This window comes from Pseudoliparis swirei, chromosome 16 (genome assembly GCF_029220125.1).
Source record: "Pseudoliparis swirei isolate HS2019 ecotype Mariana Trench chromosome 16, NWPU_hadal_v1, whole genome shotgun sequence".
Taxonomy (NCBI): Eukaryota; Metazoa; Chordata; class Actinopteri; order Perciformes; family Liparidae; genus Pseudoliparis; species Pseudoliparis swirei.
In genome coordinates this window covers 14140601-14586235 of record NC_079403.1, presented here as the reverse complement: position 1 = coordinate 14586235, position 445635 = coordinate 14140601, and the positions used below count along the sequence as shown (strand labels likewise).

Below are 445635 nucleotides of genomic sequence, written 5' to 3'. Positions count from 1 at the left end.
GCTCTGGTCAACCAGAGGGCTCAAGCTCGGGTTGAGGTCAAAGTGCAAAGGAGCCGAGGCTCAACGTTCGGCTGGTTATGCAGCCTCGGCCAGGTCGTTACCATGGCAATGCGCGCGTCTTGCTTGCGTGCCCACAACTTAAATATCTGGATCCTTTTCAAATTCAAAGAAGGGCATCTGAATATGAATACCCTAAAGTTTTAGACCGATAGCTCTGAGTTAAGGGCCCCAAAAACAGGTCCATGCGAACTTTATGGTCTACGGCTACAGACAGCGCCGCGCCATAACGCTTTTCTGGCGCTGTGCGTAGGGCACCAAGTCCTGAGGGGGCTCACTCAAAGAAATGACTCATTGGATGAACTCAATTAAATTGTTGGCAGGTTTTCCATCCAATAATTATATGCAACTCCAACTCAAATTTAGCACATCAGTGCAATAAAATGTAATTAAGTTAGTCCAACTCATTTGTATCAAATACATCTCAAATAAAATAACGATATTCATTAAATTAAATTAATTTGTGTTTGTCCAACTCAAAATATAAACTAACTAACGAACAAAATATGCAAACTCCACACAGAAAGAACGCCCCGACTGGGAATTGAACCCACGGCCCTCTGGCTGTGAGGCGACAGTGGAGCCACTGCACCACCGTACAGCCCTGAAAGTGTGTTCACCTCATGTAAACAACTCATTTTCAGCTGGCGCATGCGCAAAGGGTAGTCCTCAATGAAACACATTTATTTTTGAGTTGATATGCACACCATCTAACCTAAATAAATCTAATAAATTAAAGTATTCATACATTTTGTGTTACACCCATTAAATATAAATATCTATTTTTGTAATTGATTTATTTAAATGTATCAAACAATATTTAAATGTGTCACCTCGAAGAAGGGCTTGAATCGTTTTTGTGAGTGTAACCTAAATAAATCTAATAAATGAAAGTATTCCTATATTTTGTGTTACACCCATTAAATATAAATATCTTCGTTTTGTAATTGATTTATTTAAATGTATCAAACAATATTTAAATGTGTCACCTCTAAGAAGGGCTTGAATCGTTTTTTTGAGTGCACCACAAAATAGACAACTAAAAAATCCTCAGTTATAATAATTATAATGCCGATATTATTTCAGTCTAGAAATATTAGGCACCTTTTAGGCATGTAGGCACAAAACAGGCAGAACAAGAGAGATATTTAATCGCTCAGCTAAGTCTACTTAACAAACAAAGCACCGCGACAACGAGCACTGTGCATTTTAATGTTAAATAAATCACTTTAATATGATAAAGTAAAAGGAGCAGACGTGTGTACAATAAGGCCCGTTTCAACGGTCACAACAGAGCAGCTCCGGGTCACGCGCAGCTCAGGTCAGGCGGCCCGCGCGTTCCCGATGGTTACCATGGTGCCGAGTTTATGCATTTTACGGGGTACATTTGAGAATTCTATAAAAATGCTTGAGGCGCCATCTTTTTTGGGAATTTCAAAGTTACATTTCAACGTTTTGATGCCTTACAACTAAAATAAAAGGGGTTTCGAGGCTTTGCACTAATTGTCAACACATTCCGCACATCTCCCGACATTTTCAAGACATTCTGTAGCTCAAATCTCATTTTACACGACGAATCATCGACTGAGTCACTTTTCACAAAATATGTTTTCCCAAAATGTCCTGTCAACATTATAAACGTTAAAACTCAAAAGGTTTCACTGATTTCTAAACTGAGAACACTTTTATGGATTCAAGGGGATACGTTAATAATAAAAATGCTAAATTAAATGTAGAAATGGTCTTACCTTATGGTCCAAATCACAGCCCGGTCGCTTCAGCAGGGGCTCGTCCTCGGTTCTCGGTCTCTCGTAGTCCGGATCTCGTGTAGTTCTGTAAGACAACAAGTTTTGTTTCCAACAAAAAGACTCAAGCAGTGCAAAAGTCTCAGAGTTTCCTTCACAGGTTTGGGTTCACAGAAGGGTTCACAGGAGGGTTCACAGGTGAGGTCCGCTCGTGTCAAAGTCCAAAGTGCAAAGGGCAGAATCAGAACGTCCGCGGCCTTAAATACCCTCGGTCCGGTTTCCATGGCATTGACTGACGTGCGTGCGTACGTACGTACGTACGTGCGTGCGTGCGATTGAGCAATACAGAGGCATTATTTATTTCCCCCATATTTTTTTAATATATATTTGATTCATACGAGTTATTATTATTATTTGTGTTAGTAGTATTATTATAAGTATTATTATTTCTCAGTTATCTGTTGCTATTCAGTAGCTGAATGAGATGTAAAGCCAAACTGTATGCTAGATGAAATATATTATATTATATATTATAATCTTATTATTTCAGAGGTACCATGTACAGTTAAAACAAATGTCACCATTTGATGCACTGCACCAGATTGTACTTGGCAGATGGATGAGCAATAGATGACGCGGGCTTGCGACTAAACTTCATTTATTTGACAGCTATACGTTTCCCCTCTCAACTTCTTGAAACTGTTAGAGGTCAAATGATTACTTTCCATTATCTTTTTTCGTAAATTCTTCAGTCCATTTGTTGTTCTTCTTTAAACAAATAATGTATTCTTTTATTTGGAAATATTGACAGGTACATAACACAGTAAACATGAACTGATATTTCCATTGTTTATCATCTTTTTGTTGAAATATCAGATAACAAACCCACTCCCCCACCCCTCCCACATGTATACACGAGAGTACAGGACATTAAATACATACAAAGAGGTCACCTCATTTCGCCGAGCCAGACGCACACGCACACACACACATCTGGAACATCTGTATGTAGACACACCTGCACAGAGTCAATACCCAGTATCACACAAGTACAATATATCCAGAAATTAAATGACAACATGAGTTGTTCTTCTTCTTTGAGTTCGGGCAACCTATTATACCACATGTCTTGGGGAATAGACACAACTGAACATCAGAAATAGAATATTGTAAATCGACAACTGGCACATCTCCGGCTCAAGATTTATTTCCCAAGGACGTAGACACATTTTTTCTTCATTAATCAGTATTTAAGAATAACACTTACTCTCTCTGTCATCAATTCCCCCCAAATGTGTTTAGATATCTGTCGGGGCATTTATTTGAGTTATTGTGAGAATTTCGCCTCGACATGCTCCACGGCGCTCATGTCTTCAGCTCTCATGTCTTCAGCTCTCATGTCTTCTCACGACACAATGTGTTTCAGGTGTTTCGTAACAACCAATTACTTGCTCACTTCAAGTTACAGTGATCAATAGAAAAATCATTTTGCCAATGGGTGCCCTTTTTTTTGGTTTGAGCACCTGCCCCCTAAAATGTCTGTGCACGTACATATACATACACATACATATACATACAGATATACACACACATATATACATATACACACACATACATAAATACACACACATACATACACATAAACACACACACTATACATACACACACATACATAAAAACATAAAACTAAAAACTAAACAAAAAACGTGTCCCCATTAACCGTTGATGTAATGATGATGTAGTAATGAAGGTTACAGGTGAAGCACAGGTGGTGCTGTGACTGGGTGCTAACTGAACGCTGCTTAATAAGAAAAACTCAACTGTCTCTTTATTTGTCAATTGTCAATATCTATTGCCTCGTGGTCATCATATCCTCACTCTTCCATGTAGGAATGTTTAGTTCCAAAATGACCCAAATAAAACAAGTAAATACATGATTTTTACAACTATGCTGGAAATTAACCATGAACATTAAATATCAGAGGAAATAAACGGCATTAAATACATATGGATCAATAACAGGTATACTGCCATCTAGTGGTATAAAGGTGAACCGTTTACTCTGCGGTGGAAATATAAATATAATAACAGCAACAACTCTGCACATAAACATTACTTTGATTAATCTATATTAGGAAATGTGTTGCATCAAACAATGCAACGATTAAGTGAGAAGGTGATTCTTGCTGTGTCCATGAATATTAAACTTCCCGTCGTCACCACTGTCGCTAACATATCCAGGTGTAATTCCTTATTCTTTATATTGACTAATTAATATTCTTCTAACGTTACCCTGCTATGTGTTTGCATCGTTAACATATCCCCGTTTAATTATTTATTCTTTATATTGATTAATTAATATTCTTCTAAGGTTAATACGAATATGTATCACTGGCTTTTATTTTGACTTCATTTTAAGCACTTCCGTTCTGTCGTTTTTGGTTTCAGACAGCAAAACGAAATACGGAGGTGGTATTCCGTTTTTCCGTTTTTGGTTTTCAAACGGAAAACGAAAAAACCACGTGATTTCCGTATTCCGTATTTGGAATGAAACGAAAAAACAAAATAACATTACGTACACGGACCTCTGTGGTCCACATCCGTCTATTACCCTTGGCACAACAGAACAGGTGCTGCAGCCTGCTGGAAATCACTTCTAGTTATAGACTCTGGTTCAGTGCTCCGTGATGTTACTAGCGACGTCACAGCACGTTGGCTCCGGAAAGATTCACGTGAAACAGCATCCGATTTTGCAAAGTAAGCAGAAAGAACCACGTGAAACAACATCCGTTTTTCAAAATAAGATGTCGACAAACCGACTAGCCTAGCGTATAATAGTAAACAATGAGTTCTGATCTTGTATCTCTATAGATATATAGAAAGATCGTTTCTAAGATTTAGCTTAAATTATGCTCAAATTAAAGCATTTTTACTGTAGCAAGGAAGAGTTTATAAAAATAAAAGTCCGACTTTTGTATGTTAAAAAATCACATTTCTGATTATTTGAAGTCCTGTAAATATATACCCAAGAGTTCCAGGAAATGACTGATGCAGATGTGTTCAAGACATTTCTGAATTCCCCTACACTGAGAATTTTAACGTATCATTTAGGACATTTTTCAAAGTGTCCTACATTTTTCCAAGAAATCGGTCATTTCTTTAATGTTTGAGGTGCTTTATATATGTTTTGCCTCAGAGTCCCAGGCAACGACTGATGCAGATGTGTTCAGGACATTTTACCAGTGTTATCCTCAATCTATAATCCCTTGCCAATATTGTCAAACAGAACATGTTGTTTCTCTGTCTGATATTTTTTGTCATCAGGTAATGATTCCCACTGTAGATAAGATCCAACAGGCAATAAATCGACTTATTGTTCCACCCACAGCTTCTCGGCGAGTGTCGTTCGCTTGCTGCTGTCCTTTCACTTGAGTGTTGCTGCCGGCGACTCGTCGCAAACACGCCACTGAGTCGTCGCTGTACAGGCAACGAGCGGCGCTTGCCGCAGACTTGCCGCTGAGTTGCCGGTGCCAGTGGTTGCACTCGCCCTCTCTCCGGAACGTTGCCTGCTGGTAGATTTCACCGCGTCTGCTCTGGCGCTAACAGCGCGAGGGCGCGCGTGGCATCTCAACAGTTAACGGCAACGGTAAATAACGTACACGTTCGTTCGCTGATAGCAGTTGTGGATGAAAACTTAATCGTCAGCAGTAAAAAACTAAGAAGAAACACTAAAGAGTCTTCGGAAAACAGAAACAGCACTTCGATAAAATGTGGTCAACTGAGTTTTGGTAAGGGCAACAAAATAAATTACAATTCTGTTAGCAAGTAGAACAATTTAAAGGTGACTTAAAATATTAACTGTTAACGTTACTTGCTATCTAGCTAACGGCAAACTATCACACCGAGAGACCGTTATTATGCCAACGGTAACGTTAATGTTAGCTGATTTATCAATTATTATTAAAGTTACAGAACATTACGCTAAAGTAACTAACGTTAGCTTTAACGTTAATCTTATTGGCCTTCGAGCAGGTGGATTTCATTAGTTAGCTATAGTGTTACAAATTACGTTTGCTTTGTTAAACGTTAACGAGACGCAGCGGTATTACAAGTTAACCTCACGTTAACTAACCTAACGTTAGTTAGCTAGCGTAAACTTTACCTGACTGTGTGTCTGGTTTGTGGGTTTGTGCCCACAAATATGTAACGTAAATAAAAAGTACTACATTACGCTAAATGTCAACTTGAAAGAAACCAAATTGTATTAATTAATTTAAATACACACATTTTGTGGGTTCATAGACTAACAAGGCTATAGGAAACAATCGGTATGAGGCTCCAGCTTTAGGGATCGACTGATTAGGTTTTTTAATACATGTAGTTTAGGTTAATCTAGAGAGAATAAGCAGACTAACACATTTTTTTCAGCACAGGGGCTGATATTGCCTGAGCTCTTCATGATGGATACACTTGAGGCAAACGAGGATGGTGGTCAGGTAAATTAAATTGAACACTTTTATTGCATTATTGATTTTCCGAACACAAGTAGCTAAACAAATCCATTTCACTCATTTTATTGTACAGCGTTTTTATGTGTGAAAATACAATTGCTATTGTTTACAACACGTGTCTTTCTCAGGCTAAATACAAGCAAGCAAGAGAAGAGCGAAAGATGCTCCTCACCCCTGCACACAAGTACATGATCGAGCTCCTGGCTCACAGGCTGTACTTGGAGCCAACAGTAGTAGAAGAATTTATTTTAGATTCTCCATCTGTGAGTTTTCCCATGAGAAGCTCCTTTCCCACTGGAGAAAAAACCCACGAACTGTCTTTCTTCAGTGGGAAATTGGACAAATGACTTGTAATTATTGTCTCCAGCTGTGATTGGCAGTGATGGAAACATGGCACCCTAGTGGACATGTTAATCATCGCCCCTTTTCCATTGCAATGCTATGTGACTCTCTTTAAAGTGAATAATTAATAGATATAATCAATGGAGGTTTGGACAATAATGTAGCTGTAGCTCAGTGGGGTAAGGGGGTCGTCCTGCAAGCCCAAGGTCATCGGTTCGATCCCCGCTCTCCCCATTAGTTGCAAGTCTAAGTGTCCATGAGCAAGGCACTGAACCCCCAGTTGCTCCCTGGGCGCATCACTGCAGCCCACTGCTCCTTAATAACTAAGGATAGGTTAAATGCAGAGATTTCGTTGCCTCTGTGCAATGACAATAAATTGAATCCAATCCAATAATTATAATTTGAGGATGAATAAAACATACATTAAATACTGCCTCCTTAAAGCCAAAAGACTTTCGTCTTCCCTCGGTGATCGTCTTAAAATACATTTCATTCAGTCTGCCAGTGGGTCTTTTTGTTACTAGTACCACTGGTCTTTTTAATGTCTTTAATGCCTCTTTTAATATACCATGACTGTAAAACAACAAAAACATTTTTTTTTGTTCTCTTCCTCAATAGCTGGGTCTTTTTGATGAATTCTTCTCCGAAGGTGGAAATGCAACCATTTCCTTTGTATATCAGGAGGCGCAAATCCCAGGAATAGGTCGGTGTAATTGCTTAGAATACTTGTTATATTTGTCCCCGTTTTGTAGAATGTTCAAATTTAAGTACATTACTGTTTTTCATCTCACTAAAAACTTTGTATTTAATATCATTTCAGAGTGTGGACGCTTATATCCTAGGACTAACAAAGGGGAAAAGATATTGAGGCTGTTTTTAGCCAATCTGTCTCAAACCTGCCTTACAGGCATTTGCTGCTTTTTCACCCGGAATAGAGTGGACATTCCTGTGGATTTAGAAAACATACATGAGGTAAGACAGTCATGGATGTAATTTTATTTAGTAATTATTTTGTGATGTACACATTTTAACATTTAATTAATGTATTTTAATAGCCCAAAAAAAATCCCTGTTGAAAGGGCATGACATAATTGTTATTTATGTCTTAAAGGAGGTTGTTGGTTGGCTGTAAAAGATCAATTATTTAGTGAGTTTAGCACCCCCAGTGTTGTGGTTATTACACAAGCTGAATACACCGCTCCCTTTTTAGAGGATTATCTAATCATAATTGATCTTTGTGAGTTCAAATAGTAATATGTAACAGTTAAACATCAATATATTCTGTAAAGCCTTTAGATTATCCTTTTTTTTTGTTAAAACAGAAGACTACCTCAGAGTAAAAAGTGTTTACATTGTTATCGTATATATAGATTACTGCTGAAGACCATGTAATGGATAGATGATATTGTCTTGATGCTTTGTAGGAGATCTTCTTTTCAATGATTGATGCCAGAGACGGTCTCGTGAAAGGAACAAGGAATGTCTTCAACTTTGTTCTACCAGCTCTTGAAGCTGAAAACTGGGGTGACTTAGATAAGTCTCCACATGGACAAAGAATAATACAGAATTTCAAGGACACCATAAAACGTTGTCTTGGCTCCTTAGATGGTAAGTCAAAATGTTATTAAAGTTGTCAGTTACATAATTTGTTTCTTTTTCTTTCAAAGACATTAAAGCCGTACCATGTCTTAACGATTTTGTTTGGCAAGTCACACTGAATTGCTTTGAAATTGTCAATTGTTGCATTATCTGTTAGCATTATCTGTAAACAATTGGTTGTATTTCAGTAAATTTGATTTATCTTTCTTGTTTGTACCCCAGACATCCAGATGAGGAATGACAGCATTGTTCATCTGACTACAGTCACAGATTTTGACTTCTCTACGTTGGCCTCCCTTGACGATATGAAAGTTGCAGCTGCTGATTTAGACATTGTGCATCGACTGGAGGAAATTCTGATGCAATGGTATAAGCAAATTGAGCAGGTTGGTAAAATTATGATTTTATTGTTATTACACTAACAAGTGGTCAAATTTATGTGAACAGAAACACGATTTCTCCCAGTATCAACAATAAGAGAATTTAAACACAAAACAAAATAAGAATGTAAACTGTTAATAACGTTGGACATAAAAAATGTCCATGGTTAATCAATCTATATTTTGAATTGATAAAGCTTCCAAAATGTATCTGATATTAGATGCGGTGATTGAATTGCTGCCCTGTAAATATTTTATATTAGATGCGGTGATTGAATTGCTGCCCTGTAAAGGGAAATTGTAACCATTGTCTGTCTATAACCATCAGGTCCTGATAGAAAGTGATCAGTTAAGGAAAGAGGTTGATTCTGCAGGGCCACTGAGTGAGTTCGAACACTGGCAAAAAATGTATTTACGGTTCAACTCCATCATCACTCACATCAAAGGCTCAGAGTGTAAGGCAGTGGTGATGGTGCTCCATATCAGCCATTCAAAGATTGTGAAGGTACGGAGGCTTGCGTGTCAAACTTAAAGAAAGTCATACCTTCAAGAAGTTAGAAATCAGGTTTTTGATTGATCTGATCTGGCTATGGTTTGATGTGTTCATCGATACAATATGACTAATTGATCCTGTGTAAATTATATGGTAAAACATTTTAGTTGCATAAACTATAGTAATTATCAAAAGTCCAATTTCCACTGTGAATATGATCGTTCTAGGTGGATTAAGAATACTATTATATTTTCCAAATTTGTAACCTTTGGATTTCTGAAAGATTACGTTACTTTTTCAACCATGTAGAAATGGCGGGAGCTGGATGCCAGGTTAACGGATCATACCAATGAGGCAAAAGACAATGTGAAATTCCTTGACACACTGGAGAAAGTCTGTCAACCTCTTTACAACAGTGACCCGGTATGTATAATCAATAATGTGATATGATAAATAGCTAATAATATCTAAGGAAAGATTACATTTTCCGTATTTCATTTTAATCTCCACACTATATTATTGTATGCACGAATATGTAGGATTATAATTCAGGTAAATGTGTGTTTAAGAAAATATTTTTAAAATGCCCTAAAATGTTGTTGAGGGCTTAATTTGTCAATGCATTTTAAAGTGATGTTTACATTCTACAGGAAAACCCTATATAGTAGACTAAGAAAAAAACAAAGCTATATAAAAGGTATTTAATGCACGGTCACCAATTTCCTGTATTGTGATGCAGCCCATGTGTGCAGAGGGGGTAAGTCAAACTTTAGATAGTGACCTCCAGTGGTCTTGTATCCGATTAGAACTAGAGTGAGTATACTATTTGTAGGATAGGCATTATAATGACACCTCTCCACATTGGTAATATTAAACATTTTGCAAGATGGAACTTTAAGAACATCATGTATTAATGCAAGTTTGTTACATGTTGTTCATCAGACCTAATAAACATGGATGTGTGATTTCAGGTTACCATGATGAAAAGCGTGCCGAACGTCATTGAGGCTATTGGAATGATTTACAGTGTTTCACTGTACTACAACACCAGTGAAAAGATATCCGCACTGTTCTCAAAAGTAAGTGTACTATATTGAGTCTCAGAAAATTATAAGTTGTTGTTCAGAAAATCCAAGGAACCAATTGTGTTTTCTGTTTTCTGAAAAAAACTCCAGGTCACAAATCAGATGGTGACAGCATGCAGATCATACATTTCTAACAATGGCACATGTCTAATATGGGACCAAGATGCTAAAGAAATTGTCAAGAAAATTCAGGTGATGATGATACTTATTAAAACACAAATTGCGATCAGCATGTGACTGTTTTCAAATTCATTCATCTTTTATTTTTGGCAGGACTGTATCTGCTTATATCAGGAATATCGGTCTTGCTTCCAGAAGGCAAAGAAGCAAATACTGGAAAGACCTGGAAAGAGGTCCTTTGAGGTTTCAGAGATGCAGATTTTTTGCAAGTTTGAGAGCTTCTGCAATCAACTTGAAAAGGTGAAGTCCCACAATTTAAAAATAAGTAAATTAAATTGCAGTTATGCCAAAAGGCCTTGCCAATTAACACTATTCTGTATCCATTGTAGATCACACAAATAATAACAGTGTTCAAGACGTTCAGATCTCTTGAAAAATCAAATATTGAGGGCATTGAGATTCTGGCCAGACAATTCTACACTGTATCCATGAACATGAAAATGATACAATATGATATCTTGGTTCCAAGAATAGAATTTGAAACAGATTTCACAAAGTTTCTGACTCAAATCGGCCAAATTGAGGTATGTATAGTTTCCTTTTGTTTCTAATCTGTGGTATAGGAAACTGCTATTTTGTCACAATCACTTATACATTTAGCATTGTTTCCAATATAGATCGTCATATTAAACATTTGGTTATCCACAGAAACAACTGCAGGGATTTATGAGTTCATGCTTCTCTAAAATCTACTCATCTCAGCGATCTCTGTCCCTAATACAGCGGTCAGTATAAGATTATCTTGTAATTATTTAAACTGGAGGATTTGGCAATATAATAAATAACACAGGTCTCATGAGTTCTCTTTTTTCAGTTTTCAGAGGCTGAATATACCCTGTCTTGACAAAAAAATGTCCAACCTTCTGAGTCTTATTCTTAAGCATTATGCCTCAGAAGTAGAGTTTGTGAAAAAGGTATCCCATTTTAATGTTTAAGTAGTTATTGATGAATATTACAGAATGTGTTGTCAAATATGGAAGCTAATGTTTTTGATGAAATGAGCTGATCTGCTTCAGGTCTTTGACGAACAGAAAGACGAACCTCCATTAGCTAGATTAATGCCTCCTGTGGCTGGAAGGATTCAATGGGTCCGGTTTCTCTACAAGAAAATAGATGAACCCTTCGCATATATTCAAGTAAGACTACACTTTTCTACGAAAAACAACTTAAAATACTTTAATATTATGTACGTTTCGACGTTAAGTGTATCCATTGACATTTGCAGAAACACTCTGACATCCTACGCAGCCCTGAGGGACAAGATGTGGATAAAATGTACAAGAAAACTGCAGCTGCGTTTGTAGAGTTTGAGTCTGATAACCACAAAACATGGATGGATGAAGTGTCAAAACTTGAATATGGTTGGTTCTCTAGCTCTGACTTAATATGTGTATACCCTAGATACACACAATACCCCTCATTTGTAATATTAATTTAAAATGCTTTTTCTACCATTTTCCCTTATAACAGTCTTGCAAAATACACTGCTGGTTCGTCACCCAAAGACTGGTAAATTAGTTGACAACTTTGACCCAAAAGTAACTGAGGTCATTGCGGATGCTAAGCGTCTGTTGAGGATGGGTCTGGAGGTTCCAAAGCCGGCGTTGCTTCTGGTCAAGTGGGAAAGTGAAATAAAGACCAACCACCTTCGACTAGAGGTAGATTATAACACCTTTTTAAAGATGGATGGTTACCGTAAGATAAAATGACTTGTATGCCAAATGTGTTTTTGTAGACCATTTTGGCAGACTATGAGTCTACTTGTGAGAACATTCCAGCGGAATTCACCAGCTTGATGGCTTCAAAGATCAAAAATGTGAGCACAGTACATTTAATTATATCATAAAATACAAATTGATGAACTGTAGCTCATATCATGTTTTCATGAATATAAACACATTATTCTACTCATGATAAATATAAACAAACATGTTATGTTTTTCTTGCTAAGTTTGTTCAAGCTTTTTGTAGGATCAGTTATGAACATGCACATATTAAGCAGGAAGTGTGAATACTAGGTGTGGAAACATGTTTTTCACAGTTTTATTTTTCCGGCTTTTGTGTCCAAAACTAACTATTGCTTAATTTATCAATGCTTCCAGAGTTTATTTTTTTCTATTTCACTCTTGTTTTTTGTCCATTAAAAGGTTGAATCTGTGCTTCGTCATGGGGCAGAGCTGCTCACCTGGTCATCCTTCCTCCTGGACAAGTTCTTCCAGAATGTTGACACTGCTTTGTTTGAGCTCAAATATCTTGTAAAGAAGGTATGTTACTGAATTGAGCAAAATGCTAACTATCTTTTCCTTTTCTGAAATGGATATTTCGGTTCTGGATTTGCAACGTAAAACATTGTAATGCAATGTGTGTTCATTTATATAATTACACACACACATATAAAGATAATTTTGATAATTTATTTTCAGGTGCAGGATATCTGTAAGATACACATTGATGATGTCCTGACGGACATCTCTGAGGCTGTACTGATTGAGCTCCCTGAAAGTCATGCATCTCTAGTGCAGACATTGATTGACATCAATGAGGTATGTACAAGGGCTCTAACTAACGATTATTTTCACATTCGATTAATCCCTCTATCGTCTTCGTGATTGATTGATTTGTCTTTGAAATGTCAGAAAATGGTGAAAAATGACAATCGGTGTTTTCCCAAGATGACTTTCTCAAATGTCTTGTTCTGTTCACAACTTAAACATGTTCTGATGTTCAACTTTACTGTCTTGATTTCCTCTACGCATCAGAGCAGGCAGTTTTCAACTGAAAAGCTCTAAAAAAACATTAACTGTATGAAAATACAGTTAGCAACAAACTTGGGAACATAGTGAAGAATTAAGCAATGACAAAATCCAGATATTTCCCTCATATATTGATACAGAACACAAACATGAGAGTGAATAATGGTCTTACCTTCATCAGAGTGCCGGAAAAACAGGCAACCGTCTGCTATCCCGTTAGCCATTTCACTTAGAAGCTGATGATATACCAATGTGTTGTTTCTGCTGCCCTAAAATGTCATAAAAGGAAGGATTAGTTTCTTTTTCAAAGTTTATTTTTGGTAGAAATTAGGAAATATGTCTTATTCACCAATCCACACATTATATCCTTTTTTTTTAGAAACAATGTAAGGAGTGGACAAAGACATTGGTCTCCAAATGTAGTCATGTTAAAGAAGCAGTGAAGGAGCTGGCTAACGTGTTCAGTCCCATTAATGATTCAAAAGACACCAAGAAGACGGCAGAGGAACCTGTCTCAGGTGCTTTTAACTCACAGTTTAAAGTGTTGGACTTATGTGGATATAATATACAAGTACTTTTCAGTAATAGGCATACATTAGCTTAAACTAAAATGTATGTGTATATTTTTTATTTCTCCCTTTGAATATTTTAGGACGGATGAATGTGACATTCTCAGCAGAGAGCCAGAAGTGCTCCAATGAGAATGAGGGAAAACATTCAGAATGTCCAGACAGAGATAAAGTAATCAAATTTGAAAAGGTATTTTTTATAATTTCATTTATTAATACTGCTGTGATATACAATATACCAACACATATGTTAATGCTTCAACTACAAATCTTAATTTCAGGAGTTTAAGAAGCTTTATGAATACTTCAGTGAAAGGGTATTTGAGGCACTGGTCAAAACAACAAATGTGTCTTTGGAGACCCTGAAAAGGAGAATTTGTGGCACTAGGTAAGCATGTTTGTTTTATTCATTATAAAATTGAAATAAAGGACAATATCTAAGAAATATGATCCGTTACAGATCGACATCAAAAAAGGGAAATGTTAGTACTTTCCAGAAGTCAATGTCTGAGACTAAGTTCTCACTAATAACATGCGAAGTCCAGCTGGTTATACCCAAAGTGGTGAGTTTCCACTACTCATTGGTTATTGATTCCACTTCATACTAGTTGCCTTTTAAGAGTGATGGATAATCTATAATCCCTTGCCAATATTGTTAAACAGAACATGTTGTTTCTCTGTCTGATATTTTTTGTCATCAGGTAATGATTCCCACTGTAGATAAGATCCAACAGGCAATAAATCGACTTATTGACTTGGTGTTGGACATCAGCAAGGGCATTGCATGGCAGAAGGCGTACATGGCAGATGGTGCAACAAACACAGGTTAAGCATTATTAGCATACATATAGATGAACAACCCCCCTGAAAGACAAGCAAACCGATATGAACTGTATCAACTGTGTAAACCCCTTTGAAATTGATGTTTATGATCTCACAGACGGAGAAAAGAGAATTTCTATCAGAGAGTTGTTCAACAAAAAGACATCAAAAAGGTTGTGATCGTTCTGAAATCAGCAGTCAGCTCCCAAAGAGGCCAAGCAGCTGATGTTCTAAAGCAGTTTGATCGATTCAGTGAGATCTGGGATGAAGATAAGAACCTCAAAGTCAAGGTTGTTTTTTCTTAGAACATAACATTCTGTTTTCACCTTTGACAAATATACTGTATGTTTTCCTATAATATTACAATGATGCTAATAATACCATCATGTGTATCATCATTTTAAAAAGGAATTCATGCACAGCAATCCATGCTTGACCGAGATCAAATCTAAAATCCAGCACTATGACTCAATTGAACAAGAAATTGATGATGTCAAACCCATCATTGTTTTGGGCTGTACTGAACTGTCAACAGGTAAGGTAACTTTAATATGTTCTAGACAGAAACTAGATTTAAGATTTTTTTCCGCATTTTGATTTCTGTGTCTACAGAATGGAGAGAAATGACTAAAGTGTTGCAACATACAAACAGAAAATGGAGCTAAGCATTAGTTTTCCCACTACTGCAGTTAGAAGGAACATGGTTGTCACTGAAAAATGTCATCCAGTCCAGTAATTTGACATGGCACTCAAAACCCCAAAATGTAATCTGGTGGTCGCACTGGGAGAGACAAAAGTTATAGAACTGACCCTTTGGGAACCAGAATATAACGCCCTGTTCTGTGTCTCTGTTTCTTCTCTGTGTCTCTGACTCCTTGATTGATTTATTCCCTGCACCTGCCCTCAGCCACTCTTGTCTCGTTATTGTCTCACGCCGTACACCTGTTTCCCCCCCTATATATTGTGCCAGTCTTGCCCTTGTTTCCTGTTGGATTGTTACCTTCGCATTGAAAATGCGGAAGGTAATGTTTTGATCGCCGTGTATTTATTTATTTATTTGTATGCGTGTTATTCGCGTAACAAAAAAAGTTGTAAACAGAATCGCATGAAATTTGGTGGGATGCTTGGTTATTATCCGGGGACCATTTGATTAGATTTTGGGATTGATCGGGTCAAAGGTCAAGGTCATGAAAAGGTCAAAATCTTCTTTTTACCATAGCACGGTCAATTTGTATCCAATTGGCATGCAACTAATGCCAAAATGTTCATAATTCAATGCCCAATCTTGTGATATGCGAAGGTATGCGCTCTACCGAGTGCCCATTCTAGTTGTCTTTATTTCTTTCTTCCTTGTTCTCCGTGTGCCTTGTCGCTGTACCTGCCTGTCTTTGTAACTGTTGCCGACCTGAGTTTTTGTTTGGAACCTTTTTAGTTTTTCACCTTGAGTCCTGTCCTGTTCCTCTGCGCATGAGCTCTTGCCCCTCGTTACCCCGTGACACAGAAATGTTCGTTCTAAATTTCAGGGCATTGAAGAAATGTGGTAGAACAACTGTCCAACATTGCCATCTCTGTCACAACAAATAATGATCTGACCCAAGAAGCATCCTTTTTTTATATTAAACATTTGATGTTATAGCAAAACCTTTTAATTAGTTATGTCATCGCTTGATTTTGGAATTGTGTGTGTTAGCTGCGAGGACTGAAAATAATGTGCTCTAAATTGTGTTTCCTGTATACAGAGCCATTAAAGAAGTCCTTGACCGTTGAGACCAAAGCCTGGAAGAAATTGTTGTGCAAATACCTGAAGGAAAAGTACAGGAAGAAAATGATTGACACCAGCATACATATTTACAGATATATTGTACGACTATCTCATCCTGTGGCTAATCTGGAAGATGTGCGTTGTGCCATGGGGGCCCTGTCTAAACTTCGGGATGTTGAAATTCAAACTGACATGACATTAATTTCCATTGAGGTATGAAACGCACTATATACCGCAGATAAGGTCTCGTTTGTTACTGCAGTGGTTATATTACCTCATACAGACAAAAAAATGTAACTGCTGAAAGGGCTGCATTGTTTAGGGTGGAGGGATACAGGTACTTGGGATAAGATGAAAAATGATCCAGGAAGTCAAATAAAAGATCTTTTAGTTTTAAGATTTACCAGACACCAAAATTCCACACAGCAGTTACTGATACGACTCTGGAAAGCATTTTTGCATCCGTCCTGACAAACGGCACTTTGTTTTCGTACGTTGTTTGAACCAAATTGGAAATATATGACATTTAAACTTTTTTGTAAAGATTCCAGAAGTGAAACATGGGCACAACTTGCTGTGTGTTAATATAAATAATACTTAAACACGTGTGTTAATATAAAAAGAATGAAAGAGAGATAATGATGAGAGCAATTGGGAGTTTGCACTCAATGAACTGAGTACATTTTGGCTTTGCTTGATCTGTGGGGCATTATCAGGGAAACCTATCAGACTATTTGTGGAGATTGTGATTTCCATTAAATTTGTGTGATGCTACACATATTAGAAAAGTTGTTCACTGTCATTATCTATTTTAAGTCATACATTATTCTTCCTTTATGAGTTAGCCTTGCTGTTTTGATTGATGTATCTTTAAAAAATATATATTTTATAAATAACATATAATATTATTATTATATATATATTATATGTTTATGTTCTATTTTACAGGAAGCATATGAAATCTTGACTCGATATGAAGCCGAGGTGACCACAAAACAAGTAGAGGGAGTGCACAAGCTGAAACGTTTCTTCACAAAGCTGCAGTCTCAAGCTGTTAGTATCATCACTTTATTCATACTTTGTTTGCTTTGACATTTTAAAATGTGTCAAACTCAACTATGATTTTGTTTTTTTATTCCTGACTTTCCCAGAGATCAGTGCAAGATGAGCTTGTTCGTATGCAGCCCAAGTTCAAACAAAACCTTCTGGAATGTGTTTCAACTTTCCAAAATGATGTTGGTTCTTTCATGAAACAATATGATTCAGTAAGTAATCTCTGAATCTTTAAGTCTTATCAGTATTGGTATGTTCTCTATCGATACATTTAAATGAATCAGTTCATATGGTGTTGTTTTCAGGAAGGCCCCATGGCTGATGGAATAGCTCCCCAAGAAGCCAGCCTCAGACTCCAGAACTGTCAAGTAACTGTCAAATTGTTTTATACCATTCTATATACTGGTCAATGATGCATAAAAGGCATTTAAACAAATAGAACAGACAAACAAAACATTTCAATCAATGTAAAGATTGATGTAAAAAGTGTGTAATGTCTCTAGAATCCTCTACTTAAAAACAGACTTTAATGTTTTACACAAAGTCCCTTGGATGTAAAAAGAAAAAGTGAGATCGAGAAACAAACATGTATCCATACAAACACGTTTTTAATCAGGGTGATATTATTATTTTTATGTTCAATATCTAAATGTTTGTTTTCAGGGTTTACTTTGCTGATCAGTATTCTGCTTTTCTGAGACTTGATTATCTTGGAAACCTTTTAAAAATGTCTTTCAGGTTACATTTGAAGGACTGTGGAAAAAGTTCACCACATATACTTCTGGGGAGCAGCTTCTTGGCTTGCCAGTCACAAACTATGACTGTCTACAAAAGAAAAAGTGGGTTGCCATTCTATAAGCGTCCCCTAAATTACCAGAAAAATGACAATTATTGGTTTTGGTGATACTCCATGGTATTTTATAATGTATTTAGACTAATATATATACAATTTCCTATGATTACCTTAGAAAAGAGCTGGACCTGCTGCAGAAACTCTACAGCCTGTATGATGCAGTGATGAGTAAGATTGGTGGCTATTATGGCATCCTATGGACAGATATGGATATTGAGAAGATCAATGCAGAACTTTTGGAATTTCAGAACAGGTAATCCAAGTATTTATGTTCAACTTCCGCACATTACAAATACAGACAATTTACTATTCACTGTGATTAAAAATATATATAGATATTCTGAAGAATTTCTTTTTATGGTATGTGCCATGTGCTTTCATTCTTTCTAATACAATCATTTTGCCCAAATTAATACAATAGTATATATTTCATTGCTGTAAAAAAAGGAGTGTTCAAATATATGTAGTGAAAACAAAAACTACTTGTGTTTGTATATTTTGTCCAAGATCAATGATTATCTCTATGTCTAGGTGCCGAAAGCTACCCAAAGGACTTAAGAGCTGGCAAGCCTTCCAAGACCTGAAGAAGACGATTGATGATTTCATTGAGTCATGCCCTCTGCTTGAGTTGATGGTAAACAAGTCTGTGATGAAGAGACACTGGGACCGGATCACAGACCTGACTGGGCACCCATTTGAGGTGGAGTCCAAAACCTTTACACTGAAGAATATCATGGAAGCCCCCCTGTTGAAGTACAAGGATGATATTGAGGTGTGTTGGCAATTTGGATGCTGTGGTTGCAATTTGCCCTCATCTCAAATTACAATATTACTTATTATGTTCTTCACCCTCCTGAGCTTGGCTTTTTTTCATTTGTAGGACATCTGCATCTCATCTGTGAAGGAGAAGGATATTGAGGCCAAGTTGTCACAAGTAAAAGAAGTGTGGTCCAGTCAGACTCTAAGCTTGATGACATTCAAGGATAGAGGTGAACTAATGCTGAAAGGGGCAAACACAGCGGAGATCCTAACCTTCCTGGAGGATGGTCTGATGGTGCTGGGATCACTGCTAAGCAACAGGTACAACAGCAAACACTGATTTGAAATGAGATTTTAAAATATTGACCAAAATCAATATTTAACACCAAGTAAGAAAAATAGATTACGGCTATAAAAAGAATGGCTGTGACTAGACTGATGCAACTATAAGATAGATAGATAGATATATACTTTATTAATCCCCAAGGGGAAATTTGTCGTGACTGATGATTCAGAGAGGGAAATAGAGGATTGATGCATATACATTTTGTTTTATTTATTCCAGGTATCCTTTCAGTTATAATGTCCATGTATATACACTGACTTGTGCTGTCTTAAGAAATGTGTGTTCTTGTGTGCCTCGTATAGATACAGCGCCTACTACAAAGCAGAGATCCAGGACTGGGTGTCAAAGCTTTCAACATCTTCTGATGTCCTTGAACAGTGGGTTATTGTGCAAAATCTGTGGATCTATTTGGAGGCTGTGTTTGTTGGGGGTGACATAGCCAAAGACCTGCCTCAGGTATAATATTCTGCATCTTCATATATCAAAAATTACAATGTTGAGCTCTTCCTTAGTAAAATAAATACTTAATATTTCCCAATGTAGGAATCACAGCTTTTTCAGAACATTGACAAGTCCTGGATGACGATCATGCAGCGAGCCCAAAAAGTCCCAAATGTGGTGGAGTGTTGTGTGGGCGATTCAACTCTGGGACAGCTCCTACCCGACCTTCAGAAACAGCTGGAATTTTGTCAAAAATCTCTTGCAGGGTAGAACTTTTTGAGTTAATTCCTTTTTGCAAGAAGCAACAATGTTTTTTTTAAAATAATTCTGAAAACCCTTCAATGTGTGTGTTAACTTGTTATCGGTTGTATTGAATTGCATGTCTTTTAATTTCAGTGATCTCCCTCTGTTTTACGACTAATTGTCTGTAAAAACAAAACTCTGATGTACGAGAGATACGGGCAGCATGTAAATGTGGTTATTTTGCAACGCCGTCACCACATATACTTCTGTGGAGTAACGCATAGTAGCTGCAAAGTAGTTTTTATCAAATTAATAATGTCTCTTGGCCTTTTCCTGTAATTAATTTACATTAGGGCAAGTGTCGTCATGAGACTTAGTTGTTATTGATTTATTTCATACATTTTGGGTTATCCTTACATTTTGCAAATGCTCAAATACAATTGATGGAGGCAAAATATTGACTGGAGATGATGTGATCTGACAGGTACCTTGAGAAAAAGAGGCTCCTCTTCCCACGGTTCTTTTTTGTGTCTGATCCGGCCCTTTTGGAAATCCTTGGACAAGCCAGTGATTCTCACACAATTCAGGTTAGAACATTGATTGTCACTATAAAGAATATGTTTAAGTGGAAAAATAATTCGCTAATAATACTTCTGCAAAAGCGCTTGTGTTTTTGGTCCCGCTGATATTCTCATGATTTTCCGACCTTGCGTGGTAACATTTTTTGTTGAACTCATTTAAGCTGCAATTTTTCTTTCAGGCACATCTTCTTGGAGTGTTTGACAATGTCAATGAAGCGGAGTTTCATGGCACCGAGTATGACAAGATTGTGGGTGTTATTTCACAAGAGGGAGAGAAACTAAAGGTATATAATGTGCTGATTGCATTAACAGAATATAAATATAATGAAGAACTCATGTGTTACTCTTAACACAAAGCACTTTGTTGCAGCATGTGTTTGTTTTGTTGAATACACTTTGTTGTGTGTTTGTGGTTTCAGCTAAACACTCCTGTCATAGCACAGGGAGCAGTGGAGCTCTGGCTCGGACAGCTGTTGTTAGAACAGCAGGCTTCGTTACACTCTGTCATCAAAGCTTCAGATCTAGAGATCAACGATCCCGACTTTGATCTTCTGTTTTTCCTCAACAACTTCCAAGCACAGGTCAGAAGTGAGAATATTGAATGCATTGACAGTCGTCATTATGTGGTTACCTAATGTACTAGAAAATCCTAAATACACATTTAAAGAAAAAATATTCGTATTCAGATCAAACTTGTACATGGTGATCACCTGACAATTTATCAGCCTAACAAATGACAGCAATGAATACTCTTGTAGTGTTGATTGATATAAAAAAAGACAGGCGACATCGGTAGTTTTATTTCGTGGTTTTAAAGTACAGGATGACACTGCATTAGTCTAATGTATGTTAGCTAATGCGTTCAAGATGTAAATGCATCTTTTTCTGCGTCCTTTACTCCTGTACTCTCTTTTAGGTTGGCCTGCTGGGAATCCAGATGCTTTGGACAAGAGATGCAGAACAGGCACTAACAAATGCTGAAGAAGACAAGGAGATCATGACTCTTACCAAAAAGAAATTCTTAAATCTACTCAGGACGCTCATTAAACAAACCACCTGTGACCTGAGCAAATTTGACAGAGTCAAATATGAGACGCTCGTCACAATTCATGTGCACCAGAGTGATATATTTAATGACCTAGTAGGTTCCCTGAAAAGTCTCCCTTGTCATAGATCCTATCGTATTAATAACTGGCTGTCATGTGTAACACATTCAGATCTACCCTACTTTCTCCTCAGGTAAAGAAGCGTGTCAAATCTGTCGGTGACTTTGAATGGCTGAAGCAGAGCAGATTTTACTTCAAAGATGAACTGGATACGGTCATCGTATCAATTACTAATGTGGACTTCACTTATCAGAATGAGTTCCTCGGCTGTACCGACCGTCTGGTCATCACCCCTCTGACTGACAGGCAAGAAAAAAGAAATTTATTTTGGTTACTTAATCATCGAATTAACGTTTTAAATAGTGTTACAATTCAAAGTTAAATCAAGGGAACTGTGTTTTATCAACAGGTGTTATATCACACTGGCCCAGGCTCTGGATATGAGTATGGGAGGAGCCCCAGCAGGGCCAGCCGGCACTGGGAAGACTGAAACCACCAAAGACATGGGACGTTGCCTCGGCAAGTATGTGGTGGTGTTCAACTGCTCCGATCAGATGGATTTCAGAGGACTCGGAAGGATATACAAAGGTATGCCAGTCAAAACATCCAGCCGTGTATTGTACAACTTCAGTTATCTCATGATGTATTCTGTATTATTTTTCAGGCCTTGCTCAGTCTGGGTCTTGGGGCTGCTTTGATGAGTTCAACAGAATTGACCTGCCGGTGCTCTCTGTTGCTGCTCAGCAGATCTACATTGTTCTCATGGCACGCAAAAAACACAAAAGCTCTTTCATTTTTACTGATGGAGACCTTGTGAATCTGAATCCAGAGTTCGGCATCTTTATCACTATGGTAGGATACACAATTGCACAGGAAACTCATAAGAAACACACAATATACACTGTATACAAATGCTGGCGATCAATAACTTGTCGTTAATTCCATGATTAGAACCCTGGATATGCAGGTCGTCAGGAACTTCCTGAAAACCTAAAAGTGCAATTCAGGACGGTTTCGATGATGGTACCAGACCGGCAGGTGGGTCACGGCTACTTTTGCTGGAAGATAATATTTTTTATTCTGCGTAAATATTAACACACGGTTACTTCTCCGCTGTTCGACAGATCATCATGAGAGTCAAACTGGCTAGTTGTGGATTCAATGAGAATGTGATCTTGGCCCAGAAATTCTTTGTCCTCTATAAACTTTGTGAAGAACAACTTACAAAACAGGTGAGAAGCGTGTGGCCAGCCAATTACTAGTTGTGTATGATTATGGACCTACTGACACAATGCCTCTACTTTTTGTCAGGTTCACTATGACTTTGGCCTGAGGAACATCCTGTCTGTGTTGAGAACACTCGGGGCCAATAAGAGAGCACGTCCTGATGACACGGAGGCCAGCATTGTCATGACAGTGCTGCGAGACATGAATCTCTCTAAATTAGTATGAAAGGAACTCGGTGCTAACCACCTTGTATAATGTAATATATTTTGGAGGCATAGTGCTGTGTCAGCAGAGGCTGAATGTGAATATTTGTGTATCTTTCAGGTGGATGAGGATGAGCCCCTGTTCCTTAGCTTAATCGGTGACTTATTCCCGAGTAGCCCGGTGGATGGGACCACATATGTTGAACTTCAAGCTGCTGTGTCCCATCAAGTTGAGCTTGCTGGTATTGTCAACCACCCACCATGGAACCTCAAACTGGTTCAGGTATCTCAAAACCTCTTCGTCTAGATGTTAAAGTCACAACAAGGAACTTTCATTTTGTGTTGATTTTGGCTTCCGAGAACCAGATTTAGAAAGCCACATTGTATTGCAGCAGGCGTCTGTCAGTCCGTTGCGTGTAGTCCTTGATCTGGTTTCCCCACGCCTCCCCTTCCTGCCTTGGCCTCCAGCAGCGGAGTGTCAATGTTGGCTCCCAGCGAGGTGAGCTTGTGGCCATTGAAGGCGACAGCTCGGTGTCTCTGGGTTTGTCAGCAGCAGGCTGGTCGCTCCCTGAAGCCCCGCTGGAGTCTGAACTGGAGTCTGGTGAACCGGCATTCATCGGATTTTGCGTGAAATCCGACCTGGTGGCAACGATGAAAAGCATTGAGAATAACTGCGTAGCTATAGATAGTCTTCTCGCTGATATCTTCTTTAACTTGTGTTGGTCATATGGAGGCATCAGTATTTCATTGAGACTGTTTCATAACCAGCTGAAAGTTCCTCACAGTAACTTTCAGCTCCTGTTGGTGTAATTTGTGTGATCAAGTTATTGTTTTGATTATACCTCCCTGACATGTTTTTGTTACTGTCACTATCAGCTTTATGAGACTGCAAGAGTGCGCCACGGCCTGATGACTTTGGGCCCAAGTGGAGCTGGGAAGACCACAGTCATCAACCTGCTCATGCGAGCTCTGAGTGAATGTGGAGCCCCACACAGGGAGATGCGCATGAACCCCAAAGCAATCACTGCGCCACAGATGTTCGGTCGTCTAGATGCAGCAACCAGTGATTGGACTGATGGGATCTTTTCCACTCTGTGGAGGAGGACACTTAAAGCCAAGAAAGGTTTGTCACACAAAGTTCCGTGCACATTTAAACTGATACGTCTCAATTCACGTCACAAATTGTCTTTATATATAAATATATTGCACTATCCTAAACACACTAGTGTTTAAGATCACAAAGAAAGATTCATGCAATTTAGTTGTTGTGACTGATGAAAGCACCCTCGATTCACTTTTTGCTTAAGCAGCACACATGCTATGATTTATGCTTGCACCTAAAGATGTTGCTCACACCACCTATAAAAGGGTCTGTCCTTGAGACCGAACTACCGAATGAGTGAATTAAAAATAAGGAAGAGATATGATTTTATGATTCGAGAGTGTTTATTCTTCAGGGGACTTCATATGGATTGTGCTTGATGGCCCTGTGGACGCCATATGGATTGAGAACCTCAACTCTGTGCTTGATGATAACAAAACACTGACACTGGCTAATGGTGACCGCATCACCATGTCTCCATCCTGCAAGCTGGTGTTTGAAGTGCACAACATGGATAACGCCTCCCCTGCTACTGTGTCTCGGCTGGGTATGGTCTTCATGAGCTCCTCAGCTCTTAGCTGGAAACCCATACTCCAGGTACAGTTGCTTCATGAAATAATCAAAGAAGAAAGTGTGAACAATGATTATTTTACAATGAAGTGCTTTGGTAGAACTTTGACCTTATTTCGTAGGGCTGGGCTCATAAGCGCATGGCAAAAGAGGCAGCAAGCATTATGAATTTGTACGAAAAGATATTTGAAGACGCTTACTTGTTTATGAAGCAGAATCTTAAACCCAAAATGGAGCTACTGGAATGCAACTACATAATGCAGGTACGTATGCAGAACAATGCTAAAGACAAACAGAAACTAGACAATGGCTCTAACCTTGTTTATTGAAAATGATCTGAATATGATCCACCCTCAGTCAGTGAATCTGCTGGAGGGCCTGATCCCAACCAAGGAGGAGGGAGGCTTGGCTGGTAGCAAACACCTTGAACACCTCTTTGTCTTCTGCCTGATGTGGAGCCTGGGAGCCATTTTGGAGTTAGAGGATAGAGACAAACTAGAGAAGTACATCAGAGACCATGACAGTCACATTGATCTGCCTCAAACAAATCCAGGAGAGACGATGTTTGAGTATATGGTCAACACAAACGGTACAGTCATATTACACAATAAATGCTACCTCTTTGCTGTCTTGATCTGGCTTTAAAGTGAGTGTTTGAAGGACTGTGTTATCCTAGGTCTGACTTTATGTTTGACAACTTATTTTTCAGGTGAATGGTGTCATTGGAATAGCCATGTGGGGGAGTATGTCTATCCTACTGATCATGTGCCAAACTACGCCTCCATTCTTGTGCCAAATGTGGATAATGCAAGAACCTCTTTCTTGCTTGAGACTATTGCCAAACAACGCAAGGTGATCTTGTCTCTTTTAAACTAACTAAAGTATTTTTACTCATAAAATATTGTTTTTTTGTTGCTTTATGGTATGTCTGTGAAAGATAACTGTTGTATTTGTATAGGCCGTACTGCTTATTGGTGAACAAGGGACAGCTAAGACTGTGATGATAAAAAGCCACACAAAAAAATATGATCCTGACACGGACCTGTCGAAGTCCCTGAACTTCTCATCGGCAACAGAACCCATAATGTTTCAGGTAGAATATTTATTATGTTCTCTTTGCATGGCTTTGTACAGTCTACATTCTTTTTTTGTTTTACAAATGTTTTTTTCCTCCATTACAGCGAACAGTGGAAAGCTACATTGAGAAAAGGATTGGCAGCGCCTATGGACCCCCAGGGGGACGCAGGATGACTGTCTTCATTGACGATATCAATATGCCCATTGTCAATGAATGGGGAGATCAGGTGTTTATATAGCAGTTTTATTTATATTTATATTCACTAATTCATGTTCAGTCTGAATAACTAGTGTATGTGACTATCCAACTAGATTACCAATGAGATAGTACGCCAGATGATGGAAATGAGAGGCATGTACAACCTGGACAAACCAGGAGACTTTACCACAATTGAGGACGTCCAGATTCTGGCTGCCATGATTCATCCTGGTGGTGGGAGAAACGACATCCCACAAAGACTGAAGAGACAGTTCACAATCTTTAACTGCACTCTGCCGTCCAACACATCCATTGATAAGATCTTTGGTAGCTTTCTCTAAAAGGATGCATCTTTTAGTTTATTTTAGTATGTATGAAACACTTCAATTGTTTTTCATGCTCTTTCTCTGCAGGTGTAATCGGCTGTGGATATTTCCATGAATGCAGGAAGTTCACGCTTGAGATTTCAGACATGGTAAAGCGTCTCGTGTCTGCTGGGAGGATTGTATGGCAGCGGACAAAGGTAATCACTTTAAATATTATGTGACATTGATTAATGGTATTGATTTGTTAATGAAGACATGACGTGATTTGATGATTTCTCATTGAAGACAAAAATGCTTCCGACACCATCCAAGTTCCACTACATCTTCAATTTGAGAGACTTGTCGAGGATCTGGCAAGGAATGTTAAACATTAAGGCAGAGGAGTGTAGTGATATTCCTACTCTCTTGGCACTTTTCAAAAGTGAATGTACAAGGGTGATCGCTGACAGGTGCAGTGTTTACATAAAGTGAATACACCTTTTTTAAGTACAACAAAATGGCAAAAACACATACTAAAACAATGTTTATCTATAGGTGTATTTGCTCCGAGGACAGAGAGTGGTTTAACAATGCGGTATCGCGTGTGATTGACGAGCATGTCGACCCAAGTCTTGTCCCAGAACTTCATCCTGAGCCATACTTTGTGGACTTCTTCCGAGATGCTCTCGAGCCCACTGGAGAAGAAGATGATAATGCCTCGTTTGATCCCCCCAAAGTTTATGAACTGGTATGAACTTGGTGTTTACACCATTTTATGATATATGTACTATTGATGTCGAAAACTCGCCAAAATCTAACAAAACTGACGTTCTGCCAGGTGCCAAGTTTTGAGTTCTTATCAAATAAGCTGATGATGTATCAGACCGAGCACAATGAGATCGTAAGAGGCTCCAGTCTCGATCTAGTTTTCTTCACGGATGCCATGACTCATCTTGTCAAGGTCAGACTAAAAGCCAATCTGACCAATGCATATCCTGTGGAGGAAGCCATACATAATTCTGATTTATTTGAGATTTGCCTTTCTATAGATCTCAAGAATCCTTCGAACCGACAATGGCAATGCCTTGCTCGTGGGAGTGGGAGGATCAGGGAAACAGAGCTTGACTCGCCTGGCTTCATACATCGCTGGATACAGCATCTTCCAGATAACATTGACACGGTAAAAACAGAAAAAAGAAAACTGTCAGCATTTGTGAATCAATTTAGAAATAGACAGCATTAAATTGATCATTTAAGGCCTAAATTGTCCAATAATAGCAAGCCTTTAACAAATACTATTCATGATTATATTGTATGTGATATTTTGGACTAGAGCTAATGTTATTTACATTTTTGTTCATGGCAAGACCATTTTCATTAGAAAAGGGAATATTTAAAAATGCCAGTAGATGTTTATTACAACGCAATACAATATGTATCTCATAAATCCTTGTCCTGTTTGAACACTTACAATAGAATACATAGCATATACGTTGTTTCTTACACTGCTGTTTATTTTTTTAACAGAACATACAACATTAGTAATTTCATGGATGACCTGAAAGTGTTGTACAAAACAGCTGGCGTTCAGGGAAAAGGCATCACCTTCATCTTTACAGACAATGAAATCAAAGAAGAAGCCTTTCTGGAGTACCTCAACAATATTCTGTCTTCCGGAGAGGTGAGGACTTCACTTCAACAGTAAAACCTTCGGCAGTACCAGTGCCCGTTCGTGATGTGCCTGTTCAGTGTGGAACCAGTGCTTCGATACAGCCAGTCCTTATTTCCTGAGCAGTACACCGGCCATAACATGCCACACCCAAATTGGTTCTACTCATGTTCAGAAACACAGATACAAAATACTTCATTCGAAAAAACACCAGAGGCAGATTTGACCTTGAGGCAAAGTAGGCAACTGCCTGGGGGCCCAACAAAAATACCCCGAACAGCTACAGTCAGGGCCATACGTATTTGGACTGTGACTCGCAGTTGTATAAATAGGCAAAATACAAAATTGTGTCAGAGTCCAAATACTTATGGCCCTGACTGTATGTGTGTGTTAAAATGTTTAGATATAAAAAATATTGGATTATTTTATTATTCTAACTCAATGTACCCCAAAATAACCCTGAACATGCCCAAGTTGCAGTTACTTGTGTGTGTCCCTATCGTGTCATAAGTTGGTATAATATCTTACATTCGGGAAGTAAAGAAAATCACACCCAAGTCACGGATCACGCACCATCACATTAGTACACAGACAGAATGTCTTTACTTTATAGTTGTGATACTATAGATCGTTGGGAACTCATTCCTTCCTATGTATTGTCATTAATAAAGTTATGCTTCCTATATAACAGAAACAAAGAGGTCAGACAAAATACTTCTCAAAGGAAAGATTTTCCTAGTCCTAATTATTTCACTGTCAATTATCTGTGTGCAGGTGTCCAACCTTTTTGTTAAAGATGAGTTGCAAGAGATCACCCAGAACCTGATCGCTGTGATGAAAAAGGAGTTTCCTCGTGTACCACCAACTTTTGACAATCTTTATGACTACTTCATATCGCGGTCCAGAAAGAATCTGCATGTAGTTCTTTGCTTCTCACCGGTAGGTTGAATCTTTGTATATCCGTTACACAACAGCAGTAACCTAAAGGTAGTCCTGATACTTTGTTTCCTTTATATTTCTCTGTATTTGTAAATTTTCTGTTCTCCTTGACAGGTGGGGCAGAAGTTTCGTTCCAGATCCTTGAAGTTCCCAGGGTTAATCTCTGGCTGCACCATGGATTGGTTCACCCCTTGGCCCAATGAGGCTCTGGTGGCCGTGTCCAACTATTTCTTGTCGGAGTTTCCAATGGTTTGCACTGCAGAGGTGAAGGCTTCTGTGGTGACCATCATGGGTACATATCATGACAAAGTGTCTGATGCCTGTGAAAGCTACTTCGAAAGGTACAACATGCAACCATATCACTGTTACGTTTCAATCATTAATATAATGATATTCTCAAGATTTTAGTGCAGAGACATATTTTACATGAAGTTAAAGTTGTACGCTGTTTATCTTTCAGGTTTCGAAGAAGAACTCACGTCACCCCTAAATCGTACCTCTCTTTTGTAAACGGATACAAAACATTGTATTCTGAAAAGCACAACTTTATCAACACACTAGCAGAGCGCATGAATGTCGGTAAGAGTTTTGGCATCACGGTCATGCTATAAAGAGGACATGTATGAAAAGCTTTGCAAGCATTTTAAAAGATGTTACTGATTTCTAGGCTTGGACAAACTGATGGAGGCTAGTACGTCTGTGGCTCAACTATCCAAAGATCTTGAAGTCAAAGAAAAAGAGCTTGTAATAGCATCCGCCAAGTCTGAAAAGGTAAAGTAAATAATTCGTCTCCAGTCTGCACAAGAAATGGATAGATTGTAACTTTTCTCAAATCAACAACATTTCATAAAAGCAAGCCAAAAAAGGTTGGAGCAAGTAGGACACATTGTTCGAAACGAGGGGAGAATTTACAAATTATTTGAATGACCCAGTCCGAGGGAGTTATGATTATTTCTCATTATAGAACGAATATCTACCCCAGGTTTTGAAAACTGAATGAAAAGGTCAACAGCTTTTGGTATTTATGTGATACCAGTTCTTATGGAAGACATTCCTTGCTGCATTCCAATAGGTGGTGGCAGAGGTGACAGTCATTGCTGAAGCGGCGACCATTGTAAAGAACGAGGTCCAGGTTGTGAAGGATAGAGCCCAGAAAATTGTGGATGGAATTGAGATCGAGAAAGCTTTCGCAATGGAGAAACTTGAGGCTGCCAAGCCAGCTTTAGAAGAAGCTGTCGCTGCACTAAATGTGAGATTTGTGTGACTTCTTTTAACACAATAATGTGATTACACCCTAAATACTGTGCACTGCATAATATAATATAAAATGTTACAGACTATCAAGCCTGCTGACATTTCCACCGTGAAAAAATTAGCCAAGCCTCCACATCTGATTATGAGGATTATGGACTGCTGCCTGCTGTTGTTCCAAAAGAAGCTGGAAACTGTCTCTATTGATCCCGAACGACATTGTATTAAGGCGTCATGGTCAGAAGCACAGAAGGTAATGCAACATCTTTCTATGTCAGATGCAGTTGTTTATTTTAGTGAGTGGGTTTGTGCTCCAGTTACTTGTAACCTGCACATTGTAAACACTTCTTGTGAACCCATAACAAGAGATGACTGTTTTCTGAATGTAAGTTACAGTCTGTGTGTTCTGTAATGTTGATAATAGTAACACAATACAAAAAGTTATCAGAATTGTAAAGTTACTGATGGCTATGTTTTCTCAAATGTCCCTCGTTTGCTCTTTAGCTCCTTGGCTCCTCTGGTTTTCTAGCCTCACTTCAGCAGTTCCAAAAAGACAAAATGAACGAGGAAACAATAGAACTGCTCCTGCCGTACTTTGATATGGAGGATTACACAATGGAAAATGCCAAGAAAGTATGTGGTAATGTTGCTGGTCTGCTCGTATGGACACGGGCGATGTCCACATTCTTTGGCATCAACAAAGAAGTGCTGCCACTCAAGGTAAAGTTGATCTTCATCATGGCAGCTAACCATTTTATGCAATGTAGATCCGATGTAGTTGACGAATGACTTTAGCAATGGGTTCAAAACTTCTGTTCGGGAATGCATATTAGACACAGTTATTAGAATAATGATACTTCCTTGGTTTTGTGAACTTTAATGTCCTCTTTCTGTGTGCAGGCTAACCTGGCCATTCAGGCAAACCGGCTAAGAAGCGCTAATAATGAGCTCAGTGCGGCTGAGGCTCAGCTGGCTGAAAAGCAAGCAGAGTTTGATAAAGTCAAGGCCAAATGTGATGCTGCCATGAAAGAGAAACAGGTGTGGTTTTACTCTCATACGAGTGGTTTAATATTGTATTTATTTTAAGCTAAAAATTTAAATAGTTGCTAACCTAAAGTAATTGCCCTTTTCAGGACTTATTGGATGGTGCTGAGATGTGTAAGAATAAAATGCAGGCTGCATCTACACTTATTGATGGACTTAGTGGAGAGAAAGTTCGCTGGATAGAGCAGAGCATAGAATTTAAATCACAGATCAACAGGTAGTGTTACAAAATATATATATCAGGGCGTCGGGGACATGCATTATTATTATAATTAGGACTGGCTTTTTCAGATAAGATTTGCTATTATTGATCGTAAGATAATTTCAATGAAGTAATATCCTTGTGTTCTTCTTGGCAGACTGGTGGGCGATGTGCTCCAGCTCACTGGCTTCTTGTCTTACTGTGGACCGTTCAACCAGAGTTTCCGTGACATGTTGTTGAAGGACATCTGGGAGAAGGAGCTTAGGAACCATAAAATCCCCTTTACAGAAAATCTCAACCTCATTTCTGACCTCGTAGACCCTCCCACTGTAAGAACCACATACAGTTTTTATTTTACAACATTACTAGCTGCACAAAAATACATGTGATGAGACGCACTGTTGTTTTGTATTGAAGGTAAGCGAGTGGAACCTTCAAGGACTCCCAGGAGATGATTTGTCGGTGCAGAATGGCATCATTGTCACAAAAGCAACACGATATCCCCTCCTCATAGATCCCCAGACTCAGGGAAAAGCTTGGATTAAGGAAAAAGAAAAGGCTAATTCTCTCCAAGTACATAGAACAAGTGCAGTAAAACACAAATTGTGTTGTTTTTGTATGAAACTAATCACTAATCTTGCTTTCAGGTGACGTCACTCAAACACAAGTTATTTCGCCCTCATTTGGAAGACTGTCTTTCTTTGGGACGCCCACTGCTTATTGAAGATGTATTTGAGGAACTAGACCCTGCCCTTGACAATGTCCTTGAGAAAAACTTTATTAAATCTGGGACCAGTTTCAAGGTCATGTCGCTGCCATTCCCTCTTGAAATCAGCAATACAACTGAAATTCGTCCTCTTCTAAATCCAAGATGTGTCTTGTGTAGGTTAAAGTGGGAGACAAAGAGGTAAACGTGATGGATGGCTTCCAGCTCTACATAACTACCAAACTGCCTAACCCAGCATACAGCCCAGAAGTCAGTGCCAAGACGTCCATCATTGATTTCACTGTCAACATGAAGGGCTTGGAGAACCAGCTGCTTGGTCGCGTCATCCTCCGAGAGAAATATGTCAGTGTCCATTGTTTCTGTTGTACAACAAATATTTTGTATTCGAGCTAAGTACTTGAGGGCGGCTGTAGATCATGGGGAGAGTGGTCCTCCTGTCCTTGAGCAAGACACTGAACCCCCAGAATTTTCCCAATGAAGGATACATTATCATCTATTATTATTAATATAACAGTACATGGTGAAAACAGTTGTAAGAACTTCAGGCAATGATCCATCAGACATTCTTTTTGGGGCATTCTGGGGCAGTTGTGTAAGGCTAACTGAATCAATGATTTTAGCTTGTATTGCATTGTTACTACAGTTTTGAGCATGTAATATTGATCAGACTTAGGTCCACTCGTTATTTGAAATTGCATTAATTCACAGGAACTAGAGGCAGAACGATTGAAACTCATTGAGGATGTAACTGCCAACAAGAGAAAGATGAAGGAGTTGGAAGACAACTTGCTGTACAAACTCAGCAGCACAAAAGGTACAACGTTTACAGGTGTAGGTTCATGCGAGTTGCTTTAAAGCCATAGTGGTCATGTATTTATATGTTTCTAAAAATAATAACGTGTCTTTGTGTGATTAAAGGATCCTTGGTTGATGATGACTCCATGATCGGCATCCTGAGTACAACGAAGCACACTGCAGCGGAAGTTAGTCTAAAGCTCAGTGTGGCAGCAGATGCCGAGTTAAAGATCAATATAGCTCAAGCAGAATATCGTCCGGTTGCCTCCCGGGGCAGCACCCTCTACTTCCTCATCACAGAGATGAGCATGGTCAATGTCATGTATCAGACCTCCCTCGGTCAGTTCCTCAAAATCTTTGACCTGTCACTGGAAAGGTATGGCTTCACCAAAACTTCACACAGAAATATGTCTGAACTGCCTTCGCACTTGTTTTGAGCACCACAGACCTTATACTGTATGTCACACCATTACATATTAACGATTATATTATACTTGTCTTACTCAACTCAACAACCAAGAAAACAAGATGTCAATTGGGAAAAGGTGGTATGTGGCCAGGCTATAGCTGCAGTCATGCACTTCAAGGTGTACTGACGTCGAAAATAACTGTCATTTTCATCTTTGTCATGTTGTCATATAGAGACAACTTGTTGTCCACTCTGTCTTTCCTCTTCACAATTTTTCCTCTTATTTCTTGCAGGGCCGAGAAGTCGCCTAAACCTAAAAAGCGAATTGCCAACCTCATTGAATGTCTGACCTACGAGGTGTTCCGATACACAGTGAGAGGCCTCTATGAAAACCACAAGTTCATCTTCACACTCTTGCTGGCTCTCAAGATCGACATGAAGAGTAACAAAATAGTGCATGAGAAATTTCAAATACTTATTAAAGGTAAGATAATTATCGCTGCTGGGTCAAATTCAATGCACCTTTTTGTTATGGCATCATAAAATGATAAATCCTTTGAATATACCAATAGGGGGCGCTGCTCTTGACCTAAAGACCTGCCCCACAAAACCATTCAGTTGGATCCTGGATATGGTGTGGCTAAATGTGGTGGAACTCAGCAAATTGACACAGTTCATGAACATCTTAGCCCAGGTGAGCTCAAGTTCCTTTGATCACAAAATCATACATCTGAATCCCCTATAAAACTGTCCTCACAAGCTGCAAATTACATATTTTATAGGTATCGCAAAATGGCAAATCCTGGAAAGCATGGCTCAATCTTGATGCCCCAGAGGAAGGGGTCATCCCAGATGGATACAACTCCCTTGATGTCTTCCTTAAACTGTTGCTTATAAGGTTGGATCGTGCTGCTAGTCATGTTGCTTATATGTAAATAATATGAAGTTTAATTCAATATTCTTACGGGCTAACAACTCTTTCATAGGTCTTGGTGCCCTAACCGCACCTTGTCTCAGGCCAGGAAGTATGTAGGAGAATCCCTGGGCGAGAGGTTTGCTGAGCCGGTCATCTTGAACCTTCAGAGCACGTGGGAGGAGAGTGATCCCCGCACCCCCCTCATATGCTTCCTTTCTATGGGTTCAGATCCCACTGACCAAATTGAAGCAATTGCTAAGAAACTTCAACTTGGTGAGCTTTGCTTCCCGATGAAAACTACAACTTTTTCAAGCTCGTTATCTTAACTCTGAATAATCATGCTGCATGTCATGAATTGTGCTGCATGTAGTGATCTTACGACATTGGGTTGTGTCATATAGCATGTAGAGCTATATCCATGGGGCAAGGCCAGGAGGTGCATGCACGGAAGCTTCTTAAGACATCAATGACGGAGGTATGTGTATTTATGTATCTATTAACCATTTTTTAGTATGAATGCATACTTTTAAAGTGATGGCTGAACATGTCAACTGATCGGTGTCCTCTGTATCTGGATATGTAAAGGGAGGCTGGGTCCTTCTGCAAAATTGCCACCTGGGCCTGGAGTTTATGGACGAGTTGCTAGAAACTATCACAACTGCAGAGACCATGCATGATACTGTCAGGGTGTGGATCACCACAGAACCACACGATCAATTCTCCATCACACTCCTACAGGTGACACTTTAAAAAGCTCTTTAAGGTGTTGTGAAATGCTCACCTCATGTATAACTTTACAAATACAGTGTGCACTATACCGTACATGTACATGCCCAGAGCAAGTTGTTCTCACCCCTTTACCTCTAGTCCTCCATCAAGTTTACCAACGATCCGCCCCAGGGAATGCGTGCTGGCTTGAAACGAACATTTTCAGGAATTTCACAAAACCAGTTGGAAGTCAGTAACCTGCCCATGTGGAAGCCCATGCTGTACAGTGTGGCCTTTCTCCACACCGCGGTGCAGGTACGCTCCTCTCCACGGTCAGGCATCAGGCCGAGGAGTCAATGAAGGAATGTGGAGCTCTTGGCACGATTTAGACTGGCAGCAAAGTTCAATCTAAAGGGAGTCCTGACTTAGTTCTCCGTCATATGATGGTTCTTATTTTTTCATTGTTATCTGGAAAGCGAAATGTATGTATTTATACACACATTTATATGTATTTATCACAGTGTTAATTGTATTGTATAATGTGACCCCACAAAATGCTGTGGCAATATTCATATAATGTATACTGAATGACATTAATCGTCAACAATTTGGTGTAGTTTTACATTAAAAGTTGTCTACACTGAATTATGTGTTATGATTATACAGCATTATGAATATTTATGAGTGCCTTGAACTATCGTAATACAATGCTTTAAGCAGATTGTAACATATTTATATATACATATAAAAAAAGACATGGGCATCATAGAAAGTGTTACCATATTTTTGTGAAACATGTTCTTCACATTCACAGTTTTCTTTAGTATGAATTGATGCTCATTCACTTCATATTATTCCCAATCATGTGTTTGCTTGATTTCTTTCTCAGGAACGACGTAAATTTGGACCTTTGGGTTGGAACATACCGTATGAATTCAACTCCGCTGATTTCACTGCCAGTGTTGAGTTTGTTGAGAGACACTTGGATGACTGCAGCCCCAGGAAGGTGAGATGAGGCAACAGCAGTCTGACTCTAAAGATGATGTGACCTCACTTCCCAAACACCATGTGCTTCCCCACAGGATGTGTCCTGGGTGACTGTGCGATACATGCTCGCTGAAGTGCAATATGGAGGAAGGGTTACAGATGACTTCGACAAACGCCTGCTCAAGTGTTTCGCTCGTGTAATAATCCCATTGTTGTGATCATTCGCCTTGTTTAACAATTTTATTCATTCGCGATGTATTACGATACATGACTGGGTGTTTTACGTTGCAGGTGTGGTTCAGTAAAAAGATGTTTGACCCATCGTTTTGCTTCTACACGGGCTACAACATTCCAGTGTGCAAGACCATAGAGGAGTACATGGAATGTATTCAGAGTTTGCCGACTAGGGATTCACCCCAGGCGCTTGGGTTGCATCCTAATGCTGATATCACGTAAGAAAACATGATCCTAAAGCTATTAATGACAGAGATACAGTTCTTATTATATGTAAATATAACGTGTCACGTTATTGCTAACATTGCTTCCATACTTTGTGTTCAATGTTGACCAGGTATCAGACGAACACATCTGCTGAGGTGCTCGACACAATCACAAACATCCAGCCCAAGGAGAGCGGCAGGGGATCCGGAGCTACTCGGGAGTCAATTGTTTACAACATGGCGAAGGACATGTTGGAGAAACTACCCACGAGTTATGTTCCACATGAGGTGTGTTTGTTTGTTCGTTATGGTCTGAGTCTCCACTTTTCGCATCAACTGAAATCTAAATTCATCAATGTCATTTCTGTGCGTTCAGGTCAAAGACAGGCTGCGGACTATGGGAGCGATGAGTCCAATGAACATCTTCCTACGTCAGGAGGTGGATCGAATGCAAAGAATCATCAGTGTGGTTTCCGCTAGTCTGACTGACCTGAAACTGGCCATTGATGGTACTATCATAATGAGCGAGGTCAGATCACTAACTCCTTTCATTGCTCACCTCGAAAACACATGTGCGCTAAAAAGAATTCCCACTGTAAATATTTAATGAATGTATTCATATTGTATTGTAATACTGGAACATTTTATAATACATGTTATTTTTAAGTAAAGTGCAAAAGTATTTTTTATAAAAATGAATTCATTTTAAAAGTATCTTTAATTATCATGAGGGTGTAAAGTGCTGTGAAACTACTGATCTGTACTCGGCCCTTAGAACCTCCGTGACGCTCTGGACAATATGTTTGATGCCCGTGTGCCGAACCTGTGGAGGAAAATCTCGTGGGAGTCGTCCACACTGGGCTTTTGGTTCACGGAGCTTCTGGACAGAAACAAACAGTTCCACAGCTGGGTGTTTAAAAGAAGACCCTGCATGTTTTGGATGACAGGCTTCTTCAACCCACAAGGTGAGGAAGAGTTTGTTGTACAGATTTGAGTTACCTCACAACACATTACATTACAATACATTTAAGAAACACTAAAATACACTAAATCTTGAAGCGTTGTATTAATGCGTTTACGCTGTTAGCCTGTGCTCAATGAGGACCTCCAGCTGGGGTTGACTTGATATCAGGTCTGTGCTAAGCTCTTCTCCGGGGATGTTTGCAGGGTTCCTAACAGCTATGAGACAAGAAGTGACGAGGGCAAACAAAGGCTGGGCTCTGGACACAATCACTCTGCACAACACGGTGCTGAAGAAGACACAGGAGGAGATCACAGCCCCACCCACCGTGAGTCATAAAACATCGAGATGGTGGCATTACAGCAACTAATAATAACAATTAGAATACTAGCTCTCAAATGCAGCTCTAACTTGCATGTATGATGAACTTGGAGGGACATTGCAATAAGGATGATAGTATTGTCTGCTTATTTTGATTGTGAGTGAACAATTGGTGTTTATCTTTCAGGAAACATGCATTATTCTCTTACTGACTGTGCCTCTCCTCAACAGGAGGGAGTTTACATTTATGGTCTGTATCTGGAGGGCGCCGGCTGGGACAAGAAGAACGCCATTCTCATTGAGTCCTCCCCCAAAGTGCTGTTCACACCCTTGCCAGTCATCCACATCTTTGCCATTAACTCAACCGCCCCCTGGGATCCGAAGCTATACGTCTGCCCCATCTACAAGAAACCGAAGCGAACAGACCTGAACTACATCACAGCAGTGGTGTTGCCTACCTTGCCGTCACAGCCACCCGATCACTGGATCTTGCGTGGGGTTGCCCTGCTCTGCGACATCAAATAAAAGACAGCTGATAAAAAATATATTTTTATTATCAAATGCCTGTCAAGAGGTTGATTGGAGATATATACTTGTTTTGAAGTACTTTCACATTAAAACTAATGGTATGCTGAAGGCCTGAATGAGGTTCCTAAATCTAGTCATCCCGATAACATCAATAAATGTTCTCACAAAGTTGCGTTGGCTCGTAATTCTGACAGGAATGACTGAAAAGCTTTCACACACTCTCACAAGTACAGTTAGATGTGCATGCATTTAGTTCAGGTCATTCCCTTATAAATCAGACAGGATGTCAACATGTTTACATGCCATTCCTTATTATCAGGCTGCTCTAATAAGTCTCTTAGGTCCCTCCAGTTGATCCAGAATGCTGCAGCTCGTGTTCTCACTAAAACTAAGAAAAGAGATCACATCACTCCTGCACTAGCTGCTCTGCACTGGCTCCCAGTAAAATCAAGAATCACTTTTAAAATTATTCTCTTAACCTACAAAGCCTTGATTGGTGATGCACCATCATATCTTAAGGAGCTTGTAGTACCATATTGCCCCACTAGAGAGCTACGCTCACTAAATGCGGGACTACTTGTCGTTCCTAGAGTCTTAAAAAGTAGAATGGGAGCCAGAGCCTTCAGTTATCAAGCTCCACTTTTATGGAACCAGCTTCCAATTTCAGTCCGGGAGGCAGACACAGTCACCTCATGTAAGAGTAGACTTAAGACTTTCCTCTTTGACAGCTTATAGTTAGGGCTGAATCAGGTTTGCCCTGGTCCAGCCCCTTGATATGCTGCTATAGGCTTATAGCTGCTGGGGGACGTTTTAGGATGCACTGAGCACCTATCTCCTTTTTTCTCTCTTCTTATGGATGCATTTTCATCTCTCCATCACACATTACTAACTCTGCTTTCTCCCCGGAGTCCTTTTGACTTCACGTCTCATGGGGTCATCGGACCCTATGAGACGACATAGATCCTATCTGCCTGATGGATCGTCTGGGTCTGGGTCGTGAAATTCCTGCTCCTGACTACGCCACTGTCCTGTTGAGACTCCGCCCACTCCTCCTCTCTACCGCCATCTGCCTGATGGATCGTGGAGGTCTCCATCGTGGAATATTCCTACTACGAACTATTCATACACTCTGTCATATTCATTGAATGTATTTTAACTCTAAATCTGTCCTTCTGTACACATGACATCTATTGCACCTGTCCATCCTGGAGAGGGATCCTCCTCTGTTGCTCTCCTGAAGGTTTCTTCCCTTTTCCCCCCCTGAAGGGTTATTTGGGAGTTTTTCCTGATCCGATGTGAGGTTTTGGGACAGGGATGTCTATGTGTACAGATTGTAAAGCACTCCGAGACAAATTATTAATTTGTGAAATTGGGCTATACAAATAAACTGAATTGAATAGGAATTCATATGATATACAATGTAAAATTTATATTTCTCATTTAAGTTTAAATTTTCATAGCTTCCATAACTGAAATTGAACTGTCATTTCCTGGAACTCTTGGGTAAATGTATTTACAGGACTTCAAATAATCAGAAATGTGCTTTTTTAACATAAAAAAGTCTGACTTTTATTTTTATAAACTCTTCCTTGCTACAGTAAAAATGCTTTAATTTTAGCATAATTTAAGCTAAATCTTAGAAACGATCTATCTATTTATCTATAAAGATTTTTAAAAATAGTTAATTGTTTACTTTTATACGCTAGCTAGTGTATGGTTTGTCGACATCTTATTTTGAAAAACGGATGTTTCACGTGGTTCTTTCCGCTTACTTTGCAAAACCAGATGCAGTTTCACGTGAAATTCAGTGGAATTCCACACATGACAGGGTTTAACAACATCAATTAAAACAGAATACAATTACTTCCTGGTACATTTTCAAAATAAAGCACTTTAATGCTTTATTTTGAAGCGGCATGAAACAACCGGACTCGAGATTAACTCCTTCCATCACCTGTCAAATGACCTTCTCTCGGAATTTCCCGTTGTTTATTCAATTATTTTTATGACATAAAACAGATTAGTGCATTCAACATATTGATCGGTAAAAATCAAAGAACGAGGTCAATTGGTCTATTTCACAGTGATATTGAGAAACTGCAATGTCGTTGCAACAGCACAGTTAACATACATTTGCATTTGCTATATCCTGGCACAATGCCTACTAGTGTTCAATGAAAGCCAAAAAGGTCAGATGACAGAATAACCAACAGGGAAGCATCATAGTGAGTGTGAGTGTGTGTGTGTGTGTGTGTGTGTGTGTGTGTGTGAGAGAGAGAGAGAGAGAGAGAGAGAGAGAGAGAGAGAGAGACCATGACTGAGAGCCAGTGTGAGAACAGTGGTCGTGTTGTGTTACAGTTTAAGGCAGCAGTAACAACGTTTACTGGTCTCATGGCATCTGGCTGTGAAATACTCCATTCAGATGACACATGTGCTCAATATGCCACACTGAAGACTTCCAGTGTTTGAGCCAACAAATACAACAAGAGAAAACACTAGCTTTATTGTTTGGGAGCTATGATCACAGTCATTTTATGAGGTCCATCAGCAGACAAGGTCTGGAAAGGCACACTCACAATACAATACATCAATATTTGGATATCTTACATGTCACATGCCACCGCGTATACATTTTCTACTCATTCAATCACAGGAGCAAGCTCGTTGTTGTTCTGCCATTGCAGCTCCATACTTTAGTAGATTCAAGTAAAATACGGTAAGGTGACCCGTTTGCCTATTATACACATGGCATATATACATATGTTTTATGTAATGCCCCATTTAGACATAATGATGGGGACGGGAACGCCTCGAACGCCCCATCGCAGTCCGAAGAATCCATGAGCTGAACCGAGCGGCAACAGCCAATGAAATACTCGGATGTTAGCACGCGAAGAAGCTCCACACAATCCAGTTGCTATTGGAAGCCAAAGATCAGTGATGTCAAGATACTTCCTTCTCATTTCCAGAAGAAAAGAAAAAAAACAGTGACCGTTAGACCGACATACCTGCATTATAATGTCACAGGGAAGATCCTACACAGAACTGCATTTAGAAGATACATAAATTAACTAATAGTATGACAACATTCTCATAATACAACACGTCCACTATCATGTAGCCATATTTTGCATATGTGGGAGAAACCTCCTAAATGTGCAGCCAGTTGTCACAACACTACAAGTAACTTACAAAGACCTTAAATAGTGCTCCATTTGATATATATTGCAACTGTAACGTGTTGGGGGGAGAACGCGAGGTGACGTTACCAATGTATAACTGTGCTTTCCGTATTTTGACAAAGCCGGAAGTGAGTTGGGGTGAATCCTCTCGGTTCCACTGGCTACAGTTGGCCATCTGTAACAACAGCAGCATCAGACAAGAGGAAACCCAATGATGGAAGAATTTGAAGGTGAACGAAATTGCGGTTTTATGTGTTTATTTATTTCGATGTTTTGGGGAAAGTCGGGCTTATAGTCTCTCTGTTTTCATTATTTTAAATGAACGGGTTCGTCACTGCTTTAGCGTTGCATTTTTGACAGCGACCTCTTTCTGTGGGGTTTAGCCCAAGTAATGCTCGGGAACGACAGGGCCAAAGATGAAGCTAGCTCGCGACTGTCTCTGAACGGGTGTGATCCCGACACCAGCCCGAGGAGCTACCCGCCTGTGCGAGCTTGTGTACCGTGATACACATGAGAGCCTGGTCGTTCATGTCGCCGTTCAATGCAGACATTATCGACGTTTTGGAGTCTGAAAGACGAGCTAACGTTACTGTCTGACCGACGTTACTTCCAGTTGTCCTTTGGAAATAAATTGTGGAGTCTGCGTAAAATGAAATAACTTGTTAACTGCTATGCGTGTTAATGTTCCTTGTGGTCTGTCTAAACCCAATGTTTGTGTACACCTGGTAGTTTTAGAAATGGGGTAAAAGTGTCTAGCTGTGGTTCATGTATGTTCTCTTTGGTATTTAAATTCACCATAATCCCAATTTCATCTTGTGTTCTTGCAGACAGTGATGCTCCTGCTGGGGATCTGACTCAATGCAACACCTGTAGCAGATATTTCTTCCCTAAAGTCCTGGTAAAAGAAAAAGAAAAATGATATGAATGTATATGCTCCAGTAATAATAACAAGAAAGGTACAGGGTTATCATGAGATGGCTAATTTTTATCTTCATCTCAAATATGAGACTAGATGGTAAATGTTTTTTGCTAAAAAGACACATTTCACACACTATTTTATTGTTTAATTATGTTTTATCGGCTTTAATCCAAATAGCCAGTGTTTATAAGGAGGGTTTTAATACAGTACTAAAGCCTTTCGCTCAAGCTAACGTGTAGTGTTTTAGACTACATGATTTAAAACTTGGGCCGAGGGCCTGCTGTAGTAACATGTATTGTCAAACTTAGATTAAGGAGTGCAGATTTTATATAATGGTTGTTTGCTATTTTATGGCTTTTTTTTTGTCCCAGCTGTCACAGAAATAATATATGTCTCTTTTTAAAAACAACAACAAAAGATAATTTTTGAATTGTGATTGAAAATAAAAAAAGGCAGAGAGGGTAATAGCAAGGCCCGAACCTCAAATGTTTCCAAAGAATTAAATCCATTACGTTTGTGTCGTTTTTGTATCTTGTGTATCTTTTTCTCCCTCCCTACAGGAGAAGCATGCTAAAATCTGCCAAAAGTCAGCAATCAAAAGGAGGAAGATTTTTGACTCGAGTCGACAGAGAGCTGAGGGTACGGACATCCCCACGCTCAAACTCCTCAAACCAAAGGTAAGACAACGCCGTCAGACTGGGACGGATATCCACTGACAATTTTGAAGAGAATTAAATTTTTAATAGGAAGAGACAAAAACTGCTCAAAGTTGTACATCTCAGTGTGGAATCTGAAAAATCTGTAGAAAGACCTGCTTTGATTATGTAACATTCAGCCTAAATAAATGTAGGAACTTTAATTGTATTTCAGTCACAAAGTTCATCTTCCACTGGGAAAGTAAGTTGATTTGTCTTTTTTTTCCAGTTGTCTTTTCTTTCTGTGTGTGCATTAGTTTTTAGTGGCACAGTTAATCTGCTGAAGCCCAAGTTGTCTTCACTCACTGTTTCTGGCTTGATAAACACTGGCTTCCCTTCTTTGAGCCATTGGCTTAAATAGTCTGTTAACTCATACTGGTAGTAGTTTAAAAACAAACACACACTGAATCAGTGTTTTTTTCTTTACAACCAAAATATCTTTCGATGTAGCTCTGATAATTTAATTTTCTCTAACCATTAAAGTGTTGACAGTGCTACCTCCTATTTTCTCAAACTGCACTGATTCTTCTGAACCACTTGTAGACTATCACTCTTACTCTTTGACTACTCACCTTAAGAATATCGAGCTTCCTACATGGCACGGCCATCGTAGAGGTTGTCATGAACTGCAAAAGCATTTAAAGAAGCAGTGTGACAACATCTACACCCACACACACTCACATCCACACACACACAAAAACCAACACACTCACACATAATCTAGTAGTATACAGAGCGGAGGCAGAGAGGCTGCGACGGAGACACTGAAGTGAACCAAGTTGAACACAACTTTGCTTGTTAGAGAGTAAAAAGCCCAAACTCTATCTATACATCTGTTCAACAAGTTTAAACATGTTAACGAAAAACAAAACCCAGTTCAATCAGCTCTGCCCGTAGTCTCTCGCCCACACGGAAGAAACACGCATGAACAATAGCTGTCGCTTTGTAGTCTGTTCATCTTAGTTTGTTCTCGTACACTTCTCTGCCGGCTGAGACAAAGCATACTATGCAATGTCTGTATTCTTCATTATTGATTATGACCATTTATAAACTTCTCTCAGAAATGTTGTTTATGTATTGACGTTTTAGATTTGTTTCCAGTTATTAATGACTGTGTAATGGCTTTGTTGTTGTGAAGATAACCGTTGCTGCGCTACAACCAATATTTAGTTATATCTAAATTATAAAGGACGTCTACTCCTGTTCAAAATTCTATTCATGTTTTTAAAAGCAATCATTTAGTCATGTAACGGTATTGATAAGAGGAGCTGCATGTACGACAATCCTATCGTACCTGAAGGCCGCCGTAGTTCTCCGACACACTTGCAAAGGGAGGAGTGAGCAGTGGGGTATTTAGTTGATTACTATCTGCATCTTCACCACTAGTGGTCACCAAATCTCATACACTGTTTCATTCAGTTAATTATGAGTCATCAAGACGTGCTAATCTTTGTGATTGTAATTGTCCTACGTTAATTATAGTAGCCACTGGCAATTTATATATATATATATATATATTAGTGCTGTGAAAAATAACGCGTTAACTCAGTTAATTCAATTACAGGTTTAACTAGTTTTTTTTTTTAACGCATGCGCAGAATGAGCTTCCAATCCGTCTGTTGTTGGTCGTCGGGATGAAAAAAAAGTCACTTGCAAAATGAGCTTCCAATACACCACTTCAATCTGAACTCTGTCCGCTCTCATGCAGACGGTCTGTTCATCGGTAATGATCCTTCCGCAGGTTCACCTCCGGAAACCTTGTTACGACTTTTACTTCCTGTAGATCAGGGTCTCAACACGTCGATCGCGACCTGCCAGTCGATCGCGGCGTAGTGTCGGTAGATCGCATGACATTAAAAAGATTGGCCCGCCCCCTGACATGTTCTCTATAGCACGTCTTTGTTCTTTTATTAAACTAAACGTCTGTTGTTGATCGTATCTCCACAGCAGCATGTCATTTCTGTCTCTTCGCGTTGCGTTAACACTTATCGATCTCCGTCTCGCGCGCATCGGGACCGAGCAAAAAAAAAGTCACTTGTCAATCTGTCCCCGTGTCCGGGCCGGTGAGGTTTCAGCTTTGCAGCGGTGTCCCCGCCGTCCCTTTCATCACGGCCCAGTTCATGAAGAAAACCCACACAGTCAGTTTGCCTCAGCAGCTGCTAGAGGACTAGAGGCCTTTAGATTGTATCATGGTGGAGTTAATGGTTGACAAACAAGAGAAAAATGTTCTGTTTAACCCTCCTGTTACCTTTACATTTACCAACATATTTTACCCTCGGGGTCAATTTGACCCCAGCAATTAAAACCTCCAGAAAATTATTAGAATTAATATTGCTTCCCAAGTTTAAGTGTGAGGTACTTTATGTTTGTTTGTTGACTACCTAAATAGCCCTTTAAATAAATAAAAAAGTTGATATTTCTTATATGTTTGACACAGTGAAAAACAGCCTGGGGTCAACTTGACCCCAAAGAACACCGACATTAAACATTGAATGGGGTCAAATTGACCCGAAAGGTAACAGGAGGGTTAAACATTCTGTTTAGGATGAAGATGTATTAATGTTCCATATGGAAGAAAACTGCTAAATAACTGCTGAGTTGCAGCACCATTGTATAGAAGAATGTATAAATGTATATATCCGTCTTTTGTCATAAATCTCTATGTTCTCACAAAATATACCGAGAATATCGGTAATATGTGATTAATCATGATTAATCCACAAAAACCTGTGATTAACCCGATTAAAAATTGTAATCGTTTCACAGCCCTAATATATATATATAGGACATCCCAGAACACAGGTTGTTATGTGATTCTTTCTGTACCACACATAATGTGGCTCTTTGGAAGTACTTAATTTGAAGCCCATAATGAATAAAATGGTTGATGGTGTTGTCAGAATAAACAATTATATAGAAATGTATCTCATAGTCACCATATTGAGGAATATATTGTAACTGGTGGATGGTTAGAAGGAATAAAGCAAATATTAGCTTCAGTTCTCCCCAAATCGACCTTGTTTGTCCGGCCCACATGAAGACTAACTGTTTAGGGGGAAGTGGGACGTCAGTGCCAGCAGAGCTATCATGTTGCCCCAGAAACAGCTCAGGGGATGCTCAGTGAACTACTTCTGTCAGAAATCATCAGCTTTTGATAATACTCAGACAGCCATGATGGAAAGAAAGAGGATGATTATGAGAGTTGGAAGCAACCACACATTCAATTATAGGAATTTTCAGACTTGAATAAGAACATAATCATTTTGGTCAAGGAACAATTTTATATTACAGCTGGCTGTTGGGCATCCTGGTGGCTTGTTCTTCCTTTTAGATCATTTAAAATAGAGAGTGACAAGAGGTAGGTGACCTTATTTTAAAAACCACCCATTTTCAGTATGCACATGCATAATAAGGACAGTTCAAATAATAACAGCCCTCTCTGAATGGCAGTTATGAGGTTCACCATGATGGCATCAATCTTTGTGTACGGTTGTGGTCAAATAAATCAACAAAGAAAACAGCTGTGTTGCCTGCTGCCAGGCAGAACCTCCGAAGAAGCCGTCCAACTGGCGCAAGAAACATGAGGACTTCATCGCTGCCATCCGGGCTGCCAAGGTCGTCGATCAGGTCCTGAAGGAAGGCGGACCATTACCCCCACCTCCTCCTCCGAGCTATGACCCAGGTGATGCAGAGTGGAATGAAGCAAACAACAGAAGAATGACAGTAACACACTTTGACTGCTTACGGTTAAGTAACTTCATAATGAACAAATTAGTTCCTTACCAGTGCTCGGCTTCAAGGTCTGGTGATTATTTTATTTAAATATCGTTTGACACAGTGGAGCAGGTGAAGGGTGGAAACATTACTGACCAATTGTAAAGATGAGCTGGGAATGTTTTTGCCTCCAGAATTTTGAATCCCAAATGAAAATGTTGACAGTTGCAGGAGAAGAGGAAAACACACGTACAAGTCCGACCTTCCTCAATGAGCAGGCCTGACGAGTGTCCCTGTATACGGGGTTTATGTCACTCGAGTGTGTTGATGTGTGTTCTTCTCACTAACCTGTTTTGTCTTTAGACTATGTCCAGTGCCCTTTCTGTGACCGGAGGTTCAACCAGGGTGCAGCGGACAGACACATCAAGTTCTGCCAGGAGCAGGCTGCCCGAATGCCCACCAAGGGCAAGTTAGGAGATGTCAAGAAGCCTCCTGGTCGCACACCGGTACACACACGCACACACGCTGCGCCGCATTGCGGATCCAATCTGATCTGATTTAAGAAGTGGTGTTTTGGAATTCACAATAATTCCCTCTTATGTTATGACCATTGTTAGACGCCTGTTGGCAGCAGGCGTAGAATTACCACCAACAACTATGGCGCATGATTGGTAGTTAATTAGGAAGCCAATAAAAACAGCAGGGCCCAAATCATTATGGTTGTTCTCATTTATAATGATAACATTGTTTCCCAGTGTGCCATATAAAAAATATAAAACACATTCTCTGGATTTGTGCAGCTCAGTCACTGTTTTCAATTCTCCTCCTCACAGAAGTTAACAACATATTTTTATACCAGCTTGTAAAGCCGAACCAGACTTCACACATTGTACATTATGGTCTGTCCTTGGTCATGACAACTATAGCATAGTGGTACGTGACCTGCGTGTCCAAGTAGAGTGACTGTGTAATGACCTCTGTGGCTAATGTTTAGGCTACTTGTTTATTTTCTATAGTCTCTCTCTCTCTCTCTCTCTCTCTCTATCAATGCAAGCCTCCTGCTTCTGTAAAGAAAGCCATCCCTCCTGCGCTGTCATCCATCCCTTCAGCCACCTCTCGTTTACCCCAGAGATCCGGCCTTGGACAGCCTTCTGGTAAGGCCACAGCTCTGTCGTGTTCACACCTGTTCTGTATATTTGTGACCCTTTTGTTGTTGTTAATGAAGTGAGAAAGGCTTCTCTTAACACTTTTCTCTCTTTTGCTCTAGGGATCCCATCAAGTAAGGCCTCTTCTGCGGGTTCAGTGAGAAGTAATCTCTCTGGCATCACAAGCCCTCCATCAGGGTCAGTGCTCATATGGAGATATTGTTAACACTATGATTGACTTAATTGATGGCTTCAGTGGGTGATTTCTGAGTACAGTGGGTCAACTCAAATGTGAGTTTTGAACCTGAAAATTACTTTTTAAAACTCCGATCTATCTTTACAAAATCAGGTGTTCTGCATGTTACACATCCTTGTTGTTCTTCTCCTTATGTTTCTCCTCTCAGTGTGGGAGGTAAGACCCAAGCTGCGGGCTCTGGCTATGGCTCTATCAGGAGCCCTCAGTCGGGAACAGCAATCAGCAAGAAGAAAGTAGACACCCAGATATCTAGGTGAGCCAGTTGACTAAGAGGTTTGCTAACAAAACGCCAAAATACAACTATACAATACAGTGGATCTAAACTGTCCCCTAGTGCTTTATTGTTGTATTGCATACAGATAGATTACATTCCGGTCCCATTCAGTAAACTTTGAACCTTTTAATGAACGCAGTCCAGCAAGAATATTCCCTTAAACAAAAAGAAGCTGCACATCTTGCATAATTAGGACGTAATTAATAATGCAAGCCGTACAGTTGCAGGTTCTGTTTACTTTAGTGATCGTAATGCTGACACTAACATGAAGTAAAATATGTTACATACATGAACCATGAAGTGCATGAAGGTCATTTTAACCCAGACAATACTCATAATATAATATATTATTTAGCGCCAGCTGTTTCTCACCTTGCTGCTCGGTCATCTTCGTTGACTTTCGCAGGAATGTTGTCCAAGACGGAGTTGGCACCGGTGGGATGAAGAGCACGTTGTGTCATTCTTGTGGGACCCAGTACCCGGTTCAATCCGCCAAATTCTGCTGCGAATGTGGGGTCAAGAAGATGTTTCTCTGACGGAGGTCAAGAGAGGGAGAAACTAGAAACACACTGGTATTCAAACGAGCATTGGAGAGGTTCCATAAAGCTAATCCGCCTGTATTTTCTTGCTTGTGGGTCTAATTTCACGGCAGTAAATTGGTGTAATCGTCGGCAGACAACCTTTGCGGTCGGCATTTTCCTTTCTCGTGGCCGTCTACCCTTCATGGAGTTTGCTGGTCCATGTCACATTATTCAAATTTTGTAAGTACTTCCTGCTTCATCGTAAACCATTTTTGATTCGTACACATTCTGCCATTTTCGTAACAAATATAATATCCATAATCTACAATACTTTTTGCATTTAGTCACTACGATTACTGCGGCAGTGGCAAAACTGATCTGGTCTAAATTTGTGTTAAACTGCGTTACGGTTGATGATATTAGCTGATGTGGCTCATGATACAGGAACAACCAACGCAGCTCATTATTTTCAGTTGACCTCCTTCTTACTGCTGGTGCAGCGTCAACCCGCTCATACACATCAACATTATTGCCGTGAAACTAGAGGGATTAGCGTCTGGGAATGAGAGATGAAACTGTTTGGGTCATGCGACTGAAGTATTATTACATCGTCATTTTATTGTCGCTACAATAATTAAGTTCAGCAGAGTTACTATCAGCAACTGAAATCCATTATTGCATCCTTAAGAGATGAGGAAGAGAGGAGCTAAAAGCAAAGGTTGAAAAATGTGACTGAGGAGTTAAAGGACTCGTGTTGGGTGACTCGAGGGAGGGAGGGAGGGTGTGATTGCCCCTGTTTCTCAATCCCCAGTCAACTGTGACCTGAAATGCATTCCTTAATCCCATTTGCCTCGGCTTGCACAAAAACTAAATATGTTCCATTCGAAGTGCAATACGATGACTACTATAGAAAAATAATGTGGTTTTCAAAAAGAAATGTGTTGTATAATTGGAAAGATATCCCGATGTTTCAACAGGGACCAATCCAAAAATGAAAGGTCAGTGCTCCCTTGAAGGTCACTTTTCAGGCTACGTTGTTTCCAGCTATCTTAATGTTACCCTCACAAGTCTGACTTTTCTAGACAAATGTGGTACGAACTCCAACCCGTTTAATACAATGCAATTACTTATTTATTTTTCTCATGACCGTTTGATTTTACTGAATGAACAATGACTGCATCTCTTTTATTAATGCTCTATGGAATTAAAATGTTTTTCTCTGGAGTTGTATGAAACCTAACTGTACCTGGATGTGTTGCAGTTGTTTTTTTATCCCCTGATGGTGTTTCTATTCCGTCAGTATTCCGTGTATTTCGGGTCACTAGTACAGCAACACGACAGTCATAAAAAAATTCCCTGGATGGGTATAGTTTATCTCGTACCTTGATATGACCGACACTATTTATGACCCCACACAGTTCATTTACAGGTGGGACGAAGGAAAGGCCTCTTCTCCTGGTGCATAATGTTCCTTAACTGCCACACTCTTAAGAGTGATTAAGTATGATCATCTATGAATCCTTAGTTAGTTTCAATAAGTTAAATGACAATAAATATTTAAACCGACTGGACAGGTTGCATGTGGATCTGTTTTTTCTTCATTTGACACACACACACACACACACAAACAAACAGTTTATTAAAAAATGATATAAAACACCACATTTGGCTCCCAAACTACAGCACAATCCTGATTAAAGTTAAGCAGGCAGGCACCATTAATCAAAGCACTGAGTGAATTTGACAGGAAAGCTTTTAGCTGAATCCCAGACCAGTGTGGGTGAGCTGAACTCAGCCATCTGTGGCAGGATGTGCTTTTAACACATCAATCACACTGAGCTCATTTCAACCAGAGTACCAATGACTTGACATCCAGCCGAGAACAACTCCCCAGACAAAAGAGAAATAACAGATGTGCCACGGCTCGTTATTCTATTCCAAAGTGAAAGTAAAACTATTTGAGAACCATTAATATTTCCCGCTCATGCTTGAGCCGTCATGGCTATTAAGTGCAAGTAAATGTCATAGCATATGCAAAAATACTTTCAGCTGCATGTTTGTAGCTTACATTTGTATAATTTACTTTTTAAGAGCTTATTTGGTAACGTCCATCGTCCACCATTTTTGTCGAGTCTGCAGTTACCAGCCCGACATTCCTCTGCACACAGTCAGTCGTCACAAACATCCCAAACAGTTGCAACACAGACACACTGGCACTTGAACGGATATATAGCTTAAATGAAGCAGAAGCGTCCTCGCACAATCCAATGAAGCAGCATGAGGACAGAAGAACGGGCAGGAAGTTCTCTGCTTCACAATGAACTTGAGTTTGCTCTCAGTTGTCGATCAGTATCGTGTTCAGCATCTGGTAGCAATTGGTCATGGAAGACAGGATTGCCTCGGCTCTGCAAAGTTTTTTAGTTTCCCTCCTCCTTATTTTCTGCTTGTTTCTTCTTTGTTTCGTTGCTCTCCTCCTCTTTGACTTCACGTTGGGCTCTTTGGTCTAGTCAATAGAATTCAACACACAAACACAATGTGCTAATTAGCGTTGAGTCTTTATAATGAGCTGAGTTTAGTTCTATGATGTCATCATCATCATATAACGCTGTATCAGAACGTGGTATTCTCTATCACTGCAATACTCGTCTTATTGATGGTTATTTATCCCATATCCACAGTCTGTCTCAGACAAATTAAAGCCTGACCGTGGACACCCCTGACTAATCGCAGAATACTATTCTCCGTCTACAGTAGATGGGGTAATTGCATCCTAATATGCCCCAAATAAGGCCGGCAGAGCAGAGCTACAAATAAAGTATCTTGCCAAACGTCACACGACGTGTCTTCATTCCTTGGTAATGGGGGGTGGAAAACCTGGGGAAAGTAGCGAGACCTGTTACACTGGAGCCCAACATGGGGCCCCCTGAATTAAAGAAGCACATGGAAGGAATGAAGACACGTATCATGTGGTTTTGGTGAGATACTTTAGTTGTAGCTCTGCTCTGCCGGCCTCGTCTCTCCATCTCCCCTGCATCTTATATAGCAGAGAGACAATTAACCTGATTCCCCACACCTGAGGCCAATTAGGCTTTTTCCCGGCACCTGTTCCCTGAGCCACGCCCCCACACACCTCCACAGCTGATCCTAACTGCACCACAGTCACCTTGCAGCTGCCCCTTCCAAAGGCAACATGTATTATGAACATTTACATTTTCAACAATAAAATGTGCCAAGACTTACGGGTTTCCGAAGACAAGGGCAACGTATCGAGTTTAGGACGGACGTGGTCAGTCCATCTGTCTGGGATATGTTCAAACTCTTCATTTTGCAGGTTAGGAGGTGCAAGGTGCTCACGACAACCTGCTGGATAGAGGTATTTAGTCGGTGTCTGGGTCACACTGTACCCCTTCAGTTCTTCATGCAGTCGGCCGAATGGTTTGTGGGTACTCTGCTTTTATCAAAGAATTTTGACAAAAGTGTTTAAATCGTTTTTTACAAAAGTGTTGAATGAGTCATATTTGGGGTTTCTGGTGGTCTGGTCGTTAATGTAATTTTACTTGAATGTCAGTCACATTTTATGGTCACCAGTGTAACTTTTTGACTATTTCAAGCATTAATAAATTACATAGCCAGAACGGAACAGGCTAGACAGAATAGTTATTACTCACCATGTTGTTTGAAATGCAGTTATGTTGCTTTTGTTTCAGGACTGGGCAGGATGAGTTATGCAGCAAGGCTGCGATATTTCTATTCTTGAATGATGAAAGCATTAAAGGGGTACATATTAGCAATGCAGAAGAAACATTTTATAGAAGGATGCTGCTAGTTTCAAGTCTACACTTTTGTTAATTCTGTATACGAAATACTTTACTGCTTTCTAATCATGTTTTTAGGTTATTTTTATATTATTTAAAACTCTTTTTAAAATGTAGGCTTAAGCATGCTGCACCCATCGCAAAGGGTTCTCCTTCCAGCAAACAGTTTAAAAGTGAACACAAACAAAGATAAAAAATACAAAGTAAACTTATTTTAGACTGAGTCCTCCTGATGATGTCAAATATTCCCATTGTGACCTCTAAGCAAAAGCACTCTTCTCAAATGACCGATTTCCAAAGAACACAGATTCGGTTACTGACGGGAAGTGTGAGCTGGCTGTCTGACGAATATTGGAAATTGTCTGTAAGTGTCTCTTTTTCCTGCCGAAACGTGTTCAACCCGGCATTATTCTTTATTTGCATGGCTGCACATTTCCTAATCTTTAATCTGTGTCATCTAATAACTAATATTAGGTTGCAGATGCTTTCCCACGACCCACATCTCCAGTGTCACATCCCTTCTGAAGTGCTGCTCTAACTTGTCTGCTTCTCTTTACACGTTGTCCATCTTCTCCTTACTGATTACATATTATATTCCGTGAGAGAGATCCTTGATATAATATGGCTGGAAATGTGCAGCCAGGCATATAAGGAATAAAGTTGGTTTGTAGACGGTCAACATACTAAACAGCCGATTGATTCTGTGCTCAAAGACTGTGATGATCTGTTAAGATGTCATTTCGTGCCTGTAATGCTTCTTCTGTAGGACAGTACACCTGTATTGCCCTTGTGTACAACATCGTAAAATACATATATCAAATAAAAAGAATTGGTTTCTTACTGCGTTGCTGATATCAATTTGAACGATTACGCGGTAATCGTCTCGAACTTCTTGGTGAGGCCTTTTGCTGTAACAGGACAGGGATAGAGGAAGAAGCAGAAGAGCAAGGAGACTGATGCAGAGAAGAGGCTGAGAGTTTATAGTGAGAGAGATGCGGGGAGAGAGGAAAACGTAGACGTCAGTCAACTCATCCAAAACGTGTTTGCATGTAGTAGTTAAACACTGTTCATGGGAGGAACTGCAACAACACTTGGCCTTAAACATCCATTCATGTTTGCACAGTTTTGTTTCTGCCCCAAATTGGTTGATGCTCAAAGCAGTCTGAATCAATATTGCTGAGAGGTATCTCATTTATTACAGAATATTGACCTATACCAGCTTAAGATAAATTGCTCTATTTTTTTATTCGTAGTCAAGGACCTTTCAAGATCATGTAACGTGACCTTGCCGCCACAGTGGCGGTGTCCAGAACCATGGCATGACAAATGATGATGCAGCTCCACATCAGGCTCCACATCGTCAGGAGTCGCTGGATGATCACGTATTCTCCGATGAGCTGTTTGGACCACTCCTCCAGAGCGCCACGGTTTGGACACATGAACCTGAACTTTGACGCTGTCTTGCGATTTCGGCACTATGGTCAGAACCGGCCCTTTGGAGGGAACGAGCATCTGATCCACACAAGGGGCGGAGGAGACTACCAGCTGGTCATACACTATCAACAGATGCTCCACAGACATGCGCACACCGGCTTATGGGGCACAGCTCTGAGTGCTATCCATAAATACAGCCACCACGACAGCAGTCTCAAGATGTGGGTGGAAAATGGGGAAGTCGTCCGACCCTCTGACTAAACTGTCCGGAGCTGTCCACAGTACTGAAAGTGCTGAAGCATCTTTTTCTTCAGCCTACAAACAGACATGACAGCGGCAGTGTCGTCAACCACCAGGGCAGCGTACGCTAAGCCTGGCAGCTGGAAATAGCCAGGAGCTTTCTGCTGTGGTCACACAGACACCTACTCTCCATCAGAGCAGTGTCCATTGATTTGGGTCTCGTGAACAATCATACTTCATTGCATCAATACATCAGTGTCTGCACTACCCCAGGAGCACAATGTTCTTCATATCTATAGCAAGCTTCTTAATGTTGGTCTCCAAGAGCTCAAGGTTAAATTAACTTTATGATTATCAACATTTAATTAAAATGTTGTCAACGTCTTTTAGATTTTCCATCATGGTATCAGAAATTATAACTTCAGTAAGGTGACACGACTAATATTAATACTGTATTCTAATATATAAAGGACCCAGGTGAAACATAAATATGCTAAGTAGATTTAATTTGAGCATACTTGAGTATACATGGAGCCCTACTTCTCACAAGTACACTTAAGGTGTTATTTTGGAATAGCTTATTTTTGTACCGAATATATTTAAGTTGTGTTTAAATAGGAATTCAGTACTATTTGAAGTATATTCATTATTATTCCAATAATGATTCTATATAATTAGCAGCACGGATGGCAGGCATGTGACATGGACGTGTCCCTCTAAAATTGGAGACTTTGACTTGGAAAACAAATGACTTGTGAGCATCTCTGCCCTACAATGTGTGTGTGTGTATATATATATATATATATATATATATAAATATATATATATTAGAAGTAGCCACACCGTGACCAACCACAGGATCATAGCCTACTGTGTCATACACACACATGAGTACATCAAATTCCAAAATATGACAGCCGATTAAAATACTAAAACGCTCTTATTTATCATGATTTTTTTTCTCACACTTTTTTTTATTTTTTATTATTACTTTTCACCAAAGTTAAACGTTCAATGCATAACGTGCTGCAGTATTGAAACAAATATTTTGTACATGTTAATAACTGATCACTGAATGTAACCTGTTAATAATCGGCGACATTAGGCTACGTTGATTTTAAAACCGTCCCACCCGAGTCTGTAATTCCTGTAAACCAGCAGCCAGCTCCCGTAAATCCTCATCAAACTTTCAGTTTCCTTCTGACCGTCAGATCGGAAGTTATTCCCGGGTAGGAAGTCTCAACATCCAGTCACCAGCTCGTCGCTCCGCGGAGGAGCAGGTGGGAGATGTCGGCTCACGGTGAGTCGAGAGAACACGGGCAGTCGGCTGCTGTTGGCGCGGACTTTGCAGGTGTCCTTCTTCAACTCCGCTACACACTCTCCCGACTTCAACTTTTAATTCGGCTATAATTTGGTGTGTTTAACGTAAAGTTAATTGCCGTGCGTCACCTGAGTTCACCTCCACCACGCAGTACGCAGAACGACTTACCATCGGTCATTCTTCATCGATATTCACCGCAAGCCAGAAGTGAACAGGGACTTCTTCTCGCGGGTCTTCATTGCTGCTCAGATGGTTAATTTGTCTGATTTATTCCCCCCTTCAGACGCAGTGGTAACTCTCACTATTCCATCGGTTCCGGGGGTGTTTGTTTTTTTAGCACAGGGATTAACTTTACAGTCCTTTCCCACGTCCTGCGTTACGCATGGCATGTGACTTTACTTCCGTCCTCACCACCAGCAGATCCTCTCCACCTGAGAGGAAAGCTTTCACTTTCCTCTCAGGTGAATTAATGTAGAAAACGTTAAAGGTTCAATGTGAACACTTTGTTTCTAATGGATGGACACAGTCGTGTTTCGTGGGGTGGGCCGTTTCCCCACATGTACTTATTTACAATTTAGGGTCAAATATATTATGTTATAAAAACATTCTGTTGGGCTCTAGTAAATATGCACAGCTCAGCAGACCATGGCTTTAGGCTGACGACATTATTGTCTGTCATTCAAATGTTTTTGACATCGGGGGCTGCTCCATTCCAGAGGTGAGTGATGGTCACTCACTCCTTTCCCCCAGAGTTGTTCCTACCGTTGTGGTTGTTCTGTCTGTTCTGTGAATAAAAAGGCCCGAAACTGATTTTCACTGTGCTTTCTGTGGACATTTATGGTCTTTAAAAAAAATGTTTTACATTTTGTCACAAAAACAACAACACCAACAACTGTATTATAGTTATATTGTCCAACGTGTTTAGGATGTAGGCTGCGTTTGCCAGTAATAAGTAGCAGTCATTCAGGAATGAGGATGAATGACTTCTTAAGTATTGTGTGGTATGTGTTTACTTTCCGATGCTTTATCTGGCTAAAGAGCCGCCGCCGTTTGTCTTTCTATCAGAAAGCATTGTTGAAAAAAAACATCATTACATGTGTGTGTTACAGCTGTGGAGGCCGCAGTAATTAAAGACATCCATCAGATTATGACAGTGGTGTCCTGAAGCATTACAAACGTGGCACCCAGAACGTGACCAGGGTAACCACAACAAGAGCAATAAACACACGCATGGTGTTTCATGGCAAGATCACTCTTGTTACCTGGAGTTCTGTGATTCACTTACAAACTATGTGTGCAGGTCACTGGGAGGCGGAGCATCAGAAGAGTTTTAATCACTGCGTTCAGCTTCATCGTCTGTGTGCTGATGCGAACTTTCCCCTCTGTTCCAGCTGTTCTTCCCATTTCATGTGAAGCACTGCAAACCCTTTTACGACCACCGTGGACTTCAAGGTAGGTTGGTTCCCAACGTGCTGATAGGAGTGTAATCAAGTATTCCCAGGTTGTGTAGTAGCCTACAGCTCGCATGCTGTGTTCATCACATGCTGCATGTCTTCTTTCTCGACACTGTTGATGCCACCGACTACACATTGGAAAGAGCAAACACTGGAATGTATCTGAAAGAGTAGTTAGTGCTGACAACGAATGCTCTCTCATAAGACAAATGATAACGTAAGTCATCCCTCTTAACAGGTTGAATATTTAACGAAACTGTGACAGTTAATTAAAGCGGCCCTTATATTTCTGTGGTATATTAATGATAATCTTCTTCTTTTCGTTTCACTGAAGCGTGATAGTTATATGGCAGTTTCCCATTTCTTTACACATTCCTTTGCGTTTTTGTTGAATACTGCAAGGTCTTTTGGGCTGCAAGGGTTAGGTAGTAGAGGGCAGACAAGGCAGTGCTCCATTGTATGGTCTGCTTGTCCACATTCATAGGTGGTTGGGCCAGTCTTGTAGCCCCATCTGGCCAGAGCATCTTTGGATCGTCCCGTTCTTGTTCTAAGGCGGTTGAGTGTTTTCCATTGAGCCCATGATGCTTCTTGGCCAGGGGGTAGGTTTTCAGTGGGGGGTATTCCCATGTCAGTTGGAGGTGGGTCATTCTCAAGTTTTTCCATCCAGAGTTGTATTCTGTATTCTTAATGATAATAATACCTATATTTGAAATGGTGTTTTTTCTATTGACAATTTGCAAGCTGTAATGTATGTGGTTTTGAAAAAGGGCCTGATGTTTTTTAAACAAACTTTTAATCGGAAAATATGATCTGGTTTGGATTCTTCTAAAACCAGATTTGAAGTGGTGAAGGAGCTGTTGATGAACAGGTCCACATGTTGGAAGGACATTTGTGGGGATGGTAGAGTGTGTGTTGTATTTTTGCTGTATTGAATTATGAAATGAGTAGACTCGTATTGTGGCTTTTTTCAGCTCATTTACTCCAAAGCATACATACTGTTACACGCTGGCTTATCATCGATCTGTTTTCCCTGTCAAGGTTCTCTTCTTCTCTGTGTGGTAGAGCGTGGATTGGTCGTGGGTAGAGGCATCTGTGACTTCAGTCATAAAGCAACCCTGATAAACCATCGTAGGTGCAGCACACATGGTGGATTAAGTAAAAAAGTCATATTCCATCCGTAGGTATATACAGGACTGTCTCAGAAAATTAGAATATTGTGATAAAGTTCTTTATTTTCTGTAATGCAATTTAAAAAAACAAAAATGTCATGCATTCTGGATTCATTACAAATCAACTGAAATATTGCAAGCCTTTTATTCTTTTAATATTGCTGATTATGGCTTACAGCTTAAGAAAACTCAAATATCCTATCTCTAAATATTAGAATATCATGAAAAAGTATACTAGTAGGGTATTAAACAAATCACTTGAATCGTCTAATTAACTCGAAACACCTGGAAACACATTTTCAAATGTTTGATTTTGTTTTGCTGTTATAAATCTTTTTTTTACTTGGTCTGAGGAAATATTCAAATTTTATGAGATAGGATTTTAGAGTTTTCTTAAGCTGTAAGCCATAATCAGCAATATTAAAAGAATAAAAGGCTTGCAATATTTCAGTTGATTTGCAATGAATCCAGAATGCATGACATTTTTGTTTTTTTAATTGCATTACAGAAAATAAAGAACTTTATCACAATATTCTAATTTTCTGAGACAGTCCTGTATATATAGATAGATAGATAGATAGATAGATGTATACTTTATTGATCCCGCAAGCGGGAAATTACAGGCAGATCCAGGAAGATTACAGCATAACATGAGGGAAGAGAGGAGAAAATAAAAAAACAACCCCCAGAATATGCCCCTAGAGGGGTACAGTGTGGGAGCAGAAAAAACACCTCAGCACAAAAGCACATACATCTAAACAAGACATGCAATGTGAGGAAGGGGGGAGGGGAGGTAAACCAAAGACTGGGTGGTCAAGCTCAGCCGTAGGGGGGCAGAGGGTAACCAGCGTGACAGGCAGCCAGCCATCTGGCAGCCCGTTAGGCGCCAGTAGACCACACTGGGGGCATAAAGCAGGCGAAGGCGTGGGATGGGGTGAGGTAGTGAATGCATATCAGTGTGTGTGTAGAGTGTAGTGTGTGTGTAGAGTTCGTGAGTGATTGGCCCGGTAAGTCGTCCTCCCCCAGGCCACAACAGACAGAGTTCTCAGTCTGCAAGATGGTCGTTGCCATGGAGATAGCCTTGAAATGTCCTGGGGATACAACAACCACAGGTGTCTGTGGATAGGAGGAAGGGAATGAGAGAGGTTCTCACTTCAGCGATCTTCAGGGGAGTTGTTGTTCCAGTAACGGCCTTGGCCAAGGCCCGTTCTGGTTGAGGGAGCCGAAAGCAGATAAGATTGGGATTGTTTGGTCTTCCAGCAGCTACATCCAATTTGCGCACCTACTATTCCACCACTTTCCTCCCATTTCCCAATAGGATTTCAAATCGATCCAATTTCGTCGGGCAGCCATAGGGGGCTTTAACAGCTGTCACCGTTTCCTTAATTTTCCGATAAACCAGGGCAACGCCAAATCCAAACAGCAGAAATCCTGTAATCATAGTTCCGAATAGGTAGATGTCATCTACGTCCTCCACGGAAAGGGCTGCTAGGCACACGACACGTCCATCGTGTAACCAGCTGCAACGTCCCGGCAGGACGGGCAGGTTCCCCCGAACCCAAGCTTCTCGTCGCGAAGACGGTGTCAATTATCTTTATTCCAGACTCATGGGTCCATAACAACAAACACAAATACAACAACAACATATAAAATACAATACGAGGACACCGGTCCAGCCATTGCAGCCAAAAAAATCACTCGGGATTATAAAACATACAAACATTTGTTCCATTGCTTCCAGAAACAAGACGAATACCTGGTATCACTCAGTGCTGGGTCAGCCAAGGCTTTTATAACTACATTCTCTGAGACATTTAGTCGACATTTAAATTTATACATAAAATTCCTCAAAACAGCATGAAAAGTGGGAACATTCCGGCTCACAAACATCTGACTTGCACTTGTCCATCTCGGAAGCTTGAGCAGGATCCTGAAGGCATCATTGAAAGCCACCTGCATCTTTTTCATTTTCCCTTTACTATAACTGCACCACAGGTGGTCTGTATACAGAGGAGTACAGTAGGCTCGAAACAGAGCAGTTTTAACGTCTTCTGTACACATGTGAAATTTACGTGCCAGCATGTTGGCTTGTGCATACAGTTTGCAACACTGCCGCTGCACATCGTCATCATCACTGAGGTCGTTCCTGATGATATGACCCAAATACCTGTATTTCTGAACCACATTTAGCTCCTGGTCTCCCAAAAAGAATGAAGGAAAATGTAGCTTCTGATCCTCCCTGGTTTTTGCTATCATGATAACACTCTTTTTGGAGTTGAACTCGATATCATAGTGCACCCCATACCTTGAGCACACTGAGCAATTGCTGTAAGCCAGCACTATAAGGTGACAGGACCACCAAGTCGTCAGCGTAGATGAGATGATTAATGAGACTTTCTCCCACCATACATCCATACAAGAGCACTTTGCTGGAAAGAACCAACTTATTATCTTGACAAAATTGCATTCGGTGTTGACCAAACAGGGAGTTATTATCTGAAATATCAGCGTTCATATCCCCCAAAATAAATATATTTGTATATGCACTTTCTTTGACAAAAGAACGAATAAAAGCGAGCCTATGAAGGTATTCATCCTCGTTTTGGTTACTTTCATAAGGGGTGTAAACATTTAAAATGACAAAAACAGTCTTATTATGTACAACTTTAATTGCTATCCACCTCTAGCCTAATCACACTGATCAGGGGATCATACTTTTTATGCCACAGAATGGCGACCCCACCCGGTATTCTGCCACGCACTATTCTCTGGCTTAGATCTGTTGTGGATTCTCCTGCCCCATGAAAGTCTGTATTGATAGAATTAAGTTTAATCAGGTCTTGTTTGGCTAAAAAAGTCTCCTGTATACACAATATATCAGCACTCTCCATTAAAGTGTCAATAACAATGCGTCGCGCTTTGTCCCCGGCGGACTGTCCTAGGCGCAAGCCCCGCGAGTTATAGGACACAACTCTAATACTCATGTTTTCACAATCATAACTGCATGGCAGCAGATGTCCCAACCTCAAGCATGTCCCTTACAGCAACACGTGTTTTTACCCCCAGTGACCCCACAGCCGCAGCCTTGCGGGCTTCATAGAAACGCCGTACAAAAGTCCCTTCAGGCCAAAGCTGTGGTTCATACATTTCGCCTACGTCATTGCACTCGGCGGTATTTTTAAAGGAGCTAAACCGACTTGAAGCCGTGTCTATCTTTTGACAGGTTACATCGCGGCACAGTTTTTCCCTTAGATACCTTGCCAGAGCCTCGGAGTCCAAATCGGGCGAACATTTTGTAGTGAACACACTCACCAGTTTAGTCGTTATAGTTTGTATGTTTCCCCCAGCACCAGTTCCAACAATACCAGGAGTCTTCTTCTTTCTTGGAGGATGTAGACGAGCTCCAGGCTGTAATTCAGTGGCAGGTTTCAGACGGCGACCCTCTCTTACCACACGGCTCCACACAGGTGACATTGCCGCCGCGTCGTTTTTCCGCTCCGCGCTCCAGGGTCCCTCTGCTTCGCTGGCATCCAGGGCGGAGGACCCAGTCGCCGGCGCTACACTCCGCATACTCCGGCTTGGTGCCTCCTCGTTCTCACGGTGAATGGGCGCAACCACTCGGCTGAGATGATGTTGCTCCAGCACCGATGCTCCATGCACCTGAGTTACACCTTCCATACCCCGACTCGGGGCCTCCTCGTTTACCTGGCGAATCGGTGCATCCCTTCCGCTCAACACAGGCTGTTCAACCCGGCATATGCGTTGATTTATATCCGCCGTTATCTATGAGGGGCCGTGAGGGACATTATTCAGAATACCCTCTCACACACACTACTGAAATGCTCTCACACACACTCGTGAAATGCTCTCACACACACTACTGTGGGGCGGCTGTAGCTCAGTGGGGTAAGGGGGTCGTCCTGCAACCCCAAGGTTGTGGGTTCGATCCCGGCTCTCCCCATTAGTTGTTGCAAGTCGAAGTGTCCTTGAGCAAGGCACTGAACCCCCAGTTGCTTCCCGGGCGCATCACTGCAGCCCACTGCTCCTTAATAACTAAGGATGGGTTAAATGCAGAGAACTAATTTCCCCTTGGGGATTAATAAAGTATATATCTTATCTTATCTTACTGAAATGCTCTCACACACACACACATGATATGAAAAGCTCTCATACACACATATGAAAATTTCACTTGAAACGGAAGGCATTTCACTTGCAACGGAAGGTGCAGTGTTGCCAGGTCCGCGGTTTTCCCGCGGAATTGGGCAACTTTTGAAGTGTTGCCGCGGGTTGAATTTTGTGTCCGCTGGTTCGGGTAGACCTATTTTGCATGCAAATTACATGAATATCTTTAAATAAAAATCCATATTTTAAATGAAATCATTTATTTATACCCAAATCCTACCATAAACTGCTTTTAATGCTGGCATACAAAACATTTGGTGTTACTTTGTAGATATTACAATACATTTGGCAATGATAGCAATGCTGTTGGACTTTAAAAGCAGTGTATATGGTTTGGCACGGGCATATTTTGAGTTCTGATATTGGGCTGGTTTTTGGGCTGGTTTTATTGGCCATTGGGCTGGTTTTGTCACACAGACCTGGCAACCCTGGGAAGGTGTTTTCGTTGAAACGGAAGGTGATCAAGGATGGCAGATCAACAATGTGCTCAACAGCCCTTAAGCAATTTAGCAGAAGCAACGGCGTTACTAAACAACATATTGGCCTCAGCGGAGACAATCAGAACACTGTCTAATGCCTCAACTGTTCGGCAGCAGCCGGTGTTACACCCCTACTGGTTTTCAAACCTACTGTTCTCTTAACATCTGCAGCGGGGCTCTGTCTCGCTCACCAGATTCGTCACACATTCACAAACATATTGCTGGAGATCTTCAAGCCACCGTTCATATGCATTTAGGCGATTACAATTGTTTAAGTGAGCAGTGCATCACAGCCACGTATGAAGAAATACATTTTCGAAAAAATAAAAATAAAAAGATCGCTCGACCTGGTTTCGATCTCTTTCACGCAAAAGGAGACTGCACTCAAAGACGCGCAGTCTGCGCGCTGCGCCACCAGATATTAGCTTCTGCTCAAGTAATTTATTTATTGATCCATTAAGTCGAAGGGATCTGAAACAACTGGTTACCTTGAGCGGATATGTACACTTTGAAACATGTTTAGCGATGCTTGTTCGCAACATAAGAAATGTGACTTAATGGATCAATATATAAATTACTTGACTTGAAACTAATGTCTGGTGGCGCAGCGTTCAGACTGCGCGTCTTTGAGTGCAGTCTCCTTTTGCGTGAAAGAGATCGAGAGCTCTTTGGAACATTCTCATGAAGAGAAGATAATTTGGCGGATAATTTGACCCAAATCTTAAAATTTAAGAGACAGTTTTAGGGGCGTGAACCAACTGATAACAATATTTGGATCAGAAGCTAAAAACATCACCAAAAAAAGGCCTTCAAATAGAAAGGTGTCCATGTTCAAACTCTGTAAATCAAGTCAATTGATCTGGCCTGGAGCCAGCAATATGTATGTCTTATTTATGTTGTTATTAAGCATAATCGATAAATTATCCAGAGGCCTCGCATTTTAAAGCATCACGCTAAATATTGTGAAACTAGATTGAGACGGCTGTGACTCTGATCCAGCATTCCTATCTGCATGTTTGAAGGGCTTTTTGTATTCATTATTTCCCCCAGAAGCTTATAGTTACTCTTCTAATACCTCTAGATGACCACTCTCAGTTGTAAGACAATAGACGGGTACGAATAAACTACAGTAGATCTTTACATGGTGACTTGTCATCTGCCTGATGGCATCTATTGCATCTGTCCATCCTAGCTGAATTGAATTGAATTGAATTGTATACCCAGGCACATATACATATAATAATGTTTTGTCTGTACTGAAATGTGGAAGTTTATAAAGAGGTTGCTTGTCGTTTTGCCTGAATGAGCATCGATGCTGGAGACCGGCCCGGTGCTCACGCCCCCTGAGGTCTGACTGGGAGCTGAAGAGGCCCTCAGAGCTCCAGACGAAGCCCCAAACCCTCCACCATGCACCCAGGAGACATTTCTGTATTCTTTATTCTGAGCTGGCTGATGCCGTGTTGCATTTGGTTCAATCAAGAAGGAGAATGAACAAAGCGTGGTGGTTTCAGTGCTTCAAAAGAATCCCTGTGTACGTCGGCGTGCTCGGGTACTTTGTTTGACACTTTTCCTGGGTGCGTGGCGTGAAGAGGAAGCGGGAGGTGTTTCTTTGGGACTGTTGGCGTTCAGGACGGAGGACGCTCACTTGTGCTCACGGCTTCTTCCTCCGTCAGCCTTCGGTAGTTTTGACTGTATGTTGCGCTCAACAAGTCCTAACAGTTATACACTGATAGTTATGATCACAATGATTAACTTGTCTGGAGTAGTATTATGTCTGACACTGATGAGCTGTTCAATGACGATGCAGTGAACTATATAGCCTGATTTAATGTCAAATAAAACCGGTTCAACAAACAAGACATCAGCATTTCTCTGTATGAAGTATGAATTATGTGAGCTGATGATTTGGAGTTTGATGGTTTGCAAAATATATTTTTTTAATCTGTTTTCGTAGTTTTTAAGAAGTCTGTATTTAACAATACAGAGAAGATAATAGAAAGGGAAAGAATAACGAATGCTTCAACAATAAAGATCCTGATGTCTGCTGGCAACATAACTTGACCTCAAGTTTCTTTATCAAAGGTCACGAGTCTGCTACAATGTGTCAGATAAAAAGTATAACAAATACTCTTTATTTTTGTTCATTTATGTAAGGAAAAAACACTATTCCTACTTTCAGAGGATTCTGAAGGATTTTGTTTAAAATAAAATTGGGACTTTACAATTTGTAATTCTTTGGCACAGCTGTGAAGGTGACCTTCTGTATTCATATTTTTTAAAATACTTTTTGAGATACAAAATATGTGAATATGTCTGGATGTCGGAGTTGCGCAAATGTAATGTTATGATGTGTCGAAGGGGATATAGTGCGTCACCGAGTCGTGCTAGTGAATGAGAAACAGTGGACTGACCACCTGTAACCTGTGAGAACGTCGCACGGGTGAATTAAGTAGTGAGTTGTTCTATGTATATGTTTAAGGGAAAACATTACGTTTTATTAGCTAGTAATAGACTAAAACAGCCTGCAGCATGCAGTTGCGCTACTGATCGTGATGTACTTATATGTGCTTTCAGTAAAAACAGTTCTTAAACCCAAGCACGCCTGGATGTCCTATGTGTCCAAGTGAGCAACATCATACTATACCAGGACCTTTGCTGACCTTTTCATTATTTAGTTTATTTACATACTATAATATGACTCTTCTCTCTCTACTTATGAAGAATTTACATCTCTCCATCACATATTATTCACTCTGCTTCCTCCTCGGAGTCTTTGGGACTTCACGTCTCATGGGGTCCAATGGACCCGGCTGATCTGATGCCTCCTGTCATGGCCCTGCTCACACTGTTACACCGCCTTCCTGGTTCAAATCTGAGCCACACGGACTAAGAATGGTTGAATTCTTTCTCCAGATATTCTCTATCTAAACCGACGATATTTGGTTCCCGTTGTGTTTTGAGCAGAACTCTTAATCAATTCATCAAACTCAGGGTTCATAATGTGTTCATCTGTAAATGTTTTTTGGTCACCAACATATACTTATGACAAATACATACGACAAATATCAAGTGATTGTGCTTGAAACTGATTGTTTATTGTCTTTTTAAATTTGTTATAATACAAATAAATGTTAAAAACATACTGCTGTATCCTGTAATACCTGACTTCCTTTAAGCAGTAAAACTATTAAAATGTATTAGTAGCTTTGGTTCAAATGTTCACGTCGATTTTTTTATACCTCAAACTGCGGAACTGTCACAATGTAGTGTGTATTAATAAGAGCCCTCCAACGATTTATGCTGGACAGTAATCTGTCAGACAAAGAACACATGACGCTTCATGCTGACTCAGATGTGCTGCAGTGGAGGAAACGCCCACACTGAAACCTTTAACAACACCATTCTACTGGCTGACCACTGTGATGTCACTTTAGATGAGTCACTGAGTCGTGTCCTCACCTCTCTCCAAAATACAAAATAAAGACAGGAAGAGATAATAGTTCATAAACGACTTTTTAAAAATTAAGAATTTTGAGAACAACAATGAATGCATATTTATCTTCTGAAATGAGGGTTCACAGTGCATCCTGTCTCCTTTCTTCTCTTCTGTCCACTTTTTCTTGTTTCCTCCTCATGTCGTTTATTGTCCTCTGAAAGACAACAAAGAACACGAGAGGAGACAACAGCAAATAAACAACATCAACAACCAACAACAACCTGTGTGTCCATGAGGTGGTTGACAGTCTCGTCTTCTCGTCAGTATCTGAAAGACAAATGGCAGATCAGAGAAAATCAGTTCATAACTTCAGCAACGAGGGATTCAGAAGAAATATTGATACACATCGTGATTCTCACCATAATATGAATAAATGAACCTGCATCGATCTTCTTGGACCAGAGAGTTCACAGTTCACGCCGTCTCGTCTCGTTTTGTCTAAAGACAAACAGATGATCAGGAGGACACCATTAATTTTCTCAAGTGTTTCTAATATTCGGGTCATCTCACTCCTCCATCGTCTGTAAAGGACGACCTACCAATCAGCTCACTCTGGGTGTCGTTTCAGAGCAGAGCAGACATTTGAAGCTCCATCTCAACGGATGATGAGTCAGCGACAATAACTCCATTTGGTGTTGTTTCAGGAAGTGAGTTCCCCGTTGCTCCCTTTAGTTTCACCAAGTGGACCCACAGGCCAGCTCCAAGAAATAAAGAAAGGTGCCAGACGCACCAAAAACGCTGACCTGGGCTAAATCCAAAATGACCAAACTATATCCAAATGTTTCCTCCTCAGACAACAAGGTTTAGTCCACAAAGGCCCCGGTGCAAGACGCTACCTGGGGCCTCCCCGGCCCTGCAAGACGCACAGGCCGGCCCTGAGGACTAAACCTAAAAGTCTCTGGATAAAAAGGTGGACAGGCCCCAGGTGCAAGACGCTACCTGGGGGGTCGCTCAGGACACAACATGTCTCAAGCAGGAGGATCCTTGACAAGGAATCCCTCCGAGCCGTCCCGTCAGACTCGGAGGCGTTTCTTTGGAGGAGACGGGCAGCTGCTGCTGTCCTTCCTCTTGCTGCCCCGACTCTGAGTCGACCTCTTATTAAATCGACAGAGGTCCATCTCCCCGGTATTCACTCACTCTCCAGCGGTTTTTCAGTTCAGTGCTGTGAGAGCGTTACACCGGAGAGATGACTCGGGTCACAGTCCTGCCGTCGACCTCGATGCGTCTGACAGAGTTTCTGCGGTCCGCCTTCAGGGCTCCCAGCTCCGCCTGCTCAGGAAGAGCTGGAGACACGACTGGAGCATGAGGAGAGCTGGAGCCTGCAGGGGGCACCACAAGACCTGATGGGGCCTCCATCAGAGGATCTGATGTGCTGTTCTCCCTCTCCTCCTGGTTCTGGAAGACCATACGCACTAGCCGTGTGATGTAGAACCAGGCACGTGTTCAGACATCTTGGGGGGCAGGTGCTCAAACCCAAAAAAGGGCACCCATCGACAAAATGATTTTTCTATTGTTCACTGTAACTTGAAGTGAGCACGTAACTGGTTGTTACGAAACACCTGAAACACATCGTGTCGTGAGACATGAGAGCTGAACAAAATGACATGAATTTACAAAACAATAGGAGCGAAAAAATGCCATATAATAAACAACTTACTAACCTCTCCAGCTTGGCTGAAAAGAGTAAACGCAAGAAAAAACAACACTTGTAATAACTAATTACTAACCGACAGTGAGGTCATGCCGGGAAATATCAGACTGAGGCTTTATAATGTTTTTACGGAAGTCTGATATTTCCCGGCATGACCTCACTCTGGGTTAGTAAGTAGTTATTACAAGTGTTGTTTTTTCTTGCGTTTACTCTTTTCAGCCTCTGCAATTACTCATACACGATTGATCTTTGTAAAACTGGAACAGACAAAACAAAGAGACACATAGGCTACCACAGAAAACAATGTGGCACATGGATAGCATGATACCGAGAGCTAGCATAGTTTAGTTGCTATTTTCTAGCTGTGAATTCTTGTGACATTTATAAAATGAATTAATAAATTCAACATACTTTCAAAATTGTCTAAATAGCATTTATAAAACAACACAAAGAAGATGCCTGCCTGTACATCTCTCCCTCTCTCTATTCTCTCGACATAACTAACGTCAGTAAACAGTCAGTAAACAAGCCTTGTGAGGGCCGCGGAGCAGGTCGAGGCGAAATTCTCACAAGAACTCAAATAAATGCCCCGACGGATATCCAAAAACATTTGGGGGGAATTGATGACAGAGAGAGTAAGTTTTATTCTTAAATACTGATTAATGAAGAAAAAATGTGTCTACGTCCCTGGGAAATAAATCTTGAGCCGGAGAAGTGCCAGTTGTAGATTTACAATATCCTATTTCTGATGTTCATTTGTGTCTTTTCCCCAAGGCATGTGGTAGAATTGGCCGTGCTCAAAGAAGAAGAACAACTCATGTTGTCATTTAATTTCTGGATATATTGTATTTGTGTGATACTATATTGACTCTGTGCAGGTGTGTCTACATACAGATGTTCCAGATGTGTGTGTGTGTGTGTGTGTGTGTGTGTGTGTGTGTGTAGGTCTGGCTCGGCGAAATGAGGTGACCTCTTTGTATGTATTGTTTATGTATTTAATGTCCTGTACTCTAGGTGTATATAGTGGGAGGGTGGGAGGAGTGGGTTTGTGATCTGATATTCAATAAAAAGATGATAAACAATGGACATATCAGTTAATGTTTACTGTGTTATGTACCTTTCAATATTTCCAAATAAGAGAAGACATTATTTGTTTAAAAAAGAAAAAGATAATGGACAGTAATCATTTGACCTCTCTAACAGTTTCAAGAAGTTGAGAGGGGAAATGTAGCTGTCAAATAAATGAAGTAGTTTAGTCGGAAGACCATACACCTGCAAGCCTGCGTCATCTATTTCTCACCCATCTGCCAATCATCAAAGAGAAGTAGATGTGCAACCCATTAAAGCAAATAATAAGGCTCCATATGCTGCGTGATTAATTACAACAAGATCATCATTATGATTTACAATATTCCACGATAACAACGTATATTACATTTAATTAATAATATTATATTATATTTATATTACTTTTAATGTGCTATATATGTAGCTTCGCATTGTGTACATTTTGTTTTCTTCTACTGTTGCAGTGTGTCTCATCATGCACTGTAAATGATCCCTCTTAAATAATAAGATAATAATATATAATATAATATATTTCATTCAGCATCCATTTTGGCTTTACAGCTCATACAGATTACTGATGAATAATAATAGAATAATAATAATAACAATAATAATAACTCATATGAATCAATTATATTTTAATAATATAATAATAATAATAATAACTCATATGAATCAATTATATTTAAAAAATATAGGGGAAATAATTAATATGTCTCTCTGTATTGCTCAATCGCACGCACGCACGCACGTACGCACGTCAGTCAATGCCATGGAAACCGGACCGAGGTTATTTAAGGCCGCGGACGTTCTGATTCTGCCCTTTGCACTTTGGACTTTGACACGAGCGGACCTCACCTGTGAACCCTCCTGTGAACCCAAACCTGTGAACCCAAACCTGTGAAGGAAACTCTGAGACTTTTGCACTGCTTGAGTCTTTTTGTTGGAAACAAAACTTGTTGTCTTACAGAACTACACGAGATCCGGACTACGAGAGACCGAGAGCCGAGGACGAGCCCCTGCTGAAGCGACCGGGCTGTGATTTGGACCATAAGGTAAGACCATTTCTACATTTAATTTAGCATTTTTATTATTAACGTATCCCCTTGAATCCATAAAAGTGTTCTCAGTTTAGAAATCAGTGAAACCTTTTGAGTTTTAACGTTTATAATGTTGACAGGACATTTTGGGAAAACATATTTTGTGAAAAGTGACTCAGTCGATGATTCGTCGTGTAAAATGAGATTTGGGCTGCGGAATGTCTTGAAAATGTCGGGAGATGTGCGGAATGTGTTGACAATTAGTGCAAAGCCTCGAAACCCCTTTTATTTTAGTTGTAAGGCATCAAAACGTTGAAATGTAACTTTGAAATTCCCAAAAAAGATGGCGCCTCAAGCATTTTTATAGAATTCTCAAATGTACCCCGTAAAATGCATAAACTCGGCACCATGGTAACCATCGGGAACGCGCGGGCCGCCTGACCTGAGCTGCGCGTGACCCGGAGCTGCTCTGTTGTGAGCGTTGAAACGGGCCTTATTGTACACACGTCTGCTCCTTTTACTTTATCATATTAAAGTGATTTATTTAACATTAAAATGCTCTGTGCTCGTTGTCGCGGTGCTTTGTTTGTGAAGTAGAGTTAGCTGAGCGATTAAATATCTCTTGTTCTGCCTGTTTTGTGCCTACATGCCTAAAAGGTGCCTAATATTTCTAGACTGAAATAATATCGGCATTATAATTATTATAACTATGAGGATTTTTTAGTTGTCTATTTTGTGGTGCACTCAAAAAAACGATTCAAGCCCTTCTTAGAGGTGACACATTTAAATATTGTTTGATACATTTAAATAAATCAATTACAAAACGAAGATATTTATATTGAATGGGTGTAACACAAAATATAGGAATACTTTCATTTATTAGATTTATTTAGGTTACACTCACAAAAACGATTCAAGCCCTTCTTAGAGGGGACACATTTAAATATTGTTTGATACATTTAAATAAATCAATTACAAAAATAGATATTTATATTTAATGGGTGTAACACAAAATGTATGAATACTTTAATTTATTAGATTTATTTAGGTTAGATGGTGTGCATATCAACTCAAAAATAAATGTGTTTCATTGAGAACGACCCTTTGCGCATGCGCCAGCTGAGAATGAGTTGTTTACATGAGGTGAAGACACTTTCATGGCTGCACGGTGGTGTAGTGGCTGCACTGTCGCCTCAAAGCCAAAGGGCCGTGGGTTCAATTCCCAGTCGGGGTGTTCCTTCTGTGTGGAGTTTGCATATTTTGTTAGTTAGTTTATATTTTGAGTTGGACAAACACAAATTAATTTAATTCAATGAATATCATTATTTTATTTGAGATGTATTTGATACAAATGAGTTGGACTAACTTAATTACATTTTATTGCACTGATGTGCTAAATTTGAGTTGGAGTTGCATATAATTATTGGATGGAAAACCTGCCAACAATTTAATTGAGTTCATCCAATGAGTCATTTCTTTGAGTGAGCCCCCTCAGGACTTGGTGCCCTACGCACAGCGCGTTATGGGAGCGGCGGCGCTGTCTGTAGCCGGATACCATAAAGTTCGCATGGACCTGTTTTTGGGGCCCTTAACTCAGAGCTATCGGTCTAAAACTTTAGGGTATTCATATTCAGATGCCCTTCTTTGAATTTGAAAAGGATCCAGATATTTAAGTTGTGGGCACGCAAGCAAGACGCGCGCATTGCCATGGTAACGACCTGGCCGAGGCTGCATAACCAGCCGAACGTTGAGCCTCGGCTCCTTTGCACTTTGACCTCAACCCGAGCTTGAGCCCTCTGGTTGACCAGAGCTGTGAAGCTAACTCCTCGAGCTGTTGACCGCTAGCTGAAAGTTATCCTTGAATCTCGTTCTAGTGACTGACTTCCTCCGAGAAGCCTGAGAATGGAGGACCACCTGTACGCACGGGGCGACGCCAGAGGTAAGTTTTATATTTATATTAGCATTTTTGTTATTGGTTCTTACCTTAAAACCATTTAAAACTTTCTCAGTTGAGAAACTAGTGAAACCTTTTGAGTTTATAGTTGAACAGTTCACAATGTCAAGGGGCCTGTTTGAAAAATACAGATGTGGTGGAGGTTTCTCTGTGTAAAATGATTATTTAAGGACCGGAATGTCTTAAAAGTCGCTGGATATCTGTGGTATGTGTTAACTATTAGTGTAGTGGATTTAAAACAATGTTATTTTATTTAGAGGGTATCAAATATGACAGATTTTACATTTAAATTTCTGAAGAAAATTAATTAATTAATTCTTAATTCTGAAATTGAATCATGCGTCAGCGTGACGTCATCACACCAGGTGTGTTAGAGGCGCATCTGATTGAGACAATGAGTTGGTTTGTTTTGACTGTTTGACTGAAACGTCACTTATTCAACAAACATCTGCTCCTTTTAATTAATACTATCCCATAAACTATTTATTTGACAATTAACCCTCCTGTCGCACAACTAAAGGTTTATAAAGGGGAAAGTGAGAAGATATGAAACATTGTTTAGTCTGGAAGGTGTGGCTCACGAGTCTAAACAGTTGCACATTGACCTGCTAACTTATTGGTTAGCAGCTGGAATCTGAATCTATTATTGCTCAATGTAATCCAGAACTATTTTATGTAATGAAGAATCCTGTTTCAATGTTTCCCTGCAGCTGTTGGCGACTTCGTTGGAGCTGCGCCGCCACCCCCCCCTCCCAGCCCCCCGGCGGCAGCCATCGGCATCGACTACGGAGGTAAGAAATCAGAGCAATGCACAATTAAAGGTTTACATAGGGGGAACGTGAGAAGATATGAAACATTGTTGAGTCTGGAAGGTGTGGCTCACGAGTCTAAACAGTTGCATAACGACCTGCTAACTGATTGATTAGCAGCTGGAATCTGAATCTATTATTGCTCAATGTAATCCAGAACTATTTTATTGAATGAAGAATCCTTAAATGTTTCCCTTCAGCTGGTGGCGACTACGATGGAGCTCCTGGCCTCCCTACGGCCATCAGGTTAGTGCAGGAAGATAACATTGCGGACATTAGGCTTCATAATGCGCGTGTGTCTTTGTTGCGTGTCTTTGCCCTTTTAACACCAGACGAGCTCCGGCGCCGACTCCGACACCCAGACATCCGCCGCCGGTTCCGCCAGCTCCGCGCCATCCGCCGACTCCGCCAGGGACTGGCCCGCAGGTAAGTTATCAGGTTAGTGATACACTTGTCCCTTTAAACTTACACTACACTGTTTAAAGTACTGTTATTGGTTTGTATGGGCACTTTATTTTATATTCTACTGTAAATGTAATGTTACAATTCTTGCACTTTGTTGATTGTTGATTGTTTAATGTTGTCTAATGTTGCACCACCCGCCATGACACATTCCTTGTATGTGAAAATATAGTTTACAATAGACAGACACACAATATATACAATAAAATTAGAAACCAGCTGTGGAACGTCCTGAAGCAGCTCCGGCCCGTCCCCCAGAAACCAGAAGAGTCCACCAGGAGCAGCAGGAAGAGGAGGAGCCCGACTGCCCGGCAGGACGGATAAAGTGCCAACCAGCCTTCCCTCGCGCCTGGCGGGGGAAGGCTGGTTGGCACTTTATCAGTAACATGGTTATACTTACTAACATTCAGAAAAGTCCCCAAGTTTTTTATTTAGGTTTCGATTGCTGTGATACAAGAAGAAACTTCCAGGATCTCCTTGACGACGACGAAGAAGATGACGAGGGAGGACCACATGAGAAGGATGAAGGACTACAGGACCAGAAGAAGAGCGGCGGTTGCCTTTCTTTTAGTGGGCGGAGTAAGTAATCCCTCACTCAGACGACAGAAGTATCAGTAATACGATCCCATCACTGGAGGCCAGATCCAACCCAATAATGTAAAGGTTGTGGAGTTCAGTTCAAACGTATTCATGTCTGGTGTTTGTGTCTCACAGGGCAGGACTCCTCTGTCTCTCTCCCAGCTGGAGGTGGATGTCAACCAACCCGTCACCTTCAGCAGACCACGACACAAGTCAATCAGGACCCCCCCCGCCCGTCCACCCACCCGCCCGCCCCGCCCACACAGGAAGCAGCTGTGAAGAAGACGGACGCTTCAGCCTGAACAAGACATCATAATTCTTTCATTTGTCACATGGAATCCTGTATGTTCATGTAAACTGTGTACAGTATGTAGATTGTTATCTCCTGATTTTAATGAATACATTTACCACAACATCAAAATATGTCTTTTTATTCAAAACTACTGGGTCAGCAAACACTGTTATGATGTTCACATTGGGTTATAAATCAACTTTAATGGTTGAGACTTATGCACTACAATGTTATAGTTTTTATATTTACTTATTGTGTTGATTCTTAATAATTAATGTCAGTAATATATTGTTAGTTTATGCCAGTGCTAATTCTTCATCTTCATAACGGGTAAATGATTAAACCAAAAATTATATTTTTGTTTTGTGTTTTGCCAAAAATAGCTTAAATGACCACAAAGATATTTTATCGTACAAAACATCCTACATGGCAAAACGTCAACATGTGTCATGTCAGTTGGCAACAATCAGTAACAAATACCAACATATATCTTCACTCTAAATAATCCAACTAAAGCAATGCCTCATTTATATTTACAAGAGTTTCATTGACAAAAATAGAAAATAGGAAAGTAAGTAACAGCAGTTTATGAAATGATGCTTTTATACCAAACTCCTAACTGGATGGAGAACATTGAAACAAAACCAAAGAACAGACAACATGGAGGAGGACGTCTCCACAGCCGCTGGACCTCAGCAGCATGAATGACGTCCTCTGGAGGCTGAGGACAGGAGACATGAGCCGGCACCTCGTCCAGCAGCTCCTGGAGTCCGTCTGGAAGCTCCTCGCCTCCCAGCAGCCGGACACAGGGCTCGGCCTTCTGGACTCGTTGAACGTGGCATGTCGGGTCCAACCTGTAGAAGGAATCAAACGGAGACTTTCATCGTCCCGTTCATCTTTGAGCCGACGGGCTTTCTGTAAGAACAACTCCCGTCTCACATCTAAAAAACAGAAAAAATAAACCGGAGCATGACGACCACAATAATGTGTATTTGACTTGAATACAGAAAGGGCACTTTTCTCATCCAGGGCAAAAGGGCAGGTGCTTGAGCACCACTAGGGCTCTACCTGCACGCGCCTGTGTAGAACCCTTGAAAGAAATGACGGGATACTCTTTGCAGCCTGTGATGAGGTTGTGGTAAAAGCTCATCACTGATCCCCCCATGGAGTCGAGGGTGTCTTCACTCAGAGGACGGTTCCTCAGGTTGGTAAATACCAGCTGAAGGACGTCATCTGGCATAGGAAGAGCAGCTGAAAGGAAAGTCAAGAAAAGGAAGACATTAGTCACACTAGTCAGGATGAATTGACTGAACTCATCGAAGTTCGGATTAACAAGTTAAAATTAGAAAACATCAATATTCACAGTTGGTCAGAGTGGAAAACCTTATTTTAGATCATTTATTTGGTTTGAGTGATGTGAAAACTTTACCACACAATATGATATCAAACAGAATACAATCAAATGTATTACTTTTTACCACTAAATATACAGGACAACAATATTAGAGCTCTCACTGACCCATTGAGATGGTGCAACACTGGTTTCAAATATTTGGGTATACAAATTGGCAAATCGGATGAACATACTGTATATTTAAATATAACTATAAATAATTATTGGAACAAATCAAACTTAATCTTCAAAGATGGATGGATCTCCCTCTGTCTCTCATAGGCAGAATTAATACTATTAAAATGAACGTTTTACCTAAGTTTATTTACCTACTTCAATGTCTCTCTGTAAATGTTCCAAAGAGTTTCTTCAAAGATCTTAACAAAATTATAACCCTTTTATATGGCAAAGGAAAAAACCCAGGGTTAAACTCATCTCTCTGCAGGCTCCATATTCAAGGGGAGGGCTTAACCTACCACATTTTAGAAATTATTATCTTGCCTCTCAGTACCGACCAATCTGGATCTGGCTGCATGCAGAGAACAGTGAAGTTAGATGGGTCTCAATAGAACAACATGAGATGAAGTCTATGCCGTTAAAGGACGTACCATTCATAGGTAAAACATTTTTTTTTGCCACACTCACAAATAATTCAATAATACTGAACACATTTGCTGCTTGGCAGGAATCTCACTCACTCCTGGATATAAATATTTCTTTTCTTCGAAGGGCACCGCTGTGGGGTAATCCCAACGTCTCACACCACATAGCTGAGTCAGTGTTGCGGGGATGGAGGGATAGAGGAATTAAAACAGCTGCTGACTTATACATTAATGATACATTTGCTAGCCTCCAACAACTAAATGATAAATTCAACCTTCCCAAATATAGTTTCTTCAACTTCTTACAAATTAGAGACTGGATTAAGGAGAAATCTAAAGAAATATTACCAGATATCCCAAAAGAAACTCCCCTTGAAACCCACCTATGTAACAAATTATGCAGATCAACAAAAGGAATAATATCTTCAATATACGGTATCATCAACGGAAAGTCACCTGTTTATGATAAAACACCTAGAAAAGGGAAATGTGAAACAGACCTAGGATGTGTCTACAAGGAGGCAGACTGGTATCACCTCTTGGAACAGGCACAGACGGTATTAATCTCCACAAAACAAGGACAAATTCAATTTAATATATTCCATAGGACATACTACACCCCTTACAGGTTACATAAAATGGACAGCAACATTTCCCCCAGATGTCAGAGATGTAAAGTGACAAACGGTGATCTTCTACACATGCTCTGGAGTTGCCCATTGATAGAAGAACTTTGGAAACGCGCCACTGAATTAACCTCAAGGATAATAGGAATTCAAATTGAACAGGACCCAAAGATATGGATTCTGGGGGACACAAGCTCTATCAATGCAAACTACTATAATAAATACTTTATCTTACTTGCGAGCACTGCATTGAAAAAATGTATTCTGATTAACTGGAAATCCGAAAAATCACCATCAATAAGACACTGGATTAATGAGCTTGTGTCCTACTGCACACCTGAAAAGATATTATATAATGTGAGAGGGAAGCAGGCAGCCTTTGGAAAAATCTGGGGCCCATTCATAAATATTCTGCCATCTCTGGACTTGGCTGATCGTGGTGGTGTGAGACCGGCGTCAAATTAAGCCCGCTGCAGGTTATTTTATTATTATTTTGGTTTTATTTTGTTGTGAGTGCTGTATTGGTTTATGTAGATATAAATGTGTACGGATGGGTGTAGGTAAACTGTGTAGAGACTGTGTAGATGTATAAATGGAAACATGGAGAGCACAGCTCCTCTCACATCTCTAACATGTCTCACATAGTTTATAGTAGTGATTGTTAGGCGTTGTTGCCTGTGTTTAGCCGTATGGTTATATCTCTGCATGTACATTTAGATAAGCCATATTCATTGTATTTGTTCACACTTAAAGCTGATTCTGGTGGGGGGGCTTTATGAGTCCTTATACGGCGAAGATCGGAAAGCTACAAACAAATACTTGGAGAGTATTATGGTTAAGTAGTTTGGGGTCTCCGAACTAATTGACCATAATATCCTTTTCTCTTCTTTTTTCCCCTAACATGTAATATTTCTCCAGAGCAGTTGGGCCAACGCCCCTCGCTCTTTCACACCTCAGTGGAGTGGAATTTGATGTGGTGCTTATTTAGCTTCCAAGTCAATTAAGCAGTAACGGAAAAGCTAAGTTTGGTAGTGTAGCACATGCACTGCAAACACATGTTCATAAGAGTAACCACAAATATCACCCATACCTGATGTGATTGATCTTGTTCTGACCAATACATTCAATAACACTGCAGTTGAGGAGAAATTGTCAACGCTGATGTTTTTTTGTGTGTCTAAGTTGTTATTGTCTGTGCTTTTTAATTGGTTCAACTGACGGGATGTTTTTTTCTTTTCTTCAAATGTTGGGGGTTTAAAGGGAGAAATATGTTCTTTTTGAATAAACACTTATGTCTTTAAAGTCTGGCACGAATTTCATTTTTAATCTGTAATGGGAAAGGCTGGACCTGTAACACCAACTATTGATAGTGACACGGTGTGTTGACCCCCTGCCAGTGTGAGTAAGGCACTGGAAGATGGCTTGTTCAGTGACCTCTGACCTCGGTAACAAACGTACACCCCAAAATATACACACAAAAGACGGTTGCAGCCAGTTTAGGGCGGTGAAGCCATGATAACTTCATACATTAGCCACCATTGTATCACTTGTTTCAGGCTAATAAGTCGGTCTCCCCGACAGCCGGATATCACAGATTTGGACCCAGTGTGAAGATTTCCCACTGGAGGAGGACCCCTATGTGATTGGGAACCTCGCTTGTTTATGAAGGGCAGCTTAAGGACCCTGACACCCTCAGTTTGGATGCCTATCTGACACCTATTGCTTCACTAAGAACACAGCTGATGTCTGAGCACTACAATCAAACAGCAGGAACAAACAACAATGATAAACAATCTGAGCCAACCTAGTAAATCACATAATACTAAACACCATTTTGACCTGAGCTTGTAGCAGGTATAATGCTTCAGTGGAAGCTCAGTCAGGACGGTTCATACATCTGACATTCACTTTTCATTTGGAACAGCTCTTGGAAGGCAAAACTTTGATGATGTAAATCATGCGAGCAGATTAACTGCAGATGGAAGAATCAGAAGAATTGAGATCCAGCAATACAATTCAAATACAGGAATGTAATCCTAATGCAATGCTACCACTAATTCTGAAGGCTTCCTCTTTTAGGAATTAGAAAATACTAAAGATTCTCTTACTTTACTAATCTAGAAGTGTGCAGATGTCATTGGATCAGATATAAGTAGGCTACATGTGAGCTGCTGCTCTGAGCTAAAGAAGGCCACGACCTGCTGCTCTGAGCTAAAGAAGGCCATGACCTGTTGCTCTAAGCTAAAGAAGGCCATGACCTGTTGCTCAGAGCTAAAGAAGGCCATGACCTGTTGCTCTGAGCTAAAGAAGGCCATGACCTGTTGCTCTAAGCTAAAGAAGGCCATGACCTGTTGCTCTGAGCTAAAGAAGGCCATGACCTGTTGCTCAAAGCTAAAGAAGGCCATGACCTGCTGCTCTGAGCTAAAGAAGGCCATGACCTGCTGCTCTGAGCTAAAGAAGGCCATGACCTGTTGCTCTAAGCTAAAGAAGGCCATGACCTGCTGCCGAACAGTTGAGGCATTAGACAGTGTTCTGATTGTCTCCGCTGAGGCCAATATGTTGTTTAGTAACGCCGTTGCTTCTGCTAAATTGCTTAAGGGCTGTTGAGCACATTGTTGATCTGCCATCCTTGATCACCTTCCGTTTCAACGAAAACACCTTCCCAGGGTTGCCAGGTCTGTGTGACAAAACCAGCCCAATGGCCAATAAAACCAGCCCAAAAACCAGCCCAATATCAGAACTCAAAATATGCCCGTGCCAAACCATATACACTGCTTTTAAAGTCCAACAGCATTGCTATCATTGCCAAATGTATTGTAATATCTACAAAGTAACACCAAATGTTTTTTATGCCAGCATTAAAAGCAGTTTATGGTAGGATTTGGGTATAAATAAATTATTTCATTTAAAATATGGATTTTTATTTAAAGATATTCATGTAATTTGCATGCAAAATAGGTCTACCCGAACCAGCGGACACAAAATTCAACCCGCGGCAACACTTCAAAAGTTGCCCAATTCCGCGGGAAAACCGCGGACCTGGCAACACTGCACCTGCCGTTGCAAGTGAAATGCCTTCCGTTTCAAGTGAAATTTTCATCTGTGTGTATGAGAGCTTTTCACTAGTATGTGTGAGAGATTTTCAGTTGTGTGTGTGAGCGTATAGTTTTTCAGTAGTGTGTGTGAGAGCATTTCAGTCGTGTGTGTGAGAGCATTTCAGTAGTGTGTGTGAGAGCATTTCACTAGTGTGTGTGAGAGCATTTCAGTAGTGTGTGTGAGAGCATTTCAGTAGTGTGTGTGAGAGCATTTCACTAGTGTGTGTGAGAGCATTTCAGTAGTGTGTGTGAGAGCATTTCAGTAGTGTGTGTGAGAGCATTTCAGAAGTGTGTGTGAGAGGGTATTCTGAATAATGTCCCTCACGGCCCCTCATAGTTATCTCTCGGAGATCCTCACAGACATTTGTCTGCATACACATAGCATGTTTCATTGAGGTCATGTCTGTACTTAGACGCTCAATTTTCCCAAGCAGGTAAGAAACATCAAGGGAGTTGAATGTCACAAGCGGAAATTCGTCTATATTCTCAGCCGCCTCATTAAGTAGTTTCAAACAACTCTTTATGTTATTTACGTCTTTTTGTGCCCCCTTATGTGCTACAAAGCGTTGACTGGAGCTTGGACAGAGTTCAAAAAGAACTTTCTTTGAACTCTCAATCCAATCCGATCCGAAGTGGTTCACAACTAACAAAATAATATCGTCATGACTCAGAGTCTTCATTTTTATGACGAGGAAGTTTAAAAGTTCATCTTCCACAATGATTTTACCATCAATAGCCTTATAGATTTCTGGTTTAATTCGAGATCTACTCGGAGCAGCTGCACTTCCACCAGCTCCCTCCGCCATCTTGGATAATGATATGATTGTGGCATCGCCAACTTTCATTCTCCAGAGTGTATAAAATGCATTTGTAGTCATTTTGGAATTTATTTGGAGTATATGGAGTTTATTTCAAATGAATGAATGAACAACTACCCCTGTTTTATGCACATACTCATGGACTGAAATCAATTTGACATGAGGGTGTGTCTGTGAAACACATCCTGGTATAGACTGTTGCTAAATTTAGCAGAGTATTGAAAACCATTTCCTGTAAACTTAGTTGCGACACATTTTGTGAATGGGAAAGTTGAACCAACAGTTGAAGTGTCATGTAAAGAAGGGAATTTCCTTCTCTGTTCAATCTCAATACAGAGTTTAACTATTTGCATCATTCACATTTGTGTGTGCCTCAGCGCCGACCAGGTCAAAGGTCACTACGACTTCAGAAAAAAATTAAGCCAGAACTCGAGAATTCTTATGCTAATTTTTAAAAAATTGCGAAAGGTGTGCTGCAGCATAACATTATACACTACACCAGAGCACTCCCTACTTTATTTTCACATTTAAAAATGATAATGACCCCTTGAACAAAACAAGGATCTTGACTTGCCTGCACACAGTGTTGACCTCCACCTCATCAGTGTTGACCTCCACCTCGTCCAACACCGTTGGAGAGAGTTGGATCACTGGCTGTGGGCCAGGCCTCATCTGTCAGCATCAGTGCATGACCTCACTGATGCTCCAACAGCTGAATGGGAGGAAATCTCTGCAGCCCAAATGTAATGGCCACTCATCCAAGACAAGTGATGGCTCTTGTCGCAGCTAATTAATGCCTACAGTTTGGGAAAGAGAGTAACGTCGCGTGAAACACTATTTCACCTGACTACATGCGTTTGGCCGTGTAGTATATATCTCCCATCAGACAGTTTTCTACAAAAGCATCCTCTGGGCTTTTCCTGGCAGTTGGTGATTCACGCTCATCATTAAAGTGTGTGAAAATTAAAGGCAGAAAACGTTGGCAGAAAAGGACTACCTTTTAAAAAAATATATATATTTTATTTTTCTGAGTCCCTTTCAAGGTCATCCAGTCACATCTTGTTTCAGCTCTATACACTATTTATCTGTCTACCATCATATATTTTTGTGTAAATTAAAGGCATATACTTTGGGTTTGTCCATTAAATGCAACGTTCACCTCGAGTGAGGGTGAATTATTTAAGAATATAACAAAACAGCACTTCAATCAATGTGTGTTGTTTCTTTTTTTCTTTTCTTCTCTCAGTTTTTCATATTCACACAGCGACCACATACACTTGAACTAAAAGTCCATGCTTACATTTTTCTATTTGATCTATCGCAAGTTTTTGAGAAAAACCATCACAGGCATGCCAGTGAAGTGACCCTTCAATGTGACAACACAAAGGGGAAACACAATGACATAATGCTTTGCATAAAACATCTCAAGGGATACACTTTTTTGAAGATATGTTTAATGTTTTACAGCAAGCAACACATTTGTAAGGGTGTATTTATAAACTATTTATTTAATACTCGTAATTGTGGATACACAACATGCAGATACAAGACTCAGGAGTAAAGAGGAACACGGAAACAGGATGTACTGTGGCGGCATCCGTAAGCCCTAACTGTGTGGAAGAAACTTTGATCAACTGATTTTTGATAACAAGTCGTATCTCAGGTTAGTGGCACCATCTAGTGGTTCTACTTCAAACATGAAAGTGCACACACCCACTCCGATATATGCAGAGTGGAAGAAACAGAAGAAACACAATAATTTGTGTAAACTTCTTATAAGATAATACAAACAACAGACAGCTCACATTGACCCTACCCTACTCATTTTAATTGATATTTTCCCTTGCTTTTTTTAAGCGTGTAACAATCGGTTCCCATTCTGTAAACAGGGCGAGATACGCAACATATCTCAATTCATTGGCAATAAGGGAGGGATTTTAGAATATATTGTTAAAATTCTCTTTTAGCTGCAATGCCGTTACAATATGGGATGATGGGATAACCAAGTGATTTATGTCTGTTTTGTCCATATGTGCTGGATGAAAACAACAAACACAAACAATTCCACAATGGCACAGTGCAGAAAAAGAAAAAGAAAAAGAAAAAAGAGAAATAAAACAGGCAGTGACAGCAGACTGCAAAACTTCCTGCTGTAAAGGAATGGAACTAAAAGATAGATGAATAGTGCTAATTAATGAGATTCTCCAGCAGCCAGTTTTCAACGGTGTCAGCAGAGCTCTAAAATTAGGGCTGGTGGTATGAGATGAGTAAAGTGATGGAAAACATGGCAACTGTGAGTAAAGGTGACATGGCTCTCTTCTCACACTTTTTTTGTTGTGGCTTCTTCTCAATCTAGTTCACACACTTTACTTTACTTTACACTAAATAATCATGTTCTGCTTACTTTTGTGGCTTCTTACTTGCATTGTCTTTATTTGTAATTATTATTTGTTTACCTCTGCAGTATTTCTTTAATCCCAGCACTACAATAACATTTTACCCAACACTACAAACTAATTTGGATGGTAAATATATACATTTGCTGTGCAGTTTACACAAATAAAAAAGATGAAGCAAATCAGCACTGATTTGCAAATGCAGTTAATTTTTAAAAAGTGTAAAACATGATTGAATATATTTGATTAAAGAAGAAAAGAAAAGACTCGATCGCCTGGAGACAGTCAGATTAAAAAAGGAAACACAAGAGAGAATATTGCAACATAATGCGGATGTTATAATGTATGCAAAGAGTGAGCAAAGTGAATTAAGAAAGAGAAAAAGAAATCCACAATCTATTTGAGCCAGCAGAATTGATATATGATATAGCCAGAGATACGAAATACTCAACTATTCTTGACCTTGAGAAAAAAACTGATGTATGAGTGTGTGTGAAAAGCAAAGGTGATAGTGGACTGGAGAGATGATGGAGTGCAGGTCAGGTGATATTGTCATCATCATAAGCCAACAGGGATCTGGTTGCCATGGAGTGTGCATGTGTGCAGATGGGGGTGGGGGCGTTGTTGTCAGTGGCATTCCGGGAAAATATCTGGACAAACTGTCACATATAAGGGATAATTTCCCATTTGGCCCTACAAATCATCTGTATAAGGTATACCTGGATTTTAGTACTGTTACAAGGTTTTGGTTGAGGTTTAAAGTGAGATTGAGGGTTAGACATGTAGTGCTTTTAGTCATGGTTCAGTTAGGGAAGGCCTCCAGGGAGTACACCTCTGTGTTGGTGTGTGTGAAATTGTTGTTTTTACAAGGAATTAATTGGTGCAATGGATTACCTTCTAAGAGACACTTACATGCAAACAGCACTTGTGAGGCTGCGTAATTGGGAAATACATCAGTCATAAAAAGAAATGAAGGGTGCAATACCGTAGGTGTTTGCTTTGGAGCTACACTGATGAAAAAAATGCATTAAGGAAATCAAACGTTAATATGCTCCCAACCGCTTTCTACCACGCACCACCTGAAGATGGCGCTCCATATCTTTGTATGATGGCCATGCTGCGCGCGCACGAATGTGCGCGAGCGAGCGCAAGAGCGAGACAGAGAGCTCCTGTCTGCCTCCTCTCCCGCGGTGTTGCCTCCGGGTCGCTGCAGTGCTTTGCTGCTCTCCTCTCTCTTCCCATCTCTCTTTCTTGCTTTCTTTCTCTCTCTCGCTTTCGCACCCTGTGCCTCGCCTCCTTCTCCGTCTCCTCCACATTCTGCTCCTCCATCCCCGCGGATGCCTCAGCCTTGCACCCCCCCGTCCCAGGATCCCGGCAAATGGTCGCCATCCCCGGCAACTCTGGACGCAGCAAAAAGGCGCACCGCTCCGTTGTGATCTGATCTGTGCACACTGCGGTTTGACTTGAGAGAGAGAGGCGGACCAGGGGCACAAGGGAAACACGAGGGGAAGCCGGACGCCGACAGTGGCCAGGATCACACTTCGGTAAGTCATCGCGTTATTTCCCCACAGAGGTACAAGAGGACAGGTCCTCTGTGTTTGCAGTCGGGCATCGTTCCAAAAAAGTGGGACGTAGTTTCGCAAATTTAAGAAATCTGATCATGACCTTTTGATTATGCTTGGCGGGTGTTTTTTTTGGGGGGGGGGGGGGGTGGGGCTTAGCCAATGATGCCGTGCGTCTGATAACAAGCTTGCCGTGAAGTCTTTTTTAGAAACAAGCTGTGCTCAGATCAGCCAGCACACGGCGGATATTTGGCTCCAATTGACTGCTGACCCAAATTCACCATCGCTTGTGCGTAAAAGTGCTCCAGAGGTGTGGAAAGGACCGTGTAAACAAAAGGGGTATGGCTGCTGGTCACAACCAGAAGTTATATAGTTGTTACATCCTTAACAATACCTGCACATGGTGGTATGGAATATGACTGATTATTGGGCTAAACAGGTGCATCCGGTGTTATAATGCAACGTATTGCACTAATACCAAAACATCTCATTGACTGCTGATACCCACCACGTTGTCTGTAAGGTTCTGGAGCATGAGAGGTGATACGAGGATAAGATTGTGGGTAAGACTTCATACCATTCCCACAGCCTTACTTGTGCATTGATCAATACATGCAGGAGGGAGATTCTGTGCTGGCAGTTTGTCAAGGGCGTACACTATATCCAGCTGATGATGTGGAGGAGAGGAGGGGGATGAGGAGGAGAAGGAGGAAGAGGAGGGGGAGGGGGGCTGTGGCTGCTGCTGCTGCTGTTAGGCATGCTGTGGGTACATGTTCAGCCTTGTGCATGTCAGCACTTGTTCAGGTGCATGATGGGCAGCAGAGGCACAGAGGTGGAAAGGGTAGTGTTACGCTCAGGTCTATATCACATTACATCCCATGTGTTTCGGTCGGTGCTGTTGAAACCGTACAACTTTAGAGGTTGGGCGCTTCCTTTGTGGCCAGGTAAGCAGCCATGTAACAAGGAGAATACAACCCCCTCTAATTACCCTCAAACTGACCTCTGGTTCAGGAAAATGGAGCAGTTACACGTCATGTTCCTCCACGGACACCACTGCTCAGTCCGTTTCAACCAGCGCAATAGCCACTATTCCTGGACTGTCAGTGATGCCAAGACATCGCTCGCTTTTCCCAAGAGCCACACATCTTCAAGAACTTCAATAGATTTACAATTGTGTTATTGTTGAAGGCTAAAAAGCATTACAAAAGATATATCACTGTGGGAACTGTCTCAACAGTTCTCGTGCACTCTCTGTCTCCTTCACACATACACACGCATGCACACACACACACACACACACCAAACCCTCTCTAAATTTCCTAAAGATGAGCTTCTTTTATGTCCAGTGAGTCACCAGTGGGCATGAAAAGTCTCGACCTTCATCGCAGACACAGATTAAGCTAATTCACACAGCAGTGCAGGCCTAATGCCTAATCACTATGCTGCGCCTGCAGAACAGAACCATCTTTTTACTGTGGTAGCCCAGAGAAGAAGAGAAAGATAGGGAGAGAGAGAGAGAGCAAAGGGGGGAAAGCTAGCCGCCGGTGCCTATTGATCCGTCGGAGGGGCTACTGGCAGGCATCCACAGGATGCTGACGACAGTCCAGGAGCTGCCGGGATGAGCCAGTGGTGCAGATGAAGGGATGGAATAGTTTGAATCATAGTTCTCCTCCCTGTAGCGGAGCAAGGTAAGGGAGGATTAGAAAATACTGTAACTGTTATGAAATTTCTTTTTTTATTAGAGAGCGAAAGTGGGGTGTGGTTTGGTGTTGACGGTGTAACAGCACCATTCTGTGACTGTCCAACTTTGTCATCTATGCACGTTCCACCATGCTGTATAGGACACTTCTTGACATGCGAAATGAGCAAAGATGGAGATCAGGAGAGGTTTGAACTCCTCTTCCAAATTTCCGCTTTGATGTCTGGGTGCTTCGCCAATTGTGTGCTGAAAGGCTTGGCATTGAACCCATCTTTCCAGGTGGAAAAGTAGCTTTGTCCAGCGCGTACGGTAACGCTTCAGCATACGGGACGATAACTGTGGCAGAGTGACTTGGACAATCGTTACATTTCCATGTCAGAAATGAAAATTGATCTTCTGATTTGATCATATACATAGAGTTTTATCGTAAAGTTGATTACAAGACAGGAACCTTTCAGCGAGATGGGACTATTTCCAACCGTTTTACTAGAATTCATACAATATGTAATACACTGTAGTGAGCAGCAAGACTGTCCTACACAAGCAGTACCCGGAGAACCTGTCAAAGAGCAAGTGAATGCATTTTTACCACGTCCAGGGATTCTTTTCTATCCAGAAACCTGACCTTTGACCTCACCTGAAAGTGGACAAGTCCACAAAGTTCTTCCCCAGGGTGTTGCATTGTACATTTAGAATTGTAACATTGAGGATACACCCCACATCCCGATTAGAAGACGTTTTGATTCAGCAATGCTGAACAAATGACAGCACAGTCTGTCTTTACAAAACCGTATTGTTTTCATTTGTTTGTGAGAACCTGACTCATTGAATGTGTTGTTACTCTGTAATGCTTCCTTCTTCCCTTCTTAACACATGACATATATTGCATATGTCCTCTGTTGCTCTCCTGAAGGTTTCTTCCCTTTTTTCTCTGTGAAAGTGTTTTTTTTATTTCTTGGGAGTTTTTTCTGATCCGATGTGAGGTCCTGGGAGAGGGATGTTGTATGTGTACAAATTGTAAAGCCCTCTGAGGGAAATTTGTAATTTGTGATGTTATAAAATAAACTGAATCGAATTGAACCTACATTTTGGGTTAGATGACTGATCAAAACACACTAATTACTTTCCTTCAGAGGAGCTATGAGGCCTGGTGGCAAATGGAGTACCTCTTTGACATGTGACACAAGCTTAGAGGCATCTGATGCTGCTCATTTGTCAATATGAGAAAAAAAAGCTATAGTGTTGTATGTTTTATCAGTGGTCTAGTTATTACCTTTTCTCTTAAAACACACAAACATAGCTATTTTCTAGAATGGAGACTTATCATTTTCTATCTTTACCAACTTTAGGAATGAAAGAAGAAAAAAACGGACTACTTTTAACACTTTGATGTTTTTGAGCTCTGTTATGTGCGACATGTTTTCTTCACAAGAATGCAATGCGAATGGGCCTCAGGCTACTGGCTGACATTTGATCCACACTTGCCGATTGCATTGATTGCATATTCTCAGACACAGGGGAGGTGCTAACCGACTCAGTGTGCTCATCAATCAGCCGATTTGATGCTTACGTCGGTGACTCGGTGCTTATGAGCTTGTTTAATGTCACACAAAACATTGATGTGCCACTGCTAATGGACACTTTTACAATACCCCCATTACTGTGGAATTGGTACAAGATTACATACATGCACCATTAAACCTGTGATATCACACTTCTTTCCCTCAAGGGTACAGCGCAGTGCACTCAACATGGCTATCTTACGAGGATGTCCAGGTCATAGTTAGATGTTATACTTCAGTAGAAGTAGTCCTATCATTGCTTTTTTTACTATTATTAACCAGAGTGAGAACAGTGATGCTGCACTGAGTTGGTATATGAGCTTTCGGGATTTCTTATTTTATACCCAGCAGCTTTAAAGTGAAACACTGGACTCGTTGGTTTTTGTAACCCTTCATATCTACATTGGGAGCAGGTCCTCTTCCACGGAGTACGCCAAGTTGCACCGCCATGTTTCTACAGTCGCCCACAACGGACAAATCAAACACCGGCTCTAGAGAGAGCCGTCCGCACTTTTGCGTTACCTGAGTGTCACCAGAGTGCTCCGACACCCTTGGGAAGGGAGGGGTGAGCGGAGGTGTATTTCATTGCTAGATGCCACTACATTCTACACACTGCTCTTTTTAATTCCACCTTTTTCTTCAACTTTGACCAGCAGACACAGCTAATTGAGCATACTCGATGTGGCTTCATGTCAACTCAGTGGGGCGTATTTATTAGGGGATCCCTTTGTTCAAACAAAAGGGATCTATTTGTATCACTTGAGTGGCCTCGAGCAGGTAACAGAATACCTTGCAGCGGATTACGATTTCTCGCTGACCTTTTGGCCTCTTTGCGAGGAAGAGGAAGCAATGACAAATGTTTTTGTGTGTTCGATCAGTTGAAACAAGTTCATCATGAAAATTGTCACCATGGGAATAGCACTAAAAGTGAACTTTTTAAGATATAGATTTGTAAAGGTATAGACAAGCTTTCAGCTGATTGGATTGGATTACATTTATTGTCATTGCACAGAGGCAACACAATGTATTCTCTGCATTTGACCCATCCTTAGTTGTTAAGGAGCAGTGGGCTGTAGTGATGCGCCCGGGGAGCAACTGGGGGTTCAGTGCCTTGCTCGTGGACACTTCGACTTGCAACTAATGGGGAGAGCGGGGATCGAACCGACGACCTTGGAGTTGCAGGATGACCCCCTTACCCCACTGAGCTACAGCCACCCCCTACCGATAATACATGACCAGTTTGCTTTATGTTTCTAGCATGACCATAACATTTAATCCAAGTATTATGGCGAAAATTATTTGTAGTTTAGACGTGAAAGGAGTGGACAGTGTCATCTAATTATACTGCAGCCCTACAACTGCTATAATGAGCTTACAACTGGCTTAGTTTTCCAGTTTAAACCTGCACCTGCACTTTCCATTCCACTGGATCCAAAAAGCAGAGTAAAAGCCAATACATGTGGATGTGAAAAGACTTATTGGTCATTGTTTTCCCCACTTTGTAAGATAGACTTGAAGACTCAAGGCAGTTGTTGAAAAGTCCCCCAATCATATGTCAGGTAGCTTCATGGCATCATCTACTAAAGTCGGGTCAAGCTGAGGCAGTAGTGAGGGATTCAGCTTTCTGAAGTCTCCCTAAGTATTTAATCTTCTCATCAGTTCTCAATCACACTTTTTCCTTCTTTCACTGCAAAAGAAAGTAAGGAAAGAGAAGAAGAAATGTTGTCCAGTCTAACAATGCATTGGATTTATGACTCGATTTCCACTGTTGCCACATGTAGTAAAAATATATGGCCTCATAGTACTGGAGGCGGTAAAAAGTAAAAACAGTCACCAATTGCTGTGTATTGTATATTGTAGTGATAAATGAGAGCAGCAGGAAGAGGACAGAGAGAGAGAGAGAGAGAGAGAAAGAGAGAGAGAGAGAGAGGTAGCGATGTGTCAGTGTTGGAATGAGTCCAGCAGGGCAGCAATATGTCTGTGTGTGTGGGTGTGTGTGTGTGTGTGTGTGTTTGTGTGTTTGTGTGTCTGAGAGCGACAGCCATGGTGAGGGGTGTGTGGATGCCTACTAGTGTGTTCCTGCTGCCGATCTCCTCCCAGCGTCTAATGAGCTCACTGCAGATGGGACTTCCTCTGTCAGCCCACTGCCCTCCTCCTCCTCCTCCTCCTCCTCCTCCTCTCCAGTATCCAACCTCTTTCCCTTCAGTCTTTCATGCAGGGGAAAACGACAAATGAAAGAAAAAGGAAATAAATGATGTGATTAAAAAGGGGGTGAATAATGCAGGTGAGGACTTCACAGGAAGGGGTAGTAAGTAACACAAGATATGGGAGATGAGGTGTGAAGTGAAAGTCAGAAAGTTGGAAAATGAAGAGCTAGTTATAGAGCCTGATTCAAGATTCAAGATTCAAGATGTTCAAGATGTTTTATTTGTCACATACACACACAGGGTGTGCAGTGAAATGAAAGTGGCAATGCTCAGCAGGAATGTGCAAGGGCAACAAGTACACACTATTTACAATAAAAAACAACACAATATTTACAGTACAATATTTACACTAAGTGTGTGTGTGTGTGTGCCTAAGAGGGGCAGTTGTGTGGGTCTATGTGGGGGTCCTGGTGAGGTCGGAGTTCACAGTCCTGATGGCCTGAGGAAAGAAACTCCGTCTCAGTCTCTCTGTTCTTGCAGCGTGACTACGGAGGCGCCTGCCTGACCGCAGCAGCTGAAACAGTCTGTTGTTGGGGTGGTGAGGATCCTTCATGATCCTGCCGGCTCTGGTTCTGCACCTCCTGGTGTACAAGTCCTGCAGGGTGGGAGTGTAGTTCAATAGTGCGTTCAGCCGAACGCACTACTCTCTGCAGAGCCTTCCTGTCCTGAGCGGAGCAGTTGCCAAACCAGGCTGTGATGCTTCCTGTCAGGACGCTCTCTACAGCTCCAGAGTAGAAGGACTGAAGGATCCTCTGGGAAACTTTAAATTTCCTCAGCTGCCTGAGGTGGTAGAGGCGCTGCCTTGCCTTTTTCACCAGAGTGTCTGTGTTCGTTGACCATGTCAGATCCTCGGTGATGTGGACTCCCAGGTATTTATACCCGCTCACCCTCTCCACAGTAGTCCCGTTAATCCCCAGTGGTGAGTACGTCCTCTGTTGTTGTACCCTCCTAAAGTCCACAATCAGCTCCTTAGTTTTGGTGACATTCATGATGAGGCTGTTGTCCTGGCACCAGAGTGACAGATCAGCAACTTCCTCCAGGTAGGCCTTCTCGTCGTTGTCGGAGATCAGGCCCACCACCACTGTGTCATCCGCAAACTTGATGATGGTGTTGGAGCTGAACCTGGCCACGCAGTCGTGTGTGTACAGGGAGTACAGTAGGGGGCTGAGGACGCAACCCTGGGGGGATCCTGTGTTCAGGGTGAGGGGGTTGGAGGTGTGTCTGCCCACCCTGACCACCTGTGGCCTGGCGGTCAGGAAGTCCAGGATCCAAGCACACAGGGGGTGTTCAGTCCCAGCTCAATCAGCTTGCCGGCCAGTCTGGAGGGGACTATGGTGTTGAAAGCTGAACTATAATCAATGAACAGCAGTCTCACATAGCCCCCCCTCTGGCTGTCCAGATGAGAGAGTGTGGTGTGCAGTACCTGGGAGACAGCATCATCCGTGGATCTGTTTGGGCGATAAGCAAACTGCAGCGGGTCCATGGAGGAAGGGAGGAAGGCGCAGATGTAGTCCTTTATCAGCCTCTCAAAGCATTTCATGACCACCGAGGTGAGGGCCACCGGTCGGTAGTCATTCATACATGCTGGAGAAGCATTCTTGGGCACAGGGACAATAGTGGATCTCTTGAAGCAGGCGGGGAAGGGAGATGTGTTTATAGGCAGACGAGGGGAAGAAGCAGATATGCTGAAGGAGTGACCAGTAAACATCAAAAACAGGAAGAGATGGAAACGCGTGAAGGGAAAAATGTGACAAAGAAAACCCTAGAATTGCACCACGCTATATTTAGTAGTGTCAAAAATGAAAATGCTGCGTTTTAAAACCTAATGGTATGAGTGTAGTGCAGGCACAACAGTGAGAGGAGTGCCTCTGTGGTTGCCTGGCCATGACATCACCGCTGTGCCTGCCACACTGTACTTGCTAAGCTGAATTAATAATTGGCTCAGCTTTCCCGCTCTGCCTGAGTTAATTGCTCATCAAAGAGAAGCCATAGCTGGAGAGCAGATCTTTTTGATTTCCCTGAGGCAAATATGCAGCCCAGGGTTGGCTTGTGCATGTATGACTGTGGAAGTTGGCCTGTGTGTGTGTGTGTGTGTGTGATTGTGATCTTTATTGGTCATTCATCATCAGAATTCATGAGGCTGGTAAGTGTACGTCTACCTGTTCATTCTTGTTGCATGGCTATTGGCTGAATAGAATCATGCGCTCTTTTCGCTCGCTGATCTTGCACTCCGGCCCTTTTGGTGAAATCTGTCTGAGAGAGAAAGTAATTTGACAATATGTCAAATATATGTCTGATCGGTCTCATGTCCAAAAATGCTAAGAAGAAATATGCAACAAGTGCCTCAGGGGAAGTGAGAGAGAGATGGAGATAGAGAGAGAGAGACACACACACACACACACACACACACACACACACACACACACACACACAGAGAGAGACAGACACACACAGAGAGAGAGAGAGAGAGAGTAATGCATGACATGTTGCGTGGCAGGTAGCGGGTTGTTAGCTTCACGTACGGTCTCTTTGCATCGCAGCATAGAATCTTTCTGGCTGGTCAAGTGGGAAATAACATGTTTGATGGGATATGAACCATGCGCCATGGTGTGTGTGTGTGACTGTAGGCAAGTGTGTGTGCGTTTGTGTGTGTGTGTGTGTTTATTTGTTGTCTGTTCTTTTAACATGCACATCATTGCTTTTCTCTGTCAACACAGGGATGCACAGTGTGGGTTATCTGTAGTTCATGGAATCAGGTCCAGTTAGTATCATCCAACAGCAGTGTTACAGAAGCCCTTCACACACACGTGTGCTCCATCTATAGGGAAGGAGAAACGTGAAATTTGGCACTAAAACTACAGCTTTTGTTGATTGACACTTTTAGAATAAATATCCAGTTTGAACCAATCTGAAACATCATCTGTACTAATGTTCCAAAGCATTCAAACGCAATCCACATCGCTGTGGACGTTATCTTCATCCCCATTGTGTAGAAGTGACATGGTTCTCTTCATTTGCAATGCTTTAAGGCAGTTGCATTTTAAAACCAGAATCAAATCTTGATCATAATCCATGATTTTTCCATCTGACGTTGAAGACTCAGTGCTTCCTTCATAGCTGGTTTGGTGTTCATGGTTCGCTCGTTTTCTCCATTTGCCATCATTGTTCAGATGGACATTGCATTTTGTGAATAAAGCTGTTTAAATCCTAATCACCTACAATAAATGTATAATAATGCTGATTATAAAATGTGGCATTTAAATGGATCATCAAAAATACATTATTGTACTCTTACGTATCGTATTATTTATCAATCTAGATTGTTTTGGTGTAAATTGCCAAATTTGAGAGACATTTGCTGGAGAGAGGTCTGCCTTCGCTCCAATACAATCCGACCATGATGTATTTTAAATGTTGGGGTGACCTGTCCTTCTAAGGCAGACATGGGCAAACGACGGCCCGCGGGCCACATCCGGCCCGTTAGGCTTTTTAATCCGGCCCGCCGAACTTGTCCAAATCGCGACTTTGTTTACTTCCGGTGTGCGTTGGCGTGGAAAGTACTCGTCACACAATTTGTCAATCCGTTTGTCTGTCAACATTTTGCGAAAAAAAACAACCAATGAACACTCAGTAAATCACAAGGCACCCGCCCACCACACAGGTGAAGCTCATTTAGAAACAGCCGCAGTGATTTTGGCGAGCAGCGCGGAGCCTGGAGGGGCTGCAGAGCCACGAGGAGGAACACTTGGACCGGGTACGAGTCTTTACTACACGTTACGTGTCACGGTGTCCGTCCCGGTGTCCGTAACTTGTGCGCGGTGCTGACTAGTCTTGTATTTTACAGAGAGGATTCACCAGCGCCTACAGCGCAGCCTGCAGCTCCACCTGCCCGGCCAGCAGAGAGGTCTCGTGACACGATGACATGATGTTATTATAGTGAAGCCATATTGTAAATAGTCAATAGTTGTGTTCTGTTTTCTATTTCACAACATGTATATAATGTAGAATTTAATTTTTTTTATGTACAATACATATTTATAAAAATAAATAAATGTAATGGTCATTTTTTATTTGCACACACCCCATGAAACTATCTGCAATATGAAGTCATTTCTCAGTCCCATCTTTATCATTTTGGTGAATGTGTGACAGACCACATCATTTTTACTAAAAAAACGTTAATACAAAATTTGGTTTTCCTCATTTATTCAATTCAGTTCATTTGTAGAGCCCAATTTCACAAATTACAAATTTGTCTCGGAGTGCTTTACAATCTGTGCATATAGACATCCCTGACCTTTGACCTTTGACCTCACATCGGATCAGGAACAACAGAGGAGGATCCCTCCAGGATGCACAGGTGCAATTACATGTATCTAGCATTGTATTCAGATATTTCACTGCTTTTGTGAACCTATGACCTTTGGTAAACCAATTTCAAACACCAAAACAGTTCGTCCACATGAGTAAAGGTGTGTTTTCAGAAGAGATATGAATAATTACAAAAAATCGAACTTCAATTGTCAGCTTTAGGGTCATATTTTCTCGAGTAAAGCGCTGTCAGTCTGTTTGTGACGGGTTCATACACATGCTGACCAGATGACGCCGCACATCGCCCTCACTTTAAAGACCCATTTCTAGTTTCTGCTGCAGGCAGGATATTTAATACAGTCTATCTCTCAGGACAATCCGTCCATTATTTTGCGGGGTTTAAAACCATTAGAAATTATTGAGCTTGAGTATTTCGTTGGGTAATAATTTGTTTTGAATGTTGAAAGTGATTCCATTGATCTCTTTCCAGTAAATGTTGATTACTTTAACTTTGCACCTTAAATTGAAATGTATAAAAAACAGACGCAATCTCCAGGTTTAATAAATTACATTGCGTGTCCAAATGCTCCTGGCCCGGCCCCTCTGTCACATTTTAGAACCGAATGTGGCCCGCAGGTCAAAAAGTTTGCCCACCCCTGTTCTAAGGGTATTGTCTCACACAACCTCTAATCAATGTGATGTGCTTCTAACGACTCTCAACCCTATTTACACGAAACATCACTTAGTATCTTTACTCGCAAGACCTCGGTAATCCTTGTTTCCTAACCTACACATGCACAGTAGCCAAGTGGTATAAATGCCACACCCGAGGCCCACGATCGGATCAGCAGACATCCCATCAGCAGCACACGCCGATCCTTATCAGCTCCGTTTTGCCGTGGCTACTTCCGCCTGTCAATCAAGCGCTCTCTCACATCCACAGAAAAGGATTTGATGGAAATGATTGGAAACGACAGAAAGAGATAAGGATCCGACCAATAATGGATCGAGCCACCTTATTGTATGTGGGGTTTGTGTGGATTTGTGTCCCCCCCCCGATCAATGGAAGAAGAAAGAAGAAGGCATAGCGACAGAGAGTGACATCAGAGATCAGAAGCAGCGAAAGGAGTCGGGCGACATGAGAGACGGAAGGTGAGAGGTGCTGCAAATGGCAGCGCTACATGACATGCTGATTGAACCGCGGCGACCACCTGTGGCACACAGACCACAGAGTACGATTTGTACGTCGAGATTTGGCTGCCAGTGTTTTCAGCGCGTCTGAAAGAAGAGGGGTAACAGAAATAATGTTTTGACCGCAGGGCTTCTTATTAGGTTGTTTATTGATGTGTGTTGACACTGGAGAGCTACATCCTCGGCCGAGGCTCAGCTCCCGCTGTCCACATTATTCGATTTCATTTCTCAGTCCCTGAGCTAACAAAGGCAGGTTTTCCGTGGAGCTACACATTGTGCTTGTTCCGAGTAACGCGCTTGTCAGTTTAAGCCGTATGCGCTCTATCCTAATATTCCACATTTTTACTAATGCCCAGTTCCTCTGGAGGCATCCTTTGTAATACAGCACGCCTGACAACAAAATCCTTTCTTTTATCCAAACAGGTTTCTTCTGTTGGGTTTTTCAGATTATCATACAAGTGGAACTCCTGTGGACAGTTGTGCTGCAGACAGCCACGGGAACATGGAGTTATTCTAGAGTAAAGAATGATAAAGATGAAGGTGCATGTTTTGGTGTGAAGCTGGTGGTGGGCCGTGCATTATACACAAAAGACGTTAAGATCTGTACGTAAGAAAGCAGCGCATGCTGTAGGTACTTTGAAATGAAATTCAACAAGCTGGATGATGGGTAAATATAGCATCGAGCAGTCTGTGAGGTGTCAGTGGGGAAAGCTTTTTCTTTGTAATCTGCCCCCGCAATTACAAATCATCCTTTTACAATACAAATCATTTTAGTCATTTTTACCTTTAAAACTGTTAAATTGTGTACAAATATTTTACTTGGACCCTGCTCGAGATGCTAAATATACCACACCGTGTTGTTTAACAGCCAACATCCACGTATCTCACTCAAGATCACAATATAACTGTATGAAAATCAAATGTACTGTTGCTAGGTTATCAAGGGGACAATGACAAACTATCAGTATTCATTTGAGGCTATGCATCCAATAAAGTAATTTGAGGACATGAATTACTGGATTAAGCACACTAGCAATTTGAATGGTTAAATGACTATTTTAAAGGAATTATTTATCAATAACTCCCCTTGTAATTACTTCTAGTTTACAGTTGGGTGGCTTTAAATGTTCAAAGGCAAACAGGAGAATACTATTCCTAAACCAACCAAGGGTGGATCCCAAGTCTCTTAGTTGCATTCACGTTCCTTCACTTGCGAGGAAAAAGGAAACGAGGAAGTATGTTTTTTACGAGACGTCCTTTCCTCTGTCGTGTCATGTGAAGTGCCGTCTGTTTCTGATGGCGGCGAACAGTCAGTCAGCTTTCATAGCTGGAGAGACTTGTGAGTGAGTTTGTGTCGGCACGCATGTGCACTGTCTACTAAAAGTCATAAAGACACCCACGTGCCATTGTCCTGTTTCTAAGCGCAGGGTCGATTTTTGTTTTATTTATACCTTGCATGTGTCTTTTGTATTCATTGATATTCTGATCGTGAAGTCATTATTAAAATAAGCCAGAATATGATTATGGTTTCTTTTGAAGTATTTATTAGGCAAAATCCTTCAGGGAAAATATATATGATGTTACTCAAATAAAAACCAGATACACCGAATTATGAGCTTCACATGGAGAGTGTGAAACCTCCGGTTCAAGCGAGGCTTATGGAGGGAATAGAAAACAAGAGACTTCGGATCCCGTCTACAGCTCTCCTGAGGATTCAGTGTGTTGCTCAGGTTGTTTGGAGGCTCAGTGTTCTACACACTCCTCACACCAGACTGCAGCAACATAAACTCTGAAATCTTGTTTCCCCCGACATATTCCAAAACATATTGAGTTTAATAGGGATGTATAGACATCAACAAAATATATCTTCGCAATGGAAAAGGATGTGATTACTCATATGCCGAGTGCCTCATAAATAGCATTCAATGTTACTTTGATATCTCCTGGATGGTTACTGTACTAATCCCAACTGTGGGCAGGATCTAGAACTGCAAGTGCACATTAATTTGACTCATCTGTCTTCTGTGGCTTGCATATGCTATCTATAATTCATCAAGCAACTCTCTGTTGATATCCGCATATAAATTAACTTTTGTTGTGCAGCTCATGAATTTCTAACAGCGTATGTACACAGTGGCTCCGCAGTAGTACATCAGCCGCTCCGCTGTCTCTCTCGCTTGCGACGAATGGAGTGAAAAACATTTTGTGTTCTGGAATGTTTTTAATCGTGAAATGGGGGAACAAAAATTTACAAAAATAAAAATTGCCCAGAGGCTTTTCATGAAATGTTCTCGAAGCCACCCCTCACTGTTTTGCGTACCAATTATTGCTGGAATCTGCTGGGTCTGTTGGAGATATGTGTGGTGCTGTATCTTAGCAGCAGACAGCTAAGACAGAACAGGTGTCATTACTGTTCGATGCTGCAGAATTGATGAAGGCACACTGAGGAAGAGGAGATCAGAAAAGCGGAGGTGGCTTTGATTGTTTTAACCAACAACTAAAGAGACAACAAAAATGGTCTTGCTCCTGAGCTCCTTAAAAAAATTAAATAAAACAATGTCACAAAGTGATCCATCTGGTCTTTAACTTGTTCTGTCAATGATGGTTAATTTATCTTGGTTTATACCGATTTTTGTCATTTCTGCAAAGCGTTACTCTGCTATTCTTAAGGGTTCAGTTATATTTGCTGAAGTTTTTAAGCAAACCAAACAAATGCTGTTCTCACATTCCTAACAAAATGCTACAATTATTTGGAAAGACAAGATACCCCTCGCTGTTGTGTAGGCCAATTAGGCTCCAAATCTGCCAGCTCTGGGCTTGTGCCAGAGATTTGTAGTGAAAGTCGTTGTTTGTCAGAGAGGGGCCTATGAAAGGGATCGAGAAAAAAAAAATGCACACACACACACACGCACACACACACACACACACACACACACACACACACACACACACACACACACACACACCATTTCTGTCACTCTCATCTCTCTTTCCCTCTGTGCTTTCTCTCTGAGGACTGCAAATAGACAGGATGACACATATTTTAAAACCAAGAGACAAACAATTGATTATTTACGCTATAGAGTTGCAACCAAAATCCACTTTGCAGCCAGGGAATTGTGCACACACACACACACAGACACACACACACACACACACACACACACACAGACACATTGACTGCAGGAAACAATAAGCCATTACCAGAAAGCCGTGGAGGTGAGAGGGTTGAGTTAATATCTTCCTGCTGCACTACCAGTTTGCTCATGTGATATTAATTCAACTAATTTAACCTGCACTCTAAATATGGAATGATATGTTTTCCCAGCGTGTCTCTGCCTAAGAACCTTTGGCTCAGAGACGTTTTGATACTGAAATGGACTATACGGGCCTCTCCGATAGATGGAATAAAAGGATATTGATTTTGCAGGCACAGCAAGGGGATAACATTTATTACAGGCAGGTTACCTTATCTTCACCTTTATTTCTGGTAGATGGTCAATTTTAGCTTTTTCTGTCTGGCATTTATCATTAATGAATCCCACTGTGTGTTGGGTCAGAACCAGGTCTCATTATGTTCACCAGCATTTTACTGTACCGCCCCAGAATGTCAGAGGTCAGACTTATCTACCGGACATCGTCCCCTGAGCTGGGATGCTTTCAGTCTCTTGAGCAAACACTCTTCAAATGTGTGAATACGTCATTACTGGAGCGCTTTGGAGCCCTTTTCATCAGTTGAAAGACCGTCTACAAATTCACCTGGATGCCTTTGTCTTTAACCTTTTCTCGGATAGTCCACCAAATGTGTATCTATAAGTACAATCTGTCTTCTTTACCAAATAAAAAAATAAAGGTCAGACTCACTTTTTATTCTGTTTAGTTTAAAAAAAACAATGGAACACTGATTTTAACCTTTTTTTAAGGACGCACAACCTTTGTTTGTTGAAATGTTGAATAATGTGTGATCACAAGGTCGAATGAAACCAAAGGCACAGCAAGATGTCTGACTTTGATCTTTTGGGGGTTCTTAGCCCACTAGCACAGTAAGCCTTAAGCTGTTATGACGGTGTGTGTGTGTGTGTGTGTGTGTGTGTGTGGTGGGTTGGGTTAGATCCCATCAAGTGTTTCAAAGTGTTACATCATCTCCACTTCTTCTACCAAGACATTATTGCAACAAACCCTGTTTTAGAAGGAGTCATCACCCCCTATAGAGTGATTTTGATGGGTCTCTGAAGTACATTTTGTGAACGAGACACACGCTCACACATTTGAAACAACCACACATGCGGAGGCGCAATGGAAACACTGAAATGTACACTTTTATGTTTTGTGTACGGCGTCGGATGTTCTGCATGTCATGCTGTGCGGCGAATTGAATTTTCCGTTTGTGTTTAGTCAGGCGATGTTACTCTTTCTCCCATTACGGAACATACTTAAAGACAGCAGGGGACCAGCAGGAGAACAGAGGTTTCCTCCAGCCCCTAGCGGAGGCTCGACTTCACGCCCAGCTGTGGACATTCTTTGTCGGCCGACTTGTGGGGGGCTCAGTGGAGATGGCACCATGCTGTGTCTGCCACACACACACACACACATACACACACACCGACACACACATACACACACACAGTGAAAGTATCCCAGTGCACATACTGCATCAGTTGAGGAAACATACGCCCACTGTCTTGTTTTCCGTCTAGGTCATATAGAGCACTGCAGGGTAAATTGAGGGTCAGCAGGTTACCAGCAAGAGTCCAGTTGTAGACACAAGCCGCGGTAACTGTTAGCTGGGTTGTTGCTATGACAGCATAGAGATCACCGGCTCATTGCAGGAATAGAGGGAAAACAAGCCCGTAGAAGCAGAGGATTCAACTTTGAGAGGCGTACATCATAGTCAAGCAAGAAGAAGTACTGATTCTATTTGATCAATAATAGACATAAAGATATTATGTGTATTTATAGTGCAAATGCGAGTGGCTTTAGTGTGAACTTAGCAAAGCATGCTGTCATTCTGACAATATAAAAGCTTTTAGAACTTATTTGAATATACCGGTGTGTGTTTTTCCCCTGGCTCGCCTGCTATATATTTTAAGTCATGTATAGGGGTACCTATGCATTACAGGTTGGCAACATCTAATTACCTGTGGCCTACAGAGGAGGGAATTGATCTATAATTAAAGCTGTATGACCATGAACATTTGAAGCGGAAATATGAATAATAATTTTCTTTTGTAGCAGCCTGTCATACATACATACTGATCAGGTGATGCCATATGCCATGTATTAATAACAGTGACCGCAAATTGCTTAAATCTCCAAGGAAAACCTGAGATCAATGCAAAACCAATCATGTCATTAAATGGCAAATGGCAAACTCTAAAGTGCATTCGTAGTTATTGTGTGTTTTCGAGGCAAGGCAATAAAAAGCAATTAACTCAAATTTGCTTCTTAATTTGCTGCAAACTTTGATTTATTCTCCCTCATATACACGTGTTCTTATTTTTTTATTGTGTTCATTTATGTTTACTGCCTTGTAATGACTGTATGAATTTTCATGTCCTATAAAGCCTCATCATATATTTCATCACCACATTCTAGCAAAGCAGCCCAGGGTTAAAATGGCCACCATGGCAACAGCTAAAGATGTAATGCTTAGGTCTTGCACTGTCAATCATTATAACTTATAATTATATTTTATTGTTTTTAGTTCTACTTCCCAGATTTACTTTAAAGACACCCTGCTTCATGGTAACTTATAGGTGATAAATCATGAATAAAACATAAATAATAGATGATAGTTAATTGTGCGTTGCCCGTTTCTCTCCATTTCTCAAGCAAGCAATGTATCTTTCTGTCTGTTTCTGTCCAATCTATCACCCTCACACATGCAGCGGTAGAGGGCACAGTCAAGCCAGGAGGTTAACAACTCACTGAGGTCCCATATGTCTCCTGCAGCAATTGCAGATACTAAAAGTCTGATCGCATCTGAGACAAGCGGAGGGAAAGAAAGAGGAACTATATCCCGAATGCCTTTTTAATGAGTGACAAAGGAGCAACAGACAATAAACTTGACACTGCATCTCTGAAAGTCACATTGCGAGCAGTGTGCTCTGTTCATTACTCTGTTTGTTATTTTCTTTATATGTATTATTCCTACAATGCATTGTATTTATAATGAATAGAATGTTCCGTCGCGTCTGTGTTTGGGTGTCTTTGTTTTCGTGAGTCAGGATTCAGGCGGAGACGTCTCTCAACCTCGCTCGCTTTATTCAGATCAAGCAGAGCGCTCTATAGTCTGGCTTTCAATTTTCGGGCATACATGTGTGTGTGTGTGTGTGCATATTCTGTAGGCACACACAGTCAGACACTAACCTGCTGCCCCAAGGCCTTTTGGCTGGTGAAAAGGGACAGAGAGCTCTATTGTTTTCTCCGTGATTCAGTTATTACATCGAGATTAACACAGTGGAACTCTTCTGCGACACCCAAGGGCTTTGAACCCAGAGAGAGCGAGCACTGAATGGCCTTAACTTTCACTTTCACTTTCACACACTCTCTCTCTGTCTCTCTCTCTTTCTTGGTAGCCCTATCTCCCTCTATTTCCCTGACAGACACACACATACTTGCTTATGACGTTCCACACTTATTCAGCCAGGCATTGCCAAACAAACAGTCGCAATTATGGCTAACAGACACACACACACATTACAAAACAGCAAAACACATTCAGATACGTCGTTAGTGGTGTTCTCTATTCAGACGATGATTGTCTTGAAGGGGATGACAAGAGCACATGAAAGAAATGCAGAACAAAAGGAGAGAGGGAATAGGAAAAAGAGCGATGAAGACCCTCACATTGAGAGATGGATGGAGGCACAGAGATAGTGAAAGTGGAAAAGGAAGAGAGGGAGAGTAGAGTAGGAGGATGATGTCATGCTGATAGGACTGAGGCTGCACAGCTCCAGTGGGATCTTCCTTCCTCTGACAGATCTATGGCATCACAGAAGGATCAAAGACTACCAGCGAGAATAGTTTTAGCTCCGCACAGCTGGAAGAGCATTAAAATAACATCCCAGCCTTCCACGTGTGCGCTCACTTCAATGTTTGTGCTGGCACAAAAGGTGTCAACTGTTCTCATGCATCACACATCGTGATTTGAATCTATTTTAATTCCCATCACGACCCGTCTATCGCACATATTCTTTCTTTTATCTCAATGTCTTTGATGTATACTGTATACCTATTTGATGAATTCATGATGTCTAAATGTAAGGAACTCATATGAATATGGTTAGCAGTTGTATAAACATTGAATAAACTGAATTACTGATGCTTGTAAGAAGAAATATAACAACACAAATTGTTAACCCATGCAAAGTTCCACCTGTTTCACTGACTTGCAATTGTGAATCAAAAACCATTAACAGGTGAAAACAATCAATTTCAAAATACACATCCATGCAGTTGGGCTGGCGGGTTTATTATTACCTTCTCATTGAAAATGCGGAAGGTTATGTTTTGATCGCCGTGTATTTATTTATTTATTTGTATGCGTGTTACTCGCATAACTCAAAACGTATTAAACCGAATTGCATGAGATTTGGTGGGATGATTGGTTATTATCCTGGGACCATTTGATTAGATTTTGGGATCGATCGGGTCAAAGGTCAAGGTCAAGGTCATGAAAAGGTACCAAAAAAGTGTCTGCGGCGAAGGTATGCGCTCTACCGAGTGCCCGTTCTAGTTATTAATTGGAACGCAAGTATTCGATGAAGCCAGCAGAGGCACTTAAAATATTGAAAGTCAATGATTTAATCTTGGATGTTTACTTTCAGGTGGTGTCATAGCTCTGATACGTAAATGCAGAATAGCTTTTGCAACTTGCAATACTGATGGCAGTGTGCAAATGTGTGTGTTTGTGTGTGCTTGGCTGTCTGTCATCTCATATATATTATGCATTAAATGTCAAGGTTGTGAGGGGTAGGATGTGTGTTCCCAACAGCCCCCGGCCTCACTTATCCAACTCTCAGGGGTATACTCTTCCTGTCATGCCACAGCACAGTCTCCACATTGGGGCTTCAAAGGTTTGATATTGTGGCGAGGTCTGCAGTCAACAGAAGCCTCTGCTATGGATGGAAATAATACAACTTTATATTGTGGTTAGCTAGTGGAGTCTCAATATGCGCATCTTTGGAGACATTAAATGTAGTGTGAACTCCTGGTAGCTGTATTTGTGTTTCTGGTTGCTAGATAGTTTAACCAGGGCTCGTGCTATGTTCAAGAGCAAGTAGGAGTAGAATGGGGAGAGGAAACTTTATTAATTTACTTTTCCATGCAGATTTTCCGAGCTGGTCGCTGAATTCAAACTAGGGAGGCAGTATATATATATATATATATATATATATATATATATTCTGCATATATGGATCTATTTTGGTTCATATAACAGATTATTGGTTATGAAACCAATTTGAATACACTGTGCCAGTTTGTGTGAGTGCGTATGATACTCAGAGGCTCACATGAGTATCAGAGTGCAGCAGGGTGTCTGTGAAGTCTTCTCTCATTCACTCCGTCTTTCTCTCCTTCTTGTTCCTTCTTTTCGCTTGTTCTTTCGCCATCTCTGTCGTTTCCTTTCTGGCCTCTTCTCGTATCCTCTCCCTATTTGTCTCTCTGTCCATGCAGCTTCTTTAGAATACTGACCTGTCAGTTTTGCTCTCCCACTCTCTAAGTAGATGTCCTCCTTATTTCGTTGGAGTGTGAAATGCAAACAAGAAGAAAAACAACAACTGGAAGCTATCTCAGAAAAAGGCAGAACTGAGTGCAGAAGCCCAATGTGTGTGTGTGTCACACTTTCTGCTTGAATTGTAACATTCTCATGCATACAATATTATTATACAGTATGTAAAACAGTCAGACAATAAATGACCACCTATTTTTCTTTGGTCCTATATCTCATTCTCCGTTTCGGTCCAGCCCTCTTTCATTTAATCTCAGACCGACTAAGGCATGCTTTCTCAGAGATAACACTCAGGTAAATGTTGGCCCCTATCCCCATTGAATGCCTTCATATCTTCAAGTACAAGACAGCTTGTGATGACTATCGTGGTCAAGGTTATGAACTGAGCCCACTATATACCCTTGATGCTCTCTGTCTGGTGTAATTGTCTTTCCCACTCTTTCTCTCTGCGCCTCTCCCAGCACCATATATATATATATATATATAGTTAATTATATTCAGAGTAGCTCTCATCCCGAAGATTTCAACTTTCTGTTTCCTCTATGTATTCCCTCACAATGTATTGTGAGGGAAGACAAAGAGGAAACAGAAAAAACACTGAGGACAGATTCCCTTTACGTAGTTATGTTTCTCGTTAATATACATAATAAATAAGATGCATGATCCTGAATTTGACTGTGCATAGTGCTTTATTCGCTATATCAATGGCTGATAAACCCTTTAAATACCAATGTCTCATGAGCACAGGGAGAGAAACAATTGGGAAGCAGTGTTTTTCAGCACCATGGACAGCTCCAGGAGGTCTCTTCATAGGAAATAGCTGGTGTCTGCAGTTATATTTGGAGCTTTTATGTCCAGCTTTGGCTATAACCAGTCTGAATTCCACTACAGGGTCTCAAAGAGCCAGCCAAAGCGCACTCATTATTAATGTCAATCATTTTCCCAAATAGCAAGGTTTGCTTTGGAACTAGTTGCCCACAGTCGTGAAGCCAGACTCTCCTCTCAATTACATTAATGAAGGTGTATTTGAACGGCTCGGGGTGGCCTCATCTGGCTGTGCTTTCGGGCAAGAGAGTAATGATGCCTAATTCTTTCAGCAGGGACCTGGAGCATAACAATAATCATTTCAACAGAAACACAAAAGCACTCTCAGATTACAGTAAAAGTAATGATATCCTGTGTATCGCTACCAAAAAGAAAGAAATCATACAAATGTAGATTGTCGCACTGTACATGGAAAGAAAGAAATACGTTTGGAAGAAGCTGGTCGGTGTCACAATTGCCAATGTAGAATTATGACATTTATAAGACAAGAGTCATGCTGGGCCTGTTCTCTACGGCTTGTTAACATCCTTAACAGGACTTGTAGGTTGAGGCAATATGCGGGAAAAGTGTATATGTTTTCCTCGAAAACATTTACCTTGAAATATAGAGGCAGGAAAAATATAGAAAACTGATATGCTGCCAAGTCCGAGGACCAAATAAAACTAAACTACTTTCCTTCCCAGAGTTACAGCCGGTTCTCTGCATTGGCAAATGTTCAAAGGTTTTCAAACACTGTGGAATGCATATTACTTTGTGCAAGTCCAGGACATAAAGGAAGCTTACAGTGATTGGAAAAAAACAGTCAAAGCCATGAGTAGCCTTCCCTTAGGCAGCTGCTCGTTGTTAGCATTAACTCCACAGTCTTTCTTACAAGACGGATTATATATTCATTGCTATAAATGGATTTGGGAATAGTGCACATCATTCGATGCTTCAGGGAATGCATAGTCTCTTAGCATATTAAATGGGTTCTTTCTCATCTAATATGTCACTGCAAGTAGCGTGCTTCCTGTACTGTCACCATGCATTTATAATATATGAAACTGTGGGAACGATCCACACGGAAACGTACAGCGAACGTCTATCCTATACAAGTCAGAGAATGGAAGGGATAGAGAATACTGTTACGTGGTCTGTCTTCACAGTAGTGAGAAAGGATGACCAGAAATAGATAGAAAAAAAGAGACAGAGTGGACGAATGCCTGCTGGCTGACAGACTGACTGGTGTTGAGACAAATGGTGCCGGATGATGGCATGACTCTGAGCTCATCCAGAAGCACTGGGCAGCATCACTGAACCAAGTCATAGGGATCATTCAGTCAGTTAAGTGTGACGGATGTGAATGGGTGGAAAACTGTCTGAACTTTGAGGTAGCGCTGTGCACGTGTAGTATGTTTAAACACCAATCCAACAATTGATATTGTACAGAAAAAACATCTGTACTATACGGTTTCTCAGAAAAAGCCATTTTCATTGATGGAAGAACATTTTTCCGTACAAACCCTGTCACCTAATGCCTCAAACACAACTTTGTTACAGCTATTGCCCCATAACCCGTGCAAGATGGACCACTTTGTTGAGAACATCCGTGTGGTCAGTGTCAGGCTGCAAAGGAAAGGAGGACTGTTTGTGTGTATCCGTGTGGTTGCCAGCATGCTGATTACAAGGTGATTATCAGGTGCACATTGTTCTGACAGGTGTGAAGGAAGTCAGAGGAAGGTGTGAGACAAAAGAAAGGGTTGAGACTCAGGAAAGGTAATGCCTGATTTCCCACCTTCTCTCCTACACTATCCTTTATTTTGTTTCTACCCTTTCATCTTCTGTCCGGTTATCTAATCTTCAACACAATATTATACTCCTTAGCCACCTCATTCATTAACATCACATACTCTACTCTTTCTCTCCACATTGCATAGTCTCCATCTTTTGTTTTGCTGCGAGGTTGCGTTACAATGGCATCGGTGCCTTCCTGTTGTCTTTGGGAGGCGACAACTTGATTCCAGACGTGTTAATAAGCCGTGGTATGTAGTAGTCTGCCAGTCAAGGTGATGAAACATGCTTATTAGCAGTCAGTGTTTCCTGGCTCTCGGCTCAATGTCGCATTTGGAATCACCAAAAGCTTTGTCGCTATTTTCACTCTCTCGTGTTTGCTTGCCTTATCGTGTTTGACTCTTTACTGAGATACAGTCAGGTTGAGGTTTGGAATCAAATCATTTTCATGTCCTTTGATATTTCATGTCATTGCCAGTGGGGTGCCATCAAGTCATTTTTTTCAGAACATCAAATTATTTTGCAAACATCCATAATTATTTTCAAATTATGTGTGTTTTTCTCATCTACGAAGTAACACGTTCCTAATTACCACTCAGATGCACTCTTCCACCTGTGAAGCTATGTCGTGGGTCTGGGAACAAATGACGCCACGACTGGTGCTCTGTCTGTCTTCTTTCTCCACTCCACTTCTTCCTACCTTCCTTACGCCAAAACAAAGAAAAAATAGACTGCAGGGAATACAGTTTACAATGTTGTGTGGCAGGAAAAAGAAGTTTGAATAACTTCTCTAGAAACCTCTTTTCTCTGATTTCTCTGACTGTCGAAGTAACGATTTCTGACTTTGTATGCAGATGGTTACTACTGCATGTCTTCAAACCCGGCACCCAATCTAGGTCAACCATCTCGCTGCTTCCCAACTGCCAGACTGAGTTGTGCGCATACTGCATGTGTGTGTATGTGTGTGTGTGTGAATAAATGTGTGAATGCTCTGCATATTCAGCGCTCCAGGGTACAAAAACAACAACCAAAAAATAAAATATATTAGCTTTTTCTCTTTTAAAAGAAACCCACTCCATAATAATTTTCGCTACAGAGGACTTTAAAAAAGTGTTCTTAGAGTGATACAGGAGAGTATATCATATCAATTCTAGAGTAGTAATAGCTGGAGGTAATGATTTAAATAACCAATGTTGCTGTCTCTGTTGACTGCTCACACTGGGGCTTTTGAAGTGGAGTAAAACAGGCCTGAGGCATTTGATCCCAGTTGTCTGTGACCAGCCTCCTGAATCACTGGAGCTGCTGGAGCCATGAACCACACACACCTCCGGTCTCACTCTGTGCTCTGGTATCGCCTCTTCTGGGGGTTTTCAGCTTGTTTATTTCTCAGAGGGAATGTATGCTTAAAAACACTGTCAATATGCATTTTACAGACGTCGGGTGGACATCACTATTTTGTTCAATTTAGTCTGCGACTGCATAACCACAAAATGTTTCAAACCCACACAATTCATTTTCTTTGGATAATTGTGTGGTTATTTGTGGATTTGCACACATTTGTACACATACTTGCTTATATACTTGCTTATATATATACATGTATATACTGTCCATGGATGATTTATATTTGTGATGAATGTGTGTGCATGGATTTTTAAGTGAATGTGCACTCCATGCCAGACGTCTACTGGTAATGTGCCGACATAAATATGGAAGTGATACAGTATATGAGGGTGTAAATCCTGATATTTTGGTTTAAACTTAAGCACAAGCTTACAACGGCATGATGGAGCTATGGGAATACATTGCATTATATTTTTTACTGACATTCGGTTTGCGAGTAAACTAAAACCTTGAATTAATATTTAACCCTCCTGTTTCCTTCAAATGTACTAACATATTTTACCCTTGGGGTCAATTTGACCCCAGCAATTAAAAACTCCAGAAAATTATTAGAATTAATATTGTTTCCCAAGTTTAAGTGTCAGGTACTTTGTTTGTTTGTTGACTACCTAAATGGCCCTTTAAATAAATAAAAATGTTGATATTTTCTTATATATTTTACACAGTGAAAAACAGCCTGGGGTCAAATTGACCCCAAAGAACACAGATGCGTACAAGTTGTGTACAGGACAGTGAAAACATATCATCATGTGAATTTTAGGTTTTTCCAGTTGTCTCCAATAAATTAGGAAAAGTCATGAAATATGAAGCAAATAACATTATGTCAATCATTTTTTTAGAGACGTTAAATATTGAATGGGGTCAAATTGACCCCAAAGGTAATAGGAGGGTTAAGACACATGTTTACTTCAAACAAACAAAAAACAAGGATCTCTGGAGTTTTAAGTCGAAAGCGGTGCCGACGGGGAATTCTGCTAATACTATACAGTAGTGTAGAATGATGAAATAAAAATTATTATATAAAAAATAATTCCCCAAGGTTGACATGAAGGTTTGGACCACGACAGGAATGACTCCTTTCAGACAGGCATACATTTGCATGTGCATATTGGTGTGCATGTTTCTCCACATGCCTCACAACCTCTCCATCTCTCTGCAGTGCCAACTGAATAATGTATTATTCAGTTTAATATTGGACATTACATTGAGGTAAATTGGAGCTATCAATCATCCAAAGCATTCATATGTGGCAGACATTGGGAATTATTTTTGAAAGTCAAAACAGGGTTTGGAAATCAAGAGTGATTGTCTGGGAAAATTGCTTATGGGAATTATGACTATTATTTCTGCATATTCTAGGCTTTGCCCTTTTCCTGATGACATTAGCTTTATAAGCCATATGTTTGGGACAATTATTATTTGAACTCGAGAGGATGCCGGTGAAGTGCACACAGCTAATGAGTTGCAATCAAAACTCAGAAAGTCCGACATATCTATCAAATCCTTTTTACATGTCTTTCATTTTGAGTTTTAGAAACAGGATCAAATTTATGTTTGTTCACAATTTCATATGGAACTTTACAGATTTGATAGCCTTCAAATTGTGATTAAAGTTCAAATGAAATTAACAGATTAGCATTATTCAATTTTAATGGAGCATAATGTTTAACAACATTAGGTAGACAGCACTTGGACCCAATGGTCATCAAGGGCTGTGTGCCTGTTGGCAGGTGCATGTATGAGTCTTTTTTTGAATGCTTGCGGGTTAAAGAGACACCGATCAGAAACCTTAATTTTCAGATAGGGGCATTGCATCATCATGTGGTCTGATATGCATGAATAGCCTTATCACACAGAGCTATTTTAGAAATATTTTTCTTTAAAATGTGATACAGTGTATTAGCTCCTATGAGGCCAATTTAGGCACGTCAAAGGAAATACTGACTCTATCCAGTGCTGGCTTTTCTGTGGGTTTTCTTAATAGAGCTGGTCCTCAGAGAGTAAATGCCCTCGATCAACGGTTGGGCTGAAGCATCAACTCTGAATTGCAATTAGTTCCAAACATATAAGAAGTGGATATTTGTTTTATACGTATTGAGACACACAAAAGACAGTCGTGATGCAGTAAACCTGTTTACACTGAAAGAAAAGAAGTCCTTAGAATCAGCCAATGATATTACTACTTGTGAATGGCAAGTTGCAGAATATTTATATGTTTCTTAGATGATCTGTATTTGACATTCTGAACATTGGTATAGCAGCAAAAAACTATTTCAGAATCAGAATCAGAATCAGAATCAGAAACAGGTTTATTGCCAAAGAATGAATGTTTTCACAAACAAACGAGGAATTTTTTTTGGTGGAAGGTGCAACATTTGGACATGACAAACAACAATCAACGCAAGGAGGGAGGAGGAGTGGGAGGAAGAGGGAGGAGGAGGAAGAGGAAGGAGCGGGAAGAAGGAGGAGAGAGGAAGGTGGAAGAAGAGGTGGTAGTCCTGGGGGTGACAGTCAGTCAGTCCCGGGGTCCATTGATGAGCCCGACCGCCGTCGGGAAAAAGCTATTGGTGTGGCGGGAGGTCGTGGTCATGATGGACGCAGCCTCCTCCCGAGGGAGGGACTCGAACAGGAGTGTCCAGGGTGGGAGGGTCGGCGACAATCTTTCTGGCCCGCTTCAGTGACCTGGAAGTGAACAGGACCTGGAGGGAAGGCAGATTGCAGCCGATAACCCTCTCGGCCGAGCGGATGATGCTCTGCAGCCTGCGCTTGTCTTTGGCTGTGGCTGCAGGGTGCCAGACGGTGATGGAGGAGCAGATGATGGACTCAACGATGGCCGTGTAGAACTGTACCATCATCTTCCCTGGCAGGTTGAATTTCCTCAGCTGCCTCAGGAAGAACATCCTCTGCTGGGCCTTCTTGGAGATGGAGCCGATGTTCAGCTCCCACTTGAGGTCCTGGGAGATGATGGAGCCCAGGAAGCGGTAGGACTCCACAGCCGACGGGGAGTCACACAGGATGAGAGGGCGGGTGGGGCTGCATTCCTCCTGAAATCCACAACCATCTCCACTGTCTTCAGAGCGTTGAGCTCCAGGTTGTTCTGGCTGCACCAGGTCACCAGGTGGTCAGTCTCCCACCTGTAGGCGGTCTCGTCCCCACCAGAGATGAGTCCAATGAGGGTGGTGTCATCCGCGAACTTTAGGAGCTTGACGGACTGGTGACTGGAGGTGCAGCTGTTGGTGTACAGGGAGAACAGCAGAGCGGAGAGAACACAGCCTTGGGGAACCCGTGCTGGTGGTCCGGGAGCCTGAGACGTGTTTCCCCAGCCTCACGTGCTGCTTCCTGTCGGTCAGGAAGTCTGTGATCCACCTGCAGGTGGAGTCGGGCACGTGCAGCTGGGAGAGCTTGTCCTGCAACAGGGACGGGATGATGGAATTGAAGGCAGAGCTGAAGTCCACAAACAGGATCCTGGCGTAGGTTCCTCGGGAGTCCAGATGCTGGAGGATGTAGTGAAGGGCCATGTTGACTGCATCGTCTGCAGACCTGTTGGCTCTGTAGGCGAACTGCAGGGGTCCAGGAGTGGGTCGGTGATGGTCTTGAGGTGTGACAGGACCAGCGTTCAAGGACTTCATGACCACAGAGGTCAGGGCGACGGGCCTGTAGTCATTGAGTCCTGTGATCTTGGGTTTTTGGGACGGGATGATGGTGGAGGCCTTGAAGCAGGCTGGAACGTGGCATGTCTCCAGGGAGGTGTTGAAGATGTCGGTGAACACCGGAGACAGCTGGTCCGCACAGTGCTTCAGGGTGGAGGGGGAGACGGAGTCCGGGCCCGCTGCTTTGCGGGGTTCTGCTTTTAAACAGCCTGTTGACTGCTCTCTCCAGGATGACGAGGCGTCGCTGAGGTGATGGAGGGTGCTCCAGAGGTGTGAGCCCTGATGGGCTGGGGAGGGTGGGCTGATGGTCTGTGGCTTGTTGGTGGGGCTGTGGGGATGGTCTCAGGACTGCTCCATTGTCTTTCAAAGCGGCAGTAGAACTCATTTAGCTCGTCTGCCAGAAGCACATTGTTCATGGAGTGGGGTGATTTGGGCTTGTAGTTGGTGATCTGCCTGAGCCCTCTCCAGACAGAAGCAGAGTCGTTTGCTGAGAGCTGCTGTTGCAGTTTCTCAGAGTACAGTCGTTTAGCATCTCTCACCGCCTTGCTAAACCTGTATTTGGACTCTGTGTACAGGTCCTTGTCCCCACTCCTGAATGCCTGGTCCTTCTGCAGTCTTAGCTTCCTGAGCTCCGCTGTGAACCAGGGTTTGTCGTTGTTATAACTCACCCTGGAGCTGGATGGAATACAGCTGTCCTCACAGAAGCTGATGTAGGAAGTTACAGCCTCTGTGTACTCATCCAGGCTGTTGGTAGCAGTCCTGAAGACATCCCAGTCAGTACAGTCAAAGCACGCCCGTAGGTCCTCCAGAGCCTCACTGGTCCACTTCTTGAACTTCCTCACCACAGGTTTGCAGAGCTTTAGTCTCTGCCTGTATGAGGGAATCAGATGAACCATGACGTGGTCAGAGTTTCCCAGTGCAGCTCGAGGGACGGCGTGATAGGCCCTGCTGATTGTTGTGTAGCAGTGGTCCAGAATGCTCTTCTCACTGGTAGGGCATTTAATTAACTGTCTATATTTAGGAGTTCGTGGCTGAGGTTTCCTTTGTTAAAATCCCGAGTACAATAACTAAAGAGTCCGGAAGGTCCGCCCACACGCCGTATCTGTTCAGCGAGTGTCTGTTGTGCCTCGTTCACGTTCCCCTGCGGCGGCATGTAAACTCCGCCAGGATGAATGAAGCGAACTCACGTGGGGAGTAGAAGGGTTTGCAGTGGATGATAAAGATTCCAGGTCCGGCGAACAGTGCTGTAGAATCACCGTTACGTCGTTGCACCAGCCGTTGTTGAGGTAAAAGCAGATTCCTCCACCCTTTTTTACCGGAGAGCTCCGAGACCCGGTCCGCTCGGAACAGCTGGAAGCCAGCGAGCTGGAGCGCAGAGTCTGGTATCGAGCCACTAAGCCATGATTCCGTGAAACACAGAACGGAGGATGAGGAGAAGTCTCTGTCTCTCCCACCAGCAGCTGGAGTTCGTCCAGTTTGTTGCACAGTGAGCGGACGTTGGAGAAATATGCCCGGCAGCGCTGTACGAGATCCCCGTTTCCGTAGCCGTATAAGCGCTCGAACGTTTCCTCTCCGCCGGCGTTTCACCACGTGGGCGAAGGTGAGCACACCTTTTACAAAAATGTCCAGTAACTCCACAGAAGTTAAAAACGTTGGAAGTAAATCCGCTGGAGTTGTTCCCCTGATATTCAAGAGCTCTTCTCTGGTGAAAGAGCTCTGGGAATCCCAGCAGAAAACAGTATTTAAAACGAAAACAATAAAAAACATCGCGCACCAACACACCGAGGCGACCTTTCGCGGCGCCATGCTTTGTAAATATGTAGTGGAGTAATGGCTAAGTGAGCAGAAAATGAAGTCGCTCACCCTCTGTGTGTGTTGTTATCTGAGTGTCTGCGTTGTTTAGCCGGGCGGTGGTTCACTGGTTTGCTCATGTCCGCTGCTCTGCACGGGTTTTAAAATGGTGGTTACAGCTGATGAGACGCACTAGACCGACAGCGAAGCAGCAGAAACGTTGCATCCTTGGATCCCCCCTTAGGCAAACACCGTTAGCACTGTAGTTTGTAGTGTAGCTCGCACTGTTAGCGCACCGTTAGCTGTGAGCTGCCGGCACCGTAACTGTCCATGCTGGATCTGTCCCCGTGTTACCGGGTCGGGTGTTTCTCTTGAAGAGAAGCATTTGCGTTTGTTTTCATGTCTTTAAAAAAAAGCGCCTGACGAGGATGCGCAGCTTTTGGGCGATATGAATCTATTTTAGGACGCTGATTGGCTAAATTGTATATCACTTATTTATATATTTAATCAGTAATGGGCGAGGAAGTGCATATACATATAGGCCTATTTTGCGCAGATATCCTACTTTACAAATATTACTGGGTATATTCTTTACCTCCAAAACACAATTAATTGACAATTTTTTAAATTTATACACATTCTAAATATTATTATTATTAATCTTTTAAACTTTTCTTTTGTGGCTCAAGGTGGGTTATTCATACTGCAGACATGTATTATATATATATATATACATACAGATATACTGTATATATAAATGAAATGTCTGCAGTATGAATATATAGAATGTCTACATGAAGTATAGACGAAGTAGTTTGTTACCATGAAAGTTAAAAGAGTAATAAACACAGGTGATCACTATCAGACCATGATATGCAATAGTTTTAAGTGCACCCAGTGGAAGCATTATTCTTTGAAGTCCAGTGTAAGACTGATGGTAGTGTGATGCTTTTAAACGGTTTTACTTAAGCTGTTGTCAATTTAATTGTAGACTGTCCTGTGTAGGTATTTCATTGATAAAACAGACAGGATACAGTACCTGTACTGTATCCTGTCTGTTTTATCAATGAAGTACAGGCTCTTGTTTTTCATCAGGAGCCAACTTTAATTATACAATGCATTCAAATATTCAATATTTAAAGAGCATACATTTGGGAATCCATGGCTCATCCACTCTGCATTCTCAACTGAATATAATAAGTTGGTCTATTCGGTGAGCTATTCTCAAATGGCCACAGCTAGAGACCATGTGATCGTAAAAGTTGCTTCCTTGATTGTCGTTTTGGCCTTTATTTCAGGTCAAGAGTCTTTTCACGAGATGGAGTCCTTCTGCGGATTGATTGGATAGCTCCAGCTCTAAAGCAGCTCAGCAAAAATGTGCGCTGGTTTGAACAAGACAGCACTATCCGTCAGTCTTCATTGGGCCACTTCACTGCAACATGCAGCTATATTTCAACACTGTATTTGACCTTTGAGTGTGAACATTGTATGAGATGTTTGGATGTGATTGTGTCATATCTGGAACTAGTTTTAGTTAACTTCCCTAGAGAGTGAAGCAGTCGATTGAGAGGGAGAACATCCCTCATACATTGTCTTTATTATTCCTGTTATTTTGAAGCAATTCTTTAAAAGATTGTTCATTTTCTGCGATGTCTTTCTGAGCAGATTACCCAATGCAATTCTTTTTAAATTTTAAATTTGTCCTGATTTCCCTTCTTTCTTAATCCTACTTGTTGCAATCTCTCAATACAGGTTTGACAGTTTGATTACGGTGTGTGCATAGTCCACTAGGGGTCATGAATTGCCACCACTGCAAATAAAAAGAGAAAATATATTATTGTAAAAACAATAATTGATTATTAATGTCACCACTGCACATTTGATGAATAACTACACTGACACACACACACACACACACACACACACACACACACACACACACACACACACACACACACACACACACACACAAAGTGAAACATTATGATGAAATGTATCAATTTAATGTTGTAATAAACTTTTGCACAAATTATTTCTTCTGCAGGAGGTTTCAACCATATGTCACATCCCCATTTTGAACTAGTCACCACTTTTATTTAAGAGACACATACAAAAAAGACACATTCATCTCTGGTTTCCCTAAAATAATAGCTCCGCATTAATGATTAATCCGTTAGCATTGCTTATTACAACCATGTGAGACTTATCTGCCGGCCAGACAATTGCATCTAAAAAAGTGAAAGCGAGAAGAGAAAAAAAAGAAAGAAAGGATAGCTTAAGTTTAGAAGGGAAAGCAGGGCGGCGCCGCCGAGCCAATAAGGCTTGAAGTCAGACAGCTGACGGATCACAGGGTAGAGGGAAAGGACACCTCACTGAACTCAGAGGAAGGAGTATGTATGGGCCGAGTGTGTTTTTGGGTGAGCACGCACATGTTCATGTCAGGTGTGTTCAGCCGGAAGGGGGCAGGTGTTGAGGCCTGTCAGGTCATGGTGTGAGCATGGGTCAGAGGTGCACCTCCTGCCAAATCCTATGAGTCAAGGTGTGAGTCACCTCTGTGTTTGTACCAACATGCATGTGTTTTCTTCTGTGTGTGGAGCAGAAGTCCTTTTTTCAATAGCTCCTTTTCACAGCAGCCATTTTGACAATCATTGGATAGTAAACACAGGTGTAATTAATAATTATGGTCTCATTCTATTTCGGGTGTCTAAGCCGTTCCAGTGCGCTAGAATGCACACCTATATTTAGCCTGCAATGACATGTCAAAATGGCTGCTGTAAAATTGTGAGTAGACTATAAGTATAAAGTAGACCAATTGCCCACACATTTCGATATAAATCAGCAACCCTACATACAACCTGGAAACTAGCTGATGAGAGTTCTGTCATTTACGCCTTTAAACGGAATGCCAAAAGTAATTTACAAGCATATCTTTTTCAATCTCAGTTGCACCATTTGACATGTTTAACCTCAAGATAGGATCTCGTTTTTTTGGCCCAATGTCAAATTGATGTCCTGCCGATAGCTTGTCTGATCCGATACCCAACATTAATTTTGATTAAATATAAATGTAACAAAGTGAAATAACAGCTGTAGCCTTCTACATTAGGTTCACCTTATTCATAATGTGCTACATGAGCCAAAAAGAGCCACACAAAAAAAAATCCATTAAAATATGCCCAGATTGGCCCCAAAACCGGCTGGACAGTTTATCCACCACAGCATATATTCCACAGTGCAACTACCAAGATAATAGTAAAATGATTTAACTAAAGCTGTTTGCAAATGGAAAATGTGTAGAATGCTAATTATATAAATATAAATGAAGTGAAGCATTGATGCAGTAGGCAGATAATGGATACAAAAACTGCAGAGAAGCCAACGTGCAGAGCAACACAATAGTTATTATAATACAATAAGTACAACATGTTTGAATATACATTGCCCTTCAGGGTTTAGTTGTTTTTAAGCCTGAAAAGGAGACATAATATGTATATATTGAAGCATATTATGCTTAAAGTAAAATATAATTGACTGTAGAAATAAGCTTTGTTCTTAAAGGAACTCTGCCAAATGCTGGGTCCTCTACCATGCTGTCAAAATCTGGAGACTTTGTCCGAGATTTTCATGTCTTATCGAGGTCTGAGACAAATGAAATGTCAGGCGTCATTCGTACTCAGTTCAACGGCAAACTGCGCACCACTCAAATCAGCCGAATGCGCTGCAATTAAGTGTTTCCCCAGAGCTACAAAAGCCCCCTTCTGAGCTGAGCCTCCTGTTATATTGTACCCTGCAGGACGTACCGCATCTATTCAATAGCAGCTTGACGGTGCCGGCCAACAATAACCCAGGAAGAACACTGGGGAGGTGGAACATTGTGACATTTGATGGCGAACGTGTTGACACTTGGCACTGGGATTAACTCTGAAGCAGCCAATATACAGGGAACCAATTTTGTTATTTTATGAACACAGCACCTGTCTGGACACTAATCACAAAGGGTTTGCGCCTTCTATAAATATGAATCCCTGGCTTTCCTCGGAAAATAAATGGTTCACAGTGGTGCGTATTGTTGTATGCAGATGCAAAAAAACTTTTTTTCCCTTCTTTTTGTCTTATGATTTTAGTGATTCAGTCTTTGGCTATAATAATTCCCTTATTAAAATGATGATGTCAGTTTACTGAATATTTTGAATAAAGTGTCAGGAAGCCTTGGGATGGGCTGTCTGGCTCCTCAGTGTCAGTTAATGCAAAACAGTCCCTTTGAAAAGCAATAAGGAATGATCCATGTAACAGGATTAAACAGACAAAACAACCAGTGGGTGCATACATTGTGACAAAACAGGAGTAACGAATAACAACTGCATTTCATTTAGCTGCGCCAATGCAGGGTCTCCGGTATTGTGCGGACTGGCATACCGGCATTGCTTATTGACACAGCAAAATAGATCGAAGCCATTATTAATGTTATTAGTCACACCTGTGATTTTCCCGCCTTGAGAAAGATCTGTCATCCCTTTTTCCAAACACAGTAGGTTAAAGAGCTACAGACGTATATTAGGATGGTTTGTTGAACCAAAACCGAAACACCACAGCACAAAACTCTTGCCAAGGAGCTAGAGATTAAATTATTGATGGAGCATCGGTTCATTCACTGCATTGCCGGAGGTGTTCCACAATGAGTGTGAGGTGAGTCTTTCCTCTTCCCTCTGACTTGTGTATTTGGCTCATTCAGGAGACTGGCAGTCATCCAGCTGGTGTGATATGGTCTTTGCTGGGGTTCTGGTTGGTCAGGAGCCAAATTCAAGTAACTCAGCTCCACTCAGGAGGGGAGATGCCAGACACGGTCGTGGTGTTTGTCAATGAGAGTGAAAATAACCATCTGCGGGCCATCTCGCTAGCATCTTTTATTTACCGACACCACCCTGTCTGGCCTGCTGTCTGTCTATTTGCTAGCTGACTGGCTGATAGACTGACTGGATGTTTGATTTGCAGGCTGTCTGGATCTCTCACTGATTTTGTCAGCTGACTTGCCTGACGCTAATGGCTCACATTCCCTCAACGTCTGTCTTAATGGCTCGAAATGGCTTGACTGTTAATATTTTCTCTAAAAAAGCCTGCTTAAAATTGTAAAACACCAATGAAATATACGACTGAATTTGCACTACAGACATGGACATGCACCAATGTGTGCTTTCAGACTGAGTGGGCGTAACCAAAGCAGAGCAACTTTGTATCTCCCCATCAACAAATCAAAGTGAATTGCGGAGACTCGTGGCAAATGGCAAAGTAAGAGACTCCATTATCAAATCCCCCTCTCAATGAGTTCATTATTTAGTGTTCCACTGAAGCCTGGGCTGCTGTATTGACAACATCCCGTCCCCACGGTCTGTTCCCTCTAAAACTCGCAGGCCAATTTCCTGATATCTCTGACTTCATATCTCTCTCTCCCTCCCTGTGCTCTTAGATCAGACAGGAAAGAGGCACAGAGGCTTTTATTGATTATTTAAACGTATTTCAATTAATGATAAAGAAGCACGTTTTACATTTCAGGGGAGTTGTCAAATGAGCCAAAGAGAAAAGACATATCCATTCATGCAGGACAGATATTATTGGGTTACAGTTGGCAAGGTGGTGACTGGAGGTTGAAGAACCAAATGTTATGCTTTTGTTTGATTTTAATCTCAAGGGAGTCTCACTTCATTGAAATTAACGAGTCAGAGACACGCATCACTTTCCTCTATCCTGAAAAAAAGAAATGTAAATCGTGCTAAGTGGGGCATCACATTTTAATGAGTCTACCAGGACCCCTATTTGAGAAGTGACATACTTGCAGGGGACACAGGTGAGAAGTGTGATACGGTGTGTGTTGCAGACTAATTGCTGTATTTATTTAAAATTCAGACTTTGGTATTCAGTCCAGACCCCATTGTATCCATAGTTGTGTCGACGCAGTGGCAGATCTAGACACATATTCATGGGGTGGCAATATGGTGACATTAAGACTTTAAGCTTCAGGGAAGGCACGCATATATGTATGCTGATTTAATCTCAAACATTGACAATTTATATTTGCTCTGACAAACGTCCAAATAAAGATATTTCACTCCAAATGTTACATTACTGTGGAACACAAGTAAAGCATTGAATAGAAATACCAAAAGGTGGCATGAGAGATCAATAAAAAGTTGATTTCCCGAATAGGCCTATTCAGACATTTTTGCATGAAGAAAAACATATTTGTCAGAAGTGTTAATTGACTTATTTTTGTTTAACTTATAACCTAAGCATTGAATGAACAGTCACTGCATTGCTGATTTGTGTAGCGTTTGTTTGAGATCTGCAGAATCAGCAGTTTCAGAGATGTTTGTAGCTGCAGCAGGCAATCGGAGAAAAAATATCAATATTTCAATCAAATACGAATTACTTTTAGCCCTATAAAAAACCCCACACTTCAACAAAACATGTATTTCTAAAATATGGCAACGCTACATGCTGATTCAGGAGGTTCCACAGAAAGCTGCGAAAGCCATTGTTATGCCCATACTGGGTTTCAAACTAACTGGTTCTCGTGAGCTTCACCTATCAGCAGCATCAGTTGCACTCTTCCTGTCAACAGATTCATCACACCTTCACAAATATATGACAAGCAGCATCTTATGCCTGCTGTGAATGTGATCTTATAAGTGAGCGCTTCATCACAACCAACGACGGAAAAAGAAGTTCAAGAAAATGTATCTTTTGCACGATGTTGTTGAGCTGGATAAGATCTCACAAGAGCGAAACAATATATTACCTTTGTGGTCTGCACTGCATTGCAAGCCACATGAACTCTCATTGATGCTCTGTCATGTATGATATGCTAAATCAGCGTCCAGTTAACATTTTGTTTTGGGTGTATATAAAACAACTGTTACCTTATATCCAATAATCTGTCTTCCAGTCTCTCCAAATTGTTCTGTTTGCTTCTGCAATCCACAACTGGTGAAGTGCGTGCAGATTGTGTATGACCGCTTTGCTTATCTAGTCACCCATATTTGATTGCATTCTTTTTTGGCAATGCCCATAAGTGCAGGATGATTCCTCAAACATTTGAAATTGTAACAGAAGCTGAAGACGCTCTATGTTATTTAAACAAAGTGAACAACTGGATTGATACAGATGTTACCCATTTTTACTTGCCCATTTTTGTTTTCTTTTTTCTTAAAACTACAGCTGAATCATGGTTCTTCTCTGTGTTGGTTTGTTCCCATTAGCAATGCCGGTGCCCGAGCAGCCTGCGGAGCAGGAGAAGGGTGCCATGGTTGCCCCTGTGACGCCAGCCTCCAATGGAGCCCGATCTGAGGCAGAGACGACCTCCTCCATCCTCGCCTCTGTCAAAGAGCAGGTAGGAACTCCCCAATGTACATGTGTGTTGTACTTTCGCCGAACCTGGAATGTGTTTAACTTTGATAAGAAAGGCACATTTGGGCTTTTGGTTGCCCCTCTGGCTCTTTCCTCTTCACACTCCTCATAGTCCTTGAACAGCTTGCTTTGAAGAGGTTGTCACTGTTATTCTGGGAAAAAGGCACTCGACTGCTTAAAGTATTTAAAAGAAACAAAAGATTGATTACTGCTAAGGGAATACAATAGTGTAATGGATGGAAATGATCGAGATTAGAAGGCGAGAGCTGTAGCCAAGTAGACATAATTGAAAAAGTCATTAAAATAAAGGTAATTACTCGACAGGGAATGTTGGCAGGTAGCTGTAGCGGGAAGAGGTCAGGCAGTTGTGATGCTGTCTGTCTTCAAGTTGGGCAAGAGGGAAGGAAAGCAGGGCGTAGAGATAGGTGAAGGGGCCATGGGGTATGAACGTCAGGATGGATGGGTTGTTGGTGTGCGTAAGGAGAGAGTTGGTGCAGGACAATAATGTATGAAATGTTTTCCATTGGAAGTTTCTCATTAATTCAATTAGGGATTTGTGTTTAGCCTTGGACTCATTCGTTTGGTTAATGGAATTCAGTTTCATTTGTATTTAGCTCATCAGCGAGTTCAATACGCAATAGATTTATCATTTTGCCTATCTACATTAACATTGAAGTTCTCCTTAATCAAATTCCTCAACATATTCCATTCACCCTTACTGACCGAAGAACAATTGCTGATGGCAATTTACTTTTTTCTTCCCCCTTGTAAATGGCTTTAGTTTATTCTCTACATGAGAACCTCTAAATGCTCTCCCATTACTGAATCTCTGAACCCAGAAAGGTTGAGTCAGATCCATTCTTAGGACCAGATTTTAACCAGCAGCTCCATCTTATTGCTGGGAGAGCATGTGTACGTAAGTTACCCAAAAGGGAATCGACCACAGACATTTAGCCATTGTTAAAGCCTTATTTCCGTCTGCAGTGCGACGGCTCCAAGAAATACTACCGTGAGAAAAAAATATCTGAGCATTCAAAATAAGTTCCTTGTTCAGTCATCAAAAGGCAACACAAATACATTTGCATCTAGCTTTTCTACAACATTGGTTTTTTTGTTACAATAAGCCAAAGTAAGCCTTGAGGGAGGAACACTGCAGCCACTGCTGGAAGGTAATTTTCGGAATAAAGCCCCGAAAATGCATCAGTTCTCTAACATTCCTGAATCATTGAACCAAACCAGATTTATTTAGATCCATGCAGCTTTACTGATAACCACCATACTAATGCAACATTGATAGGTAGCAAGTTGAAAAAATAAGCAGACAATGTTTACATACTTTAAAGAAAAGCACAAAACAGTCCACAGGGTTTTTACCAGTCATGTTGCATCATGCCTCAAGCACTCGACAAACTGTGACGGGTATCTTCATGGAAGACACTAGTTTCTCACACGCGTGGCACTTGAGGGATTTCTGTCATTTGTAACGGCTGCTGCGTCATCACACCGTTGCGGTGGCGCTGTATCGCAGTCAGCACTAAGCTCTGGGAAAAGTGGCGCCAACACTGCAATGGAGGGAAAAAAGAACCGTCTGTTCTTTGGCTGGACCGGAGCAAAGAGGAAGCCATCCCTGTAGACATGGAAGTCTGTCACTGACTAAGTGACTGAGGGACATTACTCTTCCAAAATGAACATGCGACCCAGCGTGGGAACGTCTTTGGAAATCAGTTGGAAATCTATGTTTTTGTCAATAATATTTTGCCAGTGGAATTAAATTGGTATTTGATATTTATATCAGTGCGGTTATGCTCTTAGTCTCAAACCTGGTCATGTGATATAATTCATTACATTTTTGGAACTCATATTACTTGGACCACTGCATAAACTTGTCGATGGTCATTTAATATTCAGGGTTTATTTGAAAAAGATGCAACCACTGACTATCGCTATTATAATGTGGCCACAATTGAGCACACTGGCCGTACAGGACGGTACACATGCACTTGTGTGCGTATCATCCGGTTGCTACCACCCCTGTCTCATTTTGAGCCAGAAGAAACCTGGTCCACTCTCGCTTGTCTTTCTCTTTGGAGATGTTGTGGAAGCAACTGGATATGGGGCTCATTTGGTATCATCAGGAAACAAGGCTAAATCTGTTACTTCATAGCTTGCAGTGAGGAAATTCACAAGACATTCTTGCTGACGGATCCTTGAGCCAGGTATTCAGCCGCCGGGTGCTCCGTTGGAGCTGATTATTGGCGAGCAGTAAAAGACAATGGCTCATACTAAATAGTTACAAATGAAAAATGGCTCTGCAGTAACTACAATAATGTTAAGACACAATCATTTGAAACTGATGATCAATTTAATTTTAAAGATCAGAGGGGAAAGCAAACTATTACTTCTCCACATATAATATTTTGACTGTGTCCAGTCCTCGCTTCATAATGTCTCTGCACCAGACAAACCAAAATGTGTTTATTGCATCAATTGTTGCATTGATTTTGTTTCTAAAAAATCCTCTATAATTATTAGTGACCAACAAGCATTTGCTTCAGATTCCATAAACCTTTAAATATACTTCAAAACAGTATTGATACATTCATAATTGCTATCAACAGGAAAATATTTTTTTTACCCCAGTTGCTAGAATTTCCGGATTTTAACAGCCTCCCTCGAGTCCATCCACCTGCATTGTCGCTCTTTTGTTTGCGGTCCCAAAGTGTTGCTCGTAGATACGGTAGTTTGCATGTAGATTGATACGCTTGGTTTAGCAGATTTATTTGCACAACACCATGATATTTCATGAATAATACATTTCCACACTGTGCACACATTTATGTCTGCATATCATAATTGATGGTATGAAGTGTGGCATTATGTCATAGTTTTGATATGTTCTTCTAGCATATTTTAAATATAGAACATAATTTTCATTGATTTCCACACAGTGTGTAATAGATGCATGATGTAACTGTGATAAAAGGTTAACTCTAAATATAGCTCTCACATCCTCTGTCCAGGTGCATGCATGTATGTGTGTGTGTGTGTGTTTGTGTGTGTGTGTGTGTGTGTGTCTGCATATTACTCCAGTAACCCAGCAGGCCCTCTCCCATTGCGGCACATCACCACACACCTCTCTCCATGATGATGTACCATCGAGGATGCACACATGGCTTGGGTGCCATTTAATAGATGCCATCTGTCTGCTTGTGCATGTGTGTGTGTGTGTGTGTGTGTGTGTGCGTGTGTCTGTGTTTCTGGTAGTTAAGTAGAACGTGACATGTGATATGTTTATGTTAAAGGAATTATTTACTCCCAGCCCAGTTAGCCCTGGGGTTTATTCAATTATTTTAATGCTGATGACATTGGGTAAATGCGACACAATTAGAAAGAGAATCGGTTTAACAATTAATTTATGCAGAGGTAAGTCCGAGTACGGAGAAGAAGCACTCCTAGGTTTATAGAGGGACATTTTAGTTAGTGATTTGACTTTATTCAGCCAAAGAAGTAAAGAAACACACTGCATTAATGAAAACACAAGGACGCAACACCACCGATACCTACCTATAACTTAATTAAATTATTGTTGTTGTGCTTCACAAAATACACTTGCAGATATTTGACTGCACTGAAGCTTCACTCATGAGTCGGCTACTGTAAATCTAATTGTTCATACAGGACTGACAGTAAAATTAGACATTTCATCTCTCTCAAAGACAAAAAAAATACACTCAACAACATAGATACCAGTGAAAGAGAATAAAACAGAATATTATCCATTTTACACCAACATTCATAACTGCACTGCACGAGGTATAAAACCTACTTATGAGTGACGGCAGTAAGCACCTTACTTACTTGGTCTAGGTTATACAGGACAAGCTTTTTATGAAACAGTTAATCTGAACTACAACAGAACAAGACATAACATTAACACAGAGCAAGACTGAGCTGTTTAATCTTAAAGGTACCGTATCTCCTACTATCCAAGTCAGGTATATAGTGTGGAAAGGAGAATGCATTTGTTCTTGTCACTTTTGGTATGTTTCCAATAGTGAAAAATGGCATCCCAAAAGTGCAGAGGATGCAATGGGCGACAATTTTATTCAGCGTTTTGGCTGACTCGGAAAGAGGCCGCTTGAGGCTGCAGCTGCAGCGGGGAGGATGTGGCCCGCGGGGACTCTCCAGAACCTGAGGTGCTGACTGCAAACCCCAACTCGTTATGCTTTTCCTCAAATTGCCGTCCAATGTCAACCGAAACGGATTCGTTCTGCTGTGTATGTTTGCGTGGGCACTTTTTATTGGATGCCGTCGCTGATGACAACCCCGAGAGAGAGAGAGAGAGAGAGAGAGCGCCTTGTGCTAGCTATAAAAGAAATGGGTAAAAAAACAAGATGGCTGGCAGATAATAATAGGATTAGGAAGCTGGACAGTCAATGAAGTGAAGACAAAGTTGAGAGATTTTCTTCATGCAGCCAAGACAGACTCTATCCTGGATGTGTTTATTTATATACAAATCACCAACTTTCAACAGGCAAAGAGATTGTGACACTTAAACAGCTAAACAGATGAAAGGCAAGCTGACCGTGTCAAATGCAAGTTCTCTCGACACCAGTCAAAATACCTACCGCGAACAGCTCTGGTAAACATGCCAACTGCACCATGGACCGTGGCTGTACTGTAATTCCTTAAAGGGCAAGTTATGTGGACCTCTAAGGTGTAGTAGTGGAGAAAGAAATTATAAGACTGGAGATAGAGACAGAGAAAGTACGGCTGAAAAAAAGGAAATTGCCCTTGAAATTCATCTATTCGATCAAAGGGACAGCTACACAGTTGCGAATGACAGCGTATTCATGAACAAATAACTAATAGTAATACATACAATGCTTTAGTTAATCAAAGCCGCTACAGGTGCCAATTACAGGTCATTTCAGAGAGAATGAGCAGCTATTGGCTGTTCTACAAATACAAATCCACATGTCCGTTTGGTCAAAGCCTGACTAAATGGTGGAATATGCTGCAGGGGAAGTTGCTATTCTACTACAGACAACAACCGCTTACACTGCAAAGCAATCCCCAAAAAAGGAAGACGGACGAATCAAAAAGAGTCAAAAATGGCAAAAAAAAATTAAGCATTTCAAAGATGAAGAGAACATGTTGCTAATAGCTTAGCCCTTCACTCACGACGACCATAGCATAATCTTCTCTCCATCTCTCTTAAAGCTTAGTCGTCAGCGTGAGCTCATAGGAAGCAGAAGGTGAAACCATTAGAAACAGATTCTCTCCATTTCTGAAAGACGTTGACGATTTTTGAGTTCGCCAGAGCCCAAATTCACAGTATGTCATCTCAAAGGGCTTCACAGGCCAACACGTTAGAGAAACAAGATGGGAATTGTCATACGATTGCAACTATATGACGGCATCAGGATCACAATAACGATCGGGAAGACGATTAACATGAATTACTAGTACAGGTTGACTTACTGTATAACGAATAATGAATGAAACTAGATCCTAGTTCTCGTAAAGATTACTGTATAAAGCGTTTGCATATGCCCCAGCTTGTCTTGTTGAATTCTGTTATTTTTATTTACACACAAGTTATATTGTGTTTTCAGAAATATACCTTCAAAAACTAAAGGTGAGAAATGTATTACCCATATTTAAAAAATGTTTTACTTTATTATGCTGTACTATGATATTTATAAAATACTGCACGCTGTGAGACACCAGTAATCCACAAAGGGGTCAAATTAAATAAATATGCTTCATGCAACATTTCCTTAATCTCAGATAAATGTCAACTGGCTTTATACCTTATGATATTTTTCATATTTAACAGCGTCTGTTGTACAATCGGAGCCATTTGAGTTTCTCCAGATGCTTTGCAGTGTGTTGCATCATGTCTTGCCTCAGGAGAGCTCCACAGCGACCAATTTAACCGGTGCTGATTTGCTCTACAATCTATCAGTTTTTCTGCATATTTTCGTTTCATCGAAGCTAATGTCCTGCTCTGTATCTGGAATAAGCCCTGGCAGTTTAACCTTGTTTGTTGCTAAATTATGATCTGCAGGTAGTTCATGTTTTGCTTCTTTCCTCACTGATACTGTGATATAATGATTTCATCTATAACTGGTTTAATGAAAGCTGTTATATTTTCTCCCAGCGGCCAACTAATCTTTCCTGAGAAAAATACTCTGGTTTAAAAGAGGTAATGCTTTCTTCATCTCCACATTTCATCATCTGGCCAATTTATTATTTTCATATTACGTTCTATTATTCATAGATTATGGCCATTTGGTGTGATGGGTTGGTAAACAATTATGCAATCTTTAGAGCCGGAGAACGTCGGTAAACATGATGAGTTATAGAGCAGTCACAGAAAGAAATCTTTTGGAAGAAGAACACTTTTTTAATGTCTGGATGCTGTCTACTTAATAAAGTGAAATGAGATTAGTCTTTCACATTGATGATGTAATTATTTTGTTCTTTTAGTTATTCTTGCTGAAAAGGGCTCTGGCTGTTAGTTGTTCACCTACCTTTTAGCATGTTTCCCTACAATGTGTTTTCTTTCTTTTTCTAAACGATGAAATTCATTCTTAGTTGACTAACTCATACGATTTTGTTGACTCATCAATGAGCTGATTTAATCGACTGTAAAACTGAGTTTCTTCACAAATAACCACACAAAAACACCACTGTAAAATGTGTTTATTCATGTCTTCATCATATGTCCATTGACAATGTTTCTGTAGCCATCGCTCTCCTTGTCAATGTTATCTTTGACATAAACTTCCTGTTCCACATTTACACAAACACGTAGCACTTTTCTGCACGTTGTTTAACTACATTGTGTTGCTCCCGCTTTGAGTGTGTTGCACGTGAGCTGAATGTATCCATAAGCCACTAGCGTTATTGCGGGTTCACATCAGATGGAGGCTTTTTAATTTCCAAAGGATCACGGTCTTTTTTTAGAGCCAAGAGGGTAATGTATTCTATCCTCTAGCCGGCCCGTTATTCTCCAGACTCCTTTTCTTTGCAGGAGTTTGAATGAATTTCATTGGCCTTTAGAATGAGCTGAAAACGTTCCTCTTATTAATTTGCTCTCACAAAGCTTAACCACTCTTTTGGTTATTGACTGTACATATTTTCAACACACAGGAGTTGCTTTTGTGCCGGTGTTTGTGTGTTGTTTGCAACTTGCTCTGAAAGTACATTTGTGTAGTTGAGAGACTTGGCTGCCTCACCTTTTCACACAGCCTCTCCTTTTCTCTTTCTTTCATCCATACTATTGCTGCGGTTGATTGCTGTGTTTTTCAGATGTGACAAATCACTCTGTTTCAGGGTCAGAGTGATGTGGAAGAAACAAATCCTCCCACACGCCCACAGCTATCAAACAAAGCAGCTAACGATTAACCTTGTGTCTCCTGAAATTGTCACAAACACGGCGGAAAGAAGTATATACCAGTTCACGGCAGTTAAGAAATTATCAGACAGGATTCGAAAGGTTTTCTGAAGTTTGTGGAAGCAGAAATCTATGACATGGAAGACTATGTAAACCTTCAGTTAGGGCTGGGTTATATGGACAAAAAAAATCACATCAATTATATGATTTGATTTGATTTCTCCCTTAAAGACACCTAGCTTTTCTCAAAACAAAGAAATTATGATGTTTCACCAACCCTCATTGTTTGAATTTACAATAGATGCTGGAAGAAAGTTGGATTATGAAGAAAAAAACTAAAATTAAAAACATGTTATTTTAAATTTACAGCGCATTCTTCTCATACCGATAACTGTTCGTAAGCGAACCTTAGCAGAACTGGCGCTGTCACAGTGCTACACTCTCCTCCGATTCGGCGGTGTGGCTTTGAGATGCTGGAATATGTTAGTCATGCCGCTACTTTTGGTTGCCCCAGACTTTTGATAAAACTTTAAAGCAGACGGTGTGTTCTTTCAAGGTCGTTGAGGAGCTGTTTTTTTTGGAACAACCTCCTCACTCTCACGCTGCCATGCTGATATTTTCCCTCATTCAATTTTATACGTCGTCTCAAACCATGAATTCAAACTTATTGATTAAACGGATTCATCGCCCAGCTGTTCTTTCAATGTTTGGGAAAGAAACTGGAAATCCTAGGGTTTCTCGCTGCCGTAACAGCATGAAGTGTTCTCGTTCTGCTCTGGCTCTGAAATGACACTGTCATACCACCTTACAGTTAGAACTTTGACAGCACATTCATAGAGTGGATGTGCTGGTTTAAAGCTTGTTGTGCTTTTGACCTATCTGTATCTGCCAGCCCCTCTGCTGCTGGTTTTCAGGCTGAAAATTGGGTTCCCTGCCTCTTTCACTCTTTGTGTGTCCTTGGTGTCCTTCAAAATGTGTCTCTTTCACTGTGCCAATGTAGGAACAGATCATTTCGCCAGCCGGTATACACTCTGGACTATGTGTGTAGAAAACGATGTGTGTGTGTGTGTGTGTGTGTGTCTGTGTGTGTTTGTGTAAGTTAGGTGGATGAGGACACTGTAATCTTGGTTGATGGTTGTCTGTTTGCTATGGAGGAAATCGTCTAGCTCTGCCAGTAAACACACTCAGCAGGAAAGAATGAGAGACATGGATGCTTTTTACACACACACACACACACACACACACACACACACACACACACACACACACACACACACACACACACGCACACACACACACACAGTGATATTGGATTACACTGTTAAGACAAACTGGTCTTACTGCAGGGATGCAGTGGTCTACTCCTGGTTATTCACAGTAGAGAGTAGTGCTGTATTAGTCGTATAGTGTGTTTCTGCAGCATTCAGAACACCTATTTCACTTCAAAATGTTAATGTATATAATAATCATATTCCTGATGACGACTCTTAGTTTTTAGATGAAGCTAAAAGCTGCTACGGTGTCTTTTTTTTCTTCATGCAGGCTTGAGTGGGAGGTTTTGTCACAGTAGTAGTATCCACCTGCCATTTGATCACTGAGAGAGCATCTGTGGGAGACTGGGGCAGAAAAGGGTGGTGTTCAGCTGCCTCACCCTGGCTGTGGCTGGGGAAGAATAAGTAGTTGGCCCGAAGGCTGTTGTGCTCTTTGGCACTGTTGTTGTGTGTGTAGTTGTGTGCAGGGCTCTCAAGTTTTGAAGACAGGCAAGAGTGACATTTCCATCAGCACCCCCCCCCCCCCCGCCCCCGCAGAACGAAATTTTCAGATATCAGTCAGTCGCGCGCAATTCCATCCAGGATGCTTTATTTTCATTGGTTGCTGGATTAAATCTTACCCAGATACAGCAGATACGGTTTTTTTTCTGATTGGCTATTGTGTAGCCCATTTCATTTTTTTGATTGGCTGATAAGTGGCTCCTCACAGCAGAACTCCAGGGGAGCGCTTGATTCCTCCACGGTGAGGGCAGCGCGGCCAGCTCATGTTTGCGGCACATTAAAACATTAAATAGCCGAGAGTTATTTTCAGCGTGAGAAATACGATGTGTGGCGGGAATGCGTGACTTAAGACCGAAATGCGTGAGTCTCACGCTCAATGCGTGACACTTGAGAGCCCTGTGTGTGTGTGTGTGTGTGTGTGCACGTGTGCATGTGCTTGTGTTTGTGTCTGCCAGTGGTGCTGCAATGTTCCATTTAGTCAACATCACCCAGCCAGCACCCCCACTGTACTGTCACCATCATCACAACTGGCAGCTGGCAGGCTACATGCTACTGCAGCTGCCATGCTTTGGGCCAAAGAAAGGGGGAGCAGCGAGAGAGAGATAGAGCGATGAGATGAAACGGGAAAATCGTGCAAAGTATACGTTTGAGTTGACAGAGAAAGAAGCGAAGAGGTAAGAAGATGTGAGATGAGAGAGAGGGGGAAAGGACAGAGGGCCCAGGTCGAAGATGCACATATTTGGAGAATGTTATTGTTTGGAAATTAAATTGAATGAGAAACAGGGAAGAAAAAGAGGAAGAGAGGGCACGAGAGAAGGAAGAGAGAGAGATCTGAGGTTCAGTGGCAGCCATCCAATAACCAACACTCTGAGACGACTACCAAACCAGACTTGCCAATTACCGTTTGAAGGTCAATCAGTGAAAGGGGAATCACAGTACAATGCTGTTTGTACAATCTCTGTGGTGGGGATAAATGATCCACTACAAACTATGTTAAGACTTCTTGGAAGCTCACCAAAAAACAAGAACAACATTTATCAGAGAAAAACTACCAGAGTGAAAACTTTACCATCAATGCTGATGAAGAATAACAGTGTGCTTACAATATACAGCTTTCTGGAAATAGTTATTTATCGACTGCAAGGCTGGTTGCAGGACATGCTCTCTGCTTCTGCTCTGGCCACAGGCCTAGAACAGATTTCCAACACTTGGGCACAACTCCCTGAAGTCAATGTATGCACTCAGTATTGATTCCTGACTATATGACCAGAGTAACAATTGCAGTCAATCTTTCTTCCATGGCACACACCATTTGTGTTGTGATGTAAATAGCCGATGTCCCACAAAAACCATTAGTTGTCTCAAAATGACACCTTCTAATGTCAACATCTGAAAGGGCTGTGCTTTGCATGAGGGCTGTTTGCCAGGCACAGTGACACGTCCTCCTTGCAGCTGCAAAACACTGATTTTGTTTTTATTAGGAGCGAGAAAAATCCAGAATACTCCAAAAACTATGAGAGGCAAACATCCTGTTTATTTTACTGTGCTACACCAAGCCCTCTCTGTTGTTATCGGTGTACTCGGGTATGATCACTTCATTCGTAAAAGCGGATGTAAATTACGTAGAATAACCTTTTTATGTACTGACGGTTTGTTTTGAAAGATTGTCCTCTTACACTGATATGTTTGTCAAAAACAACTACGCATAAAAAAAAACTGGGTCAAAAGTCTGCAAGATGCAGCCAACAAGCCCAGGCGCCATATTAATGTGTTCATTTGTTATGTGACCACCGTCCCCTCCCAGAGTTCTACCTGGTCATTTCTGAGCAATGCAGAATCCTGTAGAACCAGGAGGAGCAGTGACGTTGTTCGACAGCGAGTCTAATGAGGCGTGAAATCAATATGTACAATCCTGCCCACCCAGGGCATGCTGGGTAATGGAGTGTCAGGAGCGCTTTGGAGCTATTTTAATCACAGAGACCTTGGATTATGCACTCGTAAACAGGCTGGTTATTGCCAAAACACCACAACCCCCTGAGATGTGCCTGTGTGTGTGTGTGTGTGTGTGTGAGAGAGAGTTTCGGTGATTACTTTTTACGTTATTGACGTAAGCTGTGCGTCCATCTGCCCGTACCTGCATGAAACTAAAGCTGAGCCGTGTTTTTCGTGAGTTTCTGCTGGTATTTAGTGTGAGAAGGACTGCAAGACCCCCATTATGAGTGTGTGATCATGGCTCTGCCACTTATTTCTTCTCCCTCGCCTGGGTTCTGTTTCATTAGCCTTTACCGCTGTGGCAGAGCCCAACGCTGATCCTGCATATGAAGTAAGAGCTCTTCCTGCTAATCACTTGGAAGCCCGCACCCACCTCCCTCCACACCACAGTCCCACGACCTACTGCATGCTAATGCTACCTGAGCCTCAACTCCAGATCGGGCTTGCATTTGCCTGAATGCTGATGAACTTGTTAGCAATATCCTGTATGCTAATATTGCAATAGCCAGAGGATTAATGTGCATCTTGAATACTAATCATATATTAAATTGGAATATCCACAGGTAGCTTTAATGGTAATCTCGTTTTATGATTTTTTTTTCAGATAACCCCTGACTCTCATTCCTTGAACAATAGCGCTGTGGTGGATAGCTGGCAGTACGAGGCAACAAACACAACTCTTCCAGGATGATTCAGTAAAACAAAACTCAGCTCATGAGGTGGAGGACTGACTTAAAATCAGTTTAATTTATTCCTCGTTATTATTACTCTGCCTGTCTATGCCGCATGGCGCTCTCCAGGTCTCAGCAAGTCTAAAGTGGTATACAGCCGTGTGCTGTGGTAATGTTGGAGTGAGCTCGCACCCCAGGGCTATAAGCGAGGCTGGGAAACTGCTCGGTGATGTGAGAAATAAATTGATTAATTGAACACGTCTGTCAGGGCTCTTTGTTTACAGGCAACGCTAAGTGCTGGGGAGATGTTCCTGTTGGACAGAAGTGGAGAAACGGTGTTGCTAAGTCCTTCAGTTGCTCCATCGTCCTATCCCCCAGTTCACTAAACCGCCACAGACACAGCAGATGCTGAGTGGGTGTTTGAAGGGTACACGGCTTTCCCAATTCAAGATTAGTTGTTTTTACCAGTTTGTGTGGGTAACTACTTCAGTGAAGTGGCTCCCTCTGTTTACTCCCACTCTGTCTCTAACATTGGCCTGTACTAATGATACAATGATATGTTTATCCCGTAAACAGCTATGACTTCTTTCTTTTTTTCATTTTAACTTTAGTCTGTGTACTACAATTCAAAGATTGACTCGTCCGTTATACTTGGAGCCACTTCATCTGGTCCTGTTGTCTGGCTGACATGATTAGAAAACATGAGACGGCCCCATGTGGTTCAGCTTTATCACTATTTGAGAGGAAATGGGCTTTTCATTCTCCCTCAGTTCCTATCGATCTGAAAATGAGAAAATGGAAAGATTACTCTGTGATGGAAAGTCATTAAAGAGCTCGGGAAGCAAAGAGCTCAGAAAATACCCACCTATTTATCAGTTCACTGGCTCACTTTTTTAACCCTCTTCATCCAGGGAATGCTTACTGACTGTGACACGCTCCGCTATAAAGTTTGTCGGATCCTTTAAAGCCTTATTGAGAACACATCTGCCACTACGAGCTGACAAGGCGTTAGATATGCCGCCCTCTTTAGCTCGGATTTGGAAGAGACTCCCGGTACATCCTTTGCAGTCGAGTGTATCCCATGATCCTTTTATGGCCCCACTCAATTCCCAATTTGTGGAGTTGGGAAATAGCATGGAACCATGCCATACTTTGATTGTTATCAGTAGCCGGAAAATATGCCACTTGATTTAGACCAATTCAAAAGTCACTGCTTGTTGTAAACAATGGCAGCCGGACAAAAATGTTCTTGTTAACACTTACAGGGCGTTTGTTTTATGGATATATTTGCCTTTCACATTGTGCACTCTTTGTCATCCATCATCTTTTTTTAGATAAAACATTGTAAGTCATACCAACACCATGGGACTCACTCCTTCGTCCCACTTTCTCAGTTCTCACTTTCTTTTGGCGAATTTAAGGGTGACTTTGTTATATTCCTCTTGAAGTATTTGACTTCATGAGAGGGAAGAGGTGCTTGAATGCATCGTTACTTTGGATATCAGTGAGGACACACCATCTCATTAGGCAAGGTGGCACCAGGTCAATCTGGCTTTTAGGTTTTAGTTTGTGGGTCACGTCCTTCAATTAATCCAGCCTCTGAATTGGGACACAGTCACATCTGGGAGCACTACAGTAGAGACAGTCCTTACTACTGAGCTGGTCCACTGGGGTAGACCGGGGTAAGTTACCTTGCTTAAGGGCACGTCTGTGATAATTGTTTAGGGAGCAGAGAGTGTTGTTCATTTGTTATCTCCTGTCAAACCTGTTTTTGCACGTCGACTACCATACTGGCTTTGCGCTGACTGAATTTCCTGTAGAGGACACACTTGAGGGAATGTATGATCCTGCCTGTTGGTCCGCAATAAAATTTTGATCCAGTTCTATAACACTGAATAAAGTCAGTGTCTTTGCTGCACACCACACTACAACACGCAGACTATACGAAGTCCATCTCTCTTTCCTGATCAGTCACATGTTAAATGATACAATACATCAGTACACAATCATTTTATCAATGTGATTTAATACATGAACTCTAGATAAAATGTATTTTCCTTTTCAAAGATGGTAAGCGTTGCTTCTGCTCTTCAAATTTGAGGGTTGCACTCCTGTTTGATCATGAAACGGTACTAGTAACACGTTAAGCACCCATCCTGGCTTTTGAGCTTATGATCTCTTACATGGGTGCTCTGAATTCCTTTTGGTTGTTGGTTAAAGAAAGCTAGAGGTAGTTGAAGGAAGTTGTATTAACTGCAGGAGTTTATCTCTTGCACTGGTGGAGTTGTTTTATGAGTCATACACATACCCATATTCCTGGCATATTATATAGAATTATGTCCTCAGCATTTGATGCACAGTTTTGTGCCTACTATAGGTAACATTACATCTCCATTTGCTCCTCTGCGAAGTTTATTTTTGACTTCAGTTCCCACGTTGGGTGTAATATGTCACTGAACTCCACAGCGCAGTGGGAAAGCTCAGCGAACAGCTTTGCACGGCAGCGTAGCCGTAGCCTTCTCCCCTTGGCATTCTAAACAGATAAATTATGATCACACTCCTCTGCAGTTGTCTGGCCGCCAGGGTTGACATACACACTGTAAAGAGACTGGCTAATGAAGAATAGCTCTGTCATTGGAGTTGTCTCGGAAAAAAGGCAGATCACTCCATCTCTCTTTCTCTCTCCTTTGCTCTCAGTCTTTCTTGTCGTTTTCTCATGCTTTCTCCCTTTATTCGCTTATTGCTCCATTGCATCTTCACCCATCATTCATTCCTGTGTTTCATTCTCTCATTGCACTCTGTCTGGATGGAATAAATGAGGTTTTGGTGTTGCAAATGCATCATACCCTTTTACCCATCCCCTACCCATAGGGCTTTGCGGCATTTGGAGATGTGCATCTAACCATCTCTAATGAGCCTGCTTGCGTTTGTCACTGTCGTTGTTGTTGTTGTTCATGCCGAAGTAATTTGTGGTTGCCATAGAAATTGTCTCTGCTAAATGCGCCCATCATTACTTTACGCTTAAATCCATCATTGCCAGTAGGCTGGAGGCGGGCGGGCGAATAGAATTTGATTAATATGATTTGATATTATTTTTCCATTAACATTTTGAGGAAACTAGTGTCTTTGTTAGTATGCAGTCTTTTTGAACTTACATTCAGTCTTAAAGTCCCCTGATCACAGAAGACATGCGATTCAATTTTTATTTTTGTAATACCCATGCCCCAACATGGCCACATACATATATTTTAATTTATTCTACTTTAACAAGATTGAAAGAATTGTCAAGATGGGCTTTTCTCCAAAGGCACGTTTTTATTTCACTACTTCTCTCTTCTGTGAGTGATCAACTGAGTTTTGACAGGATGTGTCATCATACAGGAATTCCCTTTGAACTCAGTTTCTGGACTGATTCTTGAATATTTTAGTGGTGGTACAGGGTGAAACCCCATTTGCTATTTTTCACTCTTCTCTCCTAGCACCTTTGGGGAGGAAATGTCATGTGGTCAGAGGGATGTGCTCATGGTAGCAGCTCTACCAAGTCTGGCCTAAATGTAAATGTCAGTAGAGATGTTCAAAACTTATTCTCTATCACATCGTTTTCTGTCTCCATCCCTTTTCATCCCATCTCTTGGGTTTCTCAGATTATTTCCCCCTTTTCTTATCTCTCCATCCATACTTTCGTCCTCCTTGACTTTACCCCTGGCTGTTCCTGACTGTTCCTGCCTGCCTCTCCCTCTCAGTGTCATTTGTTTCATCCTCTCACCCCTCCACTGCTTTCCACCCACTGTCTGTCTCCAGACTCCCTTCCATGTTATTCGGTATTCTTCATGTTTCCTTTTTTGGTCATTTATTTTCTCCATTTTGTATCGTTACCCTCCCATTTCAATCTTTTACTGTTTTAAACTCTCTACCTTAATCTTTCTAGTCGTTGTCTACCTCCCTCTCTCTCTCTCACCCGTCTCGCTCTCCATCTGTCTTTTTTTTTTGTGGGTCCAAGTCTGCTTGAGTGGGCTGCCAGTAACTTGTCAGCCAGTTATAGTATGTTGCTTTACCCCCCTTAACTTAACCTCATTTCTATTTATTCTGCTTATTGGCTTCTTTTTGCCCCATGCTGTGTAATGAGTTTCTAAAACTTTTCTGAACTTGGTTCGTTGACCTTATCAGACTCAGTCTCTTTTTTTCCACTTCCTTCTCCCCATTTTCCTTCCATCCATCTGTCGGTTATCTTTTTGCTGGGCTCCCTTTGTAACCATTCATCTCCATTCCTCCATTAGTCTCTTTCACTCGTCTTTGTCTTTTTTCACTCCTTCTCTCTTCACCACGGTGCTTCTCCCTTCCCCTGTTGCTTCCCTCTCCCTCCCTTAGGTGGTCTGGCTCAGACCAACTTTGCCCCCTCACCTGCATTGCGCTACGGGGTGTAAAGGCCAACACAACCTCCCTGTCAGGGGAGATTTATTCCTTCACCTTTTGGAGCTCTTGATCAGGGTCTGTGTGCATCTGTAATCTGCCTTTGAAAGGTGAGGCACTCACCCTGCACCACCCTGCATTGGCCCTCCCAGATGGATGGCTGGGGACCGGGTCTGTCAACGTGGCATTAAACATTTAAAACTCAGTCTGCAGATCACTCAAAGTTTGGCAATAGAGCTAGCAGTGTTGGGTCTGGAAACCACAGAGGGAAGAAGACAAGGCAAAGAGAGAGCAAGAAAGAGAGAGAGAGCTAGACTGTCAGGGGATGCTGATAGAGAGAGGGGAGAACATACTGTATCTTAATGTAAGACTCAGGAGCTATCACTAGAGAAGATCACCAACACGGTGGAATATCTCAGGACTTCTTCCAGGTGGTACATTGTTGCTTTGTTGTGAGCAGGTGTCCCCTGGCTTTAATGGATAAACACCAACATCTGTCCTCACAAAGACAGTGGACAATTAATACAATTCTAATAACCCAAAAGACTCAATTAAAAAGGGCAGCAATGAGTGAAGTCTATGAGATGAAGGATTTAGAGAAAGAGCAAGAGACACCTGAAAAAACAATTTACAGTAAGAGCAATGGCTCTGGACACAATCGGAATAAGGGAGTCATTGTTAGTGTAAAAAAAAGAATGTGCATTTCAGAAATGTGTCATTCTTTTCTCAAGTAGGTGGAAGAAAGTGTCCTCCCAGAGCTGTGCTATGAATACAACTGCTCCGGGTTAGGACAAACAGCTATGAGTATAATAATAATCATACATTTTATTTGTATAGTGCTTTCAAAGGTACTCAAAGGCACTTTCCATGGGAAAAAAATAAACAATAAAAGCAATTACTAGACAAACAAGAGCAACAAATATACATGACTAGCATCACAGGTTAAAAGCTGATTTAAATAGATGAGTACGTTAATTGGACTTTAGTGCTGCCCACGGCTGATGATTTCAACAAGTCTTTTTATAAACTACAGCTTCAGAATCACGCAGCTGGCTTTGACGTCAAATAGTTTTGTTTGACAGAGGGACTACATCTCAAACATGTTCTACCAGTTTCTTTGCACTTTGCAAATCACGCAGAAGCTTTCTAGTCTAATGGCATACTTTGCTGTAATTGACTGACCAGTCAATGACGATTAACTCCAATCTATAATTTCCGCTGATATTTTCTCATTGAAACAGCCAATTATGGTCCATTGGGGTCCATCAATGTTCTACACATTTCCTGCCCACATGAATGACTAGGTGGGTGTACATATTACCGAACCTCCATACAGATTTAGATGTACAGAAAAGATTACAGGACTACAAAGCCACATATAATTAGTGGTAAACGCTTGCTGTGCCATCTTATAGGGGGAGCGCTTCAAATTGCCACTCAATGTTAAGATATTTTCATCTTTGCCCGTGGTCGCAGATGACCATTCTGAGTGAACCAAGGGGAAAACAGCTGCGGCTGCCGTTGTTGCCTTGAAACATTGAAAAGATTCCTTGCCCACTGTTCGATGACATATCATACCTGCGCTGCAGTTTGCCTCCACAAGGCTCTGCACCCTGCCTTGTGGTTAGCGTAAAGCACATGTATTATAATGTGAAGGCAGCTTTAGCTCTGTGACCAACTGGACAAAGATACTATTGATCCTAAAATGAGCTGAGGTCTTTGTCCAGTGAGCTCACCTCAATGTCGGCACTCTTTGCTGCCTCCTCACCTTCACTCACCTTTCTTCAACTAGCATCACATTGCATTTCATCACCTTTTCTCCCAAACCTACTGCCTCTGGTCTCCTGATCTCCTCTCCCACGTTTCCTTCCTTCCCTAGCCCGCTCTATTTTTGTTCCTGTCTGCCTCTGATCTGTCACGCACAGACAGGAATGCCATGCTATTTCATGTCATAAAACATTTTTGTTTTTATTATAAACAGATCATTGCACAAAAACAGAGAGTGTATGAATAATTAGAGGCACACAGTCCCAGAGAGAAAAGCAAAGGCGCTTATAAGAATAGAAGTGAAAGATAACAACAAAGAGACAAAGGAGTTGAGAACCGAGTTGAGTCGGGACCGTGACTATGAGATCAATGAGGGTCACATTAGAGCATGTTGGGATGGCACTGTAAGGAGAGATGGCAGAAGAGGGAGAAAGTGAGGAACTGCGGAGGAAGAAACAGGAGAGGAATGACAGTGTGACTCAGAAACAGAGACAGAGAGATGGGGTGGAGGTGCAGACTGAAGGTTTGCCCCGGGAGCCCGGCTGGCTAAAGGTAAGCCAGCAGACCGCACCATGTGTCGCTCTACGTTGTATCAACAACATGGCATGGTATTTCTGGAGGAAGGGAGTTTCAACCTTTTGTGGCGTGGTTATAGCTTTTTCCGATGTATGGGCTTGCGTGTGTTTGTCAATTGCACATGGATGCACTCTGCAGCCCATAATTCCCGTAAATGCACAAATATCTCCCAGAAGGATTTGTTGACATTTCTTTCTGTCTTTCCATCCTCAGGGTTGAATTCGCTGGACACATGTTGGTATTTGTGGGGGTTGTGTCCAACATGGAAATAATCATGCTGACATCTGTTTGTGTGTGTGTGTGTGTGTGTGTGAATTGATATATGTTGCTTCATGTCTTCTTACTCTCTTTCTCCCTCTTTTTTACAACCGAGTAAAGTCTCTGATTTGAATGGCTCATACTTCCTCCTGAGATTACTGTAAAACATGCACACTTACGAGCACTTTCACACTTATAGTATGAATGAACATTCTCCCTCTCTCTCTTTCTCTCTCATTCTCTCCCTCCCTCTCTCATCTCAAAGACATCCTCATACACTAAACCCCCCCCCCCCCATCTACAAGGCTTAGCCCCATTGTTTAATTGTTTAATCCTCACCACGAACTCTAGGAGGAAAACTTTTTTAGGGACTGCTCATCTTCTACTCAAAGCACCAGCTGGACTCAGGGCGTATGTCATCATTTTATAACTGGCCTTACAAAAGAAAAGTAGCTTAGCATTGAAGAAACAACAACACCGTCTCTGAGGGAAGACGAGAGCAAATGAAAAAGGCTTGGTTGAAGGTTAGAATACATGTGAGGCAGAAGAGAAAGAGGAAGATGATGAAGAAAGGATCAGTGGGTGGAGGGAAGGAGATAAGGGTGGTCGGAAGAAAAGGTGGCAGGAAGTATCAGAGGAAAGAGCTCCAGACTTGAGACGGATAGAAAGGTGAATTACGTGTGACAAAAATAGAACGCAATTCCGAAGAGAAGAAACTGAGAGCAGGAGATAGAAGGGTGAATGATGTGTGCAGGAGGCAGGGATGAGGATTGGAAGCAATGACAGAGAAAGGAAAAAAAGGAAATCAGGGGAAAAGATCGTAACCAATATGAAAATAAGAAGCTACTGTAGCTAAAGCAAAAAAAAACTAAGCTTTTGTTTGCATTTTTTTTTGCCATAGAATACACATTTAACGAGATTATATTCCAGAAACAAACAAGCGTGCAACATGCATTTGCATGGCGGTACAGATGGATGGGGGGATTTGGCGGCTGTGGAGCAGGAAGTGGGGAGCTAATCGGAAGATCGGCGATTCGATCCCTGATTCCTGTCGAAGTGTCCTTGGGCTTTTCTATCAGTGAGTGTGTGTGAAACACAGGTAAATAATGTTGTGTAAAACACTTTTAGTGGTCAGAGGATCAGAAAGACGGCATACAAGTGTGAGTTAACAACCGTCACTTGATGGATGGATAAGGGAAGTCAAAAGGAGAAACAAGTAAGGAATTAAGAGATTTAGGACGAGCCGAGATAGAGCCAAAACAGGATCCCAGAGGATTGCAGAACAAAACGCAAGATGAATGTGTGTGGATACATTTTATCTGGCCATTTGCTCTGTCATATTATGTGCAAAGAGGTACACACACACACACACACACACACACACACACACACACACACACACACATATGCGCATGCACGAGCTTGCACTTGCATGATTCTCCATCCCTTATTGTCTTATTGTCTTCTCCCATTATGGAACAAATGCGAAAAGCTAAAGTGCTTTCCATCGAGGTCTTAATTAGATAACAGAAGCCCTAAAAGGCTGCTCTTTGCACCTAACACCACCTAACATGAAATAAGAAGCACGTTGGGAAAGGAGAGGTTGGCTTGGTGGTAATCATATCAGCTAACTCCTTAATCACGTTGCATTGTAGACCTATCATCTGGACACTGTGGCTTTGACCCCCATGTATTGGCTGCTATCTAGACATATGACAAAAGATTGCTTAAGATGGAATATAAGCTTTGAGGGGGATGGAGCAGAAGTAGGATCATTTTATAGAGCTCTCGGTTTATGTTGTCGAGCAGTTTAAATTGACTTTTTACTGTGCTGCCATTAGTGTGTGAATCTAAATGTACCCACACAAGACTTAGTGAATGCAACTTTTAAATCTTTACAGTAAATAAACCTACACGGAAGAGACATTAATATGGCCACTTGATATAGCGGGACAGATATTATTGTCCTCTGAAATAACTTGGAGACAATAAGCAGAAGTAATAATGTTTCCTGAAATGTGTGTTCATTTAAAGGAGGGACGTTATCTGCTCATTCATGCATATATGATGTTTATTAATATACGAGGCAATCAACTGGAAGAAAATCTCATGCTTCCTACTGCCCTTCTGTTTTTCAAAGGATATCAATCAACTAATGATTGGTCAGCTTTACCAGTAGATGTGTGTGTATGATGTATTCAAGTATGCATCCTGCTTTGGCCTCATCTCTGCTGTGATTCCACCTCTGGTACTGCCTTCAAAATTGAAAAAAAATGAATCAAACAAACAAAAAACAACACGAGACATCCTCAAGAAAAGACAAAGTTGTGTTTTCCTTGCTATACAGTTGTGCGATATTCAGTCAATGGTGTCCAGAGAGAAGTATTTGAATTGACCCCTTAGGAGAAGTAAGTGGAGACACTTTTCCCCCAGGGCAGCATCAGGAATGATATTTTTAAAGCAGTAACACAGTGGTAGCAATCTCTTGCACATACACCTTGGCACACATTGCACTTTCCTATATGTTGTATTCCTGTCATCTTGCATTATACGACTCTGTAAAAGCATCACTATTAATCATGTGCAAATTCGTTTTGAACTCAGGCATAACGCAAGAAATTGGTACACATCACATAGAAACACGCACAATTAAGCTGAGTCATCTTTCAGCCCTCTTCAGGCTAGAGTTTGTACACACCCACAACTCACAGTGACATTTCAATAAACATATCAGCTACCTCACTCCAACTATATCCACCCATTCCATATATCAGCTGCATGGGTTTGCAAAGCAATAAGCCCGCACAGAGCAGCAGATTCAACCATCCACTCAGAATGAAACAGATTTATTGCCCTCCCTTTTGTTTTCTTTGCTGTTGCTTTTCTCTCTCATGGAGCTGCAGTAGGCTTGAAGGTCATTTACTGGCTCATGAATGTCATTCTGCATTCATAATGGTTCAGGAAATTACATTTTAAAAAGAATAAGGAGGTGAGTAAAGTGAGAAAAAAAACTTGAAAGAGCCTGCATGTGTGCAGGATACAGTTTGTACTCTCTCTCTCTCTCTCTCTCTCTCTCTCTATATATATATATATATAAAACAATGTATAAATAAGGTACAATACTGCATAGACAGACACTTATTATATTTGTATATATATATATATATACAGTATCTATATATATTTATATATATATATGTACATAATAAGTGTCCGTCTTTGCAGTATTGCACCATATTTCTATCCTGTACTGATGTCACTTCCTCGTATATCTGTCTGTGTGTTTGTCACTGCATATGCATATATTCATATACAGTAAGGAACTGATTGCCTCTACTCTACTGTGTATGGAGTGGACTGCATCATTATTCTGCCAACATTATTTATTTTTCCATAGCCCACTCCTTTCCCTATTCACAGCAGGATTAATTTCTTCTGTCATTACCCACTCCTTGTTTTTGAGAGGATTTATGAAATTATATTTCTTCTCCTCGCAGGCTGAACTGTTTGAACAAACTAGATTGCAAAGAGACTGCTTCAAGAATCAGAGGACATGAAGTGGTTTTCGCGGCTCATCTTCCCACAAGAGGTGGGCGGTTGAGGAGGTCTTCAAACTGTAACTTACCTGAAGGTTTCCGACAGCTTTGATCAATAATGCCATAATCACTAACAGCCAGTCACAAAATGAGAAGTCATGAAACAAAAATGACAATTTGTTCAGACACTGTGACAGTATTTCTCTCGACTCGCTGGATCCACTTGAGGAGGGGAATGAAAAAGATAAACGTTTACAATAGGTGATTTGTATTTTATATCTTTCACTTTTTCTTTTTTCCTACGTTTGATTGCCAGTGTTTTTTCATTTCTTAAGCAGGGTGTTTCTGCAATCTCTGGCAGGCTGAATCCCCCCCAGCAGTTTGTGATGTTACCACTTCTTCTTCGGTCTCCTTCAACATTCAGATTTATTTAGAGTCATATTTAACGTCTCAGCTGAGGAGCAGAACGATGATTATGGCTGCTCGTTTGCATAGAGATGCTCAATGGGTTGTCCTGGCAGATAGTGTGTTGAACTAGACTCAACTAATGTCTTTTGCTTTTGGTGACCTCTATTCACGCCTTTATTACCAAGGATGAGAAACGTGGACACTTTTTTCAGAAACATGCTCATTATGATGCTTTATTTAATTGAACTTAATAAGAACCTTGCTATTGACAGGGTTTCATAAGAGAAAAGTCCGTTTTTTATATAGTGATATATTTCTAAGACTTGCAACTTTAGCTGAACGTTGTGAAGATGCTACCTGTGCGTTTGTGCGAGTACATGTCTGTGTGAGCTGGTGTGGTTGTGCTCTCCCCACCTCTCCAGGGGTAGCACTCAGCAGTCCCTCTCCACTAAAAGTGCTGAGTGTGAGGGATGGTGTCAGATGACAAATCCAAGGGACAAACTGCATCTGAAGCAGACATTGTTTATAGTCCGTCCTTCACCTCTCTTTCTCGCTCCCTCTCTCGCTCTCTCTCTCTCCCTACAGCCCTCTCTTCATCTATTTCCCTCCTCTTCGTTTCTCAAATCCCCTCATCTCACCGTAACTCTTCTCCCCGCTCTCCTTGTTTATCCGTCCCTTTACTTCTTCTCAGAGTAGAAAGACAAAAGCAATGTGATGCTGTGCATCAAAGCGATGACAGTAAGTCATCAACCCCCCCATGATTACTGACAGAGCAATGCACTGTGGGTAACCTCCACCATGAACAGCTCTCTCAGTGGGTGACAGCGTTAAACGGATACGACACACACACGCAGTCTGTGCACACACGTGTGCACTTACACACATGTATGTACTGAATACACATACATAGCTTTAGACCAGGGGTGCTCACACTTTTTCAAGTGACTTTTTTTTTTGTTCCGTCCCTCTGCGGCGTGCGAGACGGAGAGCCGAGAAGTGTTAACGCGACACGGAGAGACAGCATGACATGCTGCTGTGTAGAGACGATCAACAACAGACGGTTGTTTAGTTTAATGAAAGAAGGGGGGCGGGCCAATTTTTTTTAATGTCATGCGATCTACCATACTACGCCGCGATCGACTGGCAGGTCGCCGCGATCGACATATTGAGCACCCCTGCTTTAGACTGTGCTTGGTGTATTCTGGCATGCTTTAATAGTTTCAACATCTTTTGGAATCTGGACAGTCAACCTAAGAATAGAGTTTATTTGTGAGACTGGTTTAGGCTATGACATTGTCACCATCACAGCTACATGCTCTGACATACAGACACATACACAATTTGAAAGAAAATCCACTGAAAAAACAGAACTTGCAAAACTGAGAGTTACATTAATAAACATAAGCATATTCAAATCAGAAATGTATGACATGAATCAATCATGTCTTTCTTTCCACTTCCTTTTGTATCTCACTTTCTTGCATCTCATTCGTGGACCCCCCCCCCCTGCTGTTATCCATTGCAGCTTTTCTTCCCCTCTACTCTTCTCTTTTTTTCATCATTCTCTCACTATCATCCTCCCTTCCCTCCTCCCGTCAGTCCCTTCTAGCCTTCATCTTGCTCATAGGGGGGCCGGGAGCCATGTTTCTGCCTAATGATGCATTGCAGAGTGTAGAGAAAAATGTGACGGTTAACAACCTCCTCTCGCTGTTTCTAAGAGGCACACACACACACACACACACACACACACACACACACACACACACACACACACACACACACACACACACACACACACACACACACACACACACACACACACACACACACACACACACACACACACACACACACGCCAATTCACACATGTTTCAATATGGGCAAAGATACACTGGAGGAACAGCCAGCCTGGTAATGCAGCATGGCGAGCCAACAAAGTTGGCTGCTGCATGTCATTTCTAAAATCTACGAGCTTTGTTTATGTCATATGAGACAAATTGGCCTCGGGGTCTTTTCAGTGTGAACATGTGGTCCAACAAAGGATACACATAAATACATTTACAAACGTATCCATGAGTAAAATTTCACATATGTACATAAAAGCTGCCGGGAGAGAGACTGTTGGGCAATACATGCTGAATAGATGAAGCTTTCTGTTTTACCAGAATCTTTAATAGTATAAGTCAGATTCAACAATTGACTTCAATCCAGACATAACATAAAACCTGTTTAAGTTGTATTTTTATTCTTAGACATTAACTAGAAGCCTGACTAGGGGTGATTTGAAGCTCTGGAAGTTAAACCTAGATATGTATTTCCACATTATGGTTTCTTGGGTTTTCGGCAACAAATCAAACCAATATTTGTTTCATTAGTTAAATCATTGTAACCTGGTTTTATTTAATGATACAGAGCTAGTCTGAATATCCTGTGGTACGTTTAAACTTTGCCCTGTGGTATTCATAAAGAGTTATTTATATTTACTCGTTGTGGATATTGTTGTTTGACAAAGACTTTGTAATAATAATAATACAAATAATAATGGATTCCATTTGTAAGGTACTCTTCATCCAAGACCCTAACCCTGCCACAGAGCCAGTACATAGTTACATCCTATGATAAAAAAGTAATGTTCTATATCCTTGATTAAAATACAATAAAGTGTACATAAAATGAATACGATTACCAATACAAGATGATAACTCTGATAACCCTGATGATTGATTTAATGTTTAAATTCATGCACTATGTTGACTGTTGATTGTTGTTGTTTTGTTTGTCTGTGTAATGTACACACCAGCCACCAAGTAAAATTCTTTGTGTCTAACACACGTAGCAAATACATGTTTCTGATTCTGATTCTGATGACTCTAAAAGCATATTTGCTTTTATTCATAATACAACTTGAAATCCCATGTTTGACTCACATCCAAAACAATTGAATCAACCAGACACATAATACAACAATTAACATACATTACCAAATAAACTAAATTGATGATGATGGGACTGTCATCTGGTGAATGCATTTGAAAATCTTCATTTTCTTTTTTTTGTATTTGCTTCGAAACATGAGAGGAAGCGATTCACTGCCGAGCTCGCCACCAGTGTTGACTCATGGATTTGATTCATAAATCCTATGAGAGATATTAGAGCCCACAAACACTTGTCCACATATCCTGCCTACAGCAAGCAGTGTAAGAGTTGATCTGATATGCATCTCTGCATCCAACACACTCACACAGTGAAAATCACACAGTGGTTACCGGTCTCTAATTTCTCCATAAAACTAATATTGAATTCATTCTCCTCCGAGGGTACACGTGTTTCTTCACGAGACCAATTTGCAGGTGCAGAAGTGATCAAGGGTGACTTCATTTTTGTGTAAAAAAATAAATAAAAATTGAAGAGAAATTTGAGAGACAACATTGTTTTTGTATTTATTGTTATGAACTGATTAGGATTTGAGACGGTGTAAAGAGGATAAAGAGCACATGCCAGCAGTGATTGCACTGTTTAACGCTTTGATTGACTCAAACGTGCACATTTACTACACTGTTATATCACCATTAATTATACATTTAAATGCAGAACTTCTATGCATATACAGTATGTGCATGCATTGACTCGTTCTGTGCCTTTAATTTGCATTCAGATCCCCCCCTCCCTCCCCTTTCTCTTTCTAATGAGATGACATGGCTACAGTGTTCGTTTTCCACGCAGTGCCTCTCTGCTGCCAATTAGCGGCGGAGTCGTCAGCTCTCTGTTTGCCTTCAGAGATTACATCTGTTTGTGTACACAATCCCACAAATGAGAAGGCCCGCTCAAAGGCCAGAGATGTAGTCAACAGATGTACTATATAGGGAGGTTTTACTCTGTGTGTGTATGTGGGTGTATAGTATACATGCTTCTGGTACTTAGAGAGAACAAAGGAATGCATTCCTTGTGACTGTGCTCTTGTTTCTCTTTTATCTGACCGCTGCTTTGCGTTGTTAATGTGTCTTTTTCTCAATGTGAGTGTAGAGCAGAGGGCTTTTTTCTGTGGTTCTGCGGCAGTTTGTCCGCGTCTCTATCTGAGCGTGGTCATGTAGTCTTTGATCCACCTCAATCATAGTGTTTAAATTCCAAAGAGGAGCAACTGGGAGAAATAGAAGTCCTAAAAAACAGGAATTACTGCGTACCTGGAGGTATAAGTAGTGCACTTTGCCCACACGATGATCATACTTGTTAAAGTATCTTAAGCACTCCTAAGAAGGGTACACCGTTGTGCAACACGTCTCCGCGGAAGACGTGGGATGGGACAGCATGTGATTTGATACTTTCAGCATGAGGTCTGTTAAAAATGTGTTAACACCAACACAGATCCTGCTTACAGCCACGTCTAGCAAGAAGTTATCTTGGTTCATAATTGTTTTTATTAATACCTAATTTCCCCTTTCCTTACACACACTATGCATTCTTTACTTTTGGTCTTACAGAGATGATCAATTGGTGTGCTACAGAGATTACTCCGGTAGTGCCCACTGCCCAGACACACTACTACACCCACTGTGTCTGTTACATAATTCACTGCTGTCTTACATCTACGTATTCCTTGCAGTACCTGGATCAGCACCATGGACAGCGATCCTGAGCGCCCCAGGAAAGCAGGAGGCATTTTTGCAAATAATTTGGTGTGGAAATTCTTTAAAATCAATAAAAAAGAAAAATATGTGGCATGTGCGAGTTATGTATCAGTGGTATATTTAGTGAAGTCTACTGTATGACTGTATAAATGGATGTTCTAACGCTCAAAGATTATTCCATTTCATGGCTGACATGATAACAACATGAATGAGTTTTTCAATGAGGACTCAAACTGCTGCTCAGAATCTATGATAATATTCAAGTATGTTGTGCATTTGGTGCATCCGGGCACTGACATGCTCACTAACTTGCCAATAGTCCACAACTGTGTGGAGAGCTAGCAAACTGAGTACACCTCTCAGTTTGCATACTCATTGTCACCAGTTGCTATGAAGCAGCATTATGTCTCAATCCAGCAATGCAGTTGCAACGCAAATCAATTTGCATGCACAATGATTTTCATGCATATAAATATATTACATTTTTTCTAAATCTTGACTAAGCTCACATCCTCATTAATATTACATAATACAGAATTACAGACAGAAGTATTGTCTGTATGTCTTTTGAATTATGTAATCTTCCTAGTAATGAATTAGTTAATCTATGACACATTTTGTGTGTATTTTCTGGGGAATTTGTTATTGATTCATATTGTGTCAAACACCTACTGTGAAGCTAATCCATCGAGCCTTTTCTTACAGACATTACAGCGTCATCTTCAAAAGTAGGAGTCAGACAGTAGTATCGTTTCTCACACCCACCGCCTACTCAGGGTATCTCAAGGCCCAAACACGACCGTCACTGTCTGCTGATAAACTCATCCGAGTAGCTTAAAAGCAGCAATAAATCTCTTGATGTATTTAATTTGTTTGATTTAGAGATGAGGGGTAGCAGCAGCCTTTTACAGATTTATGGGAACCTTCTGACGTGGTGGCAAATGGCAGTCTGTTCAGCCCTGCATCCAGGCAGAAAAACAACGCCTCTTATAGCGGTGAATCATCAAAGCTTCCAATTCACTGCAAATAAGCAGTTAATCTGATTTCCCATTCAGTCTTAAAAAACAAAAAAATGTCATGGTAGAACGGATAGTGACTGTGCCAGGGAAACACTGCCTCGTTCAAATTGAATAGGATACTCATAGAGGGTATTTTCTTCAGTACATAAGCACTATTAGAACATGAATGATAACGGTAGACACTACATTGCCTGAGTGAGAAAACTACGTTTAAATAGCGCTCGTAGTGGCAGCTATGGGGCATTGCAAATAAATAAAACTGAATGTATGCAATTATATTAAAAAAGTATTTCTGAATGTATGTGATTATATTAAGGAAGTGACATTGAATGTAATAGCAGATTAGAGCACAGAAATATCACAGGATGTATTATGCAAGTAGACCAGGTAGAGAGCACCGCATGTATCAATCAATGAAATCAAGTACAGAGCACAGAATGTATTATGCAACTATAAACAACTGAATAACCTTGAATGTACTCAGTGAGTCGAGCAAATATGATCATTTAACTGAGTTATGTGAGACAATGATGCGTGAAAGAGAAGAGGGCATGCATAGGAATGTGATGTGCAACGGAGGAGGGGGATGTAGGATAAAACGGGACACAACAGGACTGGTAAGAAAACAGTTGAAGAGGAGCAATAAAAGGTTCATTATCTAATCGTGGAACTGGAAATTGGGGGAAATGAGAAAAGAGGAGGACTTAAAGAAACAAAGACTTGAGAGAATCGACGGCTTTTCTCACAAACCTTAGAACAGACCACAGACTACGATGTGCTGGGAGATGGGATGTATTTAAGGTCCTGTTTCCTGAAACGTTTTTTGTCGGAAGAAGGTTGTTCTTCCTTAACTCCTGCAGACACACACAAAAATATACTAAGTGAATAGTCAATTGCCTTGTTCTCAATAATAAATAGAGAATGCAAACTAATTACTGAATGATACTGATGCAGTTCATCACACATTTTAGAACGGCTTTCAATGCAATTAAATCAAGTTGTTCTTCAACCAGGAAGATGAAATGGCTCCCCGGCATCTTCGACGCTGTAAAGGTAATGAGGTGACCGGTCAAACGGAGCCACAGGGGGATTAAAGCTTGATGGAAGTGACATTTTTGTCAAAACGGGCCTCCTCACAAGGCCGCTAACTTCCAATTGAAAAGGAGCACTTGACATTTCAGTATGTCAATCACAAGCACTTGCAGTTACCTACACATGAAGTGGAGAGGGGAGGAGGAAACAGTGAGGGCTCAGCAAAGGTATTATTTTTACCAGTTTACTGCAAATACTGATTGGATCTCTCTCTCTCGCTCTCTTTCTCTCTCTCTCTCTCTCTCTCTCTCTCGGCCTCTCTCTGTCTCTCCCTCTTTCCCTCTCTCTCCTTCACACACACAAACACGTACACCCGCGCTTGTATACACTTTTAACCCCGCAACATGCTCCAGGTTTCACTGTGTCGGTGTCGATTCACTTCACAGTAAATAGGCCACACACCTCTGATTTATGGAAAGCGAATGCTTTATTTTAAAAGTGAATGAACTCCAAAGAAAGGAGCTGGCAGAGACGCTTGCTAAGCTCTTTGCCCATCATAGAAAACTGTGCCGAAGGGTCTATCTAAGATTCAATCATTGTAATGCTTGTCGCTCTGGTTTAGGCTTAGGTACTTACGTACTGTATCTGACACACGTACACTCACACATACACAAATGCCGACGCGTACCTGCACACACGCACATTGCACTCATGTCCATACACATCTACGTGTGCAGAGGAAAAACGTACCGTATATATTTCAATTGTGCAGCCAAATGGATACATTTTGGATACAGACTGAGAAACACACACACACACACACAGACAGCATGCCATTTTACAGTACACATGGGATTACAGAGACATAGACACATGGCCTCTATTAATGGTTCAGTAGCCAGCGACCTGCTCACCTTCCTCCCCTTTTCAACACCAACAAAACTACAGCGGGTCTAGCATTGAGGCAGGGTTCCAGCAGCGGCGCTTGCACTTGTTTACTGTATGTTTGTTTGTGGATGTGTGTGCGCTCACTCTTCATCTCTACCTCCTCAAGAGGACAGTGTAAATAACACAAGTTCTGCATGTCCCTTTGTTCCCATTATGCTGATAAAAGGCTCGCCATTGACTGTTGATACTCCTTTACCTTGTTTCTCTTGTTCCTCTCTATAAATCTATTCAATGACTGCGGCAGTGGGGTGTGTTTAGGCTTGTGGTTCAGGGAATGGTGTCTAATTGGTCTCAGCTGGTGGCTGATTGTTAATCAGCACCAGCTGAGGCCAATCTCTGTTTGTGTGTGTTTATGTGCGTGGAGAGCAGAGGCACAGTATGCAGTTTTTAATAAAAGATATTACCAAATGTCTGTTCTTTATGCTCATGCTTGATGCTTGGTAGAGAAACCTGCTGATGACAGCCACAAACCTGTTACAATAACTATGTGGTCAACTACTGTCTTTCATACAAGAGATAAGTTCATATATAAGCCTTCATGCTTATTGGCTGTAGCTGCACTTACGTCGACAACGTTGCCTGTCAGCACAACCCGGTCTCCTCGAGAATAATGCTCCCATTTCATTGAACTGCACTCTCAAGTATCTGGGGATATGCAGTTTGTCCTTTAAAATGACTACAAAATTACAAAATACAAACAAAACAAATACACAGCAAAAGTTAGGTTTATGCAACAGATATACTACATGGTTATGTTTAAGCAACACAAGTAATTTGTTCACCAACAGTGTCCTGGGTGAAAGCACTGTGTTTTTTTCACCCACCCATCACACCGACCTCCTCCCTGTGCAGACTTTGACTCACTAGACTTATTTGTAATACGTTAAACGCCAACATAATTCACGACTTAATACACTTCCCTTAAAATGTAACTCACAACACAGTTTTGTGGTATGGGAACGGCATGTTTAGGTGACAGGGCTGGTCAGCAGGCATTTTTCAACTTTGTTCAGACTTGAACTTATTCCCTTTGTTGCTTTGATGATTTCCGGTGGCCTTCCTTGAAACCAATTTTAAGGGCAGACATGCGTGTGTGTATCGTGTGAGCAGGCCCTTGTGTATGTCTCTGCATATGTCGGCTAGGATCTGTGCAAGGGGGTTTGCGTTTGCTTGCACAGGCTAATCTATCAAAACAAGTGTTTGTGATTGCCAGCGGATGGATGATCTTTGGGGCCTCTCTGGAGTCCTCTGTCACATCATGTGTTGGAGATGGAGGACAAGGAGAAGGAGGGGGGGGGGGGGGCTAAGAGCTGACAAAGAATGCAGTGAAGACACTTGCCGGGTGAATCATTTTGTATTTTATATTTTAATATCCGTTTGTTCATGGAAGGATTTTGCTGAACACGCTTGCTGTCTTTCCACAGCTTTGCACCTACTTCATATTGAAGCACTGCAAGTCTCATCTGGCAGCGAACCAGTTCAGCCACATTCTTCGGCTATACTTTATATCACCGAGCTGCTTCCCTGAGAGAGATAGAGAGAGAGAGTGTGTGCCCTGCTCAAGGGCACACTGCCAGTAGGTGTTGAGAAAAGGCAGAGTGTTTACACATTCACTTTACTCGCCCAGAATGTCCCAGCTTGTCTGAGAAATTCAAGATTGCAGTTTAAAAAACATTTCTTTATTCTTAAGGCTACCACCTAGATTTCGATCATCTAGATTCTCGATGATCATGACATGTTGTCTCTTGAATATCAAATGGAATAAATACATTTTACATTCTAAAATACTTTAAGTATGTTCTCACACTTGAGTGTTTTTCAAACTCAAAGTGTTCCAAATAACATGTAATGTCTGCAGCCTGCAACACAATTATTCAAGAAAGAATGGAAACGCTCAAAAACAGGTGGCCTTAAAATTAACAAGAATTTATAGGTATTTATTTAAAATGCATGTCACAATGGGCACTACATGAGCACCAACAAGATGTCAATTGAAGCCAGATGTTGTGACTGTCTGCCAATATCTACAACACTGCAGATTCATCGGCGAATTTGTAAAAACACGTAACAATTAGTCCATTGATCCATTGTTAGACAAGGTGATGCTGCCAATCGGACATTGTTTAGAGCTTGTATGCACTCACTTACTGGGACACACACACACATACACACACACACACACACACACACACACACACACACACACACACACACACACGCACACCACATAGAGCTGCAATGGCATTTAGGCAATGACATTTTGTCTGCCTGAACCCATCCATACTCACGGAGTGTGAACCCAATCACGCTGTCTTCTACGCTGTCATGGAGCCAACAGCCAACACTTACAGTACACGTACATGTGACCTTGCACACGTGCATGAGAACAGGCACACACACATACAGAAACACTCACTCACATGGTGGTTTATTACATGTTTTAGACCTAGTTAGGCCAGATTAGAAAATCGAGAATTGATATGATAACATTCTAAGAATTAAAACTGACAACCTCGGTTTTCCTAGCCCACACATGTATAATACAATCATTTAATGACTTTTGTTTACATGGCATTTGCTTTATTGACATTCATTATATATTGTGTATTTGAAAATATTAAATATACTAAAACATGTAGATTTAACAATTAATGAACTAGAATTTAATATTTTAGGGATTTCACAATTGCATTCATTGTCTAATAAGGCAATCAAGTAGTGTTTGCAAATATTTTTTTTAAGTTGTTTTTTAATATGAAGGAAAATACGCTTCTTAACCAGCCTACACTTTGTTAAAGGCTTTGGAGTTTTATATAAAAAAAGAAACTGTTATAGAAGAACACCCACAAACTAAATGAATGCAGCGTTTACATAAGATATCATTGTGAAACCTCAAAAGAGCATACTGTGTCCTTAGTGTGACAGGGATAACAGGTATGTGGTCATTATAATACAGCAGCTTCTAGGGACAGACTGTGGATAGTCTTCTTCTTCTTGAATTGGGAAAGAAAATGCTGACAGCAAAAAAGAAAGAACAAAACTGATCTCTTAAAAACATTGATCTTTTTCCTCAAGTTCCATAGTGATGGACTAACGTAATGAAAAAGAAAAAAAACATGGAATTGTGTGCTTCTCACACTGGTGATATTTATTTAGTCTAACAATAAATGTGGTCTCAATAAATGTCACGGAAATGAAAGAAGCGGTTTCTTCATTTTTTAAAATCAATTTATTATTACCACACCATCCATCCTGACCCCAACAGAAAGGAGCCTCTTTAGTAGAAATGACTCTGCTGGTAGCAGCCAAGGGAAGCTATCGAACTCAACGTATCTGTAAATTTAGATATTATTTAATATTACATACCGTACCACCAGATTATTATTGAATTGTCCATTTACAAGAGAGAAAAGGGAAAGAAACATGTTTTTTTACAGTGGGAACAGGGAAGATAATTGCCTCCCTTGATATAATGCACACTAATTAGACAATGTATCACACATTAAATACAAGAGAACTTCTTCACAGTTTTCAGTGGCATTCGTTTGCAATCCACTTGTAAAAACTAAATGTGTTAAACTTGAGAGTTAATCGTGAAGAAGTTAATCACTGTAGCACTTCGTCGAAAGGTTTACACACGTTCAATCAAACATGCACCAATGAACAAATGCAGGCATTCAAGAGCTCGGCAAAATAGGCTTAACAAAATGACATTAACAAAGGCTGCTGCTCAGGCGATTGTTCAGGGGACAGCCAATTCGAAACCGCTCATACTGAGTTTTGAAAATGAACATTTATACATGATTTTTTTAAAACAGCATGACACAAGGACCAGCTTTGTTAAAAGGCCAGAGAGCAACAAGTGCACTCAGATGAGAACATGAACAGCATATGTTTAATGTTAAAGTCGGAAAGCAAAGAGCACACTTTTGTCAACGTGTTGCAGATGTGTATTAGTGGACTGATTTACTTGCAGAAATAAAATATTATAAAAATAACTATGGCTTCATTACTGTTTAATCACATGAGACTAGGAATCATTGTGTTTTGCTAACTTGGAATGAGCCCTTCATATCTACGTGGGAGTGGGTCCTCTTCACGGAGTCCGCCATGTTGCACCGTTTGTAACGCCCTGTTCCGTTTCTCCTGTGTTCTGTGTCGCCTCTATGTCTCCTCTGTGTCTCCTCTGTCGTGATTGTTTCATTTCCTTCACCTTCCCCCCAGCCACCCCTGTCTCCCTGATTGTTTCATTCCCTTCACCTGCCCTTAGCCACTCCTGTCTCCTTGATTGTTTCATTCCCTTCACCTGCCCTCAGCCACTCCTGTCTCCTTGATTGTTTCATTCCCTTCATCTGCCCTCAGCCACTTTTGTCTCGTTAGTGTCTCATGCCGTACACCTGTGTTTCCCCCCTATATATTGTGGCAGTTTTTCCCTTGTCTCCTGCTTGATTGTTGTCTTTAGTTCCTGACCTGCCTGCTCTGACCCTGCCCTCCGATTCTCTGCCTGCCCCTTTTTGGACTTTGTTGCTTATTGGAACCTTTTGCCTCAGTAAAGAGCGTTTTTGTTATTCACATTGAGTCCGGTCCTGTTTCTCTGCACCTGAGCCTCACCCCGTGACAAACCTGTGACACCGTTCTGTTTTTAACTTAACCAGAACAGACAAACCAAACACCGGCTCCAGAAAATGCTGTACGTGCTAAAGGTTACCTGCAGGCCACCGTAGTTCTCCGACATTCTTCGAAAGAGAGGGGTGAGCAGGGTATTCAATTGGATGCAATACATAACCTCACCACTAATTGCCACTAGAACACACACTACTCCGCTAAAGCATCATACGCTAAACAGAGAGGGGGCGCTGTGGCTCAGGAGCACTAACGGGTCAGCTTTTAGTCAGAAGGTTAGCGTCTAAATCCTCGGCTCTTGCTGTCCGCATGCCAAATTGTCCTTTAGCAAAACACTGAAAGGTACGTTCATAATTTTGACCATGGCTAAAACATGGCTTTACAATTACAAATATACGATTTTGGCATTTGCCTCATTTCCTTTTTCCCTCTTATTTTGTTATAGTTTTCTGTAACTGATATATCAAAGATATGCAATGACCATAATTAGCACAGAGTGAGCGATGTTTTATCCTGTGTGTGTGTGTGTGTGTCTCTGCGTGAATGTTTTAACCAGGCTGCCATCCTATTATGTTTAAAATCCCCCCAAAGCAATTTTCTCTGCTCAGTGATTTTTATTTCCAGTACACAGGCCAAAACTCACAAACACATTTACTTGTTTACACGCAAAGAAAAAAAGACAGTCGTCCTGGAACGAGGCGGAAAGAGTGCAAAAGAGTGACAGAGTGAGGGAGAAAGTGAAATTGGAGACAAAGAGTGAGATGATTTCATTTTTCCCACTGAGCCCTTAAATAATTTAAGGTGGAGAGATCTGTCAGTAGTGCAGTGTTTGTGTGTTGAATATTTATAATGCATATAAAACTGTTATGGCCCAGCTGTTGGCAGTCATACATCTCAGGTCTGTGCAGTTTTCTAAATTAGCATTAAAATCCCAAATACAAAACATTACAGCTGATTCTTCTGGTTGTCAATAGTGCTACGTTCGAGGTTTAGAGGTTGTAGCTATAACAATATGGTAAACATGTTCAGTCTTTTTCAACTAGTATCAAACCATTTAGCCTGGATCCAGCCTCGTGAATGGCTTATTTTCAACTTTTTAGTGACGAGGCTCTTTGATTTGTCGGTCTTTGAAGCTGTCTACCTGATGTTCTCTTTCAGGTAACCAGAGATATTTTAATCCTCGGCTCATATTTATCAAACAACTCAGAAACAGGACTAGGACTCACACTGAACGTTTGAGTGGAACTAAAAATACTCCAAACTCAGAGCAAAGCATCCAAGGTGGTTATGAAGTTTTTCTACACCTCTTTGAGCAAAGGTTACAAGTTCTCCTTTGACAGTGAATTAATCCCCATTTAAAAAAACTTTAATATCTTAAAATGTGATTAATAGTGATGTCCTAATTGTTTTATATTACTTATACATTAGATGTAACCCATTTAAAACACTTAAACAGTGTTGACACAATTCAAACCCAGGAACAATTGAATACATTGTCAAAAATACCTTTGGTTGTGCATATGTTACTAAATGAAAGGTAGAGGCTGCCAACACCTCCTGTCAGCTGCCTTCTGAGAAAATCCAGACAACCTACAGACATAATTTAAATGACCATTTGTTTTGAAAGAAGGAGAGTCCTCCATCCCGACAAAGGATCTCTCTACATAGCTCCGTGTATAGTCAACCCCCGCAATTTAATTCGGCCAAAACATAGCCCAAAAACAACTTGACAGGGATTTCCTCATGATCTGGGCCAAATCAGTATTTGTATACATAATCCACTCCCTGCTCCACAAAGAGAAAATAGAGAACCCAGACCTTAACAGCACACAAACCCGAAAGACACGACACAACTATTCAGAGGTGACTAAAGTACGTGTTTTAGCCGCGACTTTGAACAGCTTCTTCTTTGTATTAATGCCATTTCAACACTGATGTGGTTAATGCTACTTCATCCATACAGTAATACTTGCCCACACAAACGCCCACACGCCTAAGAACACTACCATGACCTGTTTTGGTATTTAGGTATGAAGACTTTATTTTTTAGGCTGTTTTAAAACATTCTTTTAAAATCATTAAGACAAAACATGTATTTTCAGTTCAAGTAAACAACACTGTTACAGTTTTTTTCAGTTCCTCGACCTCCTACTTTTCTTTTTGCTTTGAACCATGTTCACGAAAAAATTACTGGAAACATCCCACAGAATTCCACATTAATCTTTTCTTATTTGCATTATTTCACGGCTAACATTTTCGAGTTGAACGACCCAGGATGAATGAGATCCTGAGATCAGTGTCTTGATGCGTGCTTTGTTTGGGCTTGCTTGTAGTCAATGACTCACTTCAATCCATTTTCCAAATAAGGGGCTCTTTTATTGTTATCATTATTTTGATTATTATTGAAATAAGTATTATTGGTAGTTGCAGCCATACTCTCATGTATGCATGTGTTGTTTATGTATATTTGTGTTGTTTACGTACCATTATCCCGTCAATTGAAGCCCTTTCGATTATTATCAGGAGTACTGAAGTGCTGCTGTCCATTGCGTCACATTCCCATATTCACATTAAAGAACACCACTCAGTTTTTACTACTAATGTAATTTAATTAATGTGGTTTACAACAATAATGAATCATGTGTTATTGAAACCAATATATGTTAATGAGCTAGGTTGATGCAGAATGAAGCCAGAACGAGCTGCGTAATATTTCTTTGTCCAGTATCACCATTTGCCAGATGGCTGGAGCACCTGTGTACACACCTACACACAGATGCACACCCATGAACAGTGATGCACCATTGCTGGCGCTCTGCATGCGAACACACATACACATGTTCCTGTTCTTATCTCTTCATGAGGGCCCCACACTGACTACACATTATTGCCTTATATTCCTGACCTTATATTGATTTACTGAATGCATAATCTGAAAAGAGCTCTTATTATGGAGGATAATGATTCTTTACTACAACTAGGACTGTAGAGTGACTACTGAAACATGTTGCTGTTTTCCCAAATCTAAGCAATCACCTCAGCGACTAGTGTGATATTAACAAGTATTATGACAATCAAACCGACGAAAACACTATTAAAGTTGCAATTAATCAAAGCTATCCTTGTTCTCCCTAAGATTGAAGTACAGGACCGTAAGTACCCATGCCCCATAGCAGGTTACAGTAAACCACAGTGTGCAGTCACAAACATATGCATGGGAGTGACCGGAAGGAGAGTGACCTTTTTATTCCCACTCTACTCATTCCAGTTGTTTTCATTCCTCTTCACTGATTGAGGAAAGGAAGAGAAATAATGAAGGAGCGAGAGCGAGTTACTTCCCAACTAGAAGGTCATAGCTCTATTTGATAGCCTTTTGTCTCCCATCCAAAAACAGCACCGTTAATAGCTGCCCATAGGCCACTTTATAATGATTGGGCCTTATCTCTAGACACACACAGACAATCACGCAGAGACAGCACACAGCGTCTTCATGGTGGAAAGTGGGGAATGTTGCTTAAACGGAGAGAGAACTACGGCTGTCATCTATCCCATTTAAAGCTCTAATACATGGGCCACTGCTATGTTATCCTGCATATACAATAAGTGCACATACCATATATATAATTTATAGTTGAAAGTGCACAGAGCTGTAACATTGTATGGCTGTCCAGCTGTGTAATTAGCATTAATTACAATATGAAATAAATGCCAGGCTGACTGCTATTTGGTGGAGAAAGACACAGGTACACATGCAGACTCCTTTGTGTGCAGGCATGTGAACGGTCAGGGACCATGTGCATGAGGAGTCAGGTCCTAATTTATAATGCCGAGAAAATGGGTGGTGGATGTGGTTCTACAGTTGCCATAGAGACCTCTGTGGCTGACTGTGGGTGCAGCTTTCTGTCTCCTATTCATTCATAAGAGGGAGGCGGTGACACACACGCACAACTTAGTGAAATCCCACATCTTGTGCATTTTGATAGAAACACAGACAAAGCAAAAGGAGCATCAGTGGACTATTCATAAAACACACATGTATGACAAATCCTATCCCTTGATCTAAACATTGGTTGGATCAAGGTTTCGTTTATATAGCGATCCAGCATCAGCATTGTTGGACTACAGTTGGATGACATTAAGATAACATTGTAAAGCGTGTTAGAGACAACAAGATGTCTCCAGCAAAGGTACAGCGTGGTTGTCTTCCTTATAGAAGGACAACATTGTCTCCACTCTACATCTCCCAAATTCTCATTCTCAGATGTGCAAGTGCAAAAAAACGTTTAGCAGCCTGTAAGTCAAGTTATATGATGCACCTTTCTCTCTTAACGTTTTTTATTTATTCCAGTTTCTCTTCCATTATGTCAGTACCTTGAACCAAGGACTAAACGCAGGATGTTGCAAGACTTTTTCCTTTCATTGGCGATACATAAAACATTACAGGGCCTTGATGATGTTGAGTTGCTAATCATTTTCTTTAAATATGTTGTAGTAATGTGTAGTATGTGTAGTAATTATGACTCAAAATTGGAACAAGTGTGTTGTGTTGTGTTTGTGTGTGGCATGCAGCTGCTGTACTTCACACAACACAGCGATGAATGTGTCAATACAATCAATACAACAAAGAGAGCGGTGAAGGTCTCTAAATCACACACACACACACACACACATATATATATATATATATAATTAATAAATAAAAAAACCCCCAAAAAAAGCAATTGAGAGCAAAAAAATATTTTGATTATCTGTTAATTTCTTAATCTCTTAATTTGGATGGCTTTGGTATCTTGCCTTCTTGTCTTCTTATCTTCATAGGCAGGCACATGCGATTGGATAGTTAAACTCACTCATCATAGATACTATCATAGAAATGAATGTCTTTGATGATAGTTCTTTTTAGCTGTTTGTTCATCCTCATTCACATCATCATACAACATCATTCAAAATACTTTAAAAAAAAAAAAAAAAAATAATAATGAATAAAATGTTTATTTTATATTTAAAATTTTTTTACCGAATGCAATACATAGCCCAAACATATTTTTTTCTGTTTTTGCATTCAGCAGAAGGCATTTTAATTTTTTTACATTTTTACATTTCATTAATTATCATTAATTATTAGCATTAATGCTCTTTTTGTTTTGCATTTTTTTTTCTTTTTTTACACCATGAGGATTTAAAACAGTTCCAGCAGTGGCAAAACAGGTGCAGCAGCATAGTGAGCGTGTGTGGGGAGGGGTGGGGTTGGTGCACTGACTTTTTTGGTGTCAGATTCACAATATATAAAAATAAAAAAAACCCAAAACCCAATAATCTACTGGTTATTATTTTATTCATCATCATCATTTTCTTCACCACACACACACTACGGTACATATTACAGAAATAAAGTAAGGTAAGACAAATGCATTTGCTCTGCACCTCCATGTGTTGGCCGTCGCAATATAATTCATACAACAACATAAAGAAGTATATATGTACAAAAACACAGATGCCCTGTCCCCACAAAAACCTCTCTTACTTTGTTGTTTAAATCCTCCTCTCCTTCCTTTTTTTTTAAAAAACAAACAAATACCCGTTGGCTTGGCGCGCCCCCCCTTTCTGCGCAGGTAGAGTATCTGCCTCACCACCCACTTTTCACTGCGGTTTTATTCCCCATCAGCACAACAAACTTTGGAAAATCAGGGCAAATAAACGCTGCAAACATTATAGACATGCAGAATCACGGGCCGGCAACCATTGCCGCCACCAGTTTGTTCAACCTTGTTTTGGTGGTTGCAGTGAGGTGAGTGAGGAGCTGCTGCTGCCTGCTGCTCCATCCCCATTATTATTTTGAAGAAGAAAAAAAAAAATTCATTTTCGCGATAAAAATGTAAATGAAAGTAGTCATATACATAAAGATGGACACAAATATATATATATGTGATGTTATGATGATATGATTGATGGTGGGTGAGGAAGCCTCACCCTGCCTCTGACCATGCGCCCTGCATAGCAGTCCGCTGTGGGGAGAAGAGCAGGGCTTAATAGACCATGCTCAAATTCCCAGCGTCACCGCACTTTGCAAATCATAGGGGTGGCTGAGCCCGCTACTTGTAAACGAGGTTTATCTCTTAGCATGTTAAGCGAGTGAACTTGCACGTTGTCACATACCACACAGTTTATAGACGAGGAGTTCCCTACTTTGAGATCAATGAACTACTGCTAATACTAAATATTTAAGTGTCGGGGCTTGCATTTGGCACTTATGTGTGTGTGTTTGTTGCGTGTTTGTTTGTGGTATGTGTGTGTGTATTTACAGTATGTGTTAGACAGTTCAAATAGTGAGAAAGTGTGGACATTAAAGTGTGTACAAGAGGAAAAGAGGGAACCAGGGAAAGAAAGAGTGTGCATATGAGTAAGTGGTTGCTGTAAGCGTGCGTGAAAAGGGGTGAGGCAGAGAGAGGCAGATGAATTTCATTGTACTCTGAAGTGTTAGGGAGGAGAGGGGATTGAGGTTGGAGAATCAAGATAGCGACTGGGGATCCAACACATTCAGAGCTTCAAATGGCATCGAGAAAACCAATCAAACCAGCATACACTCATACACACAGTCCCTCTCTCTCTCTCTCTCTCTCTCTCTCTCTCTCTCTCTCTCTCTCTCCCACAGGGTCTGGCAAAATGCGCATGCACTTGGTCGGACATGCATATTATCTTCAGTGGGGTGGAGTTCACTGCACTATTGATCTGATTTGGGTATAAATAAATTATTTCATTTTAAATATGGATTTTTATTTAAAGATATTCATGTAATTTGCATGCAAAATAGGTCTACCCGAACCAGCGGACAAAAAATTCAACCCGCGGCAACACTTCAAAAGTAGCCCAATTCCGCGGGAAAACCGCGGACCTGGCAACACTGATCAGCGCATTCACACACACACACAAACATGTACACACATCCACACACAAGCAGGGTTGGTTAATGCATTCAGGGGTAATCTTCCATCCATGAAGCCTTCAGCAAGCAGCTTCCAACACTGACAGAAAGAAAAAAAGCCTCAAAAAGTGTCTTCATTGGGGTATCCATGAAGTCCAAATTTGAATAAGATGTGTTTGAAGATGAGGTTTAGAACGTATTACACAACTAAACATTGCACTGTAGTTTCTAAAAACTAAGATAATAGACTTGGGGGCGGCTGTAGCTCAGTGGGGTAAGGGGGTCGTCCTGCAACCCCAAGGTTGTCGGTTCGATCCCGGCTCTCCCCATTAGTTGTTGCAAGTCGAAGTGTCCTTGAGCAAGGCACTGAACCCCCAGTTGCTTACCGGGCGCATCACTGCAGCCCACTGCTCCTTAATAACTAAGGATGGGTTAAATGCAGATAACTAATTTTCCCTTGGGGATTAATAAAGTATATATCTTATCTTATCTTATCTTATGGAAATAATATACACATCTCATATAGGAATTCCACAAAAATCTTCATTAGACAGATTTACAATTTGTAACCCAGTTTCAGGTGGAGTGCTTCATCGACTCCAATTCAAAACCATCCTGCATTTCACAGCAGACGGGAATAAAAGACTTTTTTGATCACACATTTAGAACATTTTCAACCAGTCACTCTGCCTCATGCCTTTTCTTACCTGTCAATCACATTCATGTTAATGATCGCACTTCATTTTTAGCTGTCGCATAGCTGTCATCCAGCCCTCAGCGGTTTTCATGATCTATTGATGACAATACTTCACTTTTCCCGAGACAAACAGGTTGCACTCCCAAAAGCAACTTTTGATTCACATTGAGATACTTTTTTCCGGTGTTGTTGGGTGGTTTTCAAAGAATACTTATCATACATTGAAAAAGGATATTTATGCTTTTAATATTCTTTCCACCCCACCCGTCCTCCATTAATGACCAATCAGATGGGAAATAAAACACCGTTTTTTGTTTTGGTGTCTCTGAAGTAAAGATAGGAGTACTTGTCGCAGAGATTAAAGATTGACACTAGTAAGCACTGCCTGCAATGACAGTGTCTCAATTTCCTAGCAGAAGGTCTTACAGCACCAGTTCCAAACTTTCACACCGAGCTTCCCGGCAGAACCTCAGCTCTCTCTCTTACGCCCTTTCTTGCTCTGTCTAACCCATAGTTTGTATTCCTCTATGTCTTCAGGAGCTTCAGTTTGAACGCCTGACCAGGGAACTTGAAGCTGAGCGTCAGATTGTCGCCACTCAGCTGGAGAGATGCAAACTGGGATCAGAGGCAGGCAGCATGAGCAGCATCAGGTAACATGGAATTCCACACACCAACTTTTGTTTGTGGGGATTGGGTTATTGTGTGGAAATGATATGTCTTTATCAGTGTGACCTGAAACACTGTCTGAAAAAAGACTCACTGTGTGTGTATGTGGGACTGAAGGGGTCATGATGTCCCTTCCTTTAACATACACAAGATTGTGTACATGCAAGTGTGGCCAGCACCCCAGACTCTCCATGCACAAGTGAAAACTGAACTTAGAGTTTGATGGAATCGGTTCTGCGTCCTTCATGACACTCACGCTGACGGCACCATTAAATGCCTTCAATTCCACGCACAAACACACATACACACCCTGGGTGGTTTTTTCTCAGATCTGTGGAATGATGCTACTGGAAAAGCACGGTGTTCCCCCTGCTGTGGGGTGCATTGATCAGCTGGATGGATTGGAACAACACCGAGGTTGGAGGCAAAATCACACACAGGGATAAATGTGCTCGCGCTCGAGTACAAATACCCACCGATGGTGTCACACAGGGCAAAAATAACACTTGCAAAATAACACTTGCTTTACAGGCACATGCTTTAAAGACAGACACATGACATATCAACGTGAGAACACGATGACACTCTTAACAAATACACAAGCGCACACACTCTCACATACAGCACTGACACAACATTATAGCTGCCGTGGGCTCCAGATAACAGACACGTCAACACAAGCCTCTGCAACTTTGGCGAGGGTGTGACAACACACACCTTCACCCACACATGTACTGTACATGGGTAGAAAAAGTCCTCTTCCAGACTTTGCTTAGCCAGAGAGACTTGGGTCAAGCCTTATGTATTGCTCTTCCTGGAACCTCTTGAATCATATCAGCTACGGCATTAATTAGCATGTTAGCTACAGCCCTGAAGCCCTTAAAAATACTTCAGTATGTTCCCCATTTAAAAGTCTGACCTTTCTGTTGCCAAATGCATTTTCAGATGAGGGAAAGAGAGCTCTTAATGAAAGACGTAGCAAATATGAGAGACGGGTGGATGGAGGAGAGGAGATGAACACGACTTGCATGCTAATTTGGGATTTTATGCTAACTGCTCAAACCTTGGACTAAGTATCTCTCACGAAATCACTGTCCCTTCACATTCTCCTCCAAAGAGTCTTAGCCGCCCTGTAATTAAAATGTAAAAGTAAAGTTTGTCTGAAAGTTATTTTGCGGAGTTTTATGCATGTGCATGCTTGTGTGTTTGAAAAAAACATTTTTAACATGAATTTTACTGTGATGTCAAACAATCAGGTTCATACAAATTCAGCATCCCTCTGACTCCCTCAGGCATCTTATTCCATAAGTACACAACCCTGAGCGTGGAAACAGACCACGGTGAAGAAAAAGGCCCTTTTGAACCACTTCATTCTCCAGCTAAGTCTGAAATGAGAGTTTTTGGTGAAAGTTTAGAGCTTCCTGTGTTTGTGTTGAAGTTCCACAATATTTTAAGTTAATAAATAGAAACTATGATGGATTTGTTATTAGATAAAACAGTTGGCTTAAAAAAATACAGTAAGACTTTAAAAGGCTAGTAATCTATTCAGATTGTCATCCAGATTGCTTGTGTGGACTTACTTAAATATTCTTTTAGCACATTTAACTTCTTGGATGAGCTTTATCTTACACTTAAACCCAGCATAAGGCTAATCACTTACTTGTTTATACAATATGTTGTATTATATTCCTTACCGGCAGCATTCTCTGAAGTCTTCATGTCCTCACGATATGGTGAAAGTCATTGAGAGAAACACTTCACCGTGGTTTTATCTGTTTGGTTGCATTTGCTTTATGCTTGTGAGACTGTCTGCTTCTTAATGTGCCTGTGCGGAAAGAGCCTGTTCGCTGTCAAGTCTGCTGTCTCATGGTTGCATCATCTTACGATTATCACATCAGATATAGACGATTGGCTTAGCTAAGCTTTTGTCTGTTGACAGCTCACTATATGCCACGGAGTCCACATCCATCGCTGGGTGCACTCACATTTGTCAATGCGTAGAACGTCTACTGTGCATTTGTCTTCCCTTTTCTGCATTTATTTTTCACATCATTTTGATTGACACTATTCTTTATGCAAATTCCAACATAACTTTTGTTTTCTTTTTCCTAACTATAGATATTAGTATCTGCAATGTAACTATGAATGATCAGAGATAGTCTGATGCTATTCAAAGAGACAGTGCTAACCTTTCCCATGGTCTCCAACATCACCACTCATTTCCCTCCCCTTCATCAGGGTCTCGGTGACAGGCAGCAGCTAAATATAGAGTGCTTTGCTGGCTCTGAGTGAATAGGTGTTATAATGAAGCGCACGGTAAAAAGAAACAAAGGCAAACAGGGGAGTTGGATTGGGAGGAAAGAGGGAGACAGCTACAAATAGACAAACAAACACAAGATGTCTTTTATTTTTTGAACGTACTCTTATTGTATCATTCTAAAGTTTCTCCTCTCATGACAGTCTATATTTTCTTTTAAAAGGCTTCCTATTGGCTTTAAGCTGCAGCCATCATATTCAGCAGTGAGGTCCATTACTCTGTTAGAAGCCTAGCAGAGTGAAAGACAACTTATGAGCACAGGCTACCTGGTATCCTGTAGTTTTGTTTCTGCCTGTCTGTGTGTGTATTGTTATTCCAGTTGTGTTTTGTTTGTTGGCCTCTGCTCTCTGTTTATATTGCACATGCTTGGAGCAAGGGATGTGTTTGTGTTTGCGTGTCTGTGTGTTCTTGGGAGCCGCTGCGAGCCTGCGTGTCCTTAGTTTTGTTCCGCTCAATAAAGCAATTCAGGCATCTCCACAGACTCCTCCTCTGAGCTGAGGACCCTAACAAATGTCTGATTGTGGTGCAAAAACCCAGGACATTACTGGCTAACATCTGTTCACACTGTGAGCTGTTGGCATGCGACAGGACACTTTGCAGGAAGGAAACACACACAGGCACACATGCATATTCCCACGCTAACACGCAGACTCCGAACACCATGCCGGGACTCATTTATCATTTTTCTAACATTAGTGGTAAGTGGCAGCCAGTGGGAAACATTTGCTCCTGCTGTCTTTTCTGCCTGACTGACTGCACAGCTCAAGCCTTCTGTGCCATTTTAAAGGGGTAAATCACAGAATTTCTGGATGAAGTATTTTAATTAGTATTTGTCTATTTTTCACCATTACGGAGACGCCAAAACAAACACTGATACAGGGCCAAATGATCTATGTGAATCGGATATGAAAATCTAGTTGTCTGAGTCTTTTACTGCAAATAGAAATTTAAGAAAGATTAATAACTGCATATTTAGAAGAAGTTGATTACAATAATTAATTGTGTTCCCTCACTGTTCTATTAAATATACCATAGCAGGTTTAAGAGGAGATATATTGATCAAAACAACATGGAGACACAGGGGTTTTAGATAGCATATAGAAGTATGGTGTGAAACATCCAGCAACAGTCCATTGTTACTCCAAAAGTAAGGCTGTAAATCATTTGCTCATCGTATCAAACAAAACCTGAACTGACTTTTAAACTGATTTGCTCCAGTTTTACAAAGCCACCGTCACTGGCCGCTCTCATCTTTTCCATTGCAACCTATTGCAGTAAAATGTTTGTTCTGAACTTTGTCAATGCTCATATGACATCTGTTTTTTCATGAACAATGCAATAAATGATCCATTACATTACAACACCTGACGCTTTTATCCAAAGCGGCTTAAAATCATACACAACATACGCAATTTTTAATGCACAAATTGTCCAGCAGATTTTAGAACATGTTTCACGAGCCTGAACAACAGTGTTTACTGAGATTTAAGGCCGATACATGTGTAATACCGAGACATATCCAGATCATTAAAAGTCCCATGGCTGTCGTTGGCCTTGCCGTGCCTTCTGGGACACATTAAAGCACTGCCCGATGAACTGTTGAGGAAATAATGTGTAGCTGCCTGCTAGGCTAATCTTAACTTGGTGCAACGCCGAAAATTATCACGGCCATATCTAAGATGTCACTTACAAGCTTATGGACGCGTGGATTTATGCTGTTAATAATAATAATACATTAATTTTATAAGGCGCCTTTCAAGGCACTCAAGGTCGCCGTACAACATATTTTAAAAAAATGGACACAATTAAAAAGCAGAACAGTTAAAAAGCAAAACAGTTAAAAAGCAGAACAGTCTGCAGCAGAGCAACCAAGAGGGGAACAGGTCAGCCATAGGCCTGCCTGAAAAGGTGAGTTTTGAGGTGAGTTTTGAATAAAGTGATAGAGTCAATGTTTCTGATGTCAGGGGGGAGAGAGTTCCATAGGCGAGGGGCAGAGCGGCTGAAGGCTCGTGACCCCATGGTGGACAAACGAGCTGGGGGGACAGTCAGGTTGATGGAGGAGGCAGACCTGAGAGACCGGGTGGGGATGTTGATTTGGAGGAGGTGAGACAGGTATGGAGGGGCGAGGTTGTGGATGGCCTTGAATGCATGGAGCAGGATCTTAAAGTCAATGCGGTGTTTGATGGGAAGCCAGTGGAGTTGCTGTAGAACAGGGGTGATGTGACAGATGGAAGGGGTTTTGGTGATGATGCGGGCAGCAGCGTTCTGGACCAGTTGGAGCTTATGGAGGAGTTTCTGGGGGAGACCAAAGAGGAGGGAATTGCAATAATCCAAGCGGGAGGTGACAAGAGAGTGGACCAGGATTGCGGTGCTGTTGGGTGTGAGTGAAGGGCGGAGGCGGTTGATATTTCGGAGGTGGAAGTAGGCAGACCGGATGGTGGTGTTGATGTGAGTGTGGAATGACAGTGTGCTGTCGAGGACGACACCCAGACTCTTCGCCTGAGGGGAAGGGGGAGACCGAGGAGTTGTCTATTGTAAGGGTGAAACTGGGATGCTTGGTGAGAGTGGACTTGGAGCCAATGAGGACAACCTCGGTTTTATTGCTGTTCAATTTGAGGAAGTTTGAGGTGAACCAGTCTTTGATTTCCTGTAAACAGGCACAGAGGGAGGGGGGCGGGAACGTGGAAGAGGGTTTGGAGGAAACATAGAGTTGGGTGTCGTCCGCGTAACAGTGGAATTGAATGTTATGTTTGCGGAAAATGAGTCCAAGTGGGAGGAGGTAGATGATAAACAGGATAGGACCAAGGACAGAGCCCTGGGGAACACCGGAGGAGAGGGGGGAGGGGTGTGATGTGAATGATTTTAACTGAATGAACTGAGTACGGCCAGAGAGATATGAGTGAAACCATGTTGTCATATTACACTGGCTGCTAGCAAATATACTATCAGCTTGATGCATTATGTCTCCTATTATGGAGTATTTATATACATATGTGACATAGAAGATGACAGATTGTAGATATTAAGGCAATCAGTTGTGCTTTTGAGCAAATAATGCACTGTGAGAAAGAGACAGAGTTGTTGTAAAGCCATGTCATTAAAAAAGAAAGTAGTATCAAGTCCATTATGATTTGCCAATTAATATAAAGCAGAAAGATCATGTCAGATAAGAGGAATCCAAGCTGAGGCAGGCAGCCCCTCAGTTGGCATGCAGATATCAGGCGAAGTTGAGTGAAACAAATGTGACCTCTAAATGAGTGTTTTGTTTTGTTGTGCTTAATGGAATTGTCAGCGTTTAGTGGAAAGATGAGAGCATATCAATCCTGGGGTGGGGGGGGGGGGAAGCAATGCAGAAAAAGTGGGGGAAAGAGGGACAGAAATAAAGGACAGATAGATAGGAGGAAAGAGATAGAGAAAGGGATAGATGGCTAATAAAGAGGTTTTATTACCCTGAGGCGGCCTAGTTCATTGATTTATAAGTTTTCATTTCTCTCTCTCTCTCTCTCTCTCTGTGTGTCTTTCCCTTTTCTCATTGTCTCCTTGACTGACATTATTCTTTCTCTTGCTCTACATGTCTATCATACTATCCTCTCTAGTTTTATTCATCATGCTTTACCAATTTTACTTCACTATATTATTACTGTGCTAACAAACTGAACTGTCTCTGGGTATTAACTTATTTGCAGTAAAGAATCTATTGGGTCAAGTACTTGTGTGTGTGTGTGTGTGTGTGTGTTTGAGAGCGAGAGAGATAGTCACTCTGTGCTAGCTCTGTTAAGCAGACATTCCTTTGGCCATATCATTTATGTATCCCGCTGTCATGTATTTATAATGCTCACGGGTTGAAGCATCTGGATTACGTCTATTTTGTAAACAGACAGATCCTTGCCTCAGGCATCACTGATATGGATGCTGCAGTTGATGGTTTATGCAATGAATAATTGCAATGCAGAGGAAAAGAAAGAGAACTGAATCCCTTCATAAAAGTTAAATAATATATTTATGTCTGGACTAACATTAATGCCAAGTTAACAGATAAAGATACTGAGACAAAAGTTTGTGTTAGTGTGAGTGAAAGAGAGAGGGAGTGAGAGAGGGAGGTGTAAAATGCATGTCCTGAGGCAGCAACAGCTTTCTGTTTGTGTTGTTCAGACTTTCACATCTGCCCAAAGACCCCTCGGGTAGGTCAGAGAAAGGTAAGGCCTGAGTATCCAAGTGTGCACACGTGTGTGTGTGTGTGTGTGTGTGTGTGTGTGTGTGTGTGTGTGTGTGCATGTTCTCTATGAGAGAGAGAGAGCAATGAGTCACCACACAAACATGTTCGCCCTGCTGTGCGTTGGGACCAGTGCCAGTCTTTGTGCTACCCACATACCCACACACACATAACCACAGACACACCCACACACACACCCACAACATACCCACCCACATTCACACATACCCACACATTTGCTCACCCTGCACCCAAAAGTTGATCACAGCAGAAAATAGACCCCAGACACATGGAGGGTAACAGACACAACACATTTTTTAAAAACTTTCTCTAACTCTTTCTTTGTTCCCCTTTCCATTCTGCTATTCACAGTTTTCACTTCCTATCTCTTACTTTGCTTTTTTCCTAAGCTTCTTTTCTTTCCCTTAAAACCTGTTTGACATTCGCGATTAAGAAATCTTCGCCCATGCAAGCGGCTCTGTGAGGCTGTACTCAGGCACAGATAAATGCTAACGTCAGAATAACTTACTCGCAGTAACACTATTAATATGCTGATTTTTAGCAGGGCTTTCTTTGCTTTAGCTGGCTTTATAAAACCTAAAACTCCAAGAATGGATAAAGGGTATCCCAGTGGTGGTTATCAGCTTTCTGTACTTCTATCTGGAGGCAATGTGTCAAGATTTTGGCATCATAAGCATTTTCCATTTGTTGTCAAAGTATAATTGATGGCATTTGGCACGAAGGCTCAAAAGGGGGCATTTGGAACATCATTTGAGTCTTCTACCTCACAAAATGGATTGATGTGTACTTCATACAAGAGCACCAGGTCGTCACAATGGATAACTATGAAGAAGATAAACAAATTATTATAGCAAATAGCAACACCGTTGATGCAAATAAAGAGAGACATGCTAAATCGCTAATTGTGTAAATTCACAAGTCAATATATTTATTTTACCTCTCAATGCCAACCGTTTATTGCTAACGTGGCAACTGCAAATCACTTTATTTTTTGGCCAAATCTAAGTGAAACAATTTCCATTGATTGCATATTTTCTGCGATAAATTGACTAATCAGTTTTCTAATCACTGTGCTATGAGCTATAATACCTGCAGTGTAAAAAAGACTTGGGACCAAGCATAAAGACATAATCCAGTGGTAGCTGAGTCTGTGACTTTAGGTCTCATAGGGTCAAGTGGACCTGGCTGTGTCTGATGCCTCCTACCATGGCCCTGTTGATGTGCCCCGCCCACCCCCTCCTCTCTATCTTCATGCCTCATGGATTGTGGAGGTCTGGATCGTGGTCCACGCCAACTACGAACTATTCATACTCTGTCATATTCATGTAACTCTGTAATGATTCCTTCTGTACATATGACATCTATTGCTTCCGTCCATCCTGGAGAGGGATCCTCCTCTGTTGCTCTCCTGAAGGTTTCTTCTATTTTTGGGGAGTTTTTCCTGATCCGATGTGAGGTTCTGGGACAGGGATGTCGTATGTGTACAAACTGTAAAGCCCTTTGAGGCAAATTTGTAATGTTAGGCAATACGAAATAAACTGAATTGAGTTGAATTGGTACAGTGCCATAGCTGTGCCGTGTCAAATCTCAAATGTTAATAGATTTGTAGCACACAGTAGGCGTTTGTCTGCATCACCAACTTAATGCATTTCGGTTCCCATGGGTAAAAAAGTTACTTGATAAATGCAGTTTGCGCGACTCTAAGTACATTACCGCTATGGCTCAACAAGTTTGCATATATAACATACTCCATCAGCTGAGAATCTACTGTTCTGTATTGCTCATAGAGAACATAGTCAGGAACTGTTGAAGGAGCCATTTGGTCTGTAAATACTCTGGCACCTGGGTCCTGGTTGTCATGACTTGTCACGGTTGTCTCAGCGAGAGAGGACCCAAATGCCGACATTACTGCAAAAAACAATCTTTAATCCAAAACTTCCAAAGACCAGCCAGGAACGACAAAAACTCGGACCAAACAGTACGAAGCCACACTGGGAATGAGACGAACAGGGTTTACATACACAGGCAAGGTGAGAGGATTAGACAACGGGGAACGAGACACAGGTGAACACAATGAGGGCGGGGCCAGCAATCACACAGAAGGAAACAATCAGGGCCAGGGCAGACAATCACAGGGAGACAGACGACACAAGGACTTCCAAACAAGACACAAAACGAGACACAAACTCCTGATCATGACACTGGTACACTCTTTATAGCCTGAACTCTCAACACAACCTCGTCCAGAGCAGCTTAGGTGCGATCGAGCCAGGTCCAAATAGAGTTACCAATGTCACCTTGAACATTTATTGTGAATGATCCTGAATTCATAGACATTCATCCAATAGTTTACAAATTATTGTACTTGAATTCTAAATTGTCAACTAAACTCGGCGGTAGTGGAAAAGTTACTAGATCACCTCAAAGGTTTCTTCGTCTGGGGTCCGTGAATGTCTGCACAACATTTCACCACAATGTAATAGTTGCTGACATATTTCAGTCTGGACCTAAGTGACAGACGGACATTGTCATCCACAGAGCCCGGCTGCTAGCATAGTTTATATAAAGTTTTATTTAAAGTTTGTTCTGTTGTCAAAGTTGGCTTCTGTGTAATTGTGCAAAACCAGATTGAAATGTGGTTTGAATTAAAGTGTATTATTTAAACATGTCATCATGCTTCACTGTAAGAACTCATCGTATTCTAATCACGAAATTCTTGCATCACATTTTATAGACACGCGTTACACACATCGGATACAATTTATTGGAAAGGTCCATTACATTCAAACAGCTTTTAGACTTCATCATTCAGTTATTTCTGTGCTCTCTTTCTGTCTCTGACCACCTTCCTGTTTGTGCCACGGCTAAAATACTATCCAATTACATTCCTTTATCTCTCTATACCCCACTCTCGTCTCCTGCGTTGGGTGATAATAGAGGGATCCATCACACCATTAGCTGCAGGCGGTTTTATAAGCTCAGCAAAATGCTGCATAGAGATAACTCAAATTATAGGCCGCTGCATTATTCCCTAAAATACGCCTTGTGTTTGGGCCTATGTATGTGTGTGTATGTGTGTGTGTGTGTGTGTGTGTGTGAATGATGATGATACCACAAGTCATGCTCCCCCCTAATGACTGATGATGCATTTCCAAGGGGAGAGGAGAAAAATGGTGGCAGGTGGCGACATCTCTCACACCGCTGTCGTCCCCACTGTCTATCTTTCTGCCTCCCTCTCCCTGTGTTGTTTCGTCTCTCCCTCTATCTATATCTCTTTGCTCCGAAATTAAATCTAGACTTTTCACATTTTAGTGGGTGGATTTTTTCTTCTTCTTTACAAGTCACATTTCACACATTCACATGTGGAGAACCTCTACCTATGGCTTTGTGTGTCCATACAATTATCTGAGAGCATTTAGCAGCCATGTTTGCTGTTATGCATTCAGATATTGGATGCTGCCAATTGAAAAAATGTCCTCCGCAACAAGGAAGTCAAAGGTCAGAGTTCGCTAAAGAACAACACGAGAGCGCAGGCAGGGATTTAGGGATTGATTGTTGCTCAGGGACACCTAAGTACAGCAAATGTATGCAGCGTATTCTAAGAGCTTAAGTCTTGCTTGTCCAGTCAGTCAGAGGCTGATCTCTTGAACAGGTGCCAGAACAGTGGAGGCCCTGACTCTTCTAAGCATTTAGCGTAGAGAAACAATCTGCCCAAATGTGAAACCAATTAGGGTGCTAGAATATTTTGTTCTTCTTCATTTTGTTGAACCGTGTCTGCTGTTATTTGGATACCTCTGACCTGATCCATCCTTTCACCTCAGATCATTTATTGTGAGGGAAGGGTCACTGTCTTATTTTTCTGATATTACAATAACAACAAAAAATCTTGAAATTGTGGAACTGAAGGTGTACTGTTTATTTTATCAAAATATGCTGAACTTTAAATTTTGCATAGAGATCATTGAGATTCTCTAATTCTAATGACAATGACAGTATCCATGTTTGCCTGTGACATCCTGTTACTTTATACCTTGTCGGCCACCATGTACTGTTTTTTTGTTTCCTTCCAATATGTAATATCATTTCCTCTGTTTTGAAATGATGTTCCCCTGACAATCTTGCTGTATATGTGAAGGTGGATGGATAGGCCATGTTTATTCCTATAGGAGTCAGCAGCTGGTGACTCTATTTCAGTCGCAAGGAGACTGAGGCCTTGAGGGCCAACAGCCGCAGTGTGTGCATGCATGTGCATGTGTGTATCGGTGCACCCGTGTATATCTGTGCACCCTAATGCTGAGGGGAATCGGGGGTGTTTGGTTCATTAAACATGCAAATGCATGCTTATCTTCCCCCAACACCAGATAGTGGTGAGAATAGATAAGAACCAACTAAATGATGCCAGAGAGGCAGACAGAAAGAGAGTGAAACGGTGAGAGTGTGAAAGAAAGAAACTGAGAGACACACAAAACAGAGGCATAGAGATATAGAAAAAAAAGAGCACGAAAGACACTCATTACAAAAAGTAAGTTGTGGAGATGGACCAGAGAGAAGCAGGTAAAAAGTGCAGGGAGACAGACGAGAAATGAGCTTATTAACAAATGCTGTGCAAGGTAATGTCTCCCCCGAGCATTATTAATTGGACACCTGATGGCTGTTTTATCACTATTTTCCTTTTTTACAGCTATAGCCATAATACTACCCTTAGATAATATTGTGTCAGTGTGTAGTCAGGTTTGTCACTCAGCCATCAATCATTTGTCAGACAGCTCTGATGATTATTATTGTTTAATTTAGCAATATGATGCATCTTGCTACTGCAAAAGGATTTGCCCAGGGGAGCGCTATAAGGGGAGCGCTATAATTACAAGTCAAAATAAGGTGATACATATGTTACTGAGTTGATTTGTTAGACGCCGTCTCCAGTGCTGCTGTGTTCGTGCTGAAGGTGGCTCCACTTTGCGGTGAAGTTATCCTGAACTCATCATATCAATCTTTCAGTGTGTGTGTGTGTGTGTGTCTGGGCATCATTTGGTTTAGCGCTATCTTTGAAGCTTATAATCATTCTGAGTGAGTGAGTGAGTGTGTGTGTGTTTGCGTGTGTGTGTGCAGTGTAGGCAGGTATTAGCATGCATTTATGTAGGATTATGGTCTCCGCTTTTCGGTCAATTCGAAGAGGCTGGCTGAAAAAGAAGACGTGTACGCATTCATCCATACAGAGGTGCCGAGATGTTTTGTTGACCACACTCTCGGGAAGCTTGACAGGCTATTACGGTGCTTTTATAATATGAAACGCATGTGTGTGATTTCACATAAAAGACACCCCCCGCCTGCCCGCCTGTCTTGTAAGCATGATTTTTTTTCCGTGTGAGAAAAGGTTTCCATTTAACAGGATTCAAGTAAGCTGGTTGAAAAAAATTCAATATGATCACTGTGGAAATGCTTTACAAAATATGACTTGCAATGATACACATGCATGTGTGGTGATACACTCAACAGTATGCCTCCACTGGGATCGACAATGTATCACCTCATCTGAAGGTTTAAGTATTCCAATGTAGTACATTTCTACCTATCCATTTCTACCCTTTATGGATATGTTCTGGGAAAGAGAACTCCTGGGATTTGAGACATTGTCAGTAATTATACATGACTGCACTGTGCAGTATTTTACCAACATAGAAAAAGGAAACAAATAAGCAATGTAAATGGGTAGGTGGCACTGGGACCTAAAGGGAATGAAGGGAGCAGGATATGAGAGTTTTAATACTCCACTGACAACGATAAATGCTGCTTTTTGTTTAAGTAAGCTCAGCCGACCATCTCGTTTACATCCACTGGATATCTTTAGATCAGACTTGGAGTGACAGAGAGAGGAAGTGAGAGAGAAAAGATAAAAACAGATGTGAGGGAAGAAGAGAATGGATGGGTGAGAATATAGAAGAGGTTAAGTGAGAGACTGAGGTAAGAGATGAAGAGTCGATGCAGGCAAGCAGAGATATTTCTCAAATAATATTTATGGGCAAAAGGACAAGCTGGAAGCCGAGGCAGTAATGAGGTGAATGTGCACACGGAAATGAACATGCAGGACTTATAAACATGGCTGCTTCCAAGTTCTTGTCCTCTTACTGATGTCCTCAAAAGAGTGCGTGCCCGAGGGCCTCATAAATCTGTGTGTGTGTGTGTTTGTGTGTGTGTGTGTGTGTGTGTGTGTGTGTGTGTGTGTGTGTAGGAGACAGAGCGAGAGACAGAGAGACTATGAGTGCAAGTAAGAGAAAGAATACGAAAAAGTTTGTCCTCTCAAGGCGTCGTACCCTGAGGCCAGATGAATCAATGCCTGGAGCAGTTTGAGAAGAATATTTTATAGTGGAGTCTATGTGGGCGATAGGTTGTGTGTGTTTGTGTGTGTGTGCCAGTGGCAGGTTGTTTTGGTGTCTTATATGCTTGCACACATCTGTGCCCGGCCTCTTCTTTGCACTCACTTAAACATTGTGAGCCACACCAACACTTTGGTCTAAAATAAATAAATAAAATAAAAAAACTGTTTCCAAACTTTGTATTGTGCACTACTACCTCTTGTGCCTCCGTGAATACCAACACTTTTAGCAGTTTGAAAGCACACAAAAAGACCAGTGATTGATTGGATTCAATCATGAAAACAGAAAGTAATGCATGCACTATGTTGTGCTGTGCTGCACAAAGTATCATATTCCCACAAAGACTTCATAGAGGATTTAGATTAACACAGTAAAGCTTGCAAGTTTATTTCCTGTGGGCCAGGGGTTGGATGTGGAGCCATAATGGGAAGCTGTGATTACACTTTTCATTGTGACTTTTATCACCTGCTCTGGATGCTCCCAAATCGAGTTTAGTTTGCATTGTAATCCAACGAGTCAGTCTGTATCCTGGGTGGTGAGAGCCACTTGATGATTTAAAACATTCATAATCCAGATGTCTTCCTGTGGAGATTCATTGTGTTTCATCTTGTGTATGAGAGATGCAAAGCGTAGGGTAAGTGGGACATCCCATGGGAACGTACATTGTTCACATATTATCCCTACATGTATTTCAAATCACTTTTTAATGTAAGTGTAAGTTTGTAATATTTGTGTAGTCATGTAATATCTATATTTGTTTTTGGTCTCTTTTTAGTGTTTTTTACTTCCAGTGCTATGAAACTTAGACTGGAATCTCAATAAAGCATTAGCACACGTCACACTGAAAAAGTAGTCATTATCCCTGTGAAACCAACCCAAGCAAATGTGTTCAAAAGACATGTTTGTCTGAAATGGCTTATTTGGGTTTTATTGTATCATGTTTGCTTTTGTATTTTTCATTATCTTATTTTCCATTACCTTCAATCTGGGGATATTGTGATCTGCTCTGAGGGCTCAGCCCTCAGGTACCTCTCCTGGCACAACAAAAGGCTTTTTCTTTGCTGTCCAGATGAGACAAATCAAAATAAAACATAAAGCAAAGAAAGTGGCTGTATTGTAAAATGATGGTCAGTTTTATAGGAGGAGATGCAGTAAAAGGTCACTTTTTTCTTCCTTTTCCCTCCTTTGTTTCATATTGCAGGTATGCCCTAAGGTTTTTAGAAGTGGTCAAAGCATCACAATGAACAGGGATAAAAGTGAAGAATTCGCAAGAATTTGTTAGAATAATAGGTCTTGTAAAAAACGAACCTCAAAATGATAAATACATCAAATAGAACCAATCAAGAAATAGAAACCCAGAACATAGAGATGGTAGACACTATTCCTGGCATTTACTTGATATGTTACTCTTTCAAAACAGAAATCAGAAAGTTTCATGAATAACAATATAATTTACCCTTTTTTCCCTCAGGTACCACTGTCATTAACAGTCTTTCTTATTATTGTAATCCCATCCTCTCAATATCAGCAATTTGCTAGAAGATGATAAATAAATAAAACTTACGGTACAATTCATTTAAGATACCGGTTGACACAGTATGCAGGTGTCATTTCATGGTTATGGCACATTAATCCATTTCACTCAGAAAGTGAGGTGTTGACTGCACATACATAGTCATCTTTAAACTTAAAGAAACATCTAGTACAACATCATACAAAAAATACTGATTTGCTGTAATCAATAAACAGAAGGGCAAGCTGTAGGCCTGATAACAACTTCAATGATGTCATGCATAAAGTAAAATAATCCCCTCTGCTATTACATTTATTGGACATAATTTTAATAACTAAATTACATTCCTGGTTAAGCAATGAGTGTAAAATCAATGGAATGGCATGCTTTCTGTGTTTGTGCATATGTGTGTGTGTGTGTGTGTGTGTGTGTTTGTGTGTGCTTTTCTGTCTGTTTGCAGATACAATCTGAGAAAATGGAAAATAAATTAACTGGAAATAACTGCCAATAGTTTACACACTGCCCGTACAAGCTTCATATTTTAAACAGTCGATTTTAACATCTTTTTTGTGCAAATGTTGACTTTTACACATTTGACACCCATTGAAAACAGCCCGCATTATGCTAAGAATCAACAACTTTGAAAGGGTAGCGGAAAAAAAGACAGGACAATCACACACAAGTTAGCTGCACCCTGTTAGCCATATGGCCTGTGTCTGTGTGTGTGTGTGTGTGTGTGTGTGTGTGTGTGTGTGTGTGTGTGTGTGTGTGTGTGACATAGTGATATATTGTAATAGCCAGATCAACCAGCTCCTCTCCCTTTGCCGGTTAATTAAAACCTCAGCCTCAGGGTCCCCACTGTCACATCACATAATTCCCATCAATCAATGAAACATATACATTATTTGCATACATACCTTCATACATGTGTATAATTAATGTAGGCTTAGAGAACAGCCTCATTATTGTACACGCCTACACGCTTACCTAGAACATGTTATTTGTGTAATAGATTCTGGACATTATTCCTTTTAAAGCGGTGATACAGTGATGTGTAGCGTCAGCTTTCTATATCATTAATTACAGCAGAGGGATGTGAAACAGATGAGTGATCGGTCCAGCAAGGCATTAGTATACAGTACATCACTACCCTTTTGTTTTCAGACACAACTTATTGGACTATGTGAGAATGGGTTGAATGGGAAATGGGAAAAGTAAAAGATTAAATGCATCCCAGGAGCTTGCTATTGTCAAGAGTACAATGTGTCCACTTACAGCCTCTTTAAAATCAAACAAATGCCATATTGAGAGAATAAATCATCTCAAAGTTGAATACTTGAAGCATATTGGCATGCAAAGTATTTGAATATTGCGCATAATGTTTTGAGTCAAGTCACGTTTTTGATGTTAAAAACTCTGCCGCTCTTCAAGTGGTTTCTCCCGAATTGTGAAAATTCAAAGTACGGAGCTCACGTTGAGCCTTTACGCCAATCACACAGTCAAGCAGTGACAGCTCCTATGTGGTGTACGATTACACGTGTAGCTGTGTGTGTGTGAAGCCACAGAGTATTGGTCATTGGTCTCATGGGGGCCTCAAAGAGAGAGTGAGTGTAAGGAGAATAACCTCTCCTCTCCCTGTGTGCTCAGACGACTACTGTCCACAGACACAGACACACTAATATATCCCTCCATTGGAGGGGAAGCTGCTGAGAGTGACTGGGCGACTCCCACTCAATCATTGGTTGATTATCCTCCAGGGGATGAGCGATTTAGACCGTCGATTGCTTCAGCGCCCAAAGTTCTGTGATGTCCTATACACCAAAGACATCACACTACTGCCCTTGAGTGTGAGTCTGTGTGTGTCTGTGTCATATTGACGTATGTGTTTGAGTTTCACAGTCCCCTGGCGGGCTGCAGGAGATTACTATTTATTTAGTGGACAAGATACAGACGGTGGGGGGATTTTGCTTGTTGTTTAAAAGAAATATGACTCGGGGAATCACATGTACACATGTGACATGCTTACATGGGTAGACATACATTACATTACATGTCATTTAGCAGATGCTTTTATCCAAAGCGACTTACAATAAGTGCATTTCAACCTAGAGTACAAACTAAGAACAACAAGAATACAGGAAGTAACATTTCCTCAACATAGTCAAACTACAAAAGTACCATAAGTAAGAGCTATTTAAGTGCCACTGAAGTGCAAATCTGTGTTTTAATCCAGATACAAATGGGACGTACCTCCTTCCACCTCGCTGAAGAAACATATGTGTGTGGAAGTAAATTGAAGGGGAAAAGTTATGAACGTGTTCCATCACTGTGTGAAAAGGATATGTCAAAGTGGGAAACCAACTCATTTCTTTGGACAACATGAGATGTTGGATCTCAATGCAACAGAAGATTTACATTGAAACAGGGAATATGATTGGAGAGCATATTCCACTTTATAAACAAGGCGTTTTCCAAATGTTCTGATGTTTTAATCCACACTGCTGAAACCTCAGTTAGAGCCAGTGACAGTCACACATGTAGAATCAATCATCATTGACTCCCACTGGGTGAGGCCAAACTGTCTCTCACTGTGAGCCAGCAACGCAATTGGCAAATGATGATTACTGTGTGTGTTTTCATTTCTTTGCTCTCTATAATCTGTGTTTATTCCATGCTGTTATGCATGGTGATAATAATTAGTTTTACCTGGATCACAGTGGTGTGTGAGCATTCTCATTGGGGTTAACATCACATATCATTTTTTCTTCAGCTGTAAACATTTGAAAAAAAGCATTTTCTGTGGAAATACAGTTCTTATAAAATACGTACAGCCACTATGCTGTAGAACCTCTGTTGATTTGTTCTCGGAGAGCTAATGTTTTCTGAGTTAAGTTTTTGCGGGCCAGCAGCATGAGACATCATTTTTCCTTTCGACTTTAATTTCCTTGCGTACTTAGCAGCCTGTGGTATTATTATTCATATGTAAATTGCGACTGTTATGTTTTCGTCGTGGCTAATCTGTCACATGTGATTATGGTTCAGTTAAGGAGGCAGTGCATGGCTTTCATTTAATAGTGTAGATGGATTTGTACAATGTTATTTTTATTTGACACTACTTTACCCTTTACCGACTTTTAACTTTACTTTACACCTAAAAATAGAACCCTCTGAATCTGTTGAACAACACAAGGTATGAGAGGGAGGCCCATCTATTCGTGGTATATGGATTCTCAATGTATCAGCCTGCAGCTTTTAATTGATTGCTTTAGTAAGTCTGTGTCTTGATTAACTCACTACTGAACTGCCGGCTGTGCACATGCATCTAATACATTTTCCCTTATAGGTCTTCTGAGTCTCTGCTTGATTTAAAGAGCAAAGTGTACACTCCTTATAAAAAAGAAGTCAAACTTACAAACCAATGGACACCACAAACCAGCCCTTACATAATTGTGTACTCATTTTATCAAAGGTGAGGCAAAGGATAGAATACTTTAATTTGGAGGATCAAGCTGATCGGACTATTATCTAAAAAAAAACTTTATGTAGCTCAATGAGTATATATTACAATTTGTATTATAGTGTTCAATAATCATCCAAAAGCAAAACCTTTTCATACAATTTCATAATGTGTGCAATAGAGCTTTTAATCTCTAGTTCAAAACCATGTCATACTAGTCTTGCTGCAGTGAGCCATTTTAGATGCGTATACATATTAGACAGTTCCTGTCTGCATGGAGTACAATAATACAGTTTCAGGCCTCCGGTCCCTGGTGAATTATGCATGGAGGTATTCTGTCATTATCGGTGCCGGTGCAAAACTGCGATATCCCACCTATCATAATAGCTATAATGGCTTGGTGATTTAGACACACGCAGCAGATGCTCCTGAGTTAAAATGTGTAACCAGCAGGTGCTGCTCATAGTGAAAGCGAGCATTTTGTGCCTGTGTGTGTACACACAGACACACACACACACACACACACACACACACACACACACACACACACACACACACACACACACAAAGGGGCTTTCTAAAATATTTAAGTTGCTGCAAATTGTTTAAATTGTATGATGAAAAATGATCCTTTTTTTAAAGAAACTTAGAAGTCCTCAGTTGATGAAAGTCACTGAAGGAGCAGTCCTTCTCCAGGATGTATAGTCGACGTCTAATCTCTGTTTGACAGATCAGTATTTTCCTATATCTTCTTGCCAATGTTTCAAAGCAAAACTATCATTCATATTTTGAAAATGAAACTGTTTCGTAATTTTCTCTTTTACATAATGTTTAGAAACAATTAATAAGAAGTAGTGACATGCATCTTTTATTTAAACAAATCTACGGACATGACAATATGTTTTGTGTGTGTTTGTATGTATGTGCGACCTGCATGAGATTAAGGCTGAACGATAACGGAGTTGTTCTGTTGTGGTTGTATGTCTTCCATACACACTCGTCTTGGTTAAAGATTGTAGGCTAAACATCTGCAAAACAAGTGTGCGCAGGACTTTAAAGGAGCTGGGAGAGGAGCAACCTGCAGAGAGTTGAAACGTCTCCATTGAACTTGTCAATACCATGGCACATTGTTTTTTTCTTTTTTTCGGAATAGGGTTTTTTGTTGCAGCTGTCAGTAGTCAGGTTTTAAAAGTCAATTCAGTGAATACTTTGACGAGACAATTCTCTTCCAGCCCGACTCAACCGTCACTCAGCTGTCATATCCACAAAAGTTTGTTCTCAGCCTTGTTGTTAGCACAATAGACTGCTTTCTGAACAGAGTATCAGAGAGCTCACACGTGGGTATGTACACACACATGCACACACACACACACACACACATCCAGAGAGACAAATACTGTATGTAAGGAACGTATTCATGCATACACAAAAAAACATGTTGCTTATCAGCCACAATGTCTTGACATATTTGTGTGTGTGCCTTGTGTGTGATGTAGTTTTGTGTTGATTTCATTCCCTTCAGTCACATTGTCATTTCGCTCACTCCCAACACAAAGCCAAATTCAAATCTCTTTCTCAAACACACACGCACCCTTCCCTCCCCCATATCCTGTGCACACCATAAAATCCCACTCCTCTGCCTTGATTGACAGATTACCATTATAGTGTCACACTGTCATGCGGAAGTACTAAACTATTGGTATGACAACCAGCAGTGGGTATATACTGTAAGAGTCCATACGACTGACATATCTACCAAAGAGATTGAGTGGTTCATGAGGGAGTTCCAAGCCCAAACGTGAGTTGGCACAATTTTGCCTAACATGTCCTTGCATTTTTCTCCCTGGAGAGAATCAGCTATGTCACATGGAAGCTCATACAAGTCTCACAACACATCAGTTCTCTGGTTATGCACTGTTCAATACTAAAAACTCAGTTACATGTCTTCATACTTCCCTTCACTCTGCATTTGAAGATATTCTCTTTGTAATCAATGCATTCAATGGGTCAGTGGAAGTGTCAATGCTCAACAATGTTTCTGCTTGGATGCTTGTGAACCCAACAGGAAATATTTCACAAATCAGTGTCATGCTAAAGGGAAAATTGGATTGAAGATATATCATTTAGAAAATAGCATTAATACCATCTCCAGTATTTAGTGTATCGTCCCTATCTTGCTAGGTAATCACAAGACATTTCAATGAATTAACATCCCTTGTTCCACATGACAACAATATATGGATTCATGTCTTTAAGGATATGGTTTTCTGAGCGCTAGGATTGGTCAATGTCTGATGTGGCATCATGGTCTGTTAAGTTCTTGCTGTTAAGCACTGGCAATAGTAAACTGCACTTCAAACCTGCCATTTGTTGGATAGCAAGAATATCTTTCACTTCAATGTTTGACACCTTGTGTGTGTAGCTGCTTCTTGTATGTGTGTATCTGTATCGGTGTATGTCTATTTACAATTGTTATACATACTGTATGTGTGTGTGTGTGTGTGTGTGTGCACATACAAGCAACTAAAAGGCCATTCAAAGTTTCTCTTTGCTGAATTTGCAGCTCAATGCCTTACCTGTAGTGTGCTTGTTGTATTATTTCGTACATACAGCCACCCTGACAGCCTTATCAGGACGGGCATGTGCTCTTAAGTGCCTCAGTCGGTGAAGGGAGGCTGCGGGAGGATTTGAGCACAAGCTTGTGTGGCAGTGTGAAACTCTCTAAGCTTCGGACTAATGAGTCATGAAGGCTGTTGCTGCTGGGATCCCTGTTTGGAGGTTACTGTGCTGTGACCGTACACACACAAACAACATGTTGACTTTAGCTTAAAACTCAACTGTCAGTTCTCTATGCTTTTCAATGTTTTCAATTTTTAGAAAAATCTCGTGAGTCGAAGTGTAAACATAACAAAGCAGTATTTAGTGCACACACACACACACACACACACACACACACACACAGTATATAACACAATACTGTCGTTAATCTCTAATTGGTAAATAAGAGTATTTCTTTCACCACAGGGCTACTCTACCACCAAAGAGTTTGTTTGTTTGTGTTTACGGCTTATTTTTGTATGGCAGTATTACTTTGAGTCTCCACATTCCCATGAGAGTTAAACACACACACACACACACACACACACACACACACACACACCAATACACAAGTTCGGACTTTCGTGGGAAACCATATTTATCTTCCAGTCTATATTTTTTCTAATGCTAAATAGATTGTGTGGTTCTGCATACTTCTGGATTTCCCGGGGAACGGTAGAGGACGCTGTCTGTTGATTTAAGCAGTGTGGCAGTTGAGAGGGGAGTAGTGAATTTGAAATGTCTCTTTAATACAGGATCGCTAGAAGAGAGGCCCTGCCACACCGGTGTTGTGGCATTGCAGGCGAGAGTGTGCAGCGTTGTGGAATAACAGAATTCTTAAAACTCCAACTCCTGTCTATCCGCTCTCTCTCATGCAAAGTCTTTATTCTTTCATTGATCATTTTCTGCCTAATCAAGTACACTTTAACAAAGTGCCACAATGTTTGCTTCATTATCCTGCTGTATATCATGCAGGCACATGAACGAACAGTTCCTCCACCACCTTGTTATCATTCTCCCTTACTGTTGTCTTTGTGTGTGGTTTGTTTGTGTGAGTATATGATACCAAGGCATATACCTAATCTCTCTCTCTCTCTTACTCTCTCTCTCTCTCTCTCGCAAAATACATTAGTTCAGTTTCTGCAGCTCAGTATAACAAAGTGTAACATTGTCCCTGAGTCAGCTGTGTAAAACAAGTTGTAACAGCAAATTAGATTAATGGCAGTTTGAAGATAAAGGTCCTTTTTGCTTTTGATAGATTACTTTTTATGAAACTAAAATCAGAAGCATAATACAATCTTTCAAAATACAGAGTTCAATCTACTGTATAATAGAGAAACTGTGCCTGGCCCGTCTCAGAGAACGTGCTATCCCTCAGCAGAAAAGCTGTGCTCAGCCTTGTGAGTATTTAGTTTGAACATTTTCTGTCATGCAAAGAATTGTCGAGAAAATTCCTAATTCATATTCAGACAGTCAAACTAATTCACAAAGAGAAGCTACACAATGCATAATATTCACCACAGAGAAGCAACTGGGGATTAATTGCCCTATTTATATTTGCTCCGCTTGTCCAGGCATTTGAACCAATGACCTTTTGGTCACGACCCTGTGTTAATCCTTCGGGCTGTTGCTGCCCTAACACCTAACAATGACAGTTTTATTAGCCTATTAAACTGTAAACTCCTTAAGTTGTTATTGTTGCTTTTAATTGATCCATACTTACTGACATCAGTCGAAGTCAGTTCCAGCTGAAGACAAATTGATCAAACAGTGTTAATTCTAATGTAGTCAAATGAGGAAACGTCTCCATCGAGCCGTTGGCTTTATTACACAAATTCTACAATGACTAATTTTGATTGCATTCTTTTGTTTCTGAAAAAAATCACTGAACTACAAGGAAACGTGTCGAGCACTGTTCAAGTGAGAACATTTAGAGTAGGCGGGTGGGCAGGTAAAAAAAATAAACAGTGCAGTTACTGTCGTCTAATAAAGTACAAATACTAGCCGATTGCTTAATTCAAGTGGATTTGGCCATTGAACCTTTTCTCCCACGTTGCGGTGATTTGATAATTTAGATGATTCAATTTCTACTTGTAGTTTGTAACTGATCAGACTTTTCCTGCATTCATGCCCGTCCCCTCTTTCGGGCTGCAAAAGTGCATCACGGTAATAAGCAGTTAAACCATAATTACTTTCACAGGATGAGCTTCATTCTGAGAGCGTAATTAAATTGCAAGACAAACAAAACTATTAACTGTAGTCCAATAGTTAATATTGATTCCTATTTGGATAGAAACTAGAAAGCTGCAGCTTTTGCTCCTTTGTTTAAATCTAAAACCACATATGGAACCGCTTTGAGACCTCGGTTCAGTGGCTTTTAAGCGCTCCTGAAGCATCCATCCGTTCAGTACAGACCAAATCTGACCTCTGGTATGTTTGTCACGCTTTGGAACCAGCTGTCCTGTCAGCAGCACCGGTCCTGATGTTCTGCAAGGACAGTAGCCGGCCGAACCGTGTAACACGCTGACTGAATACAAAAAGCTCATTGTACAAAACTTATTTTTCGACTAAATTCAAACAACACGGTTATTACCACTTACCTGTGATTATCTTTTCCTTTACAACCTCCCCCCTTGCTTGTCTACAGCATGCACTAAAAGACATGAATGCTCCAAAAAATAGGCTACTATATTTAATATCAAGATTTATTCAAACCAGTCAAATCAATCTATGAAACCTGTTTAGAACATGCGCTGGGAGACCGTTACCATTTCTGATCACTGAATAAATAGACATATCAACACATGTTAATGTATTCGCTCATAAGCCTCAATACGCTTGTACACACATGAAGGCACACAATCACTTTAAATACAAATTAAACAATAACACCCAAGGTGCACTCGCACAGAGACCAACAATTAGAAAGTCGGGCATATGGAATACCAAACAGGCGAAATGGGCCAAACGCAGACACAAGCCAACTAGTCTAGACAGCCCGCCTAATGGTGTGGATGAAGTCAGATGAAAGACTCTATATGTATCAGTCAGTCTGTCCGTGTCTGCATTGATCACACAGCAGTCGGCTCAATAATCATCTCCAACTTTCTCTTTCTGCCTGTCGGTTTCCTTCTACTTTCTCTTTGTCGTTCTCTCACCGTTCAACCCCCCCCCCCCCCCCCCCCCATCAAACAACGCTCAATTGACAGCCATGAAAAGAATGTGGAACCAGTGTTGTTTGCCACGTGTGTCCGTGGATGTGTGTGTGTCCGTGTGTATTTAGGTGTATAGTTTTTACAACACTATCCATGGAAAGAAAGACTATAACCTGCATTCACCGGGACTCATTTTGTGAAATGTTAGATTTGTAAAAGAAATGTTCAGTATTGCAGCTGTTGCTGTCGAACAAATTACATTACATTTATTGGCAGATCTCTATTTTCTATTATTCTGGTGTTGGTTTCTTCATACTTGGAATATAAAATAAATGTAGGTCATTTGCAGTGTTGCAGTGTATGGTATACATATTTTACAAATATAAAAATACTGACATTCAACTTTGTGCCTCATTTTGGAACGCCCGTACATGTAATGCAAATGAGCAGTGAGATTCAACAGGTCTTGTCTTCTTTTTAAATATATTTTACTGAACTTATTTTTTTTGTAAAGCGCCTTGGAAGCTCTATTGTAATCTGCCTTTTTAAAAAAAGATTTCAAAAATACTGCCGGTATGCTGCAACTTTCTTGTATGTTATTGTTGTTATTATAATTTTAATTAACTATATTATCTTTTTCTGCAGTTCAACAGATGAGCAGTTTCGCTGGCACACTCAAGGTAAAGTTACCTATGAACGTTTGTACAGACACACACACACAGACACTCACACACACTCACACAGAGACATAATCACACTCTCAAATACATATCTGAACGTCTAAGTGCTGAGAACAAGGTCAGATTTTATAGTCAGTCTGCAACTTTCAGGACCACAAGCATGACTTGTTCTCGCTCACCTTCTGCTTACACACTCATCCTCTTTTCCCCTTCACAGCTGATGGACAAAAGGATATTGAGGAAGAGCTGACCACTGGTTTGGAGTTGGTGGATTCCTGCATTCGCTCCCTCCAGGAATCAGGAATACTCGACAGTGCACCACGTAAGTGTACTTATCAACATCATTATGTGCATGTGTGTGTGTGTTTGCGTGGAGTAAAAGGGATATAAACTTATTAATACAAAGTGTATATTTAGATTACAACTATTTAAATACATTTTTTGGTATTGAATTGACTCAGACGAGCTCATAACGACAAATCCCCAAAAATTAAATTTCAGTCTCAGTACAAACGGAATTTAATTTGACTTTCAAATAATTATGTTTTATTACATTTGTTAAAGAATTTGATTTTTAGAGAGAGAATTTGTTTACTTTGTTAACACATTATGTATCAAAATCAAGGTCTGCTCAATAGGCATTTCAGCAAGGGTAAACAAACCTTTTACTGCCTCAAAAGGAATAGAAATATCATTCTTAATTGTCATGCAGTCTCCCTGTAAAAAGAGTTACTATGGGGGAACGAATATCCAGGCAATCTTAATAAAACCAATGCCTGTGGTTGGTTTCACTACGGAATGATTATAGCGTGTATTGTTTGGTAATTATTTTTGTTTTCTTGAAATGAGAAAATGTACCCTTATTAGTCCCTTCGGCCATTTGATATCTAGCCTAAGTGCAGCAATTCCCTGTGTTAATATAGAGTTCCCGCTCAGATTTAATTTCTATTTACACTAAGCAAGTTGAGTCGAGGGAGGATTTTGCTCCAGATTAGACATTACAGTTAGATTAACCCTTGTGTTGCCTTAGGGTCATTTTGACCCGAATCAATATTACACCCTCCCCCCGCTTTAGGATTAATTTGACCCCATTCAATGTTTAATGTCGGTGTTCTTTCGGTAGTCAACAAACAAACATAAAGTGCCTCACACTTAAACTTGGAAAACAATATTAATTCTAATAATTTTCTGGAGGTTTTAATTGCTGGCGTCAAATTGAACCCAAAGGGTAAAATATGTTAGTAAATATAAAGGTAACAGGAGGGTGAAACATTGAATCGGGTCAAAATGACCCAAAGGCGGGGGGAGGGTGTAATATTGATTCGGGTCAAAATGACCCTAAGGCAACACAAGGGTTAAGTAAGTATTTCAAAATGTGAACATATTCTTCACGGATTCAAATTTAGAGCAAAGCATTTCCACGCAGGGTAATTTGGCTAGCGTAGTCAATTATTAAATATAGCTGACTCCAAAACCAGTGGCTTTGAGGCCTAATTCCTAACTACACGTGTTCTTCGAAAGGCAGATACAAGTGTAATTGCTCCTTTGATGTGTAGACAAACGGATCACGGCCAGGTGGAGGCCACACCATGCTGCTCCTGGTTTTCTACCAACAACCGTCCAGCTCCAAGCAGCTTTTCCATAGGCCTTGTATTCTGAGAAATCAATTTAAACTGCGATTGAGGGGCAGTGCATGTATGAGATCTACTAAATGTGCTTGGCATTTTCTTTGCAAGTCATTGATTTTGGAACACTGCACATTTCACTTATTGTCTGGTGACCTTTTTGATAGTTGACATTGCTGTAATGGATGGCATTTTAACAACAAGCTCAGCCCATTTCTGCTTGACGAGTGTACTCGCATATTATACTGCTATTGGGATTGGCCGGCTAGTGTGGAGCACATACTGTATGTTATACACTGGCACATGCATCTGCTTGTACAGAGCACAGATCATGAGTTGAGTATCGAGGATTGTTCAATCCCCATGGACACAAAAATCACTGGTAAGGAAGAAAAAAAAAACTGGTTTGAAATATTTACCCCAAGTCCTATTGGTAAGAAATAGGTTGCATGTCAAATCTCATGTAGAACAGTGAGGAGATGTGTCAGATAATGTGATTGTTATCATGTTTGTAGGAAGTGCTTGAACACCCTGTCACTCTCACTCCTGCTCCCTCCGAGTCCAAATAGATGCCACTATGATTGTGAACACTCTTATTGAGGGTGCTCTATCACAGTTACTGTGGGTGCTCCATTCCCATTTTGCAAATAGGTTTCTACCAAAAGCACTACAGTGTGTGTGAGTGTTGGTGTGTGAGTGTGTGTGTGTGTGTGTGTGTGTGTTTCCCCCCAAATGGCAGTGCTGCAAATAGCTTAGTGGCAAATAGACAGATTAGTGACATGCCGCTGTCTTCAGTGAAAGGTGGCACAAAACGGGGAGGCTTCTGCCTTGGGCTGGTACTATAGTTAGTGAGGTGTCACAACAGAGCCACAACATACACATACATAAGTGCTCAGGGTCACAACCTCACAAATATGTTAATATCATGAATCTAATGTACTTCTCAAATACAGTACTGTGGGGCCCTGGTGTATTGTGCCATCTTAAACCCTGGTACAGGTACAACCCCCTGTGTGTTTGTGGGATATCCGCTGGTGAATATAGACGGAATGAGAATACGATGCTCATAAGTTGACTGAGCAGCTGAACAGAGACTCGTGACAGTGGTTTTTCATTTCACCCTCTCACTCATACAACCATAATACCACACCTGAATAGTAAACACACATAGAGTACTGACATAAACACATGCGCGAGCACATGAGCTCCACAATACAATAACAATTCCCCCATCGACCAGCCTGACGACTTTCCAGTCATCTGACCGTACAGCACGTCACACGTATGGACCTTGAAAAAGATGCACACAGTTCTTTGTCACACAGCGCACACAATGTAACAAACACCAAGGCCGCGCAATGAGCTCCCACTCAGTCTGCGTAACTCTAAGTGCTGTTTAATAATTCATGAAAAGAAAAGGATGAATGGAGATGAGAAAAGACAAGTCTTTTGAGAAGGCAAGAAGCAGAGGAGTTGATCCCGCTTCACAGCTCACAGACTACAGGGAGAAATGAATTCTGGGGGAAGAGAGAGCGAGAGAGGGGAAGATAAATTGAGAGAGCAAGCAAACCGATAAGGGAGAATAATAATAGAGAGGGGGAAACTAACATGCAAGTGAGCTCTGGGGAAGACACGTATTGAAGACTTAAAAAGACATATTCATATTTAGAAATCTGCATTTTGGAAAGTATGGGGAAAAAACAGAGACATCTTAGTTTTGACTTCCTTGTACTTCATAACTGTACCTACACATATTTATTTATTTATTCAGAAAAGGTAAAATTATAGACTTAATGAAATATGTATACACCGAGTAGTGAACAGGTCACAGACCTAACCGCTTTTCAATAATACCAAACCACGCGTACAACCACACGTGACCTCTAACCCATAACGGCTCACACGAACGTTACTGGCTATCGAGAGGTTTCCAACGGTTCTTTTCGGTTCAACTCATCCCTCTATACACAGCCGGGAGAGGGTTCATCTAAACACTGCCTACTTCTTCCCAATCAGTATGAGCTTCATGTGCACAGCATGGGAATGTACGCCAGCCAATGAGATGTATGAGGCCGTATTCTAATATTATGCACAGCTTACGAAACAACTAAATAAATAAAGCAATGTTAAGTGATTCATAACCAGAACTTCCTAATATCTTAGACAAGGGGTCAAGTGAAATTTTTTTCTCACGTTGACAAAACAAGGTAAAAAGAAACATGTTTGGGGAGGTTCAGTGTACCATCTATTACAACTTTCCTCTTCTCAGCCCTCCTGCCACCATCCTCTCCATCTCCCTGCTCCTCCTGCTCCTCCTCCTCCCATTCTATCTTTTACTCTGTTTCTCTTCCCCTCTGCTAATAAATTATGTATGCCATCTCCAACTCACGGAGTGCTGCACTGCTGCACTATCTGTTCTAAATTGCTGCTCTCTATCTCTCTTCCCCATTTCACTCTTCGCCTCTCAATCGCTCCCATTCACACACCCTCTTTCTCACTCTTAATCTCTCTCTACTCACTCTCTCACGCTCCCTATATATGGACGCGCACACACACACACAAACACACACACACACACACACAAACTCAACTCAACCATAACGACCCAACCATACACGACTCCTGTCTCTCTCTATCGGTAGGACCGGCTCTTCTTTCCCAGAGTTCCTTGCAGCTCAACTCCACCCCGGAGGCTTCGCTCCAGTACTCTGCCAGCTACCATAGCAACCAGACCCTCGCCCTTAGCGACAGCATCTCCGCAGCAACTCCTCAGCGCAGCGGGCAGGTTGGAGGAGCCGTGCACAGCTACAACCAGGTAGGAACGACTGCTGTACATGGACGATAACGAGGGGATGACGAAAACAACATCACATTATAACAGTCCATTTGTGTGAATTCAAGTGTCTGTTCTTAGAAAACTTTACAGTGCACTGATGGCCAGCAAGTTTAATAATTGGCGTCTAAGTAGTCTGTAACTTACTTTAAGTGAGTTCTCCACTGTGTATAGGTTCATGCTGCATAGTGCTTTTGCTCATGGACAAAGTGTTTAGATGTACTGTGTATGCTGATTTTCAGATTCTGAGTTCCTCTGGTATTCTGTCACAAACTGAGTGAACATTGCCCTTCTTTTTATCTTGCGAGGTGCTTCTGCAGTCATATGCTCTCTCACCAAACGTGGATTTGTTTGACATCACAGTTGGGTCCAGTTGTTCAGTGTATATATTTATACAGAATCTCATTTTGGTATTCTTACTGAAGTGGCTGAGTCACTTCAACTGGCTTTTAAAGCAATCCATTGCACAATTTTCTGTATTTGGGCGTAGGTGAGACACATTCCTCAAAGCTGAAATCAGATGCTCATAGACCAAAATAAGGAGATGATTAAATGCACACAGAGACATTTCAGCAGGTGTCTTGTTTATAAGGACTTGAGAAAGAAAGCTGAAGACAAAGTCACATATTAGTCACATCCGTTTGCTGATAAAGAGCGAAAACCCACCTAATTACCGTCCAGCCTCCAGGAGCCAATTATTTCCAATTTTCATGTCCCTAATATTTCAAAGGTAATACACACAGGGATGTGTACTTTTAAACAGAGACACGCATATATCTGCCTAATCAATCAGCACTTGCAGTGCTTCATTTAAATCTATTGCCAGTGTCTGGGGCAAATTATCCATTGATGATAGATGGTTATGAAATGAAAGAAAGACTAACTACTTAGGGTCACTACTTATATACCAGGTTATTATTTAACAAGGGTTAAAGTTATTTGCCAATAGCTTTGTTGTATCTTGGCAATGACCTGCACATGTTTGTTTTTTGTGTTGTGTTAGTTTCTGATTTGCTGTGTGTGTATTTATTTGTTTGGGAGTGTGTCTGAGTGTGTGTGTGTGTGTGTGTGTGTGTGTGTGTGTGTGTGTGTGTGTGTGTGTGTGTGTGTGTGTGTGTGTGTGTGTGTGTGTGTGTGTGTGAAAATCTGTATTTGTGTGTTTGGGAACTCATGTTCCAGTGTCTTCTGAAAGAGAAAGGTGAGGGACGTAAAGAGATGGTTTCTGAGAGACTTCCCATTCCTTCTCTTGATAAGTATGAAATAATTGAGGCAAACACCAAAATAAAGAAAACAGATGGAGATGGAATGGGCAGATAAGGCAAGGGGAGTTTTTGTTGTCTGTAGTCTGAATACAGAATTATTTCTCGTGCAGTGTTCCCGTGCTATAAGTTGTCTATACTCATCATTTATTTACTCGGTGAATCACTCATCCATCTGTTTATCTATTCATTCAATTTCTCACCTCTTCATCAGTCAGAGGTCCATTTTTGTCTCACTTTGCATCACAATAGCTGGAGCACATATGCATTCTATAACACAATCGCGTAAAATCAAACATTAATAGGGTTCTTAATCTCAGTTTTGTGGCCGTCATCTCATCATTGTTAGATCTCTCAGTTGGCTTCATAACCGACTAATCTAACACAGGGTACCTAAAGAGAAGATGTTTATGTGGCACACTCTTCTGGATAGCAGCTCACGTACTGTTTAATATTTATCTCTGACTGTATATTGACACATTTGATAAAAACCCTTTTTCATATATCATATGCGACTATAAGAGATTTTACTGACAGCTTAGATACTCCAGTAATTTTATAAAATAATTTTAAAAAATAAACTTCATCTAATAAGCAGTAGTTCCAACAGCAACAATAGGTAAAAGGAAACTACATTACGTAATGAATTGCATTAACGAGACAGCATTTTAGTCTTGTGTTTGTTAGTTAATTGAAGAAATTGCATGTAGCAATGACTTCTTCCATTATTACATGTGAAAGATCATTTCAAGAGATAGCGGCCCTCTGCCTTCAGATCGTTCCAGGATAAAGGACCATAGAGGAACCGGCTGGTTTTGCCTGCCTCTGTACTGATGGAGAAGGTACTTTGAACTGAAGCCACGTGTGCGACCTTAGATTATGACTGCTTTGCAAAACTAAAACACTTCCATCTTAAGTAAGCAGCACATTAGGCTGAGAGGATTGTATAGACTAACATGTGCCTCTGTTTTACAGCATTTACAGCAGTTTGAGTTCTGCTATTTACATATTGTCTTGGTAACACCAGTTTTTCTTATTTCTAGAGGAAAGATGACAAATAGAGAATACTGTTTGGCTGACGGCTTCTCAGCTGCAAATAGAGCTGCAAGGCTGGATTGACAGCCAGGATCTAAACTGCATAGCTTGAAAAGCTGAGAGCTGGACTGTAATGCTTCGTGTATTGCTGGGAGCTGAACAGCATTGCTTGATAAATGGCACGGACCTAACCTGCATTGTTGGCTTAACTGTCTATGAAGGGCCAGCCAAAGTAGTCGAGAGACTTGAAAAATAGGAAAGAGATAAATGGAAAATATAGTGCAAGCATACTGTATACAATATATGGAGTCACAATGACTCCACCCATTGGTTTGTGGACAGACGTTTTGAAGCCTTGAGTTAGACATTTTGGCTGTTGCCAACTTGTTGTTTTGCAACCAGAAATAACATGAGAGGGTGGAGCTAAGTACAACCGATTGCTGAATAAGACATATTGTAGGCAAAACGGTTGCAGTTAACTTTATTTTCTCATCAACTTTTTTACTCGCAGACTTCTTTTTGCACCCAGAGGAGTCATTTCCTGCTGGCCATTAGAAATAATGCATGACTTCTTCATTGGCGTTACTTCAGAACTGAAGGTTGCCGTCCTGAGTGCAAGCAATGAGGGGGGCTGAAATGAGAGTTATAGTAAGTTAGAATATTGGTAAATCATCAACTACGGTCTGAGCACTATGTACGATTCGAAGTAAGGAGTTAAGTTGTGTATGTGTATGGATCCTGCAAATTTGTCTCGAGTGAATGGTTTTAACTTTGCTGTGGGTGGGATCGGGTGATCAAGAAATGCTGGTCCTGTAATTTAGCAAGCATAGACCGAACAGCATGTGTTAGTTTATACTTTTGTTTTTGTTCACTGACTCCATGGCCACAGATTTTGACTGTGGCATTGATTCTACCAGTATATTTACATCAAGGATTTCCAGCCCTTCCTTTGTAGTTGAACCACGTTAAGTTCAGCTTCCATCAGCATTTACTTATTGTGTGTTGAGATCAGGCTGCAGACACAACTCAAGGTTGAATGCTAGAGTGTTCCCTTTTATAAGCGCCTCCACTCAGCATGTTTCTGAGTCAACAAGAAGATTATTTATGGAAACTACCATAGCACGCTGTCTATTTTAGCTGTTCCTCGTTATTCCAATGTTCTATTCTCTCAGTCGTTTTTGGTGTCTCCCTGTCTCTAGTACTCTCCCTGCCTCCGTAAACTGCGTGTCAGCTTTTTTGAAAGAGGCCGCTAATCCACTCAGCCCGAGATAAATCAGCTTCCATGACCCCTCTGCAAACAAAGCAGTGCTGGAACCAAAGGGCTGTTTGTCTTCTCACAAAGCAGAACAATATATACAGAAACTGCCATTCCAAAAAATAATTGGAGACGGTGTGTCTTTGTGTTTATTGCTTTATGTATCCAGTTTGGTGAGCAGGCGTACTATTTTTTTTTCTACCAGTCTTCCTGCGCATGTATACAGCGATAAAAGATACACATCTGGAACCTGTTACATACAAACGTATAGCCTTATACTCCAGAGTGTTCATATGTGTGTGGGTGTGCGATGGCGTGTTGTGAAACACTAGTTAGTGGATGATCATATGCTTCTGGGAATTTACAGATAAGTGTGTGTTTGCATCTGTGTTTACAGTGCGTCTCAGGCTTGATATACAATTTCACAAATATGAACAACAGATAAAGATAATGTCAAACACTGTGGTATTGTATTTGTTAGTCGCTCCTGATGTGGGAAATTGAAAGTTTTCCTAATGTTAATTTTATGAAACAGAAGGTTTGAGTACTTCAAGTGACTCGGCGACTGTGCTGGCATCATGTGGCCTTTGTCCAACTGCAGCCATGTCGGGCTACTATGAGGCTTGAGCGGTATTTAGAAATCCTGCAGTGTTTGTAGTTCAATACCGTCATGAATACAGACTCTGTTTTATATCCTATTATACATAGAACGTGCCAATAGAGGTTGGTGGGCTAGCTTCTAGACCAGCTATTCTCCTTTTAGTGATAAGCCTCCCCTCTCTCCTTTCTAATTGACAACTTTAAGCATCAACATAAGGCTATATGAGGCTCACTGGAGCGCTGGCATCTGCTCTCTCCAACTGCCTCTGGGACTAAGAAGGATATATTCAGACGGACCAGCAAGTGACGGGTCGTGGAAAGGCTGCTCATGCTCTCACCTTGCCGCACACATGGGCACAACTTTTTTTCCATTCGGAATTTATTGAAATTGTTGGTTGCAAAGTTTCCATCCTTTGAATTCTGTTTTACATTGTGAATAGCTTCATAGATGTTACTATTGAAAAAACCAATAGAAGCGATGTTATAACAAATGTCTGTCTCTGATTTTGATAACCAATTCAGTCATTGCATGTATTTGTGAAGACTGGTTTATGAGATGAACAATGATAAGTGATAACACATGAATACACGTTGGACTGTGCAATTGTTTTCTCCACTTTGAGGAGGTGGTGCAACAAGGCTTTATGAGAAATGATGTCTGTCAGCTGAACAACTAGAACTTGATTGCCCTGATTTCTGTGGGGATTTCATTACAAGCTCATCAAACGCTGGAGTGTACTCATTGTGCATGAAAAAAGTTTTGGATGCCCACTGCTTTTTATTCTCTTTTATCCAGTTTTTCTTAACTCTGTCTCTCCCTTTCCCTCCTCCCGATTTCACCCTCCCCCACTAATCACTCCCTCTATGCATCCCTGGTTCCCTGCCATGGCTCTTCTTCCATCTCTTCCTCGCTCTGTGTTACCACACATCCCCTCAGGTGACATCTAGTCGTGCCGCCCAGCAGCAGCAATCACAATTTGGGGCAGGGTCAGGTAAGAACTCACCTGTCCTTCTCTTCCCTATTCCTCTCTTTCCCCCCTCATGGAGATGCATTGTCGTCAAGATAAATTAATCTAACATAGCATGAAGTGCTGTGAATACACAGAGGTGACATTTGGAGACGCTGATAGACATGCATGAAAATTGTAATGAAATAACTCGCCACGAGCAGAAGTTTTTTTTAGAGCCTGCAGTATGTATAATTCTCTCTCAGGGCTCCAGATCTGATGATACTACCACAAAGTCGATCATTGATCTTTGGCCTATGGCATCGACCAAGTACACTTAAGAATGACCCGATAATTAAAACATGGTATTTGTCATGGCCAATCCGTGACGAGCACAGAAGTCCGATATAACAAAGCACTCGGGCAGACCCTTTCTCTCAATCACCCATCCTCCTGGTCTCTCCATTGTTGCCCATTCTTTTTAATTAAGACCACCACCCAGTATAACTGCTACAAGCGTCACTACAATCTAACTTATCATTTTTCTTTCCCCAATCTGATGATCTTGTTCTCTCCCTTACCATGTTCTCCAGGTATCTACTACTCCAGCTCCACCTTACCCACCCAGCGTATCAGTTCCCCTCTGTCTGGAGGAGGAGGAGCCTCGGGACCCGGTTCCCCAGGTAAACTCCAACGGCTGGGATCAGCCTCCGACGCACCGGGGTACTCTACCACTCAGCGCCTGCCTTCCTCCTCCTCTCCCAGCAAACAGTCTCCTGCTAATCGGCTGGCCAAGTCATACAGGTATAGAGCCACAGTGACTTATTGTGATGTATGGTGGGTATTACTGATGTATGATCGGGTTCCATGGTGTTTAAAGGTGGATAAAGGCGATAGGATTTAACACATCGGTGTCATTCATAGGTTTTGCAGTAAGAGAGGAGAGTTAAATACACAATGAGTGACTGTAATAGAATAGAATGGAATAGAAAGAGAACATTACCTTTGGAGTGTCTTTCAGCATAGAGTGAATATAAAATACTAACATACAAACACTGTTTTTACCGTATATATGACAATAAATTAATAATTTCAAGTCATAGTTTTTCGTACAAATTATGATTCTTTGCCCATTTGTCTTCCAGCAGCACAGTTTCTGTGACAACAGCAGGAGGGGGCGTATCTCCCCTGAAGGTCGCATCTCCACCCAACTCTCCAGCAGCAGGGGGAGGGGCCGGCTCATCATCGTCCCCTCTTCACCAGGTACTGAATGTTACGCTCTTACACATGCAGATTGTTTGAATTTTAGGTACCAACTTTTTCATGTGAATAGTAGATAAAGTACATTGTAATGAATGAAACTAAGGAAACTGCAACAGTACTAGAGCTAATATAATAATAATAGTAACAGTAATAATATGAATAACTTTATTTTGAGAGCACTTTCCACACAAGAGTTGTCACTTAAATTGCTTAAATTACTAAATAAAATACAACACACTTACATTATAGGTCAGATTTCTTCAGTTGTAAGTCTCAAACAATTCAGAGCTTTACAAACAAGTAAAATAACCTTCAAATTGACGAAAATATTATCAGAGCCAATGGAGAGCAGCAGGATTTTGGAAGACCAGTAAAAAGAGTATTGCATGCATACGTTTTTCAAAGTATAGGAAAGGCCAAACTTTTCCAATGTTTCTGAAGTAATACAAAGCGGCCTTGATTGCCTCCTTTACATGTGAAAATTGTAATCTGAAATTGTAAGCAATTTTGCAGACATTTCCAGCTTCAATTGATGCGTCAAATTATCTCTGAAAGAGTTAAAAATACAATCATTTATTTTTTTGTAAAGTGTATTTTAGGTTAGTGATACAATTATCACGGCAAACTTACATGTTGCAAGAGCTGCTTGACTGAGAAGGTCGCAGACTCGACCGGGATTCAGCCGTCGATGCACAGCGGGGTGCTGGAGTTGCAGCACCCTCTGTAATCACCCTGGAGAAATAAGCTCTTGTAAAACACTGTTTCAAGAGGCAAATGTATCCTTGAACGTATTGTAGAGGACAGCTTGTTTAGATTTCCGCCATATTCTTGTGATACAAGTTGATATATTATGAGATTTCTTTTTCACCTTTAACAGGGCCATGCTCTTTAGAATGTTAATCAAGTTGATATTAAATGAATCATATATCATTATATGCCATTTCTACCACGTAGACGAGAGTGGCGTACCAATTACAAACTCTTTCTCAAAGTCAGTCAGAGTACAATCGATTAAAAAAATAGCTGAATGACTTTTAAGAGCATGACTAGGATCGTGTGTGCACACATAACCTTCTACCTTATTTTCTGGTTCTCAAAGTTTACAGTTTTAATTACAGATCAAGATATTCTACAGACAGAAGATTTAGAAAGTAATTTGACAGTGGCTAATATAAACAGCACAAAATTACAATGATTATATTTCAGTGTACATTATTTACAGTGCTAGGGCCCAGTATTGGTATTTCTTGAACAGTATGTGACAGTCGTACTATTCTATGTATGATATTGTGTAGTCATCCTATTAATTGATGCTAGGCATCTGGGTCTTGGATTGAATGATTGATTGATTCATTAATCATCACAAAGAATGCCGTCGTGCACCTCCAGAGCAATTACGATTGAGTCAATTTGATTGCACCTTAACTAAACCCTGGAGTCGAGAGTAAATATGTTGGATGCCTATGTTCATTATCACACACTAGTGTCATGAAAAATATTTTGTGCGTGGGTGTTAGAAATGTAAAGTAAATTATTAACTCTATGTGGTTAAATGGTTCACACAGTGCACATTTTAAGACCATTTTACAAAAGTTGAAATTGAAAAAATATATATATCTGAGCCACTTAAATCCAAACAAGTCAGCCACATGAGCTTTTTTTTGTCTTTGCAGATGAGTTCGGGCATAGGGAGCTATGCCACTCTGTCTCCCAAGCGACTGGCAGCTCACCAAGCTTCTGACCAGTACAAGATCTCCCACGAGCTCTACGCTACTGCTACACTGCAGAGGCCTGGCAGTGTGGCAGGTGGGCGTCCACACACTCACGCAGTCTCACATCCACGTGCACTAAAACCCAAACATGTGCATAACTCCACCACAGGATGCTGTGTCTTACTGAGTATGCTGCTCTTAAACCAACTGTACTAGCCTCACAATATAAAAATATCTTTGCGTTACATTTTCAATATGTCTCATGGCCATTCTAAATCAAGTTCTTCATTCAAGTCTAGTGATTTAGTCCATCTTTTGATAAGCACTTCACTATGGTGTGGTTGGTATCGTTGTCTATCTATATATAACAGCATTTGTATGTAATTCACAAGAGGCGTCGGAGCTTCTTCGTGGCTGCCTTTTACAAAGAAGAACTTCAAAATGAACGCACAAGAGCTGTTCTGCAGTTTCATTTGTGCACTCGGAGCTGCTTATGAACAGGTCTGTTCTCTGACTACCAGACAGAGACCTGCTTTCAGTAGATTAAAGTGATGCTGATTCTAATTGTGTTGTCGAATAAGATCTATTTACCGTGTCTGGGAGCTGAATGTATTAGGATGGCGCTGGTCTCTCAGTACAAGTAACAACAGACTTTTATTTGCCCCTGCAGCTTCATTGACAAGTTAATGGCTTTCTCTCTTGACTACAAAATTGAGTTGGCTGAATATCAAACTGAAAGTGAAAATGTGTTGTGGAAACTTTTAATGGTCCAGTGTGTACACTTTAATTTGAGGTTATCTGTTTGGGCCTGTTTAGATGACATACTATAGATAACCAATCGTTTCAAGGATTTAATTCTCAAGGCTGTATGACAAGTGACATTCTGACTAAAATTAGTTTTACAGTAGATAGCCTTCCTTTTTTAATTTAGCTTAACCAAAATGTCATGTAATTTAAAAATCCTTCATTCCTTATTATTAAGTTATTTAACTGCAGACAAATGTCAGCGTTAATTGTCTCTGTAATACTTTAGTAAGGGTTTTTTACCGATTTTGGAAATGTGTTGAAATTTATTTATTCTGTTTTACTTTTCTACAATGTAGATATGGACATTCTGTGAGTTTAGAATAGATAAAATATTCACTTTTTATTTGTTACAGCATACTTTGTTACAGGTTTATATATATATATTTTATATTAAATGTTTTACATTTTTCATGTGACTTAAACTATAAATGTGAATAATCCTGATTACACCAGGTGGTAGTGTTTGAAGCTCTGGCATAAATTAGATTATGAGTCATATCAATTTGCAGCTATATTGATGAAGAATGACCTTCATGCTTTACCCTGAGGTCATAACTGTAATCTTGAAGCAACGTCTGTGGTTTCGTCTATTCTGAAGTCTTAAAATGAGGAAGAACGAAAAGGACGAGGCTGAACAGCAGTGCGTACCCGTGGAGTAGAGATCTGATTATCACTATATATAACAGACTGTTGTCATATTTTCTTCAACATTTGCTTTCATGTGCGTGGACTACCATGGTGTGGATTGTAGAAGAACAATTTTAAGAAATCTTGGAAATGCAAAATATTTAAGGACTTGTCTGTATTTCTGGTATTCACCATATTTCCAAAATCCTACCAACCGAGAATTGTTCGTCATAACATTGAGTCAGAGGTGAGTTTATTCTCAGTGGGCAACATCCTCCTCGAAAAAGCAAAGGAGAGTTCATGTGAGTGTCCTGTTGGAGAGGCACTTAGCAGCTGTAGCACCTACTCAACAGTGGAGTTAAGCTGCGTAAAACAGAAATTGCCTAAAAACAGAGATGTCCTCTCTGTGCTTCCTGCATAAAGGGGCTGAGTGAGCCCATTGTTTCTAAATGTTGCAATAGTGACACAATAGCACAACATTACATATAAATGAAGATCTTGAAGCAACATATTTAAAAGTTACCAGTAAATTCATTTGAAAAACAGCTTGATATTTAGAGATCCGGCTTCATTGGCTTTAACACATTGATGTGATGAAATTTGTATAGTTCTATTTCAATTTTTTATTTGATTGGTCGATAACAATTTTACATTTTATTATCCTTTTTAAATATTTTAAAGAGTGAAACATCATGGGAGGGCATCTGTCTATTTTTTCTCTGCTACATCATTATATCTTCTCTTCTTAAAGTTCCCTCTCCCTTTGAAAGAAAGAGGTCAGTACATCTACGAGTGGGCCCTTGTGAGTTAAGAAAAATAAATGAATAAATAAAACCAACTCCCGAGAATTCAAAGATAAAAGGGGTGTAAGAAGAGAGAGAGCTGGGATGAGTCTTGCTGTTAATGGGTGTGTCCATGACTATAATTATCATTCCTTCATGAATATGCTGACCATCACTTATTCTTTCTTGCTAAATGTCAATCCATTTCTGTTATTTAACACAATCCTCTCCATCTCCTTTTTTCTGTTTGTTCTCACTCCCTCATTACGACTCGTTCTCCCTGTTTCTGTTTGCCTTCTCTGCTGCTGGCTAGCAGAGTGTGGCAGGCAGGAGCCCAACTTTTCATTTGCGTGGAGGTAAACCGGGAAGTCTGTTCACCTCCCTGTTGATAGGAGGACACAACACACCAATCAGCAGCCTCTTTGCCAGAGTCGTGTTCAAAACAGACATGATGAGGCTCACCGCTGATTTATCATTTTCCATTCTGTATAGTACAAGAAGTGCAGGCAGGCTTTTATTTATCCTCAAAGGTGCCTGCACCAACTTATCGTTCGGGTGTTCGATAAAGGAGGTTTAGCGTAACAATAGAGTAATTATTGTGATTCAGCTTTAAAATACTCTCTTGGACTTGTCTGCTTTATTGGACAGTCAAAATAAGAAATAGAGACAGATCCTAAGCTGCAACACAAACTAGAGCATGGCTACATGGTACTCTATGCTCTTGATTCTACGCTGAGATGACTACCCATGCATTGCTTTCTGATATGACCTGAAGGCTTGTGAGGATAAGTTGATGGTGGATACACGCCGAGGTTTGAATGGGAGTCTTGAAGCTCTGCATTCATCCCCCTTCTTCCGCTGGAAAATGCTTAGCACGTGACATTCCATCGATTTAGGGCTAATGCGATATGATACGACCTCAGCTGAAAGATCTCCCTTTCCCTCCGTCATAGCTGTGTGTATATGAGTATGTGCACTTCTTTTCATTGCTATGTCACACAAGGCCTGCTAACTCATTGTCCTATTCCCCCGGTCCCCTCCTTTTCTTCTCCTTCCTAAATTTAATTTAGCTCTGTGTTTTCAGAGGGAGGCCTTACAATTGTTCTGCTATGTAATGAACAAAAGCCTGCTGTCAATGCAGTCCTTGCCCAATGTCTGTGGGAAACCTGCCAGAAATGGAGCAAGAGGGGACACACCACATCTATTATTGTATAGCTAACGAACAGCAATGTGTTGCATGGAGATTTAAAAAAATTAAATAGAGAGGCATCCCTTACTCTTGCTCTTCTTTCTCTGTCTTTCTCTATATCTGCCTATTTCTTCCTATATGTGTTGCTCTGCATTTGTCTTCTCTATTTCGACTTGGTGCATCACTAACCCCCCCCTCATCCACATAATCACCCGTATCTGTCCACTATATAAATAGTGTGCTGTTTTTCACTTGGTACCTTGTAACACTCACTCTATACAAGCTAAAACAAAATGGTGAGAATGGACATGCGAGTGCTGTTCTTCTCCACACATGTTCCGCTTATTTTTTCTTTTCGACTCTTTTGTTTGCTACATTTACATGTCCTTATTTATTTATTTATCCGCTTTCTTTGACATCCTTTCGTTACCTTCTTTCTATATAACCTCTCCATCCTTTTTAGTTCCTATCACTGCCTTCCGTTTACACTGTGTTTCCATTTTGTGCATGACATTGAACCCCCCCCCCCCCCCCCTCTATTTATTTCCTTACATTTTCCTGACCTCTTTAAAATCCATCTGATTAATTCCCGTGGAGCAGGCTTCCCGACCTCCTGTACCGTACCTCATCTTGCATTTTGCTTCATTTTATCCTCCTTCTTTCATCCTCTCGACATATCTTCCTTACATCTTTTCTCTCTCTCTCTCTTTTCTCCAGGCTCTCGTGGCTCCTACAGTAGTCAGCACAGTCAGGAGCTTCTTCGGCCTTTGGGGTCCCCAGAGCACCACATTGATCCCATCTATGAAGAACGTGTCTACCACAACAAGGGCCTCATGAGGAGCCTGAGCCAGAGCCAGGGGCCGGACACAGGCCCCTATCGCAACAACAACACCGGTAAGGCCGTCCCGGTGTTTGTATAATCAGTTAAAGAGTTTAATTTGAGCATTTATTCATTTCATATGCTGTGTTTAAAAAACAAAACAAAGATAAACTTCCCAGTATCTTAAGATTCAAATTCCCTTGACCAGTGTCCTTGATCAGTTGTGTCAAAGACCACTTCCCTGCAGACCCTGTAGGAACTAGATCAGACTCGAATCTGCCTTGATGCAAACTTAATAATGGAGCTGGGATAAAGTTTTGTGTGAGGGGGAAAATGATATGTTCATTCGGAGCAAGATTTACATCTGTTTACATCACTTTGTCAATCAGCCACACAGCACGGTATCACCCCATGTTAATTAATGCTCAGTGTCAGGTATAAATGATGTAAAGATGCAACAACACACATCGGGACATTTCTTTCCCCCACATGAGTTGAATGTTGCAGCCCTTGTTATGTTTTGGTTTATTCTCATTCTTTATGACATGTAGTTATCTTGTCCAGCAACTGCATGCCACCCAGGGACAAATGGAGAAAGTACATAAGAGAGAATAAAGCCATCAACGACCCCATTGTTGACCGTTATTTTTCTTCCAGTTGGGAATAAAGTACAGTTGGGCATATTTTCTATCAAAGTCACTCCGTCATTCGCACCCGCTCTCGCTGGAACGCCATTGTTTCCAGCAGTGTGTTTTTAACAGGGCCTCATTGAGTTTATCTCAATAAGGGTTTAGGTACGCCATGTTAATCCCATTACCGTGTCATACCCACATGAAAACACCCAAGTCTGTCACGCCACGCTCACAGCTCCCTCGATATCATTAACCAGCCTTGCCTTAATCGCGATCATTAGCATTTAGGTCAGAATCATAGCAGTAAATATGCCACTCTCGACCAGTGTTTGAGTTGATCAGCTTGACTCACTTGAGAGGAGCGAGAGTTGCCACTAAACACAGAGCAGTAGCTTTTGAAGCACATTTCAGTGCATTGAAAACTGTCTGGAAACTCCTGAACTATTCAGGCAGTCATAGAATTGTCTTTGCAAGCAAGAATTAATGAAATAAGTGCTCTTCAGAAGTGTTCAGAGAGAATCCACTGCGATCTATAGTTCACTGTGTCTTTTATTCGTAGTTTCAATAGCTGTGTATGAGAAAGCTCACAAAGAGAATTTGTACTGCAGCTACAAAAATCAATAGACAGTGGATTAGACCGTGTACATTTAATTGCAACGCTTGAGGTTTACAATATGCGTCTGCATTTTATTTGTCACAGGTTGTTTGAATTAAATCCTCCTTTTGAATATATTTCAAAAGGTGTTCCCGGCCCACGTAACCACTGTGGTAAATCCACACACCGTAAATGAACCGCACCTTGAAGTCACTGAGCCAATGAATTAAGGCTTGGCCTTAGCGCAGCATGTTTTAAAAGTCATGTTAATAGTCTGTGCGGTGACTGGGAGGTTGTCGAATACGGATTCATAAGAACAAAGAGTGATAGCACATAGTGAACTGATAAGGGCTGTGAGCGGTACGTCATTAATTATGTCACGGTGCCTTTTCTTAGCAATGGCAGGCTCACATTATTGCTTCATTAAACTAGCATGGATCAATGTAATTAATGCTATAAGTCATTCTGCGGTGGAACAAGAATGGAGACGTGTACGTGTGTATGTCAGACTAAAATGTGTAGTGAGTGGGTCTATATACGGTGCAGTGTCGGGCTAATTCAAGGCTAATTTAAACAAGGCACTAGCAGTCAAATGAAGCTCACAGTATTAATTTAGAGCGTGAGCCACCACATTACTTAACTGGACACTTAGCTATGAAGAGGAGCCACATGATACAACACAAGCCATTTAAGTTAATATAATTGTTCATGCACTGTGTGAGGACAGAGAGACACGTGGAAGGAAATAGGGAGCAAAAAACATATGAAGGAAGCAAGTTAAGTGACTTCAGATTGAGTCAATATTCATTTGTCAAGGTCAAATGTGTGGTTACCAACCAGATTGTGAACATTGTTTAACATTGTTTTTGCAATTGTTTTTAACAGTTTGCGGAGGATTTATTTTATATTGTGAGGAACTTGTGTCTGCCCTCAGCCTCCTCCCTGCAGTGAGAACCCCAGCAGACCTGTCGTCTCTGTATTGCAGAGTGGACGGCAGTTTGACAACACACTTGACAATTCACTCATGTCCAGTTTAGAACACCGTCAATTGGTTAACCCGTCTGCTCCGTTTCCATTCCTCTTCACAGTTCAGCTCATTTCTTAGTTAATTGTTCACCTGGGTAAGGCTGTGACCACAACTACAGTAAAAACAACTGAGATAATCCAGAAAAGGTTTATATTGGAAATCTGCTCCACCTTTTTTGACTGTGTGTATGTCTGTATCTGGCCACAGCTCTCTCTCATATACACACACCTTTCTTCAGTTACCGTGTTCTCATTCACTACTTTCTTAACCTCATCCTCTTTTCTTATCTACCCAGCACATCCACACATCGAGCATATTATTGTGCAAGTATGAGTGTGTATCTGAATGTTCGCACTATGCATGTGTGTTGGCAGCAAGCAATGTTTCATTCTTGGATTAAACCATGCCAGCGCCCCAGAGGACTGCAGGTTAATGTGGTCTATTTCAAGCAATTATTCCTGCCTAGTCACAGCATCTCGAACACACACATCCATTCACATGCATTCTGCTACGAAGATGAATCACAGCATGAAAGAAAGCCTCAGGATGTGGTTTACACATTTGATTATTTTTGTATGTGTTTTTTAAAATCAGCCTGCAGTTTGTCACGTTGCTTTTGAATGTTTTTCATTCTTCTTTTTTACATCCTCCTTGTTTCTGTAATGCTCTCTCCATTCTCTTTAGTGACCTCTCTTTCCTTCTGCTTCTTCCTATTCTCTTCTTATTTTCATCTGTATTTCTGCCTTGTTTCTCTCCTTTATTTCAAGTCGTCTACTTATTAAGAGAGCAGTGTAATCATTTTCAATGCACTCCCTTTCTCTTCTTTCTCCTTTCCTTCCTCCGTGCTTACTCCTTTTTTCCCCTTCCCTTCTGTCTTTGATCTTATGTTTTTGCCTTTCTACCTTCCCTCCTTGTTTCATCAAAGCTATCTTGGTCTGTATGAATGACTCTTACCACTGGGAATAGCATCAGCTCTGAATAGATGTGGCACTTTTTCTCTTTAATGGCTCATCTTTAGACCTGCATGTAGCTCAGGTAGTGACGGAGAGAAGGGGTAGATTCATTGCCACGACTATTTGTTAGGTGCATCTAGTAGCCGGGTTGAGCTATTGCTGTTGATAAGGGATGTTACGTAGTTTAACATTGTTCCCTCCACTATCTTTTGAAGGATACATAAATTCTTTAACAACCATCAATCACTGAGAGGCGGTAAAAACAAGGTTATATTGTGTCAGCCATTAACAGAACCAGATAATATGATACAAAATGACATGAGAGCAATTGGAAAATTGAATTTCTAGTCAGACTTTCTATTAATCTTTCATCACATTTTTGGAAACGCTACTCTGGTCAGGCATGAAGTGTTTGTGTGTTTATACCTTTTGCTTTATTCTGCATCAACTCCAAGAGCCATCCACATGAATAGCCTCTTCTTGGATATTCTAAAATTACTTTAGGTAAACCATTCATGAGAGTCCAGAGGCTGAGACGGCACTGGTGAAAATTACAAATGACCTCTTAATGGCAGCAGATAAAGGACTCCTCTCTGTCCTGGTCTTGTTAGACCTTAGTGCTGCATTCGACACCATTGACCATGACATCCTGTTACAGAGACTGGAGCAGTCGATTGGCATTTCAGGCACGGCACTAATTTGGTTTAAATCCTATTTATCAGATCGATCTCAGTTTGTATTTGTAAACGATGACGCCTCGATAACCACCAACGTTAATCACGGAGTTCCACAAGGTTCTGTGCTTGGACCAATTTTATTTACCTTATACATGCTTCCTTTGGGCAATATTATCAGGAAACACTCCATAAACTTTCATTGTTATGCAGATGACACTCAACTATATTTATCGATAAAACCAGAGGAGAGCAACCAACTCTGTAAAATTCAAGCATGTCTTAAAGACATAAAACATGGATGACCTGCAACTTCTTGATGTTAAACTCAGACAAAACCGAAGTAATTTTAATCGGCCCTGAGCACCTCAGAGATCAATTATCTGGTGATGTGGATTCTGTAGACGGCATTGCCCTGGCATCCAACACCACTGTAAAGAATCTTGGCGTTATCTTTGATCGGGACTTGTCCTTTAACTCCCACGTAAAGCAAATCTCAAGGACTGCATTCTTTCATCTACGTAATATTTCAAAAATCAGGCACATCTTGTCTCGCAAGATGCAGAAAAATTGGTTCACGCGTTCGTTACTTGAGACTGGATTACTGCAACTCCTTATTAGCAGGCTGCTCTAATAAATCTCTTAGGTCCCTCCAGTTGATCCAGAATGCTGCAGCTCGTGTTCTCACTAAAACTAAGAAAAGAGATCACATCACTCCTGCACTAGCTGCTCTGCACTGGCTCCCAGTAAAATCAAGAATCACTTTTAAAATTCTTCTCTTAACCTACAAAGCCTTGATTGGTGATGCTCCATCATATCTTAAGGAGCTTGTCGTACCATATTGCCCCACTAGAGCTACGCTCACTAAATGCGGGACTACTTGTAGTTCCTAGAGTCTTAAAAAGTAGAATGGGAGCCAGAGCCTTTGGTTATCAAGCTCCTCTTTTATGGAACCAGCTTCCAATTTCAGTCCGGGAGGCAGACACAGTCACCTCGTTTAAGAGTAGACTTAAGACCTTCCTCTTTGACAGAGCTTATAGTTAGGGCTGAATCAGGTTTGCCCTGGTCCAGCCCCTTGATATGCTGCTATAGGCTTATAGCTGCCGGGGACGTTTTAGGATGCACTGAGTACCTATCTCCTCTTTTTATCTCCTTAAGGATGAATTTTCATCTCTCAATCACACGTTACTAACTCTGCTTTCTCCCGGAAGTCCTTTTGACTTTCGTCTCATGGGGTCATCGGACCCTATGAGACGCATAGATCTATCTGCCTGATGGATCGTCTGGGTCGTGGAATTCCTGCTCATGACTACGCCACTGTCCTGTTGAGACTCCGCCTCCTCCTCCCCACCGCCATCTGCCTGATGGATCGTGGAGGTCTCCATCGTGGAATATGCCTACTATGAACTATTCATACACTCTGTCATATTCATTGAATGTATTTTAACTCTAAATCTGTCCTTCTGTACACATTACATCTATTGCATCTGTCCATCCTAGGAGAGGGATCCTCCTCTGTTGCTCTCCTCCAGGTTTCTTCCCTTTTTTTCCCCCTGAAGGGTTATTTGGGAGTTTTTCCTGGTCCGATGTGAGGTTTTGGGGCAGGGATGTCTATGTGTACAGATTGTAAAGCACTCCGAGACAAATTTGTAATTTGTGAAATTGGGCTATACAAATAAACTGAATTGAATTGAATTGAATTGATTTAATATTGTTGTCTGTATAAATTATTGCTATAATCTTTGATATTTGGGCATATCTCTTTGGTCCGATGCAGCTCAGCCTCTGCCACGGTGTCTAGAGCCAGGTTTTTTTGACACCTCTTCTAAATGAGCATGGCTGCTGATTTTTGCAGATTAAAATAATGCTCTCTGATCACATAGCGTGATTTTTATTCTGTCTAGTTTTTGAGAAAAACAGTGAAGGCTATGGTGTTGCAAGAATCACAAAATATGTGAACATACACTTAACTGCAATTAGATCCATGCAGTTCCCAAGACAAGGGATTAATTTACATATGCGTGTGTGTGCGCGCGTGTGTGTGTGTATGTGTGTGTGTGTGTGTGTGTTATGTTTCTCTAAACCATACCAGGATTATTTTTGCTTGAAATTGAAGCTCTTTAGCACCGGCTCTTCTTGCCAGTGTGAATGTGCACACCAACAGCACATTAAGAAGGAGAAGATGAAATAGGAGGAATACTTTGCATCAAACCATTAAACCAATCTGCTTTCCCCTTTAAATCGGCTGTGTTACTTCTATAATGACATCTGACATCCTAATGAGGGGGACAGAGCAGAGTGTGTGATGAAGGAGAGATATGAGAGAGAGAGCGAGAGAGAGAAAAACAAGCCCAAGAGAGGAGGTAAAGACAAAGATGACGGGAGAGGGGATGCAGTTATTGTGCTTCTTCTGACTAGTAGGCAGGAAAATGTCAGGGCACCGGAGAAATTGAAAGATTCTTGAAATGAAAGAAGCACATGTCCTCCAGCGTCCAAATGGGATTCGTGATACTAAGTATTGTTTGTTCATTTAGGATTTTAGGCAGATATAGTTGATGGATTTATAGTCTTTATAATCTCAAAGATATGCATCTCATTCCCATTTCTCTCATCTACATGGCTAAGCTCTTTTATTGCAGGAATGTTAAAATCTTCCTTCCCAGAGTTCTAAACAATATTCCCACTTTTGCTTGTTCCATAATATGTCACCACAGACACCCAGTTTAAAATATAAATACTTTCATTGCCCCATAAGGGCAGAACGAGTGGCAAGGGGGAGTGACCAATCTCACTCACCAGTTTGTTATCAGTGAGTAGAGAACTAAAGCACTGCTGCATTGTGGGACCTTTAGTGTGTCACTCACCAGGGTCTGTCAGGTTAGATTTGATTTGTTTGGCCAGGATCAATTTCAACTTGGCCCCTGATCCTGCTGATCCTTCCATGAACCTACTGTCTTTTAAACACCAGCAGTAACACCAGTATGTGTTTACTCCACTGAGGAAACATCCAACATCTCCAGTATATGACTCATCTTAATGTAGTTCAGATCAGTTTGATGTTAACATTAAAAAAAGGAAAGGAGGAAAGGAAAGGGAACGAGGGAAGAAGGGTTGGAAGGAGATGGAAATTGGTTTATTCCTCTGCATAATATTATTCATTTGTATATGAATGTGATTTTTGTCTGCTGGAGTCTGCTTCCTAACAGAAGGACTGACCTGTGACATGAAATGCAATTACGACCTACCGTAGTGTAGCCTACTTCATGGTGTGTTAGTGGACGACAACTCAATTTCTAAATGTAATCCAGGTTACTTATGTTGTGGCTTAAACTTGTACAGTATTTACAGTGAGTTTTTGCTGAAGCCTCAGAAAGCTTTAATTACCTGCTCAAAGCATCTGACTTACTCTACAGATCAGCAAAAATTATTTCCCTTGTGAAAACGTATGGCACTTCATAAATTTAAGTTTACGCGAAGTTGGTGATAGTCACCCCGCACCACCCTCCTTCTGTGTGGAAGAGGTGAATGCACGCAAACACACACACACACACACACACACACACACACACACACACATACACTCTCTCCAGTGTGCTATAATACTGTTGATATCTAATCAAGCAAATCATGCACAGAAACGTGCACACATAAGCACATTCTACTCGTGTCCCATACTCTCTCAGTTTACATGATTAGCATATTCTCTGTTTTATCAGCAGAAATGAATTCATAACTGGAGAAAGACGCATTCATTTGTGTTTGTCCTCAGATATCACACCGGTACAGTGGAAGTGAGCACAAAAGCAGCAATTACTGTCTTTATCAAATGAAACGAAACCTTCATATCTGCTGTTCAAAACGTGTTTCATTCATTGAATGGATACACAGTTCATCATTGCATACTTTGCTGATTGTATTTTATTGTATTGGCTGCACTTTGTCTCCCCACCTATTGTAACATGAATGCATAAAAATATCATGGATGATATCTCAAACATCAACAATCTTTTAGCCCGTTTTTCAGTCACTATATTATTTAGATTGAATCAAACTCAAATGTCCTACTCAATAAGGCATGTTCAAGTCAAGTGTGAAATCCATCTGTTTTATCTTGATCAGGGTTGAGGGGGGCTGCATTATACTTCAGTACACAGTGGGCGAGAGGGGAGGAAGTTCACTTTGCACCGGGGTGATAAAGAGTGTCCAGGCCACCTCATTTGCATCTCTTTGGGCTGTGGGTCGAAAAAAGAAAGAAAGAAAGAAATCCACATAAATGCAAGGAAAATGCAAAGTCCATAAAGAAAGGCCTAAGCTCACATATTCCAATCCTTTGCCATTAGGTTACAGTGCTAACTGAGCCACCATGTTTCCCATAACCATGATCCTTCTGTGTAGTTACTATGATGCACCTGACGGGTGTTTCTAGGATATTGTTCTAAAATATTAAAAAGAAGAAAAAGAAAAGTAAATAATACACACTTTTATTGATACCCGTGGGAAATTCTTCTCTGCATTTGACCCATCCTTATTTATTAGGGAGCAGTGGGCAGCAGTGAAGCACCCAGGGAGCAACTGGGGGTTCAGTGTCTTGCTCAAGGACACTATGACATGCAACTAGCGGGGAGAGCGGGGATTGAACTGGGTACCTTGTGGTTATGGGACAAGCACTCATCTCCATGAGCTACAGCCGACCTTTCATAGAGCAACTAAACATAATTACATGTAAAATCATACCTGGTGACATTGAAAATGTGATAAAGAGGCTAGCAGATTTTAGCAACATTGACAAGGCAAGTTAAGTTGTTTTAGCATTTATTAAAAACAAGGTAATTAAAAATGTCATATTAGACAAAAGGGTACAGAGTCAATATATGAAACAAATGCAATATTTAAAAAAACATATAAATAGCTAAATTATTATTAGTAATTACGTGAAATGTATTTGTAAAGCATTTTTAGTTTGAATATAGATAACTGCAAGCACAACTATGTGTATATAAAATATATATAAAAATATATATACGTATGTATTGTTCTTTCTGCCAAACATGAGTGTATCGTGCAGTGGATGTATGCCAAATGGACCATCCTTCGGTTGGTATTTTTATGACTTTCACCATTGTCCTTCCGCAGCATGAACACTGAGCAGCAGACGTTGGCCTGGGTCCCATGCTGTGACGAAGTGGCATGCTCAGAGAAAGACATGGCACCTTGACTCATAAAGCCAAGTGTCCGACAGCTCCCACACTGTAAAACACTGTATACTTGAGACTGAAAGTGCAATAGGGTGCGTGCGTGTTTGTTTGTGTGTGTGTGTGTGTGTAGGTGTGTGTGTGTGTGTGTGTGTGTGTGTGTCTGTCCTCCAGTGCTTCCAGCTCAGGAAATTCAAGAGCCTGGGAGCACGGTTGCTTCGCCCGTGGCTGCTGTAGGCAAGGTTGTGTGTGCATGCTGTTCTTAAAGCATGAGAAGAAGAGGTGTTACAGGCACGCATGTTTAGTCCATGTCAATCACTTGCATATTTAGAAATCTGTGTGTGCGCTTGTGCGTGCCCATGCGAGACTGAGGGGTTTTGTGTAATCGCGCTGAGCACTGAAGCGTGTCGAGAGAAAGGACATGTCCTCAGCTCTGATCTCATAGTCTACTACAACCACAATAGAGGGAGAGAGATGGAAGGGAGTTAGGGAAGAAAGGGGGGAGGGGTGGACATGAAATGAGTGGATGATGTAGAGGGAGAGAACTATGGCAAAAGAGGGGTTTAAAGGGGTGGTTTCAGAGGAGATGGCTAAGTAAAAGATGGATGGAGGGTTATGTCTAGAGGGGGAAAGAGAGGAGAAAAGGGCAAGGGAGTGATGGAGAAAAGGGAGTGACAGGGACCGAGTAGGGTTGAAGGAGATGGAGGCACAAGATGAAAGAATGAGAAGGGAGGATGGTTTTGGAAAGCTCGAATGATGGTTTGATCTCCGTGTAGTTTTTCCTTTCTTTCTCCCTATCTCTGTTTCCCTCCTTCAGATTTTCCTCCATCTATTGTACATTTAACTGGAGCACCCATGTCTCAGCAGCCCCAAGAAAAAATGTAATCCCGATCTGAGCTAGCCGGCCCCTCAGCTCGGCTAATTGCAGAGGTACCACTGTGTCAAACGACTAATAGACTTTCCTTTCCAGTCGCTAATCTGCCAGCAGGAGCACAGCCGCGATTTGTTTACTCTACGCGAAGCAAGGGAATACAAAGACACACCCGCCCTTATACTTTCTTCTCCCAACACAATTTCACGCCACCAGAGCTTTAGGTGTGAGAGGTGTTATCGGAGCGTGCATGTGTGTGTCGGCACATTTGATGATTTGTTTCATATTTTATGAGACGGCACAGTGCCTCATGATGGTGTTTTAATTCATAAAAGACACATCCGCTCACTCTCATACACACACCTCACTCTCATACACACACCTATGATTACCTTACTAAAGAGCATTTATTTCTGTATTTCTTCCAGAAAACTGAACCTGAACTTTTAAATTGTCTTGTGATATTTCAACCTAAACGTAGATTGATTATAATCTTAAACTTCAATCCCAGGCTGACACAGTGTGTCAAAAATGCCAACACACACACCACACACACACACAAGGAATACATACACCATTAAACACATGCGTGCATAAACAGGCACCCACATGCTGATTTCTGCCTGGCAATGTTGGCCCCAAAAAATCAAGTCATCAGTCAGAACACACCATTAACAGAGTAAAGGATAAATTCAGCAGCACTCCACTTGAGGTCGAAGGAGAAGAAAGGGAGAGCAGACACAAAGATCGAGTGAAGAAGGAAATGGGATGCATAAAGAGGTGCGAGGAAGCTGCATACCAAGTAAGATAATGTGAAAACAAAAGAACAGACTAAAACAGTAATTTGGCAGGATAATTATTGGTGGATTTCTCTGTTTTCATGTTCGCTTCCATCCCTCTCTATCGTTTGTGATTTATTTCTGGTTCCCATTCTTTTTTCAGCTTGGAACCTAAAACATACCTATTCGATATAAAAATAATTTGACAAGCCATTTCTTAAATGCTTTCCTTCTCTCTTTTCACTGTGCCCCCCCCCCCCCCCTCCCTTTGGCTCTGGGGTTCATCCTATTTGGGTGCCAAGTGTCTCAGTGAGCGCACACAGACTGGTGGTTAGCCCAAAGCCCCGGCTGCTAATTAGATGTTCTAAAGGACAGACACACCACAGACATCATTCAAAGAGTACAGAAGAGAGTGCGATTGGCTGCTGATTGGAGCAACTGTGCTTCATTAGCCTTCCATACCCTCTGTTCTACACCACTGTATGCCTCTTGTTCCATCCCTCTTTCCTCTGGTTTGGCTGCAGCTTCATCCCTCATCTCTCAACTGTTTCTCTCTTGTCCCAGCATCTCTTATTGTTTCTCTGCTCAATTCTTTCAATCTTTATGGGCATCAATAGAAGCGCTCACACAGCCTTTAGCCTCGTGGGCATTTTAAGGGCAGAGTGTGGAAGTTAAATGTTTCCCCTATCTGTATGGCAAAGAAAAACATTTTGGAACCACATTTCAGAGTGAGGAAAATCAAATATGCTAATGCCGTTACATCATCAAAAAGGTTCCTTGTGCCCCTGGTGGGTCGACCAAGGGAGTTTACCAGACTCTGTGAGAAGAATTTAAATAGGAGCTTTGAAAGATGATTGTTGCACCGAATAGGTTGGACACATCAGATGCGTGTAAGAGGGTTATGAAGGTCAAATGCCACCGCTCAAGACACTGTTAAGAGCAACCTTGGATGCTCACATTCAAACAACCATCCTTTTGTTATGTGTGCGTGCGGTGACTTAAATAACATGCGAATGTGTGTGTTTTTATGTTGAGTATATTTTTGTGTGCACTTGCCCACCCAGACACCATTTTAAAGGCTAACTCACTCTGTAAGAGGAGGCTCATAGGGCCGCATATTGATTTTAAGGCTCTGTGATTTATCACACACTCTCTGAAGAACACATTGATGGTGTTTCTGCATATGCGTACATGTGTGTGTTCTGTTCACATACACCGTGGTTCTAATAACAGATGACGCCGTCCGTTTCATTGTTTTTACTGCCAGAGAAACGAGGCCCCCAGACACACATTAACATTTTGATATATCCCGATCCACCGCTCTGACGCGACAGGGAGGGAAGGTGACAGATACAGTGCCCCTGCAGGCTGCTTACGTCCCCAAAGCAAATCCCCATTCAAATACAATCTCACACTTAAGAGAGATGGCTTTGTTTTTTACTTTTATTTTTAATTTTATGTATTTTTGTGTCCTTATTGCTCACCAGGCAGATGTCTCAAAGTGAGCGATAAAGTTTTTGCAATTGTCCTCTAGCTCCCTGCAAATAGACTTATGAGCAAAGTTCCCATTTTCACTGCATGGGAATGGCAGGCTAATGAGTCAATAGAGTGAAAAACCATCATTGTTTACAAACCCCTTAGTACAAACTGTTATTTAACAGGGTTATTTGTTATGAGACTAAGGCACCTCACATTGGAGTAGTTTCTCTCAAATGATCTAGCATCAACAATTGTATTGAACTTAGATGATTTGTAAAAAAAGAAAATGGTACGGCTTCTAAAATAATATGCAGAAAAACACTTAAAAGCTTGTTAGCATATTTTTATTTAAAGTTTATATTTATATGTTCAGCTAGTTTTTGTCGTACAGTATTATATGATTTCAGCAGTCATTTAAATTTTGTCAAACTCTTGCCGACAAAATATTTGTCTGTTTGTCTTTTTCTCTCAATCCTTCCCTCTGTTGAACATTGGTCCTTGTTGTTAATCCTGGGCATGTGGCCAATATTTTCCATCCATATGGAGACCTGCTTGTCTTTTACCAACAACCTGTTCATCTCATCTCCTCTCCTCTTCTTTTTGTCTTTTCCTCTCGTCCTACCCGGTACTCATCCTGTACCCTCCTCTGCCCTGCAGACTTTACCCAGCGTGCCCATGACCAGGTCCTAAGTTATGTCCTCTGTCCCTACTTTCCCACCATAGCTCCCTCCTCCCCTGGTGTCGACTCCGCCCCTTTGCAGCGCACAGGAAGTCACAGCACAGGAACAGGGAACTACAACCGTGGCGGGACCAACAACTACGCCACAGTGGGACCAGGCTACACCTCAAGCGTTGGTGGAGGAGAGGTGTACGGCTCGGACCCCTATGTGGCGGACACCTATCGCACCCTGCAGTACTGCCCCTCAGTGGTGGAATCCCCCTACAGCAAGTCTGGACCAGCCCTGCCGCCTGAAGGCAGCCTGCAGCGCTCACCTTCCATCGACTCGATTCAGAAAGACCCCAGGTAGGATGAAAGGTGTGTGTGTGTGTGTGTGTGGGTGTGTGTGTGTGTGTGTGTGTGTGTGTGTGTGTGTGTGTGTGTGTGTGTGGGTTTCTGTGTGTGTGTTTCATGGGGTTCACTGGAACACAGTATGTGCACTTACATGTATTCCCTGAAGCCTCTCATTAATCCTAACCTTTACATACCAAATGTTTGTCTGTTGGGACTATTCACACACACACACACACACACACACACACACACACTTACTGTCATATATACACACATCAATATTCCAGTATTTGATGATAATACAGTTGTCCTGCTCCAACAGGTACATAAGGGGTATACTACAGTCATTGCTCACTAATATTGATAGCTGTATATAAATATACAGTATACATAGGAATAACTTGTGTGGTGGATATAACTGCTAGAGATACTCCAGTACTCACCCAACTCCACACGCCACCAGTTTCTTTCAAGGCTGAAAACAGCACTGCGTTTAAATGATGTCGGGGGCTGCGTGGATGGGTCCTTGTTGCTTACTTAGGTACTGGTGTTACAATGAAATACAATCCAGAAAGGCTGGTTAGAAAGTTTATCAGATACAGATATAACTCTCAAAAGTTCATAATTATTGTTCACCTCAATTTAAGTAAACAGCAGAATTACCACATTTACATTACAAAGGAATTGGCCTGGAACATGCACTTGCTTTAGATTGTATAGCTCCACTCAGTGTGCTGGCGGATAATGTCACATTGCGTTAAAACGTTTTTAATTTTGTATCAGCCCTTTTTGCAATGGGGAAAAAAAACTACTTAATGAAATAGAGTGTCACACACCAGTTGCTTTAGAAGCTCAATTTCGCCTCCCTCGGTTTCACGCTGTGTGTAAAAGAGTCTTGACTCTCTCTGGTAAAGATCGTGGAGGGCGGGTATGTCTCATGATAAACAGATCTTGGTGCAACCAAAGTCATGTACATACTCTCAAGTCGTTCTGTTCCCCGGACCTGGAGTACCTAATGCTCATGTGTCGACCATTCTGGCTACCGCGGGAGTTTACAGCAGTCACCGTAACTGCTGTGTACATTCCGCCTCAAGCTAACACGGACATAGCGCTGAAGGAACTCTACGGGGCGATCAGCGAGCAGGAGTCGGCACACCCGAGGCAGCTTTCAGTGTGGCGGGGGACTCCAACAAAGCGAACCTGAAGAGAGTTCTCAAGTTCTACCAACACATAAAAGCAACACGAGGGGAGCGGATTCGACCACTGCTACACTCCCTTCCGGGATGGATACAAAGCCCTCCTCCGCCCACCGTTCGGCAAATCGGACCACCGCTCCATCCAACTACTCCCGCCTACAGGCAGAGGCTTAAGCAGCAACCAATCGCTGTGAAGGAAGTGCAACGCTGGTCGGACCAATCGGAGTCTATGCTACAGGACTGTTTTGAGCGTGCTGACTGGGATGTGTTCAGGGTCGCGTCGGACAACAACGTCAGTGATACGCGTCCTCAGTCACCGGGTTCATCAAGAAATGCATAGATGACGTTGTTCCTACCAAGTCGGTTCGGTTATCCCAACCAGAAACCGTGGATAAATGGCGATGTTCGCTGCACTCCGCACGCGTAACACCGCCTTTGACTCGGGAATATGGCGGAATACAAAAGAGCCGCTCGACCTCCGTAAGACCATCGGCTCTGCCAAGCGGGAGTTCAGGAACAAGGTGGAGGAAAAGCTCAAGAGCCATGACGTGAGAGGTGTGTGGAAGGGCTACAGACAATCACGGACTTCAGAGGGAAAACCAGCGGTGAAGAGAACTCCTCTACCTCCCTCCCAGGCGAGCTAAATACATTCTTTGCTCGGTTCGGCGTGAGCGGCAGCCCGCGAAGGCAGCGCCGCCGAGGAGACCAGCCTGCTGATCATCTCAGAGGCTGGCGTGCGCAGAGCCTTCAAGCGGGTGGACATCCGGAAGGCGGCAGGTCCCGACCACATCCCGGGCGCCCTCAGAGCATGTGCAGACCAGTTGGCAGGAGTCTTCGCAGACATCTTCAACCTCTCCCTGTCCCAGGCTGTTGTTCCTGAGAGCTTCAAGATGTCCACCATTGTGCCTGTCCCCAAACACCCCAAGGTAACCTGCCTGAATGACTGGAGACCCGTAGCCCTCACCTCGATTGTCAGTAAATGCTTGAGAGGTTGGTCAAGGACTTCATTTGTTCCATGTTGCCTGCCACGCTGGACCCATGGCAATTTGCATATCGTCAAAACAGATCCACCGACGACGCATTGCCATGGCACTTCACCGCCCTTTCCCACCTGGAGGAGGAACTGTTGTGTCGAATGCTGGTTGTGGACTACAGCTCAGCGTTCAACACTATTGTTCCCGCCAAGCTCGACACCAAGCTCAGAGGTCTAGGCCTGCACTCTACCATGTGCAGCTGGATACTGGACTTCCTGTCGGGCCGCCGCCAGGTGGTGAGGATGGGCGGTACCACCTCAGAGCCGCTGACCCTCAACACGGGAGCCCCTCAGGGATGCGTGTTGAGCCCTCTCCTCTACTCCCTGTACACCCACGACTGCACAGCTCCAACGTCATCATCAAGTTTGCTGACGACACAACAGTGTTGGGGCTGATCACCGACGACGACGAGACAGCCTATAGGGAGGAGGTTGGATCACTGGTACAGTGGTGCCAGGAGAACAGCCTCGTCCTCAACGTCAAGAAGACCAAGGAGCTGATCGTGGACTACAGGATGCGGAGAGAGAGCACACCCCATCTCCATAGACGGAGTTGCAGTAGAGAGGTCAGCAGCTTCAAGTTCCTCGTGCACATCTCCGAGGACCTCACATGGACCACGCACACCACTCACGTGGTGAAAAGGGCCCAACAACGCCTGTATTTCCTTAGGCGACTGAGGAAATTCAACATGGCCCCGCATCCTCAGAACATTCTACACCAGTACCATCGAGGTGTTCTGACAGGTTGCATCACCGTCTGGTACGGGAACTGCACCGCCCTGGGCGTAGGGCACTACAGAGGGTGGTGCGGTCGGCACAGTACATCGTTGGAGGTGAGCTTCCCTCCATCCTGGACATATACACCAAGCGGTGCGTGGCCAGGGCCAAACGGATGATGAAAGACAATAACCACCCCGGCCACAAACTGTTCACCCTTCTACCGTCAGGCAGGCGATACCGCAGTATCAAGTGCCGCACAAACAGACAGCTTCTTCAGTCAGGCCATCAGGCTGCTGAACAAGGACTGAGACCCTCATTAACACTACACACCAGAACATATTCTGTGAATATCTATGGCCATGGTGTATATTTTATTACATTGTTTATATATATATATATTGTATATATATATTGTATGTATATACATATATATATATATAGTCTCAAAAAAAGTTTATATTTTATTACATTGTTTTATATATATATATTGCCATGATGTATATTCTCTTACATTGTTTTATATATATATTGTTAATACTTTCTTCTTTTTTTGTGTGGATATTGTATAGTTTATTCTCATTCTTATTCTTTTTTTAGTCTGCTACTGCTGTCGGGTGTTTTGCACATAAGAATTTCACGAACCGATTATACTTGTATAAAAGGGGATGTGACAATAAAAACTTGAAACTTGAAACTTGAAACTTGAGTCTGTGTGGGCTGTGATCACTTCCATCCTCTCCTCTCAGCAATTAAGCAAAGCGCACTTTCCACACTTTCTTAATATATATATATATATCACAGGACTCTTGATACATAATTCTGTTAATTACAGAGCGAGAGGGAGTGAGATGTGCGTGAATCAAGTCTCAGCAGCAGCTATCATTCAGAGAGAGAGAGTGAGTAAGAGAGAGAGAGAGTGAAAGAGATGAAAGACAGAATAAACTACAGCAAAGAAAGAGAGTTACTGAATGACATGTGCACAGTCAGATGAACATATAATCCTGAAGATCCTTCAGTCTTGTGAAGTTGTATGAAGGATCTGATAATTAGGGCGTGATGGTAGATTATTAATGTAATCGCATTGACTAGTCTTCTTTTTTTACACAAACACAATTTATTTTTAATCCCCCCTCCACCCCTTAATAGTGACAAAAAGTATTCCATCATATTCACAACAAGTTTGTGAAGCCTTTGTTGTTTGCACTGTTGTTGTTTGTTTCTTGCACTGTGATGTTTGCATACACAGAAACTCTTGAATTCAAAGTAAGGCACAGCAGAGCACTTTGAATGTTGATGCACATTTATTATTAATACTCCTGAGGAGTATTGCTCTACATTCAGGATGAGAGCTTTTAAATCGTTGCTACCTTTACTGTCTGATCTGCTTGAAGACATTTAAATAGCTCCAGTTTAGTCTCAGCGGGAGACTGTTTTTGCATTGCATATAACTTCTATGCAGTTGTATCAACCTTTATAATTGTTTCTGGTTCATTAAAATATGGATAACAGCAGTCTCGGTAACAGTCTAATATTGATGTAATATCCCTCTGGGTTTGTATGGTTAACAATCACATCACACCCACCTGATACACATATATTATTTATCATGAATGGAGAAACGATTGAAGTTCGGAAAATACATCAACACAACATGTTATCAGATATTTTTATTGGGTGGAGAGTAAACACACACACACAGATGAGTAAACATTTTTTTAAATAGAGACACTATAGAGCCACAGCAAGTTTAAGTTTAGATGTTTTTCATTACTGTGGTAACTTTAAAAACGGAGGCTCTGCATACACTGTGGATCCTGATTCAAGCTTCACGTGATGCAGAATCATGTACCATTTATTTTAGACAATGAACATATTAAAACCCAGTCCCCAACCCATTTTATACATGGTTCCAATATGTGTTCCTTTGTGCTCCGCTCCCTCTTATGGATACTGCAATGTTTTTATTCTTTTATTTGACCAGAAAGGTAAATACCAATACAATAGCTCTTCTCACCTTACCACAGTTTTGCACTCGACGGCTCACGTTACTGGTTTAAAGGTACGTGTGAGCAGAGTGGTATTCCGTTGGTGACATTAATATAGTGTGTATATATATAGTAGATGTAATTAGATATGAGTGGATATCTATAAGCAAATATAATCCTCAACTTTAAATATCATTGAATTTGAATCTGTTACATTTTGCACCTCCTACTCATTATTCATCTTGCTATAATTGGACTTAGCTGAGCTTACATGAAGTGAATGAGTTACCATCAATTATGTACAAAGAACACTCTGAATGAGGACAGAGGCCATGTCTGTGTGTGTTTAATGTAAGTGCGCAGTGTGTCTGTGAGAAGATTGTATGTATTTCAGTGAAACGCTCTATGGCCAACGTGTGTGTGTGTGTGTGTGTGTGTGTGTGTGTGTGTGTATGCTTGCCAGCTAGTAACATGGTTAGGGGCCATTACAGTTGCAGAATACAGAGCATGATTGAGCAGAGGTGACGAAAGCGACAACAAAGGAAAAACTCAATAACTTCTAATGGATGGGAGTGAAAAGTGGGAGATAAGATAGATAAGGGGAGGGCAGAGGGAGTTGTGAAGATGAAGCCAAAGGAAGGTAGGTGAACACAGCAGAATAGGATGGAAGGAGGGGAGAAAGGAGGCATATGGAGAGAAGAGGGTGAGTATGAAACAAATTAAGGTAGTTGAACACTAAGATGGAGAAAGGTGAATATGTAGAGGAACAAATGGACATGAGTGTGGAGAAAGGCAGAGCGTAATGTACATAGGTGTTACACATTGTCTTGTTCGTGTGTTTCCCTTTAGGCTCACTTTGCAAAAAGGAAATTCTCACCCACACTGAGTTTACTTCTTAAATTGAATCCTAAAAAACAATGTAGAGAGCAAAACTAAGAAGAACATGTTGAGCACATGGAAGCAATAGAAGTAGGGAGGGTGAGAATGAGAAGCGAAAGCAAAAAACAATAATGAGGGGGGGAAAAAAGAACAAATGAAAGGGGATTGGGATCATGTTAAGTGATGGAGGAACAGCTCAGAGAGACATGTGTTTCGGGAATATGGGAGACCTTGAGGGATCGATGCAGAGGCCTTCTAAGTGTTTGAATAGGACGGGAGTGGAGAGAGAGATGAACATTGGCTCTGGGAGGAGAGGCCACTGGTTATTATTACAAAGCACACAATAGGAGGTTAGGAAGCCAGTTAGAAAGTGAAACACATCGTGAACGGGTATTTACAGTCAGTGAGGAGAATTCAGCGTTGCAGAAATGAGGACCGCTTGTCTTCTCTCACCAAACACTCAATTACCTGAAACATGGACACACTACTTTGAGATAACATGAATCAAACTCGCCTCATTTACTCATCTCCCCAAGTCCAACATGTTTTCTCCCACCGATAGTGGTTGTAGTGTTACTGATGTTTGAAGAAAGACGTGCACCCCGTGCCCCCATTATGTGTTAGATGCAAGAGCCGCTGACAGGAGGTTGCTATTTACAGTACCTTGATAAGATGGCATCTGGTGTGACATGTCATTGTCACAGCTCGCTATTTATTGGCTGTTCTGTTGACTCACAGCCCAAACACCACTCTATGTATGGACAGTCTGCAATTGTCACTGGTGACTGTTTGTAGGAGTGTGTGTATGTGTGAGTCTGTGTCTGGGATGAGTGTGTGTGTTTGTGCGTCCAAGGCAATGTCAAAGGCGGGGCGGTGGAGACGCTGTGTGTGTGTGTGTGTGTGTGTGTGGTTATTACCACACACATGTATGTGCCTGCATTAATCTGTGACAGCATAGGGCTGATGCATTGCATTCCCAGGTGTCACACAGTCCAGAGGACAATGACGTGTCAATTGATGTGCTTAAGATTCGTTGATTACTCTCGTTATCAGTTGGACAATTGCGTTTTTGTTTATTTATATGCACATGTGTGTGAGAGAGAAGCGTAGCGGTTGGTATTCCCCTCTTGTAAACCGTTGTCTGTTTGCACAGGTGCATTGCTCTGTGTGTTGGATACATATGGTTTATGTATGACTCTACAGATGGGCGACCTACTTTAGATGGAAATTGAGGCACTGGCAGCCTGTGTGTGTGTGTGTGTCTGTGTGTGGGTGGGTGTGTGCCTGTGCGGTAGCTCTTGACCATGGGATTATATTCAGACAGGAAATCCCTCACTCACTTAAGTGAAAGTAAGGCACACTCACATCAACAGTAAAACAGTTTACCGTACGATGCACCTGGGGATTTCTATTGTGTAAACTGGAGACAGATTATGTTTCTTTGGCTTTCCGTGGAGGAGTTCTCTGCTCTGCTGTGTTTACAGCTGTGTCAGTTAAACAGGTCCAACCTTCTGAATGTAATCGTGTTGTCCTCATTCAGTGATGGGCAGTACTTAACCGTTTGTTTAGCTGTGTCACACTCACTACCCTCATCATGTATTCATGTTGTGCTTCTTCTCTGGACTGCTCCCTCCACGGATGTTTCACCACTATCTGTCAACATATAACACTGCTCGTAGTGGCACAGCATATGCAGTGACTTGAAATCAGACAACAGTTAGAAGATGGTTTGTAGCTTGTTCTATGACAAAGAAGTGCTTTATAAGTACCATGAAACTATGTTTCAGATGGCTGCATTTACTGTACATATTTAATGAGCTGCCCAGTTTGATGTTTTAGCAACATTTCATTCATGTCTGTGGTTTTCCACAGCAAGCATGCTAATAACCATGAGATACGTTAATTAGTGTGCGGCCCATTAAGTGTACTCAATAAATAAAACCATTTAGATTGCTTAATTTGGCCATGGCTCATTTTGGTTTATTTTTGGTATATTCTGATTCATAGTATATATTAATGTAAGTAAAGTAATGAAAAGATGCCATGGTAAGAATAAAAGTGAAATAGTGTTGAAATGCAGCCATGTGTACATTTATCCTGACGCTTGTGAGGAGAGAGAATGCTTCAGCACCAAGAACAGAGACTCAAAGCTCCATTTGGTTGTGATGTGTCAGCACCATGGAGAGCTACAATCACTACTACTCAGTGCGTTTACATGCAATCGAATTATTGGCTTAGTCGGACTGAAATCGAATTATCCGTTTCATGTAAACACCTTAGTCGGACTATGTGCGGTCCGACTTCGGTCCGATTAACACCCCTGGATAGCTCGGTCCGATCCAGTTGATAATTCGACTCGCGGCATGTAACTCTGAATTCGATTCGGAACTGGACTTTGCGTCTTTGCGCATGCTCGAGATCCCGCCGCCCGCCCTCCCTCCCATGTCGTGACCCGGAAGTCGAAAGAGACGATAAATAGTTTCTGCCGGCCAGGTTGCAACAAATAACCAGTCCCGCTGCTAACCATGTTGGTGCCCTAAGCATAACTCCTCATGATGCCCCCTGAGATCGGGTCTGTGTGCGCGGATGTGTCGGCGCGCATCACGGCAGAGCGATGCGAGAAGCGTTGACGGGGGGGTGGAGATTAAACATCTCTCTTGTTCTGCCTGTTTTGTGATACATGCCTAAAAGGCACCTAATATTTTTAGACTGAAATAATATCGGCATTATAATTATTATAACTATGAGGATTTTATTAGTTGCCTATTTTGTGGAGCCCCCTCAGGACTTGGTGCCCACGCGCAGCGCGTCGTGCAGCGTTATGGGCGGCGCTGCAAACAACGCTATGGAGAACACAAGAGCCACCACACATTTCTGGACGAAGAGCAGACAGAATTTATGCTTAATGTATTGAAGGAGTTGAACATACTAAAGTTCATGGTTCTTTCTCGAAATGTTGATGTTGTTGTTGGTGGTGGTGAAGAGGTCAAGCGGAAATGGCTGTATCACCACGAGTTGTAATGAAAACAGCGCCACCTATCGTATCGGATATGACATGCTTTCGGCCAATGATTCGAATTACTCACTGCCATGTATATTGGGATAACAGCTGATCCCCCAAAAGATAGCATAGTCCGACTAAAGCAAGATTCGAATTATACCATCATGTAACCGCACTGAGTCCCGATCAAAGATAACGCCGAGATTATATACGTTTGCGTTGGATGCCAGGGCAATGCTATCTACAGAAACCACATCACCAGATAATTGATCTCTGAGGTGATCAGAGCCGAGTAAAATAACTTCAGTTTTGTCAAGAGTTTAACATTTGTATGTGTTATAACTACACTATAGTGACACAGGTGGCTTATTTGTCCTTTTACAGGTACATTGCAAATACTTTAACAAACCAGAGGATTACACATTGCTGTGGGAATGGATCATCTTTTGTTCTCATAAAATTGTTTGTATCTGTAGTTTTCATCATGTAGCAGCTTCCTGTTGAAATATGTCTTGTTTTCTTAAAAAGTATGAGTATATTTTTATTAATGTTGCTTGTATATGGATCTTTAGTAAATCAAAAGGTAATGAAAGATACACTCAGGAAGATAACTTAAAAGTTCATGTTTTCTGCATTTGGGAGGTAATTAAGGGTCATAGATGGGGAACTCTAATGTTTAACCTCATCAAGATTAAGTGCTTGACTAAAAGCCAAAGTGAGGAAGGGCACATAAATGGAGGTGCCAGTCAGTCCTTTTTGTCCTTTGTTATTAATCTTTGTTCAACATCATGAAACAGAAAAGAGAAGGAGGAAACAAATGAAGTGGCAATGAGAGGCAGATAAAGAAAGATGAAACAATGGGTTAGTAACTGGAAGACTCAGGGAGAGAGCAGGCGAGGGGGACAGTGAGGGTGTGAGACACAGTCACCGAGGGAGCGAGGATTTGAAGAAAGAGGAAAGAAGGAAGCAGGAGAGACAGATAGAGGAGAGAGGACATACTCTATTGGCTCTCAGCACGGCCCAGGGGTAATTTCCTCTCCACATGAGAAATGCATGCTGGGATATGGAATCACCTCAAGGGAGGTAATGATGCATTGCCAGAACCTTGGCCCTGAGGCACAGCTGTGTGTGTGTGTGTGTTTGTGTGTGTGTGTGTGTGTCTGCCCTGGCCATCATCCCTGCCTGTTCTGGGTAAATTGCCCATTGTAGTTATTTTCCTTTTCTGGGGTGGCCTATCTGATTGTGTGTGTGTGTGCGTGTGTGTGTGTGTGTGTGTGTGTTTGACCTTGGGATGATAGATACCCTGCGTGTCTGCCTTCTTCTCTGCTACAGTAAGCTTCATCCTAAATATGAGATTGAAGGATGGACCTAAGAGAGACAGACAGATGCATGGGAATTAGGGGTTTGAGAGAGACAACACACATGTACAGACATTAACATTTAGGCATGTAGGTAAATGGAAACAAGTGGCACAAGATTCAAACATACTCAAAGGTAAAGGCTAACAATTACAGGATATTTGGCTGTCAGCCAGAGAGAAATCAGAATAGAACGCATGCAATTAATTGCTGTCTTCACTGTTTCAGTGGTTGAAGGACATGTCCTCATTGTGTGTGTGTGTGTGTGTGTGTGTGTGCACACTGATGTGTGCAGCCGTTAATTTGCCTGTCATATTCTTTTGATTCAATCATTGCATTATTGTTTTTTATCGTAATTAAAGCCAAAGACTATTTCTTCGATTAACATCCATCACACCTTTTCACACAAATACACGGGTACAGGCGCACACATGCAAATACCTATTTAGTGCGCACGCTTATCTATAGGGTCGGAAAATAGGTTGCTATAGGATTTTTTCTCAGCTGCTTCACACTCAAAAGTACGGGGCTAGATGGTTTCCATCCCCTCCTCCCACCACCTCCCTGCCGCTCAGTCTCATGACACTGGCGGCATTTGGGAGGGATTATGGGGAAATGTCACACCAGCAGAATTACAGTATATCTTTTCTCCTTCCCACGCCTCTCCTTTAGCACACACTTGAGAACAACCCCGCTTAACCATACTTCATCTACTGACTGAATGGTACACTGGGAGCACATATATTACATACATATACATTATAACAGATTGGTACACTGATAACTAGAATGGGCACTCGGTAGAGCGCATACCTTCGCATATCACAAGATTGGGCATTGAATTATGAACATTTTGGCATTAGTTGCATGCCAATTGGACAAAAATGTATCGTGCTATGGTAAAAAAGAGTTTGACCTTTCCATGACCTTGACCTTGACCTTTGACCCGATTGATCCCAAAATCTAATCAAATGGTCCCGGATAATAACCAATCATCCCACCAAATTTCATGCGATTCAAGAACATTTTGACCTGTTCATGACCTTTGACCTTGACCTTTGACCCGATCGATCCCAAAATCTAGTCAACTGTGTCTGCCTCCCGACTGAAGGTGGAAGTTGGTCTACAAAAGAGGAGTTTGAATCAAAGGCTCTTGGCTCCCATTCTTACTTTTTGACACTGAATGGGCACCCCGTACTGAGCGCAGCTCTAGTGGGGCAATATGGTACTAAGCTCCTTTAAGATATGATGGAGCATCACAATTAAGTGTAGAAGAGGAGACACATTTTAAATGTGATTCTTGATTTTACAGAGATCCAGTGCAGAGCAGCAAAAACAGGAGTCATGTGATCTCTTCTTAGTTTTTGAGAATTCATGAGCTGCATTATTCTGGATTAACTGGAGGGACTTAATTAAGAGTGTTATTAGAGCAGCCTGATAATAAGGAGTTGCAGGAATCTAGTCTAGAAGTAACAAACGCATTAACCAGTTTTTCTGCATCCTTTTTGAGACAAGATGTGCCAGATTTTTTTCAAGTTACGTAGGTGAAACAATGCAGTCCTTGAGATTTGCTTCACGTGGGAGTTAAAGGACAAGTCCCGATCAAAGATAACGCCGAGATTATATACGTTTGCGTTGGATGCCAGAGCAATGCTATCTACAGAAACCACATCACCAGATAATTGATCTCTGAGGTGATCAGAGCCGAGTAAAATAACTTCAGTTTTGTCAAGAGTTTAACATTTGTATGTGTTATAACTACACTATAGTGACACAGGTGGCTTATTTGTCCTTTTACAGGTACATTGCAAATACTTTAACAAACCAGAGGATTACACATTGCTGTGGGAATGGATCATCTTTTGTTCTCATAAAATTGTTTGTATCTGTAGTTTTCATCATGTAGCAGCTTCCTGTTGAAATATGTCTTGTTTTCTTAAAAAGTATGAGTATATTTTTATTAATGTTGCTTGTATATGGATCTTTAGTAAATCAAAAGGTAATGAAAGATACACTCAGGAAGATAACTTAAAAGTTCATGTTTTCTGCATTTGGGGAGGTAATTAAGGGTCATAGATGGGGAACTCTAATGTTTAACCTCATCAAGATTAAGTGCTTGACTAAAAGCCAAAGTGAGGGAAGGGCACATAAATGGAGGGTGCCAGTCAGTCCTTTTTGTCCTTTGTTATTAATCTTTGTTCAACATCATGAAACAGAAAAAGAGAAGGAGGGAAACAAATGAAGTGGCAATGAGAGGCAGATAAAGAAAGATGAAACAATGGGTTAGTAACTGGAAGACTCAGGGGGGGAGAGAGCAGGCGAGGGGGGACAGTGAGGGTGTGAGACACAGTCACCGAGGGAGCGAGGGATTTGAAGAAAGAGGAAAGAAGGAAGCAGGAGAGACAGATAGAGGAGAGAGGACATACTCTATTGGCTCTCAGCACGGCCCAGGGGTAATTTCCTCTCCACATGAGAAATGCATGCTGGGATATGGAATCACCTCCAAGGGAGGGTAATGATGCATTGCCAGAACCTTGGCCCTGAGGCACAGCTGTGTGTGTGTGTGTGTTTGTGTGTGTGTGTGTGTGTCTGCCCTGGCCATCATCCCTGCCTGTTCTGGGTAAATTGCCCATTGTAGTTATTTTCCTTTTCTGGGGTGGCCTATCTGATTGTGTGTGTGTGTGCGTGTGTGTGTGTGTGTGTGTGTGTTTGACCTTGGGATGATAGATACCCTGCGTGTCTGCCTTCTTCTCTGCTACAGTAAGCTTCATCCTAAATATGAGATTGAAGGATGGACCTAAGAGAGACAGACAGATGCATGGGAATTAGGGGTTTGAGAGAGACAACACACATGTACAGACATTAACATTTAGGCATGTAGGTAAATGGAAACAAGTGGCACAAGATTCAAACATACTCAAAGGTAAAGGCTAACAATTACAGGATATTTGGCTGTCAGCCAGAGAGAAATCAGAATAGAACGCATGCAATTAATTGCTGTCTTCACTGTTTCAGTGGTTGAAGGACATGTCCTCATTGTGTGTGTGTGTGTGTGTGTGTGTGTGTGTGCACACTGATGTGTGCAGCCGTTAATTTGCCTGTCATATTCTTTTGATTCAATCATTGCATTATTGTTTTTTATCGTAATTAAAGCCAAAGACTATTTCTTCGATTAACATCCATCACACCTTTTCACACAAATACACGGGTACAGGCGCACACATGCAAATACCTATTTAGTGCGCACGCTTATCTATAGGGTCGGAAAATAGGTTGCTATAGGATTTTTTCTCAGCTGCTTCACACTCAAAAGTACGGGGCTAGATGGTTTCCATCCCCTCCTCCCACCACCTCCCTGCCGCTCAGTCTCATGACACTGGCGGCATTTGGGAGGGATTATGGGGAAATGTCACACCAGCAGAATTACAGTATATCTTTTCTCCTTCCCACGCCTCTCCTTTAGCACACACTTGAGAACAACCCCGCTTAACCATACTTCATCTACTGACTGAATGGTACACTGGGAGCACATATATTACATACATATACATTATAACAGATTGGTACACTGATAACTAGAATGGGCACTCGGTAGAGCGCATACCTTCGCATATCACAAGATTGGGCATTGAATTATGAACATTTTGGCATTAGTTGCATGCCAATTGGACAAAAATGTATCGTGCTATGGTAAAAAAAGAGTTTGACCTTTCCATGACCTTGACCTTGACCTTTGACCCGATTGATCCCAAAATCTAATCAAATGGTCCCCGGATAATAACCAATCATCCCACCAAATTTCATGCGATTCAAGAACATTTTGACCTGTTCATGACCTTTGACCTTGACCTTTGACCCGATCGATCCCAAAATCTAGTCAACTGGTCCCCGGATAATAAACAATCATCCCACCAAATTTCATGCGATTCGGTTCAATACTTTTTGAGTTCTGCGAAAGATTTTGACCTGTTCATGACCTTTGACCCGATCGATCCCAAAATCTAATCAACTGGTCCCCGGATAATAAACAATCATCCCACCAAATTTCATGCGATTCGGTTCAATACTTTTTGAGATTTGAGAATAACACACATACAAATAAATAAATAAATAAATAAATAAATACACGGCGATCAAAACATAACCTTCCGGCATTTTCAATGCGAAGGTAATAATCTTGATAACATTTCAAATTGACTTTTAATATATGTTTTACTTCCATTTTTTTTGTTTTCTGTTTTTTTTTTAAATAAGTAAGACTTGAATTATTATTTCACTGTGAAGTATTTTTTAAATGTGTGTTATTGTGTTAAGTTCTTATTGATTTGTTTTCAAAGCGTTTCTTATACAATTATTGGCTTCAGAACAAAAATGTTTTTCAGCACTATCTGTATGATGACTTCATATTCCAGTTTCTCTTTGTGGATCTCTCGGTACCACTCAGGGTGCGAATAGGCTACATCCAACATGAATACAGCACAGTGCTTTCATTAGAACTACCCTCATGAGACAGAGCTCCGAAGTTTTATATTCCCTTGGACTTCAGTGAAGTCTCGCATGAGCTCAACACTATCGACTTCAATGTATCTTCTCTTTAATTACCTCTTTTATTAACATCCACCACAGGCATTAATGTCAAGTCGTTGTACATCTTGCATGCCGCTGTTATCTTTGCGCAAGGCTCAATCTTCCATGGGGCTGCAGATGTGAAGGTCAGTGGGTTGTATATCTCACGTCCAGGAGAGGAGTCTTGACCTTTTGAATGCTTGTTATTTGACCCATCAGGTCTAAATTATATCCAGAGAAATTAAATCAAGCTAAAATTAGTTAGGAGAAGGGGGTAAAAAACGAAAGAAAGTTTGACATGTGGGAAGAGAGAAACACGTTTCCTAAATCAAACAGTAACTGCTGCAAAGGCAAACCAATACCAGTGTGTTGTGGTTGTTGTACTCATTTCAAAGTATGATTGGTGTAATTTCCTTGGTGATCACATTTAGCCATGCTGCCATGTCGGTATCCGCCAACTGTAGAGGTACAGAAGCGCCTGCATTGTACAATCATCTCATAATACACCCCTGTGGAAGTGTGCTTCCTTATATAAAACACAACAACTCACACACTACATGTGCACACAGAAAGTAAAAAACAATATTGTTTTTAATATGTTTCTCTTTTCTATTTGACATGCTTAATATAGGTGAGCTAGGGAGGATTAGCATGCTATATCTTTCCCCACATCACAGCAAAGCTTTTATCAGTGACATGCTGTTGTTGTACGTTGCTGCTCTCCTTTTGACCTCCAAGATTTTGACACATGTCATACATACATTCTCCAGTGAGGCCCTTTTAAGAGCAGAGTTACTGTCAATACTGTAGTGCAATGGAGAGGAACAACACATGTGTTGTAAGAAGAACTCCATAAACTGTATTCAAAATTACAAGACCGCAGGCTTGTGACTGGAAGGTCATTCCTTTCTCCCAGACTGTCAAGAAAGCTCTTGATAGGGAGATGAAATGGCACCTCCCTCCTGGCCACTCACCACTGTTGTGGTCTTGAGGAAGGCCCTCAATCTCTCAACTGCTGCATTCGGGCTGTTCAGTGTCCACCAGGTCAGCTTGTGTGAGTGTGGATTTGATTGATTGATTGATTGATTGATTGTATTTATTTGTCGTTTGCCAGAGTACAGGTACAAAAGCATCGAAATTGCAAGAAGGGGTGGATGAAAGATTACAGCATAACATGAGGGAAGAAGGCGAGAAAAACACACCAACCCCCCGACTATGCCCCGAGAGGGGTACAGTGTGGGAGCAGGAAAAAAACACCTTAGCACATAAGCACATACATTTTAGACATGACTTGCAACGAGTAGGAAGGGGGGAGGGGAGGTAATCCAACAACTGGGTGATCTAAGCCCATCAAGATCAAGATCAAGATCAAGATCAAGATGTTTTATTTGTCACATACACACACAGGGTGTGCAGTGAAATGAAAGTGGCAATGCTCAGCAGGAATGTGCAAGGGCAACAAGTACACACTATTTACAATAAAAAACAACACAATATTTACAGTAAGTGTGTGTGTGTGTGTGTGTGTGTGTGTGTGTGTGTGTGTGTGTGTGTGTGTGCCTAAGAGGGGCAGTTGTGTGGGTCTATGTGGGGGTCCTGGTGAGGTCGGAGTTCACAGTCCTGATGGCCTGAGGAAAGAAACTCCGTCTCAGTCTCTCTGTTCTTGCAGCGTGACTACGGAGGCGCCTGCCTGACCGCAGCAGCTGAAACAGTCTGTTGTTGGGGTGGTGAGGATCCTTCATGATCCTGCCGGCTCTGGTTCTGCACCTCCTGGTGTACAAGTCCTGCAGGGTGGGAGTGTAGTTCCAATAGTGCGTTCAGCCGAACGCACTACTCTCTGCAGAGCCTTCCTGTCCTGAGCGGAGCAGTTGCCAAACCAGGCTGTGATGCTTCCTGTCAGGACGCCTCTACAGCTCCAGAGTAGAAGGACTGAAGGATCCTCTGGGAAACTTTAAATTTCCTCAGCTGCCTGAGGTGGTAGAGGCGCTGCCTTGCCTTTCTCACCAGAGTGTCTGTGTTTGTTGACCATGTCAGATCCTCGGTGATGTGGACTCCCAGGTATTTATACCCGCTCACCCTCTCCACAGTAGTCCTGTTAATCCCCAGTGGTGAGTACGTCCTCTGTTGTTGTACCCTCCTAAAGTCCACAATCAGCTCCTTAGTTTTGGTGACATTCATGATGAGGCTGTTGTCCTGGCACCAGAGTGACAGATCAGCAACTTCCTCCAGGTAGGCCTTCTCGTCGTTGTCGGAGATCAGGCCCACCACCACTGTGTCATCCGCAAACTTGATGATGGTGTTGAGCTGAACCTGGCCACACAGTCATGTGTGTACAGGGAGTACAGTAGGGGCTGAGGACGCAACCCTGGGGGATCCTGTGTTCAGGGTGAGGATTTGAGGTGTGTCTGCCCACCCTGACCACCTGTGGCCTGGCGGTCAGGAAGTCCAGGATCCAAGCACACAGGGGTGTTCAGTCGCAGCTCAATCAGCTTGTCAGCCAGTCTGGAGGGGACTATGGTGTTGAAAGCTGAACTATAATCAATGAACAGCAGTCTCACATAGCCCCCCCTCTGGCTGTCCAGATGAGAGAGTGTGGTGTGCAGTACCTGGGAGACAGCATCATCTGTGGATCTGTTTGGGCGATAAGCAAACTGCAGCGGGTCCATGGAGGAAGGGAGGAAGGCGCAGATGTAGTCCTTTATCAGCCTCTCAAAGCATTTCATGACCACCGAGGTGAGGGCCACCGGTCGGTAGTCATTCATACATGCTGGAGAAGCATTCTTGGGCACAGGGTTACCTTCTGCCCCCATCCATTGGGGGCAGAAGGTAACCAGCACCGACAAGCAGCCAGCCGGTCCAGCAGCCATTCACAGCGCCAGCCACAGCCCCGTCCGGTCACACTGGGGGTAAGAAGCAGACGAAGGCGTGGGATGGGGGGAGGGGGGTAGTGAATGCAAATCAGTATATTGAAAGTTTGTGTGTGCGTGGTCTGGTATGTCGTCCTCCCCCAGGCCACAACAGACAGAGTTCACAGTCCGCAAGATGGTCGTTGCCATGGAGATAGCCTTGAAAGGTCCTGGGAGAAAACAACCACAGGTGTCTGTGGATAGGGGGAAGGGAATGAGAGAGGTTCTCACTTCAGCGATCTTCAGGGGAGTTGTTGTTCCAGTAACGGCCTTGGCCAAGGCCCGTTCTGGTTGAGGGAGCCGAAAGCAGATAAGATTGGGATTGTTTGGTCTTCCAGCAGCTACATCCAATTTGCGCACCTACTATTCCACCACTTTCCTCCCATTTTTCAAATCGATCCAATTTCGTCGGGCAGCCTTAGGGGGCTTTTAACGGCTGTCACCGTTTCCTTTGGGCTTGGCTGGAAAAGCATTCATGCCCACTTAATCCACAATGGTTAAATTATATAATATCTTGAATCTTGAAGACGCATTATATATTCATCCCGGGAAACTCACCTGTTTTAATCATAAAACTCCCCCCCCCCCCCCAACTTGTGATCTTTAGAGTCATGACAGAATGACTCTCAGGCATCCTAGGGATGCTGACTCAATTTAGAAACACTCCTCTGTTCTGCCTCCATTGCTTCGTCTCTCTCCATCTCTCCATTACACTTCTGCAAGTAGAGAAGCGCGACAGTGATGATGGGTTGGGAGGTGTAGGCATTCATTCTGCACCCGCTGTGTTTTCTCCCTCGCTCTCCGTCTAAACACACAGTTCTCCTACGCTTTCCCCTTGTTGTCTTTTGCATCTATTAAAGCAGCCTATCTATTCTTATCCACTTTTTTAATTCCTTCCACTCTCTCCCACACATTCATTATCTCTCTCTCGCTCTCTCTTTCTCTCTCTATGTTTCTATCCTTTTTTTTGCTGCAGGGTTCGAGGTGATCCCTCAGGCTCTTCTCACCATGCTGACAACAGTTATTTGTGTATGTTTGCATCTGACGTTTGTGTCTTTCACCTATGCTTTCACCTCGTACTATCAATCAAGGTCGTATCGTCAGCCAGACACGTGCTTCATTCTGACCGAGATAGCGAAAGACGGCGATTGTGATGGAAAATTGGAAAAAACTGTTTGGAAGAAAGAGAAGAATGGTGAATAGATGCAGGGTGGGCCCTCATATGAGACATTAGACAACACACTTTTCATGAACGTGTGTGTGTGTGTTTGTGTGTGTGTGTGTGTGTGTGTGTGTGTGTGTGTGTTTCTCGTGAACCACAGACCTCATATTTACTTCAGGATGGATCAATATTATCGGCAAATCTTTCTGCCAATTCTGTCTCATGTTGCATTTAATTATGTCAGAATGAAATAAGGAGGAGTACTAGCCAACGTTTATTACAAAATATACAGTTAAACATCAGTGTTCTCAGGGAAAGAACATTGAGCAAATTATGTTTGGCTTCATTGTTTTCTTGCTTTCACAGAGCTGTCAAACAGGCATTGCTCTGTAATAATTTCACTCCGGGTCCGTCATGGGTTTTACTTTCACGGCAGCAATCATTTCACAAGGATGGGTGAATATGCTTAAAATCTCATTTCTCTTACCAAATGATACCACTTTGGAGAATCCAGTCATCTGTGTCATTGAAAGGTTGCTCAGTGAATATAAGTCAGCAACACCACCCACACCTCAGATCAAACTGATTAGAAAGGTGGAAAATAAACCACCATAGTTTTCACCTACAATTCACTGAGGAGGGAACCGGTGTTTGTATAGTGTACATGTCGCTGTGAAATATTTCATTTTACTTTATGTTGAGTGAACCCAATGTGAACAAAGTGCATTGTTGTCGATCCAGTATGTAATGTTTCTATTGCACAACTCTATTCTGTATTCCTCTCTTTCCTCCATCCCCTTCAATCCTTCGAGTGGATGACTGCTTTTACTCGCACTTAATCCGCTTTTGAAGGTTTTATTTAGATGTGTGAGTGCTTAAGCAGACGCAGTTTTTACATGAAAAATGTCTAAATCTCAAAATGTAACTGGATATTTTTGTGTCTTACTACATCGATATACACTACCGTTCAAAAGTTTGGGATCAGTTAGAAATGACTTTATTTTCAAAGTAAAGCACTGTTTTTTCAATAAAGATAACATTAAATTAATCAGAAATACTCTCTACATTGTTAATGTGGTAAATGACTATTCTAGGTGGAAGTGTCTGGTTTCGAATGAAATATCTCCATAGGTGTATATAGGCCCATTTCCATCAACTATCACTCCAGTGTTCTAATGGTACATTGTGTTTGCTAATCGCCTTAGAAGACTAATGTCTGATTAGAAAACCCTTGTGCAATTATGTTAGCACAGCTGAAAACAGTTATGCTGGTGATATAAGCAATACAACTGGCCTTCCTTTGAGCTTGAAGTTTGGAGAACAAAATTAATATTTCAAATATTAATCATTATTTCTAACCTTGTCAATGTCTTGACTATATTTTATATTCATTTGATAAATAAAAGTGTGATTTTTCATGGAAGACACGAAATTGTCTGGGTGATCCCAAACTTTTGAACGGTAGTGTAATTATCAGAAATCTCACAATCACAACAGTGTCATTACAATCATTGTAATCCTTATTATCATCATCTACTGACTACTTCTACTACATATGTGTATGACATGGAGAAAACATGACTCAAATGCCAGAACAGCATCACACGCATTGCTATTATAAAATGCAAATGTGTGAGATGTCATAATCACATCTTGTCACTGCCTCTATCATTCGTCATGTTTTGTTGTCATATTCATATTTCATCTCTACCATCTTCTTACCCTATTGTCAGCATCCTTATGAGCGTGTTCCTTGTATTGTCTTGCATAGCTTTTAGTAAACACAGTACTGCTCTCACTTTCCTGTGCTATATTATTACCCCCAGGATGAACCAATGAGAATAGCAGGTGCGTGAGCTAATCACTGGTTTATTAGTTTTTTCTTCCCTATTGCATCACCTCGCTTATTATACCATCTCTCTCACACACAAACACACTACACACAAGGCAATTGCAAAATATGAATATGCCCACAACCACTCTTGCACAGTGCCCAAGGATACTTTAGTCACATCAAGGTGACACATAAGTGATGTTCATAATTGTCCTCTAATGCCTGGGCGAATCAAACTGAATTATGGAGCCGTTTTGGATTAGATATCTTATTTTAGTAATTGTTTGGAAGAAATGTCAACAGCAGACCTTGGACGTGGGAATGTGTTAGTAAAAGTTAATAGGAATTATTTTCAGGTGTAAATGGGTGCAAAGGGGTAAATGCTGCTGATGGCAAATTGTATAGCAGTCAGACATGGTTACATTCTCCAGCCTCTGTGTGATGTTACTTTTCTTAATTGTTCTTGTTAAAGAACCAAAACATTCAGTCCAAAGTATTTATTAATACTCAATAATTCCCCTCAAAGTTTACTTTAAAGGTGACACAAGAAAGAAGCCATCAATAAACAGTCCATGGTCAGTGTGTTTACATAAACTTAAGTAACCAGGTTTGTTTTCTTTATTAGCCTGGTTTCCTAAACATCATGTTCTTGAGAATCTCAATTGCCATCAAAGAGGTGACAAACACACATGCACACACGGTACGTGAAAACTGTCTTGGTGACGGCAAGAACAAAGCAATCAGAGTTCAGACACTTGACATCTGCTAGTGTGTGTGTGTGTGTGTGTGTGTGTGTTCTGTTTGTGTGGTGTTCATGTTCCCTAGAGTTTAGGCCCATTACACACTCACCACACTGGAAATGTCTTAACCTCATCTTTTAACCATCCATTACTTCTTTTTGATCTGTGCAGCTTGTCGCCTTGGCCTCCACATCGAGGGGAGAGGGAAATAAATAAAAACAAGGTGTGGGACCAAAGTGATGTTGCGAGTGGGGTGCCGTAGTGCTGAATTTAATTTACCCTGAGTGTGTGTGGGCAGTATGAAGGATTCACAGGTGTATGTGTGAGAGAGAGAGAGAGACAGAGAGAGAGAGAAATAAGAGAAAAAATACAAGCTGAGGAAGCAAAAGAAAGTGTTTGTGTGTCATGCTCTTGAGTGAGTCAATGTAATCATCTGTGTTGTTTAATGTCAGGGCAGGTCCTTGACCTCAAAACTGAATGTCTGCCTCTGACATGAGAATCTGACAGTGGATGAATGCGTTACGCACATATATTCAGCTGTAGACCATGCCAAAAGCCATCTTGACCTTCTCAGCGTGATATTCACATGGCAGAATAATTCTGGATAATTTGTGCTCGTGTGATGCACACGGGTGTCGCAACTTCATCAGGGATGAGGCACACACACACACACACACATGGCACATGCTAGCATCCTCACAAATAGCTCACCTTTCCAGCATGTCGATCAGAGGTCAGTGCAGACTGTGACATGATTGCAAATCAAGAGACAATGGGACAGTAATTTTTCAGCATGGTCTCCATCCAACAGCGTAATCTTCTGGCTGCACTTTGATTGGCTGAGTGTCGTGGATGGGGATTTGATTGGTCAATTTGTTCACTCCTGTTGGATCATTGCTCAAGTTTGAGTGTCTCTTCTCAGTCTTATTTCAGACATCATTGCATGTCTGGCTCACCAATTTGTACAATATGTGCAAAAACCCACCCCAGTCTATAAAGGGCTGTTATCCGGGTACAAAATGGTGCTTCACACACCACGCACCTACCAACTGGTGCTGCTTGGATCTTTAAAGGGGCCAAGAGAAAATAACTGCAAGGATTGATGAATTAGTACTATTAATACAAATTCGTACTACTAATACCTTACATCACATGTCATCTGCAGGACCATTTTAGTGAAACAGTGAGGTTAAGGCTAGAGTTTTCTGTTGAGGCCCACTTATTTATCTTCTACTTTTTTGATCTGCGGATTTATATGGTTGATCTAAATAGGATAGGAATGCAATCCAACTATTATCAGCCAAGAACCCCCCCCCCCATGTTAAATTGTTTAAGAATAAACACAGTACTACTAAACTATAGCTTTCTACCTAATCCACAACACAGTAGAGTCCACAAGGCATACCAATGAGGGTTGCAGCTTGATAAAATCCACTTGAAACAGCATTTTATTAAACTGCATCTCTTACTGTAACCCAATTGGTTTGTCAATATGGAGAAATGTTCTAAGGCAATCAGATTGTGCTGTATCCCTGCTTTAGATACAATAGAATACACAGCTCAATTCTAATGAGGGAGCAAGGGATACATTACAATGGTTCAGGTCACCTCAGTTTCTATTGGCCTGTCTAATACGTGTTTGACTGAGTGTACGCTTCACTGGCCTATTGCTTGGCTTTGTACACATCCAGTAATTGCACCCTGTAACAGGGGAATAGTGCTACTGGGCTGAATATTACCGATCAGCAAAGGTGGGATAAAAGCTGTGTGAATATGTTTGTATTTGCACGTTGGCAGTGCGTGTTTGTGTTTGTCTTCAATGCAGAGGCAAAATGCAAGGGCCTGCGCTTCTGTGTGTGTGTGTGTGTGTGTGTGTGTGTGTGTGTGTGTGTGTGTGTGTGTGTGTGTGTGTGCAGACCCATTCACTGGGTGTGTGTATAAATGAACACCTGTCTGTCAGCTTAATGCCGTGTTCGATTTGGCCTCTGATTCTGTGTGTTCAGCTAATTGCAAGGACTAGTGGAGGCGTTTGTGTTTTCCTTACCCTGGCAAATCGCTCCATGGCGCTGCACACTAATGCTCCCCTTCACCAGCCGCACCCAACTCAGCCTCTCGCAAGAAAAACACATTTTCAATAGTTTCAAGTACACACTTATCCAGAGCAAATTATTAGAAAAGGGCAACGTTCATAAAGTGCTATAAGAAAAGAGTATTCGGGCAGTAGATCAATGGAGAGCGTTACGGTGAAAGAACAGAACAAATCCAAATGAACCCTCAAAGATAAAAAGTGCCATTTCCTCTTCTTGCTCAATGTGAAGTCTCCTTTGGATTAGACACCTCTTACATAATCACTCCTCTCACAAACTTAGGACTTGTACAATTATGTTCGATGAAGTGCACATTCCTCCACTTGAAAATCATGCTATTAAGAAAGAGATGTTCCTGCTTTAAAACTTAGAAAGAAGATAAAGATAAACGTTTTTGTTTTACCTCATCCAGTACACTTGGAGCTATTTTTTGGTACTCAGTGAGGAACCATGATTATCAGCTTGAATAATGTAGCCATCACGTTGATGAATGCAAGAACAATTCTTTTAACTTTTACTGCTTTATTCTGTACATAAAAATGGACAAACATGGACTGTATATTACAAAATACTATGAGTATAAATACATTGTATGTGAAATTCATAATAGTACATAATCATATCTAAATTAGAATTACTTGAGTTCTCTCTGCTATTGACATACAGTACGTTGTATCACCAGCTCTTTCCCACCATCTCCTTCTCTGTCCCATTCATGTTTGTCAGTATCATTTTTCTCACTCCATCCTTTGTTCGCTTTAATTCAACCTCCTGAGCCTCCTTCTCCCGGCCATAGAGAAAGCATATTGATTTTTCTCATCGTCTGTGTGGTTGCTGCATGTGCTTTGGATGAATACAAAACAAAAACAACTCCAGACTCGTCTAAGAAAGAGAAGGAGGCAAATAAAAGGAAACAGGGATGGTGCTATGTGCAGACAGAAGGAGGTAAATAAGAATGAGGGTGAGGGTATGATAATTCTAGGTACGAAAACCATTATTATTATCATTTACAACGACCCTTGAAAGAGCAGAATTCAATATTATAATTTAAAAAACGGAATTTTGGACCTGATTTTAAAAAACAAGCATGTAACTACAATATGTTATATAACTAAATATTGATAGTTTCTATGTTTAAAGTACTATTGTGTGTCTATAGTGAATTAACTACTAAATATATATATTTAAAACATCAGCTGTGAGCTTTTAAAATAATGTTCTGTGATCATTATCAATTATCATCCTGTTGGTTCGGACTTTGGTTTCATAGATGGGACAAACCAACAAAAGGCTGCTGAACCAGTACCGAGATCCCAAACTTGTCCAAATTAAAACGCTGCAGTTGGTTGTGTAACATCCACGTAGAAAATCACTGAATGTGTGTCGGTGTCAGCGACAAAGCAGACTTGATGCAAACCCCCGCAGACACGCACTCACACTCACTTATGTCAGTTATTTTCAATACTGTAAACAAGCAAATGACATCCGTCAATTTTAATACTGTAGTAACGCTCTTTATGAATGAAGACACGGCTCTTCTATATCCATTCTACTCCATTCATCATTTCTCCCCTTTGCACTCTCTGTTGCTCTTATTCTTGGACTCATTTTCTTCTCTCCTGTACTTTTCTTCTTTGTCTATCCCTTCATGATTTATCTTCTGTGCGGAAGTAATACGCTAGCTCACTTTCCTATATCCGTGAGGTTATCTTTGATTACCATAGTCATTTCCATTTCCCCATCAGTAACTGGGGAGCGGCAGGTAAGGAGGAGAAGGAAGGTGACAGAATATAGGATGTTTTCATTGCAGCTAAAACAAAATGTTGTCCTCTGTTTATTTCTGGCTTGATTTCCTCCACCCATCTATATCTATCCATTCGTCTGCCGAGCGATTAGGAACATCACCCTCTCTCTTCTCCCACCTTTCATTGATCCCCTTTACTGTTGCAGGGATTTGTGTTCTGTGCTACCAGCTGCAACAGAGCTCCACACACAGTTTTGTTTTGCAGAAGAGAAGAGCATGTGCAGAACGTGCAATATTGCTAAAGGCCATTCAGCCAAAATAACACAGGAATTATATCGGATATTGCAGTCATTTGTCAAGTTGTTTGTAATTACTCTGAATCTGCAACTGCTCCTAAAGCCATGGTGGGCTGCTAATATGTCTCACAGGTAAAGCTAGTATCCATAATGATGTTGTGTTGATTTATCAATAACATTGTATGTGCATAATACTTTATGTGACGCACTAAATTCACACATTTACAGTGACTGGAGAAGCTGTTCATATTCTGCTTTTCTTCCCCTTCAGCTCAGGTCTCAGATGTCCTGGTTGACACAGCAAATGTGTTTTCAAAAAGTGGGCTGCTGTGTTTTATGCATGTAGAAATCAGTACATAAACCCAAAGGTATCACTCTTGACAGAATTTCAAATTTAAGTGGATGTTTTATGAGGTAGTTTTCATGGTTATGTTTTGGCTGTTGCTTTATGACAACGTATCCTCATACATATAATATCTAACGAAACATATTCTTTATGAATTTTCTTTAGTGTGCCAGCTGGAATATCACAGCTTTTTATCCATGAATTATTATTGTTTGTAGGTATACCCATAAACCCTGTAAATGATTACACTGCACATACATTCACCTTGTATGAATATTATCACTTGGATCAAGACAAGACAAAAGAAAAAATAGATTATATTATGGCAAATGTAATACTGTTTATATTTGACTAAATATATAAATGAAACTGCGGCAGAGAGCTTTGAGGTAAAAAACCTCTTCAGATACATCTTTAATCCTTGACTATTGTCTTATCAGCACCACCTTCTGCACTTGAGATGCATCCCACCACCCTGGCTGGATGTGCTCAAGAGAAACTTGAACTTATATTGCAAGCTTTGTCAGAAGGACACATCAAGAGACTCTGTTATTTTCCTGGATAGCATCTAAATTAAGTTTTAATTAAAGGGACCCGGAACTGCATGTTGAGTCGATGCTTGTGCATCTTCACCTGCACCTTATTCTGACAGCTGTTTATTGGTGGATCTGCTGAAGTCTCCTCTTTGTATTGATGTTACGTTAAAGCACTCCACCTGAAGATGCGTATACTCATTGAAGGATTCACTCACACACACACACACACACGCAAAAACACACACACACTCATACACATGTGAAAACAGCAGCACAGCCAACTTGCAATCCTGTGGACTCAAGCATGTTAACATTTATTTGCAATTCCTTTAGATGATTGACATCCATTTGTGACAATTAGATATTTTTAAAATACGGTAGAAAGTGCATAGTAGGAGAGATTAAGAAGAAAGAAAGAGAAGGTTTTGGAAAAAGATGAGCGTGGACTGCTAAAATAATTTAAGAGGCAATATTTGAAAAGTTTGCCAATTGCTCCTCATCATGTCCTCATCATCCTCGTATTCATCTCCTTTCGAGTAACAGGGTCATTTGATCACCGTTGCAGTAAATTACCTAAATTGCATTTACTCTCTTTTGTGATATTCTTCCTTCTTTTTTTCTCACTCTCAGTATATATATATATATGTATATATATACATACATATACATACATATATATACATACATACATATATGCCCCCCTCCATCCCAACACAGTGATGAAGATTGATGTGTAAGTCCTAATTAGCATCTGCTTTGGTATGCACACTGCTAATCTGTCCATTCCTGACCATCCAATCAGGTAACAGACATGACAGGCATTGTCCAATCAGATTACGGCTAGCGGGACAGGCGTCCTGTGCAGAGCTGTCACTCCGGATGCATTGTGGTCCCTGCTGATGGATGTGATTTGGGCGACGAGACCCAAGTCATGTTCCCCTGTGTTTTTGATCATGCACTGCATATTAAGATGTTGTGAATACAGCAAATTACATCAAATGAATGCAGCACTACAGTTATGACTTTGCAAAGTGTGTAAAAGGTTGTTGTTTGAATTATAATGATTTTATGTCATATCTCATTGATGGCGTTGATCTCATTCAAACCAAAGTAACTCTTAGTCCTGTTCTATCTTGCACCACCTGTGGTAACTGGTATTATGGCGAATGGATTTCAATAATGCAGACAACAGAAAAAGCCGTGAAGCTGTTTACAGGACAGACAAATGTGTAACATGTCCCATTAATGTTTTACCAAGAGAGACAAACGCAGGATGGATGCTTCTTCAAAACAACAAACCCAAATACGTGTTACGGCTTACAATAAATATGATGTGCACGTATACCAACCAGTAGCAGATGACTAGTTCGGCCAGCGCCTTGCTTTTCACCTGCAGATTCTCATGTCAATTTTTTATTAAATTTGTTTCTCATGTCGTAACTCTAAAATCTGTTCTTATCTTTAGGGATGGTTTCATGCCAATGTCACCCAGCTGCTCATTTGGTCGTTCATATGGTGTGTGTGTGTGTGTGTGTGTGTTCCATTGTAGATTTGCTATAGTGTTGTGTATTGTTGTGTATGTCCGGGGACAGGTATGAATACATTCATAGTGATATATGTATCACTAGATGTATACACAAGCTGCCATTGTGTGCAGTTTGACTCTTCATGAACACGAGTTAGTGAACGTCATGACCCCTTATAATTTTCTTTCTCTTTTTTGAGGGTGTTTTATAATTATTTACCACATTCTCGACTACATAAGTCATCCTTCCACATTTTGCCATTTCATTTATTAGAGTTCAGGGATACTGGGAACATCACAATGAATGATGCTACAGAAGGAAGATCATTCCTTCACTCATGTCTCCCTCAAGCTTCAGCTTTCCTCCACAGAGGAATACAAATTATTGACCGCAAACATCAACCACTCTGCGTGTGAGTGTGTGTGTATCAAATTAGGTCTTTACTGAGTTGATGAGCGTTGCTTTTCCCTGTGCATGTGTACATATACTGTATGTGCACATGTATCAGTGGTCATGTTGGGATTTCACTGAGCGGTTGAGCTGTCTCATCAAACCTGATCATGGAAAGAGAGAGATATCAAGAGACGTTTTAAGAAAAGAAGAGAAATTCTTTGATAATCCTGACTTTTTTTTCATGTTGCACTCTTCTGTCACATTTTGCCTCCCTCCCGAGGATATGTGTGTTCATATGTGTGTGTGTGTGTGTGTGTATGTGTGTGCGTGCGCCTGTATCAAAGCCCCACGATCACACAGCAGTCTTTTCCTATGTCCCAGTTATTTCACTCTGTCTCTGCCTCCCTCCTCCACAACCCCCATGCCACCTGCCTATATTCTCAGTATGTCAGACTGCTCTCCTGCCATACCTGTTTACATTCAAAATATTTCACTGCATCACGCCTACGCATGCCTCGAGAAATGGCAAAGTAAGTGCCATCATAACTTTTCCTCAGACCCACCGGTGTACCAAGAACTCATAGCTCAAGTTTAAAAAAGGCAAGTCAACAAATTACTCTGTGCGTCATTTATTACCGCACGAGACATAAAATGATATAGTGTCATAAAGAATATATATGAATATAATATGCCACACAAGCGGCCGCGTGTCGTATCGCGGATTCCTCAAAAGTTGGGTGGATATTGTGTGTGAGCCCTGCGGTTTCTTGGCAGTGCCTCTTTGATCACTTGTCCCGTGTGCAGGTTGTATCCCTCTCTGTTTGCATCACGCTGTTTCCCGTCATTGGCTTGTCGCCGAGCGGTGTGTCTCCCAGAGCTGTAGCTCTCATTAGCACCTGTGTTGACATTCCTGGCATCTCATCTGAAGGTTCCTTTTCTCTTTCTCCATCCCTTTTCTTTATTTTTTGCCCCAAAGTTGCCTTCGAACACTCTGTGTTTTCCCTCAACTCTCCGTCCTCATCCTCATTCTCCCTCTTTCTCTCCCCTGCTCTCTTCCTACGAGGGTTTTTTAATTAATGGCGAGCCATGATGCTTATCTTATCAACAGATCACTCTGCTTTCTATTAACTACACTGACAGAGCTGGGAGGCTGCAGGGGATGGATGACACACACACATGCACACACACACACACAGACACACACATTCACAGTCAAATCAGATGTATATGTACACTGAAGCGCAGACAAGGATGAATATCTACACTAGTGCACATGCACACACATTGATGGACACAAACCCACACAGAGGCCAACGACACAAAGGCAATTGTGTCGTCCACATAAACACAAATCATGATCCTATCCTAATCTTACCACACACTCACAGACACACAGACGCACACACACACACATCAACAAACAAACTGGCCTGATGGTATCTGGCTGTGTAATTTAACGGGTGTTGTTTGAGGGTCTCTGCTCCTAAATCCCCTAAATGCCTTGGGAATCCCTTCCCCTTCCTCCCTCGCTCTATCTCTCCTCTACCTCCCTCCTCCAGTCCTGCTTTCTGGCTGAATGAACACTTATCACTCGGCAGATAAAGAGCCGTCCACGCTGGAGCTCGCTTTATCTTTAAGGGCCACGTTTACTCCAGGTGAACACTCTGCTTTTCACAGATGTTTCATGGGCCGCATTTACTTCATCTGACAGAGATGAGAATGTCGAGGCTTAATTAATTAAAAAATGCAGGCGCACTAACAATCTTCCACCCCATCAATTTAAACTCAACAATTGTCCCGTATTTACCGTAATTTCATGTTTGGGGAGGCCGAGCTAGGAGGCAAAAATAAATCAACGTTTACCACGATAGCTCCATGGGTGATTACATTGAGCCGCGTTTTGGCACAGAACAGTGAGCATGACGGCAGAAACAACTAAATCGATCCTCAAGCGCCACAATCTATGGGAGAGGCAACATTTTTTCCACATAGGATTTCTCTCACATTCACACACAGAGAGAGAGAGAGAGAGAGAGAGAGAGAGAGAGAGAGAGAGAGAGAGAACTACCAGAGTCGTTATTGGAGAAAATATTACAGTAGATTGCGGAGACACACTCTTGCACGCATGTACACACAGTCACCCACACTTTCTGTCATAATTTGCTCATTTGGGGGACCGTAGCAAAACAATTATCAGCAGGGGATAATACAATAAAGTAGACCATTTCCTGGGTATTACCAAGGGACATAACATTTATTTCACTTTGTCCAGTGTGCTCAGGAGTGTAAACTCCTAATGGGAGGAAGTATAGAACATAACTCACACCACTCACACTGCAGACAGCGTGCAGGCAGCAGTGATGCAGTTCTTCCAAACTTTTTACATCTTTTTCTAAGTTTCCTTGAAACCATTTCTTGACTTGTGTGCTCACGTGTAGTTGCACTGCCATTATCTTATCCTGCTATAAGCTTTTATGAACTCACGATATAATGAATCAGTTGACCATTGAGTGGAAAGACTTTTAGACTGTTATTTTTCAGAGAAACACAAACTCCCCGTGAGTGGTGTATTAATACAATTTTAGCCAAATGTGTCTATATATTCCTAAAAGTGTTCATGGATGCTGTCGTCATCTCCAAGTCAAAACCTCTCTCATTCCGCTGCCTGTGATGGGTGAAAATAACAACGTTTGGTCAAATGGGTTTTCCAGTGTGTGACTTGCATCGTCTTTATCTCACCGTATCTTCTAAACAAGCTTTCTCCCATAAGAGAGCTCTTTGGTTGAAAATGAAACAAAGTAGATTTTTACCTTTCAATCTGTCTCTCATCTATATTTCTGTCTCTCTCTGTATACTATACAATATGTAACCATGTAAGTGAGCGTGTGACTATGTCTAGCTCTGGGCATATTGGGGAAAGGAGTCTGTGATTTTATTGGACTACTTGCAGGTAATCTCCTGTGTTTTGGCGAGGTGATTTGTTAAAGTGCTGCAGGAATCAAAGTGTCTCTGTCTGTCTCCCTGCAGAGAGTTCGGGTGGAGAGATCCGGAGCTGCCAGAGGTGATCCAGATGTTACAGCACCAGTTTCCATCGGTGCAGTCCAATGCTGCAGCCTACCTACAGCATCTCTGCTTTGGAGACAACAAGATCAAAGCTGAGGTATGTGTTTGTGTTTGTGTAAGTGTGTGTGTGTGTGTTTGTGTGTGTGTGTGTGTGTAGCTTGTATTTTAATCAAATCAGTGAAGTTGAGAAGGGAATGATTGTAACTTTGATGATAAAAACAATAACAATGGCATTTCTTTCTCTGAGTTGCAGTCGTAACAGCTCATGCTGTTTTGCATTTTCCTGCAGTCACTTTCAAGAAATACTGCTTTAACTAACACGTTTCACAATGATGGTTGGTATGATAAAGCCTGCTGCAATCTTTGTCCCTAAGCTGCGCCGTGTATTGACTTGTATCTATCGTGGCAGTAAAGTTCAATTAGCCCCAAAGTCGAAAGTTTGTGTCTCAAAAGTATTTTGGGGGGAAGTCTCTTTGGTAAACTCCAAACCCTTCAAGAAGGCGAGTGATGCTCTAAACACTGGCAGCAAGACATGCAGATGAACTCAAGTCCAAATCCTCAGATACACAATCTCTATTCTTTTCTCCGCTTCCTTTAAATGCCCCGCAACTCACATACCTCACCCACCCAACAACACCATCAGAATCCATTTAGCAGTACATGAAGCTGAGGGGATTTACTTTTTATTTTCTTTAAGATGAATAGTGTCAGTGCTGTCGGTCAAAAGCTGCTTCAACAACCTCAGTGTGATGCTACAGTGCTTAAGTGCTCATTGACACACAAATGCAAAGGAACAAGCACCAACATGATCTGCACACATACTGTATTTAAACATAGCTCAAACACAATCCTAAGAGCTCTGAATGCATCCTGGAATAAACTGAATAATGAATATGAACTATCTGCAAATTAGTCAATTAAACACAAAGACAGAAATATATCTATTCACACCAACCCACCCTCGCATACAAAGATATACACACACACACACACACACACACTCACATGTAGATGAAACAATGCAATCAAATTTACATACAAAAACATCTCGCTCCACTCCCACCCTCTCATTCACAAAGCTCTGAAAGAAACCTAAGTGTATGTGTGTTTTGTAATGGGTGTAATTCTTGCCTTAATGGAGGTATCCAACAATGGAGAAAATAGCATCTGTGTATTGACAGTGGATGCTTTGGCCTGTCTTCATCAGTCTGTTTGATTGTCTCGTTCAGGGCCCAAGGCGTCGCTAAACACTATTTACACAAATTAAATCTGGAAGAGTGACCACAATATCAACCAGCCAAAATTGATGCTTCGCATAACATCAAATAAAAGAATGGGTTCACACAAATATATCTGCATGAACACATTGCCACGTGCGAATACAATGACAAACGCAGCATGCACACTCGAACGCAATGAGACACACACAGAAATGTGCCCTCGACCGCAGTTCTTAAATAGTTTTTAATGAAAAATACACTTGACAGACGATCATCACACCAGATTTGGGATATTAGTTTGGTTAAATATCCTGTTGTTGGAATGAAGCAAGATGTTGTGCTGTTGGTCTGTGATGAGAGTCATTTATTTGTTTTGTTATGATAAAAAAGAATATTAATTATTTCAAACCCTATTACACAGGGAACAAATTAATGAATCCTTCGCTGTAACCAATAGCGTTTGCTTTTGTATTTTCTCCATAATAATAGTGCAGTATTGACATTATTCTTGCCACATTGGAGAGTGAAAACCATTCCTCTGCATCCTCGTTATTATTGGTCGCCTTTCATCGTATTACATTTGATCACCCAGAGAGGTGTCACATTAACGACGAGGCACGTCTTCAACATCTTGACTCATTGACGTCTTTTTTTCTCAGATCTTCTTTTTCTCTTGCAGTATTAATTAGATTTCAACCAAAGAAGATTTAGAAGTTCCAGAACAAAATAAAGATTTCATGGCCTTTATAAGAAAGCGTGTGGAGGGCCTATTGATGTTTTTTCAACGTGTGAACCCTTTATGTATCTTGGTGCTTTAAGGTTGTTTTTTCATCTTTTCCACAAGTTCCAGGGTTGAAGAGAACATTTCTGTATTCTGTTATAAAAGGCTACAAAACATATATTCCAATATCAATCACATTCAAATTGTTGACTTTGACTCTCTTTTCTTCGAGCAGGCAACTAAATGATGTATTATTAATACTGAGAGGCAGATATAGCTGAGTAGAAGTTGGACTTGACTTGATGGAGTTCTATGATAATTCAGTAATATTTATTTATTTTCCTCACCCACCCATTGACTGTCCTGGTCCTCGCTGTTAGCCACTATTTAATGTTGAGACTAAACAGATATTTTATGAACAACTATCGAACAACTATATTTTATTAATAACTATTGTTATTAACACAACCTGCAGACATGTTTGAAAGGACTGTTTTCTTTTTTTTAAATCACCTAAAATACTATCTTTATCATAGCTACAAACTTGTAAGAAACCTATTGCTGAATTTTCAAATTTCCGGTAGTCATTGAATAAATAAGGTGTGATAAACACATCCTTGAGGAATCGTAACTATAGCCAAGCATAAAATATTCATATTATTTTGTAAATCTAATTTAAAATTGCATTAAAAAAAATACTAAAATATACTAAAAACATAAAATGAAGTGCAACTAAGCAGCCATGAAAAACTCTTTTAAGAAACTTGTATGAAATGCAGGCTGTTTACATTGTACAGGGAGGAGAGGGCAAGATGGAAGTAGTTTGCAGGATGAAAATACTCCAAGATTCTTCAGTTAAAGCATGTAGTGCCTCCATTTGTTCCTAATATTGGTAAAACGTGTTGGCATTTGGAAAAATGTGTAAATATAGAATGCTTTTTTAAAATGTGTTATTATCATTTTAAGGTTTGTTTTTATATGTATTCTTGCGTATGGCTTTATATGTGTTTGTACTGCACAAAATACCATTATGAGTTCTCCTTAATGATTGTGCTGCATAACGTAGCGGATCTCATATATTAAAGTGAAGAACGAGGCCGCAGTGAATTAGAGCAAAAGCACCCTGAAAACGTTTGAGTTTCATTAAGACTTCAAAGATTACAAAAACTAAGGACACATTTCTTCTTTGATTTGATTTTTTTTAGATTGATGATTTCTTTTATTGTTTTTGTCACGTGCACATGCTATTTTTACGGTAGCTCCGCACACAGGATTTACCATCACTTGTGTCTATTGACTTCCATGATGGTTTGGTCTGGAGCCTCTTTGACTTTGATGGACTCAGGCGTCATTCCAATCACCTGTCAGAGAAAGGTACAGTCGTGGTTCAAAACGGCTATTCTTGTGGTTAATATGGTTATTTTTTGTAAAGTATTTCAAATTGATTGATTACTTTTGGGTGCAGAACAGAGTATTAATTTTGCTACAGAAAAATGCCATTGCAACATTTCACAATGAATGTATTTCAAATGTCCTATTGTTTAAATGTGTTTTAACTTAACATTTTGAACATGGTGTTAAATGCATTAGCTGTGTCATATATGAAAAGGATGTCACGCAGCCTTCTTGCAATAGTTAATTCTCACAATGTTTAAGTTATAAAAGTAGTGTTTTGTGTGTGTGTTTGTGTGCGTGTGTGTGCGTGTATGTGTATGTGCATGTGTGTTTGTGTGTTCAAATCTGTAAGCTCACCAGTTTTAAAAATATCCTTCGACAGCAGTAGTTGAATATGCATGTCATTGGCAGCTCTTTAAACCAGGGATTCATATAACAGCATATGCCACAGAACAGAATAAATAAAGTTTAACATTTTTTTTTTTAATCAGTCGGAAAAATATATTATTTTGAAAAAGGACCGGATACACCCGTGTGTACGTCTGAGCCGCGTTCAGGAGTCTTAAAGTTCGGGTTCATCGCTGCAGGCGAGTCTCACGCGCCGAACCCTCTGCTGGCGGCACATTTCAGTGACAAAGAATCTTAAAACAGATTCAACCTGCTCAATGAATTCTGTCACTTCAGGGAAATGACAACTGTTTTCAAATTGGCGGATAAAGTCGCTGCTGTGTGGGCGAGTGAACAGCGGAATATTCTACATGTTTCAGACGTTGACCGGGTGGAAGAGGCTTTTAAAAGAGTTTGAGCGGTACTCCAACCACAAAAGACCCGACTGCAAAAGAATAGACCTGCAACCCATTTGTAAACAAACCCACCCGGTGAATCGAGCCCGTCCGAGCTAGAAGAAAATTAGTTCGAGATGCAAATGACGGTGGCCTTAAGGGACATTTCACACAACAACTCTGCCGGTGTTCTAATGACAGCGACCAGAACTCGGTTAGGAGCAGCGGACCAAACACACGTCTGTGTCGCCGTCTCCATCAGCGGCTCGTTGCAGGTAAACAAGCGCACGGCTCACACTAATTCGGCGAAATGATGAGTTGTAGTTTTGGCACTTTATGCCCTTCGTATAATTGTATGACGTCATATTTATTATGTCATTTATATTGCCGGTCCGTGAAAATAATTTCTGACACGGAACCGGTCCGTGGCTCAAAAAAGGTTGGGGACCGCTGCCACAGAAGATAACAAAATAAGGCAGTTAAGACATTTCAATTGGCTTTTGACAAAACTTGGCAGACAGCACAGTTGTTTCCTGAAAGGACAAAGAGATCCTCTGTCATTTTGGAGCACTTTTCCTCTAAGGCAGGGGTGTCAAACTCAAATACACAGTGGGCCGAAATAAAGAAATTGATACAAGTCAAGGGCCAGATGGGTTCAACGTTTATTGAAAACGTATTGAAAGAACCTTAGTGCACATATTGAAACTGGAACTAACAAGGCCTATAGAGTAGTGCCTATAAAACAACATTAATTATGAAATAAAAATGATAAATAAATATAAATAAAATAAAATCTGTTTCATTAATTGCTTATGGCTCTATCTGCAGTTTTTCTAGAGTGAAAACATTTTCTACAGGCAAACAACAGCCAAACATAATTTACTTGTCCTGTAGTAGCAAGAGAGAAAAATGCAAACATGAAACTACATTAAAAACTGAAAATGCGTCAAAGCACGGTTTGCTGCTCTGTGATGCTCACTGCTCTGACCCAGACACTTGGCGTCTCATCTTGGATACAAGGTCATCAATGTCTGGGGTCAGGCTCTGAGCTGAGGACATCCTCAGGATGGAGCGAAGGTGCTCATCAGTAAGACGAGTCGTGTGTGAAGTTGTGTTCATCAAAGTGAACAGTTGTTCACACAGGTATGTGCTGCCACACATAGAGAGGTGTGAGCAGCCTGTGAGGCAGCTGGGGCATTGTGTGTTGGGGATGAACGTGGAAACTCTGCAGCGCCCACAGACTCATATGTTGCCTTCAGCGTGTCACTGCATTGGAGCTCCATCAGCTCCATTTGGAAGTTTGATGGTGCGTTTTTCACTTCGGCTGAAAATGGGGTGGCTGTAGCTCAGTGGGGTAAGGGGGTCGTCCTGCAACCCCAAGGTTGTCGGTTTGATCCCCGCTTTCCCCATCAGTTGCAAGTCGAAGTGTCCTTGAGCAAGGCACTGAACCCCCAGTTGCTCCCCGGGCGCATCACTGCAGCCCACTGCTCCTTAATAACTAAGGATGGGTCAAATGCAGAGAATACATTTCGTTGCATGTGTACCTGTACTCTGTGCAATGACAATAGATTGAATCCAATCCAAATGGATTACTGAGCAGTTCCAACCTGCTTTTCGGGGCTTCAAAATCGGCAAATTGCCGTGTGAATGCCTTTCAAATGCCGCGCATTAGACGCTCATATTAGCGGTAATTAAATACGAAGAGCTTTAGAATTCTAAATCGAAAACACGACTCCGACGTGCTGTTTTGCCTGGCGCGTTTTTGGAGCGGTTGCGCTTTTAAAAGTCGCGTCTGGTGTGATCGCCCTTATGTTGTATTATTTCATTACAGCCACACTGTCTCCGCACAGAAGAGTCGGCACGTGCACAGATAGAGCCCTAGTGGTGCTCAAGCACCAGCCCCTTTGCCCTGGATGAGAACAGTGCCCTTTTTGCTGGAGACACTTTTTTCATTCAACAGTATTGAAGAATAAAAATGACTCTCTCTGTCATCAAGTCCCCCCAAATGTGTTTTAATATCCGACGGGGCATTTATTTGAGTTCTAGTGAGAATTTCGCCCCGACATGCTCCGCGACGCTCACGAGCCCCCCCCCTCCGCCGCCGCGCCCCTCCCTCCTCCTCCTCCACTTCCTCCTCCGCGCAGTGCTCCTCGCGCCACTAAATGGGTGCACCTCCTCCTCCTCTGACCCGCAGCACCAGACCACTTTGTCAGTTATGCCCCTAATTGACAAAGTGATTAACTCCTTATATTTGACGATATTAAAAAGTCACATGAAGATTTTTCATTCTAATTGGATATTGTGGCAGCAGGATGTGTTTAGGCTCGGCTGCAGATTTGGTGGAGCGGGGGGGGGGGGGGGGGGTCAGGGAAAGGTGTCCAATAGGCCTCAGCTGGCTGCTGATTGTTAATCAGCACCAGCTGAGGCCAATATGTGTGTGTGTGTGTGTGTGTATGTGTGTGTGTGTGTGTGTGTGTGTGTGTGTATGTGTGCGTCTGTCTCCGTAAAGGAGCAGTAGGGGAGCGAGAGTGGAGAGCAGAGGCACGGTCTGCAGTTTTTAATAATCAAACATTTTACCAAATATCCGTCCTGTATGCTGAACCTTTGGTGCTTCGGTGACAGCCACAAACCTGTTACAGATATCTTCAAGAAATAAGCTGTGAAGTCCTGTGGTTTTAGAGCTGCTAACTTAAGTCCTTTTATAAAGACACGGTTCAGCAGAGCCATTACTTCCATCAAATGTCACAAACCAACAATAGACTATATCAGTCTTGATAACCAATTATTTAATGTTATTGTTTTAACCAGCACTCTGTTGTTGAGTTGGCTCGTAAGGAGATCAATCAAACACAAAGCAAGCTTGTATGTAAGATGGGCCATCTCACTTACAGTAACATGCATTGTGAATTTAGATGGGAGCTATCTGTTATAAGCACTGTAAAGTTAAAACTTCTCTTCTATTTCCAATTAGACAGACACAGATGGCAGGGCACACGCTGAGCAACTCGACACAGCCACAACATGGCTGCTATTTTTCGCAAGAGAGATACTCTGTGGGAGCAAAGAGAGGGGAGAGACAGAGGTGGTAGGAAAACATGAAGACAACCAGAAAATATGGCTTTCTGGAATCACTTCAGGGAACAAGAATGTCGTCGGTTTTCTGTCTCTAGAAGTTTCAAGTTGATGTGTGTGTCTGTTTGTGAACATATGTTCGTTCATTTAAGGTCATACTTTGATGTTGAGTGCCCTCACACATATGCCCGTAGCCAATCAGATGTATAGAGAGAAAGATTGAGCGTGGCCGTGCAGATGGAGGTCTGACCTCAGCTCAGATTACAGTTGACCACGGAGGCAGTTGGGCATATTCATGTGCAGCATCCTTTATAGCTACTCCAGATACACACACACACACGCACACAAACACACAACATCTAAGGGGCACGGTTGCAAACTGTCACTTATTCTTCAAACACACACAGTACATACGTACTCCCAATCTTATTGACAGGACAGCTCATGCATCCCACTTAGCTACACCTTCACATAAGCACACATACGCACGCACACACATACACACACACACACACACTCTGTGTCAGACTAAAGTTCAGTCACATCAGTAATTCATTTTGTGTAGCAGCCTTGTCGATATCCATTTATCCAACAGAACGGTTGAGGGGAGCAGAACGTGCCCCCTGACTCTGTCACACCCCCAACCCCACTCCCCTCTCTCTTACACATATCCATTTTGTTTAGTTCACACCTCATACATTACTCTCTGCCTCTAGCACTTGATTTTGTTTTCAGTTATCTTATTTTCTCCTCCCACCATTTTTGTACATGAAATGTTTTCTTTTTCTACAGCAGACCCGCATGATTATACAAAACATGGTTGTTATTGAAGACTGGATAATAATTTCACAGTTAGAATCACTGTTTATTCACAGTGTTTTACAGTTTGTTGTTCCAGTCAAATGATGAGTTGAAGTCAATATGGTGAAATACATTTTAGATTTTTAGACCGTGAACTATGCAAACGGAAAACTGTGAATATCTGTTCAACAGAGATCAGCATAAAAGATTAAAGACAATGAATGATCCATGGCAAATACTGTAATAATAGTGAATGCTTCTGTCCCTTTTAACACATTTCATGATGTACTGTATATGCAATGTTCCACTCGGATTACTGTGTAAAATAATGGGAGCGTGTAAAAGCAAGGTTTATTTGTCAAATTTCACCACTGGCAACTCTATCCAGAGTAGTTCATCACTTACTACTTTAATTAAAAATACCTTTTAATAGTTGTTGACATAAAAAGCCATATTTTAGAAGGAGAAAAGCCTTTTCCATCCATGAAGTAGTTTCCTTGTCACTTCCCCTCCGTCTGGGTGTTCCTGCCCTGTCGGTATCCTTTAGAGAATGCCCTGGGTTGTTCTCCTCTGTTCCGTGATCTAGAACGCGGAGAGCTTTTGGATGATTTGTAAAATGACTGATCCATCAAAAACATTTCTTGTTACCGCCAATGATCTGGTGTAAAAAATACCCTTTGAAACGGGTCTACATCCGAATAATTGGTCATATGTTAATATGAAAATACTGGGGACCACCCACATGCATGCATCCTCACACACTGGGATTATTAAACACTTCCCCTTTCCCCTGCTACCAAGTGTAGTAGCTTATGTGTTCTGTTGCCATTCTCTTCAAACAACCGAGTAGAGCCTCCAGTGTGTTTGTCAAGGTACCTCTTCACAGTTGATCTTACTGTTGCAAAATTAGCTGTGTCCCTGCCTTCGAACAATATTAGGTAGCAATAGGTTAATGCCATGTTTGGCCCAGTTTAGATGGATCCAGAGGGAAACGTTCGCCTCGGGCCAGGAACCTAATTAGCCGAAGGTTGAAGGAGTCTAAAATTCATTTAGCCTGAGGCAAAGTGTCAGGTAAGAAAACAAATGTGCACATGTGTGTATGCCTGCATGAGGTTGAACGGTGTGACACGTCTTCACCCCGTGTCCTCGCACACAACGTGAAAGCATAAACTATCTCGGCTGTGCCGCTGATTATGGTTGACGTTCCATATGTGATGACTGGAACACACTTCTTAGGCTTCCTATGCCACCAATCCAGGTGTGTGTTGCCCGTTTGTCCCGCTGCCAGCTTTTATGGAGCCAACACCTCCGATTCCCACAATCCCAGCTGTCATCACTGCTAACTGTTACCACGGCAATGCTGTCGCTATGGGTTACCAAAAGCCATGGCCGCCCTGGAACAGCAGGAGACAAAGACAAATCAATCTGCGCTTCTAATCTTCTTTACATGGAATAGAGGAACGGGCGCGGAGGTGTTGTCGAGCCTTGTAGGGAGCTCAGAGGCAATACAAAGTAATAGCACCATGGCTTTTATGGAATAACAGATTAACTGTGACACAGGCATAAAGAGGAGAGGGGAAGAGGTGCAGAGATCAGTACCGGGAGAAGGGGAGCAGAGGGAGGAGGAGAGGAGCAGAGGTGAGGACTGGAGGGCATAAGAGGGACAACAAATCAGGTTGAGGAAATTGTGTGGCCATTGGTGCAAGGTTAGTTTGCCATTCATTGCGTCCCTTAATCCATTTTAATTGAATAGATAAGCAAAGTAATTTTGCTCGATAAACTCCTGCTGTGTCATCAAACGCCTTCATCCCCTCCCTGCCCTCCATCACTTTCTTATTCTTTCTTTCCCTACTTTCACAGTCATTCTCTCTCCCCACCTGGCCCACATGTATCATTTTTTTTCCACTGTGAATACATCAGTTAAATTGCACTTGTAAACACAGAAATCTACTCATGCCACATGTCTGAGATTTAAACAGGAAACAAAACAATGAGCGACAGAGATAATCACAGGAAAGTCTATTTATTGCACTTTATGGTCTCTCTCAACATGTCTGCATGGTCCACTCTACCAATCTGATGCTTCGCGATTAAACAGACACTAAGATTCATTTTCTACTAAATGTGCTTGATGTCACAGGTCTGGGGGACAACATGCAGACAAATAAAAGAGGTTTTCAAGAAGCCTGATTATGCAGTCAACCAGGCCGCCGGGTGGGGTTTTTTTTTTCGAATTTCAGGCTCAGCTCAAGACCCCCTTTTTTTTTTGTAGTGTGAAATTGATAAATGAAGCAACAGTTCAGCTCTTACGATCCTGTAGTTCTTTGGTTATATACAACAACAATAATCTACTTCAGATGAGAAGTTTAACAAGAATATGCACAAAAAAAAAAAGGCAGAAGCGGCGCAGGGGGGTGTCACTCAGATTAGGCAGTAGGCCAGATTTGTTGGAGTGAGACCTCATGGGGGGGCGTCATTGCATGGTCATCATTTTTCTGCATGAGTATTATATAGTGGTGATTTACCCTTTACTACACCCACTTCTGAGCAAACAATGCATATTGGTTCACCAAGTACTGTCATATACTGCTCTTTCTTAGAATATATAACTTTAAATCATAATCCTCTCTACCTGTCCCTGTCGTCATGGCCTCCTCATTGCAAATGTCGGGCTCATCATTTTCAGGAGACTCTTTATCTCTGCTCGAAGCTACAAGAAAAATTAAGTCATATTACTGCATACTTCAATATCAATAGTATATATCAATATTTGCATAATATTTGCAAAGTCTATGGATCGCCATATTTTGGGTGATATAAAAGGCTAATATTTTAATTCAATTTAATATTTTCAATGATATTAATCAACAACGTTAGGCGTAATAGTTAAGTTATTGCATTAGAGACCTTTGTCTCTCTCTTTCTCTAGTTGCTGTTGTGTCCACTTGAAAATAAATCTGTAAGCTTGGCACATTGGCAGCATCCTCCTCCAATGCCTTTTTTTTTTTTTTTGGCTTTTTCCCCCCCTCCTCCCTCCCTCCTCCTCGCGCTCCGTAGGCGCGCGGTGCGGCCAGCCTAGCTGAGAGATAACTAACTTTAAAAAAAAAAGAGGGCTGAAACCAAACCAATTATATTTGGGAGGGGAACTTCTCTTCGGTAACCCATGCAGAGGCTGCGGTGTCAGAAAACGGAACATGTGTAGCACACTAAGAGAAGATGGACTAACGTGACAAATGTCAACAATAAAATAAAAAATCCGACAGAAGTGAAAGTGCGGGAACTCTCTCCCGATTCTCCCGATTACCCACCCCGGGCCTGCAGTCAACTGTAAAAAAAACTTTCCACAGTTATCGGGATGAGTAACTCTGACTGTTGCTGTACTCTAGAGATTCAATAACAGTAACGGCATGAAAAAAAGGTTTTCTTTCTCCCTCTCCCTCAAACACACACACACACACACACTAGTTGATCTGTCCATGTTCGTATTCGTCTCCTGGTAATCACATCAACCTGTTTCTGGTGATTAGTACTACACCCCTGTCGATTGGACTAAACGCGGCTCGCTCTCAGCTCTTTGGCCCCCTAAGGCCGACAAAGATCCCTGCAGTGGAGGAGTGATGTGGGAGGGTTTAAAAAGCACCATCATAGGGAGAAGGCAATGCGTATATTGTCATGGTGGGAAGGCATTATGGGTAACACCATAGAGGGAAGGCATAATGTGTAACACCCGAGTGCCCTCAACGTGATACCCACTGGGCTAACGGCCCTGACAGTCCACAAAATCAGGATATAATCATAAATCTGCACTGATTGGCTTGTTTGTTTCTCGCTCTTCGTCTGTGTGTGTAATTGCTTCATAAATACGCAGAAGAGGTGGTTACATGAGCAGTTTGGAGTGTTTGAAATCACCAGAAAGGTGAGGCCATTTGTTAAAATACCTTAAATACAGTATGACTATGCTGTGTCTGCTTCTTAGTGGTAGACATTAAAGCCAGCCGAGAAGAGTGATATAAGAGAGTGAAGATGACGTTTGTTAACAATATGATAACAGTTGGTTGGTGTGACTGCTATGGTATGACTTCAAAATGTAAGTGGTAACTAGTCTTGTCTAGTTTTCACCTGTAACATTAAGTTTATAGCCTGATAATCCAACTGAATTGCCATTTAATTTCACTTCATTTTTGAACCATTAAACACAGTTCTGGATGTCTAAAAGTTATTTTAGAAGTTTACTACCTCTACTAATGGGAACCTTTAAAATGTTTTCGGTATTGTTATTGGAGTAGAGGATAACATATGCGATAACATGTGTTGAAGTTTAGGATTATTATATATTAATATATATTATTATTATTATTATATATTCACCATTTATGCATCTTTGAGTTTGATCTGAGGCATTTAGTTGAAAGATCCAGAATCAGTGTGTTGCATTACACAATACATTATTTCCTTTTAGTTTTCTTATAATAAAAGGTTTCCCACATACTCTAGGTCTGTTGACTTGTATTATAAAGAGACTCTTGGTTTCTAATACACTCTATCATCATTTCTAGTTTAGCTTTTATACTTAGAAATATTGTATAAATCAGACACACGGTTATGTATTATATTTCACATGCACCATGAATAGTGCACGTGAAAAAAAAAAATACAACATTGTTTAATCAATACATTTAACCTCAGTTAATATTTTAAGAAGCAGATTTGCCTCCAAACTATTTTCCGTCTCAGTTAGCAGTAGCAGAAAGTGTCAGTAGTGATGTGTATATGCGTATGCGTGGAAGAAACAGACTTGGACATGTTAAGAAGCAGAACGAGAGACAGATAGTACAGCAAGCACACACGCAGAAGACAAGCAAACACAAACAGTGTTCTATGCTGTGTTAGGTTGTACGCAAAACAGGTGTCACAGCTATTGTCCTTCGTTCACCAGTGTAATTAAGTGTCATTTTGTGAAAGCACAGTCATTAGCTGCATCCTAGTATCTTTAATTAGTACACACTGGGTTGTTAATCTTATTGGCAGAACTGACAGATACTATAGGCCCCACACACACACACACACACACATTGTACAGAAATGAGTACGCTACTTGCCTAGATAATTAAGTAAAGCACATGTGCTGATATGATACGGTTTCTGTGATCCTCAGATCCGCAGACAGGGAGGGATCCAGCTGCTGGTCGACCTACTGGACCACAGGATGAGTGAGGTTCACCGTAGCGCCTGTGGAGCCTTGAGGAACCTGGTGTACGGCAAGGCCAACGATGAGAACAAAGTGGCCCTGAAGAACTGCGGCGGGATTCCAGCCTTGGTCCGCCTGCTGAGGAAAACTGGAGATGTGGAGATCAGAGAGCTGGTCACAGGTATTGTAGCTGTGGCTGAACTTACACCTAAGCTCCCTTGCACGTATATATATACATATATATATATATATCACATTGTAGCTGCAGTTATACTCCAGCAAGACTGCTCCGTTGGCCTGAGGAGAGGTTATAATGGTGTATGGATGTGTGGATGTGTTGATGGAGTTGCTATGTGGAGATGTGAGGATCAGTAAAACTGTAATATGTACACATAGTTACGACAAATTGGTGTAGATGTATGTACCTGGGTACCTACGTACATTGCAAGAACATTACTGCAGATTACTGATTGCACATTTCTTATTTGAACAAACATGCACTAACTCCTGGCAACAAACAGACACTTTTAATTACACGTCAGCTTCATTGTATTGACGTGTAATTTGGCCTTGACAGCCAACAGTTTAGCCGAGTGATTTCACTTCCCGAAGAATGTATGCAATCAACATTCAGGGAGAGAATATTCTTCACAAAATGTTACTATTCAGTACGCAGAAACAAAGTAGCCATTGCACACATTTTGCAATAAGCCTCCCACTAAGAATTTAATATTCTACTAGAGGCCCTTTAGTGCTGCAGCAAACACAAGCTCTGCGTCCCTCTCTGCCTAACGTGGACTCACAGATGCTCACACACATACACCACCTCAAGCATATGTGTAATCCAAATGTGCAGCTACAGTTATTTCCCAGCATGACATTGGTTCTACAGCCTCAGGAAAGGTAATCATGATGAACTGTAGTGGTGTGCACGTGTGTGTGTGTGTGTGTGTGTGTGTGTGTCTGTGTGTGCGTGTGTGAATTGTGTTTGGGCATATGTGTCACGGGATTCATTCAAGGGTTAAACCTGTGTTACGTTTATAATTCATCAAGTATTAATGAGTGTCTCAGAAAGGCTATAATAAGAGATTGCTTTGATTTAAATGAAGTTGGGGAGCTGTGAGCTCTAAAAGGTGGGGGTGCTAGCAGCTCCACCAATGAGCAGTTCTCCCTGGTACTTTAGGAACATATCGCTCCCATGACGGAACCGAGCAATCCTTTTCTCTCTCCTTTTGTCATCTAATTTTTCCTACTTTCCTTTTGTCCTCCACCTATGTCCTTGTGTCGGTCCCTCACCGCTTCACACCCTTCTTCTTCTCTCTTTTACCATGTGCATGCTGGCCTTCGGTGTGGTTTAGTGTTGTGCATCACCTTCAGCTGGGGGTGTATGTATCTGCACTTGTAGCACCATTGTTTCTCGCTCTTTGCTCAGACAAAAGCCCACTTTGTTGCACCAGGTTAGTCCAGAGATAAGAGAGCTTGTGCAAGAGGATTGGACATCCTCAAAGATAAAGTACAATCATGCTCATTCCCTGAGGCACACACAGACATAGAGACAAACCGACACACAGGAACACACACAATCTCACAAAGAATACTGAGATGAAGTCAGTGGTGCCTCCCCCTTGTTCAATATGACTTCTGATCCCATTTTATCTCAGCGGGACAAAGCTCATCTTCAAGCACACACACACGCATGCTCAAACATCCATCCCTAGAGGCATCCTCGGGGGTCTCTCGCTCTCTTGAGGAGAAGGTTAGAGTCCGCAAGCCAGCAAGGGGTTCTGTCCCTCTCTTTTCAGATCCCTCAAATATTGATAACGGCCCACTGAATAATTGCGGAGACAAAAAAAATTGCAATGTCAGAGAGAACGGAATCGAGGTGGTCATATTTCTAAAACTATTCATTGTTATTGACACCGCTATAACAGGGTGGACGGAGGCAGGAAATGGAAGGACAATTAGTGTCATGCAGGTGGCTGGAGAAGCAAGAAATAGGAAGGATGGAAGGAAGTTCTTCTTTTCCGAAGAATAGTTAATGATATTTTAGATGCTGAAATACAATTGGAAGAAAGGGAGAAGGCAGAGATGGAAAAATTTGCAAAAAATAGGATGGAAATAATCATTAGTAAGAAGGATGAAAAACATGTGAGGGAGGACTGACTAAACAAAGGGTGGAAAGAAGAATATAGAAAGGGAAAACAATAAGGATATTTTGTTTCCATTCCAGATAAAGAAGTCAGTTTTGGTCGTCACCAGACTTCATCCACAGGGACACTCTGGCACCTTGAAGAATATCATGACAGCACTGGAGAGACTAAGAGATTAAAAACACAGCTGGGAGATAGAGTGTGTTTGTGTGTCGTCTGTAAGCAGAATAACAAATGAATAAAATTGCACCGCAAGTTATACTGTATCATATTTTGAGCTCTGACTTTCATGAATTGTAACACCCTGTTCCGTGTCTCCTATGTCTCCTCTGTGTCTTCTCTGTCTTAATTGTTTAATTCCCTGCACCTGCCCTCAGCCACTCTTGTCTCGTTACTGTCTGATGTCGTACACCTGTTTCCCCCCCTATATATTGTGTCAGTCTTTCCTTTGTCTCCTGTCGGATTGTCGTCTCTAGTTCCGTGTCCTTTTCCCGTCGTCCTGTCCGTGTTCCTGGTTCTGCCTGTTGACCCTGCCTGCCCTGAACCTGGATTCTCTGCCCGCCCCTTTTGGACCTTGTATTTTTGTCAACTGTTTTGCCTCATTAAAGAGTGCTTTTTTTGTTATTCATATTGCGTCCAGCCTGTCTCTCTGCGCCTGAGCCTCACCCCGTCACAAGAACCTGACAGAATATATCGGGGGGGAAACAGGTGTACGACATCAGGCAATAACGAGACAAGAGTGGCTGAGGGCAGGTGCAGGGAATTAAACAATTAAGACAGAGAAGACACAGAGGAGACATAGGAGAAACAGAACAGGGTGTTACATGAATAGTCCTCCTGCACACACACACACACACACTCTGAACGTACACACTCTTCCCTCTCTCTTTTCTTGACTCTTCCTTCCTTTGCCCTTCTGTCTTTCTCTCGCCTGCTGCTGGCTGAGTGAGTCAGTGTCATGCATGACTCTTCCCTGTTGTCTGTTTCCTCTGGTACTTAACATTGCACTCCACATTTCAATTGCTTTCCTGCCAGTACGGCTACATTTTGAAGTCTATCTTCATTTGCCTCATGGAACACCTGCCTGAGCTCTAATTCACCACTCAACACTGTTGCGTAATGACTAAATCAATTAGGGAGTGTTTTTTTTTTGTCACTTAAATTTTTTATTTGTTTAATGATATAAACATAAAACAAGTACAGAAATGTCAGACATAAACATAAACATATATATACACCCATATACATACCCATACACACACACACAGACATACATACATATACACACATATATACACACACACATACCCTCCCCTCCTCCAAAACACAAAAAAGAAAGAACAACAACAACAAAAAACAACCCCGGCACCCCCTTAATTATCTTTTACTTGTAAGTGTGTATACACTACCCTGCCTCTGCATTTGCAATCCCCTCAAAATCCAAATCTTACCCCTGAGTATTTGACCCCTCCTCTAATTTGTAATGAAAGCCATCAGACTTTTCCATGCTTGGTCAGTTTGGCTTGAACTGTTCTTCATCCTGGCAATCATACTTTCAAAAGCAGCCATCTCCGTCATGAGTTTTAGCCAATCTGTGAGCGTGGCCGTATGTGGGCTCTTCCAGTTTCTCAGGATAAGCCTTGCTGCCACCATGAAGCCTGTTAGTGACAGTCTGATCTCTGCGTTGGTGAGGCCTGGTGGCACCAGTGACGTGTCCCCTAATAAACACAGTTGTGGGGATTCTGGTAAAGGCCGCTTGAGCCACCCTTCTAATGTCTTTAGGACTGCCTTCCATAAAGGCCACACATTGGAGCACTCCCACATAGCATGTAGAAAAGTGCCCGTTTCTATATTACATTTCCAACAATTATGATCTTGCCTCAATCCCATTTTATACAGTTTCAGAGGTGTAAAATAATATCTGTGTACAATTTTATAGTGAGTAAACTTGCTTCTTGCATCCCTTGTAGCCCAGCCTACATTTGATATTATTTCTTGCCATACATCTCCGCTTATCTCAGTCCGAAGATCTTTTTGCCATACTAGTCTCAGTCCATCACACATTCCAACTTGAATATTCGACAATTTTCGATAAAATATTGAGGCAGATTGTTGGGTACGGGAAGCATTTAGGAACTCCTGAATCTTATTCTCTTCTTTCTTTTCTATTTTCAGTCCGAACCCAGCCCCCATGCTACTCCTCAACTGTAAATACTTCCAGAAATCCCCCTTCTCATCTAAATTAAACGTTTCTTTAAGGTCCTCAAATGATTTAAATGAGCCATCTCTGTAGAGATCTTTGATGACAAGTACTCCTTTTGCCAGCCATGTATCCCATATAAATACTTTTTTCCCGAAGCAGATGTGAGGGTTATTCCAAGTGGAGGAATAGCTTTGTTTATATTGAGAAATCCCCAGAATCTTATGTGCCCTTGCCCATGCCCACTTGGAGTGTTGTACTACTTGATTTCTTTGGTCGGTTTCTGTTGTGTGTTTCTGAGATAGCAAGTCCATAACCTTGAGTGGAAAGGCCAATTCCCCTTCCATCTTTACCCATGCCGGATTAGATTCATAATTTGCCCAGTGCCGTGCAATTTTATGTATTTCGAATGCTATGCTATATAATTCCATATTTGGAAGAGCCAATCCCCCATTATCTCTTGAGGCCCAGAGCTTTTTCATACTAATTCTAGGCGTTTTGTTATTCCATAAAAATGTTTTACAAAGCTGGTTATATTGTTTAAAGATCTCCTCGGAGATGGTTACTGGTATCATCATAGAGATGTAATTAAATTGTGGAGCGACCACCATCTTAATGATATTAATCTTTCCCCATAAGGTAAGATTTAACACTTTCCATTTATCAAAGTTAGTCCTAATTTTTTTAATTAAAGGAAGCATATTAAGAGAGATTATATTTTCTATGTCTGAGCACAGCCTAATACCCAAATATGTTAGTCCCCTTGGGATCCATTTAAACTGGGATGAATCGACCATTGATAGAATGCATCCTCTTGATATCGGCATGCATTCAGACTTTTGCCAATTTATTTTGTAACCTGATATTTTTGAGAAGGACTCAATTGTGGATAGGGAGTGTGTTTTGAATATTTTCTATGACAAAAAGAGCCAATAAGTACAATGTTACAATTATTAGTTTATGTTGCATTGGCCATTAAAACAATTTTAATTAAATGCATTCATATAAAATAAATAAAACCTAATTAAATAGTGTGGGAAGTACAATAAGAAGGATGCTTGAGCTGCCTACTCCAAAGAACGGAGGCATTGAGATTCGGTCTAGATTCAGAGAGGAAAGAATATTTACATGCGAGAAAATAGGCTACCATCTTTTATAGAAATTAGCAATATACAGTACTCCCTTAGGAAATATTTCACCTTTTCCACTGATAGAAAATAAGTCATATCCTGAAGCAAGTATGTGGTAGAAGGTGGACATGCTAGGAGCAAAGCCAAGGCCACAACAACAAAAGTGTAAATGTTTCCAGTAATTTGTGCACAGTGATACAATGCTTGTGTTCAGATTATTGTCTATTGTGTTTAAATAATAACCAGTAACGACACGCATTGAATAAGTCAAACATAATGTGCACAGGTGTAAACTAGAGGTAGCTCTGTGATACAAAAGGATAAACAAAAGACAAATTACAAACATTTCTCCCCTGCAGGCTGATTTTAATGGATGTTGTTTGTTGTTCTTGTAAATCAGTTACCAGCCTGAGGTACGAGGGGGTTTGGCCACAATTTTGATTGCAAAAAAAAAAAGTAGGAGAGAATAATCTTGGTTGAATATTATGGAGTAACTGTCTCCCCTCCTCTAACATCTATAGTCCAAGTGATGTTGGACTGAACCTGTAAATGCTTTGGACTTTCGTTGGGAAGGGCAGCTACCAGATGAGTCTTTGTGAATGTGTAGAAACTTCTTTCTCAGGCCATTGCTGCAAAATATCCTGGCAATGTTAAAAAAGAAAGAGATAAAAGAAACCTTATTAGCTCCTCTGCAGCGATACGTAGCAAGGAGACATTGGATCTATGGCCAAATTACTTTCCTCTCGGCGCGTGACCTTCATTACTAATTGGTGGCTAAATGATTTGAAAGTATGCAAATGGCAGTTGGTGAGGTGCATCAGGGGCAGTGGTGCGTACTTAAATGACATCAATGGACACATCCAAGTGCTGGACTAAAAAAAAAGTGGTTGTACTTGAGTCAAAACAAATCAGCTTCCTCATTACTGCTTCTGTGTTGTCAGCTTCGTCAAAGCACTTCCCTATTCTCTGCGATGACAGAAGTTTAGGTCTGAGGAAATGGGACAGGACATACTTCTTTTTTCTTCGGGTGACCGGAAAAAACCTTCCCCCAACAATTTACCCTATCTCCCTGTTGGTTTTGAAGTTTAAATATAGACACGCTTTATTGGCTTCCTGGGTCTAAGCGTGAGGTAGATAGGACGAAGTCAAGGCTTCCGGGCCTGTCAGTCAAAGTCTGGTCGATGCACAGGCTCTGGGTGTCAATAGGAGATGCTATCCTTACTCGTGGGCTCACCTTGAAGCAGTGGACCATAGCAGAGCTCTGCTGCTGCAGCTGCTGCTGTCTGCTCTGGGCTGAGAAGCAACTGCTGAGGAAAGTCATGTGTTCAAAATGCAGGCATTTATCCAAACTTCTTCAATGTATTCCTCTTGAGATGTATCTTTTTTCCTTATTTTTAAAGTGGAGATAAATATACATTTTGACGAATGTGCTGATTGATATTATATGAATTGCACAGCAATATACAAAGGAAAGTAAAGACTGAGATGAGAGAGTCTAAAAGGCATCAATAAGAAAAATAAGACTGACACTAGTCACCTTTTGCAATCTGCTGATGTTAGCAATAAACCAACAAAGTGGTTTAGTAAAAAAACAATAGAGTGAAATAATACTGCTAATGTCATCCTTTACCGGAAAAGTATTTACTTTGTCTGTATATGTCCAAATCACCATGTTCCCACTACTGTTATAGTATTTGCCAAAGTCATTTTAATTGAAGCCAAAGCTTATAACCTTCTTTCAAAAAAGCTTGAGGACAGGGCTCCATCACAGTCATTACAGTATTCCCTGTGGGGACTTTTTTGTGCTGCTTTAATGCTATAATATTGTTCATATCCTGCAGAAATGTCTCCCCAGTATTTTCACTGCGGGAGGCCCTGGTGAGATTGAAAGCTCCAGTGTAAGCAGTGTCAGTGAACCTCCACTACAGGCCTAGGGCTTACAAACCGACTATGGAATGTTAAATGGTCTGGCCCTGGGGTCAGGTTAACAATTGTTAACATGCTGTCACCCCAACTATTATCCCAGAACAATATTTAGTTTTTTGTTTTTCTATCAAAGATTTCTGTAGACCCATTAGCAATGTAATTTTTCATCTCTGGCTTTACTCATCACCAGGTTCTGACCCCATGGCTAACTAATTCCCATAGAGTCGCATCAGATGAAGGCTGTTTAATAAAACATTGCCACTTGAGGCCAAACATGCCTCACTCACCCCCTCACAAGTCACACTCTCATTTATTCATGAATTCATGCAATCATCTCCTCGTTTTCCCCAAAGCACCCGTCTCCTAGGAAACTGTCCGTCAAGCATCTGAGGGGAACTAGTCAGAGGAGGGAGAGAAAGAGAGACGGACAGGGAGAGGGGAAGAAAGCACACACACACACACATGTACACATACATAAAGACTCCATCTGGATGACATCATCGTCTGTTGCTCACCTGATGTTATACTCATAAGGACACTGGGTTTAGCGAAGCATTACAGATCTATATTTCTAGAGCTGGCAGGTGTATGAGTGTGGCCAGGTGTGTGTGTGTGTGTGTCAACCTTGAATGTTAGATAATGGCAGACAGTGTCCTTGGCCTGTAAAAATCTGAGGACACTATTCTTTTGTGCTTCCACCTCCTGCTCGATCTTTATCTTCAAAACTATCTGCAAAACATGTACACCCCAACCCCACACGCTCACATCCATCGTGTGTGTTGTGTGTGCACGTGTTTTTATTCTTGTATGTACAAAGCAAAGCCAGCTGTGCGCCTGTTTCTTTGCAAGCCTGCACACAGGTCCTTGTCATCAGAGACAACACTGTTTCAACATGATTGCAATCACACACAAACACTCGCCACTTCAGAAATAGACCGATGCAGGAAGAAAGAGATGTTTGGAAGTGTTTTTACAACGCTTGTGCCACCGAGTATATATGTGTTTGTGCATGTTTGAGCTTTTACCTCGGTTTGAAAGGAGACTATGAGAGGAGAGATTTAGAGGAAAAAGAGAGAAGCTGAAGAAGTGAAACAAGAGGCCGATTAGTGAAAGTGAAGGCAAATGCTGCCACACTCCCACAAACACACACACACTCACACACGCACACCCTGAGTGTGAGCACTTGAACGCTGCCAAACATCATGCAAGGTCATCGCCTTATTATCACCCTCCTCTTCTTGTCCTCTCACACTCTCTCTCGTACACACACACATACACATATTTCACGCCTTCTTTTTCTCTTTCCAACTTATCCCACACACTCTTTGTCTTGCACAGTTTAATGCTCGCTTGTCCTCCATTTGAGTATTTTTCTCTTTATGTTTTCCTTTCCCTCTGGCTTCCTCTTCAACGGTTTTTCTCACGATTGTCGCACGTTTAATTTCCACTTAAGAGCTTTACAGCAGTGGAGATTTCTTAGATATGTTTACATTTAGTTGGGATTAACAATTTAATTGTTATTGTAAATATTGCCACATTAGCTGGGAGGCTAGTTTTCATCACTACTCCCTAACCAAGTGGCAACCTAAAATCAAGAAACAATATAAAACAAATATGTGTGATATTAGGCATGTCGATTGCAGTCGAAGCAGATGGACAAAAACAGAACGCAGACATGAGCAGCAATAAAAGAAAAGTAGATTATGGTTAAGCAAAGCAAAACCAAACAGCTTTGCAAAAACCAACGTAAGCAAAGACAGACATGAGCAACAGGACAGCAGTAGCACTGAGGTTGCATCTTATTTGTTCTTTCCTCTAAAACTCTCTTTCATGTTATTCCCTCTTTCTCATGTTTTTTCATTCCCGTTTTTGTTCTTGGCCTGATTCTCCTCCCATCCCGTTGTCTGTAATTTTTTGATTACATTATGGCCATGCACAACTGGCTGCTAGTGAACACCTGTAACCTCCACAGCAGTTTGTGTTCAGTTTTTCAGTGAACGAGACATTAAGGCGGGCCAGATAGTGCACTCAAAGAAATGACTCATTGGATGAACTCAATTAAATTGTTGGCAGGTTTTCCATCCAATAATTATATGCAACTCCAACTCAAATTTAGCACATCAGTGCAATAAAATGTAATTAAATTAGTCCAACTCATTTGTATCAAATACATCTAAAATAAAATAACGATATTCATTAAATTAAATTAATTTATGTTTGTCCAACTCAAAATATAAACTAACTAACAAAATATGCAAACTCCACACAGAAGGAACGCCCCGATTGGGAATTGAACCCACAGACCTCTGGCTGTGAGGCGACAGTGCTAGCCACTACACCACCATACAGCCCTGAAAGTGTCTTCACCTCATGTAAACAACTGATTTTCAGAAAGCGCATGCGCAAAGGGTAGTCCTCAATGAAACACATTTATTTTGAGTTGATATGCACACCATCTAACCTAAATAAATCTAAAAAATGAAAGTATTCATACATTTTGTGTTACACCCATTAAATATAAACATCTATTTTTGTAATTGATTTATTTAAATGTATCAAACAATATTTAAATGTGTCACCTCTAAGAAGGGCTTGAATCGTTTTTTTTAGTGTGGTTGCAAGTGTCTTGCTCATCTCCAGCCGTTGTTTCAGCTGACACACAGTGTCTTTCTCCTGCCGCCTTACGTTTCGTCTACGTTCACATCTAACAAGCACATTGTATTGTGGAATGAACAGGACATCGTTTAGCCGGCTGACAGCCTCTGGGAACATCCTCCATTGCGTAGGGAGCACTTGTGTTGAGAATTTTAACCATATTGTATGTGTGTGGTAACTGTGCAAATGAATGACATCTGTCATCTGGGACGTGCGACATCTGGAGTCTGACGCCGAATACATGAGAGATGGTGACCTTCGACACGGCAGCCTTTTATAGTTTGTCATATTAAAACCATGTTGCATATCTCCTCGTCCTCTCGTTCCTGTCTCCCTAAACCATCTCTCAGCTTCCTTTTCCACCCCTCATTTTATACCATTGCGTGCCTTTATTTCCTTCTGTCATCCTCTGTATCCTTCCTTTGTATCTTATTGTTTGTTGCTATGTGTCTTTGTATCTCTTTGCTGACTCGGTAGGGATGACCAGTGCAAGCAGCAAGGACTAATTAGCATCTGTAGAATGCAAAAATACTGATGACGCTTGTGTGATTGAATGTGTGTTTCGCATGTGCACAAGTCTTCCACAGCTGAGCAACAAGGCTAATGCTGTCACCCGTCTTCGGGGAGGCATCTGCTATTCCATCTGACAAGAAGAAAGAAAATGTGTGCGTGTGTGAACCCATTCTGTATGTGATTAAGTGTTACTGATAGATTGCACTGTGTGTACAGTATGTTTGCCCTTGTGGGTGATTGAAAGTATCCTTGTGTACGTAATACACACTTGCACGGTTTTCTGCCAACTTGTATGCATGGAGCTGCATACATCCACTCATTAACTCTGCATATGCTTAGGGTTTATTTGTGTATATGTGTGTGCACCTGTGTTCCCACAGTGTGTGATAAATGATGCACTGGTTGAACAGTTGGCTTTCTGCCTGGACCAACAAACTAATTATTTTTCTCAGATATCACAAGTTATTAGGTAGAATGTCGGAGTCAAGAATAAAGGAGTGGGTGACATTCTCAAATGGGATAAAAAGACAGAGGAGTCATTTTTATCCCGCTTTGCCGGTACTGATGTACCTCCACACTTAATGTGTCATGTTCCAGTGCAGCAGAAAGGTCTTGCTTCTCTCGGTGTCATTAAGAAGATGGTTAGAACAAGTGTGGGTCTTTTTTCAACCTTAAATTAGAGATGCAGGGTTAAACGGCACTGACCTCACAAAATACAATAACATGTTTGCTGTGACATCCCCCGTGAGGTTAAGGGACCATTTGCTTTAAAATGTTGTGAAATATGTACATTAATATATGATTGCTAAAACGGCATGATTCATGATGTGCACAGCAGGAAACACTTTAAAGAGGGTTTTATTCAGCTAAATGTATGACCTTAAATGCGTATACTCTATACATTCTTTCATTTCTGAAAGACCAGGTGTGCAGCATTCAGGTTTACCTGCATTCTGGGTTTTTTTTCGTCGAGTTATATGTTTCACATGCTTAATAGTTATGTTGCCAAAAGAAACAAAGTTTGAGTTTATACTTGATGAGCACTAATTGGAAACAAATATTTTGTCATTAATTCGATAATTACTTTGAAAAACATGAACTGTTGTCTCATGTGTGTTTCTCTCTGCGTGTGTGTGTATGTGCAGGTGTGCTTTGGAACCTGTCGTCATGTGATGCTCTGAAGATGCCGATCATCCAGGACGCTCTGGCCGTTCTCACCAATAGCGTCATCATACCCCACTCTAACTGGGACTCCTCCCCCAATCACCATGACGACCGCAAGCTCCATCTTCATACCTCCCAGGTGCTGCGCAATGCTACAGGGTGTCTCAGGTAAAAGCATCACACACACTCACACACACTCTAAATGTGAACACTCCTGTAGTTTTCTTGTGCTTCTTTGTTGCTGAGATTCTCCGTAGCGAGACAGCTCCTTTGTGTGTGAGAATAAATGTTGTCTCTTTTGAAGGTTCAGTGCTGGGCGATTTTAGATATATACATTAACAAACTATGAACACAGTGTACTCTTGTTTCTCACTCCCCCTCTCTCTCATACACTGTATTTCTCACACTAATGTGGTGGTAACCATAGCAACTCCTTCAATTGCATTTGCTTTGTGTGTCAAGACTTTCGTTTCGGTGCATTGTGATGATAAGGTTTGTTCCTAAGAAACTTGAAAAGATGAAAGATGTCATTTTTTTCTTAATGTTTTGTTGATCAGTCGTCGTTGATTAAATTTGTGCGCACTCTAATTGTATTTATCAGACGGTAAACCTTTAATAGTGTACATATAACAGTGCTGGTGCCACACCTCATGTTCTCTTAGTCATACTGCAGTAAACCTGTTAGTTTGAATGCAACGCAGAAGCAGTCATAAGTCTAGACTATATTAAACTAATCCTGCTGTCTTTGTAATAATACATGTGTTCATTGGATTCACAAAAGAAATCCCATGTGTATTTAACAATGGGGAAAAAAGTATATTGAACAACCAGTAAGGCATTGGCCGATTAATTTTGAAGTTTACCGTGGAGCAACATTCTCTCTTTAAACAGTCATCTTTTGTTGAATCCAGAAAATGATCACAGAAAAATCAATGTAGTTGTTTGCGTTTGACAATTTGCTGTGCAGTTTTACTTAAGTCCGACCTTTAAAATGACAATTTAAAAATGAAACCCTTGTACATAACAATACACTCTGCACATACACACTGCTCGTTGTGATTTGTAAGTATATACAGTATATTTCACTTGTCTGTCCGAAGCACAGAAAAGGAGCTCTGGTTCTTGATCCAATGCAGAAATATTTGCTTGTCTACGTACACACACTCTCACACCAACTCCACAGAGGGCTGAAACGGTTCCGAAAAAAACTCCATGTCCACTTGGCTGTCTCTCTTTGAGCTGTGCACTCAATCAACCACCAGCAGCCTCTGGATTAAACCTCACCCCACTCGCTTTGCAAAGCTTCTCTCAAGCTGTTTTTGAATGCATATCTCCAGTTATTGAATGTCTCACAAAAGCATTTTAAACCATTCTGAAGATGTTACAAACAGCTCTACGTAATTCACTTAACTGTGTGTGTGAGGTGCTTCATTGTGTGCGTGTAATCAACATACCAAAGGAAAGGCTCCCAGTTGCTCCTGTAATTGTTCCATTTGTGATCGCTTTAAAAATAAATGCCAGCTTGGATAATTGTGGTCTTCCAAAATGTGCAATTATGAATATTTGCACACTTCTGGTTGTGGATGCTTTTCAGTCAGATTTCACAAACAAAACACCTGCCAATCATTGGGAAGTCCCGATTCAACACTAGCACGTCTATTTTGAAGACCTTGACTCAATTGTTATTTTTGTAAAATTGTAAAACTATCTCAGAAATAATAGCAACAAACACTTTTCTGTATTTTTGCTGCACTCTTGTTGTACTTTGCCTCAGAGGACCTACCGCTTTGGCACTTTAATATCTATTCTAAATCTTGACCACAGCGCTCAGTGCCAGGTATATTGCTTGGGTGTAATTAAATGAGCGTTTTGAAGGTAACTTGGCTTTTGTTGTCAGAATTGTAATCTAATAGCACACAACTATCTTGAGGCCTGTGGTACTGGACACAATGATTATACACAATAACACCTGCACACATATAATTCAGTCCACTGATAGCTTTGCATTTGAAATAGCTATTCAGATGGGAAAGTTTTAATGTTCTAATATATTTTTGCTGGGGTCAATACTGATTTTATATTATTTCATTCTTATCTGGGTTGTTGTTAACTGTAACAAATAAGTTTCCCACCTGTGTGTGGATGAGGATGACAATAGGGAATTGACAGGGTGGTCCAATAAGTTATTACGCTTTTGTTAGAGGCAACTATTATTTAATGCACAAGAACAAATCTGGGTGTGTATAACTGGGGACTTGCACAAGTACAGAATATAGGTGATTGTGATTATAAAGACATTTCTCTGTTTACCACACATTTAATATAGTGCCATTTGCATTTACTCACAAGATGTAGCACTGGTGCATCAAAGATAATGATTTTAGTATATTTAAGATACATTTTGGAAATAGGATTTTCTAAAAAATAATCACATTTCCTTGAAATTATTTTTGCTGTTTAAGGCCAAAATGGGTCTTCATTACATGTCATGAATGTCGAAGATTCAGTAAAACCTGCAGTAAGGACACTTTTGGTATTGGCTGAGTGTCATGAATAGAAGGAACATCTGAATGGTTAAATCTCTATCTCGCCCTCTTGTTATCTTTACAAGCGGAAGGGAAACTGCTTGCTTTTGAGCTTTCTGAGTTTTTAAAATGCCATTTTTGTATTCTTTGCATATCACAAACTAAATTCTCCCCCACTGCACTGCGGTGGCGACGGACACCTCAGAAGTCTAAAAAGGACATCTGCATGGCTTGATACCAGCAGGAGTACATGGGGATATGTTTATTTATTTATTTGAGGGCTACAGATTATACAAAAGTAATGTGTTTAATGTTGTGCATGATAAACTCACACTAAATGCTGCCTAGATTTTGCCAAGATTTGATTAGTATGGAAATCAGAGCATTTTAGTTCCTTTAAGTTATTTGTTTATCCCAATGCAAGATGTTTTGCTTTGAACTTCTAAGACTAAGTTACAGGATCAGTTTTTGCCAGTGATATCTGTAGACTTTCCACTTTTATGTCAAGTTTATTATTCCCTAACTCACTCAGGTGTTTATTGGACTTCAGTGTGTGTATACGTACCTCTGGAGATGCAGAGAATAGACAAATGATGCTGTCAAAGCACTGCTTCATACTGTGAGGGTACAGATCCAATTGAAAAAAGATAGTAAAGGAGAAGTAGGATGGGTGAGTAGAGGAGAAGAAGAGAAGAAGTACAGAAGTTCCAGAGACAAGAACAGAGAGAAAGTGGTGAACAAGACTAACGGGATCCCAAAGAGGGATATATGCACACGTGTGAATGTGCACACGCAAGCCCACACACTTCAGACATTTCCCACTGATAAGCTCAGGCATTAAACTCATCCAATCTCAGAAATCATTGGGGAGTTGCATATTATAATGGGAATGAATTGGTGTCAGGGCACCAGGTGTTTCGATTATGTGAGTGTGTGTGTGTGTGTGTGTGTGTGTGTATTTTCATTTATGTGTGTGTGTTCATCTATGCTTTTAATGTGGGCCAATCAGCTTATGATGCTGATGGATCCATATGTTGCCAAATCGGGTGGCGGCCATTAAAATTCCCTCCTCTTTTCACATACACACACACACGCATACACACACTCACATGCACTCACACACAGCGTTTTCAGGCGGACACAAGGTATCCTGTGAAGGGGTTTTCATATCTCCCATTCAGGGGCTGTTTACCTCCCTGCAGGTTGTTGGTTTTCAGCCAAGCTGGAGAAAATGTCCTGCCTCCACGCTCTACAGTGTGTCTACACAATGTGTGTGTGTGTGTGTGTGTGTGTGTGTGTGTGTGTGAGCGCGTGTGGGTGTGCCTACTAGTCAGCATCACACACACTTGTAAACACACCCACAACAGAGCAATATAATAAGTAATCACATGAATCAGGAATAAGGAGTAGGTGGTCACGAATTACTTTGTTTCCATATTTCATTGATGTTAATTGGTTTGTATGCTAGTGCGCTCCATCTGCTGATGACCCCCCTTCACACACGCACACACACACACACACACAATTCTATATTTGTGCAAAGTTACCACATACCAGCTGTTTGAGACAAAGTCACTCAGTGGCCATTTGTTCCTTGAACAACATAAGAGAGCCATATACAACATACATGTTGCATTAATCCTCAACCAACTATAACTGTAGAATAGGGACTAACACATGATTTACTCGGTGACTCTAAACTAATTTCCATAGGTGCACTTTTGCACCCTGGAGAGAAAAGTCAGTGTCAAATGAAAAATGTATAAGTCTCGAAGACTGTGGGCCTAATTGGTGAAAAACAAGGTGAACTTCTGCCGTGCTCTAATGACTGCCAAGCCAACTCCTGCAGATACCAGGAAGCTTGTTAGTAAAGTTCTTCTCACTTATGTGTGGCTGCTACTTTTCAGAAAGAATTAATGTGTTGTTGACCATTTTACCCATATGGATGTTTTTATTGTGAAAACAATAATAGTGTGTACTATGCCATGTTTTCTGTGAGAAGAAACATACAAAACAGAGCAATGGTATATTCAAATTCTATTTAACTTTTTTTGTGGCATGGACCAAATCAGTCAGTTTGATGCTGGACATGTTTGACAGGTTGCTCGACTAGATGAGAGAGCTGACATGCTCTCCCTGAAACATGGCACTTCACGTGTACATACGTTGACTTCAGTGAAGCAGGGGCCAAACGAATAAGGCTGTATTTGTTCTGGGCAGAACATGTGCTTCAAAGATATATCATTTCTTAATAATGTATCTAAAGATGTATGGCTTCATTAGAAAGAGACATTAGAGAAAAGACTGGACACGAGGGAGCGAGAGACAAACAAATATCCTCAAACCATGTTTCCAAAAAAAAAAAAGAAACAGAAAGACAGAATATACTTAACGTTAACATTTAATGCCATACGTCATCACCAGGATAATGTATTTTAAAAAGATTCTGAAAGTATGTTGGGAAACGGCTTACTCTTTAGCAGTGGCACCACTGGCCCTTTCCTTTTACTTAAATGCAGCTAAAATAACAACTTTTAAACTCTAAATGGGATGCTTAATCTATTACTGCGTCTTTTTGCTCGGTAGGTAATTATTTAACATGGCAGGCTAATGAGTTAGACTGAATTAATGAGGAGTGACATCAGATAGGATGAAGTGCAAGTCTGTAATGGACTCGATAAATAGTCGAGATTACCAGTTAAATTTACGAGAATCCACAGAAACCATCATTCACACCCTCACACCGCTCTCACACACACACACACACACACACACATAGGTAAAACCAGCAAGTAGATGCACTCATGCCCTCTTTCAGAAAAGTGTTTTTAGAGTCCATGCACAGGCTCATTGCTTAAAATGTCACCCAACATACCCATCCTTCATCTTCTTTTGAAATATGTCGTCTGCCCTCTCTTTCTCTCCCTCTGAGCGATAACCATACGCTCAGATTATGTTACCAGGGCCCATAAATCCCCCTATGTTAGAGTGAGGAAGCTGACTCAAACAAACAAGCTGTATTTGAGTATTCCGTGATGCAACACAGAGAGATGTCAAAATTCCCAAGGACACATTACACCCAAAATAAAAAATGTGCGAGTATCTCGAAGGAAAGGCAGAATAGTTAATGCTTCATTACAGAACCACATGTGCACACAAACAGACACGTTCACACACTCTTTTTTGCATACACAAACACACTTACCTGGCAATGTTCATGTCCATGGGGCAGCTGTGTACATGCTTTTCCAGAGCAAAGTTATGGATATGACAGAGAACTAGACCAACATCAGAATAATTGTCATTCCTCGGTATTTCAAAAATGTTCAAGGAATTCACATTTAATTTTAGCAACCAACATGCCACAAGGAACTTGAATATATTGAGAGGTCATGGACATTATTGCTTTGTTTTATACATTTGCTTTTTGCTGTGTCATTTATAATATCTTGAAGCATGTAAGCGAAGATTATTTCTGTCTATGTTACAAACATCAATGGATTCGTTGGGATTTGGCTTCTTTCCTTGTTGTGGATGAAATCATTCAACTAAATGAACCTTTCCTCCACCTGATTGGATAAATGCACCACTTGCTGTGATGTCTTTGGTCTGTGATTTTCATTTTCATTTGAAAAAATATGAGGCTGTTCAGGAATTGTAAATTAAAGTTATTCTTATCTTTTATTTCTGATTATGTGCTGAATACAATTTGGAAAAGAAACAGAACATGCTCTGGCAGAATTGGGACTTTTTTTTTTCTTTCCATTTTTAGTTCAGAATTTTTGATTCTTGTCCAATCTGTTGACAACCGGCATCTTCAGGCACTCGTTCTTTCTCGACAATTTACATCAATACTAGCGAACATCACCATTTAGTTTAAGTTCTTTTCCTTAAACATTGTTGTTGCACAGCCAGGAGCCTTCACCTCCACCCATGATAAGGCATCAGATAAAATGAAAGTGATGCGAATCTCAGAAGTCAACATATTCACGGCTGAGCGTGAGAGCAATATATAATCCACCTCTCACTTTCTCACCCACCTCCTGTCGTCGCTGCTTAAACATTAGTCAAGGTGAAGTGTTTTCACTGTTCTTTGATATTGACTCGGCGGAGGCTTGTGGCTCTGCTAAGTGGCTTTTCCATCGCGTTCTTGTTTGTCCATTAGCATTCAACGTGAGTGAAAATGACTTGACCTTCTCTTGAAGTTATAATTGAGTTCCTCCTTGTCTTCCTCTCTCTCGCTCGTTTCTCTCTTTCTCATCAGGACAATACATTATTGACCTCATCTCATAGAGTGGTGAAACAGCTGTGATCTCTTCATAAGGCCAATGTGAGGGATGAACTTATTCGCTCACGCCGATGCGTCGACCTCTTCGCTCTTACTTCTATTGTCTGTCTTATCTTTTTTTTTTTTTTTTTCCTTTAAGCTTGTATTATGTTATAAAAGTGTCTAACTTTATTTATTGGTTTGTTAGTAATGACTGATTTCTTGATCTTTTATCAAATGTACCCATGCCCCCCTTATCATTAAGGCAGCGTAATGGAGGTCTACTGCAGTATGGTCCTGAAATAAAAATCCAGTATATAACACCAGCCCATAAATACAAATATGTCAAATACATAAAAGCTGTATATGTATATTCACACAGATGTATTGTAGTTTAAGGCCATAATGGAAGGGTATGAGGACACTGACATATTTGGAAACTTTTCTGTGTTATTGCCTGGTATTATTCCTTGGTCTCTTTTTCAAGACTCAGCCGCCAGATGAATATTTGTGGTGTGATATAATTGCTAATTATATTCATACTATTGATTTATGACCAAGTTATGTTTCAAACTACTGGGTAAAGTGTTAAAGAAGCTCACAAGCAGACATCATCTACACCCAAAATCAGATTGGGTCTCTCTGTGATAAATAGATCCAGCCTCAGAAACGCACAGAAATGAAAAATGAGACAGCCAAGAGAGCAATGCCTTCCCACGCTATAACTATCACTACATTAATAGCGACAATATTGTGTAATATAACAATTTTAGAGGACAGCACTCTCCTTCAATCGTCACTATGAACAGAATAAGTATTGATTTTGCACATTGTGACTATGCGAAGGAAATATATTGCATGGTTATGACAATGATATTGTGAGACTGCTTATACATTTGTCACTTTTGTATTTACAAATGGACAGACACACACATACTTCACATTGCTTGCTCTGCCTCTCATATTGATTTCCCTAAAGGTTGTCTACAGCACGATACCCACAGAGACACACTTAAAAGATTGTCTTGCTTTTATTTTTTTAAAGTTTTGTTTGGAAACCTAACTCCAGGAACTTGTTAGAAAACAGTGGTGTGTTTGAGCACTAACCTGCCGAGTATTTTGTCTCGATAGTAAAATTATATCTTCTCTTATTGCTGACATGACTCCCTTCTAAGTTGTTATTCAATGTCACATAAATATAGTTATTTCTCAATTTTCAAAGTGTTCCCTACTGAATATATATAAATCACACAGCATCATCATTAAGCCCGTAAGCGACCGCGACTGCAACGTAAGCACTGTTGTGTACTGGGTCAACGGATATATTGAGTGACCTTGTTTCATTTTTTAAAATTCTATAAACCTTTAGCTGTGTGTTTTCATTCTTGTGTTGAAGAAAGGAAATGGAATATTATATCTAATAGTCTATCTGGTACCATACAGCTCGGTTTCATATCTATAATGACACAGGCAAATGAATGTCTGGGACTGAGTGTCTGTGTATCACAGTCAGCTCCATGCTGCAACAAATCCAACCCAACACTACCACCTGTACCTGCAGTTCAGTTAAATGCTATTCATTATATGTGTGCATCACATTGGTAGAGATGCTAATAATAATTGTACAATATTGTGAAATTATCAAAGCAGCGTTACTGTGAGTGTTGGCTGTGAAGTTTAGGAACCAACTGTTGAAAGAAAAAAAAAATTTCTCCCTCTTCTTTTTTCTGGGTGCTATGTCAACTGCTTTGTATTGAAGCGAGCCTCCGGGGCAGAGATTTGGATGTACTCAGAATTGTAATATTCCATTTTTAATTGTTTAGTTTTGGGAGAGCTGCCAGGTACAATGCTTTTTTCCCCCCTCTCTCTCTCTCCACCCCTCGTTACCAGCTTTCCTTTCTTTCTTTCATCTGTCTTCCTGTCTTATTTCCCCTCCTTACCAAATCTCTTTCTCTTCCCTTTTTGTTTTGTTTTCTATTTCTGTTTGGCAAACACACATAATCATTCACACAGTCTTGTACACACGGACTCGTACACACAGACTACTTGTACACAAAGACTCATACACACAGACTCTGACCAGTGTTCTTTGTATGTGTTGCAGGAATGTAAGCTCCGCCGGTGAGGAGGCGAGGCGCAGGATGAGGGAGTGTGACGGCTTGACAGATGCTCTGCTCTACGTCATCCAGACCTCTCTGGGCAGCAGCGAGATCGACAGCAAGGTATGTGTGTGTGTGTGAGAGAGAGGAAGATACTTTGAACATCTTAGCATGTGTTATGTAATGTGCATGTCTGTATAAATGCATTAATGTTCAAGACTGTCAAGCAGTAAATGAGCGTTTTCAAACTTCAACGTGAAGTTGGGCTGAAAAAGAGTGTGTCTCGTTCCCTCACTTGTAGACACAGGCATACTGATGAATTGTTCTCATTGCAAGGGAGGTGAGAAATAATAATGACTTTTTTAAACTCCTTTCATTACCAGTCACCACATTGAAGATTAATTTGAGTGTTTAAGGAGCAAGCAGTTTCTCAACACAATTTATTCAGGACAAATTACAGCTTTCAAATTCAAAGTGCTGCAGCACTTCTTGCGGTAGCTCTGCCAGTTAATGCCAGGTTTATGTTCACTTTGTGCTTTCCTGTGTGAGAACGCGTTCACGTCGGTGTGGAGTCTTTATGTGTGGACACAGGATGTGGGGGCCAGTCAATACTGCACAAACAATGTCGTGGTTAGCTGACTTCTCAAGGTCTTCTTGTCTCCCAGCTTCTCTAAATGGCCATCTTTAATCACTGCTTAACCGCCCGCCCTTCTTCACCATCTGACCGCAGTCACCAGAGGAGTACTGCTGTCGCATCGGTAACAAAGACTGATTGGCACGTGAACCGGCACGTGCTCACTGCGGAAATGCCGATGCACATTAGCCATGTGTTCGTTTTCTACCGGCTCTTTTGCTTATTCTTTGCACACATGCGAAAAGGTGGCAGATTAATCTGGTGTGGCATTAAATATAATTGCCACAGATTACAGTAGAGCTCAAGGAGTCAACAACATTTGATTGATATATAGAACCACTTTACCTTGTTCAAATTATTTGTAAAAAGATGCATTTGTAACATCGGTCAAAGCAGAAATGATTTGAAAACACAAGCTTTTTTTAAACGTACCATTAAACTGATTACTAACCAGCACATGTGTCCGTATACTTCTATCATCAGTTCCAACCTGATAAGTGCTCTCACAGAAACGCCCCTCTCCATCACTCTCAGCCTTCCTCAGGATTTGCATTTTGGTCATCAAGACACGTCTCCGCTCTTTCCTCTGCCTTTCATGTTCACAGATCCAGACAGAAATGTGCAAGATCACAGGAATATCCACTATATGAAAATTGTGCTATATAGTTGATATGCCCATTAAACACAATCTACAGATGACTGCTATATTGCTGCAAGGGATTGCATGGATGTGAGGAAGTGTTAGAGATATTTAAATAGGTTTCACAGTGTGAACCTGCACACCGTAAAAGGCCATTAACATAACATATACAATCATTTTAAATGATGGTGCAAGACCTAATAGACTAACTCACCATACTACATACACATCCAATATGATGCTGACATGCTATAGATGATACGAAGTTGATATGTAACAGCTTTCATTAAATAGGGAGTATACTGTACGTCCATCAATGTATATCATCTAGTGTCCCAGTGTTATGAACACTAAGAGCACAGTGTTGAAAGAAGCACAAGGTCATACACTCAAAACCTTTCATCAACATAAATGTCCGTGGTCTCATATTAGCTTGCTGGTGATTCCTATATATTTACTAAAAATGACATTTTTGTTTTAAGGTTACTGTTCGGTTCCTGGCCCCAACCTCTGACCTTCCTAGAAGTACAACGTAATCATTTTGAAACCAAAGTATTTTTGCTCCCAAAAGCGTGCAGACTGGATACGCAATAAATGTGTAAATAACAGATCGAAAAATGAAATGTCAAAGTAAATTGTAAATAAAACTTCTCCTACCTCATTCTATAATAGCATTTGAATAGAATTTCAGAGATGGCTGCAGCTCGCTGGAGTGAGACATTGTTTTGTTTGTTGCATCTCTTGAGGCTGTTCAATTATACTCCTTAGTTCTTTTTTGTGTTAACCAACGGTCAGACAGAGAGAAGATTGATGATTTGTCTTTCTTAATTTCCACTCGACTGACTCGATGACTCCCCTTTCTTAGTGATACTAAACACACGCACGCAAGTACACGCACGCATTAAAAGTACTCTTAAGCATGGTGCCATTCCCTCAAAGAAATAGTTTGCTCTCACACACACACACACACACACACACACACACTCGTGCAACGGGTTTGCCTCTGAACTTGGTGTTTAATGGGGTGTGATACAATATATTGGGCTTGTCATTTTTCCTCATTTGCTTGAGTTCCTTCTCATCTCATTTCAAAGTCAGAGCTAACAAAATACAGAGAAATATTACCTGTGAGATTATCTTTTGTTTCTCCTTTCTGTCACTCGCGATCTCTCTCCGTCTGCCTGGTGGGTGGGGGTTGAAGGTCGATAGTGTGAAAGTGTGAGTGGGCGGTTTTTCCCAGCATGCTTTAACTTTACGTTATGCTGTTTTTTTTCAAAGCGAGATGTTTCATTAAATGGCATCAAACACAAATCTTCCACCTGACCTTTATCACTTTAATCATTTAAATCTGTGTTTTTTAATCTCCTCAATGCTCTCCCTACCTTCTCTTCCTACTAACTCACTGCATCTCCCCGGATTGTATCTCCAGACTGTGGAGAACTGTGTTTGCATCCTGAGGAACCTGTCGTACCGTTTGGCCGCCGAGACATCCCACGGCCAGCAGGGGGGTTTAGAAGAGCTGGACGGCCTGCTTTGCGACGCCAACTGCCGCGACGGAGAGAGCTCTGGCTGCTGGGGCAAGAAGAAGAAGAAAAAGAAGGGAGTTGATCAGGTAAGGACAGATGTGATGGTGAGGGCAGGGAAACAACTATTAGATAGATTGATGGAAAAATGTACATCTCTACTCAAAATGAAGTGTGTGGTACTAGAGGAACGAACACTAATCTTCCTCATATGGTGTCGAGATGATGGCTGTGGAGAGCGCAGTCTAACACTCCAGTCCAAATTCTTTCATAGGTGCACAACTTTGTTCAGATCATGTAACTGGAAAAGGCCATATTCTGGATTTTACTTTCATGTGTTCCCCATCATGGGTGAAAAAAAGAAGACCACTTTCATGATGAAGCAGGAATGCAATGTGAGTGGTTGAAGCAGCCGTGCGTTCAACAGGGTGGTAAATAATGGAACAGAGGGATGAATATCACACAGCAGAGTGGTATGCATGCTGAGTTGAAAACCATTGGCTTCTTTTTTAATGTGTTGGCTCATAAGCCAATTTTTCACATTTTAGACAGATATTTTAAACTTTTAACCTAACTTTTCAGATTTATAGCTTAATTATGAGTTTTATTTCACTTTTCCCCTTCCCTGCTGTTTGCTCTTTTATGCACTTTTCAAAGCTGTGAGGTAGAGGTAGACTTCTTTCCATGGACGAGACTGCATGTCAAAATCAAATTTTTTCTTGAGACTGTTTTGTGTATGTTAGAATTGGAGCCAAAACTGAGACAAAGACACAGCCCGTACTTGAATTCTTAAAACCCAACCATTCTTAACTGGACTGATATTGGAGAACCAAACCAAACCTGAGACCCAGAGCTTTGTTACCTTCGCATTCTGAGAATGCGGAAGGTTATGTTTTGATCGCTGTGTATTTATTTGTATGTGTGTTATTCGCATAACTCAAAAAGTATTAAACCGAATCGCATGAAATTTGGTGGGATGATTGGTTATTATCCGGGGACCATTTGTTTAGATTTTGGGATTGATCGGGTCAAAGGTCAAGGTCATGAAAAGGTACCAAAAAAGTGCTGCAGCGAAGGTACAGTATGCGCTCTACGGAGTGCCCGTTCTAGTTTGTCTTGTTCTATTTCAGCCATTATTAGCCATCGATTCGCCAGGCTAATGCAACTCATTGGCTACACTGTGTCTCTTTCTCTCTTTTCAATTGGTGAGTGTATCTTGAAACACATTACACCCATAGGCACAGACAGAGAGAGACAAAAGGGAGAGAAAAGAATAGGGACATTCTTAATAAAGTGCTTTTAAAAAGCTTAACACAACAAAACTATATATTTTTTTAAGGAACTACACACACGCACACACACACACAGAGCAATTCTAAGCACCCTCAATCAAGCATATGCTAACAAACACATAAATAAAGAGGCTACATCAACATTATAATAAACAATAAATATATGCCACTAGTACTACATAATAATTTCCATTTCACATAGCTCTGACCAAAACACCATCATATTCTATGTTTTTGGGCTGTCCCTCTCATTTGACAGGCTAATTACTGAAGCAAAAAAAAGCTTTCTAAACCTTGCTGCTCTAATTCTCCCTGCAGCATCTTTGTTTAGCCTCAATAGCTTAACCTTTTAAAAACCATTGAACCCCTAGGGGCCTGTAGTCGAGAGGTTGAGCAATCAGCTATACTCAGAATGAGATCTTTACGCAACCGAGTAGCTGGCCTTTGGTCACAACCAGTTGCATCTATATATATGAATCCTGCTGCAGTTCTTGGCAAGACTCGCACTGTGTAGATGCAGAGACAATTGGTTGAGGTTAGGCATTGACCTGACGTCGTCAGGGTCAGGAAAGCCCATTGATCAGGGCATGGGAACGGAACATGTCCGGATACTCATCCCTCAGTGAGCATGTACGCCTGGCCAATCCAAACGCTTAAATGCTACACAGGACAAGAAAAACTGTTGGGATTCATGATGCCCCAAGGACTCCACTCATCAACCTGATAATGCAGTGCAACCTATCTTGGTTTTGGTTTCACATGTTATGAAACACACAAATCAGGCCAAAAGATAGGACGCTCGGTGGGATGGCCTTGCACAAACTATCTGTCACTCAAACGTTTGCCAAAGCCAGGGAGAAGAACGAAAACATCAAGAGAAGCCTTCAGTGCCGTTCTAAGTTCTTCTTTTAATGAGAACATATTCTCCAGGTCTAATATAACTGATGCTATTGCAGCACATACTCTTTAGATTTCTACATTTTCTATGTCTCAATATGTCCTTTGTTTTAGTCACATTGGCCTCAGGAAAATTGCCAGAACCCCATTTAATGTCGTTCCCTAAACCATATCTTCAAACATATCGAAGGTTGTCAGGTTGTAGGTGCCCCACTAAGACTGTAGCATACACAAAAAAGGTGTGAGTGCAGATGCCTATTGGTATTCGGTGTATTTATGGAAGACAAAACACAGCTCTCTGAGGCTTTTGGATTCATAAACTTAAAGGGGGAAATGGCTGTGTGGAATATAACCTGCTGGGTATGATTCAGAAGAAAATCCTTAATCCATAGAATGGGCCTTGGATTAACCCCAAATTCCATCAATTTGCCTACCAGCCGGTGGGGTTGGTTTGTTTTAGATGCACCGATAAAACGAACAAACAAAATGTACACAAGACTGTGCGGTTCCTCAAGCACACACTCTGGCTGGTATGCAAACTGATAAGAAACCAAGAATGGTGAAATATATATTCTTTATACTATCTTCTCAAATCCCTTCATATGTACTGAGGTAAGGGCAGCTGGCCGCATGTCATGCATTGCACTGGGAACAGTTACAATCAAAGACAGCTTCCCCTGCTCAGGCAATCCTTTGAAAAGGAGTTAAAGTTAATCAACATAAGACTGTAAGACCTTCCAGCCAACGTCGTCCAGACCCAAAGTCTGAACATGTAAAAACTGTGGGTATTCCTGATGTCACTACCTGGTGAACTTGTGATTATATCAACTTCTACATCCTACTGTGGAGCATTATCGAGTCAAATCTAGAAAATAAAATGGATAAAGTCATAGAATAATACAGAATCATTCAATCACAAATATTGTGCATTTAGGTCTATAACCAGTGATAATGTGTAGGCCCTGCCAGGCTTTCTTAGCATTTGTGGTTAAAAAGAAATGTCTTCATGATTCTATTCTGTACATCTTTCTTTTCCTCTTTACTGTCTCCTGGTTTGATTAGGTCTGGGAGACAGACAGGTACAGACTGAAAGAGAAGGGTAGGAGCCATAAGACTGGGTCAGAGAGAGAGAGAGCGAGAGACAGACAGGGAAATGATGTCAGGAAGAGACCAGGCAGCAGGGAGAGAGAGATGGATTGAGAAGCTGAGTGGGGGAGAGAGACTCAAGCAGTTAGAGTGTAATGTAGTGTCCTTAATCATTTATTCGAGGCTCAGACAGCCAGGCCAGGGAGCAGCACGGGAGCCTGAACTGGACCTAAACACTCCTAATGGATACTGGAACACACACACTTACACACAAGGTGTTTGCTTTCTGGAATTTGTTATGGATTTCTGATTTGTTTAGAGATATCTGTCTCTTAAAAATGTTTTGAGCAAATGTACCTTTAGAAACAACACCAGTATCTTTATCAAATAAAAACTGAATTACGCAACATTTCAAATTCTTCCCCCAAAAGTACAACGCAGATGGCAGATCATCTAGTGTTCCCAGTTGATAAATAGATAACAGTGGTATTCAGCTGTCCGACCAGATAACTTAAATCTTTAATTTTTAACGTAATACCCTGATCCCCGTAGCAGACAATGTGGAGCTCAAGCCGCAGTGATCGTGGCAGCTACGGTGTTTTACGATTCTTTACCATGCGGGCAAAACATGAGATATATATAATTTTTAAGAAAAAGAGTGTGTTGTACTGAGGAGAATAAATTATACATTGTTTGAAACACTTTATCATTGGAACATTGTAGATACACAAATGTACATCCTACATTCAGATTTAGTCTGGCTGTCTGTATGCAACAGAAAGTACCTCTTGTTCTCCACACTTCAAATCGATGCCTTTTTGATTTTATGATCGAGAATCTATGAAAAAACGAAAACATGCACGCACGCAAAGTCACACACACACACACACACCACCACCACCACACCTCTCTCAAGACGCACACTAGCCTAGTTTACCTTGAGACCAGCGGAGGAGGGAAAGCAGTAGAGCGAAACCGAGAAGGTCGATAGGGAGAGGAAAAACTGGAGAGAGAAGGATGGAAATAGAATAAGAAATTAGGGAATGACGGAGGCAAGCAAGAAAGAAAGAGAGAGAAAAGTCATGGGAGAGGTATGGAGAAATAATCAACAGGAGAGAAAAGGGGGGCAAGATATTAATGTAAAACAGGAGCGAAATGAGAAGAAATAAATAGAAATAAAAGATGAGGGAGAGAATGAGAAAGAGAGTTTGCTGTGGGTTCATGCCTACGGGAAAAAGGGTGTGGGCATGTCACTCAGCAAAGAGGTTCAAACATCAAGAGACTCCATTGTAGTGGAGGAGAGGGGGAGGATGGAGGGAAAGGGGAATGGAGCATTAGGTTTATTTTTCAAAGCAAATGTAGGAGTGAAACATTCTCTCATAGCCTCTGTTTCACACGCATCTCTTTCCTTTCCCATCGCTCCCCTCCATTACCAATCTTTCATAAAAAGCAGGTCCACAGGGAGCGATTTATTCAATGTCTCTGACTTTTGAAGAGGTTAGAAGGTACTGAAAGGAGATGCAGTAATGCATGCACTTAGACACTCGAGAATCCTCATCCACAGATATCTTTCTCTCATGAATGTTGCGGATATGGAATCGGATGAATTTCCGAAAGCAAAGGGGACACTCGCTAGTTTCAAGTCTTTTAACACAGCATGCTGTGCAGTTTGTAAATGATGTTCCCGTTTAGAGTAAAATAGATGATAAAGCAGGGTGTGCTTAAGGGCCAACTTGTGATCGATAGGTTGCTCCCACAACGATGTCCGATTTTGGAGTTGGACGTGTTTTCCTGCAATTTTAACCATTTCACTGAGTGTTTCAGTTCATGAGCCTTTTTGCTCATCTTAAAATCCATTGTACTTAGCTCCACCCTCGAGTGTCACTTCTGGTTGCAAATAACCAAGATGGCGACGATCAAATTGACGAACTACAGGTTTCAAAACGATAGTCCACAAAGTCTATGGTTTAGTCGGAACAACCCCAAAACAATGTTTTAGCCGACCTCCATTAAAATTGTAATATATTTATGTTCTACTGTAGTTGGTTGATATCCAGGTCAAAAATGTGTAACTTGATGCGAGACCGAAACCGATTTTCAATTTAAACACAAAAAAATGCTAAAGCATTGTGAGATGATAACCGGCAGGTTACCTGATTGCATTTTGGCCCATGCTTTCTGATCTTTTACTCTCCGCAAGGACCATTTCCCGACATTCACAGAATGTCTATGAAATTCTGCATTTGAAGGCAGAATCTGTTCATAGCGATTAGACCGCCAGTGGTTTGCATCTCACCTCGCTGAACATAAATAAATCTTGAACTATGACTCCTTTTTCACAGTGGGATGGCGTGGGCCCCTTTCCGGACACAGCACAGCCACCCAAAGGAGTTCAGATGCTGTGGCACCCCACCATCGTCAAACCATACCTCACCCTGCTGTCTGAATGCTCCAACCCCGACACCCTGGAGGGAGCCGCCGGCGCTCTGCAGAACCTAGCCGCAGGCAGCTGGAAGGTAACTGCTAGGTTTAAAATATTTGCCGTACTCTTTGTTCTCCTCACTTTTTTTGAATATCGTCGGAGCCCAAGAGTATAATCAGGTAAATATAATGAAAGCGTCATTCAGGCACTCGTGTTGCAGGTAAACAGGAATCTGTAAATGTGTCTGTATACCCATTTAATTGTCTTTCATTGGTATGAAGGAAAGGGATTCATCATCGGTGTGTCCTTTCTCCACAGTGCATTGAATGCAAGTCAAATAATTGTACACAATTATTTTTGTACACAATTATTTGAGTGGATAAACCATAAAACAATTAATTCACATCCACACCTACTGTGTTTGTGTGCGTCTGTGTGTATGCGTGTGTGTCTGTGTGTACATGAACGTGTGTGTGCACCTGTGTGATTTTGTGTGTAGGCTACCGTTTTACAAACTCTCAAAAGTTGTGACCAAGAACTGCTCTGCACCCAGCCACTGTGCCATTGGAAAACTGTCCTTCCACAAACAATGATGTAGTCCAGTACATACAGCAGCTCTGGCTTGGCTTCTGTTTATTGAAAAGTAATGTGGCATAGATAGATTCTTCGAGAGGGATGGCATTTTGCCAGATGGCCAATATTAATCAGAATTACCTCGTAAAAAGTATTATTTCCATGGCAGGAATATATCCATTATAAAGTTAACGTAGCGTTTAATATCAACAAGTACACCGAGACGAAACACAAATTCAACCCTGATCACCTGGTTACAGTTCAGTTCTGGCTTTAAACTTATTTAAAGGCCGATTCGGTTGCAGTACAGAGAATAAACAACTTTAAAAATCAGTTGGAATGACGTTCTATTTGCTCACCTGGCCATCCTGCTGTCTTTAAAAAAACACGAGCCCACGTTTCACGTGTTCTGTAGTATATGATATTGTTTAGAAGCAATGCAATTACTGTAAAAATGGGAACAGATTCCAGCCTGAACACACCAGGGAATAGAGCCAGGGTTCAACAGCAGCTGACTGAGGGAAACAGCTCGATGCTCATAACGTATGAGTCATGTGGCAATATTATAGAAATTGGTGAAGGCAGCTTTAGCCTTGAGGAGGGAGTGCATGAGGCTAAAAGGCAGAAAGTGTGAGGGTTTAATCTAGGAATGATCTTGGGGAAATGCGTCAGACATTGTCGGCTATGTATGCTCAGTCAAAAGGTTATTTTACTTTTTTTCTGTGCTTTGATGTGTCTCCTCTCCTGACTGTGAGAATGGTGCTGCTAACAGTTTCCAAAGAAGCTGTGTGTGCGTACTGCTGGCTCGCTCTCCGTGCTGCTCTCTAAGCTCTTGGTTAAGAACATATAGTATACGGTTAATAATACACAATGATAATTTCCCTCTGAGGTGAGTTATTCCCTAAAATTTGAACCATTTTGGTCTTGAAGAAAACAATTCTCTGTTTTCACATTAACATACCTTGGATATTCTGTTTGCTTCACGCTTCACTTATCTATTCTCGGGGGCTGTTTTGGCACATCTTCAGTCTTCTACAGTTGACGGACAAGTCGGCAGCACTTTAGCTGTTTCGGGTTGAGCAGTCCATTTCAGCGTACCTTGATAGTTAATGAGGGAGAACAGAGTGGTCTCCAAGTTCAAACCTCGTCTCTATCGTTTTATGTAATTGTGCCTCTTAGAGTTTATCACTCCCTCTCATATTGACCCTGGATAGAACATCTCTCAACCATCGTGCATCGTCTGTCTTTTTTCCCTTTCTCCTACCATTTCATCCCCAATCTGTTAGTCCGTCTGCCTAGTAAAGGAAAGAAAGAAATAACGTAGTCACCATAGTGACAATAAGACAATGCAGGAATGAAAATGTGTGAATTGAAAATAACCGATAACACAGCGCACATCATGGTGAGTTCCTCGTATGGTAAACAAACAAGTTTCACAACCAAAGTAGAAGACAGTTTTTTAATTGTTGCCATGCTCTCTGTCTTTTGTTGTTCATACTGTGTGGATATAATTGTAATCGCTGTTGTCTAGGTTTTAAAAATAGGAAGTTTCTTTACTTTCTGAATTCTAACAATGCTTCAAATTGTCGCAAAACTTCTCATTTCATTTCCTCCACAAATACACAATGGGTTGTTTTTTTATAATATTGCCATGCTACTATTCATGCAATACAATGTTTGCTATCTAACAGCCTTCCCCCCGATTTCTCCCTGTCAGTGGTCGGTGTACATCCGGGCTGCTGTACGTAAGGAGAAAGGCCTTCCAATCCTGGTGGAGTTACTGAGGATAGACAATGACAAGGTGGTGTGTGCCGTGGCCACCGCTCTCAGAAATATGGCCCTGGACATCAGGAACAAGGAGCTCATTGGTGAGTATTGAAAAACACTTTTCCAATCATAATTATATTTGTTGGTGAAACATCCCCCCGACTATTACCCAAAATCATTGCATGGATTGGATTTAATTTATTGTCATTGCTAGAGTACAGGTACAGAGGCAACGAAATGGCAAGAAAGGATGAAAGATTACAGCATAACATGAGGGGAGAGAGCACAATAAGCACATACATTTTAAACATGACTTGCAACATGGAGGAGGGGGGGGGGGGGGGGGGTAAGCCAAAGACTGGGTGATCTAAGCCCAGCCATTGGGGGGCAGAAGGTAACCAGCACAGACAAGCAGCCATTACGGTGCCAGTCACAGACCCCGTCCTGGATCACTGGGATTTAAAATCTTGATAAAGTTACATGTATTTGGACTGTAATGCTCAGTTGTGGTCTCTTTTTTTAGTTTATAAAGAGCTAATTGAAATCCATTAACATCTCTAATTGCATTCCCTCCTAGCCGTTCCACTTTGGTCCGTTTCTAACGCATTGCTCTTGTTTAGGGTATGCAAGAATGTTCAAGTGATGTAAGACAAGGCTACAGAACAGTTGCTCCAATTAGAAGTAATTCAACACAAAGGCCAGTCTGGAGTCACCTCACAACAACATAGTATGACGGCTCACCTGGCTTCTTCCACCATGCTAGCCTGGTGGACCACTTTGCAGATTTTGACACTAATGTAGACCATTTATATCACAAACTAGGATCAAGTCTGCACAATGATTGTAACCTCAACATGAGGCAAACATGATGTCAACAGAGGTCAAAATCTAATCGTTGTGGGACTACTGTGATCGTTCTCTTTTTTTCTTTTTTGACGATTGAATGATGCGTTATAATTTGATAACAGGGCCAAGTTGTGTTTGTTGTGAGAAAAATAGGCCAATGAGGAAAGTCATCTGGAATAAATGAAATAAAATGGTAGAGCATATGAAGTTGAGAGAGGAAGTCTGTAAGGAGAGCAAGATAGATATTGCAGAAGATCAAATCAAAGGCTTGTATTGGGCAGTGTTGGGCTTTGAAAAGCAAGTGTGAGGCTAACTGACTGGCAGCATCACCACATCGAGGGACTCGGGATCACGGGATCACCGAACACAATAAGACACTTGTGTAGCGTGTGTTTGTTTGCGGTGGAGTGTTTCTGTCTGTGTCTAAAAATCTGTTTGAGTTTGTGTGTGTATCGCATGGGTGTGTGTTGCGGCACCCTTTTGTCTGTACTTTCTCTGAGTTTCTCGGCTTCTTGGTGGGCTCAGTGGTTTCTATAGCAACCCTGCTACCCTCAGTCTCAGGCAAGGGCTTCTGGAGCATCTCTGTGTCGTTGCCAGAGTGTAAGGACGACGAGGAAGGCTGCCGGTGAAGCTCACTACGCCCATGGAGATGGTCTGCCTGGCGCAAGAGGCATTTAGTTTTTTGGGTTGTACGTATATCATTTTCATCCATTCTCGTGAAACGCAATATCTCAAGAGCCCTGGAGCTAATTTCTTTCCATTTGGCACAAATGTCCACCTGGACTTTTGATTTTGGTGTTCAAATGTCACCGTGACTTCACATAATATCTTTATACATAACTCAATAATGTGCACGCTAATTAGGACAATTTCACACAAATGTCTCATAGGAACAAGGATAGGATGAGAAGTGATGATTTTTGGACAGGCGTGTGTGTAAACTGCAACGTGGCTGGTTTGCGGAGGCATGCAACTGCAAGGCGGTAATTTGAAGGTAATTTGAGTTATATTTAAAAGATTGACAAGAACGTTTGCATGTCATCCTTCGTATTGCTTTTCACATCCACTCAAAATGTAACACGCAACTTCCAAATATGATATGATACAATATGGAGTCGGTACTCTTTTAAATGCACTTGATTTATATTAACTCAAACAGAATTGTCACTTCCATCAACGAGGTGGAGTTTATGTACGTGTAATGTTTGATAAGAATGATTTTATTAAAATATTGTAATATTATTTGGGAAAAATGTGGTTTCAGCTGCCTTAACATTAAATAATTTTCTCTTACATTGTTATGAATTACATATTTAATATAATTAAAGTAGCAGTTCCAATACTGACATCACATAATCAATTCTTTCATTAAACCCTTTACAGTCTATATCTTGCACTGAAAACCATTACCTTGTTTTGATTAAAATATTATAGATAGTTGGTCAATTTTAACTTTGAAAGTCATTATTTTTAAACTCTATTGAAGATAAATAGTACAGTTTTGGAAAGAGACACTGCAATGCATCTGTGCCTCATAGAGAGGAAGGCGACACATAGGCATGATTGAGTAATGTAATTACAAAACAGATTCAGAGGGAAAATCAATTCAAATATTTTTGGCATCTTCATTTGAATACAGACTTGACTTATTCAGCTGCAGGATAACATTGTTTTAGGCCTTTGTGACGAGCTCTCACAGTGTTATTTCTGAGGCTCAAGACACAAAACATATGACAGCGATAGGGTGACGGAGGCAAATTAAGATACTCTATAAAAGAAAAAGAGAGATAATTAGGGCATTGCAGATCATCATTGTAATGTAGCAACCAGGGAGGTGCTGACAGATTTGATTAAAAATAGATACACTGCTGCAAAAAAACTGAGATTGTGAAAGATATTGTTGTGATTTTGACAGTTATGCAGTTAAAATAACACACATTATTAACTGTCTATAGTAGTTAATAGGTTACTGTGACACAGAAAGTTCTCGGTTCAGTTTGGTTAAAATATTCAAAAAGCAGATGCACTAAAGCTTCCTTAAGCCGTCGGAGCGTGCAGTGGCAGCAAGTCTCTTAAACTGGCCAATCATGTGTCACATTCTTTCTTTTGCCGAACATTGTTCACTCCTCATGTGAAATGTTTGGTTTTGATTCCTGCCTTTGTGTGTTTCCCATCTTTTTTGATTGTCTGCCCCGCCCTGATTAGTTTCTCATTTACACCCTCCTTCCCTCGTGTATTTTAGTCTGTGTGTTTTCCATGTATCGATGCCAGCTCGTCCTCATATCTTGTGCTTAGAGTTCCAGACAGTTATTTTCGAGATGTTGTTGTTCTCGCGTGTCCTGTGTTTTGGAGGCACCTGCTCTCTGCCAACTGCTTCCTGCTACCTGTCTGCCATAACCTGCTTTCCCTTGGACTTTTCAACAATAAATCACAGAACTTTTTTTTCCGTTATCAAAAATAAATCTCTGAACTTTTCCTGCTGCCTTCCCATAAATCGAGCCTGACTCTTACACTGTATGTGTCCCATTTCATTACTTCCTTGAACATTTCAATCGCAGCCCTGGTTTGATCTCCCAACAAATGACTGCTAGATGTTTCATTTCCCCATCCACTACCGGTATGTTAATTTGTGTCTCTTTTTGAAATGTTTATATAAACCAACACTAGTGGTTTTCAAAGCCTGGCAAAGATAGATAATTAGCTTAAAGCAGATGGAAGCTGCACAGAGCTGCAGGATGGGTTGTTGATTCAGGGAATAAGACAGTGATGGCAACCTGGCTCTGTTTAACCATCAGACATTATTACGATCTCATCAAATTGATCAGTGTCATTGGAATAAATCATCAGTTTACATTCAAAAACAGCTGGCACATCAACTTCTCTTCCTACGAGTCTAGACATCCACATGGTAAATGAGCCAGAAAGCAGCAGTCAGAGTTAATGACACACAATGTCACAGAAAGCCTCAGAGATGAAGAGGGAAAATGGAGAGAGGAGAAAAGTGAGAGGGATCAGTCAGGGTTGAGCCTTTGCTCTTGGCAAGGTGTGATTTGATACATGTCAAAAGAAAAGAGGTGGAGGCCAGGCACTCCTAAGAGACGAGCCCCATGTGCTCCATGTTCACAAGCTTCATTCACCACAGTGACTCTGAGTCAAACACATTTTTCTTTCCACCATGCACTCCTGCAAAACAACCGTTCAACCATGAGAAACAAAGCAATTTCACAAAGCAGTTTGTGGATCTTTGTCAAATCCAAATTCCACCGAATTGTAATACCATTTTGCATGGCTAATCTAGAGTAAATCACCTCTTTCTATAAATGAATAAACCAAATCGTCGTGCTGTAGTGTGTCATAAGCTGTTAGTGTCGGTGGGCTTGGCAGCATCAGCGTGGGGGGAATGGTAGATTGCTTGAGCGGAGATGAGAATCATCTTTCGCACACAATAGCCTCAGAGTGTCAAATCCTCTGGAAAAGCACTGGATGGCAGCAAGAGAGGGAAGAGGGAAGGAGCAAGAGAAGTACAAGGCTAGAGAAGGAAAGAGGAAAGGAGAGGCCATGTCAGGCTGGGCAGATTGAATAAGGGTGTGAGATGAAACCGAAGAGTGAGCTGAAGGCCTACTCTAACCACACATGTATGCTTGTACTCCAATCCCTCTTTAATGGGATTTAGTAGCATATTGATGTCCATGAGAATCATTCCTTGCATCTGTCAATGTTTTTGTCTCTCCTTAGTTCACCTTCTTCATAGTTTTTGAATTTGCATAATGTCCTGTATGCCTGTGTAGCAATAAATGCGTCGCATTCACTGCCACACCGTCTGCCAGCGCAATTCTTCCCCATTTACTTACAGATGGTAATTTGATACACATGAATTGGGAACAGCACTGGAATGACAAAAAGACTGTATTTTTTTCAAACACAGCCCACATTTACTAAAGCCTCCCATAAACACGTGCAGAGCCTGCAACCAAATCCAAGCCAAAATGACTGTTTAATGAAAAACTGATTAATTAAAAATCTCTATTAATTCAAGACACTTCACGAATTAATATTATGTTTTGTATGATGTGACTTGCTCCAACTACTACATCTAATTGAGTTTCTGGATTCCACAGTTAGGGTTTAATTTAAATTCCAAACATGTAATCCTAATGGGAAGGCCTACAGTATACTGGGGATTGAATTGCATATGTAATATATAGTAATGCAAAGTCGGATGTGAAAGCTTTATAAAAAGTATTGACTGAAATATTGATTCAGGTTAATTTAGTGTCTCAAAGTCAATCGACGAATCAATGATTAGGGACTTTTAAGCATTAGTGATATTTACTCAAGAAGAATCACACATACATGTTTATCTTGACACACATCTAGTCACCTCCTCAATACAAGATATGCTGGCTATCTTCCTGCATTTGGACAAGGGCGCTTGTTAGGACGCATGCTGAAGTTTGATCAGGCTGTTTTCTTGTGTGATGTATGTAGAAGCTCCCCAGTTCTGTTTGCAGCACATCAAATAATGAAAAACCTTTAGAGAATGGTTCATGCTTTTATACTGATTGTTTACTTACTGGTTTTAGAAGACACTGTGACTCTTTATTTGACTCGAGTCACAGTATCAGTACTGATGATCACTTTTTCTGAAGTGATGAATAAAGATGAAATCAAAAGCAAAATGTGAAAACTTCAAAGAAACAAAAGGACTCCTCCACTTCCACCTTCTCTACATGCCTCATTTCCTCTTCTCTTTCTCTCCCCTCTCGTCCTGTTTCTTTGTCTTCTTCTCTGGTCACAATTCACCTCCTATTGGATTAAGCCTCTCCTCCCACTCTTCTCCTTTTCACTTTACAATGTTGTGCCCACCTTATTCTCCACAACACATATTATCCCCCTTTTTTCTCCCTCTCATTCTGCTTCTTTGTTTCGTTTCCTGCCTCCTTCTCCACCTCTCATCCCTCGATGCCACACCCACCCCTCCCTCTCCGTCTCCTCTCCGTGGCGTTTCAGACATGAGCTCATACCGCCTCTCCTTCACGGCGTCTCTCGCTCTCTGTGTCTCGTATTGATGTCATCAGTGCTGGAGAGCGTTACTGTGGAAACGGAACGACTAATGGCATGATGGCAAATGGGTGTGTATGCGTGAGGTTGACCCTGTTAACATCTGGGGTAGCTTGATCTAATAATCACGTACGTTTCCTTTTGCAAAGATCAAATTAGAATAATTTTTCTTAAACAGGAGGTCAAATAAATTAAAAGAAGGAGAAAAATCAAAGCAATGCAGACCGGCTCTATTCCTTGGCATGTTCTGAAACAGATAAGTTTGATGCTCATGTCCTTAAAACCATCTTTGCAGAAAGTATAACCGAGGCTTAAGCCAGCTAACGCGATTTGAGATCCAACTAGAGTGGATAAAAGGGTGTAACAACAGGTAGAGCCGCGGTGTTGATGACGCATTTTCCTGTTATGTGCATGATGTCGAGGACACATCAAGACGCATTCGTGTTTACGCTACAAAAAGTGCGTTGTCCACACCAAATATTATCAGAGCACCAGAGAAGGTCGATGTTGTGTTTTCTTCGCCCATGCCAGTTTTTCCGCATTGTGCAGTCCCTATAAACAGATTGTACTGCGATGGGCTCGAACAACCTTGGAAGGCTAGTAGGCGCAAAGACAGAGTGGCCGAGTCCATTGAGTCACGCAAAGTGGACACACTTCTCAGTCCCCGTTGGAGTGGTATTTTACCAAACTTCTGTGTCGCCTTCAGAACAAATCTCTTGTGTGTGAGGGTCTGGCATGTCTTTCATCAGCACACTTTGTTCTCTCAAGGCATCCTCCGTCCTCCACTCTGCCAGGCTGGGAGCACGACCGACATAGAAATAGAAATTGAGAGCAATAAAAGACAAATGGAGAGAGGGAAAGAAAGAGCTTTTCATGAGATACATGAGGGGTTTTTTGGTCCGACAGCTGTCTCTTGTTCAGGTCATCATGGGAGGTCAACGGATACATAGAATGTGTCTCTGTTTTTTTCTTTTTCTTCCAAAAGTCTTTAACATTTTTGAAATTGTGCCCTTGTGATTTTATTCAAGAAAATGTATCCACTTGTCGGGACCCAACTCGTCATGATTGAGAAGCTGTTCAGTGTAACTTAATCCAGCCCCATGCTCATTCATTGTCTCTGAGTGTGTGCATGGATAGAGGAAGTGTGTATTCCCAAGCTGGCATCTTCTCCTCCATGATAATAAAATGTCTTTAATGAAGCCACAAGTTCTCTCACAGGGTGGGAGGAGGGTGGTGGGGATCCCCAACTTTCCTCCCTCTCTCTTTCTTGCTGTAAACCTGTCACCCATAGACATCAAAGAGGGACACATAGGGTGAGAAATAACTGGTGTGAAAAGCACCAAACACAAGAAGGCAGAATATTTTATTTCGGGGAAGCGACTGCATGCCGCTTCCAATTTACCTTCATTTCTGGCCTGCTTAAACCTGCTGTGTTTCATCTGTTTGTGCTCTCCTCTGCATTATTTATTTATTTACATATTTATTTATTCATAAGTTAAAAGGTATACTCCTCCCATTGCAGTGGGGAACCCGACTGCCTTCGCAGGTCATTCATATCTATTTTAGCTTTATGAGGTTGTTGATAATTGATGACTGCAGGGTGTGTGTGTGTGTGTGTTTGTGTGTGTATGTGTGTGTGTGTATGTGTGTGTGCACTGCAGTATGCTAGTTATATTCATCCTTCGTTGTGGCTGCTCTCCAAATGAGTCCATGATACAGAACTCATTAAAAAACTGACTTTTTTCTTCTTCTGGGTTTGTTTGTATAATTCTGGTGTATAGTCTTAAACTATTTGAGCTCTCTCAAAGGCTGACACACAAGGGCCATACTTTTCATGTTTTCAATAAAGAAACAAAACGCATACCCCTGTTGCTGTGAATATGGCGCCCCCTGTCGATGGTGTGGTGTACTACTGATACAATTACCCCCAGGAAACTCACACAGATCATTCACTGAATAATTGAATGGCAGCATTGGCTGGTTGGTATTATACATTATTAATTTAATATTTAGCACATATCAAATATACTTATTGTGCTAACAACATTTTAAGTCATTGACCTGTTAAGACAAAGGTAGTTTGCACACGGGATATTCACCTGGATATATCTGTAATTTGTAGGATTCTGAAAGTGATCCAACTTTTATTCAGCCTAGAACACACTCATATGGCCCAGAAAGGCTTTAGAGACCTCCATGAGAAGCTGTTGGTCTCAGTACAGCAGCCCACAGACAGGACCTCAGCCCAGTCTCTGATAACCTTTATTCTCAGACGGTTAGACGCCACAGCCAATCAAGCTGTTTCATCTTTGCCCACATCTCCCTGAGACAATTACCTCCAATTTTACTTTGATAACATTCTCCCTTCTCCGTCAGTAAACAATCATATCACTTGATTGTTGAGGGTAATTGGATCTCTTTAAATCAAATCAGCCATTGTGGCCCTGATGAAGCATGGCCTGCTCAGCGCAAGTTAGCGACACATGAGGGGATGCAGCACAGGAATACATTACAGCTCTGCCTCCCAGGTGAAGATGACTATATTGGAGGAGCTGTGTAATACAGGTTTATTAGACTGTGCGGTGATCAGCACAAGGCTTGTTGCTCTCCTTGAGGACATGTTCCAGGTGTAGCTTACATTTCATTGAAAGACCATGAGGGGAGATTGCACTCCAGCATGTGGAGACCTGTGTCACAGTGAGATTTTAAAAGGAGAAGGAGTCGCCACCCACATATAAAAAATCCATTTGAATTTGCTCCACGACTCTTTTATTTCTTTCCTTCGAGCGTCACTACCGATGACCCCTGAGGTCACAGGACTAGTTCTTACATGAGGTTCCTGGCTTCTTATTGTATGTCAGTATACTGATTGGTTATACTTTCGATACAGCTGTACTTATTCTAACAAATGCCAGTCATCAACTCAATATCAAAAACTTAAATGTGGCTTTGGGAGAGAATTTTTAAAAATATTTATTAGTAATTTAAATTGTAAAAAATGTCTTCATCAGGGTGGTGAGAACATCAAAAGAGTTAGCTTTTAAGATGTGTTGAATTGTGCATTGACATTAGGAAAGTGCAGCAACTCCCTCTTGTTTATATGAATCTATAATTTATCAATACTTGAGCCTGCTTCTTGAAGGCTCTCGTCTCATAGATGTTGGAAAGAGGCCACATTTTATTTGACATAAGTGGTGTCTGTACACAGCTTTGGTTTAGTTTACTTAAGTTTGGCTGTTGCTATTTATTTTTGTATATTATTTATACTTAAAACTCTAAAACCCCATGGGACAAAAGAAATTACATTGCAAAGGCAAGATTAGAACAAATTGTGAAAAGAGTGTTTGACAAAAACATCTCACATCAAGACAAACCCCCCAAAATATCCCAAAAACAAAACAAACAACCAGGAAGTCAGATAATTAGCAATGTGTGTTTACGTGCAAAATGTGGGTTGGGGGTGCATGCATTGCTGTATGAGGTGTGCATTGTCACGGTGAGTTGTGTGTGTGTGTGTGTGTGTGTGTGTGTGTATGTGCAAAGCTTTCAGTCACACTTCTTAGTGATTATTAGTCTTCCTCTAACAAGATGTGTTATTAAAACGGTTGGACATATCAAAGGCCTGTCTGTTTCATTCTTCAGCTATCAAGGCGTTTCACGTTGCATTCGTCGAAGCAAACATTATTGTGTATGCAGGCTCATTCTCCTCTTACTTTACTTGGTTTCTGTGCCTTTCCGTCATTCCTTTTGTTCCTCTTCTTCCTCTTTCCAAGCTCTCAAACATGGCTGACTACTATGCTGTTTCCTCCTCCTCCCTCTCTCCTGCCATATCATCTTCTCTGTTAAGCACTTGCCCCCTGTGGGAAGAATGTGATGACGTTGCGGAGACTGATAGGGATATGCATGCACACACCTGTGTAGACACACACAGACACACACACACAGACACACACACGGGCGCAAGCATATTTCAGGGGAATGCTGGCATCAGTTTATCAGAGCATCTGCCTGTAAGCATAAACACATTATAGGATTCCTCCAAACTATTTTCAGAATAGTTGTGTCGACTCTTTATTATTACTTACTTGAATTAGACACTTTATCAGTTAGTCACTCAATCATTCAGACAGTAAATTGTCTGGCAGTCATTCAGAAAATAAGCCAGTCGGTAAATAGGTCACGCAGCAAGTCAGTAAATAATTCACTCACTCCTAAATTAGTCTGATCATTAAATCAAGGAAGAAAGAAAGTAAATCAGTCAGTCATGAGCCAGTAAATCAGGCAGGAAAAAAATTCTGTCTAATAATGAGTCTCCCTCTTAGGATGCAACTTAATTTTGTCCTCTCAGCCAAAAGACAATGACCGCTTAACCTCTGTTCAGCCTGCCAGCCCGAGATAGCACTTGGCCAATTAACTCCCAACTCTTTCCTTATGGAAAGAGTTAGCAGCTCTCTCTGTGTGTGTGTGTGTGTGTGTGTGTGTGTGTTCCCTTACTCCATGAAGGTTGATTAGAGGAAGAATTGGGAAAATACTTCATTTTTATATGTTAAACGATCAGTGAAATCCATCGTGATGTTTTGTTCATTGCAAATTGAGTGATACATGTATTGGTCCACTTTCTACTTTCCGGTCTCTATCTACTTCATCTGATCCCGCACTGTGTCGGACCTTTGTAAACATTTGTAAAATGACTCACAGTGGGCAGTTCTTCTGTGTTTTGTACACACTTAAACTCACATGCACTCACACTGTTTTAAATGGCATGCTTCAACGTGCCTCATAGATTGCAGACTGACTAATTTGTGTGAAGATGCTCAGTTGATTTAATTGTACCTTCTTGATGTGCATCAGGGTAAGAAGGCTTGTCCTTGTGGGACTATTGAGAGGATTTTGTTGGCTCATTATTCAACAACCACGTGTGCATCCAAGTTGATTGTTCTTTACCTGGAACATGCCCTGTGGGTTTCGTCCCAGGGGGCTTAAGATGATTTAAGTGTAATTGACAGGTTTTATGACCGGCCAGGGCATTTCTCACCCCTCGAATACTGCTTATGTTTGATGAATTTCCACACAGCACCTTAGTCAGCACAATCTTCTCTTCTCTTTCCTCTCACCTCTTCAATTCCTTTCCTGTCTTCCATTCCTCCGCTCATCACCTATTTGCCCTGATCTCTCCTTTATTGTCTTCATCCCTGTCCTCAGTCATCTTCATGATCTCACTCTCATGGGATACTCTCTCATCGGAGTATCGGAGTAGTTGAGTCAGAAGCACTGCAGGAAATAAAAGATGATTTCTGAAAAGATTTGTCTTAACATATAAATATGTCAATCTAAATGTATGCCAACAAACTGCTTTCATCTTCACTGAAACAATATACCTTTTGGAGTTGGTATTAAAGTCTCGTCTTAACACTTTTTGTCGCGATAGACTATTGTATTGTGTGGCTGAGGTCAGGTTACATGTTGGTGGTTTTGTCCTCAACCTCCGTCATCTCCTCTTTGAAATCCATACTCACAGTCTTAAAGTCCCCTAGACTCCAAACGGTATTGCTTCCATCTGCTCCAGCCAACATCCTGTCTGTCAGCATCTCCTGCACTTCTTCATTACTCCCACCCTCTTGCTGCTTCGATCTCAACAAGAACCATTCTTTGAATGTCAATTTCTTTTTTTATTCTCTTTATGCCCACCTTTTAGAGAAATAGCAGGTCGCCCCTTTTATTGGATTCTCAGCATATCTGCATTCGTGTGTGTCCGTCAGAGGATTTCAGTGTGCCCCCTCAAACTAAAGATGTGTGGAGTTATCCAAACTCCCTCATTAGCTGGGCGACACATTTGCTTTAACAAATAGTAAAAGGTATATTTTACTTTCGTTTCATTGAGGCTTTGAGCTGTTAAGTTTGTTGTTGAAGTAGTTGTGTAGTACGTACCATTCATTCATAACCAAACTCAACTTAAATGCTTGTCTAAAACAGTTCCTTTGCATTGATATATTAACTATCCTAGGAAATACAAACACTCACCCCAACACATGGTTTTTCAAAAGTATCTCAGTCAAGTTGCCACTATATATGTTTTTTCTATTGTTCACCAATATCATGAAGTTTGAATTATAAGTACAGTATGAAAGGATGTGTAAAGAATAACTTTTGACCAATGTTTTTTGTCCTAGGTAAATATGCCATGAGAGATTTGATCCATCGGTTACCTGGCTGCAGTAGCAGCAGCAACAATAATGCCACCAGCAGTGGGACCATCGGCCCTGCCAGCAAGGCCATGTCAGACGATACGGTAACTGCCATCTGCTGTGCACTGCACGAAGTCATCACCAAGAACATGGAGAACGCCAAAGCCCTGCGTGATGCTGGTGGCATAGAAAAACTCATCGGCATTGCTCGCAGCAAAGGAGACAAGTGAGTAGGCCAAGGTTGTGAGGCCCTGACACAACATTGGGTTCTCTTCATCCATACCAATGAAATATCATATTTGTGCAATAGCTTTAAAGTCAGAGACATTTTACAAGACATGTTTGTTCACCAATGAAGACCCAATGGAACGTCTGTCTGCATCATTACATCAAAGGAAAAATCAAAAGTGAAATATCTTGGAGAGTTTCAACAACATGTTTTGATACATTCCTTTACTCCAAATACCTGACGGTACAATGAGTGGCTCTTTTCTTTACAGGGATGTTTGCCAGTAAGAATAACAGCTTTAACACAGTGTCACTGGCATGCCACTGAGCCACAGTAGCAACACAGTCCCTACAACTTAACAACCACTTGAAATGCATTTGCAGGAGTCCCAGATTGGGTTCAGCAGGAATCCTCAAAGGATGATATTCAAATCTGAGGATGATTATATATTATAACAGTTTACGGAAAAGTATGTCAGATGTATTTATAACCACAGATGTGCATGTGTTTTTAGATCATAATGGTTATCTGTCTTTACCGGTCTTCCAGATTTCCAGATCATTTACTTGCAGTGGCTTTCCACGTGCTCAAGGACAATCAGCCCTGAATAACCGTAGTAGCTTCAATCCTAATGTAAAGGCCACATATTTTTATTGTTGTTTCATCCTATACCTGTAGAGTTAACATTCAGCTCACCCTGGACCGTAAGTGGTTACCAGAGCTTTTATGTGGCCAGACATCTATCTATCATATCTGCCTTTTCTGTGACCATTCATCCACAAAAGACATCTACATATCAAGGAAGACGCGTCAGGAATATAACTTTTGTCACCGCGGGGGTCCAAGCAGCGTGTTTTGGAAGCTGCTATGGCAACTGCCAGGTCAGGGGTAGAGTGTTATCAGAAAGAGATCAACCACTCATTTATTGTTATGGAGAGATATCAAATCTCTTTACGGAACAGTGCTCAAGGGCACCATTACGGAGTGAGATGAGGTGCTGGAAGAAACCTTCATAAGTGCACATTTCTCAGTGAGTGTACTTGGCTGCTAATAGCCCACACGTCTTCATTTTCCCACTGAGGATAAATACTCCTTATCAGCAGTGCAATGTTACATTCACATAATTACACACTTTCAGATTGAGACAATGCCCATTGTAGCACCACCATATGTTTACCAATCTATTTCAAACAGTAGGAGTTGAATTATACAATGAATTGAAAAAAATTATAATATAGATTATAGTTGGTGCATGACTTGTTGTATGGCTCCTTTTCCACATGCTGCCCCCACCACTGCAGTTTGTGCTTCAGTCGCATCATAAGCCTTGATGTTGTTTAAGATGGGAACGTCACTATCAGGATCTGTTTGCACTGTAAAATCATTGATGCTACATTCCAGTGCTTTACGTCTGTAGCAGGCTGGTAAAATAGCGTTCTGTTGATACCATTATGCCATGTTTTAATCCTCGAAACACTCTCTGTCCTTTCACTGAGAAAAAACCCAGGGAGAAGCTGTTTTTATTATTATTTTCATTTTGGGGGACAAATGGCAAATGAGCATCCCTTCTGCCCCTCTCTTTAGCTGATAGAAGGGCAGGGCTTCTGAACTGACTCCTACTACAGTCATTTTTCAGCTAAGTGGCAAGGATGGGACCATTAGCATGGCAGAGAGGGTCATTTTACACTCATCTGGAAACTCTCAGTTTTTGTGCATAGAAAATTACTCTCTGCTGAAATGAGCAATGGCCCTCTTACTCTTCAAGCCATCGCACGTGCCACTGGCCTGCACGCAGCTTGTGCAGCTGGGAAAGGCAGGGGGCAGAAAAACATAGCAGCATTATCCAAAGGAACGTTGTCCACGAGAAATTTAACTCTCTCTCTCTCTGTCTCTAACTCTCTCCAGACACTCAGCAAAGGTGGTAAAGGCAGGCTCTCAGGTCCTCAGCAGTATGTGGCAGTACAGAGACCTGCGCTCCCTCTACAAGAAGGTAGGATGTCTCACCAACCATGTCCTCAATTCATCTCAAACTCTTTGTGTCCTGTTTAGCTTTTATATTTCCTTTCACTCTCCACTGTGTTATTGCACAATATATCATTGTTGCATACCAGGCACAATTGTATATGATTTTAAACCGTGCTTCTTATTGTCATACACATACAGTAATGTGACCTTTACTCTTGTACTTAACAACGCCATGTACATACGTGTGGCTACTAGTTGAAGGAATGAGACCTACAGTTCATGATCACTAATGGGACGTCCCCATATGCAACTAGAATGGGCACTCGGTAGAGCGCATACCTTCGCATATCACAAGATTGGGCATTGAATTATGAACATTTTGGCATTAGTTGCATGCCAATTGGACAAAAATGTATCGTGCTATGGTAAAAAAAGAGTTTGACCTTTCCATGACCTTGACCTTGACCTTTGACCCGATTGATCCCAAAATCTAATCAAATGGACCCCGGATAATAACCAATCATCCCACCAAATTTCATGGGATTCAAGAACATTTTGACCTGTTCATGACCTTTGACCTTGACCTTTGACCCGATCGATCCCAAAATCTAGTCAACTGGTCCCCGGATAATAAACAATCATCCCACCAAATTTCATGCGATTCGGTTCAATACTTTTTGAGTTCTGCGAAAGATTTTGACCTGTTCATGACCTTTGACCTTGACCCGATCGATCCCAAAATCTAATCAACTGGTCCCCGGATAATAAACAATCATCCCACCAAATTTCATGCGATTCGGTTAAATACTTTTTGAGTTCTGCGAAAGATTTTGACCTGTTCATGACCTTTGACCTTTGACCCGATCGATCCCAAAATCTAATCAACTGGTCCCCGGATAATAAACAATCATCCCACCAAATTTCATGCGATTCGGTTCAATACTTTTTGAGATTTGCGAATAACACGCATACAAATAAATAAATAAATAAATACACGGCGATCAAAACATAACCTTCCGGCATTTTCAATGCAAAGGTAATGAACAGTATCAGACATCTTGATAGAAGCATAATGCATACAATTAAAATTGACATCATCCAAAAAATAATTATTGCTTTGCAAATATCCACTGATAAAGGGCTTTGATATGGTGACATTGATGTGCAATGTGAATAAAGTATAAAAGAGTTTAAAGAATATTATGTCTGGATACACCTCCGTTCTCAAGGTGCAAGAAGAGTAACACGCTTTGGGGAAGAAACAGAGCATATTGTTAAATTCTCCTGCTTTTCATATGAGGTTTTTCACAGAGCATCTATATAAATAAAACTAGAATGGGCACTCGGTAGAGCGCATACCTTCGCATATCACAAGATTGGGCATTGAATTATGAACATTTTGGCATTAGTTGCATGCCAATTGGACAAAATGTATCGTGCTATGGTAAAAAAAGAGTTTAACCTTTCCATGACCTTGACCTTTGACCCGATTGATCCCAAAATCTAATCAAATGGTCCCCGGATAATAACCAATCATCCCACCAAATTTCATGCGATTCAAGAACATTTTGAACTGTTCATGACCTTTGACCTTGACCTTTGACCCGATCGATCCCAAAATCTAGTCAACTGGTCCCCGGATAATAAACAATCATCCCACCAAATTTCATGCGATTCGGTTCAATACTTTTTGAGTTCTGCGAAAGATTTTGACCTGTTCATGACCTTTGACCTTTGACCTTTGACCCGATCGATCCCAAAATCTAATCAACTGGTCCCCGGATAATAAACAATCATCCCACCAAATTTCATGCGATTCGGTTCAATACTTTTTGAGATTTGCGAATAACACGCATACAAATAAATAAATACACGGCGATCAAAACATAACCTTCCGGCATTTTCAATGCGAAGGTAACAAGTTAGTACTATCTGTGGCATATTGGCCTTGAACTATGTGGGGATGAACTTCTTTAGGATGAGCGCATTTTACTTTCACTGAAGCAGGTGTTGAGGATGATTCTCTGCTGAAAGTTTTTAATTAAGCAATTAATAAAAACTCCTGATACACAGTTTAAGTTCTCATTTATTCACACCTGATGTAAGCTGAAGATTTGGGTTTGACCTCTTCTATCGTGGATACCCATCTGAAACCTCACGAGATAAAGGATGTCTTGTTTCCTGTCAGGACTAGTACTTGTCTGGATGTGCTGTGTGTCTCAGACTCAGTTAATTCAATCCTGCAACCGACATCCCTGATGCTTGCCACAAGCTACCACTATCAGTCAGCAGTTTTTCTAGTGTATGGTATTGATTTGATGTTCACAAAATATACAACTGGGAGACAAATGACAATGAAACTATATTTTGTTCTTACTGTTAGATGCATCAATACTGGGCCTGGGGGCAGGCAACTATACAGGCCCCACACATAATTGTTATTTCGATATTTAAACTCATTGTATCTTTTAAATGAAGCACTTAAAAAGTATGTTACTCTATACTATTTACACATTGCAGTGCAACATTACTCGACAGAGAGACGAGTTAGATAGCAGATTCATATTTAACTCATTAAATCCACCTCATACAGGTACATAAAGTACATCGTGCTGATAATGCCTCTGTTTCACTCTTCATGTCAAAATAAAGAACTTCAAATCTGGACTTGTATTACTATTTTTTACCAGTAATACGTTTAAAATGAATGTGAATAATAGCTGGTCGTATTTCACTTTACTAACTTTCATATGTTTTCATGTGAGACAATAACCATTTAGATTCCCAACATGTTGTCAGTGTATCCAATTATTGCCGTTTGTAAAGTTGCTGCAACTGATGTGTGTGAGAGCCGCTACAGCCCGGCTAAAGCTTTGCATACTTCAGTGAAACCATGGTGGGAACAGTCTCCTGGTAAAATCATACTTAATATTTCGAACACAGCCGAGGGACTCGCATGCACAGGCGGCCTGTCAGGCCTGAAGAGTTATTTTGCTGGCAGTAATGTTATTAGCGTTGTGTTTTAGTTGAGCAAAAACTGAAACAAATTGAGAATCAATGGCCGGGTGGTGCCGTTCCTGTGTAGCCTATTCGCTGGTACTCGTTGAGTCCAGGGAAGAAGAAAAAGTTTGGTTATAACGTTATTCAGCATCCAGCCCTAGAAGACTAAATATCTATGATCCAGCATCAAACGACATGTGTGTGCATATTTTTCAAAGTGTATTAATATTGAACATGTCCAAATTGCACTAAATAGCAATCCATGGGGACCCCAATGATACAACCGCCAAGTGTATGCTGAGCGGTTCTCAAGATTGTGTTCTCAGAACACGCAGAAAGACAAAAAGACAGATTCCTTGCTTCATAGTGAGATGACCAAAGTAGATCTCTTCCTAAACAACCGCACGGTCCTCTCTGTATAGTCTGTGTGGTTTATGGCACCATGTGTGTGTGTGTGTGTGTGTGTGTGGTCCTGAGGTCTCATCACCACCTCCAAACAAAAGAATAATGAAGTTCTGCCTGGCACCATCACAACTGACCAACAGTGTGTACAGAAGCAGGTGGATCAATAACGTTGTGTTAGTCTCAAGCCTATTGTTTTTTTTTCATTATTCAACAGACAAACACACACACATAGAAACACATAAACCCGCAAACATCGATGCTAATGGTTATTTAGCCCATTATAAAGATGAAAACACAAACAAGCAGAAAGTGAGAAAACTGTACAAAGTGTCGATAAATGATGCTCCAACTCAGACACAATTATATCCATCGCTTCCCCTCACACACACACACAAACACACACACACAAACATCTTTGAAACCCACTTCCTCCTCTGGCTCTTGTTTCTTTTCATGACGAATACCTATACACTCTCACAACCAACTTGATTAAAAGTAATGGCAGATGCTCTGTTCCTTTCACTAGTCAGTAATGTGTGTTGTTGACTGAAGACCTGCCAAGGTTACCGGCCATTTAGAGCACGAAAACTTTAGACGCGTATCAACGAGTCTCAATGAGATACGTAGAAATATTCAGACGCACATTCCGAGGAGGTGTCCTTGGCTTTGAATGAGAAAAAATAAAAGAATGAAGCTGATTTTTAAATTTATTTTAGATGTGTGACTTGTATAATCTAATGCTATACAATGCTACAGCCCTGCAACAAAGGACACCTTTGTGACCTTTCTAATGAACAGTTGTCGTTGACTACCTTCTGAAGCACTAGTTTGTGGAAGTATTGCATTTCATTGTGTTACGCCGAAGTGTCCGTCTTATTCCGCATTGTCCCATATTCAGCTGTTAATGTGAACTGTCCAAGTCCAATACTTCTGACTATGGCAGCAGTCACTTCAGGACGGGCCGCCCCGCGGCATCAGTGGTTCCTCGCCTCATCCTGACGACTGTGTCGCTCTCTTCATTCGTCATCCTCTCATTCTGTCACGACGCTATTAGAGTGGACCCAATAGCACGACTCAGACAGGAGTAACAAAGATTAGTGTCTTTGGTTGGAAACAGGCTGGGTCAAAACAGGCAGGTCAGGAATATACTCTAATAACACTGGAGAACTTGGCACGAAAACACAAGACAATCTGGCAGAGGACAAGTGGAAGTGAGGGAGCTAAATAGTGAGGGACTAATGAGGGGATGGGCTGCAGGTGAGAAGGGCGTGAGGACCAGGTGAAGGGAATGAGGGACTAACGAGGTGATCAGAGGCAGGTGAGGGGAGTTGGATTGACGAGATGGTGTGACAGGATGAAAACAACTATTACAAAAAGGAAGGCGTGGAGCTAAACTGTTACACATTCCCAGTAGTACACTGAGCAGAATCCACATGTGGCCCCTGGGAGCCTCATCTGCTTCCCACTTCTCTCATCATTGCCACCGAATAGCATTACACTCGACTGGATGCACAACGCGGTTAACCAGTTAGACAGTCAGACATAGCTTTCCGACAAAGGTGGCTATATTAATATGATTTTATAAAGAGTTATTAGAGGAAAGAAACAACTTGGTTAAGTTTGATGAATGCACATTTAAAACAACACAATTAGTTTAGCATCTGTCACATTTGATCAGATAAGATGTGAATATTGATTCAAAGAGGGGAAGAGAAAAAAAGTGTAATTGAAAGACGAGACTTTTCCACTTTTCCAAAACTCATCCTTGAATTGAAACCAGATGTCCTCTGCAGTCTGTTCTCCCGTAATGTCCTGCGTGTCATCTTTAAATTGTCAAGAACTTGCTGTTGTTAAAATATTCCTTTTTTCAAGAACAACTTTTTTTTAAATATAGTAGAAACAATTAAAATGCTCTAACATACTTTTTAAACACTTTTTAAGTGGTTTGGTTCGTCGAGCTGCTCCATAATGATATACAGTCACTCTAAAAATGACTTTTAAAGGCTGATAGACACCATACCTGTCTATGTACTTCCTAAATTGCATGAACACAGACCGGTGAGTGGCAATCCAGCCTCATTTTATAACTGTGGAAATTGTTGCATTAGAGGATCCACACTTTGACTTTATCACCAGAGTCCAGAGTGTGCAGTAAGTGACTTTACTGCTAGTATCCTTGCATGAAGTATTAGGTCATGGATGTTAGATGCAGCAACAATCCTGTTAGTCCCAATCCAAACATGGATTAGCATACAATTTAGACGGGACAGGAGTTGGATGTCTCTGCGAAATGTGTGTGAGCCAAAGCAAAGAAGGAGAACGAGAGAGAGAGCAGCGATGGAGGAGACAGAGAGAGAGAGCGGCAAAAGACGAGAAAGAGAGAGAAAAAAAAGAGGAGAAAAGAAAGTGAGGAGAATTCTTGAAAGGCTTGAGCATGCTTGAGTTGAAAGGCGTGCGTCTGTGTGTTTAGTGGTGGAAAGAGCAGAGCAGTCTTCAAGTCAATAATGAGTCAGTTTGAGCTTCATTGGCAACTAATTGTTTGCTTTGAAGTTTTGAGGTAATGAGAGCATTTTGAAACGTACATTTCCTAAAGTCACGGGTGTGGGTAACCAGGCCTGTTTGTGTCTGTGCGAGTGTGTCTTTGAAAATGTGTTTTTTTGTAAAACTGCAGTAAGAGGATTTAATCACTTCCTACAGCAGTGCCATGGGAACAGTCTAGGCTGAGAGAGAGAGAGAGAGTCACAGAACGTGGCTGTGCTGCCCAGCAGTTGTTGAACGCACTAAAATGAAAAGTTGAGAGCCCATAAATAAACAGTAACTTGGTATAAAAATAGCATCTGAGATGACTTGAAGGACCAGTAGTACAGCAGTGATTAATAAACCAAAGCCACAATCTGTTTGTAGCAACACTAGCACTGACTTAAGGATCAATTCAATTAAGTTTATTTTATTTTGTATCGAGTATCATGATATAGGTATCATGATATAGATTTAGGATCATGACAACCAGGTAGAGGAAGGAACAGACTCACGGAACAAACTCATGGAATGGAATCATGGAACAGAATCACAGAACAGAATCATGGAACAGAATCACAGAACAGAGTCATGGAACAAACTCATGGAACAGACTCATGGAACAAACTCTATCATGACTCATGTTTTTTTTTTTACTCGTGTCATTTGACACGAGTCAAAAAAAAGGAAGTTGGTTCATGAATGACTTTAACTATATTATATATAATGACAATGTAAAGTTGTTATTACTATTATTATAGCCCGATAACTATTATTCAGAAGACCTTTTTTCTTAAAATGTTTGTTCATAACAATCAAAAGACCGTGGTTATAACATTTTTGAGGTGCCATCAAATAACGTGGATGTGGTGTGGCGAAAAGAGAAAAAAAGTCACCTGCACCCCCCCCCTCCCCCTCTCTCTCTCACACACAGAATTGCACGCTCCGTCCTAAACCTGTTCAATGCGTAATTGTTTTTGGCCCGCTGGGCCTCATTTCTTGACAAATGATCTTGCTTGGGGACTTGATCAGACACACTCTCTCTCTCACAAACAAACACACAAACACACACACAAACAAGCACACGTATCATCCTCATATCACCGACATACATCACACTTACTTCACACAAATCAAAAAATAGATACACACACGTATGACAGATGGGGTTCAGGGTCAGAGATATGCTGTTTATCACAAATATCACAGATTTACAATATGTTCCAGAGATGTTTTATTCCATATGTGTGATGTGACTCAGTGAGACATTTGTTTGAGGCCACAGATTGCACAACCTAGTCCTTCCTGTAAAATAAAATGTATATTTAAGAAATAACAAAGACCTCATTTGCTCCTAATTAAGCTACTAAAACTGTTGTGTGTGACTACCTGAATGAAACAATGAAACAAAAAATCATTACTCAAAATTTAGAAATGCTTAGTTATGTATACTATCCAATATTTGGTTTGAATTAGTTTATTAAAATGTGCTTGTCCAATTTGAGCATTTCTGGCAATAGCTTAAACACACAATGCTTTCAAAGATGCATTGCAAAAATGAATTGATGAGATGCTCTTCGTCAAAAGATAGCTCAAATGAACCCATCCTCAACTGCCACGGCGAGAAGAAGATGAGCATTTAAAAAACTTCAGTAGACATCAAACCAACCTCACGCCTCTAAAGCTGCTTCTGTGTTGAGCATGGCTTCCCTCTGATGTTCACCAGAGAGAGAGAGAGAGAGAGAGAGAGAGAGAGAGAGAGAGAGAGAGAGAGAGAGGTGTGTAGAGATAGCCTGTCTCAGTACAGAGGCTAATGACAGTATTTAACACCGAGGCTCTTACTGTATATCCTTGGCCATTTACATCCAATTCAACAGTGGAATGAAGGGCAACTCCTTAATCTGCGGAACCACAAGCAGTCTAAATAAATAATGCAAAGGTCATAGGCACATTATTCCAGTGAGGATAAACGGATCATGTGTGAGTGGATAGCTTTGCTACTGTTAATCTGAAAATGTGTGTGAAATGAGTGAGAGAGAGAAACAGACTGAAGGGCTGTAAAAAATGACAATGTTCAGTGGTGGACGAGGCCCAGAGGGGAGCCACCACTCATCACGGGTAACCTTTTACAATTTTTGCAATAATTGCTGTCTGGCATGAGCACACACACTCACACACACACACACACACACACACATCTACATACACACACCTCATTTGTTGGGGCAGTAATCGCTTTTTACCTCGCAGTCCCACGACCTTCAACTAACCATCCAGAGCAACAGGCACAGTGGTTGCCTAGCAACTCAATCTCTTTTTTTTTCTCTCCTTTTTACAGTCGGGGCTAAAAGGAGTGTTAGAGACTAAGTGTGAGAGAGAAAGAGGAGATGGGCGGAAAGGAAAGGGAAAAAAGGTTAAGACAAGGCAAAGAGGTGGGAATCAGAGAGAGCCGGCGATGGAGCGGATGAGGTTAGGGGTGGGGACATATTATAAGCTTACACACTTACACTGAACAAGCTTTGTATTTTGGATACGGTGCAAATTATGATGCAAAAGAAACTAGTCTGTGTCATGGTCCTAGGGATTTCGTTTGGAGCTTGAATCCTGTTTTGTTTTAAAAGACATTCACCACATGTGTCATGTCTTCTTTTACTTCCTGCCTTTCTTCCACCTGTTTTTTGTTTCTCTATCCTTCAGAGTCTTCTCTCATTGATTATGCTTTGTGTGTTTTTGTGTCATGTGTTTTGGACTGCCGTAGCCTTGTGATCTTTGGATGCCTCTGGTTCATTCTAGACTTTGTTCGAAACCCCCGTTTAAAAGTAATCTGCATTTGGTCCTGTATTTGAATCACATAGAACATGTTGAAGTTTGATATATGTTGATCACATTATAAAGCAAACATCATAAAATCAATGAAGAGTTGGAACAAGCTGATGAAGAATATACTGCATACTGTCAGATGGTGTGGTATATAATGATGTTTCCAATCCGAACGCTACTTACCACATTAAGATTAAGGTGTGAGGTTTATAAATATATGTGGAAAGACAAAAGGTGTGAAATATATGGCTGTGACAGCCATTTGAATATATTTTTTATATATTCTCTTCGAAGTATTCTTCTTTGATTATGACCATTCTTGCGGGTCAAGATGATTCCTGGACCCATTTGTGAGTCGCATGTATAGAAAGCAGACTGCACACATCACTCTGCAAAATACATTCATCATTCAATATTCAGTAACTGTGTTCATTTGAGAGGCCTGACAGTTTGACGGGGTCCAATTGCACAGCGGCCCGGTGTTCCATAAGGAGGTTACATGGTTTATAATGAGATGTGTTGGCGGGGGTAAACAAGGTGAGTCCGAAGACTGAAGGAGCGGGGGATAAATAGATGAGGAAGGCAGGCATGGCAGGGACGAAAACCACTGTGTGTCAGAGGACCCGTCTTTCTATTAGTCCTCAGTGCTGTGAAAGGTAACAGGAGTCAGACTAGGTAGGCTGGATTTCTCAGTCCAGCCTACTTCTCTCTCTCTCTCTCTCCCTGGCTGACTCTCTGTCTCTCCATATGCACCTCTCCTGCATCTCTCCTCCTCCTGCTTCACTCTCCCATCATTACTCTCCCTCCTCTTCCTTGCTCTCATTACTTCCTGTCATCTTTTGTCTCCCTCAGCTTCTACCCTGTCTGTCCCTCCTCCCCCTCTCTCTGCCTCATCTCCTCGCCCTCTCAGTCTTCTCGTTCTCCTCCCCTCCATCCTCCTCTTCGGTCTAACTTTAGCGAAGTGCTCCACCTCTCCTCGCAGTGCAACCAGTTCTCCCACTCCTGAGCCGAAGCCCTCGGGCAGTGAACCCATGATGGAACATGTCTGCTTTAGCTTTTATCACTTGCTCATACTTTGCTTTCAGAGGTACCCAATTATCTTAATGCTACAGATTGGTTTGGCAGTAATTATGCTTGTGGAATTGTTAGTTGTATTCATTTTCTCAACAAGGACAGGGCGATATTGACAATGCTCAGGCTTGAAGCAAGTGTGTTGATTTGTGGCGTGTGGACATTTGTGTGTTTTCATGTGTGGGTGCTTGTCAGCGTCCTTTCATGACCCGCACTGGTTGGGAAACTTCTTTCACGGACTTCTAACTAAATTCCAAACATTGAATTTATCCTTTTATACAAACTTGTGTGTGTGTGTAAGATTCAGCTCCCAATTGTTCCTTAGTTCTGTGCCTCATCAATGCTGAATCAGTGTTGTGGCCATTGTTGTCGTGCTATTTCTACTGCACCCTTTTCACTCCCTCCTTGAGATTGTTTGAGATAGTTTGTATTTATTTCTGTCCATTGGAAGTTACAATTCATCTCAACAGAGTGCTTCAAAGTAGAAGATTGATACATTATTTTACATTAATAGTTATTAAAAAATACATATTCTTAAAGTGTTCATCCAGGGTGAAGCTGTATCAAACTTGTTGGGTGTAGGACGACCGATTAAGTAAAAGTATTTTTTTTTAAATAGACTTATTCTTGCCATATACAACAGGCCAGAGCTCCAATAGAAAAACAATAAAAGGGAAATGCGTATGTCGACATCTATACACATCTCTGTATAGTGGTTGATTTTCTTTCCAGCAAAACAATCTTGGATTTTGAATTTTTGCATTTAATTAAACTTTGTTTTTTTGTGTTCTCTTTGCAGGACGGTTACGCCCAGTATCACTTTGTGGGCTCTGCCTCAACGATAGAGAGAGACAGACAGAGGCCCTACTCCTCCTCACGAACTCCCTCCGTCTCCCCTGTCAGGACGTCCGCTAATAACCGCTCTGGTGAGTAACATTTGACACTTAGAGTAGAGATTGTGTACGTGTTAGTGTGTGTTCTTGTGCCTTGGCTCACGCAACAACCAGTTTCAGTTTAACGCCTACGAAATGAAGATTGAGTTGAGATTTAAAATAGTCTGAATTTAGACAAGTTAAGGGGCAACAGTTGGTTAAAGGGAGACATATTGGAGCACAAACATCAGGAAGAAATGAGACCAGAGCTCTTTCCACTCAGTCAAAGGCAGTTTCCATGGCAGGTGTTTTCTCACAGCCAATCAGCGGCCCTTCTTGAAGGTTTCAAGGTCTTGTCATTGCTGTTGCTACGACTCAAGACTCAAGCAGGAGATGTGATGAGTAGTTATGCTAAACCTAACCAATCACCTGTTGATCCTATTGCTTCATATTTATCATACTTTCATGGAAAGAGAGTTGTATTGGTTTCACCAAACTCTCTGTGAGAAAGCATATTAGTGTATTTCCGAAAATGCTGAACTGTTCCTGTAAGTGGTAGGATCATTATCAAAGCAGGACATCATTTAATTTGTCACAGCCGATATATGAAAAATAAATCTGAGATTTAGGGTTGTATTTCATTCTAGATGTGGTTATGGTATAGATTATTGTTCTCATTTTAACCCATTGTTAAGGAATGGATTTAGTCCATCAGAAAGCGCGAGGATAGAACTAACTGTCCATATGTGCTGATGTATGTGGGACATGAGTACGACCACAAGGTACAGGTCACACATGGATTCTAATGAGCTATAAATTAGACAATATCCAGTAGCGTCAACATTTACCAGTCCATCAGTCTTTACATCGGGGCTAAGTGGCTGTTAGCGTCAATGCTGTAAAGTATGATTATCATGAGCCTTTAGCTTGAGCCCAATGGCCTTCATGCTTAGCAAAGGGTGCGTTAGCATTAGCTGTTAGCATCAGTAGTTGAAGAGCCTTGAGCTGTGCTTCCTCCACACTGGGCTTAGCAAGCTGATGAGGCAGAAAAGTACTTTTCCTTCCTCTCGGCTTAGAGAGGTCTTCAAGGACCCAGCTAAAAGAGAGGGAGAGAGAGAGAGGGAGATAGAGAGGGAGAGAGAGAGAGAAAAAAGTGTGTGTGTGTGTGTGTGTGTGTGTGAGCGAGACAGAGAAAGAGGGAGGGGTGAAATAAACAGAGAGGGAGATAAAGAGAAAAGGCACGGAGGCAAGAAGAATTTGGGATTGAGGGATGGTTAATGCAGTGATGAGGATTTGACTTTGGCCGGCGACATTGAAAATAAACAGTTTTGAGATCATAGTGCGGAGAGAAATTTGTAAATGTCTGTAGTATATTGGAAGAGGCAGGGGGAAATGGAAAAGAGCTGGAAATGAGTCCCCTCTTCCCGACTGCTCCACCTCTCGATGCACTCCTCGTCCTGCCCTTCCAGTCTTCCGCCCCTTCTCGTTCAACCGTTTCATTCTTCTCCTCCTTTGCAGTAATCCGACTTTCTTCTCACCTCTCTGAGCTCTCACTCTTTCCAGGCTGCCTCAATGCGCACACACATACACTCTCTTCCACATACACACACACGCACATGAATCTTTAACTCCTCATTTCATTCGCTCCAGACTGCAATCCGGCCCCTTAGAGATGGATCAAAGCAGAAGGATTAATGATGGCGTGCAGACACACTAGGAGAGGAGGAGTGAAAAAAACTGTGAAAGTGTTAGAGGAGTCGGGAAATATGCAGACTTCAAGGATGACAGAGGGAGACAAAGGGAGAGACATACCTTAGCATCCATCATGGACCCCGCAGGGTCCTGCTGTGTCTCGCACTGATAGAACAAGTCTCTAAGTCACTCATATCCAGCAGTTACAAGCCAGGTCCCCACGGTAACCGTAACCAGTAGTGATGGCACTGTCTCTGAGGGTGCCTGTGACGGGTTGGAGCATCCACCTTAATGGACATTCGCTGCAGAGGTGACAAATTAAAAAGATGTAATATCAAATGTGTCAACACATTATAATAGCCTGTAGCTCCTGTCTTCTCCTGTTTATCTTGCTCTACTAAATGTCTGTCATTTAATTGACCACAACCAGATAGTCGACAATCATGTGCATGTGCCTTTCTTTATCGACAGAAAAGAACAAATATCTTGGTCAGAATGTCAATGTAAAGTATTGAAGAGATGGATTTAAAAAATAGTATTTGAATAGATCAAATGAGATTCCAACACACTTAAAAATCACTTTAAAATGTATTTGTTTCTATGGCTAGTTGAATTGAAAAAAGTGTTTTGCTAAGCTGTATAGGAGAACAGCCAAAGAACAGAATATTTTACTGTCCAGAAATGTTGGAAATGTGTTTGCTTGCTCACGTGTCTGTTGGGTTTTCACACTCATATATTCTATGAGTAGTGAGACACGTGTCTGGCTCGAGAAGCTACAGCCCTACAATCATCTGCAACTCTCAAAAATAGGTTGAGCGGGTCCAAGGAGCCTGTGTTTTATATACATATGTATGTGTGTGTGTGTGTGTGTGTGTGTGTGTGTGTGTGTGTGTGTGTGTGTGTGTGTGTGTGTGTGTGTGTGTGTGTGTGTGTGTGTGTGTGTGTGTGTGTGTGTGTGTGTGTGTGTGTGTGTGTGTGTGTGTGTGTGTGTGTGTGTGTGCATGCGTATGTGGGAGTTGGGGGTGTAATAGAAAGGAGAAAAACATTTTAAGTACAGAATGTGTGCTGATCTGCCCTTGCCTTTGCATGTATGGGTGCATTAAGTTGAAATTGTGATTGCATTAAAACTAGTCAGCAAACGAGCAGAGAAATCCAAAAAGATACACGAGAAAAAATAATTACCTCCAGTTTCTATTGTGCAGAAGAGCACATCGAGGACATGGTGGGGGGCGTTTATGACGCGTTGAACTTATTTGATAGAGCGATCGGAAAGAGTCTGACAGAAAGGGATTGGAACCACAGCTGTAAACTGGACTCAACTTTGATACTGAAAGTTATGTTGGGTAAAGAAGTTGGATCTTTGAAATATCGCAATTATTTTTAACACGGCATAGAATTTACATCATCACAATGGCCTGCCTCCATGCAAGAGTTGGGGGTTAGGTTACCAATCATAACTCTGTTCAAGTCAACCTTTGTTTGGAGAAGAGAATAAGGCCTGTTTGTGTGATGGTACGATGTCCAAATAAAGGGAACACAATGTCTGAATTGAGAAAATGCATCCCAGATTGAAATACTTTCATATTCAAATAATGTGTCTGAAAAACGGGTGTCAGTGTATGTGTGAATTCCCAGGAGTCCTTTAACATGCTGGAGGTGACCCTTAATGCTGACAAGCTAAATGATGAATAATGACTTTGCACCTTTAAAAGACTGAGACACACACAGACACACACACACACACACACACACACATGCAAAAAAGCACGCAGAGTGTGAAGGTACATGCTGTTCAGGGTTTATTGCTCATTACTGTGTGTGTGTGTGTGTGTGTGTGTGTGTGTGTGTGTGTGTGTGTGTGTAGCAAGTGCTCCAGCCTCCCCCAGAGAGATGATGAGTCTGAAGGAACGCAAGATGGACTATGATTCCACGGCAACCAATGCTGGTTTCCATAGCAACAAAGGAGAGCACACATCCCGGAAAGACGGCATGGCAGGTGCGTGTGTGTGTGTGTGATAGAGAGGCACAGAATAATTAAATATTTTTATTTTACCCCCCTCTCGATCTTTCTTTCTTGTCCATTTTCATTCCCTATTTCACCTCTCTCCCTATATCTGTCTTTTCTTCTTTTGACCCCACACTTATTTTATTTCTCTTACTCACGCTCTTAGATTTTTCTCTATCTTTGCCAATCGTCCTTTCCAGTATCTTTCTGAACTGCTTTCTCGCTTTCGCTCGACTATTTTATTTCTTTGTCTTCCTCCCTCCCTTCCACTGCATCTCCTTCTATCTTTTGGTCTCTTTTCTTTTCCATCCATTCATGCTCTGTTCTTCACAACTTTCTCTCGAGGGCACGAGGGACTAACTAATTGCCAGACTTTTAGACAAACTGCAGGAAGTTTTGGGCTCTAATTAGCTGATTTATGACTAAGCCAATTGTGCAGTTTCCCACAATGTTGTTCGTCTTAGAATTATTAGCAGTAGTACTGGAGCTAGTTATCTTTCACATAAGGCGTTGTCTTTCTCTTTTCTTTCTTTCCTTTCTTTCCAGTTCAAGTGTCCTGTGGAACATCTACATTGTTCCGAAACTCTTACCTGACCGCCAGTGACGACATCAAGCAAAACCAGGTGAGTAATAGGAGTCAACAAATGTACGACACACTCACACATTTATATGCACACACCGGCGCAGCAGGTTTTAGCAATGTGAGCCAGTCGTCTGGGGGCTCTTAAATGGGCATATGCTGTCATGACACGGTGGTTATTAGGCAGCAGGATGGAAGAGGCACACACACACACTCATGCACACAGAAGGTGTCTCGCTGTGACAAGAGACGCGCTGGCAGAGCGTGCTACGGAGACACGCCCTCAGCGCATTCGGCGTCAAACCACTGCAACCTAAAACCACGCCCGACTTCCAATTAAAATGATTAGCTCGGTTGATTGCGCTAATTATTTGCCTCTGTTTAATGACTCTGCTGGTGAAGGGGAGGTGGAACAGAAAGCGGCATAGCTTTTGACTAGAAAGAGGAGAGTTTGTTGTTTTTATAAATACAGTATATAATGATAAATGTATTGTTTATGTAGTTAAATACATAGTTACCTTTCCCTTGTCGGGGAAGAAACTCTACTAAACTCAAAAATGGGTAAAAGTATGACTTTATTTGTATACTCATATGTACACGCAGACAAATTACTTCCTTCAGTACCTGCATGGAATTGAGAATTCACAGCATGAGTTCCAGCCCATTGATTCCTATCTGAGCCTTTTTACTCGTACGACCTGCCTTTTCAAAGCCTTCTCCCCCATGAGCTATGTATCTACCACTCTCCCTTCTATCTCTACACTTGTATCTCCCATCCTGATGATTCTTCATTCTTGCTTGCTGCACCACCTACCACTTTTACCCTACTTCCACTGCTCCCCCACCAGGCTCCGGCCCAGCCCTGCGTCATGCCCCCCATGCCCCAGCAGGACAGCCCGTCAGCAGCCGTGTTAAAGGACTACGACCCCTACCCTCCCCCTCCTTCCTTCCCCCAGCCTCAGCCGCCGCAGCCGCCACCCCACAGCCAGAGTCGGAGCTTCAGTGATGTCTACTACGAGGACCAGGGACCTCCACCTACACCTCCTCCTCCTCCATCCCAGCCACAGCCTCAGATCCAGGTGCAGGCGCCACCTCAGGCACAACCCCAGCAGCCTCCAAGCACCGCCGGACCGCCCCGAGACCCACGGGAGGACCTGCGCATGCATCTGGGCCTCAAATCCACCGGCAACTACGTCGACTTCTACTCAGCCTCTCGGCCGTACAGTGAACTGAATTACGAGACCAGCCACTACCCGGCCTCGCCTGACTCCTGGGTCTAGTTAGACTATGATGATGAGGGGGTGGGGGTGGCAGAGAGAGAGTCTGTGTGTGCGAGTGTGAAAGAGATTATCTTTGCAAGCGATCAACAGCAGATTAACACAAAATGACAGGAGGTGGCGTGTTGAAACGGGATCTTGTATCCAGTGGCAGGACATTAGTGTTCTCTAAATTAAGGGGGAAGACAGAGCTAGATTGGGTTAAGAAATGAAGTCAGGTCGAGTGACAAAGAGACACTGTGCATGTGCATGCAGAAATTTTTTCGACTTTTCTTTTTCTTTTTCCCCCAGACAGCTTTATTTCTCCAACTCCATTGCACACTTGAGTAGATAAAATGGGATTAGATATGAAGACGTGTGTTTGAAAGGGTGAGAGAGAAGTGAGCAGGAGAATACAGCAAGAGAGAAAATTACAGAGAGAGTGGAGAGAGTACGCAGAGACCTAGAGAAGAGGAGAGAGATGGGATCAAGACATAATGGGGAGCGGACGAGGGCGAGCTCTTACTCTGTAGGAGCAGGAAGTGACCTGACCTTTTGTTGAAGACAGAGGAGGAGAGGACAGGTGTGAGGGTTCTTAAGGAGGTCAGGAGGAATAAAAGCACAGGAAAAAAAAGAAATCACATCAGGCACAAGGCGAGAAATGGATGTGTGACAAACGTAGCACTGCTTTATCTCCTTCCCCCTCTTCCTTTTTTTTGTTGCTATGGCCCTACAGGGGCTTCTGAATTTGTTCGCAAGGAATGTCATCTTCAATAGACTTCTTTGTTGTCATCATTCTTTCACAGCTTTTTTTATTTGTACTTTTCTAAATTTTCACTTTCACGAAAGCATTTTTATTTTGTGTACAGTTTAAAGGTGATACAGTGTGTATATTACACATGTTTTTGATGGGGCCCACTTGTGCAAATGTGATTTGTTTTCCTCCCATGACATGGCATACTGACTGAAACAACAAAAGCAACAAAAATAAGTGAAATGCGAACACAAGAAGCATAAAAGACAGACACTGTCATGATGGATGTCAGTGGACGTCTTTGTTTTGCCCTTTTCCGAGCCGGAGAGGAAACCCTGCAGTGTTTGTGTTTTTCTCCATCAAATGAATTTCATTGTGGACATGCTCAAATGGCAGGAGCAGCAGTTCAAGGCTGCCAGAGCATCAGATTGGCAGAACGGGATCGCTCCCGAGCCCCCTGTCAACAAAAGTGCTTTTTCACTGCCTAAAGAATACACGTGTATGTTTAAAGCACACTCTCTTTGTCTTTTCCTTTTGGGGAGACGATATGTTTGACCATGTCAACTCTCCGTGGTTTCTCATCATCACTCGTGCATAAAAACTGGTCCGTCTCACAAGAGCCACCGTGACTATTGTACATTTCAGTGTGCGGTAGAGATAGAGGAAGAGAGAGACTTGACATTGTGCCAAACTTTGACACCCCGTGGACGAGTTCGCGAGGACTTTAAAAGAACATTCTGTCGAAGTTTTCCGACGATGGATGGGCGACTCCCTCTGCTGTTTGTGACGTTTATTTTCTTGTGTTTTGATCAGGTAAAGCCGTACTTATTGCTGGGATCACGGGTAACATCTCCCTCCCATAGATGTACAGACCTGCCTCTCTGTGTTGGCTGAGCATGTGTGGGCGTGCGTGTGTTGGAACACATGTGTGCGTGCGTTTGTGTACGTGTGCATGTATGTGACTGAATGTGTGGCCCGTGTGAGTACAAGTAAACCTGAGCGAGCGTATCTATGCATGCATGTGTGTAGTAGTGTGTGCGTTTGCCTCTGTTGCGTGTATGTGTGTGTGAGTTCCTGTATAAATCAATGTCCAATCAAGGCATTCCTACCGACAGTTTGTCCAGTTTTACAACATGAAAAACTAAAAATCACTAGAATGAATTGTTGATATAGAATGACAAATCTATGAATATAAATATAAATATATATATAATTTTTATGTGCAGATGTCAGTGTCACTAAATGCAACAAATGTCCGCAGAGAAAAAATGATGATGTGCTGTACAACAGGACTCTTGTTCACTTGACCTAAACATGGAAGCTGCTGATCGGGCCCCACTCTCCCCCCCCCCCTCCCCTCCCCCAATCGAGACAAAAGAGAAATCCCACCTGAAGATGCTCAGGCTCTGGTGCGAGTTGTGTGTTTATTGTGTGTCCATGCTTCTTAGATGACCCTGCTGAGAGAGGACCGTACCGTACTTGAACACAAGGAAAAATAAAAAAGACTCTTTGCAATCAAATGCCATCGTCTCCGCTGCTGTTTTCAACAGGGATGTCCACTTCTTTTCTGAATCAGAGGCTGTCAGATGTTTTCTTCACATGTACGTTCAGTGTTTTTCTCTCAAGGAAGATTGTTTCATTTGGTGTGGTGAGGGTCATTACGACACACGTTGATGTGTTTTAGATGAATTCACATTTGTGCTCCCTCTTTTTTTCAAAAGTCGAATAAAAGACCACCAATTTTACACAGGCACAGATTTCATATGCGTTAAATGTAATTGTATGCACACCAGGCATGAGCTGGAATACATACAACGATAATCTAATATAAAAATACCATCTCATTATATTTTAAAGCCATAATATAGGCCTACAGTATATACAGTAGCACTGTGTATTGTACACTGTATCAGAGATGGAACAAAAAGTTCTGTTTTAACACAGACAATTTATCCCTGAGAGTGGTGTTAATAGTATAACACAGAGATGTAAAGCCAATTCAAGGGCTCCTACATCCACAAGCCTCTCTTGCCACATTAATGCCGTTGGGCAGACATCAAAGATGCAGTAATGGGAAGTCCAATTTTGTATTTTTCCCATCGTTTTGTTCCCTTTTAATGTCGCCCTCTCTGACTTTCATCCCATTCATCAAGGATATTCATCCTGAAGATTAACTCAACTTGAAACATCAGCAGCAGTATTTGTTAAAATCCATTGAAATGAATTTCTCCCCTTTATCTCCCCCTCCCCTTTTCTTGTTTGAAGCTGTCTAGGTGAGGCCTGTGAAATGCAGTGTTCGGTAATAATGCCATTTCGTTGATTGTATAGCCTTCACAATCGAGGCATTTCTCCTCCGTCGGAGCTCAGTCCCACAGTGGAAGGCTGGTGTAACTTAATGTGGCATGAAAATATAAATCCTCTCTTTTCTTTCGCACAACCTCTCTAGAAACTGCCCTGTTCCACCCTGCAGATGCCTCCGGCCTTCACTGTTTCACTCCCTCTCTCACGGCTTTCTCGCCCTCTAATTCTCATAGCCTCCCTGCCCATTCAGCCATCACACACCGCAGGCGAGACTCAAAGGTGTGTGGGTGTGTGTGTACATATGTATGTGCGCGCAGGTGCATGTCAACAGAAAGCCGGGAAGCTGAGAGGGGGATCACAGTGAGATGTGGGGGGAAAGGGAGACAGGGATGTAGTGGGGAGCAGGTGTAGGGTCTGTGATTTATACTCTGAGGATTTGAGCGTGAAATCAATTTGTGTTTAAGAAGAAGTGAGGCTCCATGGAGGCTCTGCGTGCTACAGATAGACCTTGAGAAATGAACGCTCTCATCTGAAAGGGAAGGGCGGAGCCTGAAGGAGAACGAAGGTGGAAGGAGGAAAAGTAGCATGAATGACAGAGAGGAAGATGGAAAGGTAGATGATAAGATGAAGAACCTTCAAGTACAACATCATAAACAGTGTGAGTATCGCAAGCAGAAGAAGTCAATGACTTGGAAACTTTGAAAACTTTGGATTAGTTTATTGAGTTATGATACAATAAGAAAGAATAATGAAGAAAAGGATGGGCCAGCAACAGCTAGCAGCTGAAATGAGGACCCTGTTCAGGGGCAATCCACAGTTAACATGATGTGGTTCTGTCGCTGCTAAATGCTCCATATTTGCACCAGCTAATTGCTAACTGACTGTCGGTGTCGGTGCTGGACACAGTGGGTCTTTCCTAAACAACGACTGGCTGCGTCCGTAACAACTGGGGTCAATTAATTACAATGACAATACAAAGTGGAAACGCCCTGATATATTATTTTTTCTACAATCAACCTATTTTATATTGCATTCTCTGTGAAATAGGAAATGCACATCTGGTTGGACTGCTAAAATTGAAATGTTGTGTTTGTGTTTTACTGGCTTATTGGTGTGTGCTGACCGTTGCCTCTTCATAGAGATGACTGAGGAGCTGTACAGGGAGGTAAGGAGAAGGATGGGGTGTGATTATGGATGCCAGACACCAAGAGATTAGAGATAACGTAGAAAAGTAGAGAAGGCATCGAAGCAGGCTTTTGCAGACATGCAGGACTCCAGAGCAGTAGCAGCCTCCACGTTACTCGTATCTCTCATTTCGACTGCTGTCATAGATTCTGCTGCATTTACGGGCTAAACAACAAAAGGAGAAGAAAAAAATGTCAGCGAGCCTCCCCACAACGAGATGTTGACTGCTCTTTGACACGGGCGTTTTCATGGTTCATTTTCACTTCACAGGAAGTGGCAGGATATTAAATTTAAGCCGTACCAATAATTATATCAAGCGACCATCAGAGTGCATCAATAACACCAAAACCAGACAGAGATGAGTGAATATTTTGACTGATGTCTCTGTGCTGCCATTAAAATGATGGCTACCTCGGGTGCCCCCTGTGTTGAAGCAGCTGGAAGACTGCCCTCACAGTAAGTGACCGACTTACAAGTGCTTGAGACAAATCAGCTCTAAATTTACTTTTTCCTAACTGAACTTGACCTCAGCCTCCTTGTGCAGATGTAGAGCAAAAGGAGTAAACGTATTGTGATCAATAAGGCCTTGCCTCATTGCTAATCAATTGGCTTGTCGAACCGCTTCTTCTCTCTTTCCTATCCTCACTTTCCACCCCATTTCAGTTTGACAGTGATTGACATGGACACATGCAACTAAATGTACGCTCATGCGGATGTTTCTCTGTCACATGCACACACTAACGCACCGTGAGGCATCCTGTCAGGTATTGAATAGTCAGGTCTGCACAGCAGAGGAAAAACCCTGGTTATTCATGTGTGATAGTGCTGCTGCAGAGGACCCAGCTGGCTCCCACACAGCTTAAGCAGTGTGTGGGGGTGGGGGGGGGGGGGTCTCTCTGTGTGTGTGTGTGTGTGTGTGTGTGTGTGTGTGTGTGTGTGTGTGTGAAAAAGAAAGAGAAATGGAGAGTATGTGTATGTCAGAGGCATGATTGCATGTGCGTGTGAGAACAAATGCGTGTGTGTGTGTGTGTGTGTGCACACCTGTCAGTTTGAGCAGATTCTCTCACCTGTGACGTCCTCATTCTGTCTCCCTGTAAACCATCAGTGAGAGTACTCCTCTCAAAGGCCAAAGCATCACACACACATGCACATTCTTATCAGCCACGGGCAGGTGTTGAGATCACTGACTTCTGAAGAGGATTTCACCTATGGCAGTTTGAATGTGTGCCATGCATTTTCACCCTGAGTAATGAATGCTCTCCTTCTCTCTCAGTCTTTCATGTGTGTGTATATCAGTCAGAGCAAAAAGCGAGGAAAAGAATAAAGGGTGGAGAGTGACAGAAGAAAAGAAAGATAGTGTTAGAGAGAGGAACATATGAGCTAGATGTGGAGCTCTGTATCTTTTGATTTGGGAGTTGTTCAGTTTCTATCAGCGACTCTTCAGCTTTTATGGGACATCATAGGCCAAGCAGGACACACACTACTGCACTTACACAACTGGAAATACTTCTCTGGTGTTGTCAAGCTGCATTCTCCCATCTAGTGGCCACATGTGCACACACACTCACGTGCACGCAGTGATGGATGTAAGCATTTTGTAAGCAGAACCACACAAGCACAAACACATTGGTGACAGGGTTGGGGTGGTTGATATTCTAGTAATCAATATCATAATATTAAATACAATAGTATACAATTGGAATACAATCAGGGTTATCCCAGCTTGAGTTTGGAGCACCCACACTTAATAATAATAATAATACATACAATTTATTTAGCGCTTTTCATAGTACTCAAAGACGCTTTACAACACATCATTTTAAAAATCCTAAAAGCTATGCATTAAAAATTACAATAAAAACAAACGATAAAAGCAAATTAGAACGTACAGAGCACACAATCACACATTAAAAGCAGTGATTTAAACGATGAAAGTTCGGTGCAGTCCCGGATGATTTTGGGGAGAGAGTTCCAGAGGGAGGGGGCAGAAATGGAGAAGGCTCTGTCACCCCATGTCTGGCACTTGTAATACAAAGCCAGACTTACAAAGTTGAGGCATAGAGTTTGAAAGATGTGAGCATTCATCAGGCATGGGGAGTCTCACAAAAAATGCTGTAAACATGCATTGTGGAACATTTAGGATCATGACTTATAAAGAGACTAAAAGTCTGAAGAACTTGGCCTGTGCTGCTTTCATTTCTTATATATATTGTTACAAGTTCCACAACTGTATTGAAGGAAACTGCACCTTTTACAATATCCGAACCGCTGTCATTGGGCGAAGGCGGGGTTCACCCTGGACAGGTCGCCAGTCCATCGCAGGGTACATACAGACAACCATTCACTCTCACGTTCACCAATTTTGAGTCCAATTAACCTGAGCTGCATGTCTTTTGACTGTGGGAGGAAGCAGAGGAACCCGGAGGGAACCCACGCTGACACAAGGAGAACATGCTAATTCTACACAGAAGGACCATAGAGACCGGGATCCGGCCCCTCTTGCTGTGAGAGTGTTAGTCCATACACCACCATGCAGGCCCCATGTTATAAACTACCTCTTGCTAAATGTATTGCAAACAGGTAAGTAAATCTACAAAACTCTGTCATTTGTAATACCTGTTTATTTTGTGCATAAGGGACTTTTTAAATGTACTAAAACAAGTATGAAGAGCAATTTGAGTCTTCAGAGATATTCGTGGTAGATCTCAGACAAGACTGAAGCCCAGGATGCCACAACAGTGGCCAGTGAGGCGTAACGCCAATAAAAAAAACAATTTAATAAAGGAACTCTGTCTGTGCAATTGTGACAGATGTCCCTCTGTGCCAGAAATACTCCCCCATGGCTACTGTTGTCAGAAATAACGGCATCTCAACTTGTCGTGTTAAATAAGAGTTAACGAAGGCCAAACATTTTAATTAGACGTCACAATTCATCCTTTTATCAGCAGACTGCTTCCTGACCTGCGAGTGAACTCCTGGCCTTTTTGATTGGTTGTCAACACTCTCCTCTGGGACACCAACGCCCTGGGAACAGATTTCTGCACTTTGAGGATTAAATGGGATGCAGGGACCACCTCTCCTCTCCCAAATCCCATAGCTCATCAGCAATGTGTGTATGTGTGAATGCTTTTGTATTCTTAATAGTGTTCTTGTTGTCTATGTCAATAAAACATTTAAATATCGTGAAATAAAAATGGTGTTTGCGCAGCCCAAATTACTTTGTGTGTGAGGGGGGGTTGTCTCACCCTGTTAGTTCTGTATCTGTCTCCCCAGTGTCTGTTGATTGTTCATTACCTTCACCTGCCCTCAGCCCTCCTGTGTCTCCCTGATTGTTTATGCCCAACACCTGTGGTTCCCCCCCCCCCCCCACCCCCTTATATATACTGCCATTATTTCACATCTCCCCTGCCACATTGCTGTTGTTTAATCCTGTCCTGAAGTCGTGTTGTGAATTCCTGTTGGTAGTTCCTGTAAATTCCCGTTGTAGATCCTGTGTCCCTCTGCATTTCTACCTGAGTTCCACATTTGACCTTTTTCTCAGAAAGTGGAGCTTTTTGTTTCACCCTACCTGGACTCTTGCCTGATTTCTCTGCGCCTCAGCTTTTGCCTCACCACACCCTGTGACAATCTGTGTGTGCGTGGACTGAGTGCATCGAATGTCACTTGATGGTCCAAGTGAAGTGCGCAGCTGCCACTTCAGTTGACAATTGCTCTGCACGCTTCGCTGTGACCACACACTCACACACAATTACATGCGCTTAGATGTAGGCTACTGTAGATGCATGCACACTCATTCCTAAATCACTTAAAGTGTATTGCTGAACAACGATACATTAAGGCTGCTCCACCACCATAAACCCTTAGATTTGGTAATATTGTATTCTGCATGGACCGTATATGCTCTCAATCTGCGAGTGTATGAATAGTCAGACGCAGACCAAGGACACTGTCATGTTGGCCAGTTACTGAACAACTGTGGATTTAGAGTGCAAAAACAGAAAGTAGGTGGTCAGAGAGGACACACACACACACACTGCAGTTTTCTTTTTCTCTCTGTTGGATTGTCGTGTTTGTCTTTTATTGCTCATTCTGCCGATGCTTCTGCTGCTTTGCAAGACAGTGGGCTTAAAGGTGAGAGAGGGGAACTGGCTGCTTCATTAGAAGAGTATGTGCCTTGATGATGTAGGTGGACAGCTACTAGGCACTTCAAATTGTGTCTTTCAACGTTTGTGATCTGCTCGTATTTAAATAATTTATCAATTGGGGGCACAACAGTATTTATTCCAAGAATTAAATAATTTGCATAATATCTGATCAGGCATTACTTTGTTAGCTCAACTAAATGTGTCATTTTCTGTCACAAAGCACTTAACTCCCTAAAATAGACTTTGTTGACAACTCCTTTGTTGACACAATCACACACACACACACACACACACAAACACACACATATATACATATAGACATTTATATTAGACTAGACATAACTAAATCAAATAATAACATTTTCTCAAGATAGCAATCATAATTAAAATAACGATGTTGATGAGGATAATAATAATAATAATAACAAAAAATAATAATAATAATAACAAAAATAATAATAATGACATGAATCATTAGATATTTTATTTTTTTAAAGAGGCTATTTTATGTACTCTGTTATATCCAGCTACTATCTGAAAGATTCGACTGCTGTGCTTTATTGTCATTTTTCATCAACTAAAAAATCGCAATTCATATCAGGTTGCGGGTTGCAGAGGAACGCTGGCGACGGGTGACGTCAGCACGCTCCGTACGTCCCTCCGCCTCTGACGAGTCTGCCACGTCATCACGTATCGTTTCCAAACAATGCTCTGGGGAAAAAAGCCACGTTGACGTTAGAGAGTGAAGTCTAGTCCACAGTTTGAGGCAGAATAAAGCAGGATTTGTGTCTTTCCAGACGCTCCTGTTTCTTCGCTGCAGACCCCAGATCAGAGCCGACATGTCATCGCCGCCGAAGGAGAAAGTGGAAACCAAAGGAGGACATCTCCCTGCAGGTATGGCGCCTTGTGCTGCTGATGTGTTTCTTTTGAAACGATTCCTTTAACATGCAGGCCTCTGGTTCTGCAGTGTCTCAAACCAAAAAGCACATCGTGATGATTCATACTCATCGCAATCACTGCACGAGCAGATGCCAGCGAATGACAACGTGTGTTATTCTTATAGCATGCAGCCTAATCTGCCGTATTTCTCCATTTCTTCACGTTTCGTTACTTCCTGCTTGGCGTGGGATCTTGCAACATCATCAAACATGCTGTTATTGGAGCGGTAACCAGCTCTCGGGCTCCGACGTGAAGCTGTTAATTTACAGTGTCGCGGTTCATGGTGCTGAATGGCGACAGTGTGGGTCTTAGGCTGCGGTCTGTGGACGTGGACTGTGGAGAAGTAGTTAAGGCGTACGTGGACATGAGCAGTGTCTGGTGGTGGGGGGGATACGGGGTCTTTTCGGCTGCAGGACTGTTAGCACAGTAAGATAACAAATGCCCCTTGCACCCAACCTGCCCATAGCGCACGTGACTCGGCCTGCAACAAGCCTGCAGGTGTAGATGGAAGAACACTGCAGACCATTGATAATATCGACCATATAACCAACCCCTCTGCATTGAGGTCAGAGGTCACAGTGAGCAGCAGAATTACAATTCCGGGCCTTGCTCAAGGACACTTCGGATGGCTGCTTGCCGCCTCTCAGACTTTCTAACCTTGGTCTTCTCAGTTGAGGGACAGACTTCTAACTCACTATGTTAAGCGTTCTATTTAAAAGTTTGATAGGTCTGTGAACGATTTTACCTTGAAGTTCATTTTGAAGTTGAAGTCTCTCACGGTTACCTGACCATGACCACTGTGCACACATTATTGCTTGAAGTGTATTGTTTTATATCAATATCTTTCATCTTGATATTTTCACACAATTTTGCATTGATCATTTGTGAACTCTACTAATTGTTTCAGTTCATCCCGTACACAGTGTGAATGTGTGTCTCTCTGTGTCTGTTGCAGTCAAAGCAGGAGGTATGAGAATAGTGCAGAAGCACCAGCAGGCAGCTGCTGCTCCAGACCCACTGCAGAGAGATGAGGAAGACGAGGAGGATGAGGAGGAGTACGTCAGCAGCAGGTAACGCACCCACACAGTCACGGGATGATGACAGCAAAGGCCTGATGCAGAGGCCCATGGGGGGAGCAGGGGGCAGGAGGCTCCCGTGACTTGGAAGTGGCTGTACCATTTCTGGTTGGAGTCAACCAAATGACTGAATAGAGTCACACAAAGAGACACACAATTACCACATAGATGCAGAATAGTCAAAAAGAGAGACCTGACCAAATAGAGATGCAAAATGGCTGCAAAAAGAGAGAGAAAAAGACTCCAAAGAGAGATAAAGGGACTGCAAAGAGACATGAAACGGCTTCTAACTCAATGGCCGCATCGTTTACAGACGTTATTTTTCCTTTGAGTCAGAGTGTCTTTCCCTTACGTCAGAGAGGTGAGGGGGGATACCTTGTCATCGGTGTCCAGGGGCCCATTGTGTCGTAATCCTTCCATGCACACTGTACAGACACACAAGCAACCACATGCATTTGCGGTGCCGGTAAATCTCTGCAGTTGGACTGTGTCGTGGCAATGTGCCGCTCAGTGATGATTTGTATGTTGTAAATTACAGTCGCACACAAAATCTCACCCTGCCAATTGTCAACTCCGCAATTTAGCCACTTCCACTTTTCTATAAGGCTCTGCTGTGGGCAGTTTGCTGCAGACTCGTTGGGTGCTGTTGCCAGCTAATTCGGTAAACAACATAATTACTGCATAATTACAGCATTAACTTGAGCAGCCCATTCAGCAGTCGCTATTGTTTGCTCCAAGCAGACTTGGTTTGCTTGTTTTACACACCGGCTCTATTTCCGAGCGACAATAATTGTGTTTCCATATAAGCATGTTCTTGTTTTAGCTGCTTGACTGCGTCGTTTCTACTGAGGTCACTCCATGCAAGGTGGTGCAAGTTTTCGCTTATTCTCAGTGTAATTGCGTGTGTCCACTTCTACACCCACATAGGTGTGCGTGCGTGTGTGTGTGTGTTAATCAATCAGAAGTGATAAATGAGAACTGACGAGCAGTGTGTAGCCGAGAGCCGGGTTTAAGAACATTGCCAACTGTCACGAAATTGAGTGTCTGTACTTTAGACACACACAGACTTAAACACACACACACACACACACTAAATATACATTGCATCTACTGTACTTGTTGTTTGGCTATTTTCCTGTATTTCCGAGCAGCAGTAGCATCAAGCTTATTGTGGGAGTGAGTCGTGACGTCATTTTCTTTTGCTCACCTTTTCTGTAGAGAGAGCAAACAAGGAAGGTTGAAACAATAAAATGCAAGCTTGGCTTATACTTCTCATGGGTAAAATCTATTTAGTTTCGTAACTGGATCCCCATTAGCCGGCGCCTTAGCGGCCGCTAATCTTCCCCCCAGTAGGATAAACACTCCAGTTGTTGCAGACACTGGTCTGGGTGTGTCCACCATTCCAGCCTGTTGAAAGGAGTTTGGCTCGGTGATTTGGGCGTAACTTTCCCAATATACTATTGTGTGACAGTCCAAAACCCCCCCAAAAAAAGATATATAGTTTAAAATGACATGGAACAGAAACAGACAAACCTCACGTTTGATGGAATCAAGGAATATTTTGTATTTTAGTTTGAAAGATACAGAATCAATGATCAATTGACAGTTCTTTTACAGTGGGCATGTGAACAGATTGTAAAGCCCACTCAGGCAAATGCGTAATTTGTGATATTGGGCGATATAAAATAAACTGAATTGAATCAAAATAGGTGCAGCACATTTCCAGTCGATTAACCTACTTTGATTCAGCTCTAAATTCAATATATACTTTATTATTTGTTCAATATAAAAGGTAATCATCCTGAGGGCTGCGTCTGCATTCAGATTTCAAAGAAATGACTTCCTACTGTTTTTGTGATTTATTCCCTTTATTTCTTGCAATGCAGTCTTACTTAAGGATGAATGTGTTCAGAATATGTTGCACTGGTAGAGGAGCACTAACGTTATGCTTTTTAAATACAATATAGGATTCATTTATATATTTGTGTGGGTTTAAATATCTCTGACACTTTCCCTCGTGTTTAAACTGGCCAGTTGTCTCAACAGAGCCAGACGGGGTTTAATAGTCGCCGGAGTATTTATTCCTTCAAATGTTTCCCTTTAGTGGTGCAGTCAAAGAAGAGGAATCATTCCATGGGCTGTGAACATATATTTGTCAAATAGCGCATTTAATCACTGAGAAACAATTTCAGTCCTTTTTAGCTTGATAAACTCCTCTTGGCCTGCCTGTGTAAATGCAGGTTTACCGTGCGCCTGTGAAATGTTTATCTTTAACTAAAAAAATGACCTGTCAGCCCATCCTAAAAGAGAGGCTGAATAACTGCACTCCATCAGTGACTGCAAGTCCGTGAATCTCTCTCACACAGACACACACACACACACACACACTGTCTGTCCCTGTCCGTGTCACGCTGATGGTCGTCTAGCAGGTGGCTACTGGGTAAATTTCACATTAGCAGCATCCAGTGAAGCGTTGTAGTCAGGGGAACACCTGCCGTACCCAATCTAGCCGAGATGGACAGATGGGGCAAAGGGGGAAACATAGATGGCCGGGATTATGGCGAGGATGAGATGGGGAAATTATTATAGTATGGAAAGCAAGGGATGCCATCCATGGCAATATGAAGATACGAAAGAAGAAAGGTTTTACTCGGTGGGAGCAGTGGCTGGACAAGTCGGTAGGGGTGAGATGCAGGGAATAAGATGGGAGGCATGAGCCAGAGCATGCTGGTGACCCAGCTGAGGCTCCCTGCCCACGGACTCTCTGCTGATGAGTTTGTCAAACGCATACAGAATAAATCTACCCAACATCCAGGGAAACACGTGTTTCATCCTCTTTGTATAAAATGGCCTGTCGCCGAGGGAGTTGGAGGAGGAGGAGGAGGAGGAGAGAGAGGGAGGTGGGCCGATGTACAAATGTTCTTTTCATCACTTAACATATTGCTGCGTAAATGGTTTATGAACCGCTCCAACGTGGACTGTTGGCTTCATTTGTAAAATAAATAAAGACTACATGGAAGGTGATCATAGGCCTCATGTTGATGGCACTGCCACCACTCTGGCAGGTTTGGGCCTTGGAAAGGGGAGCGGGCGGTGCTGTGTGCACACTTCACTAAAAAGCTGGCAAACATACGGAATGTGGGACATTTTGTGAAATGTACAGTAGACTGACAGCTCATGGTGAAAAGTTGAGAGGAAAGAAAGAGAGTGAGGGTAGGAGTGAGGGTAGGAGTGAGGAGGAGGAGCAGAGACGGGCATCAGTCTCCATGGCAACTGCCACCTCGCCCACGGCAACAAACTTCCTGCTCTGCTGAAGCAAAGAGAGATGGGTGGGGTGGTGGTGGTGTTGTGGTGTGGCTTTGGAGCTAAAGACGGGGAAGAAAACAACCTCTCATTAATGTGCATTCCACTCTTTGAATTTTAAGCTAGGATTCACATTCTGCTTCTACCGCTCCCTTTTTCTCTTTCGCTCTTCCTCCTCTCCATCCCTCGGACTCTTAACTCGCCTGACACAAAGCAACTCCTCCCAAAGATTCTCTGCAGCTCTCTACTGCCCCCTGCAGGCTCCTTATGTCTTTACGTACCCTTTACTTGTGGTTTCTTTCTCCATTTGCCCTTCTCTGGGTTTGCTTTTCCATCTTATGGATAAAAAGGATGAAACATAGGTGTCAGCAGCATATCATTTGTGCTCTAACTAGCAGTCAGGTTAAAAGCTAATACTCTCGTCTTACTCATTGTCTGATTTATACTAATTAATGAAATAAGAACAATGCATGTTAGCTGTCTGTTCCTCTGACCGTTACACTCCTCACTGTCTGTGTCGTCTGGTCTCTAACATCTCTCTCGCCTTCATGCCTATTGTAGTAACGACGTGCAACGTTTGATGCAAATGTGCTATGAAATGCTTGGTTTCCTTTATAACTCCCCTCATTTCTGAAGTCAGTTTTCAATATTTCAGGATTTATCTTCTGATTGCACCGTGGTGATCAACACTCGATAGAACACAGACATGTGACAACCCAGCGTGAGGTGAATACCCGCCCACGCTCCCTCAGCATGTCGACATGTATCCAACTCACTGCAGTTTAGGATTTAACTAATTAAGCTACTGTACATATATGCCACATGTCCCTAAAGACGTGGTTTAAAACTCCAAGTACGAATTCATATTTGTAGTATAAAAATTAGCGAGAGTATATCATTCAACGGAAGTTTCTACATTTGTGTTTAAGGAAAAGGAAACCCGTTTCCACAGGGCTGTAGCCGCTAAACGCTAATGAGCTAGCTTAGAGCTAGACATGCCCGTTTGAATAAATGAGGGAAATCTGTTTTCCCGTATTGCTAAAGCGCCATTTTTCAGTCAACTGTGTGTAATGAATTAATTCCGCCCGTTGTGTTAATTATAAAATTACGTAACGAATCTCCTGTTGGCATGTTTCACACTGGAGTTTTCTTTTCTTCTTCATCTGGCACTTGCCATGTTGCACATTTCTTCCCTCCACTTGCTCCTCAGATAACCTTAACATTGTTAAAACTCTACTGCCAAGCCAAATGTTAGTGGCAAGCTCGCAAAAGCATAAATTTGAATGAGGAACACTCGCGGCGGTAATATGCCATATAGTTAATTGGCTTGCTAATGGAGGACCTCTCAACCCCAACGTGATTATGACAAGTAGCTGGTGAGGAAATGATCAGTGAAATTCAACATACCGAAGCATTAATTTAATAGCAAGGTGTATACGCTGTCATTAAGATAAGGAGCAGAAGGCTACACCGTGCCAAGATGTTGATTGCAGAGAGGGAGGTTAACCAGATGTGTTGAAGATCCATAACTGTTAATTGATTGCAATAAAATTCCTTAAAAGTTGTGCATGGATCATAAAATAAATAAGGAAGTAGCAGATGTTTGAAATTGTGTTTCCTGAGTGCTTGGACTCATAGCTGAGGGTGCAGTTTGTCGTCTGTGAGGAACTTTTCATCTTTTCAACATGTTTGTGCTATAAGTCGGGCATGCTCGCCACTCCAGCTAATGTCTTGAGACTGGAGTTTTGAAGGTGGCTACCACGGATGTACTCTTTTTGCCGGGGGGGTGACGCCGCCGTAAAATTAGACGGCGCTCGTTTGTCATGACAAGGTCGATACTTTCCTCGGGTTCCGCATTCCTCCTCCTCATCTTCTTTTCTCTGCCTCCATCCATTCCGTTTCTCTATGTCTGAGTGAGCGCTGGCCTCCCTCTCTCCTTCGTCTTTTTCTCCTCTCTCCTCTAGCAGTCTGTTATTAGAGAGGTATTTCGTGTCCCTGTCCTCCGTGCCCTCTCGCCTCTTCCACTCCCCTCTCCACTCGGTCTGACCTGCCTTTACTCCCTTGTTTCTCCACTTCTTTTTCATCTCCACCTTTCCTTTGTCATCATCCTCTTCTCTCTTTTCCTGTCATGGCCTCAGCTTTCTTCCCCTTTCCTCCCTCCCTCCCTCTCTCCGGTCATGCTTTCCATCCAGAAGCTCTGAGCCCGTGTTTGGCCAGGATGAATGGGAGCTATTTAGGCTGCTGGCAGGTCCATCCGGTGTGTGTGTGTATATGTATGTGTGTGTGTTGCCAGAGACTGTGGATATTATGTGTTTTGACAACTTGTGGTTTACTCATTTTTGCACAGTCACTATTGGAGGTTTTGAAGTGTCCCTATGGGTCAACTTTTTGTAAACGTGGCCATACAGCAAGATGCTCCTTCGGCCGGCTCAAAATACTATTCAATTACAAACACATTCGCCAAAGAACAAAGCAGTGGACACAAACTCTGCTTACTAAATTGTGTGTTTTTATGAATTCTCCAAATCATTTAACATAATGTTCTCTCTCTCTTTTTCTTTTGTTCTCTTTTTTTAGTCCACCAAAGATCCCCGTGATTGTGTCTGGAGTGGTGACAAAGGTAAGACACACCTAAACTGTCTGCGCGCTTTAGCCGACCAACACTAAGTGGCCCCAAATGTTAGGGCGAGTCCAAAGCAATCGCTTCAGAAAACACGTTGGCAGCATACCGTATGCTAAAACTACCTTCAAAATACCGTATGCTAATGTATTTCCTTCATTTTATTTTATTTGTACGTGTCGCTTATTAACATTGTGTAGTTTTTAAATGGAGAATTCCCCAGTGAATTGATTACCTAAGTGTGGGGATGTATAATGTTCGGCAGCACTCAATAATCAGCTCTGAGCGTGTGTGCTGACATGTTGCCCTGATCAGACTATTGGAGACTTGTTTGCTATCTCAAGTGATTAAAAAAAAACTGGAAAGGTTACTCTTGCTTGTAAAAATAACACTGTAGTTATTGAGGTCACGGGAGCCTGAAAAAATTATTTAGTCTGAGTTAATACTATCATATCATATCTATCATCATATCTATCATCGGACTGCCCGTCTTCATAGACAGCATGAGATTTGACTGGAGAACTGATTAAAATGAGCGGTTTGAGAAAAAGAGATGGAAGCACCTCTATTGGTTAAATATGAATCAGCATTTACCACCGCTGTCATCCACATTGCTTAATTTATGTAAATGCGGTGACACTTCTGGATTGAAAAATATGCCCATTTGAATAACTTTTATAGATTTATTTGTTATTTATATTGCACATTCATGATATGTTTAATTGGTTAACACTTAGTAATGCAGGATAATGCAGCTGAAACCCCCACACATATTAGTATTATAAACAAAAGCACTACAAATTAAAATCAGCACCTCTCTTACAGTCTTATTAAAAATATATTGTGTTAAGCTTCAACAGGTGTACACACACACACACATTGTGGGTGTTGACGGACTTGACCTGCCACTTTTGAAAAGTGGGTCAAAGTCTGTGGAAGGACTTGTGTGTGGGGGGATGAGAAAGCGTCCTTGAGTTCTGCCGTCTGTGTGTGTCACACCAGGCAGATTGTTTGCGGAAGATTACAGCGATATCAGCAAGGTGGCAGGCATTCCATTTATCCCCCGATCCCCCTCTAGCCTTTCCATTCGCCCCGTATCGCTGCCATCAAACCCCGAGGCTGGCACTGCACAAAGCCTTTTAGGAGCTAAGTGAAACACGCCAGTGTGTGTGTGGAGTTTGTGTCCTGCTGAGACTCTTTTTTAAGGGAAAAAAACAAGACGTTTCCCCTGCTATATATTTTCTGTCTCTTTGAAGGACAGAATCGGACTCAAGTCTTTTGGTGTTCAAAGTATTCCACCAAAGGTGCCCAAGGTGGCCGTCTAATGCGAGACAGTTATTTGAGTCAATGGATGTATTCTTCCTGTCAAGAGTTGGGTTTTGTGGTTCAGACCACATGTCCTCCTGCCTGCCGGAATCAGATCTCTTCAGAAATTCCTATTTTTTACCCTGTTGGCGTCAAATTAAGTCTTCATATCTCAGCAAAAAAATCAGAGACGGGAAGAGAAACATCTTTTAATGTGATTTTTGTTACACTGACAGTTATATTCGTAAAATCCATGTAGAATTCCATTGTTGTTAAGTACTCAACAAGAAGCGGGTCAGCATATTAGGAATATACCAAAATCCATGTTGGGTGAGGCAGTTTTCTTTCGAATAATTTAGCAGAAACGTTTGATGCAACCACACTCTTAGTATGCATGGATTACTGATCCTCCATTTCTTATAAATGTCTTTAAATGTAAGTTGTAATTTGTTCATACCCACAGTGATGTAAAAAATAAGTAGTTTAATTCTTCCATGTTTCCCAATTTCATCCTTTGCAGCTTGTTTTGTGTTTTTAGCGAAATCTGATTCAGGAAAACAAAGTTGCAATTATCACCACGTGAATGGGTATTTTAGCTGTGTACTAAATGGTAACAAAAAGATAGGAGGTAGGAAAAATGCCTTACCAATCATCCTGATTTCTGTTCACAGTTTGGTGCAATGAGACAGTTAATTAGTTGCATTCCCTCCCAAACCTCTGCAGTAGGACAGAGATGGAGGGAAGAGAAGCTTTGAGTTTCAGAAGAGAGAAGAAGGGCAATTGGAGGTCAAATCTACCCACATCCCATCCAGTTAGCTGTGGAATTGGCAAAGTTTAAATGAAAGAAGCACGAACACACACACACTGTAACTGCTATGTGTCCACCTATACACACGCACACGCATGCACACATGCAGGATAACTAGTGCATATCCTCACATACAGAGATTTGTGGTACGAAAGTTCAGCTAGAGGTTCAGACAGTGTTTAAATTGCTTGAACAGATTTTAAACCTTCAACGTTAATCCACTTAATCGTGCAAGCTGCACTGTAATGAATGTTATGTGTTGGACGTGTGCAATGCATTCTCTATGAATCTCATCTACCCACTAGAACTAATGTGTTTCTCTCATAAATAGGAGGATGTGAGAGAAGTGTAGCATGAAAAATACACGTACGCTAAGGTGAGGAAAATATCCAGTGGAAACCAGCGCAGTAACCTTGAGGTGAAGAAAGGAAAGAAAAGGAAACTTTGAGAAAGACGGATAAGAACGCTGGCAGGTAAAGATACAAAGAAAGAATGGAGGAATGGAGTCGTGGTTGTCGTAAGTCTAATATTCCGCATTCCTGCTCTGACCCGATTTAGAAGCGAGCGTATGTTTATGGGTACTTTTCCTGGAATAAGAGTTTGAGGTTGCCGAGCACACGAGCAGGGACAGACGAGTGCGCCATGCTCTACCGTTCACTGTTAGGGATTTCCTCATTGTTATGATTATCAGAGGGAAAGGATTTTAAAATGGGGCGGAAAGTTACTGCATAACTTTGCATTACATACTGTACACACTTTCTCACACTTATTGTACACATTCATGTTGTGTTTTCTGTTGTGACCTTTGCAATGATACCCCCCCCCCCCCCCCCATAATTATTATAAATTCTACTTTACAACTCGTTACAATATGTATTTTGTCTCTGGTGTTTGATCCCCATCCAACTGGTTAATATCTATCTTCCCCTTGATGCATATTTGCTGTACGGTTTGTGTGCCACAGCACAGCTTATGTGATTTATCGTCTAAAAGTTTTTGCTTCGATCGTGATTTTCCCAGCCAGGCTGAGTACGATGCGGTTAATTCTTATGCACTTAAAGACTTTTGACTGACTGTTCCCTTCAGGGCGATAAGGACTTCACCCCCGCGGCCGCCCAGGTGGCTCATCAGAAGCCCCAGCCTTGTGTCCCCAAGCTGCCCGCCTCTCAGCAGATCAACCAGCACATCCACCAGCCCCGCAAGTGAATTAGGCAGCGAGCTACGATGGCTCCGCGTCCTCCACCAGCCGGCCTTCCCCGTGGAACGGATAGGATGAAGATCTTTCCCCAGCAGGCACAGATCTCCTCTAATTAATCAGTGTTTTTTGTAAGCCTCTTTTGCATTACATGTATCGGAAATGTATCAGCAACAAACACCCAATGCGAGTACGGCCTTCGTAGAAGTCCCAATCTTTACACCCCTGTTGCTATGCACTATTAGTTCTCCTGAAGAGAAATTGTCTTAACAGCGCTACAGTCTTACGGTGGTATGCATGGCTGGGTGGTCGTCTATAATTGCTACCATTCCATGATTAAATGTGAATGAAGAAATATCTGTGTGTGTAGGGGGTTGGGTGGGTGGGAGGGATGTGCCGACTATTACCAAATCACAGCAAACGGCCATTCATAGCAATCAATCAGGCCAACTAGCCGACCATTTGCCTCAGCCTAAGCTCCAGCCTTCTACCTATGATAGTCACAGACCCAAATAACCAATGAAAAGAAATTTGGGGCGTGGACACCAGTTCACCATTATCAACACAAATCAAAAAGAACACAAGATGAAGCTTCTCAAATGCAGAATGCAGTTCGATGTGAGGATCACGTATGACTGTTGCCAAATTGCATGGTACAGCTTGGACCAGAGAAAGGTGAAGACGCTCATCATCAGCCCTGAGGTTACTGGCAAGCTTGACAAGAGTGCCATTTGGCCATTTCGCTATTAAAGAAGCCCATTAAGGAGAACCAATGAGAACACATTACCCACTTCTCTGTGGTGCTGGTTGCCCTTACCTAAGGAGCTACTTGATGCATGCTGTTAGTGTCGTGACTCAAGAAGGCAGCAACGCTTGTATTAAAGTCCGTTCCGCTTTCGCTACAGTTTCCTCCGATGTAATTTGTTCTTTCCTTTTTATTTTTAATTAGAGAGGGGTGGCGATGTACTCTCTATTTTGCCCTGCCTTGTTGGAGCTGTAATCATGTCTATCCTTCCCGGGCAATGTTCATTTGAATGCAAACTCGACCTGCTTCACGGTAAAAGTATCCCATCAGTGCCTCATTGCTCAGGAATCTTTCTGCCTCATTTGACTCGCATGGATTTGCATTTTATTTGCTTTGCACGCTGCGTCAACTGGAATGAAAAAATATCCCAAAATGTAATGAAATCTTAAGATACTGTGAAGCAGTGTCTGGATGCTTTGTGTTTGCAGTAACATCCGAAGCATAGCAGAGGAGCAGCTCAGAAGACGGGGAGGCCGAGCAAAAACATTCCATATAAAAGTGTTTGAACAAATACGTTGACTGTGACAATTTGTCAGCGTTCAAGGATAATTCATTGATTTCTACTTGCCAAGATATCCGCAGGTATAGAAATCTGTATCAGCTCCCTAAAATATCAATACACACGGACACACCACCCTTATCCTTAATCACCCATCCCCTTACGCTCAAGTGTCATTTGCTGCAACACTAATGTTCAGGTTTCCAGGAAAGTAAGAAAGAAATGTATCTTGCCAAGAAGGGATTCATTCCTATGCTCATTTAATGCAATTTAAAAGAGTTTTATTTTTTGGGGGGTTTTATTCAGTTCATTTTCTTGAGTAAATTGTTCAAATTGTATAAATCTTTAGTCATTGAGTGGATTTGGGTATGAGGTGTGTTTGTCATAGTAAATAAAGATATAGACTATCAGAAAAAGCTGCCTCTTTATTTGAATGAAAATGAGGGATGAATCTGTCGTGTATACATTATTGTCACATCAGTGTGAGAGAAGGCGAACGAGAGAGCTCTCAGGTTCAAAGTAGTCCTACTTGACTGATTGCCTCCTGTACCTTAGCACCATGCGCTGAGGGATTTCGGCTCAGGTGGTGTTTTGAAATGAAACAGCAGCATCTCCAAGAGCTGTCAACTGTTTTTCTTCCAACAGCTCTCTCACACACACACACACACAGACATCGAGCACCAGGTGTTAGTGCGTGTAATCCATCTTTACACAAGCATCTGCAACCAGGTGTTCTGTCAGTTTATGTTAGCCCAATAAAGCAGCCAGTGCAGGCTTAGTTGGTACGAGCCTCTGTCAGCAAGCTGTAACACCCCATTAAAGCAGACCCAATCTCCTTGACTCTCCGTGGTTTTATATAGTTCTCTCAATGTGGCAGAACTCTCATCCCCTGCCATGCCGCATTAGACTGACTGGGGGAACTGAACGAGAGGGAGGCACCGCTAAAAATGCATTTTACTGCCGTGCTCAGGCATCTCTTTGTTGTGTGAGTATGAAGAATGGCGGAGGTAAATTGGATCAAAATGTATTCCTAAATACTCCGAAGATGCATTCAAAAAGAAAAGCATGTTATTGCTAGTATAGCTCGTTAACATGAAGTCGGTATTTAGCACGCATTAGTGACACTGCAAAGAATTCTTCATCTGTAAAACCTGTAGAAATGAAGCTGCCTATCTTGCAAAGGAGATTTGCAATAGCTATTAAGTTTAATTAAATTGTCTATTTAAATTTGCCTCATTGATTGATGTCTATTACATTTCAAATAATGGAAAGGTAGGTTCAGTTTTTCACCGGTTTGAAGTCTTTATCTTTAGAGTGACGGCTTTGTTTCAGCTGGTAGACCCTCTGACTGACGGGCTCAGTGGTCTGTTCTGAAAGGCGCTGGTACCTAGGAACAGCAACCACACTCAAAAAAACGATTCAAGCCCTTCTTGGAGGTGACACATTTAAATATTGTTTGATACATTTAAATAAATGAATTACAAAACGAAGATATTTATATTGAATGGGTGAAACACAAAATGTAGGAATACTTTCATTTATTAGATTTATTTAGGTTACACTCACAAAAGCGATTCAAGCCCTTCTTCGAGGTGACACATTTAAATATTGTTTGATACATTTAAATAAATCAATTACAAAAATAGATATTTATATTTAATGGGTGTAACACAAAATGTATGAATACTTTCATTTATTAGATTTATTTAGGTTAGATGGTGTGCATATCAACTCAAAATAAATGTGTTTCATTGAGGACTACTCTTTGCGCATGCACCAGCTGAGAATCTGTTGTTTACATGAGGTGAAGCCATGCTTCAGGGCTGTACGGTGGTGTAGTGGCTAGCACTGTGGCCTCAAAGCCAGAGGTCCGTGGGTTCAATTCCCAGTCGGGGCGTTCCTTCTGTGTGGAGTTTGCATATTTTGTTCGTTAGTTAGTTTATATTTTGAGTTGGACAAAAACAAATTAATTTAATTTAATGAATATCGTTATTTTATTTTAGATGTTTTTGATACAAATGAGTTGGACTAACTTAATTACATTTTATTGCACTGATGTGCTAAATTTGAGTTGGAGTTGCATATAATTATTGGATGGAAAACCTGCCAACAATTTAATTGAGTTCATCCAATGAGTCATTTCTTTGAGTGCAATTGCCCATGAGCAAGGCACTACCCTCTCTGGGTATATTTAGGAGAGAATCATGCTTTTGTAGTTCTTTTCTTCCAGCACCATAAAAACAGCCACGGTTACAGTTCAAGGCACTTTACCCTCAGCACCAAGTCCTCTTTTAGAGCCACTTTATTGGCCCTGAGTATACACCACCAGCTGTTAGTCCAGGTCCTCAGGAACATTACAACTGGCTTCAGCTCGTTGAAACTGGTCATTTCTCTGACGAAGCCACATGAAAACATTCCACCAATGCTACGGTTTACTCCGTCAACAGGCACCAGTGGAAGAAAGGAGTATTTCAAGGAGTCATTTAGGTCGGGACCTTTTTGGTAAGGCATCAAGAATGAAAAGATAAATGTATGGTGGCATTTTGGCTTCCGTTTCACCAAAAGCAAACAACTTGCTATGTGCATCACATCATACAATGGGTGGTACTTTGCGGTGTTACCACATTGACAGGATTTTTTTGAAAAACAAACCCTTTTTCTGTTGTGTTGTTCTTGAACATGTTTAACATAAAGTATTATGCAGTACTTTTTTTTATCAAGTTTGGTTCCATCAAACCCCCTGTGAGAAGATGTATTTCTTTTCTGTAAGAGAGCTGCTCTCTGCCAAGTTTTCCCCACTTTTATCAGTGATAGCACCGCCACTTGCAGTTCATTTTTAGGTCACACATTGCTGATCATTTTAATGCATTATAGATAATTTATTCATACTTGTTCAGCTTTTCAGAAATGGGATTCATTAAGAAGGGCCTACTTTATCCTTGATTGCATCACAGTATCATTTCACAGAATACTTAAAAGAAATGTAAATGATCTGGCCCTCATATCTTCAGTCCTTGCAAAGCCTGAGAGACAAAGTTATTGTGACCACAAGGAGAAGATTTTTGAGCATACATTGTTAACAAATAAAGCATCAGATTTTCGTGTGAGAAATTAAATAATTAAATCAATTGTACTTCTATTTTTATGAACTGCCAAGTAGCGCACTTACAATCAGCTGCACACAGATTGATTCATGTTGCTTTTTGATGATTGCATGCCACATAGACATACATTTTTATAATTGTTTTTATTCAGATAATCATAATAAAAGACTTGACAACTATCTGTCGTGACTATGTAATAACTGCCAGATCACATAACCTATGGAGCGGCAATATTGTTGTAATCTAAAAAGCCACATGTCAAATAAATCACTCAATTATTCGTTAAATAAAGGTGACATATTTTATTAAAAAATCATGAGCAATAGTTCATCTTTTAGTGTTGTACTGAAACCAACTAAGAATTCCCCCAAAATGTCAGGTTTGACAGAAGCACTCAGCGCTGATCTAGAATCAGGTCATCCTGTCTGAATCCTGGCCTGAAACATCCCGCATCACATCATAGCTGCCATAATATAGTGTCCGGTTTATTTGACCACTACATTTCTATGAGGGATGTGAGTCAGAGGGGAATCGCTGACCAAACCTGTAGCGCCTCATAATCTCAGGTTACAATCTATACCAACAGCTGTTTAAGCCGCAACCATGACCTAAATATTATCTTATGCATACGAGGCTAGTAGGTTGTCTCTTTCTCTCTCTCACACACACACACACACACACACACACACACACACACACACACACACACACACACACAGACACACACGTTAATGCACTAATGTTCATTCCTTCACACTCTGTATGAGGGAAATTGGAATAGATGATCAAAACACAAACAAAATCAAACTGGAATCCAATGCCCTGTCGTAAATATAAGTATGTGATGCATTCACAGGTATCTCAACTTCATAAAAAGTTTTCCACTTCACAGAAATCCTGCAGAATTCTTTGTGAAAATGCTCCACGCTGAATCACAAAACACGAACAGAGAAGTGATCCAGAGTGTTTGTCCTGTGTCCTGTCTTATTTTGAAGTCCCTGTCTCTCGTGTCCTCTGTTTCCCTGCACTTCCTGTCCCTGTGCTTGTCTGCCCTGTCCCTGATTGATTCCTTCTGTCTGTTTCCCTCTTGTGTCTTAATTGTTTCATTCCCTTCACCTGCCCTCAGCCACTCCTGACTTGAGGCTCTCATGCCGTACACCCGTTTCCCCCCTATATATTGTGCCTGTCTTTCCCTCGTCCCCTGTCGGATTGTTGTCTCCCTTAGTCTCCGTGTGCCTGTTGTTTGTCGTGTCTTGTACCTTTCTTAATTAGTGCCTTTGAACCTTTTTGCCAAGTAAAAGAGAGTTTTTGTGTCAGTTGCCTGGAGTCCTGTCTGGTTCCTCTGCGCATGAGCTCTTGCCTCACCGATCCCTGACAAGTCCATTCCAAATGAATGTAGTTTTATTCACGGACTCACAATAAACAGAAATCTGTCGACATTGTTTTGCCGATGACACTGCATTGCCAGCATAAATACATTTCCATATGAAACATGTCGTCATTTCGATGCTAAATGTATTAATCCAGCGACTACTTAAAGTTCAAGTGCATAACTCACTGCAGTTTGGTCATCGCTTGTCGGGTTTAAATGATTTTCTCTGTGCAGTATCTACGCACTTTGAAATGCTGAATCCAATGAAGTTTATTTGGTGAAATGATCCGTCCTTGGAAGCCCTTAGCAACTCAGTCCCTCCCCTCCTACTCACAAAGCCGGCAACCACCTTGACTACATTTTCACAAGAAACTGCTCTACCTCTAACCTCACTGTGACTCCTCTCCATGTCTCTGACCACTTCTTCATCTCTTACTCTCTCTCGCTCTCTGGTACTGACAACCCACCCATATCTACAGACTCTGCACCTGTACGCCGCAACATTCGCACCCTCTGCCCCTCCTCTCTGGCCTCCTCTGTCCTATCTGCTCTCCCCTCAACTGACTGCTTCTCACTCATGCATCCTAACTCTGCCGCAGACACTCTCCTCTCTTCCCTGTCTTCATCTCTTGATTCTCTTTGTCCTTTTAAGACACGACCGGTTCGGAAATCCTCTCCGGCTCCGTGGTTGTCGGACTCGGTGCGCCCCGAGAGAGCCACCCTGCGTGCGGCGGAAAGAAAATGGCGAATCGAATCAAGCGGAAGACTTGCTCTTCTATCAATCTCTCCTCTCCTCCTTCTCTTCCTCTATCTCTGCAGCCAAAAGCTCGTTCTACCTGACCAAAATTCAGTCTTCCTTCTCTAACCCCAAAAAACTCTTCTCTATCTTTTCCAACCTCCTTGATCCCCCCTGTCCTCCTCCTTCCACCCTTTTGCCGAGCCACTTTGTCGACTACTTTACAAACAAGATAGACGACATACGCTCCTCCTTTACAAATCCATCTTCTATCACCTCACCAACACTAACTTCTTCATCCCCCTCTCTTTCCTCTTTCTCCCCCTTGTCTCCCAATCAAGTTCTTAGCTTGGTGACCTCCGCCCGACCGACCACCTGCGCCCTTGACCCCGTCCGTCTCCCATTCTCCAGGCTAATGCTCCTGGCCTTCTGACCTTCCTCACCCATCTTATTAACTGCTCCCTCTCAACTGGCTGTTTCCTAACTCTCTGAAGGAGGCGAGTCAACCCTCTCCTGAAGAAACCCACGCTCGACCCGTCTGAAGTCAGCAACTACAGACCGGTCTCTCTTCTTCCTTTTCTCTCCAAAACTCTGGGGCGAGCTATCTTGAGCCAAGTGTCCTCCTATCTCCACAGTAACAGCCTTCTTGACCCTCACCAGTCTGGATTCAAGGCCGGCCACTCGACAGAGACTGCCCTCCTTGCTGTCTCTGAGCAGCTTCACACTGCTAGAGCAGCCTCTCTCTCCTCTGTCCTTATCCTTCTCGACCTTTCTGCAGCATTTGACACCGTGAACCACCAGATCCTGATCTCTTCTCTTCAGGACCTGGGGATCTCAGGCACTGCACTCGCTCTTTTCTCTTCCTACCTTAAAGACCGCACCTACGGGATAGCTTGGAGAGGATCTGTGTCTGATCCTTGTCCTCTCACTACTGGGGTGCCTCAAGGCTCCGTCCTGGGTCCCTCCTCTTCTCTCTGTACACAAATTCTCTCGGCTCTGTCATTCGTTCGCATGGCTTCTCCTACCATAGCTATGCTGATGACACCCAACTGATCTTCTCGTTTCCACCGTCCGAAACACAGGTGGCGGCACGAATCTCTGCCTGTCTGACTGACATCTCTCAGTGGATGTCTGCTCACCACCTGAAGATCAACCCTGACAAGACCGAGCTACTATTCCTTCCAGGGAAAGGCTCCCCCACCCACGACCTGACTATCACCTTCAACAGCTCTGTGTTGGCCCCTACCCTGACTGCCAGGAACCTCGGGGTGACACTAGACAGTCAACTCTCCCTGACGGCCAACATCGCTGCGACGACGCGTTCCTGTAGGTACATGCTGCACAACATCAGGAGAATACGGCCTCTTCTTACTCAGAAGGCGGCGCAGGTTCTGATCCAGGCTCTGGTCATTTCACGCCTCGACTACTGCAACTCCCTCCTGGCTGGTCTACCTGCTAAGGCCATCCGACCCCTGCAGCTCATCCAGAATGCAGCAGCTCGACTGGTCTTCAGCCTCCCGAAATTCACCCACACCACTCCGCTCCTCCGCTCTCTCCACTGGTTACGGGTGGCTGCTCGCATCCGCTTCAAAACACTGGTCCTGGCGTACCGTGCTCTGACGGATCGGGCCCGTCTACATCCGGGATATGGTCACACCGTACACCCGGCACGTTCGCTCCGCTCGGCAACAGCCAATCGACTTGTGACTACTGCACCTCGAGCTAATCACTCGAAATCCAGACTGTTTGCTGTCCTGGCTCCTCAGTGGTGGAACGAGCTCCCCACTGACATCAGGACAGCAGAAAGTCTCTACATCTTCCGTCGGAGACTGAAAACACACCTTTTCCGACTATATCTGGATTAAAACACAGATTAGCACTTCAGTGGCACTTAGATAGCACTTACTTATGGTACTTTTGTAGTTCGACTATGTTGAGGAAATGTTACTTCCTGTATTCTTGTTGTTCTTAGTTTGTACTCTAGGTTGAAATGCACTTATTGTAAGTCGCTTTGGATAAAAGCGTCTGCTAAATGACATGTAATGTAATGTAATATTAGAAACACACTTGTGGATGACACATAGGCTGCAATAGCCATGAGGAGTTAGGGCCTTGAAATGGTGCTCTTAAAAATCCTGACAATATCACTGCTCTCTCCACGGCTCTGTGCGTTTTAAACTCAGCCATTATTTTTAATGTTCTAATGTTGAAACAGGGAGCTGACCTCTTGCTCTATAACAGGTTGACTGTTTTACTCAGAGGGTCCATCAATTTGGTATTATCACTCAAATTCTACTTACTGTCACGTTGGCCGTGGCAAACGCTTCTGCAATTGCTAATAGATTAAACACGTGCCCGTATTGCTAATATATTTGATGAAAATCCCATCATTTTGTTCTTAACTTCCCAACAGAACATAGTGGAGGCATTTCAAATGATAACTGCAATAAAACATCAACATTTGGCTCAATGGCATCCATCGTTAGGAGAAGTGTTTATTTTGTTCACGCCATCCATACCGTGTACACACCAAATTCAAATTTTAGAGTTGCATTCAGTGCAATGAAGGAGGTTTTGCAATGTCAACATTGAGAGTTAAGTGTCACCTCACATGAGTGCTTCACATTTCAGTCTTGGTCTGGATCATTAAGACTAGAAAACATAGCTCTTATTAAAAAATAAAAGGTTTCTCATCATGCATGAAAATCTCAAATATAAAATGTATATGTAAATAAATACATTCATGGAAGGGTCATTATAAAGCAGAACGAAAAGCATCTAAAATATTGCTGTCAAATGCCATTATTATTATTATTATTTATATAAGCTTATGTTCAGCTTTCTCATTCAATATGATACACCTATTGGTATTCTCCACTGAATAATTCAAAGACATCCCATAACACCTTTAATAAAAGATGAACACACTTCTGCTGTAGTTACAGTTTGAGAGACTTTGGGTGAATAAATGTCCTCTGCTCCAAAACAGTTGAACTCACTGTTAGAACACGCAATAGAATATAGACTAGGCCATCCATCAAAACACAATAAATATGAAAAATAAGTTAATTAAAAACATTTCAAGTATCAAAACCCCTGATTGACATCATAAAGGACGATGAACATTGTGCATTTAATGCTGTCAAAGCCGCGGCAGACATTTAAAAGAGGCCAACCTGCATCCCCCCTTGCAGCCTTCAGTCTTTGGTCCTCTTTTAGGAACTCATCTGGTTGTTCAGAACTTGTAGAAAAATAGCCAAATCTCTAAAAGGTAATAGTCTTTTGAAGAATCTTCTGAGGCAATATTATTTCCTTTTCCCAGCCAGGTGTCTCTTGGTTACTATCTCCAGCCTCCTCCTCTCGGCCTCCTCCGCTTTCCTCCTTTCTTCTTTTAGCTCCTTGTACCGCCACTTTGGTAGTTGCAACAGCTGCACCCCTCCATCTTTGCAGCTGCTCTTCCTCCGTATCTTCTCTGGTTCATAAGTGGGCTTGGGGGCCTTGGAGACCCTCATTTTGGGAATGCTGAACCCCGGCCTGACGCTGCTCCTCCTCAGCACCATGTGCATGGGCAGCAGGCTGGTTCTCCGCAGCTCCAGGGCCTCGTTATAAGCCACCGTGCTCAGGCTGGAGCTCCTGTGTCCAGGCAGCAGGCTCTGGGGCTGAAGGCTGGCCCGGCGGTCCGCTGTGTTCTTGGCCACCAGAGTGACCCGGGAGTTCTGGAAGAGTTTGAGGTGGCTGTCCACCCTGTCGGGGTTGACGGAGCGGAGCTCCTTGGCACGCTGCTGGCGGATGATCTCAGGGACTGCATAACGCCGTTTACCCACACTTGGGAGGCTGTCTGGACACAGCTGAAGCAAAACCAACAGTCTGATTGGTATTACTCGTTATAATATCAGTATTCGTAGCAATAGTGATAAGTGTGGATTTTTAATTCTTTTATTAAACAAAATGCAATGCTCAGCTTCTCTTTTGTTTGCACGATTGCAGTTCTGGTAATCTTGCATGAATAACCTGCTTATCTGATCAGGCTGCCGTTAATTATATCCTTTAATTATTAGGAGCAAATCCCACGAAAAAGCAGAGAATATGTTGATTAGAGCAAAGATAAATTAGCGCCAGATTTATCCTTTAATAGCATCATTACCACAGTGTTATCCTTCCTTCATTTGCACATTGATTCTTTGAAACAGCAGCGATAGTACTACTTTATTATACTACTTGGTAAGAACAAAAAGAGAAGTCATTTGCATATTGATACCAAAAGAAACCACACATATCAGTGGAAGGTGATTTCCACAAGAATGTTTGCTTCCATCTGAAGATAAGTGAGCTCTGCTATCTCCAACTATGCAGAGTATTTACAAACACTGGAATAATGCAGAGGAGAGTAGCTTTAAAAACACTCTTTATCACAAACACTAGTCACCTGCGTATCCTTATCTCAGCTTACATTTGCAAAATGCTTAGTTGGTGTGAGGCGGGAATTGGGTTGGGGTTGATGGATCTGGTGGGATACTTTTCAATGCTGATTAATGAATACCTGGAAATTGAAGAGTAAACATGATCTAGAGGCTAATTACTCACTGCATGGCATGCCACAGCGATGACCGGGCTCCGCATGGCAGTTGTTATAGAAACCATGTGGTCGATAACCCCTTGGTCCTCCGGGTCGGTGACATTCGAAATGTTGAAGATGTTCCGCACTGTGTCAGACAGACGCTTCAGACAGCCACGGGGCTCCTGGGCTTTGGCCGCCAGTGATGCCAGTGGGGGCCACTCTAGACTGGGAGAACACATTGGATATAAATCCCCTGCCCAGCAGCAGGTAGGGTTTACTCCTTTCACAATCATAAAGTAAGTCATATACTCTCTCTCAACCTCAAGGCTACTTTTGAGTTGTTGGATGCAGGTATAGTATTGTATGCATGTATTGTATTCCCATGCAGTTTCTCCTGCCACTTTGGCCACTTGCCTTATATCTTACACATCATTATTCTTTCTTGGGTTTATGATATTGTCCGATACAGACAAGCATACAGAGAAACAATGTGAGCTGTGAGTTTACCTGTATGTATCACAGAACTGGTGCGGGCAGGGCCGTTCCTGCAGACGCGTCATCACCCAGGCAGTTTCATAACGGCCCGTAAAGAAGGCCCACTCCCTGGCAGTGAAGTGGCGGCCGGGGTCCCTGGCATTCAGGGCAGCTCCTGGTGGCGACCGAAGAAAAAGAAAGTTAAATGTGTCAAAGAAAGGATAAAGCAAAAGGTTAAATACAAGGATATGGGTTCAAAGATTAGAAGAGGAGAGCATACATACATGAAATTAAAGTTTGTTTCCAAATGCTTCCATCTGTCTCGGCGTGCTCGACAACTCATACACACCACCATCATACAACCGTCATGATTGCAACAAATCACAAAGATGTATGACAGGCTAGTGTATGACATCGACACATATCCTCCTTTCTGATTGCTAAAGAGTAATCAGACACATTTCTCTTCACCTGCCATCATGAGCGAGCGCACACATTCCACCCTGCCCTGGATGGCAGCTTTCATCAGAGCGGTGAAGCCGTGGCAGTTCCTCCTCTCGATGTCCAACCCGGAGTAGTAGTTCAGCAGATAGTTGGTGATTGTTATGTGGCCTGGAAGATCAGAGGGACGGACGGTTGCTACCGTAAGTCATAACACAGTCTGCAGTCACAACGTTGGCTTGGATGAGAGCTGCTCAGGCATTCACGCTCATATTTTGGACAAGCGAGATCCACATCCATACGCTGGTCCTTGCTTCACACAACACACTCATCACTTCTGCTTCAAAAACATGCATCTGTAAATGCATATGTACAACAGTGCTCTGAACCAGCGTGTCAGAGCCTGTGTGTATTTCACTCATATACTGCTGTGTGTGTGTGTGTGTGTGTTACCTGCTTGAGCAGCTGTGATGAGTGCTGTGTTTCCCTCGCTGTCCTGCCAGTTGACGTCCAGATGCGGACACTGAGACAGCGCTATGACGACGTCCACAAAACCTTGGTAACATGCAACCAGCAGCCCTATCTGAGACAGAAGGTGACAGGAGGGGAGTTAAAGGTATAATATGCAACACTTTCTGAAATGATGTATGAACTGAATCTAAAAGTGTCTGTATCTGCAAAGACCAAGCCCTCTGCCTGGTTGTTCTCCTTCCTATTTAGCTGTGTTTGGGACACCACATGGGGGACATCTTTAAGCAACCAAAATGTTGCAATTAACTTTCATGAACTAAAAAAACACTGTGAAAGTGTCTGAGATCTATGACGAATACACGGACACATCCCAGACCAAACAATGGCGTGGCGGCAACCTGCCAATCACAAGGTAGCCCCGCTTTAGATGGTGAACATCATTTGGTCTGTATGGTGGAAGACTTGAAACTAGAGATTGAGACCATGAAGTCATATTTTAAATATTTACTGAGGTAATAAATCAAGTATGAAGTAGGGTCATTTTCTCTTCGACTTCTATAATGAGACTTCTCTTTGTAACCAGAGAAGTCACCCCCTGATGGTCATGAGAAAGAATGCACGTTTAAGGCACTTCTGCATTGGCTTCACTTCGCTGCTTGGTAGAAACCCACAAGACCAGGACACCTCTGGGCATCTTTACGAATGAATATCTTTAAAAAGTGTGACATTTGTTGTCTTTTAATTTGAGAACTAAACCGTTTTGAATTAAGTGGAAAAACAAGCTGTCTTGTGTTGTTGTGCGTTCCCGCCGGAATAAGAACCCTTTATGTGTGTGGACGTGTGTATAGATGTTAGTCTGTGACTGTGAGTCTTCGGGAGTTCTGGAAAACTCCTAGAAAAGTTGGGTACTTTCCGGTGGTGCACACTTCACCGGCCAAAACAAACAAGGTCACCACCAGAGGAGAGATGGAGGGGGGAGCTGCACGCTGCCTTTTGGAACACAGAGTGCTCAATTGACATATCATGTACACAGTTTGTTTATACAAATATACATGAAATATTTCTATTAGAAGGAGATGTCTTTCACATTCATTCAGATCACAGGTGGATAAATGCTGAGCTTTCAGAATACACCAATTCACAAATAACAGGAAATTATAGGATTAATGAGCTGAGAATGAATGTGACTGGGACACGTTGTTATCTTTGTCACCCCAGATGTCTTCTGTTTTGTTCCATCAAATGCATAAAGCTCACATGTACCTTCAATAAGATAAAACAGTTTCTAAGCCTTTGGAAATAAATGGTGAATACTATGAGATCCTAATTAAAGAAAGTAACTTATATTTTTAATGAACTTTGCTCAACTGAAAGGTAAAAATCGACCCTGCGTGTGTCATCAGGGTATGTCATACTGTAGATAGCGTAGATGAATATGGCATGGTGAAAGTGTGACAGCTCAGGCCCGGTGACTAAAAAAGGAAGTATATCTATCACCTTTGCCATGAAGGGTTATTAATCAGACTTTGGAAGTCAATTCAAACTTTGCTGGAAAGTGTGAGGTATTATAATGTTTTGGTAAGTGTAAAATCTTTTCCACATTTGATATTCCTTGAGCAGAGTTGATTCGTGAGCCTTCTTCTGGGACATGATGTTCCCTTCATAACAGCCCTCGGAAGACCTACTTGATGCCTTGCACCTCTTGGCACGAGCACACCGTGTTACTCACCCAAATTATTCTATCAAACTCTGTTTGGATGTGATCAAAAATTATATCTCCCTGAAATGAATAAATATAATAAGAAATTGAAGATTAGTACAGAGAGGACCTGAAGGCAACGTACAAAATTGGTGCCAACCCCCCCACCCCACATATATATACCAACTACTACACACACACACACACACACACACACACACACACACACACACACACACACACACACACACACACACACACACACACACACACACAGTGACAAGGTGTGCAATAGGATGAAGTAAAACGTTCATTTACACATACTCATCAAAGTCAAAATATAAATACCACAAGCAAAAAGTCTACATCATTATTTTGTAACATTCCCTCTCCCCGCCTTTATTTGCATGAACCTGTTTCAGACAGGGATTAGTCTGCAGTATAGGCTATGCAGTATATGTACAGTAAATGTTTTTTTACTTGTAAAAACAACTTAATTTTAACCTCTGGCTGAAACAAGCCGGGCTGCAGCCGGCTGGGGATGGAGCCACATCGGTGCTGTAGTGAGAGGCGAGGTGGAGAGAGGCCATGCAGCGGAGGAACTGACGGATTGTCTGGAAGAAGTTCCCTTACACTGGCACAGCTCCACATTGTTTTATCTGGTTAGACACACACAAGTTGACCTTGTCTATGTCTCTCTCTCTCTCTCTCTTATTCTCTCACATACACACAAATGCATTCTTGGCAAGCCTCCTGCCGTGCTCTGCTGTACTTCAGCAGCATGCCGGGGACAATCTCAGTCGTTTGGCGATGTCCTATTTCTCTCTATGAACCTTTTTCCCAAACACACACAATCACACATTAAACTGCGTTAACCTTCTTTTAGCTCTACCCTTTACTCCAAGGCTCTAGTGTTCTGCTCAACACACCCCTATCTGTCATATTTGTTACATATATTGTGCTCTGAGGTGCTTAACCAGAAGCTGCTGGCAATGTTGAAGACAGAAAGATCTCGAGAGAAAAGCACAAGCTAAATGCACACACACCATCCAATTGAAGAGAAGCACGTGGTTCGAGAAAAGGCAATCATGTGCTCCACAATATTACCCCCTCAATGACTAAATGTGAGGCTAAAAGGGATTCAAATAACACCGCTTCCAGGGAACTCGACAAGCCTGAAACAATCTAGAGAGGCACTTCCAGGGACGGATGAGTGTGTGTGCACGGCGAGATTGTGAAAAGTTTAAAGTGAGCCTTTGATTACGACAGAGATCAAAATCCTCACTGGTGGTTTTGGAGAGGATTATGTCTTTTGTATGTAGGCCAAATGAAGATGCACACTATGGCAATTTTAAAGCTTTCATTACTTTATTCTGATGGATGTAGACATATGCCCTCCCTGACTGTAATCTCCTCTGTCCCATTACACTGGATTGTAGCTGCTCTAATACATTTAGTTTATTTTCACCCCCAAAACTTCCCTTCTTCACATTTTCTGATACAATAGCTTGTAAAGTTAAGTATAAAGTAGCATATGTTACATTTGAAGCCCAAATGGCCTGTGGTGTTGAGTGATATTGTATACTTACACTAACACTGAAACACACTCCTCTGAAGAAAAATGCCTCTAATCTAATACATGTAGGTATAAATTAATATTACTCTAATCTAATACATGTAGGTAGCAATTAATATTACTCTAATCTAATACATGTAGGTAGAAATTTCCTTATTTTTTCTGCATTCATATGGGCGATAAATGTGGATAGAAAGCATTATTTGTTCACACAGCTTTCTAAACATGAGCTGTTTAAGACGTCTGTCTCTTCAAGACATTCAACATGTTCATCTTTCTGGTGAGTTTAAAAGTAAAATGTATTTTTTGCTGCAGCCAATTTTTATAAAATAAGCACATATATCATAACAAACCAATGTCATAAATACAATATACATTTTAGTTGAATTTAACAAAAACGTAAGAATATAGGCCAGTGGGTTGTGATGCTGTCTGAAGACTGACACACACATCCTGGTCAACTAATTATTGGCTCATATAGACACACACACACACACACACACACACACACACACACACAAAGTAATCTGGGGAATATCCAGAGCTTGGAATAGAAAGGCTTAGCCGTATCAGTCAGCGACACAGAGAGGGGAGGGAGACGGACGTAACTGTGCATCTACAGTAGATGTGAGTGTAATAATTGAGTCCAGTGAGTATGACACGATACCCAATGAGAGCCTTAAAGTTCCTCATAGACACAATACCTACAGGTATTCTGAGCTGGAGAAGGAGCACAGAGCAGGAATTCAAGAAGAAGGGGCTGACGTGGAAACAGCTGGAGAGGATGGCTCAGGACAGACGAGGGTGGAAACAATTCATCAATGGCCTATGTTCCGAGAGGAATACAAAGGCTTAACTAACTAACTAACTATTCCGAGCTCAACTATTTTATTAATTGCTTCTTCATCAAATCATGTAAAGCGTGACCAAATTACATGTTTGCAATAGCATCGTAGCATCTTTAGAAACGCATGGTAATATTTATTGACTTTTGAGAAGATCTGTAATAATTCACTTTTTGTATAATGTAAGTAGTTTGTAATCAATGATCAATTTGAAATGTTTTGCTTAGTGTAGGTTTTAAAATGTATGTAACTAATCCAATATTAGCTATGTCCTTTTCATTATTAGTCCAATAAGAACATTTAAATTGGCTAATTCCATTTCATGAAAGCTTTATCATAAACACCGACACAACAAGGATCCACAGCTGAGCAGAAACCTGTTTAATAATGTCAACAATTAGCCCTCCATGCTAGAGCAACCAGGAGTCTGCTTCCCTTGTGGGTCTGCCAATGGGACTTCTTCAATAAACTAATCCGCCTTCCTTCTTGGTTACTCCTCAAAGCCACATTTAGCAACTCATCTACGGGGCAGACAAGCGGTCTCTCTGCAGCCGGCATAAACCAAGTATAACACGCTGCACTCTTTGGTATTTTACAGTCCATCCTTGTGTGCAAGGACATGCACACACACACACACACACGGGCAAATACACTCAAGACCGCCCTCAATCACACACCCCAGAAGCAGTTACACAGACCTACTGGGCCTGTTTCTGTCAATAGCCTCCCTGTTAACTGTGTTCGCATGGCTCAAATCTAATGTGTATGACTGTCGCTTTGATTTTTCCACTCATCTGTATTTGCTAGCAGCATCATGCTTACTACCATCTGCAGAGCCAACTCTCTCTCTATCTCTCTCTCTCTATCCCCCCCCCTTTGATTGTGTTCTACAGGGGGAGTATGTGAGAGAGAGAGAGAGAGAGGGGATAATAACAGTCAAGCAGGGTGGCCTCATTTAAATTGATTGAAATTGTGTGTGTATGTGTGTGTGTGTGTGCGTGTGTGTGTGTGTCCGCGGTTACGTATTTATTGAGTATTCATGTGATCATGACAACTCACACTGCCCCAAACAACGTCAGAGGTGCATGATGATATTGATACATTAATATACGTATATATGAACCTATAATCCTGATGTTTACTGGATCGCATTCATCTTTTACTTTTTAAAACACAATGCCAACGGTTTGTGGAAATTTCATCCAATACATCCGTTATCAAAGTCACAACACTGAGAATAGAATATCGTGATTATGACACTGACGGCATATAATTACTGTCCCGTACTCATCCACGATAAAAATTAAACACACAAACTTATTCCGCACATAATGGCTCGTCATTAAGTTCCTTGCTATATTTGGCTTTAGGCTGCGTTAGTTGAAACATGGGCAGTTTCTCAGTTGTCTGAGGGTGCAGAGGACGGACACTGTTTGTTTATGGTTCATTATATTGTGATCATGATTACAGTTAACCAAGTTTCACCACAAAAGCTTGGCAGCGGGAACTATGTCAAAGGCTGGATTGAGAAAAAATGGTTAAAAAAAAGATGTAATAAAATAAATATATATACTTTATGCCTTCTCATAAGATTTCTAACTTATTCTCAAGTTACCATGGAGCATTTACAAAAAGTGTAGGGTTATAGTGCCTAATGTAGATCGATAGGTTACATTATCAACTTGACTTTGCATTCCTTTGAAACATTTGTTATCTTTGTTATTTATGTTATGACTCACAGGTTCATGTTTTGCTAAATGTAGCTTGAGGCTGTCTGACCCCTTGTCCGCAGGTCTTGATCGTTGCCTTGATGCAGTCATTTTGTCAAATTGGTGATGTTCGCATAACTTTTCATGACCACTTAATGTGGTTTCATTATGTGTTGGTTATAAACCGAAGGGCCAAACAGACTTTTGCGAATGCTTTGTTGCGAAAACTGTTCCACCGTTACTGTTAGTGATGTGATATCAAAACACACACATCTTAAATCTTATGTTACCCACATCTCTTCAAAAATGTACTTATTTTACGATGCAGCAGACAGTGAATGTAATACTTGAAGTAATTCAAAGACAATGTCATAGAAAATCATAATAAAGTATGCCAAAAAAATGTGGATTGAGTCACAGCATAGTGTGCCATTAATTGTCATATAATAATATATAGGTGTGCGATGTGATAATATTAGATTTGAACAATGAAAATTTCTCCAGGATCTGCTTTTACAGAAAATATGCATAAAAAAGAAATTGTAGTATGACATAAAAAAAAAATGATTCAAATGTCATCGTTTATTACCTTCGCATTGAAAATGCCGGAAGGTTATGTTTTGATCGCCGTGTATTTATTTATTTATTTATTTATTTGTATGCGTGTTATTCGCAAAACTCAAAAAGTATTGAACCGAATCGCATGAAATTTGGTGGGATGATTGTTTATTATCCGGGGACCAGTTGATTAGATTTTGGGATCGATTGGGTCAAAGGTCAAAGGTCATGAACAGGTCAAAATCTTTCGCAGAACTCAAAAAGTATTGAACCGAATCGCATTAAATTTGGTGGGATGATTGTTTATTATCCGGGGACCAGTTGATTAGATTTTGGGATCGATCGGGTCAAAGGTCAAAGGTCATGAACAGGTCAAAATCTTTCGCAGAACTCAAAAAGTATTGAACCGAATCGCATGAAATTTGGTGGGATGATTGTTTATTATCCGGGGACCAGTTGACTAGATTTTGGGATCGATCGGGTCAAAGGTCATGGAAAGGTCCAAATGTTCTTGAATCGCATGAAATTTGGTGGGATGATTGGTTATTATCCGGGGACCATTTGATTAGATTTTGGGATCAATCGGGTCAAAGGTCAAGGTCAAGGTCATGGAAAGGTCAAACTCTTTTTTTACCATAGCACGATACATTTTTGGCCAATTGGCATGCAACTAATGCCAAAATGTTCATAATTCAATGCCCAATCTTGTGATATGCGAAGGTATGCGCTCTACCGAGTGCCCATTCTAGTTATACTATGTAAATGTCATAAGAAGTCATGGTGTAGTAAAAATGTCATTAACAGTCACTATGACATAAAAATAACTATTTAAAAGTCATAATATAGTGTTTTAAAATGTCCTAAAAAGTAATTGTATTGTATGCCACATAAGAAATGGTTCAAAGTAATCAGTAATGTAGTATGTATCAAGATTTTATAATAAAGTCATACTAGTATATGTCAAAATATGTCACAAAAATAGTAAAAAACATTTGTTGTTACCGGTAATGAATAAAACATGTTGATGAGACATTCTGCAGCTGACCCTGACCTCTGACATCCCTGTTGAATCAATAATGTGTCTGGACCAGGCAAATGTACAACCTTTTATGCATCTCAAGAGCCTTTTTAGTTCTCCAAAATATCCCCCATGAACTACTCATGAGGGAAAGGAGAAAAAGTGTACATTCTGTATTTGGTCAAATTCAAGTCTGGGATGTACCGCCCCTCTCTGTCTTCAAATCCCATTGTCTGCTGTGTTAGGATGTTGACATCTGTGTCAGGATGTTGAACACATAGACACTGATGGGCTTAACAGATTCAAAGCAACACGTGTCTCTCATGGAGGGGGTTGCCTAAACTGCATTGTGTCTGTGTTTGTGCACCTCCCTGAGGTCACGGGGCATCCCAAAGCAAATGGTTAATGCGCTAGCGGACATCCTGGGTATGTACGCAAACACATAACTGGTCCTCACTGCTACACACACACAAAACACACACACGCTATAGCTGAGCATTGTTAGCGTGCCAACCAATATGAATCCCCATATATCTTGCATGTGATACAAGAAAAAATAAATCTTTATGTTCCAATGAGGTCATAACTACTCTTCCTTCCCATGACTTCATCGGTTATTACACACATGCAGAGGACAAAGGAGAGGGCGAGATGGTGAGTGATTGTCTATAGGTCAGTAATAAGAATACACAGATGAGTGGGGACATTTTCAAAAGACAAAGTCATTGAATAAGAAGCACTACTTCCTGTTGCACGCCAAACTTCTCTGCTGGAGCTCTTTAGTTATCAATATAAGAAACTACAGTTATCTTCCACATGTGTAGGTATAAAACAAAGTGCTGAAAAAGGCATTTTTCAACTCAGCATATTGCCTATTGCCAGATAATTCAATTACTATTTGCAAAATGTCCAGATAAATGAAAACTAGTCTGGCGTTCCATTAGTATGGATCCACCTCTCTGCCCTGGGCTGCAGTATATGGAGGAGAGAAGCGATACTCATAAGGGTTACATGCTTTGAGTGCACAGCAAGATGTCCAATCATTTTCCAATAAGCAGTTAACTCTTTTGATAAATTGCCTTTCGTGAAAAATATTAATTAGTATTTATAATTTAAAGTCAACGGATCAAAGTTGTACATAAACGGTTGCACATTGCTATTGATATCAATGTTTGCTAAATCATTCAACAGGCACCGCTACTTTCTTATTGAGTTTTTAAATGCATCTTCGGCCGTCAAGGTAACAATATTTTATCAAACGGACTTCCAAATGGAATCCAAATCCAGAGTAAGACATGCAGATGCATGCTCATACACATATGAATGGGCCTGCATGACACCCCCCCCTACACACACACACACACACACACACACAAACACACACACACTCTCTCTCTCTCTCTCTCTCACACACAGAGGATTGTGTGTTCCGCTGACCATGAGACTGTTTTATAGAGCTTGAGGTTGCTCCCTCTTGCAAAACTGCAGGTCGCTCAACACACACATGCAAAGATCTGTCAGGAAGTACCAGTTGGGTATGAAATGGTTCAGGGTCAAGGTGTGAGCTTGTGAACATGAACAGAACCCGAGCAAAATAAAATAAAACGTGGACAATTTTAAATGTGGCACCTGGCAGGCTGGCAACCTGTTAACAAACAGTCTACTCAACCCACATCTGTTGAAGTGCCATAGGGGATGTTTGATCATATCTGCCTGATTCATGCTTACGATTGTTAGTTAATGGTTGCAAATGGGATACATCCTAACATATGTTGTTAGTGAGACAGGCCAGAATGGGATATCAGCATGCCTAAGACACTGCAGCCACCTATAGGGCTTACTTGATGAATCTGAGGCTCTTTGACTGAAGTTGACTAAAACTTAAGGAACGTAAGTTTGAGGAAGGGGATGGAGGCTGTCTTAACGGAGACGCGCTGAAGTTTGATCCTCATAGACAAAACAGATGTAGTGCCCCTGCATGAGAAATACAATTTACTAATCATATACGTTCTGCAGAACTTGTCAATAAGTTATGTAACCAAAAACCAAACAATTCAGCGAACTTTACTGGACTAAAAACTTCAATAATGCCCTTCCTTCTGTTTATTGATAACGCGGATTAAAAGAAGCCCATCGCAGTGGCTAAAGCGCGCTACTTGTGTGACGTTCGCGTCCTCCTAGTGATCCTAGTAGTAGGCTATGTGTGCCATACCCTGTTATTCCTATCCTTCTCCGTCACCTCCTCCTCCTTCACGCCATGTCGCATCATTATCCGGACGATAGCGGCGTTGTTGGAGCAGCACGCCTGGAAAAAGGACAGCGGCCGCGGGCTTTCCGGAGAAGGGGTGCGCTCCGAGTCCGCGAACACGTCATCCGGCGGGTAGAAGGAGTCGTCCGACGCGATACTCCGACAGTCCTCCAAGTCCTCAAAGTCAACTTCTTCGAATTCATCGTCGTCTTCCTCCCCAGCGTCGTCCTCCTCCTCTTCCTCCTCACACGAGCCCAGATAGTGCTCGTCGTCAGAGTTGGACCGCGGCTTCTCGACGATAGTCGGGTGGACCTGGGTGACGCTTCCCCCAACTTTGGTGGCGTTTCCCCCGGCTTTGTGCTGCTGATGGAGCTGTTTAACCCGGACCGACGAGACGCCTCCTCCATCCCTGTCGTCCGTGATCAGCACCATCTAACCCCCGAGCCTCGGGCACTGTCCTCGGGGCAGAGTGCAGCCTGGCACGCGGGGCGCGGGCATGGGACTGCTCGTCTCTCCAGACAAGAGCGGAACCAAACTTACCGTAACTTGCCCTAAAACAAATTTAAAAAAGTAACTTATATGGCCTCTGGGATCCTAAAGTACACCAACTCCTTGACCCGTGGTACGCTGTACGCCTTGTAGTTCAGCATGTTGCGCGTGCAGTTGCCATTTGTCATTTTCTTGACATCACGCATATGTGAGACCTGGACGCCGCGCGAAGTGAACTCTTCTTTCGTGGGACCCCTAAAGGAAAAAGCGTTGAGATGTAGTTCCAGTTATTCGAGAGAGAGAAAAAAGTGGAGCGACAGCAGAGAGTAAAAGTGCTGTGCACACGGCCGTCCCATGTAGGGCGGAGGGAGCCCGCATGTTAACCTATAGTCGCATAATCCGATTAGATGGGACTGGGATATTTCTCTCTCTCTCTCTCTCTCTCTCTCTAGATTAATTCTAATCTCTCTGCTGAATGCAACCGCACAGTGAAACATTAATATTCTTAGAATATCTTTAGGATGTGTGACTTCTCCCCATTTATCTATTATTTACATTATATTTATGATTTTGAAAATGGTTTTGTTTCTGCGTCTCTTCTGCACCTTACTGTAAGTGTTTGTAGTTTCTGAAAAAGAAAACCCTTTTAGAGAAAAATCCCAGTGTGTATGAAAATATGGTACTCTACATCTGATTCATAAATAAAACTACAACACAAACAGTATTAAAGCACCTATGATGAGGCATATGAATATCTAAGTCATCACTTTAGCAGCTAAACTATGGGTCCTAACTTTTCCGGCTCAGAAGGCAGATTATGTTACAATTAAGAGACACAAATTATGAAAATGAATATGGCACATTTTTTTGTAGGACTGAGATTATTTATTTTACCAACAGCCTCAATGATTCTGTTCAACCACCCCTCTCTCTCTCTGTCTCTCTCTCTTTTTATTGGTCACTGGCCAGTTGAGATAATGGAGACTATAGGCGTTATTACTTTGCGCTGAACTATGGATAGAGTTTATCTTGTGTGCATTACCAGCTACCTCTCATGGAAAAATCATGTTACTTTGCAGGAAAATAAATATTTTTCATCCAGTGTGTATACAAATAAGCAACCATGGAGACTCAATAGATATCTTTTCTTTAAAAAAATGTGACCAGATCCAAAACTACTGATTGAATTGGCCCAACAGTAACCCAGGTATAAGGAACAAGAGCAAGCATTGGTATGGTGTCTATGGTGTACTAAAAAATGATAATTCCAAAGTAATTGAGCAATTAATGTCACTGAAATGAGATATCATGTTAATACTGATGCACTAGGAGCATCATATTCTATATTGGATATGCTGGTGTTGTGGTTCTCCTGTCACTGAGGTGACCTTGTTATTAAAATTCATGTCCCATGGTGAAGCTATAAGAGGTTTACAGTAGCACGGCTAACATTTGACCTCTGTTTGACCTCTACATCATTTGTTGTTGTTGCCCAAGGTATCGTTTATATATCTGGTTGTTGTCACTATCCACAGAAAGGTTAAAAATCAAATAAGGAGAGATTATTATAAATCCATGTCATTGGATGGCAGACAGTCTGTGTGGCAGAGGTGTGTGTGTGAAGTCTGCAGTTCCTAAATATTCTGCTGACAGGCAACAGACTGATTTACAGAGACATCCCCTTTTCCTCCCAATAATTAATAACATCAGTTTGCTGACACCACCTGCTGTGGAAAAACCGAGTGCATAACAGTCCCTGTGTGTACGCATTATTATTATACCTTCATCTACCCCCCACTGAGAGCTCTGCTCTCTTGTGACTCCTCCATCTCTATGGTATCAGTCTCTTGCTGTGCGGGGGACAGTCAGTGTTAGCACCTCCAGAGATGTAGCCTACTGTATATCTGTGAAATATAGTATTGTCTGGTCCAGCATCCAACACAATCACCAGAGAAGGGATTGATAAATAAATACTCTCGATCTTCAGTTAAATTGTGTGTGAACGGTTGCTGGTGAACTGGTTGTTGTCACCATTTTCGATGTGTTGAGCCAGACTCCACTTTTTCACTCATCCACTGAGTCTTGTATAGAGCGTATTCAGTCACGTGACCACAACAACCTTTGCACGGCATTGTTTTGCTTTTTTTATGCCGCTCTTCTTTAGAAATGACCATCATATTCTGAAGGACATGAGGTTGCTGGGCTCTCGCATAATCAAACAGCGGACACGATAGGTCAACTTCTTCCGACATTTAATAAGTGGACCCCAAGATGGCGCGATTGAGATGCTGACGTCACGTGAATACGCTCTATAGTCAAGTGTGTGATTCGGAGTCCTGTCTTCAGTATGCCCGCATCAGTATTTGCATTGAAAAACAGTTAATAAGAACACATTTTCTTTTTGTTCACCACAAATATTTATATTTTATCTCTACTAATACTTAGTCTATACTCATAAATGTAAAATGGGTGGACACAATGTGATAGAAAACCCTCTCAGTGTAACAAAACACAACTCAAGTAAACCACAAAATACAATTATAGTTGAATCCACATATCTAAAATAACAACCAACCATTAATAATGTATTAGGCATCAGAGTTGTGTGTTCCAGGGCCACTCAGTCAATCAAGCAGGAGGACGAAGCTGCAATAAAGACACAATATGCTGCCTTTAAAAATGTAAGTTGGAAAATATTGCTCGGTGATAGACTAGTGTTTAACGAGATACAAATGAATAACTCAAGTCCATTACATTGCAGAAATTCATCAGATTTCAAATAAGACACTCGTGCTCACGGTGTTTATTCAATACTCTAAGTGGGGCTAGTCGGCCACATTTATCTCTGGCAAAATGAAAGGAAATAATTAATTATTTAAGAAGGCTGTTGGTTAATACAGGATGAGAACTCTTTCACAGCATGAGATCTTTCAGAGGTTAAATTTAGGTCTGAGGCCAGTTTCAGCGGCACAGCTGATGGGACATCTGTGCTTTATTCAAGTAAACTTCATGGGGGCAGACGCCTGCTGATTCAAAGACGTGATTCCAGATTCCAACTATCTCTTACTTGCTGCTGCACAGCAACATATATCATTATTGTAGAGTAATGTCCCATCACTTCCATTAGCTCAATGTGTGTGTGTGTGTGTGTCCTGGTCGATACTGGGCTCCCAAACCATTACATATGCAAGGTTTTTTTTTTTGGGACTACACAAGAACTCCAAAGCTGTCAGGTATTTAATTTTTTTTACCCAAAACCTAAGCGCATTTTTGTGGGAGATTCAATGGGCCAGTAATACTTTAGTATGATTGTACCTCTCTTTGTTGCATGCTATTTGATCAAATATGTGCCATTTGGGCCAACAGTATTATTTTTAATAAGTCATCAGGACCAACATAGCAACACAGCCACCGGGTTCCCCATTGAGACGCTCACATGCACAGGTTACTCCAACACTGAGGCGCGGGGGAAGACTCTGCTCACTGAGCAGAGTCTTCAGAGTCGTGGTTTTAAATACATCTTTGGTCATCAGCACAGAATGGATGTCCACATAATTAGCAATGAAATGTTCATTTTTACTGAGAAGTGACTGCTCTGTGAACGCCTCTTTATTCAAAGGGCCTTTGTTGATCCTAAATAAAATTCTCCAACATGCTCTTTCTGAGCATAGCTCCGACACGCCGGCATCCCACATGCACCTAATGAGCTAATTACATTTTTGCCTGCGAGGGCGGTTTAGGAAAGCTCCTGCTGTCCTTTCCCCACTCAGTTGTTTATTTATACCCCAAAAGACCACAAGCAGCCAAAACAGCCCAACACAAACCGGTCTCATACCTGAAGCAGGAGTAGCACACAAAGATCTCCTGTGAGTCTCCTCCTGACACAAGGACCCAACTGTTTAGCTTTGTGTAGGCGTGTGATGATAAACTGAGCGTGTGACCAACGTTGGGAATGCTTGCATTTAAGATTTGGCTGAACATGTTTTCCACTTCATAGTAAAGGCCTAATGTAGTGATTGTCAATAGCTTGGATAAAAACACTTCTCACTGTTAATCAGTTAATGACGCCAGGACACATAACACATAAACTGCGGGCACACGTAAATCAAGGACAGAGAAAGGCTGGCTTCCAGTTGAAGAAATGTAATAGTCTACGAGGGGTAATTTACTCATTTTAATCAGGCATGACCCTTAATTCGATCATTTTTGTGATGTGTGTTCATGTGTGTAAGAACAACTCCCAAACACAGCCTGGACAAATCAACTTCATGTATTGTTAGCATATTCCACAAATGCTGTTAGACCCTTTATGGAAACCAGTATTATAAACACTAAAGAACACAACAGAAACAAATCCACTGTGAAGCAAATGAGACCCCTATCACACACATACACACACAGAGTGAAACTCTTGCAACTTCTCTCTTGAAATACAAAGTGACTTTTCAAAAGCAGTCCAGATCTCACTAATTTATTTTACATCTGCCAATGTGTGTCACAGTGGGTATTGTGAGATCACGGTTCCATGAAGAACATAATTGGGCTGAAGGGGAATAATGTTTGAGGGTGTTTACCAGTTCCTGTAATAGCAGTCCTGGAGGTTTCTGCTGGCTCATCCCACCCCAGCTAGGAGATAATAGTGAGTTGTAAACCCCATGTCTACGCTCTAAAACAGCCCTTGATGACAGTGTGGTGATGTCAGTGGCGTGGCGTCCAGGCTCTGTTAGCACATCAGTGACATCAGAGGCGGCGTCGTGGCAGGACCTCCAGCTGAATCTCTTTTTTAGCCACACCGACTTACACAGGCTGCACTCACCACAAAGATCTTTTAGGATTCGGTTCATCTTTCTTTGTTAAACATAATGCTTGGTCATTTCTGTCTTTCATTGTTCTTAATCGGTTCTTGATGTTTCTATGGCACATTTTATAAGATTAGAAGGAGTTGAGTCCATATCCTCCCAATGGATGAAGTCCAGAGGTTTAATCATCCCATGTTGGAGATCCCTGAAACAAAGTATGTTGTTAGATATCTATGGACAATCCTCATAAACAACAACAGAGAGTACAGCTGTCCTGCATATAGCAGTAGAACTGACTAAGATAGTATCCGTGTTCTGCAACTTCAGGATACAGCATGAATCATGTTTTCCCGAATCCTTACTCTGAAATCTGTTACACAACAGCTATAAAGAGAGGAATGCTCAAATGGAGCCTTCGTGTCCACTCCCTCTTCTTCTGTCTCTTTCACACTGCTCTGCTGCATTCGTCATGTCTCTGGAGATGTGATGAAATGAGCAACACTTGAGGAAAGAGTAAGGGTTGTTCAACAATGTCCACCCTGGAGCAGAAATTAATAAGCCACAGACATCTTTGTAATGACATCATGATTCAGAAGTTAAAGTTAAAACAATGGAGCATACAGTTGTGGAGCTGTGCTGTATGACCATAGAAATGAAAGTAGTATGTAATTTAAAAGTCCGCAAAAACTAATAGTATTGTATTCCATTGAAGTATCAGAACAAGGTTTAGTGTAGTGGGCCGTACAAAAGCCCGTTCACTACCATGAAAGTGTCACGAAAAAGTCATATCCAAAAGTCCTAATATAGTATGTCAAAGAAATGTCACAAAGAAGAAAAATCCTACTAGAGTAAAGTTTGTCGAAACATGTCATAAAGATATAGTATAGTCATAGTATGTTATCAAAAGGCGTCGTATAGTATTTTGAAAAAAAATCATTAAAAAGTTGTAAGAATTGAAAAAAGTCTGAAGATAGTAATATTAAAGTAATAGTATCATGTCAAAATTACAGTATACTTATTTTGACTTAAAATAAATTCAGAAAAGGTCACACGAGTCCAAATAAATCCAAATAAATCATAGAATATCATGTCGAAAGAATTGATAGCAAAGTCACAGTATGTCGAAGAAAGAAAAAAAGAAAGTAATATTAATGGTATGTCGAAAAAGTCATAAAGCCTTACGAGTTACGACATATTACTTTCTTTTCTTTTTCTCATCTACTTTTTAAAAGTTATAGCATCCCAAAAAATTATAGTATGCTATGTCGAGATAAGTGATTGTATCGTTTGTCAAAAAGAATCACAAAAAGCCATCCGTCTAAATATTAATAAAAAAAGTCCAAACTCCTGTGTGCGCCTCTGACTCGTGTAAGAAACCTGGGTGCACTTGAACGTGTCCATCTCCAAAACCCGGTAAACACCGTGGGTTTGAGCTCTTTAACACAAGCTGAACACCACGCTCATCCCGTGCCCTCAGAGCTCATCTCAACACCTGACCTCGGTTTCATCTGCTGTGTGAAATTAATGCGCCAGCAGAGAAGCCAAATGCAGCGAGGCTACCGGCCGATTGTTTGTGATGAATTCACTTTGGCTAACCCAGACGTGAGGAAAAAACAGCCTCCGCAACACTCCACCTGACAGTTGGTGGGAGGCAGCCTCGTGGCTCTCTTGCTGCCCATTAAAAGATTCCAACCTGACTCAAAATAGGACAATGACGAAAAATAGTCTCCCGTGTCTGACGCCAACAATTAATGGGGTCAATTTCTAGGTAATGAAACAACAGCTGTGCTTGAAGGAGCATTAGCTCGCCCTGTTTATTCATCGAACGCTGTTATTTTGTGGTTTCCTATCACTTCCTTCCTGTCGTGCGCTGCTTTCCGTCTCTTCTCTCCTCACTTCCTGCCGATGTAGAAGTTGGATATCTGAATCATGCCGCTCTGCTTGTTGCTGTCGGGCAGAGAAACCAGTCTGTCAGCTCGGCTCTGCAGCAGAAGGATTCTCAGTGAATGTTACAATCTCACAGCATCGGCTGAGGCCAAGGGATCTGGCTTAGCCCTCAAACTGTCTGCGCGTCTGAGCCGACCAACGCTTACTGGCCCCAAATGTTGGGCGAGTCCAAAATAATCACTGCAGAAAACATGTTGGCAGCATACCGTATGCTAAAACTAGTCTGGAATGTATTTCCTGGATTTTCTTTTCTTCGTATGTGTCGCTTATTAATAAACATTGTGTAGTTTTGAAATGGAGAATTCCTCTGAATTAATTGCACATGTCTGACGTGTTCACTTTCAGTGTGGGGATGTGTGACACTCAATAATCAGCTCTGAGCGTGTGTGCTGACATGTTGCCCTGGTCAGACTCTTGGAGACTTGTTAGCTATATCAAGTGATTAAAAAAAACTGGAAAGGTTACTCTTGCTTGTACAAATAACACTGGAGTTATTGAGGTCACGGGAGCCTGAAAAAATAATGTAGTCTCTGAGTTAATACTATCATATCATATCTATCATCATATCTATCATCATATCTATCATCGGACTGCCCGTCTTCATAGACAGCATGAGATTAGACTGGAGAACTGATTAAAATGAGCAGTTTGAGAAAAAGAGATGGAAGCACCTCTATTGGTTAAATATGAATCAGCATTAACCACCGCTTACACACAAACACATACACGCCCTTTACTTACACACACATCCACCCCCCACCCACCCCCACACACACACACACACACCACCTACACTTGTGCCTGCAGGCTGCTTAGGAAGTTATCGATGCAATACTGCGTCGTGTCCCCTTCCAGGTGAGACAGGTAGGTGTAGAGTTTGACAAAGGTGCTGAACGGGATCCTCGCAGCACCGCCCTCCTCGTCCTCTGTCAGGATTTCACACGCAAACTTAAGGGAACTCAGGAGGGTCTGAGAAACACAGAGAAAGCAGACAATAGGATTTTCTCAAAGAAAGACACGGACACAAAATATTAAAAGGTACCCTCAGCCTTCGAGGACGATCACGTGATAACACAAGCACACACTGCAAATACACTTACATACAACTTAACTTTAACTGTTATGCATCCAGACATAGTGACTGTGGAAGGTTACACACATAAATCAATGTGGAACATGACTGCCCTCATGTGGAAAAAGAGTTCAACAGTCCCACTGAGCACATGACGTTGGTAACGCTGAGCTGCATCGTCATCTCCAAAGTTCTTCTCTTTAATGCTCGATCTGCTGCTTTGAAACAAAACCATTGGCTTGAATTGGCATTGCAAAGATTCAAGTAGTCAGAGATGGATTCATCTCTGGAGTCTGGGCTTCTTGATGGACCTTGAAGTCTGGATCACAGCTGTCTGGATCTAGGCTAAACACGACAAGACCGGACTGTGAGATGAACACTAGAAACGACTCGCTCAGGGTCTCCAGCTGTGCTTGGCCTCACAGTAGGTTTTACGGCTCAAGGGAAGTGGTATAAAGTGGTGTTAGCGTTTATATCTGGCCTGATATAACATCTTACCCCTCCCAGAGCACTGCAGCCCAGGGCAAAGAACTCCATCCAGTCGATGGCTGAGCCAAAACTGCCCAGCGACAGCAGGGCCTCCAGCTGATCCATGGGGAGACACAGACCCTTCCATTTCATCTGCACTTCCTCCTTGCTGCATGGTTCACTGGCGGACAGCTAAGATGGCAGGAGGATGGGGTGTGTGTGGGGGTGGGGGGTAGATGAGAACACACACATCGGTTAGCTAGTTTACCAGATATGTGCTATTATTCAGAATTATTTGTAGAAGTAAATTCATGTATGTAATTATGGTAAGGATATGTTTATTACCACTCCAAGCTGGTATATTTATAAGATACATGTCTGAGTGTTACTATAATGTCCACAATACCGTGTAGTATTCATGGTAGATCTGGGGCCATGAAGTTAGAAGACTTTTCTTTTTTTTATGAATGAATAATCTTTATTTTATATTAATTTAGGATAGGAATATATAAGCATGTTTTGCTTCTACCTATACCTTTTCAGTCTGTTTTTGTATATTATATAGAATAATATTGTATTGTATTTGATTGACTGAATAAAATTACCCAACACAACAACAATAACTCTGTTATACTAATAATACTGGGATAGAGACGCTGGAATATATCTTTTTTTCATCCAATAACGACAGTATTAAGCAAAAGGTCACGTGATCACTTATTTAGGGTGTGGCCCTGCTGAAGAGAAAGCACCTGTTTGTGGAGAGTCTTGAGGAGACCAGGAGTCAGCCCAGTGTCGGTCTTATGTGTGGCATTCGTCTCCAGCCTATCCTTGACAGGCAGACACTCTCCTTTAAACAGCGCTCTGAAGTATCTGGTAGGGGACACAAACATTTTAAATATATAAATATATATATATATTTACTAAAACACTGTGCTTAGCTGTACCCTGCTTGTCACTCATCTCCCCATGCTAATCCAATAAAGTGATAGAAGCCCACTATGAAAATGATGAACGTGTTGGCATTAGAACGAGCTCTCATGAGGATTATTAGTTAAAAAGTGGCCATGGATCAGTTCTTTGTCAGACACGTCCTGATATTCCTCTTGTGCAAAAGGGCAAACTCGCTCAGCTCACCTCAGTTTAAAAAATTCTAAATAATAGTTTTGCAGTGAATTCAGAGGCAGCCTGACTTTCACTATCTCTGAGAAGCGACACAGCCTGGTGTTATTCTAATAGCAGAGAAACATCTTGTAACCCAGGACACATTTCAATTGTTTTTCTTTCACCATATGGCTCACTTCACTGCCTTTTGCTGTAAACACTGCCAAGCTACATTGGCGAATAAAATAATACGACTGTCCTCAGGGATACAAAAAAACAACCAACAACAGACTTTTTATATTTAAATTCCACCCAGCACTTCTCATGTGCTTTTTCTTTTAGTTGGAGAAAGTCAGATGTGTTACCACTGGAGGACTCAGTGACAGCCAGTCAGGCCAAAGATGAGAGATGCACACGTGAAAGGGGCCTGCAGTTTCAGTGACACCGTTTATGATCTTGTTGACGATATTAAGATTGAAATAAAACATAATCACATGCATGTCCAACCCTGTACCAAACAACCACAGATTCCACCTTACGCTGCAGACCACAGCAGCAGATCCGTGGGCTGTGTACGGATGGCTGCCTTGGAGAAGTTCTTCAGGATGTCTGGCAGCTGGGTGGGGATGTTGATTTGCTGGGCACAGAACATTGTGTCTGGAAGAGGCATGGCTGCAACATAACACATTGCAATAAAAAGTCCAATGAGCAGATCGATGAAACAAATGAAAAGTGGCAACTCGCCAGCCACTTCAAACTATAGGCAGTGACAATTACCAAACTATTAGTATGCACATGTCATGGAGGTAAAGACCGTGAAGGTCACGTGTCTCAGAGATACCGACTTAAGCTGCAGATGTATGCACGTCCTCCTTTTCCTCAACAGACCCGTGTGATGAATTCAGGCCTGGGTCATAAAAGCAGCCGGGAGACGACGCAGTGGGCGCCGTCACTTTGGCAGCGTTAACGGAATGAGAAACGGCCCCAGCAGGAAAGTAAAGGGCCGAGCGCCACGTGTCTGAGTGGACACGACAGGTGGCGCGTTTTACGGCCCGTTCACAGCCGGTGAAACGGAGCTAACGTTCAGGACACCGCGTCAGACGCGTCGGTAACCGGGAAGTTTGTCTGATAACAGCTCGCCTCAAGTTAACGTAGATCCATAGAAACGGGCAAATAACGCTATTCTACGTTTTGATGTATTGTAATGGAAAGCACACTCATCCGCGTTATTACTGTTAGTTAACGCCATATGTCTTATCCGCTCGATTTAAATCAATAACGCTAAATGTATTTAGTTTTCTACTAAACGATCCCCAGCTTGGCAAATAGCCAACAGATATAATGTTCCTGCAGAAAACTGTAACGTTACCTGGACTGCTGAATATTGAGTGTGAAAAAAGAAACGCACAAGGCTAAAACTATGGCCGGCTGCCCGTGTGTACAGTGTTCATCGTCGTCGCCTAGCAACAGAGTTATTCTTGCGTTTTTAAGTGCAGACGTCATGAGGCCCGAGGCGCAACACCGCCCCCTTCCGTTCGAGAATATGGAAGGACAATTCACCTTTAACACGTGTTTGACATACAATTAAAATGACTGTGAACTAAAACAACATTACTCTTCCAAACATCAATAATACAAAAAATGCACGATACCACACAAATAATGTCTCGTGGAGAAGGAAAGCTTGGACTTTTTATGGTGAATGCTGAATTGTTACTGATGAATAAATGATCAAATAGAAGATTATTGAATATCTTTGTGGAGAATTAAATGACAGTTCTCCATCAACTCAGTATGGGATCGCAACTGGTAAACCGTAAAAATGGTGCTGCTGAAGCAGACAATCAGAAATTTTCCATTGGCACAACGCAATTTTAAAACTTACTCTATAAAGCCGTTAAATAAGTTTACATTGTTAGTGCAATGCCAAGAAAAATCTAAGCGGCTCTGGAAATGTTTACAAAGTCTGACGTGTACATTCCCATCCAAGTGGTCCAAGCTGGTGAAACCAGGAATCTTGTCAGATACAAGTCAAAAACTGTCCTTAACCAGGTGACGCACATTCTGACAAACACATGACAGACATCATTCTGTGTCAACACACACATTTATTGAAGTGTTGCCATAAATGGGCAAAACATCCTATTGGAGATTTTATTATTAAACAGCTTCTTGAAAATACAGGTTTACACAGACTGATTAGAAAATAATAGTACAACGACCAGTATTTGGTCACACAACAGAAATAGACAATTGAAAGAAAAAGAAAAAAAAGAAGCAGTATATCCCAACCATCTCCCTTCACTCAAAAGAAGTCAGCAATTATGAAAGACCAGAAAGACAAATTCATACATGTGCAATACGAACACATGCACATTCACACGATCACTGCCAGGTCATATACACTGACGAGTGCAAATGTATTTCTAGCGTGTAAACGTTGAGTAGCTAGAACTTGCTTGTAAAATCTCTTTCAGATTCAACTCACTTAACATTTACTGGGAGTCGTGGGATACAAACAGCACAGCGTTTCCTCTCCCAAGTTCTGACATTCTGGCAAATTAAATGCATCTCAAAAATAACTATGAAACAATGATACGGATGGACTTTAGCAAAATAACAGTTAACGTGGACTCGATAATGGACTGCAGGTGCTGGTGCCCTTTTACACCTCCCCTGTGTCATCTCTTTCTCCACTTGATATAAAAATAAAACTGTGCCTCCCCAAAAACCCACCCTGGACACCCCCTGTGGCTAAAAAAGAAGAAGAATATCTTGGATCAGGTACCACTCCCGACTGATACCGTAGGCAGCAACTTCACTGTTCCAGACCAACTAAACTTCCTTCCCCTGACGTTGCCTCAGCCTTTGCTGGACGAGGCTTAGGCCAAGTCATCGTTGAGAAGCGGTCCAGTGCAGTTAGCCATCGACAGTTTGTGTAACTCAATGAACCAAACTGCACCGTCCACCCCAAAGCACAAAAACACATCAGTCTTGTACAATATTCAGACAAAAGCAACGCCTCACAGGCAACCAAACTATTTGTCATTGACCGAGCTTTGTCCGTGTCTGGCATTCCCAAAAGCATTGCAGTGCTTCAGGACAGAGGGCTGACAGCTTTTGGTCAACACACATGGGCAGAATCATTTAAAATGATGCAAAGAGCATTTCCATACACTCCACTGTCTACTACATTCATTAGATTTGCTCTAGTATCGATAAGACAAAGACATTTTTTTTATCCAATAGGAACATGTGAACTTGGACAATGAGGTAAGGGACTTAGGAATTTAGAATCTAATTAAATGGGAACAAATCTGTCGAAAACACAGTCCAATGTATAATAGAACGATTCCCTAAATACACCTCTGGGTGAATTTAAATGTGTGGTAATGTATTGCTGTTTTATGGTGGTTTATATCCCAGTCCTCGTGATTTCCTCCGATTTATTTTTAGCTGTTGCAGAGTGATTAATAAAGCCCTTGTATGCTTTTGGGAGACCAGGCCTTACCCGCTACAAACCCGTTAGTCAGCTGGTCGGTCACAGGGTTGTTTTCGGTTCTATCTCTTGCCCCTTTTATTACCAGCCGGGGGTTTCTTCAGCTGGAGAAGGGGTGCTGTGCCAAAGCCTGTGGCGGTTTGGTTAGAAACGCCAAAGGTCAGGCCAGCCGAGGGGTTGATGCCGGGGTTACTGAAGTTAAAGCCTGAGCTGCTGCTGCTGCCAAAACCTAGAAAAAGCAGGAAACGGGGGATGCAGGACAAAGGAGAAGAGGAAAACATAGAAAATGTTAGAGAAAACTAAAGTAATAGAGCAAGTAAAGGATCATAATAAAAGGACGTCCATATGATACACAGATTCCAGATTTTGACCACATGGTGGAAAACCCTATATCCCAAAACCTGTTGGCCAAACTGCCTGAAATCTTGCATCAAAAGCAGACTACATAAAGGATCATGCTGTTGACCAAGCCTTCACACGGCAGGGAGGAAACCATAGAAACCGAAACAGCATCTGTACATCTCTCTGAGCAGCTTGACACGGGAGGCTTGATCCAACCGCTTCTGACGACAAAGGCTCAGAGGAATATCTCAATTCTGGAGGTCAGTCTGCACGCACGAGACGAGTCAAGACCGTCGTATTGTAACCTTTGGGGGGGCGGCTGTGAAGGGGGGTATAAATGATATGTATGTACCTGCACTCAGACTGCCTCCTGTGGGCTTACTGGTGGAGAAGGCAAAAGACCCCCCAGTCCCCACCCCACCAAATCCTGGCCCACCAACAAAACCTGTGGGAGAGAGTGACATGGAAGTCAGTTTGGGCGATGCACACGACCCACACTAGGAATGAATGGAAGGAGCAGGCGCTCAGGGGTATACAAAGGGTGGCAAACATATCTGTGCCATTCCATGTCAAATCAGAGATTCTTTTGTTTGTTTGCATTTTAGATTTTGTCGACCATTAAAACCGCCCCAAAAAAATAGGCAACCACTTTCAACGTTTGCTTGCCTTCGTTGCCATGTTGGCTTCTTACTGAACCCTTGAAATAGCCTTTTTTCTGGTGGCAAATACAAATGATATGTATCAAGCTTGAACAAAAAGCTAAAAAGCATCTGATTTGACCCAGAATTACGGCAAACAAATGCCACGACCGAATCCGTAGAGGTGTACGCACAGCTTTACTTCCGACCGGAGGACACCACAGTACTCACAGTGAAGACAACAGCATGAGAACGGTTTCACCAAACACAAACACACCAACTTGGTGTGCGTTCAGACCACTTGCTACCACACGGCCAAGTTAAGAGTAACTGGCTGTTGTGGCCAAGAATATTTGCCAGTTTACATCCAAAAGGTAGAGCGTTGTTTTAATTCAACAGGCTGGTGAAAGTCTTGGATCACATATCTCCTCAATGAGGAAAGAAAATGTGCCACGTGAAAAGGTGGAGTGACTTGTGGTGGCTCAGTTTACTTGTGGTGTGAACGCACTTCAACTTTTGCCCAAGGAAGAACAGGAAAGACACTGCGCCGCTCTCTAAGACACACACACACACACACTGCCTCCCACTTCATTCGTACAGGAGAACACAACATCCTCAAACACAAAGGCTGCTTGGCAACAGGTGGGAAATGAGGGAAATGGTAAACCGGTGAAGGCAAGGGCAAAACAAAAGGGAATATTCATAGATCAAAAAAGGCAGAGGGTAATACCTCCAAGGGTAGAAGAGCCCAAGCTACTGCCCACTGCCGAGGCAAAGGGGTTTCCAAACCCTGCCCCCATGGGTGCCTGGGACCCTAAGGCACAGAGAGAGAGCATATGCTTTACTCCTCTTATTAATGCATTGTGTGTGTGGTTGAGGCAAAACAATAATGAAGGCTGTAATACCTTGTTTTTTTTCAAGTTTTTAAATGCATCTGTAAAAAAACAGAATATCTGCAATACATTACAAAAATAATCTAACAGCTGTTGTGCTTGTAGGGACATTACAAGTCTGCAGCAGCGAAGTAACCATTCTATAAAACCTTCACATATTGCTTTGGAAAGACAATACTAAAGTAGAACTACAGAATAAAAAAAATGCACCAGGCTTTTACAATTTGCACAAATATATGTTTGGTAAATATTAGAAAGGTTTTAGACTCAACATTCCAGATAATCAGTCGTGTGTGTCACACTGCTGACACACTGTGGAAAAGATGCTGCTAGTTCTTTCACTCAGAAACTTGTCTTTTTTCCTTCTGTGGAATTGTTTTCTTTTAAGTGATAATTTTTAAAGCTTGCAATTAGGCTGCATTGTTAAAAAAACTTCAGTCGAAAAGAAACAAGGACAAACGTTTCTTTGTTTAAAAGTTGATTTATTGTCAAATTAATATGCAATTCCACTTACATAAAACACAGACAAACAGTTTAGAACATAATTGATTGTTAATTGCTAACTGCTACTGCATTTGACAAGTTTCCAAATTGTTTAGATTTCTGAGAGTGAATGAACTAGCATATGCCAAAAAACACAATTCTTGAATATAGCTTAAAAAGGCACACCATATTATATATTAGATATACTGTATCAACAGGCATTGGTTACAAAGGTTTAAACACATTCATCTGCAAGTAAAAGCACTTGAGATTTAGATAAGAAAAGTGAATTTGGCATCTACGGCTGCCTCAGTGTAAACTGGTCAAAATAAAGGAAACTCGGTGACATGTGACCGTTCGCCTGTGGAAGTCAATGCGCGTGTCAAGTTTTGGGCCATTCTCCCAACCGGAATCAAATGACCCTCCGTGGTTTGTGTTTCAACACTTTACCAGTGTATCCTTAGACATAACAGCCAGATTTTTGGTGGTTGTTTACAAAAGCTGCACCGTGGATAAATCTCCCCACGATCACAGGCTACAAACACGTTTCTTTGCTGGATCAAGTCTGACCTCGGTGAAGTGACTGGTTCACATATTGAGAAGACAGTCAATCTAGTTTCTATATAAAACACAACCTGGGATAATAGTACCTCCTGCAAGCCACATAAAAAAAAGCTAAATATAAGCACGCAATAAATGGTCAAACGAAATAAAGAGAATAGGAACATTCAAAACAGTCTTTGACAGACAATTCCTTGAAACAGACTGATTTCCAACATTGGAACCCATTTTAGAGAACGACTGGTGAAGCTCAACATCACACAGAAAAAATAAAAGATATCAAATACGCAAATCTAAATCATTGAGTTTCAGAAAAACTCACATCGAGTCGAGCACTGACGGCAAATTTTGGCGCTAGTACTGTCAACCCTAGAAAATAAAAATTCACATTTTGATTCCTTCACTAGTCGCATTCAAGAACATACAGCAGTCAGCATTTAGATACACATTAATGACAGATATCAAGGAGATACCCAACGTACAGGAATACGGGGGCTTAATGTCCACGATCACCTTCGAGTTCCAAACAGCTTTGACGGATCAATAAGTATTACATCATCCAAACGCAAATATTGTGCCAAGTGCATCTGTAGAGATGTGAAAGATTCAAACGGGAAAGTGTAAGGTAAATAACACAGAATTCACAATTCTGGACAACTCGGGAATCTGGCCAACAGACGTCCGGCTCGGCCGGACACTGAAACACAACACGACAAAATGTTGATTTGGAGGACTGGGAAGGACTGGGAAGGACTGGGAAGGACTGGGAAGCAGCAGTTTTTGACGCGCAGTGGCTCCGCCAAGAGAGCGTCAACTAGGTTGGGTTCCCCGAGCGCCACTGTATCGAGCATCATTTTTCATTTAAGTGCTGGAGAGTGAACTGACCATATTATATCAGAACACAAAACATGTTCATCCTCACTCTTTGCTCTCACCAGTATCTCAATCAATATCACTCAATATCAAGCATAACCCTTTTCCTCATAAAATGGTGGGAAATAACATCCCACACAACAAAGAGATGGAGACAACCTGCCCAGTCTGTTTGGCAACACTGCATCTGACAGGTACCGGAGGACCAGGCGAAAGCGCTTCACTTTCCTTACTTCCAAACACAGTGGACTCAAACAAGGAAATCAAACTAACGAGAAAGTAGATGTTCTACAAAAGTGTATTAAGAAAGGTCCATACAAAGTACCACCACCGTGAATAGAATCCCTGAAATGACTTGTTAACAGCACGTCTCCTCGACGTTTTAATTAAACTGAATGTGAATGGATCCAGCCGCTGTCAGTAGCCCTTAGGTGACGTAGCTTAAATCAAGGAACAGTGGCGTGGCCTCGTACAACTAAACCAACCGAATGCAGTATTGAACTGCGAGGTAAGGCTGACTAGTTTTGCCACAGTTGACTTTCCATTCTAAAAACGAGCCTTCAACTTAAACATTAAACTACAGCTACTTGTTCACTTGATTGCACACAAACACGTCGATTCATCTGGGCCAGCTGTCAAGGACAAAGACCGGGGCCGTTTTAGAAGTAAGTCAAAGCAGTAATGGAGAGACCATATCTTAGCTTAACCTACAGTTCAGGTTATAAAAAAGTCAATGGATAGTCTTTTGGCACTTTTCACCTTTTGTGGCACGAATCTGATGAAGCTTGTGGTCGACACAATCAATCCACGCACCCGAATATTGGCTCAAACAAGAATCTGCCCGTGCAAGCGCCACCCAGCTGCATGGTTCGTGTTTTAATTGCTGCGATACTGGCACCCGCCACTATGCCGATCCTATTACTAAGTTACACACAAACAAAAATAAAATAAATTAGTTAAATAAATACTGAAAAAATCAAGACAACCATTTGTGATGAGGCTTAGTCAATGAAATGACCGAGTTAAATACTAGTTAATAAGAACTATTTGGCAATAGGGATGGGAACTTTGCTAAATATTATTACTGACAATGAAAAGGCAATCTTGTAACCTAAACCCAACCCTGGGGTTAACAGATTTGCAAAGCTATGCGTTTGAAATAAACTACAGTGCAACGCAGCATTTTTAGACAGCTAGCATACCCAGAGAAAAGCGTTACAAAACACAAATGATCAAACAAAATGATCAGAAATGTATTTGGCTTTATATAAAATTAAGTAGTGTGTACCTCCACCACTTTGAACCTACTGTGGCAAAATGACTCATTTGTGAGGGGCTTTAAATTGGGGTTCAGGAACAGATTGGTAAAATATTCCCATCCCTACTTGGCACGTACTTAAATAGGCTAGATGCCCATTCAGAATATCTACTACTTGTCCAGCTAAGAGAGCAATGGTATGTGAATGTTAAAATATTACTACACTTAGAAATAAGCCACATTGTAAAATCACCAATTCTTGGATTTGATGGATATCTGATGATCCTCCAGATGAAGGAGCAGACATTTGCAAATGAAACCTAACTTGTGAGAAATTGTAGTCCGTGCTGCTTTTGCAATCCCATCAAATTTAAATATTGCTTTCCAATTTTTGAATTACATTTTTACTTCACAAGAAAAAAAACAGATTGCACAAAAATGCTTATAGACATCGTAGCTTAGTTTGTTCATAGTGAGTGCCCTTATTGCCAGTAAAAGGCTGTTTATCGCCTCAGAGATGTGGCAACAACCATCTTGGACACGAATCTTAACAGTCGCAAACTCTTTAATAAAAGTGTATTTGTGCGCCATGGGCTTCAAGCATGACTAAAACAACATGTCCCGCTTCATTCGGTTTTGTAGCGTGCTTTTTAGTCTGCTCGCTTATTCAAAAATATTTTTGGGGATATATATTACAAACTCTAAAACAACCCAACACACAAACCCAAATCTGCGATTCGGCAGTATGTGGAATAAAAAGATCAGTCTTCACCTGTCTGCATATGCTGGATAATAATCTTCATAAATAATTTTTTTCTCTGGCAGATGATGGAAATAATTAACATTTAAGGATATAACTTAATTTTTGTAATCTAATAAATAGGACTTGCTTTTTTTTAATGTAAATTGATGTAGGCCATTAGTTTAATTACACACGGTTGCTTATAGATGCGAGTCCTGGCCTAAACTATGCATTATATTCCGAACTAGAGATACTCCATGCTTCCATATTCGTTATATAAAGACTGTTCTTAGAAATGAGTGCTGTATCTTCGGTTAAGTAAGCTCATTCCATTTGGCATCTGATCAATTGGAGCTCTGTCACATTAAGTAGACCTCTTGAAAGAGTGGAGGAGCTACAACACAATTAATTAATACCGTATGGACCAACTGATCACCCAAACACATTCTTAAAATATAAAATACAAATACAAAAGACATCTGAATGACTGACCATTCAGACCAAGATTGACTAGTATATCTAAAAAAAAATCACACAACAACCTTCCTTGAATAGGCTCAATTCAAGTATCCGTTAAATACAACTCAAATTAAATTTGAACGCTCCACTTATAACTTCAAGATTCAAGTGAGTAAAACTGAAATAGCTGGACTTTATCTCCTATTATACAATTGCTTCAATAAAGTTAGCCACACATACCTGCTCTAATGTGCTATAAGAGAGGTCAAAGAGAGAAATTAGGTTCACGTAGGTCACTATGTCCTTGGCGTTACTGAAATTATTTGTCGGACATTTATAGGTTTTACGGTTTTTATGTTGTAGTTTTTTAAGTGCAAGTATAACAAGATAGTAAGGCAGTACAAAGGTTTCCTGTCAGAGTTGAGCAACTAATGCACCTCATCTCTGCTTTTCTCAAGGCATTTCTTTCATTAGAGAAAGTACAGACACAAGAGCTCGGGATCAGCTAAGACTTTTGTTGTCGTTTTAATTGTTTTTAATCATCCTGTCCCCTTTCGACCTTTTCACTCCCATCATCTGTCTCTCCTCTCGCTGACACCACTGCAAAACTTTCTAGAACTTGTAGGCAGTCAGACCTGGAGTTGGCTGCTGTTGCTGGGTCAACGTGGCTGCCATGGCAACCGCTGCAGCGTTGGGCACACTGGAGAACGGGGCAGGTCCAATGGTGACTCGCGGAGTACTCTGCCACTTCCTGTTCGACGCCCGTTTGGATTCAAAGACGTCCGTTGAGTCTTCCAAGAAGGCCCGACGGTACGAAAGGTACTGGTGCTTCAAGATCTATGATATCAGATACAAACAAAGGGTCAAACCAAAAAAAAGTGTACATGGTGTGCATACATTTTAGTTAGAATTTGCTGTGAATCTGGAGATCATTATTGGGGGGAACTGACCTTGACATTCTCATGAACAGACTGGAGCTGGGCAGCCTGGGCAACAAATGTCTGGTACAACTTCTGCATGGCCAAAGTCAGGTCTGTAAACAAACATACAAAAGACTGTAACCTCAGTGCACTTTTCAGGTGAGTCAATGATCAAAAATAAGGGGTGGAGAGAAAATTAATAGGAAGAGAAACAAAGTCACTTTAATTTATGTGTTGAACTTGGTTCTACATTGTTACACCGTCATCAGCTTTAATATTAATATAAAATATATGACAATGTCGATTTAAAACATCCATGGAAATGACAATTGCACATTTTGCTAAATTGTGTTAAAAGTCAGACAACAGTCCTCTTACCCTGAGGTGTGATGTGGGAGCCACCGCTCTGCGTTGTCAAGTGATTCTCGAGTTCCTCTATCTGCTGCCGATACCGCTGCAACTGCACCTCAAACTGCTCTACCAGGCTACGGAAATAACTGAACGCAGAAAGGAATTCAAATAATTAACCATATTTGAATCCATGAGGTGAATTAAGCTGTTATTTATAGACAACACCAGATATCCTAGCCAGGAGAGGCACATTACATGAACACAGGAAGAAGCTGACACGACTGCAATCTGAACTAATGTATATCTCCTATGATTTGCTTCAGAACTACTTTCTGGTGGCTTACTTACTCTGATGGAGCAGTGTTCTCATGCTGGAGTCCAGGAGGAGTCTTTTGTGTACGTAGTGCTATGTCAGCATTTTTCAGCTCCTTGAAAACAAAGGAAAAGAGCAAAGTAAAAATACAATTACTAATATATATATATATAAATAAAACACATACACATATCTCTTTAGGATGAAATATCTTAGAAAGAGATCACTCTCCAAATGTTCAGTTCCAAAAGGTGTGAGTAACAGACACAGGGGACAATCTACACGATTAACTTCCTCTCAATTTGAGCCCATTTGTTATCGCTAAATTTATCTAAAGCTATAATTCAGGCAAAAGAAATACAACATTTTCTTGTGATCATTTGATATTAATTTTTATGATAAAAAGGGAAATGGGCAACAGTATGTACAAAATGTGAGGAATCAAAAGGCTCATGTGAAGTATGCTCAGTTGAGAATCAATCTAAAATGTGTCGGCACTGATAAGACTTGAGTTAACATAACTTTTCACACTTAAGCGTATGTGTGTATACTGTTTTTACCTGTGCTGTCTCCAGCTTTAACTTGTTGATGGCAAGAGCTTGGCGCTGCAGACCGCTGGCACTGACCGAGAGAAGCTGTTTGAGACTCTTGATGTCATCTTGGACTTTAGAAATGGCCTTCGATGACATCCTGCTGATGTTCTCCTGAACTTGTTTCTGATCTTTCACAAATTTTCTATGGAAAAAAAAAGGAAGACAGATAATTGGAAATTACTCTACACAGCAAAACATTATTGGTGCAATACAGATTTTTGGGGGAACCCCTGGATACACACTACATGTGATCTAGTTTAGAGTACATTGCCACACCATTGTAGTAGAGTTTATAGCTTTATGATTCAACAAGCTTTCGACACATAAATTAGTCTACTTTGGGACAATAACATCGCTGATAAAACAGGTTATTATTTGTATCTTTAAACTAAATATGCAAACAATGCCACACTATGTGCCCATGCATGGGACCTAATAGTTGCTGGATCAAATCTTGGGGCATTATATATATATATATATATACACATACACACACACATAACACTTACTGGAAATTCTCGACGTCCTGACAAATAACTGGAGGCAGGTTCTCATCTTTTAAAGCTTTACTGTCCCTGAGGGAGAAAAAGAGAATCATTTTCACAATAACAAATTAAATATTGCTGTTTAGGCATAAATACAGGGTATGAAGCCACTTGTTGCCTCTCGCAAACAATTTTTAGTGAACAATTCTAGTGTCCCATTTATCAATAACCATGAATATGTTGGTCAGTAGGACTTACTTTGCATTGGCTCCAGATGATGCGTCACTCTTGCTCTCAGAGGAAATGCTGAAGTCAACTCCACCCAGGCCGATACTTAGGGCAGGAGCTGCCGATACTGCTGTGGATGCAGCTAATAGAGAGCCCAGCATTATCCCCCCTCCTCCCAGAGTGGTCTGACCCAAACCTGCAACACCAAGTAAACATATACGTTAGGTTACAACAGTGCAGTATTGTGATTCAGAACTACTTCTAGTTAAAGGACTTATCCAGTGAAAAGAAAAGAAAGAAGAAAAGAAAATGAAAAAAATAATGATATATATAAATTATATTTTAATTAGCCTTTTTTTCTTTTTCTTTGATAAAGAACACAATAATGCTTCACCTTTTATACCAAGTTCATAGCTCAGTGCACAAGCTCACTGTGTCTTTTTGCATCTCACCTGAAGACAAAGTATTGGAGAAGAGACTCCCGCCCAGTGATGGGACTGTTGAGGCTGCTGCTGCGGTCATTATTGTGCTACCTAGACCAAGGTTAAAGGCTACTGCAGGCTGCTGTGGAGCTGTGGCGGTCAGGACTGAGCCAAATGATAAACCTGCAGGGGCTGCTGAGGAGGTGGAACTGGTGGTGAGGGAGAAGGGTGTTGCTGAGGCGGTGGGCTTGTTGAAGGGCATACTAAAGCCAGTGGCAACACCTGTGGCAGCTGGGGCACCTGCGAGAAAATACATAGAAAAAAGGTTATAACCTGCTTTCCAAGATCTTACATCAAAAATGTCCCCCAAAACACAAACATACCTAATGTAAGGCCTGCCGTGGGTGCAGCGGCGCCTAAAAGAGAATATCCCAACACAAGAGGTACATATAACATAATGTATGGTGTATAACTGCATCTCAAAGACATGTTAATTAAACACATAATGAAGTCACTGTTTGCAATACGCTTGGTTTTCTATTTGTGTGCCATTGGTACTTGAAGCAGGGGTGTTGAAAGAGAACCCAGGAGGTTTCTGACCAAAGAGAGAGCCTCCGAGACCAAGAGATGGGGTGGTGCCGGCGGTCAGGGTTGTGGCTGCTGTACCCAGAGCAGATCCCATCGAGAAGCCGCCAGCATTGGCCACAGGTGCACTAATGAGGCAAATTGCAGTACATTAGGTCACAAAAACAGTTATTTCACGATCCCAGAGTCCAGCGGTAAACTATGAAGCAAAGGAAAACCGTGATGCAAACTGTTCTTCAACAGAACTTGGTTGGGCTACTGGATACCCTTTTCTTTTTATATTTTTTGTCAACATTTACTTGACATATCAAAGTGAACGCTGTGACGCCTTCAAGTTATTTCTGCACACGAATGTCAAACCAGATGTGTCGCTGTTCAACAGGACAATCCACAAGCAACGTTAGTTCCCCAACACAACAGAACTTTGAACCGAACACAAGCATTCACAGTCTCTCTCGTTCCACTGCTAACGGCCCACCTAGCAACACACCTGGACTCCCATAGTGATGTTCCTCACAAACAGATGTACCTTTAACAATATCGTACAGGAACCCAGACGATGTTAGAAAGTCATGTACACTGTGCTACCTGCTAACATCAGCTGTACCCTGGCTATGCTAAGGTTAGCCAAGTCGGCTTTTTGAAATGTATAATTACCTGGCTGCAGCCCCAAATGCAAATCCCCCACCGGTGTTGGTGGAACCGAGAGTCCCCGATGCGAAGTTAAAACCAGACATTTTGTCTGATGAGGTTCACATTCAACACCAACTTTCAATTCGGTTTTCAGTCACTCATGAGGACTCTCCGAGAGCCAACCAGCATCCCGGCTAACACGCTAGCTAGCTTTGAAAGATGCCCGCGTGAGGGCCAAATCCGCGTTGTTGTCTTTCCTGAAAAACAGCAAACAAACTGTCGGCTTTTCAAAATAATGCTATCAAAAAAATCGGGAAATGTTCAGCTGCCGTGTTAAGTTTTTGCGCACCGCAGATTGTTTTTTAAGATTCATAAAGCGAACAAATGTCGCAGGGTGACTTCTCGCATGGTGTTATTTTCCTATTCCCCGCCTGGTATTTCCAGAAAGCTATTGCATTTTGGGTAGTCCTTTGAAAAGAACTACATTCCCCATCTTCCCTTTCGCTGTTTATGTGTCGTGTGATACCTCACACACGCGCAAGGTTCCAACGTGCGGTCCCGAAAACTTCCCCGACCGTGCTTTCAAAATAATACACGCCATTTGAGACTTGTTAAAAAAGTAGGTCAAGCAACATCAATGTATTTGTAAAATAATGTTACAAACTCTATCTGCTCAATACCTTTCCCCTCTGACTCATTATCGCTTTTTGTTATTTGTTCCCCACACTTCAACTTCGTACAACCTCATGAGAATAAGTATTGTGTTATTTTATCTTATCAAATACCACACAGTGTGCAAAGTGGGCGACTGCCCCACATGGTATAATAGCATATTATAAACTGAAATAATTGCGGGCCTTAAGGTAACATCTGCATATTAGCACACGGATCTATTTGAAAGACCATTATTACTATGCATATATGCGTGCGCACTTTCCTACATGGTACATGTGGGCTTATTAAAACCAAAACAAACCAAACGCGCCTTACAGCGTAGGCTACATTCGTGATCCATGTGGTCACAAACCGACATGAAGTCGTGCTTTTACTTTGAAAAGTATGCAACGCCAAGTGTTCATGTGATTGCCGGGAACTTGACGCGGATGGAGGAGTAGAATAATTGCCAATAAACACATCTCGTATGCCTCCGACTTAAGTGCAGGCGATTTGTGCACCAAATTGACTTAACAAATGCCAAATCATACATTTGTCGCCGGAAGTCGTCGTGTGAAGCTTTTTGCAGTCGCTGACAGCTGTTTCGACTCGGTGAAATGGAGCACATCCGAACGCCAAAGGTAGCTAACAGCTCTAACCTAGCTCATTGCAAATGAACAGGAAACGGTCAGCAGCTCGGCCTGTCGAGCTGGAATTTCTCAAATGTTTGAGAGTGATTAAGTTACGTGTGCTAGAACGCTTTGCTATTTCTCGTTAAATTATGTGTGGATCTAATGGCACAGATAACTAGCGGGTGTCGCCAGACGTGACGAGCATCGACGAGCTGTTTGTTTCCCCTGTAGAAAGCTGCTCTGTCGCTTTGACATGTTACTTCCTGCAAACCCTGAGATTGATTGAGTTAAAGTTACACTATCAAGCCAGACGGTGCATCCAGTGGGATTTAAAAACACCACGAGGAGAAACCAAACTACATCCAAGCATGATTGCATGATGATGGACCCATCGGATGTAGTTGCTGGACGCACACCTGGAGGTCCCAGAGTGTTTGTAGGCACCTAACCGAATTCTTTGTATGATGTGACAGGTAACATACAAACAAGGCCGGCCCGGCAGAACATATCTAGAAAGTGCTAATTATAATAATAATAATGATGTATCTTTTATTGATCCCCAGTGGGGAAACTCTTTTCTGCATTTGACTCATCCTTAGTTATTAGGGAGCAGTGGGCTGCAATGAAGCGCTGATGGCTTGGATACTAACAGTGATTGGTTGTTCAGGGTTCATTTATTGTCATTCTACAACACAGGTTTGCACAAGAAAATGCAAGGTGTAGTCCCTTTGATGTCGCACATATACACACACACACACACACACACACACACACACACACACACACACACACACACACTCAAAGCAGTATTTCTTTTACGGACCACTACTAGGATGACTTGCAACCAGTTTTAAGGGCTCCAGTTTATACACGGTTTGCCCAGTATGTAGATTCATACCATCAGATTAAAGCTTAGACAGACAGCACTTTACATCTATAATCAACATTTTACCTCTAATCTAGAATGTTTGAGCACAAAGGCAATGCACAATGTCAGCGTTCCATTACTGACAGATTGCACCCCTTGATGGCTTCAGGTAGCTTTCCATTCAAATGAACGACACATTTCCTACATAAACTTCTACAGCTCACAGGTTGCAACATACTTTTTAGGTCAACACCTAAAATCTTCGTATACTTGTGTGTGTGTATTATTTGAAGTGTGTGAGTGTTGAAGTGTCTAGGCTTTCTTCATGGCCTGAGGGACCTGTGTCACCTCATTGTCGAGGCTCCAGGAGGGTCATACATTACAGTGCACCCTATTCTTTGGGAACAGTTTCCTATAGAAAGGAGATCTGACGGTCTGGGATCAAGCTGGTGGGATTGCAAGCAGACTGGGTGTGGCCCCATTGTCTCAAATCCTCTTGGTGTACAAAATACACTTGGTGTAAAAAATAAATAAAATACTCTACTAATTACTTGTCAACCAGCTCCACAAAAACGTTGATGCTCCTTTAAAAAAAAATAGATTTTCAAGCTATCTGGTGAACATTGTAGTCAAAGTAGCTTAGATTGCATTATTAGTTCACAACAGATATTAAACATAAACGACTTTCTGAAGCGACCAACCCACTTGTTCGCCCTCACGCACACACATAGTAGCCGGTACTATGTTCTTAGTAGCCTGTTGATGCCAAAGCTGAAGCCCACTGGGTGCTGGGAGACGGAGATAGGTTCAAATATGTCTCCATATCAGAGAATGGCCAGAAAATGAAGAAAAGGAGAGCATGTCTGAGTCAACCAGACAACTGCTAATATGATGAATCATGGATTAGGAAAGTTGGCCGCAGTCGCCGCTAACTGTCGTACGAAGCTTTTAGACACAGAGTGAAGGTCACTAGTTACAATCAGCTGACTTTCTGGTTTTCCATTATTATAATGGATTTTTGTGCCACAGAGGGATTTGAGTGGCATGCAACACGCGTATTTTGTACTTTCATTGTTACACATAACACACATCAGTATTTTGGGTGTGAACGGACGTTCTGACCACAAGAGTTCTTAAAACTTGTTTCTTCACGGCTAGAGGACGTAAACCATCTTCCTGTGTGGAAATGTGTGACTTCAGTCCATGTGCGTGAAGGAGTTGGGGTCGCTGCAAACTACAGACCTGCAGTGTTTGAGAATATATTTGGAATAACTGGGAATAGAGAGAATGCATAGTTGCATTTGACTTGAGTTGCGGCACATTCGTCACAATGTCCAGTCAAAACTAAGTTATTAGACTTCTCTCCCATTGTTCAGAAATCATTTGTGACTTGCATTATAATGGTTATGACAGTTCAAAGTGAGACCAGGTGATCAGAATGAGGTAATGTGCCAGCTGGAGCCAGTGCCAAGAGCCACGAACAGGACTCTTCTGTTTGCAAGCTCCTACCTTCCTGCTTTTTCAGTATATCCCATCCATAACGTTGCACCCCGCTGAAGATGTTTAAGGTTTTTTAACTGTGTGTGTGTGTGTGTGTCTTTTGCAGGTGGAGCAGGTGAAGCTGTTGGATCGCTTCAGCAACAAATTCACGAATGGCACACTGTACCTCACAGCAACACATCTCATCTTTGTGGAGAGCAGCTCAAACAACTCGACGTCTGCCGCACAGGAGATCTGGGTGAGTAGCGTTGGTGGGGACCGCTTTCTGCCAGTCGCGCACCCCGTGGATGTCGCGTCAACACACAAAGCTCTTTGGGTTGATGCAGCTCGGCTCATTGTGCTGGGTGTGGTCCCCCAGACGAGTGCAGGGCTACAGGGAGAATTGGAGGACGACGACAGTGGAACCACTTTCTCCTGGCTACGACTCCACGTGTCCCAAGTTTATCTCCTGACCGTGCCAACTTACCAAATGTGGGATGGTACAATTATAACCGTGGGTTAATGTGAATGCTCATTTGACAAGATGGACTTGCTTGTAGCCCATACTTGTTCTCATTTAGTCTGCGATGTCCTGTATAATGTTTGCCCTCCCACACTGGAAGCACCTGTGGGACGTGAAGCTGCCAGCAGCTTCTTACCAAATCAATGCTGCTGCTCTTGGAAATCCCCCGCGCTGAGTTTCTGCATCCAGATTTAAAGAGACTTTGTCTGCAACCTGAGGGATTGTGAGCGTGTGTTGGTGAACTTGCGTGTGGCAACAGGAAGTAGGGGTGAGGTTTAAACGCCTCATTATACAGTTGCAAGGTATCTGGTTGTCTGTATCTTATAAGAGAGTTGCTTTCCGCCCCGTGACAACTGGGGTATTGTCGTTGGCAGCAGTCAGTAGAGCATCCTGATTTGCTGACGGTAGCCTTTTTTCCCCCCCTGTTACAATGGCAAACACAATGTTGTATCCTGTTGGAAGATGGGGTGACAATAGCGCTCTGTATTTCGACTCGCTCGTCCGCTTTCTGGAAAAATTTGCGTGGTTCAAAATGCTTTTTGCAGCAGTTTCTGTGGCGTGACCTCGTCCCTCCTTCCTGCTTCATATGCTGAGAAAAGGGGAACCTTTTCCTTTCCTCTGTTTGTGGGCTTATCTGGTGCAGTGTGGAGCGTTGTCTCCTTTTGTACACTGTGTGTGTGTTTGTTTTGGTGCTATGGCCACATGTAGGTGCCTGTAAACGTGTGCCAGCATACTGTGTGTGTCTGCGTTTGTGGAGGCAATTTATGATTAATCTGTTGGTCAGCAAGAGAGAGAGAGAGTTTTTTAACAAGACCTCTTCGAAATAAATGGAGTTGTTCGAAGTTCCTTGTGTTTCGGCTTTTAGAGTGTTACACTAGTTAATCTGGACATGCATCATTTTTAGTAGGTGCAGAAAATAATGAGAGCCCAACGTTTCTCACGTTCTTACTAACACTGATCCTCATTTTGACCATCTCTTCATGGCTGTTGACTGTCTTCACAGCTGATACTGAATAAGGAGGAATCTGTCATTTCGATGTTTCCAGGGACATACGGACTACTGACAACACACAAGGCGTCAGAGTTCATTCTCTAAACAGTCCAGGCAAAAGCGCACCTCGCGTACAAAGAATTTCTAGCAGTATACTCCTGTAATTGTTGAACAATTTATTTGTATTTGGTTTGTTGTTGTTTTTCTTTCAACATAAATAAGTAAATAAATGGAAACAAACCAAAACGCAGCCTAAAGTCATTAACTGAAGGATCATCAGCTGTCTCTCTCTCTCTTGCCCCTTTTACTTCTCCCCTCCCCTGCAGATTTTGCATCACCATATAGCGTCTGTGGAGAAGCTCTCTCTGACCACCATGGGCTGTCCTCTGGTCATCCAGTGTCGCAACTTCCGGTTGGTTCATTTTGTGGTCCAGAGAGAAAGAGATTGCCACGACATTTACAGCTCGCTGCTGCGTCTTCTACGGCCCGGTGGGTCTCGGCTCGTCTGTGGAAGATCGTTTTGCTTTTCTCTGTCCGTGTTCGCCTGCCTGCGTTTCATTTTTATTTGAAGGCTCTTTCTCTGCCTCCCTCAGTGTCCTATGAGGAACTCTACGCCTTCTCCTACAACCCCAAACAGAACGACCAACAGAGAGAGGAAGGATGGCAAATCATCGACCTCGGGGCGGAGTTTGAGAGGATGGGCGTCCCCTGCGACCAATGGCAGCTCACGAACGTCAACAGAGACTACAAGGTAGACGGTTAGCGGTGTCATGGAAACTGTGAGTGTTCTTCATCTGAGGCACCACATTCAAAACACTGGAGGATATTTTGGCAATTCCTGGTGCTTGTTTGTTACATCTGATGCTGCAGTTAGACATGCGTCTTTTGTGTGCAGAAGAACCCGCACATACACTCTAGTTTCACGCTATATAATGATTAGACTTTTATGTACCAAATTCCCCTATTTTATCACAAAATGTACGCCAAAATAGTGTCAACGGTTCGGTGACTGGACATGTATATTGTTCAACAACTGCAATTGATGAAACAAAACTTGATGATAAACATATTTGGCTTTGGAGTAAAAGGAATTTAAAAGAAAAAGACTCCCAATTTGTTGTCAGCTTTAAAGCTAGCTTTCCTGCTAGGGTTTGAACTTTGAACACGTCTCTGTGCCGTAAACACGACCCGCAACAGAGACATTCTAAGGAGTGGACGGTTTGTTCATGCCACATGATGACAGAGCAAAACAAACAATCATGTATTTAGCTATCGGCGTATAACACTTGGTAATACTTGTTATATTGTGTTTCACCTTCTCAAACATGAGGCAAGGCATCGCAGAGTTGCGCTTGCTTCACTCGGGGTGCGGTAGTATTTTAGATTGCCTCACATTGTGAGAACATCATGCATACATGTCCAGCAGAGGGCGCCAGAGTGTCACTGTTAGCTCTAAATGTCGTATGACGAACAGCAGAACTTCAGCCCACATTTACAGAAGTGATTACTTCCAGGGAAGAGCAGAACCAAAGCGATAGCTGTGTCCCAGTTCTGTTTCAAATGTAATACGACTTGTTAAAGCGCAGAATAGTTATAGAGTAGAATCTTTTACTTATTTTTTTTACTAATAATTCAATTCAATTTATTTGTATAGCCCAATTTCACAAATTACAAATTTGTCTCAGAGTGCTTTACAATCTGTACACATAGACATCCCTGCCCCAAAACCTCACATCGGATCAGGAAAAACTCCCAAATAACCCTTCAGGGGGAAAAAAGGGAAGAAACCTGGAGAGCAACAGAGGAGGATCCCTCTCCTAGGATGGACAGATGCAATAGATGTAATGTGTACAGAAGGACAGATTTAGAGTTAAAATACATTCAATGAATATGACAGAGTGTATGAATAGTTCATAGTAGGCATATTCCACGATGGAGACCTCCACGATCCATCAGGCAGATGGCGGTGGGGAGGAGGAGTGGGCGGAGTCTCAACAGGACATCCTGGAGAGGATCCCTCTCCAGGATGGACAGGTGCAATAGATGTAATGTGTACAGAAGGACAGATTAGAGTTTAAATACATTCAATGAATATGACAGTGTATGAATAGTTCATAGTAGGCGTATTCCACGATTACAATCAACTAATAAACTTGAGTTATCTGCTCCATACTAATTCTAACGCTCGCCATCAGGGGACACCTGGCAATCCCTTTTGCATATGTGATGTGTGCATGTTCTGTGTTTGTTTTCCCAGGTGTGTGAGACGTATCCACGGGACCTGTACGTTCCCATCACAGCCAGTAAGCCGATCATTGTGGGCAGCTCCAAGTTCAGAAGCAAAGGACGCTTTCCTGTACTCACCTACTTCTACCAAGAAAAGAAGGTTCTGTATGAGGACCATTTTACAAGATTTCCTAAATACATTTTTTAAATTAAGTTGTGGGTTTTTTGTTTGTAGAGAGAATGTAAAAAAAAAATGTAGTTTTGCCAATGTGGTGCTCGAGAAAAGCCTTAGGATTCATCTCAATGAAGACAGTTTTTCTTTGGTTGTATGAATGGTGCATGAAAAGAAAATCAATACAACCTATGTTTATCTACCCACTCATGTATTTTAAGATAGGAACAACACAGACATAGACACACGCAGGAATGCAAAGTTCAGATTTTCTAATTAAAAGAGTAGAAAGCAGACGACCTACCCGCATGCTTTCTAATTTTATAATGTTTGCAGAGATTTGTCCAGCAAACTTAACTCTGTCTTCAAACAGTGCACACAAAATAGCTTTGTCATCATTTTTTTATTTAGGATTAGAAAGCTGAAACACAATACTACCGTTTTCTGTGCATAATCCAAACTAAAAAAGTAAAATTAATAATGTATTGCCATTTAAAATGTGAACTCTGTCAGTTTGATAAAGATTGACCCAAACCATTGGTTTAGTTTGGGCTTCAGACTCAAGGGAGGTGTCGTTGTTAAATTGTAAGTTTTATGAGGTAATGATCGGCACATTTCACCAACAAGACGATTCAAAGCCCTCAAAAGTTTAAAAGCATCAAGACAAAGTGCAAAAATAACACATTATAGAAGGTATATAAAACCAAAAAAATAATATAATGCTTGATACAAGATGGAAATGAAAACCCAAGTAATAATAATAATTTAAAATAATAACAACAGTCTACTCTGTTCTTTTCTTTTCTACACCGGTGTGTAGAATTGTAATATTTTAAGACGAACACTCTTTGCATTGAGTGTGCTTTCTACCAATCGGTGCATTGGTCTCTAAGGCTAGAAATATAAAGAAGAGAATCTACTTCTCACGACAAACACACACTAGCGTTTGTCACGAGTCGCAACTAAACCAAATTAAGCATGTTTTAACTCCTAAGTCATATTTGAGTTGTGAGTTTTGTAATGGCCGTGTCACTCTCTCTTCCCCCTGACAGGCGGCAGTGTGTCGATGCAGTCAGCCTCTCTCTGGGTTCAGTGCGCGGTGCCTCGAGGATGAGAGCATGCTGCAGGCGATCAGCAAGGCCAATCACAACAGCCGATTTGTCTACGTCATGGATACCAGGCCAAAAGTAACAGCCAAAGCTTCCCCTAACATGCTTTAAATGTGCCGTGTGTGTACCTGGCTTGACTAAGTCCTACACAAACATTTTGACTAATAGTTGCAAATCTTTTTATTTTATTTTTTTGTCCTGCAGTTGAATGCGCTCGCTAATCGAGCGGCAGGTAAAGGCTACGAGAACGAGGATAACTACTCCAACATCCGCTTCCAGTTTGTTGGCATTGAAAACATCCACGTAATGAGAACCAGCCTGCAGAAGCTCCTAGAAGGTTTGACACATGCTGCTACTCAAACACAAATTGCATTGCATTTTTTTTCTCACTTCAATGGTGACAAAGTAGTCAATGACTGTTTTTCCTGAAATGACTCCGTGTATGTCGCAGTGATCGGGACTCGGTCTCTGTCCATGAGCGACCACCTGGTTGGCCTGGAGAGCTGCGGCTGGCTGCGGCACATCAAGGCTGTCATAGATGCCGCTATCTTTCTCAGCAAGGTAAAACATTTCCCCTTTCCTGCTCCTTGATTTTTAGATTCTATAAATTAAGAATTTCTTCGCACATTAACATTATTTTTATTTAGGCATATTCCTACGGTGTAAAGCAGGGCTATTCAACTTCAGTAGCAAGTGGGCCGAATAAGAAAATCACGGGGGGTGTGAGGGCCGCACAGAATATTGATAAAATAATGGCTAAAAATGAAAAACAGTAATGTATATTTCCACAGGTAAACAGTCACACACGAAAATGCGTCGGTATTGTGTGGCAAAAGTGTTGCGAACAAGCATCACTATAAACATGTTTCAAAGTGTAAATATCCGCTCAAGGTAACCAGTTGTTTCAGATCCCTTCAACCAAACTGTTCCCATGAAAACATAAGAAATGTGACTTAATGGATCAATATATAAATTACTTGAGCTGAAACTAATATCTGGTGGCGCAGCGCACAGACTGCATGTCTTTGAGTGCAGACTCCTTTTGCGTGAAAGGGATCGAAACCAGGTCGGGCGATCTTTTTATTTGTATTTTTTCGAAAATGTATTTCTTCATCCGTGGCTGTGATGCGCTGCTCACTTATACAATCGTAATCGCCGAAATGGATATGAACGGTGGCTTGAAGATCTCCAGCAATATGTTTGTGAATGTGTGACGAATCTGGTGAGCGAGACAGAGCCCCGCTGCAGATGTTAAGAGAACACAACGCACGCGTAGGGAAACCAGTAGGTTTGAAAACCAGTAGGGGTGGAACACCGGCAACCAACACGGTGCGTAACATAAAGATGTAACCATACAGGTTTGGTTGAGGCAACAGTGAAACTCAATGGCTCTGGGTTAGATGTCTCAATGTATAAAAGAGGCGTGTCCGTCAGTTTTATTTTTTCTTACCAAGTTATACTGATTTGCAGGCAGTCTTGCGGGCCATAGTTAAACTCAAACGGGCCGTATCCGGCCCGCGGGCCGCTAGTTGAATAGGCCTGGTGTAAAGCATTCAATAAAAGCAATTATTGCATATTATCCCTGTCTTCTTTCAAACTCGGAGGTCCACCTAAACCTCACTTCCTCACTGGCCCTACTATACTGATTCATTTCAAAGAATGCTTAATTATTTATTTTTTATATGACATAATCCTGTGCTGTCTGTCTTCTCTCTTGACCCCAGGCGGTGACGGTGGAAGGAGCCAGTGTGTTGGTTCATTGTTCAGACGGATGGGACAGAACATCCCAGGTCTGCTCACTGGGGGCCCTGCTCATGGACCCTTACTACCGCACTATCAAGGGCTTCATGGTACTGACCACACACACACACACACACACACACACACACACACACACACACACACACACACACATGCTCACACACACACAGTTTGGCGCGAGTGGGGAAAAAAAGGACTTAATTGTCGATAACAGTATGAGCGTACTCTTCTGCTAAATAGTCTCTCTCTTGCTTCAAATGTGCTCTTTCTTCTTTTGCTCTTGTAGGTACTGATCGAGAAAGACTGGATCTCTTTTGGTCACAAATTTGCCGACAGGTGAGGGCGTACTGGATCAAATAAGCCAGCGTATGTACTGTTTACACAAATTGGTTAATGATTGGTTATCATGTGAGCATTCTTGTGTTTGAATTGTTTCCTCTTAGGTGTGACCAGTTGGACGGGGATCCAAAGGAAGTGTCCCCTATCTTCACTCAGTTCCTCGAGGGTGTCTGGCAGCTGACAGAGCAGTTCCCACAGGTGTGCGGGAGCTAAGTAGGCATGTGCTGTATTTACATAGGCGTATGTATATTTGGAGAGCTAATTGTATATATTTAATGTTAACCCTCTGCGTAGGCTTTTGAGTTCAGCGAGTGGTTCCTGCTGCAGATTCACGAACACGTTCACTCCTGTCAATATGGAAACTTTCTTGGCAACAATCAGAGACAGAGAGAAGACTTGCGGTGAGTCCAACACACACACAGACACACACAGACACACACCCACACACACACACACACACACACACATCTGTGTCGTGAGAGTAGTTTTCTGTGCCGCCTGGTGTCTATTGTGCAGAAAACGACATAAAGGACATTCATTTACGTATTGCTCAATCCATTCTACATTGATTTCCAGATAAGTTTCTGTGTTCAAACCATCATAATTATAATAACTTTATTTATATAACACCTTTTTTGAGAGTTTACAAAGTGCTTTGACGGACAAAGCAATATAACAGAAAGCTCACCAGTGAGGCCCAACAAAGAAAGGTCAAATTTAAACCCTGATAAAACAGTACAAGATGAAACGATAAAAACATTTATCAAATGTTATTAATACAATGATAATTCAAATTAAAAGTAAAAAGAGGACATTGCATAACACTCTGTAAAAATGGGTTTTAAGAAGTGTTTTAAAAGAGTCTTGACATTGTGTCGCTAATTTACCCGTTATAACAATGTCAGACTTCTAAAGAGGAGAACAAAATACACTGTCATGTGTTGTCCTACATTGAGGTCAATTAAAGACGCAACTTTGCTCATGGGGTAGAGTCGTCGTCCTGTAACCATGGCTCTAAAAGTACCTTTGTACTTTGCTCGCATTGTCTTTTCAAATGCAGTGCTGCATTGTTAGGGTAAAGTGGCGCATGACATGAAAAGAACTGTTCAACGTTTGTATCAAAGCATAAGTACAGTCTCCTTTCTATTCTAGTAATTGATAGTTACAAACAATACATTACATGTTTATTTTACCTGCACTGGGAGCATCAATAAAGTCTACAAGACATTAGTGCAACCTTTGTTCTTCTCGATAGAACAAAGAGACATTTATGACAATGCTGTGAGCTTTTGAGTGCTGCCTTTAAATGTGTTATGTGTCATTAACTGCTATGTTGTGTTTCAGGCTGAGAGAGCGGACCCACTCACTGTGGGCATATCTCATGAGTGAAAAGCAGAACTACTTGAATCCATTCTACAGCCCGGCGTACTCTGAAAGGCACCCTGTGCTGGAGCCTTCCACTCTGCCCTCCCATTTCAAGTCCGTACATCGCGCAACACCTCCCTACTACTGTTGCTCAACCAAAATCTCACACTTGAATTAACCCATGACACCTGTTACTCAACAAGGCCTCTTATGGTACGTTTCTTTTTTCTCAAGGTTCTGGAGGAACATGTACCACCAGTTTGACCGGTCTATGCACCCACGGCAGTCCATCCTCAAAACGGTCCTAACTCTGAGAGAGAACAGCCTCAAGGCCGAGGGCACATTGCAAGCACTGGAGAACGTGAGTTTATACACGCTAATGATCTGAAGAGCCTTTTTGGAAATTCTTAATTCGGAACAATCCCGTGAGATGTTTGTACCTTCTCTTATGTGTGTGTGTGCGTGGGGGGTAGGAGGGTTCTTTAAGACAAAGATACAGTATAAGCAAAGTTAGACAAAACATTTCACAAAAAACAAAATATCTTGTGTGGTGAACAAAACAAATATTCTCTTAAAACAACAAGATAAAGACGGAACTTTAAAATAACAAGATGACGATCAAAAGGTGAAGAGTAGTTAGCTGCATTTACATGGTGCATTTCTGAATTCCTGAATGAAGACGTGTTTCCCTTTGTTGTCTTGTCCCTCCCTCTCCAGCGGCTCCAGCAGCTCGGTGTGACCCCCATTGTGACCTCTGACCCTCCTCCGCCCACCAGAGATCAGCGCAGCAACTCCAACACCCTCCCGCCACGTCCCGATTCCCTCATTCTTGGGGCGCCCATAAGCCACAAAGAAGTGCAGCGGTGGGAGGAGGAGGACGAGCAGCAGCAGGAGGAGGAAGGGGAGGAGGAAGGGGAGGAGGAAGGGGAGGAGGTAGGCGAGGAGGCGACAGAGAGCACCGACACAGAGCGTACAGTGGAGGGGAGCAGCGGCAGCGAGAGCAGAAAGCAGAGCTACGGAGAGCTGGAAGGGACACACAACAGCGAGTTGGCCAAAGAGGAGCCAGCTGTTGTCAGCCTGGAGTTTGGAGTGGCGCACATGACCTGCTGAGACCAAACAGAGGCATTGTGGGATACTGAGGGAAAGGCGCGGCCTACTGGGAGTGTGTGTGTGGCAAGGGGAAGCTGTCGCTCTGTATGTGGTAACATGCTGATTACGCAATGGTCCTAAATGGGCTGAGTGAATGAAGTTGTATGTGTGTATAGTCTAAATATCAATGGAAAGGGTCATTATTATGTCATATACTGCACACCTATAGAAAAAAGCTTGTTTTTTTATCAATGTTGAAAAGCACTATAGAGAACTAATGAATAAAATAAGAGAATAAATTCATCAACAAAATATTGACTCATACTTTCTTTCAGCTTTTTATATAATCCTAAACATATGACCTTTATACCATCATATTTGTCCACATGAAAAGCCACAGAAAATCACTTTTTTGGCATCAGTAATATTTCATGTCGCCCAAAGGCTTGAAACAAGCTTAATCTAAATGTTGTTTGTGACTTAAGCTGATGTGGCTCTACTGATTGAAACAAATAAAACATATTACTCTGCATCACCAGTAAAGATAATCTAGCATTGGAAACTATGCTGATCCAAATGTGGCCTCCTAACTGACTACACACAGTTGTGATAAGAGTAGTAAGGACAAACAAACTGATGTTCAGACCCTGAAGTGGTTCAACTTCACCGTCACCCTTATTGATCATTTAATCCTATTTTACATATCACATTTACTCATGTGCATTGATTGCAAAAGCCTATTGGTCATCTGATTATGAATGACGGCTGACCCTGATACACTGGCACCAGGTGGAAGGTCACTAAGAACTGGAAAACGCTGGACTCTTTTAAAAAGGACACTTTACTTAAATTGACTGTTGTTTTTTTGGAGGAGAATTTCTTCAACTCAGTTTGATCTATTGTAGGCGCTAAAACTCTTAAACTATGTTTCATGATATTTGTATATGCATTAAGTATTGTACGCAACAGTAAAACAGGATTAAGAATATTGAGATAAAATCTTATAATTTTTAAATAGCCTTATTTTGACCAGAGACCAGTTTTCATATTTATTGGCAATAACTGTGTGTTGGCTCATCTTTTATTAAAGACCATAATAGTTCTGTGATAATTCCAGACCAAGGTTGGAACTGTGTTTCATAATTTGCTTTCTGATTCATGATCATCTTTATTTGCGTTGCGCTTTGGGTAGGACTTAAGGGAACAAAGCACACCTCCCTATGTACATAAATACATTGGCCGTGAACTAGTTCCTTCTCGAACAACACTCTTTACAGTCCTCACACCTTGGAGGACTAAATGGAATTGTATGTTTGTTTACACACACACCCACACACACACATTCACGCAGGAATCAGACAAAGGGCCAGTGAGCAAAAACTTGTAATACAAATGGACTGACAGTGTGATACCGCTCCTTTCTCTTCATAATCAGAGAGAAAAGGACGCAATAAGTGACACACAGAGTAAACACACATGTAGAATTATAAAGAATTAGGTTATTGTCAACCTTAAATTAATTTTGAATTCATATTTGAACTCTCTTGTTCTCTCTGATGTCTTATTGTTCTGTTTTATTAGTCATTTACATGCATTGGTTTGATTAATATGAGCTTTATTTAAATCACAAACAAGTTCTGGCTCATGGGGTTTAGTGTATTTAATAAAGTTGCATACATTGGTATGCATTTCTATAATAGTTGTAAGTTCATTTAAGTTGCAACATCTGAGTACTGATGAGAACAAAATTGATTTGCTTTGAAGCATCTTAGCTTTAAGTGACACATGTGTTCTATTTTTTATATTTTTAAGTCAGGTTAATGCTCCTCTAACATTGTGCCACTACTGTCTCAGGCCTTCCTGTAGCCTACTTCACACGTCACCTCACATGAAATATTGAGGAGTCTCTTCCAGAGACAAGCTGCCGGGGCCTCTCTCAGGGCTTTGAATCATTCAGAAGAGTACTGCACGCCATGCTGGGAGAACACTCCTGAGGAAAAAGGAGGGAATACTGTACTCACTCTCAACATAAACGCGAGTACTCGTGCAAAATGTCTGTATGCAGAGAGACCACATTGATATGCATACATCCTGTATACACACACTGTATGTAGATGGTGCACATGCGAGTTTCATATCTGTGTCTGTAGTAGGGATGAGAATTGATAAGATTTTAACGATTCCGATGCCTTATCGATTCCTGCTTATCGATTCGATTCTCTTATCGATTCTTATTGGGCAAGGGGTGGAAAAAAGAGCACAAACGGGTTTATTTACATTAATTTTCTTTTATATAATTTTCTATAATGCTGCACACACCATATACAGTATGTATATACACATTTAAAAAAAATTAAACAACCAAAAACATTTATACATATTCCTCTTGAACTTAAAATAAAACTTACATAACTTAAATAAAATGTATTCTGTTTAATTTAAACATGTTCCTAGAAATTACAGTGCTCCTTCCTTTTTTTCAAAGGGTATATGAACTGAGCTGGCAAAAATGAAACTAGCAGTGGCAAATACCAAGTGTGCAACCATCAATTGTATGGATAGGGATGGGCATCGAGAACCGGTTCTGTTTTAGAACCGGTTCCCAGTGAACCGATTGTTTGGGATCGTCAGGCAAATTCTTTAACGGTTCTGCTAACGGCCCTCTGTGGCGTTGCGCATGCGCGAACTTTTTTAGTTTCTTCTTCAGACTGCAGCAAACATGGCAACTAGGTAGAGGCGTTCTAAAGTTTGGCTCTATTTCACACGACAAAAAGTGCTAGTGTGAGGTGAGAGTGTGCTCACCTGTGTGCGCGCATTACGGCTGAGCGCTGCGCGCTCTCATCGCTCTTTTAATGAAGTATCGATACTAAACCTATGCTAAATCACATCGTTTTTAACGTACGGGTACTTCGTTAGTATCGCTGCAGCGTGACAGCAGCAGACGTAGAGGACTAACATTCAAGCTAACCTAACTTCCCAAACGATGTCAACATCTGAACGCTGATTGGCCGAGACGCGACACGTCCCATCAAAGATGTTCTATTGCGAAGAGCACCACTTCACATTTTCTCCGCGTCTCACTGCAATCTCAACGGCAGCGGGCCAGGTGAAAAAAATAATAAATCGGAACGCGTCTCTGGTATTGTTCAGGGGGCCGGTCCAAATGTGGAGGCGTTCATTGTGTAAACCAGCTTTCACTATATAAATAATCTCCATTGCCATCCAATTTAGCTGATGACGTTCAGTCAGACCGGTTCAGAGGCTGGTAGTCTGTCTGGGTCACAGGCTACAGCTAGGACGTCTTGTACACCTCCTCATATCTTTGTGTTCAGGCATCCTCCACCCCATCTGAGAGAGTGTTCTCCATGGCTGGAGACACAATAAGTCCTGAGAGATCGCGTATCCTCCCGGAGAAAGCAGACATGCTTATTTTTCTGCACACTAGCACTTTTTAAATTTATGGGGCCCTCTTATTTATTCAACTGGCATGTGTGTATCTGCAATCGAGGCTTGAATTGTGTGAGAGGTTAAGGCTGGTTATGATGAGTTAAGCTCATGCAGGCACTTAGGTCAGCTCAGGGGTCCTTCAGGAAGAAAGCGAGGGAAAAAGCTACTCTAGTTGTATTAGCTAGTAACAGACTAAAACAGCCTACAGCCTGCAGCATGCAGTTCATGTGCTTTCAGTAAAAACAGTTCTTAAACCCATGCATGCCTGGATGTGGCCAAGTGTGCAACAAATACTGGAAGCACCGCTGGGATTCGAACCCACGATATCCTGTTACACATGTGATTGTAATGCTATGAGCCACCGTCTGCCGCAAGACCGGTCGGTCATGTGCCGAAAAAGTGCTAACATCAACATAGCAGGACTAAACAATTATTCTGGTCCCACATTCTCATATTCTTATTTATTTATATAAAATGGGAGTATTTTATTGGGTGTGGGTTCTTTGGGCCCACATGCTCCTAGAGACATTGCTTACAGCATTTGCAATGTAAAAGTGACTTATTGGCAGTTAGTACCACTCCCTGTTGACTAAACAAAAGAGCCCTGGGGGGCCAAATCCTGGGGGTTTAATACTTTACATTCACACAAACATGAACATGTGCGCCAACACACACACACACACACGAAGTCTAGATTAATCTGAAACTTGAATAGGCTACGCTGTGTCCTAAAACAACCTGATGAACAGGGCCTCTCGTGTTAAAATTGAAAATTGTGTGCGTGACCTAAGCATGTCGGGTGTGTGTAAAAATGCCCTTTTTGCATTATTATTATATATCTTTTAATATTGTTAAGTACACTTGTATTTGTTGCTCCAATAAGTGTACTGGCATAAAATACAACCTGTGGTCATTTTGTTGATTTTATTAATCTCATCTTTGATACGTGTCACACACTAACATGCTCACCTGATTTCAATTTAAATGTGTGCTGAAGCACTGCTGTCTACATGCGGACACGTGACATATATTTCAGTTGTGGCATCACATCTATGCAGTTCATCTGATGTGTTTTTCAGCTTTGCACAGCTCCTTCTGTAACAGTTTAGCTCCACACCTTCTTTTTATTATTAGTTGTTTTCATCCTGTCTCACTAACTATCATGTCATTCCAGATCCTGCTTCCCATCTCGTCAGTCCAACTCCCTTCACCTGCCTCTGATCACTCCCTCGTTAGTCCCTCATTACCTTCACCTGGTCTTCATGCCCATCTCACCTGTTGCCCATTCCCTCATTAGTCCCTGTCTACTTAGGTTCCCTCACTTGCTCTTGTCCTCTACCAGATTGTCTTGTGTTTCCAGCCCAAACCCTCACGTGTTACTTGAGTCAATATATTTCGTAGTGTTCTGTTCTGATTCACGTTCTAAGTAAAGATAATTATTTGCAGTGCTGTCTCCGGAGTCGTGCTTTTGGGTCCACTCTAATAGCTCCGTGACACCTTCAGCCACCGGCTGATTCCTCCCCGGTGTCTGAGGGAGAGGCACCACAAGTCCTTCCTTCCCGCTGCTCTCAGGCTGGACAACAAGCTGCAGTATACACTAAAACACTTAAACACACTCAGCACTTTATTCTGGACACTTTAACCTGCTGACAATGCACTTAAATCACTACCGTGTATATATATTTTTTGTTCCTCTGTATATTTAATATTGTTATTGTATTTAGTAGCCTATTTTATTTGTATCTTTTACTACTGCTCTAATACCGCTGCTGTGATCCTGCAATTAAAGGAATATCTTATTTTCTCTTATGTGCACGATGTCCCCTATACCTTTTTATGAGTTACAGCATGTACAGGCGAGCAATCTGTAATTTACCTGCCGAATTATCTTATTTTAGCATGTAGCGCGATATGATTTAAGTCAGCGCTTTTATCCTGTGCAGTAATGCAGTTATGACCTCTTAATGGCAGCAGATAAAGGACTCCTCTCTGTCCTGGTCTTGTTAGACCTTAGTGCTGCATTCGACACCATTGACCATGACATCCTGTTACAGAGACTGGAGCAGTCGATTGGCATTTCAGGCACGGCACTAATTTGGTTTAAATCCTATTTATCAGATCGATCTCAGTTTGTATTTGTAAACGATGACGCCTCGATAACCACCAACGTTAGTCACGGAGTTCCACAAGGTTCTGTGCTTGGACCAATTTTATTTACCTTATACATGCTTCCTTTGGGCAATATTATCAGGAAACACTCCATAAACTTTCATTGTTATGCAGATGATACTCAACTATATTTATCGATAAAACCAGAGGAGAGCAACCAATTCGGTAAAATTCAAGCATGTCTTAAAGACATAAAAACATGGATGACCTGCAACTTCTTGATGTTAAACTCAGACAAAACCGAAGTAATTTTAATCGGCCCTGAGCACCTCAGAGATCAATTATCTGGTGATGTGGTTTCTGTAGACGGCATTGCCCTGGCATCCAACACCACTGTAAAGAATCTTGGCGTTATCTTTGATCGGGACTTGTCCTTTAACTCCCACGTAAAGCAAATCTCAAGGACTGCATTCTTTCATCTACGTAATATTTCAAAAATCAGGCACATCTTGTCTCAAAAAGATGCAGAAAAATTGGTTCACGCGTTCGTTACTTCGAAACTGGATTACTGCAACTCCTTATTATCAGGCTGCTCTAATAAATCTCTTAGGTCCCTCCAGTTGATCCAGAATGCTGCAGCTCGTATTCTCACTAAAACTAAGAAAAGAGATCACATCACTCCTGCACTAGCTGCTCTGCACTGGCTCCCAGTAAAATCAAGAATCACTTTTAAAATTCTTCTCTTAACCTACAAAGCCTTGATTGGTGATGCTCCATCATATCTTAAGGAGCTTGTCGTACCATATTGCCCCACTAGAGAGCTACGCTCACTAAATGCGGGACTACTTGTAGTTCCTAGAGTTTTAAAAAGTAGAATGGGAGCCAGAGCCTTTAGTTATCAAGCTCCTCTTTTATGGAACCAGCTTCCAATTTCAGTCCGGGAGGCAGATACAGTCACCTCATTTAAGAGTAGACTTAAGACTTTCCTCTTTGACAGAGCTTATAGTTAGGGCTGAATCAGGTTTGCCCTGGTCCAGCCCCTTGATATGCTGCTATAGGCTTATAGCTGCCGGGGGACGTTTTAGGATGCACTGAGTACCTATCTCCTCTTTTTTCTCTCCTTAAGGATGAATTTTCATCTCTCAATCATATGTTACTAACTCTGCTTTCTCCCCGGAGTCCTTTTGACTTCACGTCTCATGGGGTCATCGGACCCTATGAGACGGCATAGATCCTATCTGCCTGATGGATCATCGAGGTCTGGGTCGTGGAATTCCTGCTCCTGACTACGCCACTGTCCTGTTGAGACTCCCACTCCTCCTCCCCACCGCCATCTGCCTGATGGATCGTGGAGGTCTCCATCGTGGAATATGCCTACTATGAACTATTCATACACTCTGTCATATTCATTGAATGTATTTTAACTCTAAATCTGTCCTTCTGTACACATGACATCTATTGCATCTGTCCATCCTGGAGAGGGATCCTCCTCTGTTGCTCTCCTGCAGGTTTCTTCACTTTTTTTCCCCCTGAAGGGTTATTTGGGAGTTTTTCCTGGTCCGATGTGAGGTTTTGGGGCAGGGATGTCTATGTGTACAGATTGTAAAGCACTCCGAGACAAATTTGTAATTTGTGAAATTGGGCTATACAAATAAACTGAATTGAATTGAATTGAATTAATGTGTTAGTTGTATTTCCAAAATAAACACCTTGTGTGGACAGCTGACGTCTTCAGAAGTAGGATGGGTTTGTGGTGGCTGATTATAATGAGGTTGACGATCATGACTGTTGAGACAGTGCCATTGGCAAACTTATAATCGTCAATAATCAAAATTGAAGGATAAGCACACACAATTTAATAAACCAAGCTAATTGGGAGTTAAATGCAGAGAAAAATTCTCCCACTTTAGAATCAATAAAGCGTACATTTCTCTTCTTTTCATCTTTCTTTGGATCATGCTTTGGTGACAGGTCACTGCCACTGAGCTGCAGTAAAGAAAATAGACAAAGGCATTTCCTAAAGACAGACATTTGCATGTCCGGATTTTTGCCTAGACTTTGCACTTGTATTTGATTGGCAAATAATGATTTACAGGAATAGGCAAGATAACACATGATTTGAATGGACTCACTCTATCACTAGATCAAGAGGAAGCATGGAGAGTGTAAAGGCACATTCAGCAGCCACATGCAGGCATAGTGCAGAGGGTATGCAGGAACACTCAGACACGCCATATTGTTAGCACACACAGTAAAGCAAGAAAGAGAGGCAGAGAGAGAGAGAACATGTCCTCTAACTGCTCCACTTACTGAAATGAGAACCCTATTTAGACAGATGGGGCGGGATGGGGAGGGGGGATGGGGGAGGGTGACATGTTTAGAGAGTGCGCTTCTTCTGTTGCTTGAGTGCATGTGTCTGTATTTTTTTGTTCACAGTAATTAAAGAAATAAAGACGTACATTAATCCATTGGTTGTGACAACGGTGCTTTTATTGTAGAATTAAGTATGGAGAATTGTTGTAAATTAACCATAATAAGCTTTGATGACCACAATTACATAGGGGAGTAGCATCTTCACGTTCAGATGGTGAAGCCTAATATTCCCCACCAAATCCAACCTGGTTCAGCACCGTAACATAGATTGTGAAGGTCGGTACACGGTGTTAGTGTTCATCATAATGGCCTTAATTACAGAATATACAAATAGTAATAACGCCTTACTGATGTTATAAGAAGTTAGCAACATCCTTTGTCTCTTTGTGTGATAGCTGAGCTCGCTCCTCAGTCTACACTGTTGGCCATCTGCTGCTTAGGGGTCCGTTTCAAGTCCGTCCAAAAACCGGATGCTGACCCGTTAGCATGGCTGCGGGGCATTCTGCTTGGGTATCTGATGCACTTGAAAACCTGCACTCTAGGCGACTGACTGACTGGCAGGCAGATAGTCTGGGTGACTGACCTGTTGGCTGAGCGGACAGATTATCTTTCCTATTGGGGGGCGAGCACGAGGAAGATATGCTTCAGCGCTTCACTCTGGGGAAGCCCTCCACACGTGTTTGTGTGGGTGTGAGCATGTTTGTGGACCTGTGGGTGTGTGCGGAGCCTTGGGCTGATGAATGCAGACATTGTTTGATAGCAGTGGGCTGGAAGAAGTGAGCCTGTGCCCAAAGTAACTGAAGAAGAGGAGGAGGAGAGAAAAGGAGCAGGGGAGGGAAGGAAGGAGGGGAGAGGAGGATTGTAAGTGGGTCGGGGGATCAGGGAGATTCATGGGGGGTTGGGAGGATAAGCAGTAAAAAGAGCACCCACAGTGAAGCCCGCTCTGCATGAAAAATAGGGAACTCTGGGTGGATTCACCGCGGACGAGGATGACTTATATTTTAGGAAAAATAAACGATGGCTCAACAGGAGAAATATGGGGATCGCCCATTTCAAATCTCTTCTTTGTTTTACAGACATCTCCATAAAGACTGAGATTATCTTCACCCATTTGCTTCGTGATGGTTTCCTTAACATAGTGTTACACCCAAAACATGTTATACAATGTGTATTTAAGAGAACAACAAAAGAAGAGTAGCAGAAACTTGGCAACTAGGAAACACGTTAAGGCAAAACACAACTTTTTCTTTCAGTTAGTAAACACTTAATTGTTCTACATGCCCACCGAAACGTTGGTTAGCAACGTAGATGCTTACAGCATAACTAATGTAAAAAGAAAGATTGTACTGTCGGTCACACACAACACACACACACACACACACACACCCAGGATGATAGGATGACAGTTAGATGTGTTAGCTCTTAGACACCTGGTAATGTGTGTCCATATGGAAGAGGGCTTGGGGCCATATGGCCTAAATGTCTGGGACCAAACGTATTTGAGGGATGTCTGAGCTGTGTGTGTGTGTGTGTGTGTGTTGTGTGTGTGTTGTTTGTGTGTGTATGCAATGTATTCTCTAAATCCATATCCCGGGCTAAGCCTATTAATAATGGTGATTAGCAGGTCCTGTATTTGAATCCTCTAATACAGGCTTCTGACATGGTTATTATCGTCTACTTTGAGCTTCTCCACCCTTACACAGACACACACAGACAGACACACACACACACACACACACACGCACACACACACACACACTCACTCACTCACTCACAGCACTGGGTCAAGTAAGTAATGCTGATACATTTATAATGTCAAGCTACCATTTGCACAAAGCTTTGACATGACTTACCTCACAGGATGATACAGTATGAAACATCTGCTACAGATTTATTCAAAGTAGTCAAACTCAAACTTCTGCTAGTATGCTTTTCTTTTTTTCTTTTTCTTCCACAGACATTCATATACAATATCAAATTTAAACAAGTTGACGCCAGAAGTCTTCATAATTAGCTATTCACAGTCTCATGATGCAATGAGAAAGCTCATAAACATATTGAGCTCATGTCTAATCCGTCATAATTCATCAGAGGGTCTGCATCTTTAAATACTTACCAATCACACTGGGACATGTACATTATAAACACACACGGACACACACACAGGGATGGAAGCAATGCATTTGGGGAGCAAACAGTGCGCTGGTGACAGGGAGGTAGAGGAAGAGAGGAGGATGAGGATGGGGGAGGGTGTGGAGGACAGACACTGGCGCCCCGCCAACGTTGACGAAAGCTGCTTAGCCCACCCAGTTGCCATGGTTACAGTAAGGAGCAGCACCCAGCATGTGTGTGTGCCTGTGAGAGAGAGAGAGAGGAAGGGGGAGGCGGGCAGGCAGGCAGGCAGGCAGTGAGAGAGTGAGAGAGAGAGAGAGAGAGAGAGAGGAAGGGGGAGGCGGGCAGGCAGGCAGGCAGTGAGAGAGAGAGGGAGGGGGGTGGGAGGCAGGCAAAAAGAGAGAGAGAGGGGTGGAAGGCAGGCAGAAAGAGAGAGAGAGGGGTGGAAGGCAGGCAGAAAGAAAGAGAGGGGAGGGAGGCAGGCAGAAAGAAAGAAAGAGAGAGGAGGGAGGCAGGCAGAGAGAGAAAACCAGCAGGCAGGCATTATAGCAAGTCAGAGTGGGAGTGAAAGAGCACCGGCCAACAGGGTGGGGAGAGAGACACAGAGATAGAGAGAGGGTGAGTGTATGTGTGGCCAGAGAGAGAGAGAGAGAAGACAGAAAGGCTGCTGAAGAGCTTGAGGGCGACGACAGAGTGGGAGCGATAGAGTGCTAGATAATGGAGGTGCAGGCGGAGTGTGTGGAGCCTCCTGTGGCCCCTCAGTGTGACCCTCAGCCCACAGGGAAGATCAACAAAGCTGCCTTCAAACTCTTCGGAAAGCGGCGCACCGGGTCTGGGATGGCCAGCTTCTTCTCCTTCAGGAACAAAGGGACGACAAACAGCGGGAGCAACGGGAATCCTGACAATGGGAATTCTTTGAATGGAAATGGCTCAGCGGCATCAGTGGAGCTCGTTCGGAGCAAAACCCACGATGGACTAACGGGCTCTAATAACGATGCCGATGGACCGAGAGGGGAGGGGCTTGCCATCCTGGAGGCAGGACCGGTGAGGTCCTTCAGCAAATCCCTGAGTTTCTTCTCTCTACTTCGACGTGGGAGTTTTCGGTCGAGTGCAAATGGAGGGGCAGGGCTGGTTAAAAGAGGAAGGGGCTTAAAGGGCTTTTTTAGCAGCATGCGATGGAGACGCAAGGAAAAAACAAACGAGGGAGAGGGGGTAGAGGTGGAACGGAAGACGGAGAAGGATGTGGATATTGCCGACTCTGATAAAGTAAAGGATATTACGCTCACCCTTGAACCGCCTCCTCATCATCACCAAGTGGATTGTGGGAATGCAGAGGCATCCCCTAACTCAGAGACTCCCACTACTACTGTTACCATGACACCACCACACTGTGCTGCTGTGCCAGGGCAATCTGTTGAGCCAGATTCCCTCTTTCCTGACACACCCACTGACTCGCCACTGGACCCTCCCATCCAAAAAGCCAAAGTATCAATTTCCAGCCTCACCCCCTCCCTCGCTACACCCCCTTTGGATCGCTGCAGCACGGGTGACCCACCCTCTGAACCTTCGGTGGACCGCCTCTGCTCTCTCCTCTTCACTGACGTCACATCCCTCAAGAGTTTCGATTCACTGACCGGCTGCGGTGACATAATTGCTGACGCAGACGAGGAAGGGCCAGCGGGCAACGGGGGCAGTGGCACGAGCAGCAGCAGCAGTGGGGGAGGAGGGGGCAGCGTGGGAGCGGGCGTCGGGAGAGCTGTTGGTATCGCCAGTCCCACATCTCGTGGCTCCCCAACCAAACCCACTCTGCCTTCGCAGCTGACCCAGCCCATGTTCTCTGTTCCCACAAGCTCAGTGCCTCCTCCCCTCCCGGCCCGGGCCCGGGCACCTCTTCCACCGCAGCAGCAACCGGCTGGTAGCGGTGTGGTGGCCTACATGGGCGGAGGGGAAGAAATGGCAAGTCCAGAGGGAGTGGATGATGCCGACATGCAGGGGCTCTGGCACATGCTGCCCTCAACAGGTGACAACTCTCCTGCTTTGCCTCGATCACATCAACCTCCCTCGACAACCCCAACTTGTACTTATCCCCCTCGTGCCATGTCCCACCCCGCCAGCAGCCACCTGCTCTCAGCCCACAGGAGTGCGGACCGCAGGTTACCCCTGGTGAAGGCACTGGGGCTCAGTAAGATTCCAGTCGTCGGTGCAGCAGGAGGCCGTGCGGCTTACCTCCCCGTCCCTCACACGCACGGTCGGCATCCCACATCACCTGGAGAAAAAGAGCCGCTGAGTGATGAGGGTTACTGGGACACGCCGTCCGCAACGCCCACAGCAGCACCCGATGAGAGCGGGCTGCAGCGTAACCAGAGGACGGCCCTGTCCCGCGACAGCTACTCTGGAGACCACCTGTACGACCTCTACACCGACCCTGAAGAGGTAGGAGAGGATATAGAGCTGGAGGGAGATGAAGATCTAAACAGTACTCCCTCTCCATCCACTGAATACAAACTGAGCCCCACCTCCGAAACAACTCCTCCTTCCTCTTCCTCCTCTTCCTCTTTCCAATCAATGAAAGGCAGCACAAGCCTTCCTCGGGAATCCAAGATCCCAGTAAGCAGCAGACAAACCCCACCTCCCCACTCTGTAAGCCAGTCAGCCCTCTCGTCTGTTCTAGAGGCTGAATCCCCTCCACCAAAGACCCAGGCGCTTCCCCCGGCCCGCACCAGAATCCCTGTCTCCAAGGTGCCCGTCCGTCGTTCTGGAAACAAACCTGGCAACACAACCAGAGGAACTGCCCATAAGAAGTAGCCCCTGTCGCCCACTTACAAAGAGACTTGAGTGTACATCACTTCAGTGCTGTTAATGCAGAGTTTTCCCACACCAAACGTTTTCCCAGACCAAGACAAATGTTGAGCTGTAGAGTTAACGGCCTCTAAATTCCTCTGCAATCTTAAAAGCTCTCATTCCTGAAGTGTTTTGGCCTACGGCAGGCTGGGATAGAATAGGTGGTTTTGTTAACTTGAGAAATTCACGAGGAGACTCAAAAAGCTGAGTGAACTCTTCACAGCCCTCACTGGAACTTAAGAGGTTGACTTTTGACAATCCATCGACTCGCTATCGACACATTTGCCTTGTAACTTCCTGGAAAAGCTCCTGACCTGCTGAGAGTTTGACAGCTGATGTCTGCACACTGCAAACAAGGGGAAAAAGCAGAGCACCTTTTTATCTTTTACATTTTTACAATGGAATTCCACACGGCATAACATAATTTGCTTTTATGGACCTAATCTAATCAACGTTGTTTTTTTCTGAGTTTGTCATCTTGTCAAATCTGTAACAAATTACCTCCTAATCTTTTTGATTTTAGAGCCAAAGTCTCAAAATAATCCCCTCTCATTTCCCCTGAACAGACTCAACGAGACACACAGCCTGGAATAACCCACCATTTTTTGTTTTGCTGTTTCTTTTGCTTTTTGATGATGTTTTTTCTTCTGACCGCACACTGATTATTAAACTGTATGTGCAAAAATATGAATGAACACTGAGATCTGGTTTTATTATGTTTCTACTTTGCAGCTACAAATGTGTCAAAGTTCCACAACAGAAGGCCACACAATATCTTCTTTTTTTCTGGAGGGGGAGACCTCCTCTGTTTTGACTGGCGATTATAATAATCATTGTTATTATTATTATTGTGGATGGACTAAGTTTGGCTTCAGCCTCTTGCTTCTGGATTGTACTAATACTGCACTGCATCACTGGGATGTCAACCTCTGGGATTTACAACTGTTGCATTAACAATGAAAACCTGCAGAGCTGTCGCCATACTCCCTTGCACTGATGCTTCGATGCACACACATACACACATACAATTTCAGACATGCACACACACATTTTCTCTTCCTCTCCGCATGCAGTGTCACACGTACAAGGCACAAAGGTCAGGGAACGTCATCTATTACTGAATGACCTTAGTTACACACACTGTTCAACCGTTGTCTCCAGAGCTACACTGGATGACTTTCTTCTCAAAGGACACATGCACAATCAAACCATTTAAAAAAAATAGTTTGTACTTTCCTCTTCATTGGATTTCATTCTGTTTTTATACAGTCGACTCCTTCATCCTGAATCCTACTGCTCGGATCTTAAACTGTGATTGCACCAGCTTCTTAAGGCTCTGCTTTCTGTTCTTTGCCACTAACATACTGTACAAGCTGATGTGAGCGGATGACAAGGAAGCATTCTTGCTGTCAGCTAAGCTAGTTCTAGAGAACCAGAATATGCCTGCAAGTGTTTTAAAGAAGGAGGTGACCCCAACAAAAAAACACGAGGAAATTCTAACAGGGTGTCAGAAATAAAAAATGCTTCTGAGTCAAATGAACTGGATCACAGCTTAAAACAAAAAGCAAAACGTGTGGACTAATGCTCAATCAGTTCATTCTCTACACTGTGGTGCTTGTAAACATTGTACAACTTCATCTCAGGGACCCCCGCAGCTGTGTGTGAGATTCTGAATGTAACTTGGCCTCATTGTAACTCATTGGTCAGCTGTGTTGGTCTCTTTTCCTCTCTGTCCCTCTTTTGTGGGGGCAAGTGGAAATGGTGGAGTCACTGTTTTGTAAGTCGCCCACGCTCTGAACAAAGACGACATACTACTGTACAGTGGTGAGGCTCGCAAAGCACCACTTGTTTTAAGAATGAGGGGGTGTATTGCAGTCCTAAAAGGCCTTTGTCTGTGATTCAGTGAGACAAGTTAAAGGGAGCAGAGTGTTCCACCCTCCAGTTACAGAGTTTTATAGGGAAAGACATTCGAGATGATGCAAGTGGTCTGTAATCCTAACCACAAGGATACCCCTGACACTTCATGGTAGCTTTCCCTCTCATTTAGAATGGGATGATTCATCCACCACACTGTTCCGTGTTCAGATATCTTTTCAGCCTTCTCATGGTGTAGTGCGGCACAGGCCATGGCGTAACCTGATCCCAGGTCTAGTGTTAGTAAGTTTCTCATTCTCATCTGATGAATAAGTGCAGGCTAAAAGGTCCAAAACTGTTGCCCTAAGGGGCTGCAAATCATCATTTCAGTTTCTGACACTGTCACCAATCAGATTATATTACTGTTAAGATTAAGTAGGGTATCATGACCTGTACAAGGAATGATCATATGTTGAACAGGTTTTTGTTTATATAAGGTTTCCTCCTCCCACATTGCTGCAGTTTGGTGTTTTAGTTGAACTTTGTTTCAAGTGTGGCAGTGAAACTTAAAGTGTGGATACCTTGACCTGTTGACCGGCCCTTATGTGGTAATTTGCTGTGATGGAAAAGCATATTATGTTTTCCTTTTTTTAACCGTCTGTTTGTTCACAGTGTGAAATCTTTCCACTTTTCATATTTAATGAATAAAACTGTTTGCGCTGATAGACGAGCTCATGACTCTTTGTAACCGCATTTACACAATAATCCATACACTTCAAGGTCAGAGGCTTCGTGTGCTTGTATAATTAGAGCAAAATCAGATAGAGCCCGTCTCTCATCCAACCCCCTCCTCCATCATTCCTCCCCCACATCCTGGTGGCTTAGATCTCCACGGAGTAGGTTGTGTGTGAGGGAGGGTGAGAAACAGAGATGCTTTTGTTGATGTGCAGCATGTGGCATTTGTGTTGTGACGTCACACTTGCAGAGCGGTCTGCTTGATTTGGGAGCAATATACATTAGGTTGTCAATAAATTATATGGATTACTGAGATGAAAGCCTGATGGATTTGTCATTGTCAGCTGTTGGTCTCTCGTGGGTAAAGATGCACAGAGACAGAGGACAGGCAGCCAACAATGATGACAACGACAGGCAGCTGATGCCTGTGGACATGGAACCAGATGTGCGTCACGAATATAGATGAAAGGGAGGTTCTCATTGTTTTTCGAGGAAAACACATGTTGCTATGGAGAAGCTCATGTGTTGTTGTGTTGTGGGTGCCCAAGGAGGCGTTTGGTGCAGTGCGAATCCCCTTTGTAATGATGCAGCACCCCCCTCCCTCTATCCAGTTCTCTCTCTCCCTTTCTGCACGCTGAGGTTTATGTAAAAGCCTTACGTAAGAACATAACACTCACTTGTTCCAGCCCACAGGATCAAAGCGACTGATGCTGACAGTGAAATACTATGGCATACTTTACTATGACTTTTATTTTGACATATTTTGGCATACTAAACTCTGACTTTTATTTTGACATATTTTGGCATACTATACTATGACTTTTATTTTGACATATTTTGGCATACTAAACTCTGACTTTTATTTTGACATATTTTGGCATACTATACTATGACTTTTATTTTGACATATTTTGGCATACTATACTATGACTTATTTTTGACATATTTTGGCATACTATACTTTGACCTTTATTTTGACATACTATTTAGACATATTTTGGCATACTATACTATGACTTTTATTTTGACATATTTTGGCATACTAAACTATGACTTTTATTTTTACATATTTTGGCATGACCTTTATTTTTGACATATTTTGGCATACGAAACTATAACTTTCATTTTTACATACTATGACCTTTATTTTTTACATACTATTTAGAATATTTTATTTTATTTTTACATACTATTTAGACATATTTTGGCATACTATACTATGACTTTTATTTTGACATATTTTGGCATACTAAACTATGACTTTTATTTTGACATATTTTGGCATACTATACTATGACCTTTATTTTGACATATTTTGGCATACTATACTATTACTTTTATTTTGACATATTTTGGCATACTATACTATGACTTTTATTTTGACATATTTTGGCATACAATACTATGACTTTTATTTTGACATATTTTGTCATACTATACTATGACCTTTATTTTGACATATTTTGGCATACTATACTATGACTTTTATTTTGACATATTTTGGCATACTATACTAAGACTTTTATTTTGACATATTTTGGCATACTATTCTTTTAATTTTGACATACAGGAAACTCAAATATCCTGTCTCAGAATATTAGAATATTGTGATGAAGTTACTTTCTGCATGCAAAAAAAAAAAAAAAAAAAAAATGTCATTCATTATTTCATTACAAATCAACTATTGCATTGCTTTTTTTTTTTTTTAATATTGCTGATGATGAACACAGCTTAAAAAACAAAAAAATATATATCTCTAAATATAATAATATGAAAAAAAAGTATACTAGTAGGGTATTAAACAAATCACTTGAATTGTCTAATTAACTCGAAACACCTGCAAGGGTTTCCTGAGCCTTGACAAACACTCAGCTGTTATAAATCTTTTTTTTTACTTGGTCTGAGGAAATATTAAAATTTTATGAGATAGGATTTTAGAGTTTTCTTAAGCTGTAAGCCATAATCAGCAATATTAAAAGAATAAAAGGCTTGCAATATTTCAGTTGATTTGTAATGAATCCAGAATGCATGACATTTTTGTTTTTTTAATTGCATTACAGAAAATAAAGAACTTTATCACAATATTCTAATTTTCTGAGACAGTCCTGTATTTTGTCATACTAAACTATGACTTTTATTTTGACATATTTTGGCATACTATACTATGACCTTTATTTTGACATACTATTTCGACATATTTTGGCATACTATATACTATATAGTATATAGTATATAGTATATACTATATACTATGACTTTCATTTTTACATATTTTGGCATACTATACTTTGACCTTTATTTTTACATACTATTTAGACATATTTTGGCATACTTTACAATGACCTTTATTTTGACATACTATTTAGACATATTTTGGCATACTATACTATGACCTTTATTTTTGACATATTTTGTCAAACTAAACTATGACTTTTATTTTGACATATTTTGGCATACTATACTATGACTTTTATTTTGACATATTTTGGCATACTATACTATGACTTTTATTTTGACATATTTTGGCATACGATACTCTGACTTTTATTTTGACATATTTTGGCATACAATACTATGACCTTTATTTTGACATACTATTTCGACATATTTTGGCATACTATACTATGACCTTTATTTTGACATATTTTGGCATAATATACTATGACTTTTATTTTGACATATTTTAGCATACTATACTATGACCTTTATTTGTGACATATTTTGTCATACTAAACTATGACCTTTATTTTGACATATTTTGGCATACTATACTATGACTTTTATTTTGACATATTTTGGCATACTATACTATGACTTTTATTTTGACATATTTTGGCATACTATTGTCACAACCCGGCTCTTAGGGCATGGCAAATATGGCGCGGACACAGCATTAAATTAAGGAACAAGTGTTTATTTAACGTAATAACGGAACACAACGTAGTGAAGTGTGGCAGTCCGCAACGTCAGTAGTGTCCATGTGCATGTGTGTGTAATGGAGTGTAAATGTTGTCAGCCAAACCCAAGGAAACCAACAGCAACGGTACCAGCAGCAAAGTAACCCACGACCACCACTACTCCACCTGTGAGGAGAACAACACGCCATGCACAGTGTGGATCAAGGCCTTCATGCCCTCCTGCTCTCGGACCAGGTGTGCTGCATCCGGCAATCACTCACCTAAGGACATGATTAGACACTTTTATTTTGGCATACTATACTGTTATGGCTGAGAGTAAATCCTCCCCTTAATGTTGTTCACCTCCCTGCCTGAGGGGGTGCTGTGATGTTTTGCTTTTCTCTTCCCCTTACAGGTGATTGGACGGAGCACATAAGAGGGAACCTGTGGGGGCCGGCTCTCTCTCTCTCTCCAGCTTCCAACCAGGCCATGCTGCACAGCTCTGATTGTGGGTGGTGGGGTTATAACGGGTGTCGGTAGGGGAGAGAAGCTCTTTTTGTTTAATACTGTTTCTCTTGTTTTTCAGTAGGGAGTTAGGTAAGTGATTTGTAGTGATGGTGAGATGAAGCCTCATGAGGCATCGAACCACTTCAGCCAATTGGTTCGAGAAAGAGTTCATTTCTCGAAGCTTCATGTGCTCACGAAACCACCTACTGGCCAAGTGCATAATTACAGGCAGCTGTATCTGAACCACATAATGTGATGCATTGAGTTTTTGTGTGTTATGGCTGTTGGGTATGACTAGGAATTTCAAAAATGTATGACCAAATCATTTCTGTACATAAAGTATCACATATGTGCATAATAAAATATGTTTTGAATGTATTCTGTGTGTGTAAATGTTCCCAAAATGGTAGTATCATATGATATGGCAGGTTGTGTAATAATGTTATGTCACTTTAGGAAAATGGCATGGGCTTAAGCAGGCAGAGGACAGTGAAAGTGCTTGTGTAACTAGGAAGATGGGACTGAATATGCTTGTGTAACTTGGACACACTCAAAGAAATAACTTGTAGGATTTACTGAATAAGATCCTCGTAACAATTTTCACTAACACTAAGTAACTTTTGCTGTTGAAGGATTAAGTATAACATACTTAATTTTAGAGTAACCATTAAAATACTAAGTAATTGTTACTTAATTATGCTTAAACATAACTAATATTTATTTAGCTAATTAAGTAAAGTCTACTTAACTTTTTCACAAACAGTAATTTCAATGTTATGAAAATATCCCCTGTCCTGGACATCACTGCAGTGATGTCCAGGACAGGGGATATTTTATTCATTTTTATTCAGAAATACCAGTTTCTCAACAGTTCCATCTTATCACCTATCCTTCTCGCCTAACTCTCCAAACTATCTCTCTCTCTAAACTCTCCAAACTCTCAACCAACAACCCACATGTTGAATGGAGCCTGAGGGGTTTATATTGCTGTCAAACCTCCCAGCAAAATCTGAACCACTTCCCGAAGCAGTCACGTGGTACAGCCGGGCAGCGAGGCTTCGGACGTCATCATTTTGGCTCCTCCCCGAAATGAAGCAAGCCTCGATACGCGCTTCGAGGAAACGCCCCCTCCATTCCTCGACACACGCCTCGAAGCGTCGGCACTTCTCGTAACAACACTTGTGATTTGTATTTTTGTTTGTTTCGGTTATGGTCTAGGGAAGGTAGCTGACTTGTTTAGATTGTTTTGTTTGTTGTTTTGGGCCAGGCTCACCCTGAAGAATTGTGGACACCCGAACCAAAATAAACATTATTGTTCCTGACTCCGCAGCATTAGTCCTAATTTGGGAGGTGGTTGAGACCGACCTGGTGCTACGCTCTGGCACCCCTAGGCCGGGCGTAACAATACTATGACGTTTATTTTGGCATACAATACTATGACTTTTATTTTGACATATTTTGGCATACTATACTATGACTTTTATTTTTGATATATTTTGGCATACTATATGACTTTTATTTTTACATATTATACTATGACCTATATTTTGGCATACTAAACTATGACTTTTATTTTGACATATTTTGGCATACTATACTATGACCTTTATTTTGGCATACTAAACTATGACTTTTATTTTTACATATTTTGGCATACTATGACCTTTATTTTGACATACTATTTAGACATATTTTGGCATACTATACTATGACATTTATTTTGACATATTTTGGCATACTATACTATAATTAAACTGCACTAAAACAAGAACAGGCTGAACATCAGAGGCACAACCCATGAGTGTACTGAATGGAACTGATATACTCTTATGTGACTTTTATAAATGTGATGAATGTTGCGTTTCTTATTTAAAAATAAGCAGTTTGAGTGCTTAACGATAACTATCTTGTGTTAGTCTTCCATTCAGTGTTTGTACTTTACTGCAAAGCACAGTAGTGCAGTAGAGAGATAATATAGCATACAAACAACAATAACACATTTTGGCGCTCTCTGTAATTAAATTACAGATGCTGGTGGAGGAATTATATATATATTTTTAACTATATGATGATAGGTAGGGTTTCCTTGCCCTAAATGTGTGTGTTTGTGCATCCATAGAGTCCACTGTTACAGTTCCCACCTCAGCCAGAGGCTTGATGATAATGTCTCTGATTGACATATGCTTGGATTCACATCTCTTGGCCTACTTCTGCACTGATTGAAGACTTGACTTCTCATCTCCAGACAACTTTATCAAGGCAATAATGATCAGACTGACAGACAGGGACAAAAGAATAAAGTGTGTGTGTGTGTGTTGGAGCCCTAAGCACCATTCAAAAACTGTATCCCACATTTCTCATGGCAGCCACTCTCCAGTCGTTCCCATGGTAACTCCACTAGGTCAACCAATGAAAAGAGGGGGCTGGGCAAAAAAGGAGGATGGGCGAGTGTTTGGGGGTTTGAGACGGTGTGTGAGAACCGTGATTGGAGTTGAACATTTAGAAAGATAAACACACACACTAACCTTCATGTTGAAGTGCACATGCACATATCGTCCGGCGTCCTGCACACACCCTGTGAACACATCAATGAGTCATGCAAACGTTCCACTTCCTACCAACGGTTTTTGCCACTACAACCTCATGGGAAGCCCCCAGCATCACCTGCACTACCTCTACCATTTTGACTTCCCTATTCGTCTGCCAGTTCTCTTGTGTAATCCTTTGACAATAATTCATCAGCAGACTGTGAATGGGTAGAGCTCCTTGGCTCACTGTGAAGATGAGAGTGGGATGCTGCAAAAAGCTTCAGCTCCACAGTCAAATCTGGTGTACACTGGTTTACCGGTAAATGACAAATTCTGACTTTGTAGGGATGAAGCGACACAAAACAACTTATTTACTTGTGTTTAAAGCTGAATGGAGCAGCAATTGATGACTGAAATTCCTTTAAAGGATACAAGGTCAGTGGAGTGAGTTAACGGTGGGATACACTGTACAATGTCTCACATGTATTACCCAACATTTATATATATTCACATAACTTGACTTTTGTGAGACGCACAACTGGTATGTATGCTGATTTCCTAAATAAATTCCCCTATTGAACACGGATAATCATCACTTTAACTTTATGAGCTACACATTAACTCAAGTTGGTGCGCCTTTCAAAATGGGTTGTGTGGCCTCTCATTTACAAGAGCAACAATGGTAAAGAATTCCCTTGGAGATTAGGCAGACAGGTTCCACTGCATAGGTATGCTTGTGTTTGTCAGTGTGTAATTCCTGCATTTAAAAATTCTCTTAAAAAAACAAAAAAAACATGCTTGACTGGCCTGTCAGGTTATATTCTCGAGACCTCAGGGCCTGCCTTCACTTTGGTTACAGCAATTGTTTCTCAAACACGTTACCTGATATGAGCCAAGACAATAATAACAGACGCCTTGCATGAACCTTGCAGAACTAAATACGCCTTAGCAAAATTCAAAACTGCAGCTGATAGGAGGAGGAGAATAGAGTTGTTAGTGATGTTCCAGCTTGCAAGCACAATTTCACTGAGCAAGCACAGTGTTCTCATGATACATTATTCATCCTGTTCTTTCCACTGTCATCTTTTATTATGTTTAACATACATTGTTAAGTGCCCTTGAGTGACGTAAAAGGTGCTTCTAGATAAGGCTTATTATTATTATTAATAATAATAATAATAATATTATTATTATTACAGTTTTTCTCGATTGATTACACACAAAAACTGGAACTTATAACACAATGACCACAACCTGTAACTCATGTGCCAAATCCCTAAACCAAGTCTGCTAAACTATAAGCACAATTATCTGCTTGTGACAACAACAAAAAAATCAAAAATAATTTGAGAATAAGCATTTCACAGTGGTGCTGTTCAACTCCCGCGAGTGCCTCAAGAATCGGATCGTGTATTTGAATTTTATGGTTTTGTACTTTTGGTAGAGAAGAGAACTTGATGCAGTGTGAAAAGGAAACTTCATGTAGGAGCTGTGGCTTAGTGGGTTGAAGAGCGTGTTTGGTGAACACGAAGTCCTGCGTTCAAGCCCCGGCAGTGACAACAAAAAAAACTTGAAAATAATTTGAGAAGAAGCGTTTCACAGTGGTGCCGTTCAACTCCCGCCAGTGCCTCAAGAATCGGATTGTGTATTTGAATTTTATAGTTTTGTACTTTTGGTAGAGAAGAGAACTTGATGCAGTGTGAAAGGGATACTTCATGTAGGCTCTGTGGCTTAGTGGGTTGAAGCGTGTGTTTGGTGAACACGAAGTCCTGCGTTCAAGCCAGTGAAAAAAAAAAATAGCAAAAAATATTTGAGAAGAAGCGTTTCACAGTGGTGCCGTTCAACTCCCGCCAGTGCCTCAAGACTTTTATTTTGGCATCCTATACTATGACCTTTATTTTTACATATTTTGGCATATTTTGTCATGGTAAAGAATTCCCTTGGAGATTAGGCAGACAGGTTCCACTGCATAGGTATGCTTGTGTTTGTCATCGTGTAATTACTGCGTTTTAAAATTCTCTTTAAAAAAAACAAAATATGCTTGACTGGCCTGTCAGGTTATATTCTCTAGACCCCAAGGCCTGCAACTGTATCTTTAAGTAGAAAGGGAACCTGCATGATGGGAGAAACCAAACTAGTAATACAATCTGATATGAATTGGAAACTAAAGGTCATTCTAGCTCTTTGGAACCCTGAAGGGGAAGTGTTTAAGCGACGCAGAAAAATAAACTGGAACTACATTCAAAAGACAGATCAAAATCGTAGTTATTTTTAGAAAATCCAGGAACTGAAATTAAAACAACAAAAAACGACATCATTTCTTAAATGTACTTTTTACGTGATTGCACTTATCCTGCCTTCACTTTGGTTGGAGCAATTGTTTCTCAAACACGTTACCTAAAGAAATATTCCCAGATATCCCAAAAGAAACTCCCCTTGAAACCCACCTATGTAACAAATTATGCAGATCAACAAAAGGAATAATATCTTCAATTTACGGTTTCATCAACGGAAAGTCACCTGTTTATGATAAAACACCTACAAAAGGGAAATGGGAAACAGACCTAGGATGTGTCTACAAGGAGGCAGACTGGTATCACCTCTTGGAACAGGCACAGACGGTATTAATCTCCACAAAACACAGACAAATTCAATTGAATATATTCCATAGGACATACTACACCCCTTACAGGTTACATAAAATGGACAGCAACATTTCCCCCAGATGTCAGAGATGTAAAGTGACAAACGGTGATCTTCTACACATGCTCTGGAGTTGCCCATTGATAGAAGAACTTTGGAAACGCGCCACTGAATTAACCTCAAGGATAATAGGAATTCAAATTGAACAGGACCCAAAGATATGGATTCTGGGGGACACGAGCTTATTAATCAATGCAAACTACTATAATAAATACTTTATCTTACTTGCGAGCACTGCAGTGAAAAAATTTATTCTGATTAACTGGAAATCTGAAAAATCACCATCAATAAGACACTGGATTAATGAGCTTGTGTCCTACTGCACACCTGAAAAGATATTATATAATGTGAGAGGGAAGCAGGCAGCCTTTGGAAAAATCTGGGGCCCCTTCATAGATATTCTGCCATCTCTGGACTCGGCTGATCGTGGTGGTGTGAGACCGGCGTCAAATTAAGCCCGCTGCAGGTTATTTATTTTTTATTTCGGTTTTATTTTGTTGTGAGTGCTGTATTGGTTTATGTTGATACAAATGTGTACGGATGGGTGTAGGTAAACTGTGTAGACTGTGTAGCTGTATAAATGAAAGGAAACTGAGCCATACAAGGGGAGGGGTGGGATGGGGAAAAGTTTGTGAAATGTTTTTGTTTTGTTTTGTCTTGTTTTTTAGTTTTTTGTTTTTTTCTCTCCTTGTTTTCATCTTATGTAAAAAAAATAAAAAAACATCATCCTTGTGTGGTGATTTCCATAGGGTTATATATTTGTATATTTTCTTTTGTAAAATAATATTTTCAGCATAACAAACTGTAAATGCTATTTCACTACAAATATTCTGTAAAACAACATTTTTGTTAATAAAAATAAATCAAAAAAAAAAAAAAAAGTAAGTCATAATAAATAAACATTTAAAAATGATAACAATAAATAATGAGAAAATAAAGAATTAAAATTCTAAATATTACTTTCAAATATAAAAAAACAAAAAAAAACACGTTACCTGATATGAGCCAAGACAATAATAACAGACGCCTTGCATGAACCTTGCAGAACTAAATACGCCTCAGCAAAATTCAAAACTGCAGCTGAAAGCAGGAGGAGAATAGAGTTGTTAGTGATGTTCCAGCTTGCAAGCACAATTTCACTGAGCAAGCGTACAGCATGCACAGTGTTCTCATGATACATTATTCATCCTGTTCTTTCCACTGTCATCTTTTATTATGTTTAACATACATTGTTAAGTGCCCTTGAGTGACTTAAAAGGTGCTTCTAGATAAGGCATATTATTATTATTAATAATAATATTATTATTATTATTAGTTTTTCTCAATTGATTACACACAAAAACTGGAACTTATAACACAATGACCACAACCTGTAACTCATGTGCCAAATCCCTCAACCAAGTCTGCTAAACTATAAGCACAATTATCTGCTTTAGACACAGATTTCAATTGTTAGCCACACTTTCTTCAAAACACTAAACACCATCCTCTCTACTTTGCACACTTCATCAATGCCAAAACCTCCTTGTGTTCAGACAGAACACACTGCTATTCAATTGACAAAACTTTGATTTCCATGGCTGTTGTGCAATTTGGAATCAAGGCTCTAGCAATATAAGGGCCACAGGTGACCTCCTGATTTGAAGAAGAATGGATGAAAACGTGGAAGGTAGAGCAGACTAGAGAGGCAGAGGAGTAAGAGTAAGAGGACGAGGATGAGGAGGAGGAAGAGGAGGAAGAGTTGGAAGAGGAGGAGGATGTTGATGAGGTCCTGTGGCCAGACAGGAACCGAAGACACATTTTTTTCGTCCTTTTTTATTTACACTTTTCTTTCTTTTTTTGTTGACTGTTGTGGTCTATTTTCTATTGTTTATTCTGTGAAACAATTATAAAAAAGAAAGAAAAATGGTTGTTGTATATTTGTGTGTTGTTTTATATTTTTTGTTCAAACACTATACATTTACAATATTTTACAACAGGAGAAAGCGTACAGTACCACTGGACATGAAAAGGCATAATGCTTCTGATAAGGCCTTCATACTGGTGTTTTCCCATTTCATCGTCGTGTTTTCCATTGAGCACATCAGTGTTCAATCGATGCTTAGAATGTCTACTCATATAATGGGCTGTGTTTGTCTGAAAACAAAATACCCTTTTGAGGTGACATAACACTGTTTTGAAAGCAAAGTTTCATTTTGCAGGAGATATAAAGGGTTTTGCATTTTGTGTGAGTGGTTTTGGGATTTGTGTTTAGAGTTTTGAGAAAACGAGGCATGCTTTAAAAAAATGTGTTTAAGCAATCGAGAAAAACTGTATGATGAGATTCTTTTAGTTTGATGTTCACTGGCAAGCTTCACGGTGGACCGTAGTGACCCTACATTTCATTCAGTTCTTAATTGCTTCGGACATTTTATAAAAAACATTGTTACAGTTCACAAAACAAAAATGTATATTCATAGCTTTAGTTATGCAGAACTTCATTGCAAACGCCCATACTTATCTGAAAGCCAGTCAACCCATCAAGTCCAAAACAGTTGTTACTACATTGTACAATAAATACAATTGTTTTATAAAAATTCATTTAATTTACAAAACATAATGCGTAAGTGATACAATCAAATATAAATACCATATATTATATTTTCCCTTGTAATACATACAAATAAAATGGATGTGTCCACTTGTCCAAACCACTATCTTTCTTTCTTCTTTTGCAGACTTCTTCTTTTTGACCAGCATGAAGGTAACTCGATGCTTCACAAGCACCTTTAAACAAATACATCTACATTTTGATTACTTGTGAAAGCAAGGAGAAGTTACCTCAAGATGCAACATATTTCCTATTTTTTGAGAGTAATTCTTTTTTTCTTACAATATTCATATTATATTAACCAATTTATATTTGAGAAAACTGGGAATAATCTCTGTACTTGGTATTCATCATCTTTATTTCACTTGGACACGGACACGGACACACACACGCACACACCTGTTGATAGTAATATGACACAAAGACAAACAGCAGCCCTTAACATGCACTCACTCTAGATCCCTATTGAAACATCCACAGGATCCACCTCATTCATCCAAGCGGAGCCTCAATATCCACGGTGATGAAAGTGTACAGTATATCCTTCTTAATCTCCTTCACTGTGTATTTGAGAGAACTAATTCCATCTCTATCCATGGTCTGCCGGGTTTGGCTCAGTTTACCGGCATTCTTTGGATTGGGCTCATTGTGCGCGTCTCTCTCATGTTTGATCATCTTGTACTTTCCCATCACCGAGTTAGGTCGAGAAATGGACAGGCCACGGCAGACAATTCGGTTATAGATATCGTCGTCCTCACCCCCCCAGCCCCAGAACGTGTTCGGGAAGCCGTTAATCTTTAAGTATTGGCCCTTAGACAATGAGGAAACTCCACCAAAGAAATTGTTGTAGGGTAATTGGAAGTTGAATTTGTCCATAGCCACAGCCAAGTGTCGAGGATTGTCAAAACATCTGTAAAGGTTTCGGTCATCCAGAGGGATCAAATCTATGTCCGAGAAGACAAAGCAGTCGTGATCATATTGCTTCATTGCTTCCACGTAGCCGGCATTCATCAGTTTAGCCCGGTTGAACACGCCTTCTCCATCCTGGTTGACGATATACACGGTGTAGTCCAACTGCTGCCGCATCAATATAGGATGGAGGTAATACAGCCAATGAATAAGGTGCTCATGCCGATTGCGAAATGCGATGATGATCGCCACCTAAACAAATTAAATAAGTTAGTTGGCTTCAACATAAATGATTTGGAGTTTTTTTTAATAGTGTGTGAAGTTCTTCAAACCCTTATAACACAAGTATGTCTGATAGCAGTGAATTATAGATTGTGGGGTAAAAGTCTGAATATTAATGCACTGGCCATTTGCATTGCACTGTGCTGCTCTCTGTACATGGACAGAGTGCATACAAGTTAAGCCGTACCTTTTTTTCAGAATCAGTAACCAGTTATACTGTAAGTTACTTCACTTAGGTAAATATATCATTTTAAAGTTAAACTTTACTTATCTTTATTTATATATTGTATCATACTGCTGCAATGCTACACAGTTCCGTTCACACATTTCTGTATTGTAGTTATTTACAAGAATACATTCTTTACTTATTGTATATTCTTTGTTTTTATTTCCCATGCAGTGTGTCATGTACACCTTATTTCCCCTACAAATAAAGCACTTTGAAATTGAACTGTCTTGTCAGTCATTGTTGATTTAGTTATTATTATTTTCTTAGTATATGACTTCACTCAAGTGTTGACAGTTGACACTTATTTGTGAGAATAGGTTCTAAGTATGAAAAATTATGGTGTTCACTTATTAATTTCTCTCTCCTTTCCTTACCTTCTGTTGGGAAACGCAGTCCGGAGGCTTATACCGTCCTCCTTCCTGAAGACGAGAACTGATTAACTTTCTCACCTGGTCCAAAGTCCGTTTAGAATCAAACTCAACATGGAGTGGACCCACAAGTTGTGGAGGGTTGTCAGGGCAGCGTCCCAAAGGCTTGCTCTTAGTGGTTGTCATCTGTGTCTCTTCGTGACTGGCATTTAGGACTTTCATCTTCATTTCAGCTACTTCTTTTATCAACTGGGAAAGGCTGTCATTCCCATTTGTATCAGGATAGTGCTTTGACAAAAAATATAAAGTGCCCTCTTTGTTGTAAAATAGAATCAGAACAAAACATGTCACACTGAAAAAAGCAAAAAGTGCCAGCCTATTAAAATATTTTTGCATCATGTTAGCTCCTCCTGGAGTTGCCTAGCGTACTCCTCTCTGCCCGGGTGTAGCCCTGGTACCTGCATCTCAATTTGCAAGTCAAAGGTCTCCCAAACAAAAGAGCAACCGGACAGGTTTTTTTCTTTATATGGGCGCAGCTTCCTTGTTCCTCGTCAGCTGGTGAGGGTGGACCTCACACCTGTTGTATATAATTAATCAGGAGTCCTTTTCTTCTTACGTTTCCCAGATCTATCCACTGAATGATTACATTCAAAGTGTATTGTTCCGTGTCTGAGTATTACCTTAAAACTGTTATATGTTGTCCTTTCATTTGTATGTTATATACCAAGTTCAAGACGGGTGATGGCTTATTTGAAACAATAATCAAATAGAAAAGTATTGTGCCAAGACAAAATATGACTTACTTATGACTTACTTACTTATTTTCTTAGGGGGCAAAAATACAGTATAACTACTTTAAATAATAAAGAAAGCAATATAAATACTTCCTTTCTTGTTGTGAAACTGGGCCCTCTAGCGGTGGGGATTTAAAAGTACTGGATGTCCTCAGTGCCTTGTGTGAAACTTGGCACATGGAAGAAGTTTGCCTTCAGCTGTTTAGCACTGTTTACCTTCGCATTGAAAATGCGGAAGGTTATGTTTTGATCGCCGTGTATTTATTTATTTATTTATTTGTATGCGTGTTATTCGCATAAGTAAAAAAGTATTAAACCGAATCGCATGAAATTTGGTGGGATGATTGGTTATTATCCGGGGACCATTTGATTAGATTTTGGGATCGATCAGGTCAAAGGTCAAGGTCAAGGTCATGAAAAGGTCAAAATCTTCTTGAATCGCATGAAATTTGGTGGGATGATTGGTTATTATCCGGGGACCATTTGATTCTATTTTGGGATCGATCGGGTCAAAGGTCATGGTCAAGGTCATGAAAAGGTCAACATCTTCTTTTTACCATAGCGCGGTCAATTTATATCCAATTGGCATGCAAATAATGCCAACATGTTCATAATTCAATGCCCAATCTTGTGATATGCGAAGGTATGCGCTCTACCGAGTGCCCGTTCTAGTTTGAGATGTTTTAAGTGAATGTGAGTTTTCAACAGTCACACACATTGTGCAGAAAACCCCAATATCCCAAATCAGTTTTCACATCCAAATTCTATGCAGGTTTCGCACATTCAGGACCTGAGAGTACCTGAAGGGTGTCATGTGACATGGAGGTAGTGTTTAAGTTTCAGTGTGAATGAAAGGACCACCCCGCCTACAAACAAATGGAGTAGATGTGATGTTTGTTGCTCAGTGTTTAACTAGTACATATGAAGATGCCAGGGCCAACGCTTGTGATCACATTTCTTTCCACTTAATAATAAATAAATGTAGTGTTGTTTTTGTCTCAATTTTATAATTGAGACACCAAATGAACACAGCATATGTAGTATGAAGATATGTGACGTTCATGTGACATTAGTACACACACTACGCACTGACAACACAAAAACATCCAGTGTTAACGTCATGTGACCACATCACCCTTAACTGATAAAAAGAGACAACATTCTTTTTATGGCAAAACAATATTTCAACTTAGAGTCAAGCAGATGAAGTGCTGCTGTTCGTAACTATTGGAATGACTACTTGGTTAGTCCAAAGAAAAGGCAGGACATGTGACTGAGAGGAAAGGTTTGTCTGCTTCCTCAGATAACTGACTGGTTGAAAAGGTTATGCAACAACTTGAACAGCAACACACAATATGCTGAACTTCTGTTGAAGGCTGTCGTTACGTGCCGGGCATTTTACCAATTTATTCCATTACAATTGAGAGAGCTGCTGAGGAAGGCTGACTGTTGTGGATTGAATCATGCTCCTATACCTCACAGTCCCCCATCCAATGGTTCCCTCCAGCAGGTGAGGTACATTTGGACCTCTCATAGCTTTGGCTTTCAGACAATCTTTATAAAGACTGCGAAGCAAAATAAATCAGTATTTTAAATCCGATATCATAAATGTTTTCTTTCTAATCATAGTCTGATATTGCTAATGTTATATACACATGTTGCCTGGAAAGAATAAGATCTGTAATAACAAGAAGTCCAGATTAACCAGAGGTAATTACAATTTAACTTAAGATCCATTCACAAACTTTGGAAGGCCATGAATTCATACTGCCTCTAAGATATGCTTCACTCCTGAACTCGCTTAAACCAATTATAAGTCGTCTACAATCTTAAAACCTCATAAATGAGGACCCCTAGTGGCACTTGTCTGCTTTTAGCAAGATGCTGAAACAGGGTTTAAAGGCGCAGTGCTATGGCTGAACACAATAATCAGGTTGACACCGTAAAATTGGTCCCAAACAAATCACTGTTATTGGCCCTGAAGGCCATGCCGCTCTATATAACCCACGAACCATCCATGAAAGTGTGGATTGGGTTTTTAAAACCAACTTCTCATTTCAATGAGTGAAAGTTTCATGACATGAACAACACTAAAACTTAAATAAAGACTAAGACTTTGCACCTTGTAAAGAACTCTGTGTTCAATTTAGTGAGGGCTTGCTCATGCGGGAAAGACAGCTGAAAGTGAGTCAGTCAGGTGGCAGTTTACTGCCACTCTGTCTCCTGACTAGGTGTGTTTCAGACTGTATATTGTTCTGCTTTAGGAGCTGCAATACAAGAAAAGCAAATCTAGTAAAGTATCAGTTTATGTAAGACCATGAAACGAGGAACATTTTCTTCTTTACCACTCTAAATATAAAATTAGTAAGTCTTCATATATCATTCCCATCTATTATCACCAGTATACATTTTGTCCAAATTTAAGGTTCTGTGAGGTTAACTGGGGCTTACAATGTATTCAATACGTCCAACAGCTAATTCTATTTTCTGCTTTAAGCAGTTTTCCTGACATTGCTGTGTGTGTTTGTGTGTGTATGAGTGTGTGTGTGGGTGTGTGTGTGTGTTGAGGGTTAAAAAATAAGCAAATGTTCCCACATTCCCATGTCCCATATTTGCCTGTTTAAACCAATTATATGGTTTAATGTGTTTACAATGTGAATTCCTTTTTTGTTTTCCTTACTGCTTCAGTCATGTGATATACATGGTTAATATGTTGATGTTGGCGCTCAACTGAACTTGAGTTCTCAGGGTGGAAAAATAGCCTTAAGTGCCAACGAAGATGTAAAATGTTTGCTTAAATCATAATTCTGTCGAAAAGTCTTGTGATGGAAAACATAAAAGCTGAACTCTCTCAGAACTAGAATAACACGTTTGCACTTTTCCAGCTTCAGATATTTTATTAGCGGTTTGTGGTAGATTACAGGATAGTGAGGAGGAACTATTTTCCAAGACGACATACTTAATTACTTACTACTTTGAGGAAATATTAGGTGGAGCACTGGTACTCACTGTAGACAATCAGTGAGAAAAGTTTGGGGTTTTGAGACTAGAGTGACCAATGAGTGTTAAGAGGACAATGCACAGGATCAATTAGTGTATGCTGAGTATCTATACATATTTTGAGTGTAGTCTTGTCTATCACCACTAGAGGCTAGTCATGCATCACCAATAAAAAAGAGCCCCACCATACCAGAAAAGGAATTTCTTCCTAAGATTACTTGGCATGCCTGTGTGTAGTCGTGTATAGACCACATTCACACAAAGACACACACGTACCTACGCACACACACCTACCTTGTACGTTCATGTCATGTTAATTAATAGTGTGTTTTTGCATGTTATTGCCCAAAAATGCACATGTGTCTCAGAAAAAGACACGCGTGTCCTTTTGGGTAGATGTGCTGCTTTTTGTAGAGAAACCTGATATCGACTCCTCTATAAATGGAATCCAGCTTTGGTTTTGAAAATTTTGAAGAGTATCTTTTTTTCTTCTTTTTACACCTCCTGATTTCTCTTTGGCCTTTTTTAGCTGCTCCCAGCCTTAGTTTTAGAATAAGAATGATGCTTACAGAAACATATTTCTAACCAGAGAAGCAGGCTTGTTGGGTGGACATCCAACTCAAACTGAGCGAGCGAGACTGGCAAACCCCCGCTGATTTAGCCACACAAGGGTATGCTGGCACTCTGGAAGCCCTTTGGAGGTGGGCGCGTCTTCTTATTTAGCATCATGCTTGTGTTGTCAGTGCAACGTTTTTATCAAAATATATATACTTTTTAATTAAATAGATGAGCACATTGTGAAAACAAATGCCTTCCTTTACTCCCTGTTGAGAAGTTCACTCATCAGATCCAAGACTTTTTATATGAATTCTGAAACGAAAACATTTGACCAGATACTGAACTGTACTGGACTAATGTTCAACGGGATTGTTGTTGCAAAATATGTGAAATATTTCAAAATGTATTTTGGCGTAGTTTAGATCCTGAGAGAATATCCAAAGGTTGTAAGAGGGAGGACAAACTGCCCAACCATCGGACAATTTGAATACATTAAATACATGTATTTACTGCAGTCATACAGACAGATGTGAACACACACACTGATACACACACATGCACATTTAAACTCAACCACAGCTCTTAAAACAGGCCTAGTTACAGCCTAGAGAACTCAGCAGTTTAGTGAAACATGATACCCAGACCATAAAAGAGTGTGTGTGTGTGTGTGTGTGTGTGTCCGTGTGTGTGTGTGTGTGTGGTTTTGAGTGGTCTCAGCTGTGTGGGACACACTGCAATGACAGCCAATCAGAGCTAATTCAGAATCAGAGTGGTTTTGACGGCTCCATGTTCTACCCGGGGGAACAAAGCAGTTTGTGTGTGTGTGTGTGTGTGTGTGTGTGTGTGTGTATGTATCCATGTGAGTGTATATTGTGCGCAACCCTCAACCTTGCTCTGCACTCCACCTGCTTCTCATTGCTCAAATGGTCTGACAAAATCTGTTCTATGATGTATTCGGCATTTGTGTTTCAAAGCTTTTATTCTATACTGTAATGATATTAATGAATACAAATTATTTGAATTGAAATAATCTAATAAATCAATTGAATAGCCTGTATCTTTTTTGAGAGGCGTCTTTCAGGTATCAATTTAAATGTGATTTATATTTTCAAAACTGACTTAACTTTACCCACTTTAGTAGTAAACTCTAAAGACAATTGTTTTGTTTTGACTTGATTGAATACGTTAATGAGTTCATGAGTTATCTTTCAAAACACTTTGGGGTTATTTACCCAAACTAACATGATTTATTGAAACTTCCATATAAGTATCAACTAAAAATACGTAAGTGACTTAAAAAGAAAAACAGTAATTTTACACTGGGACAAAATAAATTCCAGTTACTGGGTAAGTTTCAGTGTCTTTAAGACTCTTATCGTCTGACTACAAAACAGCTAAACTGCAACGTGAATTACATTACATTACATGTTTGGAGGAATACAAATAAAGTCTATTTTAGGTGACCGTAAACTAGTAATGCCACATTACTGGGCTCAAAGGCTGTATTTATCTTCACTGGTGGTCTGTCCAAAGAGCTCTTAAAGAATTATGTGGACATGAAAATTCAACCGCATCTCTAACAACAGACAAGACCACTTGAGACCCAAGATGGGGAAGATATATTCCCCCAACTGGTGGAACAACAGCTGTTATTTGAGGGTGAATAAGGTAAATATGTCTTGAGATCTCTTGGTTACACGAGTTAAACATTTTGAGCAGAGACAACCTTTAGATCATCGTTTCCATTACCACATACTCTACTCGAACTTCAGTTTCAAAGCCTTGCTAAAGAGGAGGATTCTTCACAATCTTCAGCCCAGGTTTTCTCGGCCTGTCCAGGTTTTTGGTCGAGCTGTTTTGTGGTCACAATTCTTGCCACTCGAGCCTTCAGGCCAAAACCAAATGCAGTGTTTAGGAGAAAGCCGAGTTGCCAACTCTGCTTCTTCAAAGGTTAGGGGAACATCAGCCCCAAGTCACCAGGGCTGTGGGCGATAACCCGTGGAAGGAGAAACGACGAGAACTATCCTCTGCTCCCCTTATCATCCATCGCTCTCGTTTTCTACGCGACGTGAAGCTGGCGATCTCCCAATAGGCCCTGGGGCGATGTGTCAGTAGCAAGTGGAGGGCGAAGGAGATGCGCTCAATTAGGGCCCATTGACGTATAGTCTTCACACCTAACCATCTTTTTCTCCCATCCCTGATAGGTAGCTCTGTGGAGGCTCACTCTCCCTCACTTGTTCGCTCAGTCACACACTTGGTATCCCTCAAACACCCACATACTAGGTGTCGAGCTCACTCGCACTCATTCACTCATTTCCCTCTTCATTAGCACGGGTCCCTTCTATCCCAGGTAGATAGACCTCCATGCTCATTTATTCGCCTGCCACCATTTCGCAACATGGTCCTCTCTATTCCCAACCCACTGACTGAGAATATCTATTCAGCAATGCTGCCATTCACTGTGAATAGATGTAATAGTTGCTGTTGACTTTATTGCCAATACTTACAATATTTAGCTAATATGTTTATCTCGGGTTAGACAACATTTCACTGAATGCAAAGACAGATCTGGTCATGCCTAAAAAGTAAATACTTTATCCAGAATGCTTCTGAATGGTAATTCCAAATCTGCTCTGGTGATCTCATTTAAGGTGTTACTACAATGAAATTACAACATATTTGTGTGTGGGTGTCGTCGGGTTTCCTGTCCACCCTGAAAAGATACAGTAATATAGCAGGAATAATCCAGTCACTCCCTTATGGACGCAGCCATAGAATTGGTTCCCCAGGCTCTGCCATGTGGTTGCCCATTGCTACTAAATAGTTAGTTTCTGGAAAAGCTTGACATTTTGGGAAATATGCTTTTTTGCTGTCTTGCCAAGAGTTGCATGAGAAGATTGATACCACACGTTTGTATGCTTAGTATGAAGCCACAGTCGGCAAAAGGCAAACTAACCTTTAGCATCAGTATTATTTGTCTGGCCAGGACCAGTAAAATGTCAACTGTTCCTGGCCTTAAAATAACCCCCATAAAACGGCTGATTGTCATCTTTCACAACATGTATGAAGCATTTTGAGGCACTATTGGGCAGGTTTGGTTTCCTTTGGACAGATTCAGGCTGGATGCTCTCCATGTTTCCAGTCTCTGTTGATAGCCTTATAATGAACTACAATACAAACTTAATTACAATACTACTTAACAAACCTTCTTTTCATCTATCTAGTTAGATTACAATACGTGTCCTTTTTGGTATTAACAAAAGCAGAACTTAAACAATAATATCATAATTACTATTGTGTAAATAAATTAAACCCAAGCTAAAATAAAAACATTTAAATTCATAAACACGGCGCACATTCTAAAACAAAGAGCCTCTATTTTCAAATAGTTTTTCCATTTGTCTTTAGTTTTATGTCATGATTGTTCAAAATAGCCTTCTCTCACAATAGAAAGACAACAGGTGCAACTAATTAGTTTTTAAAAGTAGCTAATTGCTGCTTTCCACCATTCGTCATTCTTTGTCACCTTGATGATTCACGTAGACAATTAAAGTTACGGAGCCACACGCGAAGTAAAATAACTTTTTAAACTGTGTTTTCTTGTTCTTGTTCTTGTTCTTCTTCATTCGTTATGAAACGTTTTGCCGTGAGGGTAAAGGTCACGCGCGGGTCAGAGTTGCGCCATCGCCGGACGTTTTGCTAGCCAGTTAACGGTCATCATGGAGGATTACAAGAGAAGCGTTAACATCCTGCCGCGGGATAATATCCAGACGGCGTCACTTCTAAAAAGGTGAGGAACTGCATGTATGAATTAGCCGATGCTAAGTTTCTTTGGGCGCGTGCTGTGTTGCTACCAAGCAATCGTCCCGTGGACGACGGAGTCTTGCGTTATTGCCATCGTGTACGTTACATTACATTACATTACATGTCATTTAGCAGACGCTTTTATGCAAAGCGACTTACAATAAGTGCATTTCAACCTAGAGTACGAACTAAGAACAACAAGAATACAGAAAGTAACATTTCCTCAACATAGTCGAACTACAAAAGTACCACAATAAGAGCTATTTAAGTGCCACTGAAGTGCAAATCTGTGTTTTAATCCAGATATACGTATAGATATACGTTGGCAGCTCGGCTCATTTCCTCCTGCTCTCACTGGATGTAAAACACGCTGTCACACACCGTCAAAGTGCACTTTCTGAATCACAATTTGGCATTCTGGTGTTGTGCTGTGATGCCTTTTCAGTGCAGGTATTCAGAGTGAGCTTCTCCTCACAGAGGCCGCTTCCACTGTATATCCCGCTGCCCCTGTTTACTCTCTCTGCTAAGGGACCATTGGTTTTGTGTAGAACCGCAGTTTACTCTGAATCATATACCATACTATAATGGTCATCGTGGGATGACATTTACATGTTGAACTGCCTTTGTGGTAATTATGAGACCACCATAGGTTGAGTTATTTGATATCGAATGCTAGATCCACTCATGTGTACTGTAGTCCCTAAATATAGCCTGCAACACAGCTTTTTATTCGGAGCTTCATTGTGTTTGTGTATTGTTCTGTAGGACTTTGTGCAACAAAAATGTAAACATAAATCTCAATTTTGATCTCCTCTCTTCATACATCAAGTTAGGTCACTAAATCCGGGGCCTGGCTCCGTCTTTGGCGCCTGCGATGTGTTGCAATAACTACAAGTGTATAAGCACGCTTGTAATGCATCTCAAATGAACTCTTAGCTTTGTAATTGACTATGCTGAATTCATTCTAATAATTAATGGAACATTTTATGCACAGTTAAAAATGTCTGGCAATGTCTTGAATCATCTGAGCAGAGGAAGAATAACTAGTCTCTTGGTCTCTCGCTACCATTACTCCTCCTCTTCTCCCCGCTTGTTCTTCTTCTCCCCTTTCCCTCCCTCCTTACTCTTGACATGTGTCACATTTTGGGCTTCTGCTCTCGAGGGATAAATGCCAGATTACATGGTGTAGTATTTTTATCCGTAGTACATTAACCGGCGGAGCTTACAGCATCAAAGCTTGGAGGAGATCATCACACAAGAAACACGCACACGCACACACACACACACACACACACGCACTCACGCACACATTCACATCAGAATTGAAATGGAGAGTGTAAAGTGCCTGCTTTGATCTCTCCTTTCCTCCTATTCCTAATTACCCCAGTGTCACACATACTGTACATGCAAACACACACAATGCACAGATGCCTTAACATGTGTTTGCACGTGGACATAAAGAACTGAACACTTCCTTGTAATCCATGACATCTAAATCCATGAACACATGGTGAATTAGATGTCAAATGTTCATCGGCCAAAACCTGAACAAAGGTGGCTTTTTGTGATTGCACATTACTCATTCTGAAGTTATGGTGATATTACAACTCCCTTCACTAAAAATACAGAATATCATAAGCTAATAGATATCTATAGCTTCCAGCCTCATGAATCATCCTCTTTTTCTCGAACTCAGCGAAGAACCCCTTTGGTAGTTACTTACTTAAGAGCATTTAGGACATTGCTAGAAGTTCCATTGAAAGAAACAAAAACAAAAACTTCTGATTCATATAGTAGATGGTGGCTACGTTTAATTGTAAATGATACATGTTCATACACAGTGGATCAGTTAATGGTCTGCTCCAGTCTGTATCAAATTACATTACATGTGTGAAACACAAGTTATGTGTTCTATCAACATCAACTGGCAGTGATTTCCATGCCAAATAGCAAAGCAGTGATGCAATTGATGTTGAAAATTATATGACAGCAACACTTTTACTCTGCCAAGACCCAAACACATCATTACTATGATATTCTAGATAATCTCCAACATCACTCATATCCAAAACATTAGCCAAAGGTAGTACTCACTTTGTAAACTCATTTTGGTTTGACTCGATACATCAACTTTGTTATATAATACATTATATTCGAGGTCTCTATTCTATTCCTCTAAGTATTTAAATTGCACACAGAAGACACATGTTATTAAGCATTGTCTCCACACACAGGCTGTGTCTGCTCTGGCTAAGATCGGATAGTCTGGAATCCCAATGTGAGCTTTTAGATGTATTTAAAGATGGAAACCTGTCACACAAACAGGCTTTTGGTGGGTCGTCTACGCATCATACAAGCAATGCTAAATCATGCCCTCACTTGTTTTGCCTGACACAAACTCACATCTAAAGCAGTTTGAAGATGTCACGGACTGTAGTCGCAGTAACAGAAACTATTCATTGAGATGCTGATGCTGTGCAGCATAGCAGCAAGTTGGCAGAGCATCGTGTGAACAGAGCACTGTAGTTGCATGGGTGGGATGGAAGAGAAGAAAATACTTTTTTAATATGTGTGTGGTGCGAGTTATATGCCAGCTGTTACGTGGACACCTGTTGCGTCAGCAAATGCCCCGTTGTTGAAAAGCGGTTTCTAACAAGTGACTAAATGAGACGACAAAACGTCTTCACGCCGTCTACTCGCCTTTTCAGCCTTGTTGTTTACTTGCTTTTATGCGACCCGCATGTATTTTTTTAGAACTTAGCATTAGCTCTTTACTTCTGCTGATCGCATTAATGCTTCAAAAATCATTAAAGTGGTGTTTTATTTATGAAGATTATCTTGCTGAACAAAATGTGTCAGTATCAAACTTATGAATTCACAAGACAATGGAAGGATCCCATTGCCTTTTTGGCAAGTGCGATGCAAACTTCCGTTCTTGCCTACACAAATATGTCATCCCTGTGCATATGTTTCAGGGGTAATACTGTATAAATGATCTGATCAATAACTAATTAAAAAAACTGTCCAACTCATATTACATTGCATCAAATGTGCAATCACGAAGCTGAGAGCAGTTATCAGACAAACCAGAAACATTAGTTATGCTAGACAAAATGGAAAGCATAAAAAAACTCTCTTCAATACTTGAAATGACTCACCAGCTATGAGCTCATCTCATTGGAGCACTGAGAGTTTCTCACTTGCTCATCGGTTGCCAACAGGACCTTTTTCGGGCCATTCAGCCGGCTGTGAAGCTGCATTGTTGACCTTTGGGTGCCGTCAACCGATCAATGAGGGGATATGTAGCTCTGTTTCCAACACTGTTGCTCCATGTGTGAAGAGCCTCACCCTACTTCTTGAGGTCATTTAGCAGAGTCATGGGGTAAGGGTTTGCACTGTGTGTTTGTGCATGTGGTGCATTGAAGATTGAAGCTGTGTGTGTGTGTGTGTATGTGCTTTCATGGTAGGGTTTTAGGTGCTTGTAAGGGAGTGACATGAGTTGTTGAGTTTGAATTTGCTCTACAGTCCATGTCATTTAGGTGAAATCAGTGAGGATATATTCAATGAGTGCCTCACTCCAGGCTTGTGTGCCTTATCCATTAATAAGATGAAATACTGTTTGTTTGTTTGTGTATGTGTGTGTCTGTGTGTGTGTGTCTTTAAAGGTGGATAAGTGTTCCTGATCACTTACTAACCCAGAGGAGAGAACTTCCATTTCTATATCTTGACCTTTCACCCCTTGCATTGACTCCTGTATTATGTCAGGCGTCACTTTTGGTTTCTAGTAAATCATGAGGGATTTTTTTCAAAATGCTAAAAATGTATATTGGATGATGATAACTTACTATAATAATACATTTGGGGTTATTTATCAATAAAAAATGCCAAACATACTATGGTTCTAGTTTCTCAATTGTAAGGAATAGTGGTTTTTTTGTCTGTTTTCATATCATTTTAAATTGGATATATAGACAAAATACACCACGTTTGGCTCTGAGGATTAACTTGATACAAAAATCTATTGCAAAAAATATTTAACACAATCAACACATTTTACATTGACACATTTTAGCTGCTCAATGTGCAGTTAAAGACTTATTTTGCATCACGTATTTTGATACAATAAAAAGGAGCAAGTGACAGTTTACACTGCTGTTTTCTGTGTGTGTGTGTGTGTGTGTGCATGTATATATAAAACATTTCTTTGGATAAATGAATCGTTTGAGGTTGAGTGGAGTGTTAATGTCTGTCTCTGTTTCTCCGTGTGGGGTACATACTCCCACCAGGGGTTGCTG

General features: G+C 41.3%; 12 protein-coding genes and 1 long non-coding RNA gene across 21 annotated transcripts; 8 read left to right on the top strand and 5 right to left on the bottom strand.

Moving 5' to 3' along the window:
• Positions 1-6262: 6262 nt before the first annotated feature.
• Positions 6263-38431, top strand: LOC130206653 (dynein axonemal heavy chain 8-like). Its single transcript, XM_056434708.1, has 92 exons — positions 6263-6298; positions 6442-6576; positions 7274-7358; positions 7476-7627; positions 8080-8263; positions 8477-8640; positions 8963-9139; positions 9437-9550; positions 10099-10206; positions 10303-10404; positions 10486-10632; positions 10722-10916; positions 11041-11117; positions 11207-11306; positions 11409-11528; positions 11618-11753; positions 11863-12050; positions 12128-12208; positions 12540-12656; positions 12816-12935; positions 13525-13663; positions 13798-13904; positions 13996-14102; positions 14175-14277; positions 14416-14539; positions 14654-14826; positions 14945-15071; positions 16276-16511; positions 17247-17351; positions 17450-17563; positions 17657-17719; positions 18090-18190; positions 18320-18457; positions 18736-18976; positions 19085-19284; positions 19612-19765; positions 19853-20016; positions 20478-20580; positions 20754-20858; positions 20994-21155; positions 21491-21715; positions 21814-21986; positions 22090-22268; positions 22345-22532; positions 22632-22718; positions 22805-22912; positions 22992-23126; positions 23232-23393; positions 23987-24233; positions 24568-24809; positions 24905-25045; positions 25140-25371; positions 25492-25634; positions 25741-25875; positions 25964-26086; positions 26172-26385; positions 26472-26581; positions 26670-26833; positions 26919-27111; positions 27202-27324; positions 27413-27543; positions 27891-28044; positions 28807-28971; positions 29086-29312; positions 29432-29550; positions 29639-29742; positions 30044-30220; positions 30308-30475; positions 30727-30942; positions 31123-31260; positions 31356-31483; positions 31626-31797; positions 31886-32041; positions 32116-32271; positions 32355-32537; positions 32904-33009; positions 33114-33366; positions 33693-33883; positions 33972-34093; positions 34182-34297; positions 34386-34588; positions 34717-34790; positions 34901-35053; positions 35183-35338; positions 35913-36029; positions 36106-36207; positions 36302-36462; positions 36582-36738; positions 36827-36979; positions 37226-37415; positions 37618-37739; positions 37964-38431. The coding sequence occupies exons 1-92, from the start codon at positions 6263-6265 to the stop codon at positions 38255-38257; spliced, it is 13692 nt and encodes a 4563-aa protein (XP_056290683.1). The 3' UTR covers positions 38258-38431.
• Positions 38432-41623: 3192 nt separating this feature from the next.
• On the top strand, positions 41624-50537 carry zc2hc1a (zinc finger, C2HC-type containing 1A). The gene is made up of 10 exons (XM_056433628.1): positions 41624-41672; positions 42270-42340; positions 42922-43038; positions 43232-43258; positions 46597-46738; positions 47134-47276; positions 47825-47924; positions 48038-48113; positions 48320-48424; positions 48852-50537. Exons 1-10 carry the CDS (start codon positions 41654-41656, stop codon positions 48979-48981), a joined length of 930 nt encoding a protein of 309 aa, XP_056289603.1. The 5' UTR covers positions 41624-41653; the 3' UTR covers positions 48982-50537.
• A 70-nt stretch (positions 50538-50607) lies between these two features.
• On the bottom strand, positions 50608-62077 carry LOC130206652 (uncharacterized). The gene is made up of 6 exons (XM_056434707.1): positions 61850-62077; positions 54066-54293; positions 53623-53751; positions 52635-52718; positions 52207-52326; positions 50608-51469 (listed from the first exon to the last, which is right to left on the bottom strand). The coding sequence occupies exons 1-6, from the start codon at positions 62075-62077 to the stop codon at positions 51302-51304; spliced, it is 957 nt and encodes a 318-aa protein (XP_056290682.1). The 3' UTR covers positions 50608-51301.
• An 8006-nt stretch (positions 62078-70083) lies between these two features.
• On the top strand, positions 70084-74368 carry LOC130205989 (WAS/WASL-interacting protein family member 3-like). 2 transcript variants are annotated; one of them, XM_056433635.1, is made up of 6 exons: positions 70084-70333; positions 72193-72257; positions 72983-73063; positions 73282-73327; positions 73414-74122; positions 74258-74368. In XM_056433635.1, the coding sequence occupies exons 2-5, from the start codon at positions 72221-72223 to the stop codon at positions 73562-73564; spliced, it is 315 nt and encodes a 104-aa protein (XP_056289610.1). In that variant the 5' UTR covers positions 70084-70333; positions 72193-72220; the 3' UTR covers positions 73565-74122; positions 74258-74368. The 2 variants fall into 2 exon arrangements, with proteins under 2 accessions (XP_056289610.1, XP_056289609.1); XM_056433634.1 differs by having other exon boundaries at positions 70095-70333; positions 73282-74122.
• A 10197-nt stretch (positions 74369-84565) lies between these two features.
• ctnnd2a (catenin (cadherin-associated protein), delta 2a) lies at positions 84566-327868 on the top strand. Of its 2 annotated transcripts, none has more exons than XM_056433619.1 (25): positions 84566-84888; positions 121304-121434; positions 164650-164762; positions 189072-189106; positions 189324-189428; positions 193374-193546; positions 198651-198705; positions 199254-199464; positions 199806-199923; positions 201597-201729; positions 205758-205934; positions 218786-219086; positions 250410-250542; positions 263592-263805; positions 275344-275530; positions 284259-284376; positions 286957-287139; positions 292668-292841; positions 295038-295188; positions 307165-307405; positions 309314-309398; positions 319986-320112; positions 323615-323746; positions 324302-324378; positions 325292-327868. In XM_056433619.1, the coding sequence occupies exons 2-25, from the start codon at positions 121306-121308 to the stop codon at positions 325613-325615; spliced, it is 3696 nt and encodes a 1231-aa protein (XP_056289594.1). In that variant the 5' UTR covers positions 84566-84888; positions 121304-121305; the 3' UTR covers positions 325616-327868. The 2 variants fall into 2 exon arrangements, with proteins under 2 accessions (XP_056289594.1, XP_056289593.1); XM_056433618.1 differs by having other exon boundaries at positions 325184-327868.
• A 6805-nt stretch (positions 327869-334673) lies between these two features.
• On the top strand, positions 334674-346942 carry dap (death-associated protein). The gene is made up of 4 exons (XM_056433636.1): positions 334674-334870; positions 335871-335985; positions 341872-341914; positions 345114-346942. Exons 1-4 carry the CDS (start codon positions 334816-334818, stop codon positions 345231-345233), a joined length of 333 nt encoding a protein of 110 aa, XP_056289611.1. The 5' UTR covers positions 334674-334815; the 3' UTR covers positions 345234-346942.
• Positions 346943-354204: 7262 nt separating this feature from the next.
• ankrd33ba (ankyrin repeat domain 33ba) lies at positions 354205-369690 on the bottom strand. 2 transcript variants are annotated; one of them, XM_056433626.1, is made up of 6 exons: positions 367327-369690; positions 357665-357794; positions 357242-357382; positions 356804-356945; positions 356323-356521; positions 354205-355586 (listed from the first exon to the last, which is right to left on the bottom strand). In XM_056433626.1, the coding sequence occupies exons 1-6, from the start codon at positions 367765-367767 to the stop codon at positions 355044-355046; spliced, it is 1596 nt and encodes a 531-aa protein (XP_056289601.1). In that variant the 5' UTR covers positions 367768-369690; the 3' UTR covers positions 354205-355043. The 2 variants fall into 2 exon arrangements, with proteins under 2 accessions (XP_056289601.1, XP_056289600.1); XM_056433625.1 differs by having other exon boundaries at positions 367300-369689.
• A 2293-nt stretch (positions 369691-371983) lies between these two features.
• On the bottom strand, positions 371984-379230 carry ropn1l (rhophilin associated tail protein 1-like). Of its 3 annotated transcripts, none has more exons than XM_056433629.1 (6): positions 378584-379230; positions 377749-377886; positions 376863-376983; positions 376141-376302; positions 375364-375539; positions 371984-372828 (listed from the first exon to the last, which is right to left on the bottom strand). In XM_056433629.1, exons 1-6 carry the CDS (start codon positions 378715-378717, stop codon positions 372717-372719), a joined length of 843 nt encoding a protein of 280 aa, XP_056289604.1. In that variant the 5' UTR covers positions 378718-379230; the 3' UTR covers positions 371984-372716. The 3 variants fall into 3 exon arrangements, with proteins under 3 accessions (XP_056289604.1, XP_056289606.1, XP_056289605.1); XM_056433631.1 differs by having other exon boundaries at positions 377754-377886; positions 378584-378633; XM_056433630.1 differs by having other exon boundaries at positions 377754-378659.
• Positions 379231-379302: 72 nt separating this feature from the next.
• nup58 (nucleoporin 58) lies at positions 379303-391935 on the bottom strand. 4 transcript variants are annotated; one of them, XM_056433623.1, is made up of 14 exons: positions 391517-391935; positions 390833-390987; positions 390658-390690; positions 390305-390574; positions 389883-390048; positions 389649-389714; positions 389107-389281; positions 388582-388661; positions 388261-388379; positions 387913-387995; positions 387598-387799; positions 382424-382507; positions 381408-381500; positions 379303-380942 (listed from the first exon to the last, which is right to left on the bottom strand). In XM_056433623.1, the coding sequence occupies exons 1-14, from the start codon at positions 391594-391596 to the stop codon at positions 380776-380778; spliced, it is 1773 nt and encodes a 590-aa protein (XP_056289598.1). In that variant the 5' UTR covers positions 391597-391935; the 3' UTR covers positions 379303-380775. The 4 variants fall into 4 exon arrangements, with proteins under 4 accessions (XP_056289598.1, XP_056289595.1, XP_056289596.1 ...); XM_056433620.1 differs by having other exon boundaries at positions 390875-390987; positions 391517-391934; XM_056433621.1 differs by lacking the exon at positions 382424-382507 and having other exon boundaries at positions 390875-390987; positions 391517-391933.
• A 667-nt stretch (positions 391936-392602) lies between these two features.
• Positions 392603-405007, top strand: mtmr6 (myotubularin related protein 6). The gene is made up of 15 exons (XM_056434035.1): positions 392603-392787; positions 395253-395384; positions 396966-397128; positions 397233-397390; positions 398897-399025; positions 400090-400224; positions 400351-400483; positions 400598-400707; positions 401871-401996; positions 402194-402243; positions 402351-402444; positions 402541-402647; positions 403591-403725; positions 403846-403972; positions 404329-405007. Exons 1-15 carry the CDS (start codon positions 392764-392766, stop codon positions 404719-404721), a joined length of 2016 nt encoding a protein of 671 aa, XP_056290010.1. The 5' UTR covers positions 392603-392763; the 3' UTR covers positions 404722-405007.
• A 10227-nt stretch (positions 405008-415234) lies between these two features.
• Positions 415235-420161, top strand: amer2 (APC membrane recruitment protein 2). Its single transcript, XM_056434549.1, has one exon. The coding sequence runs from the start codon at positions 415459-415461 to the stop codon at positions 417544-417546; it is 2088 nt and encodes a 695-aa protein (XP_056290524.1). The 5' UTR covers positions 415235-415458; the 3' UTR covers positions 417547-420161.
• A 1821-nt stretch (positions 420162-421982) lies between these two features.
• Positions 421983-423953, top strand: LOC130206356 (uncharacterized). Its single transcript, XR_008834096.1, has 2 exons — positions 421983-423323; positions 423484-423953. It is a non-coding gene; the product is annotated as an uncharacterized LOC130206356 (long non-coding RNA).
• Positions 423954-430714: 6761 nt separating this feature from the next.
• On the bottom strand, positions 430715-433653 carry LOC130206202 (beta-1,4-galactosyltransferase 1-like). Its single transcript, XM_056434047.1, has 2 exons — positions 433191-433653; positions 430715-432557 (listed from the first exon to the last, which is right to left on the bottom strand). Exons 1-2 carry the CDS (start codon positions 433581-433583, stop codon positions 431889-431891), a joined length of 1062 nt encoding a protein of 353 aa, XP_056290022.1. The 5' UTR covers positions 433584-433653; the 3' UTR covers positions 430715-431888.
• Positions 433654-445635: the final 11982 nt, after the last annotated feature.

Coding starts and splice junctions, on each gene's coding strand:
- nup58 (XM_056433623.1), bottom strand. CDS start 391,596: ATGTCTGGTTTTAACTTCGCATCGGGGACTCTCGGTTCCACCAACACC. Junction 390,691..390,832: donor TTTCAACACCCCTGCTTCAA/GTACCAATGGCA, acceptor ATTCTCTTTTAG/GCGCCGCTGCACCCACGGCA. Junction 387,996..388,260: donor CTCCCACATCACACCTCAGG/GTAAGAGGACTG, acceptor GTTTGTTTACAG/ACCTGACTTTGGCCATGCAG.
- LOC130205989 (XM_056433634.1), top strand. CDS start 72,221: ATGGAGGACCACCTGTACGCACGGGGCGACGCCAGAG. Junction 72,258..72,982: donor CGCACGGGGCGACGCCAGAG/GTAAGTTTTATA, acceptor GTTTCCCTGCAG/CTGTTGGCGACTTCGTTGGA. Junction 73,064..73,281: donor CATCGGCATCGACTACGGAG/GTAAGAAATCAG, acceptor GTTTCCCTTCAG/CTGGTGGCGACTACGATGGA.
- ctnnd2a (XM_056433618.1), top strand. CDS start 121,306: ATGCCGGTGCCCGAGCAGCCTGCGGAGCAGGAGAAGGGTGCCATGGTT. Junction 193,547..198,650: donor CCGTGCACAGCTACAACCAG/GTAGGAACGACT, acceptor ACATCCCCTCAG/GTGACATCTAGTCGTGCCGC. Junction 263,806..275,343: donor GATCAGAGAGCTGGTCACAG/GTATTGTAGCTG, acceptor GTGTATGTGCAG/GTGTGCTTTGGAACCTGTCG.
- mtmr6 (XM_056434035.1), top strand. CDS start 392,764: ATGGAGCACATCCGAACGCCAAAG. Junction 392,788..395,252: donor AGCACATCCGAACGCCAAAG/GTAGCTAACAGC, acceptor TGTCTTTTGCAG/GTGGAGCAGGTGAAGCTGTT. Junction 402,244..402,350: donor GGTCACAAATTTGCCGACAG/GTGAGGGCGTAC, acceptor GTTTCCTCTTAG/GTGTGACCAGTTGGACGGGG.
- zc2hc1a (XM_056433628.1), top strand. Junction 47,925..48,037: donor CGGCCTTGGACAGCCTTCTG/GTAAGGCCACAG, acceptor CTTTTGCTCTAG/GGATCCCATCAAGTAAGGCC. Junction 48,425..48,851: donor GTAGACACCCAGATATCTAG/GTGAGCCAGTTG, acceptor TGACTTTCGCAG/GAATGTTGTCCAAGACGGAG.
- ankrd33ba (XM_056433625.1), bottom strand. CDS start 367,767: ATGGTGCTGATCACGGACGACAGGGATGGAGGAGGCGTCTCGTCGGTC. Junction 357,795..367,299: donor AGAAGGATAGGAATAACAGG/GTATGGCACACA, acceptor CTTCTGTCTCAG/ATAGGGCTGCTGGTTGCATG. Junction 355,587..356,322: donor TCGCTGTGGCATGCCATGCA/GTGAGTAATTAG, acceptor GTTTTGCTTCAG/CTGTGTCCAGACAGCCTCCC.
- amer2 (XM_056434549.1), top strand. CDS start 415,459: ATGGAGGTGCAGGCGGAGTGTGTGGAGCCTCCTGTGGCCCCTCAGTGT.
- LOC130206202 (XM_056434047.1), bottom strand. CDS start 433,583: ATGATGCAAAAATATTTTAATAGGCTGGCACTTTTTGCTTTTTTCAGT. Junction 432,558..433,190: donor ACTGCGTTTCCCAACAGAAG/GTAAGGAAAGGA, acceptor TAATTTGTTTAG/GTGGCGATCATCATCGCATT.
- LOC130206653 (XM_056434708.1), top strand. CDS start 6,263: ATGGATACACTTGAGGCAAACGAGGATGGTGGTCAG. Junction 10,633..10,721: donor TCTGCAATCAACTTGAAAAG/GTGAAGTCCCAC, acceptor TATCCATTGTAG/ATCACACAAATAATAACAGT. Junction 33,884..33,971: donor ATTTCAAATACTTATTAAAG/GTAAGATAATTA, acceptor ATATACCAATAG/GGGGCGCTGCTCTTGACCTA.
- LOC130206652 (XM_056434707.1), bottom strand. CDS start 62,077: ATGGAAGGTGTAACTCAGGTGCATGGAGCATCGGTGCTGGAGCAACAT. Junction 52,327..52,634: donor ACTGCATTTCAAACAACATG/GTGAGTAATAAC, acceptor TCTATCCAGCAG/GTTGTCGTGAGCACCTTGCA. Junction 51,470..52,206: donor GCCCTTGTCTTCGGAAACCC/GTAAGTCTTGGC, acceptor TCTATTGACTAG/ACCAAAGAGCCCAACGTGAA.
- dap (XM_056433636.1), top strand. CDS start 334,816: ATGTCATCGCCGCCGAAGGAGAAAGTGGAAACCAAAGGAGGACATCTC. Junction 334,871..335,870: donor AGGAGGACATCTCCCTGCAG/GTATGGCGCCTT, acceptor TGTCTGTTGCAG/TCAAAGCAGGAGGTATGAGA. Junction 341,915..345,113: donor TGTCTGGAGTGGTGACAAAG/GTAAGACACACC, acceptor TGTTCCCTTCAG/GGCGATAAGGACTTCACCCC.
- ropn1l (XM_056433629.1), bottom strand. CDS start 378,717: ATGACGTCTGCACTTAAAAACGCAAGAATAACTCTGTTGCTAGGCGAC. Junction 375,540..376,140: donor GCTGCAGTGCTCTGGGAGGG/GTAAGATGTTAT, acceptor TGTGTTTCTCAG/ACCCTCCTGAGTTCCCTTAA. Junction 372,829..375,363: donor AGCAGCCTGCAGGCACAAGT/GTAGGTGGTGTG, acceptor ACTTTGTTTCAG/GGATCTCCAACATGGGATGA.